The 576,716-nt window shown below is 37.7% G+C and overlaps 12 protein-coding genes, 1 long non-coding RNA gene, 1 other non-coding gene and 1 pseudogene across 23 annotated transcripts; 5 read left to right on the forward strand and 10 right to left on the reverse strand.

The window, feature by feature from the left end:
• Positions 1-49,681: 49,681 nt before the first annotated feature.
• Positions 49,682-181,947, reverse strand: LOC114249128 (uncharacterized). The gene is made up of 9 exons (XM_028182600.2): positions 181,672-181,947; positions 160,038-160,506; positions 93,434-93,537; positions 81,817-81,999; positions 81,221-81,415; positions 80,867-81,043; positions 62,935-63,033; positions 56,925-57,009; positions 49,682-50,826 (listed from the first exon to the last, which is right to left on the reverse strand). The coding sequence occupies exons 1-9, from the start codon at positions 181,739-181,741 to the stop codon at positions 50,748-50,750; spliced, it is 1,461 nt and encodes a 486-aa protein (XP_028038401.2). The 5' UTR covers positions 181,742-181,947; the 3' UTR covers positions 49,682-50,747.
• On the reverse strand, positions 49,682-243,259 carry LOC149503077 (uncharacterized). The gene is made up of 2 exons (XR_016325830.1): positions 243,144-243,259; positions 49,682-50,327 (listed from the first exon to the last, which is right to left on the reverse strand). It is a non-coding gene; the product is annotated as an uncharacterized LOC149503077 (long non-coding RNA).
• Positions 189,554-195,733, reverse strand: TfIIB (transcription factor IIB). 2 transcript variants are annotated; one of them, XM_089740454.1, is made up of 5 exons: positions 195,642-195,733; positions 195,332-195,442; positions 194,690-194,990; positions 193,608-193,964; positions 189,554-192,933 (listed from the first exon to the last, which is right to left on the reverse strand). In XM_089740454.1, the coding sequence occupies exons 1-5, from the start codon at positions 195,722-195,724 to the stop codon at positions 192,772-192,774; spliced, it is 1,014 nt and encodes a 337-aa protein (XP_089596580.1). In that variant the 5' UTR covers positions 195,725-195,733; the 3' UTR covers positions 189,554-192,771. The 2 variants fall into 2 exon arrangements, with proteins under 2 accessions (XP_089596580.1, XP_089596581.1); XM_089740455.1 differs by having other exon boundaries at positions 195,544-195,679.
• A 1,203-nt stretch (positions 243,260-244,462) lies between the features above and the next one.
• Positions 244,463-279,462, forward strand: LOC114249136 (tribbles homolog 2). The gene is made up of 5 exons (XM_028182609.2): positions 244,463-244,706; positions 244,784-245,174; positions 248,810-249,099; positions 276,789-276,980; positions 277,920-279,462. The coding sequence occupies exons 2-5, from the start codon at positions 244,878-244,880 to the stop codon at positions 278,164-278,166; spliced, it is 1,026 nt and encodes a 341-aa protein (XP_028038410.1). The 5' UTR covers positions 244,463-244,706; positions 244,784-244,877; the 3' UTR covers positions 278,167-279,462.
• Positions 279,463-281,326: 1,864 nt separating this feature from the next.
• ND-51 (NADH dehydrogenase (ubiquinone) 51 kDa subunit) lies at positions 281,327-292,447 on the reverse strand. Its single transcript, XM_028182608.2, has 8 exons — positions 291,980-292,447; positions 291,621-291,839; positions 290,505-290,797; positions 284,689-284,919; positions 283,891-284,123; positions 283,366-283,569; positions 283,197-283,264; positions 281,327-281,598 (listed from the first exon to the last, which is right to left on the reverse strand). Exons 1-8 carry the CDS (start codon positions 292,026-292,028, stop codon positions 281,459-281,461), a joined length of 1,437 nt encoding a protein of 478 aa, XP_028038409.1. The 5' UTR covers positions 292,029-292,447; the 3' UTR covers positions 281,327-281,458.
• LOC114244220 (uncharacterized) lies at positions 285,340-290,478 on the reverse strand. Its single transcript, XM_089740460.1, has one exon. The coding sequence runs from the start codon at positions 290,116-290,118 to the stop codon at positions 289,381-289,383; it is 738 nt and encodes a 245-aa protein (XP_089596586.1). The 5' UTR covers positions 290,119-290,478; the 3' UTR covers positions 285,340-289,380.
• On the forward strand, positions 292,245-295,266 carry LOC114249126 (beta-lactamase-like protein 2 homolog). 5 transcript variants are annotated; one of them, XM_089740457.1, is made up of 6 exons: positions 292,615-292,633; positions 292,712-292,801; positions 292,874-293,016; positions 293,250-293,410; positions 294,244-294,569; positions 294,920-295,266. In XM_089740457.1, the coding sequence occupies exons 3-6, from the start codon at positions 292,895-292,897 to the stop codon at positions 295,193-295,195; spliced, it is 885 nt and encodes a 294-aa protein (XP_089596583.1). In that variant the 5' UTR covers positions 292,615-292,633; positions 292,712-292,801; positions 292,874-292,894; the 3' UTR covers positions 295,196-295,266. The 5 variants fall into 5 exon arrangements, with proteins under 5 accessions (XP_089596584.1, XP_028038396.2, XP_089596583.1 ...); XM_089740458.1 differs by lacking the exons at positions 292,615-292,633; positions 292,712-292,801 and adding an exon at positions 292,245-292,269; XM_028182595.2 differs by lacking the exon at positions 292,712-292,801 and having other exon boundaries at positions 292,523-292,633.
• A 1,047-nt stretch (positions 295,267-296,313) lies between these two features.
• On the reverse strand, positions 296,314-305,294 carry mRNA-cap (RNA guanylyltransferase and 5'-phosphatase mRNA capping enzyme). The gene is made up of 12 exons (XM_028182594.2): positions 304,802-305,294; positions 304,442-304,578; positions 303,864-304,031; positions 303,245-303,348; positions 302,787-302,844; positions 301,998-302,246; positions 301,363-301,498; positions 300,548-300,693; positions 299,291-299,456; positions 298,947-299,047; positions 297,949-298,139; positions 296,314-297,464 (listed from the first exon to the last, which is right to left on the reverse strand). The coding sequence occupies exons 1-12, from the start codon at positions 304,985-304,987 to the stop codon at positions 297,328-297,330; spliced, it is 1,779 nt and encodes a 592-aa protein (XP_028038395.2). The 5' UTR covers positions 304,988-305,294; the 3' UTR covers positions 296,314-297,327.
• Positions 305,295-305,534: 240 nt separating this feature from the next.
• On the reverse strand, positions 305,535-306,926 carry LOC149503078 (uncharacterized; annotated as a pseudogene).
• Positions 306,927-308,034: 1,108 nt separating this feature from the next.
• On the forward strand, positions 308,035-327,778 carry hzg (CTD small phosphatase herzog). 2 transcript variants are annotated; one of them, XM_028182715.2, is made up of 6 exons: positions 308,035-308,083; positions 308,294-308,410; positions 308,711-309,024; positions 320,595-320,776; positions 323,463-323,616; positions 324,598-327,778. In XM_028182715.2, the coding sequence occupies exons 2-6, from the start codon at positions 308,338-308,340 to the stop codon at positions 324,754-324,756; spliced, it is 882 nt and encodes a 293-aa protein (XP_028038516.1). In that variant the 5' UTR covers positions 308,035-308,083; positions 308,294-308,337; the 3' UTR covers positions 324,757-327,778. The 2 variants fall into 2 exon arrangements, with proteins under 2 accessions (XP_028038516.1, XP_028038517.1); XM_028182716.2 differs by having other exon boundaries at positions 308,052-308,207.
• Positions 327,779-340,064: 12,286 nt separating this feature from the next.
• Positions 340,065-350,023, reverse strand: Als2 (Amyotrophic lateral sclerosis 2). Its single transcript, XM_028182751.2, has 9 exons — positions 346,652-350,023; positions 346,247-346,578; positions 345,868-346,082; positions 344,946-345,282; positions 344,162-344,424; positions 342,713-342,889; positions 341,595-341,782; positions 340,721-340,884; positions 340,065-340,246 (listed from the first exon to the last, which is right to left on the reverse strand). The coding sequence occupies exons 1-9, from the start codon at positions 349,725-349,727 to the stop codon at positions 340,202-340,204; spliced, it is 4,797 nt and encodes a 1,598-aa protein (XP_028038552.2). The 5' UTR covers positions 349,728-350,023; the 3' UTR covers positions 340,065-340,201.
• A 1,776-nt stretch (positions 350,024-351,799) lies between these two features.
• Positions 351,800-355,976, forward strand: eIF3h (eukaryotic translation initiation factor 3 subunit H). The gene is made up of 5 exons (XM_028182745.2): positions 351,800-351,959; positions 353,271-353,488; positions 353,601-353,760; positions 354,754-354,958; positions 355,587-355,976. The coding sequence occupies exons 1-5, from the start codon at positions 351,882-351,884 to the stop codon at positions 355,937-355,939; spliced, it is 1,014 nt and encodes a 337-aa protein (XP_028038546.2). The 5' UTR covers positions 351,800-351,881; the 3' UTR covers positions 355,940-355,976.
• Positions 355,977-395,757: 39,781 nt separating this feature from the next.
• On the reverse strand, positions 395,758-490,981 carry LOC114249238 (homeobox protein aristaless). Of its 4 annotated transcripts, none has more exons than XM_028182733.2 (5): positions 490,319-490,981; positions 411,556-411,826; positions 408,254-408,299; positions 399,947-400,143; positions 395,758-398,535 (listed from the first exon to the last, which is right to left on the reverse strand). In XM_028182733.2, the coding sequence occupies exons 1-5, from the start codon at positions 490,554-490,556 to the stop codon at positions 398,214-398,216; spliced, it is 1,074 nt and encodes a 357-aa protein (XP_028038534.2). In that variant the 5' UTR covers positions 490,557-490,981; the 3' UTR covers positions 395,758-398,213. The 4 variants fall into 4 exon arrangements, with proteins under 4 accessions (XP_028038534.2, XP_089596588.1, XP_089596589.1 ...); XM_089740462.1 differs by lacking the exon at positions 490,319-490,981 and adding an exon at positions 461,571-461,958; XM_089740463.1 differs by lacking the exon at positions 490,319-490,981 and adding an exon at positions 425,920-426,235.
• Positions 490,982-521,094: 30,113 nt separating this feature from the next.
• LOC114249237 (homeobox protein aristaless) lies at positions 521,095-546,236 on the reverse strand. Its single transcript, XM_028182732.2, has 5 exons — positions 546,012-546,236; positions 530,534-530,740; positions 530,285-530,330; positions 522,584-522,777; positions 521,095-522,054 (listed from the first exon to the last, which is right to left on the reverse strand). The coding sequence occupies exons 2-5, from the start codon at positions 530,731-530,733 to the stop codon at positions 521,652-521,654; spliced, it is 843 nt and encodes a 280-aa protein (XP_028038533.1). The 5' UTR covers positions 530,734-530,740; positions 546,012-546,236; the 3' UTR covers positions 521,095-521,651.
• A 25,873-nt stretch (positions 546,237-572,109) lies between these two features.
• On the forward strand, positions 572,110-572,183 carry TRNAT-AGU (transfer RNA threonine (anticodon AGU)). The gene has a single exon. It is a non-coding gene; the product is annotated as a tRNA-Thr (tRNA).
• Positions 572,184-576,716: the final 4,533 nt, after the last annotated feature.

A 576,716-nucleotide genomic window follows, 5' to 3' on the forward strand; every position in this document is an offset into this window, starting at 1 on the left:
TTCTACCTAATCTGGTTGCATTAGAGGGCTAGGCCAGCGTAACCGAGCGAAGCGAAAGATCATGTGGTAATACCAACTTGAATCTTTTAGACACGTCGCATTCTCACTAAAGCGGCAACCGTTGTCAATTCAATTGAAACTTCTGTCTTATGTCTCGAAGTAGATACGGTGTGGTATCTGATATCTAAAACAGTGGTAAAAACGTCATGTTGATACCATCGACGTGCAGTTTCCAATCGGTGTCTTCGGAAACCTATGGGTAGGTGTATGTTGGTTAGTCGATGCCATCTAGCCACCATGCCTCCAAATTCAATTAACGAGAGTCTGCAAACAGAATGTAAACGATGATATTATTACAGCAATGGACAATGACGAATGTGGCCGCAGTTGAATATCGTTCGTCCACAAACAGAATGGCCCGGTCGCGTCGCTGTGCAAAGTTGATACTTCAATCAAATATGAATATGGAAAGTATTTTATACCTGTCACAATCTATGATAAGTACAACAATGATTCGGCAGTGTAATAGATCGAAGAGGGCAAACAACCGTTTTGAATTTACAATTAAAAAAAAATCGCTGTGCGTCTTTTGATTTTATATAAAGGACATTTTTTGTACCTATTATCAAGTGTAGTATAAATTTTGACTAGTCTCAATTAATAAGTCCTCCTTTGCAATTTTTTGCGACAGCGTATTGATTATAAAAATCCGAATGCATTATTAACCTCGAATAGGAGATCACTTATCTGGTTTCGTAGTCAACTGATTGCAATGGCTACTTAGAGTCCACCAGTAAGTATATGCAGTCGGCGTCGATGCGCCACTTCGATAAAGCGGCATGACACGAGAACCCTCTCATCGTGGCCGCCGGTAACTACATTCCCGATCCTGCGGAAAGAATGGAAAGCAGTCGACGTCGCCCAAAACACGTCATCTCGGATCCTCCCGATCCACTAACGGTGCTTCTAGGTACTTCAAGCACCGGTCACCGTTCTCGTCGAACCCGTCGCTTGCGACGAAGGGCTCGACGAGTAAATAAACTCTCAGACACAGCCCACTGAGTTTCTCGCCGGATCTTCTCAATGGGTCGAGTTTCCGATCCGGTGGTAGATTCTGCGAAGCACGACTCTTGCTAGGGTTCGTGTTAGCATCGTCGTCAGGTTTGAGCCCCGTGAGCTCACCTACTAGTTAAGGTTCCGCTGGAATAGCCTCTCTAGGCTACCAGCTTAGGTAGGAAAAAAAAAGCAATGACTAAACTAAATTCGGAATTAGCTAAAATTTGCACTATGCTCAAAAAACTACGAATAATCTCTTCTAAATCAACAAACATGAAGTGGAAAAAGTAATGCATTCGTTCGCTTTATTTAACAACATTTCAATAAATATTTACGTTGTAAATTGGGCCGCATTGTGCATTGATGTAAAGAAAAAAAAAACTCATTTAAAAAATTCGTAACTAGGTCGACAACAATCAACAGTGTCACGGGAAGTCAAAACATTCCGGTCATTCTTTTGACAACCACAAATTGCGTGAACAAAAGTGTTTCCGCGTCGCTGTCCTGGGACTTCTGTCGTTCGTAAAAAAATAACAAGAATTGTAAAGCGTCAACAGAATATTTTTTTTTTCTTCGAATAATTGTGCCTTTAGGTAATGTAGTAGAGAAACGTTTTAATATGTTCATTTTCTTTGTTAAAAATGAGAATGTTCGATATTAATTTAATTTTATGTTCCTTATCTTATTATTGTATATTTATACTTTACTATATTTTACTATACTATACTACACTTTACTATATTTATACATATAAAACAGCCCTAACACCCCCTACTAGTGGTAGGACCTCTTGTGAGTCCGCGCGGGTAGATGCCACCACCCTGTCTAGTTCTGCCGTAAAGCAGTAATGCGTTTCGATTTGAAGGGCGGGGCAGCCGTTGTAACTATACTGAGACCTTAGAACTTATATCTCAAGGTGGGTGGCGCATTTACGTTGTAGATGTCTATGGGCTCCAGTAACCGCTTAACACCAGATGGGCTGTGAGCTCGTCCATCCATCAAAGCAATTTAAAAAAGCCATTTTGAATTTAAAAAATACGTTTTGAAATAGGTGATTTGTATAATAGATTCTAAAGATTCTGGCATCTCAAACACATGTTTGTGGTTTGATATTGAATTTCTAGACTGTATGAATTTTATCAAAATTGATAGTGACAGCTAGCGAAATATAATACGAGGGCGGCACTAAAAATTTCGGGAATTAACGAAGTGACACAACATTACTATTTAAAAATGTATTTATTGCTTTCCGAAGTATTCTCCGCGAAATTTGACACATTTTTCCATACGATGGAACCAATCATAGAAGCAACCATTGCATTCGGAAGTTGGGGTCTCCAAAATGGCCGTTTTGTAGGCGTCCACAGCTTCTTCAGGTGATGAAAATCTCTGTCCACGCAATTTATTCTTTATTTTAGGGAAAGTATAGAAATCATTAGGGCTTAGGTCGGGGCTGTACGGCGGATGGTCTGATAATTCTATGTTTTCTTGCTCTAAAAACTCTTTTGTTCTGTGCGCGGTGTGAGAACTCGCATTGTCGTGATGGAGGATGATGCGGCGGTTGCAGTTCTCTTTACGGAGTTCAGAAACGACCTGTGGCAAACAAATGCTAGCACACCATTCTGCATTAACCGTTCTTTGTCCCTCAAGAGTAATAGTCGTAATATGGCCGGTTTTGGAGACAAACGTGGCCACCATTTTTTTTGCAACACTCCGTGAACGAACAATTTTGTTGGCTTTAATTCATTTTCGAACACCCAAACTCGTGACTGGTTTTTTTGTTTCGGGTTCGTACGCGTATATCCAGGATTCGTCACCTGATACAATGTTGTATACAAATATAAATTAAATTTAAATATAAATATAAACACCTAATTGTTCATGCAAGATTATTTGTTTTTGACTCATGCCAATGTCTAAAGTTGCCTGAATTTCGCGGTATGTCACATGTCGATCTTCCTCAATCAGCTTACGCACAGCATCAACGTTTTCTTGGGTGACTGCAGTTTTTGGACGACCTTGACGGGGATCATCACTGAGCTTGACACGTCCACGTTGAAACTCAGCAAACCAGCGATAAATTGTGGTTTTGGATGGGGCTTCATCACCAAATGCAGAAATCATCCGGTCAACACACTGTTTTTGTGTTAAACCACTTCGAAAGTCATAATAAATCATCGCTCTTGAATTTTCTCGAGTCAATTCCATTTTCTCAACGACTAAACAAGTTTGACAAAACCTCGTGACAAGACCGAGAATCTTTTTTTAAATAAATAAATGATATTCGATTTTTAAAACCAAGGAGTTTTCAATTAAAAAGATTTTAATATGACAGGAACAGTGGAAATATTCCATTCCCGATACTTTTAGTGCAGCCTAGTAGCTTTGGCCTTTTTACATGTTATTTGCACTATGGAACTCTCGTAGCGAGAAGGCAATCATATTTCAGCTTATTCTTTCGCCTTTGATGTCAATTCCCCTTTTTTCGTGGGCCTCTGAGTCTGTGTAATGTAAAATAAAACGTAGGCAAATGATAATATCATTTTATTGGTTTATTCATAGATATTTTATTCGTTCAATTCGTTTAGGCTATTTTCTTGATTTTGGAAATTTTCAGATTTATACAAGATTTTTCGTCGGCGTATAGAAAAACTATTTAGAAATCTAGGATTTAAGTGGATTTTGCATTAATGTGGATGACTATGAATGTTTAACTCTTAAGAAAGAGTATAAAAGTATTTAAGTGCATAAAAATTTGTGTTTTTCTGACTATAGCCAAACAACCTATTATGGCCAAGGAATGTGTTATTATAGGATGTTTGAGTGGACGACAAAAGCGAGTACAGTGACTAGGATTTTTACAGCAACGGCGTACTGTGAGCCCTCACCAGTTGCTCCACTAACTTACCTATTGATGTCGTGTAGCAGCCATGGAGCCATCGCTTCAAACTTTTTTTCCTACCTATGCTGATAGCCTTGAGAGGCTATTTCAGCTTCGCCCTAACGTGTGTAGGTGAGCTCACGGGGCTCAAACCGGAGTGTTGCTAACACTGACCCTAGCAAGAGCAGTGCTTCGCACAATCTGACTGAGAAGATCCGGCGAGAAACTCAGTGGGCTGTGTTGGGGTTATGGGTTAATTCGCTCGTCGAGCCCGTCATCGCAAGCGACGGGTTCAACGAGGACGGTGACCGGGGCTTCGAACGGTGGGACAGCCATCACGCAAAATCATTTACTGGTGGTAGAACCTCTTATGAGTCCGCGCGTGTAGGTACCACTACCCTGCCTATTTCAGCCGTGAAGCAGTAATGCGTTTCGATTTGAAGGGCGGGGCCGCCGTTATACTCTGCTAAGACCTTAAAACTCATATCTCAAGGTGGGTGGCGGCATTGACGTTGTAGGTGTCTATGGGCTCCAGTAACCACTTAAAACCAGGTGGGCTGTGAGCTCGTCCTATCTAAGCAATAAAAAAAATGTTTCACTGCGGTTTTGATCTTATGACTTAAGGTGTGATTGTTTGAAGGTCTGAACCTAATCCATTGACTTAATTTTCACTTAATTCGAGGACTATGAGCTCATCTGCCCATCTAAAGCAATACTTTTAAGGGAGTACTTTACCGAAAGCAATGACCTGACTGTGCTCATAGCATTGCTGGTCTTATATCTGATCTATGTCTTACTTAATAATATAGATGGAACAAATAATATGGAAAGGTCTATTTTCAAGGACTTCATGAGATATACGTTGACACGACCGAATGTTCTTTCTGCAGACTGACGCGATAGGCTGAACGTTACTTTGAAAAACCATAGACTTCTTGAAGTTTCGTTACCCTCTAACTAAAGCCGGGGACATGGAAACCAGCGACCGGCAGCAGCAAAAGATGCAACGCCGGTACACTACACATACACACGATAATAAGATTCAAATTACCACCGCTCACGACACGTTGGCGAATCGGTAGCGCTGGAAGCCACGCTCTGCAGAAGGAGCACTCTTCACTTGGTTAAGAGTGTGGCGAGTTCAGCGCTAACTTAGCCCACTTCGTTTGATCTCTTTCGTTACAAAGCCTAACTAAGCTAAGACTAGCTTTAAAATACTAAACCTAGCACCTAACCCTAAACCTAAAAATCCTTGCAACGAAGGATCCCTTGGGGGGTACCTTTTTTTATTGCTTAGATGGGTGGACGAGCTCACCGCCCACCTGGTGTTAAGTGATTATTGGAGCCCATAGACACCTACAACGTAAATGCGCCACCCACCTTGAGATAAGTTCTAAGGTCTCAGTATAGTTCAAGGCTGCCCCACCCTTCAAACTGAAACGCAGCGCTAACTTAGTCCACGTCGTCTGATCTCTTTCGTTACAAAGCCTAACTAAAGTAAGGCTAGCTATTATAATACTAAACCTAGGACCTAACCTTAAACTTAAAAATCCTTGCAACAAAGGATCCTTTGGGGGATACCTCTGTAAATGTCGCCCAGACGCATCCCCCACCTACGGAAGCGTTCAATAGGAGTCCAACCTCCCCCTCAAGAAGTAAACGTATTTCATCCTAAAAAAATAAGCATACCAATTCTTTAAAGTTTCCTAAAACAAGACAAAACTGTTTATAGCTTTGAATAAAATAACTTGAAATTATCATCCCTTTTTACCCCCAAATCCAGACCGACTCATGTAGAGGCCGTTAGATAAAATGAGAAGCACGAATATAAGCTCGCACTCAATAAATCAGAGCTTTCCGTTGAACATCTAAATTTAGATGATAACATGGTGGTGCCCGATCCGGATACTCACCGCGAATGTAAATATTGAATGCGGAGGGACTAAAACGTGGAGCTACGAAACACAATTTTGGAGAAGGTATTTTTTTTTTTCGCATCGATTATTATTTTCCCGTTGCTCATCCATACATCCATAACGTTATAGCTGTGGCAATCACGTCGTTTTTACTTTAACGAGATGGCTCCGGTATTTATAGATACATGGTGATCCAAACTTTTCATTTTGTACCCAACACGGGTGTCAGATTTTTGTATAAGATATTGAGTATGTCATTATTACACGTCAAGTCCCCGATACCAGGCGTGCCGCCCTCCTCATAGGAGGTTCGGCCCTCTGCCCGAAATTGAGTATGATTCAATTGAAATTTGGACTTTATATCTCTAGATGGGCAGAACAGGTGACGTCATTATGCTTATGAGTTCCAATATATGTTTCACATCAGGTGGATCCCCATATCAAGGTGACATAAACTATATTGTGTCAACTTGCAACTTCATTTTCGTTAAGATATCAAATATAATTATGTATATAGATGGGTGAAGATATGTTTTTTTGTTCGTGGTCTATGCGCGTCATCCATTAATAATAGTTATGGTGAGGAGAAGATGGATTTCCCTTGTAAATAATAATAGTAATAAATTGAAATGGATAAAAAGGGTGGAAAAGGGTAGACCAAGCAGATGCTGTAGCCAATGGAAGTAAAACTATTGCTGAAAAAGATTTTTGTAATAGTATGTTCTTTTATTTATGCGTATCTTCTAAACTTTTCATACGTTAATGTTAACAAGGGCTGTATGTATACGCAAGGTAAAATAGTCAGACTCGTACAAAATAAATATTTTCCGACCTTTCGTTACAACACTTATCAATTGATCCGCCGACTTTGACTGTTTACGTACAAACACGAATTCTCTTCAATGGCTCGGGGGAAAAACGGAGGTCTCGTTATACTGGCCATAAGCTAATTTAAGGCTCAAAGTTATTTTCACGCTGGTTTAGGATGGTCCTCACGCAATCTCATTGTCACAATTCCATTTTTAAATATCTGTAAATCATGGTTTTTTTATTGTGTAAAGGTTGAACGCTTGTAGGAATCAGGCACACGATGAAGCCATGTAATGTATGTAGGTTGAAGATTATTAGGCGAATGCCCAAAAAATAAGTAATTTTTTCATGGTTCATTTATGCATGTGAGTTTCTTTGTTCCAGTTACAGCTTTTAAATCCCTGAACAGATTTACATGTATGGGGTATTGTTCGAATCCTGGCGTCATTTCGAATGACTAACTATTTTTGTCCGCCGCGTTTCCTAATATATAAATTGTTAATTTTAGTATGAAACAAATTCAGGTTTTAATGCGAAAGGCTCTGATCTAACACTATTCTCAATGTTGTTGATGTTTAGATGCGATCGCGCAATTGACACCAATTCGAATTAATTAAAAAAAATGTTGAAATTTAAATTATTTTTTAGACAATATAAACATAAGAAACCAATTCATATGTCTTAATTATACACTGTAGTTATTCTTTGTTTAATTAATTGAGAATATCATCGCTTTCCAAGGAGATGACGTAATCTGTGACGTCATAGAGAAAGAGGAACGTGGATTTGTGGATTATAAAATTAATTACGGAACATCACATACGTGCGGCCTTGTAGAAACGAAGCCTCAAACGCATTTTATTATGTCTGTACTATCCTACATACGAGAACGTATTTCATGTATGAGTCGCTTACCATTATGTCGCAATTTAAGACGTTAAATTTTTCCATAATTATATAATGAACGGTCGAATTATGTAAAACTTCTAAAGCACTAATGTTAATGTTACTGACATTAATTCAAGCGATGTCCCGTGTCAGCACTATCGCCTGTTTCAAGTTAATTAAGCTATCGCAAAGTTTCTGTGTATTGTAAGGGACGTATGACCGAAAGGAGGCCGACTTTATCAGCTCTCTAGTAGATTAATATGTACAATAGTCATTTATTAGATGATTTTTTAAGGTAAAACGAGTATTCCTTTTTTTATTGCCTTCATAGACGTAGGGCTTGATGGTGAGTGGTCACAATCGTTAATAGGCTTCAGCAATCCCATTAGCAAAACCTGTGTCCACTATACTCAGAACTCTCCTCAAATATCGTTTCAAGTGTGGCATGTCACAGCATTGAAGAAACTGTGTCTGTGGGTTAATTTACTCGCCGAGCCCTTCGTCGCAAGCGACGCGTTCGACGAGAACGATGACCGGTGCTTGGGGTACCTAAAAGCACCGTTAGTGGATCGAGAGGATCCGAAATGACGTGTTTTGGGCGACGTCGACTGTTTACCATTTGGTCCGCAGGATCGGCTATGTAGTTTCCGGCGGCTACGATGAAAAGATTCTCATGTCGTGCCGCTTTATCGAAGTGGCGCATTGATGCAGACTGTTATACTTACTGATGGACACTAGGTCCAGGTCGTCGTGCAGGTTGATGTTCCTGACGAACCACGAGGCTCCGACGGCTATCCTGCAAAAACGGCATTGAAAAGTCTGAAGGGGTTTCAAGTTAGTGCGGGCCGCGCGAGCGAACACTACACTTGCATAGGTCATGACGGGGCGTATGCAAGTTTTGTAGAGTGTCACCTTATTTCTAAAGTACAATTTACTTCGCTTGCAAATCATCCGGTAGAGGCGTCCTAGTATGAAGGCGGCTCGTCCCGTACCGTCTGTGAGTGGGGGCGGAATGTCATTTCTCTGTCGAGGGTGACACCTAAGTATTTGACCTTCGGGGCCCACGGTATGGGTTGGTCGTACATTATGATGGGGCAAATGGCGGAGGTGTTAACGCGCCTAGAGGGGAGTGGGTTTTGTGCGACAATAGTCACTCGTATTTATAGTAGAATAGTGGGGGTATCTTAGTCATGAATTCTCTTGAATATCGTCTCAGTTGTTGACCTAATATGTAACATTAAGGAAACAGTTAACTTTAACTATTTTCAGTTCACTAAATACTAACGTTACATACGCCGACATATTATTATCAATTTTAACATTTATAAATATTGCAGGTACTTCACGTATATTTTCTAGATTTTATTATTGTCGTTCGGTGAATGTAACACGACCTCTCGCGGTCATTAGAATAAGTAGGAAACAAAAAAAAAACAGGAAGTTGTTTTGGAGTGAGCAAAGGAAAAAATGCACTGTCAATAATAAATTATCGTGTCTCGTACGATCCTCAGGGATCAGCGTCGTCATATTATATGCGGCTTATCGTATGAGTATGAGAAAAATACGTTTATCTGCAACAAATATCATGATTGTTCCGATGTTCTACAAGCGTGGGGATTACGATCAGTTTAGGTCCGTGTGACGTTGACGTAATCCTTATCTAGCGTGTTTTGGTACAAAATTTTACTTTTTCAATATAAATGTTGTGTAAATGTGTAGGTATATATGTGTATAATAATAAAAAAATGTATAGTGACTTAATGTGGTTAATGAATTGTGTTGGGAAATAAGTTTCGGAATATAGCCCGCACTAATCAGAATAGTAGCGTCGCACTTTCTAGACTTCATTTTGACAACAATGTTTTTTTTTCCAACGCCCTATGTCTAAATAAGTTTATAAATCTAAATAAGTTATCCGTAGTATTCCGTTTCCAATCGACTTTTATTCAACAAAATTAGCTCAACATTTCAATAATTTAACTAATCCTTATAGCGCCGTTAAATCCCTTATTCGGTATTGGTAAGAGATGGGTTATCGAGATAACGATACGAAGTAGTTCTAAAAGTTTCAACTTGGACATTAAGTTGGACGTTGAGCTCGTAAATTCTTTCGCTCTTTCTAAAATATATTATCAATTCAAATCAATGTTCAATATAACGATGGTTTGTCTTGCGATTGTCAGTATTAGGCATGTCGGTATGAGTTTTTAGTTTCCGTTTACTTTGCATAAAGAGTTACACGCGAATAAAGGCTATATTATGTAGGTAGTAAGTATTATACTGCATAACTATATGTTTTTTGTTTTAATTATCTTTCACTTTTTCAGTAGGTATATTGACATAATTTTGATGTACCTTGTGTTTTGTATTTTGTTGTATTGTAGTATCAACTTTATTTAGGTAATGTCAATTACTTGTATTCTTAAGTACGTATTCTTATATACATATATATGTATTCTGAGTATAATATATTATGGTAGGCAGCGGCTTGGTTCTGCCCCTGGCATTGCTGACGTCCATGAGCGACGGTGATCACTTACCGTCAGGTGGCTTACTTACAGGCCGTATGCTCGTCTGCCTACAAAACCAATAAAAAAATAATAATAGTTTGACAGAGATATTTTAAATAATATACAAATGTGTATTCTTTCTTGTGACTTTTTATAACTTTACTGAAATTCAAGTATAAATTTGTATTCGTGTAGATAGATGTAGTTAAAGTAGTTTTAGGAGAGTCTTATTGCATACCTTCCATATCTTAAATCATCCGACCGTTGGATAGCTTCGTTAGTCGAGAGGTTCACTAACCCTGGCTACTTTACGATTCTGGCTCGATTTCCAGTCGAGGTCTGTTTCCGTGTGAAATGCATTTGGTATGATGCTTTTTACTGGTAGTAGGACTTCTAGTGAGTCCGCACGGGCAGGTACCACCACCCCGCCTATTTCTGCCGTGAAGCAGTAATGCGTTTCGGCTTGAAGGGTGGGGCGGCCGCTGTAACTATACTGAGACCTTAGAACTTACATCTCAAGGTGTGCGGCGCATTTACGTTGTAAATGTAAATAGACTCCAGTAACAACTTAACACCAGGTGGGCTGTGAGCTCGTCCACCAATCTAAGCAATAAAAAAAAATGAGAGGTCTGGATGTGTTTATTCTGGTACGTTCTCCCAGGATAAAGTTTTAGAGCCGTTCCACCTGCAATGCTCGTCCATCCATCCTATAAAGTTACATACCTCACTTACCTATCTATCGTCAAACTACATCTGTTTCTTACTCAAAGAAAAGCGGACAACATTGTCGGCCATTTTGTTTCAAAACTTCTATTTTCTTTTCACAAGAACATCATCCGTTTAAGGCATTCTCCGTACAAATACCTTACAGAAGATAGAACGTCAATCGAATTTGAAAATTCCTGTATCCACGGGACATCAGAATCTGAAAAATCTTTTGTGGATTTTCCAAGAGCGCATGATCGGGCCTCTTTAAAGGAATCGAAACAAATTGGAATTCCATTGAAATTCTTTTCTATTTACAGTAACCTTGCATTATAGGGTAAATTGTTTTTAATAATAATGTTGATGTTAGATAAAATTAAAGAATGTAGGAAGAAGAAAAAGCATCTATGACGTCACCTGAAAAGAGTTGGGCGTAAGAGAGAAATAGCAAGATATTTGACGATCACAGATAACCCCCAAATGCTTCTAAGCAAATACCGCACATTTCACATGTCTCGTATCAGCAATGATAAATTAAAAATAGAGAGTTTGTTTAAGGGAGTTGAGTAGAAAAACAAGGATACTGTAGATATTAAGAAATTATCAACATTTTGCTGCCATACGAGTATACTAACCACTGCAATGGACTAAATTATATGTGAATTATAATATTATATCTAGAGGAATACAAAAACAGGACACTCTTAACAGATTAAGAAACAGAATTTAAAAAAGTTGACTTCATTACAAATTTGATTTGTGAACGCATTGCAAATTAAGTTAGATCAGCTAAGGGTTGGGGTCAACGATCTCGCACGATGCATGAGTCCGACTTTTTAAAATGATTCGGACTACCTTCAAAATTAAGAAAAATCGAATTTCTAAAACGTTAAGTAGTTGTGTATAGATGATCTGTTTTGAAATAATTTTAATATTTTTAATAGTATTTTTAATAGTATGTAGGCAGCTGCTTGGCTCTGCCCCTGGCACTGCTGAAGTCCATGGGCGACGGTAGTCAATCACGATCAGGTGGGCCGTATGCTCGTCTGCCTACAAGGGCAATAAAAAAAAATTAAAAATTTATTATCGGAAATAATGATTAAATTCGAATTTCACAAACGAAACTCTACTGCGTAATGATAGTATCAATGTGTGGTACCTAAAATACAATTGCCAAAAAATAATATTGGCCACGGTGAATTCCTTTTTGTCAAAATCGGCAGCGTTTCATGAACAAAAGGGAACCCTTGAAACCCTCGGTCCTTAAATTATATCCAACAATCGCTATAAAATTTAAGATACGTTCTAATTCTCATGATTTTTTTATAATAAACTAGCTGACCCGGCAGACTTCGTAGTGCCTCAATCATAAATAAGAGACCTAAAATTTTTTATATAATAAACTTAAAACAAACAAAAGGAATCCGTCCGACGGTGGACACGTCAAAGGGAAAACAAAATTGTTATTTTTATTTAATTCCGAGCATTTTCATATTTATCTACCTTTTAAACCTTCTCTGGACTTCCACAAAATAATTCAAGACCAAAATTAGCCAAATCGGTCCAGCCGTTCTCGAGTTTTAGCGAGACTAACGAATAGCAATTCATTTTTATACATATAGATAGATTATAATCAATATTTAGCATTATTAGTAAACACATTAAGTTCCTCGCAGTATTTCTTCATGTTCGTATAAGGTTCCAATGAATTTCTAGGTATCGCTTTTATGACGTGTGTTCCTCATTTTCGCACTAGACACGTCCGTGCTTACTTCCGATCAACTATTCATCGTTTCAAAGGAAACCTATAATGTTAGTGTAACTACACAGAGACATGATGAGCGTTTGTTTATCGATCTATTCGTGACGCTGGTCAACGTGTATTCTGTTTTTATTTGCTTAGATGGTTGTCCAAGCTCACGGTCCACCTGATGACAAGTGGTTAACGGAGCACATAGACATTTACAACGTAAATGCCGCCACCCACCTTGAGATATGAGTTTTAAGGTCTCAGTATAGTACAACGGCTGTCCCACCTTTCAAACCGAAACGCATTACTGCTTCACGGCAGAAATAGGCAGGGCGGTGGTACCTACCCGTGCGGAGTCACAAAACGTCCTATCATCAGTAAAAAATCGTAAGTGATCAACAAAAATTAGGTGGTAGCACTTTTTTACGACTTCGTTAGTATCCGCACAGGAACGCCACGGTAAGTAGTCACTGTCGTCGTCCAAAGACAATGTCAGGGCAACTACATGATGGATGATCGCGTTTATTGCATTTGCACAACAAAGTATCAGTCATTCGCTTTCCGGAGATAACTCTAAATTACGTACAACAGACCGTAGAGGAACATGCAGAGAAAAAAGATAAAGAAACCCAACCACATCCCTAGAGGTTTAGAGGATCGTTCTGGTACCATTAGAAATACTTACATTATTATTATACGTGGTATCTTTTCATGTTGAGAACTTCGATTAATGCATTAGTAATGTACCTTATTGGTATTATATTAGTAAAAAATAGATACTATATTAGAGTAGATCTACTCACCCGTCTAGTCTTAAATGCTCACCGGACTATAGTCATTAACTAATACTATATAGAGCCACCCATAAGGCTTCAATTGAACTGGCCAAACCACTAGCCTACCTTCAAAACTAAAACGATACAATGTTACCTTCTGACTGAAATAGTTGAATCCATTTAAAAAGGCTCCAATTCAAAAAACATATCGAGGGGTGAAAGGTTATTCCCTCTTAAAACGACATTTCGCGTAATTCGCGATATCTTTGTAATTAAAGATCAGTTTTTCAGCCATCAGCATCAACACTTCGATGTTTCTAATTAAACTTCAATTGTTTACTCTATTCAAATAGCTGAAGAAGTTTTTTGTTACGATATTTACCGAATCCAAATTTTAAGCTTTAAATGATTCTAATGTATGACTGATAATAATTTTTACTATTAACTTATGAATTGCTCGTGCCAGAAAGAAAATGCTCTTATTTTTTCAAAATAACACAAACTCCTGAACAAAAAGGGGACCTTCACTGGTGGTAGGATCTTTTGTGAGTTCCCGCGGGTAGGTACCACCGCCCTGCCTATTTCTGCCGTGAAGCAGTAATTCGTTTCGGTTTGAAGGGTGGGGCAGCCGTTGTAACTATATTTATTTATTTATTTATACTTATTGTACACAAAAAGAAAATACAATAAAAACAGATTTAAAGAATGTCTAAATACCATGTACAAAGGCGAGCTTAACTCATTCATGAGTTTTCTTCCAGCAAACCATTATCAGAGAGAAATACGATGTATAAGAGGGGAATAGTGTACAATATAAGAGCTATTAAAGCATGATTTTTAAACTAAGCATTAAAAAAAAAATCTAATATTAAATGAAAAATACATATAAATAAAAATACATAAAACAATAACTTAAATACGATTAAAGTGACAGGAAATGTTTCTTCATTTGACTCTTAAAAACTTCTAGAGAGGAACTAGCACGAATAGGTTTAGGGAGAGAATTCCATAATCGCACTGCTTGTATTGTGAAAGAGCCACTATAGCGACTAGAGCTGTGTATGGGAGTTTTTAAAAGAAGAGAAGTAGCTTGTCGACTAACTTTGCCGTCAGGAATCAGATATTCAAAGCGTTCACGGAGATAGATAGGGGCATCAGGATTGTGAAGAATAGAATAGAGAAAAGAGAGAATGTGGCAATCTCGACGTCGCCTAATCGGCAGCCACCCCAGCTCAGCCCGGAAATCAGAGACATGGTCATACTTCCGGAGACCAAAAATGAAGCGGATGCACAAATTCTGCAGACGTTCGAGTTTATCTAAAAGCAATTCAGAAGCATCTAAAAAACAGATATCAGCATAATCGAGAAGAGGAATTAAAAGCGTTTGGGCAAGATAAATTTTAGTGCGAAGAGGCAAGAATTTTTGAAGGCGTTTCAGAGACTGAAAGGAGTAAACTGTTTTTCTGCTTACTTCGGAAACGTGATTAATCCACGAGAGGTGACTGTCGATGTATAAACCTAGATATATACTGAGACTATACTGAGATCTTCGAACTTATAATATCTCAAGGTAGGTGGTGCATTTAAGTTGTAGATGTCCATGGGCTCCAGTGACCACTTAACACCAGGTGGGCTGTGAGCTCGTCCACCCATCTAAGCAATAAAAAAAAAGATCCTGTAAAATTTGTAAAAATGTCGTTTAAACCAAATAGCCTTACCCTCCTCGACATATGAATTTTATGTAAGTTTCTCTGAATACGAACACGCTCTTGGTAATATTTAAGAAACTAACACATAAATTAGTCGTAAGGCGACTTATCAACACCTTACCACTCGTAAAGGGAGAGATATGGAGCCGTAAGCGTAATATCCAGTTTGAAACAACTATAAAGGATGCGAGTTGAATTAGTTGGCTTTGAAATGGAGTCCCTGGTTGGCACTAGCTTTATGGCTTAAATCTTATATTAAAATCACGTTATTTCGCCGAAAAGTTTTAATGAAAAGAACTTTTTAAACTATGAAAGTCTTCCTAATGACTCCACATAATGGTGGCGTATTTTCCTCAGGGTAATAATCTAAAAAAACTAAGAGTAATTGTTGGAGGTTTTTTTAATTTAATAGCATCATCAATGAGCAGCAGTCCACACTGCATGTGTAAACAGCGCATCAAAATACAAATATCGCCGACAACCGTGAGATTTGAGGTCGTTGTCTCAATTTCAATGTCCCACGTTTCTCGCCTGTCCCACCCTTGAAAGCGCCACTTATGAATATACATACTCGTAATAGTAAGATCCATCCGTGCGCAGTCACATTAACCACGACCATTTAAAACGTACTCAACCGGAAACATTTTGGATCATACTTGTGTATTAGATATTTTCTAATATTTCCTCAGAAATATCCTGAGTATTCCTAACGAAAATGAAGTGTCTAAGTCGTCGTGGCCCAAAGGATAAGACGCCTGGCTTACTATTATCGAGCGATGCGACGATGTCAGTGTTCTAATCCCTCAGGTAGATACCAATTTTTATAATGAAGTGGTTAAGTTATGTTCACGAATGACATACACCTTAAAGGATGTAATAAAAATCAAACGCATGAATTATAATTAGCGTAGTCGGTGTATATATACCAAGTCTTGCCATAAATCCTGAGACAAAGTAAAAAAAAAATCTATTGCAAATAACATTTATTACCTAACATTTATTACCACCCTATTCTCTTTTAAATTATCAGTTAAGGAATGACCAGTACGTCTCTTATAGGCTGCAAGTCCTAAGTGATCTTTTAAAATACGCGAAATGGTTCTAGGTGCTATCTTCATCTCCCGAGATAAAGTCTTTTACTTTCGGACAGGATTTCTTCGAATTCTTTCCCTTACTGTTTTGACCACCTTTTTCGTACGAATACTACGTGGACGGCCAGATCTTTTTCTGTCACAAACAGAGGAGGTCTCATTGTACCTATTAATAAATAGCCCGGTACACAAACATTTTACAAGCGTATGGAGAGTTTTAAAAATTGCATTTGGCTCCAAACCTACTTTCTGTAATGCAATCACAGCTATTCGGTTCTCTTTATCACCCCACTCCATTTTAATATCGCAAAATATTGTACAATGTATTGGCGCCTAAATGAGAAAACTCAATGAGCAATCATATAAAAATAACAGATTCCAAATTCAAATGTAATATTTTGTTTATTTTTAATTGTAACAGTATTTATGGCCAGACTAAGTATAATTGATTTAAGATATTAGATATCTCTGCTCCGATCACCACTTAACACGAATAAACAAATGTTATTGTTAATTTTCCCTATGAGTTTCAATATTTAATCACATAATTAAATCGGTCACAAACCAAACAAAACGTTCGGCGCTCATTCAGAACTAAAATCCGTACGTACATAATCCTTAGGGCTACGAAACGTGACTCAAACACTAGAACAAGAATCAAACATCCTCCACAACGTTTTCGCTTCGATCGGACTATTTCCTTCTAGATCGCCACTTCCCTGATTCAATTTGCTAAGGTTTTAAAAGAGAGCTTTAAGTAAACGGTACGACGGGGCGCCTCTCAAACTGCTAATTGCCGGACAGCTACGGCTAAATGTTGAGAAACCCGGCGTCGTCTGAACGTCCAACTACACAAAGCACGTACTAATTGGAATCACTATTCGTCGGTGCTTGTTTGTGATCGACTTCCGACGAATCCGAACTAACTTTTGAGTTATATCGTTCTAATTTGAAGGCAGTCGTACGCTATACTCATCTTGTGTTCTCTGTTATAAATTATATATTAATAATAACAGTGTTTTCTTCCGTTTTCGTGTGTTGTATCCATAGTTAAAACGACTTTTAGTTACTTAGTATTCGAAATGTTTGAAAATCTGTAATGACCATACAAAATAAGGGGAATCAGTTTATTAAAAGTAGTTTTTATTGCTCTTGTAGGCAGAGGAGCATACGGTCCACAGGATGGTAAGTGGTTACCGTCACTCATGGACGTCAGCAATGTTATGGGCAGTGCTACCGTTAAGTACTCTAAAGTTTTAAAATTATACAATCCGTTACAATTTCAAAAAGAAATATAATTTAGTGTAAGAAAGATACACGACGTGTAAAATAAGTGGAATCCAACGAATATAGTTTGTAAGTAAATAAATAAGTAAGCTTTACTTTGTATAAATGCATATTAATAAAATGAGTATTATTTTTCTTAGAATATCCCGCACTTTCTGCTCGATTGCATCATAGCGATCTCTCAACTTAAAGAATGATGTGACTGACATTTTAAGTCTTTCGTCAGTGTACGGTTTTGGTGGATACGTGGACGAATTGACTCATCTATTTGGGAGCTACAAAATATACAGACAGACACACAAACAAATCACTGTTGCCAAATCTCACCCGTCCTGGTTGGGCCCTTGCTCGCCCGCCTGTCCTGGTGAAACTGGAAAGACCTCCGGGCCACAAGTAATAACTCAATAAAAATAAAAATAAAACGGTTGTCTGTAAAGTCGGTTTACTGACGATAGTTGAACGTGACAACGTCATAAGAAAATACTAATGGAATGGTTTCATTTTTAAAAAAAAAACAAATTTTATTTGTTTGATAGATATTTTGTATGGACAATTGACACCATATTCACTTTTCACTGAACTTCATACTTGACGAAAACATGTAAATTGTATAGCAGCTGTCCACGCGAATGCATCGCTCACTCAAGTAGGAGAGAGACAGATGTCGAAAGCTGTCGAACGCGGAGGCCGATTGTGCCTCTTTATCGCTCGTAGCGCTCTCTCGCTTGCACTTCAAGCCTTAAATGGAACGCCTCAATGAGTCATATTTTTTCGTGCGTGCAGCCGGCTCCATCGAATTATAAGACGTTGTCACGTCAAAAAAAAACAGGCATGGACATTCATTACGGTAGGCAGAAGTGTACATATTTCTTCTACACTCCAGCGAGAGCGGTCGCTTTCCAATTGGCTTGGTTGCTAGTGGAGATAATTTAAAAACTCAAATTTTTCAGGATCACATGATACACATAAATTCGTCGTCAGTCAATCGCAACCTAATGTACAAGTAATAGGTTTTACGTGTGAGTTAAACTTAAACAAGGGAACTCAGATGAGTCGTCACACGTGAAGATGTGTGGGAGAGTATAATTAGTGTTACTGCTTCAAACTTGTCTGTACGCTTTGTGACACGAAGTTCCACCTGCATTTAGATTAATTCAATTAATGTACTCAGAGAATAATTTAAATTGAGTTCGTTTTGCTTGAGAATGATTTTGTTGCCAAAATTCCGTTTCCCGACATGCTGATGAAATTTTATGTTATTTTTAAAGCGCAATCATGAAATATGAAATCTTAAATATTTTTTTTTATTGCTTAGTTCCGTGGACGAGCTCACAGCTCACCTGGTGTTAAGTGGTTACTGGAGCCCATAGACATCAATAACATAAACCCCGCCACCCACCTTGAGATATAAGTTCTAAGGTCTCAATATAGTTACAACGGCTGCCCCGCCCTTCAAACCGAAACGCATTACTGCTTCACGGCAGAAATAGGCAGGGTGGTGGTACCTACCCGCACGGACTCCCAAGAGGTCCTATCACCAGTAAACTTAACCATTTGACTGCCATGCAGGTCACCGGTGCCCCACGAGGCGCACAGAAGTTATTATGTGGATATCTGTTGTTACTCCGGCTCCGGAATATCTACTAGACTCAGACGAATCCCAACATATTAAGAATATATTTCTAAGAGATGTAAAAAGCTAAAATGATGTGTGTTTGCTGGGCTAATAGGCATTGAAAGCATTGACTCAATAGTAATAAAGAGTAATGAGTAGTAAGATTACAGCAGCTTTTTAATGCTATAGAGCTTTAGTGTAATCTTATAATAGGCATCAACAATCTCGGTAACTCAAAAACATCATAACCTCAAAATGAGATAAAACATAATCGCCCTTATATAAGAACGTATGGTAAATTTGTTCCGCCCATTTCACTACAATACAAAGTCCTTGACGGATTATTATGCTAGGAGGGAAAATTCCGCAAAAATATTCTTGCCTCGAACAGGTAAACACGCGAGTCCAGTAAAGCGGATAGAATGAGTAAGTGGGTACTAGAAAATAAGAAATCGCAAGGTAAAATATTATGGAGTTGCCATTTTTATATACGCTTCTCATATTTGATTGGCTTAGATATTGGACGGTAACCTGGTCGAGTTACGGTCTCTGTAATGTTGAATATGATGTCAACATCTTCAGTGAGTAAGAGAGAGAAAAGTGTATTTATTTTTGCTTAACTCATCACATTTCCCGAATTCGCCTCTTCGTTCTGATTCCATTTATTTCGTATCGCCATTTGCATGGTCAAAAAGGCGGTCAAAAGTTATACGTTCGAATTTCAAAATTAATTAATTTAAAATGGATACGGTCAATATCTGTCAAAAACCAATTAATCCTCAATCGTCGGGCAAAGGGTTATGTGAATTGTATCAATTTGCGCGTTAACGGGTGGGGTTGTTATGAGTCTACAAGCGTGCCCGAGTTCGTTAGACGCGAGTTATGGGATCGTGACATGTCGCCGTGAATTTGAGTTGCCCTCCATTTAGAGTTGAACACCGTTTTCGTAAAGCGACCATGCGTTTTTTATTCTACCAGTGGTCCCGCAGAAGTCGAAATTCGACTTTAATCAATTGAAATTTTATGTTTAAGCATTGCTATGTATCTATTTTCAAATACTATTGTACTTATTTAATATAATCACAGGTTTCGCCAAAACCACACTATACCTAAATAATAATAAAGACAAACAATATTCATCTATTCTCAATTTGACCACAGACTTTAACACTAACAAAAGTTTGACAATTGCCAATAAACAAAGAGTATATATATATATGTATTGTGTGAAATAATACATCGTAGTGTGTGTAATGTTTTCTTTATTGATTTAATGTATCTTTTATGCATTATTTAAAAAAAAAATTAGCATTGTGCACTTCTTCTCTATATTCTCTATAAGTGTAGAAAATTTCATACTCCTCCGTCCGCGCAATTTTCGTAAAAAGGGATACAAAGTTTTGCTTCACGTATTTAATATATAGATTCCGGAAATCACTGTTTGAGAATATAATAAATACAAACACATCATTCACAAAACGATGAGTCAATGTTTTTTTTTATCATATTTTTTTTTACGAAATTTGAGGTTAATTAAACATGGCGGTCAAATGTCGAACGAAATTCATTATAGATGTTTTCAAGAGACAATTCAAAATATAAAAGTAATTAGAAAACAGTCGGCGGTCTGCTGTCGACATTGGGGGTCGTAAATAGCTATATCAAAGAAAATTTAATATAAAAAAATTACGTTTTTTATTCATTTATTTAGTTCCTCAATAAATTTTTAATTAGTAGGTATGTTTAAAGACTTTGTCGGGCAGTGGACGTTTGTGGGTTTCTACTATATCTAAATTAAGTTATGTTTAATTATTGAACTAATTCGCATATTATTAATTATGACTATATTGCTACTAATTCGCCTATTGTACAAATGTATATGCTTGCTGACTGTTTTCTAATGTTAATTGTGTTTTGGTGTGCAATAAAGTAGTTTTTTTTATTTATTGCTTAGATGGGTGGACGAGCTCGCAGCCCACCTGGTGTTAAGTGGTTACTGGAGCCCATAGACATCTACAACGTAAATGCGCCACCCACCTTGAGATATAAGTTCTAAGGTCTCAGTATAGTTACAACGGCTACCCCACCCTTCAAACCGAAACGCATTACTGCTTCACGGCAGAAATAGGCGGGGCGGTGGTACCTACCCGTGCGGACTCACAAGAGGTCCTACCACCAGTGATTACGCAAATTATAATTTTGCGGGTTTGATTTTTATTACACGATGTTATTCCTTCACCGTGGAAGTCAACCGTGAACATTTGTTAAGTACGTATTTCATCAGAAAAATTGGTACCCACCTGCGGGATTCGAACACCGGTGCATCGCTACATACGAATGTACCGGACGTCTTATCCCTTAGGCTACGACGACTTCAGGTTCTCTCTATATCTCTCTAATTTCTCGGTTTGCTAATTACAATTACTTAATAATTATTATAATTTTTTGAAATGTACAAAACAATATCTAAAAAGTCTCACTTCAATCTATAGTTATTTATGTATTTCACAGATAAAATAGGAAATACTTCAAATGTAATTAGATACCTATGCCTTTAAGAAGTGGCTGTTGAAAAGTTTGATTACTTTCTTTCTAACACAAACGTCAAACACTATCACGTAAGGATCTTCTGGCGGTAAGTTGCATGAATTGTTTATTTTGTTAACTTAGTCTTGCTCTAGGTTCAAACGTATATAAAGGTGGTCTGTTTAGCCTATTTGAAAGTGCACAAAAAAGTGGAAAAATGTAACAGAGCTGCTGGAGGTAATTTACCGCGTTTTTTTAAATATACCACTGAAAAATTCTCAGTAAATAAACACTACGTATACTTTATTTCGGGTCGTTTCAATTAATTTCTTCTAAATTGATAAATCTCTCAAATTAATCAACCTCATCTCATATCGCTTCATATTAATTTTTAAATACAATAATATCAAAATTTATGAGGTTATTAAATAAACACTCAACTGTTTGTATCGCTTAATTGATTAAAGATTTTTGGCATTTAAAAGATAAATGAATATAAGTTTGATAAATGACATAGAGATACCTAATTTTAATTTCAAACGATACATCATCCTTACATATAATTTTTGAGTTTCTCGCCGCATCTTCTCAGCGGGTCGCGATTACGATCCGGTAGTAGATTCATTCGCGAAGCAATTGCTCTTGAGTTGATAGGTCTCCTTCGGAGGCGCTCGGGTAGTTGTTAGCAAATCCCACCCCTCCTGGCTGAGCCTTTGCTCGCCCACCTGTCCTGGTGAAACTGGAAAGGCCTTAGGGCCACCAGTAATCTTCCAATAATAAAAAAAATATATATAATGTTTACTTATAAGAAAAACAATATTGTAATAACACTAACGATATCATTAAAAAGCATACGAATAAAATAATAATTGAAATATAATTATGTATCTCCGAAACAAATTTCTTATATAAAATGTTTAGGTAACTGCTAGCTGTGTTTATTTGCGAAACCAAATGAGAAAGACGAAAACACGAAATGATTTATGAAACAACCCATCAAAGTAAACAATCTTGCGAGCGGCGGCACCCTTATCTAAATATGTAGTGACATTCAGTGTTCATTTGGTCTTAAGTGGGTTACCGGAGCCCATAGACATCTACAAACGTAAATGCGCCACACACCTTGAGATATAAGTTCTAAGGTCTCAGTATAGTTACAACGACTGCCCCGCCCTGCAAACCGAAACGCATTACTGGTTCACGGCAGAAATAGGCAGGGTGGTGGTACCTACCCGCGCGGACTCACAAGAGGTCCTTAAAATAAAAAATAAAATAAAAAACGGTTAATAAAACAAAGTTTCTTAGAACTATGGCTCTTTTAGAATCCGGATGGGTTGCGACAATTGCTTCCATTGCCACTTAATACTAGAGCCGCGAGATTGTCTACCTTCTAAGTAATTAAAAAAAATCTATAAACTTCAAAGAAACCCTAGTTAAAATATGCAGTGCCCGTTTTTATATTTGTACAATAACTATTGTGTAATTTCATCAATCTAACTGCCCATTAATAGTAACCAATAAATGGTTATTGTGGATGTTAAACATTCCCAAAATTAAAAGATAATACAATTGAAATTATTGTGAATCATGGTCACCATCAAAACAATCAGCCAGGCATCTAAATTAAAGATGTTAGTAATACGTCACTGGAATCCAATATGAAACTGTGACGAGAAGATTCCAAAGCATCTGTAGATTTGTAAGAAAACGCACTGTTGGCATGGATAACCGAAAAATGGATACGACAATTGCGTTAACTGAAGTAACTTGTGTTAATAATTTTAAGCGTAAACTCAGAATATGTTGAACCAAAGCTAGTATAACAAGCTTTTCTGGTGACTAATCTTTGGTAGGGTGCATTTTAGGGTCTTATTATTGCAGTAAGATTCCAAGAATGCAACTGTGAGGAACATATAGTGCGAAAAACAATTGCAGAAAAGATTCTTGAGACCAAGCTGATGTATTTAAGCGCAGTTTTCCATGCTCACCTACAGGAGGGATATGCGACCCGTCAAGGTATGCGGGAACGCAATGAACGCAATCCACTTTCAACCAAGGGCGGATCCAGCTTTGGTGCCAGGAGGGGGTCACATAGTCATGGTCAAGAACTTATAATTTAATTTTGATAACAATAGATACAAGTAAAATGTAGGTATTTTATTATAAGCACATTAAAGGTATAAAGAAATTTTAGTTTTTTAACTTAGAACTATGTTATGATATGTTGAAGTTTAGTCGTTCCGATTCCGATTGAGGTTAGGATTCAATCTGAGGTTAGGCCTAGCTATAGTCGGATTTTTTATTAGACGAAGTAAACTGACGTTTACTGTGTTGTCAGTTTTTGATGAAATAAAAATAGTGTTGTGACAAAGTGAACGATTGAAAAAACTCCTGAATTAATGAAATTGCCTCGATTGTCTAGTGAATAGTTAGTGTGCCGAACTGCCGATATCGGGCACGGGGTTCGAATTTTAGCCGTGCTTTGTACATACCAACGAGTTTTCGACGAAACATTATGTTCCTATGGTATCTACCTGTACTGAATACCGAGTGTTTTAAACATTAAGAAAAACATTGCGAGGAAGCTTGTAAGACTGTCCTATTTCCAATGCATCATATAGTTGAAACTATAGATGTATAAAATATAACAATTATAGGTACATAGGTAATGAAAATAAAAAAACTGATTGTAGTTACATACTACTAGTAACATATTATTATATTGGATCACTTTAATACAATTTTATTGTAAAATATAAATAATATTCTTTTATAGTTTGAAATTAATGATTAACTCTTCACACTCATTGTTCATTTATGTGATTGAACGAGAACTGAACGCATCACTATTACTTTAAATATAGCAACATTATTTTACAAAGTGACATTAGCTACTGTCAGCTGGCTTCGTCTAATTAAAAATCCGACTATAGACGTTACGTAGTCGACAAGCGCGCGCGAGTGTGGCGCGGTAAAATTCAAATTTTCGATGCGTTCGTTCCCAAACATTTGCCATCATACAAAGTTATTATATTATATTAAATTAATTAAGGAGCAATATAAGGAGCAACAATATACCTAGTCTTGCCATAAATACTGAAACAAAGGAAAAAAAAATTCTATTGCAAATAACATTTATTACTTTTACAGTGTGTTAGTTTAATACATAAATATAAAACAATTTAAAGTATTAAAAGCTTATTCGAAGTGGTCTCCATTGGCTGCAATACAGTCCTTTAAACGTTGAGGCCAGTTATCAATAGAAGCACGCACTCTTTCTATGGGAAAAAATTTCACTGCTAATCGTGCGGATTGTTTTAGGGACTCCAAATTATCATGGCGTTTAGAGCAAGCCGTACTCTCTAAAACTGACCATAAATCATAATCCAGCGGATTAAGATCGGGACTAGACGACGGTCACTCTTCAGCTCTGATGAAGTCCGAAACGCTCGTTTCCAACCAAGACTGCGTAGACCGAGCTTTATGACCTGGCGCCGAGTCTTGCTGGAAGGACCATTCTTGATTATTGAACATGGTATTGTTAAGGGGCTTCACTACCTAATCAAGAATGGTATCTTGATACACTAGTGCCGATGTTTTGATACCTTTTTCACAAATTATGGCCCAGTCACTCCTTCATAGCTAATACCCCACCAAACCATCACTGAAGTCGGATAGTGCCCACGTTGCACTCTGTCGACTAATTGGGAAGCTTCCTTAGAGCTTTGAGTATAAATATAGTCATTTTGTTTGTTAAAATGTTGCTTAATTGTAAAAAATTTCTCATCCGTAAACAAAATTTCTCTATGACCTCCCTTTGCGTGTGGATGCAATTCTTCGCATGCGGTCCCTCTCGGACGAGGCCGTTTCTCGGGGTGGGGTGGCGCTGGCGGTGTCTCTTGACATCGCCAACGCATTTAACACTCTGCCCTGGACCGTGATAGGGGGGGCACTGGAGAGGCATGGAGTGCCCCTCTACCTCCGCCGGCTGGTTGGGTCCTATTTGGGGGCCAGGTCGGTCGTATGTACCGGGTACGGTGGGACCCTTCATCGTTTTCCGGTCGTGCGTGGTGTTCCGCAGGGGTCGGTTCTCGGCCCCCTCTTGTGGAATATCGGGTACGACTGGGTGCTGAGGGGCGCCCTCCTCCCGGGCCTCCGCGTTATTTGTTACGCGGACGACACGTTGGTCGTGGCCCGGGGGGATGATTATAGGGAGTCTGCCCGTCTCGCCACAGCGGGAGTGGCCCTCGTCGTCGGAAGGATAAGGAGGCTGGGTCTCGACGTGGCGCTCAGTAAATCCGAGGCTCTGTGGTTTCACGGGCCGCGGAGGGCGCCACCAGTTGACACCCACATCGTGGTTGGAGGCGTCCGGATAGGGGTCGGGGTGCAGTTGAAGTACCTCGGCCTCGTGTTGGACAGCCGGTGGGCTTTTCGTGCTCACTTTGCGGAGCTGGTCCCCCGATTGATGAGGACGGCCGGTTCTTTGAGCCGGCTGCTCCCGAATATTGGGGGACCGGATCAGGTTATGCGCCGCCTCTACGCGGGGGTGGTGCGATCGATGGCCCTGTACGGTGCACCTGTGTGGGCTGAGCCGCGCAACCGGGCCACTATGGCTCGGTTCCTGCGCCGGCCGCAGCGCACCGTTGCCATCAGGGTCATCCGCGGATATCGCACCGTCTCCTTCGAGGCGGCGTGTGTTTTGGCGGGGACGCCGCCATGGGAGCTGGAGGCGGAGTCGCTCGCTGCCGACTATCGGTGGCGCAGCGAGCTTCGTGCTCGGGGCGTGGCGCGTCTCCCCGAAAGTGAGCTGCGGGCGCGGAAGGCCCATTCTCGGCGGTCCGTGCTCGAGTCGTGGTCGAGGCGGTTGGCCAACCCCACGTGGGGGCTACGGACCGTCGAGGCGGTTTACCCGGTCTTTGGTGACTGGGTGAATCGTGGCGAGGGACGTCTCACCTTTCGTCTGGTGCAGGTGCTGACCGGGCACGGATGCTTCGGGAAGTACCTGCGCCGGATAGGGGCTGAGCCGACGACGAGGTGTCACCATTGTGGACACGACCTGGACACGGCGGAGCATACGCTCGCTGTCTGCCCCGCTTGGGAGGTGCAGCGCCGTGTCCTGGTCGCAAAGATAGGACCTGACTTATCGCTGCCTGGCGTCGTGGCGTCGATGCTTGGCAGCGATGAGTCATGGAAGGCTATGCTCGACTTCTGCGAGTGCACCATCTCGCAGAAGGAGGCAGCGGGGCGAGTGAGGGAAAGCTCTCCTCACTACGCAGAAACCCGCCGCCGCCGAGCAGGGGGTCGGGACCGGGGTCGTATCCGTGACCTGGCCCCCTAAGAGCTAGGGGTCCCACCCGTTTTGTGCGGGGAGAGACCCAGACGTGGGGTGGCGTGCTTTGCACGCTCACCCGCAATAGGAATCCGGGTGATGGTAGAACGCGTTCCCCCGACCGCTCTGGGGGAAGGTGTAACGCGGCGCCATCAAAGCGGGCTCTCGGCCCGCTGAACGAGGGAACCGGTGGTCGTGTCGCTGGCGGCCACCGGTCCGGCGTCCGTGGGACGGTGGGATGGATGTAATGTGCTCTGCGTCAACCCTGTCCCACCGTTTCAATAGCCCCGACTGGGCTCCGGCCCGGTCCGAGGTAGGGCGCCGGTTGTGAGCGGCAGGAGTTTTTAGTGAGGTTCAACTTCCACATACCCCACCTGCCGCACGGGTGGGGATCCGGCGATTTTCTCCTGTGGGAAAAAAAAAAATGTCCTCCCTTTGCGTACCGTTGCAGTAGTTGTTTCGATTTTACCACCCTATTCTCTTTTAAACTATCAGTTAAGAAATGACCACTAGGTCTCTTAAAGGCTGCAAGTCTTAAGTCATCTTTTAAAATACGCGACATGGTTCTAGGTGCTATCTTCATCTCCCGAGATAAAATCTTTTGCTTTCGGACAGGATTTCTTCGAAGTCTTTCCCTTACTGCTTTGACCACCTTTTTCGTACGAACACTACGTGGACGGCTAGATATTTTTCTGTCACAAACAGAGGAGTGAGGAGGTCTCATTGCACCTATTAATAGCCCGGTACACAAACATTTTACTAATACCAAGCGTATGGAGAGTTTTAAAAATTGCATTTGGCTCCATAGGTACTTTGCGTAATGCAACCACAGCGATTCGGTTTACTTTATCACCCCACTCCATTTTAATATCGCAAAATATTGTACAATGCATTAGCGCCAAAATGAGAAAACTCAATGAGCAATCATATAAAAATGATAGATTCCAAATTCAAATGTAATATTTTGTTTATTTTTAATTGTAACAGTATTTATGGCCAGACTAAGTATTGTGTCCTGAAATCATTATGTTCAATATGTGGTCCACCTAGGTTCTGGAACCAGCTCAGGGGGGGGTCATGACCCCCATGACCCCCCCCCTGGATCCGCCCTTGCTTTCAACTAATCATGTTCTGTCAGGGATTTTTCTTTTTCCCCTACCTATTCGTTGGTAGCCTAGGGGGCTATTCCAGCTACCACCGGACGGGTAGGTGGGCTCACAGGCTCAACCTGATAGAATTTGCTAACATTAACCCAAGCAAGAGCAGTGCTCCGCAGAATCTACTATCAAGGATAAAAAGTGGACAGGTTCCCGCTGATATAATAATCAAACATATTCATGGAGTGTCTGGTACACCTAACATATTCACTGGAAGAACATCGTTATTTTTTATAATCGATGGCAATGCTAATAAATGCCCCTTCACTTTGAGCATCGAAGTGGATATTTCCAGGCGAAACATTATCTTGGGAGTCAGTCTGAGTCTTCTAGTGTCTGTAAACGAATACTTAGCTTACATTCCGAATGTATTTTCGCATCGCGTCGCGTATTTGGACCAAATATTGACACTTTTAGGTCTTGAATTGCTATGAATTTCGCTTGCAATAAATATCATTGAACTATTGTAGTTGTTACTTCAGTGTAAGTTTCTGATACAGTCCTCGCCTGTGTTCAATAGATCACGTACGATTTTGGTACATTTCGTTAATATAGTGATCGTCATAGCGAAAAGTGACAGCTTTAAACTAGTAAGCACTCAATAAATTATGAACCTAACTGTACAGGGCGGTACTGTCGGACACGCTACTAATACAAAGCGAAGGACCACGAACCAAAAATAAGAACTGCTGATGCATTGTAAGCCCGCAGAGCAGCTACTGCCAATCCGTCTGTCGCGAAAATAACATATCCGACACAGACGACGGAACAATGCACAGCCGCCGTCGTCCTGAACATGACAATTCGTATATGGTTAAACAAAAAACTACACATCTATATCTATACTAATATTATAAAGAGGAAAGATTTGTTTGTTTGTATTGAATAGGTTCCGAAACTACTGAACCGATTTGAAAAATTATTTCACTCTTTGGAAGCTACACTACTCCCGAGTGACATAGGCTATAATCTTTTTTGAAAAAAATTTGGGATCCTCACTAAAACTGCAATAATGTAACCCAAGGCGTAAAAAAATTACCTAAAATATTTTTTACATCGCGTGCCATGCGAAAACTATTGATGATAGAATAAAATACGACTAAAACAAAAATAAAGATAAATAAATAATAATAATAATAATAATAAAGACTAAAATACTACTACGATTTTGTAGAACACATTATTATTTACAAAAAGTGTCGCGACAGCATATGTCTAACTATTATATTTATGCCGCAATAAGTGTTATTTTATTTAAAAAATAAAACAACATCAAATATCATTGAAATTTTTGTTGACCCGAGCGGAGCCGGAGCGAGCCGCTAGTGCACATATAAATGCGATTTGAAGAAAAAGTTGAATTGATATTCCCAATATCTTTAATACTACTTATTGCAAATCATCAGAACTATTACGTAGTTTAGTTTTTAACATCAGACACCCTGTATTGCAAATTAGTTCGAGAACTGCATCGCTTTAGCGGAAAATATAATATTCCCATCTCGCCTTCCTTCATTAAATCGAGTAACTCAATATTCTGTTAGTTGCGATGTCGGAGGCATTTAGTTGTAGCTTTCTAGAGCTTGACTAAAACTTTGTACAGTTTCACCGGAGTGTACGTACTTAAGTTGAGAGTTTTTATGATTCTGTAATATCGTTTGCTTGGAGAACCTATGATCATACAGCGAAATTAGTGATTCGTTAATTGGTACTAGGTTCAATTAACAAAATAATGGTGTTATATTATTCTGATATCACACATTTTCGCCAGTTTACAGCTGCGTGCGTTTTATGATTTGCTAGAAGAAAACTCATCAATAACTTAAGCTGAGATTTGTACATTTTGTACATGTTCTTTTGTAACGTAAGAAGCATTTCACTTCTAACTAAAGTAATTAATGTACTACTAAAGAGTCGAAAGAGAGTACTAATCGAAGAGTTGAAAAAATGTGTTTTATTTTGGTTATCAAATTTTATTTCGTTAAGCAAATGTAGCTAACAAGAAACAATTGAAATTTTTAAAGCGTGGTAGCGTACTAAGCCCATAACACAGAGATCCGTGGATCGAATCCACGCTCTACTACCAAGAGGAACCAATGCGTTTCATTGTCTTTCGCGGTGACACAACTCCATAATTCCTCATGTTTGAGATAGGTTTGCACTGCGCAACTCCACGTAGGATAGTTTACCCTTCCAGTCAGCTTTTCAATCAGTGCCGTCGTATTATTTGACGACATTTTTGCTGATGAAGAATGTTGAAAACGCGTGCCGAGTTTTGAGGTTATACTTAACTATGTATTTTAGTTTTTTAATGATTTTTGCAATTTTGCACTTTTTGTACTTACACTAATTTGCTTCTAAGCAAAAATGGGTGGGCTGGGCCCTTAACCTATAAATGAAAATATAGCGGTTTTGTTCTACAAAACATAGTTTCATTCGAGATAATTCTATCATAGACTAGAAATTACTGACTTACATAAATTATATTTAGTATTTTTTTTTTCTTAGATGGTTGGACGAGCTCACAGCCTTGAGATATAAGTTCTAAGGTCTCAGTATGGTTACAACGGCTGCCCCTTTAAACCGAAACGCATAGTATAAAATAGAGATGTACTCATTACAACATGAGTCGATAAAGTAGGGTTCAATTTTGTAATTTCAAAATTGATGAATGGAATTGACTTTGACTATGCTATCCCTTCTACTATCCCTGCTACGCCCTGATCGGCTAGGTCCCTGCCACCTCGGACATTCCCTGTTATGAACTATTTTAGTCGAATCAACCAATTTATTCATTAAGAATTTCAGAGTATACGTTTTTTATCATAACCTACAAAATCAGATCAGTATATAATATGGTTTCCTGACGTTAAGTGGTGACCGCCGCTAAAGCTTGCAGCTAATCACTGCCTTTTTTTTTGGTCAGAAGGACGTCGCCGGACTCCCACCCTCCACTGGGGATAGCGGCTTGGCTCTGCCCCTTGGTTAATGAACGACGGTAACCACTCATCATCAGGTGGACGGTATGCTCGTTTGCTTTTGAGGGCAATAAAAAAAGACATACCAGCCTCTATATGTTTGCAAAATAAAAACTAGATTAGAAAATGTAGATTAGAACAGCAAATACACAAAATAATTAGTTCCATATATAAAAAAATTATGAACTCGCTATCATATTATGTGATTATAAATTAAAAAAACCGGATTATAAGACTCTTTCAGGATTAATTAGGAGTCTGAACGAGCAAGTTGTACGGGTATATTAAAAATCACCTCGGTCCGCCGATGCTTATAAGCCGCTTATTTCGGTCGAGTAGAGAATTTGACATTTCTGTTAATTATTTGAACCAGGTTTATCGCAAAAAAAAATCCTATCTGCGCTGATAGACTTGAGAGGCTATTTTTGCTCGGGGCTCAAACCGGAATGTTGCTAACACTGGCCCTAGCAAGAGCAGTTCTTCGCAAGATCTACCACCGGATCGGTAACGCGACTTACTGAGAAGATCCGGTGAGAAACACTTTGGGCTGTGTCTATGGGTATCGCAATCGATATTCGACCATAATTACTGATGTCTCAAGCTTCCGATTTTTTTTTTTTTTTTTTTTATCGCTTATATGTGTGGACGAGCTCACAGCCCACCTGGTGTTAAGTGGTTACTGGAACCCATAGACATCTACAACGTAAATGCGCCACACACCTTGAGATATAAGTTCTAAGGTCTCAGTATAGTCACAACGGCTGCCCCACCCTTCAAACCGAAACGCATTACTGCTTCATGGCAGAAATAAGCGGGGCGGTGGTACCTACCCGTGCGGACTCACAAGAGGTCCTACCACCAGTAATTACGGAAATTATAATTTTGCGGGTTTGATTTTTATTACACGATGTTATTTCCTTCACCGTGGAAGTCAATCGTGAACATTTGTTGAGTACGTATTTCATTAGAAAAATTGGTACCCGCCTGCGGGATTCGAACATCGGTGCATCGCTACATACGAACGCACCGGACGTCTTATCCTTTAGGCCACGTCGACTTCGAAGTCTATTTCTATGCATTTCGTTTCCTCTTTTGTTTTTTCATTAACATATATTTAAAGAGACTGCTTCAAAGTTGTGTTTATTATAATACTGAAGCCACCAAAAACAAACAAAAGAAAATCGATCGAGAATCACGGCCAGGGAATTTGATACTTAACTGTGTTGTCTTTGCCTGTTTATGAATAGATATCAGCTTCAGAAACCGATAAAGCTTAAAGTTGTAAATACTTTCTTATACGGTATATATTTCTGTAGCTTTTTAGGAGCGTGACGTCTTTTTCTTCTTCTTAATCGCTTCACTCTTGACAGAATGGACGTGATCGTTATTGAGGAGACGGATTAGATTCGTCTTACGATGCCCCGACATATCTCACTGTTCAAGGTTATACTGTTGCACACATTTAGAGCGGTCAGCGCAAAAGTGGCCTAAGCTTATCATAGTTAGTATGGAGATAATGAGGTTGGAAATTACTTTTACATTGCTTCGTAGGCAAAAACAATACCCGCAAAAATAATGTTTACAAAGCCATCTGTTCTCTATGGGTGAGACTAGGGATAGGCCGGTTTTACACCATAATTTATTATGTTTTAAATAAACTGCAATAGGTAATCGGGAATATGAAAAATTGTGGGTAAGGCCACTTTTGTGTTGACGGTCTCATTTATGGGACCTCCCACTGTGGTCTTTTAGTTAGGTGGTCATTTATTCTAGCCTCAAATAAATTTACGTATAGTTATGCTCAATCGAGTTTTATACAACCTGTACCTACTGATTAAAATTTCTTAGAAACGGTATACTTAGGATGTCATCATCGTTCGATTTCAATCAACATCGTATACAACCACAATCCGTGTAATGACAGCTCATTTCCTTGCGTGACACCGTGACAAATACATCACGAATGATGCGAGGTCTCGGAAGTCGGGAATATCGAATTTCGATTTTTGAAAACTGCAAAGACACCTTCGATAGAATATAATGATTATAAGATATGTTCTTTGAGTCTCAACACTAGGGGCACATTATGGAGAGTTTTATAAAATTACTATGAGAATTTACACATATTATCAATGCAAAAATATTAAAATTCGATTTATCTTAGTAATTTTAGATCATAAAATCTAAATAATAGGTATTTTAGCTACGATGTTTGCCATTTAACATTACTAGCTATTTGAAACGTAATTTAGGTACCGCTGGCAATAAATTCTACATTCAAATTACATAATAGAATTAAAAAATTATGTATGGAATTCTATTTTCAAATCCACCCATTTGTTTATTGATCAGTGTTTGGTTTTTACTAAATTTATATCTTTTTCGTAACAAAGACACGATAAAAATACGAGTAATTATGGAATACGAATTCTGTCGCGGTAGTAATGCCACACAAACGGCCCACTCAGAAGATCCGGCGAAAAACTCAGTGGACTGTATCTGTGGGTTAAGTTACACGACGAACCCTTCGTTGTATTTGACGGGTTCGATGAGAACAGGGACCGCTGCTTAGAATGCCTGAAAACACCGAGAGTGGATGGGGAGGATACGAAATGACGTGTTTAGCTCGTAGGCGGCGACTGTGTCGTTCGGTCATCTGACTCCGGTCATCTGAATCGGGTATGTAATTTGAGGCGGCCACGACAAGAATAATAATAATAATAATAAATAATAAATATTTACTAACAATCACACCACGTTAACTAGTCCCGTGATAAGTTTGTAAAGAACTTGTGTTACAGGTACCAGATAACGGAAATAAATGTAAGATTTTTATTATACACATACATATATTTAAGATACATCCATAACCCTGGAAAAGACATTTATATTTATCATACAAATACCTTCCCTTGGCGGGATTCGAACCCGCGACCCCCTTGTGCAGTGACCATGTCAATTACCACTACACCAGACGGCCAGAAGGTTATCGTGTCGCGCCGCTTTTTCGGAGAAGCGTTTCGACGCTGCCATGTACTAACGGATGGATACTAATTGTAAGTCGTCGTGAAGATCTACATTCCTCTCGTCCTTTACACTTAAACGGCATCCAGAAAACAACGAAACTAGCGTAAAACATCCAACCGTTCCATTATTACTCACGCAAGCAATTCCCTGAACTCCAGGCACCTTCCATACTCATCGCAAGGTAACGTTTATTGCTGAACGTTGCAATATATAACCTTTACACGCCGAAGATAGTTATCTAAACGGGCAACCTTTCGTATACGAGATCATTCCGCTAATGATTTAGTACCCGGCTCCGTAATGGAGCGTTTTTGCTATAAAGATGGCATTGAAAGAGTGTAGATACGGTCAAGATTGTATTTGGTCTGGTTTGCAGGATTTTTTTGTTCTTCTAGATAAACGGAATAATAGACCACAAGGTTTTATTCGGAAACAGCGTCGCAACTTTTTTCCCCTGCCTAATTACCGGTAGACTCAAGGGCTATGGCAGTTTCATCGGTAGGTGAAGTCACGGGGCTCAGTCTGAGATAGTTGCTGGCACTTACCATACCCAGGGCAGTGCTTCACTGACTCTATCACCGGATCGGAATCGCGACCCATTGAAAAGAGCAGGAAACTCAATAAGTTCATCATTTAGGTAGAGGTTATCAGTTGTTCTGCATAACGGTTACTCTTGGAACCGGCACGCTGTTTCCCGAGAAATTGGCAGATCGGTCGTAATAATTACAATAACAATATTTTTAATTAAACAATTAAGAAAATACAATTTTAACCAGCATATGTATGACTGATAATTATTCAAACTGTGTCTCAGTAACAATGACCTCCATCACGACACTAGAGGTGCTAAGTGCTAGTTAATAAAAGTAAAAAGTAAACTAAGAGTAGTTATATTGTATGAAATAAATATAATAATAATAATTCATATAAATACTACGGTACTTACCTTCAGTACCCACGTCGTATATTACTTACCCTTGTGGGTCTATTATACGCCCAAAGATACACGCCCGCCCAGTAAACTGGAAATTGCTAAATAACAACTATTAAAATTAGTCTTTTATCACAATATGAGAATCAATACGCTAATTAGTGTATAGAATTAAAACAATGTGCTTATGCAAGGTATAACCAAAATTAGCCAATAAAGTCCAGGGCGTTCTAAATTTTGGGTTTTACACTTACACTTTACGAGTTGACATCATCGCATTTCGTCAAACGTTTTTTTTAATTTTTTTTTATTGCCTTTGTAGGCAGACGGGCATACGGCCCACCTGATGGTGAGTGGTTACCGTCGCCCATGGACTTCAGCAATGCCGGGGGCAGAGCCAAGCCGCTGTCTACCGCTTAATATTCTCCACAAGCCTCGTTTGAAGAAGGACATGTCATAGCGCTCGGGAAACACCGTGGAGGGGAGCTCATTCCATAGCCGGATGGTACGTGGCAGAAAAGACCTCTGGAAACGCACTGTGGATGACCGCAGTGGCTCCAGGTAGTATGGATGAAACGTTTCTGTTTAGATTGGCTCTACTCAGTGGTTTTGTGTGTAAAGTAAAAATTAAAAACTCATTTGGTCACAAAAATATGACATTTTAGTGTCTGAGCACAACGCATGTCTGTAGAAGACGTTATTTTCCTTCTATTTGCACTGAAAAGGCCAATTTATATGAAAAAACGACCTTTACGCTACGACTGCAAATTGTGCTTGCATTTGCATTACAAGGCTTTGATAGTCCCTTACAAAGACTCGGATGCATGCACCTTGATTCCGCTTTAGATTTAAGTCTAGCGAGTGCCTAATGCCCATAAATATCATTCATTAATGATAAAATCTCTTAGTTATATAATAATACTAGCTGTACCCGTTCGCTTCGCTGGCCATTTAAAATTAACATTACCTATTATTTTTCACCCCCACAAAGATTCTGATCATTAACGCCCCCGCAACTGGTGTAGGGAGTCCAATACTCATATAAATATTAGCCTATCCATTAAGTACATGTATTTTCTACATGGATACCAAGTTTCAAGTCAATGGGATGCATGGTCCAGTAGTTATAACCGAACATCCGTAAAAACCACTGTAGATTTATATAATAGTATACCTAGATATTACAGATTATCTAAAGAATCTAGTATCATTATGATCTGGTATCATCTACGGCTATCAATTGCAGTCTCATCGTTGGTCTAATGTTTAGTGACCCTAATTTTAAAATTTCTCTGTAGACTGACGGTCCAAATCTTATTATTCGAAACTATTTCAAATAAGTCGCCGTGGCCTAAAGGATGAGACGTCCAGTGCATTCGTATGTAGCGATGCACTAGGTTTCGAATCCCGCTGGCAAGTACCAATTTTCTAATGAAATATGTAATTTAAAAACGCAACGCAAAATTATAATTTGCGTAATTACTGGTGGTAGGACCTCTTGTGAGTCCGCACGGGTAGGTACCACCGCCCTGCCTATTTCTGCTGTGAAGCACTAATGCGTTTCGGTTTGAAGGGTAGGGCAGCCGTTGTAACTATACTTGAGACCATAGAACTTATATCTCAAGGTGGGTGGCGGCATTTACATTATAGACGTCCATGGGCTCCGGTAACCATTTAACATCACGTGGGCCGTGAGCTCGTCCACGTACCTAAACAATAAAAAAAAATAACAACTTGAATCTATGCACACATACCTTTATATTGTCGTTAGCGCGTTAGTTACGCTTCTGTCAAATATATTCTGTTACCGCTACACGCTTGATACGCGACGTGAACTTTCCCAGTTCAATGATCAACGAATTATTTGCAACGAAAAGAATTCATTTTCTTCCAATATCAAAATGCTTTACGAATCCTTTAAACCGGAATTGACACCGTTTTGTATTTTGTTCGGAGGTCCACGTTTCATTTCCGGCCCATTGTCGGCCGAGGTATTTTGTTGAGAATTTTCTTTCAATAGCTCCCATTCAATCTACGGTGCAAAAGTTTAGAACGATCTTGGTAAACCCTTTTCAATTTTATTGTTGTCTCCTCAGAATTTAATGAAAGCTCCTTGTCTTGATTTCTGGCTTTTACTTTTGAATTTGAAGTATTTCTTTATTGCTGCAAAAAGGTAGAACGAGTATAATAGCCTATGCACCTGATAGGGTAGTACCATCGCTTATCGATGTCAACAATATCAATGTACAGCCAATACGTTGTCTGTATTTACCGGTTCTCTTCAAACCTCTTTGAAGCGCCCCATAGACACAGCCCACTGAGTTTCTCGCCGGATCTTCTCAGTGAGTCGCGTTTCATATCCGGTAGTAGATTCTGCGAAGCACTGCTCTTGCTAGAGTCAGTGTTAGCAACACTCCGGTTTGAGCCCCGTGAGCTCATCTACACACGTTAGGGTGAAGCTGAAATAGCCCCACAAGGCTATCAGCATAGATACAAAAAAAAATGGAGTGGAATTTCTTAGAGCGTTTCGAAAACACAATTCCAAAGTATGTGCTAGAAACGATCTATAGAAACACACTGTTTATTAACGAATAGATCTAATTAGGTATGATAAACATTAGCTAGCGTCTAATCGTCCGTTGAATAAGCACAACAATAAAACACATCTTGAAAAAATTAAAACACCGATTTATTTTATATAGAACGAACATCTGTCTAGGTTAGTACTTGGATGAAGGATAGACGAGATGAAGATCTCTGCTGCTTGAGATACCGGCCTGATAGATGTAAATTAAACTTGTAGGTTTGTCTTAAATATATATATTAAGTGGATAAAAGGCGCCAAATGGTCAGGGAGTGATGGGATGCATAGATAATGTTAAATTGTTCATAAACGTCAAACGTCATTTTGCGTTTCGTTCCACGCTATATGGATCTTGATTTATCTAAAAAATTGTAAAAGCGAGCAAGGAACGTTGATCTGTTACAGTTGAGTACCTAAAGTGGAATTTTCTAATTGGTCTGCCAATGTTTGTTGTACATTGCGCTAAGCGGACTCAAATTCTTTAATTGATTATTACAAAATAAATCAGATTCTAGAAATGTTGGATATAGCTTACATTACAATTTGCTTAATTTAAGATGTTTTATTTATGGATTTCGAACCTTATGTTACAGGTGATAGGGCATGTTGTGAGCCCACATAAGTACCTACATAACTATTTTTACCGCGAAGCAGTCATTACGATTTCAAGGGCGGCATAGCCATTATCCTACACGAGGTTACTTCGAGCCCACGGTAAACTCATCGGTTTATTTACATCAATAAATATGTAGTGGATAGCTATCACAAAACGTAATATGTATAACAGATGCCCGAATCCTGCTAGCGATATTTTCAAAATAAGTTTGCAAATGTATATCCAAGTTCTGTAAAATAACATTTAGACCCCTCTTGGCTGACCCTGTGCTTGCCCACCTACCCTGGTGAAACTGGAAGGCCTCAGAGCCACCAGTTAATCTTTCCTTTTAAAAAAACTAAAACCGCTCGGTGGGAGATCTTCCCTTTGTCATTATTACTCAAATATATATTAGAAGATAGCAAATTAAGTCTAAATAACATTTACGTTATTAGTGGATGATTTGAGTAGTGAGTGGTGAACGAAGTGTTGTGACGAAATCTCGACACGTTTAATGATAACAGAGACATGTGTTTATTTTGTAAATGCGATTTCGTCACCTTTATATGCATGTAATGTTGTACACCATTCTACCTTCTGGGACATTATTACTGGTGGTAGGTACCACCACCTTATCTATTACTGCCGCGAAACAATAATGCGTTTCTGTTTCGGTTTGTGTACATTTAAAGTGTATTTAGAAAATAAGTTATTCTGTCAGAACATATCTGTACCACCGATCTATGAACATAATTTAAAAACCCTTCATAAATCATGAACAGTTTTTATTGTCTGCTTTTTGTGCGTACGTTTTTGGATTTCCCTTTAATGAAGTATTAAAATAAGCTTCAGTTAATAGTTATTTTAGAGTTCATTGTCTGAAATCGTTTGAGAATTAAATCATAATTTTACAGTTTTAAATCACGTCCAATATTCCTGACACGCGCTCTCCATAAACAATAGTAACACGATCGTGCTCAACAGAAGAACTTCAGAAACTAATACTTCGTTAAGATTTTAATCTTTTTTTTCTTTTTCCATTTTCTCCGAGTTACGTTCTGGGAAAATTTCCATTAAGCCGAGAGACCGTGTTCAATTACCCTCGCAGCTACGAAATAAAATCGAGCCAGCTTGTTGGACAAGTTGCTCACGACCGCGCGCGCCTCTGGGCTACGAGCAGATTAGCCGTGTAACTATCTAAAACAGTAATTAGTGGGAATTTTCGCGCTCTTCCCTGTCTCAATTTGAGTTAGAATTTATAGTACTTTAGTTTTTTTTTTTTATCGATTAGTTAATTCGTGAAAACGGTGCGTCGATATTTTTGGATAATTAATTTTATCTTTAAATACATGAAGCAAAAACTTTGCGCTGATGGAGGAGTATGAAACTTTCCACATTTATAGAGAATATAGAGAAGGAGTGCTGAATGCTAATATTATTTTTAAATTATGCATAAAAAATACATTAACTCAATAAAAAAAATTATACACTCTACCATGTATTTGACACACACATACTTTTTCCCTTATTTGTTAAAGTCTGTATGTGGTCAAATTGACAAAAGAACCTTAACAATGTTCAAACTTATAGGTAATTTAAATGAATTATGAATATACAAACCATCAAAATGCATCCGTATGCGGCTACTGAGCTAATAAGTATCGAGACAGCACAATGCGTCGGAGAGGCTACCAGCGAGAAGGTAGGAAAAAAAGAATGTTAAAAAAAAACTAAAAATATACGCTTTTATTCTACTCATATCTGTTCATAAAATATTTATAACTGTTGATACCATGCAGCCCACGGTTTTTTTTTACAATAAAATCATTTTTTCTTACACTATTTTTAATTGAAATTTATAAAAAAATATTTTATATTTTTTGGTTGGATTTTCTATAAAAGCGTATTTTTTTAGTTTTTTTAAACTATTATTGATTTTAAATTTTTTGCTTGAATTTAATTTTTTTCAATTATTTTTTTTAATTTTTAAAAAATTTCATCTGAATCAGTCGGTAAATTATTCGAGAAATAGGTGATCGGCGCGCCTGGTAGTTTCCCTTCTTGGTCTTGACGCAGACACTCCGGGTCTCAGGAAAACAAAAAATCACTAATCCTGATTGTCCTACTAAGGATAACGGATCAAACTGTTTAAAATATTGAATTGTTATTGGCCCTTAATAAGTATACTAAAATTCGACTCAATCCGACGTTTTGAAGGGGGTCAAAATCATGTTCAAAGATTCCGTTACATACTATCACACGGCTACGAGCTGGGGTTCGGGACAAATAAAATTCTACCGAATCACAACACTCCACAAACACTTTAAAATTCTCAATTCACTTCTTCCGGTTCGCTTCAGGTGATCCGTTCGCTGTTTCGCTTCGAGTAGTTCCGATTATTAACTAACTAACTGGGTGCCATCTCTGCAACGCTTTTATATTCGAGACGAAATCCCTAGAATCGTCGAGAATATTCCACAAAAGTCTAGTATTGTGTGTTTCCGCTATCTGACAATAGATGGAATTTACTTCTCGAGCGTTCTAGATGCTAGTAGATCCTACGATATTCGTTCGACTATTCGGCGTTAGATGGCGTTACTCTTACCGGCGTAACAATACGTTTGAAGCTAATAAAAGCGTATTTAAAAAACGCAGATTGCGCGCGTGCGTAGAGTGTGTAATAAAATACAAAAACCTCGAGTAATAATTAGAACAAACCTGAAACCTAACAGGGCAAATCAAACGCAAAACCTTCAACGGGAGACCCAGAGTTTCTTACACAAATACAATTCGTCGGCCACTGGAATTGTAATTAGAATATATTATTCCTGGAACTGATTGTAAAAAAAGAATGTTACAGAAATCCGTTGGCCTGTTCTTGAAAACAAACCGTGAAACTGGAACGATTCTTTCACATCTTATTACATTATCTTTGAAGAAATTAAATATTAATTCGTAAACTTGTACCCTTTGATATAAAATTTCGAGGAAACTCAAACGCATTGCTTTCTCGTTGTCCTCGAACCATGGAAATTATTCTGAATTTTTAAAGAATTGTACGTTGAATATATTTTATCAACATAGTAATAAATATTCGAGAGCGACTCTAATCCACTTGGAGATTCCAGACTAAGCCGGTCAACGGTGTAGCAATATAAGTGAGCAAAGTGAAGCTGCTAGTGTTATAAATTTTATCGCCAAATGTTTAAGTAAGCTGTAAAATAATCATTTCTTAAATATGTCATGTATCTAAGCTTTGTATGAACTGGAATTGAGTTTGACACCCCGGTGAAGCCAGGATCTTTGACATGCTGTATCAGGATATGCTGTGCACTTCGGCTGATGCTAGAAAGAGCGAGGCAACGCTTTATTTATTTTTTTTTTTTTTTTATTGCCCTTATAGGCTGACGAGCATACGGCCCACCTGATGGTGAGTGGTTACCGTCGCCCATGGACTTCAGCAATGCCAGGGGCAGAGCCAAGCCGCTGCCTACCGTACCGTTTATGGAAGCTTAGGGATTCCGGTAACCGTACTCATCGAACTCGGCAAGGGGTTCGTCGTCCAACCTAACTCATGCGTTGAGTTTCTCGCCGGATCTTCTCAGCGGGTCGCGATTCCGATCCAGTAGTAGATTCATCCGCGAAGCAGCTGCTCTCGAGTTGTTAGGTCTCCTTCGGAGGCGCTCGGGCAGCTGTTAGCTAATCCTACCCGTCCTGGCTGAGCCTTTGCTCGCCCACCTGTCCTGGTGAAACTGGAAAGGCCTCAGGGTCACCAGTAATCATTCAATCATAGAATAATAATAAAAGATTTATGGAAGCATCTTCTGAAGAAATCACCCCATTAAATGAAGTAACCCCATGACATAATATTGACCATTTCCATTCGTAATTATGTTTAATTACAGTTCTATGTTATATAATATTATTATTTCTAATATGTAATCTACGACATCAAAGCCAGACTTTGGAATATTTTCCGTTATTAAATTTGTTTGGTAAAGTATGTAACTTTTAATTTATTTTAATCTATTTTATTGGTAATTTCTGAACCATTTCGAATTTTTTTGTCAGTGTCAAGAGACTAATGGTGTTATCACGTGTCACCTACTGTTGAGCGTTTACCGTAGTCCATGGATATCTTAATATGAATACCGCCACCAGCAAGGTGATGTCATGGCTTCAATTCTAATACGTAATCTTTTATTTAAAAACTACTTTAACGATTTTTTTTTATTTTCCTTAATTTCACAGTTGTCCACCACGAAAGCTGTGAACAATTTGATACGTCGGAAATAATAATAAAGACAATAAATAATTAAATACATTAAACAGTAAAAGTACTTTTAATAATGTCTACAAATTGCGACAAGAACAAGTCTTCTCGCATTAAAACTGTATAATCTGAAAACTTACTAAATTTTACAGGAGAGCGTTTTAAAGGTTTAACATATTATTATGATATTTTTAATATTAATCATCTTTGCACCATTTATTTTATGTATTAATTTTGTTAATAGTAGTCAAAATATAGGTAAACTAAAAAAAATATACTAAAACTAAACTTCGCTCTTTTGACAGTATTTATGAGAAAAATACTGGTGATTTCAAATGATTCCGCATATTATATAACTCAATTTCGAATATTTTTGAAAATTGTACATTTTTAATGCGAAAAGACGATATAAGAAGACAACAATGTAGATGGGAAGATGACAAAGATAAAGTGGCAGGAAGGACTTTGATGAAAAAAACGCAGGATACAACAATATGGAGAAGAAACCTTAGGGAGGCCTATGCTGTACAGCAAGACGATTAAGAAACTCGTGTCGAATAAGAAAACTAGAAAAATAGTTCGGCTGCTCGAGCCGGTATGTTTTGTGCGACAAAAGTAGCTCGTATTTATTTATAGTAGAACAGTGGGGTAATTTGAGTTTCTTGAATTTTCTTGAATACCGTCTTAAACAATTATTGTTGACATGCATTGGTCTTATAACAGTTATCTCACAATCTTAAAATTAAGAAAAATAGTTAAGTCTCACCATCATAGTTAAATAGCAGCAGGGTTGCGCCGATATTCATATTTCAGTTTTTAATTGTACCTTAGTTGTTAATTTAATAAAAAAAATTTATTGCTTAAACGGGTGGACTAGCTCACTGCCCACCTGGTGTTAAGTGGTTACTGGATCCCATAGACATCTACGACGTAAATGCGCCACCCACCTTGAGATATAAGTTCTAAGGTCTCAGTATAGTTACAACGGCTACCCCACCCTTCAGACCGAAACGCATTACTGCTTCACGGCAGAAATAGCCAGAGTGGTGCTACCTACTCGTGCGGACTCACTACCTACCACCAGTACCTTAGTTATTAAAATTAGATGGAAAACGGTAACTTAATTTTTGAGATTAAAAGCTAATTAAAGCTATCCTTATTTTTAGGAGTTACGAAAACGCGAAGAAAATTATATAATAAATAATATCCACATTTTTATTTATACGACAAATTAAGAGTAGACTTTCGTAGTCCTATTAGAGATGTCCCACTTATGTTACGAAATGAGGATAAAATTCGGTCACGGAATAATTTATCAAAGCGGAGACCGCTTTGTCACGGTATCCTTCGAGCGGGACCTGATAAAATATTAGTGGTGTTGTTTTTATTTACAATGAAAATATAAATTACTGTGTAATTGTTACATTTGTTTTTCCCTTCACTATTCGCTAGAAGCAGAGGCTGTTTCAGCTACGCCCGGATGGGTAGGTGAGCTCACGGGCTTGACCTGAGAGAATTGGCTAATACTAGCCCTAGCAAGAGCTGTGCCTCGCATAATCTACCATCGGAATCGCGACCCACTGAGAAGATCCGGCGAGAAACTCAGTGGGCTGTGTCTATGGACTAGACTGTTTCATATTCGATCATGTTAGACGCCCAATTAACTGTAGAGCGAACGCCGTATGTTTCTTCCCACAACGAGGCTATTAAAACAAATAATATAAAAACTGAAAAAAAAAAAACAAAGAATTAAAAGTATAGTAATATCCCTATAACACGTTTAGATTGGTTCCACGTTATAGGAATCGCGTAATAGGAGTATTCTCACCTAACGCCCTTGTGTGACCCCATTGCGTTATGTACAAATATTATTATAAATATTATTATAACCATTATAACCAATATTTTTACAATTCAAAAACTAGAAACACAAAATTAATAAATTAATTTTATTTTATTTTATAACAACACAATTGACACAATGTGCAAAGATACGCGAAATTAATTATGAACTGTGTACAAATTAAAATAAATATCACAGCACATGTATGACGTGTGAAATTCCCGCGTTGTATAGGAGAATACCCGTGTTATACGATGCAATGAAATCTCGTAATATGAAAATACGTTATAAAAGTACCGTGTTATAAGATAGATTACTTACTGTACACAACGAAAAGTGGTAAGCGACCACCGGTCAGTTAAAATACACAACAAAAAAACTTTTAATGGTCCCTTAAAATGACTTAACATAATTGAATGTGTTTAACCTGTCGTCTCTTTCATCACTGACAAGTTCCATGTTAAGTTCAACTTAATAAAGATGATAACAAAATGCGTAAACATAATTTAACATATTTGCTGTTACTCATTGAAGATTTTCTTCATCTGTACCTAATTCTAGATGTAGCCCACCAAAAAAAGTATATTATCATCGAAACTGAAGAAACATGTAAAAATTCAACTCCATAGAACAAACGTACGTGGTTGTAATACGGGTTGCCAGATTTGTATTAGAATCAACAAATAACTTGTAAACGCGACGAGCATTTTTGTTGGTGAGATTCAATAAATCTACCTACCTACTCGTAAACTTTCAAAAGTGGGGCTTAGGATTATTGGGAAGCCACACGGATAAGTAATAACATTCTGCCTATTTCAAATCAAATCAAATCAATATCAAAATAAATAAAAAATTTATTCAACATAAATGAAAGTACATACTTGTTGAACGTCAAAAGCACTACCGCCAATTCACAAGAACTAGCCTCCGTCCTGAGAATAATTGGCAAGAAGCTCAGCGGGCATGTCTTTTTTTTTAAATATTAGATTTTTTTTTAATATTAGATTTTTTTCCGCGATTTCTGCCGCGAGGCATTTTAGTTTAGTTAGAATGAAACATCCGATATTGTAACTTCTATGGCTGGTATGGATACAAGGTGGATTCTGAACGTGAGTTATTGAGTGCAATAAAAAAAAACAAATTTAATTAAATACTGAAACTAATTTCTAGCAAAGGACTAAGGTATTCCGATAACTAAAGCAAACTTTGTACAAACACGAAATTGTGCTAAGAACGCCTTTGATCAAAGTTCTGAATGGCGTATCCATTTAACGGGTGAATTGGAAGAAATAGGTTCAATTTTAATTACGGAGCGCAGTGATAGAGCCTTATCGGCATCCACCCGGGGATCTCAGTCTGTTATTTAGTGATGTACCCGATAACCCTTAATTCGATAAAAAAAATTATCGACAATTTTATTTATATGACGAGCGCACACACACCTACGTAAATGCGAAGAACCTAATTGTGCCAGATCTGCTGGCAGGTGTAGCATTGGTGAAAAGGAGACAACGCAGCTCGTTCAAGGTGATATACATGTCGGAAAAGCCACAATTATTAACAGCATCGTCAGACATCGTAAGGGCGAATGGGGTGATCGAGCTAAGAGAAATATTGAGTGCACCAATCACGTTTGTTTTCTTAGAACAATTTAGAAATCTTCTCTTGACGTTAGCAAACGAAAACGAATGACAATTCTTAGGACGGAGGCACCGCTCTTCAAGAAAGTTGGTTGGTAAGTTTTTTTTTTTTTTTTTTTTCCTACTTATGCTGATAGCCTTGAGAGGCTATTTAAGCTTACCCTAGCTTGTGTAGGTGAGCTCACGGGGCTCAAACCGGAGAATTGCTAACACTGACCCTAGCAAGAGCAGTGCTTCGCAGAATCTAGCACCGGGTCGGAAACGCGACCCACTGAGAAGATCCAGCGAGAAACTCAGTGGGCTATGTCTGTGGGTTAATTCGCTCGTCGAGCCCTTCGTCGCAAGCGACGGGTTCGACGAGGACGGTGACCGGTGCTTGTATTGCCTAAAAGCACCGTTAATGGATCAGGAGGATCCGTGATGACGTGCTTTGGGCGACGTCGACGGTTTACCATTCGGTCTACAGGATCGGGTATGTAGTTTCCAGCGGCCACGACAAGAGGGTTCTCATGTCGTGCCGTCTTCTCAAAGTGGCGCAGTGATGCCGACTGTAGATACTTACTGACGGGGTCGAGCTCCAGGTCATCGTGGAGGTCCACGTTCCTCTGGAACCATGGTGCTCCGACGGCTATCCTGCAGAATCGGGATTGTATAACCTGAAGGGGTCTCAAGTTGGTGCGGGCCGCGGTTGGTAAGTGTGATGGCGTCTACGCGCCTCCATCGGCTAGGCTCTGTCGTAGCACGAAGTTAGCAGAGTTCCGACGATACCGCAATCATGCTGTCATATTCTCTCGGGAATCGTGTTGCGTTTCGTTTAGCTACTAAACTAATGACCGTCTCCGACGTACATATTTTTTCTACCAAAGCATCGTGCGTCGATCGGAAGCATTCGCATTGCGAAAACTTTTTCTCGGCAATCTGTAGGCCGTAGTATCGTTTGATAAAAATATGCAATTCGGTTTATTAGACTTAAATAAGCAATCAAAGACATTACCAAACTGCAATACTACATAATGAATTTTGTAAGTGGGTTTATTACGACAAAGGGAAGATTTTCCACCGAGCAGATGAAATTGCTCGGTAAAGCGACTGTCAAGATGATACTGAAACTGAATTATGTCGACAGGCGAGTTCAGACACTTTCCATCAGGTGTACATACCGTCACTTCGTTTATTACTTTTATAACCAAAACTAAAGTAGGGTGGCGCATTTACGTTGTAGATGTCTATGGGCTCCAGTAACCATTCAACACTAGGTGGGCTGTGATCTCGTCCACCCATCTATGCAATAAATAAATAAATAAAATATACATATATATAAAAGTGAAATATTCGCGAAAGCCGAAAAAAATACCAAATAAATTTATTATTAGTCAGTTAAACAAACAAATGAACACCGGGCCGCGGTTGATGCTGACTCAATATGAATATCACATTTGATAAAACATTATATCATATCCAATACCACACGATATGTATATCGTATCCGACACTACATAATTTTAATTTAAACTTCAATGCACATACCATTATTTACTCTGCACTACCTTCGGTTGACTAGTAGAAATGTTCACTGATGGTAGGACCTCTTGGGAGTTCGCACTGGTAGGTAACACCACCCCGCCTATTTCTGCCGTGAAGCAGTAATGCGTTTCGGTTCGAAGGGTGGGGTAGCCGTTGTAGCTATACTGAGACCTTAGAACTTATATCTCGAGGTGGGTGGCGCATTTACGTTGTAGATGTCTATGGGCTCCAGTAACCACTTAACATCAGGTGGGCTGTGAGCTCGTCCATCCATCTAAGCAATAAAAAAATAAAATAAAAATGCCTTAGGTCTTAAGTCCGTCAATGTAAATATTACATGAAGTGACATAAATAAATAATATGTACACCGTATCCGATACCACATAATATGTATATCGTATCAGATAAAAGAACAGCGAACATTCGGCATCGTAAAAATTCAAATGATGCAGGTCCTTTCCCTAGTGTATTTACACGGCAACAGCTGGTTTCACGGAATCAATTTAAGACTTCCTTTGAGTAAGGTATCGACTTTTGCGTGAACTGCTTATAAAAGTTCGCAGACTAAACTTTAAAAGGAAAACGAATTTTAACTTTAAGGCTTGCGATATTTTGTAATTTTTTGTTTAGAGAAACGCAAATGAAGGATCACAGTTTGTGCGTAACTATTTTAGTATTGCCATGTTGAATTTAGGGAAATCTGATACCCAAGATACTTTAGCCAAAGTAGACCGACAGTTTGTGCGTCCATCTATGCGATAGATAAGAAAAAAAATACAGTACTGTTAACGTTGAATTCGACGCGTCATGTTTTATACGTAACGTGACCATTTTTTTTTCGTGTCAATTCGAAACGCCTACGGAATTTTGTATATAAATAAATACATATATATGGTACGTTGGGGTAAGATGTAATATTTAAGTGCAAAATAAAAAATATGGTTTGAAATGACTTGAAAAAATTTATTATGGTATCTTACCCTCACTGACATCTTAATTTTTGCACCAACTAGCCCTTAAAATAATATTTATAAATAATTTCTCAACAAAAAACTACTTTTCTACAGCAAAATTAGAGTTACTTTAGTATGTATTTTGTAATACAATAAGGATTTGGGATAAGTAACAATAAATGAAAGCGGGACATTTTTATTCTCATTGGGGACAGCGGGACGTATGGTCACGTTATTTATACGCCATTACAATGCTTTTCAAAATACACATATTTTTTTTGTTGCTTAGATGGGTGGACGAGCTTACAGCCCACCTGGTGTTAATTGGTTACTGAAGCCCATGGACATCTACAAAGTAAATGCGCCACCCACCTTGAGATATAAGTTCTAAGATCTCAGTATAGTTACAACGGCTGCCCCACCCTTCAAACCGAAACGCATAACTGCTTCAAGGCAGAAATAGGCAGGGCGGTGGTACCTACCCGCGCGGACTCACAAGTTGTCCTACCACCAGTAATGACACATGTTTTAAATTAGTATTGATCCAGTCCTCTTTATGTCCAACAAACAAGTCCAGACCAATTTCGTCCCAAAACAGTGGCGGAAGCGCCTAACCAAGCCAAACCAGCTCGATTTCATTGTGATGGGTACGAATTGCGACATGTCTTTCTTCAAACGAGGCTTGCGGAGTACTCGGCAGTGGGCAGCGACTCGTGCCTCTGGCATTCTTGACGGCCATGAGCGACGGTAACCGTTCACCATCAGGTAGACCATGTGCTGCCTACGATGCCAATAAAAAAAAACGTGTTGGACGTCCGCAAACAAATGGCATGACATACTCCATAAAACATATACGACTGGCATAAATATTAAATTCACAATATATAAGTTTTGAAGTCGTCGTGGCCTAAAGGATAAGACGTCCGGTGCATTTGTGTTGAGCGACCAATTTTTCTGATGAAATACGTACTCAACAAATGTTCACGATTGACTTCCACGGTGAAGGAATACCATCGTGTAATTAAAATCAAACCCGCAAAAATTATAATTTGCGTAATTTCTGGTGGTAAGACCTCTTGTGAGTCCGCACGGGTAGGTACCACCACGCTGGCTATTTCTGCCGTGAAAAAAAATAATAAAGTTACTAATCGTTACGATAAATATTTATTTAAAATTCTCTTTTCCTAAATTTAATATACCATTACCGGCTGTTAGAAGGATTAAACAAACCTAATCTAGTTTATTTCAACAATTAGGTACATTCAATATTGCTTATTCATTATTATTTTTAATATTTTTTTAGGTAACGTGAAATAAAACGACAGTGAAAGATAAAGGTGCATTTATTCATTACAGAATTCACGTACTTCGTCGAATGAATACAAATTGTTCCAAATTAAACATCAACAACATATTACTAATATAAATAAATACATCTACGGAACCATACAATACAAGATATACGAAGCCGACTTAAGTATCTAAAATTGACTTTGAAAATTAAGACGGTGCAAAAACAAAACGAGAGCTCTAGTACTAAAACACTTTGGGAGTATTTTCAATATTAATATCAGTCCTTGCTTAATTTCTAGAGATTACAGAGTTCAACGAACTACGTCTCGCTCGTTGACGACTCGTCCGAGGTATCTAACAAATAAATAGGGTAACTAAAATCGTAAGGCCGCCGGCAGTCCGGCGACGTGACGGAAAATCGCAGCAGTTACAGTTGACGGGGAATCGCAAATCGTTACGTTTGTTTGACGCCTACTATAAATTTAAGAAGCGAATCTATTTTATTCACGACTAGCTGACCCGGCAGACTTCGTAGTGCCTCAATCGATAAATAAAAGACCTAGCACTTTTTAAAATAAACTTAAAATAAACAAAAGGAATCCCGTCCGACGGGGGAAACATCAAAGGAAAAACAAAATTGTTATTTTTATTTAATTCTGAGCATTTTCGTATTTAGCTACCTTTTCTGGACTTCTACAAATAATTCAAGACCAAAATTAGCCAAATCGGTCCAGCCGTTCTCGAGTTTTAGCGAGACTAACGAACAGCGATTCATTTTTATATATATAGATAGATTTCTTCAGTTCTACGCTAAATATATATTACTAGTGACCCGCCCTCGCTTCGCTTCGGAAACTGTAATTTATTATAGATTTCTCAACTATTTAATGGATGTTATTATACATATAAACCTACCTCTTCAATCACTCTATCTATTAAAGAAAACCGCATCGAAATCCGTTGCGTAGTTTTAAAGATTTAAGCATACATAGGGATATAGGGACAGAGAAAGCGACTTTGTTTTATGCTATGTAGTGAAGGTATTTTTTTTTGTTATCGTTTATTTGCGATTCCCGTGAACTTATTTGGTGTGTTGGAGACTAAACTGCATATCCCGCGCTGTGCACGTTTCCGTTTAATGGAATGGTGTTGAATTCGTCTTCCAAATCGTCGTTTTTCCTGTTAAAAATTAATAATAAATCAGAGAGCGGACATTTTAATTAATACAGCAGTTTTATAAAGTGCTATTTTTCCTTATAGGCAAACGAGCGTACGGCCGGCGCTCCTGATGGGGAGTGGTTACCAATGGTTGTGGCTCATAGACATCAGCGCAATGCCAAGGGCACAATGCTAAGCTACTGAAAATATTAAAATATTTAATACAAATAAATCTTTATACAATTACGTGGATAATGGTAATTACGAAGGAATACTACAATCCCTTCCTTCCTTAGTATAACACTACTTTTTTTTTCCCTACCCATTCTAGTAACCTCAAAGGGTTATTCTAGATTCACCGAGCTAGTAGGTGAGCTCACGGGGCTCAAACCGGGAGTGTTGCTAACACTGGCCCTAGCAAGAGCAGTACTTCGCAGAATCTACCACCGGATCGGAAACGTGACCCACTGAGAAGATCCAGCGAGAAGCTCAGTGGGCTGTGTCTGTGGGTTAATTTACTCGTCAAGCCTTTCGTCGCAAGCAACGGGTTCGGCGAGGACAGTAACTGTGCTTGAGGTACCTAAAAGCGTTAATGGATCGGAATGATCCGTAATAACGTGTTTAGGGTATACTACAATACTACAATCCAATTTATTTATACATAATAAATTTTGCAGTAGCTTTTGGTGATTCAACATAGATCGAAGTCACGCGCCGCTCTAGACAATGGTAATAATAATAAATATAAAAAGTACTAAAGTCATTGTCTGACTAGCGTATTACATATAAGAGAATAAATCAACTTTTATGCGTGATAAGCTTCTTTCAAACATCATTAATTTTATAGACACGTGTTCGTTTTGTGCACCAAATAATTTTATCTGTTTATTTCATGGCAGCAGAGTGTATGTTTGAGTCTCCACAAATAGTGAGATCGTTGATCTACTGTCTAACCTAAAATATTTTTTGAGCGATATAAGTGTTGTTATAAACAAGAACCGCAGACACTCCAGTTAACAGATGTACAAACAAACAAAACAAATTGATATATATATCTCTCTCTCTCTCTCTCTCTCATCAGCCCATGGACGTCCACTGCTGGACATAGGCCTCCCTCATGCCTCGCCACAAAGACCGGCCCTGCGCTGCCTGCATCCTGCGGATCCCCGTGAACCTCAATAGGTCGTCAGCCCACCTTGTGGGAGGCCTACCCACGCTACGTCTTCCAGTACGCGGCCGCCACTCAAGAACTTTCTGGTCCCAACGGCCATCCGTTCTGCGAGCAATGTGTCCTGCCCACTGCCACTTCAATGTCGCAATCCTTTGGGCTATGTCGGTTACCATGGTATTATATATCTATTCAATTTAAATTAAATTAACTAGTGTAAATAAAACACTATTTCCAACGGAAGCCAAAATTCGAAAACTACATCACAAATAACGAAACTAGAACATAAATAATGACAGGGTCCGTTCGAGACTGGACATTCGAGGAGAGTTTAACACAGTCAATAAAACCCAAAGAGTTACTACGAATATTCGTTGTTAATTAAATCGGATTAGGCTTAAAGGACGAGGGTAATGAACGAAGTTAAAGCATTATCTAAGATCGAGATAAACAAAATTTCGGGATAAAGACGCCGTGATTGAATTACTGTGAAACTTTGTTACGGAGACAGCTTCGAACAATAGGTACTAACAGACGCCAGATATTTGTTGCAATATTGCTCGGTTCGCGCCGTAATAAAATCAATAATGTATGTAAAGAAAAACCTTTATTATTTAAAACACTTTAGTTTTAAAAAAGGATGTTTCCTCAGTGTAATTTAGTGTTATGTAGTGAAGTCTTACATTTAGTGAAAAGAGAGTTCAGTTTTGTATAGTTCATTAATACTGTTTACTGTTTAATTTTAAGCTATTGCATAGCTGTTATTGCGGGCTTTGAGCGCGGCGACCGAAGCAAGAAATTCCGTAACGAAAATTAAACCTAACACCCCCCACTCCGCCTACCATGTCGCTCGCGTTCAACACATTCACGCGTTGCGCTTGTGTAGTGTTTATGAAAAAGCGCGCGGCGTGACGTCGCACTGCACGCGCATCATGAAAAGTCTGCCCATCTCTCTCTCGCGCGGTCTAGCTTATGAAACTGAAGGGGACAGTTAATGTTTGCTTTTTTAAATGTTTATAAATATAGCGTGGTCTTATTTTATTATTGTTTTAATATTAAATTATTATTGTCTAATTATAATTGCATAAGTTGATAAAAAACGCTATGAAATAGCGCTATGAAATAGCGCTATGAATTACCGCCGCAGTCCGCGAGTGCCACATGTGTTTTTTTAATATTAATTTTAAGAGATTAAAGGATTTCAATGTTTTTTTATTTTATTACATAACAGAAAATGCAATTAAGTCTTCAATTATTTATTCATTCTGAAGAACTCCATATAATTATATGTATTTACGGAATCTTCTTCGATTGCAATTCTTTTTTTAATTGAGGCCGCGATATAGAGAGGTGCACTATGGAACAACTTGGGTTAATCTGTAAGTACTTCCTATAGTCATACCTCATTTAAAACATCACAGCCCGTCATAGCAATAAAAATACCGAGGACTTAATTCAATAACGGTATGGTACGTGGCAAAAACAATGCCTAGAACGGTTTGTGTCGGCTTAATTCACGCTTTGCACCTAATCAATCTATGACGCAAACGTTTCACAGTCCCAATTATAATGTTAGAACTCCGATAGTCTCTTTAATGATTTGCGTCGGGCCTTATCGGCTCGGAGCCAGACAATTGACCTATGTGCTGACTGAGAATTAGTTCGTTACTTAGGACTGCGTAAGCACTATGTAAATAACGCAAGCATTATTAAGGTATCTGTAAAAAATATCAAACTGAAACAGAAAAAAGCAATATTCAATATTATAGGAAATGACAGATGTACATTTTTTTAGATTAAATTTTCTTAGATGGGTGGACGAGCTCACAGCCCACCTGGTGTTAGGTGGTTACTGGAGCCCATAGACATCCACAACGTAAATGCGCCACCCACCTTGAGATACAAGTTCTAAGGTCTCCAGTATAGTTACAACGGCTGCCCCACCCTTCAAACCGAAACGCATGACTGCTTCACGGCAGAAATAGGCAGGGTGGTGGTACCTACCCGCGCGGACTCTCAAGAGGTCCTACCACCAGTAAAAACTGCAACATACTGCAACTCGAATGATATTTGTGACATAAGCCATTTATCGTTCAAGTGTCTCCAAGTCAATATGCATCGTTTAGTTTTCACGAGTGATACGTGCAAATTTTTTATCTAATAATGTCTCCCGCCGCTATTAAACTACCCAAAGTGCTTCCTACTCCTATACAAATTAATTAAAAACACAGTGATTTCAATATAAATAATGTGAAATTAAGTGGTGAAGAAACAGGGATACTGATTTGGCTTAAAGGACTTTGTTTCCAAGTCAGTGTAATTTATTAAAAAAAAACAACGAAAAACGTTGAATAAATCATAATTTGAGCATTGCAGAACAAACATTTGAGTGTGTGTAAGAACATTAATTAAAATTACAATATTTTCAACGTCTGGTGTCTGTCATATTCGATCCGGCTACAGACAGGGGTGTGTAATTATCATAATTAATTTTCTCAGTAATTGTATCACGAGCGACTACATCCGCGGTTTCTTATTCATCGGACGCAGGTATCCCTACGTGTACCGACTCGGTTTTAATATTGAAATTCGCAAAGTTCATTTGATTCCGAACGTTTTAGTGAAATTTCCCCGATGCTCGTTTTTGAATCTTGCTGTTATTTACTTATGATTTGGCATCGTATTTAAAGTGACGTGTATACTGGGGCATTGATTAGTTTCATTTTCTTTAATTGGAAAACCTTTTAAAGCAAAAATCTAGCTGATTGTAGAAGAGCAATTATTAATGAACAATAATTTTGTAATTATCAATAATGAAATACGTTAGGCCTTTGTTTGTCAGATGACGTCGTCACTGGCTTTAATCAATCAGCCATTATTTTTATATACTCTGTATACATATAACTCAAATGTCATTTTTAGATCCTATAAATAACCTCAAAATACTTTTATGATTTCAACTCGAAGCATGAATGTAGCCACGATTTTGAATACTTTTAAGACTTATCTATCAATGCGGTTGTGAGTCCACCCACCACCCACCTATTTCTGCCGTGAAGCAGTAGTGCGTTTCGGCTTGAAGGGTGGGGCAGCCGTTGAAACTACACGGAGACCTTAAAACTTATATCTCAAGGTGGGTGGCGCATTTATGTTGTAGAAGTCTATGAGCTCCAGTAACCACTTAACACCAGGTGCGCCGTGAGCTAGTCCACCCATCTAAGCAATAAAAAAACCGTAAACCGAACGTGTATTCAGAGATATATTGTACTTAGATTGTAGAAATAATAATAATATTATATAAATTATTAATTAAATAAACGGCTGACATTGATAGAATGATGAAAGGACTACTGTGTAAAATTTTTTTTTTAAACTCTTATCTGGATATTCAGTCAAAGTCATTGTTTTGTCGTTGCTATTTAATACGTGTGCAAGTTGTCAAACATTGTCTTGATATTGGTGCATACTGATACATACTGATCTAGCTAATAAAAATCGAATCAAAAACGACCAATCTATTAACAATTCATATTTTTCTACAAACAACTAGCGTCCAATCCATATTTTGTACAGAAACTAATAATAATTACAAATCAATTTTTTATATTTTTACATTAACAAAGAGTTTCGTTTACCTACTCATAATTGCCGCTTCGTATTTTAAATAGTCCATAATGGAATGGTTTGATTTATACTTGAAAACAAAGAAAATTATATTTAATTTAATAGTACTTAGTAATATGTATTTAGAGGTTGTTCTCTAATTTCAGGCTCGGTTTACTGAAAGCCCGCGCCAAGACCTTCTGGGAAAAGGTGGCTGAGTTCTCCCATCAGTGAAAACAAAGGTCCCTAGAACCTTACCTATTATTTTATACTTAGTATAGTATCATAGTATCATACTATATAGTATTATCAGTATCACGTAGTAAACAATTTACAATAATTCTTTTCCACAACTGTAATCTGTGGTGCTATTATGAGTCAACCAGATCCACTACCTATTTCAAAAGCGAAGCAAGTTAAATTATCAATAATATTTAATGTTAAATAATAAGCTGAAAACATATGAATAGTTCCAGTTTGTGAAACGTTATCAAGGTGATTTAAAACAATCAATAACAGTTTTAAATCTTGTTTACTTGATTGATATTGATTGATATATCTGGACATCATTATATATTTATATATCTGTTATATATCTGGAGAGACTCATAGTGATGGGTAAGTGGATGGAAGACAATCCAGAGGTCGGAGCCAAAAAAGACGGAGAGACCAAGTGTCCGAGCATCTGGACACGAGTCTTCACTGTGCCTTTTTTTTTCTTTTCTTTTTTTCCTACCTATGCTGATAGCCTTGAAAGGCTATGTCAGCTTCTCCTTAACGTGTAGGTGAGCTCACGGGGCTCGAACCGAAGTGGTGCTAACACTGGTCCTAGCAAGAGCAGTGCTTCGCAGAATCTACCAGCGGATCGGAAACGCGACCCACTGAGAAGGTCCGGCGAGAAACTCAGTGGGCTCTGTCTATGGGTTAATTCGCTCGTCGACGGAAGACGTAGCGTGGGTAGGCCTCCCACATGATGTACCGACGATCTATCGAGGTTCGCGGGGATCCGCTGGATGCAGGCAGCGCAGGACCGGTCTTTGTGGCGAGGCTTGGGGGAGGCCTATGTCCAGCAGTGGACGTCTGTGTGTGCTGATAAGAAGAAGATTGGATCCGTAAAAACATGTTTAAGGCGCCGACGATGGTTGGCTCCTGAATAAGCCGAATTAAGCTGACTACTATCAGCGGCGGCCACGATAAGCCTGTTGTCATAACGCATCGTCCTATCGAAGTAAACGAGTGGATCTAAAACACCACTGCCGGTATATTGCCGCGACATCACTTATCTACGTTTGGAAGTGCTCGAAATGGGCACACAATGTAAGTACCGTACACTACAATAACAACTGACCGTTTCCTGTATTTATAGATGATGAGTACGATGAATGCGTTTCCGATGAACAGGGCCGCTATCAGCAGCGACGGGATGACGATGTCTGAAACAGATTTAAACATTGTCAATGTGTCCTACTGATATACCGTGATATACGCAGTGCTTAGATTAAAGAACGGATTCCCAATAATAGCTCCTTCGGATAAGGGCTTCGTTTTTTTTATTGCTTAGTGGGTGGACGAGTTCACATCTCACCAGGTGTTAAGTGGGTACTGGAGCCCATAGACATCTACAACGTAAATGCGCCACATACCTTGAGATATAAGTTCTAGGGTCTCAGTATAGTTACAACGGCTGCCCCACCCTTCAAACCGAAAAGCATTACTGCTGCACGGCAGAAATAAGCAGGATGGTGGTACCTAACCGTGCGGACTCACAAGAGGTCCTACCACCAGTAATTACGTAAATTATAATTTGGCGGGTTTGTGTGGCGTTTCCAAAAAAATCGATCCATCGACTCAATATGCATTAGCTACGATACACCTTTGTCGTTTCGGTGCAGAACTAATCAATTGTGATTATAAGCAATAGAAACAAGAATTGAAAGCAAGATTACTGGAAAGGTGAGGAGCACCATTCTGCCTACTTTCATCACTTGCTTAGATTGGTGGGCGAGCTCACAGCCCACCTGGTGTTAAGTGGTTACTGGAGCCCATAGACATCCACAACGTAAATGCGCCACCCACCTTGAGATATAAGTTCTAAGGTCTCAGTATAGTTACAACGGCTGCCCCACTCTTCAAACCGAAACGCATGACTGCTACACGGCAGAAATAGGTAGGGCGGTGGTACCCACCCGCGCGGACTCACAAGAGGTCCTACCACCAGTTTCAAGGGTTCAAGGGCGGGAGAGACTCTTCGAACTTTTGTCTCAAATTGGGTGTGATTTTCACATATTGACGTTCATGGTCTCCGATAACCACTGAACACTGATCACGACATCAGCTCATTCATTAAGTTCACTAAGCAACAAAAATTCTTATTATAATTTTTGTATCCAAAATAATTCCAATTATATCGTCTTATCATTATCGAAGCATGATAATCTCTTCCCTCGTGTGATTACATTACATCATTAAGCTACAATCAACGTCAGATAGCAATAGTCAGATAACAAATTATTTCATTGTAATGAATATTTAGTCACATATTACCATAGTAATTTGTAATGTTACACCGATTAGAACAACGCCATCTATCGTCAGATAGCGGAAACACGCATCGAAGCTACTCGACTTGTCCAGAATGTTCTCGATAAATCTAGGGATGTTGTATCGACTATAAAAGCGTTGCAGAGATGACACGCAGTGAGTTAATAGTCGGAGCTACTCGAAGCGAAACAGCGAACGGATCACCTGAAGCGAACCGGAAGAAGTGAATTGAGAATTTTAAAGCATTCGTTAAGTGTTTTAAGTGTTCTAAGTGTTATACAGTTTCAATCTATAGTTTAAATCTATAGTTTTAATCAATATAATTTTTATTTATCCTGAACCCTAGCGCGTAACAGTAATAAAGTTAAGGCCGGAAAAAAAACGAAACATAATTTTTTCTAGACACGGCAGAGGAAAAGAGCTCTATCCCCATCCGGTGTTAAAAGATTTATACCGATTATTCGTGATTGACGGTTTGTATGTCCAGGGTATTGCTGGTCGCTTGATGAGAGAGCACCCCGGACATTTCATCCTTTCGATCTGCGGATCTTCGCCCCAGTTCACAGGACAGCCTGTACCCGATTCCGTCGCTTCACCGCCCGGGTACAAAACCGACAATGCCGTTTCCTCTGACCTTCGTGCTTACTCTACTAAGCTTTTAGAGAAGAGTATGACTTGAATAAGCTGGTAAGAGTGCACTTCTAGATCAAATAGTTGTATATAGTGAAATTCTTTTCGGGACCTAGAGGTACATAAAAGTAGGTACTTATCATAAATTGGCTGTTCTCTTTATGGATTCATAATCTGATTTAATTAGTATTTCTTTTGATATTCGCAAACAAAGACTTACTTTCAACCACATTAACAATTAGATTTCGTTTTTTTTCTTTCTTTCATTTTTATTTTATGATTGCAGACGTTGCTCATACTTTGTATTTAGTGTTCGCTCACCGATTAGCGTGTGGCGGGTAGCCATCACAGAACACAATATATTTGACAGATGCCTGAATCTCGCTTAGGACATTTTCAAGATAAGCTCGCATACAAGCATATACAAGTTCCGAACAACATTCGGACCGTCGGTCTACCGAGCAATATTACCAGCTCAGTGGAGGATCTTTCCCATCGTCGTTAAGCATTCCACAAGGGTGATGTTCATTCAAATTTAAATAAAAAGAGCCCTATGACGACGAACGATAGATGAAAAGAAAGAAAAAAAATGTTTTATCTTATACTTTTAAACGAGCAATTCTTATATATATATCATCTCAATCTCGGAAACGGCTCCAACGATTTTTATAAAATTTAGTATACAGGGAATTTCGGGGGCGATATATCAATCTAGCTACGATTTATTTTCAAAAAATGTAATTTCATTCGTGATTTCAATAATCAACTTTATTGATAATCAACTTTATGACTCTTCCCGACATCTATTGCCGAATAATAATACTATTTTTCATAATTTCAACTAACTGCTTTAAAGACACAATAACACTAAAACTATTTCAGCAGATGGCGTTGTTAAGCCACCCGAAGCCAATGAGTGTTTGGTTTAAGGTTAGACCAAGAAAATGATCAATATGTAATTCGTATTTAAATATAATTTCTAAAAAACACAATTTATCAAAAAAAAAACCGAACAAAGCTCAGTCATCGTCTGGTTGTATCTTATTGAATCATTAAAAGCTTAAATATAAACTTAAAGTTTATGTTTATTTAAAAACGTCCGTGGACGAAACATGTCTCCTTGCAGTACGAGATCTCTTTAAGCTAATCGTTTTTTCTTAATATAAGCCGTAAAGTATTATGATGGAAATAAGCACGAAAAGCTCGTTGAAAAGTTTACACCAAAGTAGTTAATCCTGGAAGGCATAACACCTGTGTACCCTTTAAGTGCGTAAGCGATGTTAAACCTCAAAATGTAGGAACGTATAAATAATTCACATTCTAATTTAATGAGTTTTATAATGATATTTTTTTATTACTTACTGAGAAACGATAATGTTCTTACAGAGAATATGCCACTAAAATTATACTATATATAATTGTATGCTGTGATACCTGCTACGTGATAATAGCTCGTCTGCCTGCAAAGGAAATAAAAAAAATACCGTAGAAACTATAACTTCGACCTCATATATGAAGATGGGTGGCTCTATTCGTGTTATGAACTCAGTGGCCACCGGTAAACATTTAAAACCAGACGAAACGTAAGCTAGGTTGGTTGTAAAGAGCAAAAAAACATAGCTCTAGAACCTTCCAAACGCCCACAATTATTTTGCAGCAGGAAAATTGAAAACGACGGTACCCCACTATAGTCTAATTGATTAAATATGAATGAAATTGCTGTACATACTCAAAATTTCAATCAATCTTTTCTCGATTCTGTCACAAATCAACAACAGAACAAAACAGGCAAGTTCTTGATTTAGCGGAATGAATAGCCCGCTTTTGTATCGACTACTAAAGGTACCGTAGGTAATAATACAATCGAATGATTTTGATAAATTTTAGCGTTGCTAAGAAACAAGAGACATTGTTCAGTGTTACTATAATGGTAATTTGCCAGTCATGGAAACTGCCAGACCTCAAGATAGTGAGGCCTTTCTGTATGCAAATAAGCAATAATAATGAAAAATATTATTAAATAGAAATACGCTACCAAATTCAGACGTGATCGCAATATTCAAATGTCAACGAACCTTAGCGCTGCTCGATTACAAAAACACACAAAGCTAAAACGAAAAAGCAGTTTTCATCAAATCAAAACGTTTTCATTATTTCAAATTGACGCAAATATGGCGAACAAGATTACAACTTGAATAACGATTGAAACATTATTTTACTAATGATTTTAAAATAACACGCAATGTAAGATAAATATGAATCGAATGTCACGTCCACCGTCGCATCGAAGGTGTGGGCCAGATTACTGGGCATTCCATTGCGTATTCACGAACTCTGCTATTAATAAACGGTCAAGTATTTCTAAGCTTAATAAATATTGCCGTTATTTACATAATGATATATAAAAACAAAAACAATAACGAAATCTAGCGGTATCAGTAGTTATAATCAAATTACGGTCAATGGGCCTACATTAGTGGATAGATAAGTATTTATAAGTAATAAGTATAAGTATAGATATTTTAAAAGTGACATCCTCAACTTTCCCGGTTTCTATTCCCGGAACCGCTCCACACACACAGAACATTAAATAACTTAATTAATATGAGGTACATGTAAACTTTACGAAAAGTTGAACCTCTAAATTCATAATTGATGAGCAGACATGTATGTAAAATTACATCCAGTACCTAAATCAACTTTCTGACTTGTATTAATAAGTTGGATTACAGAATTGATTTTGAAGGATCGCTTCAGTTACATAACGTGCGATAGATTAATTAATATACGAACAAAATGTGTGTGTGTGTGCAAGTCACACACGGTAGAAGTGAAACTTATAAAATATACAAATAATCGCAAGGGTCAATCACTCCGCAGTGCAATGGAGCAGCCGCACCCCGGGGGAACCGCCTGCATGATCACGGTATCCCGATGCCAGGTAGGTATGATTTAGCAAGAGAAATTCGAGAACGTCTATCAACTGTGTAACATCTCGTCACCGCGATTCAGGAATTGTTGAATTTACGTGCAGCGACATCTGTTGATAACAAACTAAATAGAAATAAAATAAACATGGCGCGTAACGGAAGAAATTAAGATGGCGCGTAACCGAAAAACGTTACATACGTTTTTTTCTCCCTACGTCGATAAAGAAGTTTCATTTCAATAACTGGTGGTAGGACCTCTTGTGAGTCCGCACGAGTAGGTACCACCACTCTGCCTATTTCGGCCGTGAAGCAGTGATGCATTTCGGTTTGAAGGATACGGCAGCCGTTGTAACTATACTGAGATGACTACTGAGAATACATCTCCCTTGAGATATGAGTTCTCAGGTAGGTGGCGGCATTTACGTTGTAGATGTCTATGGGCTCCGGTAACCATTTAACACTAGGTGGGCTGTGAGCTCGTCCATCCATATAGGCAATAAATATATGTATATATAACAATTCGATTGTCGGGGGTAAGCTCATACGAATAACCGATATACTATCATTCTATTCTGTCTATCACTGCCAAATGTATTAATCCGTAAATTACTGTTGATATTAGACATTCCACGAGTCCAGTCTATAATTTAAACAATAACCAAGGTTTTTAACCTATTTTCTATTATTAGCTTGTTATGCATTTTTGTTTGTATGTAACACAATCTTTGAAGGTACGTCATTATCACCGACTTCAAGGATTAACATGAAAATTTGCACTCGCATCATGGACCGATGACCATACACTGATTGTTTAACTAGCTTCGCTCTAATATCCTGACCAGTATGATGTGGATTAAAAAAATATAAAATTAGTCGCTAATTCGGTTTGGTATTTAGACTTTTTTTTTAGTTTGTAACCTACACATATTGATTATTAGCTTATCATAGCTTTATCGCACGTTTAGAATTGAAGTGGCATAATCCAAATGCAAAAATGTAATTGAAGAATTTTAATTTTTTTGTTCTCCGTTTTTCATACTTTAAGGTATGCGCTTGATTTAAAAGTTATGGAAAGAGTACTTTGTCCTTGGCAAAAATAAAAGGGACTGCTTAATTTTGTAGGTAACAGAAAAATGAGGAAGAATGCATATTTTTAAGTCGTGCATAGTATAAAACAATTTTTTTTTTTAGTTAAACTACTTCAGTACTAAAGGTGGCGGACGATATGTATGAAAACTGAATTAAGCTTTTACTCACCGACTATCATGTTGGGTTCTTGGTGGGGCGGCAGTTTCGTTTCTTTGCCGATGCCCTCCCGTGAAGAGTCGTTCCCGACGGCTTTGACAACCGTCTCGGCTGAGGGAAAATATTTTTTAATTAATACCTAGTTTGAGGCCGCCGGGTCTATTCAATGGTCCCAGCCTTTGAGTTCGTTTGGTGAATGATGCAAAGGGTTTTTAATTATGAATTTCTTGAACCGTTTCGTTTCATTCAGAGATTTCAAAGAGATTTAGTGCGTTTTCGTAATTAATTCTATTACACCGCAATGGCCGGGGTAATCTTGTCACGCTTTTGTTACGTGATGCGTAGTTTTAGATCACCACAGATTATCCATATCCAATTAAATTTTATCGCTTCGTTGCTCTCTTATAATGTTCAAGACATTTAATCGTCATTATCTTCACGTTATGCCAGTATAATAAAAATTACTTTTTTTTTGTAGTCAGGACCCCTGGATTTTTCTTCTGTTTATGAAATCTGAAAACTCAAATTTCGAACCAAAAACCCTTAGGAAAGATGTTAAATGCGATCAGGAATCTACCAGCGGACTCCGGGAGACCGTCAGATCACCTAACAGTTCATGATATCATGGCACTGCTACCAACCAACGAAGCAATCAAACGAAAGAAATAGTAGAAGAGTGTATATTGTTTGTATGGTTTAGACTGGTGAACGGGGTCACGGTTCGCATGATTTTGAATGATTCTCGGAGACCTGTGACGTCAGTGTGCTTATTGCGAGTTATTTAACGTTCTCGATAGCGTTAAAGTTAGAACAGCGCCCCTAGCGGCAAACGTAAGCAAACGTTCCAACTCCATACAAAGATGAGTTAACACACAGTAAGCACACAGAACTAGGATGAAGTCGAAGTCTCCATTGTTTTACCACTGTCACTTCAATACAGGATGAATGACAGCTTCACTAAAACACGCCTCGGTAGGAAGGAACTTCTTAACAATAATATTTAGCTAAAAAAACAGTAAACAATTAAATGAAATACTCTAGTTCAAACTTATAATACAAATAATAATGAACTAATGTACATACGTATTAATTAATGTTTGATAATTAATCGTTCGCGACTACTCCGGGCTATTTGTGTCAAGCAAATATGTACATAATTGTGTACTCACAAATATATTTAGTAGGACTGAATTTTGATTTCGACAATTAAAATTTTCAAGTCTGTGCTAGCTTGAATGTAAAAACATAATTAAGTTTTTTTTTTATTGCTTAGATGGGTGGACGAGCTCACAGCCCACCTGGTGTTAAGTGGTTACTGGAGCCCATAGACATCTACAACGTAAATGTCGCCACCTACCTTGAGATATGAGTTCTAAGGTCTCAGTATAGTTACAACGGCCACCCCACCCTTCAAACCGAAACGCATTACTGCTTCACGGCGGAAATAGGCGGGGTGGTGAGATCTACCAGTGCGGACTCACAAGAGGTCCTACCACCAGTAAACCTATATACACATTAAACGTCTATAAATATGTACGTCAGTTTCTGGTGCCCATAACACAGGGAATCGTAATTTGGGGCCGTATGACCATGCGTGATTTGTTCCCTGTTATTTATTTATATATCAGTATATAAAAAAGCAATATGTACAATATTAAAACTCTGTGAAACGATAACTATCTTGAAACATTTCTAAAGAACCAACGCGCAATACCGCCCTCCCAGCAGTAGGTACAAAATGACTACTACCAACTAAAAATGAATAATATAATCGTTTCCATGGTATTTTGTATAAACATTTGACATCAAGCAACCAGCTTCGAGGACTCTTCTTATACGTTTTAAACGAGAAAAGGAAAATACGTCATCAGAGTTTTCTTACATCTCGATAAGCAAAGGGTTCCCGCCGGAGACATCAGTCAAAACGACGTAGAACTCAATTAAAAAAAAAAAAAAAAAAATATCTCTGTGTCCTTTAAGCAATACTAGTGGTCCCGCAGAAGTCGAAATTCGACTATAATTAATTGAAATTGTAAGTTTGTACACTAATATGATTCTATTTTCAAATACTATTATACTTCTATAATCACAAATTTCGCCACTACACTATAGAAAATTATTAATACAGACAAACAATATTTAAACTATTCTCAATTTGACCACAGACGTCAAGAACAAAAGTTTGACAAAAAATAAATAGTATGCATGCGTGTGTGCGTCAAATACAATGATAGTGTGTGTAATGTTTTTTTTATTGATTTAATGTTTTTTTAGGCATAATTTTAAAAAATATTAACATTCTGCACTCCTTGTCTATATTCTTTATAAGTGTGGAAAATTTCATACTACTCGGTCCGCGCAATTTTCGTAAAAAGGGATACAAAGTTTTTGCTTCACGTATTAATATATAGATTACTGCGGAATTCTTCGATAATTGTTTTGAAATTATATGATCACGCGTTATGGATTTTTTTTTTATGGATATATGTATTATGGATACACGATTTTCAATATAATATCCATAAATTTATTTATGATAACCGTTAAATAAAAAATGACTTTTTAAATTTTTGATCGAATAGGCCATATGCCTTCTTTTAATGGATAAAAAAAAATAAAAAAGCTTTTAAATAAACAAAGAATTGCACAAATATCAAAGCTAGGGCACCACGCCATTACTTAAATCTTTAACATTAAAAAAAATTACTTGCTAAGCACCCAGATTAAGAGCTACATCTTTTAAGAGCAGCCATAAAAAGCGTACATTTAACAGCACTACACATTTATCCTTAAAGTATTCAATTAGAATTTAATACAAATCGTTTTTTAAAACGCGAACCAAGAGGTAATCTCGCTTCTCACCTCTAGGGAATTTTCAGAGCCGGCAACATCTAATAAATAGCTCTTTAAAAAGTTACTTTCTTTAATGGATACCTTTGCGCATATCTAAACAGAACGGAGTGAAAAGAATTGTTTTCCTTTTTATTTCAGTAGCTTTTTTCATTTGTTTTTCTTTTTGTCGCCTACAAACAATATTGACATTGATAAGCTTAAATTTGAAAAGTCGATCCAGTGAATCAATTTTCTCATAATTCTATAAAAAAAAATTAAATGGTTTCTCAGATACTGGAATAACATTATTTTAACAACTTTATTAAAAGAGAACCGAAAATTAAAATCACAATTATTTTAGATTTTATGATTTCTTTAACGTGAACGTTATTTTAAATTTCAATTTCAATTTTAAGCAGAGGCGGCGCGTACTGCTCATCTATTGGTGATTGGGCATCGATACTGATGAAGATCAGCAATCAGCAAAGCCAAATAGCATGCTGCTTTTTTCTCTTTTTTTTCCTATCTATGCTGATAGCCTTGCGAGACTATATCAGCTTCACCCTAACATGTAGGTGAGCTCACGGGGCTCAAACCAGAGTGTTGCTAGCACTGGCCCTAGCAAGAGCAGTGCTTCGCAGAATCTACCACCGGATCGGAAACGCGACCCACTGAGAAGATCCGACGAGAAACTCGGGTTCGACGACGACGATGACCGGTGCTTGTGGTAGCATGCTACTGCTGACTCTCCTCATAGCTGGTTTTGAAGAAACATTGTGGAGGGTAGTTTATTCCAAAGGAGGGTACGTGACAAAAAAGGCCTTTGAAAGCGCAATGTAGACGAAACACAGCTATTCTAGGTTAAATCAATAAACTTTGCTCTGGTGGTGGCGAAGAGACGAAGCGATCATTTCGAGGAATTCCTCAGAACACAACTCTTTTTTAAAAGCTATAGAATAACTGAAACATAGACGATCCATCAAAGATATGATAGACAAAAAGGACTGTTCAGTAACGTCTTAATTCTAAAAAAGTTTCGCATCAACCAATGATTTTCGTCGAATGATCTAGTGCGAATCGTAAAGACGTAACATAATCCGCAACGAAGGCTCATTGGAACAATGAAGTGGTACAAGAAAGGGTAGAAGGTCAACGTCCTCCTCCTCGCAATCCACAAGATGCGACAGACAAGAAGTTGTCACTTTTTTACTGGTGGTAGGACCTCTTGTGAGTCCGCACGAGTAGGTACCACCACCCTGCCTATTTCTGCCGTGAAGCAGTAATGCGTTTCGATTTGAAGGGTGGGGCAGCCGTTGTAACTATACTTGAGACCTTAGAACTTATATCTCAAGGTGGGTGGCGCATTTACGTTGTAGATGTCCATGAGCTCCAGTAGCCACTTAACAGGTGGGCTGTGAGCTCGTCCACCCATCTAAGCAATAAAAATAAATAAAAAAACTTATGTGAATTTAAGCACAGTACCAAAGATACGGAGAAGTATCGCAAAAGCCACAACCAAATCAACAAACACGATCTAGAACCACTTAGTATACATAATAATATGTATTTAAACTCCATCCCAATTCGTCAAAGTACAATACACGACAGAATCATAAACTACACCTGTACATATCACTACGGAATTCATTGCCTCAGTAAACAGGCGAAATGAGTCCCGGCAGCAGGATGACCACGAGGTAATAAACTATAGGTAGGTTTATTACTACATTTCGCGTCGAAAATTATACTCATCGTCCAAAATCGGTTCGTATCTCGTCACACGAGCGAGAGAGACAGCGCTCTACAAAGACAATGCTCATCGATTGTCTCTTTCTACCTCTGGATCCACATCCTTTTGGCAGCTAGTAGTGTGACGTATGAGTCTGTTATAGCTAGGGTTGGCGCATATGTACTTATTAATGTTACAAATGTGAAAGTGTGTTTGTTTGTCTCTCTTTCACGTCGAATTGAAGCCACGGAATTGGAGCAACGGATTGACCTTTTTTATGGTGATAGTTTTAGGTCAGGAGAATTATATAAGCTACTTGTTATACCGAAGAAACATCTCATTCCCACAGGAAACTACACTAGCACTTTTCCTTGACCACGCGGGCGTAGCCATGGGTAGGATCTAGTTAAATATTATATGAGCAATGAACGTCCATTCTTGTTAAGGATATATCCATCATATTATTATTGCGTGAGGGTGTATTTTCTGTTTGTTTCCGAAACTATTAATATTAAATGATACATTCCGTCAAGGTTTTTTTTTTCAACTTGAAACACAAAATGCGTCCAAAAATTTCTTCGTAAAAACCATTATCAACGAAACTATTTTGTGGGATTCTTTTATATATTCTACTATGTATTTAATTTCAGTAGATACGATAGCCCTTGCGATGAAGCAGACTTCAAGAAAAGGGGGCCTCTAACGGAAGACCCACGATATAGTACATACACATAGTGATGTATTCGGGATAACTCGACATTTAAAAAAAGAAAATGTATACTATATTTTATTACAAAATTAAATATACTATTTGAAATTTAGCTTCAGCCTATATTTTCGATTAGCTAGTGTATATTCCACTGGCAAAACGAATTATGTCAATAGGCAGATATAAATTACAGACAGAATAAAGCCCGTAACTTGGTAACTAATTTATCAATCTCTTTATGTGTCACTTACACAGTTAAATGAACGAAATTTTCAACAAATTTTAAGTTTGTTTAAATTTCCTTTAGTTGTGACTAGTTGTGGTGAATTGACGAGGATCTATGGCATTCATTGTGTGTTGATTTTTATTGTCCGATATTTCTATGTTATTGTAGTTTATAGTACAATAACAATTTAATTACAATCAAACAAGTAGAGTTGATAAATTGAAACTGAAATTGAAAATTATTTATTTCACGTCAGATATTTTTCGTGTTATGTTCGAAAATTATCGGCCTCTTTCTTAGGTATACATTATTTTACAAAAACTTGTTTCGTTCTCACGAGACTTACGTGTGTATGGTTTCATCTAAGACGATGAGATTTATATTCCAATTCCAAGATTAATTAGTTATATGTATGTAGATATATATTGAGTTGTTACTTATCTGAACAAAAAAATAATTGAATATTGGGTTCTATAAAACACAAATAAGTCGAAAGAGACTCATCATTACGGATCCTCCCGATCAATTAACGGTGCTTTTAGATACCACAAGCACCGGTCACTGTCCTCGTAGAACCCGTCGTTAGCGACGAAGGGCTCGACGAGTGAAATAACCCATAGCCACAGCCCACTGAGTTTGTCGCCGGATCTTCTCAGTGGGTCGCGTTTCCGATCCGGTGGTAGATTCTGCGAAGCACTGCTCTTGCTAGGGCCAGTGTTAGCAACACTCCCGGTTAGAGCCCCGTGAGCTCACCTACACGTCTATATGTCAAGGAGAAGCTGCAATAGGCTCTCAAGGCTATCAGCATAGGTACGGAAAAAAAGAGAATTGACCAACAATTATCATCATAGTTGGTTACTCCTGGCAGAGCAGTCGTGGTCATGTGGAATTTAAAGCCTTGACAGATATTCTCCGTAGTTTTCGGACTGAGGCTTGGCGCACGCATCGTTAAGTGGGGTTTTAAAAGGTCCAACAATATATGGAACAAAAAAAACAACACATTATAAAGTTATGTTTTCCCATTACAAAACCCTTTAGTCCAATTTCACAACGAACATTTCCATTATGAGCATTTCGTGAAATTAAATTGAAATAAATCAGTTCATTCCAGTTTACACGTTATAATATATCGAACGATCGATAATACCGCACACGTACAACTCCGTCGTAAAGTCACATAGACGAGGGAGCTTAACAAGTTTAATTATATCAGACGAGTGTGCGCTCGTAGATACGCACGTTAAACGATAACCATCAGCTTAATGGTGAACTGTAATGGCAGTAGCGTTAAATTGACTTAATTTTAATAACATTGACTAATCATTTTAAGGTAGCTTCGTAGCCTGCCTTTAGATTCGTTTGGGCGTATGTCATATTCGATTGGTTTTGAAAATGGCGCGGCTATCTACATTTGCGATAGCGAAATTATTTAACGAGTACTCATCACGGTCTTCACTTTACACCAGAGTTTCCCAGACTTTTTTCACATAGACCGCTAACTCTATTCCAATTACGAAGTCCCATTTGACAGATGTCAATAATCAAGTGTCTACTAGTAAAGTACTGCTTATAGTTGATACTCGACGATATTGATCTTCGATTACTATAACGAACAAATTAAAATCGTTTTGACAGAAAAAGGATTAGCATCAAATTAAAATTTATAAAACTTTTTCTTTTAAATTCAATTAGATAATATTACATGATATTTTTATCAAGATGGAACTTATTCATCATTACTAGCCGAAATCGATATTTCATTGTCGGCATCGTCGTCATCACCCTCATCATCGTCTGTAGAATCCCCTTTATTTATAATAATTCGGTTATCTATGACGGCATCGATATGTGTGTCTCTGTCCCAATCAGCGAAAATCAAATATTTTGTTCGTAAAACCACACTTTCCCATTTCGAGGCAGTAACACTCACACGCTTATACTTGATGGCATGACAACAAATAATATAGTATCGATAGCAAATAAATTTCCCCGCTTAGGAACTGTGAAACCCCTTCTTTTTTGTCACGCCAACCTGTCCAGACTCCCGTAGGGATCCTCATACACCACTTTAGGAACTAAGGCATTAGTGTGTGAAATAATAGTACACTTTTTAGTGTCTGAATCACCGCAGACGTAAATAATACGTTTTAAAGCGTACGTTAATATATAACAAAACAAATCTATAGACACGGATTGTGAGTGATATTGTTTCGGTAAATACAACGGAATAATCTCAAAGAATCCTAATGAAGCTACCGACGGAACGTGTGATGCGAGAAGCAGAGAAAAACAAAGTCCTTTCGTACAAGTTGGACATACATGGACATACCATTGTCTTATATATTAGGGATCACTTGAAACAGTAGGTACTGTTTTTTTTTCTACCTATGCTGATGACCTTGAGAGGCTATTTTAGCGTAACCTTAACTAGTAGGTGAGCTCACGGGGCTCAAATCTGACGACATTGCTAACACGAACCCTTTCAAGAGCCGTGCTTCGCAGAATCTACCACCGGATCGGAAACGCAACCCACTGAGGAGATCCGGCGAGAAACTCAATGGGCTGTGTCTGTGGGCTAATTTACTTGTCGAGCCCTTCGTCGCAAGCGACTGGTTCAACGAGAACGATGAACGGTGCTTGAGGTACCTAAAAGCACCGTTAGTGGATCGGGAGGATCCGAAATGACGTGTTTTGGGCGACACTGTTTTCTCGGCAACATTCTTCGCATTAAAGATTGTTTGATTTATTCATAATTGCATCATATTTTGTCTAATTAACGCTCCGATACCTCTTTACTGCGTGAACACAGTATTTTATAACGCAATAACTATTTTTTTATCGACATTGCAAACCCTGTTTGGTTGTGGTTTTTTTTTGCTGTCGATCCATATTTTACAGAAATACTGAAGTGAACAACGCGCCTAAATATCTATATATTAATACGTGAAGCAAAGACTTTGTACCCCTTTTTACGAAAATTGCGCGGACGGAGTAGTATGAAATTTCCCACACTTATAGAGAATCTAGAGAAGAAGTGCAGAATGTTAATATGTTATTTTAATAATACATTAAATCAATAAAAAAACATTACACACACTATGGTGTATTTGACACACACACACACACAATATATACACTTTTTGTTTACTGTCAAACTTTTGTTATTGCTTAAAATCTGTGCTCAAAGTAAGAATAGATTAATAATATTGTTTATCTTTAATATTATTTGTTTATAGTGTAATGTGTTTTGGCGAAATCTGTGATTATAGAAGTATAATAGTCTTTGACAACATAACCATAATAATGTTCAAACTTACAATTTCAATTAATTATAGTTGGATTTCAACTACTGCGGGACCACTAGGAAATATAATAATTCATTATACAAATCGTAAATGTACAAGTAACAACGTTATCACGCGATAAAGTACAGTACATAAACTCATTGTTATTGGTAACTACAGAGCGCTTTATCTAAATAAGGACGTGCAACAATAAAACGTATGAATAAAATGCGGATATTTCCGATAAGAAAAAAAAATGTTATATGAGTAATTGTATATTTTATCCGCACCATATTTGTCGTAAAACTAATATAAATTGTGAAGTACTGTACTATGGATGCGTGTTCACTTTATTACAGTACCATATGAAAATACAATAATACAATAAAAATCCGTTTAAAGTTTCGAGATTTCCGAACTATTACGAAATCCAATAGACATTAATTACAGTGTATTTACCGCCACCCACCTTGGATCGACAGTGACAGTCTAAGCCAATTGTAATCCGGCTGTCTCAATCTTCAAGCCGTGGCTACGACGCGGCTTGAAATAGACAAGACTATTACACCTACCTACCCTTTTTTTTTAACGCTGGGGAATCCGTTTACGGATATTATGTCCACCCCTCGATATTATGTCCTTAATATTTAAATTACAAATGAAAAATATGATTTAAAACTAATCACGGCCCGGTCAAGGTATTTAGCCTAGCAACTACATACTAAAAGTTCTTTAAATTCTAACAACGCGTGCAATCAATATAATTGAAGAATCCGTAACTCTTTATTTTTCAGACTGAATGTATTGCTGATTATATTTAACTACGAAATCTTCGATACTTTTCTAATTAAGCCAACGATTATTTAAAACTTAATTAGAAAATCGAAAAAACAAAACCGAATATTGCTTTCGGATATACGTATATTTATTATCGGATATTCATAGATATTCGATATTCAAACACTAGTATGCTCTGTTATCTACAAATAATATTGTTTATTACGATCTGATACCGATTATATAAAGAACAATCATGGTCCACAAGCAAAGACTGTCAACCAAATTAAAATACAAACGACGGAACCCTTGACCAAGAACACCCTAATATGTTGTCACCCTATAAATTGTTTACAAATCGAGTTCCTCATGTGAAGGAAACTGCCAAAAGAAAACTCATGCCGTAGCCGCGCGTAGGGGAACTTTATGACAAATGAATAATGAACACTAAAGGGGAACGACATTTCAAACTATTTTCATCTTTTTGCTATTGTATTAGAGTATCAATTTGACTGTAATCAAACCGATGGCGTGTTTGTTTCGTTTAAATTTCGTTCTAATAAAATGCTCTCTTAAACATATTTGGCTGAAATTTTAAATTAATAAGTTGGACTATGGAAAATAATTAAAATTAATTTTAAAAACATCCACAATTCACTTTATACACTTATCGCATTCTCCGTTTAAAAAAGTCAAATCTAAAAAAAAACATTACAGACAAAAATCATGAAACTAACCAGCAGAAAGTTTAAATTTAGAATTTCATTTTTATTCAAAGAAAACTCACTTTTTCCAAGACACGTGTCGCTCAAACTCAGACGTTCGTATTTCGAACCAGAACGTTACAACGTCCTAACACTGAATGTACCCAAACGCAACTGAACCTAACTAACTGAAGTGTAGGAAAATAAAATCCCTTTTCACTACCAAATGAAGATTACACCTATAAATATACACTTTATTTCTAGAGCACTAGAGTCGATATTACAAAACACATAAAAACTGTAAATAATCATAACGTTCCGTAGAGAAATATAGCCGTCGCTGTCATTCACCGCTTAATATTCGAGGAACGACAAAGACAGGATTAACGATGCGCATGTGCGTTGTTCCCCCTGGATAACAGTGGATATAACCTCAAAACGCTTGAAAGAAGTTTTTATGGGCATCGTTTATTATTATCGACAAGTTCTACGCTATTGAAGACTGTGAATTTTTATGAGCCAGTTTATGACGTGATCCGAAGGGTCTTGGAAACTCTTACTAATAATTTATGAATGGACTCTCCCTATAAGAATTAATGTGTCTATTTCTTTGTATCAACTTTGGGATATTATTTTGACTTCAATATATAGGCTGAATAGGAACATCGGTAAATAGTTCGGGTCAGTTGTAATCCGATAAGACTAGAGCACAATGTAAATACCACCCGTCATGCGGGCGAAAATTCAATCTGCATTACAATATTTATTTATTATGTATATTTATTTTACATTTCTGTAAACGATATATTCGCATTCATACTATAATTCTTGTAACATCAAAATAATCAAAAGGTTATCGATTTAATTTTTTTACATTTCGTGTCCGGCTTAATGAGAAACGAGACGCCAGGTAACTCAGAATGATTCGTAGCCGATTACTAACTGACCCAGTCCAGGGAGCTAAATAATCCTGCATAGCTCAATAACCCAAAACTAAAGATGAACCCTTTGGATTAAAATCACAAATGCTGGCAATGAATCGCAATGATTTTTTTTTATTTTTTTTTATTGCTTACATGGTTGGATACGCTCACGGCTCACCTGATGTTTAGTGGTTACCGGAGCCCATAGACATCTACAACGTAAATGCGGCCACCCACCTTGAGACATAAGTTCTAAGGTCTCACTTTTCACCAGTAAAGAGAGAGAGAATATTAGAGAGTGATCGAAGATGGGTCCCATCAACGCCAATGCGAGCACTCTGAGTCAAGTTAACTTTATTTGCTGTCAAAAATAGAGCGCTTATGAAAAAATTAAGCATCTTTGAAAGTGACACCGCAAATTTTCTAAGTAGTTATGATATTTTTAACAATTTTAGAAATTTTTATTTTATTACTATTAAAATAAAAATAACCTAAAATTTAATAAACAGTATAGTAGCACAAGGCGCTATAATTTTAGGTGGGTGTAATAAAATCACATTTATTAAAGCGTGGCCACCCTGTTAGAAAGAGATGCAATACTTAAAAAAGTGCAACTTGCAGTCGAGGTATAGGTTAATCAAGTTGATGGCTTCCTCAGATTTTACATATTTCTCGAAAAACGATGTCTAATTATTTCAAAAATGAAATTCCATTTCTAAATATTATTCAACTAGCGACCCGCCCTCGCTTCGCTTCGGAAACATTAAAACACACATGAAACCAAAAAAAAAATTAAAAAAAAAAATTTAAAAAAGTAGCCTATGTTCATCAGGGACAATGTCGGCTTCTAATGGAAAAATAATTTTTCAAATCGGTCCAGTAGTTTCGGAGCCTATTCGAAACAAACAAACAAACAAATCTTTCATCTTTATAATATTAGTATAGATATAATAATGCGTTTAGGATGATGTTTTCACTGCCGCGCTTTTGTAGTGCATCCACAATGTTTGCGACCTCTCACACCGATGACTTCTTTGCAATAATGCGGAAGAGAAGTACATCGTTATTGCGTCGAGTCAGAGACAATGGCAACAGTCTTCTGAAAATCATATCGAGCAAGATCGAGGGACTACTGATTGCAGCAGGCACTTGGAAGGAAAAAATAAATAAAAATGTAATGATATTTATGTGTTAGATTTTTAAAGTTACTAACATAGATTATAAGTAATTCTTACTTACAAAATATTATGGTTTTAAAAAAAAACTGAAATAAAGTATAAATAAATAAATAAATAAAATAAGGAATTCGTAGGCGCCTTCTAGTTTCTCAATGACTTGAAATGACAGCACTGGATTTGTTTTTTTGGTTACGTTTGGACATAATTATTTTTGTTTAGTCCGCGACGTGAGTGAGTTCAATGCACTCTGGTTATTTTTATTACTTCACTATTTCAGACATTCAGAAACTGTCGTAGTTGAAGTTTGAAAATACAATGAAAAGTTTTTCTATCTACGATCACGATTCTCATAATTTGCCGCCTTTTTTATTACAGATTTTTTTATTACAGAACTCATTTTCTTTTATCGTGAGATTTTTCGACTTTGCCACAAACTTCCTAATGAGTTAAAGACGTGAGACACCTCGTATAGAGCTCTGAGTGGATGACAATGCTACTTTATGAGTAATACAACAATAATTTAATATTTTATTTATTTTAAACGCTTTTCCATCGCGTGTGTCGGATGCAAAGTCGCATGACGCATTCAATTTTTCGCAAAACACAACGCTTTGATTGAACAAACAGTTTATCTTTATGTAGTACGATCATTATTTAGTAGTAGTTGTAGCATTATTATTATTTAATAGTAGTATATCGGGGTGTAAGGGGTAGCAATGGCATCACAGCTACTCAATAGCCAACCTCACCTGCTCGTGGTGCACCCTGCTAGCTTACGGACGAGGCCCTGGCGACCGACCGATGGCGGTGTAACCATCCATAATAAGCTATGTCTGTAAATACAAACAAGTCAGGACATGGGCAGCAGCATGCCCTGAGGAAAGGACATAGTACTGCGGTCACCAACCCGCCTGCCAAGCGTGGTGACTACTGGCATAACCCTCCCAATGGACAAAGCAAAAAATGAACGGCCCCCAGTCCCGGGCGGCCCCGCTATTCCTGGTTACGGCAGCGGCCACGGTAATGGTGGGGCAGGGGGTGCTAAGAATCCCCCGGTGCGATCCGGCTGCCATAAACGACTGTACCTTGGCGCGTATAATACACGGACATTGCTGAAAACTGAACATCTCGAAGAGTTGGAGACAGAATTGAGCGCAATAAATTGGCATATTATTGGTCTATCGGAAACCCGAAGAGAGGGAGAGGGTTGCGAGACCCTAGCTTCAGGGAACATGCTCTTCTATCGAGAAGGAGAACAGCTCTCGCAAGGCGGCGTTGGTTTCCTTGTCCACAAATCCCTTGTCAACAACATTACGGAAGTCAGTAGTGTGTCGTCGCGGGTTGCGTATCTTGTACTAAAACTAAACAGTAGATACTCAATAAAAGTTGTGCAAGCATACGCTCCCACATCGACATACTCTGACGAAGTTTGCGCGGTCTTTTACGATGATATCGTAAGAGCCATCGAACGCACAACCAAGACCCATTATACCGTAGTGACGGGGGATTTCAACGCAAAAGTAGGGATACAAGAATGTGGAGAGCCTGTATTAGGACCCCACGGTGTTGGCTCTAGGAATGCCCGAGGCCAAATGCTGGTAAATTTTCTCGAGATGCGAGGACTTTTCTTGATGAATTCGTTCTTCAAGAAAGGACTCCACAGAAAATGGACCTGGCAAAGCCCAGACGGGAAGACTAGAAATGAAATAGACTTCATCTTAGCGAATAAGCGGCACATATTTAGGGATGTCACCGTGATTAATAAGGTTAAGACCGGCAGCGATCACCGGCTAGTGCGCGGCACCCTAAATATCGACATTAAGCTGGAGAGATCGCGTATGGTAAAGTCTAGCTTGCGACCAACTAGGCAACAAATCTTGGAGCCCCCAGATAACTTCCAATTGGAAGTCAAAAACAGGTTTGACGTGTTGGAAACTGACTGCGACGTGGATAAGCGCACCAACGAAATGGTGAAAATTCTAAGAGAAGTGGGCAATAAATACTTTCAGCATAGAAGAAAAGGCCAAGAGACTAAACTCTCCAACGAGACCCTGCTATTGATGAAACAGCGAAGGGAAACTGCAGATGCTACTCCGTCAGATGGAAAAACTATAAACACTAAAATCAGAAAGCTGATTAGGCGTGACCTTCGCCAATTCAACACAATAAAGATTAAAGAGGCAATACAACAAAACAAAGGCACCAAAGTGTTTATACGGCAACAACAACTAGGCCGAAGCCATCTGACGAAGCTCAAAACTGCCGATGGAAGAATTGTCGAATCAAGATCAGAAGTCCTCACTGAAGTGGAGAGCTACTATCGTAGTCTCTATGCCTCACAGGCTCCCAAGCCCTTTGCCCACCCAGAGATTGATCACCGAGCCCCCTTAGTCCGCCACTATACGGAAGACATACCCGACGTCAGTATAGAGGAGGTAAGGGCTGCTTTGGAACAGCTTAGAAATAACAGAGCTACAGGGGATGACGGAATCAGAATTGTTGAAGGCAAGTGGTACATCAGTTCTCAACCAATTATGCACAACGTTCGACACTGTCATTCAAAAAACTACTACACCGGAAGCCTGGAGCAAGGGTACTGTCATTCTTTTCTTTAAGAAGGGAGACCGTGCTCTGCTCAAGAACTACAGGCCTATTTCACTTCTTAGCCATATTTATAAGCTGTTCTCGAGAGTCCTTGCAAATCGCTTGGCCTCTAGACTTGACGAGTTCCAACCTCCGGAGCAGGCTGGGTTTCGCAAAGGCTATAGTACGGTAGACCACATCCACACGCTGAGACAGGTTATTCAGAAGACTGAAGAATACAATCGTCCTCTGTGTCTCGCATTTGTGGACTACGAAAAAGCCTTCGACTCCGTCGAAACTTGGGCTGTTCTGGAATCCTTACAGCGATGCCTAGTCGATTATCGGTACGTTGAGGTGTTGAAGAGTTTATACAAAGCCGCCAAAATGATAGTCCAGATCCAAAACCAGCAGACAAACCCGATTGAGCTTCACAGAGGGGTGCGACAGGGTGACGTTATATCGCCGAAACTGTTCACTGCTGCTCTCGAGGATGTCTTCAAGACTCTGGACTGGAGTAAGCTCGGCATCAATGTCAATGGCGAGTATCTCTCACACCTCCGATTTGCAGACGATATCGTTATGATGGCAGAGTCGCTAGAGGATCTCAGCTGTATGCTGGGTGAGCTGAATGCCGCGTCACGACGTGTTGGTCTGGGAATGAATCTGGACAAAACTAAGGTCATGTTCAACGACCATATCATTCCTGGACCGATAATAGTCGAATCCGCGGTACTCGAAGTTGTGTCTGAATACACTTATCTAGGCCAAATTATTCAACTAGGCAGGGCCAACTTTGAGAAGGAAGCTGATAGGCGCATACAGTTGGGTTGGGCTGCGTATGGAAAACTTCGTCATATCTTGAACTCAGCAATCCCGCAATGCCTAAAAACAAAAGTCTTCAACGCTTGCGTGCTGCCGATCATGACATATGGCGCCGAAACGTGGACATTGACCGTGGGTCTAGTCCGTAAGTTCAAAGTCGCTCAGCGTGCTATGGAAAGGTGTATGCTCGGAGTTTCTTTGATGGATCGGCTTAGAAATGAGGAAATCCGTCAAAGAACTAAAGTAACCGACATAGCCCTAAAGATTAGCAAGCTGAAATGGCAATGGGCTGGACATACGTGTCGCAGAACAGATGGCCGATGGAGCAGACGTGTTCTGGACTGGAGACCGCGTACCGGTAAGCGCAGCGTTGGGCGTCCCCCTGCCCGTTGGACCGATGACTTGCGGCGATATGCTGGGAGAGATTGGATGCGGAAGGCGGAGGATCGTTCATTGTGGCGGACTATGGGAGAGGCCTACATCCAGCAGTGGATAGATACAGGCTGATGATGATGAGTAGTATATCATCATGCAGGAGGGTGATTATATGTAGTAGGATCATTTCAGATCTAAAATGATCCTACACTAGTATCTATAGTTTGTTAGACTATTAAATAAAATACACGGGTGGGCACCTCCGGCTACCACCAGCTTCTGTTATTACATATCGTCAACTCACCCATGTTGCTTTGTAGTGTCGGCCTAAAATAGTATCACCCAATCTCTTACCGCGGGTATTGTAAGGCGACTTACGAAATCCACCAGAGAATGGAGGGAACTTTCTCTGTATAATATAACAGCGTATTGTGATTGCGAACGGGTGTTTAATTGTGATACAGTCTTCCAAATAAATTTTTTTTTTTTCCGTACCTATGCTGATAGCCTTGAGAGGCTATTTCAGCTTCACCCTAACATGTAGGTGAGCTCACGGGGCTCAAACCGGGAGTGTTGCCCTAGCAAGAGCAGTGCTTCGCAGAATCTACCACCGGATCGAAAACGCGACCCACTGAGAAGATCCGGTGAGAAACTCAGTGGGCTGTGTCTATGGGTCAATTCGCTCGTCGAGCCCTTCGTCGCAAGCGACGGGTTCGGCGAGGACGGTGACAGGTTCTTGTGGTACCTAAAAGCACCATTAATAGATCGGGAGGATCCGTAATGACGTGTGTCTTCCAACAGAAACGCATTACTGCTTCACGGCTGATAAAACGAACTATTACTAACAAAACACGTCCTATCACCAGTTATACCGCGAAGTAAGCTTTAAAATGACATTGGAAGGATGCCATGGCGCTTCGAGGACACGAAAGGAGGAAGTATATTCCATAAATAGTTGAAATGCGTTAAAAATAAACTTTTTTTTATTGCTTAGATGGGTGGATGAGCTCACAGCCCACCTGGTGTTAAGTGGTTACTGGAGCCCATAGACATTACAACATAAATGCGCCACCCACCTTGAGATATAAGTTCTAAGATCTCAGTATAGTTACAACGGCTGCCCTACCCTTCAGACCGAAACACATTAGTGCTTCACGGCAGAAATAGGTAAGGCGGTGGTACCTACCCGCGCGGACTCACAAGAGGTCCTACCACCAGTAAAATCTCGGCTCCGGTGGCCGGAACGCGAGAGATTTTCGAACTTACTCCCTTGCGTTTGAGTGTAAATAAAAAAACAGCTTACTTGTTGGCGCCAAACAATATGAACAAAACAATATTTCCAGCAAACGACAAAATAACAGTCTTAAACGCCCACTTCACACTTATACGGAAACAAACAGACGAATTCGTTCAATTAAATACATTAGTTAACATTTTAAATTAGTTTTCACAACAAGGAACAATGTTAAAAATTTAATAATAACCTTTCGACAATCGGTCCGCTTTTTTAAAATTTACGGTTCTCACTTTGGTTTTAATGTAAGAAATCCATAATTGACAAAATTTAATACCTGACATTTTTGACACTTTTATATGAGTACCTACATACACTTTTCCGTTTATAGATAGCCACACAAATTTAAATATTTTCCGTTAAATGACAAGGTACATACTTTTTTTATGATATAAATTTCTATTATTAAACCATAGACATAAATATAGAGTTCAAATTATTTTCTATAAGATTTGAATGCATTCTAAAAAAGAAATAATTATTTATAGAATTTTTATGTAGTTCTTACCAATGCAGAGAGGCACGGTGTCATTCCATCTGTTATCGTCATAGCACCAAAGTAATCGCGCCCTCTGTCGAGTGTCGACGAAAACAAAGTTAACGTTGCACATGTAGTGTGCCACGTCTTCGTTGCGATACACAAGATACCCACTAGATGGCGCTGATAAAGTAACACAGCCTATGCCTGCAAGGAAATAAAAAAAGAATAATCCGTGAAAGAGAAAAATAATTATGTATTTGATTTTGTAGCGAACAACGTAATTTTATGTAAAAAAACATTCAAGATTAAAATCAAACTGTTGAATTAGTTCTAAATTTATTCACTAGATGGCAGTATTTGTAGCAACGCAGTTTTACTAACTTTTATAATGTAATAGAACTCCTCGTTTCGGGTAAGCGCCTTTAGATCTTGCTTTCACGGCCACCTCCACAGTGTTGGTTGTAGAAGTGAGTTTGATCGGCATATCGACTTGTTCGCACGAGTACAACAGGTTATCGCCATTCGAATCTTGGACCGAGACGAAATCCTTACACTCGTTTTCAAACGGACCTATACCTGTGGGAAGTATTACATTTTAGAACACCGATTCAACAGATATCTAAGCATATTAACCCTAATTGAACTAATTTTGGCTTAATAATACTATATAACTGGTGGTAGGACGTCTTATGATTCCGCACGGGTAGGTTCCAATATCCTGCCTATTTCTGCCGTAAAGCAGGAATGCGTTTCGGCTTGAAGGGTAACGCAGCCGTTGTTACACTAAAAAGCTAAAAGACTTAAAATCCATGTCTCAAGATGGACGGCGGCATTGACGTGGTTGATGTCTATGGGCTCCGGCATCCACTCAACACCAGATTGGACGTGAGCTCATCCACCCATCTAATCAATAAACAAAAAACATTTTAATATAGCTTTAATTACTTTTAGCTTATAAAGTGAATTGATATACTTACTTCTTAAGCTAACGTCCAAGAATGTGACCCGTATCCTTTGCTCAGGGTTGGCAATGAGCCGCCAGCGGCATTCATCGCCAACGTAGAAGTGCGGGTACCCTGGGGTTCGAATGTAACCCTCGCTCTCGGCTCCCCATTCAGCTATCCTCAACTCGCGGTTGCAGTAATGCAGAGATATTGTATCTGCAAAATTTTAATATTGTACATATTATTTATAATATTTTCTACAGTTTTTACGAGGCATAGACGAAATTAAAATTATTTCTACAGTTTATTCTCGCTTTTTTTGCAAATTATACATTTTAATTCGGACGTTCCAAATACTTTACAGTTTTCGTGAACGGGAACGACTTGTTGTTATTAATTAATCGTAAAAACAGCAGCTACAAGAGTTTCGATTTTTTGAATGTAGACATGTATCTATATATTAATACGTGAAGGAAAAACTTTGTATCCATTTTTACGAAAATTGCGCGGACAGAGGAATATGAAATTTCCCACACTTATAGAGAATATAGAGGAGTGCAGAATGTTAATATTTTTTTAAATTATGTCTTAAAAATACATTAAATCTAATAACAGTTTTCTGCCACGCACAGTAAATCTCTGGAATTCGTTGCCATCAGCGGTCTTCCCCAACAACTGCGACATTGGGTTATTCAAGAAAAGAGCATATTCTTATCTGAAGGGTAGGCAACGCACTGGCGTAAACGCTGGTGACCGTGGGCGGCGGTGAATCACTTACCATCAGGTGACCCGTCTTGCTCGTTTGCCTCTTAGTTGTTGTAAAAAAAAAAAAAACATTAAATCAAAAATCAATAAAAAAAACATTACACACACTACCATGTATTTGCGCACACACGCATGTATACTATTTATTTATTGTCAAACTTTTGTTCTTGATCTCTGTGGTCAAATTGAGAATAGATTAAATATTGTTTGTCTTTATTAATATTTTTCTGTAGTGTAGTGGCGAAATTTGTGATTATATGAGTATAATAGTATTTGAAAATAGAATCATAATAGTATACAAACTTACAATTTCAATTAATTATAATCGAATTTCGACTACTGCAGAACCTCTACTTTAGTATTATTGTATGTATGCTGTTTGTAGACAAACGAAGCGAATATGGGCAATGGTCGTAATCTTTTCTTACGATAACTAAATTAATTATAAAACCAGTCATAACAGTGACCGTACAGTATGAACAGATTTGATCTATTTTGGAAATTAATCCAGTATATAAGTAAGTAGATTAAATATTCAATAGATATAACGTAACCTAAAATAAATGTTACTAAGGAAATTATTCGAAATAACAATACGTATATTCGAAACGGCTTGAACATAAAGGTAGTCTACAATAGTAATTACAGTTGCTACATTATTTGTAAATACATTCTCCTTTGTAGTCGAGAATGGTCTGTGAATATTTTAGATTTGGGTATTAAAAGGAATCCAAGGCTTCGTTTGGGACGTACGACCTTGTATCCAAAACATGCATAATAAACATTAAACTTTGCAAGAAATAGTATTTTGAGTATTTAAATGTTTATCGCAATTTATTACGCAAATTAGAAGAAGGTTTGTCTGCATAGAATTTGCCTTCATATAACAAGGATTCTACATAACAAAGATTTGTAATCAAAACTTAAAATATTAGCTAAAAGTAATAGACTCCGCGACCTAACACTGGATGGAGTTTGAATATTTGTCTGCTGCTGCCTCATAGATATATAGAAGATATTTCAATTAGGTTATTATGTCAATGTTCTCTTCAAACGTTTCAGTGGTATATGACAGGGTTTGGTATTATTGTAACAGCACCTCCATCCAAAGGTTGACGGAAGAGAAAGCCTTTAGAAATAAATCTGATATCTGTAGTTTAGTTTTATGTTTAATTTTTCGAATTCGTTTTTTTTTTCAATTCAATACTCAGTCAGGCTTACAGTTTTGCACCAAAACGCCTAACTCGTTAACACAAAAAACATTACAAAAATTATTAAATATTATTATTATGCTAAAAATTACATTATTTTAGACAAAAGAATTCTCCAACTATTATCGGCAAATTATATTGAAAATATTTTATAGATAGATTAGATTATATTGAAATCAAATCAAAAAAAAATTATTAAACATGAAAGTACCTACATACTTGTTGAACGTCAAAAGAACTACCGCCGCGGCGCCGCCACTATTAGATATTTTCAATATTTTCTGTACATTGTCTTTATTTTGGTATGACCTAGAGGAAATATATGTTTTTAGAAGAAGAAAAACGCAGACTGAAGTTGGCACGCTATTCAAATGTCACCGGATAAAGAGCCAGTCATACGTGACCACTAAAACTGTAAAGAATTCGGAACGTCGAAAATAATACAATGACAATAAAAAATGCTAGATTTAATCGTAAAAGCAGTTTTAATTGTCTACCTACTAGTCGCGAGAACCCATGAAAATATGTACTAGAAGAGAGGATTTTGTTGTTTTTTTTGTCCTTATCCTTGCCCTTGTTAACAGTGGAGCATACGACCCACCTGATGGTGAGTTATTAACGTCGCCCATGGACGTCAGCAATGCCAGGGGCAGAGCTAAATCGCGGCATACCGTAAGCTTTCAACTACATCGAGTGTAAGCTAGTACAAAGTTTCAGTTCAATCACAATTTTGCCTCAAAATAATTTGATTTAACCGAAAGCTAAATATTTCCATAAAAGAGCACATATGGCCTATATCGAAGATCAAATTTCTATCTGCCATCAACGGCTTATCTTAATACGATCGGTTCACCGTCCCTTGCCCAGTTTATTCTATCTCTCTCAGATTTATTTAATCCAAATTGGCATTCCGATTGTGGTATTTAGATAAGGGACACGAACTGCGACGCGAAATGACACATTAGGGATTTTTATTTGTTGTAAAGTCTCTAGGATTGTCGACGCCAGATGTTGTAGAACCACCAATATTGAACGCCCGACAATAAGACCCTCTTCTCGATTTAACAACTTCAAGCTATTCAGATTTGAGCTGCAGATCGACTGATTGATTGAGTATGGTACCCATGTCATTGTTTTTACCATCACACCGCCCGCCACCGGAGTAGAGTTTATCCATAATACTTGGAACCACTGCGTTTATCCACAGTGCGTTTCCAGAGATCTTTTTTGCCACGTACCATCCGGCTTTGGAATGAGCTCCCCTCCACAATGTTTCCCGAGCGCTATGACATGTCCTTCTTCAAACGAGACTTGTGGAGGGTACTTAACGATAGGCAGCGGCTTGGCTCTGCCCCTGGCATTGCTGAAATCCATGGGCGACGGTAACCACTCACCAGCAGGTAGGCCGTATGCTCGTCTGCCTACAAGGACAATAAAAAAAATACACAAAAAAAATACAACCAACACGCAAGGGTCACTAATAATTTAGAGGAAATTATTAACCATCAAATGAACAAAAATTACGGAATTATATCAAATAGTCTGAATAAAAACAATATATATTTTTGTTGTAAATCAGGACGTAACTTAGATTAAAATCTGATTGGCTATTTGTTAGGATATACGGGTTTGCAAAACCGGCCTTTTTGGGTGGATAGACGAACAAGCTAGCAGGGTATCTTTATAGTACGCGGGAGCTACGAATGTATTTAAGTAAAGAAAAATTTTAAAAAATAGTCCCTGCCTATGGGATTTGAAACAGGGGCATAGTCGCATCGATACGAGTACACCGGACGTCTTATTCTTCAGTTCATCTCTTCGAACTCCACTTTCCTATCTTGTACTGTCTCAAGTACTGATTGCTGGACGTGTTAAGCTCGCCGGGCGGTGGTACCAGCCCGTGTGGACTCACGAGACGTCCTAAACGTATCGTCTGTCGTTCACAGCAACGCAATGCAAAATATGAGCTCTTCCAAATACATACATCCCAAAATAAGTTGCGTTATTCGAGTTATGTACACGTATCGCCACAAATAGAGAGAGATGGAGAAGTCTCTCAAAAGTCGCAACCAAGCATTAAGACATACGTAGCCACAACCACTCCGCCAGGAGTGTACGACTGAGACGAAGAATTCGAGTTATTGTGTAACCAGCTAACAACTTTAGTTTTAAGCTAAATATTTTTTTCGCTCCAGCCTATTTTTGCAGCGAATCGATCTGGTTTTCAACTATGACAAAATAGGCGATGTTGTACGCAATGAATACTACTATCTTTGATCTGAAGTTGACCAGCAGTCACATTTTGATTGACGTTCCTCTTGAGAGCTCCATCTATATTAATAAAATAACATTCGATTTGGTACATTTTTATTGTACTTACTATTAGGTAACTGTTTACTTGTGTAAAGTATAAGCTTGTGATAGTGTTGCTGCCGCAAATTGGGAAAGTGTAAAGTGTGGTTTTACAAAAAAAAATTGATTTTCGCTGATTGGGACAGAGACACACACATCGATGCCGTCATAGATAACCCAATTATAATAAATATAGGTGATTCTACGACGAGGATGAGGGTGATGACGATACCGACCATGAAATAATTTGCGTAATTACTGGTGGTAGGACCTCTTGTGAGTCCGCACGGGTTGGTACCACCGCCCTGCCTATTTGTGCCGTGAAACAGTAATGCGTTTCGGTTCGAAGGGTGGGGCAGCCGTTATAACTATACCTTTGAACTTATATCTCAAGGTGGGTGGCGCATTTACGTTGTAGATGTCTAAGGGCTCCAGTTACCACTTAACACCAGGCAGGCTGTGAGCTCGTCCACCCATCTAAGTATTAAAAAAAAATGTAAGCCTTGAACTATACTCAATTCGAGCAATAACAAAAGACGAGTAATTACAAAGCGTGTTATCCGATTTCGTGATAAATTTCAGTGCTCCACTTCATAAATGAACTTCAAGAGCCTTGACCTCATTCGATGACGGAGCCGCCCACGTTTGCTCAACACAAACGATCCCTGACCGAAGGCCGGACTTGCCTATTCATGGCCTATTAGATGTCTGCCTGATTTATTAATACATAAACGAATTGTAATGACAAGACGATTTATTTGCCACTTAGAGGCGCGAGATCCTAATTGTATAGTTTAGCGGCTGTCAAATCTAATTGACTAACCCAGCGGCTCTCAACTTAACTCAGTGACTGACATATCTATACTAATATATGAATCTACAGTGGTTTTTACGGATGTTCCGTTATAACTACTGAACCATGCATCTGATCGACTTGAAACTTGGTATCCATGTAGAAAATACATGTAGTTAATGGATAGGCTAATATTTATATAAGTGTTGGACTCCCTAATAATAATGATAATAAATAATAATCTTATACCTTTAAACGAGCAATTCTTGTATATATAATCTGAATCTCGGAAACGGCTCCAACGATTTTCATAAAATTTAGTATACAGGGGATTTTGTATACAGAAAATGTTGTTTTATTCGTGTTTTCAATAATCAACTTTATCGATAATCAACTTTATGACTCTTCCCGACATCTATTGGCGAATAATAATACTATTTTTACTGCTTAAAGACACAACAAGATGGCGTTATAAAAATAAAAAAAAAACGAGCAAAGCTCGGTCATTATCTAGAGTACGGCTATACTCTAAAATTCGTGACACCCATAGAGATTTAAACACGAAAGTGAATATTGAAGTGAAACCTAATTGTATACTTGAAATGTGGTAAACATGTATTTCCCGCATATGTACCACAGGGCTGAGTCGTTCGGATTGCTATAGATCAAAATGTCGTATTTGTAAATCTCGTGACACACCTGACAGGGGCTTACGATGTGCAAATGTGTCGCGACACGATGGTTGAGGACCTCTGGATTAACTAGATCAGTGTAAATGTATAAAAATTACGTCAAATGCGTTCCAATAGGTCGACCATTGCGATATGTTGAGTTCATCGAACATACAAATGTTTTATTGTAACTAAAAACGCAGTCTTGGTTTTTTTTCTACCTAGACTTTGGAAACGTCGACTGGCTAGTCTATACTGATATACAAATATACAGTGGTTTTACGGATGTTCCGTTATTACTACTGAAACATGCATCTGATCGTCTTGAAACTTGGTAACCATGTAGAAAATACATGTACTTAATGGATAGGCTAATATTTATATGAGTGTTGGACTCCCTACACCAGTTGCGGGGGCGTTAATGATGGGAATCTTTGTGTTTGGTTGGCGAGCTCATAGGGCTTAGCCTGATAGAGCTTGCTAACATATGTTCTAGCAAACGCTTCGTTTAGTCTACCACCGAATCGGAATCGCGACCCACTGAGAAGATCCGGCGATGGTAAACAGAACTCAACTTTTACTAAAATACACAGATGACTGCTTATCAAACTGTAAATACCTAGTCAGGTCATAAATTCTGTCACATGTTTAATGTAAAATAATTGAAACAAGTTTATTCATTATGTAACCATTCATATACCAAAATGAACTTAACAAAACATAGATTCTTATGACACTAAAGTTTATTCAAAATTACCTCCGTGATTTTGAATACAGGCCTTCAATCTGCGCGGCCAGTCGTCTATCGCAGCACGAACGAGGTCCATGTCAATATCGGCGGCTGCCTTAATCAAGGATGTCTTGAGTGACTCCAAATTGAGATGAGGCTTTGAGCACGCCTTTTCCTCCAAGTGTTGCCATATCTTGTAATCTAACGGATTCAAATCTGGACTGGAGGAGGGCCAGTCTTCGTGCCGGATGAAGTCGATTTCACGCGCCGCCAGCCAGTCTTGTGTGCTCTTCGCTCTATGAGCTGGCGCCGAATCTTGTTGGAATACCCAGTGCCTGTTATTGAACATGGTATGAGAAACTGGTTCCACAAGGTTCATCAGGACTGTATTTTGATACACAACTGCATTCGTTTTTACACCTTTCTCACAAAAATGTACCTCTGTTAAGCCCCAATAAGAAACTCCCAACCATACCATGAGCGAGGATGGAAAATGACCTCGTTGGACACGCGGAATACGGTTGCTCGCTTCTTCACTACTGTGTGCGTACACCTTATCATTTTGTTTGTTGTAGCTTTCTTCTACGGTAAACATTTTTTTATCCGAAAAAAGAATTTCCCGATATTTTTTTCCCGCGTACCGCTTCAACAAAGCGCGGCATCTCTTCAGTCGCAGGTCCATTAGACGAGCATTCAAACGATGTCCTGTTTTTCTTCGATATGCCCGAAGCCCTAAGTCTTCATTTAACACCCTTTTCACCGTGGTTCTGCTTAACCCCATCTGAAGGGCCAACAGTTTCTGCTTACGTTTGGGATTTCTTTGAATTCGCGCCTTCACAGCTTTTATCACTGCTGGAGTCCTAACAGACCGAGGGCGACCACTTCTTGACCTGTCATCTACACTAGAGTCTTCATTGTATCGTTTGATGGTACGATAAACGAATCTTTTGGTTATATTCAAATTTTTCAATATGTTAAAATTTTGAATTGGCGCGTAACCGCAACAATGCAACGCAATAACTGCAACACGGTCTTCTTTAAGCGTCCACTCCATATTTAAAAATGAGTAAAATTCTAAAAGTATACATTTTTATTTTCATGAACAGTTCGAAATTCGAATTCAATAATCTTTTTTGTGGCCCGCATTCTAAAAGAAAAGTTTTTACTGTGTGACAATACTTATGACCTGACTAGGTATAATCAATACAATTAAAACTATTTTTACGGTTTAATCTCCAGCTTGCACGGACTGTCATTATCACGAAAAATGATAAGTTATAATTTAATGACAATAATAATTAAACTGTCCATGTCAATCCAAACAAGAACAGTCGTGTCTTGTGCATAAGGTCTAGAATCGAAAAAAAAAAGCGGTAACCATTACAAAGCAAACGAAAAGGCGTGACAACGCATCGATACGCATTTTACAATTCACAATTCCCAAAATTACCAGCCTGCTCCGACGCAGCTACTCACAAAGGAACGTAATATTTAAAATTCCCTAAAATCACGCACGTGTCGTCAATCTGTGTTGCCATACTCCATTAAATCCCTAGATTTATGTCTGAAATTTCACGTTCCGAGTAAAAGCGTCGATGACACAACAAAAACACCCATCGATACTTGATCCGTGACAGCCCTATTTTCATTGTGCTATCCATAGAACCGAGTTTGTGCGTAACTGATGAAATGTCATTTTATATTGGCTGTGTAACACAATAGTATTAAGCCACGTGTCATTCGCGGGGCAGTAGTTATTTGGGTGATATTTTGTTGATAAGCTTTTATTTACACTTATTGTTGGAAATTGAGGGTTCCTAATTTTACCACGGCAGGCTGCGTCCATAACATTGTCGTTGTCTATGGGCGATAGTATCCATCACGTTGGCTGCAAGCTTATTTATATACCAAAACACGCCCCCTGAGTTTCTTGCCGGATCTTCTCAGTGGAACGCGATTCCGATCCAGTAGTAGATTCTGCGAAGCACTGCTCTTGCTAGGGCTAGTAGCAAATTCTCTCAGATTGAGCCCGTGAGCTCACCTACCCATCCGGGCGTAGCTGCAATAGCCTTTTAAACTAGGTAGGGAAAAGAAGACAAACACAAATGTAAATCATAAGGCATACCCGTACACTTTTGCATAGATAAGAATTAGCCAACACAACCTCAAATTTATTTAGTTATCATTCATTATAAAAAAAGTATTTTATATGAATATACAATTCAGTTGACAAAGACAGAGAGAGGTGAAATACAACCATACTATTTATCCATAGCACGCCGTGTATGACTAATGTCTGTAATTTGATAAAAATGACAGTTTCGGCTCGCATCTGAATGCATCTGTGCAATGTCATCGAAATAACGTGCAGGGTTTGTTCTTTCATTATTAATTAAAGCAAACCGATCAAACGTACGATTTTTTAGTAGTTCTGCCTACAACAAAATAAAAACTAAATGACCAACGTCATAGCTCAAGGGAGGTGGCACGGACAAGGCAAAATGAACTATGAGTATACATCAATCTCGACATAATTGAGATAGAGAAATTTAGACAGAGCGGTGAGGAAGAATTAGATTCGTACTTTTCTTTTTTTCTTTTCTTACATATGCCTTGAGAGGCTAGAAATAGACAAGCTGAAAAGCTCAAACCGGGAGTGTTGCTAACACCAGCCCTAGCAAAAGCAGTGCTTCGCAGAATCTACCACCAGATAGGAAACGCGACCCACTGAGAAGATCCGGCGAGAAACTCAGTGGGCTGTGTCGATGGGCTAATTCACTCGTCGAACTCTTCGTCGCAAGCGACGGGCTCAACGAGGAGATTCGTACAGCCCAAAAGCATAGGAATTAGAAATTCCTAGCGTTATAATGTAATTTTAAACTTTAATATAGTAATTGGAGAAGTTTTATCGATTGAAGAAATCTAATTTCTGAAAATGCAGTGACTAGATTAAATGACAGCAGCAACAACAAAAATTGACCAATTAGAAAGTCTCAAAATGACAGTAGCCTCTATTTTTTTAAGGGATTTTATGACCTGGTAACTAAGACCTTTAGGTCAAATCTTACTTTAATTTTAATGAAAACTTCTTTTATATGAAAAATTATATTATACTGCTTATTTGTAATCTTCCCGATTATTTTCAATGTTCAATATGTAGAAATGTACCTACCTTTTATTACCACGCGAATGTAAGTTGTAACTTGACCGTCTCAGAATACATTTTTTACAATTTTTTCTGTATTCTGAGTTGACCGTATAGCTTATTTCGATTCGGAGCAAAATCGATAGAAATTGAGAAAATTTTACTCAATTTAAAGCAACAGCTTAGATTAATAACAATAAATTATCAGTTTCAAAATCGAAATAATTGATTTACAATTAAATGACTTCAGATAATTATTTCTTACTTTAATCGTAATCATAATATCGGTTTGTTTATAAATTTTAATTTACAATACCTCTTAATACTATTAAAATGGGAAACTCCGACTCAACATTAATTAAGTATCACTAACTAATATATTTTATTGTCACACAAATCAATTTGAAATGTCACGACGACGTTTGTTCAAAGCGGATGACTTCATTTATTTTAGATTAGGTTAATGAAGGCGTTATTATATTTTTTAAACGACTATAGTTAGACCGATCATCGAACTCACGGCCCACCTTGTGTTTATTGATTACTGGAACACCTATAGGCACCACGGAGCGAGTATCTTCAACCGAAACGAGACATCATCGGAGATTGAATTATATTTTGTAACTGCTGTCCCACAATTGAGGCCGTCAGCGCAAAAGTTGCCTAACCCACAATTCATTCGTGGCGTCGATGCTAGGCAGCGATGAGTCATGGAAGGCTATGCTCGACTTCTGCGAGTGCACCATCTCGCAGAAGGAGGCGGCGGGGCGGCTAGTGAGGGAAAGCTCTCCTCACTACGCAGAAACCCGCCGCCGCCGAGCAGGGGGTCGGGACCGGGGTCGTATCCGTGACCTGGCCCCCTAAGAGCTAGGGGTCCCACCCGTTGTGTGCGGGGCGAGACCCAGACGCGGGGTGGCGTGCTTTGCACGCTCACCCGCAATAGGAAGCCGGGTGATGGTAGACCGCGTTCCCCCGACCGCTCTGGGGGAAGGTGTAACGCGGCGCCATCAAAGCGGGCTCTCGGCCCGCTGAACGAGGGAACCGGTGGTCGTGTCGCTGGCGGCCACCGGTCCGGCGTCCGTGGGACGGTGGGATGGATGTAATGTGCTCTGCGTCAACCCTGTCCCGCCGTTTCAATAGCCCCGACTGGGCTCCGGCCCGGTCCGAGGTAGGGCGCCGGTTGTGAGCGGAAGGAGTTTTTAGTGAGGTTCAACTCCCACATACCCCACCTGCCGCGCGGGTGGGGATCCGGCGATTTTCTCCTGTGGAAAAAAAAAAAAAAAAACCCACAATTCATATTCGTGCTTATGTATTGCAATTTATTTAAAACATTATAAATTTTGATGCAAAATCCTTAGTTTCAAACCATAGATAACAGACGACTTGGTAAACATCATTTTAGCGCGTTTTTTTTTGCCTACGAAGTATTGTAAAGGTAAATTCGAACTTTATTATCTCCATACCAACTATGGTAAGCTTAGGCCATTTTTGCGCTGACGGCCTCAACTTAAACCCACGCGTGACTGCTTGGAGGCAGAAATAAGAAATAATATAGATAAACCTACCCCTTTCGAAATCATAAGAAACCCTACATCTTCTTCTTCTTGTTCTTTCAATCTGGCAATTGCCATTCCATTGTTGCCAGTTTCGAATTTATGAAAATCCTCAAATATTATATTTATCTATATAATAATTGTGTAATATTGTGTAAATAACATTGTGTAATAAAAATAAAAGCCGCAAAATTATAATTTACTTAATGTAATGTCCAATTGTACATACTATATAATTGAAACATCAAGTATCAAGGCAAGTAGCATTCACGTTGTAGTTTTTATGGGCACCGATAACCACTTAACACCAGGTGAACCGTGAACTCGTTCATCGGTCTACGCCCGAAAAAAAAAATACAATCACGTAAAATATTACCGTCAAAAACTTTAAATGTAATATGTTGGATCTTATAATCTAATTGATATTCACCATCAAAACAAGCGTATTTGATGTAGACGACCCCCGGAGACCAGCTGCTGGACGGAGGATAGTCTTCCGACAGCAAAAAGTTACAGTGATTGACGCCTGTGCACCTGGAATTAAAAAAGTCATTATTGAACATATGTTTTATATTAAATTATATTTATTACATATTATAGTGAGGGGTAGATCTCAGGGGTATTTTTATTCAATAAAACTATGGGTTAGTCACTAGTATCGAATTTGGAATTCTAATCTTGTCTTAAACGCAAACAATTTTTGATTTAAAACGATAATTACAATAAGACGCCGGCGCACGCTACTCACACTTCAAACGGAAGCGCCCGGAACATAGATTATCCACTTCTCTGTCAAAAGACGGACATAGATACTAAAAACTATGTATAGCGAGCGGGCATACGGCCGCGAGAGTGACGTACAGGTCGGTTTGCTATAATATATATAACTAGCTGACCCGGCAGACTTCGTAGTGCCTCAACCTAAGCTTTTGTATAAAATAAACTTAAAAAAACAAAAGGAATCCGTCCGACGGGAGAGAAAGCAAAATTGTTTGTTTTTGTATAATTCCGAGAATTTTCATATTTATTCACCTTTTAAACCTTCTCTTGATTTCCACGAATAATTCAAGACCAAAATTGGCCAAATCGGTCCAGCCGTTCTCGAGTTTTAGCGAGACTAACGAACAGCAATTAATTTTTACATATATAAGATAGATAATTAAAATTATTAATGATCAACAGGTCCAAGATCTCGCGGTATGTGCAAAAAACGCTGGTTTTGATGTGGTAAAGGCGATATGGAAGAAAACAACTTCACCCAGAAGGATACCGAAAACCGGGACAAGTGGAGGAGTTTAAGTAGGAAACAGAACGCTGCCAGTTTAAAAAAAATTTAATAATAATAACTGAGAAAAAATCACGTAAAATCATCCTACTCAGACCGGGAAAACGCTGGGAAGAAGAAAAATATGAATTATTGAACATCTTATTCCATCAAGGAAGCTTTTAGATTGGTTCGATTGGATCAATTGGTTTTTCATTGTATGCTTTATGTCAATAGTCTTATCCTCTGAAGGATAAGACACCCGACGTACTTGTATCGAGCGATGCCACTTTGCCGGTGTTTGAATTTCGCAGGCAGATACAACGTCAGAGCATCACTCGAATTACATCCGACGAAGGAATAAAATCATAAAAATCGAACATGTAAAATTTGTATGTTCCTATGCAGCAGTAAATACGTAAATTTCCTTCTGAATAGAAAGTCTCATATTTCAGTTGAAAACGAACGTTTGCTATACCAAATTGTTATTGAGTTCATTTCGGCCTATGACATTCAATAGTGAGTTACCGCTTCAAAGTCTAATATTGAATTTTAGAAAAGATTTAATTAAAAAACGCGCCTAGGTATGTTACGGGTGAAAGATGCACCACGATCTTGCTATATGAAAAAATTAAAATAAAAAAGTCGATTGCGATAAAACCTACCGTAAGAGATCGGTATCCCACTCAATTAGCTTTACTGAGCATCTCTAATGGAATACTAACAAAAGAGTACGAGAAGTGAGCTGTGAGCATGTGGCACAAACTATAGTTTCAAAATATCATAATAACTTCTTCTTAAACCGTTGGATAATACAGTTTTATTACATATACTTTTAAATAGTAATACACTAATTTCTGAACGTAAAAGCAAGTCACGGTGCCCGAATCGTCCGCTCGGTGATCGATGCAAACGGTAATCGTCAGTTAAAAGTTATATTCAAACAAATTACATACCACATAAAAGATAACATCGCTTAATTTCCACCTTCGCCCTTAGACCGATGCTAACGTTGTTGTGTGGCCACGAAACTAACGAGAATGGGGTATATTTATTTCATACATATTCTGAATAGATTTTTCCTAATTTATTGAAGAAATTCCATAATCAACCGAGTCCCGTGCAAAAGTCACTAATAAACAAAACAACACTTCCTTAGTTGAGTGAGCCAGTTCAATTTTATATGCACAATTACAGAGCGTACTTTTTATTTATTTTATTGCTAAGATGTTTGGACGAGCCCTCGGCCTACCTGGTGGCCACCTGAACTTATCAACGGTCAATGTCCCCGCCCATCTTGAGATATTAGTTCTAAGTCTCAATTGTTTACGGCTACCCCACCCTTCAAACGGAAGCGCATTACTGCCTTACGACGGAAATAGGCAGAGTGACACCACTCACCCGTGCGGGCTCACATGACGCTCTACCACCAGTAATTACGCAAATTACAATTTTGTGGGTATGATTTTTATTGCACGATGTTATTCCTTGACCGTGGAAGTCAATCGTGAATATGTAATTTTTAACGAAAATTCCCACCAATATAAAGAAAACATAGTTTTGAATTGCGGAATACTACAATTTCCCAAGATCCCTAAAGACTACATAGCATTAGATAAGCCGAACGACCAGTCTGCGCCAATAATAAAAACTTTGAAGTTAACATTAAAAATACGTCCTGTGAAGGGAACCTACGCTTCGCTGCAAATATATCGGGATTAGTGGCCGCACAATATATTGCACGAGCCACATTGCGTCCATCATTCCAAATAAGGAAATGACTTTTTGAACGGCTTCTAAGTGTTTTTGATTAATGATCAAGTGCGGTTTGGCTTTTGATATATCAGTACATCAATCTTAGCGATGCCTGACTTTGATCCGTGAAGTACTTTTTTTTCTTGCTCTAATTACACAAACAAATGCTTTAGCGTTACCGACCATGTGCACTGGCTGTCAAATGTTAAGACACATAAATAATAGTGTCCTAAGTACTGTCCCAAATTAATTCCAATGAAATTTAAACGTAAAAATTAAAAAATCCTAATCTTATCTACCCGAAATATTTATGTGATCGCTTTACCTATGCCCGTCCCTCCTTTGCTCCTTGTACACACATTAAAACTTTCCTCAAATGCCCTGTTCATAAAACACATGCTTACGCAAAATCATTTTCTGTACAAGCAGTTATACTTTGGAATTCCCTCCCTCCAAGCATACGAGCGTACAAAACCATAGCAGCGTTCAAGAAGTCTGTCAAAGAACACTTTATCCTTACCACATTAAATAAAGTATATATATTTCTATAATTTATTATAATATAAATTAAGTATATGTATGTGTATACGGATTGTTTTGTATCTTGTAATATGTTTATATTATTATATGTAATGTTTACTGTATGCACTAGGTTTATGTTCCTAATTCTTCTTTCCTTCTGCGGGCCTACTGGAAGAGATTTCAACATGAAATAAGTAGTGTCCTTGTACTCTGTATCCTTATTGTCGTGTTTCTTCTAACATCTGTGTGTACAAAATATATTAAATAAATAAAATAAATAAATAAACTTTAATGTATACAAACCAAAACTTTCTTATGTCATCGATACAGAAACAGCACAACACTATCCGATATCTTCATATGATACGACCGAGAAAATCGATTTTGTACTTATTGTAGTTATTTAAACTATGCTAATAATTTACTATACAAACATTTTCGATAACATCTGCCCACCCTCGTGCGACTCACACAGGCGATGACAGCAAACACCTGGCTTCGATCATTCGGAAATTCAAAGTCGATCACACACTCTATCGATTATGCAAATCGTAATAACTTCGTAAACATTGAGCTCCGCGCCCTATAACTAGCGGGCCGCTCCGGCTTCGCTCGGGTCTTTAACAAAAATTTCAAAATAAAAAATTATAATACACTCACATTAACCCTTATATTTGCGTCAGGTCTCTAAAAATAAAAAATTATAAAGATAGTTTGAATATTTATTTTTTAATAAACTTTTATTTTCATTTAATTAATATTTGTTTTTATCTATTTTTTTATTATTTTTATATTATTATTTTTCTAATTTTCGTAAAAAGGTTACAAATACAAAATAAAAGCCATTGAGTTTATTGAGTCAGCGCTTCCTTGTACTGGCAGAGCCCTTGCTCTGTCTGAAGCCTTGCTCGCCCACCTGTCCTTGTGAAACAGGAAAGGCCTCCGGGCCACCAGTAAACCCACAATTATAAAAAAACTTGCAATTTTAAATTATAAAAAACGATATTTGATGTTGTTTTTTTTTTAATTAATCAACACTTATTGTGGCATAACTATAATAGTCATATATATGCTGACGCTACACTTTTTGTAAATAATAATGTGTTCTACAAAGTTGTAGTACATTATTTTAATCTCTCATCAATAGTTTTCGCAGCGCACGCGATGTAAAGAATATTTTAGGTAATTTTTTCAGACCTTGTGTTACATTATTGGAGTTTTAGTAAGGATCTCTAATTTAAAAAAAAAGAGTATAGTGTATGTCACTAAAGCCTTGTTCGGACTAGGCGAGTATTTTAGTCGATTACCGAGTAATTTAGTAGCTAAATGTGTCTGAGCACCAAAAATTTAGTCGAGTAGGTTAGTAAATAATTTAGTCAAGTCAATCCATTTTGTTCTATTATTTCGGGCGAGTAGCGAGTAGTTTAGCCACTAAATTACTCGGTACTCGACTAGAATAGTCGCCTAGTCCGAACAAGGTTTCAGGGATAGTGTAGCTTCCAAACAGTGAATGTATTTTTCAAATCGGTTCAGTAGTTTCGGAGCCTATTCGATACAAACAAACAAACAAATCTTTCCTCTTTTTAATATTAAGTATAGAAGTATAGATATCGACGCTTGAAAGGCAACGTGACTAAGCGACAATAACCGCTTTGTACATAAATGATAGGCAATAACCATATTCGATTTATTTCTAGGTCTATTAAAATCATTTCAATCCTACAGCTAGATTCGTTAAAATAGAATTTTTTTCAGGTATATCAACTTTAAATTAGTCTACTGTAAAGTTCACGCATTGTCGCATAGTCACGTTTGCCTTTCAAGCGTCGATATAGATAATTTAGATTCAAAATGGTATAATACAACAAAAAGAAATAAATATTAGGTCTGTATTATTATTGCGTTGTTATTGTTAATATAACGATAACTCTATCACAATTATTTAATATAACCTGACATTCGTGTCTATGAACGTAGTTTCTAGGAGACGACTTCATATTGAAACCGAAATTGTACAACGTTGACAGATTTATTCCCCTATTTCAAAATAACTTTTTCTCTAATCATTTCTTACGGTATATATGTTAATAAATCGTTGATTTTATGGATGCATAAAAGCTTACCTAATATTTATTTCAATTTATAAACTAATAAAGGCTTTTGTGTGACTTTGCAATCGCTGACCTTGGCCCCGATAACCATTATATATTAATATACGACACTGGTTTCTCCAACTTAAAAAAAAAAACATTAAGGCGACTTCAAGTTATCCCGTAATCCATAGAGTCAGTCTATTCAGTATTTTAGAGTATTTATCTATAATCATCAGATAGAGGAAAATCGTACGGGAGAAACTGATTCAGTGGGGGAGTCACGACCCTCAGTAATGAGGAAAACGACGCGAGGAGGAGGATCTATAAAAAAAAACTGTCACATAAAATCTTTTATTAGTCGTTGTCGTTATTAACATTGTTCTTTGGCGTGTATTTGACAAGGTGGTCGCCGGTACGTCGCCTTGGGTACGTAGCGTCGGTTCCTGGCCGGTAGCACGTCTCGACACTTCCTGACGGCTCCTAGCGTGACCGGCCTTCGCACATCCAAAGTACCTCATTTCTCAATCGTGTCGATCGTTGTCATTTCATTGCCCTCTATGACTAGCAGTTTGGGGATCCATAGAGGAGACCCAGCGCCTACACATTTTACTGGTGCTAAGACCACTTATGAGTCCGCACAGGTACCACCACCCGGCCTATTTCTGCTGTAAAGCAGTAATGCGTTTCGGTTTGAAGGGTGGGGCAGCCATTGTAACTATATTTGAGACCTTAGAACTTATAGCTCAAGGTGTGTGACCTTTTTTTTTTTTTAACGCTGGGGAATCCATTTACGGATACCCGGTCGAGGGGGGCAACGGACCGGGTTATGTCGGACTCCGGCACCTCCTGAGAGGAAGAAGGGAAGGTGTGTGACCTCACGGAATAGATAAATAAGTTACAACTCATATCTCAAGGTGGGTGGCGTATTTACGTCATAGATGTCTATGGGCTCTAGTAACCACTTAACACCAGGTGGGATGTAAGCTCGTCCACCCATCTAAGCAATAAAAAAAATATATATATTTCTATAGCATTTTTTCAATAAACACTGGATCCTTCTGTTCAAAAGTACTGATGGTAAACATAAAACATATCAGAACTGCACGAATACGCTATATTTTTTCAATTTAGGATTACAGCCCGTCATTAAATAATCTTCAAGATTTATTTAAACTTCTTAATCCTCGACTTTCTCGTGAGCTTAAAAGGGAGGATTTAGAGGATAATTTCAAATGTACATTTTAAATTTATTACGCAACAGAGTGATTATCCTTTAAGATTCCCACATTAATCAGTAAAAATTATAATAGAACGAATGCTCAGTGAGTTGTTTACGTCTGTTTATTACGGATGAAACCACGGGGGTTTGCCACATGCAATGAAACAGCGCGAGAATACTATGGAATTGTGTTCGAGGTGTTTTTTCCTCTTCCTATTCGCTAGTAGCCTAAAAGGCTATTGCTAATACTAGTCCTAGCAAGAGCAGTCCTTCGCTGGATCTACCGTCGGATCGGAATCGCGACTCACTGAGAAGATCCGGCGAGAAACTCAGCGGACTGCTCATTAAATAAGAGTATCATATATGATATGCGTAGAGTATATGTATATGTGTGTACCTATTCAATCCAAACAGCTCACCTTTACAAGTTATGCTTAGAGAGACCAGAGAGACAGTAATTTTATTTAAATAAAAAACTACTTTTCAAAAAATTCGCACTGGCATTTGCTAATAATCTTATTAATGCCGAGATGCAGTAATACGTTCCTTTTGAAGAGTGGGACAGCCGATGTATTAATTGTAATTGAGAGTTAGACCTCAAGTCTTAAGGTGGGTAGCGGCAATTACGTCATGTCTATGTATTCATATGAAATAAAAAGGAATTAAAGAAAAAATGCAATTATATATTTTCTTATGTTTTTTTAATTAAACAACTGTTTCAGGAAATATCGTGCAAATATTATTTCTCTTTCGGAATAAGGTCATGCAGAATAACTTAGCGTATGTGGGTCAAACCGGCGTTGTAAGCTACTTGCGTAAAGCAACGGTCTTCCAGAGAGCGATTTTGTTTTCGAAATAGAAAACTTGTGTTACAGTCACCTTTTTTTTTAGATTTTTTTTATTGCTTAGATGGGTGGACGAGCTCACAGCCCATCTGGTGTTAAGTGGTTACTGGAGCCCATAGACATCTACGTAAATGCGCCACCCACCTTGAGATACGTATATCGTATTGTAACTATACTGAGATCTTAGAATAAGTTCTAAGGTGATAGGACCTTTTGAATCCGCACGGGTAGGAACCACCACCCTGCCTATATCTGCCGTGAAGCAGTAATGCATTTCGGTTTGAACTGTAGGGCAGCCGTTGTAACTATACCAAACATTAGAACTTATATCTCAAGGTGGGTGTCGGCATTAGCGCTGTAGATGTCTATGAGCTCCAGTAACCACTTAACACCAGGTGGGCCGTGAGCTCGTTCACCCATTTAAGCAATAAAAAAATAAAAAAACATATGCTTACTCCTTTAGACGCACTTCTCATGTATGAGTGTCTTGACCACCTCCATCCATGAGTTCCGTCGTCACGATGTTGTGCTATTTCGTCCTGTCTTCGGCTAGTCTGAGAGCATCGTAACCATTGAATCGGGTGAGGTGCGGTCAGATCAACGAATTAGACTGCACCCCCACGATCTTTCTCCTGCCACTAAGCCAATAATCACCAGTTTTTCAAAATTGTCTCCATCTTTCCTGACAATGTGTCCGAAATACTATAGGTTTCGCTCGAGGCAAATCCTACAAAGCCTTGTTTTAATTTCGAGCTTCACAGGTATTCATGCGTTAGTCCTATATGCAGTCCACAGGATCCGCAGGATTTTCCGAATGCGGTCTACCTATCTTATAGTTCAAATCTCAGCCCCATAGAATATGGAGAATATGGAGAAGTCGAGATAATGCTGACGGCCCACAATAAACATACTATGTGTTAAAGCTAATCATCATCACTCGCTATCACGAAACCTAGTCTCGTAAAAGTTGGAACAGCTCTTAGCCGGGTGACATGTGGCCAGCTTATCAGTCCGACCTCGGAGCTTGCTGACCGAACCTAAGTAATGACGGAAATGCATGCGATTCTTCGTATGAATAAATAAATACAGTAGAAAATGTTTGCTTATAGTTTATTGGAAAACAATATGGGAAAAATACTACGCGAAATTGAATGTAAAGAAGTAGTGAATTACGCGTCATGTAACTCGTAAAACATAGTACGTACATCACGAACATACTTAAAAAAAAATTAAAAAAAGAAAACCGATCTCAATAAAATGAAATGAGAATATAATCAATGCTGTCAATGTCATAAACATTTTTTTTGGTTAGTTGAGGGGTCGAGCTCACGACTCTCCTCATGTTAAATGGTTATCGCAGCCTATAGACATAGACATTAACAATGTAAATACCGCTATCCATCTTGAGACATAAGTTCTAAAGTCTCAGTTTTACAGCACACCGGCTGCTCCACCCTTCAAACCGAAACGCATTACCTACTACTTCAGGGTAGAAATAGATAACTACCCATGCGGACTCACTAGACGCCCTACCACCAGTATTTACGCAAATCATAATTTAATATCAAGGATAATTAAAAAACCACTGGTCAGACCTTGACAGAATTGTAAATGGGACCACACGAGAAGCACTAGCTTTCAGTTAAAGAAAGAATCATTAAAATCGACGCCATTTCGGAAAACGACACGACACGAGAACCCTCTCGCCGTGGCCGCCGGTAGCTACATTCCCGATCCTGCGGACCAAATGGTAAACAGTCGACGTCGCCCTAAGCACCTCATTTCGGATCCTCCCGATCCACTAACGGTGCTTTTAGGTACCTCAAGTACCGGTCACCGTTCTTGTCGAACCCGTCGCTTACGACGAACTCGCCTGAGTTCCTTCCTAGTGGGTCGCGTTTCCGATCCGGTGGTAGATTGTACAAAGCACTGCTCTTGCTAGGGTTAGTATTAGCAACGTGGTCAGGTTTGAACCCCGTGAGCTCAACTACTTGTTAGGTTACACTGGCATAGCCTCTCAAGGCTACCAGCATAGGTAAGAAAAGCAAAAAAATCGATGCATCTATATATGAGGTAAAAACACATTAAAATACTCAGTGGCAGACAGAGACCTGTTTGTGTCCCGTATGCTACCTAGTATTTTTTTTTTATTGCCTTTGTAGGCAGACGAGCATACCGCCCACCTGATGGTAAGTGGTCACCGTCGCTCATAGACGTCAGCAATGCCAGGGGCAGAGCCAAGCCGCTGCCTACCTACCTACCTACATAGGCCATAAAAACGATATAAAATATTGTTATTCATAACTGTATCCATGTACTTATCGCTAGAGTAAGTAAGTGGAAATATTATCGAGCGTCATAAATATCAGTAAGTAACGTAATAGCTTCTCTTAAATCGCTTCATATGATCCAAACTGTCGTAAAAAATGGACGAATATTATGCAAAAGCCTTTATCTAATCATTATAAGGAGATAACTTTGAAATTTCATGGTGAATGGGTCATTTAGTTATTGATACTTATCGTCACAATATTAAGTGTTTGGCTATCGAAGAAAATTTTGGAATTATGCCAATGACGCACCCAATATTAGGACCGTAGCAGTAAGCAAACAAAGAGAATCATTAATACTATTTTTTTATTTTTTTATTGCTTGGATGGGTGGACGAGCTCACAGCCCACCTGGTCTTAAGTGGTTACTGGAGCCCATAGACATCCACAACGTAAATGCGCCACCCACCTTGAGATACAAGTTCTAAGGTCTCAAGTATAGTTACAACGGCTGCCCCACCCTTCAAACCGAAACGCATTGCTGCTTCACGGCAGAAATAGGCAGGGTGGTGGTACCCACCCGCGCGGACTCACAAGAGGTCCTACCACCAGTAAATGCAATTTAGGGTTAAATTCTCTTCAGACCTTAGGTGGAAGATATTCATTAGATGAATAAAACAGTTGCACAGGCTGTGTTATCGCGCCGATAAAACACCGTGTTATCCTTTATTTATCATTCGACCTTCACGATAATTTGAATAGAGTCCCTTAGGCTACCGGCGAAGATGTAGAAAAAAGACCATAAACAAAAAATAGAAATGTAATTTTAGAATTTATTTATTGGGTTATTTAGGTCCGTAGTAGTAATAGTTTTTTTTTTGTGCGATCATATTACGTTTTTGTAAATTTTAAGTCAATAACTTTAGTGATTTTACTGAAGCGTTGTGTTACAGGCTAAAACTCGTTTGGTTTTTATTTACCTATCGTTAATAATCTGCATGTATTTACTGTTAGTTTCCCAAATTCTTCTTCTCAGTCGTATGCACTCTTGGCAGAGTGGTCGTGGTCATCACTTGGGTTGGTGGTGCGCTTCACCAGACGTCGCCATTCCTCGCGTACCGCGGCCCTTCTTGTGCACTCGTTAACGGGACCGTTTAGAGCTGCCTTTATTTGGTCGGTCCATCGTAACGGTGATCTGCCGCGCGGTCTTGTACCCTCTATCAAATCTTGTACCCAAATATATATATGAATTATATATGCGCTAGACTTGCCTCGCGATTTCGCCTTTAAGTTTGTCGTACAAAATGAAACACGTTATATTTTCAGTCAAGGTCTGCCACAATCAACTGGACTTACATACTAAATCCTTACTCACATCCATAATAGCTAATGTTATGGTTTATTTTGTATATGCCCACCCACAATAACAGTTTCATGTGACCTCGTAATCGCGGTTGACACGACCGAACTGCCAGTTTGGCGTCGGGCCAATCTCAAGTACTGCAATCAACATTCATCGCCTAACCAATTACTAAGTCGTACCCAATCCACAAATTGGTACAGTCAAATATATTATGATTTCATAAGAAACGGGGCGTTGGGGTTTTATGACCCGGCAATAAGGGGAAATAAATCCGGGCAACTTTAGTTAAATAAATTTCTCTAGTTGCACTACTGTTTCCACGGCACGAAACTTTGAAAGGCGAGCCAGTAGTTGGAGAACGTGTCTTCATTAGAACTTAATCAAGTTCTGTGAATGTTTTAATTAATTCATAAATTGCAACTAGACTGGAAAATAAGACAAAGAGCTACGCGGATAATGTAGCTTAGCTTGAACATAATGTTTAATGAAACCTTGTTGGGAACTTTTGAAGGTTCTTTCATTATGACCTCTAGGCGATTTGTGGCTTGTTGCTGCGGCCAGAGGAATAGCTAGCTTCAGCAGTTCAGAAGCGTAGAAAAAGATAAAGTTCAAATTGTGTTTTTCTTAGTTCTCCTGTGGACAGAATATGAGATAACATACGTCGGGTCTACGAAGCACGTTAAACACGTAATGAAGAGCTCCCATTTAACTTTTGAATTTGGAACTAAATTGAAAAACGAGACAAACTATACAGATAGCATATTTATAATACATAATTAAAGTTTTTATTATTGTCATCATTTTCGACTATTGCAAAAGAAACATTTGGAAAATGATAGCGCTATTATGGATCTAATTTGGGGATTTTAAGGTTATAGGATGATATCGTAGAGCTTTTTCTCACGTATTCAGGGCGGTGAGCGGGGTAAGTTGGAGGTTATCGAACTAAAGCTTCCTGTTAATGGAAAGACGCGTCCGAACCGCACTAGAGACAAAACTCGGTTGAGGCAACAAAGTTGAGGCGAAACGATATTATTCAGTTTGGATAAAAAAATCCGTATTTTTTAATTGCATATAGCACCTTGAGATATAAGTTCTAAGATCTCAGTATAGTTACAACGGCTGCCCTACCCTTCAAACCGAAACGCATTACTGCTTCACGATAGAAATAGGCAGGGTGGTAGTACCTACCAGCGCGGACTCACAAGAGGTCCTACCACCGGTAATTCACAGTCAATCTTGTATAAAGTGATTAACGTCTTTAAACATCAAAGTGTGAGTGCAGTCACACTGTGACGCCCACAATACACATGACCAATGGATAAATACCATGATTTCCACTTCTTTTCCATTATACTTACTTAGCATTTACTTTATTCCGCGGTACCATACGACCCACTATGGTGCAGAAAACGCTTTAGTATGATAAGCTACTAAAATACAAAAGTGACTAACGAACATACAAACATAAGATGCAGCTTTGTCTTTGTGTGTTTGTATAACATTTTAAGTTTTTTTTTCAGGAAAATGAAGTTTTCATACGTAGACAAAACCAGTTGGGACCAATTCAAATAATGTATTCAAGAATCCTACGAATAATTTTATACCATCACACTATACGATTAAAGTTGTTTTTGAATGTCCCCCCAAACGGCCTTGTTTACGTTTAGAACAAACATTACACATTCGCCCTTAGTAATAAAATTATTCTTTTGCCAACATTTGATGTCTTAGAAATGTTTTTTTCACCGTTGTTGAAGAAATTAGTGTTATTCTGAAAATATTTTGTTGAATGTATTTAAAATTGTATTCGAGTTACGTTAAATTTGTATTTGGCAACATTAATACCATACGTCAGCTGTCAAACCAACTGCTCCCTTCCTTGTGCGAACAAAATGCTTATTTTTGCATGCTATTTGCATTCTTAATTTAAAACAGCCCGAATCTATACTAATATATAAATCTACAGTGGCTTTTACGGATGTTCCGTTATAACTACTGAACCATGCATCCGATCCGATTGATTGGTGCGGTCAATGGCTTTATACGGGCACCCGTGTGGGGCCAGTCCCTGGCCGTGGGGGTAGCGAAGTTGCTGCAACGGCCGCAACGCACCATCGCGGTCAGGGTCATCCGTGGTTATCGCACCATCTCTTTTGAGGCGGCGTGTGTACTGGCTGGGACGCCGCCTTGGGTCCTGGAGGCGGAGGCGCTCGCCGCTGACTATCAGTGGCGGGCTAACCTTCGTGACCGGGGCGTGGCGCGTCCCAGCCCCAGTGTGGTCAGAGCGCGGAGGGCCCAATCTCGGCGGTCCGTGCTCTAGTCATGGTCCAGGCGGCTGGCCGATCCTTCGGCTGGTCGTAGGACCGTCGAGGCGATTCGCCCGATTCTTGTGGATTGGGTGAATCGTGACAGAGGACGCCTCACTTTCCGGCTCACGCAGGTGCTCACTGGGCATGGTTGCTTCGGTGAGTTCTTGCACCGGATCGGAGCCGAGCCGACGGCAGAGTGTTACCATTGTGGTTGCGACTTGGACACGGCGGAGCACACGCTCGTTGCCTGCCCCGCATGGGAGGAGTGGCGCCGTGTCCTCGTCGCAAAAATAGGAAACGACTTGTCGTTGCCGAGTGTTGTGGCATCGATGCTCGGCAACGACGAGTCGTGGAAGGCGATGCTCGACTTCTGCGAGTGCAGCATCTCGCAGAAGAAGGCGGCGGGGCGCGTAAGAGACGCACAAGCCAGCCGCCGTCGAGCGGGGGCCAGGGAGGCGGATTTCGCCCTAGCCCTGGCCCTCTAAATGTTTCGTGTCCCCCTCATATGTCGGTCTGGGGCCCGGCGAAGGGGGCCTAAGAAGACGACGTGCAAGCTGCTCTGCACGCGTTTTACGCAAGAGCATCCGGGTGATGGAAGGCCGCCTATCCTCGACCCACGCTGGTTCTGACCCAGCGGGGTATTTCGTAGGATAACCTATTCAAACCGGCGCCATCTAGGCGGGCTTCGGACAGCCTGCCGACCGAGAGGGCTGGTGGTCGTGGCGCCGACGATCGCTGGCCCGGCGTCCCGAGGGGGAGGGTGATGGGAGAGATGTGCTCCGCAATAAACGCTTCACTCTCCTCCCCTTGCCTTTTCATGAGTTCTGTCTCATGCGAGGGTTGGACGTTGGTTGTTGAGCGACAGGAGGTTTTAGTCGGTTCGACTCCGACATGCCCCACCCTCCATCCCCAGTGGAGAGTGGGAGTCCGGCGATTTCCTCCTGACAAAAACCTCCACCGCAACCTCCTTTGCATAGGGTAAAACCTGGATAGATGCCGCAGCGGGATAGATGCCTCATGTTCTAAAAACCTAACTTCCCGCACTCATGACAAAAAAATTATTGAATAAGTAGGAACCACAGTCACCATAAACCTTATGTACCATTTGACAATCGCATGGTGACGAAGTGTTTTCCTCGTGCATGTAATTTTCTCCGCGCGGAATTTCACGAACACGTCAAAGATTTAAAGGTTAATATTTAGCGTGGTATAACTTTATAATTAGTGTAAAATTCCATTATATTTTTTACTACGTGAATATATTGGTTCATTGAGTCTGCATCTAGGTGTAAATAAATGCTATTAAGTTTATAATTTATTTACAAAAAAATTGGGTATCTATCCTTATCACAAAGGATAGTTGCCCTGATTTTTTGGGGTATAGGTACCTTTAGGGGCATCTATCCCTCTATACTCTGCCATTTCAGAATATAGCTGAAAATGGCACGAAAACATAAAACACAAATAAATGAATATGAAGACAATCCACTTAACTATAAAATGAAAGGAAATAAAACAATAGATTTGCCCCTAAAGAAATCTAAGGGATAAACCTAAAACGCATGTAAATATATCTGCATTGAATGTTTTGAAAACTATAAAAATACGAAGTCGCAATCGGACTGGATTCAATGTTTAATGTTTCAGAACTAGCTACATGAAACGTGTTTTTCAGAAATGATGTAGAAGATGTGGAAAATTGAAAGCACTATCCAGTAAAACTTCAATTTGACAAAATAATAAAGATATCTTTATTGTGTTAATTTAATATAAAAAAATATGATTTTGCAATGTACACATTGACACTTAATGTGAATATTTTATAAACAATTAAGAATTTATATTTTTGTTGAATAAATATTTGTAAAATTTAATTTAATAAAAAAATAGGATAATGCATGTTGAAACTAAAAAAATTGTAGTTTAGCGTACGCTTACTTAACGCTTTAAAAATTTAATTATGATAATTTGTGTGATATGAGAATTATCTTTTAATTGTAAACATTCAAAGACTTAAAAAATACAAAATATTTTTTATTATTATGACCCATGTTTCTTGGAGACAATTGCTTTGTTAGGAATAGAACTTCTTAATATTTGGATTGGTTTTTTCGTTTACACGGTATAAAGGGCATCTATCCTACACTGCAGGCATCTATCCTACTCAGTATTTTCTTGGTGGGGCAAGTATCCATACAGGTAGGCATCTATCCTCCAAAAAAAGGTTCTACGAAAAACGAATTTCTGCAAAATCTGTATTTGATAGGTTTAAAAAAATTTATACTAATTAAACATAAAGGATTGAGCTAACTACATTAATAGAAATTATTCGTATAAAATTAATATTTTCAAAATTACATGATTATTTCAAAAAGTGGGGCATCTATCTCGGCTTTACCCTACGTTCGAATTGAATTCTGATTAGCTTATATTGCCTTCACTTACAGAATCTTAATGTATTTTTCATCATTAGCTACTATTGAATTGTTTCTTTTAAAAATTGTGAAAAATATCTCTCGAATTACATTATTATAACATCGCATCCCAAATTGAATCCCATACAAATGACGTCCGTCACAATTAATCTATATCGCGCGTCGTTCGTTCCGTTCCCGGGTAGGTACGTTCTTAACGGTACGTATTTATCAATTTAATTATCCGTGAAATGAGTTTCACCCTTTATATGTCACTTCCGCACCATTGAGTCGGTCTGATCTGATAATTTTGATAATTACTTTCACGCAAATACGTTCATTGTTACGCGTGAATTGTTAATATTATTTATTGGTGTTTTGTTCACTTGTGCAGTATTACTAAAAACGGGATAGATTGGACAATGTTACGGGCAGGAAATAGTTGTGTTGTCAGTGTCCGTAAACACCCTGAGAAACTCAAACGGTAAGCAGGAACAGACAAACGATAGTTGGAAGGAGAAATAAAGAAAGAATAACAAGTATTTTCTTCACTTTTCCTTTTACGGCTTAATCTAGCGTTTGTTATTTTCAATTTACTATTTCCGACGGTTAGATTATCCGTGGCCGCAGACAATTAAGGTGTAATACGTAAATTTAATATTTTCTAGCTACAGTAAACAAAAACAAAACAAAAATCTTCTAGAATATTTCTTTTTCAAAATCAAAGGCTCTCACAACTGAAAATATTTTGTTTGAAACATATCTTTATTAAAAACCGGATTCTAGGATGATTACTAGTTTTTTTTTTTTTGGTCAGGAGGAAATCGCCGGACTTCCGCCCTCCCCTGGGGATGAAGGGCGGGGCATGTCGGAGTCGAACTGACTAAAACCTCCTGTCGCTCAACAACCCGCGTCCGAACCTCGCATGAGACAGAACCTATGAAAAGGCAAAGGGGGGAAAGTGAAGCGCTTAGTGCGGAGCACATCTCTCCCATCACCCTCCCCCTCGGGACGCCGGACCGGCGGTAGGACGATTACTAGTAGGCTTAAAAATCTCTCACGTTACCCAATTTACTTGAACTGCAAATATCAACGTCAAGGCACTTCGAACATACTAATTAACTCTTAATTGATTTGAAAATTCTCTAACAATCTAATACATTTTATTACTTTAATAATTTTTTATTACTCTAATACTTAAAATTTAAATTATTTACCGCATTTATCATTCGTTAGCAAAACTGTTTTGTTTTCGTCTCTTTAACGGATTTTACTCCCGCGTAAAAGTAACAAGTGTGAAATTGAGTCTTAAATCGTTTTGTTGCAGTGTGGGAGTTTACAATAACGTCATATAGTGAATGCATTGTATTATAATTTAAAAAAAAAACAATATAATACCTAGATAAGTTGGATTCATGAATATTCGACCTTATTTTATTAGTGGTTGGATATATTATTAACCTGCACGGGTGGATTCGGAACGTAACATTAACGAAAACGATAAATAATATTATACAACAACACACAATACGTGTTCACAAGGAAATAGACCATCGTAGAATAACTGAAAACAGAGACTAAAAAAGAGTCACGTGAAGAGTCTCTGGTCTATTGAACCATGCCTAATTTATTGATTTATTTATACTTTGAGTTTTTTTTTAAATCATAACATATTGTTAGTAAGAAGTACTTATAACCTATGTTAGTAACTTAAAAAATCTAACACATAACTGTCATTACATACATTTTATATCATAAAAAATATTATTTATTTTTTCCTTCTAAGTGCTTGCTGCAAAGGCTATTTATTATTAATCAGCAGTCCCTCGATCTTGCTCGATATGATTTTCAGAAGTCTGTTGCCATTGTCTCTGACTCGACGCAATAACGATGTACTTCTCTTCCGCATTATTGCAAAGAAGTCATCGGTGTGAGATGTCGCAAACATTGTGGATGCACTACAAAAGCGCGGCAGTGACAACATCATCCTAAACGCATTATTATATTGAACATTTGCGGTAGGCAGCGGCTTGGCTCTGCCCCTGGCATTGCTGAAGTCCATGGGCGACGGTAACCACTCACCATCAGGTGGGCCGTATGCTCGTCTGCCTACAAGGGCAATAAAAATAAAAAAACATAATGTACCCGTTAGATTCATTCGCGAAGTGCCTGCCCTTGAGTTGTTAGGTCTCATCCAAAGCCACTCGGGCAGCTGTTAGCAAATACCCTCCCACCTGGCTAAGCCTTTACTCGCCTACCTGTCCTGGTGAAACTAGAAAGCAGTTATCGTTATCTTTGAATAAGCTCGTAACAAGTGCTCACGAACGACATCCAGGTTGAAGCACTAACATAATTTGATAAAAACTATCTATCTATTCTGTCTGTTTCTGCCGGGAATGAGTCATACATTTCGGATTGAAAGGTAGGGCCGCCTCTATTATGATCTCAAATGACATAGATTATAATAAGATACTATGCTCTCATGGCATCGTCACCTCATAATATACAATATACTTGAGACCGTTAGAACTTATGTCTCAAGGTGGGTGGCGCATTTACGTTGTAGATGTCTATGGGCTCCAGTAACCACTTAACACCAGGTGGGCTGTGAGCTCGTCCACAAACCTTAGCAAAAAAAAAAAAAAAAAAAAAATACACGTAAATGCATAATAATATGCTGGTTCGTATTATCAACTAAAATTAACTTTTTTTTATTGTTTAAAAAGGTGAATAGGCTCACCCGAGGCTTACTTATAAATCACTAACGCAAAAGAATTGTATAAGTTTTTAATTAATAATGTTTATCTGTTGCGTTATATAAAGTTAAAAAACATTAAACAATGACTCATAAAAGCTCCGCGTCAATATTCCACATGTTTATATGCACTCGCCACGAAAATAGTACGTTTGTTTCCAGTTAATTCAGTGCTAGTGTTAAATCGTAAATATTTCTACCGGAGAACAATGTAAGGTAGTTCGATGCGAAGTAGCATACGGGCGTGGAGCCAAATCTAATATAGCATTCGCGTTCACAGAAAAAATATGATCTAAAAACTAAGCGGTCTTGTTTTTCTCGCAACGGGTTTCAGACTCACCTGGCAATATATGATGTAGGCATCGCAACATGAGCGTCGGAATAAGAACTATTTTGAAACAAGAGATCGAAGGGTCCAATCGTTTGGAGTACTGCTCCAATCTCTGGATCGGAGGTTTTTACTAGCAACACGCCTCCCGTCATAGAGGCAGCTTATCCATATTACTTACAACCAGTGCGCTCATCCAAAGTGAGTTTTCAGAGAACCAGCTTTGGAATAAACTTCCCTCCACGGTGTTTCCTGAGCGCTATGACATGTATTTCCTCAAACTTGGACAGGCTTGGTGTGCCAGTAGTATATAAGTATGTTTGTATATATAAGTATGTTTATCAGTCTCTGGTACCCATAACACAGGGAATTCTAAATTCGGCCGGATGACACTGTTGGTAATAACTACTAACACCATTAGACAAGGATAGCGAATGTCTTAACACAGATACTTGAATTACTATGAGATTGTGGTGAGAATCAAACTCATACCCCATTGTGCAATCTTATTTTGATAAATTTAGACCCCACAGACCTCATTAGGCACAATTAGGAGTCGATACAAAACTTGAAACGTGAATTGGCTTAAACAAAATATTTGTGTAACTTTTTTGAGTATTTTCATTTAGGAAACAGAGATGTTTGAATGAAATTTAATTCAAATTTACTTTGAACTTTGACCGTGAATGAACATGTAACCCTTCAGTTTTCGTTGACAAGCAAGTACTTGACACTTTTAGTCAAATTAGTTTAAACTAATAACGAGATTAGGGACGAGAGTCCTTCCTAAATTTGAAGGAAACTGTTTGGATATTTCATGTAATTATGAAAATAGAAATAGAGTATATGAGGCAGCACAAATTGCTGTAAATTGTGAGATGAAAATTTTAATTGCGAATGTCTGGCATCATTTACGGTTATTATTTAGAATACCTATGTTGGTAATAGATTTTGAAGGTTACAATTGGAACGTAATTTTGCCATTTTAATTATGTATTTTGCTTAACTTTATAATGATTGTGGGTGGACGAGCTCACGGCCCACCTGGTCTTAAGTGGTTACCGGAGTCCATACTAGGTATATTACTAATACCCTACAAGGTAAAAGCCGCCACCCACCTTGAGATATGAGTTCTAAGGTCTCAGTTTTTCCAATAGAAAGTGTGTAATTAAGGGTTTTTCCAATGTATTGGAATTTCCTGGTGGTAGGACATCTTGTGACTTGTAGACTATTTCTGTCGCGAAGCAGCAATGCCTTCCGGTTTGAAGAGATTTTTTTCCTTCCTATGCTAATAGCCTTGAGAGGCTATATCAGCTTCACCCTATCGTGTAGGTGAGCTCTCGAGGCTCAAGCCGGAGGTGTTGCTAACACTGGCCCTAGCAAGAGTAGTGCTTCGCAGAATATACCACCGAATTGGAAACGCGACCCACTGAGAAGATCCGGTGAGAAACTCAGTGGGCTGTGTCTATAGGTTAATTTATTCGTCGAGCCCTTCGTCACGAGCGACGTGTTCGGCGAGGACGGTGGCCGGTGCTTGAGGTACCTAAAATCACCGTTAATGGATCGGGAGGATCCGTAATGACGTGTTTGAAGAGTGGGGCAGCCGATATACTATAGAACAAAGACTTAGAACTCTTGTCTCAAGCTCATTGGCCCATTTACGTTGTCTATGGACTCTGGTCAGCGCTTAACACTGGGTGGGCTCTGAATTCCTTCTGCGGTTAAAGCAATAAAGAAAATAATAAATAAACACATCGTCCTTCAACCCATCGGTTAGTTACACCCACAAAATCCGTGTACAAAAAATCGTACATCATAGTTAACACTTAATAAGACAGCGTATAATAATTCTCAATTAAAAACCGTTGATTAATCACAATAAAGCTCTGACCCATTTAAGGCGAGCTTTTAAACGCGGACTGAACTGAAGCTCGCGGATGTAACATGTGTAAGGGAGATCGTTCTCTGTGTTTTTACTTATTTTTCGTAATTCGTTTTAATTCAAAACAACGGTATATTTTGTTTTCTCTACATAATTCTAATTTCTCTACATAATTATCTCTACATAGTCTCTACATAATTTTTGACGTGACAACGTCTTATAATTCGATGGAGCCGGCTGCACGCATGAAAAAACATGACTCATGGGGCGTTACCTCGCTCTGAGGCGTATTTTCTTATGACGTTGTCACGTTCAACTATCGTCAGTAAACCCACTTTACAGACAACCGATTTTTTATAATGGTTACCGCGGTTGTGGTTAGCTTAGCAATTACTCTCGCCTCTATCTCTTTCTAGGATCGTCTCCGTCATCACTGAGGGTCATGATTCCCCCGACGTGAGGTCAATTTCACTTCTATGATGCTCCTCAAGGCAGAACAGCTGCAATTGATGGACACGAGAGCTGCAGGATATAGTAAGCTAACTCAACGCGTTTGCTATTAGGACATTTGCTGGGTATTGTTGTAACTGAGAGCTAGTTACAACGGCTGCCCCAACCTTCAAACCGAAACGCATTACTGCTTCACGGCAGAAATAGGCGGGGCGGTGGTACCTACCCCATTCCGATAGAGGCACCCGTCACGTGCGGACGTGCTCATCGACCACTCGATCGCTCGGTCTTTGTTCGCCCGGCTTTTGTTAGCCCGGCCATTGTTCGCGCGGCCTGTGTTCGTGGTACATCTGCCGACTAAGTGCTCTTTCTGGAAGTTTTTATTTGTTTTGTTTCCTTTTGTTGTTTCTGTGTTCGTGGTACATCTGCCGACAAACTGTTTTCCTGGAAGTGTTTAATTGTTCTGTTTCTTTTTGTTATTTCCGTTTTGCTGTGTTTTTTCTTTGTCCTGTAGTAATCGTGCCGCATCGCCACCTGTGTTCAATAGAACCGCTTAGGTCCGAGAAGTTGGGGCCTCGCCGCAAGGCGAGTGTTTTCAAGACCCGGGGCCGCCCCACCTGGGCACTCAGCGATCATCATGGACGCTGTATTCGCGGAATTCCTCCGACTTCGCCACCCACAGCTCGCCTCAGAGTTTCTGGCCTTCAAGGCCGATCACACCGCGAGCCCTCTCGTGGACTCCGCCGAGTTCGCTGCTCCTGCGTCGCCTGTACCTGCGTGCAAAGCTTCTGCATCGAGCACCGCAGCCTCCGTCGTGCCTGCCGTTCCCGCGTCGCCTATACTGGCGAGTAAAACTGCTGCGTCGTCCGCCGTGGCCACCGTTCCAGCAGCGCGATTATCCGCAGCCTCCGTCGTGCCCTCCAAAACACCTGCTCGTAGGTCACCTGCGCCCGCCTCCTCGTCCTCCGACTCTGACTCGGAGATGGAGGTCGACCTCGCCCCCGCCTCATCGACGGATGGATTCACCCTGGTGCAAAAGGGTAAGAAGCGTGCCGCGGAGTCTCGAGCTCCCGCGGCCGCTAAAATTAGCAAAGCCGCGAACGCGTCGCGCCCCCGCCCTCAGACTCCCGTTGCGCCTCCAGCCCGTGCCACTCCGTCACCGCGTCCGGTGGCACAAAATAAAACCCAGACCCCTCCCCCGGTTATCTTTCAAGAGAAGGCAGCTTGGGATCGAGTTTCTCTAGCCCTTAAGGCCAAAAATATCAACTTCACGAATGCCCGTAACCTCGCGAACGGCATTCAAATTAAGGTTCGAACACCCGACGACCATAGGGCCCTCTCTTCTTACCTCCGTAAGGAACGTATAAGTTACCACACGTATACGCTCCAGGAGGAGCGCGAACTCCGTGCCGTCATACGTGGCATCCCTAAAGATTTGGATGCCGAGCTAGTCAAGGCCGACCTTCTCGAACAAGGCCTACCGGTTAACTCCGTACACCGCATGCACACAGGTCGCGGAAGGGAGCCATATAACATGGTTCTCGTCGCCCTCCAGCCTACCCCCGAGGGTAAGCAAATATTCAACATCCGAACGGTCTGTAGCCTTTCCGGAATCGCCGTCGAAACCCCCCATAAAAAAGGCACTCCTAGCCAGTGCCATAACTGTCAACTGTACGGGCACTCTTCCCGTAACTGTCACGCGCGCCCCCGATGTGTTAAGTGTTTGGGCGATCACGCCACGGCCCTCTGCACTCGCGATCAAAAAACCGCGACGGAACCGCCTAGCTGCGTCCTGTGTCGTACACAGGGTCACCCCGCAAATTACCGCGGATGCCCCCGAGCCCCGAAAATAAATCGCCGCGTCGCCCGCCAAAACCGCCTCCGAGCTTCCGGCCCAGACATCAAAGCCTCGGCACCCTCTGTGTCGCAGGCTAAGCCAGCGTTCGTTCCGGCGCCGGTGCCCAATGTCTCGGCTTGGGCGAAACCGCTGCCGTACACGAACACGGTTACAACTCCCTCCTCCGCGATCCGTCCCGCCCTCGCAACTCGTCCCTCTCCCGCGACTTGCCCTCCGACCGCGTCCGACAATCTCGCTTTAGCGATCGACTTCTTTCAGTCGATCAACTTTGAGCGCGTTAACGCTTTGGGCGACGCCATTCGCGCTGCCTCCACTGCACAACACTTTATCGCCGTTGTGCAAGAATACGCCGACGTATACGCGTCATTAAATACGTACGTCCTCCCCTCACTCCGCCGGTAACCAATGGCGTATATAAGTAGAATAAAGCCCCTATCCGTAACGATAGGATTTTTTAACGCTTACGGTCTCGCAAATCAACGTGATCAGGTTTCTGACTTTTTGCGTGACCATCAAATTGATATCTTTTTAGTGCAGGAGACCCTACTTAAGCCCGCGCGCCGTGACCCTAAAATCGCGAACTATAACATGGTCAGGAACGACAGGCTCTCTGCTCGTGGTGGTGGTACCGTCATTTACTATAGAAGAGCCCTGCATTGCGTCCCGCTCGATCCTCCCGCGCTCGCTAATATCGAAGCATCAGTGTGCCGAATCTCACTGACGGGACACGCGCCGATCGTTATCGCGTCCGTTTATCTTCCACCGGATAAGATCGTTCTAAGCAGTGATATCGAGGCGCTGCTCGGCATGGGGAGCTCTGTCATTCTGGCGGGCGACCTAAATTGTAAACACATCAGGTGGAACTCACACACCACAACCCCGAATGGCAGGCGGCTTGACGCGTTAATCGATGATCTCGCCTTCGTTATCGTCGCTCCGCTAACACCGACTCACTACCCGCTAAATATCGCGCATCGCCCGGATATACTCGACATAGCGTTATTAAAAAACGTAACTCTGAGCTTACACTCGATCGAATTAGTTTCAGAGTTAGATTCAGACCACCGTCCCGTCGTTATGAAGCTCGGTCGCGCTCCCGACTCCGTTCCCGTCACGAGGACTGTGGTGGATTGGCACACGCTGGGCATCAGCCTGGCTGAATCTGATCCACCATCGCTCCCGTTTAACCCGGACTCTACGCCGTCTCCTCAGGATACCGCTGAAGCCATAGACATCTTAACGTCACACATCACCTCAACATTAGATAGATCATCGAAACAAGTTGTAGCGGAGGACTTCCTTCACGGCTTCAAATTGTCCGATGATATTAGGGAACTCCTTAGAGCTAAGAACGCCTCGATACGCGCCTACGACAGGTATCCTACCGCGGAAAATCGTATTCGAATGCGTGCCCTACAACGCGACGTAAAGTCTCGCATCGCCGAAGTCCGAGATGCCAGATGGTCTGATTTCTTAGAAGGACTCGCGCCCTCCCAAAGGTCTTACTACCGCTTAGCTCGTACTCTCAAATCGGATACGGTAGTAACTATGCCCCCCCTCGTAGGCCCCTCAGGCCGACTCGCGGCGTTTGATGATGACGAAAAAGCAGAGTTGCTGGCCGATACATTGCAAACCCAGTGCACGCCCAGCATTCAATCCGTGGACCCTGTTCATGTAGAATTAGTAGACAGTGAGGTAGAACGCAGAGTCTCCTTGCCACCCTCGGATGCGTTACCACCCGTCACCCCGATGGAAGTTAAAGACTTGATCAAAGACCTACGTCCTCGCAAGGCTCCCGGTTCCGACGGTATATCCAACCGCGTTATTAAACTTCTACCCGTCCAACTCATCGTGATGTTGGCATCTATTTTCAATGCCGCTATGGCGAACTGTATCTTTCCCGCGGTGTGGAAAGAAGCGGACGTTATCGGCATACATAAACCCGGTAAACCAAAAAATCATCCGACGAGCTACCGCCCGATTAGCCTCCTCATGTCTCTAGGCAAACTGTATGAGCGTCTGCTCTACAAACGCCTCAGAGACTTCGTCTCGTCCAAGGGCATTCTCATCGATGAACAATTCGGATTCCGTACAAATCACTCATGCGTTCAACAGGTGCACCGCCTCACGGAGCACATTCTTGTGGGGCTTAATCGACCAAAACCGTTATACACGGGAGCTCTCTTCTTCGACGTCGCAAAAGCGTTCGACAAAGTCTGGCACAATGGTTTGATTTTCAAACTATTCAACATGGGCGTGCCGGATAGTCTCGTGCTCATCATACGGGACTTCTTGTCGAACCGCTCTTTTCGATATCGAGTCGAGGGAACCCGCTCCTCCCCACGACCTCTCACAGCTGGAGTCCCGCAAGGCTCTGTCCTCTCACCCCTCCTATTTAGCTTATTCGTCAACGATATTCCCCGGTCGCCGCCGACCCATTTAGCTTTATTCGCCGACTATTCTAGTAGAAATAAGTCCCTAATCGCGAAGAAGCTTCAGAGCGCAGCCCTAGCCCTAGGACAGTGGTTCCGAAAATGGCGCATAGACATCAACCCAGCGAAAAGTACTGCGGTGCTATTTCAGAGGGGAAGCTCCACACGGATTTCCTCCCGTATTAGGAGGAGGAATCTCACACCCCCGATTACTCTCTTTAGTCAATCCATACCCTGGGCCAGGAAGGTCAAGTACCTGGGCGTTACCCTGGATGCATCGATGACATTCCGCCCGCATATAAAATCAGTCCGTGACCGTGCCGCGTTTATTCTCGGTAGACTCTACCCCATGATCTGTAAGCGGAGTAAAATGTCCCTTCGGAACAAGGTGACACTTTACAAAACTTGCATAAGGCCCGTCATGACTTACGCGAGTGTGGTGTTCGCTCACGCGGCCCGCACACACATAGACACCCTTCAATCTCTACAATCCCGCTTTTGCAGGTTAGCCGTCGGAGCTCCGTGGTTCGTGAGGAACGTTGACCTACACGACGACCTGGGCCTCGAATCTATACAGAAATACATGAAATCAGCGTCGGAACGGTACTTCGATAAGGCTATGCGTCATGATAATCGCCTTATCGTAGCCGCCGCTGACTACTCCCCGAATCCTGATCATGCAGGAGCCAGTCACCGTCGACGCCCTAGACACGTCCTTACGGATCCATCAGATCCAATAACCCTTGCACTAGACGCCTTCAGCTCTAGGAGCAGGCTTAGGGACCTCGGTAACCGTACTCATCGAACTCGACAAAGAGTTCGCCGTGCAACCTAACCCATGAATCAGCTCGCTGAGTTTCTCGCCGGATCTTCTCAGCGGGTCGCGATTCCGATCCGGTAGTAGATTCATTCGCGAAGCAGCTACTCTTGAGTTGTTAGGTCTCCTTCGGAGGCGCTCGGGCAGCTGTTAGCAATTCCCACCCCTCCTGGCTGATCCTTTGCTCGCCCACCTGTCCTGGTGAAACTGGAAAGGCCTCCGGGCCACCAGTAATCCTTCAATCATAAAAAAAAAAAAAAAACCTCTTGTGAGTCCGCACGGGTAGGTACCACCACCCCGCCTATTTCTGCCGTAAAGCAGTAATGCGTTTCGGTTTGAAGGGTGGGGCAGCCGTTGTAACTATACTGAGACTTTAGAACTTATATCTCAAGGTGGGTGGCGCATTTACGTTGTACATGTCTATGGACTCTAGTAACCAGTTAGCACCAGATGGGCTGTGAGCTCATCCACCCATCAAAGCAATAAAATAAAAATAAATAAAAATTATGAGTGGACCGTGAGACAAAAGTTAAAAACAGACTTAAAGTTATGCCCAGCACTTTATCTGTGAAAGAAGGAAGTATATTATACTTGATCGGATTAGTTATCCTACATTTTTGCTTTCTTAGTTTCAACCCTAAGATCACCTATTCCAAACGAAATAGAAACTACAGTATAAACAATTTACCTATATTTTCGGTACGTGACATTGGATCGACATCATCGATATTCCCATAAACTAAAGCTCGTTCAATATAATGTTGCCAGAATTAGAATTTTGCACACTTTGTAGGCATGTATAAAAATGTGTCTTTCAATCATACAAATCATCTAAAGAAGCTTAATGATCTTATACCATAACGGTCTGTCCAGCTATCCATCTTAAGATTCGCTTAAGGGATCCCGGCCATATTTTCTCTGCCTTTCTCGTTTGCTCTCTCGAATTTTTATCTTGATTATTGTTGGTAGAACGAATTTGAGCTCAAACGATTGGTTTCAATGTTCCGACTATTACTGCCACACAACAACCAAGCAGTTCAATGCAACAGAGACTTTGAAGGTCTCATTATAGCGCTGTGCACGTCGTAATGTCTATAAAGCTATATAGCTCCTTTAGCCGCATTATATAATGTGAGCCGATTTCTCGTGTACACTCTGCTCTTTAAAATGAACTATACACCAAAGAGTCAACAAAGCATATACTTTTTTGGCTCACAGTTTGAAATATTTCTTAAAATATTTTTTTAGCTATATAGCGCACGTTATCCGATATTTGGGAATCTTTGTTTATTATAAAGTATGATTTATTGATTACTGATGACTTATAAAAGCCTTTTGACAGACGGTGATACAGATTACAGACCATGATAAAATGTATTAGAATTAAAAAAATCTGCTTAAAGACGTTTCGGAAATAAATCTTGACAGCATTCACAGCAAAATAATTCCGAAATTCAACTCGTGCAATTATTTAATTTCCTGGCAATCCTGTGTGATCCATAATAAATTCAATCACAAATAAACATGGCGTCGGTAAACAGTTTTTATTATTCTTTGAACTGTGAAATGGATGTGATAAATAATCTTACGCTCAACTTTGTGTTTTACGATCAAAGTTGAATTTAAACATTCCACATAAAATAATATCGATGTATTTTGAAGTATATTACTCGTAAAAATTCAGAGTTAACCTAAATATATTGCAATACGTTTGATCAACAATATAATGTTTAGACAAGGATTTGTAAGAGCAGAATTTCAAAGCGATTGAAATCTATTGTAATTCAATGGTTATGAGTAGCAGATTAATTTCAAATCAAAATGGAAAAATATTTATGAGAACGAATGAAAGAAGTACTTAAAGTAGGACGCGCATTTGATCATCTAGTTTGCTTAATTTTTATGAGATCATCTCATGCATCAGATCGTTCAACATGCTATGTTCACGCATATTTCTCATGCATCATGCTCACTCACAATGCTCACGCATCATCTCATTCGCAACGCCCATGCATCATATTCAGGCATCATGCTGATGCTCATGCTTATTATGAACTACCTCGAATTGCTGGACCCCACAAATATCGCAAACTGAGACTCCGCACATTGAGACATGAAACCAAAATCTCAATGATATTATTAAACAAAAACAGCTGTCATTTATTTTTGACGAACATTTCTATACATCAACATTAGAAATACAATAGAAAATCCCCTCGCATTTTAATCCCGATCCCGAATATTCAATACGATCGATATTGCGCAATATAAATGTGCATTGTACAAAAGACGGTTCTCAAACCTCAAGTATCCATCTGTGCAGCCAGAACCGGGACCAGATCTGTAGTTACGTAGTCTAGTTCGAGCATTTAGCACTGTCTCTTTCTTTTTCAAGGTATAATAATGTATACTAATGTTCGATAAAGACAAAAAAGGAAATTGTTTACTTCGTATCTTTTCGGTATACGTAGCGCAGGTTTTTTTTTTTTAAATTGTGGCTGTTCGTGTTTTTTATGGAAATCTAATATGCGATGCGGCTTCCAAAGAAAAGAACGCTTGCATTCAGTGGACTGCAAACTGTTCAATATAAGTACAAAAAGAAAAGCAAAAAGTACAGTTAAAAGTCGTCAAATAAACAAACGTAATGCGTATGCAGCGGTTCCCCAACTGTTGGACCGCGACAACTTGCACGTAATAAATCTTAACATAATAGATTGTATAGATCGCGCCCTAAGTGCAAGCTTACAATAAAAAAATAATGCGTAATACGGACACGTGTCCCGGGCTCTTATCCCCTGGCCTATATCCGAGTTCCCACACGACTGATCAAGGACGAGAAATATTGGACCGCGCGGATGCAATATCCTTTCGATTATTACAGAGCTATAAATAAAATTTAGATATTCACTTTGTATGTGTTTTTTTATTACTACAGACATGCAGGTTTTTTTTTATTGCTTAAGTACGTGGACGAGCTCACAGCCTACCTGGTTTTTATGTGGTTACTGGAGCCCATAGACATCTATAACATAAATGCGCCACTCACCTTGAGATATGAGTTCTAAGGTCTCAGTATACCTATAGTTACAACAGCTGCCCCACCCTTCAAACCGAAACGCATTACTGCTTCACGGCAGAAATAGGCAGGGTAGTGGTACCCACCCGTGCGGACACAAGAGGTTCTACCACCAGTAAAAACCAGTTTCTTTAAACTAAATCTATTTCAAAATATAGTCATGACGAGGGATAAAATTGAGTAGAAATGTGCAGCCGACGCGTCGTCTTTGACATGTCGCAATTGTCACATTGGTCAAAGTAAGCCGACACTTCCTAGTGACAGATGACAGATTAGCGGTCGACGATTCGGGACATTGTCGAGGCAAAACTACTGGCTATTGTTGTAAATGGGACATTGAACACGCACAAAAACTTACAACGCAGCGAGTAGAGTTTCAAATTGATCTTTAAAGACTGTTTTTCAGTATTAGATGCGTGCGTACGTAAATACATTGTATAAGGTTTGTTTTGGCTTTACAAGGTTCAATGTTCTATTTTGAAGTTATATAATTACCAATGTTCAATTGTTTTTAAGTATACTAGAGGTCCCGCAGTAGTCGAAATTCGACTATAATTAATTGGAATTGTAAGTTTGTACACTATTATGATTGTATTTTATACTTTTATAATCACAAATTTTACCAAGGCTACACTATAAAAAAATATTCATCATCAGCCTGTATCTCTCCACTGCTGGATGTAGGCCTCTCCCATAGTCCGCCACAATGAACGATTATCCGCCTTCCGCATCCAATCTCTCCCAGCATATCGCCGCAAGTCATCGGTCCAACGGGCAGGGGGACGCCCAACGCTGCGTTTACCGGTACGCGGTCTCCAGTCCAGAACACGTCTGCTCCATCGGCCATCGGTTCTGCGACACGTATGTCCGGCCCATTGCCACTTCAGCTTGCTAACTTTTAGGACTATGTCGGTTACTTTAGTTCTTTGACGAATTTCATCATTTCTGACTCGATCCATCAAAGAAACTCCGAGCATACATCTTTCCATAGCACGCTGGGAGGGTAGTTGAACATCTGTCAGATCACACGCGTTTCGATTATTTTTAGTGTTTTTCCCGTTTTTTCTGTGTTTTTAAGAATTGTGTTGCCCTATTTTTGTTGGTGGTGGATTAGTTTAAGTTTCATTTAACTGGTAAGTGTATTTTTTATGTCAATGTCGTCCTCGGTGGGCGAAAACGTCCCGCCGGACAGAGGGAGGTCTTCTTTAGATTCAGAGATGGACGATCTTTCTCTAATGCTTAATTCTCCTGTAAAAGCTTCACAAAAACGCCCTGCGGAAGACGTATTAAGCGTCCCAGAAAAAAGATCAGCTCCACATTTACCGGCAGCTGCCTCTAATCAACATACCTACACCCGGCCAGGTTTTGATAACAATTCAGTTCTTAATTACTCTGAAACTGACTCTGGCCCTTTTGTTGTCCATGTATCTCGTTCAGATGGTGACTTTGCCCCAGTTTCGAACCACACCCGTACCCTTAAAATTGCTCAAATTATCTACAATGGTAAGATCTCAGGGATAGATGAAATTAAAAACATGGGTAGAAATAGGGCTGCTATTATTTTTAAAACATATAACGAAGCGAATTCATTTTTAACAAACCCATTACTTTCATCTAACAAATTGTCAGCAATTATTCCACGCTTTCAAGTTACCAGGATGGGTGTCGTGAGACAAATTCCTGTAGAGTGGTCTCTTGAGGACCTAGTCTCATGGATTGAGTGTCGGTCTGTTTCAACCACCGTCATTAAAGCCAGAAGAATGAATAAGAAAAAGAAAATAGATGGAAATACAGTATGGGAACCGACGGGTACAGTTGTCCTCTCTTTTCTTGGGCAAGTTCTTCCTAAACATGTATATTGTTGCAGCGTTTCCCTCCCTGTAAACATATATACTCTTCCCACTATTCAGTGTTTAAAGTGTTGTCGTTTTGGGCACATTCGTGATCAATGTCGATCGCAAGCCCGCTGCTCTCGATGCGCAGGCCCCCATGAAGGTAATTCTTGTAGTGTTCCAGAAAATAACATAACCTGCTTGTTCTGCTCTGGTTGTCATCCCGCCTCTGACCCGAAATGCCCCGAACATGCCCGTCAAAGATCAATTAAGATGGTTATGTCTGAAGAAAATATTAGTTATATTGAGGCAGCTCGCAGATTTCCTTCAGTCCGCACCTCCTATGCCGATATTGCCAATTCTTCTCTTCCCCAAAAACCTATCTTCCTGAGCCGATCAGCTCCATCTTCGAATACCCTCCCGTCTTCCTCCCCCTCATCTTCTCGTCATACTCCGTCAACTTCATACAAAAAAACTGTTTTTATTGAAAAATCGTCTAAACCAATACTTTCCAAGTCTTATGATCGTCATGCTCACAACGATATTATTAGCCCTCCTAACTCTTGTTTACCCAATGGTTGTGCTCTTAGCACTCCCACCCTCTGTGCCCCTGCTACAAATGATAATCTCGCGGAATTAATGTCAATGCTGCTTCTAAATATTTTATCAAAATTCAATGATATACTACCGAACAACGTCTTGATTCAGATTCACGCTTTAATCTCTAGTCTCGTTAACTCTCAACCAAAGCATAATGACGAAGGTCCTACAATGGAACTGTCGTAGTATCAGAAATAAAAAACAAGAAATAATTTATCTATCTAATCAATATAACCCTGTCCTCTTTGCTGTTGCGGAGTCATGGTTGAGACCGGATACTCTGCTTAGGGTGCCCGGGTTCTCGTGTCTTCGCGATGACAGAGACGACGGCTGGGCAGGAACTGCTATCTTGGTCAGAAGAAATATATCTTTTTCTCGCATTACCCTTCCTCCTCATTCCTCAGCAATTAACATTGTGGCAGTTCGCTGCTTTAACATCACAGTGGTCTCAGTGTACATCCCTCACCCTAATAGTAACCTTATTCAAGAATTTTCGACACTCTTAACCTCTCTTCCATGTCCTCTCTTAGTCTTAGGAGATTTTAATATACGCCATACAATGTGGGGTTCTGAGTTATGTGACTCAAATTCCTCATTATTTCTTGATAAACTTGATGAATTAAATTTGTGTCTACTTAATGATGGTACTCCCACCCGTAGAGTATCCCCATCCCAAAGTCCAAGTGCCCCAGACCTGTCCTTGTCCTCTCCCTCTTTAGTTAACTCGATTTCTTGGTCTGTTCTGTCTAACTCCCATGGCAGTGATCATCTTCCAATATTACTAACTCTAGCCGATTCTTCCATCCCATCTTCAATTCCATATGAACCCCTTTTGAAATTCAGACTTAACAAGGCCGACTGGCAAAAGTATTCATCTTTAGTTCAAAATAATCTTGAATCTCTTCCTGATGCAAATGATGAAAATACTCTATTTTTGTACCTAGAATTTTGTTCCATTTTATCCTCCGCTGCCGAACTAACCATTCCCTTAAAGAATTCAGCTTCAAATAAAATTCCCTCACCAGCATGGTGGGATGCTGAATGCTCCCAAATAGTCCAAAAACGCAAGGAGGCTGAGTCTGAATTTTCTAAAATTCTCTCTTTAGAGAATTTCCTAGAATTTCAGAAAGTTTCGGCCATCTCTAAAAGATTTTTGCGACAAAAGAAATCTCTTGCTTGGCGTAATTTTTGCGAGTCTCTCTCCCCAAGAACTCCTGCCTCCTTGATTTGGAAAAAAATAAAAGCATTTCGTAAATCCCAATCTGATAATAATATTAATTCTAATTCCTTGTCTTGGCTTCCTGATTTTATCTTCAAACTCTGCCCACCCTTTGTGCCTTTTAAACCTTGTCCCTTAATTCCCTCCTCCGGCTCTAATGACCCCATGAATTCCAGCTTCTCATTTGCAGAACTATGCTGTGTTCTTGACAACCTCCGAGATTCAGCCCCAGGTATAGATGGCTTCCCGTACTCTTTTATAAAAAAATCTTTCTAAATCTTTTAAATCATATATTTCTCTCCAGTTCTATTCCAGCCTCATGGAAAACTCAATTGATAATCCCAATTTTAAAACCAGGCAAGGATCCAGCTCAATCTTGTTCATATAGACCTATTGCTCTCTCGAGTGTGCTAGCTAAAATTATGGAACATTTGATAAAAAATCGTCTAGAATGGATTGTTGAAAACAGGTCTATTCTCCCTAATAGTCAGTTTGGCTTTAGACGAGGTTACGGAACATTGGACAGCCTGAGCCTCCTCACTTCAGATATTCGTGTTGCATTCTCTCAAAATCGTCATGTTATAGCAGTTTTTCTAGATATTTCCTCTGCATACGACAATGTCGACCTTCATTTACTTAGACAAAAACTTATTAACCTGAATATGCCTCCTAGAATTGTGAATTTTATCTTCAATTTGTTTTATGACAGATCTATTATAGTTCGCATCTTAGGTGAAAATTCTTCTCATCGGACCTGGAAAGGTCTGCCTCAGGGCTCTGTTCTCAGTCCTCTGCTTTATAATATTTACACTGCTATTTTAGATACTACTGTGAACCGTTTTTGCCGTATCCTTCAATATGCTGACGATATTGCCCTCTATACCATATCTAATTCTTTCTCACAAGCTTGTAATTGTCTAAATTCTGCTTTGTTTAATCTGAATTCTTGGTTGAATGATCACTGCTTATCCCTGTCCATCCCTAAATGTTCTGCGGTCGCTTTCTCCCGTAAGAGAGTTATCCCTGAAATAAATATTGAAATTTGTAACCAATTTATTCCAGTCTTGAGTAAAGTTAAGTTTTTGGGCATTCTCTTGGATTCTAAACTCTCCGGTGTTCACCATTTAAACTATATCTGCAATAAAGTTGGGAAGAGCATCAATGTTCTACGCGCACTCTCCGGTGTTAGGTGGGGTTCACATCCTTACAGCCAGAAGCTTCTTTATAATGCTCTAATTAGAAGTCACTTTGACTATGGTTGCTTTGTTTTGGAGCCTTGTAATAAAATGGCACTTACAAAACTAAATCGTATTCAATCAAAATGCCTCAGAATCATCTCTGGCGCCATGAAATCTTCCCCTATAAATGCCCTACAAGTTGAATGTTTTGAACCTCCTTTAGCCTTGCGTAGACAGTTTCTAGCTGATAGATTTTTCTACAAAGTAATTTCTCTCTCAAACCACCCTCTTTTAGCTCTACTTTCTCAACTAGCTCAACTGACTGAAACCTCTAGATACTGGCGTCATAAATCTGTACCTCCTCTTGTCAACTCGTATAAGAAACTGCAAAATTTAGCTTCTCCAATTTCTCAATATGATAAATTCCCCCTCTTTCTTTTCTCTTTTGACTGTCTTTTATTTCGTCCCACTACCTTCTTGAATATTGGGATCCATAAAGACTCCCCAGGAGCAAATTTACAATTTCAGAACATTGTACAACTACAATGGCCTAATCATTATCACCTATTCACTGATGCATCTAAACTATCCCAAAATGGTCCTGTAGGTGCTGCGGTGTGGATCCCCAAGTTTAAAATCTCCTTAAAATACAAACTCCCTCAGACTTCCTCTGTGTACTCTGGTGAAGCTGTTGCTCTTTTAGAAGCAGCTCTTTTTATTAAAACCCGCGGTCTAAGTAAATCGGTAATTTTTTCGGACTCCTTAAGCTGTCTTCAAGACATAACTAAATTTCCATCGCATTCAAAAGTCAATTTTGAAATTATATTAAAAATTAAAGAAACTCTGTTTCAATGTCACTGCTCCGGACTTGATGTCACTCTCGTCTGGATCCCAAGTCATAGCGGAATTTGTGGGAATGAGCTTGCCGACTCCTGTGCCAAGGAGGCTGTTGTTATGGGCTGTAACAAGTATAACAAAATTTTTCCTCGAGATTTACATTCTCTGGCAAAATCTGATATGCTTCAATCTTGGAATGAAAGCTGGCAGATTTCTCGTCAGTCAGTAGGTAAGCATTATGGTAACTTGCAACCGACCCTGCCCTCTAAGCCTTGGTTTTCCTCCCACTGCCATCTTCCTAAAAAAATTGTTTCCGCTATAATCCGTCTTAGACTTGGCCATGTTTGCTCCCCTGTTTTTCTTGCCAAAATTAGAGTCCGTGACCATTCTCTTTGTGAGTGTGGATTAGATGAGGGTACCCTGGATCACATTTTCTTCGACTGCCCCAATATCGTATCCCCTCTTTATGATATCCTTCCCAATGACATTCCCCGGCCTATTAATATTAATTGTTTATTAACTTTAGTCTATTCTAAACATGTAAATATTCTGTGTAAATTTTTATCTGCTAATAATATTTATCTCTAAAGTAGTTAGTCTAACATATATTTGTTTGTGCTGTTCTTAAAACCACAGATTCGCGTATGGAAAAACCGACCAAATTTATTTGTATTTAGATTTAGTAATTTTTTCCCTCTCTAAGCACCTGTCATTTTTGTAAATACTTTGACATTGGCAAAATCAATGCCAAAGGCGTTGGAGCCAAATTACCTAAAAGAAGAAGAAGATAGCACGCTGAGCGACTTTGAGCTTATGGACCAAACCTACGGTTAATGTCCACGTTTCAGCGCCATATGTCATGACCGGCAGCACACAAGCGTTAAAAACTTTTGTCTTTAAGCATTGCGGGATTGCTGAGTTCAAGATGTGACGGAGTTTTCCATACGCAGCCCAGCCCAACTGTATGCGCCTATCAGCTTCCTTCTCAAAGTTGGCCCTGCCCAGCTGAATAATTTGGCCTAGATAGGTGTATTCAGACACAACTTCGAGTACCGCAGATTCGACTATTACCGGTCCAGGAATGATATGGTCGTTGAACATGACCTTAGTTTTGTCCAGATTCATTCCCAGGCCAACACGTCGTGACGCGGCATTGAGCTCACCTAGCATACAGCTGAGATCCTCCAGCGACTCTGCCATTATAACGATATCGTCCGCAAATCGGAGGTGTGAAAGATACTCGCCATTGACATTGATGCCCAGCTTACTCCAGTCCAGAGTCTTGAAGACATCCTCGAGAGCAGCAGTGAACAGCTTCGGCGATATAACGTCACCCTGTCGCACTCCTCTGTGAAGCTCAATCGGGTTTGTCTGCTGGTTTTGGATCTGGACTGTCATTTTGGCGGCTTTATATAAACTCTTCAACACCTCAACGTACCGATAATCGACTAGGCATCGCTGTAAGGATTCCAGAACAGCCCAAGTTTCGACGGAGTCGAAGGCTTTTTCGTAGTCCACAAACGCGAGACACAGAGGACGATTGTATTCTTCAGTCTTCTGAATAACCTGTCTTAGCGTGTGGATGTGGTCTACCGTACTGTAGCCTTTGCGAAACCCAGCCTGCTCCGGAGGTTGGAACTCGTCAAGTCTAGAGGCCAAGCGATTTGTAAGGACTCTCGAGAACAGCTTATAAATATGGCTAAGAAGTGAAATAGGCCTGTAGTTCTTGAGCAGAGCACGGTCTCCCTTCTTAAAGAAAAGAATAACAGTACCCTTGCTCCAGGCTTCCGGTGTAGTCGTTTTTTGGATGACGGTGTTGAACGTTGTGCATAATTGGTTGAGAACTGGTGTACCACTTGCTTTCAACAGTTCTGTACTGATTCCGTCATCCCCTGTAGCTCTGTTATTTCTAAGCTGTTCCAAAGCAGCCCTTATCTCCTCTATACTGACGTCGGGTATGTCTTCCGTATAGTGGCGGACTAAAGGGGCTCGGTGATCATTCTCTGGGCGGGCAAAGGGTTTGGGAGCATGTGAGGCATAGAGACTACGGTAGTAGTTCTCCACTTCAGTGAGGACTTCTGATCTTGAGTTAACAACTCTTCCATCGGCAGTTTTGAGCTTCGTCAGATGGCTTCGGCCTAGCTGTTGCTGCCGTATAAACACTTTGGTGCCTTTGTTTTGTTCTATTGCCTCTTTAATCTTTGTTGTGTTGAATTGGCGAAGGTCACGCCTAATCAGCTTTCTGATTTTAGTGTTTATAGTTTTTCCATCTGACGGAGCAGCATCTGCAGTTTCCCTTCGCTGTTTCATCAATAGCAGGGTCTCGTTGGAGAGTTTAGTGTCTTGGCCTTTTCTGCTATGCTGAAAGTATTTATTGCCCACTTCTCTTAGAATTTTCACCATTTCGTTGGTACGCTTATCCACATCGCAGTCAGTTTCCAAAACGTCAAACCTGTTTTTGACTTCTAATTGGAAGTTTTCTGGGGGCTCCGAGATTTGTTGCCTAGTTGGTCGCAAGCTAGACTTTACCATACGCGATCTTTCCAGCTTAATGTCGATATTTAGGGTGCCGCGTACCAGCCGGTGATCGCTGCCAGTCTTAACCCTATTGATCACGGTGACATCCCTAAATATGTGCCGCTTATTCGCTAAAATGAAGTCTATTTCATTTCTAGTCTTCCCGTCTGGGCTTTGCCAGGTCCATTTTCTGTGGAGTCCTTTCTTGAAGAACGAATTCATCAAGAAAAGCCCCCGCATCTCAAGAAAATTTACCAGCATTTGCCCTCGGGAATTCCTAGAGCCAACACCGTGGGGTCCCAATACAGGCTCTCCACATTCTTGTATTCCTACTTTCGCGTTGAAATCCCCCGTCACTACGGTATAATGGGTCTTAGTGGTGCGTTCGATGGCTTTTACGATATCATCGTAAAAGACCGCGCAAACTTCATCAGAGTATGTGGATGTGGGAGCGTATGCTTGCACAACTTTTAATGAGTATCTACTGTTTAGTTTTACTACAAGATACGCAACCCGCGCCGACACACTACTGACTTCCGTAATGTTGTTGACAAGGGATTTGTGGACAAGGAAACCAACGCCGCCCTGCGAGAGCTGTTCTCCTTCTCGATAGAAGAGCATATTCCCTGAAGCTAGGGTTTCGCAATACCTCTCCCTCTCTTCGGGTTTCCGATAGGCCAATAATATGCCAATTTATTGCGCTCAATTCTGTCTCCAGCTCTTCGAGATGTTCAGTTTTCAGCAATGTCCGTGTATTATACGCGCCAAGGTACAGTCGTTTATGGCAGCCGGATCGCACCGGGGGATTCTTAGCACCCCCTGCCCCACCGTTACCGTGGCCGCTGCCGTAACCAGGAATAGCGGGGCTGCCCGGGACTGGGGGCCGTTCATTTTTTGCTTTGTCCATTGGGAGGGTTATGCCAGTAGTCACCACGCTTGGCAGGCGGGTTGGTGACCGCAGTACTATGTCCTTTCTTCAGGGCATGCTGCTGCCCATGTCCTGATGTGTTTTTATTTAGAGACATAGCTGGTTATGGATGGTTATACCGCCATCGGTCGGTCGCCAGGGCCTCGTCTGTTAGCTAGCAGGATGCACCACGGGCAGGTGAGGTTGGCTATTGAGTAGCTGTGATTTCATTGCCACCCCTTACATCCCTAAAAAAATATTAATAAAGACAAACAATATTTATTTAATCTATTCTCAATTTGACAACAGACGTCAAGAACAAAAGTTTGACAATAAATAGTATGCGTGCGTGTGTGCGTTAAATACATGATATGTAGTGTGTGTAATGTTTTCTTTATTGATTTAATGTATCTTTTATGCTTTATTTAAAAAAAATATTAGCATTGTGCACTTCTTCTCTATATTCTGTATAAGTGTGGAAAATTTCATACTCCTCCGTCCGCGCAATTTTCGTAAAAAGGGATACAAAGTTTTTACTTCACGTATTAATATATATATATGCTGGAAAATGTATATACATATGTACAGGGTAGCTATCATAAAACTCAAGGCATTTAATAAATGCCTGAATATCACTAACGTAGTTTTCAAGATAACTTTGCATGTATACGAACAAAAATATTCGCACGATTGGTCTACCTAGCAATCTCACCAGCTCAGTGGAAGATCTTAACTTTGTCGTTAACTCCCAAATGTATTATACTAAAACCTCGTTGAAGCCTTTTTAGTTATCTGAAGTATTTTTTCAATAGCTGTTGTAGTAATTGTACTAACTAATTCTATAATATGCCAAATGAAGATTTTCGGTGTGGGAAAATGTGCTGATTTTGCACCAACTAAGCGTCGTTCGCTTTTCTTCTTTCATTCAAAACGGCGACCGAAGCACTTCGAAAGCTCCTAAAAGCCTACAACGATGCTGCTCGAAGCGAAACAGTGTGCCGTGTTTGATTCCGTCGCTTCAAATACGATAAAACAAATTAAACCGAATATGTTAGATTTGTTGGAATACAAATAAATCCAGTAACTACCCACAAAAACATTATAATTACATAAACATTTGTAGGGAGTAGTGTGAGATCTCACGAGTCGCGAAGAATGTCGTGCGATGAATGGCGGAACAATGAGACTGATCGAATACCAGACCACTTAATTGTGTTTCAAAAAGGCATGGCGACCTCACAATACTAATACCACAAATGATTGCTCTGAACAGTATAAAACAAGAACATTAGTATAAAAACAACAACTGACATACAAACAGTTTTTTTTTTTACATTAGCAACAGTTTTCCAAGTATCATTCTCATGCTCGATTCTCAAAGGCTTTTCAACTGTGAGCATTGGTTAAAATACTACTATTGTTCGAGAAATCGATATATTTACCGCTTTGTCTTCTATTCTTTGTTGTTTTGCTGTCGCTACCGGCATCGTATAGTTCTCGTGAAAGGAGCTAACATAGTTCGCTTTCGTTTTGTATAAACGTGAACCACATCTATTTAGCGTATTCGATTATTATATTCATGAAAAAGATTGAATTGATGCTTAAAAATACGTCTTATAATTCTGACCATACCAATTGCGATATTGAGAGAGTAGATGAGTCGACTATTATCAAAGCCGGCAGGCAATGTGAGTTTTGGACAATTATTGGTAAATCAGAAAAACGAATTATTGACTTTGTATTCCATTGGCAGTCACAAAACTCTTCTGAACGACATCTTAGATAAATAACAGGTTAAGTTAATACTTTATTTAATTTTGAACAGCAAGTTTTGAACCGTATTCTTTGAAGAAGACGATTATATTCAAATCAATCTGTATTGACATATCAATAACATTTTTTTGTCCAAATGCACAGATTTGATAATAGACGACTCAGATCATACTTTTTGAAACATATTTTTAATCTATGGTGTCATCGGTATACGACGTTCATACCATACATGCGTTCAATAGATTATATTTACAATTACCATGATAAAACTTAATAAAACTATAATAACCATTTGATATGCAATTGATAGTTGGGTGAGATTTCGAATAAAAATGAGATTAGTTTCGTGAGCTCCGGCATTCACTTAGCATCAGCCGGACCGTGAGCTAGTTCGCCTTTACGGAACCAAAAGAAGACGTGCTTATGAATGGTTTAGAGGAACCAAATTATTTAGACCACTAATAAAGTGACTACAAATCGCATAGTTTGTCCTTCATGAATCCGCGATGGACGTCGCGCCCCCAAAACACTAATCCAATTAATTAACAGATCTGAGAGTAATCACGCGGTCACCGACACGATAAAATTTCCTTTCATTGACTCCGATTGCTATCTATGCCTCACACTCGAATTTCCAAACAACATACGCTTCCATAATTCTAAAGGTTACGTCAAAAAGGTCTGTCGTAAACATATTAATAACAAAAATATATTTTTTAAGGGATTTTATGATCTGGTAACTAAGACCTTTAGGTCATGTCCTATTTTAATTTATATTCTTATTTTTATGAAAAATGATAATATGGAGTGAAATGAAATGAAGATGATTAATTTGAGACATTAATCAACTGGGATGAAATTAAATGAATTGAGATGATAGGGGATGAAAAGCTTTTTAATACAAAACGCGGTAACAGACTTTTTTAAATTCCATTTCATTTGTTGCCGAATGAAATGTAAGAGCATTTTACAGGCACTGATCACACTTCGATTGCGCAACTTTTGCATCGTTTCCTCTTGTTCGCTTAGCTGAAGCGACCTTAATGAGAACGAAAGCTAAATTAGTGAGCTTGTTTTTGGGGCACATCCGTAAAAACCGGATTTATTTTTTAAATATTTAATTTTTCAAAGAGAATGTTGCCATTTTTTTATAATATCTACTCGTTGAGAAAAAATGAATCGAGTTAAAGTCGAGTTTGCTAAGAGAATACAGTTATTCATTCCATCTTCACTTATTGCATTTAGCATTACAAAATATTGTAAGACTGCTCCGCTCCGACAAATATGAAATAAATTGAAATATTAAATGAAAGAAAAAACCCGTTAGCATTACCAGACTAACTAAAAAGCGAAAAAACAGGTAATGTTTTTCGTCATTCTAATAAAAACATGCTATCTTAGTAAATGCATTTGCAAGCGTCGACAAATTAATGGTTGAATCGGTAATTTTTAGGAGGAAATGTTTGAATTGCAGATAAACATGTTTTATATCTCTGCTTATGAGTTTACCGCTATATTTACCAAATGGATGACTCGGAAAGTGTTCTAAAACGACGCTAGACCTTTACTAGCAGCTCGTAGAAATAATCATTGAGTGAAAAGATTGGGATAAATGATAAAGCCATTTAAAATTCAATCACATTCAACATCATGATGTCCATGGGTTCCAAAAGTCATTTAACTCCAGGTGGGCAGTAAGCTCTTTCTCACAGTTCATTAAGAACTCACGTCCCGAGGGTTTCAGTCTTCGTATTCATAATGTAATTAAAAACAAAGAATTTAATAAATACATACAGATTGTAATAACTTCTTACTAATAGGCAGGGCTTCTAGTGAGCCCACACGGTTAGCTACCCTGCTTATTTCTGTGGTGAAGCAGTAATGCGTTTCGGTTTGAAGGTGGGGAAGGGTAAAAACTGAGACCTTAGAACTCATGCCTCAAGGTGGGTGGCGGCATTTACGTTGTTAATATCTATGGGTTCCGGTAACCATTTAACACCAGGTGGCTCGCCCGTCCACACACTACAACAACAACAAAAAACCAAATCATTTGTCTGTGATAAATAATTCTTAAGAATTAAGATGCACTTTTACGACACGGGTAACGGTTCCCTCGGTGAGCGATGTATAACCATAGCGCAGTTTCTAAAACTGCCACAACGACATTTATCGAGTACTACATACTTTAAACTTTGCATTATTATGAGGCCACTCCTCGTCCGTGCGTTGTGTTCTTCAGTGCTGAGGATCGTGACCTTTACGGAATACATACGTAAAGGTTTTCTTAGGAAAATTGCTAGTGGTGGGTTCCCACGTCGTTCCACAGCAGAATTTCAGAGGCGATTTAGTCCCTCTGGGCTGAAGCGGGTTACTTGACCGCCGCCCGTTGCTCGGCGTTATATTTTTACGGCCGGGTAGGTGGCATACCGACGCTAACCCTCCTCTTTTCTCATCCGGGCTTGGGACCGGCATTGGCCACTAAATCGCGCGAATTACGACACGAATACGTCGAGCATCACAATCGCAGATCTCACTTCGCGGATTCTACATCCCGAGAACGAAAACCGATAAAGATCGTTAGAAGCAAGGCGCGAACACACAGCGGCTCTGTTGGAGATACATAAAACGATTCTCCTTCTTCGTGGGTGGTTTGTTGCTCCGCGTGCAATTGGCACGGTAATGTGAAGAAGCCTGTGTGTTTGATAAAAGAGACTTTACTTTGCGGTCAGAAAGAAAAAAAAAAACTCATACATTTCTTACGTAACGGTAGTTTGGTTTAGTCGCAAATGTAAGTTTGCAAATCACGACAATGTCTTTAAAATTAATAATATACAGGCTATCTATCATTGGTACATTAGAACCTGTTTTAAACGCCAAACGTTTTTTTACGATTTTGACTTTTAAACTTAATACCTTTTCATGATGTAGACATACATACTTTTACAATTATTTTTTCATCCAATAACATTGTTGGTAAAGAAGCCTATAAAATAAGCCCCACCATAGTGACTATAACAGAGCCCCATCAATTATCTTTATTGGACATACCGGTAATTAAGCTTGTATTTTTAACATCTATCGCAGTCTTACAGCAGAAATTACCCATTCCGAGCGGCAAAGATGTTGAATGGGCAATTTGTGTATCTTAAAATGAGTGGAGCGAATTAATGAGCGCTTAAAAATGTTGTCAGTAACATAAAAATATTTTCAAATGGTAGCATTTTACGACTGTATCATATTGTAGTTGTATTTTTTTCTTTCCAAATTTTATTTTTGTGTTTTATATTTTTTAATTATTTTTTATTGCTTAGATGGGTGGACGAGCTCACAGCCTAACTGGTGTTAAGTGGTTACTGGAGCCCATAGACATCTACAACGTAAATGCGCCACACACCTTGAGATATAAGTTCTTAGGTCTCAGTATAATTACAACGGCAGCCCCACCACCCTCCCTTCAAACCGAAACGCATTACTGCTTCACGGCAGAAATAGGCAGGGTGGTGGTACCTACCCGTACGGACTCACAACTTTTTTACTGGTGGTAGGACCTCTTGTAACCCCTTCACACCAGGTGGGCTGTGAGCTCGTCCACTCACCTAAGCAATAAAAAAAAAGTTCCTACTACCAGTAATACGCGCATGTGTAATATGCACATTAGATTGTTTTTCAGGCAACTGTAAATGAAAATACAAATGCATAATTCGGTTTTTTTTTCATACTATACAAAAATAATTTTGATTGAGTTACTTATGTACGTCATAAAAATTCGGGAAGTTGTAACAGCCGAAAAAAAAAGCAGAGTTTTTATTCATACACTTTTTATTGCTCTGCACGCAGTACTTTGTCCTACTTTCGTGACAGTAAAAAGTATGGAATTATTTCATTAAGTGCTCCACGATCAGTCTGAGTGAAAAGTGAAGCAAGAAAAAATTACTTTGGTTGGAGCCATTGAAAAGTGGGTATTCATTGATTCGTATTGAATCATTTTGATGCGAGTTAGTAATAACAATTTACTTGTGAAATAGAATTTTAATTGATTCTGAAAATGGCTAATCGGATTGACGAGAGGACATCCGATGTTAAGTACTTGCCTGGGTCCATAGACCAGAATATAAAAACTTTAAGCACGAGATGAAAGTCCCCGGTGTAGTATGCAGTGCATATCAGAATTGTAAATATATAGTAAACGCATGAGGGAAGTGATAGAAATTTGCAGAATAGTTGCACTTACACGTGTGGCCTGAAAATTCGCCCATTATTCTACTAATTCCGCTAATTTATACTTTTTATAACTAAATAAATAATAATTAAAAAAAGTTGTAAATTAATAATTCAAATCGACTTATGAAAATGACCTCATTGTTATCGTCGTTGTTAAAATAGTTTTAACTATGAAGGCTTGCGACTTTAGAGGAACAGGTCGACCTAAAAAATGGATGGATTGCGCGAAAGACGATATATGTAATAGGGGAGAGAGCGAAGAAATGGTATATGATAGAGGAGTATGGAAGGAGAAAACATGTTGCGCCGACCCCAGGTGACTGGGAGAAGGGCAGGAGAATGATGATGAATTCAAATTGACTTATGGAAGACAATAGTAAATCACTGAAACTAGTTTTGATTATTCAAAGCGCCACTCTTAATATTCCATCTTTTCTTAGAAACAAAAAGTGTATCTACTCCTTTTTTGCATATGATGTAGAATAAATCTGAATGTCGTAAGAATCTCTTTCAGACCACAGTACTGTTGCTAAGGTTGCTAGCACAGTTGTGGGTAGTTTATTGACTTCCGCTAGAAATTAATAAAGACTTATTATATTAAGAAATGAAAAACTAATAGTAAACTAGAAAAAGCTCACCGAATTTCTTCCACTGGTATTTTTACGATATTTTTTGTTTCAACATTGACAACTGAATAGATTCAAATAGTATGTTTTCTGATACAACAAAAAAACCTCTTTCAAATTTTGATGAGACGGCGGATAGGAAACTGCTGTAAATTACTTTTTGACAATGGCTTTGCGTAATAGAGAAAAAGTTCTTAGTTTAAAATGTTGGAGCCAGCCTGTACAAAGCACGCCTTTAGGGCTGAATCAAACGAGAAGCTAATCACAGATCTATACTAATATTATAAAGAAGAAAGATTTGTTTGTTTGTTTGTTTCGAATAGGCTCCGAAACTACTGGACCGATTTGAAAAATTCTTTTTCCATTAGAAGCTGACATTGTCCCTGATGAACATAGGCTACTTTTTTTAATTTTTTTTTTTTTTGGTTTCATGTGTGTTTTAATGTTTCCGAAGCGAAGCGAGGGCGGGTCGCTAGTAATAATATTATAAAGAGGAAAGATTTGTTTGTTTGTTTGTTTCGAATAGGCTCCGAAACTACTGGACCGATTTGAAAAATTCTTTTTCCATTAGAAGCTGACATTGTCCCTGATGAACATAGGCTACTTTTTTTAATTTTTTTTTTTTTTTTTGTTTCATGTGTGTTTTAATGTGTCCGAAGCGAAGCGAGGGCGGGTCGCTAGTCATTCATAAAAACAAAACGAATACTTTCAATGACGTCACGCTTTGCGAATAAATGATCTGAATCTCATAAATAAATAAAGTTTGCTAAAATAGTTGTTGAATGATAGATAAAAATTAATAAATAAACGGAATCAAATCACACACGGTAGTATGTGTGCTTAGTGCGAGTTTTTTAACGTTTTCGATAGCATAAAAGTTAACTCAAATTTGTATGGAGGGAGCGTTTACCTACGTTTAAGTTCTCTATCAGTAATTAAAGGTTTTTTACTGTTCTATTCTTTAATTTTTTTATTTTCCGTAAGAATACGGTAACAAAAAAACAAACTAAGGTTTTGTAAAAAAAAAAAAATTGTTTATCATTCATTGACCACGATCTCAGGGCGTTCGTTTGCGCAATACACTAACTCTTATGCAAACAACCGTCAATGAAGTGTACCACAATAATTTCGCACGTTACCGAATGACCGTGGGTTGTTGCGAAACCTTCAGTTTTATTTTCTTTATACCTCGAATAGAACTTAAAATTAATATTTTTATAATAAGGAGCTTCGTTCCTATCCGGTGACCCACGACACCACACATCTTTTTTTTTTTTCAGACAGTGGGCTGAACCTCATACATGAAGTTTCCGCGCCTAGGGTGCACGCGGGTTACTTGGGTCATGACGGTCTGCAGAAGTTGAGGCGGATAGCAGGCCCAGGGATGTTTTTAGGGCCCTACCCATCAAACGACTCTTGCACTCTTTCACTTGACGTTCTGTTATAACCGTCTACTGAACCCTTAGTGAATGACACAGCCCTCGGTCATGCATTTCAATACCTATGCCTTGTCAGCAGTTTCACATTTTGGTGGCAGGTTTTTAAAACGTTATAGAGTCCCTCTCCGAGGTCGTTTTAAAAAAGAAATTATATTTAATCAAAATCAAGTTTATTAATTTATACATGTATTACAAAGACCGCCATTCCAATCGGAATGCAGTACTGCTTCACGCTCAGAAATAGGCCTCGTACCATTCCGCCTGGACTAGTGGTCGGCAGCCTTGTCAACCATAAGAGCCAAATATTTGAAGGTTAGGAAGCCATTTTTTTAACGTATACATTTATTTATATAGCTGAACTAACATTTCGCAGAAGAGCCGTAACTGAGGTGTCCCAAAGCCGCGGGTTGTCGACCACTAGACTCATGATATGCCCAATAAATACAGTTGTGTGTAAACGTGAGCCATACACTATACTTCTTATTAATTTTGTAGTCGTCGTGCCCTAAAGGATAAGACGTGCGGTGCATTCGTATCGAGCGATGCAACGGTGTCCGAATCTCAGGCGGGTTCCAATTTTTCTAATGAGATACGTACTCAACAAATGTTCACGATTGACTTCCACGGTGAAGGGATAACATCGTATAATAAAAATCAAGCCCACAAAATTATAATTTACGTAATTACTGGTGGTAGGACCTCTTGTGAATCCGCACGGGTAAGGTACCTGAACGGTCGAATGACTACTTGAACGGTCGAAGATCACTTGAATGTATTATATAAGAACGGTCAATTATTATTCGTTCTGTTTCGTCTTTTTGTATGTCTGTCTTTTCAGAAGTCAAAAAATGTACTGCGTCGCTGCTGGTCACGTACGCCCTCGTTCCATTTATTTTCGAATTATTTTCAAATGTCTGTCTTAGTCTGTCTATGTCTAGTCATTATAGGTTTTATGTCCTGTCAAAGAGGTTGCACGCCACGACAGTACCACTACCCCGCCTATTTCTGCCATGAAGCAGTAATGCATTTCGGTTTGAAGGGTGGGGCAGCTGTAACTATACTGAGACCATAGAACTTATATCTCAAGGTAGGTGGCGAATTAACGTTGTAGATGTCTATGTGGTCCAGTAACCACTGAACACCAGGTGGACTGTGAGCTCGTCCACAATTCCATGCAATAAAATAATAAAAAAATTGCTTGAAACAATTCCGTCTGTACATATTCGTTTTATAGGTCTATCCAATCTCGCTAAATTCAAATAGGTGTGTTCAAATAAAACTCTAACACGCAATACAAATAGAGAAAAGCAAAAATAAAATTATATCTTAAGGTAGCATTTAACACCGATATAATAATAAATCTTATCATGTTTACCCAAAAAACAGATTAACAAGTAAATTTCGTACTCAAAGGCGAAAAAACTGGAATTGGCAGCGGTTCAAGCTTTCGAGCTTTACACAGATAAATCTTTTACGGTTTATTTACTTATCAGTGATAGATAGTTCCGGTTTCATGAGGTTGTGGCAAGTGCAAAAATCCGAGGTGAAATACCGGATTGTAACGTCAGAATTGTAGACGAGTCTGTTTTGTAAGGGCTTTAAAAGACCTTTCATTGTTAAAGGTCTGCTATAAATAGTATTTCTTGGATTCAATTAAGAAACCTTTTGAAATACGGCAACTGCCTATTATAGTTAATTTATTTTTAATTGAAATTTCGATTTTCGAAGTTTTGAAGTTCTATGAAGTTTCTTGAAATTAAAGACAACGGTTTGGTTGTCTTGTACCTAGTCTTGCCATAAATACTGACACAAAGGGGAAAAAAATTCTATTGCAAATAACATTTATTACTTTACAGTGTGTTAGTTTCTTCGGTTCTACACATCCTACGTAACATCCTAACGTTCTACGTTCAAGATCGGGTTAAGTGGCGAGCTTTGGGGGAGGCCTATGTCCAGCAGTGGACTGCCGCAGGCTGATGATGATGATGATGATGATGATGTGTTAGTTTAATACATAAATATAAAACAATTTAAAGTATAAAAAGCTTATTCGAAGTGGTCTCCATTGGCTGCAATACAGTCCTTTAAACGTTGAAGCCAGTTATCAATAGAAGCACGCACTCATTCCATGAGAAAAAATTTCACTGCCAATCGTACGGATTGTTTTAAGGACTCCAAATTATCATGGCGTTTAGAGCAAGCCGTATTCTCTAAAACTGACCATAAATCATAACCCAGCGGATTAAGATCGGGACTAGACGACGGCCAGTCCTCAGCTCTGATGAAGTCCGAAACGTTCGTTTCCAACCAAGACTGCATAGACCGAGCTTTATGACCTGGCGCCGAGTCTTGCTGGAAAGACCATTCTTGATTATTGAACATGGTGATGTTAAGGGGCTTCACTACCTTCTCAACAATGGCATCTTGATACACTTATGCCAATGTTTTGATACCTTTTTCACAAAAGTATGGCTAAGTCACTCCTTCATAGCTAATACCCCACCAAACCATCACTGAAGTCGGATAGTGCCCACGTTGCACTCTGTCGACTAATTGGGAAGCTTGAAGAGCTTTGAACATAAATACGGTCATTTTGTTTGTTAAAATGTTGCTCAATTGTAAAAATTTTCTCATCCGTAAACAAAACTTTTCTATGACCTCCCTTTGCGTACCGCTTCAGTAGTTGTTTCGATTTTACCACCCTATCCTCTTTTAAATTATCAGTTAAGAAATGACCAGTACGTCTCTTATAGGCTGCAAGTCCTAAGTCATCTTTTAAAATACGCGACATGATTCTAGGTGCTATCTTCATCTCCCGAGATATTTTTTTTTGCTTTCGGACAGGATTTCTTCGAATTCTTTCCCTTACTGCTTTGACCACCTTTTCCGTACAAACACTACGTGGACGGCCAAATCTTTTTCTGCCACAAACAGAGGAGGTCTCATTGCACCTATTAATAGCCCCGTACACAAACATTTTACTAATACCAAGCGTATGGAGAGTTTTAAAAATTGCATTTGGCTCCATACCTACTTTGTATAATGCAATCACAGCGATTCGGTTCTCTTTATCACCCCACTCCGTTTTAATATCGCAAAATATTGTACAATGTATTGGCGCCAAAATGAGAAAACTCAATGAGCAATCATAATAAAAATGACAGATTCCAAATTCAAATGTAATATTTTGTTTATTTTTAATTGTAACAGTATTTATGGCCAGACTAAATATTTACATCTCCATGTCGCTCGAGGAGTTTTTTAGTAATTATCCCGGTACAACACAAAGACACCAATAGCATACTAGCAACATATCTAAGAGTTGTTCGTTATTAACCAATACAAATCCAGAATCATATTTGCTCAGCCATAACAATTTATCTACGGAGTGTCAATTAGAGATAACCGATGTAATGACAATTTCATTATCTCGTTCTATTGTCAATTAATTAAAGCGCTTCCACGAAACATCTCGTAAAGTGACTTTATGAAGTGAAGGGATCGTTCATGACTTGGACTCTTTAATGGTATTCCTGTTTAAGGAATATTTCTGCTCGTCTGTCCCAGTGCCTATAAGATGTTAAGGTTTTGTAGTAGACTGGGAAATTTTGATTAGGGTCCCCGTTTATAGGAGTAGAATTCGTAGAAAAACTAGCTTTTCCTTGTATTGCACTACTGTGTATGTAAGGATATTAGTATGTAAGTATATTGGTATATAAATTACATAGTGAATTCATATTATAAATGTAAGCGGTATAAATCTGTTTACTGCATGTATATATTTTCTTTAATAATGTATTATTAATAGTACACCGCGACATACCTGATGTTTCTTTATCTTTCCAGAATTTCTGTAAATAAAACGGTTGTCTGTAAGAAACCGCTTTTAGCGATAAGATCGCCTATTGTACAACTATATTTGGTTGTTGACTGTTTTTTAAATGTTAATTGTGTTTTAGTGTGTAGTAAAGTATATTCTCTCTGTGTGTTTCGCTCACTATGACTCGTAATTCATGGAAGCACGTGTTACGCAATTTCCTCTAGGCACTTACCATAGAGATAGCAAGTACTCTTAGCCCATCCCGTTGCCACCTATAAACATTGGCAATGCTGATAGCAGATATTCTCCAATGACCAAAATACAACATAGTGCTGAGGAAAAAAGGCGATAGAATCGCATTAGTAACTATTATACATAAAATTTCTCTCTGGAACATAAATTTCGCAAGCATTTCGTTTTTTTTTTTTTTTTTAACTAATATATTCCAATGGTTGCCTCAAAAATTAACGCTTTATATCAATCAACGGTTTCTGCTACACGTTATGTTACAACATAACGTAATTATAACGTTATTATAGAACACGCATTAACATAAATCTGAAAATAGTTCAAAAGAATTAATAAAGCTATGTTATCATCTATCATCGTATTGGAGGTGGAAATGTTTCATAAGATTCTGGAATAGGAACGAATGTATGTTCGTCGTATATTAGATCGGAGCGAGCATATTGTTGACCATAGTTGACCATTTTTAGAACTATACAATCAAAGTTCAGCGTGTCTTTCTTGACAGAGGTCACAGAGGTGAGATTTTCGGCATCTACAACTGACTTTATTTTTTATTAACTGCATAGATGGGCGGACAAGCTCACAGCTTACCTAGTTTTAAGTGGTTACCGGAGCCCATAGACATCTACAACGTAAATGCTGTCATCCACCTTGAGATATGGAGTTCTAAGGTCTCAGGATAGCTACAACGGCTATCCCACCCTTCAAACCGAAACGCATTACTGCTTCACAGCAAGATGTCCTACCATCAATAATTACGCAAATTATAATTTTGCAGGTTTGATTTTTATTACACGATGTTATTCCTTCACCGTGGAAGTAGTGGCAGCCGTTGTACTGTAAAAACTGAGACCTCAGAACTCATGTCTCGAGGTGGGTGGCGGCATTTACGTTGTAGATATCTATGGGCTCCGGTTACCACTTAACACCAGGTGGGCGGTGAGCTGGTCCAACCATCAAAGATATAAAAAAAATGAACAGTGTTTTCTATATATTACATTATGACATAATATATTAGAATAGTTTTTGCTTAAAACGTATGTGTTTGTAAAAGAAAACTAACAGGACCTGCTCTTGTGGGCAGCAATGCGGTGATAAAAATGAGAGTAGGTTAATCTCAAAGAATTCCTCAGAGCACTTTTCATAGAGCATAAGGTACAAAAGACTGAGAGAATCGAAGACCATCTATAGAACCAAACGAACTATGAACACGGAACTGTTCGTAAGTTACTGATATTTGGGAGCCTTGACCCACGGATAAAACCAATGCTCCACGCTAAGTCGGATTTATGCTTTGTATTTGTTCACTAGAGAAGTACCGCTTCGCTGTGTTGTTAACTCCCAAGGAGCCCTGACCCACAGATAAAAGCTATACTCCACGCGAAGTCGGACTTATGCTGTGTAAAACTCAAGTATTTGTTCACTAGAGAAGTACCGCTTCGCTGTGTTGTTAACTCCCAACATGTACCTATTATATTCTTCTTCTTAGTACACCACTAATCAAAACACAAAAGATCCGCTGCAAGCATTCACAATTTCCTCATCAGACTTCATTCTGTTGGTCTTATTTCGTTCACATCTCTTAAAGCGTATTCGATGTTAGTGCAATATCCACTGCTTATATTTTAACGGATATAACTTATAACAACAGGGAATAGGATTCAAAATCGTGCGAAAGACTGTTTGCTGTGGAGCAGTTCATTTAAATGTTTAACCACAGATGTCAAATAGCTCTTGTCTCATCGTTATAAAGTTCATATTGCTAAACGTAAATAAAATGTAAGGTTACATAAAGCTCAATTGCAATTTGTAATATTTGTTCAATAAACAACAACAAAAAAACGAATGCAATGAAAGGTTCTTTCATTGAGACAAATAATTTGAATCTGTAACACAAAAGCGGTTTTCAATCAAATAGTAATACAATAACATTCGGGAATTATAGACGTAGCATTTTTTATTTATTGCAAAATTCTTTTACGCACTCCGACTCGAGATAAATAGTAGCTATCACCGAAATACAAAATAAAACTTAATTTAATTATTACGATACATAAGGTAGACTTGACCATAACGATTCACTTCCTCCCTCCACTTCGCTTCAAGTTATCCATTCGTTAATTCGCTTCCATAGAACTGACCATTAACTGTCTTCATGTCGTCTTCGCGTCTTTGTAATCGACACGACATGTCTAGACTTTTCCAGAACATACCAGATTGGATCGCAGTAATCAATTACCACAATGAAATACTTGTTTCCACTATCACTTTCCGGGAATGGGCCGGTGACGTCCAGTGCGATTCGTTCCCATGGATATCCGACGTTGTACAATTTCAGTGAACATTTACTAAGTGTGTTGACATCACGACCTGGACACGGTGGAGCATACGCTCGCTGTCTGCCCCGCTTGGGAGGTGCAGCGCCGTGTCCTGGTCGCAAAGATAGGACCTGACTTGTCGCTGCCTGGCGTCGTGGCGTCGATGCTTGGCAGCGATGAGTCATGGAAGGCTATGCTTGACTTCTGCGAGTGCACCATCTCGCAGAAGGAGGCGGCGGGGCGAGTGAGGGAAAGCTCTCCTCACTACGCAGAAACCCGCCGCCGCCGAGCAGGGGGTCGGGACCGGGGTCGTATCCGTGACCTGGCCCCCTAAGAGCTAGGGGTCCCACCCGTTTTGTGCGGGGAGGGACCCAGACGAGGGGGGGCGTGCTCTGCACGCTCACCCGCAATAGGAAGCCGGGTGATGGTAGACCGCGTTCCCCCGACCGCTCTGGGGGAAGGTGTAACGCGGCGCCATCAAAGCGGGCTCTCGGCCCGCTGAACGAGGGAACCGGTGGTCGTGTCGCTGGCGGCCACCGGTCCGGCGTCCGTGGGACGGTGGGATGGATGTAATGTGCTCTGCGTCAACCCTGTCCCACCGTTTCAATAGCCCCGACTGGGCTCCGGCCCGGTCCGAGGTAGGGCGCCGGTTGTGAGCGGCAGGAGTTTTTAGTGAGGTTCAACTTCCACATACCCCACCTGCCGCGCGGGTGGGGATCCGGCGATTTTCTCCTGTGGAAAAAAAAAAAAAAAAAAAAAAAAAAAAAAAAAGTTTGTTGACATCGTATTCAGGGCTATCAAACATATACGTAAATCCCTTACAACAATTTACGTAGTTAAGTTCTATTAGGTTCGCCCAAATAAGGTAAGCCCGGTATTACATGGCCGCGTCGACCCAAAGCCAGCTAATTGTGCCCTTACACGGTACACAAAAAAGTAGAAGCGAAAAGATGTGAAAAAAATTCTCAAATTCTGCGGTAAAACTTGTAAGGATTGATTCAATTATTCTAAATGAAATTGTACCAGAAAACTCTGAGAGTCGTTGACTTCAACGTGGAAAACATGACGTAGATCCACAGAGAGATGGTCGGCAGAAATTGACAGAATGATTTTAGCACTCTTGCAGGCTCATATTGTTTACGGGTTTGATTATTATTGTACGATCTTATTGGTATCCCATAATGGAAGTTGCTCATCAAACTGTTATAAATAATTAATACATATATATATCAAAAACTTCTGTGATATATTTTTTAACTAATTACATATTTTAGATCCTACAATATAAATATTGAGTTTCTAATTATTATTTTTCTTTTTTAAATGTATTGTGTTTTCATTAACTACAAAAACATCACAAATTAATACGATTCCGGGCCCCGTAAAACATGTTACGCAATTTTGAACTCTATAAGACGGGAATCGGGTGCAAAACTCATTTGCAATCGCGATTAGACAATGCCTAAAGATCCATCGTAATTAGTTTCCATAACGGAATCCGTACGCACGTGACGAAGCGATCTCAGAACAGAGCCACCCAGATGAAAAAAATAATTAAAAACTCAGTCAATTAATAACCCAAAAAAGTGAAATAATCAATTTAATGATCTCAATAAACATAATTTCATAAGGAGTGGTTGGATCAAAAGGGAATTAAACTTATATAATTTATGCGAGTGAAATTTTAATTTTCTGTCGTTCTATTTAGTAGTACGAATAAATTATATATCAAATCAGATAGGTGAAAATGTAGGCTTTAAAATTAGAGATAATTAACTATTTAAACTTAAATACAGCAAAGGATCTTCTCGTCAAGAATTCCTTGTTTCTGACAACCTCATTAATATTTAATAAACACGAAATTGAAACACGCGCACAAAGTAGCATCTTAAGGCTAATGGAAAATAATAATATTTTGCTAATTTAAACACAAATCCATGTATTATAGCCTCAGTTAATTAATGCTTAGTCAGGTTTGAGCACCGCGAGCTCACGTACTAGTTAAGGTTTCGCTGAAATAGCCTCTCAAGGCTATCAACTTAGGTAGGAAAAAAAATGTATCGCGATGGTAACAGGGGAGGCTTCCTGAAATTCCTCGACACGGTCGATGTCGCGCGTCAGATGACTTTAAATTATGTAGGGAGTTAAAAACCAAAGAACTCTTTTCATCGTACATAAACAAATCGTTAAATTCTGTATTTTTTAAAGTAATTTTATGACCTCCCAAAACGAGAGACTGACTGCGTCCCTGCGTCGGTGAAGTCAAAAACGTTCCCGATATCGAACACGGGCAATACCAATCAGGTTATTTTGTGGGAAAATAAATGATATAATGAAGTCGTGACTTTTGATTCACGGTTCCGCGGCCGCACTCGTAGGTTTCTTGAAATACGATAAGGCCAATGAACTTTGAACAGTGTTTCGTTCGGTTTTCAGTTACGTTGTTAGTGTTAGAAAATTCACCAGGCTGAGAGCCCCATGAGCTCGCCTACATGTTAGGCGAACCTAATATATATAACCCCTCGAGGTTACTAGTATGGGTAGGCGAAAAAAAGTTTTTATTTTGATAATCCGAAACTTATATATAAATTATTCCAACAATATAGAGATTTCCATTATTTTTATACCAGAGAGTACAGTAGCACTATGTCATCCGTGAGCTACGGTGACCCCACACCTACGGTCACTTACGGTCCGATACTCGTTTCCCATTTTCGTAAAAAAAAAAATACAAAGTTTGATATTATTTTATATTTTATTCGTATACATATATTACATAGATTTATTCAGAACGTATTAAGTACGAATATTAGGTACAAAGCAGAGCCCAAAGAGAAACACGAATATATGAAACACTGTATAATGCTTCCCATCTCATTTTCTCTCACGTTAAATTTTATGAATTTATGTGTCTGTCTCTTCTTTTTATTTTTTATTGCTTAGATGGTTGGACGAGCTCACAGCCCACCTGGTGTTAAGTGGTTACTAGAGTCCATAGACATCTACAACGTAAATGCCGCCACCCACCTTGAGATCTGAGTTCTAAGGTCTCAGTATAGTTACAACGGCTGTCCCACCCTTCAAACCGAAACGCATTACTGCTTATTATTATTACAGAAATAGGCGGGGTGGTGGTACCTACCCGTGCGGACTCACAAGAGGTCCTACCACCAGGTCTTCTTATTGTCGCTTTTTCGTTTTATCGACTTTCGAATCACAACGACGGTAAAGAAGTTTTCAATTCAAAAAACCCACGATAAACCGTGAAACATTCACTTTATGTTCATTTTTCAATGCAAATAATACATATATTTTATGAAATTGAATGTTTTGCAACTGTATATAGTAGCGTGGTTATTTCGATTACAAATCTCTAATTCGAACGCCGAACTTTGATTAAATTCCATCCGCAGCTCAAGTAATCCCGCGACGGTTGATGGAATTAAAATAATTCGACAGGGTGTTCTCTGCTCAGAGCCGACATTAAATTGTCGTGTCGCAGTAACATGATTTGTTCGTAATTCGAAGCGTTTGTGTTCATTTCAGCTATTCCATTTGAATTAAGACTTTAGATATTAAAGGCTTAAAGACGATTTTGTTATGTATCGCGTTTGTTTTAATTACCTAATGAGGCAATCGAGTAAGATATTATGAAATATATTATGAAATCGAGAGCAAGATCGTAGTGTATTTTAACAATTTCTTTCCTGCCGATTCGCTGGTAGCGTAAGGGACTATCTAGCTACACTGTGACCGTTGGGTGAACTCATCGGGCTCAACCTGAGAGAATGTGCTAACACTGGCCCTAGCAAGAGCAGTATTTTATAGAATCTACCACTGGATCTCCAAAAATCCGGCCAGAGTAAGTTGTGCTGTCGGTTATAGTCTACAATAAGTTTGACGAGGACGGTGAGCGGTGCTTGAAGAGCCTAAAAGCCGCCGAGGTTGGACCCGAGGATCCGACAAGACATGATTCGAGCGACGGCGGCTTTGAGTGTCACGCCGCTTTTTCAAAGTAGCGTTCCGACGCATCCTTTACGAACTTACATATCGGTTCGACTTAAAATTAGAACCGATACGTAAGTATGAAACCGTCATGCCTAACGCACCACGGTGCTCCAATGGCTATCCTGCAAAAATGAGATTGGATGACTTGAAGAGAGTTTATGTGCATACGGGCCGCATGAAGGAACTCTTCACTTCCATAGATCATGACAGAACTCAATCTTAGATACCAAAGCTATAGCGGGATTCAGATCAATATTCAATTGTGATGATTCAGACTTTGAGTTCAACTACACCTATTGCCTATTAAAAAAAAGCATACAGTACACATTTTTCCATTTATATCCATAGAACAGCAACGCGTACTTTATAACCTTCATACAGTTCGATTCACTTAACGATAATGGCGCGGCCCGATAGATGCACGCATAAAATCGCCACTTATAAATAACACTAATAAAAGTATCTACGTAAGTACGTCTGATTTTAAAAGTAGATAGAATTTACGATTTAGCATTCATAGACAAATTTAGATAGAGAAATACGTACATGCTCTGTATTAAACTGTTGCTAAATGAATCGGGCTATAAATAAAGATCGTGTTCTTGTATTGTAGCCGAGGCCTAAATAAAAATGGTTAACGAATCCCATACAGATAATAAATATAAAGATCGAAGAATCGAATGAATATGTTAGAGGAAGTCTGAAAGTGGCACCTATGACAGAGAAGTTTAGAAGTCCGCGTTCGGGATGGTATGGTCATGTGATGAGACGAAATGAAAATGAGATTGATAAAAGAGTCTTAACTATGAATGTGGAAGGATATAGAGGAAGAGGTAGACATAAGAAGAAATTGATGGATTGCGCGAAAGACGATATGTGTAAGAGGGGAATGTGCGAAGAAATGGTATATGATAGAGGAGTACGGAAGGAGAAAACATGTTGCGCGACCCCAGGTGAGTGGAAAAAGGGCAGGAGAATGGAAGATCTTGGGTGCCTAGAATATATAAAAGTAATACATAGGTAAATACTACACGAATTAAGATTTAAAAATAAGAACGAACTACCTCTTTAAGAATTCTATAAATAGCATAAATGTTGTGAGAATAATAAAATAATGAAAAGTGCATCATGTACTAAACATTACAATGCACACACAAATCAAAAATATCGGAAACTTAACCGTCAGCTGCCAAAGTAAAAACAACAGAAATGTCAAATCTTACTGTCTACATACCTACTCGAGGGGCTATCTCAAAGCTATTTCAAGCTATAATCAAACGAAAATAAACTTTCGTTCTTTAATTATGATCGTTTTAAATTGCCGACCGCAGGCCAATGCTTATCTGCGACCGTTGGGTTTAATTACCTTTGGGAAGTGTTTTGATTTGATTTTATTATATTTTGTTCACCGTAACCAATAAAACTTTCCTGATATTAAGTCAAATACTCCATAAAAAGGGAATATGCATTATTTATCAGTTAATACATTCATTTTTTTTATATTCTAGGTTAACAGGAAATACTCTATAGGTTTTGGATATGATGAGTGGACAAAATATGTCTATATCTTTTAATTGCTTTAAGTCAACAAAACTTGGTTTTTTATGGCTTCCTTCCGCCGTATGCCTTTCTGCTTCATCTTAATACCTCTACAAAATCCTAAGAAAAATGCTATTAGGTCTCTGAGAGACAGACAAACGGTACAAGAATTAGTATTATGTAAAATCGTTTTCTTTTTACTTCTGAGGTCCGGAACCTTAAAATCATATTTGGAGCAAATGAAACAACATAACAACACAGTACCTTCATTATAAATGTTTACAATTTTTAAATACAAAAGAAACGAAAGGTTTTAAATTAAGACATTATTTATTAGTTTATAACTAGATCGCTTCCAAAAGATATGGTATCCCGATAATTCATACGTTCCGTTTTAGATCAAAGTCGATCTAAAAATATGTGAAACAAATTCTCGAGCAGTATCTATTACGAGTAAATAATACATTATTATTCAGTACACGAGTTTCTTTAAAAGAATTCGTAGTATTCGCTCTAGAAACGACAGTTCTGAGACCGCTATGCGTGAACAAAACATACGGATGCTTATATTGAATAAAATCGCAGTCGGATTTGTTCGTAAAATTGTTAACCAATAACTGCACTATCATTGTAAAATTTGAGTGAAAGCATTTCTTTTTATTTTGCAATATCTATGGTTTTGATTCGTTGCGTAAACAAATAAGGGTTGGGTTTCGGCCCTCTACCCGAAATAAAAGAAAAAAATGGTTCGTTAAAACTTCATTTTTCAATACAAAACAAGTTCATACTTCAGTGAACAAAAGCCACTCTTTCACTGACAGACGTCATTTTTGACAAATGTCACGACTGACAGATCCACAACTTAGAATTATTGTGTTTAGCTTGTTTATTTTTAAACTTGAATATTTAACATTCCGCGTTAATGAGAATCGGTGACTTATGAGACACGTGTCCGCTTTGACCTCACTATGCAGCTGTCAAAAATACAATTTTATGGTTATCTTCGTTGCGCCACTACGTAGTTAGTGAGTATTACATTTTTTAACTGCTTATTTTCTATCGTAAATATAAATTTGAGTGAAATATTTTGAGGATTACTGGTGGTAGGACCTCTTGTGAGTCCGCACAGGTAGGTACCACCACCTTGCCTATTTCTACCGTGAAGCAGTTATGTTGTAACTATATTGAGACCACGGAATAGATAAATAATTAGAACTTATATCTCGAGGTGGGTGGCGCATTTGCGTTGTGGGTGTCTCCTGTAACGGGCTCCAGTAACTACTTAACACCAGGTGGGCTGTGAGCTCGTCCACCCATCTAAGCAATAAAAAAAGCATACATACTAATTTCGAACTTGTAGTAAAACAATTTTTGCAGTCAAGCGCAACCGATTTTTACTTATGAGCTGGGTAACATTTTCGTGAGTACATTTTAAATTGCGCTAAACCGTTCTGATAGTAATGGATAATAATGCAGGACTAAGAAGGAGGAGGCGCGAAATTTGAAAACATATAGCGATCTTTCTTTCGAAGCCCATGATCCACTTTCTTGTGTGGATTTGTGCCAATAACCGTTGCGCTTATCAATGTACTTGCTACTTATTTAAGTACAAATTTGTAAATGAAAATATTTAAATCTAAAGTTATAGTTTCACTTCTGCTTATCTCAACCAGCTCTAAAATTTCATTGTAATTACTAACAAAAGCTAACAAGCCTTGTTTTCTTTTGATTGACATTTTCTTATAAGCACATATCGAGGGGTGAAGGTTATTTGGTTTGAGCGATATTTCGGTTAATACGCGACATTTATCTTGGTTTTTTTTTATTGCCTTTGTAGGCAGACGGGCATGCGGCCCACCTGATGGTGAGTGGTTACCGTCGCCCATGGACTTCAGCAATGCCAGGGGCAGAGCCAAGCCGCTGCCTACCGCTTAATACTCTCCACAAGCCTCGTTTGAAGAAGGACATGTCATAGCGCTCGGGAAACACCGTGGAGGGGAGCTCATTCCATAGCCGGATGGTACGTGGCAAAAAAGACCTCTGGAAACGCACTATGGATGACCGCAGTGGCTCCAGTTAGTATGGATGAACTCTACTCCGATGGCGGGCGGCGCGATGGTAAATATTAGTAATATAAAGTGGTGATGGTAATTAAAGTCCCGTTTATTTGTTATTAGTATCAACAATTCGATGTTTTAATTGAACTTCAATGATGTATACCACATTCAAATAGCTGAACAATTTTTTTTCCAAATTTTAAACTTTCAGCGATCGTATTGAATCTCTAAACAATACGGGCACCTAAAACTATACGTACAAACGTAAAAATAAATACAGAAACGCAAAAATCAAACAAAGACAAACGTAAACAAAAGATGTTACATTCACAAAAATTTTAAAACTTAGATTTTCCAAAAACCTTTTAAATAAATAATAGTTTAAAAAAACTAATAAAACACGCTTTTATAGAAAATCCAACTAAAAAATAGAAAATAAATTTTAATAAATTTGAATTAAAAATAGTGAAGAAAATAAATTTTTATTGTAAAAAAGCGTGGTGCTCTTTTCAGAATATTATCAAAATAACCCTTCTACTCATATCTGTTCATAAAATATTTATAACTACTGATACCAACCATGCAAAAAAAACAACAGGTACTTATACCTGCTATAATACCTCACGCATTTTTGAAATAAAAAGCTGAACTATTTATCCAGATGTTTCAAAAATATAACTCTCCCGGAATTAACCAAAAACTATTTAGGCCACACTCGACATAATTTACGACGTAACAATGTATGTACTCTTTGAAAAAAATGCTAATATAGATTGGTGAACTTTTAACAACAAATCGCTATTTCCCAAAAGCCATTTGTTGGATAAAAACTAATAATTCCTTATATTTATACTGGACTCCTTTGACATTGCAATCATTCTGTTTGTCCCTAAGCTTCTTTTGGTTGGGACACTAGGTCATGACAAAGCGTGACAAAATAGACCACTATTTTTAACAATATCCCTTAACTATGGCCCAAATCAGAGAAACAATGCAGCCGGCGCGTCACTATTATGTTAAATATGTATGTACGTCATTTTTAAAGACACCGTATCTATATATTAATACGTGAAGCAAAAACTTTGTATCCCTTTTTACGAAAATTGCGTGGATGGAAGAGTATGAAATTTCTCATACTTATAGAGAATGAGTGCGGGATGTTAATATTTTTTTAAATTATGCTTTCTAAAATACTAATAATACTACTAAAAATACTAATAATTCAATAAAAAAACATTACACAGACTACCATGTATTTGACTTACACACACACATGTATACTATTTGTTTATTGTCAAACTTTTCATATTGCATAAAGTCTGTGATCAAATTGAGAACAGATTGAATATGACTTTTTGGCGGGAACACGAGAAGTAAAGTCGTGTGATTTGTTTTATTTTGTCTATTTAATGTTTCTTCAGGTTTAAATGTGTAATAATGGTGGTTTATTAACCGTTTGATAACTGTGAAAGTGCACTAAGTAACTTTTCGGGATCCTCCAAAAAGTCCACTGAAAAAATCTCAGTAAACGACCATCATTTTACTGAGATTATATGTCATCTCATATCATCTCATCTCATTTCATTTAATTTCATCCCAGTTGATTAATGTCTCAAATTAATCATCTTCAATTCATTTCATTTCACTCCATACATTATTCATAAAAATAAGAATATGAATTAAAATAAGACATGACTTAAAGGTCTTAGTTACCAGGTCATAAAACCACTTAAAAAAAGATTGAATATTGTTTTGACGTTAATAATATTTGTGTATAGTGTAGTCTTGGCGAAATCTGTGATTAATAGTGTTTGACAATAGAATTATAATAATGGTCAAACTTATAATTTCAATTAATTATAGTCGAATTTGGACTAACAAAGGACCACTAGCAGTATTAAAAGAGCAGTTTTTAAATTGATGTTAAAAATTTACCCACCAATTAAAACGTGTCATAAGAGCCCATTTATTATCGAAATAGCGTGCTAACCAAACATAAATAATTCAATTACCTTTATTTACCATTTAAACGAAACTTGCTTTGATGTTAATTAAATTATTACGTTTTATTTTTATGACATATGTTAATAGGTGTTGTAAGTTTTTATTATAACTAGAGGTCCCGCAGTAGTCGAAATTCGACTATAATTAATTGGAATTGTAAGTTTGTACACTATTATGATTGTATTTTATACTTCTATAATCACAAATTTCGCCAAGACTACACTATAAAAAAATATTAATAAAGACAAATAATATTTAATCTATTCTCAATTTGACAACAGACGTCAAGAACAAAAGTTTGACAATAAATAGTATGCATACGTGTGTGCGTCAAATACATGGTATGTAGTGTGTGTAATGTATTCTTTATTGATTTAATGTATCTTTTATGCATTATTTTTAAAAAATATTAGCATTGTGCACATCTTCTCTATATTCTTTATAAGTGTGGAAAATTTCATACTCCTCCGTCCGCGCAATCTTCGTAAAAAGGGATACAAAGTTTTTGCTTCACGTATTAATATATAGATACAGATATTAATCTGGATTTCCCTGTTCACATTCAAACATTTTTAACACATATAATTTTGTTGAGACTTGTAGAAAAATTAATATCTTAACTATAGGTTATAACTATAGGTATCATTTTTTTCGTACCTATGCCGATAGCCTTGAGAGCCTATATCAGCTTGTCCTTGACGTGTGACAGGTGAGCTCACGGGGCTTAAACCAGGTTTGTTGCTAACACTAGCCCTAGCAAGAGCAGTGCTTCACAGAATCTACCACCGATTCGGAAACGCGACTCACTGAGAAGATCCGGCGAGAAACTCAGTGGGCTACTATAGGTTTCAGCAGTCGCTCAACACCAGTTGGCCATCAGCAGAAAACTTAGCTTTTCCAAAAACTAAGCTTTTCCAAACCCGCGAAAAATTTAGTTTACGTAATTACTATACAATTTTTTTTTATTGCTTAGTTGAATGGACGAGTTCACAGCCCACCTGGTGTTAAGTGGTTACTGGAGCCCATAGACATCTACAACGTAAATGCGCCACCCACCTCGAGATATAGGTTCTAAGGTCTCAGTATAGTTACAACGGCTACCCCACCCTTCGAACCGAAACGCATTACTGCTTCACTGCGGAAATAGGCGGGGTGGTGGTACCTACCCGTGCGGACTCACAAGAGGTCCTACCACCAGTGATTACGCAAATTATAATTTTGCGGGTTTGGTTTTTATTACACGATGCTATTCCTTCACCGTGGAAGTCAATCGTGAACATTTGTTGAGTACGTATTTCATTAGAAAAATTGGTACCCGCCTGCGGGATTCGAACACCGGTGCATCGCTACATACGAATGCACCGGACGTCTTATCCTTTAGGCCACGACGACTTCCAAATTTCTAAACTATAGACCATAGAAGACCTTAGACATATACATATTAGACGTCTTAAGATGGGTGGCATTATTCACATTGTAATGTGTATGGCTTTTATGACAACCACGAAATACCAAAAGGGCGTTTTCATTGTATTTATTGCTAATATGGGTGGATAAACTCACGGTCCACCTGATGTTAAGTAGTCATCAGAGCGTCAACAACATCAATACCGCGACCCACCTTGAGTCAAGAGTCCTAAGTCTCAGTTTTCAGTACAACGGCTGCCCAGCCCTTCAAATCAAAACCCACTACTGCTTCATGGTAGATATATGGTGGTGGTACCTACCCGTACGGGCCTAAAAGACGCTCTATAACCAGCGAAATGTTCAGCCGCTAACGCAAAAAAGCACTTAAGAATTTTGTATTAAATTTAAAATTACTCTGCACGATAATAACATTCACGCAAGATTAACCTTATGAAGCAATTTGTTTTATTTTTACATCAAGAGCTTAGTAAACCATTCAGTTGCTACCGTATGCCGATGGGTCCCTAGAGATATGTATTGACGACCAGCTCACGTGTGTACACCGCGTTAATGATACGTTCCTGTGGGAAAGGTTAAAATTGTCGTTTTGTATGGATAGGTTGTTGTTAGTTTATTGTCGAAAAATCGGTTGGCTTCTGAGACACGCAGTTAACCTTGTTCTTTCTTATGGTTCTATGTGAGATGAATCTTAAGTTATTGGGAGCTGGAAAAAATAATTATGTCTCTTGCTTTCTACTACTCATCTCCAAACTGCACCCGCATGAATACTTTAATATAGTTTGGAGCTAAGATCCTATAGACATCTTTTCTGGATAACCATTTTTCATGGTGTTCATTCCTGTCGCTACTAGACAATCAAGCTTACAAAGTTTTTTTTATGGTTAGATGGACGAGCTCATGGCCCAACTGGTGTTAAGTGGTTACTAAAGGCCACAGACAATAACAATGTTAATGACGCCACCCACCTTGAGACATGAGTTCTCAGTTTCACAGTGTTAAATACGCGATAGACTGAATCAGGTTCGTGCAGAATTAGCAGGTTGCGTTGGCAATCAAGTTCAGGTTATCCGGCAGTGAGAAACTCTTTAGTGCCTCTTAAGCCGGAGGCGTTACTCCATTTCATAATGAATGTGATTCAGCTCTTAACTCTGTTTCATTAGAGCTCATTTTTGTGAATTCACCAGCCTTCTCATTTCCTTCGACGCGGACAGGCTGTACCCAGACTATATTGACTCTGATATCGACTTAGTTTATTAAAGTTTTGATGTGTACTCTAGCGTTCATGCGGAGGGAATCTTATAGGAACCCAGTTGAGCCGACCATCGCTAACAATGAATGTGGACGTTTTTTTTTTTTGCTCAGGAGGAAAGTGTATATATCAGCAGGAAAGTCTATGGCATATTTAAAGACCTGTCAAGAGCGTGTGTTCTTCGACTTGGGACTTTACTTAACATCTTAAATCTAAAAAAAAGTATTAAAAAACAGCGAATCGAAAGACTTAAATGAAGACTGTGGGTTGAACACTTTTTCCAAAAATAAAAAGATACATTTTGAGTGGTCCTAATTTTTTTTATTTATTTAAGTACTCAACGAAGCAACGAAATGTACAAATCACATAGCAAAGTTTTAATAAAACTTTCGCGAATAGTTGGTCAATTCAGAAAATGAGTTCATCTAAACTGAACATCTAAGCTTCAGTTTTATTTGTTATTTATTTTTTAACTCAAAAATAGATCTGAAACGTAAAACGTCTCAGCTATTTCGTGTATGCCGTAACAGGAGGACAGAAGCGACGAACGCCTTCTTGATTTACATCGAAAACACTTAAACACGCCATAAACATTTGTTAACAATCCGTGCCATAATCCATAGTCTATATTCGTGGATGACACAGTTTTTTCTGAACTATACTCTATGTTCCGATGTCTGAAGCGACTCCTGAAATAGTTCCACTTCGATAAAGCGGCACGACACGAGAAGCCTCTCATCGTGGCCACCGGTGACTACATTCCCGATCCTACGGACAGAACGGAAAGCAGTCGACGTCGCCCCAAACAAGTCAATTCGGATCCTCCCGATTCACTAACGGTGCTTTTAGGTACCTTAAGCAACGGTCATCGTTCTCGTCGAACCCGTCGCTTGCAACGAAAGGGCTCGACGAGTAAATTAACCCTCAGACACAGCCCACTGAGTTTCTCGCCGGTTCATCTCAGTGGGTCGCGTTAGCGGTCCGGTGATAGATTCTGTGAAGCACGGCTCTTGCTAGGGTTCGTGTTAGCAACGTCGTCAGGTTGGAGCCCCGTGAGCTCACCTACTAGTTAAGGTTACGCTGAAATAGCCTCTTAAGGCTCTCAGCTTAGGTAGGAAAAAAAAAAACGGTTTCTGTAAAGTCGGTTTACGGACGATAGTTGAACGTGACAACGTCATAAGAAAATTCTGATGGAATGGTTTCATTTTTCAAAATAAAATTTTAATTTTATATGTTTGATAGATATTTTGTATGGACAATTGACACCACATTCACTTTTCACTGAACTTCATACTTGACGAAAACATGTAAATATATTATTGTATAGCAGCTGTCCACGCGGATGCATCGCTCACTCAAGTAGGAGAGAGACAGATGTCGAACGCTGCCGAACTCGGAGGCCGATTGTGCCTCTTTGTCGCTTGTTGCGCGCTCTCGCTTGCACTTCAAGCCTTAAATGGAACGCCTCAATGAGTCATGTTTTTTCGTGCGTGCAGCCGGCTCCGTCGAATTATAAGACGTTGTCACGTCAGAAAGAAATAGCTTTAGAAGTACTCACCTGTAACTAAACGGCGATCTGAGATTCACGGATGCGTTTCTGAACGACGCGCGTCGCAGTTTGTCGCCTTCACGCCAACTGGCGTAGCTCCGACGGAACGAAACCGCATCGCAATTATCACTATCGTTCACGAACTCGTCAGATACGTCGACGGTGTCATTAAATAACAGCAGACTATCGTCCCAGAGAGACGTATCGTTAAATTCGAGGGTAGCATTCGCGAGCCTGTGAGGTCTTGTAATGTTCGTCTGCTCGTACACTCCGTTGTGCTGTGGGCTAATGTACACGTGCACTTGGTCCAGCTCGGAGTCGTTTTCGGTTCTGATAACGAGTCTCTCCCGGGTCGTGTTGGGCCAGCCGTAGTCTTCCATGGCGGTGTAGTAGGCCTCGAGGATGGCGATGTGCGAGTCTAGCTCGCGGCACGTCAGCCGGAAGCCAAAATCTTGACATTGCTGCTCCTCCACGATCTCTGTAACACGTGAATTTGTTTAGTTTTAAAATACACTTACTGGTGGTAGGACCTCTGATGAGTCCGCACGGGTAGGTACCACCACCCCGCCTGTTTCTGCCGTGAAGCAGTAATGCGTTTCGGTTTGAAACTTATATCTTAAGCTAGGTGGCGCATTTCCGTTGTAGATGTCTATGGACTCCAGTAACCACTTAACACCAAGTGGGCTGTGAGCTCGTCCACACATCCAAGCAATAAAAAAAAGAAAAAAAAACTTTTAGCGGTAGGTAGCGGCTTGGCTCTGCCCCTGGCATTGCTGACGTCCATGAGCGACGGTAACCACTTACCATCAGGTGGATTGGATGCTCGTCTGCCTACTACGGCAATAAAAAAAATACACTTTTTTTTTCATTAGCCCAATTTATTTACGCACGGCCTATCAAAGTGTCGTTGTTTTATCACCATCTTGCCAATGACTGTCGCGTATGACGCTAAAGCCGTTTTTACAATGCGCTTGAATTTTCTATCTCACATTACCTAAACATTAATAGACTCCGGTAGCCGCTTAGAATCAGATCGCTCTAACTTATCCTGTAAAGAAATAACTTATTTCTTATTTCTTTCTGAAGGTCACGTGACCTTGCCACGTATTCCAACATATTCCATAAAAAAAACGTCAAATCCTTAAAAAATAATGCTAATCCATAGATATTCATGCTTCAAGGAAATTAAAATTAAGAGACTTTTTATTAGTTTTTCTAAGAAAAAGAAAAATTGTTATGTTCCTCTTGAAGATATACAAAATAAAATGAAAACTCTAAAACAATACAATCTCGCATCAAACTTGCACGAGCTTTTTAGAGACGAAACTTGGGATACGAAATTTGTTTCAACCGAACAAACTTTATTTCTTTCTGAAAGCTTCTCCGCGTCGCGTTTCACGAACGAAAAAGTTTAAAGCTTTATTAGAGAGCTCGACTTAATTGAAGACCTTCATGATAAGTATTATTACTTTAGGTGTGACGCGATTATGTAATGATTTAAGTCGCCTACTGAACATAAGTGGATCCTCATTTTTCATCAAACCTTTTTTCTGTATTATTCGATATATGAATCGTCGGCAATCTGTGCATTTGGACAACAAAATTTTATTGATATGTCAATACAGATTTATTTGAATATAATCGTCTCCTTCAAAGAATACGGTTCAAAACCTGCATTAAATAAAGGTTAATAGTTAACCTGTTATTTATCTAAGATGTCGTTCCGAAGAGTTTTGTGACTGCCGATGGAACACAAAGTCAAAAATTCGTTTTTCTGATTTACCAATCATTGTCCAAAAGTCAGATTGCCGCCTTTGATAATAGTCGACTCATATATTTTTTTTACTTCTCTATCAAAGGAGTTTTCAATATACATACTTCAAAAATGTTTCTAGGTTATTTAATATGATGCTATTTTAAAACTGTATCGTTCATAATTGAATATACCATTGATATCTTAATAGGTTCGAGAAAAAGTATTTTCGCACCCCACGCTTTTTTTACAATAAAATCATTTTTTCTTACACTATTTTTAATACTAAATTTATTAAAATTTATTTTCTATTTTTTAGTTGGATTTTCTATAAAAGCGTGTTTTTTTTTGTTTTTAAACTATTATTTATTAATAATTGATTTAAACATCCTTCAAACATGTAGGCCACAAACACTTAAAGTTTTTTGTTACGTTTCTGTTTCACAAAAACCGATGTTTTCTTTTTGTAGGAACAAGCATTTTTTCCAGCTCAACGAAATAAAATTAAAAATTAACCAGCTTAAGAAAGGCTTAGAAGAAATTATCAAAATAGTCACAATTAACTTAATCAAATTTTATGTGATGTTTTATATCATAATAATTCCATCATTTGTCCATTAATAACGGGATAGTAGGTAGGTATAGGAAACCCATAATAGGTAGGAGAAGGGACATGGCGGGATTTACACGTAAAATGCTCATTCTCATGTAGCCTGCATAATTCAACGCTCCTTCATTCTAACACGCCGGCCCTTGCCAGTAACGGAATTAGGACCAAATTAAATTGTATTGACCCCCTTATTTTTATGTAAAGTATTTCTTTCTAATCAGTTCCGTGATCTAGCTATTCACTTGGATTTTTGTGTTCTTTATTTATTTTTGTATTGTTTTTTGTGTAGCTTATCGATCGCGATTGCTAGATGAAGTTTCATTACGGATCCTCCCGATCCATTAACGATGCTTTTAGGTACGAAGGGCTCGACGAGCGAATTAACCCACAGACACAGCCCACTGAGTTTCTCGCCGGATCTTCTCCGTGGGTCGCGTTTCCGATCCGGTGGTATATTCTGCGAAGCACAGCACTGCTCTTGCTAGGGTCAGTGTTAGCAACACTCCGATTTGAGCCCCGTGAGCTCACCTACATGTTAGGGCGAAGCTGAAATAGCCTCTCAAGGCTATCAGCATAGGTAGAAAAAAAAAGCTAGATGAAGTATAAATCTATGAGGGATACACAGAGTACGTCAACATGCTTTTTAAAAAAAATATTGTATTATAAAAATAAATCGTGTTTTTAAACAGGGCCCTGAAAATGCGATACTTTAAGACAAATATTTTTTTGTATGGAAACTATCTACATCTTGTAGCGGATTCCCCTAAATTTATATGTCGTTAAAGTTAAGACATTTAGTTATTGTGTAACTAAACTCAGAAAATAAAAAAATAATAAATCATAAAAGTTTTTATTTGCTATAGAGAAATTGGTTAAATTTTATGAATTAGTGGTTTCTAAAAATTTACAAAGTCCTTCATTAAAAATAAAATATAGCATAGGTAATGTGTTACTGCCATCTACAGGAGCAATGAGAAAGTAATCGAAGCGAAGCCATCTAAGGGCCGATGCCCGTAAACATTTTTGTTGAGTGCTTGAGTTGCATAGATAACTATAGCCCACTGAGTTTCTCGCCGGAACTTCTCAATGGCACGCGTTTCCGATCCGGTGCTAGATTCTGCGAAACACTGCTCTTGCTAGGGCCATTGTTAGCAACACTTCGGTTTGAGCCCCGTGAGCTCACCTACACGTCAAGGAGAAGCTGAAATAGCCTCTCAAGTCTCAAGGCTATCAGCATAAGTAGGGAAAAAAATTAGTTTATGTGTATTATCTATGTTTTTAACTTCACATCTTTGTTTAAACTATTCCGCTTCATTTACAGATGACCGATGACAGAAATAGTACGTCGACCCCTAAAACATAAGCCCGTACTGTCTGCAAAAAACAAATCGTCTTTTCGCATTAAAAGTGTACAATTTCCAAAAATATTCGAAATTGAGTTAATATGCGGAATCATTTGGTATCACCATTATTTTTCTCATAAATACTTTCAAAAGAGTGTAGTTTAGTTTTAGTTTTTTTTTTTTTAGTTTACCTATGTTTTGACTGCTATTAACAAAATTAATACTTCATTTTATCTTACTTGTACAAAATAAAAAATAAATGTTGTAAAGATGATTAATATTAAAAATATCACATGTCAAACCATTAAAACACTTTCCTATAAAATTGGTAAGTTTTGAGATTATACAGTTTTAATGCGAGAACACGAAATATAAAAGATAAATATAAAAGTCACAAACAAGTGAGTAGGTGCTTTATATTTATCGTTTTCCGATTCCGTCCCTGTACGTTGCATAGTTAATGCGCGCGGCATTGTTACATTCGTTTGCGTTGCTTTTTCGGCTTCATTACGTAGTCGAAACGTGTTTGCGAACGTAAACTTCGTATAAAATTTTAATATAGAAATTTCATTCGTTTATTTATTAACGTTTAAACCAAATAAGCGTTTGTATTTAAAGAAGACACAAAATTGTGACAAACTTCAATATGCACAGTTCATTTATAGTAACATTGACGTTGGATTAAATGAAAAAAATGCAAATGTATGAATGACCGACGTTCTATGTGGTTAGGACTCAGGAATGAAACCGAAGTATAGGATAAAGGAATTTATTACCACTAATTTACTACCAGTAATTTATATATAAAATTCTCGTGTCACAATGTTAGTTACCATACTTCTCTGAAACGGTTTGACCGATTCTTATGAAATTTTATATGCATGTTCAGTAGGTCTGAGAATAGGTTACTATCTATTTTTCATACCCCTAAGTGATAAGGGCTGTCCACCCCTTGCATTATTTTTTAATTTTTTGGAATTTTTTTGTTTGTTTTTTATGTTTTTTTTTCCTACCTCAGTTGATAGCCTTGAGAGGCTATACCAGCGGAACCTTAACTAGTAGGTGAGCTCACGGGGCTCAAACCTGACGACGTTGCTAACACGAACCCTAGCAAGAGCCGTGCTTCGCAGAATCTACCACCGGATCGGAAACGCGACCCACTGAGAAGATCTGGCGAGAAACTCCCTTTATGATCCCCTTTTTCCCCCTATTTCCCTATTCCCTATTTCCCCCCTTTATGATCATACAATAATTCTTGGTGATTTTAACACCTGCCTTCTGAAATCTGACAGCCGTGCTGAGAAACTTCGTGCGGTAGTTACTTCTCTCAACTTAAATATCCTCCCTCTTGCAGCTACACACCGTGCACCTCAATATCAAGACCACTCCCTTCTGGATTTAATTATTGTTTCTGAATCCAACATGGTTGCTACGCACGGACAACTATCGGCTCCTTTTTCTTCCTTAATTTATCTCTCCTATAAGATTCGTCCTCCTAAGCCCAAACCCAAATACCTTTTCCTTCGTAGCTTCAAGGGTATAGGCATGGAGCGATTGCGGGCTGACGCGAGGAATGTTGACTGGTCGACTGTCTTCGGCTCTGACACAGTTGATGACATGGTTCTTTCTTTCAATAAAAATATCTCGCTTCTTTATGATAACCATGCTCCCATCAGACGTGTCAGAGTTAAACAGTTACCCTTGCCTTGGTTATCCGACTCAATTAAGCGGATGATGGCCAGAAGAGATAAGGCTAAACGCAGATACAAAAAGCTCCCAACGGAAGACAATCTTATAACTTACAAGAAACTTCGTAATCGTTGCAATCGGATGTGTAGAGATGCCAAAAGACGCCATATTCATAGCTCCCTAGAAGGTCTGAACACATGCCAAATCTGGAAATTCCTTAATTCACTAGGCATTGGCAAACACTTAAAAGAAACTTCCTTTACTATTAACCTCGACGCTTTAAATAAGCATTTCTCTCAAGCTCCCATTATTCTTAATGACAGTACTAAGTCATCTACACTTTTACAACTTTCCAAAAGGCCTTTACCCATGTGCACTCCTTTTACTTTCACTCCGGTTACAGAGTGTGACGTTAAGAGATCCATCCTTTCTATTTCCACTAGGGCTGTGGGTGAGGATGGGATTCACCTTCAGATGATCCTCCTGCTTGTAGATGAGCTTATCCCTATCATTACATATATTCTTAACTTCTCTCTCTCAAAAGGCTCATTCCCAAGTAGCTGGAGAAAGGCTCATGTTCTCCCACTTCCTAAGGTCCCTAATCCTTCCTCTTTTTCTCAGTTTCGTCCAATCTCAATACTTCCCATTCTCTCTAAAGTCTTGGAGGGTTTAGTCCAAAGACAGCTCACTGTCTATCTTAATAAAAACAATCTCCTCAACTCTTTTCAGTCTGGTTTCCGCCAAGGCCACAGCACGGTCACTGCATTGCTCAAGGTCACCGACGACATTCGCCACGCGATTGATGTGGGGCAGCTAACCGTGTTGACCTTATTGGACTTCAGCAGTGCTTTTAACTCAGTAGACTTTGACATCCTTCTAAGTATCCTTGGATCTCTTAATGTATCTCCACTTGCTCTAACCTGGTTTGAATCTTATCTTCGGGGACGCTCGCAATGTGTCCGCTCTGATGATGCTACATCGAAATGGTGTGATTTAACTGTGGGTGTACCTCAAGGTGGCGTACTATCTCCTCTCCTTTTCTCTATTTTTATTAACGAAATCACTCAGGTGCTAACTTCTCACTACCATCTCTACGCTGACGATTTGCAGATTTATAGACATTTTAAAGCTGATGATGTTGCTCTAGCTATTGCTGAAATCAATGGAGATCTTGGTAGAATTAGTGCTTGGGCTAAATCTTTTGGACTTCTTGTGAATCCATCAAAATCACTGGTCATAGTAATTGGTAGTTCCTATAGGTACAATACGATTGACCACATTAATTTGCTCCCTGTGACGCTAGATGGAATTCCAATCGCTTATTCTAAAACAGCAAAAAACCTAGGTATCGTTCTTGATTGTCATCTCTCTTGGTCCAGTCAGATAAATTTAGTTAGCAGGAAAGTGCATTGCACGTTTCAGTCTCTCAAGCGTCTTCAGCGTTTCTTGCCCTTTGAAGCTAAAGTCACCCTGGCCCAATCCCTTATGCTTCCTCTCCTTGACTATGCGGATGTCTGTTTCCTCGACGCCGCGGAGGAGCTATGGAACAAACTGAAAAGGTTACAAAATGTATGCATACGCTTTATTTTTGGTTTACGCAAATATGATCATGTCTCGCAGTACAGATCACAACTTAATTGGTTGCCTATCCGACTTCGCCGTGATGTACATGTTTTATGTATGCTGTTCAACATCCTCAATAACCCAGCTGTTCCCCAGTACCTCCGTGAGCGCTTCGAGGACCAGATGCCCCGTGGTATACCCTGTCGTACAAGTAGATCCCTTCTCCTTAATTTTCCCCCTCACTCCTCCAGCCGCTACGGTGGTTCGTTCACTGTGCACTCTGTGCGTCTGTGGAACTCAGTTCCACACTCAATCCGTGCAAGTCCCTCACTTGAAGTTTTCAGGAAGGCATTAAAGGAGCATTATCTATCAATTTAGTATTATTTATATGTATTTATTTTATGTATTTCATTATATATGTACGTGTATGTATATATTTATGTGTGTAATTGTGTATGTATATAGTTTGATATATTATGTATTAGTGTTTATTTTTATTATTTTTATTGTTAATGTCTATAGTATAAATAATTAAATTAATTAGATTGTACTCATCTACCCACTCATGTAAAGCTTTCCTTCTTTGAGAACGGTTAGCTGGTAGATAACTCAATTATTGAGTTAAGCTCGCCATTTTTTATATCTTATAGCAATTACTGTATTATATTAACAGTGTGTACAAACAAAGAATAAAAACAAACAAAAAAAAAAAACTCAGTGGGCTGTGTCTGAGGGTAATTTTTTGTTATAATGAGGCATTATGTGGTTGAATGAGATTTTGTTTTTTATTTTTTTCTGCACTAGAAATTCCTTAGAAATCTTATATATGGCAAAACAACGTTTGCCGGATCAGCTAGTAAACTATAAAAATGGAGACAGAACTAATTAAATTACCATCGTGAATGTTAACTAAATCAAGGACAATTCTGTAGACGGCGAATGGCAATGTACACACGCGGTCACACACGGCAGTACTATCTGTCAGAGACATAGTTCCGTGCACCCATCGCAATAGGGACAGTACTAATAGTCAGACTTTTTTTAGCAGAATTAAAATAAACGCTATTTTGCACAATATTCAAATGTCTAATATTTTGCACAATATTCAAATGGATACTATAATAGTCGTCCACGTGACCACAAAAAATAAAATATTCGAAACGTTAGCGAAAATAAAAATACGCAACATTCAACCTTAAAGCAAATATTCATTATGTTTAATTTTCACTGACGAAAACCGAATAAAACACAAGATTATCTTGGCTTATATTTTATTCAGGTACCTATAACACACGAGAAAATCATAGCTTCTAAGTTCTCAACGTTTAATTCGAATTGGTGGACAAAATCGTTAATTGTTTTCAAACTTTCATCAATTAAAGCCTGCTCGAGTGTCTAGTTTCGAACTTACGCTCTTTTATAAGAAAGATACGCGCGATAAAGAACCGAAAGATTTGTTTCGATTCTAGGAGAATTAGCAACAGCAATTAGTCGACTATAATTAATTGAAATTTTAAGTTTGAACATTATTATGGTTGTATTGTCAAAGGCTATTTATACTTCTAATCACAGATTTTGCCAAGACTACATACACTGTAGTCAAATAATATTAAAGACAAACATTAATAATCTATTCTCAATTTGACCACAGACTTTAAACAATAACAAAAGCAATAACAAATATGTGTTGCGTAAAAATACATGCTAGTGTGTGTAATATATTTTTTTATTTTTTATGCACAATTAAAAAAATATTAACATTCTGCACTTCTTCTCTATATTCTTTATAAGTGTGGGAAAGTTTATAGTCCTCTGTCCACGCAATTTTCGTAAAAAGCGGTACAAAGTTTATGCTTCACGTATTAATTTAAAGATACCCATCTAGACTCCTGTGTGTTCTTCATCTAATACAATTGGAACTTCTCTATAGTAAGGTTTATGATGTGGAATCTACATGTGAACACCGTGCAGCACTAACACAGTGTAAACCGAAATGTTACGAAGCCCAAAGGAATTCTACAGCAACACTAGACTCTTTTCTACTCTCTCTACTACTACTACGACTACTTTATTCGCGGACATCAGCAATGTAAGGAGAGAGAGAGAGAGAGAATACACTTTATTGCTCACCAAAACACAATTTACATTCAAAAACAATAAAAAAAAGCAGATACATTTGTACAATAGGCGGTCTTATCGCTAAAAGCGAAGGAGCACAGTTGAACCGTTGAATCTCTTTTCCGGTCTCATTTGAAGAAGGATAGGTTATTGCGTTCGGGAATTACGATGAAGTTCTTTCCACAGACGAGTGGTATGAGGCAAAGTTGCTCTCTGGAAACACACCGTGGATAGTAGCCAGAATAAACTCTCTTTGATTCCACGCTTTGTTAAAAAATACTAGAGATGACCTATTTAATAAAAAACAAGACGAAAATGAAAATTGACACCATACGTCGCGCACACAAGTAAAAGTTGGAAAGAACGTTGACGCGTTCTTGAGACAGGCTATGACGTCACGACCCAAAATAGAATCGCGAAATTCTACTTTTATTTTGAAATGTTACAAACATTATAATATTCCTCTTTAGTTCATTCATTTCAAAGAATGGATTTGTTTATGAAAAGCAATTCAATACGCTTTTTAACAAATCAAAAAAAATATTCACCTATATATTGTGATTTCTACTAAAATATTTGATCATGTTGTTTTTTATTGATACAAATATCACAGATCGCTAGAATGTTCTCCTCGTCGATCGCTCATGCATCCAAAAGGCGCACTAATCCAATTTAACCGAGCGCGAACGCAAATGCGCACTGCATCATTCTACCCCACCGCCCCTCTCTTTCTAACACACATGAAATACATATAGTCATTTCACTCTCACATACACCCTATATTCGCGAGACAGATTAACAGTTGCCATGACAACCGTTCAAAACAACTCTGTTTAGATGCACCAGTAACTATTGATCCGCCAATCCTTTGATTTAGTTGGCGACTGGCCAGAATCGAGGAAAATTAAAGGTCAAGCAGAAGTGGCTTTATGACATCTACATATTGCAGATTTTTATTTATAAAGACTTTGTGACCTTGTGTTAAGGACGCTTTTAGATTGACTTAAAGGAATCTCTTAATTTTAGGTAGTGTTCGAAGCCCCTATGTTGCTCCTACTCATTATGAGATATTTGTAAGCAGCAAAGCGGTCCAATTACTTCAATAGTTTCAGGCAAACCCTTATAATGACACGAAATTAAATGCAATCAATGTGAACAGGCCAACTAACATAATAATCACTGTTGCAAATTTATGTTACGTTCTATACTACACAAACATTAAAGTTGAATATTTTTATTTTGTTGATAGTATTCTAGAACTTTACTGAATGTTTTTTTTCTAAAACGAAATGTTACGAAAATAAAAAAATACCCAAGTTCATTTATGACTTTTTTATTTACGTATTTGTATTTTTTTTCCTCATTGCAATAGAGACTTTCACAAATTATGTTTTTTGTTCAACCAAGTGAGCTATTTGCTTCAAACTGAAATGCATAGTATTATCAATAGTTCGCATTTTAATCACTTGTCGTTGCAATACACTTAAGTGACAGGAAATAAAATCCTACGTATGTACAGTGATTTCGTATTGCGTCTGCCAGGACTCCTGAGAACAATGAACGTCAACACAAGCTACTCACTTGTAGATACCTCAGGGAAGCTGTACGAATCAATTCTTTGTACAAATACGTCGAGGGTTCCACCCTCTTACACTCTAGTCTAGAGAAGGGACGATAGATCTGTTTCCATTATACATAAACAAATATTGAACCATGTCGTCGTCTCATTTTTTTATTACGTTTTTTCTAGTTTTTTTTTTATTGCCCTTGTAGGCAGATGAACATAAGGCCCACCTGAAGGTGAGTAATTACCGTAGCCCATGGACTTCAGCAATGCCAGAGGCAGAGCCAAGCCGCTGCCTGCCAACTGACATTTCCCATAATTTTCCTTGAAAAGAAAGAAGTCGACCAAGAAACGATGAATTAATAATTGTGAATAAGATTAGATCAGCACAATATTCATATACCGACGAATAGCAGCTTAGACTTTTTAGTGACAATGAAAAATTTTATATGTTCGAAACGTCCTAATTAACAAAATGAATATAGTAAACGCGAGCTTCAATCGTAAAAATAGTCTTCATTTTGTCTATGACTCGCAAAAAGGGAAGATTTTTTTGTTCTGATTCTCCTGGTCAGAGTTTCGCGCTAAATTATTAGCCAACATAATTTGCTAATATAATTTTGACAGACGAATATATTAGCACTTAATATTACGGTTATCGAGATATTTTTACCAAAAGACTACTGAATATATTACGTAAGGTTAAATGTAATATACTCGTAGTAATGTCGGATCGTCGGGGTCCGAGTGAACGCGCCTTTGACCCAGTGATGTTGCATGATAAGAATGGTTGCTTTGAAATTGCTTATTCATAACTTTTTTCTTTGAAAATTGGACGTGTCAGGAAACTCTTCAGCAAATAATGGATTATCCACTTCCTTCTTAATTAACGCTTTTTTTTCATTAATACACAGTCCCCGCAAGTTGCTATAACGAAAGTACAGTATGCTTCCTTTTATAGAATTAACAACAAAAAATACTATATGACAATCATGATCGTAAATTGCGAACAACAATAATTGTATCTTGCTAACTCACGCTGTACTCAAATACATATTTTTTATAATAAATAATTATGAGGGAATACACTGTTCAATGCGATACTGTTCTTTTGACAACAGAAACAACCTATCTTTTAAATTACATATTAATTACAACCCGTTAAATTATTGCATTTCAAAGTACAAGTCCAAATTTACGTCCCCCAGTTACAGACCCATGGGAGATCACTCGGGAGCCCCAGCGTTAAATATTTATTTTAACTGCCTGACCTAACACGGCCTCTGAATTGAAAGGATCATGCGTGAAAATACACGTGCTTTTTACATACATACATGTAAAGAAGTGAAATTTGTAGTGTGTATTGAAACAGACATACCGAATATCAGTGTGCTTAGTGCGAGTTTTTTAACTTCTCGATCGCGTAAAAATAACTCAAATTTGTATGGAGTTGGAACAGCGTCCCTGGCGGATGTGAAATCTCCATTATAATAACATGGACTTGACAGATTTCCTAATTTTCTGAGGACCTTTCACTTTATATTTCAGGTCACGTACGAAACAACGCTTAGGTATATAGAAATGGAAATTAAATTCAATAATTGGCAAGAAATAGGACCGGGAAATTCGTATGTACCTACGTGGAGCAGTTTGTTATTTTCTGTTTACCAAAATGATTACTGTAGGCCAGTCTTACAAACTTTGATTCCAGCTTTATTTTAGGAACGGTTTATTTTCAGTATCACCTAACCATAAATATGTTTAAATTTGATTAATACTTTACAGGTCTCTCGTTTACGTGATTAGGCGAGAATATTTTGACAAATTTAAATTAAAAAAATTAACTTGAAATTTAAGGTTAGAAATTTCAGAAAAAATTCACAAACGATAATGAATACTACATCAATAATATCTCGAATTAAAATACAAAATACGTATTCGTAAATTTACTTCGAATATTTTCCTATACAATCGTTCATCGTACCGCGTTCCTAACTTAAGTACGTGTCGTAAAAGCTAATGGTTGACCCATAAAAGTAAATGGTGATAATCGTTATCAAACGTTCTAGTACAAAATCGAAATGTGAAACGATTAATCAATCGTTACACCGCTGGCAACATTGCCTCGTGTACGGGCACTCTATCGCACCTCGACAACCCTATTCGCTACTGATAAATTGCCTGTCACCTTAAATTGTATTTACGTAAAATAAAACTGTTAAAATACTAAGACGCTGTAAAACAAAATTGATACAAAACGTATAGTTTTAAATAGATTTTTGAATATACGTAATTAAATTTAGTAAAACAATATAAAAAATTGTTGACAGTCAATGAATTAACTAGATAATTAGAATTACTAAAATGACTTTAAAAAAACGCATTAAAGAAATTACCCATTAAATTTTCAGTGACAAAGCCACAAATCTGTTTGTTATAAAAATAAAATTAATGTTGCATTAAGAATTAAAAACAGTTCATTGTAGTTAAATTACAGATTTCGATAACTTTAATAAACGCATTCACATTAATACGATCGCACCGTGAAATATAAGTAAATTAAGCGATTTTGAACTTTAAGTTAAAGCAATGTCATTTATTTCAAAGGTAGAAACAGTTTCTTGATCAAAAGATATTTGAAATGTTTTTGTTTACGTAATAGATAAATATTGTTTAAAAACAAAAATAATCAAGTCAAAAAATGTTATTAAATTATCATTGTTTCCAACCTGATGATCTTAGCCATGATCGATGCAAATACAAAATTATAATATACTTGTATTTGCATCGATCCTTGATACGTGTGCCAATTTTTCAAGTCTTGTGAGACTGCACGGATCATCAGTACGCCTATTTCTGCCGTGAAGCAGTAATGTGTTTCGGATTGACGAGTAGGGCGGCCGTTGTACTGTAAAAACTGAGACCTCAGAACTGATGTCCAAATTTAGGTGTCGGCATTTACGTTGTAGATGTATATGGGCTACAGTAACCACTTAATACCAGGTGAGACTCAGACGGGAGACACATCAAAGGAAAAACAAAATTGTTATTTTTATTTAATTCCGAGCATTTTCATATTTATCGACCTTTTAAACCTTCTCTGGACTTCCAGAAATAATTCAAGACCAAAATTAGCCAAATCGGTCCAGCCGTTCTCGAGTTTTAGCGAGACTAACGAACAGCAATGGGAGTTCGTCCGGCCACATAAGCAAAAAAAAATCGCCTTGAAAATACTGAAATGTATGTCGAAATTCTTCAGTCCTAATTTAATTACATATTTATTAATTTATGAAAACTACATGTTTTAATTATAAGCGTGAAAGTAGTTAAAGAATCGACACCTTTTCAGAAGATCCTCCTATTATATGATAATATAATTAGATAGAAGTATAATTATAATTTAAATAGAAGTATAATTATAATTAGATAGAAGTATAATTATAATTAGATAGAAGTATAATTATAATTAGATAGAAGTATAATTATAATTTAAATAGAAGTATAATTATAATTAGATAGAAGTATAATTATAATTAGATAGAAGTATAATTATAATTTAAATAGAAGTATAATTATAATTAGATAGAAGTATAATTATAATTAGATAGAAGTATAATTATAATTTAAATAGAAGTATAATTATAATTAGATAGAAGTATAATTATAATTAGATAGAAGTATAATTATAATTTAAATAGAAGTATAATTATAATTAGATAGAAGTATAATTATAATTAGATAGAAGTATAATTATAATTAGATAGAAGTATAATTATAATTAGATAGAAGTATAATTATAATTATATAGAAGTATAATTATAATTAGATAGAAGTATAATTATAATTAGATAGAAGTATAATTATAATTTAAATAGAAGTATAATTATAATTAGATAGAAGTATAATTATAATTAGATAGAAGTATAATTATAATTAGATAAAAGTATAATTATAATTTAAATAGAAGTATAATTATAATTAGATAGAAGTATAATTATAATTAGATAGAAGTATAATTATAATTAGATAGAAGTATAATTATAATTAGATAGAAGTATAATTATAATTAGATAGAAGTATAATTATAATTAGATAGAAGTATAATTATAATTAGATAAAAGTATAATTATAATTTAAATAGAAGTATAATTATAATTAGATAGAAGTATAATTATAATTAGATAGAAGTATAATTATAATTAGATAGAAGTATAATTATAATTAGATAAAAGTATAATTATAATTTAAATAGAAGTATAATTATAATTAGATAGAAGTATAATTATAATTAGATAGAAGTATAATTATAATTAGATAGAAGTATAATTATAATTAGATAGAAGTATAATTATAATTAGATAGAAGTATAATTATAATTAGATAGAAGTATAATTTTTTAACATAGCATAATTTAAATATTATGTAGTTATAATTTGGGATAAACACATCCCAAGCAGAAATTAAAAAAAAATATGTGTGGTGTCGTGGGACACCGGATAGGGACGGAGTTCCTTATTGTAAAAATATTAATTTTAAGTTCTATTCGAGGTATAAAAAAAATAAAACTGGAGGTTTCGCAACAGCCCACGATACGTCATTCAGTAACGTGCGAACTTATTATGGTACACTTCATTCACGGTTGTTTGCATAAGAGTTAGTGTGTTGCGCAAACGAACGCTCTGAGATCGTGGTCAATGAATGATAAAAAAATATGTATTTTTTACGTTATTACAAAGTTAAGTCGTACATTGTGTGCATTACTAATCTTACGCTACGGACGTTTTTTCCCAGTTAGGGTACCTTTCCGCATCGTCCCATGAGGAACTTCGTTCCAAAACGTTGTAAGAATTTGTGTAACAAACTTTACAACCTCAAAATAAATCAACCTCATAATCAATTTCGGAACATAATAGTTAGCGACATATCGAACGTCTCACCCTTAGCATTCATCCCCCGAGGGTGAAATTCGCACACGATAATTTCGCATAAAACCCCGACAGAAGGCCGCTTAGCCAATGGGGTATTTTTTTTTAAAACGAAAGCTGTGCCTATGATTTGTATATTAGTTAGTTTGTAGGGAGAAAACTTTATGTATTGTGTTTTTTATGGGATCACGGTGTGATGAAATAATGATGTTTCTTTGTTATACAGCTGTCATAGAAACTGAAGTTATAATTTAAAAGTCATCATTCATCATTCTCCTGCTCTTTTCCTAGTCACCTGGGGTCGGAGCAACATGTTTTCTCCTTCCATACCTACTCTTCTATCATATACCATTTCTTCGCTCAGTCCCTTCTTACCCTGTCTTTCACGCAATCCATCCATTTCTTCTTAGGTCTACCTCTTCCTCTATATCCTTCCACATTCATAGTTAACACTCTCTTACCAACCTCATTTTCATTTCGTCTCATCACATGTCCATACCATCCCAAACGCGCACTTCTCAGCTTCTCTGTCACTGGTGCCACTTTCAGACTTCCTCTAACATATTAATTCCGTATTCTATCCATTCTCGTTACTCCACACATCCATCGCAACATTCGCATCTCTGCTGCATGCAATCGCCATTTTAATTTTAAAGTAATTTAATTTACTTTATTTATCTAAAAATTTTAACAACTAGCAACATTATGTTTGAAATTTGGCGTTTTAGAGCTTGATCTGACAAACTATTGAACTTCAAGTATTTTTAATTCCGTTTTTATTAATTCCATGGATGACAGACGAATGAACAGTCCACCTGTGTGCTTAGTGCGAATTTTTTATGCAGTTGGAACAGCGCCCCTAGCGGCAAACGTAGGCAAACGATCTCATTCCATACAAATATGAGCTAACTTTTACGCTATCGAGAACGTTAAAAAACTCGCACTAAGCACACTGATATTTAGCGGTTAGTGTTGCTCATGGACGTTACAAACGCCAGGGGAACAATCAAACGTAATTTTTTAAACAGACAGTGCGCTGGTAAATAATCTCAATCAAGAGCTCCTATGTTCCAAGGGTACAGGTAGATCTGTCGTCTCCCGACCTTAAGCAGACGTTGGTGTAAAAATCGCATCTCAAGGTTACGGTTATTAAGAATAGCTAGGAAGAAAAGAGCCCAACTATATATACGCTTGAGGTCTGTCGATTTCGTAAGGATCAATCTTAAGTCGTAAGGCCTAAATTAAAAATAATTGTCTTTTAATTTTCTGTAATTTTATTTGTTTAACTCGTATCTAATGAGTGAAAACTGTATTTGAACCTTTTACCTAAAAACCTGAGCCTACAAAAAAAAAAGATGTACGAGAATTACAGTGTCCTCGCTCTAATCCAGTATAATTGTGAATTTGACCTCGTGTCTCAAGGTTGGGGGTGGTGGCACCGTTGTAATATTTATGAACCACCACTTAAAACTAGACAGTGTGATAATCTAACTATCTACCGAAAAAAATATTTTTACAACTCAATATTCTTCTAATACATAACTTAAAAAAAAAACAGCACATTATGCTCTAAACGCTTCACAATGATCGGCTTCAGGTAACCAATTTCATCTGAGTTACGCGAATACAGAAAAAAAAACATTTTATTAAATTTACTGGTGGTAGGACCTCTTGTGTGTCCGCACAGGTAGGTACCACCACCTTAAAAAAATGCAACATTCTCTTTGAAAAAAATTAATATTTTATAAATAAACCCGGTTTTTACGAATGTGCTCCGAAAACAAGCTCACTAATTTAGCTTTCGTTCCCATTAAGGTCGCTTTAGCTAAGCGAACAAGAGGAAACGATGCAAAAGTTGCGCAATCGAAGTGTGATCAGTGTCTGCAAAATTTTACTTTTCATTAATATCGAATATTTTTATATATTACTGATTGTAGGACCTCTTGTGAGTCCGCACGGGTAGGTACCACCACCCTGCCTATTTCTGCCGTGAAGCAGTTATACGTTTCGGTTTGAAGGGTGGGGCAGTCGTTGTAACTATACTGAGACCTTAGAACTCATATCTCAAGGTGGGTGGCGCATTTACGTTGTGGATATACGTCCACAACGTAAATGATTGTTAAGTGACCCACCTTGACCCACCTTGATTGTTAAGTGGTTTCCGGAGCCCATGTATATGGGCTGTGAGATCGTTCAACCATATATGCAAACAAAATAATAATAAAATACCGCACAATTTATCTTCCAGCCCACAGACGTCCACTGCAGGACATAGAGTTAGCTCCCCAAGCCTCGCCACAACGATGGGTCATGCATCCAGCGGACTAGACTATTAAATATCATTGCATTATTTTCATTTAGATTTTGTGTCTTACGCTAACCATTTACAAACAATATTATAATGATATTATCTAAATCTATATATTAATACGTGAAGCAGAAACTTTGTACCCCTTTTTACGAAAATTGCGCGGACGGAGGAGTATGAAATTTCTCACACTTTTAGAGAACTTAGAGAAGGAATGCAGAATGTTAATATTTTTTTAAATTACCTATACACAAAAAATACATTAAATCAATAATAAAAACATTACACACACTACCGTGTATTTAACACACACACGCATATATACTCTATGTTATTGTCAAACTTTTCTTATTGCTTAAAGTTTAGGGCCAAATCGAGAATAGATTGAATATTGTTTGTCTTTATCAATATTTGTCCAAAGTGGTAGTCTTGGTGGAATCTGTGATTATAGAAGCTAAAATTGACAATAGACTCATAACAATGTTAAACTTATAATTTCAATTAATTATAGTCGAATTTCGACTACCGTGGGACCACTATTATAGTTAATTATGGCTAAGCGCAGTACTAAATGCGACCCAACAATAACGCGTTTAACATAAATTTGTCAGCGCGCTGTCTCTCCAACTAATCTCGGAGCAGAGTAAACTCGACAACTAGGCAAGAGAGTTCGGGAATATTCCACGCCTGTCAAATGTAAATGCGTTTCTGCTAAGGAGACGGGAATCGAAGTTTAGGCAAGAATTATTCTTCTCCGTCTGTTTTTTTTTTTTCATTGCTTAGCTGGGTAGACGAGCTCACAGCCCAACTGGTGTTAAATGATTCCTGGAGCCCATAGACATCTACAACGTAAATGCGCCACCCACCTTGAGATATAAGTTCTAAGGTCTCAAGTATAGTTACAACGGCTTCCCCGCCCTTCAAACCGAAACGCATTACTGCTTCACGGCAGAAATAGGCAGGGCGGTGGTACCTACCCGCGCGGACTCACAAGAGGTCCTACCACCAGTAATTACGCAAATTATAATTTTGCGGTCGGTCGGTGAGTCGGTCTCTTTATTGCTGAAGGTCGTGTTTAGTTTAAAATGATCACCACTCGATGCACTTTACTTCCTTACGTCTTTCTATCCTCGGCGGTCTTTATAGACCCGGTTATTGGCTGGCCGGTGAGCGTATTTACCATATCAGACCAGCGGATAGGTGAGTTATAACTTAAGTACAATTGGTACGTAAGAAATTCGTTCCTAAATGAGCAAGAATATTTTGAAAGCTGTATCAATAAATAGCACATGTGTCAGTCTCACATACGAGTACTACCATCAATTTGCAATAGACGCTTAAACAAAACCATGGATTTCAAATGATTTAACAATCAGGGGGAAGACATTTTTTTATGAATCTAATTTTACTAATTGAAGTAAAAATAATCCTACGTCGATGAGCGTTCTATTATACGGAATTGAGAAAAGATCTTTTTAAAAAAGATTTTAATATGAAATACACGTACCTATAAAGATTTACCACGACAATGGCAACCGTGCCGTGTTGAATTAGGAATAGGATTGACTGGATAGGGAGGGGATTGTTCTCTAATAAAGGATCATAAGTGTTGATGCTATTTGGGTAAGGCGATGATGGAAGCAAAGCTAGGAACCAGAGGGTATCGTAACAGTTCGATATTGATTATTGATTACTAAAGCAAATAGCAAATAGGATAATATAAATCACTCAGTATGTTTTTTAAGTTACAAACGACCTAGATTCGTTTAAGGCGACAGGGCAAATAGCCCTTTGTTGCTGAGACATTTGTAAGGATAAACTGTCCGAGAATTTAAAATAATAGAGAAATTGCTTATCTTATTTCGAGTAGGGATACGTGCTTTGCCAAAACGATTTATACTTTACGTAAATAATGAAAAACTATTTATTCTAACACTTTTATACCACCAACTAGCGACCCGCCCTCGCTTCGCTTCGGAAACATTAAAACACACATGAAACCAAAAAAATAAAATATATTTTTTTTTAAAAAAAGTAGCCTATGTTCATCAGGGACAATGTCGGCTTCTAATGGAAAAAGAATTTTTGAAATCGGTCCAGTAGTTTCGGAGCCTATTCGAAACAAATAAACAAACAAATCTTTCCTCTTTATAATATTATAGTATATAGTATTAGTATAGATATAGATAACATGATACAATGTCATGAGTTTTTTTTAAATATTATTTTATTGCTTAGACGTTGACATTGACATAGACATTGCCCACGTTGTTTTGAATGTTGTCTACTTCTCGCAGAAAAACTTTGTTCTGTTAACTATTATGTCACGGTTAATAACTTTGTCATTCGCATAATTGATACACGAAAGCGTAATTTGACTCAGTGATTATGTGTGGTCGCGTGTGGGTGTGGCTTTGGGTAGATTGCGAAAATTAGCCACCTAGGGAATCGAAATCGAACTGGAAGTTAGATTGGTTTGACGGCCACTTGAATTTTAGTAATGTGTTTTTATTGTTCCTTCGAAGTGAGAGGAGCTTAGGGTCTGATGATTAGTGATCACACTCCTCGATCATGAGCAACGCTAAAAAAAAATTACCAAACCTCCGGTCATCGTTCTCGTCGAACCCGTCACTTGCGACGAAGGGCTCGGCGAGTAAATTAACTCACAGACACAGCCCACTGAGTTTCTCGCCGAATCTTCTCAGTGGGTCTCACGGCTCTTGCTAGGGTTCGTGTTAGCAACATCGTCAGGCTTGAGCCCCGTGAGCTCACCTACTAGTTAAGGATACGCTGATATGGTCTCTCTAGATCATCAGCTCAGGTAGAAAAAAAATACCAATCGCGTAGATAAGTAAACAACCTTAAAGTCTATCTGCAAAGCGGTCTTTTGTAAAAAAGAACACACGCAGAAAGTTTCCAGACACTCGCCGTAAACACGCCGGACAGAGAAGCGTACAATATGCGCCCAGACTTAAAACTAACGCTGTCAATAATGTTATGTAATACATTCCAGAACAGATATCCTTGAGCATTCGTTAACAGAGTAAGCTTAATAAATATTCGTATCACTATCAAAACCACGACTTATTTCTTATTTTTAGGTACCAGAGACGTACTACGTACAGACAAAAAGAAATACACCCAGCTCTCGAATGCCAAACATCTTTGTTGAAGAGACAGACTCCCGCCACAGGAAAACGTTACTCAAACGAGTTGATCAAGATCATTCATTAGCTTTAAATAAAACTTTAAACGGACTCCTAGCCGACTTAACCTAATAGGTGTATGGTTCTAATAAAGAAAGAAAAAAAAACGGACTACTCATAATGAGAGCCTCCACGTTAAATTCGATTTATAGCAATGTTAATCTCTAATACTTCTCGATCTTACAACTGTCGTCACAAGCACGCACGACAGTACTAGCCACTAACGCATTTAACAAACATTCACCTCAAAAGTGATTCCCGATTAATTTAAGACCAAATAAAAAAAAAACAAGATATACTAAGAATTTCTTGCGGATTCACTCGCGTAAAATTTATAATTAAAAAATAATGCAACGTATCGTATTCATTAAGCCATACGTAGCCGGCGTTGCCCGGAATAATAATGTGTCATTTATCACATTAAAAATATGTAAAGTAGGTAACTCAATTTAAAATATATGTTTGTACGAAAATTTATCCAAATCCGCACGGCCATTTTTTTGCTTGACTGAGTTATTGAGTCTCACATTTTTTTAATATTAACTATACATTCATATTAATTACCAATTAATCCATCGACAGTGTAAAAGCACAGGAGCATCAATCCTAAACGCCATCGGGATTCTCTCAACATTATTCCGAACTCACATCCTCTGAACACATTTTCAATCAACTAAACACTACATATTACGTTACTGAACAACGATTATCTTATTATCAAGTCGCAACGCCACTGGGTCATTGTATTTTAATTGGATTTCAATTAGAAATGCCGCGTACGTAAATACGGAATCGCGTGGATCGTGCAGAGCGACACAACCCTCCTGCCCGAGAGTTGGACCGATACTGAACGTAATGTTTGAATTGTTTGTCAGTATTGTTCGAATTGTCGTAGCTTTTTCGTAGCACGTAGCGGAAAAACCGTGGCAAATTGATCGTGCTTTTAGTAAAGCCCGCAGTCTATAAATAAAGAACAACATTTTTGAAGTTTTTAATTTTTAATCTAAGAGAAAAAGGTAAAACGGATTACATAATATAATAACATCGTGTAATAAAAATCGAACCCGCAAAATTATAATTTGCGTAATTACTGGTGGTAGGACCTCTTGTGAGTCCGCACGGGTAGGTACCACCACCCTGCCTATTTCTGCCGTGAAGCAGTAATTCGTTTCGGCTTGAAGGGTGGGGCAGCCGTTGTAACTATACTGAGACCTTAGAACTTATATCTCAAGGTGGGTGGCGTATTTACGTTGTAGATGTCTATGGGCTTCAGTCACCACTTAACACCAGGTGGGCTGTGAGCTCGTCCAACCATGTAAGCAATAAAAAAATATAAAAAAACATAAGTATTTCGTGTTTATAACAACATATTTTTTAGTAGACCTTTTTGAGTCTCTCGCGTTTGGAATAGCACCACTTCTACTTATCTCATAGTTGACGTAATACATGGCTAAGAGTAATGGTTAACAGAATTCTCTGAGTATTTACTGCTGACATTGATAAATATAAGCAAGCCGGCTAGTTCTAGTTTTGCGTTCTGGTTTGAAAGTTTGGGACTTCGATTTCGTGTCTAGAAATGGGATAAGGTATTCGGTTTTCCTACAGCTTTCGACACCCTGTGAGTATCGGATGACTATGAAAAGTATAAGAATTTTTTTTATCACCAAGCTATTTTAGACAGCATTGTAGATAAATTAATTACTTTTCAAACTGCATTTTGATTACATCTTTGAACAAGCTTCCTTTATGATTAATCTAAATCATCATTTTGACTTTTACAACAACAAAATTTAAGTATATGATTTAAAAAAAGGGTGCGTGTACTTATGTACGCGCGTAAGAAGTTACCTATACTTTATTTTTATTAAATTTATTACTTTTTGTTATTTAAATTTTAATCAATTTGAAAAAAAATTGATTAAACAACATCCTCAAACACGCATATTGGACATCCCTTTTCTTGACATCGTATAAATTCAGTAATTCTCGGTACGGTTCGGAAAGTTCACCTGCGGCTATATTCAGACTCGCCAAGTTACGTCGGTCCTATTGTAATGAGCGATTTAGTGGGCAACTTCATTCTGTTAATTTTGTGTCACGGTGCGCGCGCATCGTAAAATTTCACTCTCATCAATTTTTCATAACGCGCCTAAAGAAGTATAACTTCAAAAACTGTTTGTTTTTCCCTACCTCTTCGCTAGTAGTCTAATGGGTTATTTCAGCTACGCTCGAACTGGTAGGTGAGCTCACCTGAGCTTAACCTGAGAGAATTTGCTAACACTAGCCCTAGCAAGAACAGTGCTTCGCAGAATCTACCACCGAATCGGAATCGCGGCGCACTCAGAAGATCTAGCAAGAGACTCAGTAGGCTGTGTCTGTGAGAAAACTGTAATAATTTGCCAACTGTCTTTACACAAACCTTTGTCTTTAATTCAATTAATTATAAACCAACGTCTCTCAAAGCCTCCGTGATTGAGTCACAATTAATAAAACGGTAATTAAATTGAAAGACTGTTCCCGGCCGGGTCGCAATGAGCCCTACCACCAGAAAATATACTCTTCATTGACCATAAACAAATAAAAATGTACATAGTACGAATGATATGTATATTCAATACCCTACATGCTAAGAAAATATGTTAATAATGTAAATACTGTTTTTTATTTTAGTTATAGCTTAGATGGGTGGACGACCTCACAGCCCACCTGGTGTTAAGTGGTTACTGGAACCCATAGACATCTACAACGTAACCCACCTTGCGATATAAGTTCTAAGGTCTCAGTATACCTAGTCTTGCCATAAATACTGAGACAAAGGAAAAAAAAATTCTATTGCAAATAACATTTATTACTTTTACACTGTGTTAGTTTAATACATAAATATAAAGCAATTTAAAGTATAAAAAGCTTATTCGAAGTGGTCTCCATTGGCTGCAATTCAGTCCTTTAAACGTTGAGGCCAGTTATCAATACCTATAGTTACAACGGCTGCCCCGCCCTTCAAACCGAAACGCATTATTGCTTCACGGCAGAAATAGGCGGGGTGGTGGTACCTACCCGTGCGGACTCACAAGAGGTCCTACCACCAGTAAACATGAAGTCCGAACAAAAACAACCGCACCGTTGAAGGCATCCTTATATTATCGTGTCGTTACATTACGTGTATAGTCGTGATCGTCGTTAATAAAAATCTAAATTATGTGTTACGTTCTTACTTTGATGGTCTCGATCGCTCACAAACATCACAATAACTTGGTAAAAAGCATAAAACCGTAATAAAATATTCGTCGTCACTGTCGCCTATAAATCACATCAAAATGGTGTAATGTCATTTAGATTAAAATTGGAAGCTATTCTAAAATCTATTGCTTGAGAAATATTCGTGTAAATTACGTATTGTTTTCTTGGTTAATAAAAACTTACCAATAGGTATTTTAACATTTTTAAGGTACAAAATGTTTTTTATAAATACTTTACCGTACTAAGAGTTAAATAGGAAGTAACTATGAATTCAATGAGACCAAAAGGCAAAGGGATATGGTAGCTGTTTGAATAATTAATTCTAAACCGTATTAAACATTCACAAAAAAATCGTCGCGCTGGTGAGCGTTCAGTTCGTGCGGAACTCGCTTATGTGAATGAAGTTCATGTTTTTGAAGTGAAACTTCTTTAGAATCGTTGTGATTTCAAACTCGATGAAACGAAACGAAAAAATAAGTGTGCCGCGATTGGCTTGCCGAAGCGACTCCGAGCGGCGCCGACAAATCACGAAGCGCTCCACACGTTCTCGCGTCCCCGACTAGTTCAATGTGTTTTTGACGTCCGTGCACGCTGTCGTGGCTCTCTGAGCGCCCTGAGATACTTTTATTTCTATTTAGTTTGTTATCAACAGATATCACTGCACGTAAATTCAACAATTCCTGAATCGCTGTGACGAGATGTTACACAGTTGATAAAGGTTTTCTTATTTCTCTTGCTAAATCATACTTACCTGCCGTAGGGATACCGTGATCATGCAGGCGGTTCCCCAAGAGTGAGGCTGCTCCATTGCACTGCGGAATGGTTGAACCTTACGATTATTTTTATTTAATAGAAGTTTCACTTCTATCGTGAGTGACTTGAACACACACACTTTTTTTTTAAGCTGCTGCTAACTCAGAGCTAGCTTGAGTACCGTCAGTTTCCACTTTCGCCTTTAATTTGTTGTAGTTGACTTTAGTTTTCGGGTCACCATAGGGTTCTTTTTTTTTATCGAAATTCCTATGTCGGAAGCATTCAAACCAATAACGAGTCGTACGTTACTTTGCAGTGTTCGCCCAGTAGGTACACGTAATTAATGTTGTGAGCCGTTTGTGCGGCATTGTTACCGCGACGTAACTCGTATTCCATAAGTAGGTAATTGGATTTTTATCGTGCCCATATTAATTAAAAAGATACAAATATTATGTATGTGGGCAAAGCACTAATCAAACAAACAAACGGCTGAATTTGAAAACGGAATTCCGTATTGTTGATATAAACTTCATTTGAATTTTAACTTTATTGCCAGCCATACCATACACCACGTTTCAAATGGCCAGTATTGTAAAATGGCAACTTCATAAGTAGAATTAAGTAAGTACTTACAACTAATGTTACACAGTGTGTTAGAAATGTTTTACCAGTTACCTGAATAAAAACTACGGTAAAAAATCTAAATTCATGTACAACAGTATTTCGCATTAAACACTCTTAATTAAGAAAGTTTATTTTCGACTAGAAATAAGTACGTAATAATGCTAAATAAGTATTTAAAAAGATCAGCTAAAATTTAATGCGTAATACAATTTTAGTGAATGAAATTTAATGAAAAAATGTTGGTACGTACGTAAAATTATGTACGTTCTTTGTCCGTGGCGAAATAAGTATACGCGATAAAGACTAAATTTAGAATCTCGATAAATTTAAATCGTTCGCTTTCCGAGTAAAGATGCTATTCTCAAAACTGATTTCATGACCTTAATACCAAAAATATGTACAATACTCATTTAGTTTTGTAGACTTTAAAAATACCGTCCAATGCAACTTAGTGTAAATAAAGTAATATTTTTACCTAAGTTATAAACTCAAATATTTCTAGCCTCAATGTGACGGTAACAACCATTTCTCCGGTATAGCTTATCTGATTAGAAAACCTGATACGGTTATTTTAATGAAACAAATAATCATTTTGTTTTTCATTTTATTAAAAATCCTTTTCATTCTCCTAGATAATCTATTCTGTGGACTAAAATTTAACTTCAATTTAAATTTAATCTTAAAATTTTGATGATATTAGAGATGAGTTCCTGTGCCTCTTTGATTCTGACTTTTCCTACCCTTTTTTTTTAAGATGGAGTGATTTCTGATTACCCGGAGGCTTTTTTCAGTTTTAGCGTAACGGGTCGCGAATTCGAGGACTCAATTGGGCTGTTTACTAACAGCTGCTCCTCGCCTCGCCTCGACCTCGACTTTTTAAGGCAGTCCTTCAAGAGCGCAACTGATCTTAATTGCGAAACAACGAAGACTGATGCTATGAGCTATCTATGTATCACTACTATCACTACACACTCTTCCACGAGTAAGTTGACCTGTGGCTACTAGTAACGTCGAATAGCACCCTGAGTGCATCATCTGTTCATGAGTTTTGACTTAACTTGATCTTAAAAATGCTAACTGGGTCGGCATAGACCGGAGATGTCGTTAATGTAGCAACTGAACTGTTTCTACCGCGATGTCAATGTTTTTAATACGCTTTTATTAGTTTCAGACGTATGTATGTTTGTAACGGAATCTTTGAACATTATTTTGGCCCCCCTCAAAACGTCAGATTAACTCGAAATTTGGTATACTTATTAAGGACCGATGACAATTCAATTCGCTTTTTTGCAATAAAATCATTTTTCTTACACTATTTTTAATTCAAATTTATTAAAATTTATTTTCTACTTTTAGATGGATTTTCTATAAAAGCGTATTTTGTTAGTTTTTTTAAACTATTATTTATTTGTAATAGAAAAAAATAATAACACTTCTACCTCAGAACTCAAGGTAGAATTCACATTGTGACGTCTACAATTTCCGATAATCGCTTAGCACGAGATGCGTCATAAGGTCGTTCACCTGTCGTCACAACAAGTAAATAAATAAATATGCAGTCATCTAATTCCTATCTGAATCATAACTCAATTGTAACTATACTGAGACCTAAGAACTTATATCTCAAGGTGGGTGGCGCATTTACGTTGTAGATGTCTATGGGCTCCAGTAACCACTTAACACCAGATGGGCCGTGAGCTCGTCGACCCATCTAACCAATAAAAAAAAGAAATTAAAATCGAATAATTACGTCCTCCAACGCCTGTTTAGGCTCGCGGCGGAAGTAATACCGCATTAATTATAGCTGTACTGGAAATTGGTCGTCGAAACCATCGATGGTTCAACAAAACTTAGAACATAACCGTTTATAAGTCATTAACTTCGAAGCGCTGCTATAAACCTACTTTGTTGCATACGTAATAAGGGCGTGCTTGATTGGTCGTATCGTAAAATCATTGTCAAGCACGTGTATGAAATTTGGGACACAGAGCCAAATTTAGAATTATTATAAAATGAAAGTGTGGATTATCATTCGTAATAAATTTTTTCGTTTCTTTCACATTGAAAGGTTTGATTTTTGCGGCCCCATGACATTACAGCGTAAATTCTACCAATTTAAGATATTATTTCGATGGATCAAGTGCACTAAAGTTATCCGGACCTTAAAACCGGAACACATGACTGCCTCGTTGCAAAAATAGGATGCACAATATAATATTCTGCCACCTGTTCGTAAAATAATTTAATGATGGGTTTACATAATGCAAATCAACGTTTTTCTTTTAATTTTCTTTTAATAAAAACGGCAAACGATAATCCTTAGCGAAGACGATTGATTATTTTTATTTTATTACAATCATGGATATTAGTGTACATTGACTTATTTAAAACCTTAGTATTTATATGTATGTACATAATATGTCATTTAGACGATTTAATCTATATTGTCATTAATTTTTGTTCAGGGAATCTTACTTACCGTCATAAAAATGAGCAGATAATAAATACAGTTGTTAGGATTTGTTTGTTTGAGATTTACAACTATATATTTTGAAAACATAAAGGAAACTATAGGATTATCTCCTTGAAATCAAGCGACAAACAAGATATTAAGTTGCAAAACATGTTTACGCATCTTTCGTGAAATTCTCGTCTATGCGTATTTTAGAAGCTCTAATCCGGTAATCTCTGTGTATACCTCTAAATTATTATTAAATCCTCTTAAACCTTCTGTTGTATTCCTAAAGGGATGTCGAACGTCAAACTTGTTAATTAGGAGGAAGAAAGCAATAGTTGCATTTATAAAACAAAACAATTAAAGTCCCCACATATTTAACCTAACTATCTCTCTGAAAATGCACCCCGCGGCTTCGGTCAAAAATGTTACGGCAACAAACTTTCTTTATGCTCGAAAATATTGGTAATATTACTCATTAAACTTTATCGCATCGTATTCGTCCCCGGCTTGGTAAGTAAGATGCCCGTTGTGTTTGTAAACAACTGTGTATTTTTAAGCAATTTATTAATAAATACGTACACAGGAACCTAAAATGTTCTTATCTCTGGGGCATAACATTTAGGCGTTCCATTTCTAAGTAATTGAGTGTCGTCCCACAAGTCATCAGGTGGGATGGGATGTAAGATCATTGGCAACAATAAAAAGCAAATAACGAAAGGATATACCTACTTCATAACTCATTTCTTCTAACATCGATCTCAAGGCTTTGTGGATGTAAACGATAATTGAACGTGTAATGCAGACACGTTTCTGCTAAGGCACTTGAGCTGGGTTCTCTAGAAATTTACGTTTTAATGACTTGTTATCGGGTAGCGGTTATAAGATTGAGTTGTTTACGGGAGACACAAAATAAAGCAATCGATATTTCGATCTTATATCCAATGGCAGCCGTGACGCTGCGTCGATTTAAATGCTAAACTTTTACGCTATCGAGAACGTTAAAAACCTCGAATTAAGCACACAGTTGGACCGCTTGCTTGGCTGCTGCCTCTCATTTTATGGCCTCATTAAGCAGATGAACTACAATCCACTGCAGGACACCGTCCACGACAATTATGCCCTTTCTTCAATGTTACAGGTGCTGCCTATTGTATATTGCTCCCTAATCTAATACAGTTCACGTACCAACTTAGCTTATAAAAATCCTAGGTGTAATTGACTTCAATTACTAGATATTTAAAAAAAAAAGGTATTTGTAACTAGTTAGTTTCCTTGTATACGAATTTAACAGACCTACAAAAAAAATTTTGACGAATAACTTGTTCTCGATTTGGTTGTACAAAAAAAAACATTTCGGCAATAAAACAAACGTTATGCTTAAATTAAACATACTTTATTGGTATTTTTACAAAAAAAAAAAACGTTTACATTAAGTTTATTAATACGTCGTCGCCTTAAGCTATAAAGAAAAATCACAAAGTAAAACTTTACCTTACAAGCAAACGTTTCGTGTTTACGAAGCAGAAACAAACCTCTTTTCGTTCGTCAACAGATAAATTTTCCTTTTTCAACTCATTTAAATCTCAAGTCATTTGTCATTAAAGTAGTAAACTTAGAAACGAGAAATGTCAAAGTTACAGCCGTCAATAAACATGAATAAAATTCCGGAGATGACTAAATGAAAAAAAAAGTTCAAATAATTGTCTGTGATACATGCAGTAGTTTAATTCGTGATTGCTAACAAGATTGATTAAAAAAATATCACCGAATTAAAAAAAAAACTAATCTTTTTTTGGAACACGATTAAATTTAAATTTCGCGCGGAATCAGATAAGACCCCATCTGAGTAGCGATAAGTACGCCATAATAATGAAATAATTTTGTTTCTGAATCTGTTTGATCGTCCCGGCGAAATTGAAGTAACAGAAATATGTTCTAAGCTCCATAGAAGAAAAAAATATGATCAATATACTACTATTGTTACATGACACTAAACTATTCCATTGCTGTATTCTGCCCATTGCTGGTCAGTTCACTTCCTGAGGACTAACTTTAATTTTTAATAACGGAAAATATCATTGTGGTCCGACGTCTCGGTACAGCACGAAGCCCGGAGTATGGATGATTGAGATAAGTAATGAAGATCAAAGTGACAGGCTTAAAGGACCAAGCAATGGCGCTAGTAACCATTAGGGTCTGATAGGAATTCGGCAGTTACAAAGTAGTGTATCGTCGCTGTCAAACCAAAATCTGCTATGTGCAAAAACTCTATTTTGAATTAACGAGTTTTCACAAACATTTTCGTAAAAGTTTTATATGAAGGTGAATTTTTAGGAACTATCAAATGAAAGCTACAGATAAATTTTAAAGCTATAGATAACAGTTTTTTTTTATACGGTAGATAGGGCTGTCAACTATACAAAAAGGTCAAAAAGTAAAAATCTCAAAAGGTGCACATAGCAGATTTTGGTTTGACAACGACGGTATGCTAAGTGAAGTGAGAACGGTGCAGTTTTAATGAAATCAACATAAATAGAGAGGTCGTTGACACGTGTTTAATTGTTCAAGTTCCATTGCCGGCTTGGTGTTCCGATCGACTCCGCAGTGACAAAATATTCGATCAACTTACAAAGCACTGTTTTCTTTAGATCCAAACTTCAGATTCAAATTGTTCAGCCAGAAACCGATCACAGCCCTGTGAGACGGCGAAACTGACGTAGTGGAAACGGGTATAAAATTTACAGAGCTAAATATTAACTAACCCTGTCAAGTGGAATAACAAAACGTGCCGTCTTCAAAAACATCGCTTCAAAAACTTCTATCGAAATTTATATTCTTAAAAACTAGTTTTACATCGATAACAATAATACGCAGGCATCCTTGATATTATAACAAGATTAAAAATATCATACATTTACATTAATAGAATACTTTATATTATATGTATAATTATAGTATTATAGTATTTATTCCGTTTCATGTCCCAAAACCTTGGCCTTACACACAATCCTAAGGAACTTTTGTTGGCTACCCTCAATTTTGTACATTAAATGAACAAAATAAAGTGGTACATTATTTTTCTTTACTTTAAAGCCAAATCAACAATAGCCTAAGTACTTGGTTTTCAAAAAAAAAAAAATTATCTTTCTGTAATTGAAAATTAAATTTTTTGAAGAAATTATCAATTACGAAAATTACAACTTTGTGGGTAAGTAATTATTAATGATATTATTATTTAGTTGTGACATTTTTTATGGCTGCGAACTGCATGAAAGGAGTTTGCGATAAGATCATCCATTGTTCACTCGCATGTTATTACTTTACGTTTGTTGGTCTATTGTAATCTGTATTTTCTTATTCTCTGAGCTATGCTTGGTATTAATTTTCCACAGAATGTACAATCAAATGTTTGTGCGATCTGTACCCAGTTCAACTCCTAAACTGGTAATGGCGTTACATCTATTCCACATTCACACTACATAATATACGCTTCCCTATTCTTTACTTATCACATGCTCATTTTTGCATTCACAATTACTAATAAACGATTTCCAAAATTCGAAATAACGCAACGGTATTATTTGTAAACCAAAAAATTTATAGACATTCGCCTCATAGATAACGAACATTTGAAGTTGGTAAGTTATGAGCTTAATTTTTTTCCAAATTTTCATGACACCTTGTGCTCTTTGAATTTACAAGCTTGAAAACACGATCGAGAGGTGAAAAGCTATGTGGTTTAAGCGACATATTTGCAATTTTACAGGAGAGCCACTTAACGTTTCAAATTTGGAAAAAAAATAACATAAAATCTTATTCAGCTTTTTGAATAGGGAAAACTTAATTAAAGTTGAATTAAAAACATCGAATTGTTGATGATGCCAATACCAAATAAAACGGATCTTTAATTACATAGGTAAATGTCGGGTATAAAGCGAAATGTCCTTTAAAACAAATAGCCGTTCAGCCCTCTATATGAAGTTTGAGTCCTTAGAATAAACAAAAACTACTTATATTTTATTGAAGAAATAATAGTTTTCTAATATGAAGGGGGCTGCAAAAGTGCATGGTGAGTTGAGTTATATATCACTTTAAAATTAATCAATAGTTATGTAAAAAAGCAGTAGTCAGGACATTGCTAACTAAATATCGTAATGTACAAAAGCACCAATGTTATCTAGTTTATTATTGTTAAATAAAATTCCAGTATTGAACGAAGTACAGAAAGTATCTTTGCAGTTCTGCAGCCAATGTTGGAATAGTGTCTGTATCACTTTTTAACTGATTCATTATTGGTATGAATACTCCTGTAATCATTACACTGAATTACCTCATTAAAAAGTAGACAAGGATGAGCATGACATATTATTATTCATATTATGACAATATCATTAATGCTCTAAATGATCAGTATAAAATATGTGAATAACATACTTATTTAAGGGGGCATATCTTTATGAGAATTCTTCTCAAGAAGAGTCATCCAGTTAGGACATATTAACAAACTATAACATTAAGAAAACTTACAAGATTTTTCAGACTGCTCACATACATTTTAAAGCAATTCTAACAGTACAAAAAACTGTAGTCTACATCTGTGGCAGGAATTCAATTGGAGTTGCAAATTTGAAATCTTCAGGGAACAGTCTTGCTGCGGATGGATACATCAATTTGTAAGACTGTCGGATCGTAACGTCCGCAACACCAGCAATATCGCCGATCTCTTTCTGACTGCGTTTGTCTTCTGATGCCTGAAATAGTAATTAAATGTATATAATATCTATATAAACGTGTGGTCACAAGTGATTTCCACAATGAAGGGAATGTACAATGCGTGATAAAAATAATTTTTTTTATATTTTTTATTGCTTAGATGAGTGGACGAGCTCACAGCCCAACTGGTATTAAGTGGTTACTGGAACCCATAAACATCTACAACATAAATGCGCCACCCACCTTGAGATATTAGTTCCAAGGTCTCAGTATAATTACAACGGCTACCCCACCGAAACGCACTCACAAGTGGTCCTACCACCAGTAATTACGCAAATTATAATTATGCGGGTTTTATTTTTATTACACGATGTTATTCCTTCACTGTTGAAGTCAATCGTGAACACTTGTTGGGTACGTATTTCAATAGAAATATTGGTACCCGCCTGCGGGATTCGAACACCAGTGCATCCCTAGATACGAATGCACCTTTGGGCCACGACGACTTCAATACACAATATTATGTAAATTTGCATAGTTACAGTAGGAATCCTGCCCATTTATGACATGAAGCAATCATATTTTCAATATTGAGGATATTAAAATGTAAATTACAAATTGAATTAAATATTAAATTATTGTCATTAATTCCTTAAGCTGACAATGATGATGAATAAGTTATAGTAGAATAGTAATAGATTTATTAATATACCTGTGAAGCCATATAAATGGCAGCTGCAGCAACTGAAATAGGACTTCTTCCAGACACTATGTCCAACTCTCCAGCTTTCCTTGCGATATGTGTAGCTGCCCGTTGTACTGAATTAGGCAGACCCAAATTCGAACAAAACCGAGACATAAAATCGGCTGTTGTAATGAGATCAACTGAAGTCTCCAGTGCTTTCAGAATCAATTTGAAGCACCTTCCTATTTCTTTTTTACTTATCTTGCTGACAGCACAGATCTCTTTAAATGTACGAGGCACACCTTCTTGACGACAAGCAATGTAGAGGCAAGCTGAAGCTATAGCATCATTGGCACGACCCTTCAAGTTTTTACCGTTGTGAACCTGCAATATGATGGAATGCAATGCAATGAAAAATCATATTTTTTACGTTCAACCTAGTAGGAATTTTACCTAAGAAAATTAAATTCTACTTTTATTAGAGGTTTTTTTTTTTGTTATCCTTTCAAATTCTAGTGTGACTATTGAATTGTCTTGAATATTTCTACTTCCAAATAGGTATTGTATTGGAATTAAAAAAAAACCTTCATAATTTGAGATGCTATTCATTTGAATTCACCAACTTAAAAGAGAGAACACATTCAAAAGTGCTTAATCTTAAAAGAGATGCGAAACATTTTCATATTTATGTATTATAATACTCTTATGTATGTATGTATTAAAATATAGATATCGTTATGTAATCCTAGGTTTGTCTAATAAACATACATAGTTTATACATAGTAAATATAGTATAACAATCAATGCACATACTTTCTTTTCTGCATCAACCAACAGAGAATGCCTTAAGTGTTAACTTATCCAATATACATTAATATGCAAGAATCAGTACATAACATAAATAAAATAATAAAAATAATGAAATAAACGATCAATACATAAAAAATAACAAGTTTTTTTGTTGGCAATTTCAATATGATGCCATATCTACAGAATGCTAAATCTCTTGGTTGCTTTTAGGGCAGCTATGGGAAACACGGGATAGTACTATTTTATGGCACAAAAGAGTAGCATATTTGGATGTTTGGATACTAGAGTACTAAATTTACCTGTTTAAAAAGATTGTTTGCTCTGTCCACAATAGTTTTTGGAAGATTAATTCTATCCGCCATTGTGTTGATTTCTCGGAATGCATTGATTAAGGCTCTATCTGTGCTGCTTATGTTTCTTCTATTTTGATATTTGGAAACTCCAAAGCTGTCAAATGATGCATCTCCTCGTCCTGGCCCAATGATAGTTGACAAATCACCTCCAGATAAAAGTGGGTTTTCAGGACCACCAACACGAGACGGATCTACTCCAGACTTCTCATTGCTAAAAGTACGCCACTCCGAACCGACGTCTATGACTCTGCAAGGTAAGATTTTTTTTACTAAGAATGTAGCAATTTAGAATGTTTGTTGTGTCCTTTTTATGTATCAACTCCAAAATTTTTCAAAGCTCGGAAAATGCGTTTCGTGTATTAAATATTGTTACTTCAAAAAGTTCACTTAGCCTCCATGAACTTCATAATATTCTTAAAGAATTCCCGTTACATTAATGTGAATGATATTCACAGTACAAATTGATTATATACCGACCTCGAAATATAGAAATCAAATGCGTCTCTATTGAAGTTGTTGTTACGACATGACAGTAGAATAGCGCGCGCGTTCCAACGTTTTGTTTCGCAAATAAAGGTACTAACTTACCTGTCTCCGACCACCAAACCGCATTCAGAACATATCATATCACCCGCTCTGTAATCCTCGATAAGGGGCGCATCAGGGTGAGCATAGCAAACCACTTTATTCGCCTCAATTCTAAAAACACAAACAAAAGTAGGTTCACAATCTAACAAGTAGAAATCGTATGCTATTTTAACGCGATTTTAAACACCACTTAAGTACTATCACCAACTTACTCATCACGAATATCTATTGTATTGCTTATCGGCTTTGTATAAATGAACTAAGTCTCGGTTTAAAGCTAATATAAATAAAATAACACAGAAAAACAGACCTCGATGTACTCGCCATGGTGGTCAGAAAACATAGACAATACTCCAAATATTTTTTTAATGTCGTTGTCAATTTGAATACCATAAACACAGTTTTGTTTTATTCTTTGATCTTGACAGGCATGTGACATAGTAAAGGGTATTAAATCATGCACAAAAATGAGTAAACATTATTAATGTGAAGCAGCGCTTGTGTCTAGTTTTTCCCCAAGTATCGTACTTTATTAGTGAATTACTTTGATAATAATGTTGTTGTTCTAAATTTAATGTAGGGAATTATTAGTTTAACTGCTAGTAGTGCTGCCATGCCAACTTGGTTTCTCAAATGCAAGGGATATTCAACAGTATGAAATAGTAGATTACGCATGATCAAAGACAGGTCCATGATATTATATAGTTCTGTAATTAATATGATCAGTCTCGCGTGGAGCAAGGCTCCATTGGCCGGAGTTCTCAAGTATCAAATTATTTTATGTGGGACCCCATATGAAATAATTTCTTCTAAAAAAGCTGTTTGGACTATCGTTTCCCCTAATATCACAAATATCTTAAAATACTTTCGGGCTTACATAGAAACTTCATTTCTGTGTAGGTGTTATAAATCGCGATAGCGATAGCGCGGAGTGCTCTTAGATATAATTTTTTTAATTACATCTAATTAAATTTCTATCTTCTTTAGAAATAATTATGCAAATACGAAGTAATTTAAATTCCCTATCTCGGTTTTTTAACTACCTGACTTCTTATCTTTTTTTCAGTATGGCAATCAATCATTATCCTCTTGCGATCCCAATGATGGGATCCCCCTTATGAACCCAGCGTCGAGCTTATGTCAATGTATAATAATCATAAATGATTACTAAATACATACATACATGCACAAAGTAATTTTTATATTAAAATTAAAATTTTGGTAACTAAATAAAAAATGAAATGGGGCGGAATGAAATGAATTTGAATTCTCTGGAATTGTATCATCAGCCTGGATAAAACTGAATAAAATTAAATGAAATGAAACGATATGAAATGAAAAATAAAAAGGTTCCAGTAAAAGGAATTTACTGAGACTTATGTGAACTTTTTGAAAAAACTCGAGGAACTATGTTTGGCTATTTTAATTCATTTCTCAACATTTATGCACTTTTCCAAATGTATACATAATTTTATAACAATACACTCATTAAACAATACCGGAAATACCGGTGCTCACACAACAATTAGAAAAGCCTCCGGTTTTCACGGCATGGCCGATAGATGTCGCTATATTACTCTCCACCGGAATCAGAGTTTTCATTACCTATAAACTTTGCATTTTTTATGGCTTTTGCAGACGGACGAGCATAAGGCCACCTGGTGGTCAGTTATTGACGTCGCTCATGGACATCAGCAATGTTAGAACCACAACCAAGTCGTTGCTTACCGCTAAGTACTCTCCATAAGGCTAGTTTGAAGAATGAAGTCATGGGGCTCGTGAAGCACGGTGAAGGAGAGTTCATTTCGCAGTCAGAAGATACGTGCCAAAAAAGATCTCTGGACATGCACCGCCGATGAGCGTACTTGTGCCCGATCCAATAATATTGTAATACTATCTTATTTACCAGATACCAAATTACACTAATAATTGGCAGCACAAACGAGTAGGATGGTCCCGTGCATGCTTTCATTATAAATACTTTACCCCTAATTAGGGATGAGTAGGAATAAATTGCAAAAGTGAAGGCAACATTTTTTATCCATAAATATTATTTTGCTTGTCCTGACTGACTGATTCATGTGCACTTAAGCCGTTGTGGTTGCAAACTTAAAAAATTGGCACTATTTTGTATTCTAAGCTTTGTACTAAGCTTTTTTTTTGGAAATTTCACTCGTCAAGTTGTAAAATGTAAAGGGTAAAGGTTAAAGTTGTACCAAATAGCTGTCGAACTCGGCAAAAGAATCCGACGTGCAACTTAACCTATACACCTGACCTTGCTCAGTTTTTTCTCACCGGGTGAGCTTCCGATCCGGTGGTAGATGCATTCGCGAAGCAGCTACCATTAATCTGTTAGGTTTTTTCTAGAGCCGCTTGGACAGCTGTAAGCAAATCCCACCCCTCCTGGCTGAACCCGTGCTCGCCACCTGTCCTAGTGAAATTGGAAAGGTCGTTTGTCATTACCCCTTAAATACGCCTAAATACCCCTAAAAAGCGATTTCCGTGCAAGGCGAAAAGCTTCCTTACTATAAAAGTTGACCTTTCAATACAAAATTAAATTTCCAAATTACAAAAAAAAAAACACTACACAATAATCTACATTTTTGCAGGCAGCAATTTAAAAATGTGATCGTTATAAAAGACAATTGGAATATTTAATAATATTTAATGTAGTTACTACAGTAGGCTGTGGTAGGCTTGCCAAAAATTTTAATTAAAGGCACGCAAAAAATAAAATACATTTAAATAAATTGAAAGTTAGAACGCTCTTTATTGCATGCACCTGAAGCTTGACCTCTTAAGGAGTTGCATGGAACGGTTGCAACCTTGACAGCCGTTGTCGGCCTGGCATTGCCATCTGGCGGGCTATTATCAATTTCACTCTTATGAAACGTGTTACTGAAACGCATTGCCAAATGAAGTCGTTGAAATAAAATTTGTTCATTTTATCAGTTCGAGGAGGTATTAAAAAAATACTTAATAACAAAAACTAATCATTTTGTGATCTACTGAATTTTTCATTGTAAACTTTGACAGTGAATTATAATAGACGCATTGTTATTTTTATTTATTTATTTGGGAAACTAAAAGTCCAACGCGTCCAGTTAGAATATTAAAGATAGGTTAAAAACAAGTTTCCACCATTAACACAGCAAATGAGTGAACATTAATAACTAAAATTAATACTTAAACATAAAATTTATAAAAAGGTGTTAAAATAAAACATTAAAAAACACGGACCCAAATCTTCTTACAAAAAAATCCAACGTCCGAATTTTAAGTACATACTATTGTTACCTAGTATTACTGTATTGGTAAAACCAAATATTAATTGTGATTAACTTTAAACTTCCGCCCGTAGTAATAAGTTTTACTGTATTTGCCTCGCTTTGATCCTCGGGCAAGATAATTCTCTTTTTGATAAAAATATTTGACATTTGGAATTTTTGTTTTTTTCTCTGTGTATCGGTAGGTTTATGGATAAACCAGCTCATTACACGTATGGTGCTATAAGAAACTCTAAGTGTAAGTGTTGCCTCCAATCTTAAAATCTAAAGTTGAGTGCTCAATTTTTTTTATTTTTTTTATTGCTTAGATGGTTGGACGAGCTCACAGCCCACCTGATGTTAAGTGGTTACTGGAGCCCATAGACATCTACAACGTAAATGCGCCACCCACCTTGAGATATAAGTTCTATGGTCTCAGTATAGTTACAACGGCTACCCCACACTTCAAACCGAAACGCATTACTGCTTCACGGCAGAAATAGGCAGGGCGGTGGTACCTACCCGTGCGGACTCACAATAGGTCCTACCACCAGTAATTACGCAAATTATAATTTTGCGGGTTTGATTTTTATTACACGATGTTATTCCTTCACCGTGGAAGTCAATCGTGAACATTTGTTAAGTACGTATTTCATTCGAAAAATTCTGCGGGATTCGAACACCGGTGCATCGCAACAACGAATGCACCGGACGTCTTATCAATTCAGATGTTAAACTGATGTCACATCTAGTAACCTAGAACGGATAGCATCTTCCCGCCGGGCTTATGGTGGACGATGATAGGAAATACAAATAATAGCTCGTTAATTAGTTACAATTGATTGCACTGAATTGGATTCCGGATATATCAAACCAAATATTTGGTTTCCTTAAACTAACACTCATGTTCATATTTATCTTTCGGTAAATACGTCCTAGGATATTCCGTGTTAATTTTATAAATAGGCGTTCAAGTAGTTAATTTAATGGTAAAATACAATAATATTTCCTTTTACTATCGAATTGACCACCTGGTAGACAATAATCGAAATATCTAGAATATCTATCTATCTACATCTAAAAAGTAAAATATATGGGCTTAATAAAGAATATACATATTTATATACCCTATAATCAGTCAGGATTTCGGACAGCATAAGCAAGCAATATCTGTCTCTTCCGGGCAAGTGAGTTTCCGTATAGAATTAATATGGTTATAATAAGATTTCACCCTCTCTGTGTCTAGTGTCTGCCATAAATACACCCACCATAGATAAAATACATTTTCATATAATCATCATCAGCTCAGAGCCGTCCACTGCTGAACTCAGGTCCTGCACATCCCGCATCCAGCGGATTCTCGTGACTAAATTCAGCATGTGTAATAACAAACTTAAAATATGTAATTACGAATTGTCCGTATTTTTTTTTCTTTCAAAAATACCGAATCGTTTTTACTAATTTTCTTTTCTAATTATTTTTCTGTTTACCTTTTTTTAAATCTGGAATTGTCAATGATTAAATTCGAAGTTCCATTGTTGGGCAAACACACATATAAATAGGCAGAGAATAAATATTAGTTCAGTAACTTTTCCTCCTCTGCTTGTTAGCCGTATTTTTAAGTTGTTAACGAATTGCTGATGTTATCTAAGTAAAATTAGCTAAATAAAGCTATTGATCATCATCACCATCATCAAATGGTAAATTTTATATTTTTCTTATAACCAAATTAGACCAATTGATGAACACTAGTTAAATCAAAACGTTTTTAAAGTTGATTCCACTAATAAAGGATCCTAAGGAGTAAAGACATGGCAATTTTTTTTTTTTTTCCATTAAAACGACTATAAATAAAATAGGCAATAAAAAATGAAGTAGGCACAAGTATAACCGATTTAACAGAAAAAAAAGAAAAATCGTTAAGTTACTAAATGTATTTTACTTTTATTCACGCGTTGTCGTCAAAGCGAATGATTCATTCTTATCAAACTAGTGACTTTGCTACTAGTTGGCCTAATCTGAATAAATACTTTTAAAACTTAACGTCATTACTGTTGAATACAAAATTATCACGAGACTATAAGATAAATAATATTCTGGGCTTATTTCGTAGAAGAGTCATATAATTTTTTTTTCCTGTTTTTCATCTGTGCTTTTTCCAAAGTACCGTTCATAAGTTCAATTTCAATAGCTATATTAACTTTTTAGTGTGCAAATTGTTTTGATCTTGAGGAATACAAGCTCATGCTCTCCACCAGCTAGATGCTAAGCAATCGCATTGTAAAAAAATATAACCACAAAAAACCAATAGGTACTTACGTAATTGCCGAAAAACGGTTTTTTTTAAATTCCCTTCATTTAGTTCAGCGGTATTTCCCACGTATTTCCTCGAGAAGCGATAACAAAACAATCAACAGAATTCCGATACAGACTATTGCGGGCACCTATTAAACAATTAATTACTTCTTATCATCTGTGTCGCAACCCAACAATTCGTGAACGGTAAAAGACAGTAAAAGTACCTATTTCCGTTCGATAAGTACTTCCGGGCGTGTGTTTGAATAATAGCTGGTGTTTCAATCGACTTCGATGTACGCAAGATACATGATCAAGTATTATTATTTTTTCAATTATGATTCACTGTGCGGTGTCATTATTGACTGTTTTGAAAAAGCCCGCTTAACCGTTGGTTTGAACGTACTTAATTTTAAACGACTAAAGTCTTTTTTTAAATAAGTCTCGTGGAGTTCTTTTTTTTTTATTGCTTAGATGGGTGGACGAGCTCACAGCCCACCTGGTGTTAAGTGGTTACTGGAGCCCATAGACATCCACAACGTTAATGCGCCACCCACCTTGAGATAAGTTCTAAGGTCTCAAGTATAGTTACAACGGCTGCCCCACCCTTCAAACCGAAACGTATTACTGCTTCTTAGTTCTGTCTCTCATTTTTATTTTTATTTCCTACTTATGCTGATAGCCTTGAGAGGCTATTTCAACTTCGCCCATACGTGTAAGAGAGCTCACGGAGCTCAAACCGGAGTGCTGCTAACACTGGCCCTAGCAAGAGCAGTGCTTCGCAGAATCTACCACCGGATCGGAAACGCGACCCACTGAAAAGATCTCGCGAGAAACTCAGTGGACTGTGTCTGTGGGTGTCTCTCTTAACCGCACAGCAATCAATCTTTAGGATGTCGGTAACTACTTATATTCAGTCTAGAGATGCCGAGGTTCATGTCCTGCAGATAGGCACGAATTTTTCAAAGTAAAAACTTACGATGCATTCCTATTTAGCAACGCAACGGTGTTCGAATCCCGCAGGCGGGTACCAATTTTTCTTATGAAATACGTATTCAACAAATGTTCACGGTTGACCTCTACGGTGAAGGAAAATAACATCGTGTAATAAAAATCATACCCGCAGAAATATAATTTGCGTAATTATTGGTGGTAGGACCTCTTGTGAGTCCGTATGGGTCGGTACCACCACCCTGCCTATTTCAGCTGTGAAGCAGTAACGCGTTTCGGTTTGAAGGGCGGAGCAGCCGTTGTAACTAAACTGAGACCTTAGAACTCATATCTCAAGGTGGGTGGCGCATTTACGTTGTATATGTCTATGGGCTCCAGTAACCACTTAACACTAGGTGGGTTGTGAACTCGTCCACCCATCTAAGCAATAAATAAAAAAGTATTGCGCTCTCATACACCTAGGTTCATCGACCTGACGCGAACTGTGGTACGACTAAGTTAAAAGGCCGGAACGTTAATTCTACAATGCAATTGTGAATTTGACTTCAAGTTTCAAAGCGGTTTTTGAGGTTGCGTCCATGGACTCTGGTAATCGCTTATCATCGCCAGGATCGTGAGCACGTCTGCTCATCTTGGCTATTAAAACGTTCATCAATCTTATTAGACATTAAAATACATTATTAATGTAGCATAGTTTATTTCGTTTTATGATCTTTTTTGCGCAATTATATTCCCTTTGGTAGGTTTACTTGTAATATTAATATTTTTATTGTATGTAACATTAGATTCGTTCGTAAATCATGATAATATTAGTTTTGCGTGATACAGCCAAATAAAAACTTTAATATGACCGTATTAATCTCGACATTTTCCTTATAAACGGTCTCATTGAAAAACTTATCAAACTTACTTGGAATTCTCAGCTCACGTTTGTAATTAAAAGATTGTTAATTTGAATATTATTCTTAATTTATTAATTCGCAATTTTATGAACAAATAAATACGTAAGGCCAATAAACGTGATTAACACAATAAAGTATGTACTCTGTACACAAACAGGTAAGTATCAAAATCGATTGAATTACATCGCTAACGTCGGCGATACGTGATTATTATCACGTGCGCTCACAAAGAAACAATCAGACACGAGTAAATATTATAAGATAGCTAGCTATACAACAAATAAAACAATACCATTTATCGGGCAAATAATTACTTTGATTGCTGCAGAGCACGTGTATATTTGTTGTCTACTTCACAGTTTTTGATTTAAACAGTGTGTTATGTCAAAATATTACACGTCGTGACGTCGTTACGGATCCTCCCGATCCATAAACGGTGCTTTTAGGTACCACAACCACTGGTCATCGTCCTCGACGAACCCGTCGCTCGCGACGAAGGGTTCGACGAGCAAATTAACCCACAGACACAGCCCACTGAGTTTTTTTTTTAATTTATTTTTTATTGCTTAGATGGGTGGACGAACTGACAGCCCACCTTGTGTTAAGTGGTTACTGGAGCCCATAGACATCTACAAGTTAGGGATATAAGTTCTAAGGCCTCAAGTATAGTTACAACGGCTGCCCCACCCTTCAAACCGAAACGCATTACTGCTTCACGGCAGAAATAGGCAGGGCGGTGGTACCTACCCGCGCGGTCTCACAAGAGGTCCTACCACCAGTAATTACGCAAATTATAATTTTGCGGGTTTAATTTCTATTACACGATGTTATTCCTTCACCGTGGAAGTCAATCGTGAACATTTGTTGAGTACATATTTCATTAGAAAAATTGGTACCCGCCTGAGATTCGAACACCGGTGCATCGCTCAACTCGAATGCACCGGACGTCTTATCCTTTAAGCCACGACGACGATGACGACACAAATTTCTCGCCGGATCTTCTCAGTGGGTCGCATTTCCGATCCGGTGGTAGATTCTGCGATGCACTGCTCTTGCTAAGGCCAGTGTTAGCAACTACTAGCTCGTTATTAGAGCTAGTTACTAGCTCGGTGAGCCTAGAATAACCCGACGAAGTTACTAGAAAAGGTAGGAAAAAAAAGAAAAAAAGACCGATAACTCATGCTTTCCCGTTTGAATGACTGGACAGCTATAGTAAGTATTCTGTAACGCGTGATACTCACGATTGCTAATATGCGATACATGTCCTTGGGCATCAAGACCTAATAATAGATTGTCATCGCACTTATCATTGTAGAACTGGTAGTAGGACCACTTGTGAGTCCACGCGGGTAGGTACCACCACCCCGCCTATATCTGCCGTGAAGCAGTAATGCGTTTCGGTTTGAAGGGTGGGGCAGCCGTTGTAACTTGAGACCTTAGAACTTATATCTCAAGATGGGTGACGCATTTACGTTGTAGATGTCTATGGGCTCCAGTAACCACTTAACACCAGGTAGGCTGTGAGCTCGTCCACCGATCTATGCAATAAAAAAATAAAAAACTGAACAAAAACTAATTTGTAGATCGCAAAGAAACGCTCGTCTTCTGAACGTCCAATTCAATCTATGATGACTAAGCAACGGACCGTGTATTTCATTTAATGTTTGGTAACTAGTTACTCACAGACATTGGCAATGTCAGGGGTGCGGTCAAACCGCAGCCTACCGTGAAATGTTGTCGTCACACCTTCTTTTAAGATGGACGTGGCGCAGCGCCGGATAATTTTATGTTGGTACAACAACATTGTGTTGGTATTTAAAATTCACTTGATACATAATTACAGAAATCTTTACTATTACTACGAGTATATATATATATATATATATAAATGGGAAGATGGGTACTTTTTGGTTAATTCACACTGGCACACTAATTTTATTTTAAAATAAGAAAATATAAATGACAGTCATCAAATTGACATAAAGATGTTACGAATAGTATTTTTTGAAAAAATAAAAGGTTTTGTTGTTTAACTAAATATCCATTACATTTCACCATACCATCCCACACATATATAATATATACTTACACGAAATAATATTAAATTTTGAATACAATTTAAAACAAATTAGGAATGTTGTTATAATTTCATAACGTAAAGAGCTAATCCACTAACGCTCTCGCCGGATCTTCTCAGTAGGTCGCGTTTCCGACCCGGTGGTAGATTCTGCGAAGCACTGCTCTTGACTGAGCGAGTGAAACCCACTGTGGATGAAAGCAGTAGTTCTAGATGAGATAATAGAATCGTTTTAAACAGTTCCTGGGGCACTCATCATGGATCGCCCCTGCCCTGAGTTGCAGGGAGTTCATGTCCGAGCAATGGGACTCGAAGCTCGTTCCGTGCCCCCGTAAGGGAGTACGATGACCCCTCTTGTCTTGTTACCATGGAACTTGCCAGAACACAAAAAGAGACCAGTCTGAGCCCTACGAGCTCGCCTACACGTTCGGTGAACCTAGCATAACCTCTTGAGGTTACTAGTAATAGTTAGGAAAAAAAAAGAACCGGAGTCCCTCCGTATTGTAACTATATGAGACCACAGAAAACTGAGACCTTAGAACTCATATCTCAAGGTGGGTGGCGGCATTTAGCTTGTAGATGTCTATGGGCTCCAGTTACCACCTAACACCAGGTGGGCTGTGAGCTCGCCCACCCATCTATGCAATAAAAAAAATCCGTGAGAAATCCTCTAATAAATAATGATGACTAAAGTATTACATAACTGTAACGAAAAGAGGCTCGACTTCAATGAGAAGAATCAAACAAAAAACTATCGTAAGAATCCTCGGCTCGGACTAGGGTTTGTTAAACATAGAAAGTATGCCACGAAAACTTAATAAAAAGTACTTCGAATCTCGGTACACTTTCTCGAGCATTCGTTCCGCAGTTAACGTAACTAAGTAGGAACGTCTTATCTCACATTTTGTACACGATATTAAAGTAAAAATAGGTAGGCTTAAACAATTTTCATGAAGACGTCATCGAAATTTGATGTAAAATTAATTACTTGTCACATTATCAATACACAAAAATATTACATTGGAAAATTGGCTTCTAGTGACGCCATTGTTGCCAATGTCGAGTTTATAAAAAATTTCAATTCAATAAATACGAATATTCTGTTTTAGGAAAATGATATGAAAAGAAATGAGATAATATTGATTAATTTGGGAGTTTAATCAATTGGGATGAAATTAAATGAAACGAGATGAGATGGAGCGAAATAAACTCTCTTAGATAACATAGTGGGTTTTTTTCTGATATTTTTTGAAGAGCCCGAGAAGTCACGTCCAGTGAATTTGTTTCATTTTCCTACACTTGTGCACTATATATAACAAATGCTAAATAGCTAATAAACCACAGTTTTTTTAGATTAACTTCTTAAATAAATTTTTACTATTATTTGTCAAATTATTTTAACTATACTTGAGACCTTAGAACTTATATCTCAAGGTGGGTGGCGCATTTACGTTGTGGATGTCTATGGGCTCCAGTAACCACTTAACACCAGGTGGGCTGTGAGCTCGTCCCCATCTAAGCAATAAAAAAAGAAAAAAAAAGAAATTCGACAACAATCACCTGCACATCAAGATTTAGATTCATATAATGTGTTGACTTGAACAATTTCTCTTTTTTTTTGTTATTTATGTTTTCAGAAATGTGTGCATTATTCTTTATTGATAACAATGAGTACAGAAAAAAAAATAAAGATCCATCTTCTCAAGGCTTGCGGCAACATTCGCGTTTATTGTCCAAGGGCTCCAGTGACCACTTTATATCCAGCGGGTCGTGTAGCACGTCTGTCTAGCGAACAAACTATTTTATATATAGTTTATATACCTGAACGTAAAATATTAAAGGTTATTCATATTTCAAATAAATGTAAAGGGTGAACCTTTGAAATTATCACAGACAACATAAACAATATTATTACATTTTTAAATCAGTTCGTTCCCGATGTTGCCAGGCGCATTCCGGTTCGTTTACGGTTCCCGGCGACCAGCGATGAGTAACGTTCGGCCTACCGTGACGAGAGATCCCTTTGTGTGAAAGTTTTATTATCTGATGTTACAGTTTTGACGATTACAACCAAAACTCCGTAGGAGTCTCGACTATTGATCCCTGTCACCGCGGATATTTAAATAAGCAATACGACAAACAGACATAAACTTTAAAAAATATAAGCTTCACTACTGTATTTATGTGGGTATATGTATGGCAACTTAATTTGGCATAAAAGTTATATGTACTCTAGGAGATAAAGATGAGCCGTCGAATACATCCAATATGTTTTACGTACTTACTTCAAGTCAGACCTAACCTTCTGTTGTTTGACTTGCTTGTGAGAAGATGTGATTTCATTGATAGACCTCCGCCTCGCGACGTAAAAACAGTGACGCCAAAAATCACATCGCATATTTTTTGTGCACGTACAGACACACTTCCCATCACTTCACTGGGACGTTATTTCATTTCATTTCGTCTCGTCTTGTTCTATGTTACTTTAAATAAAGCAAAGTATTTCCTAATAAGTGAAGATTTGCTTAAACTTAATACTGACATTAATGGCTTCGCAAGAAACCGTTTGCCAAATTAAAAAAAGAAGAAGGATACATATAAAATTTGTTATAGTGTGAATAAATACAATTGGTTATTGGTTTATCTCTCTGGCATCGAAGCGACGAATCTTAATCGATCTTAACGATCTACTTTAGTGCTTTTTGATCCGAAAAATAACTCACTAATAACAGAAATACGTGTTCCATTATTTTATCTATCTATCTTCTATCTATATATATAAAAATGAATTGCTGTTCGTTAGTCTCGCTAAAACTCGAGAGCAGCTGGATCGATTTGGCTAATTTTGGTCTTGAATTATTCGTGAACTTCCACGATGGAAGGTTTAAAAGGTGAAAAAATATAAAAAAGCTCGGAATTATATAAAAAGAAACAATTTTGTTTTTCCTTTGATGTGTCCCCTTGATGTGTCTTTTATTTATCGATTGAGGCACAACGAAGTCTGCCGGGTCAGCTAGTAAAATATAAATTTCGAATATGCAAAACCGAAGGATTGACTTAGTATGAACATAAACAACAAAACTTAAACACGTGGCACCAACATCTGTTATATTAAGACGCAAACTTTAATGCAGTCCTTCGGTTTCTGACGTCTTAGTGTTTCACTTAATTATTAATTTTCATTGTCAATAATTTCTATACTCGAGAGCAATGAATTCGGGTCACCTGAAGAAACCTATAAATCTCGGAAACTAACAATGCTAGCTTCATATAATAAACGGTGTTTAATAAACAATATGTATAATGAAAATAATAAAATGTATAAGTCACTACATTTTATTTATTAGCACATTCGCCGCCGTGTAGGTCACCGGTGCCCTACGCGGCGCACTGAAGTAATTATGTCGATTTCTGTTACTAAGCGCCTGGATTGCCTAACTTTGTCTTCTTTTGTTTGGTAATGTATGTTTTAGTCTTTTAGGTCTCTTAGAAATAGATTCATTGTCAATATCTTCGGATTCGTCTTTCCCAGAGTTCACTAGAAGAGTTCACTAAAGAACAAAGAGAGAAATCGGCATAGTTACTTCAGTGCGTAGGGCACCGGTGACCTACACGGCAGTCAACGTGTTAAAAATTATATAACTAAAAAACAAATTGCTGATCTCGCCTTAAAACAAAAATAGGAAACATGACATTTTTGTACAACAATATGATTTTCTTGAATTTTAATACTTTGAATTGCCTCCTCGTTTTAATACTTTAATTAAAGGAGTATTTAATTGTCTACTAAACACAATTTAATTTCATTAAGCTACCGTTCTTAGTTTCTGAAATTTATAGGTTTTTTAAGTGACCCGGATTCATTGCTCTCGAGTATATTTATGCAGATCCTTTCAATTCCTCTTTTAGGCATCCCTGAAAAAATAATTATGCATTGAGTTTAAGCGATAATTCTAAAAATAGTATAGCATCAATACGACACACGCTTTATCTTGTCATAACAGTGTATAAAAATTTCATAATTTAAAAAAAAATATGCGTGTCAGCTTAGAACTATACTGTATACTCTTTGTCATTCTTTAGATGCGATTGTAATTCTGGATATTATTTTCATGTTATTCTTAAGAAGTAAATTTCCAAAAGGTACTTTTTTCCATTTAATAATATTTTCGGCAAAAATGTTATATTTTTACCTTTGAAATTATTATCTACTAGTGCTTTTTATAGTGGATTTTCTTTCGAACACGTCAATTGAGTTCACAATATTTCGCGTGTTCATGAACACTCACGACTATTAACAAAAAAAGCAGACAAATGAAAAAACAACGCGTTTATAATATACCCACAGCTGGATGTTGTATTGCATTACAATATTATTTGATACAAAATTTATTCTCTAATTAAGGTCGACGACTTTAATTGAAATAGGTTTAGCTTGGAGTAACGACACAAATACATTTAAATTTACATCAAATTACTGTTAGTTAGCCTTCGTATTTTTGCATAGATCGTGTTGCTTTGAACATTTCTAGTTGACTGGGCCCTTGAGCTAAATCGATGGAATTGCTAATGACATTCCGAAAAGCACTTAGTTTGTTCTTAATTAATAATTGATAGAATAACGTAAGCCTTGCCCACAATTTTAAAATTTATAAATTTTGTTGACGAAAAAGTTATTATTGATTTAATGAATTAAGGAGATGGACTGTATACACTAATACTGTAAGCCCTGACATCCCACAGCTCTTTAAACAAAATGAAATCGATATGCGTTTTGACGCGTTTCTGGTTAATTGTGCAATAGAAATGCAATTAAAAAAGTTCTAGCTAAGAAATCTGTGGAGACCTGTAAAGATGGCATATCTAGTATATTCTGTGGTTTTAGTGAGTCGTAGATTTATTTAAAAAAAGTTTTATGCTTTGATCCCGCCATGATTATTTTTTGACGTTTCAAATTATTCAGTTTTCGTGGCCACGGGTGCCTAAGGTGTTATCTATCCACATTTGAATATAATGCTAACTACCGACAAATATTGATATACGTAAATAACTATATATCTTTTTCAATAGTCTTCTTTATTTTGTTTAAATGAGTTTAAATGAGCTCAGTACTAACTTGGTGTTAAGAAGTTACCGGAGCTGACACCGGTCACCGTCCTCGTCAAACCCGTCGCTTGCAACGAAAGGCTCGACGAGTGAATTAAACATAGACACAGCCCACTGAGTTTCTCGCCGGATCTTCTCAGTGGGTCGCGTTTCCGATCCGGTGGTAGATTCTGCGAAGCACTGCTCTTGCTAGGGTCAGTGTCAGCAACACACCCGGTTTGAGCCCCGTGAGTTCACCTACACGTCAAGGAGAAACTGATATAGCCTCTCATGGCTATCAGCGTAGAAAAAAAAAAAAAAAAGGAGTTGATAGACATCAGCAGTTTCAATACCGCCACCGACCATGACACTAGACTAGACTAGAGAGTCCTAATTCAGTGTTTATAGTACAACGGTTGCCCCATCCCTCAAACCGAAAGACGAAATTACTTACTGCTTCACGGTAGAAATATGCAGGGTGATGGTACCTACCGGTGCAGACTCTCTCCACACTCTACCACAAGCCAAATAATAATAAATCCCAGAATAAACCGTAAAAGATGATATATCTGCATAGCACTATTGTATATTGTGGTATTGTCCAATGATATTTCCTGCTGATATGATAATTAACAAACGATGTGGGTAGTAGAAAATCATTTCATACTTATTAAATAATTATACATGTTTTACTGTCAATGGCACAAAAGCGAATTACTTCAATCATACGATCGTGGTAAGTAAGGCACGACCTAGTCAACGGCCTATTCATGAGCAGGTTCATAAGCATAATGATTTATTTGCATAATTAAAGCCGGCTTTGGTTTCGACCCCACGGCAATGTGTTTGCTGAGCCGTGTCAAAACAGTACGCCACGAACATATCTTCCAATCCACCGAAAATAAATTTCAAATAAAATTATTTTTATATATAATAAAAGTAAAGATTAGATGCCCAAAAAGAAAGATAGCAGATATCTCTAAACAGTGTTCACAAATCCTTTGAGTCAATATTGTCGTAAACAAAAATGTTATCGTGAAAGAGGTTCTTTTTTTTGCTCTTAGATGGGTGGTTGAGCTCATAGCCCACCTGGTGTTAAGTGGTTACTAGAGCCCATAAGCATCAACAACGTAAATGTGCCACCCACCTTGAGATATAAGTTATAAGGTCTCAGTATAGTTACACCGCTGCCCCGCCCTTCAAACCGATACGCATTACTGCTTCACGGCAGAAATAGGCGGGGTAGTGGTACCTACCCGTGCGGACTCACAAGAGGTGCTACCACCAGTAAACTCACAAGAGGTCCTACCACCACGTTCAATTAAATTTCCAGTAAACCTTTAAAGGTGGATCGCCGTCATCCACCTTGAGGTATCCCACAGACAGATACCAAAAATATCTAAAGACATGCTTCAAACAGGTAATGAAAGGACAATTTCTACGATGAAGAAAATGTAACTCGTAAAGTTGAAAATTTTACTAATTACCGCCTCAATTACAATGCGGTACGGCCATTGAATTTATAGGCAGTAAGTAACCTTCCTGCCTATTATCGTCGAGAAGCACACGTACTTTCCGACATGAATAGTGGAACACACGTCGTTTATCTGTAAATATATAAAAGAGAATGTATATGTGTATGTATGTTCACCTAAATAAAACTCGAGAACCGTTAGCCCAATTGATATGAAACTTTGCACACATGTAAAGGGCGACATGACCGCACCGACGAACATAGTTACGTTACTGCCGGATAGGTGGCGCTGGTGGCAGTGATTATCTTTTGAATCATAGCTCGAATTGTTTTCTTTTCCTTACATATGCTGGTAACCTTAGAAGGTTGTGCCTGAGGACGTTGCTAACACTAGCCCTAGCAAGAGCAGTTCGCAGAATCTACCACCGGATCGGAAACGCGACCCACTGAGAAGATCCGGCGAGAAACTCAATGGGCTGGTCTTGATATGGAATCCATATATGTATATTAAAGAGAATGTATGTGTGTATATATGTTCACCTAAAATTATCTTAAGTAGTTAGTTAGCTTTCAGAATTATCTTATGGCTTTTATATTTTAATAAAAAAATGCGATTTCTTACGTATACCTAATAGAGATTTCGATCCCATGTCTGAAAGCGGGTGACGACTCTCACTATATTATGTCGACAAGCAACGGTTACTTAGCAGCAGCTCATTCGAATATTTCGTCCGTTCTTATAAATAATTAAAATCTTACTGTTGTTATGGCGTCTTGTGAGTCCACACGGGTAGGTACCAGGACCCTGCTTTTTTTTATTGCTTAGATGGGTGGACGAACTCATAGCCCACCTGGTTTTAAGTGGTTACTGGAGCCCATAGACATCTACAACGTAAATGCGCCACCCACCTTAAGATATGAGTTCTAAGGTCTCAGTTTAATTACAACGGTTGCCCCACCTTTCAAACCGAAACGCATTACTGCTTCACAGCTGAAATAGGCAGGGTGTTGGCACCTACCCGTGCGGACTCACAAGAGGTCCTATAGTAACCGGCAAACATCGTGAGCAAATGACCTTGACTGCGCAGAACCGAATTTTAGATCACTTTGGTGGTGAGGGTGAGGCGCGACGGCAGGGGAAATCGTATCGAGCGCGTTATTGGTAGATCAGTCGAACCTTGCGTCCCGCACCGCATTCCGCATTCCGCTTGCTCCCAAAAGTACGCTTGCGTACAGTGAAAAGTCTATCGTTATTAATCGTTAAGTTATATTTTGTTATAATTGCTTGTTGACTTTGTTGCCATTGCTATTTGTTGAGTGTTTGTTGATTTTTTATAAAAAATACACTATGCCGCGACAAACTGGTGTAGGATTCAAAAGAAAGGGTAGAAAAATTGTGTACGACGTATATTGCTTCATTATAAAACAGGGGAAGAATGATATTATGGAAAAAGTAAAACAGACTTCGGAAGCAACAAAAACATCAGTGAGTACTGTTAGGTGCATTATTAACGAAGCTAAAGGCTCTGGCTTGCTCATCGTGCTTGGGACTCCGGGTAAGAAAAGATCAGGGAAGAAGAAAGTTACCGGAATGGATAGTTTCGTTCAATCTGTTATAAAAAGATGTAATCATAATAACTACATAACAAGCAGCGAAACTCCGTACCGTAGAAAGGCTTCGAAAATTTTAAAGAAGATATACATTATAATGGCTCGGAATGAAGTTTACGACGAATTATGAAAGAGCTAGGCTTCAGATGAAAAAAAAAACAGAAAATAATCGGAAGCTTTTGAAGTCGTCGTGGCCTAAAGGATAAGACACCGGTGCATTCGTATGTAAGCGATGCACCGATGTTCGAATCCCGCAGGCGGGTACCAATTATTTCTAATGAAATACGTACTCAACAAATGTTCACGATTGACTTCCACGGTGAAGGAATAACATCGTGTAATAAAAACCAAACCCGCAAAATTATAATTTGCGTAATCACTGGTGGTAGGACCTCTTGTGAGTCCGCACGGGTAGGTACCACCACCCCGCCTATTTCCGCCGTGAAGCAGTAATGCGTTTCGGTTCGAAGGGTGGGGTAGCCGTTGTAACTATACTGAGACCTTAGAACTTATATCTCGAGGTGGGTGGCGCATTTACGTTGTAGATGTCTATGGGCTCCAGTAACCACTTAACACCAGGTGGGCTGTGAGCTCGTCCATCCATCTAAGCAATAAAAAAAAAAAAAAAAAAAAAAAGCTGGTAATTGAAAAAAGTAACATTCGATTACTACGAATCGAATATCTTCAAAAAATAATTAATTATAGACAAAAAAGAAGATCGAACCGACCGAGTCGTAAACTACACCGATGAGCCCTATGTCGACTTATCACGATGATGGGGACTCGGGTGATGAAAACAGTGATGATGATAATGGTCAAGATTATGATAACGAAAAAAAATTACAAATACCAGCTTCGCTTCAACTGAACGAAGACCTGGCAACAGCTCTAGTTTTGACTTAATAGAAGGAATATCTATTTTACCCCAAGATTAAATTATTATAATTATTAACCTATATTTTTTGTTGATGTTCTAATAAATATATAAATAAATACATATGTTGATTTTAATAATTTAATTGCATTATGACGCAGAGTAAATAATGTTTTTGCACGTGAGTGTACCATGCGCAAACTTACCCCCACTACGTCAACAAATGCTCAAGAAGTTTGCCGGCTATTATACCACCAGTAAAAAATGCTTGTTCCTTTAGCGAAGCAGTAAACCGTTCTACTTTGAAGGGTGGGGCAGTCGTTGTGCTATAGAACTAAGACTCAAAAGTCATGTCTCTGGTGACATGCATTAAAACACAAAGTTGAATACTCAATAATTCTAAAACTACCGTTGCACCTTTTAAGCCATAATGACCGCTTCGTGGTAGAAATAGGCAGGATATTCGTTCAATTAAAACTCATTATAAGTAAATTAAAGTAATTTATGCTTTTCTTTAAGTTTCAGCTTTGATTCATTTAAAAAAGAAATCGAACATGCGTATGGAGAGTTAGGAATGGGATACGATTGAATGAGGAAACTTTTTCATGGAGGGACCGCTAGTAGCCCAGGGGCTACAGAGCACGAGAACTGATATAGTATTCTTTCGAGAGACAAAGTGCCTTAAGTTTTCTTGAAGTCCTCACATCGTCATACGGAGAGTACCCGAAACATTCCGATGAGATAATTATCCCGGTCCACTTTTTTTCTTTTTTTTTTTATTGCTTAGATGGGTGGACGAGCTCACAGCCCACCTGGTATTAAGTGGTTACTGGAGCCCATAGACATCTACAACGTAAATGCGCCTGCCACCTTGAGATATAAGTTCTAAGGTCTCAGTATAGTTACAACGGCTACCCCACCCTTCAAACCGAAACGCATTACTGCTTCACGGCAGAAATAGGCAGGGCGGTGGTACCTACCCGTGCGGACTCACAAGAGGTCTTACCACCAGTGAAGTCCTACCTCAGTTCAAAAGCGTCGGTTTAGTATTTTTATTTTATTTATTGCTTAGATGGGTGGACGAACCCACGGCCCACCTGGTATTAATCGGTTAATGGAGCCGATAGACATCTACAATGCAAATGCCACTACCCATCTTTGGACATGAGCTCTAAGGTCTGTTTTTACAGAACTACGACTGCCCTATCCTCCTTCAAATAAAACGCAGTACTGCTTCACGGCCGAAATGGTGGTGGTGGTACCGGTGCGGGCTGACACGATGCCCTACTACTATTAATTCTGAATATTTTTATTTTTGCGAGTTTAAATTTTAATTACACCATGATATTCCTTTTACATATGATATTCCTTTTTAAGCCACATACTACTATACTACTACTAGTCGCATAGAGGGCAAGCGCGCCGTGGGCAGAACACCAGCCAGATGGTCAGGTCTAGTAAGAGAAGCACTTGGTGGTAGTCTGTACCATGCGGTCCATGATACCCATGATCGAACACAGTGGTCCACGTCACATGTGGTCGCGATCCTCAGTAGTGAGGGAACAATATAGAAGAGACTCTTGCGCAAAATTTTATACTTTCCCATAGAGGGGAATACCATTCCTAAATAATTTTCGTCATCTTTTCCTCGAATGAAAATATCTAAATAAATTGCCTTTTATTCTTTTTAGTACCTAATAAAAATACACAAATTTTCCTCGTCGTAACCACAAACTTGCGGGATTCGGGAATTTGTTCAAAATATGTATCAATAACCTTGAAATCATTTACGTCACGCATAGTCAAATTGAACACTCGCAAAGAGTTTTTTTTTTTTATGAATTCTCTGAGCATACCTTAAATTAAATTTTTAAATTTAAAAAAAAATAAAAAAATAACTGAGTAAAATGTTTTTTTTTGCACTATCTGTGCAATTACTAATTGTTCTTACTATATAATGTAACTCAATTCATAATTTGGATTTTGCAAGAAACCTTGAGCATAACTTGTAACATTATACAAATATTATTATCATATTGTAAAACTGCTGCGCAAGGGATTGACATTGACATTACTTTGTACAGCTATATTCGTACAGTTGTTTCTCGTACCTACTTGCGTCAGTTCCTCATTTACATAACTGACAGTAATAGAGTAACGAAACATATAGAGTATAGACGGAGAACCTTCTCATGGGTCGGTTAAAAACAAAAAGAAAATGTTCTCGTATACCTACCTACCTAGGTATATGGGCGCAAACGCCACTATTGGCAATAATTAACATAATAATAAATAGTTTAGTTTATTCTATGTTAATGTTTATTTATTATTAGCAAGATGAAACTGTTATTCTACCATATCTAATAATTAGCAGACACTGTTTTGATGTGAAAACGTTCAGAATATGTTTAATGTTTATATTATTGTTTAAAAACACAAATTACTGTATAAATCATTAAATATTAATAAAACATAAATATTAATAATAATTATAATTTATATTATAATTAACAGTAATAATTTAGTTAATTATTGTAATTGTTATGCAATGATGTTGTTGGCGCCATCTATTATTAGGCTGGTTAATAACAATGTTAGTTTTTAAATAATAATTAAAAATAATTTAATTATGTAAAATAAATTAATGTCAGAGTCATGTATAAATCACTAAAATATTTATTGTGAATATTAAGCCATATTTTGTGAATTGTTTCGCAGTAATACATTTGTTTGTATAAAAGAAGTTGTAGTTACTATAACCATCACAAAATGGCTATTTGTGTAAGAACCACTGAACAATTAAGACATGGCTTTTTCTTGTAAACAAGTAATGTTAAAGTTTTATAGGATTGTATTGTATTTTCATTGTAAAAGACCGTATGTGTGAAAACCCTAGCGTGACGCCGACATATACGTTGCAAATCTAGAAAATTCTAGAATCTTCTAGAGTCAAAATAACGTACCTAAAACGTTGTGAAGCAAGCACGGTACACAGCCGTATGCCGTATGCACCTGCAATTGACATATTGCAAAAGGCACCACCTTGCTTTTTACTCCTTCGCGACAGTACTCAAGGGCGACCGGTCCCAACGAGGCGCGCCCTAAATAGGTTTTAAGCAATAGACCTTAAATGGTATCTGGATTGACATCTGCTCAACGTGTGGTCTAATTATTTATTTTTCTGTCCGCACGTTTAGAATTTGGAAATTGCATTTTTACTACCTTTCTAGCAAGATTAAAATGAAATATCTAAAACAAATCAAATAAATTGCGGATACAACGATTCGAAAAAAATTTAAAGAACCAAGAAGAAACCATAAAGTGATATTGTCAATAATGCTGTATGCATAAAAAATGGGGTATTGATATTCTAAGTTAAGAACAAATTTCAATACTTATTCTTATAAATACTTTTTTTAAATTAACTTTTTTTAACGACTATAGTAGAATTATTTTGTCCGTGCAGTTTGGGTCATAAAAAATCGGAGCGGTGCAGCGAGTATTTCGCTCTCTCTTCCACACACGAGCCTTATGGACGTGCATAGTGATGCGCATTATTGTTGTCGATAAGCGTTATCGATAGTGTATTTAGTTTTGTCATTTTGTGGGTTAGTGATAAAAATGAAAGAAAAAATCACTAATCACTTACGCCATAACACTTACACCACATCGCCGCATCAAGTTAACGAGAACGGCAGAAATTAACACTTTTTAACTTTTCGGAATCTATTCTCATATCAGTGAAAATTTTTAACACATTGTTGATAATAACGCGTGCTTGTGCGCGTATATTTTTGCCAAAAAGCAAAATATTTGAATAAATTCTGCCGTTTTGGTACAAAACAAAGGAGTAGCCATTGTGTCACTAAAGAAATTCAGAGAGGGAATGCACAAAATCACATTTTTCTTCAACATTGTACTATAATTTGCAGGTAGGTACAACAAATGACTCACAACATAACAATGTCTCACCACATAACAATGTCTCACCACCCTTCGATGACTCATTTGTTTTTATCGATAATGGCGTTGCGCCCGTGCAACATGCTCACCGCCCTAGCCGGGCTATGTTTTATGACCCAAACTGCACGGACAAAATAATTCTCTTAAAGTGCCTATTAAATTTATATAAACTACCTTATATTTGTGTTTTTAAATTTAAAGAACGCGCTTCGTGACTTACACCACAAACTAGACGTGCCATCTTAACTGTATAAAATGATGTACTATCATCAAAATTACGGGAATTTCCGAGTTTGTTAAACGAGTATTGTTAATTCAGTGGAAAATAAATTGAAGAAGATTCCATGACGTTTAAATATACATACTTGCTTTTGTAGACACACATCTCTGGTAGGCAGGACGTATTTGCAAGCCCGCACGGATAAATACCATCACCCTGCTTGTTTCTACACGAAGCTGTCATGCTTTACGATTTAGAGGCCTGGAATACTTATACTATATAATTAAGACTAACCTCGTATGTAGGCGCAAAATATTATATATCTATAGATATAAATAAAATTGGAGTGTCTGTTTGTAATATTGAAATAACCGCTTTTTACTACTTGCATATTAATATATAATATACGGTACATATACCAAAATAGCATTTTTTACAATTTTTGTTTGTCGGTCTGTCTGTTTGTTTCGGCTAACCTCTGGAACGGCTTGACCGATTTTGACGGGACTTTCACTAATAGGTAGTTGATGATATAAGGAGTAACTTAGGCTACTTTTTTAGACTAGCTTCGCCCCGCGGCATCACCCGCAGTTATTGTCGTACCGCGCGCAACATGGCGGGCTTCGCCTATCTATATATATAAATAAAATTGGAGTGTCTGTTTGTAATATTGAAATAACCGCTTTTTGCTACATGCATATGAATATCTATACGGTACATACACCAAAGTAGCATTTTTTACAATTTTTGTCTATCTGTCTGTCTGTTTGTTCCGGCTAATCTCTGGAACGGCTAGACCGATTTTGACGGGACTTTCACTAATAGGTAGCTGATGATATAAGGAGTAACTTAGGCTACTTTTTTTAGACTAGCTTCACCCGGCGGCTTCACCCGCAGTACGACAATAACCGCGGGTAACATCGCGGGACTCGGCTATCAATAATAAAATTTAATGTTTCCGAAGCGAAGCGAGGGCGGGTGGCTAGTTTAAAATACAACGAAATAAATGTAACAAGTAAAAACCTATTCTTAAAATTGAAATAAGAATTAAAATTTGCCTTCTCCGTAAATTTAATAGTCTTTGTTAGACTTCTAGTCTTTGCTAATCCTTTTGACAAATCAAATTTCTACGTGAATATCAGTAAATCGTTTTTAGAGCTGTCACGAATTTTATTAGAAAGACGTTTACTAAAAACCTGACTTTCATAAAAAGGTGAACACAAAAACGATAATTTACACGTGTGTTCTACGAATAAATAATAAGTCAGGAAGGAGGTCTATCTAACTCGGAACAAATTTCACACAAAAAGTGGGCCGACTGGAAACCAAAATGACGTATGAAGCAAAAACCAATCAAAACCGAGGTTAGAAGTAGACATTGGTTGTGTTTGGTTTGAATTCAAAACGAAAACAAGGATTGATTGGTTCATGCGCTTGCTGCAATGTCAGCTATGACAGCAGAGTCATAGCAACGTGGACGATGTTATGTGATAAGTACGAGTATACTTGAGACCTTAGAACTTATATCTCAAGGTGGGTGGCGCATTTACGTCGTAAATGTCTATGGGTTCCAGTAACAACTTAACACCAGGTGGGCTGTGAGCTCGTCCACTCATCTAGCAATAAAAAAAAAAAAGAGTTTAGAAGTTCAAAATTTTATTTCGAGCGGTGAAAGGCAATTTTGTTTAAGCTATATTTAGCATAATTCGTGATTTAAGTTTGTAATTAAAGTAGCGTTTTATTTGGTATTAGCATATTAACAGTTCGATTTTTCTAATTGAACTTCAATTAAGTTTACTCCGTTTATATAGAGCTGAAGAAGTTTTTTTTCTGTTATGATATTTTTTCCAAAACTTAAATTTTAAATGTCGGCTCTCCAGTAAAGTTGCAAAAATGACGCTTAAACTAAAAAATACCCTTTCACGCCTCGATTTTGTTTATACAAAAATCGTTATTGTTCGTTTTCGCTTAAGATTTTTGTCCCTTCTTGAGGTCTTGAAATCTAGACTAGATTTGAAATAGATATAAGGAGATTTTATACCTATTGTATAATTAAATGTTACCCTAAATTGCTTGTATTCAATATTAGAATCGATTAAAAAATAAAATTTTCCGTTCGAAAGAGACCATTCACACTAGTAATTATCAATACGTTTACCAATTAATGTTTTTATATTGGCAATCATCTATATAAAATTGTTGAAAACGTAAACAGAATTGGCAAAGCATTCATTAGGCGATTCCTTCATTGATTTACCGGACTCTCAATAAAACAAAAGGCTTTTATTATCGATTATAAATGGATAATAATATCGTTTATCTTCTATGTTTCGATAACGCCATGTCTCCTTTTAAATGAAACTCAAAATTGAAAAATATAGACGAAAGAAAAAGGTTAACAAAAAACACGTATCAGGACTAATTGTGTTAAAAGTTTTTTAAGTAGCGTGAGTAGGGTTGGCAGCTATTTTTTGTAGCTAAACTTTTTAACTATTGAAATAGAGACGTTCTCTTTTAAAATGTATGTATGTAGTTCAAATTATATTAATAAAAATGTAAATCTATAGATAATAAAAATAATAATCATCATAATTTACTTAATTACAATTTTTCTGATGCAATACGTGACTAACAAATATTCATGATTGACTTCCACGGTGAAGGATGATAGCATCGTGTAATAAAAATCAAAACCGCAACATTATTGTAATTATTATTGGTAGGACGTCTTGTGAGTCTGCACGGATAGGTATCACCACCATTCTGCCTATTTATGCCGCAAAGCCATAATGCGTTCGCAATTAATGGGTGGGACAGCCATAAAATAGAATTTTATATAGGCTTAATCTCCTACAGTGAGTGTCGGCATTCATGTTGTCATGTCTTTGAACTCATTATAAATGTCTCAGCAAAAAAAAAACTTCAATTCGATAATGATTCAACACTTTCAGTTTTTTAATTCATCATTTCACCACTTTTAATAATAATCAGAATTCATGTATGGTATTGTTTGCGGCAAAAAAAATAATTACATCATTTTACTCAATAGTGGTGAAAACATACTAGGGTGTGTCATTTCTATCAAGTACAAACAAGTCAAGTTCTTGCGAACGGGAATCTGACTAATACGAAGTGAGACAGTAGGAACATGAGGCGGGATTCATGTAGGGCGACCAAATTTTATATCAGGACATTTGAATAAGGATAGTCTTCGGCCCGCTGCTTCGCCTGCATGTACTTTATATACTTGTATGTGTGAAGTCCCGTGATTGAAAGGTAGCCTATATTCTTTCCCAGGGTTGAAATTATACAAGATTTCGTCAAAATCAACAAGCTTTTCACATATTGAATATATTTAGCATACCTTTGATTAAATAAGTGACATTTTAGGTTATTCTTAATAAAACCTAACACGCTAATTTTAATGCCATAAATATATTGTGTGTTTATGGTAAATTTTTAAGATGTAAACTTTCAAAGGTCGAAGTTTCGGGCAATCAAGCAATTTGTAAACGCCCAGACTCTCTACACATCAAAATATATCCTGATAAATTCTGTGTCGCCGCCGCGCCGTTGAGCATTCAAAACATGTTGAAACTTATGTTTTTGTTTTAAAAATAACATCTGTAGATGTAATATAACCGAGATGATGACGTAAAGGACTTTTGTAAGGCACTCGGCGATGACGTCCTTAAAATAGCTAATGAGTGTTGTAATTAATCCCAATATTAGTCTTGGAATTTACGAGCGCTGACTAAGTTTTGTTGAGATTTAAACAAGGGGAGACCGGGCTGCGTTGACTGAGATTAGGAAGATGGTTTTTAATAGAATCGGTATCTATGGCGCGAGACTCATCTGGCTTGTATATTTATGATATTTTGTCAAAAACTTTCATACTACTTACAATAACTAATATTTTCAAGGTCAATTTCGGGGTTGCGTACAAGATGACGAGGCGTGCAAGTATGGACAAGATCAAAATGCATTTAAAAATATATTTTTGCCATGTACCGTCCGACTTGAAATGAACTTCCCTCATCAGTATTTCCTGAGTACTATAATGTATCCTTATATATAATGTAACCTGCATCAAACAAGGTTTTGGAGACAGTACAAAGTGACAGCGGCCTGACTGTGCCGCTGACGTTACTGATGTCTACGATCAACAGTAAACACTCACTATCGGGCCGTCTGCTCGTCTGCGTACAAACTAAAAAAAAAGATCAACAAACAAATAATCATTTTGAATTTTTAGCAGTACAGAACAGCTCGACTTAGCCCTTGGCATTGCCAATGTCTACCATTGGGTCACATGCTTTGAACGCAATAATTTGATATGATTTACTTTAATTTACTAATTTTATTTTTATTTATTAGAACAGTTCTTAAGTTCTTTGTAATACTAACACACTATGAGCCTATGATGCATCTAATAAAAATTTTTTTTTAATAATACACATGTTAAAAAAGATGATCAAAAACACACTTGTAACACTTATACTCTAATAACTTTCATTAAAAATTACTAAATTTCACTTAAGTGGAAAATAATTGTAATCGAAAATCATTGTCACCCTCGTTCTTCGTCCGCTGTGAGTCATCGCTGACGAAATTCGGAGTGGCGTATTTGTAAACTATATAACTTAAGGACGATGATCTGTCATAAGTAACAATGACTTGTTAGGTAGGTAGTTTACAGAGAAAGGCCGCGTGTTGGGACAATAGCCGTTAAAGTTAAGTGAGAATCGATATTTTAATACGTGAAGCAAAAACTTTGTATCCCTTTTTACGTAAATTGCGCGGACGAGTATGAAATTTTCCACACTTATAGAGAATATAGAGAAGAAGTACACAATGCTAATATATTTTTTAAATAATGCATAAAAGATACCTTAAATCAATAAAGAAAACATTACACACACTACATACCATGTATTTGACGCACACACGCATGCATACTATTTATTGTCAAACTTTTGTTCTTGACGTCTGTGGTCAAATTGAGAATAGATTAAATATTGTTTGTCTTTATTAATATTTTTTATAGTGTAGCCTTGGCGAAATTTGTGGTTATAGAAGTATAAAATACAATCATAATAGTGTACAAACTTACAATTCCAATTAATTATAGTCGAATTTCGACTACTGCGGGACTCTAGCGGACTCTAGTATTAATAACAATTCTAAATGAACCGTTTTCATTGTATAACTTGTTGATTGTTAACTGCAGTAGCTGAAAATTGATTACAAAGCGGCTAATCCAAGAGCAGAACCATGAAATAAGCGACCCTAAACTCCTGAATGAAGGCAGGTAGCAGCATCAATCGTAGGAGCGTCGACAAGATAACGACTCTGATGTGTTCTTACTGGTGGTAGGACCTCTTGTGAGTCCGCACGGGTAGGTACCACCGCCCCGCCTATTTCTGCCGTGAAGCAGTAATGCGTTTCAGCTTGAAGTGTGAGGCAGCCGTTGTAACTATACTGAGATCTTAGAATTTATATCTCAGGGTGGGTGGCGAATTTACGTTGTAGATGTCCATGGGCTCCAGTAACCACTTAACACCAGGTGGGCTGTGAGCTCGTCCACCCATCTAAGCAATAAAAATAAAAAAACATGGATTTCTCATTGCGATCGTTCCTAGAATCAAAGTGATTAAAAACTACTTGACAATGCAATGAGATTTTCTAAGAAAGCACAGATTACCGTTAGCAATTACGGCTCATGAACTTTACGGATTTAACACATGTGCATACTGCATATTACTGGTATAACAATTCAATGCGAGAATCACGTTATCCATGTAAATATTTAATAATTTATAAAACGGATTAGTATACTGTCTGCATTTAAATTGTACACGATGTTTCATTAATTGAATGCCGCATTAAAACATAAGGTTCCACTTGAAATTATGATTTCCTTCATGCATAATTTATTGGATAACATTGAGCCTACGCGTGCAGCGTGAGCATTGTTGTTAAATTGCAAAAAGGGTCCAATGTGAGCAATCGCAAACGCACTTCGTGTCACGTACAAATAAATAACATTAAAAACAATTTAAGAGGTAGGTATGTACTGCGAATCCACGTGAGTGAGCGTAAGTAAGTACTGTGCTGTGTTATTTTTTTTTTATTGCCTTTGCAGGCAGACGAGCATACGGCCCACCTGATGGTGAGTGGTTACCGTCGCCCATGGACTTCAGCAATGCCAGGGGCAGAGCCAAGCTGCTGCCTACCGTTATTATTTTATTATTTACAAATTGATTATATTTATCCTACTGACCATTTTATTTATTTGTTTTTTATTGCCTAGATGGGTGGACGAGCTCACAGCCCACCTGGTGTTAAGTGGTTACCGGAGCCCATAGACATCAACAACGTAAATGCGCCACCCACCTTGAGATATAAGTTCTAAGGTCTCAAGTATAGTTACAAGTTCTAAGGTCTCAAGTATAGTTACAAGGCTGCCCCACTCTTCAAGACAAGCCGCATTACTGCTTCACGGCAGAAAAAGACAGCGCGGTGGTACCTACACGTGCGGACTCACAAGAGGTCCTACCACCAGTGAATTGCTCAAATAGGTGCAAGTTTAAGTTTAAATGGAAGTGTTTAACTTGAAAAGCGGACCCTGATAATAAGCCGGGAAAACGCTAGAAAGAAGAAGAGGAAGAAGAAGTTGAAAGAGAGTATGGTCCTGATGTTAAGTGGCTAACGGAGCCCATAGACATCGACAAACGCAAATGTCACCGCCGTTGGCTCACAAGACGCCCTACTTAATAGTTATTCCTTCATCGTGGAAGTGATTCGTGAACATGTGTTAAGGACGTATTTCATTAGGAACTTGGTGCCTGCGGTATTCCAACATCTACACTGTCGCTCGATACGAATGCCACGAGGCGTCTTATCCTTTAGGCCACGACGACTTCGATTATTACTAGAAGTATTCCCCAAAAGATTAACTCCGCAGTCGCCATTTATATGCACAAGTCTTTATGTTTACAGGAAAATTTTCACAAAAAATCGAACGAAGTTTTTTACTTCTACGTCGAATATCTATCTTTAAATTATTGTTTCGAATGATTCGTAAACAGTCTATAAGGAAAACGTGACTAGATGAGTTGAACGGAACGATAGTCGAGATTAGTGAACGAAAACAAGGGTCGTTGTTACATAAACACGTAGATATGAAAGGCTGCTGGCTTAGAATATTATTACGATCTCATTTGCGGCTTAAGATATTGCTTGACTTTAATTCGAGGATTCGTAGTTTCTGAACTGCTTGAAAACCGATGTATTTGTAGTCCTTCCTAAGCTTATCTTCTACAAAAAGTGAGCTGTGTTACCGGATACCCATTCCCTTACCATGCCTACGTCTATTTCTTAAGTACTATGTAGTTCCTAATTCTGGTCAATCAGATGATCTCATTTTTTATTCCCCGAAGTTTCCAGCAAACGGTCCATATTATTATGAATAAAAACATGACACTGTGATAAATGAATTATGTAGTGAGGAAGTAATTTGAATATCACGTTGACAAATATCTTATGGGCTATTAAAAATTCCGGTAAAAACGTTGAATCACAAATATGGATAAGCCATGTTATTCTTGACACAAGTGACTGACACTCTGATTTCGTTTATAAACTTTAGTTGGTGGGATATCCGCGTTGTCGAATATAATGGCAACATCTTGTTCAGGAGACGGTAACAATAAACGCTGATGAGAAGAGAGCTGACCGTCAACAAAGTCGGATATTTCACGGCCCAAGTCGTTACCGAAGCCTATAATCATGCCAATATGAATGTCACCAACCACCTTGAGACAGGTGCTCAAAATCTGAATTATATTTTATAACAGCTGTTCCACAAACCAGGATATGTGGATAGTTGAGTTTCTCGTCGGATCTACTCAGTGTGTCGCGATTCCGATCCGGTGGTAGATTCAGCGAAGCACTCGCTAGGACAGATGTTAGCAACCTCTCTTCCAAAACAACAGCGAAGCCTGAATAGCCCCTCGAGACTACTAAAGATTTAGGTAATAAAAAAAGACCTACCCGTGCGGGCTTAGAACATGCCCTACAACCATCAAATGCGATTTGGTGCATGATACTGCCAGAAAGTTGCAGCTCATTCTCTGGTGAATCCTTTAATCACGGTTAGTTTAGGAAAAATGAGGCGGTGCTATTCATATGAAAGAAGTAGTATTAACTCGAGAAGTCTAGGGTAGATTTGGTATAAGGCAAAATAAATGTCTACCAAGCCGCAGATACTTAATGTATTTAATTAAGATAATGACTTCGACCGGGAATGTAACCAAGACTAGGCCTTTCAGTCAAGAAAAAGTGCCTTTATCCCACATTATGTAGAGTCGACACAGCACGTTCTCTTATCATGCTACATGAGAGCTTAACATGAGTTTTACGACCGGCTGCCTGCTTGACTTTATCCATTACAACGTACCAGATATAAAGGGATTTGATAAAAGGGACTTTTTTCTGTTCCTTCGTTAGGTGTCTTTTTGACTTCATCCGTTTTTAGTTCTATGATTCGTATTGTATTATTATAAACATTAACATTAAAATTCAGATTTTCAAATAGCAAAAGATATCATATTACCATCATAATATATTTCATATTTTTTATTTCAGTCTTTATCAATGATCACTAATATTTGGTTCATACAAAATTATCCAAAAACAAGGAATTTGTGTACATAATGCCTAGTATTCTATATAGTTTTTCCAAGTTTTAAAATGAAATTAAATTTACTTTTGAGGTTTAATTTTGCGAGCATTTTTTTCCGAGGTTTCAAATAGGTAATTCACAGTTTTTGAGGTCTTGAACGATTGAGGTGTGCTATAGAAATGCTTGGCGACATCTAAGTTTATTTTAAACACTGCTAGCAATACGTGCGGTGCACACCGATGACGGAATTCCCTTGGTTAAGCTGATAAACAATCAAATTAGACTACAATGGAGTCCACTCAGTTTTAAATTATTTATATTTCTCATGTATTTATTGCGCACAGCAAAATAAAAAAAGAATACATTTAAAATAACATAATCTATATCTATACTTCTATACTAATATTATAAAGAGGAAAGATTTCTTTGTTTGTATTGAATAAGCTCCGGAACTACTGAACCGATTTGAAAAATTCTTTCACTCTTTGGAAGCTACACTATTCCCGAGTGATATAGGCTATTTTTTTTTTTAAATTAGGGATCCTTACTAAAACTCCTATAATGTAACCCAAGGTGTAAAAAATCACCTAAAATATTCTTTACATCGCGCGCCCTGCGAAAGCTATTGATGATAGAATAAAATAATGTACTACGACTTTGTAGAACACATTATTATTTATAAGAAGTGTCGCGACAGCATATGTCTAACTAGGTATTATATTTATGCCGCAATAAGGGTTGTTTTTTTTTTAAATAAAACAACGTCAAATATCGTTGAAATTTTTGTTAAAGACCCGAGCGGAGCAGGCCGCTAGTAATATTATTATATAAAAGGGGAAAAGAGTACAATATAAAACATTTTTAAAGTAATGACCGAATACACTTAGTAAGTACAGGTAGCCCTCCTCTAAGCACGGTAGATACGTTCCTTCGACGTCCCGTGTTGTACGAAGCCGTGTTATATGAGACTAGAAGCCAGTAGAAAAAGGAGAGTAATTTTTATAAATTAAACATTTCAACTACCTAAGCCTGTATGTATTTTTTTACCTATAAAAAACAACTAGTACAATTTCGGTTATTCCCCATAAATTGTGTGTTCATATTGCTTTGTAATTTTTTTAATAATATTTAACAAAAATCTCGTTACCGTGTTTTAATAGGACCGTATTATGTTATGTATGTAATTTTTTTTTAAAAACTTCGATTAAAGTTTTCACACCGAAGAGACATAGAGGAACGAGACGGAGTGAAATATACGTTTATCCCTTTATAAGATACTTTTGGCCATTTGATCATTAAGATCACTGAAAAGGGTCGTTCTAGGTTCATTTTTGAATTAAAGTCGAAATCCAAAAATTTCGAATTGTGTCTCTATAATGCTAAAAGTGCTATATATTTAATTACATAAAAACTATACTTTATGAAAATATGATGATTTTATTTATGCTTTTGTAAACAAATATGACTCGCCTAACGTTGAATGATGGGTCATCTCAACCCGGAATTCAGGCAGAAGTTGCGTGATCGAAAATGAAACAAATCTATAAATTTTGTAGACGTTAGAGCGTTCATTATGTATATTACTGTACACTTTTGAGATAGACCTCAAGGCTCGAGGAGGAGGATATTTACGTTGTGGTGGCTACGGGCTCTTCGGTATCCACTTAACACCGCGTGAGCTGTGAGCTCGTTCGGCCGTCTATAAAAAAGAGGATAGATCAGTGAAATGGTATCTTTTGATATTATGCCGATAAATGTCGGATCTAGTGTTTCATTAACTAGGACGATTCCGATTCAGCGAAGCACTACTCTTTATAGTTTTAGTTCTAGCAAATTCTTTCAGTCTGAGCTCCATGAGCTCGCTTACACGTTCGGTGAAGCTAATATAATGCAAAACAAAAAAACTGGGAACGTTCTCTTGACTGACGTGGAGGGACCATCGTCCTGTGTTGAGTCACCGCAGTGTTATGCAAACAAACCGCCTTTGTGCGCCCTACGCTCGCCACAAAAAACGCCAATTGGGATAGCTTAATCTTAATAGTTTTTTTTTTTTTTTTTTTTTTTTTCCTACCTAAGCTGAGAGCCTTGAGAAGCCATGTCAGCGTAACCCTAACTTTTGTAGGTGAGCTCACGGGGCTCAAACCTGATGACGTTGCTAACACGAACCCTAGCAAGAGCCGTGCTTCGCAGAATCTACCACCGGATCGGAAACGCGACCCACTGAGAAGATCCGGCGAGAAACTCAGTGGGCTGTGTCTGAGAGTTTCTTAATAGAATCACAGACCGTCGTATATATACAAAATGAATGTGACCACGAAAATCATAAGATTGACGAAATACGTAAATTAATGTAGCATTTTAACCGCTTCTATTAATTTATTGTTTGTTATATGCAAACCCAAACCGCGACAAATAGTCTATCCCGGTCCACTTTTCTGGCCGATCTTCAATATGACTTTGATCCCATATCTACGGTCTGCCCATCTGAAGATTGATAATTTTTTTTTAAATCGATCCCGTCCTTTTTGAGTCGATAAGGAATATACAGACATACGCATTGATTTATATACAAATATATTGTTTTAATAATATATTGTTAGAAAAGATAATACGGAAGACAAGTAAAATGGCTGGCATGACAATTGGTTTCTGTTGTCGATTAGGTAAACAAACATGGAAGATTTTGGAGCTTTTTGTGAAAAACCCCAACTATTGTCAGTATCGTGAAATTAAAATTACATTGGTACGAGATCAACATTGAACCCTATTGACTATTATGCTGCTAAAATGGAAAGTCTCTTTTTTACAAGAAATTCTAGACTTCTGGATTTAATAGACAATTCTTTAAATTCATAAAGTCATTATTGACTATTATAGAACACAAGATATTTGACAAATGTTTGAATCGAGCTAACGAAAAACGTGAACAATACCACTAAAACCGAACAATTTCCAGGTGAAATTCCGAGCAATTTCTGTGGAAGATTTTCTTCTGTTATCTATACCCCAAACAAATACTCATTATCACGTATATGACTAAGCTGTATTGAATGTAATGTGCATTAACTATTGACGCAAAGGATCGTTGTACGTACAATAATTCAGTGCAAACAAGATATTTCGTTTCCCCGCTCGTTAACACAATCCAATTCCGATGCCTGCGACGTCATTTAACACCAAAAAAAAATCCGTCTGTTTGTTTTGGCTACTGACCAAACTTCCTTTTGAACTGGTTCCTAGGTATACCCTTCGCACCAGATTACGTATAGGGTCAAATGTAAAAAGTGTAAATTTGTTTACTGTATCACTTAACGGGGATATCTCGTTTTAAGGATTCTGTGAGAATTAGGATGTGCTTCGGATGTGTAGTGCCTTAAACGTAGAATCCACGGCAAATTAATAATATACTTTAAACATCTACTACAACTGAGGCAAATATATTTAAATTTAGGAATCTATAGTTCTGGTTCAGTTCGTTCTGATGTAAATGGAAGGATTTGATTCGAGCCCTACACCCCAGCAGAGGGTAATAGGAATGAATGATGATGTTGATAGTTCTCAGCACTGTGGTTATCGAATGAAGTCGTCGTGGCCAATTGAATAAGGCGTCCGGTGTAGTTATATGAAGCGATGCGAATATGTCAGTGTTCGAATCCTGCAGGCAGCCACCGTTTTTGCCATGAAAATATATTTGGCAAATTCTTAAGCCGTGTTAGTGTAAGTAGTAGTGTTATGAAATTACTGAGCAAAAACATGTCGGTTTTCTTTGTGCCTAGCGCGAGTTTTTTAACGTTCTCGATATCGTAAAAGTTAACTCAAATTTGTATAGAGTTGGAACGTTTGCCTACGTTTGTCGCTAGAGATGCTGATGCTGCAGTAAGCACATTGGTATCGTGTTTTCATTGTCACACTTTTTTCGGTGTAGCCCCTCAACCCGCAAACAAAATGTGCGTTCCATTTTTTTAAAAAAGGTAAATGACCAATGACGGAAACGAAACGGAAAAAAGTGTCCCATTTTCCTGTTATAACACGCGCAGATTTCGTAACGTTCATAACGTCATTACCATCTACAACGCGCACGGTTTCAGCGGTCTGAAGACGTCAGGCGACCCCTAATTACTCAATTGTATAATGAAAACAGAAATTTTTAATGTTCGTTATCCTTATTTTAATTTGGGTTTGCTGCGTTTGACATTATCGTCGGTGACTGCTACCCACAGACATTTAAAAATAAAATTAGAGCTGTAACTTTACTTTTAAAGATCTGTTACGAACTTCAGTTACATCTATTACTTACATCTATTAATTTGGAATCCGTTCCAAGTAATTTAAATTAAATACTAAGACAACAGAGTTTACCTCTTGCAGTAAATATGATTTATTTGGACACAGCCCATCAACAAATACTGTTTCTTTGAAAACAACTGTGATCAACCTGGTGCATCAGAACTTACAAGGTTTGATGGGTAAAGAACTTGAAATTGATTTGTTTCTAGATTACAATAAAGTCAACTTTCTATGTGTAACTGAACATTGGCTTAAAAAATATGAATTAAATTGTAATTTTAAAAATCACCAGGTTATGAGTTCCTTCTGCAGAGAGAATGCTATACTTGGAGGCTCTCTTATCATTGTTAATAAAGATTATAAATGTAAGGAACGTAGAGACATTGTGAGCCTCTCTGTGGAACGGATTATTGAAATGGCATGTGTAGAGCTTGAGCAATTCATTGTTGTAAGTGTGTACAGGCCCCCGAATTCGTTATATGATTCTTTTGAAAATATATTGGAACATGTTTTATTAAAGCTTTCTGTTTCTAATAAACATATTTTTATCTGTGGTGATTTTAATATAAATTTATTAGAAAATACAAATGCCACTATTAGATTCAGAACATTGTTAAAATCATATAGCCTTAGCAATTTATTTTCAGAGCCCACAAGAAAAACTAGCACATCGGCAACCTGTATAGATAATATTTTCACAAACGTAAAACCTTTGCATAAATATATTATTAATCATTTAAGTTCAGACCACAGTGGACAATTCATATCTTTTAAAATTAAATCTGTTACAGATGTTAATAGTTCAAGAAACCTACAGTTTGTTCCTATTAATATTAGACGTATGGAGAAGTTTAGAGGTAAAGTTTTGGCAAAAATTTCGAATGTTTGTTATAGTGAAGATCCTAATGTTCACTACATGGATTTATTTAATTGCATTAATGATGAATTTAGTGCCATCTTTACTTCTAAAACTCTGATCTTACATAATAAAAGATCATTCAATGAATGGGCGACTGTTGGAATTCACAAAAGTAGGCAGAGATTATATGACCTTTATCATGAAAAATCATATAATCATAATAAGTTATTTCATGAGTATGTCTGTAAATATTCCAAGCTGTTTAAAAAAGTCTGTACATTGGCCAAGTCATTGCACTTAGGCAATCTTATAAAAAATGCACCTGACAAAATTAAAATGACTTGGAATATCATTAATAGGGAGACTGGGAATGTCAGAAACAGCAATGCTGAATCAATTTTGAAAATCAATGATAAAATAATAACTTCTCATCAAGAAGTGGCCAGTGCCTTTGAGCGCTACTTTGCTGATATCCCAGCTTCTACTACAAAATCTTTAATTTCATCTCCTACCGTCGCCGAATCATTACTGCAAGATCATGTTGATAAATGCAGTGTTAACTTTAAGTTCACAAATATTGCTATAAAGGACATAATTGATAATTTCAAGCTCATTAATATTAAAAAAACTGGTGATTTATGGGGAATATCAATTAAGGTAATAAAATCCATTATTGATATAATCGCACCTTACCTTGCTATAATATTTAATGACTGTATTGATAGTGGTGTGTTTCCTGATCTAATGAAATATAGTAAAATAATACCTCTGTTTAAATCTGGTAGTACTTTTGACCCCACTAACTTTAGACCCATTTCAGTACTACCTACATTGAGTAAAATTTTTGAAAAAATTATTTTGGAACAGCTTTTGAACCATTTCTATTCCAATAACCTGCTTCATAACAAACAATATGGATTCACTAGAGGCCGTTCGACTATTGATGCAGGTGTAGATCTTATTAAAAATATTTTTCAGGCTTGGGAGGAATCGCATAATGCCCTTGGGGTATTCTGCGACTTATCTAAAGCTTTTGATTGTGTTGAGCATAATACATTGTTGAGGAAATTACACCATTATGGTATTAGGGGCGTTTCATTAGAACTTATTAAATCTTATTTATCCGGAAGAATCCAAAAGGTAGACGTTAAAGGAAAGAGATCTTCCGGTGTCTTACTTAATATGGGTGTTCCTCAGGGTTCCATATTGGGTCCCTTCTTATTTCTTGTGTATATCAATGATTTACCAAAGTTTATTGAAACCCGTCACGAGGTCGTATTATTCGCTGATGATACATCCTTATTGTTTAAAATTAAACGACAATTGGAAGATTATGACGATGTGAATGATGCTATCTCACGCGTGGTACATTGGTTTAGTGTTAATAATCTGTTATTAAATAACAAAAAAACAAAATGTATAAAATTTACCACACCTAATGTTAGACAAGTAGACACTAATATCATTGTAAGTGGAGAGACACTGGAGCTTGTTGATTCGACAGTTTTTCTTGGTATAACAGTTGATTCCAGGCTGCAGTGGGGTCCTCACATATGCAAGTTAGCGAATAGACTTAGTTCTGCAGCGTTTGCGGTAAAAAAAATACGAACGTATACTGATGAAGATACGGCACGTCTAGTTTATTTCAGTTATTTTCATAGTGTTATGTCCTATGGCATTTTGCTATGGGGCAATGCTGCCGATGTCGAAACTATTTTCATCCTGCAGAAGAGGGCTATTCGTGCTATTTATAATATGCACCCGAGGGAATCCTTGAGGGACAAGTTTAAAGAAATCAAAATTCTAACTTTAGCGTCCCAATACATTTTTGAAAATTTATTGTACGTGCGTAAAAACATTGTAGAATTCCCCAGAGTCTGCGATTTGCATAATGTGAACACTAGGAACAAACATAGGCTTGCGTTGCCGGCGGCTCGAATTAAGAAAATAAGCAACTCTTTCAGGGGGCTGGGTGTACAACTTTTCAACAAGATCCCACAAAACGTTCAACTACTACCTGTTCATAAATTTAAGAAAACTGTCAAGGAACGTTTGTGCAACAAGGCATATTATAAAGTTAAGGATTTTTTACTAGATGGCACTACGTGGGAATGAGGCGTTCGCTCCTGGCCTTTTCATTTTTAATTATTATTATTATTTATTTGAATTGTATTTTTTTGACTTGTTTTTTCGTATACTGTAATATGTTATCTTGTTTAAAAAAAAAAAAAGAAAATAGTTGAGAAAATACAAAAAAAAAAAAAAAAGCCCGCTGAGTTTGTTTCGCCGGTTCTTCTCAGGACTGTGGCTTTTTTTGGAACCGGTGGTAGAGTTAGCATTTTCTTTTACATTTTGACATTCAACAAGTGTGTTTTTGATGGCATCCAAGTTGAAATAAATGATTTTGAATTGAATTTGAATAACTAAAGATATTTAAATTCACTGCTCTTTTAACTTTTCGACCTTTTTTTTATTACTTAGATGGGTGGATGACCTCACAGCCCACCTGATGTTGAGTGGTTACTGGAGCTCATAGACATCTACAACGTAATTGCGCCACCCACCTTGAGATATAAGTTCTAAGGTCTCAAGTATAGTTACAACAGCTGCCCCACCCTTCAAACCAAAACGCATTACTGCTTCACGGCAGAAATGGGCAAGGCGGTGGTATCTACCCGTCTGGACTCACAAAAGGTCCTACCACTAGTAATGACGCAAACTATAATTTTGCAGGTTTGAATTTTATTACACGATATTATTCCTTCACCGTGCCACATATGCCGATATTATTCCTCCACCACCAGTAAAACTTTTGCAATTATGAGACTTTTGCAATTGAATAGGTAATATAGGGAATAATAAGAATTTTAGTCTATCTCACGTCTTGTTCGTGTTTTAAGCGTTCATTCATCATCCAATTGAATTGAAACTTAGTACAGCTGTTGGGCATTTCATGTTGTAACACAGCACAATCACAGTACGATACGTAGTGCGCGGGTTCAACATAATTGTTTATTTAAAATGAATACCTACTTTGGTCACAGTCACGGAACGTAGCAGTGTCACTACAGCATAAATTAAAGGTTTTTGCAGCCTCATTTTTATAAGCTGTTTAATAATAATGTATTTGCCGTTTGTTAACCAATAATTTTTTTTTATTGCTAACATGGTTGGACGAGCTCACAGCCCACCTGGTGTTAAGTGGTAACTGGAGTCCATAGACATCTACAACGCAAATGCGCCACCCATCTTGAGATATAAGTTTTAAGGTCTCAGTATAATTACAACGGCTGCCTCACTCTTCAAACCGAAACGCATTGCTACTTCACGGTAGAAATAGGCTAGGCAGGGTGGTGGTACCTACCTTAATTACCTAACTACACAAGAGTTCCTATCACCAGTAGACAAGATGTCCTACCACCAGTAACAAAAAGAAAAATAATAAAGGCCAGCCATTCAGCTCAACACAACAGCAATAAATCTGAAAGAAACGTTTAAAAAATTAGACATTTCAGAAATAAGCGTGCTTAAATGTAGGTCTAAAAATCTAACATATAAAATACAGCTTTAGTAATTTACATAATAGTAGCATTTTAAATATAATCGAATATACAAACGATTTTTATTGAAAACAAGTTTCAATGCTCGATCACAATATTACACAATATAAAATATTTTTCACAATTTACTACAATTATTGCTCAACAATATTCAAACATTGAATGATAAAACATGATTTCGAATCGATTAATTTACAATTTCATTAAAATATCTAGTATGAGAAATAAAATTCAAACCAAAACAAATAATCTTAAGTCGGCTGCTGTGAATCAATAATGCTAATGTACTTAATGATACTAAAATAAATAAATGCTATTGGTTGTTGAGAGACAGGAGGTTTTAGTCGGTTCGACTCCGACATGCCCCGCCCTCCATCCCCAGTGAAGGGCGGAAGTCCGGCGATTTCCTCTTGACAAAAAAAAAAAAAAAAAAAAAAAAAAAAAAAAAAAAAAAAAAAAAAAAAAAAAAAAAAAAAAAAAAAAAAAAAAAAAAAAAAGGTTTTTTGAGGTAGAATGCCCTTATTGTGTTTTTTCGGTATTCGCGAGTCTAGACACAATTAGAACTACTTTAGGGTTGAATATCGCGTTTTTAATCGTCTTTGTCAGAACTGTAAAATATTCGAAACATCGGTGGTAATAATATACTGACAATAAAAAGTGCGAGATTAAACCGTAAAAGCTGTTTTACAATTTTATTAAAACGCCTTTGTTTCCATACCAAGTTTCCATAACGGCAGGTTAGTAACAAAACGATCTATCAATGAAGCTGTTGAGCTGATTTTAATCTCGTTCTCACGGATCGGTTGGAGCCTCTGTGTCTGCGGAGGGATTTCGGTTCCCTCTGTATTTTGTACCGTATGTTCCATGGGCCGTGCTCTGAGGAATTATTCGAGATGATATCATAATCTCGTTTTTACCATCGCACCGCCCGCCACCGAAGTAGAATTCATTCGTACTATCTGGAGCCACTACGGTCATCCACAGTGCGTTTCCAGAGGTATTTTTTGCCACGTACCATCCGGCTATGGAATGAGCTCCTCGGTGCTTCCCGAGGGCTATGACGTGTCCTTCTTCAAACGAGGCTTATGGAGAGTATTAAGCGGTAGGCAGCGGCTTGGCTTTGCCCCTGGCATTGCTGAAGTCCATGGGCGACGGTAACCACTCACCATCAGGTGGGCCGTATGCTCGTCTGCCTACAAGGGCAATAAAAAATAAATACGGACTCCGATTCGTGTTTGGTGAACTACTGACACTGTTCTTCTATAGCACTAAGTCTCACGTTGAGGATCAACCAGCGAACAGGTGCCTACGTAAACAAAGGAAAAAGGCCTGTTTTACGCATTGACTTTTTTTATGATTGAAGGCATACTGGTGGCTCGGAGGCCTTTCCAGTTTCACCAGGACAGGTAGGCGAGCAAAGGCTTAGCCAGGAGGGGTGGTATTAGCTAACAGCTGCCCGAGCGCCTCCGAAGGAGACCTAACAACTCGAGAGCAGCTGCTCCGCGGATGAATCTACTACCGGATCACAATTACGACCCACTAAAAAGATCGGCGAGGAACTCAGTGGGTTAACATCACCGCTGTACATTATTATTGGTAAAGCACACCGAAATAAACCCAAAGATAAAGTAATTGAAAAATAAATATGACTAATATAAATTGGTGCCGGCGCTTAAATGTAGGTGAACGGACAATAGCGATATTGTCTTCTTTGGATGTACTCGCCGTTATCTCGCGGCCGCATCGTTTCCGCTTCATGTGTCCTATTGAGTGCTTGATTTTCCTCGTTTATACAATATTTCGGGTGAGTTTTATTCCGTGAACGCTATCAGAGGTCTCCCAATTAATCTAATTTCGTTGATTAGTTTTAATTGAATCTATAAAGAAGGAATTTATAAAGGTCTTCGTTATGCATTAACGTCATTTCTTTTACGAATGTCATGTTTTAATTTGTACTGAAAAACGAATCTATACTAATATTATAAAGAGGAAAGATTTGTTTGTTTGTTTGTTTCGAATCGGCTTCCAAACTACTGAACCGATTTGAAAAATTCTTTCACTGTTTAGGAGCTACAGTATTTCCGAGTGACATAAGCTATAATATTTTTTGAAAAAAGTTAGGGATCGTTACTAAAACTCCAATAATGTAACCCAAGGTGTAAAAAAATCACCTAAAATGTTCTTTACATCGCGTGCCCTGCGAAAACTATTGATGATAGAATACAGTAATGATTGATAAATTGATAAGCAACTTTGTGTTGTTAATAGTCTTGTACATTTTAATTGAGCTGAAGACGCAACTAATGGTTAACTTTTAAAGTGGGCGAATAGCCTAAATAAAAAAAAGAGAAGTGAATCCATAATGTAGTCGTGGGTGATACTGTTTGTCTATAGCAACAATTTAAAAAAACATTATTCTATCATGACATACGGTTTAAATTCTCGCGATAATGGTGTAACTGCATTGTAATTCATGAAAGTTTTTCCTTGTTTCAACATAGGTATTTTTAAGTGAGTTTACTAAACAGAATGTGGGAATGCCGGAAAGCGGGAAGTCGTTTCTGAATTGGAAACGGCAATGCCTTACTTAAACGAAAAAAACTCTATTCCTTAATATAAAAGTACATTTTCGCTTAGTGAGAACAAATTTCGCGGATCCGCAATGTCTTGCTTGGGTGCGCTCCTTCGAAAACCCGAAGACCGCGTGATAATTGATTTTGAATTGTTGTCTTCGTTGTCTGAATCTATTCCCCTGATCCCAGTATTATGTATCGATAAAAAATTATTTCGCTGAGGCATTACATTATTATTCAATTCCAGGTCATCACTTGACGAAGACACACAGAGACGTCTTTTAATTTTTTTTTAATTTTTTTTTTATTGCTTATGTAGGTGGACGAGCTCACAGCCCACCTGGTGTTAAGTGGTTACTGGAGCCCATAGATGTCTACGACGTAAATGCGCCACCCACCTTGAGATATCAGTTCTAAGGTCTCAGTATAGTGACAACGGCTACCCCGCCCTTCAAACCGAAATGCATTACTGCTTCACGGCAGAAATAGGCAGGGTGGTGGTACCTACCCGCGCGGACTCACAAGAGGTCCTACCACCAGTTGTGTTTAATTTATAAATGTTGGTGGAAGTGGTCGCGCAATTACAATGAACGATACCACTTCTTTTGGCATCGTTTCCTCACTGGGGAAAGTAAGGATCGTGACCTCTGCCCTGTAGCTGCCATTGTAGCTTCTCGTGTCATGTATCATTAGAGCTTGCGCCTTGGATTGTAGAGTGTATTTGGGTCATCTAACGTGTAGGTTTATTTGGCCTCTTTCACTCAACCTTACCTGTGTACACGAGCTTTTCAAGGTTGCCACACTGCACCCTGCCAAACATGACTAATATGGTCGGAATAAAAATATCGCAATCAGTCAGCGTTTTGGCTGTTGCATTACTAATGCGTTACCACGAGTAATGATGACTACATAAATAAAAATGTATGTTTAACCTATATGCGTTCCTAAATCGTTCATCAGATTGTTATGAAACTTGGAACAGTCGTTGTTAGAACTCCAGAGAAATTTTCTAACGTTGTATCATCAAAATACCATAGATAGAAAGGAAACAGTTTCAAGGCATCGATTTTTATTTCATACAATTAACGATCGTTAATAGTAACGAAGTAGTATGGACTCAAATTATATCGAATATGTTTAGAATAGACACTTTGGTTCATACAAAGTGAACTGAAATGATTGCTTAAAACAAAGCAATCTTGAATGACGATACTGAAAAACTTGGATGATCGATTTCACGCCGGCTGAGTTGTCGTAAAAACCGCAGGCTCGTACTCCTTCTTCCGCTAAGTCTTGAATTATCAATTTAAAAGCAATTTGGAATACTAAGTAGTCAATCGAAACGAGAAAAAAACCCAGAGCAGGATAAGAGAGAAAACATATCACCACTATAATACATTTGAAAAATTCCGTGTAATAAAATCACGTCAGATAATGACGAACGAGATATTTGTTACAATAATTTAGCACATTACTGACGCATCGCACAAGGGATCTTTGAATGCCCTGACTCATATAAAAATACGGTTAGCTCATTACCAATTGTCTTAAGAGTCATTACTGAACACGGTTTTCATAATTAAGGTAGAAATTGTGCAATTAGCTAATCTTTTGGACAGTCCTATGCGGAGTCTTGTAAACGTATTTAAAAAAAACACTTAAATACTAAAATGTTTGTTGACAAAATAATTATAAAAATAAAATTAGAGCTTTTATCTTTGAGTTAATAGCTAAGCAGCAACATTAACAAGTAAGACAGTAACAAGTAAGTCCGCGCGGATAGGTACCACCACCCTGCCTATTTCTGCCGTGAAGCAGTAATGCGTTTAGGGTATGGCAGCCGTTGTAACTATACTGGAGACTTTAGAGCTTATATCTCAAGGTGGGTGGCGCATTTACGTTGTAGATGTCTATGGGCTCCAGTAACCATTTAACACCAGGTGAGTTCGTCCATCCATCTAAGCATTAAAAAAATTAAAAAATATTTTCAACAGAGTTTTTCACTGAGTTTCTCGCCGGATCTTCTCAATGGGTCGCGTATCCGATCCGGTGGTAGATTCTGCGAAGCGCTGTTCTTGGTAGGGCCAGTGTTAACAACACTCCCGGTTTGAGCCTCGTGAGCTCACCTACTCGCTCGGTTACGCTGGCATAGCCTCTCAAGGCTATCTATCAGGTTAGGTAGAAATAAAGAAAAATGATTTTCAATTTTAGATTGACCCTTTTCTGTTCAATTCCTTGAAAAAGCGCCGCTTTATCAAGATCCAATATATCTGGGACTCCTATTTACGTCCCATAGAACAATGATTTTGTTTAAGCTTCTAGACTCCTGGATGTCGATTTAGGAGCATTGTAATTGTGTAGTGATAAGTGTAAATATTAGATAAATAGAAAAGTGTGTTCTTTAATTGGATGATAGGGGTCTTTTTTGTGTTCGAGCAAATCGAGTGATGGTTTCATTGGCGCGACCAAAGCCCGCATGGCCTGGCAGACGGCCGCTCTATCTCTATACCTATCTAATAAACTCAGTCCGCGTTTCGAATTGGTGAGCATCGGAATGAATGAACGAAGATAACGGGTCGCAGTTTCGAGTCCTTTCTGGAACTTTAAGCGATATTATAACAACGCGTCTGTTCGAGAGAAGCTTCACATACACCACCAGCTACCTTGAAACATAGGTCGAAGTCTAAACTATATTACAGAGCAGCTGTCCTGCCTTTCAAATAATAAAGCTTCCACCACCGTTCGAACAGGGCTGTCGACCCCCCACCAAACTAAATAGCATTGGAATCTGAAGTAAGAGTATGTTTTGTAAAGTTAGCCATTGCGATCTATCGACTCTTACGTAGAAGAGATTCTCGTCATATATCAACAGGCTGTATTTATTCTTCGGGTTCCCATGATGTAGGTACTTCTAAACAAATTAAGTCGTCGTGGCCTGAAGGATAAGAGGTCCGGTGCATTCGTATCTTGCGATGCAACGGTGTTCGAATCCCGCAGGCGGGTACCAATTTTCCTAATGAAATACGTACTTAAAAACGTTCACGATTGACTTCCACGGTGAAGGAATAATATCGTGTAATAAAATTCAAACCCGCAAAATTATAGTTTGCGTCATTACTAGTGGTAGGACCTCTTGTGAGTCCGCACGGGTAAGTACCACCTATTTCGCCTGCCTATTTCGACCGTGAAGCAGTACCTAATGCGTTTTGGTTTGAAGGGTGGAACAGTCGTTGTAAGTATACTGAGATCTTAGAACTCATATCTCAAGGTAGATGGCGGCATTTACGTCATAGATTTTTGCTCCGGTAACCACATAACACCAGGTGCGCTGTGAGCTCGTCCACCCATATATACAATAAAAAAAATAAAAAAGGTATTTCTAGCGGTAATGCCATATCATTATAATAATTCAGCCATTGATTTATATTTAACCACGATAAAAACGGCACGTGATGTTACCAGACATTATCACGATGTTTATAATCAGGGTTCCGCTGCATCACGAATTACGTGTCACCTTATGTAATTAGAACGTGATCGTACGCCATTTTCATTTCATATTTGACGTGTATCTCACTTTGGTCCGCCTTAAGAAGCACGTTGCATTTTTTTATGTAAAGAGTTGCTTCAGTCATTCTCTGTCACTCTATCTCTACTCGTCGATATGTAGGTTGAAAATCACGAGGCAAGGAATCAATGAGTAATCGAGTAATCAATTGGGTAAAATCCCAAACCGACCAAAATATTGCCGTATTTATAATACAATAGAAGATATAACGTGTCGATATTGAAGCAACTGGGCATCAAAATCAGACTGTATGTCTGAAGCGGATCCTCGAATATTTTGGTCACATTGCGAGGAAAGACGGCGATAACCTGGAAAAACTTATGATCACAGGGAAAGCTGAAGGCAACAGATCTAGAGGCCGCAACCCGACTCGTTGGTCCGATCAGATCCGCACCGCTTTCGACAGTACAGTGTACAGCGCGCTGCATGACGCCGTGGACAGGGGAAAGTGGAAAAACATCTTAAGATTGAAGCTCATGGGTGATGGTGGTCACGACCCTCAGACATGAGGAACACGATTCGAGGAGGAGGAGAAGATATACCGGATATATCCGATTTGCGAGGATAACTTTAATAATGATGATAAAATTTGTTCCACCCTCAAATTACAGGCTATCATTGTGCGAAATTTCATCAAAATCCTTCTAGAATTGTTTGCTTGATTTTGTAACAAATACCTAAGTGTACTTATTTCTGATGTTTATGATATTATTATTATTATAAAGAAATTTCCGGCTTCTGTATAAGAAGAATTAATCTACACTCGTTACGTATTAATTTATCGATACGATTATCGATATCTTCAATTAAAAAGACATTGAAAGTTGTTCACGATAAATACATTAATTTACCTGCTTTTAATTTTAGTTAATATCTTATAGTTACTGTAATAAAAACAACGCAAATATTGCAGTCAGCAGTACATTATTTATATTTTATTTAATGAAACCATACCTACTTCACTGAACAAGCCATTCTTTAGCAAACAACTGACCAATACCAAAGACAAATTTAAATTACCGAGTCTGTAAAATCGGACATTAGAAGTTGGCGAAAATTATATTGACGATCCTGTTACATCTATAAATAGAGGTCAACATATAATAAAAAAAGCGTATTTACCATACAGTGAGTACGGAACCTTAAATGAACCACTAACGATTCACACTTCAACTTTTAACGTGATAGAGATAAAACGTGAATGTGTTTACGGCTGATAATGGCGTTTCCTTTTATCATTAATTAAAATTCAATCGAGATATTGCAAAAATCGGATGTAAGTCAAGAAATTAAATGTCTGCAAAACATAAATTCACACTTGGCTCATGCTGTTTCGTTTTTATTGTTAAGTTTACTAAGATCTTTTTAATATTTTTATTTTTATTTAGTACTAGCTGACCCGGCAGACTTCGTAGTGCCTCAATCGATAAATAAAATACCTAAACTTTGGTATAAAATAAACATAAAACAAACAAAAGGAATCCGTCCGACGGGGGACACATCAAAGAAAAAACAAAATTGTTATTTTTATTTAATATCGAGCATTTTCTTATTTATCTACCTTTTAAACCTTCTCTGGACTTCCACAAATAATTCAAGACCAAAATTAGCCAAATCGGTCCAGCCGTTCTCGAGTTTTAGCGAGACTAACGAACAACAATTCATTTTTATATATATATAAAAGATAGAAGAAGAAGAGAGAAGAAGAAGATAGTTAAAAGATAATAAATATCACTTTGTATCGTAACAGAACTAAAAATGTTGCCAATAATAAAACAAATTATTATAAGAAGCAAATATGTACTTAGTATATCGAATTACCTAATTACTTTGTAATTTGATTCTCATCATGGGCTTGAAACAACTGTAATATTTCCTTCTCGTAAACCTAAATGTTGTGCAATGATTTTAAACTAACAACAAAGTTACTACACGCTGAAGGTCGTTTGAGAAGTACGATTACAGGAACTCTTCTTATGTAACGAGAAAAACAAAATACTATTTAATTAGAAAACGTTTAAGAAATCGTTTTGTGGTAATTCTTTCGTACAGAATTGTACAATTTTAATTTTCAGCAAATATTCTTGTAGATTTCTGGCCATTACGTTAATATGGCCATTAGTAAATGGTCTATTGCACCACATACTTATACTATAGTTTGATTTACAGTTTTACGCCCAGCCACGTGTCTTATGTCATGGTAGGTTTGACACTGCCATATTATTATTAAGACAGTACAAGTGGTCTTCCAGGTATGGAAACAGTATTAGTGTCCACGAAGAGATGGGAATTTCTAACCGAGGCCGTATATTCGCAAAGTATAACAAGAAAAAATATATTAGGCTATAAAAGCGTAATTACTTGAGCATATCGGTATCTTCAGATTAAAAGCCGATCAGACTGTTATCATATAAACTGAAACCAAATTAGGAAAAACATGAAATTCTCACACGTCACGCGAATATTCTTATACGTCACCTTGAAGAAAAAGCAGTTCTATTTATAAGATTGCTTATTTCCCTGTAGCTACAAATAAATTGAAATTAGTCAGAGTTTGAAACAAAATTGCAAGTTTGCAAGCAAAACTGTGAATGTATTCACATTACTGCCATTATAACCTTGGTTCTAATTAAAAATACATAAAATTAATCAAATAAAAGCATTTATTACCTACTCTTGTGAAAAATATTGAAATATCGCGCGTCTTTGCTATTGCATTTCCAAACGTAAATGAATGGTCTCATTCTTTCCTTTTCTTTCAAAGCTTCTCATATAAAGATAGACAGAGATAGCTATATGAGGATCGGTACGTTTATAAAATGCGTGGCGTTGCTCGTACTACGCAAGCTGACTGTGTGTCGACATTGGACATTGGATCGGTTGCCGGTCCCGGGTTTTGGTAAGCGTCGCTGTCAGTCTCGCAATGGCGTTAGTGAACATAAGACGTGTGTTCGTTTAGTTTCACTTCAACCCGAGCGGACACCGGCCCAAAATATTGGCCCGTCTATCCGTATTTGAATTACAGGGAATCACTTGTAATTCATCTTAAACAACAAGAGACTTACGAGTCAATACGGACAGTCAAATTTTGGTACGATATCCACTCAGGACGAATCATTTCAAGGTTCGTAGTTTGTTCGTAATTTCCCCTAGACGGAATCATTTCAAATGTTGTAATGTCGCTTTTTCGGTTTGTTACAGATCATGTTCATCTCATCATAGTTCCTTATTAGTATTGTGTTTGTGCTAGTGTTTTGTGAACACAAGTGGAACGTGACAGTGTTTGTGTGTTGTGATGGATCCCGGATCACCCTCGTTGTTATGGCCGTTGCGGCTGAGCAAGCCGGCGGTGACGATGCCGGTGCCCAGTACAGGAGAGAGCAGTAAAGCTGAAGACCGAGCGCAGTCCCCAGGGCTGCAGGAGCGGCTGTCCGCGGCGCCACCGAGCCCGGCGCCACCCAGTCCCGCACCAACCCAACATCAATTCCAAGCAGCTCTCGTTGCCGAGAAGTACCTCCTGCTGGAACAAGTCGAAGGTTCCTCGTTATGTCGGTGTGTAGACGTGCGTACCCAAGAGGAATATGTATGCAAGGTGAGTATTAGTAGACGCCCGACAAATCATGAATCCTAAAGTACCTTCAAATTTAGCGTTATTAATCGCATTCACCTGCATATCCAGACAATCCGGTTTTTTTTTAATTCATAGCCTAGATCCACTGTTGACCTTCGATCGAATAATGGGCAATGATGACGCGCAAAGTTTTTAAAGATATTTTGAGAATGTGCGGTTAAAATAAATGATTCTTGTTTTAACCAGTTTCAAAGGCTCACAAACGTTTTATTCAATTAACGTACTACGATAACATAAATATTCAAGTTTGTGCTTATTTAATGTAGGTATGTAAATATATAAAAAATCATCGGTTCAGAGAATAATTTTGTTTACATTGTACATTGTATTACATTACAAAACTAATAAGTTTCTTCATGTATCTATATTAGACATGCTATATAAAGTCATGTACACTTGTGTACTTGTAGACTCCGTAATATTTGCATCTTGCAGTGCAATGCAGATAATATTGCGATAAAAATCCCTGCCTACGAGAACGTACTCGCCAAACTAGTTTCATGTACAGGGAGGGCATTGACTGACTTTATTCCATGTGCATAGACCAGTATAGAGCATCCACAGAAGCACTTACGTCTAGAATTACGTAATTCGAGAGAGAAAGAGAGAGAGAGAGAGAGAGAGCGAACGAAAAATTCAAATTCGAAAAATCATTCTTTTATTCTTTGACCACGGATGACAAAAGAGAACGATCCATTACAGCCTCGCGACACTGCTAGGATACGTAACGTGTATCGTTTCGAAATTATGCCGACGTTTCAAAACCACTTGCGCAGTTTTGTTTCATTGATACAGTGCGTAATCTCTTCTGTGCGACCTATTTGTCTCTTGTTACACGAATTAATTTATAGCTACACAGTGCATTCGACTTTCTCACTAAACTGTGATTTTGAACAGTTTAAAGGGTTCCGATTATCCCACGGGATTCGGACCCCACGTCGCGATAAGCGAAATTGTCAATATACCCACATGTCGTGTCCCTTTTGAACGCCTATTAAATAGCGAAATGATAAGAAATGTTCTACTCGAAAAGTCAATCGGAGAAATACGTTTTATTATTATCCTGTTAATGTTTTAAAAATAATTGATCAATAGATCCAACAATTATGTGACGTAACAACAAAAATACTTCATCTACAATGTACAAGTTTAATCACGTAACGCGTCGTAAAATGTTTCTTTAATTTACGAATAAAGCACCTCAATTACTGGTTAATTAAGTAACAACAGCGTTTTTCAGTCAATCTCGCGCGCATTGTTCGTAGCATCATGTTCAGACCGATGTCATACTTTATATGTCATGGCCTCCGCGCGCTGCTCGATCGCACTTGTAGGCCACAGCCATCGCCGTTTTTACAATGTCATGTGTCGACTTTCGCAATCGATGACAATAACGGCTATTTATTTAACGGTAACTAAGCGCTAAATGCTACAATAATAAAGCGGTTACAACTCTGCGGTTCGCATTCGTAACTCTAATAGGTAGATAATATTCTAATGAATCACGAGTACGAGATTGTACAACGAAACTGGTCCGAAAAGTCGTTATTACGAACAATTCAAGCTAGCTAAAGTGGTTTAGGCCACTGCAGGATATGTAGTGCCACAAACAAAGGTCTATACACACGTATTGTCAAGGCGCAGAATAGGCACTTCCCTCGTGAGAACTTGGCAAGGTTAAAGTGTGGCAACTTGATCGTTGCTAAACGTATTTACAACACCCGCTGAACGACTGACGCGACCGCTGTATTCATACCTAATACTCGATTAACGATCTCATCTCTATTCTGGAGCGAATTTTACGGATAATCCAGATTTTGTTCAAAATGACGGTGGCGTCAGAGTACACGTGGTCGGCATCAGGTCGCGCCGAAAATAGGTGTGACCTTCTCATTGACATTGTGAAATAGACGAGTTGATAACACTGATCGTCGAATGTCACATCGAGGCTAGGGGCCCCCTCTCTTCAGTTCCCCCACTAGATAACGGAGCGAGCGCTTCGGTTCGCATTCATTGCTGCGTAACCACAGCCGCCAGCGTCGATGAACACAACAAAATCGTAAACCATACCGGACCAAACTAATAAAATCGTTTGTTGAACACTACGTATGCGCATACCGTATCATTTTGTATTTTAATATTTTATCATAATATAATAAAATTTGTCTGCGAGCAACTCGTGTTTTAGTAAAAAAATGGCCTAATTTCACGCTAGACTTACTATTGATTAGGTATTTTAAGTAAACCGTGCTATGTTGTGTTAAACACTCGAATGAAATATCGATAGGATTGTTCATCATATACATAGGTTGTGTGAAACGTATGTATACTATTTACGAAACTAGTGCAGGTTTGCCTAAATATTTTGCAACAGATATTTTGCGATTAAACAAATATCCGATAACGTTATGTAGGTTAGCTCCCGTAAACCACGTTCGACGCTAAACACTATCAAGTGCTCCGTCAACATGGCAAACTCTTATCGATATCTCATCGTGTTTTCGCAAACCGAAACGACGCAACTGGGTCACATTTATTTGCGCCTCTAAACGCCCATACGAAATAAAAATAGCGTCAACGAGTCTGGGGTGATTGCGCTAAAATAACCATATATCGATATTAATAAGTTGCGTGTCGAAAAGAAATGTTGGAAGGCCCGCCCCGACGTGATTCGTCATCCGTTTTGTGAGTCGGAGGATTAGAGGCGGATTCCGCGTTCGCAAAGTCGTTGACTCGCTTTTGTTTCAGTACGCAGATCTTGTCGGTTCGTATAACGGTTCGGATCTGATCTACCTCGACATTGCCCCGGGCGAACTTTTAGAAAGCTTAGCGCTGTCAGCTTAGTCTGTTCAATGTCGAAAACTACTTAAGTATATTACTGCAATGTCTGTTTCGTTTGATTTCTAGTTTGTCGTCACCATAGTATTGTGTTCAAACGATTCGCGGAGGGTCGGACGTTTCTATTCACTAAAATGTTTCAATCTCGTTATTCACATTAGACTAAGCCCTTTTAAATCGCAGTCTCTTTGATACGGACCCCTTTGGATCTGGCTCAAACTGCGAGGACGTAATTTTTATTACAGTGCTTCCAATTTGAAAAGGATGATCTAATATAAACTCTTTGAGTTATCCCTTTCATAATTTATACGAAGCGCTTTCATGAAATCCAGGAAAATATAATTAATGGAATGTTTTAAGTATCAGTCTCGGTTGAATGTTGGTAGCATTGGATGAACATCGAGGAAGGAAGGATATCCGGAAGTGACCCTGGTACTATACGACCTTTCCGCCTTACAGTCACCATTAAACTCGCTCATACATATCATCAACATGACGATGATACAGTCATGATGCCTACTAATTTATTGCAAAAAGGTAAACCGACTTCGAGGAAATAAAATATGATTAATATAGTCGAAGTGAATTATATATGCATTATTAAGAGTAACTCTTAAACTACCGGTCCGGGCATTAGCTTTTAAATAATAAAAATCGATTCACCAAGAAAATAACCTATAAAAAAGCGAATTTAGAACCTCCTCCTTTATTGAAGTCAGTAAAAATCGTTTATTTGATTCAAACTCATTTGTCCACAGGTTGTGTCCCGAGACTGCAGCAGTTTACTACAAGCACATTACCGTCTCGACGGGCATCCGCACGTCAATCCTATTCACGAAGTCCTAGTCGGCGATAAGAGGGTGTACTTGATCTTCCCTCGGTCGCATTCAGATCTACATTCATACGTTCGGGCGAGGAAAAGGCTAAGAGAGCACGAAGCCCGAAGACTCTTCAGACAAATGGCCGAAACGGTAGCGGCGTGCCACGAACAAGGCATCGTATTAAGAGATCTCAAATTAAGGAAGTTCGTCTTCGCAGACCCACAACGGTAAGTCAGTTGATGCTTAAAATATAAAGTTTTTTTTATTTACAGCAGGTAACTCGAATAACCACGAATCACTTATTGTGCAAAATAACGAAACGACTCCGCAGGTTCTGATATCTCTAACAGCCGATCGGGCCTATTCAATGATTTCTTCCCTATTTTTTTCTTATCCGGGCTTCGTGAGAAAATATCTATCTACGAATAAAAAGGTCGAACAGGAAACGGAAGTGATCTTTGTGTTAGAGATGTAGCAAGGCGTTTCCTTCGTGCGTGATACCGATATCGCGGAGTAATAGTAAATAAAATACATTCAAGCCGCGAATGAGTACATTCTAATCACACTTCATTCAATACCTACATATTTATTTCTATTTTCAACTGAATATCAAGCAACCATGAATATCCTTAACATCATTCTCCTGCCCTTCTCTCAGTCATCTGGGGTCGGCGCAACATTCTCCTTCCATATTCTTCTATCATATACCATTTCTTCGCTCACTCCCCCTCTTACCCATATTGTATTTCACGCAATTCATCCATTTCTTCTTAGGTCTACCTCTTCCTCTATATCCTTCCACGTTCATAGTTAACAAACACTCTCTTACCAGCCTCATTTTCATTTCGTCTCATAACATGTCCATACCATCCCAAACGCGCACTTCTCAGCTTCTCTGTCACAGGTGCCACTTTCAGACTTCCTCTGACATATTCATTTCGTATTCTATCCATTCTCGTTACTCCACACATCCATCGCAAAATTCGCATCTCTGCTGCATGCATGAATATCCTTAACGTCATAACAAATTAATTAAAATGTATAAAATAATGTTACGAATACACATGCTACAAATCAACAAAGAAACGCACAAAAAGCGTTGCAAAACGCCTTTATTAAATACGTCGACGGATAGGAATTGGCGGATTTTCAAACTTTTGTAACGTTATCTGGCCTCCATTGTTGCGAATATCTCCGGCAATGTAAGCGATTCAAGGCGAACGCTGCCATTGCTGCGTACAATACTGTGCGCACCGCAATCAGGTCAAGGGTCTGCGGCACTGACTCCGCGTCCGCCGGCCCGCACGAGCTTCTCCGACCCCCATGACCCTGCCATGCGGGTACCTGCCTCACCCTTACACCATCAGGTGATCCCAGCACATTATGCACCCCTGACACGCAACAAACACATTCCTTTAGGATCCAAAGTCATTTTCATATTCACCTGTGCTAAGCACTGTCGAACCCTAAATTTATAAAATACATTTGCTTTTCTAAACCCTCGCTGAACATTCGACCTTCATTTTATCGAACGGGTCAACGTAATTTCGACCTCACACTAGATTATCCTTGACGTCTCAAAGGCGATTTTCAGTGAGTACGCCTGCGCACCGTCGTAATGGTTTCATTGACCTTATCAACCAATCGTCCCCTGGTGACATTATACGTCTCAGCCCGTCGTCATGCCTTTGGAGCGTTCGCTGAACCGCTGTCTAATACAAATTACAAAATACATAACGAAATTTGAACAGAAACTGAGTCTACGTTGCTGCAACGCTATTAATTCAGTCCGCTTTGAGTAGAAAAGGAGGAGGGAAGGTAAAATTTGATACTCTTTTGAACGTCGCATCAAAGCGAGTGTTGTGAAAAGCGTTGCGGAACCCGAAGCTCTGCGGCCGTGCTTGAATTGTAAAAAAAAAAAACTTTTGCTTACATTCCCTTTGCGAAGTAGCAAACACGAAAACCGCCACTCGAGAAGCCTTTCCGCTCAAAGCCGGAATGTTTCACATTTTGTTTTCAAACGCAGAAAACTTTAAACGTCAAAGCTTAAACTTTTACGAACAAACGTCTACACGGAATCGGTAGGTAATGCATTTTAAAAAAATAATTTAACTTACGAAATTTTTCGTTGTGAATGCGAAATCGCATTGTTTTTACCGACATCCGCCGGTGGACACTTCGCAAACGGCCGAGCTATTAGGTAAATGGGATGCGAATTCGCCAACGTCGTATCTGAGTTGACGGTTAGCTAACTGAACAGGAAATTGCAGATGCGTTTCCAGTTCGGGCACGTGTTCGTGGGACGGAAATGACGGTCGAGTCAAGATGCCCAGCGGCCGCATTCATCCTAACCTTCGTAACTTTCGTGAAAGATTCCCAGACGCTATCGTCTAACTGATTATTCAGGTGCTTCGTCATTTACATAAGGAGCAGCTGACCTCGCTCTCAACCCTTACGAATCCTAATGACTATTCGGATACGCCAGTGGTCAGTTTTTTAAGACAGCTGTTGTTTGCAGCCGTGAGAATAGTTTGTGGGAAGGTGCAATATGATCAAGTGTCCCGCCCTTCGACCTCCGTTCTCACGTCTCGACGTAAAGCACCCTCTGATTATAAATTCGAGTCATCCGGCGGGGGGTGCGCGATAAATCCCGCGCTCCCGTCAAACGCAACGAGAAAATGAATATTGATTCCGCGATCTCCTTGATGCTTTGCCTAGGATTTCGCCCATGCTGCTGCTACACGCTGTTTTAATTGAGTCCGCTCGTTAGAATTTTCAAATGGTTTTACAGATCAACTATACATTTTCATAAATATAATATACTATATTATATAATACAGTAGCACAGTTATATAAATGAATGACAACAGATTTTAGTTAAGTACTGAAATTTTTTTATAAACTCATTCCGCGTTTGTATAAAATTCAACTTTTGAAGCTTGAATAGTTTTAATAGTTGATTTTCTGTTATATACAATACTTTCTAAATGTCGTGTGTATTTTTTGTGAACGATAAAAAAGTATTAAGTGTGTGATGCGTCAAGAGAAATCTCACATTTGACATTTCCGGCCGCGGACCTTGGAGAGTCAAACCCAAACGATAAAACTGTTTGCATGTTCCCATCGAAATTTAAAAAAGGCGATTAATTTATACACGTTCCAAAAAAAACTATATAAAATACGACATAACAAAGATTACCGCGTTAAATTAACACGATATTTGATAACAAAACATTCGATAAATGTGTACTCATCAGGAAGTCGGTGACGTCACAGAATTAATGACAGAAAGCCGGATGTTTGACTGTAAACTATCATTGTGCGAATAATGCATTCGTAATTTCGGCGATGCCGTCAGGATCCTGCGAGGCTACGGAGCGGAAATACATTCACGCGACAAATTTAGCCATTCTCTGAGTAATGGTCTTAAAACATAATTCTATCTTCATTTTTTTTCTATGAATCAGAGCCACTAGACAGACCGGTGCCTCGTTTAACATTTGAAGATACGATTCCTTTTAACTTTGCCAGGTATGAAACTGTCGTGTTTGCATTGTTCGAACCCATTTCGTCACCGATCCCGCCCACCGTTCGCTAAAATAACCCTCCGGTCCGCTCCAGGTAACAAAGCAAACCAGTTTTTGCGTAATGTCGGCATTCAGAAGCCAAATCGCTCGTATTCCTACCAACAAAGAACAATGAAATATGTTTTCGGTAATGCAATTTTCAGTTTTGCGCGAACAACAACGACACAGACGGTGCATCGGACCTTAAATCGTGCTCTGCGGACGATGATCCTAGCTAAGCTCGGTCGTCGAAAGATTTTTATTTTTCGAAAACCGGTCGCGTGGATTCCTGCAAAACCCGACTCTGTACTCGTTTAGAGACGAATGTAACTCGATGTTGTGCGTTCGGTATTCGCGCGTCTGCCGCATTAACGGGACGAGATATTTACGGTGGTCAGTGCGTTGGCGCTCGACGGCGGATGTGCCAAATTGGTCTGCGATAGACGCATGCTTCGCTACCCGGCAGACGCCGCCGCGTCGCATACCGACCCGGACACCGACTGCTCCATTCCAATTTTGACTTCGATCGAAGAGCCGACGTCCATTATCAATATATATTCATAAATATTTAGAACCCTGCTCGCAACGCTCCATATAAGTAATGCCGATAATAATGCCTCTATGAGATCGTTTAAATCTCGATAGCACTCAACTCGGCTGACGCTTTTACCTGCGCGCCTACGTAGACTATTTTGAAAACGTTTTGAAACGCAGTTGCTAAAGTTTCATGGTGCAAGAGGCTGCCACATTACTGCGATATATTTGCATAATACCGGGCGCTCGAAAATAAGGCTCCGTACGTCAGCCTCGCCAGTTGTATAACTAGCAGTACTTCGTGTCATTGTTTGCTTTTCGTAATGGAAATTGTTTCGTTGATTATCTTCTACGTTGAACTGCGCAGTTGGCACGTGCTGGTGATGTTTAGCGCGGGCGTGGTCGTCCGTGCCAGAGAAATGACCGAACACGAAGCGCTAATTTATTGTATGATTCAGACGTGCCGGAATTCAAGCGCAGTGGGCTCTGGTTTTGGGGCGTTTGTCCGCGGCCTCGCTCGCGGCGCGCTGAGGTCGCGCGCAACTGTGCCAATGTCGCGGGAGCCCGACGCCGGAGCCGCCGACGCCCTCGCGCTCGTGCGGAACCACCGCTGCAACTGCACAACGATCGATACATTCACTCATATCGGTGTGTGTACATGCCGTAGCGAAAAGCCAAATCGTGATTTGCTAGTTTTTACTGGTGGTAGGACCTCTTGTGAGTCCGCGCGGATAGGTACCACCGCCCTGCCTATTTCTGCCGTGAAGCAGTAATGCGTTTCGGTTTGAAGGATGGGGCAGCCGTTGTAACTATACTGAGATCTTATAACTTATATATCTCAAGGTGGGTGGCGCATTTACGTTGTAGATATCCATGGGCTCCAGTAGCCACTTAACGTCAGGTGGGCTGTGAGCTTGTCCACCCATCTAAGCAATAAAAAAAAACCATTAACCAAAAGAAAATCAGACAACTATAATTTTTAATTTTGCTTGAACTGGAGCGGTATAGCGTTGTTTGCGCCTACACATTTTATGCACACTAAAAATATGTATATTGGTTCGCGTAGTCGAGTCAACATGAATCTTCGTATGGAGACTATAAATAGACAGGGTCGCACCTTTTTAAGCGAAATCAAAGCACCGGATACAACTACCGGACGTTGGGATGTGCATTGCTCTGCGTGTAAAATGACGTTTTACAATGTACCGTCAGCAAAACAGATCGATATTAATAAGTCTGTTACTTTCTCTCGTCATGAATTAAATTAAAAAATATGATATAGTTCAAATAAAACACAGAGACATTAATAAAATTATGCTTTAAATCATACTTAATATTATTAATGAAAATTTTAGTAAGCTTTAACGTCTCACCGATACTTAACCGATTATCATGAAATTCTCAATGCACATTGTCAGGGGTACAGAGAAAAACATAGACATTTCATCCAGTAAGAAAGTACTATTGCCGCGATATTTTTTTTTAAATATTAACTCAAGTGACGCCGCGGCAAAAGCTAGTACTTCTAGCCGACGTGACCTGTGTGCTTAGTGCGACTTTTTTAACGCTCTCGATAGCGTAAAAGTTAACTCAAATTTGTATGGAATTTGGAATGTTTGCCTGCGTTCGCCGCTAGGGGCGCTGATCCAACTCGATACAAATTAGAGTTAATTTTTACGCTATCGAGAACGTTAAAAAACTCGCACCAAGCACACAGATCTGCTTGATCCTAATCAATAAAAAGCATTGAAATAGATTAAGCATTATGTATTGTTGTATCTCGATATCGGGCGCACAGCTGAGAAAACGCTCGGCTACTAGCTATTAGATTGATCCGGTTGCGTAAAACAAAGGTCTGCGAAACCTTGTGCAAGCGGCGCGCCCGCGCAGCGCCGACATATCTGCGGATTTGCGTAACGGCGCACTTATCCGCAGATACGGCCGCCCGCGTGTTGTGACACGCTCGGTTTGCCTACATCTCCGCAACTAAACTACACGTAGCTATTACAAAACCAAATATACTCCTTAAATTATTTGACATTATCTTCTAATCAAATCTCGTTTAAGACTGCTCTGTGAGCTTAGTGGAGTTGGAACGTTTGCCTACGTTTGTCCCTAGGGGCGCTGTTCCAAATGCATACAAATTTGAGTTAACTTTTACGCTATCGAGAACGTTAGAAAACTCGCTCTAAGCACTTAACATAGCGGACCTTGCTTAAAACACAATGACCGCCATCTGTCGGACTAGACGAAAGAATATTATCTTTCTCTCTCTTTCTGATTTGCACCGATTAGGCAATGCTCTTAGGAATTATTTTAAACGAACGCATATTACCACCGATTTATCTAAAATTAATTCCCAAACCTATGTCAGGTAGCTTAGCTATGAATCTTTCTATGGCGTTACCTAAATTCTGAAATACGAAAATATTCTGTACCAGTTTATATGTGACATTAAGCCTTCGCTTTTGCACTGAAGTCCAAGCCTGAAGCCACTCGCTATCAAGTCGACTGTGGGATCTGGTGCCTTCTCTGACCACAAACAAAAGGAATCCTCGGCGGACAACCATTAGTCGATAAAACGTCAATGTCAATGCAAATCGATCGACTTAACGATTTCGTTTTGTATGCGTCCGTGTCGTCGCCGTCCCCAAATTAAATTCTCGACTTAATCAACAATTAAAGTTAATCAGTTCGCCTTCCGTTGCTCATGGAAAACAACGGTGTCTCGTCCATGATATCATCGTGTGAATCACCGTGTCGTGACTTCGAAGTCTTGAATGCGTTAGAGGTGAGAATACTCGTAACCTTCTCGCCACCGTCGGAAAACAAAAGACGAACACATGCAAAAACACGTAACAGAAGATGAGCGCACGCGACCATGTCCCCCCGGAGAGGCGGGTGCATTCACCGGCGTGCCAGAAAAAAAAAACGCACGTGCCGTCAATTAAATAGGGCTCAGCACGCCTCATGACCTACCCTCTCAAGTACCTTCATACATGACCGCGCGCGGCAAATGAAGCCACGTCCAAGACTGAATCGACGACCGAAAATACACACTGATGACTGATGACTGATGGTATTCATAATGTTCCATTAGAATTAGAATTTTTACTGGCGGTAGGACCTCTTGCGAGTCCGCACGGGTAGGTACCACCACCCTGCCTATCTCTTCCGTGAAGCAGTAATGCGTTTCGGTTTGAATGATAGGGCAGCCGTTCTAACTATACTGAGACCTTAGAACTTATATCTCAAGGTGGGTGGCGCATTTACGTTGTAGATGTCTATGGGCTCCAGTAACCACTTAACACCAGGTGGGCTGTGAGCTCGTCCACCCATCTAAGCAATAAAAAAAATAAAAAATAAAAAATATATTTTTTGCAACAAACCTCGACTAAGCAACGTGAGTTATTTGATCTTGTACGGAGTCGCTGTTTTTATTCTGTTTTATTGCGTTGCACTTTAGAGCCGGCTCCGAGAATGTTTCTTACGTCGTTACTGAACCGAAAACTTGCATCCCATCAGGCGCATCCGCGTTGCGAAGGTCAGTGACCGAATGATACATTAAACATCAATATGGAAGTTCTATCGAAGAAAACTAAAACAATTCAATGTTCCGAAATTACACTTACGTACAAGATGATTTCTTTGTTATAAAATATACATATTTATTTATAAAGACGTTGAAAAAGTCACCCTTATCGCTGCTATCGAAAACAGAACGCAAATGAGTGCATTGAACTCGACGAAGAGTATGATTAACCGAATTGAACGCTTTGAAAAACAATTGTTATCATTACGTAGCGTGATAAACATTTGACTACTTTAAAAAAAGTAGTTTACATAAGACTCAGCGTGAGCACCGATGAATCATCTCCCGGATGGTAGAGTGCATACAATAGGAGTGACTGTGCAACCGGTGACGTCATCGTAAGGGCACAAAAAACATAGGGCGACAATAGAGAGGGTACGGGGATGAATCATAGGAAATTTATATCGGGTCACTAGCCTCGAACCCTCGTACCGAAATATATCGAGCCCTATTTGTACCTAAAAATAAACGTAATGGAATTCCTAAATAAGTCCCCTAAAATGCAGCTTCACCAGTAAATCACAGGTAATTTTAGTTACAGAAATAAACGAGGGGCGTTCGAAAATATTTACTTAACCAGTAGCACAAGAGAAACAAAAGAAATATTATACAAAAAAGTTTGTTTTACGCTTTACCACAACAACAGCACTACGTAACACGTACATATATTAATTAGCGGGATAATACTGCGTTCAAGGCTCGATTGAATTCGCGGATGAAAAACAAAGAAATAATATATATAAACCAGGACCGGTTTTACGTTTGTGTGCGCAAAAAGAAACAATTCGACAGAAACCGAACAATGTTCGAGCGAAAGCGAACACTCGAGACTCGAAGAGCGAAATCTCATTCAATTCGACATTAAACGCTTTATGATTCAGTATACTGACCCCGAGCTTACCGAAAGAAATTTGTGTAGCTCTCGAGAAGAGACACAACCCTACTTCGTGCTATTGGCCTTTTGCTTGGACGAACACCGACTTTAGTTGCTCGGCGATTCTTAATTTAGGAGACAGCCTCGAGATTTGCCTATCAATCTAAAATCTTTTCATATTAGTTCTTCAACCAAAAATAACAGCTTAAGCCGAATGCGAACGATACGTTTGATTAATCAAGAAATTTTCATGCATTCGTTGGTTCTCCACCCACACCGAAAGTGCTGTGCGCAAAATATTCGCGGAGGCGGTAAACAAACAAAATTATTAGATATCCTAAAATAAGAATGTATCCTTCAATTACGTTTTTGTGTTTCATGAAAAACACGAAACCCACGCGCTCTTAAAATAAAAGGACAAGACGAAATCGTAGGTGTAACCCTGGAGGTTCAATTAATCAAAGAGCGCGTTGTCGTGGCAACCCTGAACCGCTGCTTCGCTAATTTCCATTTTTACTCCCCGCCTTTCGTCGAGACTTAAAAAAAGAAAAGTCAAACCGGTCGGTCGGTGGCCGGAATAACGATTAACTCTCAATCTTAAGATAGGGATGTGTGAGCTACTAAAAATACTTTATATCGAGAACACCCCGTTCTGCGCGTCTTAAAATGTTTTATTATTAAAAAGAAGGATAGCCCTAACGACAATATACCTTTTAACCATATTTAGCACTGGACAGTCGTCTGTAACTTAATAAACTAGGCACGTACCACATGTCCGAAAGACTTCCGTTTTATAATGAAGGAACTACTTTTAAAAGCGTTGACCGCAATAAGTAAATAAAATATATTCAACCACACTTACTTTTATGTCACAATTACTCGTAGTAACTTCGACTCACAAGAGTTTCCTTACAATTATTTTCCTTCAACATGACGCGTTCATATTTCTCGAAAGACGAGAATGAGCAATTATTATAAAATGCTTCGAAGGGCAAATATTTTTTTTAAATAGTATTTCCCTAAACGATCCTTAGAATTCAGAAACATTTATACAATAGTAATTCAGCTTGACTCATTACCCGTTCGTCTAATGAGCTATTTGTGAGCCTAATGTCATACGTATGAATTTCCTTAAATCTTTGTCATTATGTTTTATCTCAGCGGCCAGAACTTACAGTTGTTACGCACTTATGTGCGTAAGTGCGTGCGTTTTCAAAGATCTTTTTTGCCACGTACCATCCGGCTTTGGAATGAACTCCCCTCCACGGTGTTTTCCGAGCGCTATGACATGTCCTTCTTCAAACGAGGCTTGCGGAGAGTACTTTATGGTAGGCAGCGGCTTGGCTCTGCCCCTGGCATTGCTGACGTCCATGAGCGACGGTGACCACTTACCATCAGGTGGGCCGTATGCTCGTCTGCCTACAAAAGCAATAAAAAAAAACTTATAACATAATGGCTTTATCGATTGACCAAGCGTGGAATGTTTCTAGCGGGGTCTGGAAGCGGGGGCGATTCTGTTATAGATTAAAATCGTTTAGAAACCGTTGATAGGAAATTTTGTCGCTGACGTAACACGGTTCACGGTCGACGAGAGGAAATGACGCAAACGCAGGCGTACAGTTGCAAACGGGCTTACAACACCCGTCCATCACAAACGTGCCAAAACACTGCACGTGAGTACTGTACCGTACTGTACCGTAATAACTGGTGGTAGGACCTCTTGTGAGTCCGCACGGGTAGGTACCACCACCTTGCCTATTTCTACCGTGAAGCAGTAATGCGTTTCGGTTTGAAGGGTGGGGTAGTCGTTGTTACTATACTGAGAACTTAGAACTTATATCTCAAGGTGGGTGGCGCATTTACGTTGTAGATGTCTATGGGCTCCAGTAACCACTTAACACCAGGTGGGTTGTGAGCTCGTCCAACCATCTAAGCAATAAATAAAAAAACGCTAATAACTCTCGTACCAATTTCAATATGACATTCATCACTCGGATGTCGAAATTTTGGACTCGGAACGTCATTGAGTTCGCAATTATACTTTTTGGACGACGTCAATTGAGTCGTGTACGCTCGCCCTAAGCGACTGGCTGGCGAGAGCTTTGCACTTGCGACATTCTTGACATTGACGCGCAATTGTTTGAAGAAGTGTTGAACTGCTCGTAAACAAAAACACGTCTTCTCAAGTCTGTTTCGCATTTATTACGAACAAAATTCTTGGTGTGACGTATTTTTTTTGTAATGTTAACTAGCTAATAATGTCGTAAATATAAAATTAATTTTGTTTGTTATGAAGTTAAACAGACTTTTGGTATCTTTGATAAACAAATAGAGGTATGTCGTTGTGCAGAGATCACACAAAAACTACTACTCATAGAAAGATATTGGACGTTCTTTTTTATTAAAAAAAAAACTACATCTTCATTTCATATTGGTAATGTCAAGAATTGCTAACAACTGCCCGAGCGCCCACGTAAATAGCAGCAATCAAGGGCAGCTTCTTCGGGAATGCGTTTATCTATTGCCGATTCACAATCGCGATCGGCGAGAAATTCATCGGACTAATATTAAAGTTTTTGTTTCACTTCGAACTCTTCATGGTTGGTTGGTCCCATTACATAAAAAAAAACTGAAGTCCGCTCGAACGAAACCACGGGCGCGGCTAGTGGTCGATAATAAAACAGCGTGCGCGAGTCAAATACAAGGTGAGCCCCTTTATCTGACCGCGACAAGGCAACGCAAAGCCACCGGCGGCGTCGCCCAAAACGTTCTTCTCGGTTCCCCCGGACTTGAAGAGTTCGACGAGCGAACTAGCCCGTAGACACTGAGTTTCTCACCGGATCTTCTCAGTGGGACGCGATTCCGATCCGGTGGTAGACTCTGCGAAGCACCGCTCTTACTAGGGCTAGTGTTAACAAATTCTCTCAGGTTGAGCCCGTAAGCTCACCTACCCGTCCGAACGTAAGCTACCAACAAATAGGCAGGGGAAAAAAAGGTGAGCCCTGAACAAGACAGGGATAACACGAAATGACATTGAAACGCGTTCGCCTTCTTGCGAAACTGTAGTCTTTTCGTGGTTCTGGCCTCGCGCGCAAGATTTAAGAATACGTATAATAAAATATGAGAACGTATCCGACCTTAGTTCGCGGTCACCGATTACACAATCCGAAACGACAAACAATACATGTAGTATTTTTTGTTGTTGTTACGTAACTGCATTTGCATGTTTATTGTTATAAGAGAAATAAATATATAGGTATTAATTTTTTTTTTAAGTGAGCCCGATGCGGACACAAACGAACGCCTATCCGTTCGGATTCTTCTTTAACTCGTGATATTGAAATATAAACGTTTGCATTAATAAACGATCGACGTTCATAGATGTTCTTTATGTAACGTGTATATCGCAAATTTCCATTTGCTTGCTCGTTATTCAGCTGCGTCAGTGTAGATATAGATGTGAAGTCATCGATGTATTTAAAACACGACGCCACATGTAAATAACATATCTATTGTAAAGACACTATGTATTCGCTTCTTGTTTTGCGCTACACGAGCTGTGTTTGAACAGATTTCGTTTCCATTTTGCGCAGTAGGTACGTACGAACTCCATCCGCGATATACGCGACGCAATTATGTAATCCAGTGTGTACATACATAAGCATAACATCCAGTACGCGTTCAGTTCAGACGCACTTGAAATTCTATAAAAGAAAACAAGTAACCGATGATGTTTAAGTAATTTTTAAATTCAATATGAAATCGTTCGTGTGCCTATGAAATTTACGTAAGCAAAACCCGTAAAAGTTAATAAACAATTTAAATACAAAACGAAACCATCCAAACATCATTCGCAATTCGCTGAAAGAAGAAAATTAGCGAAACGTGTACGCCCACTGCCGCAGTTAAGTGGGCCCTACGCGTTTGACGTATTTCGACTCCCACGCGACGATAACAAAGGCTTTTCAGGCTATACACGTGCCCCGCGGCGTCCGTCGCTGTTGCTACGACCACGGACTACGGGCTACGTAGCGCTGACGTCACCCGGGAAACAACCCCCGCGTCGTGACGCAACTAGACTCCGTGATTTATCGATCGCTGAAGTCGTACGAGTTTCTGTGTAGTCGAAGCTTATGAACAGTGACGTTAGCGGCACGCGGAAGCGGTTACGCACGGTCGCGCCGCGGCCGCTCCGCTGGACCGTTGTATCGATAGGTGCCTTGGCCAAGGACGGGCGGACACCGGACTAGGCCGCGCGGACCGAACTTACGACACCGCCGACACTGATGCACCAAGCATTACCGATCGACACGCACTAGTCGATTTTCGAACTATTTTTTTTTCCTACCTATGCTTTTAAGCCTTGAGAGGCTATTTCAGCGTAACCTTAACTAGTAGGTAAGCTCAAGGGGCTCAAACCTGACGACGTTGCTAACACGAACCCTAGCATGAGCCGTGCTTCGCAGCATCTACCATCGAATCGGAAACGCGACCCACTGAGAAGATCCGGCGAGAAACTCAGTGGGCTGTCTGTGGGTTAATTTACTCGCCGAGCCCTTCGTCGTAAGAGACAGGTTCGACGAGAACGATGACCGGTGCTTGAGGTACCTAAAAGCACAGTCAGTTGATCGGGAGGATTCGAAATGACGTGTCGAACGATTGCAATCCACCCGTGACTACTTAAAATGCATTACCCGTCTTTCGTTCTCGTTAATATCATAATGGCTGACTTAATTGTACATAAAACGTTATTGAATTTGTTCACCTTCAGAGTAGTGAATGACACGGCGGAGGTGACATTGCGGTGGACTTTTGAAATTAACACCGGCACTTGCAAATTTTCTTACGGGTGACGTCAGCGCATTGCCTCATCCAAATCAAGCGTCATTTGGTTGATTACTTACGTTAATAATAAATTTATTGCGAAACGTGTGTATGTGTAGATGTTGAAAATCTACAGAGTATTTTAAAAACAACAAACAGGATGGTAAAATCAAAAACACCGAATGTTTTCGTCTTAAATTCAAACAATCTTTTATAGCTTCCGCGTATTGTTACGACACATCTTTTTGCTCGAGAAACACTTTATGTCATCCTGAATTGGTACGTATTGAAGCTTCCTCGTGTACCTACGTCACTCGTTCGCAGCGAAAACGTGGCGTATGAGGAAAACCGTCGATTAAACTTTCCAGATAACATTAACTGACATTAAATCATCAACGAGGCACATTTAAATTCAGTCGTTCCGTGGCCTCGAATCGAAGACCGCCTCGGTTCAATGTCAGTTGCGCAAGCGCTTGTCTTCCGCCTTCCAAGCGAACGCCGCCCAACCAGGAACGAACCGTTCCAATTACTGATTCAACGTTTCTTATCACACACACACACACACGCACACACGTGACATCCTTGTCTGATATTTGAAGAAGGCAGACGACAACAATAGTTAACTTATACTAAACAGCTGAGCTCGAACAAAAGACGTTTAGCGCGATTTTCATACAGAGCTACGTGACTCTGTATCAGTATTGCAGGGAAATCGAAATGCAGCAGTTTCTTACTAAAACAATAGTCACGTTCTTTTAATGGAATAATTTTGATTCATTGTCATCAATCAGTTCATACTAAACGCGATCGCCTGATATTTAAGAACGTAAAACGTATCGCTTATTAATATTTCAATATTATTCAGGTCTCGCGAATAGCTTTGTTCATTATAAATATTAAATTCTGATATCGAATGCGTGATGTTTAAACGAATTAACAAAATTTTATGAAATTGTATAAGGAAAATCGGCTCAATAATACACGTGCTGATGAAATAAAATTTTATACACATTATGCATCACTAATACGAATGTAATTAATTATGAAGCGTTAAATTTAAAATAGGATGTTGTCCAAATACAAAAAAAAAAATTAAGTTAATAAAATTGAAGTCGATCGTCCTCCGCATGGCGTTCACAAAGTCTGTTTACATAATTTTTAAATCAATTATAATATTTTTTTCCGTCACATCGCTGCACCAATAGCCGTCTGGCGTGTATTTTTGCAGTTCCATTTCCCGATCCGCTTCCGGGGCCTTCACATCCGGTCGATTGTACATCAATGTCGAATTAATTTCTCCCCACGGAAACGCAACGGGAGTTGAATACCGATAATGTTTCGAATTCGGGATCCCGAACGGTCATTGGTCTGCCTGTTATCACGAAAATAAAGACGTCTAATCAACATTTAAAGGTCACAAACAATCTCGTTATCACGCGTTGATAACGATATGTAAGGTCGAACTTATGCCGCAATACTGCGCACGTTACTGTATGACAAACAGTGTGCTTAGTGCGAGTTTTTTAACGTGCTCGATAGCGTAAAAGTTAGCTTATATTTGTGTATGGAATGTGATCGTTTGCCTACGTTTGCCGCTAGGGGCGCTGTTCCAACTGCATACAAAACTGGGCTAACTTTTACGCTATCGAGAACGTTAAAAAACTCGCACTAAGCATACCGTATCACTCACTTCTCTCTTGAAGTTCAAACGTTCGGATAGAACCCAAAGGTCTCCTATTCTAATTGCATTGTCGCACCGTATCGGGTTAATCTTTCAACAATTACCTGACGCAGCGACAATACAAGCGTTTTTGTTGCCAATCCCGTCCCTGTCTCGAACAGATGTGCAAGTAAACAAATACAGCCATTGTCGTCCCCCTCCTACGCGTGATTTATAATACGTACCTTCAGTAACCGAATCGATGATGGGTCGGTGTTGGAAGATACCGAGCATTGTGCAAACATTCATACCGAAAAAAAAGAAGGTTTTGGTAACAATGAATTGCACATGCGAGATCTTTACCTGTGGACGCACGTGTTCGACGTTCGATTACGAACAATGAACTTCTTACCGGTGACCTGTCTGTCATATTTAATAATAGCACTCCGAATTGAAAATAAGGTACTTTTTCGTGTTCCCGGGTGCATTCAGAAAGTCGCCGTATATATGTATGCCAGCCGGTCCGGCTCCGCTCGGGTCTTTAACAAAAATTTCAACGATATTTAACGTTGTTATACTTTTAAAAATAAAATAACACTTATTACGGAATAGCTATAATAGTTAGACATATGCTGTCGCGACACTTTTTGTGAATAGTAATGTGTTCTATAAAGTCGTAGTACATTATTTTATTCTATCATGAATAGTTTTCGCAGGGCATGCGATGTAAAGAATATTTTAGGTAATTTCTTTACACCTTGGGTTACATTACTGGAGTTATAGTAAGGATTCTAAATTTTTTTCAAAAAGTATTATAGCCTATGTCACTCGGGAATAATGTAGCTTCCAAACAGTGAAAGAATTTTTCAAATCGGTTCAGCAGTTTCGGAGCCTATTCAATACAAACAAACAAATCTTTCCTCTTTATATTTTTTTTTGTTGCAATCGTTTTTCATTACTCTCATAAATTTATTAGAAAAAAAAAAAACAATTCTGCAATAATTCGAAGTTTTATTCTAATCTTGTTTCTCACAAGTCTTTTTTTTCCTTAATTCAATACATCATATCTTTGAGTAGTACATAAATAATGTAGAGTCTGTTTGGACACCTGATGACGACTCTATGCACTCAACACTAGCATCGTTTGATATTCGATACATAGTAAGGTCAACAGAGTTTAGTTGGTATCAAGAGGCGGTGTTTATTCAAATGCAGTCACAGCCAGCCCGTAGTTTGGGTTTCGACATCTGCCGCGAGGTCAATATTTGCCGTTTTTTTCGAACGTTCCTTTCTTCGACATTCGTAATCCCTACCTAGCCTTTTCACGAGCGAGCCTTTGTTTTTGTTATATTCGTCCGCGGCAGATGTTTGTCCGTTCTTATTATATTGTTAGCAGTCCGATGTAACCTCAGCGCGGCTCCGAATGCGTCAGGATGTTACGCGAACGCGAGTAAATTGACTTACGCCGCTATTAATTCTGATAACTGGGATCGAAAACCGTTTTCTCTCTTTCGTAATAAATTGAAACTATTGTAAATTAATTCACTGTAGTTACGCACCGTGGTATACTCATTTCGTTTCGAACCCAAAACTCGAACGCATTGTTGGTATAAAATCAATACGTTAATATTTTTTTGTGTGTGGACATGTGCTCGACCATCTGCTTCGGACGGATTAAAGGTTTTTTTTTTTGGGATTTTTACGTAAAACGCGTATCTTGATATGAAAAAGTGACACGGAGCACACGGTGCGTTAATGTGTAGAGTATTTCTACCTACCTGCCTTTGTTGTGCGGACAATGCGCGCTCGCACATCTGCCACGCCGCCTGCACATCTATACAAGCTACAGCTCATATGGTGCTCGCATCCATCATATGGCTTTTTTTGCCTACATTTGCTGATGGCCTTTGGAGGCTATATCAGCGTTACCGGACGAGTAGCTCACGGGGCTCAAACTGGCAAAATTGCTAACACTGACCCTGGCAAGAGCAGTGTTTCGCAGAATCTACCGCCGGATCGGAAACGAGACCGACTGAGAAGATCCGGTGAGAAACTCAGTGGGCTGTGTCTGTGGGTTAGTTTACTCGCCGAGCTCTTCGTCGCAAGCGACGGGTTCGACGAGAACGATGACCGGTGCTTGAAATACCTAAAAGCACCGTTAGTGGATCGGGAGGACACATTGCTCATTCGACACCGTGACACCGCAAAATATAACATCCACCAACGCACATTTTTAAAATGGTCATAAATGAATGCCGCGTTTTCATGACACTATTCAAATAGTCCAATAATCCGAGGTCAAAGTTTTAAATAAGCAACGATATATTGCCAAAAGTTGTCAGACCACTCGAACGATAATTACGATTGTTTAAAAAAAATCCGAATAATCGTTAAGAAAATCGATATGCAAATCACGATTGATGTAAACAAAACAACGTTCACGGGGACTTTCAAGAGCTCAGCAGCTACATACAGCGTATGTGTATCGTAAAACAAAAGAATCGAACGCTATAGGATAGGAACAATTAATCGAGTGGTCCGGACGCTGCGATACGATACGAGTTTCGTAATATTCGACCGTGCAATTGCTAAACAGTTTGTGTGTTACCGCTTTTGAAATACATCTGGATCGTTTTGAAACTATTTACCCGTTTGTTTTCGGCGAATGCGCACGCAGCACTCTCTGGGGCACGACGAACCACAAAGGGACACCCCTACTGATCAAGTTACATTTGTTTGTGTCGCACTAATTAAACAAAAGATGTCGCCGGCTTTGTCCGCCCATCTTACCTGTCACTGACAGTGAATGCAATGGTCATCGTGAAGAACGGAAAAAATCACACCAATCCAGAGTCTAAAGGGAGACGCTTCGTAACCTCTGCGTGGCGCAGCGAATATAATATATTAAAAACGTTCGAATTACAAAAGTTTGTTAATGGATAAATGCAGCGGAACCGGGCGTGCAGTTAGCTCATAGTAACCAACGCTCGGCGTTTCGGAGCGGAGACTTGCCGCAATAAATCCTTGGTAGAACCTTAACCCACTTGGATGATTACGAGTGCGCTTGTCGGCCGCCGGTCGCCGCTGCCTCAAGCGCTGCAGCCGCTTTAACTAAACATTTCTTGTTTACAATTGGATTAAGCTTCTTTTTTTTTTTAAATGCATAATGATATTTAAAATGAGAATAAAAATACAGTGCGAAAGCTATCCGGTACTACACGACCGGTGTGGTACCGCAGGTGTGACCTTGCGCAATGACACAAATATTATACTCCAACATCTAGCAGCTAACAAATGTGTATCGGAAAACGCTTGCGAGATACTTTGTATGCATTTCAACATCAACTCGTACCTACGGGCAGTGCGCCCTAAACGTGTACAGATAAAATAATTCGTCGTGGTTTTGTGTTTGACAAATGAACTAATGAACGATTCAATTGGTGAACTATAAATGAACGCATCGATCGAATTTCGGGAGTGAGATCATAACGATCCACGGAATTTGATAGGGCGGTAAACCGAACACTAATACATTATTCGGTTGGCGCAAAGAAATCGACCGAGCTCAGCCAACTAGGTCAGTGCGTCAATGTCGGAGTTATCAAAACCATCGCTATTCATCTGGCCGGCTAATTTTATTATGCACGAAATATAATGATTACGCAGCGTTTTAACGTGAGAAGTGATTATTGTTGGGGCAGTCAGAGTCTCATGCATGCCATCAATCGAACGTCAACATTGCACCGGCCGGGCGTGACGGTCGGAATACTGGGTCAAGTACAACGGTGCTTTGCCATTCATTGTCAACGCGAAGCCCCGCGTGCCGCAGTCGCACTCACCCAACCTGATATATCTATATTAGCGAGTTTTTTTTCCTCTTTTTGTCAATTTAAATTATTCATACGATTGCCGTTTTTTTTAAACGAATCAAATTTCATTTCGACGGTGTTAATAAAAAAAAAAACATTAACTGTATAAAGTTGAGTTATTCGACGAGTACCCACCGAAAACTCGTTTTTAAATTATGAACTATTATTATTAATTATGCACAAATTAAAAAGAATTATTAACATTTCCTTTGACTACACGAATTACGTAAAAATAAGTAATTGCAACAAACAAGTGTGACAACACTCATTACCTAACCCCATTGCATTCTCCAATACAGCAACAGTTTGATGTAACGTCGCCGGGCCGCTGTGTAACGCATCCCCACTGATGTCATGGCATAGTTTAGCTCTCTTTACGATACCAGATGCAAATTGTATCATGATCATCGCTAAAAACGGGCACGCCCCCTCTGACACCGTTGAGGTCATCGTCCGCCGAGCCTCTCCATCAAAGCCTGCGAGCGTGAATGATACAATGCTAATGGCCGAGTACGTTCACCGCGTTAGAAAACCTACTTCAGTTCCGCACTTTCTTTATTGCATCACCGCAATGTGCTGTTTGGACCGCACTCTCTTCCGCTGCGTCGCCGTTGTTGTGCAAGCCGACTTCCATCCATTCGAATTTAGAATGAGCCGGATTCCAATTTCAAAATCTAATTGTAATTTCTGATCGGATGGATATCGATTCATTAATTTCAACAGTTTCCGTGCTTTCTTTCGGTTACGTCACTAAAATTAATTGCACTCCCCTCGTCTGCGGCAGGTGAGTTTCGCAAGTTCACTGACCTCCCCCCCTGGCGTTGCATCCGTGAACGAGATAGCCTGAAAGTGATATAATAACTGACCGTGTGATTCGGTTTAGAAAATACCATTTCCGCACTTTCCAAATTGCGTTATTTCGTTTAGTGAGAGAAAACAAAAAAAAAACACCGTGAGGTTAACGGCCTCGCCGACCGGCACTCCTGAGTAGGTATGTTGTTCACTGCTTCGGTATTTGTGGCAGCGAACATTGATCCTTTAATGATCTCATCGTATCACAGTCAAAACGCAAACAAAAAAATTAATATGTTGTATACAGTATTACCACCTACTACGTGCCTCGTCATCTCGCAACATTGAGAGCTCATTTATTTTTACATTTATCACATACTCTATCTAACTATGTTCTAGAACATTTGTCGGGCATAATCGATCAAACATTTCCACATCTCTAAAGTCGAGCGTCTTTGAGAATTTAAGTCGCGAAGCAAGCATGCTTTACGATTGACAGCCATTGAGCCAATGAACAGATAGAAAATATTGGTGTCTGATGCATCATGGCTTGGTATGTGGCTGCCGCGTTCACTCGTCGTAGCGACGATACTTTCATCGACCTAGAAACATTTTGCCGAACGGTATACGAACCGATGTGAAAGCACCACTGTTTCGTGTCCCACATAGCGGAGCCTGGAAGCGGTGGGTTCGCGTAACCAACCCATCCATACATCTAGACTGTGTAATCCTCGCGCGATGAAAGCACAAAGGGCAACGTCCGCGAATCTTAGAAGCCCGTTTGTTTATCAACCGCGATCGCTCGGACCGTATGCGATCCACGTTCACGATTCACACAATCGTACGGTGGTTGAAATTCTTCATTCGAAAGGCCTCTGAACTTTTACGATATCGATTAGCAACAATTACAACGATTTGATATCGATACGTGAACTACGTGAGCCGCGGTGGGCGATTCGTGCGCACGTGAAATTGTAAATTTCTCCGTGTAATCGATACCGATCGGAACTCGTTTGCGTTCGACTCATTCGGAGCCGTTTCAGGGAAGCAACGGTACAAACGAGTTCAGGACTCGCCGATATTTTTGTTTTTTTTTATTACAATGTTTATTTACAAACTTCGAAAATACACTATTCGCATAACTTACGTTTTCCTCGTTCTGTTTACGTTCGAAACACGTTTTACAGCGTGTTTTTGCGATGCGGGAATCTCGTAAGGCGGTCCCCTTACTACTTACTAGTGCGACTCTAGTGACAGCTGTCAACTTTCTCCAATGTCATAAAATATTACGTTTACCTAAATGAGGCACAGGTTTTCGGAGTGTCCGCTGACGAGCCAATGTATCGTGACGTCATCGAATATAATTCTGCTTTATGAGCGCGCAGTGAACAGCATACGTGTCTTATCGCTTCGATCGTGCATACCTAGGTAAAACGTCAATGGATCGCACGGACCCCAGTTTCGTTCCTTCCTCTAACGATTGTGTACCGATAATGATCGCGATACGCAAGTGTACTTACGCTGAGAGCCTAAACATACTGTTAGGGTTTTATTGTTCGCTAAAAGAATACAGGCTATTTCACTATATCGTTTTTTTATCGATTAAATCATTCTTAGTATATAAGTACACACGCATTCAAGTCTGAAGTGCATTATAACTTAGTATCGGCTAATTATAATTTTCTGTGTTATAAATTAAAAATCGCATGTAATATTATGTAAACAAATTAATATAATTTTACTTTTGTTGTTTCTTTCCATTATACGTATTATACTAATCAAAATAATCCGATGCAATATAATCAAACAAATTTTAGCGTCTCATGTTATGTTTCTAAGTTTCCTAAAAAGTCCAAGTTTTAATTCGAGAAATTACTCAACAATATACGGTGATTAATGAACAAGTTCTGTATAAATGTGAATATTGGCGAGTTCGTTAACAAATCGAATATTTTCGCAAGATCCCAAGCCAAAATATGAAGATTCATTTTCGTGTTACAAAATATTTGCTTAAAAATTCAAACAAACAAACCATGAATGTTTTTCAGGTCTTCTTTCCATTGATAAGATAAGAAATAAAATATTGATATGTTTTTTTTTTGCGATAAACACTTGTTACCTGTCGTCTGCGCTCTACGGCTTATTCAAAATGTTTATCAGGACATTAATAGTTATCTCCGGAACGTATTGCCAAATTTGGAACGTTTTTTGCGAAAATTTTCTTTTAAGAATAAGGCTGAATCAGCATTAGGTACAGTTTAGCCGAAACGTAAACATGATTAATCCCATTTTGTCGTCCCACGCGTTCGCGCAATCACGAAGCAAAATGCATTTCGTAAGTCTAAATCGCAACATCATTTATTCTGAGTTCTCGAAACTGTCCCGCGTCATTCTTTCCTGCCTTTTGTACTTACGTATGAGCGCATTGTGCTTATTGTCTGTTTAAAACGTTGACAAATCGACGATGTTATATCTTTGTTTTTTTTGTTGTCCCTACCTAATCGATGGTAGCCTGGTATTCCAACTTCGCGCGAACCGTTAGCAACTCACGGGCTCTGAAAGAATTGCTAACACTAATCCTAACAAGAGCAGGGCTTCGCTGAATCTACTACCGGATCGGAATCGCGACCCATTGAGAAGATCCGACGAGAAACTAATATGTATTTATTTCTAGGATTAACAACATTGGTTCTGTTAAATGAAAACTAATCGTAATATATGGCCATGAAGCGAACCTAAGTACCGAGAATTGTGCAAATCTCATTATGAAATGGAGCACGAGGGGCGCTCGGTAATGCACTGCGGCGTATTTGCAAATCGCTTTTGCAAATCCTTCGTACGCCATTACAAAACGCCGTAAGGATTACCACAGTCATTTCGGATACCTTGGCCCGTCAGCACGCATATAAATCAGCTGTAAAACAAAGCTTTGTCTCATTACTGTTTTCCATATATTTGCGTCATCGGTTCGCAAGATTCAATACTGTTTACCAACCGTTTCGGTAATGCGGCCCGCTATTGCTTTGCCTGCGGTTTGCAATACTCAACTAGCTACATATCGCAAGCTCTTGCGTCGATCCGACCGACCGACCAGCCCAGCTTTCGTGATTAATCGTCGTTCTAGTTACATTCGCTTATTGCATTCCCTTACGACAATCATCCCGTTGGAGGAAATCCAATTATGAAGCTTTAAATATTCAAACAAAGCCAGCGTATTCATCTCGCCCTCTTTGCACTTCCGCACAGAAAAAAGGGCCAAGCGTTTGCAGAACGAAACAAACGTGGATTATTCCGGTCGAGCGTATGCGGCGGCGGAAACTGTGCGGGAGTGGCGGATGTTGATTCTCTTTATTTCTCGACCGATCTAGACCGCATCTGCTGGGCGACAAATCAGCTGCTCTTTTCGAACGACGTCGCGTCTGCGAAACAAGCTCCCGCACACCTGTCGCCAGGTGCTGCACACAATGCGCCCGATAAACCCTGCCCGCCGTAGCTCAGTACGTGATTACATAAGAGCGAACTAAATCACGCTGTCGTCATTTAAAGAGTTCTGTTTGCAACCAATCGCGAGAGCGTCGCGTAATGATCGCACTTTTTGCCATACGCAACGGTGTGCCGTAACGCCTGTGATGTGCGATTACCCGTCCCCCCGATGTGGGAGCTCCAGCTTTTTACTCGCTATTTCCCAACTCTGGAAAGTCGGTCTGAAACGTAACGTAATTATGAAAGTGAATACGAAAACATGCCGGTGAGCCGGTCGCGTTACGAATCCTGGTGCAATCTTTTACAACAACAAAAAAATAAATCAACGGTCATAACTTTATTGTTGTGTTAACAGGAAAAAAAATGTTTACAAAATTTGTAACGAATGAGATAACGTTTAACGCAACTGCTATGACATGAGGTGGAACTTCAACATTTACTGCAGATTTTCCAATAATTTGCCGGCGAAGATGAAGGGTAGTTTAAGAACGGGTGGTCTTACACGGCTCGGTGGCAACACACGTGCGTTATGTCGGGCGGCGAAAGTATTTCGAAACGGACAACGCATTTATATCGGGAAGGAGTCAACGAACGGAAGTGTTTCACGAGTGTGACATGCGACACGGTTATCGGCGCTTGCGCAAGCCTAGGCCCACTTGCCCAATCACACGCAGAACACTACCGTAATGACTCGTGCCTTTGCGGTCTCAAGAGAATCCAGGAATCTCGTTAACGCATCTGCTGTAAGTGGCGTATTGCGGTCGGGCCGATTGGTGTCGCGGGTCGACGAACGCTTTCTACCGGCATCTCCATCTGCCGCGTCAGTGTCAGCGGCGTGCGATTGCAAAACGCCTCCGGGATCGCGCTTTCTTCGTTCGCGACGCTCGGAGAAATTATTGCGACACACGGCCGCGTACACCGACCCCGCCGTTAGAAAGTCGACCGCTCGTCAGATTTACCGCGTTCGCACGTAACTGTGTAATTGCAACTCGAATCGGAATTCAGCGTGATTTCGGATGGTTTTTGCTTTCTTCGATTGCGCAATTCACGCATTTCGATCGCGGGTCATCGAACGGTAGGGCACGATTCGTGAACGTCAATGCGCGCCATCGACTGCAATACGTAGACGCGATGCACGGCCCGAAGGCGATTTGCGCAACGGACTCTGGAGTGGCGCCCGTTCCGCAGTCTGTGCGTTGCAACACAGGATTATTTCGGCGGCGCTTGGACCGCCGCCCGAACTTGCAACACGCCATATCGCAACGCGACTCATAATCCACGGCATTGTGACACACAGCCGCCGGTGTGCGGACGTCGCCCGCCTTCCAAATACGGCCCGCAGTCGGGTTGCGCTACTCGATATCCTTACTTCATCGGCGTGATGCCGCAAATGTCACAGGCGCACGCCGCGTCACACCGCAATGAGTTCGATTGTGTTCGATATTAAAACTAAAATAAATTTCGCAATCGATGCCTCACATTAGCGTTTTCGCAAGCAGCCCAGGCGCTAGTTTCAAAACTGGGCTCGAATTGCTTTATCGCGCGGCGCTGATAAAGTGAACTGTGCCACAGTCTAGCTAACTATAGGCATTAAGTACGTAAATCCAAAAGCAATTTATTTGTATAAAATATATAATTATGTTTCCGCGATAACGTAGCACAAAGTTGTAATTTTACGTTAATAAATAAATAAAAACCGTGAAGAGTTTTTGTTCTTTACTAAAAAAAAAAACTCTGAGTACATGTTTATGAGCAATAATGTACGTTTTTAATATATTAGAGCGGCGTTGCGCCATCCGAACAGACATATAATTGGACATGGTCGGGATGGTTTCCCAACGTATCCCGGCGGCATCTCTGTTGTGTGGCAACCGAGCAGTGCGCTTGCGACATCACACGCGTCCCTACAATGCGGCTTACAAAACCTATGACTAACGCACCGCCGCACCATGGAGTTCGAGAACGACCAATATCACAGCAAACATTCAATTGTACATTGTTGACATAGCTATTAAAATACGGCCTTTCGCAATTCGCGTTCGAACTGACACATCAGATCGGTTCGTATGTGATCCGCGCTGCGAAGACTTCCCTCGCTATTGCACAAGAATTTACGTCACGCGGCGATATAAAGTCGAGCAGGAAGTGCATGCATGTGTGGTGCATCTGCGCTGCGACCGCCATTGTTTGTTACGAAATTGTCAGGGTTGAGTTGAGCAATGACGGCGATTGCGAAACAATTAGGCCGCATCCCGCTAATTGTAGGCGATTCTCCCACACTAAGACCGATACTACCGGTCGATGTCTCGAATTAACAAACAATAACCTTATATGTCTAATAAAATCGATTTTGATTTAACGTTCTCCGCTATTATTACTATTGTAATAGCATCTTGATTCAAACTTGACCAAGAAATGTTATAGCGCACGTTACACACTCAGAAACGTGTAATTTCGTCAAAATATTTCGTTAACACGAGTTGCGAAGCTGCGAACGTGAGTCAGTTTAGTAATAGAGACTGTTAAAATTTCTGGTACGTCATGAGCTCACGATCGAATTCGATATAAGACTTATCCTTAGAGTGAACGCCAACGCGGCGTGTGAGTTATCGAGACGAAACGAACCTCGTATAGGAGCCCTGTGTGCTTAGTGCGAGTTTTTTTGTACGTTCTCATAGCGTAAAAGTTAGCTCATATTTGTATGGAACGGGATCGTTTGCATACGTTTGCCGCTAGGGACACTGTTCCAACTGCATACAAAATTGGGTTAACTTTTACGCTATCGAGAACGTTAAAAAACTCGCACTAAGCGCACACTGCTCACGCGTAATGCGACGTTGCGTAAATTAGTCGGTTGTCCTTTCGCCAGAACCGTGGCTCGCGTCCGAGACACCGCCGAGAATCCTTGGAGGCCACCGCTCGGAACACGCTCGGAAATCCGGCCAACCTTCCGACCGAATTACGACACTGTATAACTTATTTACACGTTGCGAAATTAGAATCGATTGCAACTGCAGGCATCGCACTTAGCCTTGTCGTTGTAGGGATTTAATTAGGATCAGTTACGCGGCGGCGAGACCTAAATGGGCACGAGGACGACGCACCGGCCGGGTACCGTTCACTGGTTAATTACGAAAAATCTTGGCTCCCAGGACAATGGCGACCTTTGATTCATCATAAAAATCGCGCATTTAAATCCTAATTGCGGCACAAAGCGATCAGTGGGCGGTCGAAGCACGTGCCCAGTCGCGAACGGCGTCGTTGCGTTACAAATCGAAAGCTCCAAACACTATCGAAAGCGTTCGCATGAAATTTCTCGTCGGATAACTAACAAGTCGTTGCGACAGTCTTAACGAGAGTAACCTTTAGCAGTAGCCAGCCGCTCCATATTGTCACGACGCGACGTGAAATATATTTATCGTTGTTTATCTTGTAACTGAATATGCAATTCCGAAAAGGGCACATCTCTGAAAATGTAAAATGTTCAGGAAATGAAAAAAACTGATTATTTTCTAAAGCGGTGTAAAATTTAAAATATTACCTTTTGAGATATATTTTAGTGTTAATTAGCAATTGAAAATTACTGGAATTATTGTAAAATGGGTGTAGGTAAGCCTCAAAACTACATGTATATATGAAAAAACGTATTTGACAAAATATGCGACATGTGCCCTTTTCGAAATTGCATATTCAAACATCGAAATTGCGTTTCAATTAATAAACGTATTAATTCGTTTTGGAGTCTTTGCACTTGGAGTAGGCTTCGTCAATTATTGCGTGCACTCACAGCCGTTTGTCAAACAGCAGAGGCCGCAACGAGTAGGTGTTGTAAGTATTTGTTTGAAACCTGTAATATTGCTTTCAGTTTTGAAACGGACGCATTGAAACTCACATTACACACACGTCATGTTTCATAACATCTATCTTAGGTCTCATAATAAACTTGAAGCACCTGTGAACGCAGTACGTCCGCCTCCCGAAGACACGGACCGATCTAAAAATATCGAACGTTATATTTTTTTTTAGTCACCGGAACCCGTCCATTCAGCGGTGTTTTCATTCATAGCCAGAAACATAAACATTTTCGGTTTTTTTTGCTCTTACAATACACCGTAGTTCTTGGTCTGCAACGGTGGTCACTGTCTCCTTAGATCACGTTAGACTGCAAGACAGGGCTGGTGGTACAGTTTCGAAGCGTGCATTAAATATATATTTCGTAACGATGCGGCCGTACCGTGGAACACGAGGTCGCGCACGGTGCGCCCAAAGCCCGCACCATGATGAAACAAAAACCAATTGCATCACGATGCAGCTTTACGTTTCGTTCTGTAATTATTTACATGACATTATTGTTGCATACACACCGCATGCGACAAATGCAGATAACGTTTTGCAACACGCTCGGCACTTTGTCGGTTTTAGTAAACATAATAAAATCGCAATGCACCCGAGAGCCTTTTGGTGAAGCGGTATCTTAACGTTCGTGCTTGAAAGCTAGTTAACACCTAATGTTAACGAGTGAGCATAATCACAAGCACCCTTTGAAAATTATTAAGGACGACGTTATTGAAAATCCGATTGAAACTCTTAATAGCGTCGGCTTGAACGCACGCTCCTAAGTCCAGATTAATTTATACATGAGGAATAAAGGGAAACAGGATGTTGTTTTTCATTTAAAAAAATGCCTGCAAAAACACTAATTTGTCTTTCTTTTTGTTACAGGACGACTTTAAAATTAGAATCATTAGAAGACGCGGTCGTCCTCGACGATCCGGAGGAAGATTTACTTCAAGATAAGCGAGGGTGTCCCGCCTACGTGTCGCCTGAGATCCTCAAAGCGCACAGAACGTATTCGGGCAAGGCCGCTGATATGTGGTCGCTCGGCGTCATACTCTACACCATGCTCGTCGGAAGGTACGCATCCATATCTTACCAATCATAGCGTAGGGTCTTATGAAACAGAATTCGCCCCCTTCTAACACCAGCGAGACAGGTCGCATAATTTAATTTCCCTACTCTACCAATATGTGGGTTAGTGTAATTAAACGTGCATAATTAAGGGTGCAGGGTGGGCGTCTTCACCTGCCGAGCGTGGGACTTACCGTTTTTCGAGATCACAAAGCGAAGGGTCGCGGCGACCGTTGGCGACGTCGGCGGGGGGGTGGATCACCTGTCGGCCGTTACGCGCCAACGGCTCACAATTATATCACACACATATAAATGAGGCTCGTGAAATCTTCGCCGCACCTGCCGCGGTCATGTGGCGAAGACGTTGCCGACCCCGCCCGCACCTGCCGCTCGCGATCCTTTGTTTTCTGCTTTTTTCTGACTCGCACCCGTAATTTACATTCGAAAGTCCGGATTCGGCCCCAATCGGCGGCATCACCTGTCGCCGGAAGGGTTCCTACGTCTTACCTGGGTTTTTTGTTTTCGCACATGTGCCTTCCATGAGTGATCAGAGAAATAGATAAGGGCCGAATCGAAGCGAGACACCGGAATCTCGACGTTAATGTTGTTTCCTTTTTGTAAAAGATAAGCATTTTCCGAACATCTCATCGTTTTTTAAACGCGGAAGATAATTGGGGGATCTTTTTTTTCAATGGCGGCCCTTTTAATTTAATCAAGCCATTATTAGTTTCGCACTTGTACGAAAGACGAATATTGCCTTTATTCTAGTAAATATCACCCTATTTATGCGAGGTTTTCACACTTTTCTCTAAAATTTGAAGACTATAATAGTATGAAGTGTTCTCTTATATGCCCTCGGTGATATCCAATACTGTCCTTGTTTTAATCGATCACACAACTAATAAATACTTCTCAACATAATTAACGTAAACTCGTCCGTTACAGGTATCCGTTCAACGACTCCGAGCACGCGTCGCTGTTCGCGAAGATATCGCGGGGCTTCTTCGTGGTGCCGGAGTGTTTGTCGTCGCGCGGCAAGTGCCTGATCAGGTCGTTGCTCCGTCGGGAGGCGGGCGAGCGGCTGAGCGCGGCGGCGGTGCTGCGACACCCCTGGCTGGCGCGGGACCCCCGCAACGAGCTGCCGCCGCGCGCCGCCGCCGCGCTCGACCGCCTCGTGCCCGACTGTCTCTAGTGACGCCCCGCCACGCTACGCCACGACCCGCCCCGACAAGCCCCGACAAGATACAAACGTGGGCTGTATTTATGAATTAGGGTCAACCAGGGTACTCGCAAACAATATTTTCGTGTTTTCACCTTGACGGGAGATATTTAATTTATTCGATTATTACAAAACATAAACATTTTTTTGAACTGTTAACAATGACCCTGGTCTCCCGCGATGGAGCGCCAGAGCGGCTGGCCCGCGACTGCTCCTCTCTATTTATTAAGTGGAAGCTCGAACGATGGTTGAGAACCGCCGCGGCTCGCGTCCCCCGGCGGTAGTGCGAAGGGGCCGCCCCCCGTCCACGTGGAGCCCTCTGTCGGCTCCTGCGTCACATCATCGCTGGCCTCGCGAGCGCGACGCGATCCTTACAATTTCACATCAATATAAATGGGTATATTGCATTGAAGTTGTCGTTCTAGTATTAGGTAAATTACCTATGTATATTTTGTAATTTATATATAGTTATGTCGTGTAATTATGATCTCCACCGATGTTATTTAGCGATTATACACGATTGCCATTATGTTGTTGCGCGCAGAAGTGATACTTAGTTCTTTTGTTTTCACAACGTTACAGTTGCTTCCATCATCTTAGGTTTATATAATTTTTTTTAAATTAAATATTATTGTTTATGGTTTTTTTTTCTTAATTTATATAAACGTTGTTGATTAATCGGCGATTCAGCGTTCGAAATTATTATTCTGTTGCAAATCATTGTATACATTGTAACCTACACATCACCAGGTACCTAGAATGGTAACAGTAAGCGGTCAGTGCCATGTATTTAATTAAATAAATGGATAAATAAATAAATAAACTTAATTTATTGTTGTTTGAATAGTGAAGGCGCTATGGCGGCATTAGTTATCTTAAATCATTATCTCTACACGGTACCTAGTGTTGAGTTTTTTTTTTGTGATGTTTTCATACTTTGTTAATTATGTTCATGATCAGTTACGTTTATTTCGCAATCATTTAACGGACTCGTACGTTTTTTTTTATTTTATTGTTAACATCATTCGTGTTTTTTTAATCATTTTACTTTGTTTTTTTTTTTTATTTACGTCTCTGGGTTCAGTTTCAAAAATTCGGTCAGTCTTTGTTGAAAAAGTACTGTACAATAGTAGCGATACGATGTAAAATATACTTTAACTACTCTAATTTATACCAATTGTAAATAGACTTAAGATAATTTAAGGATAATCGTAAAAAAAAAGCAAGAATGATAGAGGGAATTAAATAATTGAAAAAAATATTACAAAAGTGCTTTAATTCTGAATACCTACGTTATACCCTGTCCCTAATTCATAGTAAAGTCGTCACAGCCTAAAGAATTAGATGTCCAGTGCACTCGTATCGAGGGATTTGACCGTTCCGTAATTCAAAATCCGCAGACAAGTTAAAAAAAATTCTGCCGTGAAGCAGTAATGCGTTTTGGTTTGAAGGGTGGGGCAGCCGTTGTAACTATACTTGAGACCTTAGAACTTATATCTCAAGGTGGGTGGCGCATTTACGTTATAGATGTCTATGGGCTCCAGTAACCACTTAACACCAGGTGGGCTGTGAGCTCGTCCACCCATCTAAGCTATAAAAAAAAAACATAAGTGAGAAGCTTCAGAATACCGGTTGGGGTATGGAATAAGTCCTAGGGGGTATCCTCCTGATGCTCTACTCCAATACAATAAAAAAAACGAAGCTATTTTTTCATGGAATCACGTGATATAAAAACGAGTATCTATATAAAAATAGTTACAAAATGCGTTCATAGGCACGAGAAACTGCAATAAATTTGACATTTCGATCTCCTGTCATCAGGTCATTCACATCATCATGTGTGGTCCGATGAATACTAGCTACGATTGTGTGCCTGTCAGCACATCTTTAGCAACTAAAGTGTAGTTAGGTGCTTAATATTTGTATTAGACATTTAAATGTTCTAATAGTATTATTTGTTTTTTTATGAAAGTCGATGTGATAATAGTACTTTTTTTAAAAGACGCACTTCTGTGTTTTTATTATTTGTTCATATTTATATAATGATAAATTCGAATAATACATTAAACTTTAATACAGTGCAACACAAAAGTTGTCGTGCAAATACCAAATGATAATAAAAAAATTCATTTACATATCTAGAAGAACATTAATTTTCGGTAGATTGATAGAATCTACCCGTGTGCCGCTTACAACACGTTGTACCACCATTGCAACGAATTTTTAAAAACTCTCTAGCCTCTTTTTTTTCTACCTATGCTGATAGCCTTGAGAGGGCTATATCAGCGTTACCCTAGCGTGTAGATAAGCTCTCGGGGCTTAAACCAGGTGTTGCTAACACTGGCTATAGCAAAAGCAGTGCTTCGTAGAATCTATCACCGGATCGGGAACGTGACCTACTGAGAAGACCCAGCGAGAAACTCAGTGGGCTACTGTAGACAAGGGCACTAAGCAGAAACAGCTCTTCTCCCATGTCGGGGCTACCACGAAATAATAATCCCTAGAGCCCAGAGACAGTAAGTACAATTTTTATTTATTTAAGTATCCCATCCATCATTTGACGATAGTCTTTATTGTCAAAAATGGAAAGACATGTTATACATTTAAACATAAAATGCAATAATTCCAGTCTAGCAATACATATCGCCGATGGCATAATGTTGAAAATATTAATTCTTCAATATCTTATAATATGCATTAGGCTTTGGAATACTTTTTTTACGATTACAGAAACAACCTTAAAAAGACATCAATGTCAAACAGTTTGGGTGCGGGCTGTATGGGCCGGTTGCTGATATAAAGAAAACTTGCGCTTTGTGCTGCAATATGGTTTATTTGAATGTTCATACACTTGATATTTTATTAATATGATAAACACGTCCGCTCGCGGTGAAAAGTAAAAAGGGAAGAGAGTGGCATCAACAATGTTGCCAGTCATGTAATTTTATTTTCTGTGCTAAAATGTTGGAGTTGCCAACATAAACTTTTTATTTTACATTTCATAAAGAAAATCTCATATCTTCCATTGTAATACAGGATTATGAAATATTACTGAACGGCGTAGATTGACGGGCGGACTCACAGCTCACACTAAATAATTCCGTAGGACATTTTTAGGGTACAAATAAAACAATTAACAAAAAAAAGATTTATTCATAGATCGCCGTTTATTATTACACTAAAATGATCTCGCTGCATCTTTCTCTGTACAATGGTTCCTTCGATACTCTCAAAGCGAAGTTGACGTTCGGCGCGTATTGCGCTACTAGTACAGGCGCTCGGCTTTGCTCGGCCCGTGCGCGGCCGAGTACTCCTGCATGCGTCGCTCGAGCTCGGGCCGGAAGTGACGTATGAGTCCCTGCACCGGCCACGCGGCTCCGTCGCCGAGAGCGCAGATCGTGTGCCCTGCTCAAATAAACATTTAATCAATTCGAGTTTTAGACATTCCTTCTCGAGAATCGATTTCAATAATTAATAGGCAGTAAAATCAAGCGGTGATAAAAATAACTTATTTTTTTATTTATTTTTTATTGCTTAGATGGGTGGACGAGCTCACGGCCCACCTGATGTTAAGTGGTTACTGGAGCCCATGGACATCTATAACGTAAATGCGCCACCCACATTGAGATATAAGTTCTAAGGTCTCAGTATAGTTACAACGGCTGCCCCACCCTTCAAACCGAAACGCATTACTGCTTCACGACAGAAATAGGCAAGTTGGTGGTACCTACCCGTCCGGACTCACAAGAGATCCTACCACCAGTAAATTCTAATAAAATCTGTTTTAATTCTAAAACAATAGTAGTCATACAATCAAAACAATAGGTTTGAAGGGTCTGGCAGCCGTTCTAACTATACTTGAGACCTTAGAACTTATATCTCAAGGCGGGTAGCGCATTTACGTTATAGATGTCTATGGGCTCCAGTAACCACTTAACACAAAGTGGGCTGTGAGATCGTCCGCCCATCTAAGCAATAAAAACAATAACATTTAATTATATTATTTTAGTGTAATTGTACTGTTTGAGTTTGACATACATGCGAGTGATAATACAACCTAATTAAAATAGCTTTAGAAATATTACTTTACGTCATTACTTTAGCTAAGTTACTGTTAATTGTAATTTAAAAGGTTAAGTTTGGTAGCTCTATCTAAAAGTAAATATTTCATAATATTTAAATGTTCATAACATACTAATTAATGTATATGGTGATAATAGATGGCAGCACATGTATTATTTATGTAACATGATTTATGTATGTATGTATGTATTTATCACTACATAGTGTAGAACAAAGTCGCTTTCGCTCGTCTGTCCCTATGTATGCTTAAATCTTTAAAACTACGCAACGAATTTTGATGCGGTTTTTTATAATAAATAGAGTGATTGAAGAGGAAGGTTTATATGTATAATAACGTTCATTAAATAGTGGAGAAATCAATAATAAATTACAGTTTCCGAAGCGAAGCGAGGGCGGGTCGCTAGTTAGGTATATGAGATTAGTTTATTTACTTTATTCTTACTTATTACTTATTAAATATATCAAAATTAGAATACCGCCAACCTCCTTGACATATGAGGTGATTTCATTTTATTACACGTTATTATTCTTTGATTTTCGAGTTCGTCCATTAGATACAAAAAAAATCCTGTTTCAACAAATTTGTGCAACTATGCCCAATCGTATTGGATAATGTAACATGTGCCACAGATATTAGACTACAAATTCTTTGGAATAATTGCTTTATGGTTTAAATAGGATGAAACTTACTCCTATGACCTCAAACCATACCAATAGTAAAATCACACAAATTTTCGCAATATTTAAAAAAAAAACCATAACTAGCATTTAATAGTAGGCACAATACCCATGTGCATTAGATACATCGTGTTGTAAAATTTTATTAATTTTAAATGTTATTAATAACTAATTGGAGCTTTTGACGCCACCCAGCCTTTCTTTGCAAAACATTCTTAATATAAAAAAAATATTTGTCGTACCTTCGATTTGTTTCGAAATTTCCCACAGCATGTCGATTTCTTTCGGTGAAGCATTACCATCGACGAATCTGCATAAAAAAATAATTCACCAATTAAATTCGAACAACCGAAATTACGATTCTTAGTAATAAATACTTAGTCGATATTTTTATGATGAAAAAATTCCCACCTGTATATAATCTTGTTCATCCAGGAGACACCTTCGCGGCAAGGAGTGCACTGGCCGCAGGACTCGTGCTTGTAGAACATGATGAGTCGAGCGATGGCCTTCACGATGTCAGTTGACTTGTCCATGACAATGATGGCCGCCGTGCCCAGGGAGGTCTGCGCGGCTACTAGACCGTCGAAGTCCATCAACACTGTCTCGCAGACGCTACGAAACACAAACACAACAATTTGAATTAATCTTAAATTACGATCACTGCTGGGTTTTTTTTTTATTGCTTAGCTGGGTGGATGATCTCACAGCCCACCTGGTCCCAAGTGGGTGGTTACTGGAGCCCATAGACATCTACAGCGTAAATGCGCCACCCACCTCGAGATATAAGTTCTAAGGTCTCAGTATAGTTACAACGGCTGCCCCACCCTTCAAACCGAAACGCATTACTGCTTCACGGCAGAAATAGGCGGGGCGGTGGCACCTACCCGCGCGGATTCACAAGAGGTCCTACCACCAGTATTGAAGTGCACTCACTTCTTGGGTATGAGCGGCGTCGAGGAGCCTCCTGGTATGATGGCGAGCAGGTTGTCCCAGCCGCCGGTGACTCCGCCCGCGTGCCTCTCGATGAGCTCCTTGAGCGGGATGCTCATCTCCTCCTCCACGGTGCACGGCGTGTTCACGTGACCCGATATATTGAACAGCTTCGTGCCAGAGTTACGTTGGCGCCCGAACGAAGCGAACCACTTGCCGCCACGCCTGCAGATCGTCTGGAATCATATATTTAGCTTAGACAAAATGGTGACCAAGTGACTGTGACAATTCCTCGGAACACTCCCAATGAGCCAAAAAACCTTTTTAAACTTCAAACTTTACAACAAGAATAACTATGGGACTTTCCACACTTGCCTCTTTCACACTAAGGCTTTATCTATATATATAAAAATTAATTGCTGTTCATTAGTCTCGCTAAAACTCGAAAACGGCTGGACCGATTTATCTAATTTTGGTCTTGAATTATTTGTGGAAGTCCAGAGAAGGTTTAAAAGGTAGATAAATATATGAAAATGCTAGGAATTAAATAAAAATAACAATTTTGTTTTCCCTCTGATGTGTCCACCGTTGGGCGGATTCCTTTTGTTTGTTTTAAGTTTATTTTATACAAAAGTTTAGTTCTTTTATTTATCGATTGAGGCACTACGAAGTCTGCCGGGTCAGCTAGTAAATGATATAATAACAAAGTTAAATATTGGTGGCTGTCAGGCTGTGGAACAGAAGTGTTAGTCATTAAAAATTTTAACAAAACCAACTACTACTATTATTATTATTACTTACGGGCGCTACCGCGATTGTTTCTACATTGTTGACAGTGGTGGGACAACCGAACAAACCCACGTCAGCTGGGAAAGGAGGTTTGAGCCTCGGCTTGCCTTGTTTGCCCTCAATGGACTCAATGAGAGCTGTCTCCTCACCACAGATGTATGCGCCGGCACCGCGGTGTACGAATATATCAAAGTCATAACCAGAACCACAAGAGTTCTTACCAATGAGACCGGCTTGGTAAGCCTGTAATGGAATATAAAGAATAGAATGTAGTGAGAGTAATTGAGTATTGGCATTTTCCTAACCTTGATATTATGTATTTTTTTAAATACATTTTGTTGTGAAAAAAATCATAGTTCAATCAAGTTGGTAGATCTTTTTTTTTCTAATTTGGGGTTTAAAATTTCTCCCGCCTACCTGGTAATTGTACCACAAGCTGAGCGCTATACTAGCGATAGACGTTGCTGCAGTGTGTGCGACATTTGGAAAAAGTGAATTGTGAAATCATCAGCCTTAGTGGTCTATATTTTTATTGTTACATACATACATATACATATACTTCATACACCCCTAAGAAGTCTCAACATTTTTTGAATAAAAGTAGCTTAAGCCATTATTTAAGAAATTCACTACTCGCCCATACAAATTCTGTCAGAATTGAGAGAGAGAGAATACACTTTATTGCACACCAAAACACAATTTACATTCAAAAAAACAATCAAAAAACAGATAAATTTGTACAATAGGCGGTCTTATCGCTAAAAGCGATCTCTTCCAGACAACCGTTTAATTTATATAAATTCTGGAAAATATAAAAAAATATAGCAGGTATGTTGCGGTGTACTATAGATAATACATTATAGAAAATATATACATACAATAAACAAAATATATACCGTTTACATATAATATGAAATATATACTTATTATTATATACCAATATAAATACTTACATACAATACATACTAATATACTTACATACACATAATACATCAACAGTATGGAAATAATAAATGATGATGCAAACAAACAGCACTAAGAAGATAAGTAGTGTTCCTTCACCATTCTTTTAAAACAGTTTAAAGTTTGAGCACTTCTCACTGCATCCGGCAGAGCATTCCACAATCGAACCGCCTGGACGGTGAATGAATGATCAAAGAATGATGATGAATGCGCCGGCATTTTCAGTCTCAGGCTATCCGATGATCTCAGGGAAAAATTATGCGTATCACGTAGAAACTCGAAACGTTCTTTGAGATATATGGGGGCATGGGGGTTAAAGAGAGTACAGTATAGTAATGAAAGGACATGAGTATTGCGGCGAAGGCGAATTGGTAACCACTTGAGTTTAGTGCGAAATTCAGATACATGATCATATTTCCGTAAACCAAATATGAATCTTATGCAGAAATTTTGTAGCCGCTCAAGTTTATCAAGTTGTGTTTCAGTTAAATCAGTATAGCTGGCATCGGCGTAGTCAAGAATTGGAAGAAGGAGAGATTGTGCAAGCGCAGTTTTAGTGGCAGTTGGAAGAAAATTTCGTAACCGTCTCAAAGATCCAGCTGTTGCAAACACCTTCCGGCTAACCTCTTTTATCTGAGCGTTCCATGAAAGGTTTTTATCAATTAAGATTCCTAAATTTTTCACAGTATCACTGATAGGAATTGGTACGCCATCAAATAAAATAGCTGGAAGCTGCGACCATTTCACTTTCGAGCACAATCTTGAACTGCCGACAACAATGACCTGTGTCTTCGACGGGTTCACCCTCAATCCATGCGAATTACTCCAACGGGATAATATTGATAAGTCATTATTCAGCGTCTTCATCGCGTTGGTCAGTTCTGACAAAGAAGTTTGTGTATAGATCTGTAGATCATCTGCGTACAGGTGGTAGGAAGAAGTAAGCTGTATAGAAATAGAATTTATAAAAATTGAAAAAAGTAAAGGGGATAAAACGCCACCCTGCGGTACACCTACGTGCGTTTCACACCATGAAGAATAGGCATTCTCACAGTGAATACGCTGTCGGCGACCAGACAGGTAACTTCGAAACCAATCAACCACGGTCGGAGATATGTTAATGGAGCTAAGGATGGCTAGAAGTATGTCGAAATCAACGGTGCCAAATGCATTACTGAAATCCAGCAATGCCAACACCGTCAGTTTCCCACTCTCCATGCCAAGTCTGATGGCATCCGTAATATTCACCAGGGCTGTGACTGTGCTATGACCAGGACGAAAGCCGGATTGGTAAGGGTTTAAAAGCTGATTCCTTGTAAGAAACTCATTGAGCTGGATGTGAATCAAGCGTTCTAAAACCTTTGAAAGGAACGGTAAAATGGAAATTGGACGGTATTCTGAAAAGGATATAGGATTCGACTTTTTTGGCAGTGGTGTAATTTGTGCTTCTTTCCAAGCCTTTGGAAAGATGCCGCTAGATAATGAATGATTGAGGATATGACAGATAACAGGAAGGATTTGGTCCAGGATAGGAAGGATCATATTACGGGCGACACAGTCACTTCCAACTGCATTGGAAGTTATAGATAATATGCTCCGCTTAACATCACAAGCCGTTAGGTGATTAAAAACAAATGGAGAGCAATTTGGGACTGGAAGAGATGAAATATGATTTAATGTTTTTGATTTAGTTGTCCCATCAAAATGTGACGACGCACAGAAATGTTGATTTAATAAATCAATACTCGAATGAGATAAATGAGTGTTATGTTGTGATTTTCCAATCCCCAGTGATCTAAGAAATTTCCAGACTTTAGCTGGATCTCCATTTTCGACAGCACTATGGATATGTTGGCGTTGTGCATCCCTACACACCCTGTTGCAGTGATTACGGATGCGGTGATAATTTGAGCCATTTTCGAGGGTAGGTTTTTTCTTATATTTTAATTTAGCAGCCGCCTTCTTGATTAAGATACTTTTAATTTCATTAGTAAGCCACGGCGCTGGCAAATGTTTTATTCTTACTGGTCGACATGGTGCGTGCTTGTCATATAGACCAGTTAATTTTGCATTGAACTGATCAACTTTCTCATTGATTGAGGTAGAACACGTCAAAGCAGTCCAGTCAATGCTGCCTGCATCTTCTCGGAGACTTTCAATATCCATACCGTTAAAACTGCGCAGCAGAAGAATTTTTGACTTAGCCTTAGGAGGTCGTACTTTGTATGAGACGAAAATGAGATCATGATATGAGAAAGCGTCAGCTGAACATTGTCCATGGTCAGCCACGTAATCAAGAGAAGTAACGAAAATAAGATCAAGAAGTGAAGGAGCACAGTTTGGAAAATGATGTGTCGAGTTCAACGGTAGAATAGTTAAATTTACCGATTCGATCATCGAGTGAAATAAAGTAGTGCGAGAATTATTTTTAAGGAGGCATGTGTTAAAGTCACCCATGATAATGGTATGAGTATATGAAGGCATTATGTTTTCTAGCAAAGTTTCAAAAGAAGTAAAAAAATCTATACTTGACGAAGGACAATAATAAACACCAAGTAGCATCTTCGTGTGTTGAAGTTCTATTTCAAGAAATAAGTGCTCGCCCGCACATGGCGGTGTAGGCTGTGCCGATACATTAACAACTGTACAATTAAAATATGAACGGATATAAATGGCAACGCCACCACCGCCACCAGTAATACGGTCGTTCCTAAAAAGTTGAAAACCAGGAATGTTATAAGATGTAGACGGAAGACATGGCTTAAGCCAAGATTCTGACACAAGTATAGCATGGATATTCTTAGAATCAAAACTTGCCAGCATGTCAGGGAAATGAGCCGGAATACTCTGGGCATTGATATGAACGACATTAAAATTCCTAGGAACACCAGAGAACCGTGAAGACAATGTTTCTGCTAAAGAAGGCACACTAATATCGCTGTTGTCGCTGTTTGCTGAATAAAAAGTTTCAGATTCACTTGTATCTGTTGAGTTGAGCATATAAGTAGAGAAAATAAGTATATATATATATTATACACAATATCAAAATATCAATACGGTTATGAATATATATACAAATTAATAATACCCACCAACTGGGAAAGTATCTATGAAAATTAATTTAACTATAATAGAGACAAAACAAGCCAAAAGACAAACAAAATAACAAAATAAAAGGAAATCAAAGTAGCAAAATAGAATACCTATATAAAATATACGTAGCAATTAGGTAGTATAATCTTATTAGAAAATGAAAACATTAAATAGTAAATACAAAGCAAAAGAAAAAAAGAAAACAAAATAAATAAATAAAATAAACTAAAATTAAAGAAATACAAATCAGAAGCATGAGTGGCAGTGAAAAGATTACAGTATACTTAAATTCATCTCGACGTTTTCTTTATTAAGCTTCGCTTTAAACTTAATACGTGTAATTTAGCTGTATAGACGAAGATCCTTTTGCCACTTGAAAGTTGACAGTTAAAAAATCATGCACTGTCACTGTCACTCAAATATTTAAATTTAAAATTAAATGTACCTACCGACAAAAGGCTAGGTACTTATAAGCTAAAAAACAGGTAGTTTTGAAATTAATATTATAAACAAAATTAACGATAAATAGTAAAAAAATTATAAAAAATAATAATTAAAAAGTTTATAAGGAAACTTAATTTCACTTTGTCACCTGTTAATCCTGTTATACACAAGAAAGGAAACAAACAAGAAGCAAGATTATCACTATCACTTTCTAGCAGCAGCGCGCTTTGTCTTTACCACAACCGGTTTTGTAACAGCACGCTTATGAGCATCAACCTCAGGGACTGCCTCCGATGTGTTCTTTTGAAGATGATTAAGATCTCGATGTGTAACGACGCGATGTTTGATGCCATCCGCTCCCAAAATGTAGACGCAGCCATCCTTGGTCCAGACCTTCTTCATGCCGAATCTACTCCGTGCAGCCATGAAAATGTCGTGCCGCGCTTTCGTCAGAAACTCCGAAATAGTAAAGCCGGTACCCTTTAGTTTTGTTTTAGAAAACCAAACTTGACTGCGCATTTCATACGTTTGGAATTTTATCAGTATGGGACGAGAGCCTTCGGATGTTGACAATCTATTCATACGGTGACATCTTCTAATATCAGCTGAGGAGAACTCGGCCAAAGCAAGATGACTGCCTATGAAATTAGACAATACCTGTTCAATTTGCTCACCCTTAGTCTCAGCTACTCCGTGAATGATCAACATTTTTCTACGGCTGCGAGTCTCTGTATTATCCTGCATGCGCGCGAGCATCTCCACCTGCTGTTGCAAGTTATTAAGTGCCTCAGTAATGAATGCCCGAAATGACGAAAATTCCAATGCCAAACTTGATGATGTGGTTGATGATTCTGGAGACTTGTTGAGCTGGGCTTCGAACTTCGCCATACGTGCATTAAACAGCTCTGACATCTCAGCCAGTGAAGATTCAAGTGGATTCATAGTAACAGAGCAGTGAAGTGTGTAGAAGTAATTAATTGTAAGGATAACACTTTTCCAGCTGGTAGGTACAATCAGTTGTTAGAATAAATCATATAAATAATGGTGCCGTAATTTTTTCTTATTTTACACAATTTCCACAAAAACACAGTATTTTCGTTTCAACACACAACTACCCACGTTCCCAATTGATACAGTAGTTACAGGATTAAACGGACACACATAAGTTGACTCCACCTATCATTAACTTAAATTACTGTTAAAGCCTTTATTTTGAAATAAAATGTTTCAAGTTCAATCAATTGGTGGTTTAAAAAAAAATTTTTTTTTTTTATTTAAAATATAGAAACAACTTTTTTGTGTTAAACAAAATAGTTAACCAAATTTACCTCAGCAATAGCAACTTGCAAATTGCTTGCTTCATTGTAGAATTCACCTCTGATGTAAATGTATGCTGCTTGTGCACCCATTGCTCGGCCAGCAATTAGGCATCCTTCCACCAGTTTGTGGGGGTCGTGACGCATAATCTCCCTGTCTTTACAAGTACCAGGTTCACCCTCATCAGCATTCACCACCAGATATTTTGGACGGCCATCTGATGGCTTGTTCATGAATGACCACTTCATTCCTGTTGGGAAACCTGCTCCTCCCCTGCCTCGAAGGCCAGATGTTTTCATTTCATCTAAAATTTTATAGTTATTTGAGTATATAGCTCCTATCATAAATAAACAGTGTTTATGTTTATAATATTACTAGATTCTGAATTTTATTTTTAAATATGAAAATTTGTTGCCCTATCTGACATTGTTGCTGTATTCATGTAGACCTTGAAATACATTATTTGTAGTAGCTACATACTAATTATTTTTTGGGATCCATAAGACCATTTACTGACAATTTTACTAAAATTGAGCTTAAATTAAGGATTTGGTCTAATTTCACACACCCCAAAAGTATTCCCATTTTTCAAAATTAAGGCTAAACTTGCTGAGAGAAAGTTTCTAAAAAATGGATACATAAACTAGACAAACCATAAGGTTCCATTTTATCATTTAAATTCATTGTTCTCGATATATCAACAAAAAAACAGATGATTGTAATTGCGACAAGAAGGCAAGACGTTTTATAAAAGTTCATAAATGAAAAAAAAAACATTTCAAAAATTGTTCTGAATTGACTACCAAGGGTTGAAGCCCATTGTTGTAAGTAAATGTTTGTTTTCATTTTTTACTTAAATAATAAGTGATTATCTAATGATACCATATATATTAAACTAATTTTTGTAAAAAAAATACTACTTACATAAGAATAAATAGATATTTTTCTTATAAATAATTACATTCTTTTTTTTTATTTATTTCTGCAAGAATGGTTATTATTGTAGGCAAGAAAAAGTTTTGTGGCTCTTTAAAAGCTTAAAAATTTTGAAAATTGTCATTTTTGGCTCTTCCGACTCAAAAGGTTACCGACCCTTGGTCTATCCAATAGCATAACTTAGCACTCACTAACGATCCAGTCGGTTCCTTTCAGTAAAATCTCCTTCGTCAAATACCAGTCCCCTCGGGCGAGAGCACCTTTCAACCTCCATTCATGTCGACCATACAAGTTTGTGAAAACCCGATCGCTATCGGCCAGCGGTCCATACTTGTCTTTTGAAGGCGCCTGGGTCTGCTGGAAGCGCACCGGTACATTGTTGACATTAATTGCCAAAGGCCCAATAATGCCTAAAATAAGATGTCAAAATTATGTAAGAAACTAATATACGTGAAAGCAATACAACAATGACACCATTTTTACAAATTTTTATCATTACTTCCTGATCGCTTACGTAACGTATATGACTGAAAGTAGATGGACAACTTACCCAAATGTGGTTTTGTGCCCTGAATCACTCTTGTCAGTGCACCAGCCATATTTCTTGCTGAAAAAGTTTCACACAGATTTTGCCTTCAGTCAAATCAAATTTAATGACAACAGTGTGTCAAGTTGTGTCAAGACTCAAGACTGACAGATTTTGTTCTTTGTTTGGTCAAGAAAAGGGAAGTATAGTCATAAGTGAAATAAATAAATTATTTTGCAGGTTGTTATGTCTGATCTATTAATGAAATGATATTCATAGAGGAATGAAAGAAAATAGAATTAAATAAAGTAGAGGTGAGTATGAACTCCGCTCTGTTCATTGCGATATTGGTCAAATCAACGCTCTATATAACAAAGTTAATAATAGTACACTTTATATTTTTGCCACTAATTTATGTATGGTTTGTATTAAAAGAAATACTTATTTTGAACATAGGTAGGCAGGTGTGTAAGTACGGTACATATTACACTATTAAATACGGTTTAGATATTTTTTTTCATTTTATGACCTGGTGACAGAGACCTTTAGGTCATATCTATTTCTGTAATTAAATCATAAATAATACCATGAAATTTAAATCATAGATTATACACGATTTAAATTCTATCAACCAAAGAAACTGAGGGGATTTAAAATTTTCTTAATTTAAAGTTTTAGGTGAGCATTTATTTATCCAGGCGTTATCTTTTTTTGCTCTTTGTTTGAAATGTGATACTAACTTTTACATTATACTAGCAATTGAAGAGGAAATTTCGTTACAGTAATTTAAACATACTTGTAATGTTTACTAAATAATTTGAAAAGAGACTCAATAAATTAATACGGGTACGGCTGTCTAAATTGATTAGATAACAAGTGCACAGTGTACATACTCACATTTTTTTTCATTTATTGTAGAGAACTTATCCGTTTTCCACTATGGCTGCTGTGATTCCACCAGTAACAAAATTATCCACATCTATTATTAGGATTCTCGGTTGTAATCCAGGTCCAATGACTCTTCAAGGCACAAACACGTATCTCATTGGTTCCGGTAAAAAGTTTGTATTTATTTTCCTTTATTTTTCCAAATTAATTTCTATGGCTAATATCTAATTGTTATCAATCTTATAATTTATTTGTTGAGAATATGTTGGTACCATTTCATACAATAGACTAGAAGTTGAACAGTGGACTAAATAAAATTTTAGTAGTTCTTTTCCCATCACTTATTAAAGAGATTTTTTAATTACATGTTAGCAATTACACATCTCTTATTTATGAATATATTTAGTCGAATCTTAGTTGACACTGGAGACAACAACATACCCGAGTACCAGAAACATTTATCAGATGTTGTGAACTCCGAAAAAGCTAACATAGAACATATTGTTCTCACTCACTGGCACCATGACCATGTTGGTGGTGTTGAGAACATATACAAAACTATAGCAAGTGAGTATATCCTGAAGAAATAAATATATATTATCAATAAAATTTAAAAAATAAATTTATTCCATTTGAAGACTTATTAATCTCTAATATCACTCATAAAAAATCAATTATGCATTATCAATGTGATGTGTAAGAAGATAAATTGTTCATATAGTTATATATAAATTTATATTGACTATTTGTGACAGCTTATGAGTGGTCACTGAGGCTAGATGCTCTCAGAGTAGCTGAAGACAGCATGAGATGGCGCATTGTGAGTACAATAGTCATTGATGGAAGGAGTTACAACCCTCAGGCTGATTGCTCAAAGACGATCATGAGTGTGGTTTCAGGAACACAACTTTTCCCATGAATTTACTTTTATTATTTATGCATTAGATGAGTGAATGAGCTCACAACCCAACTATTGTTATGTGGTTACTAGAGCCTGTAGATATCAATAAAGTAAAACCCTCCACCCATCTTTAGACTGTTTCTGCAGTAGACAGCTAACTGATCCTTCAAACCCAAATGCATTACTGCTTCACGGTAGAAATAGGCTAGATAGGCAGGATACCTGCCCATGCTACCACACAAGACGACCTACCATCAGTAATTATGCAAATTTGATTTTTCATATTATTGCACTGGCTGTTTCAGTCCTCACACCAAGACCAATTTCGTTGTCATGTCTGTGGACTCCAGTAATCATTTTACATCAGGTGGGCAGGTGAACAGGAGCAACAATATAGCTAATACAGTATTTAATAAAATAAAAAACTCTAATGTAATTAAGCAATATAGGTATAAGGATGAATAATATGTCACACACTATCTAATTGAATATTTCATAGAAAATCCCATAATATGGAAGCATAAGAAGAGTTCAGAAGATTCTGCTGATAATGAACTACCACCATCTATTCCAATAGAATGGCTTAGAGACGGACAAGAAATCAAAGTAGAAGGAGCTACAGTCAAAGTGCATCATACTCCAGGACACACAACTGACCACATAGTGTTAACATGTCTGGAAGAAAACATTTTATTCAGTGGCGATTGCATATTAGGAGAGGGGACAGCTGTGTTTGAAGACTTATACACATATATGAAAAGTCTGCAAAAAATATTGGACTTAAAACCAAACATTATTTACCCTGGTCATGGGAATATAGTAAAGGTATAATTGTGCCCTTTTATAAATAATATTAATGTAATGTTCTTTACTAAAACGTGAATACGTTTTTCTTACATACTATACTAGCGACACGCCCTCGCTTCGTTTCGGAAACTGTAATTTATTATTGATTTCTTCACTATTTAATGGATGTTATTATACATATAAACCTTCCTCTTCAATCACTATCTATTAAAAAAACCGCATCAAAATCCGTTGTGCAGTTTTAAAGATTTAAGCATACATAGGGATATAGGGACAGAGAAAGCGACTTTGTTTTATACTATGTTGTGAAGAATATTGGGTTAAAGTTATGAGATACTGAAATTTTATATACTGAAATACATTTTCAGGATCCCGTTGAAAAAATTGAATATTATATAGCTCACAGAAATCAAAGAGAAGAACAAATATTAGAAGCTTTGAAAACAAATTCTGATAAAAATCTAAATGAAATGGATTTAGTGAAAATAATATACACAGAGACACCGGAACATTTGTGGCCAGCAGCTGCATATAATGTAAATCAACACTTGACCAAATTAGTTAAAGAATGCAAAGTTAAGTGTATTAATAATGATGGTGAAAATAGATGGCAGTACATTTCAAAGACGTCTAGTAATTTATAAAGTTTACTGAATTTATTGACTGCAGGGCCAGCTGTAGTTAGTAGAAATAATAAAATTATAAAGCTATTTTATTTTATTTTTTATTTATACTATTTTATAATAAATGAAAATTATGTTTATAATTTTGTTTCGTTCACATAACCTTGTTTCTATTAATTTAATAACATTTTTCACTCATTATTCATTACATTTAGTAAAGTTAGTTAGCTACACTAAAAAGGAAACAATTTAATTTTTTCACAAACAAAACAATTTATGATTATTTAAAAGATCACCGATTAATTAGGAGTGACGAAGTTCGTCGTAATCGTTGTGATTTTAACGTAGTGAATTCAAATAACTGTGTTTCACACAGATTTCCAACTATAGTCGGATTTTTAATTAGACGAAGCCAGCTGACAGTAGCTAATGTCACTTTGTGAAATAATGTTGCTATATTTAAAGTAATAGTGATGCGTTCAGTTCTCGTTCAATCACATAAATGAACAATGAGTGTGAAGAGTTACTCATTAATTTCAAACTATAAAAGAATATTATTTATATTTTACAATAAAATTGTATTAAAGTGATCCAATATAATAATATGTTACTAGTAGTATGTAACTACAATCAGTTTTTTTTATTTTCATTACCTATGTACCTATAATTGTTATATTTTATACATCTATAGTTTCAACTATATGATGCATTGGAAATAGGACAGTCTTACAAGCTTCCTCGCAATGTTTTTCTTAATGTTTAAAACACTCGGTATTCAGTACAGGTAGATACCATAGGAACATAATGTTTCGTCGAAAACTCGTTGGTATGTACAAAGCACGGCTAAAATTCGAACCCCGTGCCCGATATCGGCAGTTCGGCACACTAACTATTCACTAGACAATCGAGGCAATTTCATTAATTCAGGAGTTTTTTCAATCGTTCACTTTGTCACAACACTATTTTTATTTCATCAAAAACTGACAACACAGTAAACGTCAGTTTACTTCGTCTAATAAAAAATCCGACTATACATATGTTATTGTAACGATAAATGATTTTTTTTAATCACAATTACAACTATGAATATCTTAATTAAATCATTATGGACAACGAAGCATTAAAGCGAGAAACCGAACTGAAGCGTTTAATATTATATTTATAGCACTGTTAAATAAATAGCATCATTAACTTTAATACATAATCACATTATTATACATTATGTACGCACTGAGGTAAACATAAAATGGTAATACCAAAAGTATTAAGTCAGAAGACACTTCTGAAATATCTCAAAATCGATATTAATTCTACCTTAACTGACTCTTCAATGACCCAGTGTAGCATTATGAACAAAAATATAAAAGATAAACCTAAGATAAAAGATACAACTAAGTCCACTATTTTTTTTTACTTATAAAGTTATTTTGTACTGCACGCAATGGAAAACGTTTAGAAAGTGCGTTGGTCATGCCTCCAAAAACTTTAATATACATTGCTGGTCCACAAAATATGAATTAATAAAATGTTTGAAATTAATCCTGCCCTAAAGCAAAAGACGCCGAGTCTTATGGTATCGAGCGGGTGGTCAAATCCCATTGACAATTTTTTCAATATTTCCACTGAAATACCATATATAATTCATGTTCGCAAACGTCTTCCACAATGAAAGAATAATATCTTATAATAAAATAAAACTTGCAAAAAATATAATTTCCGTAGTTACTGATGGTAGGACGTCTTGTGGGTCCGCATAGGCAGGTACCACCGCCCTGCCTTTCTGGTTAAAATGGTCGGACAGCCGTTATACTACACCATTGAGACTCAGACCTCATATCTCAAGGTGGCCGATGGCGTTCACGTAGTGATGTCTATAAGCTCCAGTAACCACTCAACACTCGGTAGGCCGTGAACTTGTCAATCACCTTAATAATTTGAATACGGAATAATTCCCTTATCGAGTCCGAGAACGATGACTTTAAATCTAGTGTAGACCATTAGAGTCTAGGTTATAGACCATAGACATTAACTCCCAAACTTTTTATTTATAACATTTACCACTTAATCCTTTTATTTACACAATGTAATTTCATTTATGTAGCGAAACAAAACCAGAAGCGGCTGGTTGGTGTTCGTTAATGCGATTGGCGCTTCTACTGATCGGACATGGTGCGAGCCATCTTGCTGGGCGGCGCACCGGATTCGGATCCGTCGTTAATGAATCTCTTTTTGTCGATGTAGTGCAGCAGAATCTCTTTAGTGACGGGATTCTTGATCGATTCCCAAACGGCTGAAATAAAATATACGTATATACAGGGTGTCCCAGAAAGAATGGATAATCCTGAAATTCCTCATAGTAGAGCTATTCGGGTATAATAAAGACAAATAATGTTTAATTTATTCTCAATTTGACCACGGACTATAAGCAATAAGAAAAGTTTTTTATTATTATTGCTTAGATGGGTGGATGAGCTCACAGCCCACCTGATGTTAAGTGGTTACTGGAGCCCATATACATCTACAAGGTAAATGCGCCACCCACCTTGAGATATAAGTTCTAAGGTCTCAAGTATACTTACAACGGCTGCTCCACCTTTCAAACCGAAACGCATTACTGCTTCACGGCAGAAATAGGCGGAGTGGTGGTACCTACACGTGCGAACTCGCAAGAGGTCCTACCACCAGTACCACCTACCAGCGATTTTCGTAAAAAGGGGTACAAAGTTTTTGCTTCACGTATTAATATTATTATATAGATAAGCGCGTGGACTCACCCATGGCCGTGTTCTGGCTGTTGGGGAAGGACTTGTCCGTCCGCTCTCGCATGAACACCCACTGATTATTCTCGAACTTACATTCGATTATTTTGTTGTCATAATTTTTTAATTCTTTCGTCAGCTTTATTGTGTCCCATGGGTTCGAGCATTGTCCAACGTACAATAGTCCAATTTTTTTCCTAACGATACTGAAATACGAGAAGCACACGTGTTCGAAGGCACGTCCATATTGTTTAACTGTGTCCTTAGTGAGAGTTTTTTAACGTTCTCGACCGCGTAAAAGTTAACTCAAATTTTTAGGGAGTTCGAGAATTAAAAAACTCGCACTGAGTACACTGGAAACAGAACGAAGCGGAGACAGTTTTGTTCGGAATAATTTATATTCATCCCAAATTCATTCGCATCTTTAAATTTATTTATATGGTATAAGGTACTTAGTTATAGTAAAAAATGCGAAGAGTTTTAGGATAATAAATTTGCAGGGGTCAAAAATTATAATGATTTTTTTTATTTATTGCTTAGATGGGTGGACGAGCTCACAGCCCACCTGGTGTTAAGTGGTTAATGGAGTCCATGAGATATAAGTTCTAAGGTCTCAGTATAGTTACAGCGGCTGCCCCACCCTTCAAACCGAAACGCATTATTGCTTCACGGCAGAAACGGGCAGGGCGGTGGTACCTACCCGTGCGGACTCACAAGAGGTCCTACCAAATTATAATTTTGCGGGTTTGATTTTTATTACACGATGTTATTCCTTCACCGTGGAAGTCAATCGTGAACATTTGTCAAGTACGTATTTCATTAGAAAAATTGATACTCGCCTGCGGGATTGGAACACCGGTGCATCGCTCAACACGAATGCCCGGTGCATACGTCTTATCCTTTAGGCCACGACGACTTCAAAATGTGTAATCTATATTCGTGCCACGAAGGGTCCGGTCCCGACGTCGTCTCCTCACCCGGCTACAGACTACAGTCTCATATAATATAATTACCCCACTCCGCTTTCAGTGTCGATTTTCAGCAGAAAATCTAAACTGTTCATGTGACCGGGTTTCCATTTCAGCACTTTGTCGCAGGTGCCAGCGATGTACGGCTGAAAAGAAAATAATGCATTTTATTTTATTTAGTACTAGCGACCCGTTCTCGCTTCGCTTCGGAAACATTAAATTTTATTATTGACTAGATCAAAATTCAGTTGTAGTAACTTTTGTAAGCTAAGGGAGAACATTTTTAATTTTAATGGCAAATTTTCAAGGGCATTTCAATTCAGCCCGCAATGTACGACGCTGATACGTCGACCCCACTTCAGAGCAACAATAATATAATATTGACAGACCTCAAGAGACGGCTGAAATATGAGCCCATCTGGTTCGTGGAGGAGTTGCCTGGCGAATTTCTCGCCGAGTAGTTGCCTCGACATCGTAATGTCCCAGAACTCTTTTCGTCTCACGCCGAATGGCTCCTTCTCTCTCCTTATTAAGCCTTTGGTCATTGCCCGTATCCTGCAACAGTGAACTAGTATGTGTCTTTTGAAACATTGGCAACACGGGATTGGCATTCCTATTCTAAAACTATTTGGCGGAATGCGAGGAGCCAAGTTGTGTGAATTGTTTTATATTTATTTATTTATTCAACTTTATGTACAAAGGTGCATAATGCCTGATGCATTCTCTACCAGTCAACGAAGGGTGTTGTAGAGAGTTCTGTGGTAGGTATATTTCTTTTTGAGAAATAAAAAATAATAATATTATTGTATACATTAACAAACACATACACACTGTATACATTTATTTTTATTTTAGTGTTTCTAAAAGTTTTAACGTGTAATAAAGGTGGTTTATTTTAACATCTGCGAAAGTGTACAAGTGGAGGATAATTAAATAAAAGTCTTGGGACGTGACTTCTCGGGTTCTTCCGAAATATCCACTGAAACAATCTCGGTAAATACATATCCTACATTTCAGTGAGACTTTATTTCGTTTCATTTAATTTCATCTCAATTGATTAAAGTCTTGTGGGTAGACCTAACAACGGAGGGAAGATCTTCCACCGAGCGGGTGATATTGCTCGGTTGACGGTAAAATGTTGTTGTTCGGAGATTGTATATATGCGAACTTATCTTGAAAATGTCGTAAGCGAGATTCAGGCATCTGTCAAATATCTTGTATTGTATGATGGTTACCGCCACAGTCTCAATTCGCTTTTTGATGATATGAAGCGAATTTCATTTTTCACAGAACATTTTTTTTATGTACTCCGTACGTAGAAATAATATTTGATCTCCTATTTATAAGGTCTAGCAAGCTTTAGTCCGCCAAGATTTCGCTTCTCACAGAAACTATATACTATTATCTAATTATACATCCTTTGATGCAGCTTCTATCAATATTCTTGGTAAGAATCAATATGGGAACTGTATTCGTATTCTTCATCTTTTTTCCACTTACCGACGTTGAGTCCGTCCACCAAACTAAGCTATAAGATAAAGAATTTTAAATGTCTCTGCTGAGGATTTGGAGGAACTCTAAAAGCCACGTCCATCGACTGTTTACAAACAGCACGCCAAGTCCCCCCCCCCCCCCACTCTCCCTACCTGGGATTGATGATTTCTTCACTTATATAGTTCAGTCTTGTCGGGTAGAATTCAGCTTTTCCGATGTCTTCGTTCTCGAAGGCGATGATGTCATAACACAAGTACCTCGGCGTTTCAATGCCGTTCTGCTTGTCTATGACCATCTCCTAGAGTGACAATGTTCTATGAGTGCAATGCAGACAGACAGACAAAACAAACTAGTGAGCTCCAAGCTCCGCCCAGACGCCCCGCCCTGTCTATTTCTAAAAAACAATCATGCGAACTCATATCTCAGGGTGGGTGGCGGCCTTTACGTTGTAGATGTCTATGGGCTCCGGTAACCACTTAGCACCAGGTGGCCGTGAGCTCGCCTAAGCAATAAAAAATATCTTATTCTAGTGCGGTGTTTCTCAACGTGGGGCCCACGCCCCACAAGGGGGCAATTTGATAATTAAGGGGGACCATCGCACTAAATTAATATAAAAAAATCTGTATTTTTTTTTTTATGTTTTGAAATATTACTTACTGTGTTCTGATAACAATTTCATAGTGATTTCTTTCTAAAACCTATTATTTATGGTCATTAAGTGAACAAACAAATTTTTTAATGTTAAAAATTATGGGTTGGGGGACATAAAAATTTTAGAAATGTTACAGTGGGGCGTGGCACAAAAAAGGTCGGGAAACAATGTTCTAATGCCACATAATCAAGAGGTTACCGGTTTCATTCCGGGCACATGTCACTTTAGTCGTCAGTGCTCGGTTAGTATTGCCATAACAATGACAGAAGGACTTTTTGATGTGAATTACAGAAACAAAAGTGATGTTTTACTCACACCATCGAGCAGAGTGTCCTTGAGGTGATGCGTCAGATCGGATTTATGTAGAAACTTGAGGCCGTGAACTTTGAATACGTAGTTGTCTCTGTCCAAAAAGTACACTTCGTCTTCGCCGTCTATTAACATCATATATCTGAGGAGAAATACATGTGGAAGTGGAGTTTGGTACTTTTTATTTTTATTATTGCTTAGATGGGTGGACGAGCTCACGGCCCACCTGGTGTTAAGTGGTTACCAGAGCCCATAGACATCTGCAACGCTAATGCCGACACCCACCTTGAGATATGAGTTTTGAGGTCTCAGTTTAGTTACAACAGCAGCCCCACACTTCAAACCGAAATGCTTTACTGCTTCACGGCAGATATAGGCAGGATGGTGGTACCTACCTGTGCGGACCCACAAGAGGTCCTACCACCTTCCATAGTGAAGCATTTTTTTTACTAAACATTGTACTCGGATACACGATTCTGTTTGCGTTATTAAAAATTCAACCTCACGTCTCAAGGCACACTGTAGATTCTCGGTGATGCCCATAGGCTCCAGTAATCGCTCTCGACAACGAGAGGACCGTGATCTTGTCTGCACGTCTACTAAATTGTCTTTTATTATTGCAACATCAAACAATCAGTTACCTGAAGCCGTCTGCTTTCCACGAGACCCTGTATGGCTTCTTGAGTAGCGACAGGTTGTTCATGTTCATCGACACGGGCTGCGAGCCGGGGAAGCCTTTGCTCTTCCAGTGGCAGAACTTCTGTGCTTTCTTTTGTATCTCACTCACTCGAGGTTGAATCTCAAATGGAACAACATTCTTAACGCCGGGCATAAAGTCCTTCTTTATCATGTTATTGTGTTTACCTTTCTTCTGTTTCCTGTCGCTACATCTGTAAGAAAATATATTAATTGGTTTATTGTACAATAAGGGTTAGTGTGAACAGGTTTTCTACGTGTTGTCTGTGAGGCCTCAAGTGATTCAAGGGTTGCTCTCATTCACAAACGAACTCGATTCATAGTTAAGAAAAAATGGGCCCGTGTGCTCATAAGCTATGGTAATTGAGCTTGCTTGCTTAGGTACAAAGATAATGTGGTCATACAGTCCCGTTTAAAGACTGAGACCATACTGCTAACTTCATAACACGGAAGTAGCTCGTGAGTTCTATTAGTCATCTATAGCAATTAAGAAGACCTATTAGTAACTGGCTTCAGCAATAAGTATTCTACCCAGTTTTATGAGGCAATGGAATGTGTTCGTACCAAAAGTGTCAACCTGAAAGTTCAAGTACGACCAATGACCGACGTGAACAATTTTAACAAACAGTTATTATTCTTGTATACCAATCACAGCAGAATATTGTCAGGTTTGACTAGAATTGACTAGATATTAATAAATATAAAAATTTACCTAAGGAATAACAAGAACTTACTCTGATGTATCCTGTGTAGCACTCGGGTTGTCATCATCAGATTCTTCTTCTTCTATTTCTGTAATTTGAGATTATTTATTTAATTCCATGGTTAATTGCACAATGGATCAATTTATAAGATATATTCATATTGACTGACACAATGCTAATTGTTAATTGGTAATCACAGTGAAGCAGTTGCATTTAGTGATAGATGGGACAATGATTATACAATACATAAGAGACAGTCTATGGTTTTCTGAAAGCACTTTACACATCATTGACCAGCAATATTACCTAAAAATTTACATCATGTCACCGGCTATTATTTCTTAATTGGATGTGGAAGTAATAAAATGTAAGCATTAGTAATTTTTTAATATACAGCAGTAGTCAACAATGTGTTGACCACATGAACAATGAAATTGATCTAATTGAGATTGTCTGGCCTATTTCACCTACGTTATTTTTGTGCTTACCATTGCACCAGTCAGGTCTTCCAGGAGCCATTGGAGTATCTTCAACATCTCCATATAATTTGAACAATTCAGTGAGGTAATCTTGCTTGTATATTCCTGGAGGTCTGCAAATCAAACAAAGCCATATTTGGAGCCCAAACAAACAATAACCTGAATACCACTACTTTGACACTGACTTGAAAATGAAATACAATTACATTGATAGAAGTTGTGTGAACTTTAAGCTGTATTTCTTTTTACTATCATTTTAAGCAGACATGCACACAGGCTTCTCAATGGCCGTGATATTTTTTTTATATTTTTACTTGAAAACAAAGAGATTTAAACATAAATACAGCATAGAAAACTGAATAATCCAGGGGCAGGTACTTAGCAGTAACAACAGTGGTGTTTGTGGGCTTTTCTAACTACTTAACACCTAGTGGGTCATATGTTCATTCACAGGCTACTCAATAAAAAAAACATAGTTCTTATTTTCTCAATTTCGAGCCAAAGGCAATGCAAGCTTATGCTTAGTAATTTTGTGATGTAATTTGAGAATGGTTAATGAAAATTTAGACACATTAATTTTATTTTCAAAACACATTTCATTAAAAGTAAGACCATAAAATATATTTACCTTTTTGTATTAAACTCTTTTAAGGCAGCTTCAATACTACAGTCCATTTCTTGAACCATGAAAGACACAATCAAGAAACCTGTTCTGTTAAATCCATGTGTGCAGTGAACAGCTATGAGCTCAAGAGGTTTTTTCTTCATAAAGTTCTTGACAGTGTGTATGAAGACCCTGAATCCAATAAGGTGTTTTAACTTCATTGTCTGGTTTCAAACACTAACAAAATAAGTCTAATTTTTATTAATCAACACACTGTATTCCTCTTTTATAACACAAGTACTAATTACATGAAGCATGGCATTAAACCAGTAACAGGGATATTTTTTTTAAATCTATTTTTTTGCATTTAGTTATTTTGATTCTTTAAACATCCCATCATAACACCATTATATGTCAATGATTATATGGAACACAACAAACAAACTTAAATATATTTTTCACTTTGTAATTCACATCCTATCTGTTAACCAAATGTCTATAATTTTTCATAATGAATAGTTATTGTATTTATTATTCACATTGACTGAAATGTATAATTTATAATTATTGTATATTATAAATATTATAACACTTCATCAAACCTTATTTGGTCTTCACTCGGTGCCTCTCCGTGACCTTTGCATTGTATTTTCATATATTTACAGTCCATTTCCTCTATCTCCCCTTTATCGTAAAATCTGCTTGTATTTGTGAGATCAATCCATAAACCTATTTTTTTCTAAAAGAAAACAATTTTTTTTCTAGACGATATGAACAATTTAACCGCATGCTCAAAAGTTGTGTGTACAAAATTGTAAATGAATTTTATGAGATACAATGACTCGTATATATTTGTATATTTTTGAGTCTCAAATTCAATTTATGATATTATTGTTATTTTTATGCAAATATAAAATTAACTAGTCTTAATTTTTATATTAACTTGAGTAATCTCTTTTTACCTTAATACTTTTAGAGAAGTCGAAAATCATTTTAGGCGTAAAACGACACTTTTCGGGCACTTTTTCATTGAATTTTGTGCCCAATGGTGTTTTAAAAGCTAAAAACGATTGGGCTATTAAAGATGTACACTTTCTCGGGCAATTCAACCACCTACTGGGCAGTGGACCTGGATCACTTTTCGACATTTTCAGCAGAGCTACAAGCCTAGTTAAATAATACGATTCAACTTATACACAATCCAAAAGAATACAAAAATGTGTCTCTGGCGTTTTGCTTTTGAGTTATCTTCACAAACTATAATAACAGTGTATCGTCCTAGTAGTCAAATCTCAGAAATTTTTCTTGAATTTTAATTCAATAAACAAATATCGGTAGTACTCTCGTGTTCTTTAGCTTATTGTTTTTTTATTAAATGTATGATAATTTGTGTTGTCGACAACCTTAAATCCTGTGTCAGTCTATGATTTTGTGCTGTTGACATTTTTTTTTTTTAATTTATTGAAAGCATTGGCAACACGGCCATCAGCTTAAACTAATTTTACAAAAAAATAGAACATGAAGTAGAACTTACAATAAAAACACAAATAAAAGAAACAAACCAAACCAAGAAACAATTACAAATCAATGAAAACAACAAATTAATGACAAAATGAATTACAAGAACTTACTATAAAAAAATAAAAAATTACAAGTTTTCAGTTTACAAGTTCAACAAACAACAAAAAAAGAACATGAGTCGTTATAAAAAAATAATTAAACTTGCACATAAGCAGGAGACCTATGATACATTCATGAATTATACATTCATAGTCGTCCTATAGTGTGAAGTACAAAATTATACACTATTGAGAATAGTTGTGGAAGCTTTAAAATACCTTGAATGGAATTAGGAATAGATTTTAAGCCTGTGTCTTTACATAATGTATTAAACAATAAACTCTGTTGATTGAATTCAGGACAATTAAAAAAAATATGATCTAGATCACACATGCCAGAGTTACAATAAGTACATGCAGCTGATACACTTAACTTTAATCTAAAAAGATGCGCAGGAAAATGGCCGTGGCCTATACGTAATCTACAAATAATCGATATAAAGGCTCTTCCCGGGAAGAATCTAAAATTATCAAACCAAGATTTAGTACTAGGTACTGGGACTATTTCAGCTAACCATTTACCTTTCGTTTCTCTGGACTTAGACAAGTAATTAGACCAACGTTTCATCATATTTTGTTTAATTGAATAAACTAAATCTGAGTACGGAACTTTAAAATCGGAAATATTCATATCTTTTGTAGATTTGACTAATTTATCAACAAATTCATTACCCACAATACCAGAGTGACCTGGCACCCAGCAAAATTCAATAAATATATTTCTGATATACAAAAAACTCAAACAACTTCTTAACTTATAAATTAAATAATTTACAGATGCACTAATACATTTATTATTAAGAGCTTGCAAGGCGCTCATTGAATCAGATAGAATTAAAATTTTGTCCCCTGCAGAGTAATTGACTCGAATGTGCTCTAAAGCATATATAATACCTAGTACTTCAGCCGAAAAAACAGAGAAAAAATTGCTATGTTCATGGACGAATCAAAAAATGCAAAACTAGTTCTAGCTTTAGTTTTAGAGCCATCTGTATACACTTTAACAAAATCAGTCTTATCTTCAAGGAACTCCAGAAAATCATTTTTAGATTTAAACTTGATTAGATCAACAGCCACATCTCTCAACATGTCATGAAAGTTATATTCGAAACAAGGCAATAGGGTAGACCAAAATACCACATCCTGAAATTCAAAATTCAAGTACGTTACGGCACTGGATATGGATGAAGAATTAGGAAGCGGAATTATAAATTATAATTTGGAATATTTGCATACTTCAAATACCTGTAAGTTACTTGATTATCATGGCTAATAAGCTTAAGGCAATAATTATCTAATATAAAACTTCTTCGTATGAATAGAGGAACAATACCAGCCTCAACTTCCAAGGAATTAATTGGAGACGACATCATAGCACCAGTAATTATTCGTAATGCTCTATTTTGCACAATATCTAATTTCTTAAGAATAGAAAAATTTGCGTCCGAAAAGAACATACAGCCATAACCGAAATGGCTTCGGATTGTTGCAAAGTAAATAGTTTTTAAAACTTTGGGATCAGCTCCCCATTTTATTCCAGTTAGCGATTTTAATATATTCAAACCTAATTCAGCTCTTTTACAAATAACATCAATATGAGTTTTCCACGAAAGATCAAAATCTAGAGAAAGACCAACATATTTTACGAAAGATTGAGCAGGAATAATATCATAATTGTATAAAACTTTAGGGTAATGCAATCCAAAATAAAATTGCAGAACTTTTGGAAATATTGACCTCAAGTTTTAGGGAATTTGTAAGTAAATCGTAAATATTACGACGGTTCTACTTACCTCTACCCTCCATATTTTTTCTAATGATTTTTTCTAATGAAATAAGTACTCAACAAATGTTCACGATTGACTTCCACGGTGAAGGAATATCATCGTGTAATAAAAATCAAACCCGCAAAATTATAATTTGCGTAATCACTGGTGGTAGGACCTCTTGGGAGTCCACACGGGTAGGTACCACCACCCCGCCTATTTCCGGCGTGAAGCAGTAATGCGTTTCGGTTCGAAGAGTGGGGCAGCCATTATAACTATACTGAGACCTTAGAACTTATATCTCGAGGTGGGTGGTGCATTTACGTTGTAGATGTCTATGGGCTTCAGTAACCACTTAACATCAGGTGAGCTGTGAGCTCGTCCATCCATCTAAGCAAAAAAAAAAAATATATATATATATATAAAATATGATTCATAATAGGACTTTTTTTCCTGATTGTAGTTAGTAATTACTTAGTATTAATAATTAAATAAGTAATTAATTACATTCGCGCACTCAATGATACACACATTTTTTTTTTATGAGAGCGATGGGTCCGGTAGAGATATGTTATATTGAATTTGGACGAGACTCATGAATCAGAGTCTTTAAAGTAGGTTTACTTGTGACACAATGGCGATGGAGAATTCACTAACTAGAAAATATAATTATAAAAAAAATAATATAAATACAACTTCTTTCCTCGTGTTCCCGCCAAAAACTTGAACCACAGACTACTGCGAGCCCATACCGTATAATAGCATAGCTTTGGAAAAGAACGTAAAAAGGTTGAGAAAATCGTTTTGACATTTGACACTCGATAGTTGTTTTGTAGAGTTGTAGCGCTTGAAAGTTTAGGTAAATACCTAGCAACTAGAGTACCAACAGAGAAAATCTTGCTTTCTCTTTTTAATTATTTAAAATACACTAGTTTGAGAGAGATGTAGTAACGAAGTAATTTTATACGTTGGCTGCATTTGAAGTTGGTATTTGCCATCGCCAAGAGCCTGCCATTTTGTAAAATAGAAGGGAGATAAAAAATAGTTTTATGGTGTTAAAATTTTACAGAAACTCTGTCGCCGTTTGTATTAAGGCCAAAAACAAATGTATAAATGGACGCATCGTCCATTATAACTCAGGTGTCACGGGATGACGAACAATTAAACAATTATGGACCCGATAGAGGTAAATCCCAACTGAATTACACCTGTTACTAACTAGCTTAGAATTAGAGCACAAAGTGTTCTCTTCAGGATTCGTAAATATTTATTGATCGTGATTTATTTATACTTCATGGAAGAATAGATGATTGGCCGAGTACATTTTGTGTTTCGCGTGAGTGTTGTTTGAAGTAAACAAATTGGAACGTGCAGTTGTGTCTACCGCAACCTTGAGGCTTTACTGAAATGCCAATTATCTATAAGTGATCGTACGACGGCTTGTGCAGTAACAAGTTCAAGTGATGATATGTGATGATCGTTTTAGGTTCATCCCCTGGTGTGCAGCATAATGAGGGTGACGGCACCCCAGTTTCGGGGTCGACCCCTTTGGGTGGGAAGAAATCTAGCGGGACAGGCGGCTTCTTGCGATCGTTGCTGTGCTGTTGGCGCGGTGGCCGAGGCAAGGGACCTCCCGGAGGCAATGGCACCAATAGTATCGACGGCAGGGCTTCTCCGCCCTTGCTGGTCATGTCTGAACATGCCCCCAGACCTCTTTTACCGCCAGTGAGACACCAGGACATGCATAAAAAGTGTATGGTTATTGATTTGGATGAAACATTAGTGCACAGCTCATTCAAGGTAAGTCAAAACTAATAACTTTTTCAGAATCTCTGTGGCAAAACAACTTGAAATTTTCAACATTTGTAAACAAAATAGAATAATCACTACTAAAAAAAGGTATTAAACTGTACTTCATCTTTAAAAAAAAATAAAAATCAATAAAAATATCAATGTAATACAAATTGGTCTAAACAGTGATGGCGATTTATGGAGTGTGGAGGAAAGCCATTTGTATGAAATTAAGATTCCATCTGAATTTTAAATATCAAACCTTTGTGTAGTGCTTAGACATTTTGTTTGAATAGCTGATACATAAAAAATTCTGTCCAAAGGCAATAACATAAAATTAATTGTAATAACAAGATTTCTGTACTGATTATATTATTATGTTAGCGGAACATAGAAAACCAATAGGCAAATATTAAAGTTGTAGATAAAATCACTTATAGTCAAATTGATAATAACATCTCTCATCATTCGTCGATAATTTTATTGCCTGGGAAGTTAGGCAAATGTGTGTGATACTTATGTACTGAATTATATTAAAATTTTTTGGTTCTCAGTTTCATTGGTATAAGTATGTGTCTGCCCATGGCTTCATTGTTATTTTGACTTTCAGAATGTTCTCTATTTATACTTTCCAACTTCTTATAACTTACCACACTAATTAAAAAAAATTATAATCTTTTCAATCCTCAGTCCTACTATTGGTTACTATCCAAGGCTACAATTCAATATTGAGGAAGAAGTCCATACATTGTTGTGCTTATTAGGGTGTCTTAATTAAACACTCATTTAATAGTTTTCATATATGACTCACAGTGTCAGTTGTTAGACAATACCATCGTAATTTATTGCGTTGCTCAATTTGGATTCAACTAGTTAAATATTAAGTTTTTCTCCCGTGTTATTCAAAGGATTGCTTTGAGTGTATTTTTTTACTTCTCATGCAAAACAATGTCTTTGACAAGATTTACATATTTCATTTTTTAAAAATTGGTGAAAGAATTATATATGAATACATAAAAGTAGCATTAGTGTGTATACATAAAACTACAATAAATGTTTTCAAAAGGTTTAAACCTCAATGTACTAATCATAGTTTATTTAAATATAAAAAAGGTTTGAAAAAAGTAATCTACCGAGTACAGCAACAACCGTTGTTCTAATACTGTTCGTAGCAATAAACTATTGTTGTACACCAAGTCCTTTCTACACTTTTATTACTGGTGGTAGAACCTCTTGTGAGTCTGCACGGGTAGGTATTATAGGTGGCCAATATAATTTTTCATTTTCTTGAAGTGCTTTTCCAATAATAGAGATTGGTTGATTGTGTATTTAATAGTAAAATTTACTATGACATTTGGTTGAAAGTGAAGTTGATTAATAAGATACTTTAGAATATCTTTATTTGATCTGCTCTACCAGCTTTAATTGAGGCATTAAGTTCTTCATATGTGGCTCTAATTTCTAAATATAATTAACATATCAAGCCAATTAGTATCTCGTAAATACGAGTATTTAAATAATAGGTTAACAATAGGTATTTTTTATTATTATTTCTCATCCAAAATCTATTTTTTACCAACCTTTGTAGACTAGTTTATGAATCATTTAAACATGAGTTGCAGTGCTTTGAGGAAGGCAATATTAAAGCAGCGGTAGGCAGCGGCTTGGCTCTGCCCCTGGCATTGCTGAAGTCCATAGGCGACGGTAACCACTCACCATCAGGTGGGCCGTATGCTCGTCTGCTTACAAGGGTAATAAAGAAAAAAGCATTGCAATTTTTTTTCAATTAACAAAATGTTCATAGACTGCCTTGTTAAGTGCCTCTCAATTGTTTTCTTCTTTTGTATTTATATAGAATGGTTTTTAATTTATATTGATGTAAGAATTTCGTATCGTAATTCTTTTATCGCTCTGTGCTAACACGATAGATAAGGTCTATCTTTTATCGTTCGTAATTCATTGGTATCGAAATAACCTTGAAAATGCAGTGGATTACCTGAAGACAATGACATGTTATGTTTTGATTTACGAACGCGAAACGTGTTGCAATTTTCATTGAAAAATGTTATGCGGACGGAACGATCGTCTTTGAATTTGGAATTCTTTTGGAACAAAAAACATGCAATTATCCGTGTGTTGTTAATGTCAATAATGTACTAGCCGTAACATCGACTATATCTTTACTGTGTTCACTTTACGTACCGTTTAAATATAAAATTGATACTTATCTACATATTATAAGTATCATGTCGATAACGCGTCTGTTACATAAAGTAATATAAATAATTTAAAAGAAAAAAAAAATTCATACGTCTAGTCTGCCCAGGACCTGACATAACAAGAAACATTAAAATATCGAAACGTTACGAATGATAAAGAAAGTCGCGATAGTCACATAAAATTAATGGCCACAACAGATTGACCGTAAAAATAAAACATTAATAGCGCGCGAAAGCCAAAACTAGCCAATCAGTGCCTAATCGTAATTTGTCGTAGCTATAAGATCGAAATTCGCGTGATACGCAATCATAAAACTGACCGTTTCTTCGGCTACCATAGTAAAAGAATGTGTCCGTAATATCGCTAAATTAGCGATTGAGATTGTGAAGCGACATTGTTTTTACGAGCATACGGCTCCGCTGAAGATGTGTGGTCACCATCGGTTATGGACGTTGGCAATTTTAAAGATATTCAGACACATCCGCCTAATGAAGAAAAAAATCGAATTAATTATTTAATCAAGCCTTTTAATCGGTTAACTACAGAGTTCTCGATTAAGCTATTTTTGGTTAAATAATAGATAACATTTTTATTGCTCTAGATAGGCAGACAAGGTCATGACCCGCCATGTATTAATTGGTTATCGGAGCCTGTAGACATCTCAGCGTGAACCCAACACTCACTTTGACACGTGACATGAAAGCTTCAATTGTTTAATATTATATTACATCATAAATAATACATTACGTACATTATCTACCGTTGAAACAGGTAAACATGTCTGTTTCCCGCTGCCGAAACTGGCAGGATTATGGTACCTACCCGTCCCGAGGTGATAATACCTCCTACCACCTATACATAAGAAGATTAAGATTAGGTGACATAGTTTTTCATATGAGGCCATCAGCGTGATGGCCAAAATGGCCTAACCCACAATTTTTCTAAATTGGTGCTTCTAAATTCCAATTTATTTGAAACAAAATAAATTTTAACGCAAAACCGGCCTATCCCTAGTTTCAGCAATAGATAACAGATGGCTTTGTAAACATTATTTTCGCGCGTATTGTTTTTGCCTACGAAGCAGTGTTACCTCGATATCTCCATACTAACTATGGTAAGCTTAGACCATTTTTGCGCTGACGGCCTCATTTAAAATATTATATACTTGTTACGTTTATTATTTGGCTAAATATTGTGGATCACGACAAATGTTCTCCGGTTACGGAGACCTGTGCTTTATTAACTTTTCAGTTTGGGAATTGGAGCGTGGAACGGGCGCCGCGGCGCCGGTCGAAGGGTTCTGTCTAACAATAAAACTGTAACAGTTGCGATTATAATAAAATATTTGAAAGTTTCAATAGTTCGTGTCGTGGAATGCGTTTTTAATACGCTTTTATTTGCTTCAGACGTATGTATGTTTGTAACGGAATCTTTGAACATGATTTTGACCCCCTTCAAAACGTCGGATTAACTCGAAATTTGTTATACTTATTAAGGACTGACGACAATTCAATCCTAAAAGAAAATTGAAAAAAAAAATTTGAAAAAATTTAAATTAAACTAAAAAATGAAAAATAAATAATAGTTTAAAAATCTAACAAAATACGCTTTTATAGAAAATCCAACTAAAAAATAGAAAATAAATTTTAATAAATTGAATTAAAAATTATTAATTAAAAAAAATGATTTTACTGTAAAAAAAAGCCTGAGAAGACATAGATGGAGTGTGTGAATGACGATATATGAGAGAGAGTATGAATATTGAGATGAGGGCTGATAGAAGAGAATGGAAGAGAAAAATTAGCTGTGCCGACCCCACCTAGTGGGATAAGGTGGAGAAAATGAAGAACTCATGTCTCATACTTTTCAGAGCATATATGTAGATACCGCGAAGTGATTGCCGCAGCCCACGTATGACGTAGTCTTAAAAGCATAAAAAACGTATAGTGTTTTAAAAGCTTACGCAATGAAACGATATAACGTTTGGAGTTTGTCCCATGCAGTTGAAGCCTTTCAAATACGCTGTGTCGTGCGGTTACGTCACTTAAATACACTGCCATGCCTTCCTGTCCTCCGATATGCCGCTATCGGCCAACGCGAACTACATAATTTGTGGTTAGATAAATAACAAAAACCAATATACTGACAGTTATTTAAAATAGTAACAAGATAGTGGCTCTCATTAAAATTGAATGAAAAGCAAAAAAAAATAGCGGTCGAAATTTTTAATTAGGAATTTTCAATATCTGTCATTTAACGTCTGTCATATATTTTTTTTTTACATTTCTGAAGTGCAGGCCTAAAACTCTTAATAATTGATACGTTGACCGAAAGTGCGACGCGTTTTTTTTTTTCGTTATCTATTCGCTGGTAGCCTAAGGGGCTCGGATGGTGACCGGTAACAGAAGACTCTAAAAGTACCGATAGTGGATCTGGGGGATCCGACAAGATATTATTAAGCCCAGTCGCTTGGGTCGGATATGAGCAGTTACATACAGTGTTTGCAAACAAAACGATTTTGGAAACACGAGATGTGTTCTCCGATTAAGAGAAGACAAAACACAGAAAACTGACATGAAATTTAAACAACAAGGTCGTACAGTGTTTTTCGTATCCTTCTTGTATATGTTTTTTGCTGCAAAATTAAATTTAAGCGAACCGTAGCAAGCAATGAGGTTTAAAAAAAATACCCGGTATGATACATTGCGATTCTTATATAAATATATAAAAATAAAGACGGATTTCTGATTTTTTTTTCTGCTTCCCCTTTGTAAAACCTTCGTACGCTCATGCAAAAAATGAGTACTGCGATGATTTATTGCGAGACATTTTTACTTCGAGCATAAGTGTTTGTGTTTTAGGAATACAGTATGTTTTGTCACCCCTATGAAAAAAATCGGTTGACGTAGAGAAGAAAATTGTAATGAATAGGTTTTTCTTTTAAATACTGCAATACAATATGTTGATAACCCTACTCAATTTACGGATTTAAGCTACTATACAAAACAAAAGAAAATCTGCGAACAGAAAGGTGGTTAAATTTTTACTATCACTAAACATTTATAATTTTAGTTATCATTAGACGTAGGCTTAGTCTGCAGCAGACATCACCAAGTGACGTTAGAAGCCCTTACGGTAGACTTTAGGCTGCCTTTAGCATAAAGAATGACTTTAGGCTGCCTTTAGCATAAAGAATAAAATCAATTTAGAAAAAACGGTGATGTATATTTTTAAATGGCTATCGACTGTCCAATGTCTTATCGATCGATACATCTACTAAATGACTAAAAATATTATGCAAAATATATGTTACATTCCATTTAAGAAGCTGTTTTATATTAACCATTAGTTACTATTTACACATGCCTGCATTTTTTTTTTGTCTCAACTAATTCGTTGTTTTTACGCTTCAACTAGTTTTTTTCTGGCGTGACTCATATTGTAAACAAACGTGCGCCCGTTCATGGATCGATTGATTCTCAAACAGCGGCTGGGGAGTTCCACTAGCTTAAAAGACGTCATGTTGCTAATAGAAACTAATAAAAGTTAATGATAACAAATCACGATACTAATTAATAGCAGATATTTTGAAACTTATAGAAGCAATGTCCGCTATATTGAAAAGCTTTGTCGTTTTTAATTTCTTTGAAAGTTTGATATAAGATACTTAAAACTTAAAATGTTAGCTTTAAATTAATGAGTACTTTTGAAAAATTGAAAGAAAAAAAACATTTTCTCATTATCACAATAAGCTTACGAATGTTTTTCGTCATTTCCCAGTAATATCTTGATTTTTTTATAGTTACCCAAAAATACATTAGAATTTTTACGGTACACTTGTTTTTTATAGTCGCTAGATTGGTTCGTAATCGAAAAGTTGTAGATTGTAAATTATAGCCAGCGTTCTAGTTCTGAGTACTTCGATAGATAGAATTCGTTTCGCCATCACCGTTCACTTGACTAACGTTGTTATTACTTTCAAATACTATGTAAGACCCTTATCACTGGTAGTAATAATTTGAATTGGCGTTTCAAAAAATTTATGACACGATTTATGAATGGTACTCGTTCAGATAACACTAAGGAGAATGAGTTCCTCGTAGGTAATCGAGGAGTACACAAGCCACCTTCCAAGTTCAACACCAAACCACCTCGTCTAGTTTTGTAACGTCATCTGAATGGAGCATGCTCTCAAAATTTCATCTCGATTAATCGAGAACAGATTAAAATCGATTTTTAAGATTAGTTTGATTGATGTTCCAATTTGGACTGGAGTTTCCTGATTTGCAGCAGAAATACTCAAAACAGTGGCATCGAAAGCGCTCACAAAACATGATGTACGACGAGTAATCAAGAAAAGGATTTGGAGAAGAGTTAGTTATAAATATTGTATTTATTTAGGGATGGGCCTTTACGATAACGGTAGTTAGGAATAACTATACAACAAAGTGAGCCAAATCCCAGTTCACGAACTATAAAGCAGCTGTCATGGCTTCCACATGACCACGGCTGCTCTGCCAAGACTAACCGACTATGATGATGAGTTAGGAATTTATTAATACAACTATATATTATTGGTACTGTGGGTGGATGATGGGAAAGTATTTCATGGTGACCAAAATCTTTTGACCGTATCCTCAAATAAGTAGACAGACCTATTGTAGTCCTTAGCCCAGGTCTAAAAATGAATGTTGTTATATGTTTGTCCCTTCTGTATGTTCCTAAACCATTATATAGTTGTGGTTACACTTGGTTCAGTTGTTGGAGGTATTTAAATAAATGTTTCGGTCGCGGTATCGTCAACATGCTATTACTAACACTCTTGCAGTTTCAACAAATTAAGATATATCATATTTTGTCATACTGGTCATACTGTTTTACTGGTGGGGTGGTAGGATCTCTTGTGAGTCCGCGTGGGTAGGTACCACTACCCTGCCTATTTCTGCTGTGAAGCAGTAATGCGTTTCTGTTTGAAGGATGGGGCAGCTGTTGTAACTAAACTTGAGACCTTAGAACTTATATCTCAAGGTGGGTGGCGCATTTACATTGTGGATGTCTATGGGCTCCAGAAACCACTTAACATCAGGTGGGCCGTGAGCTCGTCCACCCATCTAGGCAATAAATAAATAAAAAGATTTATCATAATTTGTCATACTCCAATCCGACTGGCCGTGTCTCACTATTTCATAATAATAACTGATGAGAGATTATGAAATTTTGCATGTAGAGTGGATCACAGCAACTGGGTCACAATGTTTCAACGACAAATAAAAACTGATTCACTACATATACGAGTATATCCGATATTAAATAACATAATTACACATAATAAATACCGTTCACGATGACTGTGTGCTTACGCATTGACAACATAACTATTATATTATAATTTTATTATGCTTGTTTACTGCGTTATTATTGTAATTTTAATATCAGAGATTCATGGCATGGACGAATAGATCAGCATAGAAATCAATATCCGTACGGTGTGTAGTGAAATAGTTTACTTTTGACTACAGATTGTTGAATCTTCTTAATATCGTGTCGAATTTTTTTGGAGTCCTGTTTTAGGGATGTCACTTAATTTTGCAGAATGATTTTTGGGGACTCCGTGAATGGCAATTAGAATCATAAATCTTCTGGTAGCTCGGTCGAAATACGCCATATAATTTAAATCAAAGTAAAATACTTAGAAGAGAAAAATAAATTTGAAAATTTTGCGAATAACATTTCATTAACACGTTGCCGCCATATGTTATGAATGTTATCATTATTAACTTATTATGGTGAACTCGTTTTTGGTTAGCCGTTCGCATGTGTCAAGGCTTCGACCTTGAATACACAATCGGGAATCAGCGTTCGTTCGTATTATGCTTTGTATCTGGCACTTGGAGCTTTTGTTGGCATCGAGGTTGTACGAATTAGACTGCTGTATAAAATAGGCTCCATAAATATTTATTTTGCGAATAATTTATTTTTACTGCCTAAATATCAAGGTTGAATGCGGCGTTAGAATTGTGTTTTAAGTACCCGCTATTATTTTCTATAACGTCATTCATTTTACTCGAATTCCTTGAGGGGGATTCGTGATGAAATATTATTTACATTATAGCATTGTCGTGCTATTAAAATTGTAACTTGGAAACTCCTCCACTTACGTATAAGAAGGTCTTATGCAAATTATTAATTTATTAATTATGCAGGTATTTTTATATTTAGTCGTACAATGCTTTTGATTCCGTCTACCTATTATAATTTTGTTCTTTTTTATCTGAACGCTGAAGGCAATATATTTAGCATTTATAAATGCAATTTTGAATGAGTTAAATTGAGAGCTAATTTGTTTTTTTTTTAATCGAACTGAGTTTGCAGTCCATCATTTCGATGATGCGTTTAACGATTTATTGATTGAGGGGGTGCTTGTGTCGGGTTTGATAGTTAACGACAAAGGGTAGTAGATAGGTCTTCCATCGAGCGGGTGAAACTTCTCGGTAGACTGACGGTCCGAATGTTGTTGTTTGGGAACTTGCAAGTTTATCTTGAAAATGTCGTTAGCGAGATTAAGGCATCTGTCAAATATCTTGTGTTCTATGATGGCTACGCGCTACATCGCCCTAGATTAGCACTCTACTATCTGTCTATAGGTGTTTTAAATGACGACGTAAGACGTTTTAGCGTATCCTATGTATTATATCAACAGCTATCATCAGCCATCGTTTACTGGTTGGGTATCACGAGCTAGGCGTGTGCGCGAGTGGTGACCAGTTCATTCAGCCTATTTATGCCGCTAAGCAATTATCCGTTTTGATTTTAAGGTTGGACCGTTATGTAGCGGAATGACCCTACGGCTGACCTGCTAAATAGTTACCCGAGCCCATAGAGCGTAAATCCCTCCACCACTCTACTCGAAATTTTACCTGGACCACCTTTCAAACTGAAACGCATAACAACTTTTCGACAGAAATAGGTGGTTCACAACCGTGCGGGTCCTTAATACCTCCAGTAGCTACAAACTTTCGAATTTCTCAGATAAAAACGTTCGAGCGCAAACATCATTAACTAAGAACAAACAAACATTCTTTTTTTTTTTTATAACCTTTCTATCGTTTGAAGCTTTTCGTGGCAAAGTCGTTCGTGTGGTAGTGAAATTAGTTTCCCATAGCACCAGTCCAAACGTGGATATGTTGTAGCGTTCTTGCATTGTTTTACGATCCATTGTTGGACAGGTGAAAGTGTACCCCTGAGCTGTTTCCATTACCCGTTTTGAAGTCTTGTGTCAGCGAGTCACGCCAATTTTAGTGGCAGTTGATGATAGCACGTACCTGTTAGGTGTGACGTCACGGTCACAAATCATTTTAGTTTAGAAAAAAATAAACATACTTTTTCTTTTTTTTTTTAATGCTTAGATGGATGGACGAGCTCACAGTCCACCTGATGTTAAGTGGTTACTGGAGCCCATAGACATCTACAACGTAAATGCGCCACCCACCTCGAGATATAAGTTCTAAGATCTCAGTATAGTTACAACGGCTACCCCACCCTTCGAACCGAAACGCATATAGGCGTTCTGGCGGAAAACGGCGGAAATAGGCGGGGTGGTGGTACCTACCCGTGTGGACTCCCAAGAGGTCCTACCACCAGTGATTACGCAAATTATAATTTTGCGGGTTTGATTTTTATTACACGATGTTATTCCTTCACCGTGGAAGTCAATCGTGAACATTTGTTGAGAACGTATTTCATTAGAAAAATTGGTACCCGCCTGCGGAATTCGAACACCGGTGCATCGCTACATACGAATGCACCGGACGTCTTATCCTTTAGGCCACAACGACTGAATACCCACCAATTTGTTTTTTTTTTTTATATTACTCATCTCATAAGTTATAAATCGTGCGGGTTTTGTCTTTCTGCCACCGCGTTATTCGTTGATCGTTGAAGTCCGATAAAGCGTGATACTTAGTTATATAGTTGACTTTGGTAAATCGGTATCCGTCGTAAGATTTGGACCCGGATAGAGATAGCATCACTCGATATGAACACTCCAAGCAAATCGATATCGTCATATATATTTAGCCACGCGACCTTTCAAATTTGCTTTACGTATTTCTTGATCGAAACAACATTCGAAAAGTAACTGTAAATTAGTGACGATTTATATCGACTTTTGAAATCTATTTTGAATAATAAATTAATTTACTTTATTCAGGAATTTAAATCGATTTCTCAAAGATCACTGGCAAAATTGTAATAACTAATTTTAATGTTATCAATAATAATTAAATGGTAATGTAATCAAAATATTTATTTCTCACAAATGTTTGGGGGCATATTGAATGCGAATGTTTGTTATCGATAATGAATGACGAATTAAATTAGAATTTACTTTTCTTTTAATTATCGTCTAGTATTAAAATCCCGTTAACTGACCTTCGCACGTTTACAAAAAGTTTTCCAAAATGGGAGTTATGCACGAAGAAAAAACTATAACCTGAGATTGAACCAACACTGAGATTTTTAAGTCGGATCCTCTCAGAAGTTTTTCATAAGAAAATGCAGTCAAACAGAGTAAATAGTCATAAAAGTTACGTCATATTTGAAGGTCAAGAGTATTGGGCTGTTAAATATACCTTAAACAACTTTAAATTTAATATCGACATTGATTTGTGTCACCTAAACGCTAAATGATCGACATCGTTTGGAACGATTTTTCATCCATCATGGTGGGTAGTTACGAAGGTTCCCCACAATAATTTTGAAAGATTCGAATAATTTTCACGTGAGTCACTCTTGTCTCTATATACCTACGCATTACGAAGCATCGATGATGATAATAACATTTGTTTCATACGTTTATGATGCTTAGAATTCTCCAAGCTATCTACTACTACTAACAGATTTTGAATAATTCGTAATTCGTTCTGTAATTTAACTAATTAGTTCTTAAAAATAATGAAATAAAGACGAATATTGTAACTATTGTTATTATACTATACTATTGTAACTATACTGAGATCTTAGCACTTAAATCGCAAGGTGGGTGGCGCATTTACGTTGTAGATGTCTATGGGCTCCAGTAACCAATTAACACCAGGTGGGCTGTGAGCTCGTCCACCCATCTAAGCAATAAAAAAAAAGAATATGATTTAAAATATGTTTCTTTATTTAAAATCAAACGTTACAATAGGATCATTCAACAGACCGGTCCTCTGTATCGTCAGGCCGTCTGAAGCTCATGCAGCCACATCCTATAACACGTCGCTAGGCCAGAACTAAAGTGAGTCTAGGAACATTGTTCATGTTCCTCTCGGCGTTTCTGTGTTCATATTAATTAAAAAAAAAATGTTTTTTTTTTCCAGCCTATAAACAATGCAGATTTCGTGGTGCCTGTAGAAATCGACGGTGCGGTCCATCAAGTTTACGTTCTGAAGAGGCCGCATGTCGACGAGTTCTTGCGGCGGTGCGGCGAGCTTTACGAGTGCGTTTTGTTCACCGCGTCATTGGCTAAGTACGCCGATCCTGTCGCCGATCTACTGGACCGGTGAGTTAGAAAGAGATAACTATATTCCTGAACTTTCTAAAAACAGTGAGTGTTAGGTCCAAACCTTGTCATGATGTAAAACCGAAAATCACTCCAAATGGACTCAACTGGATTAACTGGAACCGCTGCGTTCATCGACAGTGCGTTTCCAAAGATCCCTTCTTCAAACGAGGCTTGCGGAGAGTACTTAATGGTAGGCAGCGGCTTGGCTCTGCCCCTGGCATTGCTGACGTCCATGAGCGACGGTGACCACTTACCATCAGGTGGGCCGTATGCTCGTCTGCCTACAATGGCAATAAAAATAAATAAATAAAAAACAAAAAAATAAAATGAAGATTGGCACTTTAAAAAAAAACACGCAAAAGAAATCGACAACATTTAGACTACGATTTTTATGAAATGGATTAAATAAATCAATTTGTTAAATATGGGATATTAAAATTACGATGAATCTTATTTTTAATGACTGTTCTATTAATACATAAATGAAAATAAATATCTAAGTTCGTACGATAACTTAAAGAAAAATGTAGGTATGTAAGTATTGCGTTTATTTCTTGTCGTCCAATTTATGTAATTTTTTTAATTTTGTAGATTCTAACGGTAAGAACTGATTCCATGTAAAGATCCCGCTACAAAAATTTGATGGGCATTAAAATCGAGAGTTCCCTCAAAAAGCGTAATTTCGACATAGAACAATAGGCTTATAATTTATAAGATAAACCTAAATATCAGTTGTATTGTATTCAGTTCTCACACTTGGTCTAGTATTTCGTTTGATGAAATTTTACTACATATCGGGTCATTGTACCGCGAATTTAACATAAATGGCAGTGATTTAATAATCTAAATAACGAACATGTTTTTAAAAATTTTATGATTCAAAGATATTAGCTTAGAGTCATTTTGTTCTAACTACATAATAATGTTGCTGTTGATTTACTGTTACCAGACGAGCGCTTGAGCATTAATCAAAAGAGGACTTATTTATCATGACCTCCCGTCACCTTTTTCACTGGTGGTAGGACCTCTTGGGAGTCCGCACGGGTAGGTACCACCACCCCGCCTATTTCCGCCGTGAAGCAGTAAATTTCGGTTCGAAGGCTGGGGTAGCCGTTGTAACTATACTGAGACCTTAGAACTTATATCTCAAGATGGGTGGCGCATTTACGTTGTAGATGTCTATGGGCTCCAGTAACCACTTAACATCAGGTGGGCTGTGAGCTCGTCCATCCATCTAAGCAATAAAAAAAAAACCTGATTTATTGTCTTCATGAAAAATAATAATAATTTGTAACGTTTTGTAATTAGAACAGCGACGTTGAGTATAATTACAATGCAAAAACCGTGACGTTGGCTTACGTTGAGCCGCGTGGTACTGCGGGAAACTCATTGTTCATTCACATCAAACGAATACTAGTTGTATTATTCATTATTTGTGATGCAACGTTTATCCATCTATTCGAAATCAACATCAGTGCTTGAATAAATAACAATAGTGCCAAGGCGAAACGATATAAACACAAATAAATTGTATTGATTAAAAAATTTTTAGGGGCATTTGGGATGTGCAAATTTCGTCTCGATCGACACATCTAAAATGTGTACACGATCTCGTTGTTACTTTAACAATAGATTATTTTATTGAATTCTACGGCCTGTTGTTTATTTTTGGCAGTAAAAACAATATTTATTGACTGTTTAGTATCTATGAAAGTGGGCAAATGTGGGAAAACGAAACAAAGCCGCTGAACGTAACTTCTCGGGATCCTCCAAAAAGTATACTGAAAAAGTTTCAGTATATGACCACTATTTTAATGAGATTATATTTCATCCCACATTATCTCATTTCATTTCATTTCGTTTTCATTTCATTTCATGCCATGTTTCATATTAATTAACTTCATTTCATTCTATAATATAATTATTCAATATAATTTTTCATACAAAAAAGTTTTCATTAAAATAAAAATAATATTGACCTAAGACTTAGTTACCAGGTCATAAAATCCCTTATAAAAATATGTATTTGGAAGGCGCTCGATTTTTGTGTATTAAGAAAAATATAGTTACAAATAAAATACTGAATGTTCGTTATTTGTTGTTCAATACAATTATATGTACATATCGTAGACATAAAGTATAGTAAAATAAATATATAGGTTGAGTCGTCCAGATTTTATAAATAAAAAACGCGTTACGTTAGTGACCGTTTCACCCTCTACCCCGTTTTCTATCACTTGTCCGTGACCTATCGTATAAATTATAATACCGTTCAGTAAGTGAAAGGTCAAGTTTAACACGCCACCTAAGCTTGGCCTACTAATAGAAAAGTTTATGTTTAATCCCTGGGTTCTTATAATAATAATATCGAGTTATAGTAGTTAAGTAAGTAAGTATATGGAATGGATATACAAATTTATCTTGTAATAGGGAATGCTGTTTATAAGAGAAACGACCTAACTCGCTTTGTCCTTTCCCTCTCTCCACGATCGAGTGGTTCACGAGACGCTCTGTCTGTTTTCTCACTCTCACTCTTCCTAAATTGTATCTTTTCTCTCTAGCCGTAACGAAACTGTCGCGAGTTAAATGTTACTTTCAGCGCGTAGTCTAAATAAGTTTTACTTCAAAAATATTCCAGGAATAAAACTTTTGAGTATCGTTGCCGTGTGCCTTGTGTTCAAAGATGGGGCGTCTTCCGCGCGCGGCTGTTCCGCGACAGCTGCGTGTTCCACCGCGGTAACTACGTCAAGGACCTGAACAGCCTCGGGCGGGACCTGCGGCGGGTCGTCATCGTCGACAACTCGCCCGCTTCTTACATATTCCACCCGGATAATGCTGTACGTATTCATGCTCACATGCCTTTATGAGTACATGAGTACTCGAGGTAGAGCTAAGAAAAAATGGTTGGGTAAGAGGGGAGTGAGCGAAGAAATGGTATATGATAGAGGAATAAGGAAGGAGAAAACATGTTGCGCCAACCCCAGGTGACTGGGAGAAGGACAGGAGAACGATGATGATACCTTTATGATTACTTGTTAGTTTGGTCAATTTAGACATCTGAGGGTACAAAAATTCAGAGCGAGCTAAAAATTGGTAGGATTGTTCAACTCATCATTATAAATAAAACCTATAAAAAAAAATTACTCTTCAAAGATCACTTTTTTTTTTTTGTAACTTCACTCCTATTTTTTGGTCTCTGGATTATGAACAGTAAATGATTTACCTATATTATGGTGATGAAAAGATGAGTGTTTACCGTCCCTCGTGGACGTAGGTTATGACAATCAACTGCCCGTTATACTCAGCTCACCGGAGCGGGCGTATGATACGCTTTACCTACCGCCTATGAATTATGAGATAACACTAGTCAACTAGACATACATATTTCTTTTATCATTTTTTAAGCAATTTTGTTTAGTACTAACAATCACTTCGTGCATTATTAATTTTCAATAAATCAGATTAATTGCAATAATCGATAAATGAATAGAGACGTTCCGTTGAAGATGGAATAATTTAGAATAATTTTTGAAAGTCGATATAAAAGAGTCGTCTGTGTGCTTTTTTTTATTTTTATTGCTTATATGGGTGGACGAGCTCACAGACCACTTAGTGTTCAGTGGTTACCGGAGCCCATGGACATATACAACGTAAATGCCGCCACCCACCTTGAGAAATAAGTTCTAAGGTCTCAGTATAGTTACAACGGCTACCGCACCCTTTAAACCGAAACACGCTACTGCTTCACGGCAGAATTATACAGGGTGGTGGTATCGACCCATGCGGACTGTTAAAACGTGATGTTCGTTTCATCACAGGTGCCTGTCGCGTCCTGGTTCGACGACATGACAGACTCGGAGCTGCTGGACTTGATCCCGTTCTTCGAGAAGCTGAGCAAAGTGGAGAGCGTGTACACTGTCTTGCGCAACTCGAACCACCCGTACAACCCGACGCAGAACAACTCGCCGAGCACATAGCCGCGGCCTCCGCGCGGTCGCGTCGCCGCCCTCCTCCTCGCCCTCGACGCCGCGAAGCGGGGAGCGAACTACGTCTTAAGTGCCAATTTTGCCTTCTGGATAGTGAGGACGTTATTCGTACCTATATTACGTATTAGGTATTTTTTAGATCGTAAGCGTTCTATATGATGGATGTGTGATGTTGTTTTGTCGTATTGTTTTTTTTTTTTTACGTATCGATAGTTTTTCACGGTACATCCCTATATTGATGTTGGTTTTTTCTGTTTGTTTTGTTTAACCGCAGTGTAGTTTGCTCGGGATCAAATACGAAGTAAGTTAGGATATGAGCAAACCGTACGACCCAAATACTCTTTTGTTTTTTTTTATGTATCGATAACGGTCCGTCCTGCAATGCAATCGATTTAGATTATAACTGACCGAAAAATCGCCTCGAGCATTGAGCTATTTAAAATATTAAAGCTTAGCTATCATGCCATCTGCATGTCGAGGCTCTTGAAAGCTGGACGGTCATCAGAAAATGCGACTCGTGTTTTTCTTTTCTTTCATTGCGGTTTTTTTTAATTAACATAATATTCGACAATAATCGATAATATGATTTGTTTTTTTTATTGTATAGAAGTGAGTTATCGAATTGTAACTCTCGACCCCGCCGTTTTATTTCGAACGAAACGATAAAAGCTATCACGAATTCTAAATATGAAACGACTGCTATTGTACACTAATATCGAACAATAGCGAAAACAAAACGTGTAAATATTTTAATTAAGGAATGTACGGAAGCCGACAAATCATGGTATAGATTTTAAAATACCGTTTTTAAATAATATATTATTGTGTAAATAGATTTTACAATTCGTTGTTTAAGCGAAAATCGATACAGCACTTAATGTGGGAATAGAGTAGGGCTCGCTTTTATCGATAATGTTACATGGTTTTTTTCCCACAAATCTAGTAATTAATTAGTAGTGATATTATGAGTAATTCTGTTCGCTTACAATAAATCAAACACAAACCTGATTTAGATGCTCTAAAAATCCAGTTGAAAAAAACCAGTGTAACATTGAATCGAATAAGGTTTGTGCACACTAGACGTAATCCGTATGCGTTTGTAACTATAATTGTAGCTTTATTGTGTACATACCTTGAGTAATATCACTTTATTATAATTGTTTCTCTTAAGTAAAAATCATTGATGACAATAATGAGTCAATCATTTGTGTCATATGAGTTGTTTTTTTTAATAACTAATTAATAATTATAAGTTTAAGATTCCAAACACGGGTGATTGTAATAGAGAACGAGATTTCAAGTAACTTTTTATTTATTTATTTTTCTTTCGTTATTTGGAAACTAAAGCACTTTTGAAATATTTAAATATGAACATATAAAAATACAATAAATTATCAACTCAGTATTAAAACTAGCTTTGTAATGTTTGATGCCATTTTACACGATTAAATAAAATATAATGTAACATATTTTAATAAACCTATATCTGTTTTTCTTTTTGTAATCAACGAGTTTTAAAAGATCGATTGTCGTAAATTCTATTTTAAAGGCATACGAATAAGTTACATATTACTATTTAAATATGATATGATATAAAAAAAAAATACCTATAATGTACAATGTACACAAATCGATCCACGAATAACGCTCTTATGTACGAATGTAATATGAGGAATTAATATATAAAAATAATAATTAAATAAAACGGATTGGTGCTTTCAGTATTAGTTAAGCAGTTTGATAAATTCTATATGTGACGAACATTACTTGTGAAGAATATTGGACTAGTGCACGTTTCACATTGATAATATCTTTCATTCGGTTTGTTAACCGGATTAGGAATATTCCATCTTGTTTTTTATTATTAAATGGCTATGACAGCTAGTACTACTAATCACTGAATTTGTAACAATGGTCGATGTTGCGTTAAGATATTTTTTGATTTCTCTATATTTTTTTGGTGTTGTCGTAATGAAAACTTGTTTGAAATGACAGTGTTACGACACAAACGCGAGTTAGATCTTATGTGTCGAGCTGGAAGGTGGCTTTTACGTCTATGGTCAGCCCGGGATCCCTTGATCTATATTTTACAAAAAAATTGAAACGAACACAATCGATACTTATTTCATAGTGCGTAAAGCTCAATTGTTCACGAGTTTCCCTCCGTCAATCATTGTCGCATTGTAATTCTATTTATAAAATACAAAGTGTACAATATAAACACGTTCAACGCATTCTTACTACGATTTTGATGTTTAACGACCTTTAACGGTTCTCGATATGTATTCGGCAAACTTATCGATAGCGATGAGGGTATATTGTCGAGTTATCGTGTTCCAGTTGTAATACCCAAAAACTGACAAGAAAGAGAGTAGACAGATTTATCTGCTCTTAACAATCTACTCTTCAGCTTACTCGTAACCACGGCGCTCGCAATATCGAAAAGTCGATAAATTTAAAAAATCATAGTAAGAACCCGTTCAATAGTTTAATACGTATCGATACAAAATAAATATTTACAATAAGCTTCGTGTTCAGTTGTTTAAACGTGCGACCGAATGAGGGAGGGTTAATGAATTGAAAAAATATTGATATCGATATTTAGAAATCGCGCCACCCATGTTGTGTCACCACAGGTGTGTTCGGTCGGAGGTTGAGCGAAATCGATTTTGTACTATTTTAATTTTAATTAATGTTTTTAGTCTATAATTAACATCATTTATTTCGATTATTGATTATGTACAAAGTTGTTTTTTTTTTCTTTTTTTTTTGTCCATTAACTTAATACGATGAAAATCTTTTAAAAGGATTTCACTAGTTTATCGAAGTTAAGGTATATTATTCACGCGGCTTGCGTGTTTGTTGTTCATACTGTGCGCGTTGGTGCTAGTTGGTGGCGCCTTAGGTAGCGACAGGGGTGAGGGAGCGGGTTGCCAATTGCTCGTAAGGCACATGACATTAGACAGTGATGACTAAATAAAATAAATAAATGAATAAAAATCAATTGAACTTTTAGAAGTTTATATTGTACCTATCTAATTATATTTTAATTAATAGTAAAATCAACCAAAAACAAATCAAGTATATGAAATTATTCTGACATGTTTTAATGATATATGAAATTATTTAATTAATATATTCTTATATGAAATTACTCTGATATATCCTCGGAATTACTTGATTCTGAACTCTTTGAACTTGATTCAGAATCATCTTGTGAGTTTATAATGATTTCGTCCATCATAGTATCAAATCTCATATCAGTAATGACAGCAAGTGCCCCCTCCGGTGGTAGATTCTGCGAATCACTGCTCCTGCTAGAGTTATTGTTAGCAACACTCCGGTTTGAGCCCCGTGAGCTCACCTACATGTTTGGGTGAAGTTGAAATAGCTCAAGGCTATCAGCATAGGTAGGGAAAAAGCTGGCATGGATAAGTACTACCATGCTGCTTACATCTGCCATGAAGCAGTCAGCCGCACTGGTTCGAAGGGTAACCGTAACCGTAATAGTTATACAATAGAACTGAAACTCATGTCTCACGGTGACGGGATTCGGTTGTGATGTCCATGGGCATCGGTAACTATTTAAAAAATCCCCCCGCCTCTCCGTCCCGCCGCTCACGTAGAAGGCGTGGCCAATTAGTTCCGCGCGCACAATAGTGAGTGCGTCGCGTGCGCGTACTGCGAACGCATCCGAATCTAGTTTAAGTGATTGCAGCGTTATCTCGACCGAGTTTTGTTGACGGCGACGCTTTAAAAAAATATTCATTAGTTTTTTTTATTTTTAAATCTAACTTTTTTTCTTATGAACTAGCTGACCCGGCAGACTTCGTAGTGCCTCAATCGATAAATAAACTTAAAACAAACAAAAGAAATCCGTCCGACGGAAGACAAATCAAAGGAAAAACAACATATTTATTTTTATTTAATTCCGAGCATTTTCCTTCTAAACCTTCTCTGGACTTCCACAAATAAATCAAGACCAAAATTAGCCAAATCGGTCCAGCCGTTTTCGAGTTTTAGCGGGACTAACGAACAGCAATTCATTTATATATATATAGATATTATGAATAGTGCAGTTTTATCGGGAGGTTAGAATCGATAGTTTGATTGCGTCGTTACGTCCGAGCGATTAAAAATGGCGGCTCGTCGAATGAGATTGGTGTCAGGTGATAAAGTGGAGATTTTTGAAATGTATAAGAAATGAAAGCCTGTCAGTAAAGTTGAATTGTTCTCATCGATTTTTCTATTAAATTTTCATAATTGTTTCGATGAATTTGTGTCGTCTCTGGTATTTTCTGTCTGCGGTTTAAAAGTGTCGCCGTAGTAAGGATGAATGAAATCAAAACGCGGTCCTCGGATCTCGCATTTAGTCCACGATGATCATATCAAGTTAATAAATGTTTTAATTTATTAAATGAAAAACAATATTTTTGTCGATGTCAAGATTCGTTCATGCTGCCCTTGAAATTACTGTAAAACAAAAACAAAAAAACATTATATTTTGTTAGTAAATATATTATTTAACACAATCATATTGCGTTTCAATCCGTTGTTCGAATTCAGATAGATGCCTTGGCGATAACGTTTGCGTAATACAGGTGGTTTTCCAATGACAGCACAAGAGCGCATTATGCGGCATAATGCTCAACGTTGAATGTTCCAACTGCAGCAACGCTTCGCACAATCGAGCACTCTCAAAAGTATTGCTCTCGCGTGATACTCGCAATCGATACCGACTCAGTGACAGAAAATTGACAAGTGTTTTTTCTTTAAGTTGGCATTGATCGAAATTTTGTTTATATTATCGTTAGTAATATTATTTAATGTTGAAAAAAATTTTAAGGCTTTCGTTTCGTCGTAGTTTCTTAGAAATAATCAATGGTAATTAAAACTGTGCTAACTTAGCGCACTCTGCTGATGCGTTTGAAAACTAATTCACGTTCCAATTAAGCTTCAGCATAATTCGGCATTGTGCGCCACTGAGTCGCATTATGCTCTGTAATTGGAAAACTACCCATGTATGCGGGCCGCCATGACAAAAGCGCCCGTTTGTGTGTATATGAACGAATCTTCCAGAAGCTTAAGATTATACGACTTACCACCATAGGCCCACTGTAGTGCATTTATTTTATAAGATTTAATTTTTTTAGGTAGGTAGTTTGTTATAGTAATATTATATGCGTTGAGTTCTTTTTACGTTTCTTGCGTTGTCCGTAAGTATTGAATTAAATAATGGATGTTAGAAAATAATTTACATTAATGTATTAACGCTGACACGTTTTTAAGTGTTGTTTATGAAATTAATATCGTCCGTTTTATTTTTTAATGTTTGAATATAGTTATTGAAAAAAAAACCTGCAATAATAATTGTCAATTTTTCGATATTTTGTAAAGAACATTATTTAATTTGAATTTTATATACGACTGTACATAGCGGTGTTCATTTGAGGTTTTTTTTTTGCTAAAGTTTTTTTCTGATTCAATGTTATTGAATAACTATTAATTTGTAATATCTTATTTACATTATTAGATTATATTTATTACATTTATGTATATTAATTGGTGATTTGTTTTTATATACGAGTTTCATTGTTTTATGTGTTTTTAATATTTCGTTGTTCGAAGTTCCGCCTGGGGTCAGCGTAGATTAGATAAAGAAATAATAGAAATTTTGCCGTGGAACGATTGGCATAGAATTTTTAATCCTATTTATATGCGACTAAGGATGTTAATGTTATCTTCGATTGACGGAAAGAGATTGAAAGGCAATAAATCCTAACCTAATTTGAAAAAAAAAGCTTGATTTGTTGAAGTTTTTTTTGTCAATAGTTGTTTTATTTGAAGATTTAGGAATTTAAAGTAACGTATAATAGAATCTTTAGCAAGTTTTTGGGGCAGCGTTTACACTTCCCTTAAAAACCATACATATTTTCAGAACTACTATACGGCTTAGTATCTCGCGTTTACTTATTTTCACTTTATAATTGTTGACATTCAAACCTTTGTTTTCTGAGTTGCTTTCGTTATTCGTACTACCCTCTAAAATTTTATAAAAAGTAATAATCATTTTTTTGTACTGGTAAATGTGTTTTCGAGATTAAAAACTCTTTCAACCTTTTGTTAAAAATATCGATAAATCTATTACCGATTTCTTTATCAAAAACTTTACTTTGACTATACTAATGAAAAGCACTTTTAAAATATTTATACTAAAATATACTATTAAACTCGGGCAAATTATTCTTTACGATTTCCGAGTTTCAGAATATTATTCGGTTCTCACGGGCGACTAACGTGTTAACTTTTCAACACTCAAACATTGCGACGACTACCGTCAAATAATCAACAAAAACATTAAATAGATTTCTCTGCAAATAGAAGGAATTAATCGTATCTGTTGAGTAAGTTTCATCGCATTAAGTTTAATCCCAGGTGTTTGTAACAGAAAATATACAAGCAAAATTCAAGTAAGGAATTGTATACTCTGATTTTGTGTCTAATTAGACTTCCATCGTAAATGTTCACGCAGACACATCGGGGCAGATTTATTCTAAATTAAATTACGCATTAATAAATTGAGGGTTGTGCTTTCGCTGTACCTAGCGCATATCTTTGTATTGTTAAAAAAAACGGATGGGCTATACAGTTTTCTTGCCTCTAAGTATAAAATTTGATGTTAATAAATATATATAAAACTTAAAACTGAAAATTTGATAGTAATAATGAAAATCGATTTAATATTTTTTATATAAATTCGTGATTGTCATTGACATTTTGTAAGCGAAAAACTAATTAATAACGTAGCTTTTATTAAATTTATTATTGTTTGATGTTTTGAATGCGAAATTTGTTTATCGTTCTATTTCGACGTGGTCCCAGTGCAATATACAAAAAATATATACTTAATTCGAAAATTAGAAACAAATTTTGTTTGTTCATTTAAAGATCTAGTATATAATAACAGTAATATTCTATTGTAGATATTGTACAGAATTTTTAAGTAAGCGTATCGTAAAATTTCCAATTGTCGTTTATTCATCATAATCATATAATAATTAGATAAAATGTTACTATATGTTTGTTGTTCAGCATTCGTTATCATATATTTTATTGGAAGACACTTATATGCACATAATATTTCAATGTCGCCACAAAAGTCCATACGTGAAGAAATACAAGTACACCGGACGGTTTATATTATTAGTGTTAGGAAGGGTTTTTTTACTAACATTCTTAACAATGGTCACGTCATTAAACGTTGTGGCTTTTTATTTATATATATCTAAGAATATTATATGCGGTATTAAAGAAATAATGGTCGTAATAGGCTACGATAATCGGATAATTGAAATGTTAGCCGATTCACTAATGTTCAAAGGTTTTATTGGAGATTTTACGATAAGTTTTCACGCGGTCGGTTTTAAATAAATAAAAGTATATAAGTTTTTACAGAGAAAGAGACAGATGAGATAAATGTATTTTCGTGTTAAAACAAACGGTAAATAGATCGATCGGAGATTAGCTAGCGTTTGATGATGACAAAATTTATATAACGGTGTACATTTTTGATATCATGTTGTACAAAAGAGACATTTGGTATGTTATTTTATAGGAATGAAAATAAATAGCCTTAATAATTTATGTTTTGTTTTTCTTACATTTCCACTCTAATCGAAAGAGCAAGTAAAACTTGTAAATATGGCCGTTCTGAAGAACGAAGAATGTTGTAGGTACGTGGAGATAAAATATGTTTTCGTGACGGCATTTACCCACCACTGGTAACCAATTAACATCAGGTGGGCTGTGAGCTCGTCCATCTGTCTATACAATAAAAATAAAAAAGTCGTTTACTTCGATTTTCCAGAATCGTGGACCTAACTAAAACTACTTTTGTGGTGTGATCTGGAATTTTTCTTGCTAGGGCTAGTGTTAGCAAAACCGTCAGGCTGAGCCCCATGAGCCAGCCTACACGTCCGGTGAAGCTAAGATAACCTTTCGGGGTTACTAGCATAGGTAGGACAAAAAAAGCTGTTTTTATTAACATGATATTTTTTTGTATTATTCTTTGCACTGCACGACATTTGGTTTAATTAATAAAATCTAATAAATTTTTTATTGCTTAGATGGGTGGATAAGCTCACAGCCCACCTGGTGTCAAGTGGTTACTGGAGCCTATAGACATCCACAACGTAAATGCGCCACCCACCTTGAGATATAAGTTCTAAGGTCTCAAGTATAGTTACAACGGCTGCCCCACCCTTCAAAGCGAAACGCATTACTGCTTCACGGCAGAAATAGGCAGGGTGGTGGTACCCACCCACGCGGACTCAAGAGGTCCTACCACCAGTAATTACGCAAATTATAATTTTGCGGGTTTCATTTTTATTACACGATGTTATTCCTTCACCGTGGAAATCAATCATGAACATTTGTTTATTTAGTACTAGCGACCCGCCCTCGCTTCGCTTCGGAAACATTAAAACACACATGAAACAAAAAAAATAAATAAAAAAAAATTAAAAAAAAGTAGCCTATGTTCATCAGGGACAATGTCGGCTTCTAATGGAAAAAGAATTTTTCAAATCGGTCCAGTAGTTTCGGAGCCTATTCGAAACAAACAAACAAACAAATCTTTCCTCTTTATAATATTAGTATAGATTAATCTTTGCACTTCACGTTTGGTTTAATTAATAAAATCTAATTTTTTACATTTTTTTATGTTCCAGTGGAAGCCAGTTTTGAGATAAGCCCAAAGAACTCACTCTATTATTAACGAAACTACATACTTGGATTAGCAAATTCACTTTTTTACGTTAAAGCAGAAATTTTGTTTCATTTCGCTTTCGAAAATGGCCGCCTTGTTTCTTAATATGTCGATTGACAAAACACCCTTCATTTTTTTTAGTCATAAAACAAATAATGATGAATTCAAAGTCCTTTTTTTTTTAAATCTAACTTAACCATTTTATTTGAGATGCCAATTGATCAACATTCTTGAAATCAGTGTGTTAACCTACACAATAAAAACATAACGGCCGTCTGGTGTAGTGGTAAGTGACATGGTCACTACACAAGGGGGTCGCGGGTTCGAATCCCGCCAAGGGAAGATATTTGTATGATAAATATAAATGTCTTTTCCAGGGTTATGGATGTATATTAAATATATGTATGTGTATAATAAAAATCTTACATTTATTTCCGTTATCTGGTACCTGTAACACAAGTTCTTTACGAACTTACCACAGGACCAGTTAACGTGGCGTGGTTGTTAGTAAATATTTATTTATTTATAATAATAGGATAAAAAAATAAAACCAAGTAGATACAGTTATTTGCAATATTTATTAAACTTTGAAAAGTTTTTAAATACATAATGTTACTTTTGATAGCATATAAATACATACGTTTAAAATACAACAAATCTAGCCGTGGTACCGATAACACCGCCATTTTAGTCCAAGTTTTGAAGCTGAGATTAGGCTTAATAACTAGAGCAGCTGAAGAAGCAGTCTCCTGGCGATGAAGGTATCACGATCAGCTAATAATAACAAACTTTTTTCTGTGACGTCCAAACGAGGCGATGACGTCACTCACACCATAAGCCAATCGCGCATATCTCAGCGTAAATATTATAAACTCGTATCTTTTTTTTTGGCATTAAAACCTTTTCATGTTACTTAATTACTACAATATAAAATTGAATCAGAAAATTTATCTTCGTCGTCCATATTGAATGAGACGCATACTTTAGGTGAAAGCTACATATAGTCCCCGGCACGTAACTTGGCAAGAGTCGTTAAATGCGCAGAAGTCGTTTTTTAGGTCTCTTTGATTGTCAAGCGGGACGCGGGGAAAGACGTAGCACCATTCCGAGCGCGCGATTGGTGAGTCAGTCGACCCTCCCCTCCCGCACCGCGTCCACGTTCCGTTCTCTCCCGGTTACACATGCGCCTACTAATGTTGTAGGGACCCTTTGTTTATATTGAGTTTTTGTTACGAGTTGTTATTATTGTTTTAAATTTAGTTTTTGTTACGAGTGTTATTGTTTTAAGTTTGTTTGCAATGCCAGGACCAAATATCAATGACCATATAGTCGATGCAGTCACTGAGCGTTTTATTATTTACACCGGTGACGACGGCGACTCTTCGTTATGTCGACGATGAGGAGCCAACTCCGTCCACCAGCTCAGGTGCTACCATAAATTTAATCCAAGGGGTAGCACTATTAGAAAATGACAGTGACGACGGCGACACATAATTTTTAATACTAAGTATATTTTTTTAAATAAACTTCTTAACTTTTAATTGTATTTTATTTATAACACCTATTACACTTCACGAATTCCTCTCTTTTCTTTAATTTTCTTCTAAAGACACAAATTTAACACAGGCTTAAAAATAAATTATGGCAAATAAAAAATTTAATAAAATAAAATTAAATTATATACGGGCAATAAAAGTGACCATTTTTTTTTTTGTTGCAATGTGCACTATGCGCGACATTACCTCCACTACACCAAAACCTAGCCAACTTACGTGCCGCTAACTATAACAAAACAAAAAGTTTATTGGAATCGGAATCAATATTTTAGAGGTGGGATTAATGATTTGAACATTAGAATACCAATATCACTATACGAATTTGAATGTAATAAAAACAATAATATATTAGTTATATTAAATAACATTCCATTAATTACAAGTACAAAAATAAACATCTCAATAATATAAATAAATAACACTTAATTATAGTTAAAGCATAAGATTATTTAATGGATAATCAAATTTAATTTATTAAAAAAACGTAACTACGTATTGTAATTTGACTACAGCAAAACGTTTTTTCGTCGTTTGATATTGAATTTTGTACAATCGTTTTAATGTTAAAGCTACTTAAATTACTAAAAAAAACTTTAGTTTCATAATTGTAATATATTAATATTTGTAATATAGTAATATTTTATATATAACATAATTTGAGTTAAAATACAAAATAAGTTTGAGAACAAAAAACAAAAAAAAATATTACACGTCAACGGCAGACATAGGCAGGGCGGTGGTACCTACCCACGCGGACTCATAAGATATCCTACTACCAGTAAGAAAATGGTGTCCACTAACCACTTAGCATCGGGTGCACCATGAGTCTATGTAACAAAAAAATAGATGCCTTATTCATGCGTCAATAAGATTCCTTTAATAATTTAATCTAATATTTATTTTCAGTAAAACGAAAACACTTAAGGATGGATCCATATGAAAGAAATTAAAAATAGACGCCAATGGTTATAGACCTAATGTCATGAAATATAAAAAAAAAATATTGAAACATAAATAGTTTTTATTTTAAGCTATTTGTGAGGCGAGTTCATCTACATACGAGGGCTGCACTAAAAGTATCGGGAATGGAATATTTCCACTGTTCCTGTCATATTAAAATCTTTTTAATTGAAAACTCCTTGGTTTTAAAAATCGAATACCATTTATTTATTTAAAAAAAGGTTCTCGGTCTTGTCAAACTTATTTAGTCGTTGAGAAAATGGAATTGACTCGAGAAAATTCAAGAGCGATGATTTATTATGACTTTCGAAGTGGTTTAACACAAAAACAGTGTGTTTACCGGATGATTTCTGCATTTGGTGATGAAGCCCCATCCAAAACCACAATTTATCGCTGGTTTGCTGAGTTTCAACGTGGACGTGTCAAGCTCAGTGATGATCCCCGTCAAGGTCGTCCAAAAACTGCAGTCACCCAAGAAAACGTTGATGCTGTGCGTAAGCTGATTGAGGAAGATCGACATGTGACATACCGCGAAATTCAGGCAACTTTAGACATTGGCATGAGTCAAATACAAATAATCTTGCATGAACAATTAGGTGTAAAAAAGTTGTTTTCCCGATGGATACCGCATTCGCTCTGTGAAGAGCAAAAAGCGGCTCGCGTTACTTGGTGCGTCAGAACTCTCGAAAGATTCCACGCAGGATCCTCAAATGCTGTATACAACATTGTATCAGGTTACGAATCCTGGATATACGCGTACGAACCCGAAACAAAAAACCAGTCACGAGTTTGGGTGTTCGAAAATGAGTTAAAGCCAACAAAAATTGTTCGTTCACGGAGTGTTGCGAAAAAAATGGTGGCCACGTTTGTCTCCAAAACCGGCCATGTTACGACTATTCCTCTTGAGGGACAAAGAACGGTTAATGCAGAATGGTATGCTAGCATTTGTTTGCCACAGTTCGTTTCTGAACTCCGTAAAGAGAACTGCAACCGCCGCATCATCCTCCATCACGACAATGCGAGTTCTCACACCGCGCACAGAACAAAAGAGTTTTTAGAGCAAGAAAACATAGAATTATTAGACCATCCGCCGTACAGCCCCGACCTAAGCCCTAATGATTTCTATACTTTCCCTAAAATAAAGAATAAATTGCGTGGACAGAGATTTTCATCACCTGAAGAAGCTGTGGACGCCTACAAAACGGCCATTTTGGAGACCCCAACTTCCGAATGGAATGGTTGCTTCAATGATTGGTTCCATCGTATGGAAAAATGTGTAAAATTTCGTGGAGAATACTTCGAAAAGCAACAAATACATTTTTAAATAGTAATGTTGTGTCACTTCGTTAATTCCCGAAATTTTCAGTGCCGCCTATGTATTCCTATACAAAGTTCCAACACACAGCTACATTATACATAATTAAATTATTATATTGGGGTATGTTAAAATTTTGTTCCCAAGCTAATCTTAATAACTTCAAAGACAACAGTTATAAATTCCGTCTATCTTATTAAAATTAATTTCATAAAAAATATATTGCAATTTTTGACTATGTGAAATAATAATAATACCATATTGATCATTTACCGATTGGATGTGATGTCACATTTTTTTGTCAAAGAGCACAAATTATATTTATAGTTTGTACATTAAAGGACAATGCCCAAAAGTGGGCCAACTTTGTGTCAAAACTATTTGTACTTGAAAAACTATGCCTGATTTTTTCACGTTGTTTTGTTTATGAATCAACATTTCTTTCACCAAGCGCCCAAAGAAAATGGGCATTGTCCTTTGCAACAAGCACGTCTATCTATAAAGGGACGTTAATTTTTTTATTCTGCGATAATTACTTCAAACGAATTCATTAAAACATATATATTATTTATGTACATACAACGCAATACCAACTAGGAGATCATTTGATTACATAATCTACATCTAAATCTATATTTTACGATATAATTAAAACTATATTCACGGTTTAATCTCGCGTATATTAATTATACTTATAGTATAGAATAGTATAGTATACTTTATAGTTTTCTTGGTCGTGGTCGCCTGAAGTGTTTTCCTTCTATTCCAATGTGATGGTAGCCATCATAGAACACAAGATATTTGAGAGATGCCTGAATCTCGGTAATGACAATTTCAAGATAAGCTTGCATAATATATACAAGTTCCCAAATAGCTATTATCGGAACGTCTACGACGCGTCTCCTCGCGTTCTGCGAAAACATCTTGCGACTGAAGTGTTATTCGTCGAGAATTGAATATTGTCAACTACCGTCTAGTTTGACCCGGCTCCGACGGCATCCGCAACCGCGCGCTTAAATTGTTACCAGCCCAACTGATAACGATGTTGGCCATCATTTTAAATGCTGCTATGACGAACTGCATCTTTCCCGCGGCGTGGAAAGAAGCTGACGTTATCGGCATACACAAGCCGGGCAAACCGAAAAATGAAACCGCGAGTTACCGCCCCATCAGTCTCCTCCCGGCGATAGGCAAACTATACGAACGGCTCCTTCGTAAACGCCTCTGGGACTTCGAATCCGCGAATAAAATTCTCATAGACGAGCAGTTTGGATTCCGCGCCAGACACTCGTGCGTCCATCAAGTGCACCGCCTCACGGAGCACATCTTACTAGGGCTGAATAGGCGGAAACCCATCCCGACAGGAGCCCTCTTCTTCGATATAGCGAAGGCGTTCGACAAAGTCTGGCACAACGGTTTGATATACAAACTGTATAACATGGGAGTGCCAGACAGACTCGTGCTCATCATACGAGACTACTTGTCGAACCGTTCGTTCCGATATCGAGTCGAGGGAACGCGTTCCCGGCCCCGTCACGTCACAGCCGGAGTCCCGCAAGGCTCCGCCCTCTCCCCGCTACTATTTAGTTTGTATATCAATGATATACCCCGGTCTCCGGAGACCCATCTGGCGCTCTTCGCCGATGACACCGCCATCTACTACTCGTGTAGGAAGAAGGCGTTGCTTCATCGACGACTTCAGACCGCAGCTACCACCATGGGACAGTGGTTCCGGAAGTGGCGCATCGACATCAACCCCACGAAAAGCACAGCGGTGCTCTTCAAAAGGGGTCGCCCTCCGAACACCACGCTGAGCATCCCCCTCCCGACTAGGCGCGTCAACACCTCCGCCCCCGCCATTCGCCCAATCACGATGTTCGACCAGCCCATACCGTGGGCCGCGAAGGTCAAATATTTAGGCGTCACCCTCGACAGTAGGATGACATTCCGCCCGCACATCAAGACGGTACGCGACCGTGCCGCCTTCATTCTAGGACGTCTCTACCCGATGATATGTAGGCGAAGTAAAATGTCCCTTAGAAATAAGGTGACACTCTACAAAACTTGCATACGCCCCGTCATGACCTATGCAAGTGTAGTGTTAGTTCACGCGGCCCGCACTCACTTAAAATCATTCCAAATTATTCAATCCCGTTTTTGCAGGATAGCCGTCGGAGCCCCGTGGTTCGTCAGGAATGACGACCTGGACTTAGAGTCCATCAGTAAGTATCTACAGTCGGCGTCGATGCGCCACTTCGATAAAGCGGCACGACACGAGAACCCTCTCATCGTGGCCGCCGGTAACTACATTCCCGATCCTGCGGACAGAATGGAAAGCAGTCGACGTCGCCCAAAACACGTCATCTCGGATCCTCCCGATCCACTAACGGTGCTTCTAGGTACTTCAAGCACCGGTCACCGTTCTCGTCGAACCCGTCGCTTGCGACGAAGGGCTCGACGAGTAAATTAACTCTCAGACACAGCCCACTGAGTTTCTCGCCGGATCTTCTCAGTGGGTCGCGTTTCCGATCCGGTGGTAGATTCTGCGAAGCACGGCTCTTGCTAGGGTTCGTGTTAGCAACGTCATCAGGTTTGAGCCCCGTGAGCTCACCTACAAACGTTAGGGTTACGCTGAAATAGCCTCTCAAGGCTCTCAGCTTAGGTAGGAAAAAAAAAAAAAAGTCTAGTTTGAGAATAAAAATATTTTGTTAACTTTTGTCATTGTTAATTTACGTTGAAAACGATAAAATGTAAATAATAAATGCGAGATTAAGCCTTAAGAATAGTCTTAATTGTGTCTACGGGTCGCGAAAACCGAAAAAAACACTAAATATTTTACTAATTCATCGACATCTTCTCTTGAAGTATCTGGAAGTAGCAGGCCTGAAATTGAACAATTAGTTTTCATTCATTCAATTTTAATACTAAATGGGTGAAACATTGATAAGTTAAGTTGATAAACCACCAACTCAAGCAAATAAAAAGCAAGAAATTGTCTTGTGGCTGGTAAGAAATGATGCAAGTCCAAATTTTATTAAAATTTGAGCTGTTAAATCTGAGAAAAGCAACTAAGCCGTAAGCTACACACACATGCAGCTGCGCACACCAGCATGCACGCACACACCAGCATGCATGCACACACACGCAACCGCGCACACACATCCAATAATCCAATCACACTCATTAGATGCCAGCATACGTGATCAATATTTGACTCACGACTGCTATAATATACTCTACGGATAATATACTAACTCATACGAATCTATCGAGGTCGCATTTGCTAAGGCGCCCGAAAACCGTTTTTAAATACTAGAATTAGACGAGAATCGAGTAAACCAATCGAGCGAAACTGACCTTTAAGGTGGTGAACATAAGGCCGAGTTCCCCGTGCTGCATGCCCGGCTCGAGGAAGTCCTCAACGAAATGTATTTCGGAGCCGAGCTGCAGGATCCTGGAGCGGACCACCACGAAATGGAAGACCGGGAACAGCTCGTCCATGGTCCATAGGTAGTTTTGACCTGGGAATAGTGTATCGTCAGCGTAGGGAAACGAGCTATTTATCGTCAGCGTGGGGAAACGAGCTATGTATCGTCAGCGTGGGGAAACGAGCTATGTATCGTCAGCGTAGGGAAACGAGCTATGTATCGTCAGCGTGGGGAAACGAGCTATGTATCGTCAGCGTAGGGAAACGAGCTATGTATCGTCAGCGTGGGGAAACGAGCTATGTATCGTCAGCGTAGGGAAACGAGCTAATAACCTCCTGGTGATAAGCAGTTAACAAACATTACAACTATGCCAGTATACGGTTTTGATATTAAAACTTCTTTAGCAAGGTTGTGTGCGATTTGAAACTTGAATGAAATGACAATGACACTAAGAAGATTTAGGCTGCGAGATAATGAGATAGAATGCCTCTGAAAGCTTAATTTCTACCGGATTTTTATTATTGTCTGTATGAGTTATCTGAGCCCATAGACATCTAGAATGTAAATGCTTCACGGCAGAAATAGGCAGGGTGGTAGTAACTATCCACGCGGACTCACAATACGTCCAACCACCACTAAAATTGTCATGTTAATTCCACATAGTGGGAGCCGTTAATAAAGTATTGTTAGGTACGTATTTACTTAGAAGAGTCACAGCACTATATAAGAAAACACCGGGCGTATCATCAGTTAAGTCATTAGTTCTTCAGTTGATGCCTTCAAACAAGTGACCTAAGCCTTACCTAATTCTTGTTGGACGGCGCTGGTCATCTTCTGAAATGTATTCCTTATGACGAGGAGTTTCTCGATCGGCGAGAAAGTGGTCTTCAATTGCTGAAGCGTTTCTACTGCCTCTTGAAAGTGTTGATCCTTCATCGGAGAGTAAGGAGGTGACTGATTGTTTTGCGACGAGTAACTCAGCCAGAATTTCCTGAAAAATATTCACTCAATTAGGTAACAAAAACGCACTAATAATTTGTTTTTACTTTCAGGCTTGTTTTTTTCATTTTCAGTATCAAAACATTGGTGGTAGGGCTTAAAGTAAGTCTGCACGGGAAGGTATCACCGTTTTGACCATTTCTGCCGCGAAGGCGAAATAATATTGACCCCTCAATTTTTTTGTTTTTTTTTTATTGCCCTTGTAGGCAGACGAGCGCACAGCCCACCTGATGGTGAGTAGTTACCGTCGCCCATGGACTTCAGCAATGCCAGGGGCAGAACCAAGCCGCTGCCTAAAAGCTTCAAGGTCTGTAAGGTCCCTATACACACAAGTGAGATGTCGACCTCATCCCTCGAAGTAGGCGTGGGTATTCACGTCATGTTTCCTAACCATAACGGTGGGCCGTAAAATCGTTAACTTTAAATTTTGATGCACCAAATTGAATATGTTACTAATTGAAACGTTAACACCTTTTGATATATAGGGTATAGTCTAGTTGTTTTATTAAATTTGTAATTGCAAGAGTGTGACTCCTTTGCCATACTAATTAATTTAAATTGGAAACAGATTCCAAAATCTTGAAACATGACATATTTTTAGTCCTGCTCAATAGAAACAGGTATTTTTTAGCTAAATTTATAGTTAGTAAATCACTATATAGTATAAAACAAAGTCGCTTTCTCTGTCCCTATATCCCTATGTATGCTTAAATCTTTAAAACTACGCAACGGATTTTGATGGTTTTTTTTTAAAATAGATATAGTGATTGAAGAGGAATGTTTATATTATGTATAATAACATTAAATAGTGGAAAAATCAATAATAAATTACAGTTTCCGAAGCGAAGCGAGGGCGGGTCGCTAGTTGTGTATAAAATATTGTTCATCCACGTACTGCAATAACATATAGATCGATACTCACTGATCGATCCCGAGGAAGGCCATCAGAGTGATATCCGGCTGTTTGTTCCACTTTAGCAACCTTCTCCAGTACATGTCGTCTTCTCTCTTGTTGTGTAAAGCATACAGCACGAATAGAGCTGGGTGCACGCGAGGCAGCAACGTCGGCTGGAGCAATGCAGCTGCCGATACCACTTCACTGCGGGAATACGTAGGAGTATGATACAAATACACAATTTCGCAGAAACGCGGGTAGTCAAATATATGACCTGTTCGATTTTCTTAGAGACTTTTTGGTGGGAACGCGAGGACTGAAGTTGTGTGATTTGTTTTATTTTGTCTATTTAGTGTTTCTTCAGGTTTAAATGTGTAATAACGGTGGTTTATTAACTGTTTAATATCTGTGAAAGTGCACAAATGTGGGAAAACGAAACAAAGCCGTTGGACGCAACTTCTCGGGATCCTCCAAAAAGTCCACTGAAAAAATCTCAGTAAATGACCACCATTTTACTGAGATTACATTTCATCCCATATCATCGAATCTCATTTCATTTAATTTCATCCCAGTTGATTAATGTTTCAAATTAATCATCTTCATTTCATTCATTTTTTCATAAAAATAAGAATATATAAAATAAATAAATATAAATTAAAATAAGGCATGACTTAAAGGTCTTAGTAACCAGGTCATAAAATCCCTTAAAAAAAAAAACGATTTTCTTAACTTATCGTTTCTTTAGGTTGAAACGTGCAATAATGGGTGCGGTCCACTAAGCGCCCACAACGATCAAAATTCTCTTTAGTCGTTCTACAAAATACGGTCGTTGTGGTCGTGGCGGAAACGTCACTTATGACGTCATGACTTACGCTCACGCGAAGCTCACGACGACCCATCTAAAAAGGTGGGTCGAAGTGATCGTTGAAAAAATTAGCGGCGTTTTCAAAACTCAAAGCATCAAAAATGGCGACCGTTAAGCTTACGTTATTTCATGCGGAAAGAGATACTATCTGGAGCATTAATGCGACCTCTAACCAAATTTCCAAGTGCCACCGCAAAAGACATTTTAATTACATTTGAACGTAAATAATTAAATACACCACTAATAAAAAATTAAATTATAATTTTTTTCAATATAAATCCATTTAAACAATAATTAATTAAGTTTATTTTCAAGGCTTACAGATTATAACCTAACCTCTTAAATCTTTTTATTAACTCGCCGTTTGTATTATTTACCTCCACACTCAAAACGCTTTAATAATCCATTCCACTTGAGTTTACGACAGTAACGCTCACAAACAAGTGGAACGGGAAAAATTGCGGTCGTGAGCGTGATCGTTGTGAACGCTTAGTGGAACGCACCCTATAATGGTTTACTCAACATTAGGAATCTATTAAAGCTGACAAGGATGGGGGTAAGCGAAACAGAATCACCGGATGTGGTGTCTCAACTTCTTCCATATAACTCACCCGTGAATAGGATTGCTATCGTTTTCAACTTCATCATCGTTCTCCTGGGTCTTATACGGCAAGACTAGATCGGCATTCTCTGAGGGTAAGGCTGGGAACAGCAGCCTGACCACTTGGTAGAGCCTCGCGGTTATACTTTTGAGTTCTTTGACCGCGTGACTGAGAAGTAGCGGGTGGACACGGACGCCTCCGTACGTCGTGTTGAATGCGTTCGTCAAGCCCAGAACCAGCTGCCCCAGCGGATGGTGAGAGGACTCGCAAGCCTGTGGGTATTTCAATATTACAAAATTAATCAATGAACGCATTCTGAAAATTTATATTTTTAATAAAATTTTAAATTTTATTAGTTTGGTTGGATAGTCAGATGATCTTTAAACTTCCCGATGTTTTTAAACTAACAGAGTCCATAGACAACAAAACATTAGTCTCAATTGTCTTTTGGGTCAATGTCTGAATCTATACTAATATATAAATCTACAATGGTTTTTACGGATGTTAACTTATAACTACTGAGCCATGCATCTGATTGACTTGAAACTTGGTATCCATGTAGAAAATACATGTAATTAATGGATAGGCTAATATTTATATGAGTGTTGGACTCTCTACACCAGTTGCGGGGGCGTTAATGATGAGAATCTTTGTGGGGGTGAGAAATAATAATGTTAATTTTAAATGCTCAGCGAAGCGGGCGGGTACAGCTAGTCTCCTATGAGATTGGAATGGGCCACTCAGGTGAAGTCACTGATGACATAACTATCTAGTGTAACAAAACTGAACTTACATTGTACAAATACTGCTTCAATTCCGTATATTCGTCTAAATTCAAAGTATCTTGTCCAAACTTTGGTATGACTTCCAGACAATCCACAGATTTTTCAAGATCAGTGCTTTTATTCCTTTTAAGGCTCGTTTTCATTCCCTCTTTATGGGAAGAGGATATCGCTACCGCAACGTTTTGCCATATCTTCACGTTGTCCACCGTTGGACCCGATGGTCCGTGGGCAAAATGATTACCGGTGGGTGTTAGCACCGCGTCTGATATACCCAAGCATTGGAAGCACTGGCGGAATAGAGCGTTCCATTTCTGGTTTGGTGCTACACTTAATTTTCCGAATGAACTGTAAGAAAAACACGATATTCAATTTGCATTTGCGTCGGGCTATTCTGGCTTAACCTTGACTAGAGCTCACGGGGCTGAGCCCGGGAGAATTTGCCAACATTTGCCCTAGTAAGAGAGCCGGATTAGAATCGTGACCCACAGAGAAGATTCGACGAGAAACGCAACGTGTTGTGTCTATGAAGGTTTAGCGGAAAACGGACTGAAAAGAGGGTAGACAGATTTGTTTGCTTCTAACATCTCACCCGTCGTCTCCAGTCAATCCGTGACCGCGGCACTCGCAACAACTCCTGAAATATCGGGAACTCATTGAGAGTGAATTTCGTTATAAGAAACAGTCGAATGTCAAACTCGTGTATAATGTAGTACATACTGAAGAAAGTTTAAAACAATTCGTAATAATATTAATTAATTTAGAAAATAATAAGAATCTATTAGGTTTTTTTTTTTAATGTGTGATTTATGAACAGCAAATAATTTAATGCAATAACAGCAAAAAGCTTGAAGATTTAATATAACTGCTAAACTACTGGTAACATACTTTTTTTTCATTTATATTTTGTTGTAAATAGTTTTATTAACATACTTAGGTTTGGGATTAGCTGGCAACACAGGATTCGAAACGTTCATGTGCATGGTGGCATTCGATATTTTAACTCCCTCAGTCCAAGCCCCGCTCAATGAACCTTCTATCTTATCCCCACTAGAAAATGTGAGAACTCCTTTACCAGAAAATACACCAGCAGATCTGAATTCGCCTTCGTAATGTGTACCGTCTTCAAACACCATAACCCCGTGACCCTAAAAGTTTTATTAATTATCAGAAAATAAACAAAACAATTTTATTGTAATCACAAAAATTTACAAATTTACTTAGACTATTGTGGCCTTGTGAAAGAATGTATTACTGGAGACAATATTTGTGTTTGTATGTTAAATATTTTAATACATATACAGGCACTCACTGTCAACACATCTTGCGTAAATAAACCTTCGTAATATATTCCATCCAAAGTCACGATCAACCCACATCCGTGTTTCTTGTTGTCACTCCAATTTCCTAAATATTTTTCTCCTTTTCCAATGTCGTCCATGACACCGTAGCCTTGTCTTGCCCCGTTAACCCATTCTCCAGTGTAAATAGTTGCAGATGAAGATGTGAAATCTCCTTGCTTTTTAATACCATGTCCATGAGGCTGACCGTCTTTAAAATATCCCTCATATATGTCACCCGAGCAATACTTCATTTTACCGTAGCCATTCTGTAAGTTATCTTTCCACTGGCCTTCATAAATCCCTGAAATTAATTTAAGGATTGTAATAAAAGTGTAGGTAAAAAATATTTGATAATTCATATTTGTATTCCTTACCTACACCAGGTATTTCCATTTTTCCATGGCCACATAGAGTATTTAGTTGAAATTGTCCAATGTACTGCTTGCCATCTGACCATTCTACTTTACCATTTCCATGTACTTTACCATCTAACCATCTACCAATGTATTTCGAATCTTTAAAAAATGTGCTTTTACTTGAGAATGTATAACTTGCTGATCTTATTGAGGGTAGTTTAAATACAGATTCTTTGTTCAAAATTATTCTTATGGAATTATTCAGAGCTTGTATCCATTCAGTTTTCTCTTGCTCGGTAACTGTTGACACTGATATAACTTCTTCTGGAGTAGTAAGTTGGATTATGTATTGTGATGGATCAGAATGTATGACAGACTCGACCCACAGGGTTTGAAGGGGGTGCACACTAGGTGAGCTACCACTAACATGAACAAATATGTCATTAAATAAAATGAACCAATGTGATGAAAATCTTCCAGGATTGACTAGATTTAGAGGTCGAGATTTTGATTCTCTTATTAATCGTCGTTCTGGAGCTCTATATTGCTCCAAACTTTTACCAACTGTTTCCCAAAATAGTTTCGTAACTTCCGCTTCTTTACGTTTTTTTTCTTGCTCTTCTATTAATGAATCAAATGATGAAACAACTTTATTTAATCTTTCTTCAATCTTTAATACAATTTCGCCTTTTTTTCTCTTGGTTTTATGTCTCAATATAGATTGAGCTATACATTTGTATGAACTTAATCTTGTTAATGGTTGCACAAAGGCAAGACCTATTATGGCTTCTGATGTCTTTTTACTATTTTTCTGTTTGTTCGAAGGAAGTTGATCACTAAATAAATTATAAATACTCGTTGGGACATCAATAACACTATTGATTTGGGTGAAACCACCAATAACAATTAAATTGCTTACAGCTACATAATACTTTCTATACAAAAAAATAAACTCTTCTAAATTTTTAATCAATGATATATCACATTCATTTATATGTTTTTCTGCATACTGCCACACTGATAATACATTTAAAGCTGTGACATTCAATATGTCACCAAAAATATCACATACTGTTTCATAAACATTGGAATGTGCAGTAATTGCTTTACTTTTCTTCAAAAAAACCTTGATAAGATTTTGATAAATCAGTAACATTTCTTCTAGATATCTTTGAGCAATAGATAAGTCTTGGAACTGTGGATTTTTCTTTGAGTTTTCTACTGAGCAATAACTAATATTACCTGAAGATAAGATTCTCCAGTGATAGCACAGATTTTGGGGTTTACTTGTATGGTGTTGTGGCTCTGTAATTTTTATAGTCACCATGCTTGGAGATTTCTCTCTATCTTCCTCTAACAAACTAGGATTTAAATTCACAACAGATTCTGTGAAACCATCTGTGTGTTTGCCCATGTATAATATATTCTCATTGTGCGTGTAGACTAGAGTATGATGATCAGCAGCAATGACATCCCTAATTCTATCGCTCTCTGAGTTTTCTGTAAATTGTTGTGGTCCACTTTTATCTTCTCTTGAATCGAAGCTTAATTGATGGTAATGATTGTATCCCCAAGTGAACATTCGTCCATCGAGCGTGAGAGTAGAACAATGCAAACTCCCACAAGAAACTTTTTGTAGCCCAAACCCCGATAAACTCATGACAATCATTGGTTTAACCCTTTTGACTGTGTCACCAATTCCTAACTGTCCATAACTTATGTCACCCCAAGTCCATAATTCTGTAGCTAAAATATTCCTTCCTAGTTTAGACATGTTCTTAATAGTCTCTTTTTTTCTGGCTTCTTCAAACTCTTTTTCACTACTAATAGTGCTGGTGGAAAACTGCAAATCATCTACGTTACAGTTTGAAGTGCAGCTGTACATGAGGGACTTGGTTTCTTCATTCTGATTTCTTGATAGTCGTTCTACTGTCTCATTGTTTTCGCTACTACCACTGACATGCCTCGAAAGTGTTGCAACTTTATCACCTACTGTTTTAACACCTTCATAGACAAAATTAGTGAGATTTGAAACATTCTCTTTTATGATTCTAGTAGGTTTTTCTGTATATTCAACTAAATAATCTTCACCAGCTGACACCCATGATAATTGTCGACTTAAAAACTGTCTTGCAGCATCAGCATTCATGAATATATTATTAATCTTTTCTGCATCGGCTTCAGTTGTATTACTATCTTTATCTGAGCCATCACCATTTTCTGTATTAATTAATTCATCACATTTTTTTTCAGTTAATGTTTCAGTAGTTTGTATAATGTTTTGTGCTATTTTTGATTCCTCCGAAGAGGAACTAGAATCTTCAGTATAACTGTAAGCATCAATATGAAAATCTGTAGGTGGAGCAGTAGTACTACTTGAGTCTTCACTTGATTTACTTATATGAACACCTAATGGACAGGTTTCAGAAAAGGACGGCACAGATGCAGGAGATGCAAGGCCTATGATAGTCTGGCACTGTGAACAATTAGTTGCGAACACCTCTTCTTCATCATTTTCACTGTCTGTATCGCAGTTATCAGACTGTTTAACATTTTTCCTTGCTATCACAGCAGCAAAGTTGTGACCAATGGAGGCACTGTATACAGTTCTTCCTTCAAAGAATGGTATCTTCTTAATACTATTTGTATCTAGTGATATTTGGGGCATAGCTCCAGAGCCCCATAACTGTCCATCACTACTAATGAATAGTTGACCAAAATCATTAGCTACAACAGTCCGAAATTTCACTTTGTAACTTGAGCTCCTGAACCCGTGGGGGCAGCATTTAGAGTCTTCCTTTACTACAATTTCTTCTTTATTTTTAAAGCTACAATTTGTTTTAAATAAGCGCCCGTGCGTGTCTATGATATATAGTATGCCATTATGATATGATATGTCCAGTGCTGAAATACCGCTCACCCTTTTAAAATTCAAAGAATCGTCTGCATTTTCGCAATAATATATGCCATGGTCGTTTCCTAACACAATAAAATTTGTATCTAATGAGCACAATTTAACAACTTTATCAGGTACTTGTTGAGACGTGGGCACGTTTAGGGGAGTCACTCCTTTCCAAAACTTATGCTGACTCATTATTTAATCAAGTTTTCTTAAATTGATAAGTAGGTGTTTGTTTAACACTAATTTAATTAACTAAACTCAAATTAATATGAACGAAACAGATCACAGAGCCGTATTTTTAGAATCAAAATTATGTTTATGATGCCAAAACATTTTTAATTGCCACAACATCATAGATATTAATGACTTCAAGGAAAATTTCCACAACATTTATGGATAAAGTAATTAAAAACGATTTTGATTACACTTATGTACATACATATATTTATTTATGTATTGAGGTATGTGATTGTATCCTTTTTTTTAGATTTTATGGCCTGGTAACGATACCTTTAAGCCAAATTGCATTCACGAATAAAAATAAGTATGTGTACTGCTGTGAATACAGCTAATACATTTAATAGGTATTAAAACTGTAATTGCTATTATTGTATTTTCTGTATGTATAATCTTTGTGGGTAACGTTATAGGGCAGATCTTCCACGGAGCTGCTATAATTGCTCGGTAGCTCGGCTCTGAACGATCTCTTTTTTTTCCTACCTAAGCTGATAGCCAGCCTCTAGTGAGACCATATCAGCGTAACCTTAACTAGTAGGTGAGCTCAAGGGGCTCAAATCTAACGACGTTGCTAACACGAACCCTAGCAAGAGCCGTGCTTCGCAGAATCTACCACCGGATCGTAAATGCGACCCACTGAGAATATCCAGTGAGAAACTCAGTGGGCTGTGTCTGTAGGGTTAATTTACTCATCGAGCCAAGCAAAACAATAGAAAATTAATTAGTAAAAGATTCGTTTTAAGCTTTGAAATAATCAATTCTGCACAACAGAAACTTTTTTCGTTACATGGTTCTAAGCTTTGTTTTTTTTTATTGCCCTTGTAGGTAGACGAGCACATGGCCCATGTGATTGTGAGTGGTTACTGTCGTCCATGGACAGAGCCAAGGGCAGAGCCAGGCCGCTGCCAACCAGTTTATACTCTCCACAAGCTTCGGTTGAAGAAGGTGTTGTTATAATTGTCGGGAAACACCGTACACCGTGGAGGGGAGCTTATTCCAAAGCCGGACGGTACGTGGCAAAAACATCTCTGGAAACGCCCTGTGGATGACCGCAGTAGTTCCAGGTAGTATGGACGAACTCTACTCCGGTGGCGGGCGGTGCGATGGTAAAAACGAGATGGTGGTTTCATGTCGAACAATTCCTTAGAGCACTCTCCATGGAACATACGGTGCAAAATAACAGAGGGAACCCAAGTCCTTCCGCAGGCACAGAGGTTCCAAACGATCCGTGAGAATGAGATTATCGACAATCCGAACGGCTCTCTTCTGTATAGAGTCAAATGGAAGTAGCTGGTTTTTGGGAGCCCGGCCCAGAGTTGGGAGCAGTACTCCACACGAGGCCGTACCTGTGCTTTGTAGAGCGAAAGTCTTAAGCAAAAGCTGTAAGATAACAAAATGTTCCATAAGGTACAACCTAATAAATAAACGATTAATTACGAATTGACGAACGGTAAAATATAAATACAGCGATAATGCGAATTGATACCACTTCCTTATTTAAAGCAAATAATGAGACCGCACGTCTATAAGTGTAATTTGAGCCATATCACTTAAGTTTATGGTTTTTTTTTTAATTCAAAATTTGTAAGAATATAATACAATTTATACATGCATAATAGAAAAAGATTGAACAACATTTGAGATTTATCAATTAAATAAAAATTAAGGTTTAAAAGATTTCTTATCATTACTAAAAATGGATTTGTTTAAGAATACTTACAAGATCATAATGCATTAATTGTTTTACATTTATACAGTAAACATTAGGTTTTACTATCATTGTGATCCATAGTACAATACGCAAAATTACGTCACTTTTTTATTGCATTGTAACTGGGATATAACAACTACTATATTAATCTCATTAGTGTGTGTATGTCTTCGTATACCTACTCTTTTTAAAAACCAGAAATTTGTAAGAACTGGTACATAGTTCCAACAGTGTTTAATCGAGATGTGATATTCGTGGTAGTATTTTTAAAGGCTAATCTGTCGTATAGTGTCGATTGCAAATAAGGTATCGATTACAATTATCGATAGCTACTGATAGTCGATTTGGAGAGCTACACTAAAATGTAATCAAATCAAACGTTCTCTTGTGAATTAAAAATGGCGAGCCGTGCTGGTTCAGCTAGACGCGCTCCTGAAAATGAAGCGACGATCCAATATGTTCAGTGCGATGGACTGGTAAGTAAATTTAAAATTAAAGCTTAGAAAGGTTCTCTGAGACGGACGTCAACTGTAGGTTTTAAATTAAAAAACTTTGTGAAAGTTCGTGCCTCGACACGTCATGTATTTTTACCATTTAATTAATATATAGAAGTAAACATCGTCAAATAAGGTGGATTATTATGTTCTGGAACATGATTCGTGTTGTATGATTTTAGGAGATCTTAGATTACAATAAAATATGTTGTAGTTGCAATAATAATGATAATTGTATAGGTTATGTTTTCAATTTTGTGCTCTCGTTTCTTTTTAAATAAATCGGGTAAACGTTGACAATTCACCAAACCTTGAATAATTCGTTATGTTAATTTCTATAGGATTCTATAAAACAAAAAAACTTTCGATATAAAAAGAAAATAAAAGACTACAAAGGTTTTTTATTTCTGTTTACAACATATAAACGTTGTTGAGTCATTGACTGTTTCGGGACATTTGCCCTGAGCCCGGGGGTCATTGAAATAGGAGGATGATCTCATCTAACTGTACATTTAAAACATTAAATTTTCTCTGAACCATATAATTAGCGTTTTAAACTATGCTTCATTACAAAGTTTAGATCTTGATAGTATATGCGAAGTAATTTTTTGTTATATACTATACTAACTACTATTTACTGATAATTTTATGATTTCATAACTATAATGAATGAGATTAGTCTTTGTTCTGATTAATTGAAAATAGCAAACTATTGACTGCTTACACATACACAGAAAGTTAATATAGCAATAATTTAGCAATATTTTCAATACTAAGTAATTGTGCTATGGATAAGGTAAACCTGGTTATATTGAGAAAGGACCAATTGGATGGGTAGGTATTAATTTTTGTTTTTGTTAAACTGTAAACATTAAAGTGTATTTTAACTTGCCTTGAATAACATCCCTTCTGAAGTTATTTAGTTGAAACATGCTTAAAGTAGTGATAAAACAGTTTAATATGTGGTAATCAAACAAATCCTCATTGAACCAACTCAAGCATTTTAAATAACAGATCTGCTTCCTACTTTTATAATATACTAGTGGCCCGCTACAGCTCTGCTCGGGTCTTTAACAAAAATTCAATGATATTTGACATTGTTTTATTTTTTTAAACAAAAGAACACTTTTTGCAGCATAACTATAATAGTTAGACATATGCTGTCACGACACTTTGAAAATAATAATTTGTTCTATAAAGTCGTAGTACATTATTTTATTCTATCATCAATCGTTTTTGCAGGGCACGCGATGTAAAGAATATTTTAGTATAGATTTGTGCTTTGTGTTTTAGGCAGTGATGAAAATAGTGAAACACTGTCATGAAGAATCATGCAGCAACATGGAGGTGGCTCAGGGAGCTCTCCTTGGTTTGGTCGTTGAGAACCGTCTGGAGATTACCAACTGCTTCCCATTTCCAAAGCATGACGACACCATGGACGAGGAGGAATACCAGTTGGACATGATGAGGAGGCTTCGAAGAGTCAATGTTGATCATTTTCATGTTGGATGGTAATTAATATTGAAAGTTGTTTTATAGTATGTTAAAAGATGTCATGCAACCCTTTAAATTAGAACAGCAGCTGCATCTTTCTTTTTTCTTATATCTTATATCTTTCTTCAGGTACCAGAGTGCAGATGTAGGCAATTTTCTAAGCCTTTCATTATTAGAGTCACAATATCACTATCAGACCTCTATTGAGGAGAGTGTTGTCGTGATTTACGATACAAAGAAATCAGCCAGAGGATTCTTGACTTTGAAGGCCTATCGTTTGACACCTCAGGTAATTATGCTCTCATAACTATACATATTTTAAAGTGCAAATGTTGTAAATTGAGCTTTATGATAGAACTAATTTCTGAAGTTCAGCTATTTTATTTATTTATATTACATAATATATTTAGTGAAGTTGAAGTCGTCGTGGCCTAAAGGATAAGACGTCCGGTGCATTCGTGTTGAAGCGATGCACCGGTGTTCAAATCCCGCAGGCGGGTACCAATTTTTCTAATGAAATACGTACTCAACAAATGTTCATGATTGACTTCCACGGTGAAGGAATAACATTGTGTAATAAAAACCAAACCCGCAAAATTATAATTTGCGTAATCACTGGTGGTAGGACCTCTTGTGAGTCCGCACGGGTAGGTACCACCACCCCGCCTATTTCCGCCGTGAAGCAGTAATGCGTTTCGGTTCGAAGGGTGGGGTAGCCGTTGTAACTATACTGAGACCTTAGAACTTATATCTCGAGGTGGGTGGCGCATTTACGTTGTGGATGTCTGTGGGCTCCAGTAACCACTTAACACCAGGTGGGCTGTGAGCTCGTCCATCCATCTAAGCAATAAAAAAAAAAAAAAATATCACTTGTTAATGCTAAGTGAATGGCAGAATCTACATTTTTGAGATATTTTAAATGTTTTGTATGGGGATACTATCTAAGTGGTCCATGCAACCTGCAGATATCACAACATGAGTGCATATTTGATGTCTCACCATTAAACCAGAATGAATGTATGATTCCCAGCAAATATAAAGAGGATGGTAATGTATGTTCTTATACATATGTCTTAAGATGTAAGACTGTTCTCACTCCTTAAACAAATTATTATTACGTGCAGAAGTAATAGTAACTTGGACTAACAATATGCTCATCAACAAGCAAGTAAATTATTGTTGTTTTTTTTTTACATTTATATTGTGAAAACATTATGTATACTTGGGTGTTCATGTATGAATAAGAATATATGTAAAATTGAGGTTAATACTTACTTTACAGGCTATTGCTATGTACAAGGAAGGCGATTACACTCCGGAAGCACTACGTAACCTGAAGATTGGCTATGAAAATCTATTCATTGAAGTGCCGATTGTTATCCGGAACTCTCCATTAACTAACATAATGATCTCTGAGCTCACCGAGATGATACCTGAAGAGGAAGGATCCAAGTTTTTGGATCTGGGTACTGCATCTGTTCTTGAAGGTTTGTTTATTCTTATGATATGGTATGGTAAACAATTATGAGAAAAGCCTTCAAGATTTAGGCTACATCTGACTACATCAATTATGGGTTGATTCCTTTGCTGCAGTCTGAAGCTACTACTTTTCCCAGTAGTTGTTTCCTAACTGTTATATTAAACTTGTAATTTTGACTATGTGGAGGATTGGCAATAGACAATTTTAAGCAGGCGAGCTTTCACTATCATCTTGCTTATTAATTCTACTAAGAAAGTGTCCTCTTAAAAGGTACAGATAAACATTCATCCAATGTCATTAAAACTTAGATTCCTTATCTCGAGATGGAACTCATAATGTTAATATGAGGTGGCTCTTAAGAGCCTGAATATGTTTCTTCCTTTACTTAAATGTTCATATCTATATGTTGGTCATCATAAACAATCTGCAGAGAGGTTTTTCTTTATTATTTCATGTTATAATATTTAGTAGAAAACATTACATAGCATTTTTCTCTTCACTTTGTGTAAAACTATTGATTTTGTTAAATGAATTTTAATGTTGACCTGATTTTACAATTTAAGGGCATCTAAGGGCCCACTTGATTTCAAAATATTGTATTTATCATCATAACAATAAAATTGATTTAATTACAGGACAACTTCGCAGTCTCATGGAACGTGTTGATGAACTGAATCAAGAAGCGATCAAGTTCAATAGGTACCAACAGCTGGTGGTCAGGCAGCAACAAGACAAGCATCGTTGGCTGGTGAAGAGGGCACAGGAAAATGCCGCTAGGGCTGCTAAAGATGAGACCCCATTGCCAGAAGAAGACGTGAACAAACTCTTTAAACCTCATCCAGTCCCGCCAAGGTTGAATCCTATGATCGTAGCCGGACAAATAGACACATACAGCCAACATATAAGCCAGTTCTGTAGTCAGAGTCTAGCGAAATTGTATTTGACTCAGGCGCTTCAGAACGCCAAAGAAGCGAAACAAAACAACTAGTTTTTTTGTATGGTATTAAAAATGATTTGGTCATGTTTTGTTGTTTAATTTCACAATTTATTTATATGTTACTTACTATACTTTAAAACTATAAACTAAAAATATAAATAACAAATCTTCAATCTTCACATTCTCCTGTGGCTGTTTTACAGTTGCAACTAGATTATCAAGCTGATGATTAGTTTAAAACCATGCATAATTTTCATGGAGTTCATAGTTATAAAATAAATAAATAAATACTTGTACATAATTACTTGTAAATATTGTACCATATGTTCCATGGGGAGTACTCTGGGGAATTGTTTGAGATGATACCATCATCTCGTTTTTATCATCGCACCGCCCGCCACCGGAGTAGAGTTCATCCATACTTTGTCGTCGTAGCCTAACGGATAAGACGTCCGGTGCATTCGTGTTGAAGCGATGCACCGGTGTTCGAATCCCGCAGGCAGGTACCAATTTTTCAAATGAAATACATACTCAACAAATGTTCACGATTGACTTCCACGGTGAAGGAATAACATCGTGTAATAAAAATGAAACTCGCAAAATTATAATTTGCGTAATTATTGGTGGTACTACCTCTTATGAGTCCGCGCGGGTGGGTACCACCACCCTGCCTATTTCTGCCGTGAAGCAGTAATGCGTTTCGGTTTGAAGGGTGGGACAGCCGTCGTTACTATACTTGAGACCTTAGAACTTGTATTTCAAGGTGGGTGGCGCATTTACGTTGTGGATGTCTATGGGCTTCAGTAACCACTTAACACCAGGTGGGCTGTGAGCTCGTCCACCCATCTAAGCAATAAAAAAAAAAAAAATACTACCTGGAGTCACTACGTTCATTCACAGTGCGTTTCCAGAGATCTTTTTTGCCACGTACCATCCAGCTTTGGAATGAACTCCCCTCCGCGGTGTTTCCCGAGCGCTATGACATATCCTTCTTTAAATGAGGCTCGTGGAGAGTACTAAACGGTAGGCAGCGGCTTGACTCTGCCTCTGGCATTGCCGAAGTCCGTGGGCGACGGTACCCACTCATCATAAAGTGGGACGTATGCTCGTCTGCCTGCCTACAAGGGCAATAAAATAAAAAAATAGATACATACCGAATGAACTACACCTTACATTTTGGAACGTGCGGTCGTTGTCTTATTTGTTACGGCTAAACCCTTTTAAGATCTAAAGATCTGAAATCTTACTTAGCATCATGGTATTGGGGAAACGCAATGAAGCTAATTTCAGAGGAAGGGATTTAATTAAAAAACAATCGAAGTTCTCTATCATAAATATAAGTTTTTCATCTGAACACTTGTTGTGGAATAAACGGTGAGTTTCTCGCCGGATCTTTTGAGTGGGTCGCGGCTCCGACCCAGTGGTAGATTCAGCGAGGCACTGCTCATGCTAGAGCAGATGTTATTAAACTCTTCAAGGTTGACCCCACGAGCTCGCCTGTTAGTCAAGGTGAAGCTAGATAATCCACTTGAGGCTACTGGTAAATAGGTACGCAAAAACGACCGGTCATCGTTCTCGTCAAACCCGTCGCTTGCCACAAAGGGCTCGGCAAGTAAATTAACCTACAGACACAGCCCACTGAGTTTCTCGCCGGATCATCTCAGTGGGCCGCGTTTCCGATCCGGTGGTAGATTCTGCGAAGCACGGCTCTTGCTAGGGTTCGTGTTAGTAGCTACGTCAGGTTTGAGCCCCGTGATCTCACCTACTCGCCCGGTTACGCTAAAATGGTCTCTGAAGACGGCTTAGGTAAAAAAAAACACAGTCTCGCCGAGTTCCGTGAGATTTAGATTAACCACAATTCAGACGGTTCTTCATTATTTGTAATTGAGGGCACCAGTCCCCTAAATAAATTGAAACTTTTCAACATTAAAATAAGTATTGCTGTGTATTTATAAACAACTAATTTAAATGCTGTTTTCAACAATGCTGTTTTTTACATAGTCTTTACTTTTGCGTTTCAAATAATACGTGTATACAAACGAATAAGGAATCGTCCCTATTCCACAGAGTAGGTAGATACTGACGTCACTCACGTCACTAACGTCATAGCCCAAGAGCCCGTGGGTTCTACCTGTATGTATTTGACCAGACCTGAATTTTCGTACATTGAGACCCGTATACCTACCATGTATGAGGTGGGGACTCACTAAGCTCAAAGTGGTCGACGCGCCGAGCGCTCAGGTAGGACAGGTACCGATTTTGACGGATTTTAAATCCATTTGACCACGTCTGCCGTTTTGAAATTTTGAAAATATATGATTATTATTATCGGAAAATAAGAATGGCAGACCATTATCGCGCATTTTACTTTGTGGCAGACCACTTTGAAAATGCTAAAAAAATAAAATTTTGAAAGTAATTGACCAGATCTGCCATTGATATAATAATATGTTGTTTATTATACTCTTAAAAACTTATATTGATCACGGCAGACCTCTACATTGCGTACACACATCAACATATAATAAAATGTTAGCTACTACCCGGCCAGATGTATATTAAGTTTTCCGTTCACTGTTTTAGAGGAATATAATTTACTTGCGATTTACTTTAGCAATGTATTTACCGAAATTAATACTTTTTATATTCTATATACTAAACTTCATTAGTTAGACAATAAAGAAGTGAATTTTTTATGGAATAATTATAAATAATACGGTATAATGTTGATAAAAAAATAATTCAATTCCTCATTTTCCTACTAATATTTTGGAAGCTTTAATTAAACTTTAGCTTCTAAACGACGATACTAAACATCGTTATGTCAACGCCAATAGTTCTGAAACTCGTAATTACCTATGTTGGAATATTCCGGAATTGCTACATCGTTGACGGGATTAAGACTACTTTAAACATACTAAGGTTGTTTTTAAAAAGTGTCCACAGTAAAATGTTCAACCTTGGAAAGTAATTATTATTATTAACTAGCAAGAAATCGAGTGACCACTTATTTCAATAATAAAAAAAACACCTCAGTCCTAACGCAATTATTTTTTTCATCCGCCACAATATTTTTCTTTTACTCAGAAATATTCAAGTCAATACGACATAATTACGTAAACACGAATGCACCAGCTGCCCGCAATTACTTAATAATATAATGTAAATGAAATTTAATACGTTCGTTGGTTCTAATTAGCTACTGCGCAGAACTATACCATAGATTAAAGAACACCGGTGCTTATAATTGGGATAAACCCGAGAGCTATTGTCATTTGATTGCCTCAAATTGCTTCATCGGATGCCCGCAACACTGCCCTTACGGGTAATTTGTGGTTTTGCTAATGTTTCAACGATGGTCTCAGTAGTTTGATTGAACCTTCCATAATCCTCGGAGTATTAAATTAGATCGTAACAAGCTAATTTACCTTTGTAAAAATAGTTAATTTGAAGATGATGATGGACCCTTAAAGATTTCTATGCAAGTATGTAGGTACATACAAGGTAGTTATTAGCCTCATGTTAATAAAAATATGCATCAATATACCTGCTCTTTTGACCCTTTACGAAAAATTTATTTATAAATATAATTTAAGGCATTGTCGTTTTATGCTTTTCGCTAATGATATGCGTAATTCCAGTAATTGGGGGGCTATATTGTAAGCCGGCATTGATAGGTTCCAAAAGCCTGTGTGTATTTGGCGAGAAGCAGTCATGTGTTTGGTTTTCAAGTTTCAAAGACAAGGCATTAAGCTTGTGATTCCATCAGAAGTTTCTGTTGAAATTGCTTTCACCCAACAAAGCAATGCCATTGAAAACATCTGCGAAATTCTAGGAACTAGAAGTAAACTTTCGATTAAATAAATAGAAATAATAGACAATTTAATAAAACCCTTCAATGGAATTTTATATCTTTCTTAACAAACAACACTCCAAATCTTTTGAGTGGAAGTGAGGGACCGTCGCGATCGTAATAATCTAACTTTTCTAATCTTCTAATGGAAAATTTACTTTGCAAATATCCTCATTGTCTGGCGTACTTTTACGAGTATTTCTACACATATTTTACAACAGTAATAAAGATATACCTAGGCATCGAAACCTGCAATAGAGTATAAATTTGCCACGTGTGAATACATCAATGTAATGTTGATAACCACGGCGGGTACTATTTTATGTCATAAAATTTAAATTACGAAGAACGGCCACTAATTGTGGGTAAAGCTCGTTAATAGATAATTGAGCATGATGTCAATATATGCAAGGCAAGGAGTTTGCTGAAAGAAAATAGCCCTTGAAAATTAGATGGTATTCGAAAATTCGTGTTTCCTAGACCCTATCTATCTTCTAACCTAGGAAAAGAAACCCCCCTCAGGAGTCGTGACGCACATTATATCCATACGAAAGTTTTTGTTGAGAGTTTGGTGATAGCCAGACAAACCCCTGAAATATTTTTTTATTTTTTTTTATTGCTTTGATGGGTGGACGAGCTGACAGCCCACCTGGTGTTAAGTGATTACTGGAGCCCATAGACATCTACAACGTAAATGCGCCACCCACCTTGAGATATAAGTTCTAAGGTCTCAGTATAGTGACAAGTTACAACGGCTACTCCACCCTTCAAACCGAAACGCATTACTGCTTCACGGCGGAAATAGGCGGGATGGTGGTATCTACCCGTGCGGACTCACAAGAGATCTTACCACTTTAGTTATTTAGATTTTATTGTATTTCAACAATCTTTCAGGACTTCTAATGTTCTAAGTTTTTAATAACATTAACTTCAATTTCATAGTGTCCAACTGTGGAATAGAAGCACGCCGCCATAAGGATATCGAAATAGTCCGTTTCTCAAATAAGTAAACAGACCATTTGATCTCGAAGACCTGTTTATAGTATGTAGAGAGAGCTTAGAAAGCATGAAGCTAAATCCAAGTCACCTAAAGCTAATGCTTCCTTAATAACTGTTCTGAGTTTTCTAGTAGTGATCAAGCACATGTTAAATCCTATGGATTGGCGTTCTGGCTTGAAGAGCGATTCCGATCTAGTGTTAGATTCAGTGAAGCACTGCTGTTAGGGCTAGTGTTAGTAAACTCTCTCCGGTTGAGCCCGCGAGCTCCGTGAGTAGCTGGAATAGCTCTTTTTTTATTGCCCTTGTAGACAGACGAGCATACGACCCATCTGATGGTGAGGGATTACCGTCGCCCGTGGACTTCAGCAATGCCAGGGGCAGAGTCAAGCTGCTGTCTACCATAAGGCTTCCTCGTAGCTCATTAGGCTACCAGCTTTTAGGTAGCAAAAAAAAGGCTTGAAGAGCGGAAAAGTCCTGACTTATTTAATTAACAGACAGGAAAAAACACTTAGCAAACAAGCTATGTATGTTTGTAATAATATGAAAAAATATTATTTCTCTACATGTGTGTACATGCACAGATAAAATATTATCTTTTAGTTTTTATTAAAAGCAGTGATAGTCCCAGGTTTCAGCAATATTTAATAACAATGCTACTGCTATTAAGGCCTCTTATGTGCTCCTCGCTTATACCAGTTCTGAAAATCGAATGTTAGTTGTGCAAAAATATAATCTGTTATATTATTTTTGAGTTTAGTAGTTTAATAGTAGTACTTTAGTAGTCGTCGTGGCCTAACGGATAAGACGTCCGGTGCATTCGTGTTGAAGCGATGCACCGGTGTTCGAATTCCGCAGGCGATGTCTATGGGCTTCAGTAACCACTTAACACCAGGTGGGCTGTGAGCTCGTCCACCCATCTAAGCAATAAAAAAAAAAAGAGTTGGCCGATTTCTACTAACTCCATCATTTTCGTCTCATAAAGATTTTTAAATGAATCGTGTTCTAAGTAATTGTCCATCATCTTTTAAGTATGCTGTACGGGATGAAAAGTGCTTGTAATTATATTATGCAAATGTATCATAAAGTGTTACCTGGTATAACATCCACAATGTAATATACGATCATATCAATTCTTATTCTTATAGTGATAAAGTTCATTTTAAGCTATCTGGCACTAAAAAATATTTGGGAAGCAATAATTGCTGAAATTACACGTTCTAGCTCAAGATATAACTCTCGGATAAATTGTCACAGCAAAAAAATGAGATTTTGCAATCTACGCGCAGTTTAATTTAGCAATAAGATGTTATTTATTTTTAAATGCATCCATAATGAATAGTGGACATGATGAGAAATTGTACTAAGGCACATAGTGAATTTATGTTACATATATAAATTGCAACTTAATATTGTAAAAAAAAATCCATCCCCTCATTGACTTAATTTATTTCAGAGTTACGAGGTTATTTAAATGTATTTAAGTATTTAGCAAAAAAAAAAAACTTTTCTAGAAAACATATATATCTGTTACGTAAACTTGTTTTTTTTAAAATAAATATTAAAAATCAAATCTGTATTTATGTATACTTAATATTTAAAGCGTAAATTACATAAATATTAAATAAGTTTAATAAGTAACCCATTACGAATTTTTATAAAATTAGAAACAAAATGAGAGAGAGTGATCCGTCTGAAATACCATATACACAATTTTTTTATAATCCATTTCAATCGTTAATGGTTTGATAACACTTAAGTATTGGTTTTCGTGAGTTTTAATCAAAATAACGTGTATTACCATAATCACGGGTGTCGGGTTAATTCTGCGAAAATTGTACACTAATACAAAGCATAAAATTGAGTATGTCTGTTTATTTACGTGTTTGAAGAAGAAAGAACTTTATTACTTTATAGTAATGGTTCACTCTATAACCTCCATCATAATATTATAAATCTACATACGTGACGTGCTAAACATGGGTCTATGATAGTATTTTCCAGATTTATTTTAAAAAAAAACGAATTTAAATGTTAAATTCAAAACAAGAACAAACACAATGTTTTAACTAATGTGACAAAGAAAAGTTGAAGCGATAATAACCTTTTTACTCCAATTCAAAAACATATGAACGCGACGCTCTTATATCTAACTAAAAACGACCGTAGCCGCGGAATATATTTGGTGAAGCGGAAAAAATAACTATAAATAAAATTGAAATTAGGCTGCCGTTGCGCTGACGTGTAATTTGGCGGTTGCTGCTTTTTTTTTTTTGAATTTTTAATCAAATTACGACGATCAGTAATCTGTCGAGCGAGTTGTTTCTAATGTTCTTTTAAGTCTAACGCTTATTGAATTTATAATAAGTTATTAAATAAATTCGTTTTTTTTTTATAATGCGGGATTATCAATATCTGGTTAAGTATATAGCACATAATCCCTAAATATTTTCTTCAGTTTTTTCGACAAACATGATTAGAGTTAATCTTACAGTTTTCGTGTTTACGGATGCATGATAATGATAAATGCGAGCTAAAGCTGTAAACCACCGGTGAACCAGTTAGCTATCTTCGCCGATGACACGACCATCTACTACTCGAGTAGTAAGATGTCGTTCATCCACAGTAAGCTCCACATCGGCTGAGCCCTTGCTCGCCCACCTGTCCTGGTAAAACTGAAAAGGCCTCCGGGCCACAAGTAATCTCTCAAACATAAGAAAGAATTCCACATCGTGGCCATCAATTTAGGATAGTGGTTCTGGAAGTGGCGCATCGACATCAACTCATAAAAAGCACAGCCGTGCCCTTCAAAAGGGGTCACCCTCCCGACATAGGGATGACATTTCGTCCCCGTATTAGGACAGTCCGCGACCAAACACCGTGTTCCTACTTGGTCAACTCTACCCCCTGATTTGCAAGCGCAAGGAAATTGTCCCTTCGTAACAAGGTGACACTCTACAAAATTTGCATACGTCCCGTCATGACTTACGCAAGTGTAGTGTTCGATCACGGGCCCACATGAACATAAACTCTCTCCAGTGTGCTTTTTTTTAACGTTCTCGATAGCGTAAAAGTTAACTCAAACTTGTGTGCAGATGGAACAGCGTCCCTAGTGGAAAACGTAGGCAAATGTTTCGACTGATTACATCTCATTTAGGTTCATTCCAATTGATTACAGATAAAGCAATAAATTGCATTTAATTCTGTTTATTTCATTTATCAAAGTATGTAAAAATTACAATAACAGATTTTATAAAACTGAAGTTCACATGAAGCCGTTTTTTTTTTAAAAGAAGATTTTCTATTTGAAATTGACTTGTGGGTAATTCTTAATAACTTTATGGCTTATTCTGAAAAGATAGAGCATTGTTACCAGGCCAAAAAACATGAAAATAGTAATAATAATAAGTAAAATGGCGGGAATTTTAGAGACTTCAATTAACTCTTTGGAAGAGCCACCTCCTTCGTATTCATCCATCCATTCCACGATCCGTTCCTAATTCTCTCATAATCATTCGAATTACTCAGTGTAATTGTACACTGTAATTTCACAGACAAAAAATGATTAAATAAGCCATCAATATTTTTTTTATGGCAAAATTCAGTGGATGACGCAAAAATCAGTGTGATTGGTTGCTACGACTTGGCTTATCCCTTTTTTTAATTCGCAGAACAAACCCTAGTTTAGTTTACTACGAAAGTACATCCGATTAAAACGATTCACCTATATTTAATGTTAATTTAATGTAATGACCTCCACCACGCACATCCCTACATCCCTCTACAGCGTTGATTAGCAAGCGACAATTTTATTATTTTACTAGTGCTCTATCTGTTCTCGTGTATTTTAATTTCGACGATGACACTACGCAAACTATTATCGCTCTTTTATATAATGCTATATGTAGTTATGTATTACTATCGAACAAAAACGAATCAAAAACAAACTAAAATCATGGACATCTTGAACTAGATATTAAAGTACATTATGAAAGGCTGGTTTTAATTGATAAAGATATTACGTTATCCAGATACTGGAGCAGAATTTATATCAGTTTTTCTTTTGTATTCTATAACAAGTTTTTCCTTACGTACTCCTATTCATTTTATGTACAAGTTTAATGTAACGTCCAGTGTGCTTAGTGCGAGTTTTTTAACGTTCTCGATAGCGTAAAAGTTAAGTCAATTTTTTTATGGAGTTGGAACGTTTGCCTATGGGTGCCGCTAGGGGCACTGTTCCAGCTGCATACAAATTTCAGGTAACTTTTACGCTATCGAGAACGTTAAAAAACTCGCACTAAGCACATTGATATTGCGCCGTAATATAATTGGTTCCTGAATTTCTCGCCGACACTTCTCAGTGGGTCGCGATTTCGATCCGGTGGTAGATTCTGCGAAGCACTGCTCTTGCTAGGGCTAGAGTTAGTAAATTTTCACAAGTTGAGATCACGGGCTCACCAACTCGTACGGGTGGAGCTGGAATAGCCTCTTAGGCTATTAGCGAATAGCTAGGAAGAAAAAAGGAAAAACTCGTTAGTATATTAGGATTCTACTGTAAAACAATTATCCCGCAAAATATCCGAAGTACGTAAAGCTTAAATTAATAAAAAGAGAGGGTAATATGGTGAGAGAGAGAGGGTAATATGGTGTCAGCGCTTTTATTTAAAACAATACGACTATATTGTCAAAACATGTAGCTGGCCTAAATTGTTACTTAAAATGGACACGTTTTCCTATCACACAAACCCACCAGTATTTTCACTATTAAAGTGATGTAAAGTAATAAAATGTACTCATACAAGCATTGCAGGTTTCATACGTTAAATGGTGCTTCACTTAATTCTATTAGTTTCCATAAGCGTGGCCAATTCAGCCTCGGTAGCTTTAGATGCTTTCGAATTACGTGCCGTTTTCTTAGCGTAACCTCAAATGGAGGTGGTTATCCAGTGATTCGCTACGCTAATCCAACAAAAAATCTTTCTATTTGAGCTTGTGCTGTCAGATTAGTATTCGATATCAGAAAATCTCAAAGCTGAATTTGAGGAATGATTTCTAGGGATAGTACTTAAATTGGAAGTTATGATAGAATATTTCACCTGTCTTACTATGCATTTAACAAATTGTGAAAGATGATCGACTTGTATCAGTCGCCATATGTAGTTGCGGGGAAAATTCACGCACGGTCATTTCTTCAAACCAGGTTCCCTGTACTCTGGGAACCAGAAACAGACATAATAATATGTACATATGTACTAATATACATTTAAATATTTTTTTTTCTTTCTTATTGCTTAGATGAAGAAGATTTTGAAGTCGTCGTGGCCTAAAGGATAAGACGTCCGGTGCATTCGTTGTTGCGATGCACCGGTGTTCGAATCCCGCAGGCGGGTACCAATTTTTCTAATGAAATACGTACTTAACAAATCCACCCATATAAGCAATAACAAAAAAAAAATATGGGTGGACGAGCTCACAGCCCACCTGGTGTTATGTGGTTACTGGAGTCCATAGACATCTACGACGTAAATGCGCCACCCACCTTGAGACATAATTACGCAAATTATAATTTTGCGGACTTGATTTTTACTACACGATGTTATTCCTTCACCGTGGAAGTCAATCGTGAACATATTTTGTTAATGTTAACTCCAGATATGTGGCTATAGCTTTAATTATACTTCTTTCGGTATAAACCAATCCTTAAGCTAAGTGATCATAAACCATAGGCCTTGGGAGCTGATAACTTACGCCACTCTTTATAAGGTCCTTTCGCTTATGAAGGATAATGGAAGTGCTTGCAATAAGGTTTTATGGGCCCGGTAATGTTAAATGCGGGAACGCAATTTCGTTACTGTATCGATTAAAATAATGATGACTATACCTAAATATAAAGTACTGTAGCAAACCGACCGGTACGTCACTCTCGCGGCCGTATGCCCGCTCGCTATACATAGTTAGCATCTATGCCGATCTTTTTAACAGTGTATAATCTATGTTCCGGGCGCTTCCGTTTTGAGTGTGAATAGCGTGCGCCCGCGTCTAAATGTAATTAATGTTTAAAATTGAAAATTATTTGTGTTAAAGGAAGATTAAAATTCGAAATTCGATATTGGTGACTAACCCATAGTTTTAAATACCCCTGAGATCTACCCCTCACTATAGTACCTAATTGTAATAGGCGTTAAAAATGCCTTTTTTTCTATAAATATACTATCCGAGTTGATAGATTGGAAATAAACGTAGTGTTTTTTTTTGTAACAAAATGAGAGACTACACAAACCAGTTTTTTTTTTCTAAATTATATTCGTTTATACTAGATACATCATTAATAGAAAATATTTTAGGCCAGAGGGTCGTAAACTGATACTGATAAGTCCGGTTATTTATCAGGGAATAGACTATCCAAGTCACATCTAGCTGCTGCTACTAAATTCTCATTACTCGTTCGGAATAGCATAATATTTTTCTCAATTACCAACCCAACCCTACCGGTAGTCTGTGCTTTTGTGTACTTTAGTCTCTACAATGACTGAATCCGATAATTTAATTCTTAACTTAATTATTATTGATTTATCCGTTCGTTAATAATGATACAATTAAATTAGCTCGTAATTAAATTAAATAGTGTTAATTAATTAATATTTTATAGTTCATTTAAACAGAAATCTGAAGGTATTTAACAAATGAATTAATTTCGACTCAGTGACGTGTTACAGTTCGGGCTACGAACTTTTAGACTAACGAAGCGATCACTAAGCCATAATACAATAATGTTATTATCATTTAGCCTTTCATTACCAAGCAACGTATCCACCTACAGTATAACAGCTGGTATGATATACTGAACTGGAACTATTAATAAGTAGATAATTGTATACTTCGCACGTCATACATCGCATTTGTTGTAGATCATGTCGTAGATGACGCTTCGGGCGATAGCTGACCGATGCGGACGATCGCCGGATCAATTACGTGTCGTTCATTGTAATAGTGATGATTTTTTTCCGCTCCATTAGCCTGGGCTAGGGTTTTAGCCTACTAGACGCGTCCTGCGGTTTCATGGGCGTAATTTTTTTAATATGTAAAGTATGAAGCATGTTACATTTTAACCAAACAAATAGTTGATCGTATCTATCTTTGGTTCATAAATAAAAATAATAACAGTCGATTTGTAGATGTACCCAGGGTTGCAAGGGTCATCTTATTTGCCTAAAAAGGTAATCTATGTGTCGCGTGTGAAATAAATTTGCATGTTTGAATTACGGATTATACGGACACCGGTATTTTAGTGAAATGCGTTTGGCATGACAGTAAAAATGTTTATTTATTTATTGGATTAGTGCTTACTTAGGGTTAAGTGTGGTTATTCGGAGCCCATAGACAAATTGAGATGTAAGGTCTATGTTTAAATCGTATAAGCATTGGAAATAAAACCATCCAGACATCTCGATGGTTTTATGCAAACGTAATAAGTCATAAATTAGTTTGAAACTTGTCGCCGATACTCGCGACACTGGTTTATGTGGCAATTTTAAATGCAAATTGTTTTAATAGATCGTCGGTCATTTCACACTGGATTTTATCTTATCAGTGTCAATCGTGTAATTGTGAGTTATAAGCTGTTCGTAACGAGTCGTTTGAAATATAACGATTATGTTATTGGCTTTGATCTTTTGGTAGTTTGGTTTAGAATTCGAAATGACTGAGTCTTCTTATTATCACTCTTCAAACTCGCGAAGCTATGGAAAGATCGAAGTATATCCTGTAACACAAAAGTGAGGCTAGTTTTTTTTTACGTTTGATTTTTTCAGTCTTCCCCTATGCAGTTGAATTTTGGACGAAACTAAAGAGAGATAGACCCAAAATCGTGGTGTTTGAGATGTGGTCTTGGACCGAGAGCCGAGCAAACTTGTCTAATCTAAAAACGCCATGCACAACAACTAGCTTGTACCCAATCTTTTACCAGCTATTAAGATATTCTATTGACATTTAGAATCCGAAATCTTTTTGGTCATCAAAAGCGTGGTTTTTCTTATTGTTTTTATATAAAGAGGAAGGTATAGGTACTCATTATAAGAAATTGACATAATTTAATAAACCTACCTAAATGTTACTTATGACGACGCCTGTAGCTGAAAGTAAGTATTGTATTTTTTGACGAAGCATGTTGCTGATAACTCTATTTCTGTAATCTGACGAAGCGTGTTGCGGATAATAGCATGTACTTTTAGGTTATTAAAATAATATTTTGTGTATTAATAAACAAAGAGTGTATAAATTTAATAAAAGTAGAGAAACACATCTATTCAATATCACTTTCTAGACAATGTACTTGCACCAGTTATTTTTAAACGCCGCATTCTCGAGAGGTGCGGCAGGGGGCGAAGGCCCGGGGCACCTCGGGCCGGCAATTACGCGTCGCGAACTGCCGCACCGTCATTATACAATTTAGGATAATTAACTACCGGATTTTGTGCTACCCACTAGTAATTACCTTTCATAACACGATCGTAGGGCTGTCTAGATGTAGTACTGACGTTGAATTATTATTATTTGCAAGTCAAGATATGGAATTAATGAAATTGCCACTGTCGCGTGCTTTTAGCGCTGTGTGCTGTGGTAATTTGAGATGATTAAACTCATCATCGTTTGTCTTGTTAACGTCGGACGTTCTCGTCGCTTTGAGCATGACTGCAGCTTAATTATTTTCGTATTCTCGAACCATAGTCATGTCTATAAATAGGCGAATTCAAAACTGTTAGGCACAATCTTCATTTATCAACTAAAAAAGGAGAAAATCCTTTTTTTAGTTCAGTAGTTATTATGTTCAATATTAATGAAGTTCATTCAGTGTTACCGGAATGATGACCACGACCACTCTGCCAAGTATGTATAAGACTGACAAGTGTTACCAATGAACATAATTAACAGTTTTTTTTTCTTCTAAATATCAATGACAAAACATAGTAGTAGTTGAATTTAATACGAAAAATGGATCAACTTTTTGTTTATTGTTATTTTTTTTTACCCTAGTAGCAGACGAGCATACGGGTTATCTGATTGTGAGTGGCCATCGTCACCCAAGGATGTCAGCGATGTCAGGGATACCAGCCAAACCACTGTCAACTAATCTACATCACTAATATACCACTCTATCATAATAAATCAATCTACGAATATATTACTAATCGAAATTATGAGTTGTCATTGATTATGGTCGAATTTCAATCATTAGGCGAACATTAATATAAAAATAATAATTCAACCTCAAATATCTAGCAATTATTTTAAACATTTGGTGGTAGGACCTCCACTGGTGGTAGGACCTCTTGTGAGTCTGTGCGGGTAGGTACCACCACCCTTCTTATTTCTGCCGTGAAGCAGTAATGCGTTTAGGTTTGAAGGGCGGGACAGCCGTTGTAACTATACTTGAGACCTTAGAGCTTATATCTCAAGGTGGGTGGCGCATTTACGTCGTAGGTGTCTATGGGCTCCAGTAACAACTTAACATCAGGTGGGCTGTGAGCTCGTCCATCCATCTAATTTCTAATCTCATAAATTAATCTAATAATAACAAAAAAAACATTTTTAACTAAATTTTAATGTGTTTAAAAAATGCGTGTTATGTTATCATGCATTACATTGATAAATAATGCATGCGTAGGGGAAACCTATCGCTATCTCTCTTACTCAATCAAATCACCAGACTTGAAGACTCAAGATCTCTCACTTGAGATAAATCTCACTTGTCCATTTTTTATGAGATTTATGAATTTCATGTTTTTTATGAGATTTTGGATACGAATTGCTGCCTATTTTACCGTGAAGTTTTTCGAGGCGTTCCGTCTTTATAGATGTACAATACAATTGGACTTCCATTTCATAATTCAAGATTGGTGGTCGTATTCACGGCTCCATGTTAATGGGTTTTGGTTAATCCTAATACCAGTGTGCTTAGTGCGAGTTTTTTAACGTTCTCGATAGCGTAAAAGTTAACTGAAATTTGTATGCAGGGAGAACAGGGCCCTTAGCGGAAAACGTAGGCAAACGTTCCAACTCCATACAACGATCAAACGCTACGCATACTTTACCCAGTATCGCAGGAACCATGGCGCCATCAGCATCAGAGCTATATAGTGTCGCCCGCCTATTTCCGCCGTGAAGCAGTAATGCGTTTCGGTTCGAAGGGTGGGGGTAGCCGTTGTAACTATACTGAGACCTTACAACTTATATCTCGAGGTGGGTGGCGCATTTACGTTGTAGATATCCATGGGCTCCAGTAACCACTTAACACCAGGTGGGCTGTGAGCTCGTCCATCCACCTAAGCAATAAAAAAAAAGAGATCCTTAAAAAACTTAAACTAAGCACACCGGTCGACGACCTCATTGAACCAACTACGCAATAACAGTCAAAAATCATTTTGCTTAAACATTATTCGACATCTAATGTAATATTTGCAAGATGTAATCAACACAAAAGCGTCAAATATGGAGGGTGGTAGGAATGTGAGTCGGATTTTTTCGGTAGGTAGCGACTTCGCTTTATCCCTGACATTACTGATCAAAATCACATTTTTAGAATTAATTAACATCTGTACCATACTTTGTCTGTTTCTATAATGAAGCAGTCTTGTAATTCTTTTTTGGCGCCATTTTCTTTGTGATTTTAAACTTAGAATTCGAAATTTCGTTCAGCCCTAAACCAGTTGAAGCTATTATAAAGTCGGGAGTTCAATTTGTTGTTAATGTTTGTTGGAACTTTGTAATTGGCACTGAATATGTTTTCTTATTAATTTTTTCACCCGCTGCGTCGACGGGTAATATTTTAATCTTCGTTTTTAAGTGATACACTCATCATTGTAATCATATCTTGACGTTTACTTGTGTTCGCGCGTTCTGTATGTGGAATGCGACGCCCCGCGAATTTCGAATTGAATTTGGTATTTCATCTACGTTCTATTTATTGCCAGTATTTTTTTTTGTTAAATACGGCTACAATCTCACCAAATAATCAGATACAAACTATCCGATTTTTAATGAATTTAGTTTTTTTTTCATTGTTCCCCAAACGTACGGTACGGTAGGCAGCGGCTTGGCTCTGCCCCTGGCATTGCTGAAGTCCATCGGCGACGGTAACCACTCACCATCAGGTGGGCCGTATGCTCGTCTGCCTACAAGGGCAATAAAAAAAGTAAGCCACGTGTACTCAGACGATGACTAAAGGTCTAAGCGGTAGGTAGCAGTTTTGTTATGTACCTGACATTATTCGTATTCATGAACTCTGACTGCTTGAGATTAGATTGGCCGCCTATGAAGGTAAAAAAACATGCTACATACACTTAATGTGTATATTATAGTGTTTGAATTAGTCTACGCTCGTATTGGGACCAGATATTAGTATAATAGTTATTACGTAAATTGCGACTAGTATGTAAGTACCTAATGTATTAATAAATGTACCTACGTGACAAGCTCGCCACAGCAGCGAGGTTGCCATAGATTATATCCAAAAACAGAGGCTACGGCGCGGTGACGGCGCATTTTTATCCAGACGTAAGAAACAGGAATGAATCGGAACTTAACTGCCTAGTTTGCGAAAGCATTAGTAAGTTGTGATGCTCGGGTGTCGGCCTAGGCGTTTTTATTCGAGCTTAATTCTTATATACGACACCACAGTTCTAGCACGTAGAATTATGATCCAGCGATTTTTCGCTGCAATCCTTAAAAAAAAAGCGATCGGCGTGCAAAAAGAGCTCGGTGAGAGCCGCCCATAGCATTTTGAAGAAACAATTGGGACGATTCGTACGTTACTTTTCCCCGAAACGAATTGTAGTATTTTTTTTTTTTTATTTTTTTTTTTTATTTTTTTTTTATTGCTTAGATGGATGGACGAGCTCACAGCCCACCTGATGTCAAGTGGTTACTGGAGCCCATAGACATCTACAACGTAAATGCGCCACCCACCTCGAGATATAACTTCTAAGGTCTCACTATAGTTACAACGGCTACCCCACCCTTCGAACCGAAACGCATTACTGCTTCACGGCGGAAATAGGCGGGGTGGTGGTACCTACCCGTGCGGACTCCCAAGAGGTCCTACCACCACTAAAATTATACTTTGTAAATTTTACTTTGTCGCTTACTTTAACAAAGGACATGTTGGAATTAGAAAACATTTTATTATCTAGCGCTTTGAATTACAGTTTTCTCATTCCTGGCTCACCCAAGAAGTTCTATCTATTAAAATGACAATAATAAAATTCATTTCATTGATGTTACAACGTTGATTGCTACCTGGTACCCTAATTCGCGGTAAATAATTATTTAAATGCCAGTTTCCTCAAAAGTCTCGGGCGCTTAATGAGCCGTTCGTACAACCTATAATTTTGTTTCTCATTCAATCACTCAGACGGGGGCATTGATCTCTGAGATGCGACACTTCAGTGAGGTACGATCCTTCCAATCCGAGTCACAAATACAGGTTTAAGAGACATTGTTCATAATACTGTTTATTGTTACTATGAATGATATTTCAACAACAGATCTCCTTATTCGGAAGCCTACGATGTGTTTGATTTTTTTTATAGGATTTCTTAATATATTTTTTTATTGCTCAGATGGGTGGACGAGCTCACAGCCCACCTGGTGTTAAGTGGTTACTGGAGCCCATAGCCATCCACAACGTAAATGCGCCACCCACCTTGAGATATAAGTTCTAAGGTCTCAAGTAAGTTACAACGGCTGTCCCACCCTCCAAACCGAAACGCTTTATTGCTTCATGGCAGAAATAGACAGGGTGGTGGGACCCATCCGCGCGGACTCACAAGAGGTCCTACCACCGGTAATTACGCAAATACAATAATTTATGTATAATTTTGCGGGTTTCATTTTTATTACACGATGTTATTCCTTCACCGTGGAAATCAATCGTGAACATTTGTTGAGTACGTATTTCATTAGAAAAATTGGTACCCGCCTGAGATTCGAACACCGGTGCATCGCTCGGGGCTTCAGTTTCTGATATTTGTGGTTTCTAGTAACTACCTAAGGCCGGGTGGACCTCATTCAAAAAAATAAATAAACATAAGTATTTACCTATATTGTTTATGACGCTTTCATGGGCTTTGTTATTCAAAGACAGGAACATTTATTCGAGTTTGGTAATCATTTTTTTTTAATACATTAACACATAAAACATTTATTTTTATTTTTTATGATTGAATATTTACTGGTGGCCCGGAGGCCTTTCCAGTTTCACTAGGACAGGTGGGCGAGCAAAGGCTCAGCCAGGAGGGGTGGGATTTGCTAACAGCTACCCGAGCGCCTCCGAAGGAGACCTAACAGCTCAAGAGCAGCTGCTTCGCGAATGAATCTACTACCGGATCGGAATCGGGACCCGCTGAGAAGATCCGGCAAGAAACTCAGCGAGCTGATTCATGGGTTAGGTTGCACGGCGAACTCTTTGTCGAGTTCCACGAGTACGGTTACCGGGGTCCCTAAGCCTGCTCCTAGTGTTAGAGCTGAAGGCGTCTAATGCAAAGGTTATTGGATCTGATGGATCCGTAAGGACGTGTCTAGGACCCCAATTTCATTGTGTATGCACATGTTATATGTATTGCGATGCGCAATTGTTTTGTGGTAGCTAGCGGATGCTTCCTGTTTTCACTTGATACTAATTTGGGGCGCGGCGACGCCGCGACGCTCGCTCCTCTATTGATCTTTATTCCGATTACTCTTTGTCCAATGCAAAAAAAAAAACAATATTATTGTCTACGTCTGTTCTTTTTCGAGAAACACTCCTAATATTGAAATTGAAAATAATTAAGTCCTAAAATTATTTTAAATTACAATGCTTAAACCGTTTCAGAACGTTTTATGTTTGTCCATCATCTGACTTTAAAAGGAGAATAGTTATGAGGAATCAAACAATAACTTTTAGACAACAAGCGTTATAATTGACTCGAACAACATAGTGCTACTACTTTATTTCATCAATCTTAAATTTGGAATATCAACCATAGCGTCGAATATATAACGAATGAAGGTAAAAAAACATGCTACATACACTTAATGTGTATATTATAGTGTTTGAATTAGTCTACGCTCGTATTGGGACCAGATATTAGTATAATAGTTATTACGTAAATTGCGACTAGTATGTAAGTACCTAATGTATTAATAAATGTACCTACGTGACAAGCTCGCCACAGCAGCGAGGTTGCCATAGATTATATCCAAAAACAGAGGCTACGGCGCGGTGACGGCGCATTTTTATCCAGACGTAAGAAACAGGAATGAATCGGAACTTAACTGCCTAGTTTGCGAAAGCATTAGTAAGTTGTGATGCTCGGGTGTCGGCCTAGGCGTTTTTATTCGAGCTTAATTCTTATATACGACACCACAGTTCTAGCACGTAGAATTATGATCCAGCGATTTTTCGCTGCAATCCTTAAAAAAAAAGCGATCGGCGTGCAAAAAGAGCTCGGTGAGAGCCGCCCATAGCATTTTGAAGAAACAATTGGGACGATTCGTACGTTACTTTTCCCCGAAACGAATTGTAGTATTTTTTTTTTTTTATTTTTTTTTTTTATTTTTTTTTTATTGCTTAGATGGATGGACGAGCTCACAGCCCACCTGATGTCAAGTGGTTACTGGAGCCCATAGACATCTACAACGTAAATGCGCCACCCACCTCGAGATATAACTTCTAAGGTCTCACTATAGTTACAACGGCTACCCCACCCTTCGAACCGAAACGCATTACTGCTTCACGGCGGAAATAGGCGGGGTGGTGGTACCTACCCGTGCGGACTCCCAAGAGGTCCTACCACCACTAAAATTATACTTTGTAAATTTTACTTTGTCGCTTACTTTAACAAAGGACATGTTGGAATTAGAAAACATTTTATTATCTAGCGCTTTGAATTACAGTTTTCTCATTCCTGGCTCACCCAAGAAGTTCTATCTATTAAAATGACAATAATAAAATTCATTTCATTGATGTTACAACGTTGATTGCTACCTGGTACCCTAATTCGCGGTAAATAATTATTTAAATGCCAGTTTCCTCAAAAGTCTCGGGCGCTTAATGAGCCGTTCGTACAACCTATAATTTTGTTTCTCATTCAATCACTCAGACGGGGGCATTGATCTCTGAGATGCGACACTTCAGTGAGGTACGATCCTTCCAATCCGAGTCACAAATACAGGTTTAAGAGACATTGTTCATAATACTGTTTATTGTTACTATGAATGATATTTCAACAACAGATCTCCTTATTCGGAAGCCTACGATGTGTTTGATTTTTTTTATAGGATTTCTTAATATATTTTTTTATTGCTCAGATGGGTGGACGAGCTCACAGCCCACCTGGTGTTAAGTGGTTACTGGAGCCCATAGCCATCCACAACGTAAATGCGCCACCCACCTTGAGATATAAGTTCTAAGGTCTCAAGTAAGTTACAACGGCTGTCCCACCCTCCAAACCGAAACGCTTTATTGCTTCATGGCAGAAATAGACAGGGTGGTGGGACCCATCCGCGCGGACTCACAAGAGGTCCTACCACCGGTAATTACGCAAATACAATAATTTATGTATAATTTTGCGGGTTTCATTTTTATTACACGATGTTATTCCTTCACCGTGGAAATCAATCGTGAACATTTGTTGAGTACGTATTTCATTAGAAAAATTGGTACCCGCTTGAGATTCGAACACCGGTGCATCGCTCAACACGAATGCATTGAACGTCTTATCCTTCTGTTCATTATTCAGATTTAAGCACATACGCAAGAGTCCCCACAAAAGTTTCGTCCGACATTTTGAAATACCGCACAGAAATTCAGACGTTCGTTATATAAACGAATCGTCTCGTAAAAACAATAGCGTTACCACGCATCGTTCGATTAATTTAGGGACAGGTCTACATAAATTCGAGCGTTAATTGCATTGGGGCCGCTCGGCCGCGTCACAAAAGAGAGGCGGTCCTGGCCGCGTGTTGATTTTCAGTTTATTTCATTAGATCACCGCAGCGGGGAGCTTCGGCGTCGACGATAAACTCTTGTGTCCAGTATTTTCGATGGTCTTATTGTGGTTAGGTTGACGAAATCAATTAGTTTTTTTTAGTTCATTTATTTCGGGACTCGATTTTGGTTAGTATTCAATATTCGTGTAAATTATAAAAATTTGCAGGAGAATTACTTTTTTCTCCTACCTACGCCGAAAGTTCGGTTTTCGTCCCGCTGTACAGGGAAGAAATTGTAACTTTTTCTCCCTGGGTACAAGTGCGCATGCGCGTTAGTGTCTACGTCTGCTCTCACGCACCTAAAATTCTTCGCCATTGTTGTGCTCGGGTAATTTACCCGGCCCCCGGCCAGGGCTTCGCCCCTGGACCCCGGCTCGGTCCTCCACGAACTTTCGGCCTGGTAGGAGAAAAAATTGTATGTGCACCGCGGGAGAAAAGTTGGACATTTCCTCCCGCGTGTAAAATTGCCACCCGAGCCGATGTCCAACTTTTCTACCTTGGTGCACAATATACTATTGAATGTTTGTTTAAGTTCTTAGTTTAATTTATAAATTCTCAAAGCTGGTATTATAATCATTACTTATGATGTAATGTTTTGGAATATTGTTCGAATACAAATCACATAAACAATTATAATAATAATAATAATAATATTTTGAACTAAAAAAATTAAAAAAAGTTGGTATTAAACTGAAAACGCATGGTCACCATTCAAATCACCATAGGGTTCACCTGTCCGTTTAAAAATTGTAAAATATAGTATTTTTAATGAAGCAACCTTTTCAATTTTCGTCTTTATTGCCTTTATCGGCGTGACATCAGCCTAATCAGACCTTTATTACTGACCACGACATGTTGACTCATTCTCGTTTGAACCTTTCTAAGCGTTTAACTCTCTACCTTTTTAATTTTGAAATATGACATTTTGTGTAATATATACGTTAATTGAATGTTTTTAGACGTTTCTTATGAACAAAAAAATAATTTTTATTTGGTTTTACAATGTATCTTGCGTGTGGGGTACCTATTTTGTTCGTTTATCTGATTTTATAAGCCAATAGTTAATATGTAGTCGCGGGTAACGAGTTAAATATTGTTCTTTTTTATTTTTTTATTAAGCCTTTTAGAATTTTAATTTGCAACTGTGGCGGACGGCTTTTGCCCTACTCGGTGGTAGATAGTGGTTGGGTGTATTTAAGCCGCACGGATAGATTAGAATGGTGATCAGAATTTCCTTCTTTGTCGCGAAGAACTTTAAGATTCAAGGAATTAGTGGTCTCTGAAACGTATTTAGCGAGAGGTAAATGGTTAGAGCTGAAATGCTGAAATTTGCTCTTGTGTCAAATTGTAAGGTGATGGAAAGGTTGTGATACCGTAATCTTCATTAGCCCTTGGAGTTTCTAGTCTTAAGCGCTGCAGCGATGACCAATCATTCCCTTAAATACTAGTTAGAATACATTTTAAATTTTCTAATTCTTTGATAGGTTAGGTTATACATACTTACATTTAGGTTATACAAAAATATATACCGAATAATCGAATCAGTTGAGTGTCAAATTAGAAAATGTCTTGATCAAAACATTCTGAGATGCATAAATACGCTATGCTTAGATAATATACAGATTTTCTCGGTAATAAAATGAACATTTATAGTGCATTAAATTAAGGAAAATGTCGGTTTCAATCCTAACGGACGATTAAAGCGGCATTTAAAATTTAAAATGGCGTACCTATGCAAATTAATGTTTAGTGCTTTGCAGCACAATAAACACAGTTGTAAAACTTAGCGGTCATGTTTAATTATTGTTCGCTACATTGAAATTGTGTAATATGAAGTGAGTCTAGGTAATAAAATTAAGGTAAACGAGGTTTTACGGCCTGTTTTATAAGATTGAAAGATCCTCGATGGCCAATAGACCGCGAAGCATTATGCAGTGCTTGCGATGCTATAAAGCGCCCATGATTTATGTTATGCTTAATAAAGTTATATTAATGTCCCGAAAAAAATCCAGTTACGGATTGCACTATGCAGAAAACGACTGAACAATTCAATATATACTTAGGGATATTAAAATTATCCAGTATAATAATATTAGTAATGTGTGTGTATAGTATGAGTCTTATGTTCATTTGTGAGTGTGTTTTATGATAATGCTATGATGTCGTTACCAATTTCGATTGTTTTTGATTTATGTAAGAAGAGTACTTTGTTTTGTAATTAAAATTAATTAAATAAATTTGCTGACATCAATGTCAATTGAACAGTTTTATTGAGAGTAGCGTTCTTACGTTTTAATCTTAAGACAAAAAAGAAATCATAGTAGGCAATTAAAATACTTATTTTTTATAAGACTTCTTTTAGTTCTAATTAAAAGTATTTTAACGGGTTAATCACTTGCTTATTATTTCTTGCGAATCGGATACAATTACCGTTTTCGCGGTCCTCTGTAAATGCTGTTTTAATTATGTTTGCGACTAGTCATAACCTAAAAAAATTTAATGTTTCAGGTAAACGAGTTGTTTTCGTGGACGTAACGATAGTACCTCATTGTGAGCTCCTTAATATTCCAGTAAAACTAACAAAAATACAAAGTTGAGTTTATTTTGTAGGGCGTGGTCCGTTGAGCCATGAAAAACGGTTTTGGCTCCCGCTGGGATCCTGTGGGACGGATGGAAACAGGGCTGGCAAATAAAGAATTAGTTTAGAATTATAATTTACGAATTAGGTTGGGTTCAACTGACTTCCATACTTCATAGCTCCAACACAGGGTTTTGATCCGCCCGCAACGAATGCAACTTCCGTCCATACGAAAAGTATGTCAGTGATATTATATAATAGGGATGATCTTTTTGTAAATTAAAACAGGTTAGGACACCTAAAAATTCCTAGATTCATAGTTCACCGCAGCTTCTATGACTCCGTTCTTATCAAAATGTTAAAGTGTGATGAGAAATGGTATTGTGCAGAATATAAATAAATAAATAAGAAATAAATATTTACTAACAATCACACCACGTTAACTGGTCCCGTGATAAGTTCGTAAAGAACTTGTGTTACGGGTACCAGATAACGGAAATAAATGTAAGATTTTTATTATACACATACATATATTTAAGATACATCCATAACCCTGGAAAAGACATTTATATTTATCATACAAATACCTTCCCTTGGCGGGATTCCAACCCGCGACCCCCTTGTGTAGTGACCATGTCACTTACCACTACACCAGACGACCGTTAAATAATATAATAATATAATTTTACCCGTAGATAGATATTTAAGTATTTAATTTCGTTTCCATTTCGTCAACCCTATATTCCGTCCGGGAATAAATCATTAATTAGTTCACAAAACTCACCCCCGAACGAAAGAAAAGGTTGAATGTATTCGAAACTCATATGATTGGATGTTAAAACAAAAATAACATTTACGAGTTATAAGTCGTGGCTTCGCTTGCTTAAAAGCATTTATTTGTAAAGTCGGCGATAGTGTTTGTGCATAAAATAATATGTAAGTTGCGGAGCCGATGAACAGTTTTATTTTATTTTATTTTTTTATTGCTTATTACATGGGTGGACGAGCTCACAGCCCGCCTGGTGTTAAGTGGTTACTGGAGCCCATAGACATCTATGACGTAAATGCGCCACCCACCTTGAGATATATATAAGTTCTAAGGTCTCAAATATGGTTTTAACGGCTGCCCCACCCTTCAAACCGAAACGCATTACTGCTTCACGGCAGAAATAGGCAGGGTGGTGGTACCTACCCACGCGGATTCACAAGAGTCCTACCACTAGTTACTTTTTTAGGAATGAAGGATTACTGGTGTCCCGGAAACCTTTCCAGTACCACCAGGATAGGTGGGTCCTAATTACTTGGAACAAATGCGTTCATCAATAGTGCGTTTCTTGAGAGGTTTTTTGCTGCGTATGTACAACCAGGCTCTGGAATGACGTCCCCTCTCCGGGATCCTGTGAGATCAAATACATGCTAACTTAGGTATATATTTTATATAATGCTTAAAAGCTGCCGAAGAAGTTTCATTTTATATCAAATTTATATAAAACCGCCCTTTAAATATGCAATACGTAAGTCTATGTATGCTGTGTATAATATGTATTTGGACTTACTGCATGACTTATATTCGAAATATAGTAGATTTAACACAAGAATCAGAAGTGTTTTATTTGCGTAATAACAATGTTTCTTCTGCTGTATAGAATGGAGAGATAAGACACTGGTTAAACTCTTCCTATAACACGGTATATTCGTTCCTACAAAGTCCCGTGTTGTGCGAAATCGTGTTATACATATAAGATTAGAATTCAGTATGTCCACTGAGTTTCTCGCCGGATCTTCTCAGTGGGTCGCGTTTCTGATCCGATGGTAGATTCTGCGATTCACTGCTTTTGCCAGGGTTAGTGTTAGCAACGTCGTCAGGTTTGAGCCTCTTGAGCTCACCTACTAGTTAAGGCTACGCTGAAATGGTCTCTCAAGACTATCAGCTTAGGTAGGGGAAAAAAAATTAAACATCTCTACTATGCATGTATGTATTTTTTTTCCTATTATACATAAAAAATAAGCTGTAAAATTTCGATTATTCTCATATATTGTGTCTTCATAGTGCATAGTGTGATTTCCTAAATAATTTAAAACAAATATATAGTTATCGTGTTGTAAAATACCGCGTTATAGGAGGGTTACCTGTATGTACAAATTGCTCCACATTACAAAATAATTGCAGAAAATTAATTTTGTTACATGAAATACATACACATACATATATTAAGATATATTGCAAAAACTAGTAGACATATTTTGATTTGTTGTCTTTAAAACTTAATAATTAAGCTCCAACGGTGCTTAGCCGAACCTTAGGAAATTGAATAATGATCAATAAAATCTCGCTTTTGCAACCGAGTACAATTGTTTTAAATATAATCTTTTTTATATAATCGAAAATCAAATTTGAGCGGATCCGCAGGATGCGACTAGCTTATATATTTGTAGTGTTGTCTAAACGTTTTTGTGTTTTGGTTTCCTGACGAACTATATTTATTAACGTGAAATATGAAGGCTAATTTATTATTTTAATTTCGGGTCCAGTATTAATGTATTTTGTTCTGATTTATTGCAGGGGACCGGAGGAAGGCGATAGGTAATCATGTTTGTTTTTGACTTGGTCAGTTTTGCATGTGACTTTTATTCGTATAATCTGTGTTAATTTTAGTTTAGTTCTATCTATATTGTTATAAAATTAACAGGGTCTGTACGTTGGAGATATAAAAGAAATTACGGCGTGTCTTTTTTTCCCCTAGCTATTCCCCTAGCCTAAGGGCTATTTCAACTTCTCGCTGACCGGTAGTTGAACTCACAAGCTCAACCTGAGAGAATTTGCTAACACTAGTAAGAGCAGTGGTTCGCAGAATCTACCACCGGATTGGAATCGCAACTCAGTGAGAAGATCCGGCGAGAAACTCACTGGGTTAAGGTGTGCCTGTACCAGAGAGATATAAATAAAATTCCAAAAATTCTCAATGTCGCCAAAACAGAAGCTTACTTTTGATTGGATTATTTATGTATTTGTTCGACTGGATCGATCACAACGAATTATTTGGAAGCATATCAATACAGCTGAATCTGTCATTTATTTTGCTTCAATTTGGTAATGCACTATGTGAACTCACCGTCTACTTGATTTTGATTACCGGAGCGTATATGTATAATAAAGTGACATTCATCTTGACACACGCTGCCAGTCTCAGCTGTATTTTTAAAGGCCCATCAAAAACGTCAGCTCTGAATGTATGACTGTTTCGCGCCAGAAATAGGCAGGATATGTACCATCTATACAACAATTAGTACAACTAACTAGTATGCAGTTGTCGTGGCCTAAAGGATAGCACGTCCGGTGCATTCGTATCTCGCGATGCACTGGTGTTCGAATCCCGCAGATGGGTACCAATTTTTCTAATGAAATGCGTACCTAACAAATGCTCACGATTGACTTCCACGGTTAAAGAATAACATCCTGTAATAAGAATGAAACCCGCAAAATTATATTTTGCGTAATTACGGATGGTAGGACTCTTTCTGCCGTGAAGCAGTAATGCGTTTCGGTTTGACGGGCGGGGTAGTCACTTAACACCGGGCGGGCCGTGAACTCGTCCACCTGTGTAAGCAATAAATAAAAACTACTTTTCACATTTATATACTTACAAACACACACATACAAAGAAAACAATAAATCTTTTTCTCAAAACTTTTTTTCTCTCAAGAAATCGTAATCGTGATCTCGTTTCTTAATTGCGTGGGTGCTGCTGCAGTTGATAAATCATTGTGGCGCTTCTTGATCCTCATTGGTAATAGCTTTGATTGATGAATATCCATCGGGAGCGCTCCGGCCGGCTTATCGATCGTTTGTATCCGTATGATCGCGTAACACAGTCGTTTCAATGTTGCTGAGATTGGTTAATTAAATTTTAATCTCTGCTTTACAAGCGGCTATTTTTCGTGTAGGTACGTGTTTTATGATTAAAAGCCTGTAAACTCTGGTACGAGAAGCCGCTCGTTCCGATATCGAGTCGAGGGAACGCGTTCCCGGCCCCGTCACATCACAGCCGGAGTCCCGCAAGGCTCCGCCCTCTCTCCGTTACTATTTAGTTTGTATATCAATGATATACCCCGGTCTCCGGAGACCCATCTGGCGCTCTTCGCCGATGACACCGCCATCTACTACTCGTGTAGGAAGAAGGCGTTGCTTCATCGACGACTTCAGACCGCAGCCACCACCATGGGACAGTGGTTCCGGAAGTGGCGCATCGACATCAACCCCACGAAAAGCACAGCGGTGCTCTTCAAAAGGGGTCGCCCTCCGAATACCACGCTGAGCATCCTCCTCCCGACTAGGCGCGTCAACACCTCCGCCCCCGCCATTCGCCCAATCACGATGTTCGACCAGCCCATACCGTGGGCCCCGAAGGTCAAATATTTAGGCGTCACCCTCGACAGTAGGATGACATTCCGCCCCCACATCAAGACGGTACGCGACCGTGCCGCCTTCATTCTAGGACGTCTCTACCCGATGATATGTAGGCGAAGTAAAATGTCCCTTAGAAATAAGGTGACACTCTACAAAACTTGCATACGCCCCGTCATGACCTATGCAAGTGTAGTGTTCGCTCACGCGGCCCGCACTCACTTAAAATCATTCCAAATTATTCAATCCCGTTTTTGCAGGATAGCCGTCGGAGCCCCGTGGTTCGTCAGGAACGTCGACCTCCATGACGACCTAGACTTAGAGTCCATCAGTAAGTATCTACAGTCGGCGTCGATGCGCCACTTCGATAAAGCGGTACGACACGAGAACCCTCTCATCGTGGCCGCCGGTAACTACATTCCCGATCCTGCGGAAAGAATGGAAAGCAGTCGACGTCGCCCAAAACACGTCATCTCGGATCCTCCCGATTCACTAACGGCGCTTTTAGGTACTTCAAGCACCGGTCACCGTTCTCGTCGAACCCGTCGCTTGCGACGAAGGGCTCGACGAGTAAATTAACTCTCAGACACAGCCCACTGAGTTTCTCGCCGGATCTTCTTAGTGGGTCGCGTTTCCGATCCGGTGGTAGATTCTGCGAAGCACGACTCTTGCTAGGGTTCGTGTTAGCAACGTCATCAGGTTTGAGCCCCGTGAGCTCACCTACTAAAGACTAAAGTTAGGGTTACGCTGAAATAGCCCCAAGGGCTATCAGCTTAGGTAGGAAAAAAAAAAAAAAAAAAAACGAGAAGCCGCTGACTACCTTGAGACATGAGGAGTCAACTGTAAAATAATAACATCTAACTAACATTTTAGATTGGAACGTTTAGCGTTATTTCACAATAAAAAGCATGCGGCAAATTTCTGAATCGCGCCGACGGTATTTACATAATAATTTTGGATATTAAGCATATTTAGCACAACAATGTAACGGACCGTTGGTCTACCGAGTAATATTATCAGATCGGTGAATGATTTCCTTTGTAACCTTAAGAACTTTTAGCTGTCTATAGACAGTACGGTACCTATCCGTCATTTCAACGCAAAAAATATGTATTGTCTCATTTGACGTCCTACCATCACTGAGGCTAGTTTTTCTATAGTGTTTGCCCTTAACATTAACTGGCCGTGAGTATCTATCATCGTGTAATAAAAATCAAACCCGCAAAATTATAATTTGCGTAATTACTGGTGGTAGGACCTCTTGTGAGTCCGCAAGGTAGGTACTACCGCCCTACCTATTTCTGCCGTGAAGCAGTAATGCGTTTCGGCTCGAAGGGTGGGGCAGCCGTTGTAACTATACTTGAGACTTTAGAACTTATATCTCAAGGTGGGTGGTGCTTTTACATTGTAGATGCCTATGGGCTCCAGTAGACAATTAACTAAAAAAATCTAAGGCAGTATCCTCATCTAAGGCAGTCAAAAAATTACGTAGAATTTAAATTTCAATTCCCATTTTCCATCAGCGAGTTATCCATCATAACTCGCTGTTCATATAACAACAATGATAATTCGATTAATAAAACATTTTCATAAACCACGGGCATCATTGAATCAAGACATTGCGAATGTAATGATAGCACGTAACGAATCGGCAAAACGGCCATTATTGATTTTAAAAACAATAAAACGTTTTGCGAACAATTAAATTTATATGTTTTTAATTCGTTGTTAATTGATGGAGTTCTTTTGTTAATTGGTCGCTCGGATTCTACAGTTAGACAAAAGACGAAGGTTAAAGAGGATTCGTTACGAGGTCAGGGCCGTTTTTACGTGTAGTACCTAACTGTTTTCACTGGCTCTGAGTTCGTAGACACTACAGGAAATATTTACAATAGGTATGATGCAACTTTTTTAAATTCTTTTATTGCTTAGATGGGTGGACGAGCTCACAGCCCACCTGGTATTAAGTGGTTACTGGAGCCCATAGACATCTACAACGTAAATGCGCCACACACATTGAGATATAAACTCTAAGGTCTCAAGTATAGTTACAATGGCTGCCCCTGCCTTCAAACCGAAACGCATTACTGCTTCACGGCAGAAAGCGGCAGGATGGCGGTACTCATCCATCCGGACTCACAAAAGGTCTTACCACCAATAAAAAACTCAGAACGGAACCCATTGATCACGAGTACACTAAAATTTTTAAAATTGAGGAAAGTTCTTTTGGAATGGAATGATCTCGGCTCTTCCGTTTGGTCATATCGTATAGGCGATCTAAAGGACTTAGCCAAGAAGGGAAGGCTTGCTAACAGCTATCCGCGCCCCCAGAAGAGGACTAATAGCTCAAGAGGAGCTGCTTTGCGAGTGCATCTGCCATTGAAACGGAATCATTACCTAAAGATCAGTGGATTAAAGCTCAGTAGGCTGATTCTAGCACGGTGAGCTTTGCTTTGGTTACTATTATGGCGTCCAATAGCACTGTGTATGGGTTCGAATGGGTCCTTAAGGACGTCTCTAGGGCGTTGTCGGGGACTGGCTCCTAAGTGAATAAGATCAGAACTAGCCGCGGATATGATACCATGTCATGCCGCCAGTACGAAACAATCAATTTCTTCTTTCTTCTTCTTTAATCAATTTATGAAAACAACAGCGTGCTTTTATAAATTGATTAAATAACAGATAAAGTCCTGTTTTTTTCATAGGTAAGACGGATAAATGTTTATCCGAATCTATAGACATCACTACGAAAATTATTCAGCCTAACTCGATATAATTCCAAGTCACTCGAAGTTACACTTCGAAGTCACTTAAAGTTTTTACCGATGCCTACCGATCCAAGCCGCTGCCTACCGATCCAAGCCGCTGCCTACCGAGCCAGGCCACTGCCTACCGAGCCAGGCTGCTGCCTACCCTTTACCTTAGTTACCCTTCGAGACCACTAGAAGTATTTTTAAGAACGTCAGAACCATTCTAGCTCCAGTATGTTTGTTTCGTGGCTGTTGATCAAATATGACAGTGGTATCTTACTGTGATATATATATATATATTTATAGGTGACCTAGGCTTTATTCTTATATGAATTACTATATTAAAAAAAAAAAAACCGCTTTTACCTAGAGACATGGGGCTCATAAAAGCTAAGCAGTGGTAGGCAGCGGCTGACCGACGTGAGCTACGTTGGCCACTCACCATCAGGGGGGTTGTATGCTCGTCTATCTATAAACACTTTTTATAGTCTTTATAGACATCATTTTTAGCCTATTTTCAATTTTATTATAAATATTAATAATACACATGATAAGTTAATTTATGTTCCAAAGTCTAGACACCGAGTTTGTATTTAATAATGTTCGTCGATTAATAAAAAATGAGAATTGATTAACTGTGGGCGTGCCGGCGCTAACGAGAATGCCCGTTATCGAGTTTGTTTAATTAGTTCGTGTTCTACCTCCTTTGCGGTGATGGTGACCTGGTACATTGGTTCAGTACGCTTCTGGTTTTTAAGCAACGATATTATGTACATATTGATGTTGAGAAATAAGATATTCTTGCGGTCCAAGCAACGGCGTCCCCAAGCGCTTTTTATCGCCGGATCTTCTCACTGGGTCGCGTTTCCGATCTGGTGTTACATTCTGCGAAGCACTGCTCTTGCTAGGGTCAGTGTTGGCAACACTCCGGTTTGAGCCCCGTGAGCTCACCTACATATGTTAGGGCGAAGCTGAAATAGCCTCTCAAGGCTATCAGCATAGGTAGGAAAAAAAAACTAGCGATGGCAGTTTACTTAATCCAATATAATAGCGTTAGTGTTTGAAACTGAGCTTAAATGCACAGTATAGTAGTAAGTTAAGTCGTCGTGGCCTAACAGATAAGACGTCCGACGCATTCGTGTTGAGCGATGCGCCGGTGTTCGAATCTCAGGCGGGTACCAATTTTTCTAATGAAAACGTACTCAACAAACGTTCACGATTGACTTCCACGGTGAAGGAATAACATCGTGTAATAAAAAATGAAACCCGCAAAATTATAATTTGCGTAATTATTGGTGGTAGGACCTCTTGTGAGTCCGCGCGGGTGGGTACCACCACCCTGCCTATTTCTGCCGTGAAGCAGTAATGCGTTTCGGTTTGAAGGGTGGGGCAGCCGTTGTAACTATACTTGAGACCTTAGAACTTATATCTCAAGGTGGGTGGCGCATTTACGTCGTAAATGTCTATGGGCTCCAGTAACCACTTAACACCAGGTGGGCTGTGACCTCGTCCACTCATCAAGCAATAAAAAATAAAAAAACCATCAGCGTAAATAGGAGTCCATTGCGTTTCTCCCGGATTTTATCAGTGGGTCACAATTCCGATCCGGTGGTAGATTCAGCGAAGCACTGCTCTTGTTAGAATCAGTGTTAGCAATACTGTCAGCTTGAGCCCATGAGCTCGCCTATCGGTCCGTGAGTAGTTAAAATAACCCGATTAACGATTAGGCCGGGATTTTATTCATTCATAAGTGTATTATAGTATTTTTCAGATTTGGATTAGTTATAATTGTTACAACTTTTATGTTATAATTCCGCTTTGAATATAATAATATCTTATATATAAAATTCTCGTGTCACAATGTTAGTTACCATACTCCTCTGAAACGGTTTGACCGATTTTTATGAAATTTTATATGCATGTTCAGTAGGTCTGAGAATCAACTACTGTCTATTTTTCATACCCCTAAGTGATAAGGGTTGCCCATACCTATCATTATTTTTTTATTTTTTGGACAATTTTTTTTTTGTTATAATGAGGCATTATGTGGTTGAATGAGGTTTTGTTATTTTTATATTCCCTCATTGTTCAAACCTCGATATGCCTCTTTCACTCATTTACCAAATCCTTACACACTTAGAATAAGTTAGTTTTTATTTTCTATACTTTCCTAGAAATCTTATAAATGGCAAAACAACGTTTGCCGGGTCAGCTAGTACCAATATATATGTAATTGATATTTTCGACGTGTCGACCTACATTATTTTTCATGGACGAAAATAAATTAAATAAATCTATGGGCTCCCTGGTCTTGGAAACACGCTGGTAACGAAATCGCCTTATACTCTTTTTATACATATGTGTATGTGTGGGTGTGTGTATGTATGTAAATATATATATATGTGTGTGTATATATACATGTATAATATTCGCTTACCTGTTTTGATTTTCTCGTATATTCAGCACCGTTATTACTAGTTTTAAGATACTCCTGTAAAAAGCTCTCCACGAGACAGGCAGTGCCTAGTGTGGAGAGCTTTTAGCAAACTGTTACGTGTAAATGTTTTTCAAGGTTAATAAATAAATAATTATTATAATTATTCTTCTTCTTCTCAGTCGTATGCACTCTTGGCAGAGTGGTCGTGGTCATCACTTGGGTTGTATAATTATTAATCTTTGTATAATTTACCACATTTAGTAAAATATTTTTTTGGAAAGTTCAGAAGTACCTACTTCAATGGTTTACGTAAATATACGTGGGAAAACACGGAAAGTGATTTTATATATTTATATTATAATTATATCACAGCGAAATTATTTTTCTAAATATTTTAATGTCTGTCATATTTTGTGTTCTAGTTTTTATTGAGAGTTAATCAATGTATTCACAAATACCATTAATAACACTAAAATACAATGTATCCTCAAATATAAGAATTGCCACGAAAATATCGATTCCAAGATTGTTTCTCAAAATTTAACAATAAAATAATAGCATAAATTAAGCAAAATATCGTTCTAAAATCTGACTGGTTTTCTTGTTCTGCGTTTCCACAGTGTATCGAAATTCGTAAGGAAAGTGCTTATATGCTTCCTTTTTGATGTGACCGTTTACGATACTTACAATTTTTTAATGGTGGTATGACGTCTTGTGAGTTCGCACGGGTAGGTACCACCACCCTGCCTATTTCTGCCGTGAAGCAGTAATGCGTTTCGGTTTGAAAGGTGGGGCAGCCATTTTAACTATACAGAAACCTTAGAACCCATATCTCAAGGTGGGTGGCGGAATTAACGTTGTAGATGTCTATGGGCTCCGGTAATCATTTAACATGAGGTTGGCCGTGAGCTCGTCCATCCGTATAAGCAATAAAAAATTATAAAAAAAAAACACAATGTACAGTAGTGGTCATATAGTTTTATGTCATTACTTGTTTGCAAAATGACTGTAAATCATAGATTCTCTTTGATAGAACTTTGTGTAGTGCTTAAAACTCATTCGACTGCTTTACAGCCGGCTAGTGAGTATTCAATCTCACTGATTAATTGTTCTGTTAAATTATTGTTTATTTTTTAATTAATACGAGTAAGCCTGGAACAAGGAACAATTTGTTTTAACCCTACAAGGCACCTAGTTCCATATGTGGAACACTGTCTTTAATCGTTCCTATAACTATAAAACAAGAAATAGCGTCATCTATTGACATATTGATAGATGCTACAGACATTTAGCAATGTTGTAATACAAAACTTTACCTAAAGATGTCTTTCGTGTTAAAGTTATAGTATATGAAGTGTGAAATTTGAATGAAAGTGGAACGTTAGTCGTTTGTTTGAATTCAAAAATATTTAAAAAACAGTTATTGAACAGTTTTGACTCCAAAAAAATTCTGTGCTGCAACGAAGTGTATATTTTGCAGAGGTAAGTTGTTTTTTTTATATTACAATAGTAAACGTATTAGTAAATCATATTTTTATGCATGTTCCACATACGGTACGTTGAGCTTTAGTGTCTGTTTTCACTTATACTTACTTACAATAACGTCCCCTAGGATTTTTTTGATTTTATTGCAGATAATGTCGCGAAGAAGATTGCGTGATGAAGATATTGAAGGTTTCTGGGATATTCCTTCTGGGAGTGAAGATGGTCAAGATTTTTCTGATGCTGAAAGTGATGATGACATCGAAAAGTTCAGTCCATCCGAAACTTTTTATCAGAGCCACTCAGCAACGTGGAAACTTCCTTCTCTCCGCAAATATATCAGTATTCGTCTCCCGTCAACGAGCATGTTACGAATATTGTAAATCGTCAGCCAGAAATATCAAACCCTCAGCCTAGTACATCAGGAATGACTTCAAGGACAACTACAAGCACCATTGCACAATCTCAGGAACCTAGACGATCATCGACTATGAGTAACACAATCGGTCATGGATCTAGAATCCCTGGCACTGTAACTGTCACTCAAAGAAAAAAAGATTTATTTGGAAGAAAACATATTTTCAATAACGCCCTTCTTCATTTACTGGAAACGCAAATTTCCAGTCACCGATTATAGACTTTGAAACTCCCCTTCTTTATTTTTTATGGTTTTTTGGTGATGCGTTATTTCAGCATATTGGAGAAGATATTCAGCATATGCACAAATTTAGTGTCCAAAAAAATTCTTCAAAGAATATGGTACTTGAGGCTATTTTATCATCTTCTTGATGTAACCCTTGTCAATTGCTGGTTATTGTACAGAAGAGTCGGAGAGCAGCAGCATATACCAACCCCAATAAAAAAGAAGGACTACAAATTTGAAGTAGGGAAAAGTTTATGCATATGTGGGTTATCAATAAACAAAAAGAGAGGTAGACCAAGTTTATCTGATGAAGTTGAAAACAAAAGACAGAAGCCAAATACATCAATCCTACCTCTGCGTGATGTCAGGCGCGATGGGTTTGAGAATTTTCCTGTTTGGGGTAAAAAAAGACAACGATGCAAATATCCTGGTTGCAAAGGAAATACATTCATATCTTGCGACAAATGTTGCGTAGAACTTTGCCTCAATAAATGTAACAATTGTTTTAGATCCTTTCATCAATAAATCATTTTATATTAGTTATAAGTATGATTTTGCAATAATATAAAAAAGTAAAATATAAGTAAAGGTAATAGTCATTTCAGTAATTTACAATTGAACAAAAAGTACATAGGAAACTTCCAAAACAATTCAACTGTACTAGTTTAGTATACCAAAAAGTATAGTTAAGGCTCAGTGTACCATATGTGGAACTGAAATAAAAAGTTGATTTTTTCGTAAAATATGGTTTTATTTTTATTTTTATATGTTTTCCCGATCTATACTCAATGATGCGTTTAAGGAAACAGTGTTCATCATTAAATCAGGAATCAGTTATTAATCTGATATTTTTTTTAATGTATCCCATTTAATTATGTGCTCCTTGTCAATTACGGAGAGGATAAGGACACATTGGCTTAGAAAATCGGCCAACTAACTTTTATTTTGAAAATTTAACTTACAAAGTTGCATGACTTATAGTTATCTAGACTGGACGCTAACATGCTAATTTCTTAAATATGAATTAACTTTTATTAGTGTTATGGTTTTTTGTGAGGTTTATAATTAAATTTAGCGGAGATCCAACCTATGAAATGATAAACAAATTAAAAACTAAGTTTTGTGAATCGGTCGAAGTAATAAGAATATAAATATTTTCTTGATGAGCGTTTGTTAATTAATGATTATTAATATTGTGTGTTATTTAAGTGTATCTTGATTTCTTAGATTATGTACTAGATTATTTGTCATAAAAATTATATATTATAATTTATATACAACCTTAATGATTTATATAGTTAAAACTTCATGACGTTTAACATAATTCCGTCAATTAAAAAAAAACCGTTGGGATGTTTTTTGAGTTTTGTGCCACACAGTCTTATGGTTATTTATTGATCATTAAAAGGATTTTCGCATTGATTTCATGCCTTCCATTGTTTTATTTGCAAATTTTTATTAAGTTTCATATAATATATATTATGTATGTATATATCGCTTATAACTTGTTCCACACACAAGGCCGACGGCTGTGGGCGTTCCCACACAGATGAGTTTCAGAGGATAAAAATTCGATTACAATTGAATTAACCCGGTCGGTATTTATTTTTCATTAATAAAATATCTGATAATAAAACCAATTTATTTTAAAGGTAAAATCAACTGATTATTTTGATGAACAAACGCGATTCCTTTTTTTTGTTTAAAGAGAATTTACGAATGACTTCCACGATGAAGGTTTAATTTTGTACTGAGGCAAACCGATGCGCCTTGTTTTTGTTTTCGTTAAAATAATGTGACAACAAAGCCATTGTCATATTACACAGTACTAGCCGTACTCGCCCGCTTCGCTGGACATTTAAAATTAACTTTATTATTTATTGTCATTATTATTAGGGAGTCCAACACTAATAGAAATATTAGCCTATCCATTAAGTACACGTATTTTCTACATGGATACCAAGTTTCAAGTCAATCGGATGCACGGTTCAGTTGTTATAATGGAACATCCGTAAAAACCACTGTAGTTTTATGTATTAGTATAGATGTGTTATATATATTTTTTTTTTAATTGCCTTTGTAGGCGGACGGGCATACGGCCCACCTGATTGTGAGTGGTTACCGTCGCCCATGGACTTCGGCAATGCCAGGGGCAGAGCCAAGCCGCTGCCTACCGCTTAATACTCTCCACAAGTCTCGTTTGAAGAAGGACATGTCATAGCGCTCGGGAAACACCGTGGAGGGGAGCTCATTCCATAGCCGGATGGTACGATCTCTGGAAACGCACTGTGGATGACCGCAGTGGCTCCAGGTAGTATGGATGAACTCTACTCCGGTGGCGGGCGGTGCGATGGTAAAAACGAGATGCTGGTATCATCTCGAACAATTCCTCAGAGCACTCCCCATGGAACATACGGTACAAAATACAGAGGGAACCGAAGTCCCTCCGCAGACCCAGAGGCTCCAAACGATCCGTGAGAATGGGATTATCGACAATCCGAACGGCTCTCTTCTGTATGGAGTCAAATGGAAGAAGCTGGTATTTGGGAGCCCCGGCCCAGAGATGGGAGCAGTACTCCATGCGAGGCCGGACTTGTGCTTTATAAAGTAAAAGTCTTTGTCCAGGCGTGAAATACCGCTTCGCTCTGTTGAGGACTCCCAGCATTTTGGACGCCAACTTGGCTTTGCCTTCCAAATGACTCCGAAACTGGACATCGCTCGAAATGTCGAAGGCACATTAAGGGAAAGTTTCGGTTATATAGTGCCATGAATGTCCGGTAAGTGGTTCGGAGGTAGTTTGAAAAAATAAGATATTCACAACGAAACGTGACCGGGTATCGTTAGTTAGAAATGAAAAACAATTTATAATATTTATTATAATTTAAATACGTAACAGAATCGAACCCTGATCGTGAGTCACGGTTGTTCGTTCGTTAGCAAATATGTAATTGATTTTTTTAATTTTTTTTTTTTAATAATTAATGTTCAATCATAATTTCTGACCAATAACGCTCTGACCTGACCAGTTTATTGAATAACATTTTAATTAGATGCGATTAAATTATTAATGAATGTTTCCACGTTCAGATGAATGATGCTTAGCAGATGTAATAAAAATATTTGATTGATGGTCGTTGGCTGTTCGCTTCTTCCTGTTTAAATTTAAGTAATTAAGAAACGATCATTACGCCCGTCGGTTTTGATGTGTGTGTGTGTTTGTGTGTGTTTTTTACGTAGTTCGATTTCGGTAGTTTTTTTTTATTTCACTAGAAAGACGAACGGTCCACCTGGTGGTAAATGGCTACCAGAGGCAGATACATGTTCAACGTGTATGCTGCCTTGAGATATCAGGGCACGGCCGAATTGTATGTCCTAACAAGCTCTCAAGTTCTGAAGTTGGAAGCCTTATTACAGAACCCATTAAAATTATATTTGGGGTAAAAAATGAAAATTGTTTTTATATGTAATTATCTTAAAGCTTCCTCGATAATCCTCGACTCCCTTACTATGTACCGAAATGAAAGGTCTACCTTACCTTACGTTGCCACGTACCATCCGGCTTTGGAATGAGCTCCCCTCCACGGTGTTTCCCGAGCGCTATGACATGTCCTTCTTCAAATGAGGCTTGTGGAGAGTATTATGCGGTAGGCAGCGGCTTGGCTCTGCCCCTGGCATTGCTTTAGTCCACGAGCGACGGTTACCACTCACCATCAGGTGGGCCGTATGCTCGTCTGCCTACCAGGGCAATAAATAATAAAAAAAAGACCTGACTTTTGTCGTAATTGAATACTTTTGCGTAACTGCAGAGCCAATCTCCGTATCGGAACGCGTGATAGGTTTGCGTTCGAAATAGAGAGATTGGTATTGGTAGTCCCAAGCGAGCTCATCATCATCAGCCTGTATCTCTCCACTGCTAGATGTAGGCCTCTCCCGTAGTCCGCCACAATGAACGATCCTCCGCCTTTCGCATCCAATCTTTCCCAGCATATCGCCGCAAGTCATTGGTCGAACGGGTAAAGGGACGCCCAACGCTGCACTTATCGGTACGTGGTCTCCAGTTCAGAACATGTCTGCTCCATCCGGCCCAGCGAGCGAGCTCATAATACAAATAATTTCTAATCCTTATACTTTGTCTACGCGGTCGGGTTGACCGCGTGCATCCCTGCACAAACGCCCACTGAGTTTCTCGCCGGATCTTCTCAGTGGGTCGCGATTCCGATCCGGTGGTAGATTCTGTAAACCACTGCTCTTGCTAGGGCTAGTGTTAGCAAATTCTCTCAGGTTGAGTCCGTGAGCTGACCAACCGTCCGCAATAGCCTCTTTAGGCTACCGGCGAAAAAAAGCACAAGCTAGTTTGCGCAAAACCCTAACGCAAGTTTAAAAGTTCTCCTAGTGCAATCGTTGTCTTGTTTAAGACCTGTGAAATGTTTTAGGTATAGTTTTTTTGTGTTACATACACGATTATTTAACGAGTTATTACCATTAAATAGTATTTGTGATCATGGTGCTTGTAACTGCGCCTTAATATATCGGGAATTACGAGTATGTCAAACATAAAAATAATAGCGAATGTGATATAAACTGTGAAAATTTATAAAGTATTATTTTACATATAAAACTCTGTAATTTTAATTGCATTTTTACGAGACCACGTTTACCCCTTGTCTATTTGAAGATATTTAATAAAACTTTACCAATATTTATTGTCAACATCTTTATTCCTTAAGAATCATGCGACGTTTAAATACATACAAAGGCACCGGATGATGCTTGAGAATTACCAAATAAAAATAAAAACTTAATACAATAGCTTGTTTACCGACTTATAATTACAATAAATAACAAATAAGGCAATTTATGTAGTATTGGACGGATTCGTAAGTAATATATACAATGTAATTAGCAACGTTGGAAGTGAATGCCACCTTTTCTTGTTAAAGCATGTAAATTGAGAATCTTCCTCCATTTGTTCTATTAGAATATTAAGTATGTATTATTACAAATACCATCTTAATATCAATGTGTAAATTGAATTACAAAGGAAATCGATTGATGAATAATAATAGCATAAATTAATTCGGTCGTTTTCTGGAAAAAAATATTTGAAAATCTCTCTTTCTGTTCCTACTTTTCGGAAATTGTTTGGCTCTCCCATATTATTTTCATAATAATATAGTTTTAGTATATTTACATTCGTACAACTTTATATTTTGTTAACAAAACGAATGAGTATTTGTAAAGTAGCTTTGACATCTATCTATGTATATAAAAATGAATTGCTGTCCGTTAGTCTCGCTAAAACTCGAGAACGGCTGGACCGATTTGGCTAATTTTGGTCCTAAATTATTTGTGGAAGTTCAGAGAAGGTTTAAAAGGTAGATAAATATGAAAATGCTCGGAATTAAATAAAAATAACAATTTTGTTTTTCCTTTAATGTGTCCCCCGTCGGACGGATTCCTTTTGTTTGTTTTAAGTTTATTTTTATACAAAATTTTGGGTCTTTTATTTATCGATTGAGGCACTACGAAATCTGCCGGGTCAGCTAGTATTGTATAAAATTAAGCGTCGAATTTTTTTTTACACATACGTTCAAATGACTATTGGTCACTTAAAATCGTGTCAAGGTTAGTTCAAACGTGAATTCAGGCCCCGATGTCGTTGTTGAGACACTGTTCAAACGATAAGTGTGTTTTCACTTCCTACGTATACAAATTAAAAACAATTAAAACAATTTCTTAAAACTACGTCAAAGAAAAATAATATGCTGTCTGTTATATTATAGTCTCGGACTTTATACAATGGACGTTGAAACGAAAGGAATAGTGGCAATAAAGTTCATTTTTCAACGATCCCATTTCTATGTTTTAACACGATCCGATAGACATCTTGATAACAAAATTATTAAATCCATTAGCGCCGGCGTTTGTGTTCATAATATCTTTTATTTTCGATAATTTCTAATGATCTTACGATAGTTTCTTCAATGCTAAAAGATTTTGATGTTTTTTTCTTTCTATTTAATTACAAAACGAATTATTATATCCCAGCCGTTTAAAAACAAAATAAGTCTGATTAGATGAAAATTCCTTCGCCTATAAAATTTCTGAAAAAAAAATACATATATTCGTTTTTCAAAAACTCAATGCTGTTGGTCTTAAGACAAACCGTGAAAATACTGATCGATTTTATCGTTTGATTTAAAATTGTAAGAAAAATCAAATTAATTTAATATTATGAATTTAAAAAAATAGGGTCGTTATGTAACTTAAATGACATAGTTAAATGCGTGAAGTTACAAACGTGTACTCTGAGTGAAGTTTGTCGCTTAAGTTTTTTTAAGTCGAGTTAAGCTAGAAACAAACCCACCGCACGCCCCAAGGAGGTTGAAGAATAAAAACAATATTTTTTTTTCCAGTTCCTCAAGTCGCTTTTTCGCATTAAAAGTGTACAATTTCCAAAAATATTCGAATTTGAGTTAATATGCGTAAACATTTAATTTTGGTATCACTAGTATTTTTCTCATAAATACTGTCAAAAGAACGTAGTTTAGTTTTTTTAGTTTACCTATGTTTTGACTACTATTAACAAAATTAATACATAATTTTATATTACTTTAAAAGACAGTTAATGTAAATGGTAAAATTTAAAAATTAATATTGCAGATATGATTAATATTAAAAATATAACATGTTAAACCTTCAAAACACTCTCCTGTAAAATTAGTAAGTTTTGAGATTATACAGTTTTAATGCGAGAAGACGAAGTATGTTTTCTACTATACAAATTTGTAAAACAAGTTTCAACTGTTTTAACGTATACTAACAAGCTGACTGGTTTTTAAGTGCTTAAGTCAATTACAGATTACGAATGCCAAGTGATTGGTCAGTCTACTTAGCTGGAACTTATTAAGGCGGCTGAATTTGCATCATATTCGCTGATAAACCACGGAAAACTTAAGTAGTGTCTGCCTAATTTGTGTTCTAATAATTACCTATTGATTATAACAGGAAACATAACGTTGTCGGTAAGAATTCTCAATACTAAAAATCAAAACCAAAACCAACAGTCTTCTCCTATATTAAATCGCAGATCTGGCCAAGTAAGACCTGGGTATTCGTTAAAATTGGTCTTCCATGTTAGGATAATAGTTAAACTCAACTTATGAGGTCGCTATGATGTCGCTGCCTCAATATCTCTAATCTTAATTCGTGCTCCCGAGCCGCCATCCTGAGGGCTGCGATGCTCGAACTTCTTCTCTCCACTTCTTGGACCGGAGGCTGGTTAGGAGGAGACTCGCTGCCCGGAGATATAGGAGGAGAAACAGGAGGCGGATCGGGAGATTGTCGGGGAGGAGCTAAACCCGCGAGGAGGGAATGAAACGGGGGGGAACTCGTATAGAGTGGGGCGCTGAACATTGGTGGTCGTGGAAGTGGTGCACCGAGATACTGAGCTCCAAGTACTGGACCCCCAGCATACCTGTTGGAAACACATTTGTTTTAGGTTGACTATTACTTTTGTTTATAAATTAACTATGACATGGTCGAATTTACGGGCGTTTTCAAACTGCTTTAAAAGTTAAATATTTTAGGAGTATTGTCTCTCAACTATATTTGGCGTCCCATGTAGTCGGATATAACCAATAAATGTGTTCTGTATCATAACGGTCTGATAAATTTGAAAGGTTTTTTTTTTATTGCTTAGATGGGTGGACAATCTCACAGCCCACCTGGTGTTAAGTGGTTATTGGAGCCCATAGACATATACAACGTAAATTCGTCACCCACCTTCAGATATAAGTTCTAAGGTCTCAGTATAGTTACAACGGCTGCTCCTTCCTTCAAACCGAAACGCATTACTGGTTCAGGGCAGAAATAGGCGGGGTGGTGGTACCTACGCGTGTGGACTCACAACAGGTCCTACCACCAGTAAGAATCGTATCCTTGTACGATATCTACTTACTACATAGACAAGTCCGCGTCTCACCTGGGTTAAATCATTACCGAAGCTGACAGACGCCGGAGCGTCAATGTCGCTACCCACTTTGAGACGTGGAACTCTTAATTGTATAACGGCTTTCCCAGCCTTGTTAACTGTATAAAGCTAGACATAAATATTGTCGCCGATGCGTTATACATCTTTTGAAGTCGTCGTGGCCTAAAGGATAAGACGTCCGGTGCATTCGTGTCGAACGATGCACCGGTGTTCGAATCTCGCTGGCGGGTACCAATTTTTCTAATGAAATACGTACTCAACAAATGTTCACGATTCACTTTACGGTGAAGGAATAACATCGTGCAATAAAAATCAAACCCGCAAAATTATAATTTGCGTAATTACTGGTGGTAGGACCTCTTGTGAGTCCGCACGGGTAGGTACCACCGCCCCGCCTATTTCTGTCGTGAAGCAGTAATGCGTTTCGGTTTGAAGGGTGGGGCAGCCGTTGTGACTACTGAGACCTTAGAACTATATCTCAAGGTGTGTGGCGCATTTACGTTGTAGATGTCTATGTGCTCCAGTAACCACTTAACACCAGGTGGGCTGTGAGCTCGTCCACACATCTAAGCAATAAAAAAAAAAAAAAAAAAATTTATTTATTTAACTTAATGCACAGAAGTACAATGGCGGACATAACGCCTGAGGCATTCTCTACCAGTCAACCAAGGGTGGTGTAGAGAATCCTGGGGTAGGTGCATAACTTAATGTGAAAATAACCAAACTGATAATAATACTTCATACATATATAAACACATACACGGTATATATATAATCACATAAACGGCGTACACAATATTATATCATGATAATAATATAAAATTTACACATATATCCATATATAATCTCTATCATATACTCTTATATTCACATACATATTCACATATCTACTCACCTAAACGAAGCTAAAGCGTTTGTATCGAAGGGCTTCCTGAAACCAAACCCTAGTTGTGTGAAGGGGTTCGGCATGGAGGCGACCACGGAGGCGGGTGGGGCGGCTCCCGTGGCGCTCAAGTAAGGATTGTAGGGGTGTCCCTGGGGGCCAACTTTTTCCTGTTTCCTCCACTTCGCCCGTCGATTCTGGAACCAGACCTGCGAAGAGAAGTACACAAAGTCAGTAAATTTCAAAATGTCTTATTTATTACTAGCGACCCGCCCTCGCTTCGCTTCGGAAACATAAAATTTTATTATTGATAGCTGAGTCCCACGATGTAATCCGCGGTTATTGTCGTACCGCGGATGACGCCGCGAGACTCAAAGCTAGTCTAGTTACTCCTTATATCATCAGCTAGCTATCAGTGCAAATTTCATCAAAATCGGTCCAGCCGTTCCAGAGATTAGCCGGAACAAACAGACACACAGACAGACAAAAATTGTAAAAAATGTTATTTTGGTGTATGTACCTTATATATATTCATATGCATGTAGTAAAAAACGGCTATTATTACAAACAGACTCACCAATTTTATTTATATGTATAGATATTTACAAGATGATGATAAATTGTGTTTTTTTTAAATTATATTTAAATACAAATAACACATAATGATAAAATGATTAAATATTCCAAGATCGCTTAGGCATGCTTAAGTGAACACGTGAGTTAAAAGGACATAAATAATATAAATAAACAAGTCATTTTCTTGGTCTAACCTTAAACCAAACGCTCATTGGCTTCGGGTGGCTTAACAACGCTATCTGCAGAAGTAGCTTTAGTGTTATTGTGTCTTTAAAGCAGTTAGTTGCTCTCAATAAAGAATAATAGTACTATTATTCGCCAATAGAGGTCGGGAAGAGTCATAAAGTTGATTTTCGATAAAGTTGATTATTGAAAACACGAATAAAACAACATTTTCTGAAAATAAATCGTAGCTAGATCGATTTATCGCTCCCGAATATCCCCCCTTGTCTACTAAATTTTATGAAAATCGTTGGAGCCGTTTTCGAGATTCAGATTATATCTTCTTCTTTTTCTCCACCTTATCCCACTATGTGGGGTCGGCACAGCTAATTTTTCTCTTCCATTTTCTTCTATCAGCCGTCATCTCAACACTCACTCCTCTCTCTCTCATATCGTCATTCACACACTCCATCCATGTCTTCTTCGGTCGACCTCTTCCCCCTCTACCTTGCACTACCATTTCCATACATCTCCTTCCATGCATTATATATATATTTATATTCTCGTTTAAAGACATAAGATATGTAATCAAGTTATATGTATATATATTTGTCAATGACATATGGCAAGCAATAAAAAAAAAGAAAATATTAGAGAAAAAACAAAAAAAAGCCCGCTGAGTTTGTTTCGCCGGTTTTTCTCAGGACTGTGGCTTTTTTTGGAACCGGTGGTAGAGTTAACATTGTTGTTTGTATTTTGACATCCAACAAGTGTGTCATACTGACATCTAAGTTGAAATAAATGATTTTGAATTTGAATTTGAATTTGAATGGACAAGGAGAGCCGTAGACCAGGATCAGTGGCGTTAGTTGGGATATATCATATCTATGTCCAGCAATTAGATGATGATGCCCACTTAAATAATAAAACACGTTCTTTATCTACTTTTAACTCATTGCTAAAGAAAAAAAAATGACTATTTCCTACAGAAGTCAACTTAAAAAAATTCCAGTCTCTAGTTTCTGATTATTATTATGTATATTTATTCCGTTTTAATTAAAAGTGGTGCTACCTTACATTTTAAAATGATACTGAATTTATTTTCCAGTAATCATTCTAGTGTTTTTATACAATTAGTGTTAATTTCAAAACTTTACTTACAACAAAACGTAATTACTTTTTAAGATAACAAAATACGTATTTGTTTTTAAATTGGTATCTATTATTTTAAACATTTATCTTGAATCTCTCGAATTGTTTAATTTTCAATTAAAATATACAGCAATAATTTATTTTAGTAATTAATGTAACGTATCAATAAGTTATTGGTATTCAGTTAATAGAGTCATTTTTACATTATACTTTATAAAGTGGGCACCTGTTGTTTGCTAGAGACATTCGTGTTTTTGCGGCCACATATAGTTTGTTGAACAACTACACATACCTCATAAATAAAGGAGAATAGGAATTGTCTTGTCTTAATCAATGACTTTTATTTTCCGAACCGGATGTCATCAAATTCTCGTAAAATCTTGGTGATTTTATTAGAAAATGATTTATAGTTTTGTTGTGTAGTTTTTAAGTTAATTAATAATATCAATGTCACTGGGTTCCGTTATAAAAAAAATTACAAGCAAAAACGTTGCTTAAAAAATAGGTAAAAAAATAAAATAAAAAAATCTTTTTTTTTATTACTTAGATGGGTGGACGAGCTCACAGCTCACTTGGTGTTAAGTGGTTATTGGAGCCCATAGACATCTACAACGTAAATGCACCACCCACCTTGAGATATAAGTTCTAAGGTCTCAGTATAGTTACAACGGCTACCCCACCCTTCAAACCGAAACGCATTACTGCTTCACGGCAGAAATAGGCGGGGTGGTGGTACCTACCCGTGCGGACTCACAAGAGTTCCTACCACCAGTAACAGTAATCAACAAAAGGCAAAGGTATCCAATTTTCGTAATAGATATTTAGATTTGTCTTTATATCTTGTGATTATTATTACATGTTAATGCCGCATGCTCAGATAATTTTTAGGTTAATTACACATTAAACCATTGAATATTAAAATTGAAGTAGTCAAGAACAATGACGGAATGTGAATTAACATTTGGATAAACATTAAAATAGAAATAAGATGTTGTTAATTGTATATAGATCCGTATACGTTTGTAGCATTAGATTACACAACCTTTCTGTGTTTCTCTTCGTTCACTTCAAACGAACCGCATCGGTAATTGACTGATGTTGAATTTAAAATGAATTTCTTAATTGTAGCTTGTGTATGTTTCCGAGATCGGTGATTGAATTCAAACGTGACGTCATCCCTACGTATATTATAGTCCCCGGCACGTAACTTGGCAAGAGTCGCTAGATGCGCAGAAGTCGTTTTTTAGGTCTCTTTGGTTGTCAAGCGGGACGCGGGGAAAGACGTAGCACCGTTCCGAGCGCACGATTGGTGAGTCAGTCAACCCTGCCCTCCCGCACCGCGTCCACGTTCCGTTCGCTCCCGGTTACACATGCGCCTACTAAGTTGTAGGAACCCTTTGTTTATATTGAGTTTTTGCAACAAGTTGTTATTATTGTTTTAAATTTAGTTTTTGTTACGAGTGTTATTGTTTTAAGTTTGTCTGCAATGCCAGGACCAAATACCAATTACCATATAGTCGATTCAGTCACTGAGCGTTTTATTATTTACGTCAGTGACGACAGCGACTCTTCGTTATGTCGACGATGAGGAGCCAACTCCTTCCACCAGCTCAGGTGCTACCATAAATTTAATCCAAGGGGTAGCATTATGAGAAAATGATAGTGACGACGGCGACACATAATTTTTAATAATAAGCATATTTTTTTAAATAAACTTCTTAACTTTTAATTGTATTTTATTTATAACACCTAATACACTTCACGAATTCCTCTCTTTTCTTTAACTTTCTTCTAAACACACAGGCTTCAAAATAAATTATGGCTAATAAAAAAATTAATAAAATAAAATTAAATTATATGCGGGCAATAAAAGTGACCATTTTTTTGTTGCAATGTGCACTATGCGCGACATTACCCCCACTACACCAAAACCTTGCCAACTTACGTGCCGCTTACTATACTAAGCTTAATTAAGCATTTAAAAAATTCACATTACAATGTTAACTCGATTCGCAAAACTCGATTTGTAACCCAAGATATTAAAACCATAAAATATTTATGAAATACAATATTTATGACTTCAAAAATATAACTCACGAAACTGTCCGGTCATTATGTAAACTGTTATTTTATGGCAATTTAAATTAATTCACTTATGATAAACGTATCGATGTAAAAAGTACGAAGCTCGTTTCTGTAAATGTCGTTCTGTATAAGTAATACGCGTACCATTTTAGTCTTTAAAGCTGCCGACGTAAAAACGTTTTTTGTTAAACATTCTTTCGTTCCTTCAATGGTCATTACCGATATGACTACCAGAATGTTTAATGTGTAATTGGAAGCAAACATGTTGGTGGATGTTGGACAAAAAGACACCGCCTTGGCCCAGGTGCCGTGCTTAATGGCTTAACAGAGTCTTACATTAAGGAATAATGGCTGGAGCGGTCGAGCTCGCTACTAGAGGCCGCTAAAATGACGCACGGTGGATCAATAATGAATATTCCGTTTACGTTTTTGCGACATGCAAAGACTAATGTAGTCCTAAATCACGAAGCGAGTTGTAATCGAGGCATTCTTATTCCGATTATTTCTTTGTTTCATTAAACATGTTCTCGTCGGATCTGTTAGCACAAGCTTTAATTAGCAGAGCCCTTTATCACGCTAAATAGGTCTAGAATTATGTTATTTTTCACATTGATCAATTCATAATGTTTATCATTCAGCCCTCTGCGCGACATTGACGTCTGCAAGTCATGTATCCCTGTTTTTTAGACTGTTGTTTCCAATACAAATTCCCTCTGATGTCAAAACCTCCGATAAAACGAAGGGAAGGTTTAAGGTTAAGAACTTTTATCTTACGTGTAAGTGTTAAAGTCATACAACCTAATATGTTTTTTTTTTAAATCTGCGCCATCTGTTATTGTCGCACACTTTTCCTTTGCCATAGATTACATTACATTATGTACGTTATTTCAAGATATCATTTTGGGCACGTTTTGTTTGTTATATATTGTATTGCGTAGAGCGGCAGACGATAAATGTGTGAGGATTAAAGAGTTTTCGGGGGAAGAAAACATGGAATTTAATATATTCAGGTTATTATTATTCGTTGTACATTACAAAAATTGGAATGAAATCATAAATAAAATGTTCTTCGCTTCTAAAAATACAATTAACTGCTATTAAAAATCCAGTTCATGATGTGTTTACAATTTCGCGGTACACCAAAACTAATTTGCAAATTATTCGGGCGCAAACGGCAGGCAGGATCTTAATATAAGTAGTCTAATAAAATTTAAGTTCTGCTTTAGAATAAAACGGCATAACAAGCGCGATTTTATCGCTCCATCGTTTGATCGAGCGAACCGGTAATGATACAAGAAAATTGCTAATAAACCCATTTAATAAACAAGCCTTTGAGAAATAGACCCGCATCGTTCGAACCAGATCCCTTTGCTTGCCTAGGTTTTTAATTTAATACTAATAACTATTTTGTTTAGGCTTTTCTCTATTCGTTGAGTCTATCTTTTTTTTTTTATACTGGGGGATATTGGAACCTCAGTCATGGTAAAGCGTAGGTGCTATGATCGAATCTGGTTACTTCTGATGCAGAGCAGTAATGCATTCCGGTTTTATGGAGGGTATGTTTTTTTTGGGAAGGAAGGGCAACCGCCCTTTTGGCTCTTCCAGTTTCACCAGGACAGATGGGCGTGCAAAGGCTCACCCAGGAGGGGTGGGAATTTCTAACAGCTGCCCGAGCGTCTCCGAAGGAGACCTATCACCTCAAGAGCAGCTGCTTCGCGAATGAATCTACTACCGGATCGAAATCGCGACCCACTGAGAAAATCCGGCGAGAAACTCAGCGAGCTGAGCACTGAGCTGAGGTTGCACGTCGAACTCTTTGTCGAGTTCGACGAATACGGTTACCACTTACTATGTCTAGTACTAGTATTACGGTTGCCTAGTTGTTTCCTTGAAAATATATAACGCAAAATTTACATAGAAATAACCTATTGTTGGTAATATACTTTTTGTTTTTTAAATCCGCTTCCTAATACAAAAAATCGTTTAAATTCAAACTTTATTCTGATTTTTCGTTCCCTTTGTTTCCTTGACGTAACCTCTATTCATGTACGCATTCTCACGGCTGTTTCTAGTATCTTTTTTTTCTCACGTACACTAATTGAAACACATAATAGTATAATCGTTGTGATTACATAAATTACTTTTCTCAATTTAATTGTTTGTTTTACGACATTTGTCCAAAAGAACTTTCTTTAAAAAAAACTCGTGGAGACGTCGCCAAGTTTCTATCTTATCTTATCTTATACTTTTGAACGAGCAATTCTTGTATAAATATAATCTGAATCTCGGAAACGGCTCCAACGATTTTCATAAAATTTAGTATACAGAGGATTTCGGGGGCGATAAATCGATCTAGCTATGATTTATTTTCAGAAAATGTTGTTTTATTCGTGTTTTCAATAATCAACTCTTCCCGACATCTATTGGCGAATAATAATACTATTTTTCTTAATTGAGGGCAACTAACCGCTTTAAAGACACAACAAGATGGGGTTATCAAAAAAAAAAAAACCAAGCAAAGCTTGATCATCATCTAGTAACTTCTTAAACATGGCCATTCAATTAATCCGAATGAAAATTGTATAGCGTTAGTAAAGGCGTGAAAATTTTATTGAAGTTCTTTTTTTTCATACATTATCGATTAGGTCTATACCAGAAATGGCGCCAAATAAAAGTGACTACGATATAGCTTTGAGACTATATAAAAAAAATTATGTCCGTCTTATGTAATGGAATCGATTACCCCTCCTAGCTAAGCCTTTGCTAGTCCACCTGCCCTTGTGAAACTGGAAAGGCCTCCGGGCCACCAGTAATCCCTTACGCATTCATAAAAAAAAAAACTAATCGATGTATCATACGTCATGTTGTTTGTTTGGCCTTCAATTCTATTAATAATAGGTATTTTTGTTATTAACAGGCTTATTAAATAAGAACGAAAAATTACAGAGGATTAATTGATAATTTGCAATTACTTACTAGCGATTCTAATACTTCGTGAAGAATTTGATGAATAGTAATATTGATTAAGATAATTAATGATTAATTGGTTTATCGTGTAATTCCTAAGCGGATTATGTTTCGTAACGAGTATTAGCAATATATTCCTGAAGTTTTAAGGTGCATACTCGTACCATTTAAAAAAAACATTAGGTAAAGTAAGCGAAGATCTAACCACAGAGAATGCAATAAAACTCAAAAATTAATAACTTATGACATTATACGCTGTAAAATGTGTAGAAAATAATAATTTATAATATTTATTTGGTGATTAAAAATCATTAATTTTTTCCTGCCTATTCCAGTAGCCTCGAGGGGCTATTCTAGATTCGCCGAGCTTGTAGGTGAGCTCGCGGGGCTCAAACCTGACGACGTTGCTAACACGAACCCTAGCAAGAGCTATACTTCGCAGAATCTACCACCAAATCGGAAACGCGAACCACTGAGAAGATCCGGCGAGAAACTCAGTGGGCTGTGTCTGTGGGTTAATTTACTCGTCGAGCCCTTCGTCGCAAGCGACGGGTTCGACGAGAACGATGCGGTGCTTGAGCGACTTTTGGGTGACGTCGACTGCTTTCCATTCTGTCCGCAAGATCGGGAATGTAGTTACCGGCGGTCATGATGAGGGGATTCTCGTGTCGTGCCGCTTTGTCGAAGTGACATAGGCACAGTGATAGTAGCCAGCTACTGGTGCAGACTTCCAATACAACAAAACAATCTTAACACTTAGAGGCTCAGCTCAGCACTAAAAGGGTTAAAAATATTAAATATCTTGCGTTGTATGATGGCTACGGCCACATTTAATTACTTTCGTTTCGCAATTGATTCGTCAAGTTCTCGAAACTCGAAACTTATACTCATAATAATCGATAACACGAAAATTGTTTTGACAAACGATAACGTAAATCTCGAAGGCTACCGAGTATCGAGTACTACCATCTAATGTAATGAACCGTTTTCGTATCGAGAACTCGATTCATTTACAATAGATGATTTTTTTTTGATAACGCCATCTTGTTGTGTCTTTAAAGCGGTTAGTTGCCCCCAATTAAGAAAAATAGTATATTCGCCAATAGATGTCGGGAAGAGTTGATTATTGAAAACACGAATAAAACAACCTTTTCTGAAAATAAATCGTAGCTAGATCGATTTATCGCTCCCGAAATCCCCTGTATACTAAATTTTATGAAAATCGTTGGAGCCGTTTCCGAGATTCAGGTTATATAAGTATACAAGAATTGCTCGTTTAAAGGTATAAGATTACGAATTCGATGAATTTTCGTGCTTGACGTACTGAATGTAAACGTGTGGAATATTTTTTTTGTAGGTCAATTTAAATATGTCTACCTGAATTCGAGCTTCAGTCAATCCTATCTTCATTGCCAACTCCTCCCTGTAACAAAAAAAACTTAACTGAGCGATTTGATGATATTTCATTTTTAATTGATTTTCTTTCGTTGTTAGCAAAGAAATTGCCTATTTCGTTTTAAAAGATTTTCCAATACAATTAAGACTCAGGTCTCGCGGTGCACAGCGGTGTTCATGTTAACACGTCTATTCCTGGGATCAGTGAACTGTTGAACTCTCGCAAATTGTAGGTAGGTGACAATTTTATTCGGTAATTCGTTTAAATCCGGTATTAAATTTGAATTTCAAAAAACGAACATGGATATGATTATTTTATTTGTAATATCATAATAATAATAAATTAATTAATATATAATTGAATACTGGATTTTAGAACTGTCAATATAATCAAGCTGGAATTTAAACTAAGCCCATCACTTTTGCCCAATAAAAAGCGATCGAACATCCGTCTTAGCTTATCTTGTTAGGGATTTTAGAATAAATAAATAAAGAAAGATAAACATAGTCTTACCTTCATCGGAAACAATTAATTTACTTAATTCCTATTATCGTATAAGGCGTCACATTATCCGTATCAACATATTAAAAAGTATTAAATTAAAGAGATCAATGTAATCCGTTCGTTGATAAAGCGATGACCAGAATGACTAGTTTTAGTTCCTGATTTTGTCTGAGATAGGTAAGGAGACATTGAGAATTTGAATTTGAGAGGAACTCGATTTGAATACTGCCCTTTCAATTGCGTATCTTCTTTATCAGTTACTAGCTGTACCCGTCCGCTTCGCTGGGCATTTAAAATTAACATTATTATTTCTCACCCCCACAAAGATTCTCATCATTAACGCCCCTGTAACTGGGATAGGGAGTCCAACACTCATATAAATATTAACCTATCCATTAAGTACATGTATTTTCTACATGGATACCAAGTTTCAAGTCAATCGGATGCATGGTTCAGTAGTTATAACGGAACATCCGTAAAATCCACTGTAGATTTAAAAATTAGTATAGAGTTTAGATTATTTGAATTTCGTTGAAACCGAAGTGTCGCTCGGAAAACGTCACAAAAGGTATTTTTAAGAAACCCTTTATAAATTAATCGAAATACAAATGAAAACATATTTTTTTGCTGATCCTGGTCAAAATTTTGGGATAACGTAAATAAGATTTTTTTATAGTAATCAGTTTTTGGTACGTGAGCAAATTTTGAATTTAATCCGATGTCTTGAAAATTGTCATAGAACATTGTGTTGAAAAATTCTATTTTTATGTTTTACTCTTAAAATGTTTTGTGGGCATCAAATAGGCTTTCAATCCAAGAAATGTGACACGTTAAAAAATAGTACCTACGGTATAAAATATTTGCTCTAGCATCACTATCCGGGGAAGAAACAGGAGTATAGATTTGTATGAATAGAATTCTACCCATGTTTTCTTTAAACATTACTCTTAAAATAATTTAATTCGACTGGTTAGAAAGATAAGCACCTACGTTTGATTTGACCTGTAAAGCGATTGTTGCCATAGATTTTGTATTGCGCACATTATATTTAAAATTGACGTAAATTATTTACTAATTTAGTGCGCTCCGTTGGGCGTGTGATTTAAACTCGATGAAACATCCTTATTTCTGAGTTGACTTAATTTGTTTTCATTAATAAGCCGTTTTTTATGAGACCAGACATGGATTGTGTCGTAGTATCTATTAACCGCATTGACTTAGATTTTTGAATTATTTTGGAATCGCGCCTTTATTGTTTTCTTCTAATAAGTGAGTGGTCATAGCACCCACGCGTTGAAGTGTGCGAAAACATTGTTCAAAATGATGCGTTAATGATTATTTACTGTGTATTTTTATTACTTTGATAATAAAATATTGTTTTATCTTATTATTTACTTTTCACTGCGATGATCGTTTCAATTATTTTTCGTTAAGATAAGTTTAATAAAGGGATAACCTTATTTTTTTAATTTATTACGTGATATTATGACTGCGTATTAGTCACTTTTTTAATTAAAATAATACGATGATATGGATTTTTGATTGAAATAGTATTGAACAATTTTTTATGGACGCCGGTTTAAATATGATATCCGGGCTATGAATAAAAATTTTCAATGTGCCACAAACGTTGTAAACGCAAAAACACAGAGTCTAAGATAGGGTTAAAAGGTGATAAAAGTGGTAAGTAAACTGCCCCATTATTATTTTTATTGAATAGATAAAAATATAATAATAATAAGAGCTATGTTGCAGGTCGTGGTCAATTGTAAACATGAAATTTCAAGAACAATACTCCATCGCCCGGATTCTTGCTTTGAGCCCACGATGAGTGGCCAAGAGCATGAGCAATATTTGTCGGCCGCTCCGATACGTGTCAAAAGGACATCTCTGTACTTTAACCTCTAATTACAGTATATAGAGTGTAACAGTTTTCCGTCACTGCTGCGCTCATTTATAGCTGTTGCTAGAAATTAAGCTAATATTGTTAATACCTTACAAATGTTTTGGTTATACCAGAGGCGGATTATCCGTAAGGCAAAATAGGCACGTGCCTAGGGGCGTATAGTAAGGAGCGCGCGAGCTCAGAATTTTTAAATAAATAAAGAAAATAACATATCGACGATTAAGAACTAAATGCTGATAATCTAAATCTATAATAGATTATATTGCACAAGCATCGATATACTCGTATTATGCAATATTGCGGGTTTGTTTGTATTTCATTCGCGCATTAGCGTAAGTACAAGGGTCCTGATCTACTAAAGTCTAGGGTTTGATGATACAACGCCATTGTAATTGCAAAAACAACTAGTTAAAATTCATAGTATTATGATGAATGATGGCCATTTATGGCCGGTACAGAGGCGCCGAGAAAATGATTTCCTAGGGCGCTCTGGACCTTTAATCCGCCACTGGGTTACACTGTTAATTTGTAAGAAGACTAAAAATAAATAAATAAATCTCTAAAAGGGGACAATGAAACCACAAACATTAGTCGTAAATATCCACATTTATTTCAAGTAGTAAATATTTGATGAACCCGCAATGAAAAACGAAGGCCGCACGAGAGCGATGACCGAAACGCTAACTTATTTTTATATGCAATACATTACTTGCTGTAGAAAATATGTTAGTTTCTCCCACTCGAATTTTTATGATTTCAACTGTCCAAAGTTAGGGATTATCATTAACACGCTTGTATTCGTTTTAGGGAATTATTTAATTACATTTGGTACAGCTAGATTAGTCTTGTATATTAAGTTCTGCTATTTGTTACCTCGTAAATACATCTGGATAATGGGTTCTAGAAAACGCTTTCTCCAGTTCTTCAAGTTGAAAACTAGTGAAGGTGGTTCTGTAACGCCTTTGTTTCCTTTTCGGGGCAAATTCGTCAGCATCATCGCTGTCCACGGAACCTGGATGCGGTCGTTCTGAAGGCGACTGATCAGTACGAGACAGATCGGGCGTGGTCCGGGGGGAATCGTCCTTGGGCACCTCCGATATGCCCATGCTTGAGTACTTCTGGTAAGGCTGCTCGTTATAATAATCTGTAAGAAAACATTAAAAAGTTATTTATAAAATTCGTATTTTTTTCAGTACATACGCATCAGTACACAACAGTACACATTTATCAGTATTTCGTCATGCTTATTGAATTACTTAAAGAAAAATCCCATGATGTTGAATTAAGTAACTTTAAATGTTCAATACAAATAGTTTTATTCAATGGTTCCATTAATTCTATATTATTAAAAAGACTGGGAAGTATTTTAGTAGCGTATTTGTATGTTATTTATCTTAAACTAATGTGAATAGTTTTAAGTCCGTGACTTCTGCTCAACATTCAATTTATTATTCAATCGACTGTATAATAGCAGACAATTACTCCTATACAATACGAACGCCACAACGGTTTAATTACGTTAACTAATTAAACGACAAACGATTAGACGTACAGTTAGAATATAATTATGGATATAATTGATATCTGACACGAAACGCTCTTAAGTAATACATTTAGTTAGTTGTCAAGCTATTGCATAGCTTTTATCGCGGGCTTTGAGCGCGGCGACCGAATCAAGAAATTCCGTAACGAAAATAAAACCTAACACCCCCACTCCGCCTAACATGTAGCTCGCGTTCAACACATTCACACGTTGCGCTTTTGTAGTGTTTGTGAATAAGCACGCGGCGTGACGTTGCACTGCATGCGCATCATGAGAAGTCTGCCCATGTCTCTCTCGCACTGTCTAGCTTATGAGTGTGAAGGGAACAGTTAATGTTTTGCTTTTGTTAATGTTTATAAATATAGCGTGGTCTTATTTTATTATTGTTTTAATATTAAATTATTATTATCTAATTATAATTGTTACTTTTCACAATTATTACTAATTTTGAGGCTGTTCGTGCATATAGTAGTGCGAAATAGATCATACAATATAACTGAAAGTTTGCTTTAATCTTGAAGTGGGTGCCGATATCCATCACGTGGACTCAATTCGTCTAGAACCCGTCTAGAAGAATAATACTGTGCGCATAACCTTTATTAACCCTAAGACGTAAGAATGTGTTAATTAAACAGACTGACCACTTAAAACAGTACCCGTCACGCCATTACGTTCTCATGTAATTAGCTAACATCGATTTCATTCATTAATTCAATTAGTTTATAAATGATTATAATGATCGGAGATTATGATTTTTTATGACACGCTTGTACTAGTAGAGGGGTAATTAAAACGGCGAGTGTCTAGGGTATAGTTAGTTGCTCATATCCCAGTATGAAGAGGAGTTAGGGAAATGAGAGATAATCTTTCCTATTAAGGAGAATTCGATGTAATGGTTCTAGCTTGATTGGTTTGGAGCCGTTGCGTCTTTGAGTTTACGAGTCAGATAAACTCTGAGGAACCCTTTAGGTTGTACTGTTTTACTATTGGGGTTCATACACTATCTGGAACTTTCTGAATCATTTAGAGTGCGTGTCCAGAAGTCACAACAATACATACACACCCACACACACACACACACACACACACACGTTACTAGCTGTGAAATGATGTTCCTTTCGTGCTGTTTTGCTGACATGTCCTTGTTCATAAAAGCTCTAAACGCGGTAAGGAAGAGGTGGTCATAGCTTTCACGTAGTCCAAGGTGATGCTGACCACATACGATTCGAGTCGCTGATTCGCGTGTTGACACCCAGGCCAGGCTTAAAGCGAGCTTTTTTACTTCGCTGCGTTTGAGTAGTTAATGCAATTTTAAAATAAAAAAACTTGTAATGTGTTAATAATTTTTTTTATATATATCTAACAAATTTTTACATTGTTTGTTAATCAAACTGTTATCTTCTGTAACTCTCTATAAGTCTGGCTTTATCAAGGAAACGCGATATGACAACCTTACCCCGTTAATATGGGAGCGATATAACTGGCCAATAAAATAATCAAAAAACAACTTTACGGCGAATCGAAATATGACTCACATTTTCGCGAAAACAATTGAAGTCAGCACGAATATTAGAAACACTTGGATAACACAGCACCCAGTATGGCGGTTATTTTATGAATGAAATGTATTCATCACAGATATTACGCTGTGTCAAATACGATAAGGATTTTAATGATTATGTGTTATTTTATGATTTTATCATAGTCTCGGCTATAACTATTTCTGTTATGACTTACGTTTGAGATAATGAATGAGAGTAATAAATTAAATTTGTTTTTGTTGTCCACATATTATTATGTACGTATGTCTAAAACTAAAACAGGAAATGCTGTTTTGATTCACACGCATTACGAATATTAGTCCTTTGAATTTTTATTTTTTTTATTGCTTGTATGGGTGGATGAGCTCACGGCCCGCCTGATGTTAAGTGGTTAACGTAAATGCCGCCACCCACCTTGAGACATGAGTTCTAAGGTCTCAGTTTTAGCAGTACAACGGATGCCCCGTCCTTCAAACCGGAACGCATTACTGCTTCACGGCAGAAATAGGCAGGGCGGTGGTACCTACCCGTGCGGACTCACCAGACGTCCTATCATCAGCGATTACGCAAAGTATAATTTGCAGGTTTGATTTTTATTACACGATGTTATTCCTCCACCGTGGAAGTCTTTCGTCAACATTTGTTAAATACGTATTTCATTGGAAAAATTGGTACCTGCCGGCAGGATTCGAACATCGAAGCATCGCTACTATACGTATGCACCGGACGTCTTATCCTTTAGGCCACAAAGACTAAACTAACGATGGCTAATATAATTTGATGTTAGATTTTGAAACGACTTAACAGATAATTAAATTGTAAGTTCGTTAATCGCTAAATCAATTATACAAAAAAAAAATACATATTCATTCCTCACTAAGTTTTGTATACTAGTTTAAGGAAATATGCTTCCATACAGTCGATAAACCTAAGTCTGAGAATAGGTTATTTCTAAACTATTAACCCACTGAGTTTCTTGTCGGATCATCTCAGTGGATCGCGATTCCGATTCGGTAGTAGATTCAGCGAAGCACTGCTCTTGATAGGGCTAGTGTTAGCAATTCTCTCACATTTATTCGCGAAGTTAGAATAGCCCCTTAGGCTACCAACGATTAGGTAGGAAAAAAAAACTAAACTATTGAGATTTTCTTTTCCCTTTCTATTTTAACGGTTTGAGGTGGGGCAACAGACTGGGTCATGTCGGAATCCGGCACCTCCTGTGTAGAAGAGGGAGAAGAGGAAGATTGAGGTCCTCCTCCTCTTCTTCCAATTCCTAAGACCTGCCCCACATAATTAACTACTACTAAGCCGCATCGACGGGATTTAATTCCCAGGAAAACTATTCCGATCCTATTCTAGCATACTTAGTATTTACGTATTCACTCAGAGATCTTTATAAGTATATGCATTTACGATTATAAAATTCTTCTCTTAATTCGTTCGTATTCTCATTATTTTTCCATAATCATGCGTCAAAATCATTTAATTAGTATTTTAATTTTTTTAATGATATTTAATTTTAATATTTTGACTTGGATAATTAAGGAAGGGAATATTCATAAAACTAGAATTCTGTTTGGTATCAAGTAAACGGTAATGACAGTCAAGGACGAGAAGCGAATTTGATTAATGGCGCCATTATCGACGATAACAACTGATAAGGTATTTTAAGAAAGTTTCATCGCAAATTATTATCTCGAGAATCAGTTTTGCTTTTGACGTACCACAGGGGAGTATTTTCACGGCAAGCTTTTTACTTTTTACGAATCTATGATGATTCCTCGCTAGGTGACACTAATATTACATTTGATATTTAAATCGAATTAATATTTTTTTGTTCGCGCGCAATGTAATGCAATTAAAAGACATCCGATGCGCGGGATCATTGGTCTCGAGGGAACGGGAGCGGGTTTATAATCTTCGGGACGTCAGTATAATATATTTAACTATGCTAACGAGACCAAACCTAGGCAGGCGTTCGAAGTAAGGTCGAATAGGGTTCTTGCATATTTCCTAATCATTGAAGGGCAGCAGTTAGGATCTAAAAATAAACAAATCTACAAAAAACGAACTGTCTGTTTTTGAAGTTATACTTCTAATTAGGCGCGTTATGAAAAATTTATAAGAGTGAAATTTTACGATGCGCGCGCACCGTGACACATAATTAACAGAATGAAGCTGCCCACTAAATCGCTCATTACAATACGACCGACGTAACTTGGCGAGTCTGAATATAGCCGCAGGTGAACATTCGCGCATGTACACTCGTAAAAAAAAGTGTTATTAGCATTCATTATTTAGTAATATAATTGACAAAATTATTATTTAATATAATTCATGCTAAATATTATTAAATTATTAACGTTAAATATTAATTATTTAATATAAAAAAAAAAGAAATAAATTTAATAAAAATAAACTTTAATAATAACTTCTTACGCGCGTACATAAGTACACGCACCCTTTTTCCCTTACGTTACTCTTATTTAGGAACAAATTTCTGCGTTAAGGTTTATTCTTGCCCAGACCAATTAGTTGCTTGTTACTGACCACCTTTTTCTTTTTATTACTCTAGTTGGGCAGATGACTTCTTACGGTTCATTAATTGTAAATTACGACAAAATCCCAAAAGCATCTACCCATCTGTAGACATGAATTCGAAGTGTCAAATCTATAATACACAACTGTTTTCCAACTATGGACAGACAAAGATAACGCACAAGCGCGACTTATATTGCGGGTCACGATAAGTTGGCGAGTAGATGTAGCTATTGGTGTTTTAATATCTAGTATTCTCTATATTTCACAGGTATTCCAGTTTTTACTGATTAAATACTTAAAATATAATATCTAATGATAAAATACCTAATCAGAGTGAGTGCAAAACGGGCTCTATGCTACATAAACTTGAGCCGGTGAGGTGGAGCACAATAATTATTTGTCCATTTAATGCAAATGTGTATAGCAAGGCAAAGCGTTTAATATGGGGCATGTTGAAGTAAACGTGTAATAATTGAAAATAATAAATTAGAATAGAAAAAGAAAGCGCCTTCCATAACGCCAAACTTTAGATAATAGTGTTTATATCCATCTAAGCCAACCCAGATATCAACTGTGTCCTGCAGAAGCGTAGTAATAGTCCTATGGCCTTTTCCAAGACCAGATTGAAAAGGACCAAAAACAGAATATAAAATATAATTATGAAATAGGTTTAAAACGATCGGTTTCAACCGCTTCAGAGTGGAACGGTAAGATTGTATTTAGACGAAAGTAATTAAAAATGATAGAATTAGGGATTGTGTGCAGGGCACGAATTTTTCTCATAATTACGACGTAAATGCGGCGAAAGTACACTGGATCTGAAATAACGCGCGACGAAATTTAACCCTATTTCTTTATGCGGAGTCCGCACGGGTAGATACCACCGCCCTGCCTATTTCTGCCGTGAAGCAGTAATGCGTTTCGGTTTAAAAGGTGGGGCAGCCGTTGTAACTATACTGAGATCTTAGAACTTATATATCAAGGTGGGTGGCGGATTTACGTTGTAGATGTCCATGGGCTTCAGTAACCACTTAACACCAGGCGGGATGTGAGCTCGTCTACACATCTAAGCAATAAAAAAAATAAAAAAAATCTGGATCACGACTTAATTGGAGAATCGATAGTGATCTTAAATTTCGCACTGTTTCGCGATTACCACCGCCGTCTATATCGACTGTAAAACCGATAAAAATCTAATGGACGATAAAGTCTGTGAGTTCAATTCGAACTTGATATACAAATTAAATTAGCAAATCGTATCTGATCTAATATATATAATATAATAATAGTTTAGATTCGAACGATAAGATGACAAAAGCGATAAGAAAATAAATGATAACTGTTATCTATGTAAGTAAGCAAGCTCACAAGTAATTTCTAGATTGTTAGTTTGCATCCTTGATTCATTTATAACTGGGATATTATGGATCATCGAATAAACACGACGAGGAAAAGTATGAATGAAGAAAATATTACGGTGTAATTTCGTTTTTTTTATAATTATCACATTTTAATTACCCTTTTTTTAATTTGCAGTAAAATCGTGAAATTAATTAAATAAAGCCGTGGATAAACTGTAAACATTTTAATCATGGTCCGCGAATACCGGCGATAATAAGTCTTGAACCTATGAAGTTGCCATTTTACAATACTGGCAATATGAAACGTATTTTTTGTATGGCAATTAATTTAAAATTCAAATGAATTGGATTTTGAAATATGGTATCCTATTTTAAAATTCAGTCATTTGTTTATCGAGTAGTGTTTTGTTTCATTACATTCATAAATATCTTTTTCATCAATATGGATACGATAAAATTCGAGTAAGTCCTTTCTGGTCCTACACGACAATACTAGACCTCATACGACAAAACAGACAGTCTATAAGCTACAGGAGCTAGGGTTGGAAGTTTTATGTTAGGCTTCTCCTTTTTCCAAAATTTGGGGAAAAAATACGAGAGACAGTACAAAATACCTTTGATGAATTTATTGACTCCCGTAAATCTTCCGGCTTCTCCAAGAGATACTATATATATGAATATTCTGATTGAAAGGATTTTTTTTTTATAAAGAATCACTTTAGTTATACTGAACGGCAATTTCGTAGATAAAGACTTAATATTTGCGAAATGATAAAAATTATAAATGGATAAGTCTCTTAATTTCTTGGTTTGTTAGTGAATATCATGATTTCTGAGTAAGGGAAAGTATTCTATAGGTTTCGGAGTGGAAGGTTATTGCATAGGTGGGCAAAAAAAATATTTAGGTATTGTTTGGAGTTAGTTTGCGAGATAAAATACTGACATAGATGGCAGATCGATTTGAATTGGAAACTTTAATTTTTTCACACGGAACTGTGATTTGATCCTTAATATTTATTGTGGATTTTAACTTTTTCAATTTTCATACTACCCTTCCCATTTAAAACTGTCTTCAGAGACAAATAGGTGGGTGGATATGAGTTGGGATCGAATATGTGTTCTGTTTTTTTTCTTTCTGAGGCATAGAATCCTAAAAACGATGAAGCGAAATATGGATCATCAGTCATGGATGCGTGTTTCTACTAGTTCAATGTATTTGACGTCCTTAGACAGAATTCAAAACTTGTTATCGTTAAATAATAGTATGATAAGATTAATGAGAATTTAAATTTAAAAACACAATATTGTGAATAGAAATTAGTATATAAGAGGAAAGTCTGAAAGTAACGCCGGTGACACAGAAAGTAAATAATCATAATAAATAGCTGGGAAATAATCAAGCACGTTCATCCGACCCCAATTTAGAGCTCCCTGTGTTATGAGTACTAGATACTGACAAACATATATACGTAAATAATAGTATAAGTAAATAATAAGCACCCATACAAAGAAGCAAAGGAACCTGTTCATTACGCGATGCTTGCCGGATGTGGGAATCGAACCCACGACCCTCGGCACAACAGTGACTACTGCACCACCGAGTCAATCGAAAAGAGTATAACGTTAAAAGAGTGTAAATTCATAAAGAGTGTAAGGTTATCGTGGTATGGGCATGTGGGCAAGATCATGTGGCCAAAAAAAACCTTGGGTATGAAAGTTGACGGTTATGTGAGAAAGGGGTGTCCTATAAAGACTTGGATGACCTGTGTGAAGGAGGATATGTAAGGGAAGGATGTGAGTGCAGGGATGACGTATGATAGGCCTGAATGGAAGAAGTAGGAAGTGCCGCACCGACCTCACGTGGTGGGATAAGGGCTAAGAGAAGTGGAAGATCAAAATATTGTGAACCACGTTTAATTATTATTTGCTATGGCGTTAAACAACATAATATAGGACTTTAACATCATGTATCAAGGCTTATTCGCGTGTAACGAACGGCCTGGCCACGGGGATCGGCGGTGCGAACGACGAAGCGGCGGAGGAGGCGACCATTCGCGCAGCATCGTTTGCAGGCCACGGGGAGTCACGTTCGCCGCCGCGACTAGCAAGGGAGTCCGACAGCGAAATGTTTATATCGAAATTATCTCGATAGGTATTGCTTAGAAAGTAATCGTTTTTTGGTTCAAGACCTATAATTTGGAAGATATTGTGGAGTACATGATTTGAATAAGAATCGGAGTATAGATGGAGAATTCCACAAGAAGCACGAGAAATACAGAATGTATCCAGAAACATTTTGGCTGCTTGGAGTGGCTAGACTTCCAAATAGCTCATCTAAGTAGTATATCAGCAATAAAAATTTCGGTGTTCATTTTTCGAAAACAACTAAACTCATTTAATCACAGTACTAGTCGCCGCGACTACCGCTCGAATCCGTGGCTTGCGCCGTCCGTATTCATGCATTTGATTTGCTCGCCCGCCGCATCGTAAGTCGCCCGCGCGATTCGTTCGGTACATTTCGCCGGTCGCTTCGCCGGTCGCACCGCGCGAATATTCGTATCGGCGAATGTCCCGTGGCTAGGCTGTAATCAAGTTGTGATATCTATCGACACGGGTAACCAATTAAAATCACAATAGTTAGTGACATACGGAAGTAAAAAATTTATGGAAAAAAAATTTTTGTCCATTGCTACGTGGGATTCGTCACATCTATACTAATATTATAAAGCTGAGGAGTTTGTTTGTTTGAACGCGCTAATATCAGGAACTACTGGTCTGATTTGAAAAATTCTTTCTTTTTTCTTTCTCTTTGTTCTTTTTCTTTGTTCTAAAGCAAAACATTATTTCTGAAGGTGTTTTTATGAAGATGATATTAATTCCTATCCAAATAAATACGTTATTCGTTACAACATTGAAACACCCAAATCACTTCAAGATAGGCTTTGACAATTATAGATTATTCTGGATTTCTCCAGGATCCTATCATCAAATCTTGATAATTACAGGATCATTTGGGAAGTCTATCCTTTCGAACAAAAAAGAAAAATAAAATTATCAGAATCGGTTCTAGCATTCTCGAGAAATCGATGAACATACATAGTTAAAAAATTATGGTCTAATTGATAACTTCCTCTTTTGAAGTCGGTTAAAAAGCGTGATTTTGGCGCCTTAAATAGCTCCTTAACAAACCTATTATTCAAAAATATATTCACTTTCTACGTAAATGAGGCGGGTAAAATTTACCGTTATGCCAAAGTAACTATTCCACGCGGGCGAAGTCGCGGGCAAAAGCTAGTGTAAAATAGCACAGATAATTTTTTTATTGCCAGATGAGCACACTGGTGATAAGTAGTCTTTACTTCAGACATTACTAGTGCGACGGGCACAGCCAAGCCGCTGCTTACTGGTGTATTCAGATAAACTATTTATGTTTTAATTTTTATTATCTATTGCACGTGTCCGACTTATAAGTGAACTGTCGTCGTCTACGCACAGAGGCGTAGGATATAAAATTAACAAATCGCTGTTATTTCTATCGTATGCCTTAATAACATGCCGACTTATCTCGACCCAAGACATCTACTGCACCAAATTGAATTTTTAATTAATTTGAAACGTATAGCTTTTGTGATTCAAGCATTAAGGTACATTTTCGCGAGGTTTCTTTATAGCAACTGTAATGGTAAATTTGTATTTATTTGTAATAAAACAAAGGGTGATACGTGCGGGTTAATTACAGTCAGTAATGTAATTAGGCCTAATCATTTTGTAAGTGCTTTTTTTGTTTTCGAATCCTTTTTACGACTTGAACTTATTTGGTACGTAATTTCTGACATGTATTGCTATAATGTTTAGATACCCGAAAGGAACGCCTGGTGTTTTGCGTTTGTGGGAGTCAATAAACATCACAGTGTAAATGCGGCCACCAAAGTCCAAGTTATAATTGAATTTCGATCCAATACTCCTTCATTTACAGAAATCCAATGGCTGACCCCAGGTCAAACATCGCAACAGTGTCCTAAAGCAAAGCTTACCTATAAAAAGGCTTCAGTTTCAACATGGTGCTATTCACTATAGCCTTCTCCGATTTGGTCAAGCAATACCGGGAGATTTCTACTGTGCCGAACTCCGAACAAGGATAGCAAAACTTGCAGCGAAGCAGCGCCGACTCGTGAATCGATACAGATCGAACCAACAAGGCAACACAAGTTTCAACACGCGTTTCTTTCTGCAAATCACTCAACTCATGAGGCACCTATTTTTCATATTTTTTTATTTTATTGATTTGATTTTTATTAAACCATGCCTCTAAGTTCTGGGGAGTTTGGCTCGAATCGGCTTCCACCATCTCTTTCAATTCATTGTTATTCACATGTCTTCTTCCGCGTGGTTCGTCCTTCAAATCAAAATTTCCAGCAAGAAAGAGTTTAAGCCAAAATCGCACGGTGCGTTCATTAGCAGTCTCCTCTCCAAACGCAACATTGATATTGCGAGCTGTTTCTGCAGCGTTAGTTCCGCGTGTTTTTTCGTGTTCAAAAATCACTCGAATTTTCGAAGTATCCGTTGTTCTTGTCTAAACTGAATAAAAAAAACAACTGAAAGTTGATAATCGAATGTTGCACATTTTTTTAAAAGAAACAACCTCATAGGTACAATGGTACCTATGAGGTTGTTTCAAATGTGAAACAAGTTTCACTCAAAAATCTCAGACCATGAAGGTTCGATGTCGATTCGAAGTACCTATTACAATAAAACGGCAATTTCAAACTTTAACCCCTATTATTATTTGTATAATCTGTGTCTACAAAACTGCATTTTCATATGGACTTTTTGGCGGGAACGTGAGGAGTGAAGTTGTGTGATTTGTTTTATTTTGTCTATTTAGTGTTTCTTCAGGTTTAAATGTGTAATAACGATGGTTTATTAACTGTTTAATATCTGTGAAAGTGCACAAATATGGGAAAATGAAACAAAGCCGCTGGACGTAGCTTCTCGGGATTGTCCAAAAAGTCCACTGAAAAAATCTCAGACCACCAAATGACCACCATTTTACTGAGATTTCATCTCAGTTGATTAATTTGATTGATCTCAATTTAATTTCTTCATTTCATTTCACTCCATATTATCGTTTTTCATAAAAATAAGACTTGACGTAAAGGTCTTAGTTACCAGGTCATAAAATCCCTTAAAAAAAATTAATTTTCATAACAAATACACTGCCTATTTCAATGCTGATGAGTTGTATTCATTAATACATTTGAAAATTATCTACTTGTCATGATTACGAAGCAAAGGCCAGGTGCGAGCATCGGTATTTAAATTTAAATAAAATACGTTCGTCGAGTAGGTATTTGTAAATTTAAACGTCACAATATCTTTAAACGCGAACGAATGAATAGTTTCATAATTAAAACATAAAAAAAAACTACTTTTAATTTAAAGCAATAAAACGTTATCAAAAGCGATCTATCTGTCTTGAATCGACACGGATTCGGGTGGTGACCAAAACATCGCACAGGACTTTCTTGCGCGAAGTGATTGATACTGCTGATTAACGAAGATAGTATCTATCAGACTTTTTTAATGACGACATTGATTCGAGGACACAATTAAGAACCTGTTTTATAATCTAGAAATAATATCTAGAGCGCAATGTGACTGGCTGTCTTGATAACTTGGCAATGAAACGGTCGGGGATAATTATTCTTTTGAAATTACAGGGAAGATAGAAAACACACTCACACAAACGTCGGATTTTGATTTTGAAGTCGTCGTGGCCTGAAGGATAAGACGTCCGGTGCATTCGTGTTGAGCGATGCACCAGTGTTCGAATCCCGCAGGCGGGTATAAATTATTTCTAATGAAATACGTACTTAACAAATGTTCAATGTTCTTGCACGGTGAAGGAATAACATCCCACCACCCCGCTTATTTCTGCCGTGAAGCATAATGCGTTTGAAGGGTGGGGCAGCCGTTGTAATTATACTGAGACCTTAGAACTTATATCTCATGGTGGGTGGCGCATTTACGTTGTAGATGTCTATGGGCTCCAGTAACCACTTAACACCAGGTGGGCTGTGAGCTTGTCCACCCATCTAAGCAATAAAAAAAATCTATTGTTTTATTTTATGTGTAGATTTATATGAAAGTAGTCGATGACGCAAAAATGTTCATAAATAGGACAGGACAGGTTTTTAATACGGTAAATGTTATAAACTCGGGAAACGCCGGGTATATTTGGTATAATAACAAGAGTCTGTTTCAATAGCCCACTGAGTTTCTCGTCGAATCTTCTCAGTGGGTCGCGTGGCCGATCCGGTGGTAGATTCTGCGAAGCACTTATTAGCAACATCGTCGGGTTAGAGCCCCGTGAGCTCACCTACTAGTCCGGTGACGCTGATATGGTCTCTCTAGACCAGCGGTCGGGGAACTTTTTTAATTATTACCCCAAAATATTTTTGTGTAAGCTGATATAACCCCATGGCGAAGAACAAAAAAAAAACCGAAATCGCTTCTTTTTAGCTTCTTTTTATATTATAGCCCCCATGATGATTTTGAAAAGAAAACGAATAACTAAACATTTAACGATTCTAAAGAAGTTTCACTTCAATATATTCTTTTTACTCACAAAAGTTTAATTTTTACCCCCCAAAATTTAATTTTACCCCGTTTGGGGTAATTTACCCCGGTTCCCCGACCGCTGCTCTAGACCATCAGCTTAGGTAGGATTTTTTTTTTCAATAACGGATTGCTGGTACATATATGTATAGACGAATCGACCTGTATTTTATAAATCAGGAAATGACACTCAACTCAACTACAGCTCCGGTATGCAACGTATATTTTTATTGACATAGTAGGTAGACGAGCATACAGCCCAGTTGATGGTGAGTGGTTACCGTCGCTCATGGACGTCAGCAATGCCAGGGGCAGAGTCAAGTCGTTGCCTATCGTTAAGTACTCTCCACAAGCCTCGTTTGAAGAAAAGACGTCATAGCGCTCATAGAGGGGAGCTCATACCAAAGCCGAATGGTACGTGCCAAAAAAAATATCTGGGAGCGCACTGTGGATAAACGAAGTGGTTTTAGGTAGTATGGATGAACTCTACTCTGGTAGCGGGCGGTACGATGGTAAAAACGAGATGATTGCATCATCTCAAATATATATTTTATTTAAATTACAATTGTTAAATTTTTAATGAGTGTAAAACCGCGGCCCACTTCTAGTATAATGTATTACAATGAAGACCTCAAACATGAACTTAAGGGTACAGAAGGCTTTAATAAACACCAGACAGCCGTGAGCATGTCTATCCAAACGACATAAAAATATGCACTCAATAACAAAGGTGATCTAAGGCCATCTAAGGTCATCTAGGCCATCTAAGGCCATCGTAGCCCTGTTTGAACAGCGATCTAGGATATGACAGGTCGAAATCTAAAATATGTTAATGGTTTGCAGCTATTATCTTCAAGTCTGACCTTTAGGAGTGCATAGATGACCTCTAAGCGCTGTCAGTTAAGAATTTTCTGTAGACAAACTATCATGAAGTTTATACAAAAAATCAACAAAATTGTATTTTAGGTGAAATATTTTTTTTAAAGAACCAGTTTAGCAAGACCGGGCTCAGCTGTGACACAAGATGTATGAAATACATTTTTTTTAATAACGCAACCATCGCATCGTGTCTCTTCTTTTTGGTTTCGTAAATACGAAATAAATTCTTTAAATTGTTAATTAATTGTAAATATATTCTAATAGACCACGAATGTGGGCTGAAAGAATGATAGATAGGTACCAACTTTAAGACAATGTCTGTTTGCAATTCACTTAGAGTTGAAAATCGCATATCTATTTTCATGGTGCGCCTTAGGCCGTATTAATTGTTAGGTTTTTATGAAATTTATTAGAATCCATATAAAGCAGTAATTTAAAAAGTTAATCAGTTTATTTGAAATTTAGTGTGACAATTTAATTAGTAAAATGATTCGTTGTTGAAAGTTTGGAGTTAGAAATGAATTTTCCACACTTTTAAATGTTCCTTTTTGCAATTTCATTTTGTTACATATATTTATTCACTATCATATCTAAATATGTACAGTATTTCGGCACCTTATTATCTTATTTCTTCTCTTTCAAGCCAAGACAATTGAAAAATATCAAGTTTATATTCTTTTTGAGATAGGACTGCCTGTGAAATCTAAACAACAACCTGATTAAGCAAAATTGTAGGATAATCATTAATACTTACAGTTCAGTTTCGAAATACGGCACAAAAACTAAAAAGAAAACAAGTTTACTTCAAAATATCCGTGTACACTAACTGATTATCGGGTAAGCTACCTAATGCAGGCGAATTGTATATCTCACACAAATCTAAATAGACTTGAATCACGATATAATTATATTTTCTAGATTAGATGTTATCCTACATTAATTAGCGAGTACAAACGGGCTACCGAAACCGATTGCTGATTAGACATCATTGCTGTTCACCGCTTTTAGGTATATTCGAGGTGTTATTGGCGGCATTGTCAAAGATAATGAACAATATGATCGCTTTTACGGTGCCGACAGTTCGAATGGCGCCATTGTGGGATTAATGCAGTTTTTTATGAGATTTTTATTGATATTATGTTCTTTCATCTCGTAGAGTGAATTTTTTTTAATTTTTTATTTCTTAGATGGGTGAACGAGGTCACGGCCCACCTGGTGTTAAGTGGTTACCGGAACCCATAGATGTCTACAACGTAAATGCCGCCACCCACCTTGAGATAACAGTTCTAAGGTCTCAGTATAATTACAACGGCTTTCCCACCCTTCAAACCGTAACGCATTAATGCTTCACGGCAGAAACAGGCAGGGTGGGTGGTAGCTACCCGTGCGGACTGACAAGAGGTCCTACCATCAGTAAAATAGAGAATAGAGCCAGCGTAAGTGTGCGAAGGTTTTGCTACTATTTATTTTGATAGTGAATTCGGTTTTCATCAGTCGCAATTAAAATTTTACGTTTTTACGGTTTAATCTCGCGTTAATATTTTACAGTTTTCGTGGTCGCGAACTCAAAGCGTAAACTTAGTTTTAATTATAGTATGATAGTTTGGTTTAATAAGATCGTATCAAGTAATTACAGCCGAACCTATAATTAGTTTTGTTTCGTGGTTTGAATATATTTTAACAAAAACCATAATCAGCACGATGGAAGTTTTTTTTTAAAGTCCTCTATCTATGTTTTAGTTTTCCATAATATTTTGTCTTTAACCAATCTGGAGCTAAACTGGCCGATGGACACAACATCGCGGTGTCACTACTTACTTTAAGACATATTACTCGACATAAATTTAAGATATTTTAAGGACGAATTACTTTTAAATATGTAACACAGCAACTAATGGTTATCGAAATAAACGATAAAGCAGCTTAATATATATAAAACGGTATTGTATCAAAAAACTCAAATGTAATCAAAAAATCCGAACAGTGACGGTGTTGGTACTGGTATCGGCTTCAGAAAAGTGGGTTGAGTTCATGTGACCGTTTAAGTGAAGTCGAGTCGAAGTTTTTACTGGTGGTAGGACCTCTTGTGAGTCCGCACGGGTAGGTACCACCGCCCCGCCTATTTCTGCCGTGAAGCAGTAATGCGTTTCGGTTTGAAGGGTGGGGTAGCCGTTGTGACTATACTGAGACCTTAGAACTATATCTCAAGGTGTGTGGCGCATTTTACGTTGTAGATGTCTATGGGCTCCAGGAACCACTTAACACCAGGTGGGCTGTGAGCTCGTCCACACATCTAAGCAATAAAAAAAAAATTCATAAAAATGAAAGCAATGTAATACAAACACCAAATTGATTCTGTTCTGATACACATCAATCATTTAACTGCCGCTGTTTTATGGAAGCGTGTTTACGATTCATTTCGAAGGAAATGAAAAAAAAAAACAATTAAAACCATAAAACAAAGCGGACTGATGTTAAATTATAACGTTAAAATACACATCGACCGCAAATAATTTCCGAGAAAAGTTATTAGAAACGCTAATGAATATTTAAAACCATAATACACACGTACGAATGAAAGGAAATAGAATTGAGCGGTGCGTGTGTACTAGCACTAAATTAAAAAAAAACAATTCAATGAACGCTAATTGCGGTCCGTTGCTTGCAATAACCCGATTTTATCAAGACTATTGTTGGTAAAAACATTAATCAATTGCTGACCACAATTTATGTTGCAATCACAAATGTATGTTCATAGTAATTTTACGAGGGACAATAGACGGTAAAAACAAAAAACAATAACAACAACAACAGAACAAACGTAGGTATGTAAATTTTGACCTTAAATGTATAGGATAATCGTCGAATAAATAAAGAAAAGGTGTACTTTTTACAAGCAGTTCGAAGCTTGCAACTAAGCTAGTTTTTAATAAGTTAATGCGACAAATTGGAGCCTGTAACTGTATTGGGCAACGTTCTACTGTATTTAATTATTATTTAAATTCGATCGTCTAATACTTAATTAACTTTTCATTCGAGGTTATATAGTAAAAATAAAATCGTTGTGCAAAGTTCTTTTATTGAGAAGTACAAATTGAAATTATCGATTTAAATGTTATGGTCCGTAAAGGTTAGAGGAATAGAGAAATACAAATACGCGCTTAGACTTTTTTAATCGATTAAAACTACAAAAGCAATAAGTAAATTATTATTTTTTCGTTTTGATCAATTTAAATTATAATCGCGTAATCTATATATATATAAAAGAAAGTCGTGTTAGTTACACTATTTATAACTCAAGAATGACTGAACTGATTTGGCTGAAAATTGGTGAGGAGGTAGCTTAGAACCAGGAAAAGGACATTTTTTCCACAGGAGATAATCGCCGGATCCCCACCCGCGCGGCAGGTGGGGTATGTGGGAGTTGAACCTCACTAAAAACTCCTGCCGCTCACAACCGGCGCCCTACCTCGGACCGGGCCGGAGCCCAGTCGGGGCTATTGAAACGGCGGGACAGGGTTGACGCAGAGCACATTACATCCATCCCACCGTCCCAAGGAAAAGGACATAGGATACTTTTTATAACATTCCCGTGGGACGTGACATAAAACGTGGTATAACAAAACGCAACTGATATGGAATAACAAAACGGAACTGACAGCTAAACGTAATATATTCTATGGTCAAATAAAGTAGAATTTTGAAGTTGACGTGTTTAAAACAAACTGCGTGGCGGAACAAAGTTCGCCGGGTCCGCTAGTTATAGATAATTATGAGGCATGAGCTTCTTGTTTAGTGTTCTTATCACGTTATTTACTTTAGCTAAATAGCTTATTATAGAAAGTAGCACGTTAAACTTATTAAAGTGAAAACAATTTAACACACAACAATTTCACTGGTGGTAGGACCTCTTGTGAGTCCGGACGGGTAGGTACCACCGTCCCGCCTATTTCTGCCGTGAAGCAGTAATGCGTTTCGGTTTGAAGGGTGGGGCAGCCGTTGTAACTATACTGAGACCTTAGAATTTATATCTCAAGGTGTGTGGCGCATTTACGTTGTAGATGTCTATGGGCTCCAGTAACCACTTAACACCAGGTGGGCTGTGAGTTCGTCCACACACATAAGCAATAAAAAAAAAAAAAAAAAACACAGAATTCGCGTGTCTCATCGCAATTGATGATTACCCTTTTGAAATTGCGAAATCGTGTCGTAGCCCCTTCAATTTACGTAGTCTGAAATGAAACGTAACCCGATTGAATGATAGATAAAAAAGTAAGCCATAATTACGGAGAACCGCTGATTTGAGACAGCATTTTGGCGACTTTTAAATCGCGTATCTAATCAATTTGTAGTCTGTGTTTCCTCATCACTCGTCCGATTGATTTAAATTGGCACAGTTAATGCTGGAGCTTCTCAGACACAGCCCACTGAGTTTCTCGCCGGATCTTCTCAGTGGGTCGCGTTTCCGATCCGGTGGTAGATTCTGCGAAGCACGGCTCTTGCTAGAGTTCGTGTTAGCAACGTCGTCAGGTTTGAGCCCCGTGAGCTTACCTACTAGTTAAGGTTACGCTGGAATAGCCTCTCAAGGCTACCAGCTTAGGTAGGAAAAAAAAAAGCTGGTGCATCTAGCTAGACCACGTGACTTTTCGTTAATATCTGTATTTGAATATTTAGTTACAAAAATTGGCGCTAATATATTGCATTTTGGCGTGTTTTACATTTTCAGTATCGTGATGACGCATGGCGTATTTCAGTTCTACATATTATATAGAAATAAACATGACAGCATTTTGATGTGGGCGATTTTTTAAAGGTCATTCGTATGTCATTCGATTTACTGGTGGTAGGACCCCTCTTGTGAGTCCGCGCGGGTAGGTACCACCGCCCTGTCTATTTCTGCCGTGAATCAGTAATGCGTTTCGGTTTGAAGGGTGGGGCAGCCGTTGTAACTATGCTTGGGACCTTAGAACTTATATCTCAGGTGGGTGGCGCATTTACGTTGTAGATGTCTATGGGCTCCAGTAACTACTTAACACCAGGTGGGCTGTGAGCTCGTCCACCCATATATACAATAAAAATAATAATAATGAGAAATTCTACGTATATCCCATCTAAGCAATAAAAAAAAAATAAAAAAAAATTCATCCCTGTAAAACTATGCCGGTGTAATGGTCACCTAAGTGGCTATTTCAGTGTCGTACGGACCGGTTAGTGAGCTCACGGACTCAATCAGAGGGAATTTGCTAATACAAGCCTTAATTATGTAAATTGGCAAAAATCTTATTTTGCAAATTGAATAATGGAATAACTTTATCAAATTAGTGTATTGTCATCGGTCCTCGATAAATCTACGTTTGAATGAAACCTGGCCGTTTAAAGTGGGTAAAAATCGCGTCTAAAGGAGTCAGTTACAAACTACATACAAGTGAAGCTAATATAAAGCGTGTAAAAAGAGCAGCGCTTCGCAGAATCTACTACCGGATCGGAATCAGAACATCCGGCGAGAAACTTAGCTGCGTCGATGGGTTAGTTCACTCGTCCAACTCTGGGTCGTAATCGATGATTTCGACAAGAGTGCGCGTGTTCGACACAGGAAATAGTAATAAACTATTTGTGTATACAATTGCATTTAAGTCTGATGATCGTTTGTGAGAGATTCATTTTCCATAGTCCACCTGGTGTTAAGTGGTTACTGGACCCCATAGACATATCTACAACGTAAATGCGCTACCCACCTTAAGATATAAGTTTTAAGGTCTTGGTAAAGTTACAACGGCTGCCCCACCCTTCAAGTCGAAACGCATTACTGCTTCACGGCAGAAATAGGCAGGGCGGTGGTACCTACCCGTGCGGACTCACAAGAGGTCCTACCACCAGTAATTATGCAAATTATAATTTAGCGGGTTTGATTATCAACAAACATAAAAAAGTTTCACATTTCTAATGTTGGTATGGAAATGGAAAAGTATAAATTAATGTTATGAATGCATAACTGTTTTGCTGATTGGTCCTTCATTTATGGGCTCCAGTGACTATTTAATACTGGATTCATTTTTTTAGTAAATAAATAATCAAAAACCTAAATTATTATTCACCCCATTCCATATCCATTCGTTCCTTCCACTTTGGTTATGTCGCGATCATGGTCGAATGTACGGAATGGCATTCCACCTTCTTATCAATTAGCTACGGGTCCCTAAAAGATCAGAATTCCAGATCAAAAAAAGCTTCTCGGAAAAATTCTCATTCCACTAGGGAAGTGATTGTGCTCCCTGTTAAACTTCGAAAAGTAATTAGCACAATTATAAGAAAAATAATAGGGTTTCTTTGTATTGCTAAAATAATTGTGAGAAGTGTAGTATTATTTAAAAAAAAATTTAGCCCCTTTGAACTATCACGAATGTCCATAATTTTTACTAAACGGTACATGTTGATATTTCCGATTATTATCACCAAAGGTTAATTTTAAAAATGTATATGTACTTTATTTTTGTACGGGAATTCCTCTGGGTGGAATTTTATTGTAAAGTAAAATAAATTGTTGTTTTTTGTACAGGTCTTTAGCAGATAGCATTGTTTTTATATCTTTATTCGTTATGTTAATAATGATTAATTGTGGTTTTGTTTTAATGTATTTTATTTAAGTTTTTTCATAATTTTGTAACTCTTGATATGGACAATAAAGGTTCCGCCTTCTATGCAATGCAGGCGATGGTAGGCAGCGGCTTGGCTCTGCCCCTGGCATTACTGAAGTCCATAGGCGACGGTAACCACTCACCATCAGGTGGGCCGTATGCCCGTCTGCCTTCAAAGGCAATAAAAAAAAATAAAAAAAAAGAATTCCTGGCGAATATACGCTAAATGTATCGTACGCATGAAATATCCAAGTCGCCTCATATTTGTTATCTTTTTCATACCGTAAAAGCTATATATCTACTTGTGCATCAAATGTATTTCATATTTTATGATTTATTACTAATGAAAGTATGTGCATCTGGTGATGGGGCGTCTAGTGAGCTTGTACGGGTATGTACCACCACCCTGTCTAATTCTCCAGTGAAGCAGTAATGCGTTTCGGCTTAAAGGGTGAGGCAGCCGTTGTACCGTAAAAACTGGGACTTAGAACTTATGTCTTCCGGTGGGCGGCCGCATTAAAGTGGTTGATGTCTATAGGGTGAAGTCGTCGTGGCCTAAAGGATAAGACGTCGTATCTAGAGATGTAACGGTGTTCGAATCCCGCAGACGGGTACCAATTTTTCTAATGAAATACGTACTTAATATATGTTCACGATTAACTTCCACGGGGAAGGAATAACATCGTGTAATAAAAATCAAACCCACAAAATTGTAATTTGCGTAATTACTGGTGTTAGGACCTCTTGTGAATCCGCACGGGTAGGTACCACCACCCTGCCTATTTCTGCAATGAAGCAGTAATGCATTTCGGTTTGAAGGGTGGGGCAGCCGTTGTAACTAGACTGAGACCTTAGAACTTATATCTCAAGGTGGGTGGCGCATTTACGTTGTAGATGTCTATGGGCTCCAGTAACCACTTAACAACCAGGTGGATCGTGAACTCGTCCACCGATCTTAGCAATAAAGAAAAACATCAGAAGGGGCATCCTAAAAAGGCTTAAACGCGATGAACGTAATTGTAACTACCGGAGAATGGTAATAAGGGCGTTGTTAGTTTAAAACTAATTCGTAGTCCAGCGCGAGATCTCTGTGCTTAGTGCGAGTTTTTTAACGTTCTCGATAGCGTAAAAGTTAGCTCATATTTGTATGGGCTGGGATCGTTTGCGTACGTTTGCCGCTAGGGGCGCTGTTCCAACTGTATACAAAATTGGGCTAACTTTTACGCTATCGAGAACGTTTAAAAACTCGCACTAAGCACACAAGTGTGCGTGAGCGGTTTTCGTTTTGCAGTTTTTCATTTGAAATTCACATTTATGATTTGTTTTTAATGGATCATCTTCTTACCATCAGTGTCTCTATATTGTTAAACGCGTTTATGAACAAACACCAAATTATTCATTAATAATTATCAATCCTACATGATCATTAAAATAAATATCATTGATGCTTTATTTGATTAACCGTCGTTCGGTTGTTTGGATCATTAAAAAAAAATTCATGTCAAAATTTTAGTAGTAAAAGATTTGGTTCTATCTTTAGAAACTTTTTTTATTCTAGAGGCGTAGACGTGCTCAACTGTTGTTAACTGGTTATCAGAGTTAATAGACTATTTGGAGACCTGAGGTGAGGGCTTTTATCACTAATCTTCAAGCAAATGATGGTTAATTAAAACTGTAAAGTATTGAAAACGTCGCAAAGAATGTAGTGAAAAATAAGAAACATGAGACAAACTAACTTAAAGATGGTTTTAATTACTTAAGAGAACCGAAAACCGAAGAAAATACTACAGCAATACCTACGCATAACGATCGCATTCCCTTTACCAGCAGAAATCAGAAAGCACATTTTAGTTTAATTTTTAGAATCTTAATTTACGCTATTTCGATAATGTTTGAAACCAAATGTCAACGCAAAAGAGATGATAACGCGTTTATTAATAAAGCCCTAAGTGTCTCAGCGGAAAATTAACTGTTTATTTACCTTATACCTGTCACCTAACAAAGCACAAAACAGATAATAATTAAATAAAATTAATCACTCGACAAGAAAAAAAACATGCGTTTAAACTCATCAATATGTGTTTCATACAACATAAAATTTTATGTTCCATTACGTACACAGTTCGAGTGAGTATGAAATGGCATTTTTATCACATTAGACTAAGTAGGCGTGGGCACTTGCAATTTAAATGTGGTGCGAGCGCGGAAATGTCAGTCTATGCCAGCTGCGGGCCAACCTTGTAAGATACTCTAGGGATGGGATGATTGAAATAATGGACAATCGATATTCTCCGCGGATTAAATAGGTAAAGATCCGGATTAGTGATCGATACCAGGTTTCGGAATTGGATTTCGCAGCTCCGAATGTTATAAGGAACATAGTATTTTCTATGGTTGTTTTCCGAGTAGTAGACATAATTTAATAGAGTACGGCAGAGACGAATACGACGAAGAATAAGAAAACACAATTTTAAATCGTAAAATTACTTTGAATTGTGATTAAGATATTTTCACTCAAAAATACGAATCAGTTCCCTATAATCCAAAACTCCGTTCTACTACTGGATACTGGTATTCTTCTGTTTTTTTTATATCTATTGAGACACAGAAGTGATTACATTTTTTTGCATTCCGAATATTTTATAGTTTTAGAAGTCGCGGACGTCCAAGGCCTTATTTAATGAGAATTTGGAGCTTCCAAATCGTTTGTAGTATTAATAGCTATATGTAACAAACAATACCTAATTAGGAAATACAAAAAAAACGAATTTTTGATATAATTTGATATTTTTATATCTAAATTTTAGTTTAAATGTTTATGATAGTAAATTTCAGGTTATAGAACGAAAAACAGATGAAATAAAAGAAAGATCAATAGAAGAAATAGAAAAAGTCTCTCCCTACGGCTCATTGCAATTAATATATGGATAGTTGATCCCTATACAGCATAAAATTAAATATAAGAGAATACGCTGCGAAGACCCCACATAATGTGGGATAAGAATAAGAAGAAGAAAAACGACAACCAATGCGATAAGCTCACTATGTTGGATGTCATCATTCTGCCCATGTCACAAAGCAGTCAAGGAATGCATGACTGACATGGCATGACGACTAGGACATGCCTTGTAAAATACAATTGTGCCCTCAAGTAGTAGGCCGACCACGTAACACTAAATGAGCCAGTAATAGCTAACAGCCAGCCAATAGTTGTCAGTGGTAACAAAAAGCCCCGGAATTTTACACTATAGCAGAAACTATTCGTTTGTGGAAGAATTTAAAAATATGATTTAACAATTCAACTATCCTTTAAACGTTGATGTATAATTTGCGTTATATTTTTCCCCCTGTCTATTTGCTGATAGGATAAAGGGCTATTCCAGCTGCGCTATGACCGGGTGCGGTATTAGAAAGATATGCCCAAATAGGATAAGTGAGGTCTATTTCAGATACATCCGATACAGTCGTACACCAAAAAAGAACATAATTAAAATACATACATTAATGGATCGTGACAATTTTTAAAGAACGAAACGCTCCTTATTATTTCGAGACGATAAATAAAAGGATAAATTATAAGTAAAAACGCACAGGGATCATTTTTTGTTCAACGGACAAACTGGGTGTGGACAATGCATTCGTGTGACTCCGGAAATGTCAGTGAACGGAGCTGCGGGCCAACCTTGCTTCGCTGCTCCGCACATAGGGTTGTTAAAGTGATATTTTAGTACATTTAAAATCTAAAATGGCTTTCAGAATCGAAATGCCGTAAAATTTACCCAAAAACGACACGCCTCTATTGGGCGAAATAAATAAAAGTGCATTGCTTAAGAAGAAAATCGAATGAATGAATAAGAGCAGATAAAGAAAATGTAATATCCCAATCATTTGTCATGAAAATGCGTGCTTTTCAATCATGATCAAGCCTGTATATATTTATTGTTACGTAAATATTTAAATTTTAGAAATAAACACATTGTTTGCACAAACAGTCTGGCATGACATCAAGCACGAGAAGAACGTACGATAGCGACGGGCGACGAGCGTGTTATCTCCATAATTTACAATTCGCATATTTTCGCATGTTCCTAGTTACAGCCCTACACATAACCATAAATTACGCGTCCGTACATTCTCGTGCGGGCACTAATTGCAAGCAAATATCGCCCTTCGCGCCTTCGTCGTGAACACCAGTAATTACGAGATCATTCCTCTACAAGTAAGTGCAGTTTTGTGTAACAATACAGTCGTTGTTCATTCGAGCATGGCTGCTATTGTGTTTTAATATTGTTTAATAAGGTTAATCCCTGATATTGGAATACGCATAATAATTCTGCACTAGTCAATAAGAACTAACAATTTAAAGTCACTATTTCTCATGGTGCAGTTGTATCAAACGAATTTTTTCAATATACTTTTGATTATAATATTTACAATCTGCATAAGAATGAATTATTATTATTCCAGTCCGTTATTGTCTCATACAGACCGCTCAAGGCTATCTTGGTGAGTGGTTACCGTCACCCATGGACTTCAGCAATGCCAGGGGCAGAGCCAAGCCGCTGGCTCGAGGTGGGTGGTGGAAGTAGGGCTATAATCTATAGGGTCTGGTAGCCGGTTCATTTTAGTCGATTATTGAACAAGGTTCTTGTTAATAAAGTCAATTTCAATTGAATATACAATTTCGAAAAGGGCACATTTCTGAAAATGTAAAATTTTTAGGAAATAAAAAAAAAAGGGATTATTTTGTAAAGCAGTGTAAAATTTAAAATATTAACTTTTGAGATACATTTTAGTGTTAATTAGCAATTGAAAATTACTGGAATTATTATGAAATGGGTGTAGGTAAGCCTCAAAACTACATGTATATGAAAAAACGTATTTGACAAAATATGCGACATGTGCCCTTTTCGAAATTGCATATTCAATTAAAATTCTAGTGCTCATAAAACTTTAGTAGTAAGATTTACAATTGTCCGTGACAGAAGTTTTTATGCTCCTGATGCGTTTAGTCTATTATCAGTCTACATGCGTCAAGCTTATGACGCGCATAAATCTTACTGAGAGGACCCGATAACACTCGGATATCCAATGCGGAGTCTAAAACCATTTACTGTGATTACGTTCACTCGTACAGCGAGCCACATGAGTGCGATAGGGACGGATGCCTTTCCAGTCGCTATGAGGGTGGCCTTCGCGACAAGCTGACTTACCCCAGCTATTTGTACAGTCAATAGATATCTTAATGCGATTTATTAAGAAGTAATTTATTTCGCGTCAACGAGAGATTAGTGAAGTCATTCGAAGTGAATTCTCGGAAAGCCGCGATAAATTGGCGCCGCGCATATTGGCGTGGACAGTTTTAGGAAAATGTTTTAATAATCTGTAACTGTATTATCGTTTAGATAACTGATTACTCAGTAATGTTTTATTATCTAGTTCAAAATAATACGAGTGTTAATTACTAAAGATTTTGACGGATAAATAATCGTTCGTCAAATGATTTTGTTAAAATTTCAAGGAAATCTCACGATCTGTATGTAGGTGGCGATGCTATTTTTTTGCTGATAAATAAGCTGTTTCTCAAGTTTATTTCCATTTTCACCACCTACCGTTAAAATATGTGAAATCCATCCTACTTATATGATACATAGTATAACTTTTGATAATATGCATATGTTGCTGTCATAAACAAAATATAAGTTGAAATTTGTGGACATATTTTAATTCTCTACCTATGCTGATAGCCTTGAGAGGCTATTTCAGCTTCTCCTTGACGCGTAGGTGAGCTCACGGGGTTCTAACCGGGAGTGTTGCTAACACTGACCCTAGCAATAGCAGTGCTTCGCAGAATCTACCACCGGATCGGAAACGCGACCCACTAAGAAGATCCGGCGAGAAACTCAGTAGGCTGTGTCTATGGGTTAATTCGCTCGTCGAGCCCTTCGTCGCAAGCGACGGGTTCAGCTGGGACGGTGACCGGTGCTTGAGGTTCCTAAAAGCACCGTTATTGGATCGGGAGGATCCGTAATGACGTGTTTAGGGCTGGACATGTTTGTTTGTCTTATTGTATTGCAACTTACAACAGTTCTATTGCTGGATGAGAGAAGCCGAGGATCGTGTTTAGTGGCGTGCAGTTGGAGTGGAGAGGAGTCTAGCAGTGGACTAGTGGACTGCTATAGGCTGATGATGATGATGATGATGTAATACTGGTATTGTTCTATCAAGCCGTTTCACTTCGATTTCTAATTCTTCTGATTCTCTTTATTAAGAAATAATATTAGGCTTACCTACGGGTATACGTCAAGTGGAGACCTATAAGAATGAAATAAATAAAAACTAAAACATGTAATTTTATCAACAAAATTCACAGAACAATTAATTTTGGGTAATTCACTTTCGAAAAACTTTTGATAAATTTTAACACAAAATGAATCAAGATTTGTGTTTTTATTCCAGGAAAATATTTATCATTTTGCCACTTACGATTTTAAAATTGCATGACGCATCTACGAAATCAGTGATCTTTTAGTGTTAACCTAATCTCAGAATATTACAACGCAATAAGTCCTTTAATGACAAATAAATGGTCTTAGGTATTTATAAAAAAACAATTAAACGAGTTTGTATTTCCTACTTACTTGATACTTTTTATTTATTTATTTTTTATTGCTTAGATAGGTGGACGAGCTCACAGCCCACCTGATGTTAAGTGGTTACTGGAGCCCATAGACATCCACAACGTAAATGCGCCACCCACCTTGAGATATAAGTTCTAAGGTCTCAAGTGTAGTTACAGCGGCTGCCCCACCCTTCAAACCGAAACGCATTACTGCTTCACGGCAGAAATAGGCAGGGTGGTGGTACCCACCAGCGCGGACTCACAAGAGATCCTACCACCAGTAAAAACTGTTTTTTTATAACATACGATGTTTTCTGCTTTTATTTCCGAGTAAAAAAAGCACTGTAAACATATGGATAGCAGGCTTATATTTTTTATATTCTATTACTAATAAATAATGTTTATTTAAATTATAGTATTGTGTGTAAACTGCCCTTTATTAAAGTGCACATAATCTCGCCTGTCAATACAGAGTGAAGTTAATCGCATCAGCCAGCATCAGCCACGAACATTACTCAACGGTGGTTTTATTTGTGTACAGGCAAACAGACAAATGTTTTTAATTTATCATTTCTGTTACAGTCACATGGAAAATTATTTGAAGAAAGCATTTCGTTGCGAACTTGTTTTTTTAAATGATTTCTATTAAAGACGTGGCATGGTGTTCGAATTCTTCAGCAAGGTGTTTAGTGCACGTTTTTTAACATTCTCAATAGCGTAAAAGTTAACTCAAATTTGTATGGAGTTGGGGCAGCGCCCCTAGCGGCAAATGTAGGCAAGCGTTCGAATCGCTTTCGAAAACGTTAAAAAACACGGACTAAGTACATAGGTCATGTAAAGTTGAGAGTCGAATTCATTGGTGGTGCGCCTTTTTAAAAGCAATTGCTCACGTTATTACGCATCCTCCCGATCCATTAATGGTACTTTTAGGTGCCTCAAGCACCGATCACCATCCTCGCTGAACCCGTCGCTTGCGATGAAGGGCTCGACGCGTAAATTAACCCATAGACACAGCCTGCTGTTTTTCTCGCCAGATCTTCTCATTGGGTCGCGTTTCTGATCCGGTGGTAGATTCTGCGAAGCACTCCTTTTGATAGGGCCAGTGTTAGCAATACTCCTGATTTGAGCCCTGTGAGCTCACCTACTCGCCCGGTTACGTTGACATAGCCTCTCAAGGCTATCAGCTTAGGTAGGAAACAAAAAAAAAGTAATTATTGTAATCCAGATCTGCCAACCGAATAAAAAAATCACGCCTAGTCAGTGTCAAAAGCTTAAAAGACTGACTTTGATGTTGGCACATTTAAAAAATTAGCATTGGAACATTACAATCAAAACTGGGTAGTGGCAAAGAAGATCTTGGGAGACGCACTGTGGATGAAGGCCGTAGTTCTGGGTAGTAGCGGTGCGAGGCGGGTACCGAGATGGTCGACATCCAGAGCCTTTGATTCGCCTCGAAGGCTCTGTCTGCCGGGCATCTTTGAGGTGAGTTACGCGTCTGGTTGCAGTGTTGACCGTGGCAGCCCCTTTACCCTATCCGGGTTCTGACCTTGGGGGTTCAGACGCTTGGGCGAGGCTTGGGCAAGGGTGTCCATTAGTGGGTATGGCTCTAAATACCATTCTTTGGCCCGCGGTCTGCTCTCGACATCTCCGTAATGTCCAGTCCTACATACTGCGATCGCCCCCTAAGCGTGGGGCCCTCGTATGAGGTTCGGCTCCGGCCCAAAATAAAGGCGTAAAAATAAGATGAGTGGATCATCTCAAACGATTTCTCATAGCACTCCCTATGGAATACCTATATGGTACATTTCAGATGCCAACTATACAATAAACCTTGCTATAACACGAGGTAGTCTGTTATTTTGTTTATATCTTGATTTTTATGCAAAATAATACAAGAAATCGTTTAGCACTATGTGACCGATTGTACTCGATTTTGACTGGTTCCATATAGCATTTTTACGTTGTACCGATTTTGAAAATGTTTTAAATTTGCACCTCAATCAAACAAAACCGGATATATCTGGTGAGTTGTGGAAAGCCGTGTCTTCAGTTAAGCTCGATCAATGTTTAAACTCAAAAATTTAATCCGTCTGATTTCCCTCAATGAGGTAAAAATTTTAAATAGTTAATTTAGACCAAAATTTTGTCGGGCGGTTGGCTTTCTCTGTGTACAAGCAGTTGTTGGGAGAAGCAAAAGGAATCAAAACGCGCGATTTATTGGAAAAGGGAACTGATTAGGAATATATCAACAGTTTATTGCACTGATTTACAAAAAAATCAGATGCATCAGGGTAAATTTCACATTATGAAAGCTTAGTTATTTATCATGATCAATCTAATAATAGTTCCACTTACCAAAAACATGCTTAGAATCTAGGAAAATAATAGTATTTCTCAAAAACATCTGTAAATAGAAATTAAACTAATATTAAATCTTCAAAACATGGCGAACTGCATCGCCGAAATTCCAGAGTGAGAAATGTCCTAAAATTCCGAAATTTGAGTCATCGTGGCCTAATGGATAAGACGTCTGGTGCATACGTGTAGAGGCGATGCACCGATGTTCGAATCTCAGGCGGGTACCAATTTTTCTAACGAAATACGTACTCATCAATTGTTCACGATTGACTTCCACGGTGAAGGAATAACATCGTGTAATAAAAATCAAACCCGCAAAATTATAATTTGCGTAATTACTGGTGGTAGGACCTCTTGTAAGTCCGCACGGGTAGGTACCACCACCCTGCCTATTTCTGCCGTGAAGCAGTAATGCGCTTCGGTTTGAAGGGTGGGGCAACCGTAGTAACTATACTTGAGACCTTAGAACTTATATCTCAAGGTGAGTGGCGCATTTACGTTGTAGATGTCTATGGGCTCCAGTAACCACTTAACATCAGGTGGGCTGTGAGCTCGTCCACTCATCCAAGTAATAAAAAAAAACCAATAGAAAATTTATACAGATATGTTAGTATGGCCGATATATGACGTAAGGTAACACTTTCAGAAGAAAAAATAGTAACAAATTAAGCTTTACAAAGTTCAGCTGAAGTTGCTAACGCAATTTGAAGCAAGAACAGGTGACAGATGACGTCCCATATTATACAAGTTCGTTGACCTTGTCACCTTCGTTTTGGCCATTAGTTTCCGGGCAAAATGGATGTGATATGTGGCATATATATGGCATATGACAAGAATACCAAAATACCGTTTAGAATTTAGCTACGGAATTCTGAAGATGGTTTTAGAATTGAATCATAAGCAATGGTTCTCATTGTAAGTAGGTACATTCTGTGATACCTGCGCTTTGTCATATTGAATTGCAATAGAAATCGATACTATTATAGTATTTATAGTAAGTGACAAAGCATTGCATTTGAGCGGGATTTTATTAGCGATTTGTTCTATTTATACTTTCTAAGACATTCATATTACTAACACTTACTTTTACACGATGTTGTCTAGTTGAGAGAAAAAAATACCCAAATCCACAAGGTCGAACGTACAATTTCACAAAATACGAATGTGACCTTTAAAGAATCTTAACCTTAAATCGAATTACTAAGTGCCCTCTTGTTTCATACCTCAAACCTATCCGGCCATTTAGTTCTACTGTTCACCCAGTACTCTAGTTATCGTTAAAATGACGTGGTAATTGTTGTTGTTGTATTTTTAACGAGAGCCTAACCATAATTAAGGTTTTACGAAGTTTTTGTTGAAGCCTTGCTGTATGACGTAGGTACCTGCGTTTTCCATCTCTTTCTAACCTGAGCGGTGGAGGAGTTTGATCGTTATTTTTCCGACAATTTTAAGGTCAAGGTATTAAAAGACATTAATGTCCTAGGGGCGCGTAATATCCTGACGTTTATTTTGGTTGTCTGACCCATCTCGGAAATATTAGTAATTGCATTTATACTAAATATTATTATGTATACATTTCAATATTTTTTGGAATGAAGTTCCTAATTGGACGATGCGGAGGGGTAACCTAACCGGGAAAAAACGTCCGTAACGTAATATTTTTTTTGCACATTGTACGAGTTAACTTTGTAATAACGTACAAAAAATAACATATTTTTTTATCATTCATTGACCACGATCTCAGAGCGTTCGTTTGCGCAATACACTAACTCTTATGCAAACAACCGTGAATGAAGTGTACCACAATAAGTTCGCACGTTACCGAATGACCGTGGGTTGTTGCGAAACCTCCAGTTTTATTTTCTTTATACTTCAAATAGAACTTAAAATTTATATTTTTATATTAAGGAACTTCGTTCCTATCCGGTGTCCCACGACACCACACATTTTTCTTCGGAATAAAAGATTACTGGCCCTTATGCCTTTCTAGTTTCACCGTTCAGGTAGGCGAGCGCGGGATCAGCGAGGAGGTTGGGATTAGAATCGCTATTGCTATTTACTAACAGCTGCCCGAGACCTAGCAATTCAAGGACAGTTGCATCACCAATGCATCTACTACTGAATCGGAATTCCGACCGGCTGAGAAGATCCTTTAGAAATTTCTGGATGGCCCACCTATTTTTCTTGAATTTGAGTGACTTATAAAATTGAAAACATAAAATTATTTTCAAGTATTTCCATACCGTTTCCTTCTTCAAGCGTTGCAAGCCATTATAGTCGACAGAAAAAGTATGGTGTATCCACAATAAATATTCTGGGAAGTATGTAATTCAACTTGATTAACAATAGCATATTTTGACGTCTCGTTGTCAGCATGCATCAATACGATTCTGTTCTGTCTACAATGGTTGTTTAAGAAGCTGGATACAGCGTGTTAATTATATGAATGAAATTGTGATTAAGCTGACTTGCATGGGGCTCAGAGCGCATCCCATCAAATTCTCACAATTACGTAAGCGCAATCGTGAGAAATCGCGGAGACGTTGGAAAAACAATGGAACCTGCATTTTTTTTAAATTCGCAGAAGTAGGTACTTAGGAAGTCATCGTGGCCTAAAGGATAAGGCGTCCGGCGCATTCGTATTCTGCGATGCACCGGTGTTCGAATCCCGCAGGCGGGTACCAATTTTTTCTAATGAAATATGTACTTAACAAATGTTCACGATTGACTTCCACCGTGAAGGAAGAACATCGTGTAATAAAAATCAAACCCGTAAAATTATAATTTGCGTAAATACTGGTGGTAGTACCTCTTGTGAGTTCGCACGGGTAGGTACCACCGCCTCGCCTATTTCTGCCGTCAAGCAGTAATGCGTTTCGGTTTGAAGGTTGGGGCAGCCGTTGTAACTATACTGAGACCTTAGAACTTATATCTCAAGGTGGGTGGCGCATTTACGTTATAGATGTCTATAGGCTCCAGTAACCACTTAGCACCATGTGGGCTGTGAGTTCGTCCACACATCTAAGCAATAAAAAAATTTAGTAACTAACATAACAAATTATAGTAATTAAATAATACGTAGATAATAAAAGCGTTTTATTAAACAAAGTCAATCTAAAGACATGATTAAAATTGCTTTTACCGCTTAATCCCGTGTGATTTTTTTCTTCTTATTATGTCCGTAGTTTCTATTGCATGGTCACGGACGATCGCGAGAATCGTAAAAGTAGTTTTAATTATAACATCGACTCGTTTTATAAGAGTCCTCTGCTAAGAAATAACTTTAGAACAATAATAAATTGTCACATCGAGGCAAATTATCAATCATTAACTGTTCACGATGAATTACAACAATCCCAACCATAAAACTAAATACAGAGGACACACATTATTCTTTCCATAAAGCCTAGTTCAGTGGAAACACGTAATTACATTCGACACGTAATAAGTCGTCGGCTTACGTAGCCGCTTCGGCAAAGAATCCGTTCGCAATTACACCAATCAATTATAATGGACAAGGAAATTGCTTGTTTCCGCGGACTCTGACTGTACACTCGCAAGTTTGGTGCAAGTTGTGAAAGCTTGTGACGAAATAATAACAATGGTATGATGGCGACGAAAATTTAAACAATGAATACCAGCGTAAAATAGATATATTTTGTAGACGGCATAAAAAAAATTATGTGTATAATGTGTAATCTAATGTAAATAAATATAAATGTAATTAATAACATAGCAGCAGTATATTGTGTTCTGAGTTCTGTTTTGAAATATGTAAACATAAATATGTAACTTGTTTCACCACGCATCGCCTTCCTCATCTGCGTTCCACAATCCGTTGTTGGGGGTAAATTCACTCCCTAATTGGTGCGCTAATACCTTCGCCAATCGCCCTATCCACTTTCGACCAGCCCATACCGTGGGCCTCGAAAGTTAAATACCTAGGCGTCACCCTCGACAGGGGTTGACATTTCGCTCCCCACATCAAGACAGTACGCGACTGAGCCGCGTTCATATTAGCACGCCTCTATCCGATGATTTGCAAGAAATTGTCCCTTCGTAATAAGGTGACATCTCAGAAAATTTGCAGTCATAACCTATGCAAGTGTAGTGCTTGCTCACGCGGCCCGCACTCAAAACCCTTTCAAATAATTCAATCCCGTTTTTGCAGGATAAGCGTCGGAGCACCGTGGTTCGTGAACAGCGTGGACCTCCATGACGATATAGAGCTTGACTCAATCATTAAGTATCTTCAGTCGGCATCAATGCGCTATTTTGAGAAGCAGCACGACACGGAAACCCTCTTGCTAGGGCTAGTGTTAGCAAAGTCACCAGGTTAGAGCCCCGTGAGCTCACCTACTCACTCGGAGAATCTAGTGTAACCCCTCGACGCTACTTGAATAGGTAGGAAGGGTAGGAAAAAGAAGAAAAGAAAAAGTAAAAAATCGTATGTAACGATAATACTTAACTTAACTAGCTGTTTAATTTTGGTACAAAAATTTATTAAACACAAAACAAAAAAATAATTAGGGAAGTCTGGACATATGGTAATAAAAACAATCAATAAAAGTTAAAGGTCTGTGTGGTATAGAAAGGTCTTCACTAGCTCTGTCTTAGTTTTAAATAAGATAATGAAATAGCATTTAAGTTGAAGCCTCACGAAATACAATTGCACAAGTATTTTATTCAGTTTTCGCGACTCATAAACTGTTTTTATGACTCAGTCGTCAGTGACCATGAAACCTTTTTTTTTTTTTTTATTGCCTCTGTAGGCAGACGAGCACACGGCCCACCTGATGGTGAGTGGTTACCGTCGCCCATGGACTTCAGCAATGCCAAGGGCAGAGCCAAGTCGCTGCCTACCTGTAAAGCATTCGAAACACGAAACATCGGAAATGGTAAAATTTAAATTAAAAATGGTATAATTACTGGTGGTGGGACCACTTGTGAGTCCACGCGGTTGGGTACCACCGCCCTGCCTATTTCTGCCGTGAAGCAGTAATGCGTTTCGGTTTGAAGGGTGGGGCAGCCGTTGTAACTATACTGAGACCTTAGAACTTATATTTCAAGGTGGGTGGCGCATTTACGTTGTGGATGTCTATGGGTTCCAGTAACCACTTATCACCAGGTGGGCTGTGAGTTCGTTCACCAAAGTAAGCAATAAAAAAAAAATTAAAAATTAAATTAAAATAACTCAAAATTTATCCGTTAGAGTAACTTTAATTTTATTATCACATGCTTGGAAAATGATTATGCATTTTTGCCTTTAAATATACTTTGCATCACGTATAGTGGGCTAGAATTCCGCTGCATTAATATTCTATTGTCACATAAAATACATGATGAATGAAAATCGAATTTAGGAACGTATGAACAATTGATTTGATGTTTTATTTAAATTAGATTAATCGCGTCCGCTTGTGTATTGTGACGAAACCGCGATTTCTGAGTTCAGCACGCGACTTCCAACGTTTTAACGGATCACGATAACTCATGTAAGTTCCATGTCTACCCACCGTTCAGTATCGACCCGCCATGACAGTCTTCTCAGAATATACCACGAGAATTTGAGTTCAATTAGTTCCGAGTGAACGAAATCGTATAGTTGGTATTCGGTTCAACATAAAAATCCAATCAAACTTTACTTGGAATACGGAATTTTAGAATTTTTTGAAGTATCTGCGTAATGTTGGAAATGTTTTCATTATACGGAGATTTACGTTTTTTAAAAAAAAGTAAGGATTTTGCATTTTGTGAGTTTGAAATGCGTTTATAATTTATGTAATAAACTATGTGTTATTGATAGGAATTTTTTAATGAAGTTTGTTGTAGCGTAGTTCTTTATAGCAATCGTGTGTGTAATAGCCTTAATTAACGATCTCACGTACATAAATAACAAGTATAAAACGAACATATTATAGAATAACAGCTCTCAGTGTATTCAACACTAATGAAATTAAAATGGGACAATAAATAAACAGAAATCAGTAGTTTCAGGCTTAGCAAGTCGCAGACGTAATTACTTAAACGTTTATAGTTAATTTTTTTCATTATAGTCCGTGGTGGTAGCTGTTAATATTTGAAGCGTTGAAAAATAATATGTAGAATGAATATAATAAACGTTTTTTTTTATCCTACCTATGCTGATAGCCTTGAGAGGCTATTTCAGCTTAACCCTAACGTGTGTAGGTGAGCTCACGGGGCTCAAACCGGAGTGTTGCTAACACTGATCCTAGCTAGAGCAGTGCTTCGCAGAATCTACCAACACGCGACCCGCGTTTCCGATCCGGAGAAGAGATCCTGAGAAGATCCGGCGAGAAACTCAGTGGGCTGTGTCTATGGATTAATTCGCTCGTCGAGCCCTTCGTCCCAAGCGACGGGTTCGACGAGGACGGTGACTGTTAATAAACGTGAGATTAAGCCGTAAAAGTAATACTAATTATAGAGATTATAATAATAGTAATTATTATAGAGATTATAATAAACAAATATGAAAGGCAATCATGTGCAATGAAGTTAATTAACATTTCTAAATAGAGTCATTAAATGACATTACGTTACAAAATTGCCGTATTGAAAGGTCTAAAGGAATGTAGGTCGATACGTTGTCGGGTCCTGAACGGGACTAATTATACAAGGGGCCCGACCCGTTTTTGTTTTAGCAGCCATTACGTGCCGCCGATCCGAAGGAGTTCAGTTTTTGGTCGAAAACGGGCATTCATATCTCATCGGCTAATGTTTTCGAGAAAAGTAACGTATAGGTACGTAGTGAATTACTTGGCGTTGGTATTTCATTTTGCCAAAAGAAATTGTGTTGGTAAAACCAATTGTATGTAAATGTTTATCAAGAGCAGTAGCGATCTGTTAAACTTCGAGCTACGTCTCAAATCAAGACCCAACAAATCAAGTTTACACTTAACACGGAACAAATATTCATTTAGTTTATCTTGATCTAACATACTAATAACATTTTTGTCACCGCGCCGCGATCGGGTCAGATAACGTGCAGCATCCACTTTTTGTCACGCGATCGGAACGCTCCCGTATATCGCATCTTCATTAGAACAGGTATCTTTGACTTCTTGTTGGCCTTTCATCGGAATCATTGTTTATCTTATTTTTAAATTAAACTTTTTTATTCAATCGATATCTGGTTAAGGATCATCTAGAAAAGCTACTGATGATCGCGATGAACATCTTAATTGAATTATTAAAAAGATAATGCCGCTGTACGCGTTGCGATTGGAATTTTAAATAGCATAAACGTTATATTACTCCAGTCATCGTTCTTATCGAACCGACGGCTCGACGCGTAAATTAACCCACAGACACAGCCCACTGAGTTTCTCGCCGGATCTTCTCAGTGGGTCGCGTTTCCGATCCGGTGGTAGATTCTGCGAAGCACGGCTCTTGCTAGGGTTCGTGTTAGCAACGTCGCCAGGTTTGAGCCCCGTGAGCTCACCTACTAGTTAAGGTTACGCTGAAATAGCATCTCAAGGCTTTCAGCTTAGGTAGGAAAAAAAGTTATACTACTTATAGGCTTTCTGCACGCCGAACTACTCTTCCATATCAAAGTGATATTGGTAAAACCCGAACTTTGCGTTGGCAATAATGCAAAGAACCTATTGACATTAAGCCCGTTTATGAATCAATTATTAAAACTATCGAGACTTTATAATAGATTCTATGACACGCAAAATATTTTAATGATGATTTACTGACAAATGTATGTACAACGATTCTGTTTTTTTTTCTGCGAAGCAATCATGCGCGCCAGTTTGAAAGATAGGTCAGAAGATGTAAGTATATGGTTCATTGGATCCGGTTGTGTGGGACGCCGACCCATGTGTCGGTCCGCTTTTAGCGAATAACAAAAGTAAGTGTAGCATCAAGTTCTAGCAGGAAGACCGAAATTAATAAATCAATGCCCTTGAGATATGATGTTGGCGATGTAAGCTGATTATCCCACGGGACAACAACGCCTCAGTGTATCGTTATGCGTATTACGTATGACAACAAGATTTTTAATCATCTGCTTCCAACAAATCGTTGGTTATTTTGGACACGCTGTTCGCAGTGATCTTAATTGTTGGATAAAATTTGGTCCAGTGGGTAACATAGACAAAGAAACTGATTAAAATGATCCCCAAGGTACTGGGACCTAATAAATTGAGGGGCTATTACGAAAACTTAAAACGAAGAGACCTCAGGGGCTTGATGCAAAAGTCGATCCTTTAAACATCAGAGTTGACGTTACCATCAATAATGAAGATCTAGCAGAGTTAAAAGAAAACGGTCAAAGCAAAGAAGGAATAGACCAAAATGCATCATCAAAATCACAACCTTCCATTGACTTCGCCGCAGTCGGGTAAAAAGTACGAAGATCGAACAAAAATAAAATGGTAAACAGAAGATCGAGATTTATTTATGGATAGACGTAATTACAACATTGCAGTGGCACGTTGATTGCTTCAACTTAATTAAATAAACAATTTCTTGGTAATTCTCTTTACTTATAAACCTCGGGCCCACAATCAAATCATTATTAGTGCTCGGGCAAAATAAATGTAGTACGAGAATAAATTGTTTTATGCCCTTGTGTGTGTTGTGTGTGATTGAAGTTTGTTGTCAACTGAAATGTTTTGTGAAGCTCTCAGATTTTCTTGTCAGAAGGTACAGAGATTTTGATGGTAATAAGGCCAAACGGCCAATAATAAGCTCAAAGTCTGACCAGTTATAATTTAAAATTACAACGCGAAACTATCAGTAAAATGCATCAATAAAACTCATTATATACTGAATTATGGAGTTACGATTCCTTTTTTTTTTTCGGTCCGGGGGCCGAACCTCCTACGAGGTCCCCGCGCCTAGAGGGCGTGCGGGGTATGTGGGACTTGACGATCTGCAAGGTGTTTGGAGCAGACGGCGGGCCCAAAGAATTTTAGGGCCCTACCCACTAAACTATTCCCCTGTACTCTTCGCCCAAGCGTCCGATCCCCTCCGAGGTCAGAACCCGGATGAGGTAGGGGGGTTAACGCAGTCAACACTGCAACCAGACAGCGCAGCTCACCCTTAGGACGCCCGGCCGACGGAGCCTTCGAGCTTCGGCTCTGAAACGGCAGCCGTCCCGGTACGGCAGCCCCTCGAGGCCGCCCAGACGGTGCCGCTGGTGTTCCAGAATACCCCGCTAGACCAGAACAAGCCTGCCGGGTCGGGACGCGACACACCTCCAACCGGTTTCTCTTTAGAATCTCCTTGGCAGCGCGCTAGAGTGCTGGTAGCGCGCTGCGCGGCCTCTACCCCCTCAGGTCGCCCCTTGACCTTCACCGGGGAAGTTACGATTACTGGCATAACATTTTTTTTCAGTTATTTTGATTTAAAAGTACTTACTATAAGTACTGAACTAATTCCGATGAAATATCTTATCTGAAATTATGTCATTTAAAAACCTAACACGTTTTATAAGTGCTTATGCTCTGAGGTAGTAATCATAAATAAGTACAGCCGAATTGAGAAGCTAGACCTTTTTGAAGTCGGTTAAAGCCGCTGTCAGGCATCTGTTGGCGAATATGTAGTAGGAGTAGCATTGGACACAATGATAGATAAGTTCGCTAATTTCTAATCTCGCTGCTCCTACACGACAACGCTCGAACTCATCTCATTAGACCTTACGCCGATAGATTTGTACTTTTTCCAAAGCTTGGACCACTTCTTGGAAGAAAAACATTCAATACCCAAGATGCAGTACAAAATGCCTTCGAAGTTTTTTTTGGCTTCCGTACACCTGACTTCTTCTCGAAGGGCATTGAAAATAGATCACTGCGCTGGCAGAGATGCATCGATACCATAGGTCCATAATTTGATAGAGAGTAATAAAAAATGTTTGTAAAACTGTAATTTTCTGTTTAGTAACCGCCAATATCGTCGGTAAATTACATAATATTGATGGAACCATTTTATCCAAATAGGTGTGTAAGAACTTTCTCAAAAATTGCAATAAAAAAAGTACCATTTTTTATTTCCACGCATAAATAGGTATTTTATTGAAAAATTCTCTAAAATAATATACTATGTCCGTAAAACATTTTTAATTACATCGTTTTTTTTCAAGGAACATATCTTTCCCCTTTTTCGTAAAACAATGATGGCGCCGATGCCTTGTTTAGATTCAAATTCCGAAATTCACTGCGCAATGGTCAGCGGACACCCTGCCTCGTTCCCAGAACCGGGTACTTCATGCCGACAACTTTTTACCGTGTACAGACAGTCTCAAACAGCTATAAAGAACTCGCTTTGAGAACATCGTAAGCGCCATAAGATATTGTCAGATCTTCATTTACTTTCGACGTTTATGGCTTTTCAATATTGAACAGCTTCATCGATCGGGCAGGGTGGTAATACGTTCTTATTTAAAAAAAAAAAACGAACTTAAATTAGAATTCAGGAATTTATATCATTGCAGAATGGCAGTATACGTAAAAACCGAATTCCATTTAATTATGGATGATTTTTAAAATCCGTGAACAATGCCCGCCATCGTCTGCGCTTCGACATGTAAGTTTTTGTTCATTGTGAGCATAATTTGATAATATCTTGTTGAAGGAGCTGAACTGTTATGAAAGTCATCCGATTTTTGGGGAGAAAAAATAAAAATGTCGTCGTATACATTATAAGACATCAATGGCGTTATATAATAAAAAAAATTGATAACGGGTTTGTGGATTTTGAGAACTGTGATAATCTGTTCAAAAAGTACTGGTATTGTTAAGGGCATAGGGCATGCAAACCTGCTGGTCTACCAGCGTGAGAAACGAGGACATAAAAACTAGAGTAGCATCCCGATCAGAGCCCTCGCCGAACCCATAAGGGCTCGACGAGCAAATTAACCCATAGACACAGCCCACTGAGTTTCTCGCCGGATCTTCTCAGTGGATCACGTTTCCGATCCGGTGGCAGATTCTGCGAAGCACTGCTCTTCCTAGGGCCAGTGTTAGCAGCACTCCCGGTTTGAGCCCCGTGAGCTCGCCTACACGTCAAGGAGAAGCCGAAATAGCCTCTCAAGGCTATCAGCATAAGTAGAAAAAAAAAAGCATATAAAAAGAGCTATTACTTATAGTACAGTTTTATTATACTCGTATATGTATCTATAGTCTAGTTTTATTTATTTTCACTTTTCATGACATTTTAAATTAAGTAGTGTACTGGTTATTATCATTTTATCAATTGTATTTTACACACTATGTGTTTTCTTATGTTATTAAAAACTTTCTCTTGTAAAGGTGGAACAAAAGTATTTCCAAATTATTATTTTTTCATAATATTTCAAGGATCGTTGATAGATTCTTAACAAAAAAAATGTTTGACCAACAATGACGAAAAAGGTACTGTAATGGTTTGTCTTTGTAAATAACGGGCATACCCGGCATTCCCTGTTTCCCGAGAACTTTTTTTTTCCTATATATTCTAGTAACCTCGAGGGGTTATTCTAGATTCGCCGAGCTAGTAGGTGAGCTCACGGGGCTCAAACCTGACGACGTTGCTAACACGAACCCTAGCAAGAGCCGTGCTTCGCAGAATCTACCACAGGATCGGAAACGCGACCCACTGAGAAGATCCGGCGAGAAACTCACTGGGCTTCCTGAGAATATAGATTCTGCGCGTTTTTACAGTTCTGATCGAATTAAATTGCTATTGCTATTGAACGTTTTACAATAATATAATTTGCTACGTCCGAAGACGCAGTTTTTTTTTTTTTTTAAACGTATCACTTTTGTAACCGTGTAAAAATTTCTGTTAATAGATTTGAAAATAAAAATAAAATAATTAGTCGTTATCCTCCTCTCTAACGTATAAAGTACATTTAAGAGTCCTTTGCGTTGGTTATCTCTATTCTATCCATTAGTTTAAATGCGTCAGAACCTCAATATGCAAAATCACTATCAGAGTTATTAATATTCTCAATGAATACGAAAGAGATTTTTGTTTTGGTCGATTAGAGATGTAGGATATTTGTTTCTATCGATGTTTTGATTCTTTTTTTTATTATTTCGTTTTTTGATATCGGTAGCTTACGAACGGTCGTTAAAATTATCCTTGGCAGAGTTCTACATTCAGCTGTGGATGTGTTTTGGTTGACGATAATTAATAAATATTTTTAAAAGATAGTTTGCTGTACTGGAAAAAAAAAAATCTTTATAGTAAAGATTGTATTAAAAAAATAAACTTCTTATCAAAAGTCGAGTCGTGATTCGCGAGAATTTAATTTAGAAACATCGACAGTATAGTCGATACTCTGAGCTTTGTTCTCATCTCTAAGCAAAACCGCAACACGGCACGTCTTGACAGATATTTGGAGATTTATTAGCGGTGTCTGCCAGTAAAAGGGTTCCGGCGACCGCGACGATAAGTTAGTCTACATACGACGAATTCAGCAGGTATGTACATACACGCTTAGGATTAGCCAAATATTTCCTTAGTATTGTGGTTTAGTGTTAGTGTTTAGAAGTCAGAGATCCTACAAGCCATTATAATTTTCAATGCTCTTGTATAGGTATCATATGAAGATGCAAGTGTGTCTACATCAAATATTTATTATTAACTAGCCGTAATCGTCCGCTTCGCTGGGCATTTAAAATTAACATTATTATTTATTGTCATTATTATTAGGGAGTCCAACACTCATATAAATCTTAGACTATCCATTAAATACACCAAATTTCAAGTCAATTGGATGCATGCTTCAGCAGTTATAACGGAACATCCGTAAAAACCTGCCTACTGAGTTTCTCGCCGGATCTTCTCAGTGGGTCACGTTTCCGATCCGGTGGTAGATTCTGCGAAGCACTGCTCTTGCTAGGGTCAGTGTTAGCAACTCTCCGGTTGAGCCCCGTGAGCTCACCTACAAACGTTAGGGTGAAGCTGAAATAGCCTATCAAGGCTGCGAAAAAAAAAGGAAAAAACACTGTGGATTTATATATTATTTAGTATAGATGTCAGACAAGCTTACAAACCATTTAGTTTTAAACAGATTTTAAAGATAAGCACTATGTGACTAATAATTTGAAGATTAACGTAAATTTTTAATATTTTAATTACTTCGCTAATTAGTTAGTGACCTTGATTATCATACCAGGCGATCCGAGTTATATTTTTGGTGGGAGTCAGTATTTTGGTCAAATAATTTTACTCGGTGTTTGGGTGTAGGTACCCGTTTGAGTTTCTGTGAATCGCTATCTACACTAAAGCCTTTCTTTCAAACCTCGTAAAGGACATGACGCTACCGAAACTTCGAGACTAGGAGTTCTTCTCAAAGCCAAATTATACAAGAAATCGTCTCAGGATATGCGCTGTGTAGATTAATATAGCGATTCCATGTAACACAGGGATGAACTTTTCTCTGATGGCAAATAGCAAAGGAAACGACGTTAAAATACATAGGGGATTCATCTATAACCATTTTAATAGACTAATAATCAGCACTAGTTATTAAAAAACAAATAGTTGCGTGATTCAATGCGATTAGCCATTCCCGATCCTGCGGAAAGAATGGAAAGCAGTCGACGTCGCCCAAAACATGTCATCTCGGATCCTCCCGATTCACTAACGGTGCTTCTAGGTACTTCAAGCACCGGTCACCGTTCTCGTCGAACTCGTCGCTTGCGACGAAGGGCTCGACGAGTAAATTAACTCTCAGACACAGCCCACTGAGTTTCTCGCCGGATCTTCTCAGTGGGTCGCGTTTCCGATCCGGTGGTAGATTCTGGGAAGCACGACTCTTGCTAGGGTTCGTGTTAGCGTCGTCGTCAGGTTTGAGCCCCGTGAGCTCACCTACTAGTTACGGTTACGCTGGAATAGCCTCTCTAGGCTACCAGCTTAGGTAGGAAAAAAAAAGCGATTAGCTTTCAAGAACAAGTTTTAGATGAATTTGTGATATTGATACGACTTGCTCTATCTAATAAAAGCGTGTTTGTAGTTTAGGAAACGAAAAATCACCAATAACACATATCAGCAATTTAGATTATGTTAAATATACATTGCTAAATTATTTTAAATTGAATTAGCCAGCGGGATTATGACATAAAGATATCATATTTCAATAACACGTGTAATTTTAATATTAGATTAGACTAAATACCTTCGGATATTATCTTGTTTGGATTTATATATACATATTAAAATATAGCCATGGTTGAACGTATTTTATTATATTTCCTAATTTATTTATTTATTTTTTATTGTATAGGTGGGCGGACGAGTTCACAGTTCACCTGGTGTTAAGTGGTTACCGGAGCCTATAGACAGCTACAACGTAAATGCGCCACCCACCTTGAGATATGGGTTCTAATGTCTCAGTATAGTTACCTCGGCTGCTCCGCCCTTCAAACCGAAACGCAATACTGCTTCACGACAGAAATAGGCGGGGTGGTGGTACCTACCCGTGCGAACTCACAAGGGTTCTACCATCAGTAAATGTGTATTTTGTTTTTTATTTATAAGCGTTGCGTGTTATACGATATAATACATTCGATCGAGGCGAGAGATTTTTTCTTCTTGTCTAAGCTAGTAGTACATATATATATTACTAGCTGTTATTCATGGTTTCTTTCACGTGGTCAAGGAAAAGTTTCTGTGTAGTTTCCCGTGAGAATGAGATATTTGTTCGAGATAAGTCTTTAAGTCAATATAACCATATGCTAACTTATTATATTATTATTATTATTATATGCTGACTTAAACTATCTCTAAAAAAAATCACATCACTACGTTGCTTCGCTTCAATGTGAAAGAAAGGAAAAACACAATCAAACAAACAGACACATTTTGATATTTATAATATTAATGAAGCATTAAGAATTTAGTGATAATAGCGCTTACGCATCGGCGACAACGCCCAAAAAAATAAGACACCTGGCGTGATCACATCGAGGAATGTCCCTAGGTCTGGAACCTGACCTGGTAAAACTGGAAACGCCTCAGGACCACCAGTAATTCTTCAGTCATAAAAAGACTACGTTTGGATGCATATTCCACGAAAGTAACTATTGTTACTACTATGCTGTTTGTTTATTTCGCAGTCTTGGAAAGGTAAGACCCTTTGTGGATAGCCCATAGATGCTTTGCAACAGAAATATTCATAGTATTTGTTGTCGTCACGTAAGCGTTTGCACAATGGGGTTGATTTGAGCATTAAAATTTATGACAAATATTATATTCTAAAAAACTTTAAGATACCGAAGGCCTTAATAGTTTCACAAGGATAGTTATGCGCGTACAGGCTCCCATATGATATCTAATTCAACTACGCTGTTGCTTCTACCACAGATTTATGCTTACAAAACATATGCCTAATTTAACCATGTCTTATAGCTTCACCCAGCTCCACTTTCATCCCAAAACAAAATCGTATCTGTTTTCTTAAGCCGATACCGATTAACTCAAGATACCAACCAAAGAAATAACACTAATTAATTATAATTGCTTTAGTGCAATAAGTCGAACATTTGCACAATGTTACAAATTTGAGGATTTTTTTTTTGTTGTATTGTCGTAACACAAACTTGGTATTCGTTGTTAGCGTGTCAACCCTGATTTGACCACGGGCTGACATTCCACAGAAATACCACCGGTCTATACGACCGAATTGCCGCTTTTATCTTAGGCGCCTTCGACAAATTACGTCGGCCCCAAAAAGTCAACGAGCTTATCAAATACGTTGGGTTGTCTGTCGTGTATTCGTCGCTTCTTTTCATTTTGCCTGATCCGTTTTTGTTTCTTGTCTTTATATTACCTCTGTACGTAAACAGGACTATTGGTTGTTATTAAAGGCTCAGAAATATTGGAATACTCGAGTAGAGAGAACAGTATGTTTTGCTGTTATTAAAAACAGTTTTTTTTTAGTTCTGGTGTGTTTAGTGCTTTAATGATGTTCCAATCGGAATCTTTAATACGTAGATTTACTGTCGTATAAGTAAATTAAAAGGTAAATAATCAAATTAAGTAGGTAAAAGAAGAAGTAAGATTTACCAAGCGGTAATAGTTTAGATAATTGTGTGGTAAATCCAAGAAAATCCAATAATACTGAGTGCAGGGTTACTCGAGTAGCAATAGACAGGCCTTTTCAAATTTAACGCCACATGCTCAGCTTTTGGAAAATAATTAAAACAACAACAAAAAAAAACCTATAAATTTATTAGTAGTCCTAGTCATTAAAGAAACAACGTGTAACAAAACAAGTCAAGATGTCAAACGTTCATTTGCGATTGGAGAAAAACCGGGTAACAAATGGTCACAAAAACATTCGTTATGTCGAACTACCGTCGTTATTAAAGTGAAGAGAGACATACCACATTCTGTGTACGAGCGGTACCGTCTTTTGATTGTTTTTCTAACCTACTACGCGCATTTTAAGGTTATCTGTATTATTCAAGTTACGTGCGCCACATAACCGCATTTAACCCTTTTTCGGGTTGTGTAGGGATTGTTAATGCTTGTTCTCCTGATTGGGAGCATGGTATAATAGCGTTTCGATATTTTTTATTGTTCACTTAAGTAATATTGTGTTGTTTAGAAATAGAAAATTGAATTGACATATTTAACGTACAGTTTATTGAATAAAAATCAAATTTATAATTCTTTAAAATTTAACTAACTTTTTAATTAAACTTTACTACTTTAAAACTCTTTGATATTGAAGATTTTTTGTATCGGCAAATTGAGTATGTATTGTATTTGTCTAGGATTAAAATGGAATTAGGCCTTCAAAAAGAGGCCTGCTTGGTCTTGTTCTTATTGACCCCGAATTTTGTACATTGGGCTCCGAGTTCAAATTACGATCGGAGTATGTATCTTTATTGACATTGGAACTTCAACTTAGCTGAAAGATATTTGCTATTCGGGGTCTGTCTGTACTAGATTATGCCCGTTACATCCGTGCGTATGTTCCTGTAGGTACAGAACATATTATTATCATAGTTTGGGCCCGTTGAGTGTGGAATGTTTTTTTTTTGTATTAAAAGAACGGTTCGTGATGAAGTCAACGGCCTCAAGCGATACGGAGCACGCTACGGAGCATCCACCTTCGACATACATTGCGGGTTTACCAAAAAATATTGTTAACTAGCTGACCCCGCAGACTTCGTAGTGCCCCAATCGATAAATAAAAGACCTAAACTTTTGTATAAATTAAACTTAAAAGAAACAAAAGGAATCCGTCCGACGGGAGACACATCAAAGGGAAAACAAAATTGTTATTTTTATTTAATTCCGAGCATTTTCATATTTATCAAACTTTTAAACCTTCTCTGAACTTCCACAAATAATTGAAGTCCAAAATTAGCCAAATCGGTCCAGCCGTTCTCGAGTTTTAGCGAGACTAACGAACAGCGATTTATTTTTATATATGTATATATAAATTAGTATTTATTTTTAATTTAATAATAGTTACCAGAGTGTAGTAAATTATCATATTGGCTGAGATAACTAACTGGTCCACTTTATAAAAATAGAGTAATACGGCATTTAAAATTATGTATTTATTTTTCTACTTTTCTATTAGAATCTGTTTCAAGAATACACTACATTCAGTAGTACCGAAGTCAAATAAAATAAACGAAGAAATAATGAAGAAAAAATTCTTAATATAAAGACAACGCATTATTGCATTGAATATGTCTAATTATTTAATTGTCCAATCAATTTCCTCGGAACGAAGGATTCTTCGGAAAGGATTAAATAAAAAAGAGGAATAGTTTGAATTCGGGACGGCCCACAAAAACGAACGGACGACGAAATGTGCATTTAATTGATTGGTTTCTGTGAAATATTTTTACGTTTTAATCATTTCAATTTATCCCTGCACTAAAATGTTTTCGAGTTATATAATAATTAAGTTGATTGTCTATACTTCATTGATTTAAATAGAAAAACAATCTTAGATTAAATTTTAATTCAAAACGTTAAGAAAGATTTGTGAATGTTTGTAAATAACGTTACGTATAATATACAATACAGTAGCAATTTTAATTAATTATATTTTATTTTTATTTTAATTAAAGACGTCCAGCTATAGGATTTATTACGAGTTCTTTTGAAGAATATACATACACATTAGCAAATATATTCGCTCAGAGAACATATTCGACGCTCTCCACGGAACCTCCTTCTTCTTCATGCTTCGGATTCTCAATATTGAGGGTTGTGACCACCTCCTCGCAACAAGAGTTTATTCCGGATCATTCCACGCTATTTGCTTTTATCTGCCGCCAAGTGTAGAGCATCGTGAGCTGTGAAGTCGAGGGTAGTGCGGATCTGGTCAGTCCAACGTGTCGGGTCTCTACCTCGTGGTCTTCTTCCGTCCACCTTGCCAGTCACCATTAGCTTCTCCAAGCTGCCGTTATCCTTTCTTGTAATGTGGCCAAAGTATTCCAAAACTCTACGTAGGAAGATGGTAGAAAGCCTCGTCTTTATCTGGAGTTCTTGGAGGATCGACAAGTTGGTGCGACGTGCTGTCCAGGGAATTCCTAGCATCTTTCGCCAGCAGCACATCTCAAATGCATCAATCAATTCGGTCGCGATCGGCTTTCTTCATGGTCCAGGTCTCTGCGCCATACAAGAATATGAGAACACTAAACTGCGTACAAGATTGCTCTTGGTTTTCAGGGAGATGTTTTTATCCTTCCATATCTTATTAATTTGCGCTATGGCCCCTTTCCCATTCCGATCCTTCTTCGCATCTCATTTTTAAACGAGCCGTCACAACTAATGTTTGCGCCCAGGCCTCCTATTGAGAAGTGTTTTTTATTGCGGTGAATGGCGGCAAGTCCACTTAAAGTGATGACTATTGAGAAGTTCACTTGTAATGCGACTGTTCTAGGATCGGAAGTCCAGAAATTGTACTTTTGCAGACCTAAACATCTGGCACACAGTTTTTTTTGTATCCCGAATTGAATTAACCCAATCAATGTGGTGATTTTTCTTGTGCTTGGCTGTACGTGTATTCCGATATGGATGCCGGCATGGTTTTCATATACAATATAATTAACATTGCATAATTAAATCAAACCCGCAAAAATATAATTTGCGTGATTACTGATGTTTGCCTCGTGTGAGCCCACACGGGTGGGTATCACCAGCCCTATGTCTACCGTGAAGCAGTAGTGCGATCTCTTTTTGAAGAGTGGAATAATCGTGACGTTAGATATAATAGAAATTTGTCTTGCATCTCAAGATGGCGTTCCTATGGTAATGGGCTAGGATAACCACTTAACAGAAGATAAGCCGTGAGCTCGATCACCTGTTGCCATCACCATGCAATGCAAAATAAAATTGAAAATTGGACCGCATGTCAAATGTGGATGGCGACTTGATTTGCCTTAAAGATTTATCACAAACGGTTAGTTGGATCCAAAAGTAATAAATTCTTGGGAGTAGTATTTTGGACTAGTAAAGCACCAAAGCCACTTTTTTATATTAGTAAATTATATAAGAATCTCATTTTCGAAGTTGAATGATGAGGAGTAGTTGGCTAGAGGCTGGTATCACTGATTTGCGTCCTTCTTAGCTGAAAAAACTATAAGTAGGGGTATATATCGACCGACATACAGCAAAAAAAAACTCACAAAAATGTTCGATGGGAAGCTTTTTTATTCCTACCGATTCTAATGACCTCGATGAGCAAACTAGATTCACCGAGCGACTAGGTAAGTTCACGGGGCTCTAACCTGGTGACGTTGCTAACCCTAGCTCTAGCAAGAGCAGTGCTTCGCAGAATCTACCAACGTCTCGGAAACATGACCCATTGAGAAGATCCGGCGAGAAACTCAGTGGGCTGTGTCTGTGGGTTAATTTACTCGCCGAACCCTTCGTCGAAGGCGACGGGTTCGGCGAGAGTATCGGATAGCACGCGATCCGTATCAACAGAATTAAACAAAATAATTTGATACATCAATCGATTTATTAATAATAGATAGAGCAACGCGTGGTCTGATTTGGCCAGATATTGGTAATACTATTTAAATTCATGATAATGTAATAAATAAAAAATACCCTATCAATAAAAGCAGGCTAAATCTAGTGTAATAACGATTTTTAAATTTAGAATACAAAATTATAAAAAAAGGACACACGCATAAATTCAGATCTTCTTCTACCACGTGGTCATCTGCTTAAAATGTCTTAAAGCATCAAGTCTTACAAATTTGTTTTCAAATAAAACCTTATAAAGAGTTTTCTAATTGGAAACTTGTATTTGTTTGCATTGGTCTAATTTATCTATTACCGTGTTACGTAATTTTAGATCTAAATTAGTAAAGCAGTCAATTACAAATGAATAAAATGTCTATTCATAACGTAATTATATTCACAAAATCTGTTCTGAGGATTGGGTACAAGTAATTATTCGAAATTAATTAAATTAAAGAAAAAACGCGAACATAATTTTGCCGACGGCAAATTCTAATGGGTGTAACATTTCTAATTAAACAATCTAATTAATTAATTAACACTTTTAACTTTCTACTTAATAAAATTGAATGGCTGGATAAGATCTTATTTATTAATTTTATCTACGGCATTTTTTAATACGAATCTTCCATTTCTAATTATTAAAAGACCGTTCCCAATGACTGATGCGTCAAATAATAAAAAATAATTAGTTTTTATTCAAGATAAAAAATGAAATAATTCAGTAATCGACATTATAACCTAACTTATGATGAAACAATAATTAAATTTACTACATAAGAATAATTCTTATGGAATCTAGATGTAATAATTTTAGAACTAGATACTCACAGTCTGGTAGCTGCAGGAACAACATAAAATATCACCAAGCGCGATAAAACTTTACGTGCACAATTTCAGATATTAACAACTAATTACCGAGCAAGCTATTAAATGAAAACATCAATTAATTAGAAGGGGAGAAGCGAGCGGGTGCGAGGCTGCGGCACTCACAACTGGTTTCGAGAGACGACGAAGCATACCTCATCCATAATTCAAATAAAAACATGGATCCCAGACTCCGCCCCGGTGGGACGACGGCCAATAGCCTCGGCAAAGCGCGCGTCACACAACTCCGCCTGCCGCTCACAAATACCCCACCTATCCAATTCTAAATTAGTCCCGATTAAATTTTATCAATAAACTAGCTGACCCAGCAGACTTCGCAGTGCCTCAATCGATAAATAAAATACCTAAACTTATGTATAAAATAAATTTAAAACAAACAAATGCAATTTGTCCGACGGGCGACATATCATAGGGAAAACAAAATTGTTATTTTTATTTAATTCCGAGCATTTTCTTAATTATCTACCTTTTAAATCTTCTCTGGATTTCCACAAATAATTCAAGATCAAAATTAGCCAAATCGGTCTAGCCGTTCTCGAGTTTTAGCGAGACCAACGAACAGCAATTCATTTTTATATAAATAGATTAATACGTACCAATGTTATCATAACAGTTGCACAGTACGGCAACGAAATTTAGTGTAATTGTGCACGGGTGCCGATTGATTATATTAGCAATATTCAATTAATAACTTTCGTGAGCTTAGCGATCACGAATCGAGTCGGTCCGCTAGATAAACAACAATTTTTAATGTCTTAATTGATATAGCAAATTATGGGAACATTGTAAGCAATTACAAGAACACATTCAATTCTGGGAAGTTGCTTTTTACGTCTCGTACATAAGAGCATCTTAGCACATGTGGTCAGCTTAAGGCGCCGCGCCGTTTATTCGCAATTGAATATAATAAACTGGTACCGACTTATCGACCTTGATTTAAAGCCGAAAATTGCATTTCATGTTACATTGTATGCTTGTGATGTTATTGATTTTGAATTGATCGCATTTGAATTTGTGTTGTCCCGTTTTTAAAAAAAAACAAAATGCTTTCATTTAAAAATTTAGTATTTCGACTCCACAGTTTTTTAATCTGTAATTTAGTTATTCATTATCAAGTATATAGCGGTTCGCAAATTTCTATACGGTTTATTTAAATTCATTTTTTTATCTACCAATCGAGCACCTAGTCTTGCAATTTCTTCACGTAACTATTTCTAATACTAAATCTAATTCATTTTGTGATCGACTGCGCCTTATTAACCAGAAGTGGGCATCTAGGTATCGATCGATAGCGCGTATCAAACAAGAAATTCCTACAAACTATTTCTTATATTAAAGTCAATATTTCGCAGAGCTGAAGCCGATTACTGGTGGTAGAACCTTTTGTGAGTCCGCACGGGTAGGTACCACCAGTCCGCCTATTTCTGCCGTGATGCAGTAATGCGTTTCGGTTTGAAATGTGGGGCAACCGTTGTAGGCATTGAGACCTTAGAACTTATATTTCAAGGTGGGTGGCGCATTTACGTTGTAGATGTCTATGGGCTCCAGTAACCACTTGACACCAGGTGGGCTGTGAGTTGCTTCACCGATCAAAAAAAAAAGACCATCGATAAAAACGCGTAGTGTTGTTTGTTACAAATCCGGGTCCGATGTCGATCGAGTCACGAACGCGATTACTTTATGCACATTTACTAATTTATTTTCGGTGGTTTCCTTGACGTGTGACGTGCGACTCGGTCCTTATATTGATAATGTATCGATAAGTTTTAAAAGGATTTTAATGACTTGTCAACGTGTACTATTAATATTCACGTCCGTACGATTTCTCGTTCCTTATGTTATTAGAGAGAAGATAAATTGATGTATAAGGAACCGTAAGTAGCGGCCACAGTAGCAAAATTTAATTTAAATTTCTATGCAACGGACCACTCGTTTAGAAATTACCTGGTATTTGAAATAAAGACGGGCTTAACGAAAGCGAAGTTAAACCTCGATTTGTATTAGCCATTGTTGATATTTATCCCAAAAAAGTTTTTACCGAGAAAGGATTAGGTGCTTGCTTACGTAAATCCGTTTTCGTGATTATGCTAAACAAATTTTCTTTGTCTAGGATTGTGTCCGTTTCGCATTGTTTGTTGGTACAATTTGTCAGGTTGTTGTTCCTTTGAGAGACCCGGTGAACGTTGCAAAAAATATGCCCCTTTTTAGGAAGTCGCTAATGATAAGGCGCCAGTAGCTTTGACGTTTTTTTCGTGTCTGTGGCGTGAATTACAGGTAGAAAAAGATAGATGATTTTGTTTGCGATCGTCGAAACTGATCGAAGCTTTACGGTTCATGCTTTAAGAATGATTTTTCGCTAACAAAACTGTATACGTAATTTTGCAAATTATTCCCGAGTTGACAAAACGTGCCGGCGACAACAGCGATTCTGTTATTTAATAACACAGTCTCACCATCGAACGGTGTGGTCCGGAAGTCGAGACTGTCAACTCGATTGTGAAGATATTTAATACGTCACATTAATATACTTATCTATTCAAACCACAACAATAGTTTGTCATGATTGGCGAGGTGATGTTATTTTATGAATACCTAGCACGGATTATGTGAATTGGTTCGTACATTATAAGCTATATTAAAATCACAGAGGTACAGCTACACAACACAAAATAAATAGTAATGTAGACTAAGGCATTATTGAATGCATCGTTTCTATATTTAAAGACGATTTATTGATAAAGCGTCTCGACGTCGCCCAAAACACGTCATTACGGATCCTCCTGATCCATTAACAGTGCTTTTAGGTTCCACAAGCACCGGTTACCGCCCTTATCGAACCCGTCGCTTGCGACGAAGGGCTCGACGAGCGAATTAACCCACAGACACAGCCCACTGGGTTTCTCGCCGGATCTTCTCAGTGGATCGCGTTTCCGATCCGGTGGTAGATTCTCCGAAGCACTGCTCTTGCTAGGACCAATGCTAGCACCCCTCCGGCTTGAGCCCCGTGAGCTCACCTACACGTTAGGGCGAAGCTGATATAGCTTCTCAAGGCTATCAGCATAGAACAGATTTGGCTTGAGTAACGGAAACACACATCGTTTGTACTGTTTTTTTTATAAAATTAACTCAGTGTCAGTCACAGTTTCCTTTTTTTAAAAGAGCTCCTAGACCTACCCCGTAACAGTACGTTCTTGTAACTTCCGTATCAGTCGTGTCCATCGCACGCAAACTATTAGTGGTGTAAATAATTTTCTTAATTATAGCACACATATAACATTAACAAATTCAAACAACAGAATTATCATAAGGCAGGATGTAATTACCTTTATCGTCGTCATCTCAAATTAAGGTTTATAATATCGAAATAACTGCAGCTATTATAAATGTCTTGACATTGATTACATCACGTATTGATGTATTTGATTATTTAGATTTTGATCTTAGGATGTGAGTGTTTTTTACTGGACTAGAGCGAAAGCCATGAATACAATCATGTTTTTATCTAATTTCAAAATAACGGTGAATGTTTCTCGAATTTTCAATTTAAATTCATCATTGTTACCAAGAAAAACTCGATCTAAATTTTATGCACGAATTAAAAGCACGTTGCAAAGTTCAAGGCGTCCAACTAAATTGCAAAAGCGCCCCAAAGGACCTATCTGGAAGCATAAGCGGTTATTTTCAGAGCGTTTGAATATAAATTCATTTTGAAACAAAACTCCAGTTCTTCCGGAGAGTTCGACTGGTGGTACGACCTCTCTACTGGTAGAAGGACCTCTTGTGAGTCCGCATGGGCAGGTACCACCACCCTGCCTATTTCTGCCGTGAAGCAGTAATGTGTTTCGGTTTGAAGGGTGGGGCAGCCGTTGTAACTATACTTGAGACCTTAGAACTTATATCTCAAGGTGGGTGGCGCATTTACGTTGTAGATGTCTATGAGCTCCAGTAACTACTTAACACCAGGTAGGCTGTGAGCTCGTCCACCCATCTAAGCAATAAATAAAAAGTTAGTAACCTCGCTGGCCCCCATTGCATCGGTGATGGCTATCAATGATGTTAATCATTCATCATCAGCCGTCGGCTCGTCTACCTACGAGAACAGTAAAAACAGCGGAACGTAAATGTAATGTAAGATGGGATGGGGCGTGACGTTTAGTTCGTTGGTGTTCTTTCCCGCTCACCTGCTGATGATGATGATATCAAATTTATCCTTAATGGGAAAGGCAAAGGACCTTAGTCCATACAGCCAGGTCTTGTTCTTGGTAATAATAGGAGAATTTTGGTAGTTTTAAAGGCCGAAGCCATGTCTTGTCTTATTTTTGTCATGTCTTATTATTCTCGGTCATAAAGCCTAAGCCACTTCTTCGATGTTTTGAATTGGTCGAAGTCAAATCCATAAGCAACAATAGTAGAATCCAAATAAAAATTATTTATATAGCCAGGTTCTTGTTTCAAATCCGATGTTAAGGTAAATCCAAAAGTATGTCCGTCCAACCGCTTACCTGCTTCGCTGCCGTTTCACTAAACAAATGTCACGCCGCGACGCCAAATCGATTCGACCCGATCCGATCTCCGCTGCACCACCCTAATAACAACACCAAATCACCTTTTTTCATCAGCACCCGAGATTCTGATATTGTTAACGGATCGACTATGAAATTACACTGATATTGGGCGTCTCATTGTTTCCGCTCGGCTTCCAAGGGATTTATTTAGGGCTATTGTGAAAATCTGTTAACTCATAAATTCGTTATGACCAAATCGGTTCTGCGTTGTTTCTGTCGTACATCTTTGTCTACGAAATTGACGTGATCGAATTTTTCCTAATCTAACGGGTCGGTTCCGGTAACTTGCCGAAAATTTAATTTTAGGCACAATAAAAAGCGGTTAGGGCGAAACGAAAGGTGCTCATTAAGGTTTTTGTGAGTTTCTTTCGTTGGGCGTTCCTAAAACTATCCAGTCACCGAGAAAATTTGAAAATGTAGATCGCGGTGACTGGGGAGTTTATTGAACTCTTGTTTAGTTCAACAATTATTGTCGCAACGGGAAACGAAATAGCTCGAAAAACAAAGATTGTCGTTTGCGGCCGATTCGAATTTACCATTGAGGCAAAGGAAATGAAGCGAAGCGGCCAGGAGCGACACGAGCCACGAACCAGACGGGTACTGGCAATATTCTCGATTTTTATTTCGCGGAATGAGACTATTGAACGAGTTTTTGTCAACATCAACTATGGCGAATTGCATGATAGAATTAGATATCGATTTTATTCAACTTATCGATTTATATTAAGTCAACTATTTTCTTTTGTGTTCGGCTTTCGAAACTCGTCGATATAATTAAAAATACTTTTACGGTTTAATCTTGCGTTTTTATTGTTATTTTATAATAATATTTCCGATGTTACGTTGAGTTGTCCACTACCATGTAAACTTTAAAGTATTTGAAACGTTGGAAATTAATAATTCACTATCCTTACGCTACCAGTGTTAGAAGACATCTTGATTTCTCTTTTGAATGATTAAAGTTACGGATACAATTGATATTTGGCGGGCGACCTAAATTGTAAACACATCAGGTGGAACTCACACACCACAACCCCGAATGGCAGGCGGCTTGACGCGTTAGTCGATGATCTCGCCTTCGATATCGTCGCTCCGCTAACACCGACTCACTACCCGCTAAATATCGCGCATCGCCCGGATATACTCGACATGGCGTTATTAAAAAACGTAACTCTGCGCTTACACTCGATCGAAGTAGTTTCAGAGTTAGATTCAGACCACCGTCCCGTCGTTATGAAGCTCGGTCGCGCTCCCGACTCCGTTCCCGTCACGAGGACTGTGGTGGATTGAAACACGCTGGGCATCAGCCTGGCTGAATCTGATCCACCATCGCTCCCGTTTAACCCGGACTCTACCCCGTCTCCTCAGGATACCGCTGAAGCCATAGACATCTTAACGTCACACATCACCTCGACATTAGATAGATCATCGAAACAAGTTGTAGCGGAGGACTTCCTTCACCGCTTCAAATTGTCCGACGATATTAGGGAACTCCTTAGAGCTAAGAACGCCTCGATACGCGCCTACGACAGGTATCCTACCGCGGAAAATCGTATTCGAATGCGTGCCCTACAACGCGACGTAAAGTCTCGCATCGCCGAAGTCCGAGATGCCAGATGGTCTGATTTCTTAGAAGGACTCGCGCCCTCCCAAAGGTCTTACCACCGCTTAGCTCGTACTCTCAAATCGGATACGGTAGTAACTATGCCCCCCCTCGTAGGCCCCTCAGGCCGACTCGCGGCTTTTGATGATGACGAAAAAGCAGAGCTGCTGGCCGATACATTGCAAACCCAGTGCACGCCCAGCACTCAATCCGTGGACCCTGTTCATGTAGAATTAGTAGACAGTGAGGTAGAACGCAGAGCCTCCTTGCCACCCTCGGATGCGTTACCACCCGTCACCCCGATGGAAGTTAAAGACTTGATCAAAGACCTACGTCCTCGCAAGGCTCCCGGTTCCGACGGTATATCCAACCGCGTTATTAAACTTCTACCCGTCCAACTCATCGTGATGTTGGCATCTATTTTCAATGCCGCTATGGCGAACTGTATCTTTCCTGCGGTGTGGAAAGAAGCGGACGTTATCGGCATACATAAACCCGGTAAACCAAAAAATCATCCGACGAGCTACCGTCCAATTAGCCTCCTCATGTCTCTAGGCAAACTGTATGAGCGTCTGCTCTACAAACGCCTCAGAGACTTCGTCTCATCCAAGGGCATTCTCATCGATGAGCAATTCGGATTCCGTACAAATCACTCATGCGTTCAACAGGTGCACCGCCTCACGGAGCACATTCTTGTGGGGCTTAATCGACCAAAGCCGTTATAGTTAGTGGTCGTCGTGGCCTAACGGATAAGACGTCCGGTGCTTTCGTGTTGAAGCGATGCACCGGTGTTCGAATCCCGCAGGCGGGTACCAATTTTTCTAATGAAATACGTACTCAACAAATGTTCACGATTGACTTCCACGGTAATAAAAATGAAACCCGCAAAATTATAATTTGCGTAATTACTGGTGGTAGGACCTCTTGTGAGTCCGCACGGGTAGGTACCACCGCCCCGCCTATTTCTGCCGTGAAGCAGTAATGCGTTTCGGTTTGAAGGGTGGGGTAGCCGTTGTGACTATACTGAGACCTTAGAACTATATCTCAAGGTGTGTGGCGCATTTACGTTGTAGATGTCTATGGGCTCCAGTAACCACTTAACATCAGGTGGGCTGTGAGCTCGTCCACACAGCTAAGCAATAAAAAAAAAAAAAAAAAAATACACAGGAGCTCTCTTCTTCGACGTCGCAAAAGCGTTCGACAAAGTCTGGCACAACGGTTTGATTTTCAAACTATTCAACATGGGCGTGCCGGATAGTCTCGTGCTCATCATACGGGACTTCTTGTCGAACCGCTCTTTTCGATATCGAGTCGAGGGAACCCGCTCCTCCCCACGACCTCTCACAGCTGGAGTCCCGCAAGGCTCTGTTCTCTCACCCCTCCTATTTAGCTTATTCGTTAACGATATTCCCCGGTCGCCGCCGACCCATTTAGCTTTATTCGCCGACGACACGACTGTTTACTATTCCAGTAGAAACAAGTCCCTAATCGCGAAGAAGCTTCAGAGCGCAGCCCTAGCCCTAGGACAGTGGTTCCGAAAATGGCGCATAGACATCAACCCAGCGAAAAGTACTGCGGTGCTATTTCAGAGGGGAAGCTCCACACGGATTTCCTCCCGGATTAGGAGGAGGAATCTCACACCCCCGATTACTCTCTTTAGACAACCCATACCTTGGGCCAGGAAGGTCAAGTACCTGGGCGTTACCCTGGATGCATCGATGACATTCCGCCCGCATATAAAATCAGTCCGTGACGGTGCCGCGTTTATTCTCGGTAGACTCTACCCCATGATCTGTAAGCGGAGTAAAATGTCCCTTCGGAACAAGGTGACACTTTACAAAACTTGCATAAGGCCCGTCATGACTTACGCGAGTGTGGTGTTCGCTCACGCGGCACATAGACACCCTCCAATCTCTACAATCCCGCTTTTGCAGGTTAGCCGTCGGAGCTCCGTGGTTCGTGAGGAACGTTGACCTACACGACGACCTGGGCCTCGAATCTATCCAGAAATACATGAAGTCAGCGTCGGAACGGTACTTCGATAAGGCTATGCGTCATGATAATCGCCTTATCGTTGCCGCCGCTGACTACTCCCCGAATCCTGATCACGCAGGAGCCAGTCACCTCGACGCCCTAGACACGTCCTTACGGATCCATCAGATCCAATAACCTTTGCATTAGACGCCTTCAGCTCTAACACTAGGAGCAGGCTTAGGGACCTCGGTAACCGTACTCGCCGAACTCGACAAAGAGTTCGCCGTGCAACCTAACCCATGAATCAGCTCGCTGAGTTTCTCGCCGGATCTTCTCAGCGGGTCGCGATTCCGATCCGGTAGTAGATTCATTCGCGAAGCAGCTACTCTTGAGCTGTTAGGTCTCCTTCGGAGGCGCTCGGGTAGCTGTTAGCAAATCCCACCCCTCCTGGCTGAGCCTTTGCTCGCCCACCTGCCCTGGTGAAACTGGAAAGGCCTCCAGGCCACCAGTAATCCTTCAATCATAAAAAAAAAAACAATTGATATTCTCAGAATAAAACAGGAAACAAATTACAAATTCTCAAGTTCTTTGGTAGCTGGAACTACAATTCAATGGAATGTTTGAAATCTAGAACAAAATCGAAAAACAGGGGTCAGTTGGTTGGCCTCACACAATGCTAATTGAGATTATTTATTCGTCTAGATAAATTGGTGGAAGAATCTAAAGTTGCCTTGATCTGAAGTGATTAACGAAGCGCATCAACATCGCATGGGTCACCGATGTAGGCCTAATACCGTACGTGATTGGAGATAATTCAAGATCTTAGCAGAATATTTAATATGATTTATGATAAGATTCAGCCTATTTGTATATTTATTCCTTCTCTTCTTAAGTTCCAATTATAAATCCCCACTAGGATGGCAATTGCATTTTATTTGGTAGACTAGTCGGTGTTAGACCGTTCAGAAACGGGAAATGGCATAAAATATTCCAGGAACTGCGACAGTTACTACAATCTTGGACCATATGTAGAAATCCCAATTGTATTGTACAATTATTGTCCCACAGGTATGCTTAGCGGCAGAAACAGAGAAATATGTGATAAATAGGAATATCGTTATGTTAAAAATATGTTCGATTTTCTAAAAGTTTATTATGTCCATCGGAAATTTTTTAAGTTCAAGACTCGGTTCAACTCATTTTAGTTTATTTCAACATTCGATTAAGGGTACATTTTTACAGTCACCACACCAGTAAGACGCTTGTGGAAAACTATAAAAGGAACTAACTCAGACCGAAATAACTGATTAAAGAGTAATCCTAAATTCGATTGGGATATCTAAACGCTGGCACGTCTAACGTATATATTTACGAAGTATTTTGCCCTACCTAATCATTGGTAGCCTAAGGGTCTATTCCAACTAGCAAGAGCAGTGCTTCGCTGAATCCACTACCGGATCTGAATCGCGACCCACTGAAAAGATCCGGCAAAAAATTCAATGGGCTGTGCCTATATGGGCTAGCACGAAGCATTTATAAAGCACACAACTATTGACACGTTAAAAACGTATAAACAAACTCACTAATCTCGATAATAGCGTAATACAAACACGAAATTTCACGATAATGATTGATATAGTTTTTACCGAATCGTATGAAGACATCCATCAACGCAGCCAATAATTTGATTGTGAGTTTACGAACGTTAGTAATGAGTTTTTATTGAGCAATTTCGTTCGAACATTAATCCAATAATGTCAGGTAATACAAATGTTTTCGGTAACTATTCCTTGTTACTTTTGTACACTCACTCACAAAGTTGTTAGGATATGAGTATCTTGAGTTACTACAGTTTGTCCGACTTGAGGTTTCGTCTTCATTATTAGGCCATCAGTTTCCCGGTAAGCGCAAACCATCGTATCTGATGAAATATGAGAATAAGTGATTGAAAAACGGATGCTCTTAGTATGAAAACGCATACAATTCAATGACATTGGATGTTGCAAGAGATATGGTTTAATTTTCAATAAGTTCGCGTATCATAAATGAATTAAACTAGGCTTTTAGTGAGTATTTGGATCTGTTGTCTTCGAATATTATTCCATCGTTTACACCACTGGAAATGTTGACAAAATTAATCTAGATATATCGAATCAATATCTATTTCTCAGTACAAAAATCCACAGTCCAGTTCGTGGAGCCGTGGTCCTTAATGTATTTAGTATCTAACAAAGTTATATGCGTTTCATAAATCACAAGTACTACACACACACATTTGTTTTTAGTCTTCCTGTCTGCCATTAGTCTCGAGGGGCTATTAATATATACTTCACTCTAATAACTTTATTATGTGTGGTACGTTCTCATCTTGAAATAATTTGCTAATATATGCCCAAGCAAGAGCAGTGCTTCACTTAATTCACTCGGATCTAATCGGATCAGAGCCGCGACCTACTGAAGATTCGAAGGGGAACTCAGAATGTGTGGCTATCAGTTAAGTTGCAAGTCGATTTCTTTCCACGTGCAAATTAACTTCTCCACAAGTTCGAAGAGAACGTTGACTGGTGCTTGGAATGTCTAAAAGCACCAAGCGTGTATCGAGAGAACCCAAAAGCATAAGTCACTCAACAAGGTTTTTCTTCCATTCGGTGAAAAAACGCAAGGCTTTCTCCTTAGAGTGTACTAAAATACATTAGAAATATTTTTCATTTATTTTGTCAACGATTGTACCGACACATTCATTCTACTAACCTTTGCTTTTGGTTGATCGTACAGATAACGCTAAACAAATTGTATTGCCTCATTTATTGTCTAGTGTAATTTGTGGTAATCTAATATTTACTGTGTGATCATTGTAAAAGTATTCCGCACTAATGAGGTTGTTACGTTTTGTTATTTCATGGTAAAGGAACGCTTTGAAGCCATTTATTTATGTCACGTTGACGAGTGGATGTCATGAAAATATATTATGGATTAAATTAAATTTGTTTTGTTTTATTCAAAAATGGTTTGTGTGCTTATAAAATTTTAGGTATAAAATTAGTAAAACGTTATTTTTAAATAAATCAGCTCTGTCAGCAATTTAATAAGTTTAATCTAAGAGCCATAGACATCTATGACGACATTATACATCATAGAGAACTGTGATAGGGGTGGGTACTCAAAAGTATCAGTTATAAAAGAGTAATGTCTCATAGATACCTCTAGATATGTAATAGGTATAATGCACACTATTGCTTAGCAGTGAGCAAGGAGGAAAAGGCAAATTGATCGAACAGATAAAAGTTTAAAACAAATATTAACCTACTGATAATCAGCATTTTCAACTCCTCATTTTCTTCTTTCCCAATGAGTTCTTCTCCTAGTTTTACTGTGTCCATTATCGTAATAGTAGAATCTATACTAATATTATAAAGAGGAAAGATTTGTTTGTTTGTTTGTTTCGAATAGGCTCCGAAACTACTGGACCGATTTGAAAAATTCTTTTTCCATTAGAAGCCGACATTGTCCCTGATGAACATAGGCTACTTTTTTTAAAAAAATTTTTTTTTTTTTTTTTGTTTCATATGTGTTTTAATGTTTCCGAAGCGAAGCGAGGGCGGGTCGCTAGTATTATATAAAATAAATAATTCGAAACAAATCACACACGATGTTCTAGCCCAAATCTGCGATTCTCTACTCTTATAACTAGAGAGAGATACGTATATTTTTGCCCAAAGTGGGAATTACATTGAACTAGAAATGCTCTCGATTGTTGAAACAAAAAGCGTATTACCATCGTCAGTTCTCAGTTTGGTACCAGAAGCTTTCTATGGAGAGCCATCATCAATTGAATCGATTAAAAGACGCACATCTGCATAGAATAAAAAACATAAACAAGATTTCACAGCGAAAAGAATTCGAAGAACAAGGACATAAGGGGAGCTTAACAAGTTTCAGTTAAGTAGATTCGCTAAGAACGTGTCAATATAACAAACAACAGTCGTAAAGTCTCACACACGTCAATAATGGTCGATATTAACTACAGTATTACGGGTACTAATGTGGTTTTAATATGCACAAGCTCGGTTCCCGGTCGGGCAATTTGGCAGTCCGGCAAAAAATATACCCATTTGGTCACTGCGATGCGTGTGGCTTAATGGTAGGCTAATTATTAGTCGTGTCGTGTCTTAACGAAAGGGTAAAAGGACGTTGTTCTCCTGTAACGTGGCTTAAGTAGTTCTTAATAATATTAGTGATTGTAATCGTTTTGTACACGAGAATTTGGTAGCGCGTAAAACGGAAGATACTTCTTTTTTTCATTGCTACCTAGCTCGATACGTAATTTAGTATTTTCAAAAACATTTTAAAACCCTTATAACTTAATCTAACCTAAAATTGTGGATTCTAATTTTAAAGCACAGCGCAACTTAGGTATCTAGTTATTTTATTAATCTCATATTAAATATGTACATATTAGTTTTATAAATATTATAAAAATAAATTGAATTCGACAAAAAGTCGTATTATAGCTGCTTTTTGCTGTGAAAGTCGCATAGCAGTAATAAAGACTTAGACACCACATCTCGTGGCTGCGAAAGAAAACATATTGATACTAAAAGCACCATACATTACCTTTTTTCGGCGGAGGGCCGAACCTACTCCAGGTTCCTTAATCCAGGAAGCGCGCGGGATATGTGGTATTCGGTGACCGATGATGTTAAAGACCCATCCTAACGTACAGCACTTACCTGCTTATCTACTGCAGGAAAGAAAAATATAATACCACTCTCTACTTCTTTTGTAATTCATATTGAACTGGATATAATGATACACAGATGACAGAAGGGCTAAATGAATGTTGTGTAAGTTGGACAGCCGATGGTCTAATGCGCATGCAATTACACAAAAAGGGTGAAATTGGACAGTGTCATGTGTTTACCGAGGTAGCATAAATTGATTTGAATTATAGACCCTACATTTCGGCAGGTAAGCTACGGATTATGGCTTCTCTTTAGGGGAAGCTCCAACGATTGTTACTTTAGGAGTTCATTATGTAAATGACAATGGAGATTAAGCGTTTTGTAATTCTTCTGCTTATTTGTGGTGTGCAATAACAAAAACCTTGTTCTTTTTATTCACAAATGTAGTTAAAATATTTTAGAAGCATTTGGCAACTATTGTGATTTTCTTCAGGCATGCATTCTTATTACAAATGCTTCTAAATTTAGGACATCATAATAACATTTGACTGATGTATTGAGGTTTGCTGATGCAAGGGTAATGAGGCAAGGTAAAAAATATCTAAATGTCAGTGCAAAACGTAAATGTGAATGGACCTAGAGGAAGATCCAAAAAACCATGAATGAATTACAAGAAAAATAATATTTATTTATTTAAAAGAGTAAGAGAATTGCTGAATGATGCAATTAGGGAAAATACCAGCACTTAGAGCTGAACTTCAGTCTTGAGGTAAAATTTATTCAGTAGGTATAAAAATCAATTACAAAATAATAAACAAAGTTGTATGCATGAATGAACTGCTTTTGTGTTACATTTTGTTCTGTTATGCTAAATAGATTAATTGTATGTAATGATTTAGAAATGGCTGGTAAAAAGAAAAACGACAAAAAAGTGTTTTTCTGAAAGTTTAAACACTATACCATCACCATTTGGTATAATAGAAAATCTCTGCGAAAATCACAAGAAAACTCGATAAATTAACAATTATAGTTGTGTAATTGAAACGTGTTATTTGCATAAAACAATCGGCTTATTTATTGGTCACAATGAAAAAAAAAATTAGTTTAGGTCAACAACAAACGCAGGAAAAGCCATAGATACAAAAGATATACAAATAGCTGCAAATACCAGCCCAAGCTCGAATACCAAGTATTAACCGAATGACTATTTCAAGTATAAGAATCAAAGGCAAGAACAGGGGTTGGTACTATCACTGTTTGTAGGCTACATAATAAACACTTATTTATTCCCCTGGGCAGAGCTTCTATAGACACAGGAGACCAATAAATGGGCTTCACATCTAGTATTGTGGAAGCAGAGATGCTCGAAAGATTAAAGAGGTTTCTAGAAGAAGCTATGACGGGACTCTTTGGCGTACGCAAAAAAAGCGTATTTTGAGATTTCGAGATGTTGCCCATCTGTCTAAAACGGCAATTATTCCGAAACAACCGTAAGTACATCTTCCTAAACACTATCTCCCATATACTCTTGCGTATTTTTAAGCGCTATAGATGCTCAGTATTAGCTATATCTATCCAGAGCAAGCTTAATTATTTTAATTCTCATAATAAAAAAATAATAAAAAAACTAGGAAACGCAACCAAGTATCACGCGTAGATAACATCAGAACAAAGTGACAATAACAATACGGTATATGTGTGCCAAATGGTGTTTTAATTAGACAGATAAGGCAAGTAATTATCTAGCAAATTACCCGCAAAGCTTCGTGAGTAGTATTTAACAATATGCTTTAAGGGATGCCGAGAAATCGCAAGATGTCTATAATAGCGAAAATTCTTAATTGTATAGGATTTGTTAAAGATTCATAAAAAAGTAATTTTATAGTTGTAAATATAGATCGAAATGCTATAAAAATATTTCCAATTTTCTTAGATCCGAAATGCAGCTCCCGTTTCTTGCAGATTTTGAATATAAGATATCTTAGAAGATTTTATCTTTATCTTGTTTCTTTATAGGATTAATAGCAAGGTCATGATTTATGTTAAATTTAGCGTTTAATAATAAATAATGACTTTACTTATTATAAAGTGATGTTTTTATTTTTGATTTATGAGGTTCAGTATCGTTACTCGCCTAATGTAAAAATGTAAGCAGATAAATTTGTTTTATAAAAAAGAGCACAATCTTCAAGTCAGATGATGAAATATTCACGTTCATATTTCACGGTCATTATAAGATTTAGAAACTCCAGTTATTTTTACATGAAAATATTTTTAATGCTAATTTAGTTTTTTCTCGTTTATACTAGGAAAAATTGAATTAATTAATTCACTTTAGAATATTAAGTGATTCTGATTAATTTAATATTATTATTTTCGGAAAGTGTGTAAACAGCAAGGGTTTTCCTAATGAATCATAACTACTAAAAGTAGAACAGAATCCATTTGTTTTCCTGAATCAAAAAAGAAATTTTACGCCAAATAGCACATACGATTTTATTGAAGTATTTCGTTATTCAACTGCCCCAGGTGTTTGGTCCTAAACTTGCTTCCGGAATTTTCATAGTTTTTTTGTAGTTTTTACCCAATATTTTTACAACATGATAGTAATTAGAAATTTTCAACCGTTAATAGTAAGTAAACCTTTGATCAACAATCGTAACTATTGCTGATCGAAGTAGTAAACACTACAGAAGTTCTACCATCACACAAGGGACAGCTTATTCTTTTTATGAGTCCTTTCCTTTTTTTCGTTTGTCAGTCTGTGGACCGGCGCGTGCGCTCCAAATGGGTCCCCGTGATAACTCTCACTCTTAAATCCTTTTATATCCTTGTCAACCTTTAGGAAAACACAAGAATCGCAAACGAAATTAAACTCTAAGTCCATGAACTTAAAGCTTTCATTTATGTGCGACAAAACTCATGTTTTAAATTCCAGAAACATCAGTCATTTGTTAAGTTATCAGCACTTTATTTGGAGTCAAGATTTCTGAATATCATGCTTTTATTTTTCACATTTGAATGTTTCGGATTTCTCGCGTGCCTTCGGCTCGATAGTAAATTACGTGGCGATAGTTAACGAGCTAAAGTTTAAAAGAGATTGTCGCGTTAATTTAAAAGGATTTTAAGTGTGGATTCCTTGAAAATATGTTAGTAAAACATAAGTTTCGTAGTTAAAGGAGATTAAGCGGAGACCTTGGTGGTCCCGAGTTCGGAATCCGGATAAAATTTTTGTTTGTTCAGGAATAGGGAAGGATGGAGAAATTTCAAAATTTCTGGAAACTTCATAAAAACAATATGTTAGAAGGCTTTTTAAAGACATTAAATGTTTTTTTTTATATATTTATACGTTAATAACGGTTTCTGCATGTGTTGCAAATGCAGAAACAATTCAAGAATATTTCCAGGAAACAGATACGACTGCATTCTCATTGCCAAGTGAAAAAGTAATTATAAAAGTAATTTAATCAACGGTTTACGATAAAAATTACTAGTATAGTATTTACAATGCGCAAAACCTTTAATTGTCTGTATTAATTTAATAAATTCTTGTTTACAAAATGCGTTTAAAATGGCAAAAACCAAAAAATAGGTTTATGTTTCTTGACAAAGGTAAACTAATTATGTCCGCGACTCGTTTTTTTGTATTCTGAATAAATTAATTCGTAATAGTTTTCCGAAACAATTATTGTCTGTATTTTTTTAGTTGATTAACGAACATTAAGCTATTGTTTGGTAAAGCTATTGTAGTTAGATTTGGTCAAACCTTAATTTTTTTTTCCTACCTGAACTGATAGGCTTGAGAGGCTATATCAGCGTCGTCTTAACTAGTAGGTGAGCTTACGGGGCTCAAACCTGATGACGTTGCTAACACGAACAAGAGCCGTGCTTCGCAGAATCTACCACCGGATCGGAAACGCGACCCACTGAGAAGGTCCGGCGAGAAACTCATTGGGCTGTGTCTGAGGGCTTAAAATTTCTTATAGATGCTTTTATTTATACGTACACGTACGTAGCCTGTTTCCAAAATTCTACCCCTAACTTTTATGCACTCTGTATTAGAAGTTGAAAGTTTATTTGCGAAGTTTACCATTTCTGAAGAAATAAGTAGAAAATCGAAATTAAAAGTTTCTCAACTAAAGTTTCGGTATAACATAAAATAAATATTAATCTTCTATAAAATTTTATATTTTTTCATCTTCTTAACTACGGTAGAGTAAATGAAGCTTGTCGGCTGAAGAGCTGTGCACCTAAAAGATTACGATACAGTAATTTAGGGTGGACACTCCAATTAATTGGTTTGTTCTCTATTGGCCTATCAGTAACTATATCGGGAGAGCTTCTGTTTCTTGCATTCCCAATTGACTTTTTTTTTATTGCTTAGATGGGTGGACGAGCTCACAGCCCACCTGTTGTTAAGTGGTTACTGGAGCCCATAGACATCCACAACGCAAATGCGCCACCCACCTTGAGAAATAAGTTCTATGGTCTCAAGTGTAGTTATAACGGCTGCCCCACCCTTCAAACCGAAACACATTACTGCTTCACCGCAGAAATAGGCAGGTTGATGGTACCCACCCGCGCGGACTCACAAGAGGTCCTACCACCAATAATTACGCAAATTATAATTTTGCGGGTTTGATTTTTATTACACGATGTTATTCGTTCACCGTGGAAGTCAATCGTGAACATTTGCTGAGTACGTATTTCATTAGAAAAATTGGTACCCGCCTGAGATTCGAATACCGGTGCATCGCTCAACACGAATGCACCGGACGTCTTATCCGTTAGGCCACGACGACCTCAAACTTTATAGTGTTTTATGATACGTGCTACAATTGTGGTAAATATCGCAGTGCGCGAAGTTGATTGTTAATATCCTGTCTTCAGCATTTAGTGTTTACTTCGGAGGTTGCAGAAATAAAGTGAGTGTAGTGCATTTTACGTGACGAAACCTACAAATATCAATATTAATCTAAATTAAGACAGATAAAATATATTGATAATAATATTTTTTTTCGTAAGCGAATTTTAATTTTGTTTTTTAAATTCATCTAGTTGCGCACGAACAAAAACGTGGTACCGGAAAACGTTGCCAGAGTCAAAAATTAATGCAAACTCTTTGAACATCTGCGTTCCATAAACGCACTCACGAACGGGTCGCGAGTATCACATAATCGATAAATTAAAACATCGATATTATGCCAGACACGTCACTATATAATAGCACGCATTTTATTGAATTCGCGGTTTTTTTTTTACTTCGAACGAATGATACGTATAATTCAATTTTGTTAAATTATTATAATTATTAGGGGAGTATCTTGTAGACCGTGAATATCTATCGAATATAGAGTAAAGGGTTAGGTACAATTGAGAGCAACCAAAGGGATCAAAGCTTTCTAAAGAACATTATCAAATGTGGTACCACGAACATGTGAGTATTTTTTACTGGTGGTAGGACCTCTTGAGAGTCCGCGCGGGTAGGTACCACCACCCTGCCTATTTCTGCCGTGAAGCAGTAATGCGTTTCGGTTTGAAGGGTGGGGCAGCCATTGTAACTATACTTGAGACCTTAGAACTTATATCTCAAGATGGGTGGCGCATTTACTTTGTAGATGTCTATGGGCTCCAGTAACCACTTAACATCAGGTTGGCTGTGAGCTCGTCCATCCATCAAAGCAATAAAAAAAATAAAAATAAACTATAAACTAAAGAATAAACTGGATAATCATTCGGAGTTTCCTTTGAGTTTCATTTCGATAGTGTCGACCTCTTTTTTGTTTTTGACTGAAACAACTCTCGGCCTGTCTAGTGGTAAGTCTTTAACTAATCCTATAGTAAATGCCGCTACTCCACTTGAGATATGAGTTCTAATTGTAAGTTTCAGTTTCATAGTAAGCCCTTACACCCTTCAAATTGAAACGCATTTCTGCCTCTAGGCAGAAATTGGCGGGGCGGTACATACGTGCAGTCTTACAATGCAGGGCACATTAACCTATAGAAACGATGACGTCATACCGTTTAATTATTTAATAATTTATTTTATTTCAGACAACAACAAGCCCATGTGTATATGGGCACAAACGGCACCATTGGCAATAATTAACATAATAATATATAGTTTAGTTTATTCTATGTTAATATTCATTTTTTATTAGCAAGATGAAACTGTTGTTCTACCATATTTAATATTTAGACACTGTTTTCATGTGAAAATGTTCAGAATATGATTATTGTTTAAAAACACAAATTACTGTATTAATAATTAAATATTAATAAAGCATAAATATTAATAATAATTTCGATTACAATTAACAGTAATTAATTAATTAAGTATTGTAATTGTTATGCAAATGATGTTGGCGCCATCTATTATTAGTCTGGATAATAACAATGTTAGTTTATATATGTTAAAAGTATTATGTAATATAAATTAATGTCAGTCATGTAAAAATCACTAAAATATGTATTGTGAATATTAAGCTATATTTTGTGAACTGTTTCGCAGTAATTACATTTGTTTGTAAAAAGGAAGTTGTAGTTGCTATAACCATCGCAAAATGGCTAATTGTGTAAGAACTAAGACGTGGCTTTTTGTAATGAGCAAGTAGTGTTAAAGTTTTATAGAATTGTATTGTATTTTTATTGTAAAAGAACTTATGTGTGAAAACCCTGGCGTAACGCCGACATGTACATCGTATCATTGAAACATACCTAAAATTACCAAAACAAATCAAATAAAAATACTTTATTAAAATTAATTATCAGTTGAATACATTTAAAATATTTCCATTCAACTGATACTTACTTCGAACCAAACAATATTATTATTATTTCCTTATTAATACAGAACCGTGTAAGGATAGAAGTTTGTTTTTTGAAATAATTACATCCCTGCCTTATACGAATCTAGTAAAGGCGAATGACGAATGAGTGATAATTGCTCCACTTCACAAGATCACTTCTGTTATCTATGACTTATTGCATTAACAGACCACATTCACATTTTTGCGATTCAACTAAAAAGCTTGTTATATATATTTTTATTAGATATTCGGTATCGTGGGCTACTTAAGCTTACGATTGAAAATAATGCGAGAGATAAGAAATTCAGACAGAAAGAAAATGTGATTTTATTTTTCATTTTGGCAAATGACAAATATAAATATTATTTACGTATTAAGTAAAAGGCTTACCGAGTATGACATTGTTTTATTCTGATATAAGTATTCATTTTTTCCAATAATATGTTTGCCTGCATTATGTTCACAAAATATATATGCGATGGTGTGAAGAGCGTGTAATCAAATCATATGCATAAAATTTATACCATTCGGTCATTGAATGAATGAATGATTTATTTTATTTCAGACAACAATAAGTCCATATGTGTACATAGTATCATTGAAACATACTTAAAATTAACAAAACCGATCAAATAAAAAATATACATTTATTAAAAGATTAAAATCATTATTATATCAAATTATTTTTGTCTAATTTTATCGCGGGCCGATTTAGTATTCAGTATGAAGTATTATAACCCTTATCTCAATACGGTGGAGTTTGTGATCGCTTGTCACGACAGTTCGTTGCTGCTATCATCTACAGCGAATCTTAAGACTATCCATTTGCATATCAACTGCCCGTCAAAAATGCCTTAAAACAAAAGCCACGCAAAAAACTGTTTTATTATATTATATTTCATTTCAAGAAACTGCGTATCACGGAGCAATCAAGCCACAAATAAACGTTAATTAGCGCATGCAGGTATTGAAAGAGCACAAATTACGGTTTATTACAAACCTAATAATAGGCTCAGGCGTACCGAGAAGCGTATTATTTTAATTGTCGCCAACTTTGTACGGTTTACAGAGCCGACGCCGTAAAAGTGCAATAATATAAATTTGCAGTGGTGCGAGTCGAAATATTGATGAGATTGAATTAAATTTTCCAAATCTTTTTTTGTTTGTCTTACTTTTTTTCCTACTAATTTAATGGATTAAGCGTGCAGAATCAAAGAGGATACGAACTCGTCAAAAATAAATAGATATGCATTAAGAGCTTACTAAGAATTGTAATGTTGCGGGGTTAGCCGCTCGAGAAGCTGGCGTGGTATACCGAATTGTACTTAATACATACAATAAAGAATTAAAACACATCCTTAATGTTTTAAGGGTTAGCATCAACCTGGCTGTTGGGGACTGTGAGCGAATTAGTTCAGCTTCTTCTCGACTCTGGGGGTCTCACTAAGTAACGCGTCATCTTTACATGGGGTGGTGCGGTCGACGGCCCTATACGAAGTTATCAGTGAAAGTAGCGAATCTGCTGCGACGGCCGCAACTTGTCACGGTCAGGACTATTGAGGTTATTGCACCATCTTCTTTGACGCGGCAAGTGTGTCATCGGGGACATCAACTTGTTTCTCAGGGGCGCTCGTTGCTGATTACCATGGATGAGCTGCCTTACGTTCGACCTTAGCGTATTGCGTCCCCGTTCTAGCATCATGCGAACAAAGGCAGGTAATTTTCGAGGCTCGATACTTGGCCCTAGGGGACTGAGTGAATCGCATGCAGGTACTGGCTATCTGCGATTGCTTTAGGAAGTACCTACTTTGATCGGACCGCAGTGTCATCTCTGTGGATTCTACTTAGACATGATATATCACGTTCTCAGTCTGTCCCAAATGCTAGGAGCGGAAACGTGTCCTCATTGCATCGATTCGAACTTGTGGCTGCTTAGTGTCGTAGCTGTGTGGTACGAGTTTGCAGTGCAATCTGTATGGGTTTCGAATAGCGGTCATGGAATGGTGGTGGAATGGTGGTGGTGGTGGTGGCCAGAGTGGTCGTGGCTGATTTCCGTCACTTCGGGGTTCCCTGGGTTGGGGTGAGTTGGCGGGAGAAAGGCATTTTCTTGCTTCCATACCGCCCACAATGGTTGGGTTCTCCTTCACCCGGGTTTTAGGCGCGGGCTGTTGAGAGATCGCGCTTAGTCAGTTCAATTACAAAATGTCTCGCTTATTGCCCCGATGCGAAAGCGAAAATTCGAAAATTTCCTCCTGAATAATAAATAAAAATCATTTTTGAGAGCCTTTGGACATTTTTTTTTTATCAGAAGAGCACTGGGTTTGCAGTAGAATTTAGAAGTTGTTAGATAATCATAATATATTAGGCATACGCGACTTGAAAAAGGCTTTGGTCATCTATAGTTTTTTGCCGTTTATAACTGCCAGCTTAGAATTGAATTCCCTTGCATGGTTCTTTACTCCCCCTTTTTTTCTTTTTTTTTTCCACAGGAGAAAATCGCCCCCGTGCGGGTGGGGTATGTGAGAGTTGAACCTCACTAAAAACTCTTGCCGCTCACAGCCGGCGCCCTACCCCGGGCCGGGTGGGAACCCAGTCGGAGCTATTGAGACGGCGGGACAGGGCTTACGCAGAGCATATTACATCCATCCCGCCGTCCCCCAGACGCCGGACCGGCGGCCGCCAGCGACACGACCGCCGGTTCCCTTGGTCGACGGGCCAAGAGCCCGCATTGATGGCGCCGCGCTACACCTTCCCCCGGAGCGGTCGGGGGAACGCGGCTTACCACGCCGCCCCACGCCTAGGCTCCTTCCCGCACAAAACGGGTGGAGCCCGAAGCTCTTAGAGGGCCGGGTTACGGACGAGACCCCGGTCCCGACCCCCTGCTCGGCGGCGGCAGATTTCTGCGTAGTGAGGAGAGCTTTGCCTCACTCGCCCCGCCGCCTCCTTCTGCGAGATGGTGCACTCGCAGAAGTCAGAACTATGTGACGTCATGTTGCAATCGAGGCATTTAAGGATAGGTCGGGATAACACACGGCTGAAAATCGTTAATGAAATACAATCAAAAAAAGAAAAATTGGAGGGTAGTACAAATTATCAGACGTATTACATTACCATATTACAGTTGCACTACTGTCGTTTTATACGTAATGTAATGAGGGTTGCAATGAAATCGTTTCAGAAAAGGGAGACAGGTGGTAGTGCCACTTATTCGTAAGCGACAAATTTTAAAATCGCAATTTATTATGTGTATTTTACCGAAAAATGTGTACAGCCCTACACGCAACGCGACAAAAGAATCACCTGTAGCTCGAATTCAAGGGTAAAATTATAATGAAATATAATTATACATCTTCTGATGCATAAAAGTTATCGCACTACTGTATAATCATTACGTGTAATCGTAATGTATAAGCAATAGTTGTGTAGGGGTAGCTAATATAAAGCCTATTTGACAAAAACCTAAAAGACGTTAACGACATTTTCAAGACACGTTTTTATACAATACTAATAGTAAAAGAATAAATTTCCAACAACAACGTACAGACCGACAATTTTCCGAGCAAGAACGGCGAAATATCTTCTGTGGAGAACTCGGTAGAAGATTTACTCACTGCTTTTTAGGGAAAAATTTAGAAAAAAAATTATGTCACAATTTTGGTCAAGTTTTTTTGTTCACTACCAAATCTCCAATTTGGTCTCCTTTATAAGGTTTGCATAATATTTCATTTTTAAATAAGCAGCACCTTTAAATGATGTTTTCAGTCAAAAAAGTATCGGGAAAGGATGATTTTATAATAGATACAAATTCAAATGTTTTTGTTGTTTTTAGATTGGCACAGCTGTTTTCCATTTTGGCGCGGAGTGTGACTTGCATTTGTTATTTAGATTCAATACAGTGCTGTTTTAATTCTATAATTTTAGTGTGTATTGCGAATTACATAATGGACAAAAACATCGAACGAAGGGTTTGCCTTGCATCGCCAATGACAATGTTACAGAAGGCCTGCGGTGAATTGACTTTGTCAAAAACAAGCGCTTATGGGTGGTACATATCGTTCAAAATCGGTCGAGGTGTAAAGGAAGATTTGCCTCGCATTGATAGGGCATCAACGTCTGCAACTGAAATCAGCATCGAAAAAGTGGAGGAAATAGTGACCGAAAATCCTCATTCAAGTTTAAGGGAGATAGCCACCGAAAATTCTGTGTTCCGCGAGTCTATCCGTACCATTTAATAGTTTGGGTATGAAATATGTTGTGGTTATCCTATCCAGTCCGAAAAAGATCAAAAGTTAGAACAAGTTAATTTTCCGACCCAATCTTCATGAAAGGCATTATTACTGGTCACGAAAGGTGGATTTACGAGTTTGATATGCAAACTAGTCAACAAGGTTCGAAGTGGCGCCTTCCAATTAAACCGAAACCTAAAAAACCACGCCAAAGTCGATCAAAAGTCAAAGACAAGTTGACTGTTTTCTCTGACTATCTCGGTGCTGTGCAACTGGAAGCCCACTGAATTTCTCACTGGATCTTCTCAGTGGGTCGCGTTACTGATCCGGTGGTAGATTCTGCGAAGCATTGGTCTTGCTAGAGCTAGTGTTAGCAACGTCCCCAGATTAGAGACCTGTAAGCTCACCTACTCGCTCGGTGAATCTAGTATGATCCCTCGAGGTCACTAGAATAATTATAAAAAAAAGAACCCGGAATTATTGCCGGAAGGTAAAACGGTAAATAAAGAATATTATTTGAGCATTTTGCGACGTTTAAGAATTTAATTCGACGAAAAAGGCCAGATTTGTGAAAAGAAAATTCTTGGACTTTGTACCACAATAATTTTCAAACAAGGCTATCATTGTAAACGAATTTTTGACAAAACATTGAACAAATACCATAAAGAAACAGTCACCTTATTCGCCAGATATGACTCCAGCCAACATCTTTCTTTTTCCTAAACTCAGATTACCACTTCTTGGCCTCTACTATTCGATAGACTACTACTAGACTACTATTACTACGAGTATTCGATAGAAGATATAAAGGATATTTTTTTGGCGTAAGTGTATTGTTTCTTAAGGAGCATACTTTAAAAGTCATAAAATAAATTTAGGATGAATACCTAATATTTTTTGGATTATTAATCTTTTCTCGGGGCTTTCTTGACACAGTAGTATTTTATATATGTACTTTTAATACTATTATTACGTAAATAAATTTAAATAGAAAAATAATAAACTACACGCGCATTTATTTTCCTGTGTTTGTTTTCTTTGTATGAACATTATTAATAAAGTTTTAAATTAGATTATTATTGCAAGAAGAAACGCGTGGAATATACCATCATTGAATCGACAAGTGTAACTGAAACCTGGAAACATTGTTTACAATTAGCAAATGACGTCATCACACCGCCATACTTGTTTATGGCATATAATTTATACGAAAAACTATATAATCAATATTATGACGACCAGTTTTTATTTCCTTGTAATTATATGCTAGTTATGTTGATGTCAGATTACGATATTATTCATAATTCGAAATATACGAATAATTGATTGTTCGCTTCATTAATAATCTGATTATAATATTCGATTAATTTAATTTGGAAGAAAAAAAAAGTTTTTTAAATTATGTTTTCATATTGACGTTTGAAGATTTGAGTTTATTATTCTCGATTAGTATATGATTTGACGATCTACCTTGTGTGAAGTGGGCATTAGAGGGCATAGAACATGAATGATGTCACCAATCTTCAGACATGATGCCCGAAGTCTCAATTGTATTGCATTTGTCTCAAAATTCGAACCGAAAGCATGACTTCTTCGCGGCAGAAATGGGCTGGGCGGTGGTGTCTTTTCGCTTGTTCGGAATCTCAATACCTTTAGATATCAATAGTAATTATTACATTGTATTTACTCCGGAATCCTCTTTTTAAACTTCCTTTGAATGCATGCAGGTTTTTATTTGGATATTGCTTAGATGCATAAATGAGCCGGTCCCCCTGATGTTAAGTTTTTTTTTAATGCTTAGATGGGCGGACGAGCTTACAGCCCACCTGGTGTTAAGTGGTTACTGGAGCCCATAGACATCTACGACGTAAATGCGCCACCCACCTTGAGATACAAGTTCTAAGGTCTCAAGTATAGTTACAACCGCTGCCACACCCTTCAAACCGAAACGCATTACTGCTTCACGGCATAAGTAGGCAGAGTGTTGGTACCTACCCGCGCGGACTCACAAGAGGTCCTACCACCAGTAAGTGGTTACCGGAGTCCATACTATACAATAAAGGTAAATGCTGCCACCCACCCTGAAACATGAGTTCTAAGTCTCAGTTATATAATATACAATAAAGGTAAATGTGAATAACGGGTTAGGATATCAGGACTTTGCTTTGGTATTTCGTATGGAAATGGAATAAAATCAATGTTTCTCTTTCCCTTTCTAGGAGATGTCCGCGCTGAGGACACACAGAGAAAAAGGACTGTTCAACTCATGATACCTTTTATTCCTCATGTATTTGTAGTATTTAGTAGATTATTGTAATCGGACAATCTAAAGTCTATGATACTTAATAACAGTTGATACTAATCGTCATCATTCGCTAGTTTTTTGAGATCTCGCAATCAATTTTCTTACGGCTTCCCTGAATATATGATCTTCTAAATAGTTTAAACTATATTACTTTTAAGTTGAGAAAAATCGATTTTTATTCTAAACAATGTCTGAATTAAAATTGCTAATTTAAATCTAAGTATTATTATTATTTGACACATGAGGTTCATCTATGAGGGTGCCTTATTGGTTTATCTGTATACTGTTTAAGAGGCAAAGTTCTTATTTATCCTTTATTCATTAATAATTCAATTATGGAAGTGTACCTGTGTACCAGTGGTATCAGTACCAGTGTACTGGTATATGCCAGTGTGCCTTTAAGAGGTACTACTGTGAATGTGGCGAACTGAATTGTGTGCGTAGTGTATCCGGAATTTTTGTCCCGGAAAGGTAGCTAGCTCTGTTCCGGACAAAGCCATCCCGGGATCCGGGAGTGACACTATTCATCTATAACTTCGATTAATTACATCAGCTATGTAGTTTCTTCCCTAAGGCACTCGTGCGAAGTCAGGCCGTGTGGCTGTTTTAATACATACAAAACCACTAAAACATAAATATACATTATGTTAAATTAAAATTTTCAAACGTTTTCTCGTAATAAATAATATTTATAATTAATATTAATATAAGATAATGTATTGAAAAACGTTATTTTTTTACGACACAACCAATTAAAGTTTATTAATTTTACGAAATGTCTGGGTTAATATTTTTAATTAAGTAGAAGGCAATAAAAACGATCGTATGCTGATAGACGGGTGGATCCACAGTTTTTTTCAGGCTTGGCTTATTGGCTTAGGTTGGCGGACGACCCCGTGATCCACTGAATTAAGTTTGTGGGTAACCATTACGAATTAAGTAGTGATCACAAATCCTCTTTAATACATAAGATCGAAGTTCCATTTTTATTTTGTAACGACTTTCTACAAACTAGGACACATGACAGTAGGTGTTTTTTGTTATTGTTTGGAGCGAACGAGCTCACAGCTGGTGTTAAGGGATCGGAACTCATTGACATCGGCAAGGTGAATGCCGCCACCCGCCTTAATACATGAGTTCTAAGTGTCAATTCTATAGTACAATCGCTGCCTTTCCGTTCAATAATAATTTGAATCGAGTTTAATGTTCAAACTGCGAAAAGAGTTTATTTGCATTTCAGAATACATATCTCGCAATATAAATATGATTTGTAAAATTTTGCTAAAATTAATTGGTGTGGATGAGCAAAATTTTAGAAAAATAGTTAATTCCTCAGACTGTTCCTCAGAGAATTTACAGAACACGTATTTATATATTTATAAGACTATAACTACTCGTCAATTCTACATGCAATATGTGTCTGATCTAATGACATTAAATTAATTAAATAAAAAAAAGCAAACAAAAATATCACATTTATATTAGGAATCTGTAATATGTCAAAATTGAATGGTACCAAAATCGGTAGTGACAACTTGACAATTTTTGAACGTTGTTTTAAATTGGCTGATATTCGCCCAAAACGATCGAAATTCGACTATAATCACTGATTCCTCAAGACTTAGATTCGTTAACACAAAGTTTGCTTGTTTCGAGAATGTGTTCAAACTAAAGAATCATCATCTATATATATATTCATTGAAAAACTTTAACAGATAGAGAGAACGAAAAATACTTCTAGAAGGTGTTGTGTCAGTACCAACATTGATCTATTTCTAGAACATGCTGACCGATTCTCAAAAACCAACACGCATAAAACTGCTACTGTGCTTAAAATATAAGAACACTAATTCTACATATCCCATTTCTTGTATCGCTTTATTATTGACAAAAAAAACCACCAAAGCTCGTCAATAATTAATTACTAAACAAAAACAGAAAAAAAAGAAAATCTGCAAAAGAAACAGGAGGAAACGGTACTTAACTGTTTTCTTTGTCTATTTTCATACAAAGCATGCAAAGCCGCGCGGATATATACAAAACAATTAAGATTTAGATATCATGTGTTGAGCGTCGGAATACACTATGGTATTTTTATTGCCCTTGTAGACAGACAGAAGAGCACACGGCCCATCTGATAGTCATTGGTTACCGTCACTCATGGACGACAGCAATACCAGGGGCACACCAAGACGTTTTTTACCGCGCGCTGTTATGATGGCTATAAGCTTAGTAACAGCGTTAACTTAAGGGCCATTAGCTAGTCTACCTTAAGCTCGTCCGACTCATCTGCTAGTGAAACAAATAAGTGCAATATTCGAAAAGTAAGAAAAAAGGAAATAATTATCCGTTCTTATGTAAGGCAGGCAGTAAGTAAGGTAGGCAGAGGTTTGGCTCTGCCCCTGGCATTGCTGAAGTCCATGGGCGACGATAACCACTCACCATCAAGTGGGCCGTATGCTCGTTTGCCTACCAGGTTTAATAAAAAAAATTGAATAAAAATTATTTTAAAATATACTGTACCTACCATCATTTACGGTCACGTTTCCGTCGGCTGTCTGATTCGAGTCCTCTCCGCCGACCAAGTTCCGTATACTGAAAGAGTTAATTTTCCTAGGGACCTGCACGTCGGCGGTAACACCGGTGACGTCACTACCGCTCTGGGGTCCGTTCACAATATCTCGGCACTGATTCGAACCGTTCATTGATATAGATTCCGGGACGGCTCCGTCCAACATATCCCCGCGACGAGTCGTCAAGTCCATATTCACACGCACTTACGTTCAGAAGAACGCTACATAAACGCATACATGTCTTTCTGTTTTCCTTTGACATTTTTAAACTAAGAACATTAGTCGGGGCGCATCGCAATCAGAATGCATTTCAAAATAATGGAACTATATATTTTGATTCAAAAAAAAATCAAAATAATATTATAGCTTAATCAATTGTCATCGTCGTATCGCGGAGCTTTCTTCTCGCGCCAGACACTTTCGATCTCACTTGCACAATACAGTCACAAAGCGTTCACTCATTTGACAGGTGTCAAAAAGAAACAAAAAACAACTGTGAGTTTTTTTTTTTTTGGCAAACGGTATCCGTATTTTGTGTGGTTATTCGCGCTTTATTCGCGATGTGAACGTTCAGCGCGCGTTGAGTCCGCGATTGCGAGGGCGACTGGCCGCGTTCCCTCCTGTGCGGCGCACTCCGGCGGCCCTCCTCACGCCTCCAAGGCGGAGCCTCCCGCCCACGCTGCATCACCGAACTAATTGCAATCGCAAGTTTTTTTTACCGACACAACGCATACGATTTTTTCAATTGATGAGCTGTAATTGCGTTTAAAGATAGTGTCCGCTTTAGATTTTTAATTTGAATGTACGTTTGTGCTGGAGGGTAAGTCTCGGCTCCGTTCTGTAATTGTATTTATTTGGTATCTATGTTTCGGTGTGTGTTTTATTATAAATCATTTACACTTGTTATAAATTGTGTATTATTACTTATAATTGTTTTATTTTATGAAATGAATTATATTATAGTTTTTAATGTGAGTTGTTTTACATGTCTTTTACATATATCCGTTTAGATGGCTCTATTAGTAACAATTTAAAAATACGATGCGGTAATCCCAGTCAATGCTCTCATCATTTAATCTATATATAACTAGTCAGGTCATAAGTATTGTCACACAGTAAAAACTTTTCTTTTAGAATGCTGGCCACAAAAAAGTTTATTGAATACGAATTTCGAATTGTTCGAAAATAAAAATGTATACTTTTAGAATTTTACTCATTTTTAAATATGGAGTGGACGCTTAAAGAAGACCGTGTTGCAGTTATTGCGTTGCATCGTTGCGGTTACGCGCCAATTCAATTTTTTAACATACTGAAAAATTTGAATATAACCAAAAGATTCGTTTATCGTACCATCAAACGATACAATGAAGACTCTAGTGTAGATGACAGGTCAAGAAGTGGTCGCCCTCGGTCTGTTAGGACTCCAGCAGTGATAAAAGCTGTGAAGGCGCGAATTCAAAGAAATCCCAAACGTAAGCAGAAACTGTTGGCCCTTCAGATGGGGTTAAGCAGAACCACGGTGAAAAGGCTGTTAAATGAAGACTTAGCGCTTCGGGCATATCGAAGAAAAACAGGACATCGTTTGAATGCTCGTCTAATGGACCTGAGACTGAAGAGATGCCGCGCTTTGTTGAAGCGGTACGCGGGAAAAAAATATCGGGAAGTTCTTTTTTCGGATGAAAAAATTTTTACCGTAGAAGAGAGCTACAACAAACAAAATGATAAGGTGTACGCACACAGTAGTGAAGAAGCGAGCAACCGTATTCCGCATGTCCAACGAGGTCATTTTCCATCCTCGCTCATGGTATGGTTGGGAGTTTCTTATTGGGGCTTAACAGAGGTACATTTTTGTGAGAAAGGTGTAAAAACGAATGCAGTTGTGTATCAAAATACAGTCCTGACGAACCTTGTGGAACCTGTTTCTCACGCTATGTTCAATAACAGGCACTGGGTATTCCAACAAGATTCGGCGCCAGCTCATAGAGCGAAGAGCACACAAGACTGGCTGGCGGCGCAGAAATCGACTTCATCCGGCACGAAGACTGGCCCTCCTCCAGTCCAGATTTGAATCCGTTAGATTACAAGATATGGCAACACTTGGAGGAAAAGGCGTGCTCAAAGCCTCATCCCAATTTGGAGTCACTCAAGACATCCTTGATTAAGGCAGCCGCCGATATTGACATGGACCTCGTTCGTGCTGCGATAGACGACTGGCCGCGCAGATTGAAGGCCTGTATTCAAAATAACGGAGGTAATTTTGAATAAACTTTAGTGTCATAAGAATCTATGTTTTGTTAAGTTCATTTTGGTATATGAATGGTTACATAATGAATAAACTTGTTTCAATTATTTTACATTAAACATGTGACAGAATTTATGACCTGACTAGGTAATATGTCATTCTATATTATATATCATTTATCATTCGTCAAGAAAGTCTTTTGAACTTTTTGTTTTTAGATCACCAGGGTGATTATGGTAACATAGCCGGCTCATTCAAATTATTTCGGAATAAATTAATTAATAAAACAAATACCTTCTATTACACTTAGGTATTCTATATCTATACTTTATTCTCTATTCTTTACACCTTCCATTTTTTATTATAGCTTTTCATTATACACAATACGTGCAACCCTAATCTGGAAATGCTCAATTTAGCATCTAGCTTTTCAATTTTTTAGTAAAACACAATCGCACAGAATGGTTAGTAGAGTTGATTGAGCTAAACAAAAAAATAGAGAGTAACGAATTATAAATGTTGCCTACAGTTGATGTGGACAAAGAAGTAGGTGCATTAGATAATTTAAAGATGTATTAGATAGTATGTATACGCCCAGCACTCAATCCTGTAGCTGCTAAATTATTTGACACACAAATATTTGAGTATCACGTTAAATAAAACCATACTGTGTTTAGTTTAACCTAGTATTTGATTTTGCCTCAAAAAAATTTAATGTTGGGATCAATTCTTTAAGCATACTGGTCAATAGAAGCGATGGCTTATAATACAAAAAAATCTTCTTTCACCGAAGATAAACGAGTGGATCACCCGCAGCTAACCTTCATTTGGTGTTAAGTTAAAAATATTACTTCCTCAAATGATGCTCTTTTAAATATTCACTTTATAGTTCTTATTATAATATAGCGGTGAAAGTAAATTTTACATTCATTAAAAGGTTTGGAAATTTCTAAAATTAAAATAATCTAATTATCCGATGATATTGCCTGCCTAAATACAGTAATTAATAAAATACAACAGATAACTCAATACTCAAATCCAATAGACATGACGGTAAATTAATAAATAAATAAAAACTATAATTAGAATGATATTCTATCAACGAACCGTATAGATGTTAGTCGAATATTACACGTGAATTCAATTACAAAGCAACCGAACCGCAATATTAATTAAAACAACAATATAAATAACATTCAACGAATGCTTATAACATAAATCGCGTTGCTGCCCGCGGCGGTCACCATTTACCATCGATCGGAACTTAACCGCAATTTACGAGCGCTACGACATATATAGAAAAGTAAAATCGCGTTCACAAGCTTACCCGGTTAGTCGTGTCCTTATTAAGGTCTCACATGAAGCGTGTTTTAATAAGGTATGAATCTGCGAAGAGCTTACAATGTTAACTGATGTCGTTTTATTAGTGGAAGAGTTTTTTTTTTACCTCTATAATTTATACAAGTGCGGTTTCTAACTTAGGATGAGACCGACCTATATCTTCACGTGGCTGATTTCGTCTGGCTACCGTCTTACGCAAACGATGGCATTGTCATGGGGGGGGTAACATCGAGCAGGCGGCCTGGTCGTGAAATGCTTTTTTTTTCCTACCTAAGCAGAGCCTTGAGAGGCTATTTCAGCGTAACCTTATCTAGTAGGTGAGCTCACGGGGCTCAAACCTGACGACGTTGCTAACACGAACCCTAGCAAGAGCCGTGCTTCCCAGAATTATAAGACCGGATCGGAAACGTGACCCACTGAGAAGATCCGGCGAGAAACTCAGTGGGCTGTGTCTGAGGGTATTGAAATGGGGAAAAAAAGATGACATACCGCGCCGACCGAATGTGGGATAAGAGCAAGAAAACGAAGAATTATACCATAGCAATCACAGCTCATCGACGACTCTTTAGTAACTGCTATTGAGAAGGATATGATGGCATGTGCCGAGAAATATCTAAAAATAGTGGCTATTCGTTGACCATGGACGGCAGTTGATAAAACAATATCTGATATGGCAATAATGACCAACACATTGATACTAGCAAGGACAGACAATACGCCAGTAGCGGGTTCAGTTATGGCTTAGGAAATGTCAGAATCATGTTAAACTTTAAAAAAATAGAATTTTTAAGCACTTTACGGGACGCAGGTTTCAAAACAGGGACATAACAAAAAGTCGTAAATCTAGAGGTCTTAAAAGATTCCATAGCATACGGCTTGACTATGTGAAAGGATTAGTTCGTGACTCTCATTTTGATACCTTTTAAACCAGAACGCAGGCTTATTTCGCTGCAGAAAAACCTTGGTTTGTGCTACCCACCCATGGAGGCTGATAAAACGCTGCCTTAATTATAACAATTGATTACAGTCAGGTCATAAAGTGTATTTTACCATCACAATTTTGAACCGACTAATTCTAGTCACCCCGACTCTCCAGTACTATTCTCGCCTGACAATAATAAACAAATAACAGCGCATTTAATCACCATCGACCAATATTTGTGAAGTAATCATCGTACATAAATAAATTGCTAGTCGGACGATCCGTGCGCGGCCCTCACAAAGCGACCGAGGCAGCGGGGCGCCGAACTCAATTATACACCGGCCCGAACCGTTTCTATTTGTATGGTAATCCACTTATTACGGGAGACAAAAAGGGTGGAAGAGTCTTTACAAGCCTTTTTAAACTTAGATTTATGGGCTGGAATTGAAAAAGTATACCCGGGAAACGGCCGCTTGATTTCAGAGCGACGGAATCTGATGCGCGAGCAAGTTTATCATTTGGATAAATTAAATTTCGAACCAATTTTAATGTCTCACGTGTGAGCTACGTTTCGCAGTTTCAGACTGATAAAGTTAAATATTTATGTGTTGGATGGGATTTGAAAACCCATGAATTATAAAACTACAAACAAATTAATTATGTTGTTGATAACTTTATTCTTATTTTAAAATAATTGGATTTTTTTAAATTATAATATAGCAGTAAACCATCTTAATAGAACGAATTTTTAATATTCGAAAATGGTTTTCTACTTTATAGCTCGGCGAACTAAAAACATGTTTTTAAATTTTTTAAACATAATATATTTAGTTAATATTTGTAATCTATTTCTATGTTCGTATTCGATGAAGATAGACGAAAAACCCTAATAAATGAATGGAAGGCTTAAAAAGTACATGGAGCATCCCTAAGCTAAATTCGAAAATTTTCAATCAACACAACAAACATACAAACAAAACAAGAATAAACACCTCCGTGCCGAGGCTTCTGTAGAGCGACCATGAAGAATGTACAATTTTACCTAACACGAGTAGGCGGGCACAAAAATTTGTCCATTGAACAAAATGTGGAGTCATCGTTTACATTAGTTACATGCTGCGGTACGACTACAAAGGGAAGTTTTCATTTTGTACTACTGTTAGATTGTGCTAGGGTTGCTATTTAATTTCTACAAATATTTTTGTGCACTGAAATTTCTAGAAATAATAACATGTTTTTTGGATTTGAATAAACTCTTTCTCTCTTCAAGTATCATCTTTAAATGAAGATTGGCGATTATTTCTTCTTCGTCGCTTTCTTCATTACTGAAGGTCGTGTCCTTGAAACTTGACCGTGGCCTGTCTCGTGAGGTGTTTCCACCTCGTCCGGTCTACGGCTTTTCATAAGGAGGTTGTGACTTGCAGCCCAGTTAGTGTAGTTGTTTGCTCATACCAGTGGCTAGGTGATCGGCCGCGTGGTTTCTTTCCTTCCACCTTGGCCGTCAAAATAACTTTGTCTAAGTTATGCGGCTGTCGGCAGGCAAGGTGATCAAAGTAGCTGAGGATCCTCTGGTAGCAGATTGTTGAGAGCCAGATTATTTAGGTGATTGCGATTGTCTGGGATTATTTAGATGACTTTAATCTTTGACCTCATTTGTTGAAACAAAATATTTGAACTCTTCAAGCCAATGGCGCAAATTTTTTAGCTATGATGTGCCCTTTCCTTATACTCCTCTTTCCTTAAATGTTATCTTGATTCATATATTGAACTTTACCTACGAAATTGCCAGTTAATGTACAGAAAGTTAAAGTCATTATTTAATAAATATATTTTATTTCTATTAAAAAAAAATGCGCTCATGCTGCCAGCGTAGTGGTAATTTATCAATGCCCTTCTTGAAGAAATCGGGTGTACGGAACCCAACAAACTCCATTTTGACTTTCTGGTATTCTATTTTTTTATCTGCCAAGATAATGTCCAAATATTGGAAAAAGTAGAAGTCTGTCGGCGCCAGCTTTTTTTGCACTGAAGTAAATATATATTTTTCATAATACGAGACAGCCCTAGAATGTAAATAGTAAGTACCGAGCGCTACTATTGAATCAATAAATAGATTAGCGGTTCGAATCTCTCTGCAACTGATACGCCATCGAATGTTTATTAAAGCTTTTTGGGAGTAGGCAGGAGCTTTTGGATGCTTCGTTTGAACTTTTTATGCTAACGAGCTGTTTTTCCTTTTTTGTGCGGCGGACAGACAAGTTCACAACCTAACCGATGTTAGCTGATGCGATTAATATTCTTTGAGACGTCAGACTCACGTCTCAACACGGTTGGTGCCGTTCACGTTGTGTTGACCATAGGCTTCTAGCAATTACTGAAATCAATAACGAAGTGCAAAAAAAATTTTGAAGTGGTTGTGGTTGAGATTGATATTCATGATCGACCTAAATATCTATATATATTAAAAAAGAAACTTACAAAATTTATAAGTTTGCGTAATTACCAGTGCTAGGGCGTATTGTAAGCCTGCACGGTTTTTATCCCTTTTTTTAATCTTTTCTTTGCATTTTTTCGTTTTCCTTAAATTAATGATTTAAAATGTGTGATAAACAACGTTTTAGCGCTTAATATTTGCAGCGAAACCTGCTTTGCTATACCAATACTTATTACTATAAGTTATGTATATAAAATGATAAATTAATATTAGGTATACGTGTTCGATACATGAACGATTCGATATATTATATAACCAAGACTAGAACTAGAAAAGGTCTGAACTGTTAAGGACTGACAAAAGATTCAGTACTGTTGTTGTATAGAGCATAACTTCAATCCCACGCAGTTTTGTAAACAAATATTATATTATAGAGAAATATGTGAAAACGATAATAAAACAAATCATTTTAATCTATCGAAGGGCTCTAGTGATTTTAGTCAGTGAAGAGATAATCTCTATTAAAGAATTCGTTCACTAAAATCATATTTTTTAAATATTAAATTTGAATAAATTAATTGAATCAAAAATATTTTAAACATAAAAAGCAACTACTAATCGTGAAGATGAAACTTCAAGTCAAGCAACAGACCTTCAACTTAGTTCTTTCTGTGTACATGTCTTTTTAAATTCGGTTGATTGAATAGTAAATGAGTTTATGGTATACTTTACGTTCAATAGTTACCGAAGCCAATAGACTTCAAAACGTATATAACGTCATCACCTTGAGATGTGAGCCTATACAGTGTATAAACTTACCTCACATCTGTAAGAATATATCTAACCCTCAGACACAGCCCAATTTCTCGCCGAATCTTTTCAGTGGATCGCGTTTCCGATCCGGTGGTAGATTCTGCGAAGCACGGCTCTTGCTAGGGTTCGTGTTAGCAACGTCGTCAGGTTTGAGCCCCGTGAGCTCACCTACTAGTTAAGGTTACGCTGTAATAACCTCTCAAGGCTCTCAGCTTGGGTAGAAAAAAAAAGGTAAGAATATAGCCTCAAATGCATGTAAGGAAATGTAAATGTTATTGGAAGGTAGTTGGGATATTTAAACATCGTCCGGGTATATTTTAGTCGTCCGCAAACAAGACAATAATATTCTTCAAGGAAATCTAGTAATTATTACGCAAAATTTTAGTAATTAAGACTACAAAAGATCCCCAAAATCGATTTAATACCGCGAAAATTGCGAAATACCGTCAATTTCCTACGATTTATTATACTGAACCATCTGCAATGTGCTACGTGTAATTTCACGAGCATCGATCTAGTCTGGTGCAAGTCATTCTTGAGCAATCAGGGCGGTTTTGTTTCAAACGAGACCGCTTGTGAGAAGGCGCCGTTAAGGTGACCGGAACGCAACGGTTGGATTCGTTAAGAAATTATTAATCAGCAAAATATTTTAGCAAGGTCCGAAGGCGCAATTCGTACTTAGCAAAAGAATGAGGGTAAACCGTCACGATTTAACCTCGAAAAACTGATTGTTGTAATAAAATTGACCTAATATAAACGTTTTACTTACAAGGGCGTACTCACAGCCGACCTGGTATTAAAGGGCTACTGGAGCCCATAGACATCTACAACGTAAATGCCACCACCCACCTTGAGATATGAGTCCTAAGGTCTCAGTATAGTTACAACGGCTGCCTCACCCTTCAAACCGAAACGCATTACTGCTTCACGGCCGAAATAGGCGGAGTGGTGGTGTACCTACCCGTGCGGATTCACAAGAGGTACTACCACCAATGATACCGAATGACGACCACGACCACTCTGACACGAGCGATACGACAAAGAACGAACGAACTGGTCTTGATAGAACAACGTTACGTAAGAGCCTCAACTCTTCAGGCAATCATATTTCTATACTATAATATTATAAAGAGGAAAGATTTGTTTGTTTATTTGTATTGAATAGGCTCCGAAACTACCGAACTGATTTGAAAAATTCTTTCACTGTTTGGAAACTACACTATTTCCGAGTGGCATAGACTATAATCTTTTTTGAAAAAAATAGGGATCCTTACTAAAACTCCAATAATGTAACCAAAGGTGTAAAAATTTACCTAAAATATTCTTTACATCGTGTGTCCTGCGAAAACTATTGATGATAGAATAAAACTACTAAAAAGGTACTACGACTTTGTAGAACACATTATTACATATTTACAAAAAGTGTCGCGACAGCATATGTCTAACTATTTTAGTTATGGCGCAATAAGCATTCTTTTATTTTTAAAAATAAAACAACGTCAAATATCCTTGAAATTTTTGTTAAAGACGCGAGCGGAGCCGGAGCGGGCCGCTTGCTTGCTATAAAAGGAGGTTTAAGTTCGTATAGTAAAGGGCCCACCGCCTCACGGAGCACATCCTGATAAGACTAAATAGGCGTAAACAAATCCCGACCGGCGCTCTCTTCTTCGACATCGCGAAGGCGTTCGACAAAGTCTGGCACAACGGTTTAATTTACAAACTGTACAACATGGGACAGACTCGTGCTCATCATACGAGACTTCTTGTCGAACCGTTCGTTTCGATATCGAGTAGAGGGAACTCGTTCTCGTCCCCGTCAACTGACTGCCGGAGTCCCGCAAGGCTCCGCGCTCTCCCCGTTATTATTTAGTTTGTATATCAATGATATACCTCGGTCTCCGGAGACCCATCTAGCGCTCTTCGCCGATGACACGGCTATCCACTACTCGTGTAGGAAGATGTCGCTGCTTCATCGGCGACTCCAGATCGCAGTAGCCACCATGGGACAGTGGTTCCGGAAGTGGCGAATTGACATCAACCCCACGAAAAGCACAGCGGTGCTCTTCAAAAGGGGCCGCCCTCCGAACATCACTTCGAGTATCCCACTCCGTAGTAGGCGCGCAAACACCTCCGCCGTTAGCCCCATCACTCTCTTTGGCCAGCCCATACCATGGGCCTCGAAGGTCAAATATCTAGGCGTCACCCTCGACAGAGGGATGACATTCCGTCCCCATATAAAAACGGTACGCGACCGCGCCGCGTTTATATTAGGACGACTCTATCCAATGCTTTGTAGTCGAAGCAAACTGTCCCTCCGCAATAAGGTAACTCTCTACAAAACTTATATACGCCCCGTCATGACGTATGCAAGCGTAGTGTTCGCCCACGCAGCCCGCACCCACTTGAAATTCCTTCAGGTTATTCAATCACGATTCTGCAGGATAGCCGTCGGAGCGCCATGGTTCCTTAGGAATGTGGATCTCCACGATGACCTGGAGCTCGACTCATTTAGTAAGTATCTACAGTCGGCATCGCTGCGCCATTTTGAGAAGGCGGCACGACATGAGAACCCTCTCATCGTAGCCGCTGGAAATTACATACCCGACCCAGTAGACCGAATGGTAAACCGTCGACGTCGCCCAAAGCACGTCATTACGGATCCTCCTGATCCATTAACGGTGCTTTTAGGCACCACAAGCACCGGTCACCATCCTCGTCGAACCCGTCGCTTGCGACGAAGGGCTCGACGAGCGAACTAACCCATAGACACAGCCTGCAGAGTTTCTTGCCGGATCTTCTCAGTGGGTCGCGTTTCCGATCCGGTGGTAGATTCTGCGAAGCACTGCTCTTGCTAGGGTCAGTGTTAGCAACTCTCCGGTTGAGCCCCGCGAGCTCACCTACAAACGTTAGGGCGAAGCTGAAATAGCCTCTCAAGGCTATCAGCATAGGTAGGAAAAAAAAAAAGTAAAAATCAAATATCATGTACGACGCTCCCGTGTTCCCGTACAGTCGTGTTCATTAATACAAATGATTGGTGTAGTACGGACAACTCTGTAACTACACGCCCACTAATTCAATTTACATTGCTCTGTACGAAGGTATCGCCTTCACGAAAAGTTTTTAACTTTATGAGCAATCGAACATTTTGAGACAATGTCTGTTAAAACGCGTAAAAACAAGACTGTTTACGACCAGTTGCCAGAAAAATCTTAGTTACTTTGGTCTCAGTGCTCGACGGCAACCAGACAACCTTGAAAAATTGGTTTTGATGGGCAAGATAGAAGGAAAAAGAACCCCGGCTGGTCACCAAGCCGTTGGGCTGATCAAGTAATCGCGCTCACCGGAGTCTCTGTCACAACTGCCCTAAGGGAAGCCGAACAAAATAGAAGATGATTGTACAAAGAGCCATGCAGGTCTTGCAATGACACAACTTTCAGCAATGAAGTGTGCGACTAAAAAGAAAAAGTCTGTTAAATTGTGTTATGATTTTTTAAGCGGTTTTTAAATAGCCAAATATTAAATTGTTTCGACAATAAATTCAGAACAAGTAAAAGTAATGATTTTTTCATTCACCAAATACATAGTGCATCCGCGTCTCCCGTGTTGTTTGTTGACTGGCACTAATAGTGGCGTGATCTCCGAAATGGCGGCAAGTTAAATTTGGCCTTTTCTTTCTAACATATTAAAACCATTGAATTCGGTATTACCCCGCTTTCGTGTTTCCCCCATTTTCCCCTACATCCAATAGCGGACATAGATATGTTTCTATGACAGTTCCAACGCCGTGAGCTAACATCTCATGTTTCAAATAGGCCTTTGGTGCTGATTAACGACAAAGGGAAGATCTTCCACCGAGCGGATGATATTGCTCGGTAGACCGACGGTCCGAATGTTGTTATTCGGAACTTGTATATATGCGCTTTATCTTGAAAATGTCGTAAGCGAGATTCAGGCATCTGTCAATTATCTTGCGTTGTATGATGGCTACCCACCACAGGCCCTATTTTAGCCCTATACCCTATTTAATAGGGCAATGTTGTGTAAGAGTACTGATGGGCTATCATATACGAGAGTTATATTAAAATCACTTGTGCTGTTGATGGTATTTAGTTTGAATTAATAAGCTACGATGATTTGCGAAACAACAGGACGAACGGAACAGTGATGTTGGATTTAGTAATTATGTAGTCGGATGTCGGGACCACGCCCAGCCCGGCTACCGACCTTGTACTCTTTAATTAATTTTAAAAGTTAATTTTGAAATTGATTACGGCCATGGAAAGCATTATAAACGAAATGCTAAATTGAATAAATACATTCCTCTAAACTTTCCATTAATTTGTTGGTGCTTATGTGTAAAATCATCTAAACGACACGCAACGCTATCATATGGTATAACAAAATTTTATTTAAATAATTTAAAGTTTATAACGATAATTGGAACAATTGGATAAAAATATGTTATGTACATATATATTGCCCAATCATCAATGCATTTTGACAATTTCTGGATTACTTTCTGGTGTTTAAAGGGTAATTGATAAATTGATAGATTTTATTCAAAAACTTTGCTATTCTAAAGGTGAACTAGAATTATCTGAAAAAGAATTTCGTGAAGTTTCCCAAAACCTCATCCATGAGGTGTACGCGCCTAGGAGGCACGCGTGGTATATGGGTCTTGACAGCCGCGAGCCCAAGGACTTTTTAAGGCACTGTGGGTAGTGCAAAACGGCTCCCTATGCAGTTTCTCACTCGACATCTCCGCCCGGTGTCAGAACCCGGGCAGAGTAGCGGTGCTCCCACAGTCAACACAATAACCAGATTTGCAGCGCCAAGGAAGACCGATCGACGGGTCGTCGAGGCGATAGTTGATGTCAAGCCGCTGATCACAAGACGTCTATCAGATTGTGTATTGTTATAATACCATAGTCAAATGGTTCTTCGCTTTTCATCACATAGCATTTTCGGCAACTTTTTGTTTTTAAGTCGGTTCCGATCTAAAAAGAATCCTACGTAGACTAAGGAGGCTATAAATTACAGATGAGATGTATAATCACTAAGAATTATTTTTCACAGATTACTTCTTACTTACGTAACATAACATTCCCACAGAGTCAAACCACGAAATCATAATTTCCATAGTGTATTTTTTAATCTTAAACATTCCGGGGACCGCGGAGGTCGTCTAATATCTGTAATTACATGTCACAGTTCAAAGTTCTGACCGCAGGTTAATGGTAAGACGACAAACCGAGCCAACCGCAAACTTTACCTGCTTATCTTAATCATTAATTCCACTCGTAAATTTTCCATTGGAGTGTATATAACAGATCTTGACACAACGGTGTCGATAGAGGCACACCTTTACAGAAAGTATTTTTTAAACGAGCAGCAATTTCGCGGGTCATTTGTTAGTATAAGCGCGTGGAGTTTTCCAGATCATTTTCGACCTCTCTTCAGTCTAATTAGTCATAAACTCTTGAACTGCCATTTACTCCGGATTGCTAACAGATTTACTTTCAGACCATATACAGCGTAGAGCCACCTCCAAGATCCAAGATCCAATCCTCCTTGGCATTTTGGTTAGCCCACAAAATGCTTTTGGGACTTCTGTGTTGTCCATAAACTGTTCATTTTTATTACTTTAAAGTATGAACGAGCTCACGGTCCGCCTGATGGTAAGTGGTTAACGGAGCCCACAGACATCAACAACGTTAATTTCACCATCCACCTTGAGACATGGGTACTAAGTCTCTGGTACAACGATTTTCCACCATTTCAAACGGAACGCATTACTGCTTCGCGCAGAAATAAGCGCGGTGGTGGCGGTACCTATACTCACTATACTTAGACGTGACCCAGTTTTATATTACATATTTTGTTTTGTTTTATATTTGTATATTTTTACATGCTAATGTATGGAACGACAATAACATCGCGTTTGTAAAATCAAATTCGAAGAAAAACATAAATTTGCGTAATTACTGAACTCGCAAGGTGTACCGCCATACTGCGTATTTTTACGACAATTCCGATTTGTTAGATTCGTTCGGTTATTAAAATTTAATTTAGGCTTCAACATCGACGTAAACAAAATAAACATAGCTTAAAAACAACAATACACTTTACTAAGAAAAACAAACCAAAAAAATTGAAACAATCATTATTATAATGGTGATTTTAGCCTGAAACGCCTTACCCTTAATAAGATATCGTGAATTTATAAAAATTACATTGAAAGATAATAAATAGAAGGCTTTTAAAAATTATTGCTACGCTCAACCCTACATTTGACGTTTGACTTTTTTCCAAAACCCAGAAGAGGACAAAACTTTGGAATATAGTTATTGACTTTCATAATACCATTATTCCATTGCAACTTTGTTCATTAAACTCTAAACAGTAATTTTTGTATACGCAATTGAGATAATTTTGAATAAAAAATTGTCTTAGAAAACAATCACGAGATGTTGTTTGCATAACGATTTCTATTGCAATAATATCGGTGTTTAACATTTATAATGGCTTTAACAACAGATCTAAACTGTAATTGTCTCGGATGGATAGACAAACAGAATATCCTATTGCGGTTTATATGTACATTCAGTTACGATAATACGGAGGAGACTTTGGTACGATAGAAGTTTATTTATTTATTTACATAATATTATTCATGTATATTCATAGATATTCATGTCGTGGGTTACACCTGCACAAAAACAATACCCCAACAGTCTAGTGTTGTTTCTCATAGCTTATATTTAGGAAAGGTTTCATAAAATCGTTGTTAGAGCGATTAACATGTCTTTTGGATTGTTTGTTCTTTCATTGTGTTTCGGGAGATAGTTTTTGTGAATACCTTCAGACTGATGGACGATTCTACTACTCTGTGTCGGCCCTATTAGATTTGAAGAAAGCTCTGAGCATCTTCGGTGTGTCTCCGAAAACCTTACCTACCTACCCTTCTTGAAGAAACCAGGTGCACGGGAGTCAACCAATTCATCAATGGCATTTTGTACTGCCTCACGTGTATTTCTTTCCTTTCAAGAAAATTTCCAAACTTTGGAAAAAAGTATTTATATCTCTGGCGCAAGGTCTGGTGAGTACGATCGATGACATATGAGCAAAATTACCTACAGCACCCTACGACTTGCGGATCGGTCATGTCCAATATATTCGCGGCTCGATGTAAGTCAGTCGTTACGACAATGATTGGTTGGGTTCGGTTGCGATCGCACGCGACTTCCGCGCACCCGACCGCACCAATTTCCATCCGCGGATCCATTGTTGAACAGTTTAGCAATCGTAATTCATTAGAATAATGTTACGATCACCCCGATAAATTTTTATTTATTATACAATTGAGTGAAACTAAATCAATTTACAATTCGTGTCGATAATTTAAGATTTATCTTTCAGAACACCAGTTAATTCTAAAGGTTCTTCAAAACTTGGAAGATGAAGTCATGTTTTATTCATTTCTTTGAAACGAAGGTGATTGCGATTGAGATGCTGCCATAAAATCAGTCCATCGATTTCAATAGTGCTATCGCCTCGAGACGTTTGCTTTTCTACTTAGACATTTGATTGCTTTTGTTACGTGTAAAATAAGATGTAGCAGAGTTTCGTTCTGTGTTTGTACAAATGATTCAAAAGGCACTCTTGTAGATCTTCTTATATTTTATTTTATTTTTTATTATTTAGATGGGGAGACGAGCTCAGGGCCCACTTGGTGTTAAGTGGTTACCGGAGCCCATGGATATCTGCAACGTAAATACCGCCACCCACCTTGAGATATGAGTCCAAAGGTCTCAGTATAGATACAATGGCTGCCCCACCCTACAAACCGAAACTCATTACTGCTTCATGGCAGAAATAGGCAGGGCGGTGGTACCTACCCGTGCGGACTCACAAGACGTCGTCCTACCACCAGTAAATGGCCGCTGGAAATATTTTTCTAAGTTCACGGTTGAAGCTTACCTGGCATTAGTTCGCACAGGAGTCTGTCAGAACAAATGAGGTTACAGCCACATAACCATTGGACTGAAAAATTTTGCTTGCTTTTTATGTCTGAAGTTTCGATGATTTCGCGTATTGGAACGATAAAAACGTCTACAATCGAATCAAACGAAGCTCGATAAAAAAAAAGGTTAACATATAGTTGGAAACTTTTGCTCGAAAAATGATGTTATGGAACGTCTAGACGCCATTTGCAAACGTCTGGTCGTTCCGATTTCGAAAATTTTAAATTGTATTTTTTAATGGCTTTTGCGTTTTGTCGTCTACTTCGAAGCGTGCCTTCGAACTGCTAATGGAATGCTATACCGTATTTAATTTTAGTAAAAAAAATAACAACAGATTATCACGAGGTAATATATCTTTTTGCGAATTTTTAGTTTATCGCGACGTAAATAAAGACCATATCCCAAATCATACTACGAGGCAGATATGACCATTTTCGTTCGTTATTTGACGTGTTTCTTTTTATTCTGTACTCTGTAATATGAATCACATTTTCAGAAAGTCTTCTACAAAAAGCATAGAAGTGTTTCGATTTGATTTCTTTGATGAAACGTACGCGAATCAATATTTAAATCGTCGTGGTTTTGTTCGATTTATTCTATGTGACAGATTAGGAGATTGTAATATGTTTTTTTTAGTCCCGTTAGTAGGCCGCCTAGTTCATGGCACGCTTCGTGAATAGACGTCATGCTGTGACTACCGCCGCTCACCTTGAGTCGCTTTCTCGAATATTCAATGACATTGTTAATACTTTTTTCCCTGCCTAATCGTTCGTAGCTTGAGGGGCTGTTCAACTGCGCGCGCACTGGTAGATGAGCGGGGTTCAGTCTGGGTGGAGTTTCTATTACTAGCTATAGCAAAAGCAGTGATACGCTGAATCTACGTAATCGCGTCCCACTGAGAAGCGAGAAACTGAGTGGGCTGTGTCTATGGGCTAGGTTATACATCTTATCAGAGGCAGAGGGTTGAGGTTGCATTCCGATAGAGGCACCCGTCACGTGCGGACGTGCTCATCGTCCACTCGATCGCCCGGTCTTTGTTCGCCCGGCTTTTGTTAGCCCGGCCATTGTTCGCGCGGCCTGTGTTCGTGGTACATCTGCCGACTAAGTGCTCTTTCTGGAAGTTTTTATTTGTTTTGTTTCCTTTTGTTGTTTCTGTGTTCGTGGAACATTTGCCGACAAAGTGTTTTCCTGCAAGTATTTATTTGTTTTGTTTCTTTTTGTAATTTCTGTTTTGTTGTGCTTTTTCTTTGTCCTGTAGTAATCGCGCCGCATTGCCACCTGTGTTCAATAGAACCGCTCAGGTCCGAGAAGTTGGGGCCTCGCCGCAAGGCGAGTGTTTTCAAGACCCGGGACCGCCCCACCTGGGTACTCAGCGATCATGGACGCTGTATTCGCGGAATTCCTCCGACTTCGCCACCCACAGCTCGCCTCAGAGTTTCTGGCCTTCAAGGCCAATCACACTGCGAGCCCTCTCGAGGACTCCGCCGCGCTCGCTGCTCCTGCGTCGCCTGTACCTGCGTGCAGAGCTTCTGCATTGAGCACCGCAGCCTCTGTCGTGCCTGCCGCTCCCGTGTCGCCTATACTGGCGAGAAAAGCTGCTGCGTCGTCCGCCGTGACCATCGTTTCAGCTGAGCGATCATCCGCAGCCTCCGTCGCGCCCTCTAAAACACCTACACTTGCTCGTAGGTCGCCTGCACCCGCCTCCTCGTGCTCCGACTCTGACTCGGACATGGAGGTCGACCTCGCCCCCGCCTCATCGACGGATGGATTCACCCTGGTACAGAAGGGTAAGAAGCGTGCCGCGGAGTCTCGAGCTCCCGCGGCCGCTAAAATTAGCAAAGCCGTGAACGCGTCGCGCCCCCGCCCTCAGACTCCCGTTGCGCCCCCAGCCCGTGCCACTACGTCGCCGCGTCCGGTGGCACAAAATAAAACCCAGACCCCTCCCCCGGTTATCCTTCAGGAGAAGGCAGCTTGGGATCGAGTTTGCCTGGCCCTTAAGGCCAAAAATATAAATTTCACGAATGCCCGTAACCTCGCGAACGGCATTCAAATTAAGGTTCAAACACCCGACGACCATAGGGCCCTCTCTTCTTACCTCCGTAAGGAACGTATAAGTTTCCATACTTATACGCTCCAGGAGGAGCGCGAACTCCGCGTTGTAATACGCGGAATCCCTAAAGAGTTAGATGTAGAGCTCGTCAAGGCCGATCTGTTAGAACAGGGCTTTCCAGTGAATTCTGTGCACCGTATGCACACCGGTCGCGGTAGGGAGCCATATAATATGGTTCTAGTCACCCTCCAGCCTACCCCCGAGGGTAAGAAAATCTTCAACACACAGACCGTCTGTAGGCTCTCCGGTATCGCCATCGAAGCCCCCCATAAAAAAGGCACTCCGAGCCAGTGCCATAACTGTCAATTGTACGGGCACTCTTCCCGTAACTGTCACGCGCGCCCCCGATGTGTTAAGTGTTTGGGCGATCACGCCACGGCCCTCTGCGCTCGCGACCAAAAAACCGCGACGGAACCGCCTAGCTGCGTCCTGTGTCGAACACAGGGTCACCCCGCGAATTACCGTGGTTGCCCCCGAGCCCCTAAAATAAATCGCCGCGTCGCCCGCCAAAACCGCCTCCGAGCTTCCGGCCCAGACATCAAAGCCTCGGCACCCTCTGCGTCGCAGGCTAAGCCAGCGTTCGTTCCGGCGGCGGTGCCCAGTGTCTCGGCCTGGGCAAAACCGCTGCCGTACACGAACACGGCTACAACTCCCTCCTCCGCGATTCGTCCCGCCCCCGCGACTCGTCCCTCTCCCGCGACTTGCCCTCCGACCGCGTCCGAAAATCTCGCTTTAGCGATCGACTTCTTTCAGTCGATCAACTTTGAGCGCGTTAACGCTTTGGGCGACGCCATTCGCGCTGCCTCCACTGCACAACACTTTATCGCCGTTGTGCAGGAATACGCCGACGTATACGCGTCATTAAATACGTACGTCCTCCCCTCACTCCGCCGGTAATCAATGGCGTATATAAGTAGAATAAAGCCCCTATCCGTAACGATAGGATTTTTTAACGCTTACGGTCTCGCAAATCAACGTGATCAGGTTTCTGACTTTTTGCGTGACCATCAAATTGATATCTTTTTAGTGCAGGAGACCCTACTTAAGCCCGCGCGCCGTGACCCTAAAATCGCGAACTATAACATGGTCAGGAACGACAGGCTCTCTGCCCGTGGTGGTGGTACCGTCATTTACTATAGAAGAGCCCTGCATTGCGTCCCGCTCGATCCTCCCGCGCTCGCTAATATCGAAGCATCAGTGTGCCGAATCTCACTGACGGGACACGCGCCGATTGTTATCGCGTCCGTTTATCTTCCACCGGATAAGATCGTTCTAAGCAGTGATATCGAGGCGCTGCTCGGTATGGGGAGCTCTGTCATTCTGGCAGGCGACCTAAATTGTAAACACATCAGGTGGAACTCACACACCACAACCCCGAATGGCAGGCGGCTTGACGCGTTAGTCGATGATCTCGCCTTCGATATCGTCGCTCCACTAACCCCGACTCACTACCCGCTAAATATCGCGCATCGCCCGGATATACTCGACATAGCGTTATTAAAAAATGTAACTCTGCGCTTACACTCGATCGAAGTAGTTTCAGAGTTAGATTCAGACCACCGTCCCGTCGTTATGAAGCTCGGTCGCGCTCCCGATTCCGTTCCCGTCACGAGGACTGTGGTGGATTGGCACACGCTGGGCATCAGCCTGGCTGAATCTGATCCACCATCGCTCCCGTTTAACCCGGACTCTATCCCGTCTCCTCAGGATACCGCTGAAGCCATAGACATCTTAACGTCACACATCACCTCGACATTAGATAGGTCATCGAAACAAGTTGTAGCGGAGGACTTCCTTCACCGCTTCAAATTGTCCGACGATATTAGGGAACTCCTTAGAGCTAAGAACGCCTCGATACGCGCCTACGACAGATATCCTACCGCGGAAAACCGTATTCGAATGCGTGCCCTACAACGCGACGTAAAGTCTCGCATCACCGAAGTCCGAGATGCCAGATGGTCTGATTTCTTAGAAGGACTCGCGCCCTCCCAAAGGTCTTACTACCGCTTAGCTCGTACTCTCAAATCGGATACGGTAGTAACTATGCCCCCCCTCGTAGGCCCCTCAGGCCGACTCGCGGCGTTCGATGATGACGAAAAAGCAGAGCTGCTGGCCGATACATTGCAAACCCAGTGCACGCCCAGCACTCAATCCGTGGATCCTGTTCATGTAGAATTAGTAGACAGTGAGGTAGAACGCAGAGCCTCCTTGCCACCATCGGATGCGTTACCACCCGTCACCCCGATAGAAGTTAAAGACTTGATCAAAGACCTACGTCCTCGCAAGGCTCCCGGTTCCGACGGTATATCTAACCGCGTTATTAAACTTCTACCCGTCCAACTCATCGTGATGTTGGCATCTATTTTCAATGCCGCTATGGCGAACTGTATCTTTCCCGCGGTGTGGAAAGAAGCGGACGTTATCGGCATACATAAACCCGGTAAACCAAAAAATCATCCGACGAGCTACCGCCCGATTAGCCTCCTCATGTCTCTAGGCAAACTGTATGAGCGTCTGCTCTACAAACGCCTCAGAGACTTCGTCTCATCCAAGGGCATTCTCATCGATGAACAATTCGGATTCCGTACAAATCACTCATGCGTTCAACAGGTGCACCGCCTCACGGAGCACATTCTTGTGGGGCTTAATCGACCAAAACCGTTATACACGGGAGCTCTCTTCTTCGACGTCGCAAAAGCGTTCGACAAAGTCTGGCACAATGGTTTGATTTTCAAACTATTCAACATGGGCGTGCCGGATAGTCTCGTGCTCATCATACGGGACTTCTTGTCGAACCGCTCTTTTCGATATCGAGTCGAGGGAACCCGCTCCTCCCCACGACCTCTCACAGCTGGAGTCCCGCAAGGCTCTGTCCTCTCACCCCTCCTATTTAGCTTATTCGTCAACGATATTCCCCGGTCGCCGCCGACCCATTTAGCTTTATTCGCCGACGACACGACTGTTTACTATTCTAGTAGAAATAAGTCCCTAATCGCGAAGAAGCTTCAGAGCGCAGCCCTAGCCCTAGGACAGTGGTTCCGAAAATGGCGCATAGACATCAACCCAGCGAAAAGTACTGCGGTGCTATTTCAGAGGGGAAGCTCCACACGGATTTCCTCCCGGATTAGGAGGAGGAATCTCACACCCCCGATTACTCTCTTTAGACAACCCATACCCTGGGCCAGGAAGGTCAAGTACCTGGGCGTTACCCTGGATGCATCGATGACATTCCGCCCGCATATAAAATCAGTCCGTGACCGTGCCGCGTTTATTCTCGGTAGACTCTACCCCATGATCTGTAAGCGGAGTAAAATGTCCCTTCGGAACAAGGTGACACTTTACAAAACTTGCATAAGGCCCGTCATGACTTACGCGAGTGTGGTGTTCGCTCACGCGGCCCGCACACACATAGACACCCTCCAATCCCTACAATCCCGCTTTTGCAGGTTAGCTGTCGGGGCTCCGTGGTTCGTGAGGAACGTTGACCTACACGACGACCTGGGCCTCGAATCAATTCGGAAATACATGAAGTCAGCGTCGGAACGATACTTCGATAAGGCTATGCGTCATGATAATCGCCTTATCGTTGCCGCCGCTGACTACTCCCCGAATCCTGATCATGCAGGAGCCAGTCACCGTCGACGCCCTAGACACGTCCTTACGGATCCATCAGATCCAATAACCTTTGCATTAGATGCCTTCAGCTCTAATACTAGGGGCAGGCTTAGGGACCCCGGTAACCGTACTCGTCGAACTCGACAAAGAGGTCGACGTGCAACCTAACCCATGCATCAGCCCGCTGAGTTTCTCGCCGGATCTTCTCAGCGGGTCGCGATTCCGATCCGGTAGTAGATTCATTCGCGAAACAATTGCTCTTGAGTTGTTAGGTCTCCTTCGGAGGCGCTCGGGCAGTTGTTAGCAAATCCCACCCCTCTTGGCTGAGCCTTTGCTCGCCCACCTGTCCTGGTGAAACTGGAAAGGCCTTCGGGCCACCAGTAAACTTTCAACCATAATAAAAAAAAAAAAAAAAAAAAAAAAAAGGTTGAGGTTGCGGCGCACGTTACTCTAGTGGCTCTGGTTTTTTACTGGTGGTAGGACCACTTGTGAGTCCGCGCGGGTAGGTACCACCGCCCTGCTTATTTCTGCCGTGAAGCAATAATGCGTTTCGGTTCGAAGCGTGGGGCAGCCGTTGTGACTATACTTGAGACTTTAGAACTTATATCTCAAAGTGGGTGGCGCATTTACGTTGTAGTTGTCTATGGGCTCCAGTAACCACTTAACACCAGGTGGGCTGTGAACTCGTCCACCCACCCAAGCAATAAAAAAAAAGGAGGTAGGGCCTGACGGCAGCGACCGCGGTCTGCGACCAAGGCCGTCGTCGTATCCCGGACGTATTCTAGAAGAGTAGCCGGTCATCGGTGCACCGCAGTCAGATCCGGCAGGCCGCCGTACTATGGAAACTGGCGTCGTTGGTCGTCGACGATCGCCTCGAGTACCCGTCGGGCGCGTGTCCTCGCGATGACGCCGTGAGTCTGGTTAAAGTGTTGAGCGCGGGAAACCCCCTACTCTGCTTGGGTTCTGACCTCGGGCGGAGATCGGAAGTCCAGCGAGAGAGTGCAAGGGAAGTCGTTTAGTGGGTATGGTCTTAAATAACATCCTTGGGCACACGGTCTGCTCCGAACACCTGCAGACCGTCAAGTCCCACAAACCGCGCAAGTGCCCCCTAAGCGCAGGAACCCTGTACGAGGGTTGCCTCCCTGCCCGAAAGAAAAAAAATTCGCACGTATTATAAAAATGATTGTCGTACCATTAAAACTGAGACGCCTGAATATTTCGCCGCCAAAATAGTCACTATGCTATGGTCATTACTGTGCGAGCATACAATATGGCATCGTAGCGGTAAAAATAACATATTAGGACTTTTATGTTAAATTATATTTACTGCATTAGTATTCTATGCCCACATAAATAAACAAAGAAAAACAATTAAGGACTTCTACGCTGTTGGTTCACCTAAATCTTGAATCGTCAGTTTTTATGAACGAATTGCCATGCTCATATTTTGCGTTACAAAGTTTAAATAAATATAGATTCTTCTGGTGTTTGGCCCAATACCCGGCTCATCCGATGTTAAGTGACTACCGGTAAGGTTAAGTTACTGTAGAATTCACAATGTGAATGCTACCACCCACTTTGACATTGGGTCGAAATCTCAAACTATACTCATAAGGACACAGTTTTTGTCCTTTCCAAACAAAAATGATGTTGGCCGCGATTGTTAAATATACAGTGAATTTTTTCAATTACCGATCGAATCTAAAGATTTTGTTTTGTGAAGCAAAACCGATTGAATTGCAAAAGGATTTACAACTATCACTCTATCTAACCTTTACAGTAATAAGAACTGAATATTGAAAATAACCTCTTTTAATTAGTTTCAAAATAGGTACGCATAAAAAAGAAAATCGTGGCCAGTAATTTCGAAATTGGAAATCATAAATGTCATTATTCATAAAAATCCTTAGACAGAGGTTCGAAATTCAAATAATATCCCGGACGCGGCGCTATCCGAAGGAATTCTAAAACAACATTAATAAGTCTTGTTTGGGAACGCAATTCGAACTTCGTTCTGGTATGATGTTTTTCTATTATGGATTCAATCAACATAAATTAGTTTTAATTTGGCCGAAGACGTCTGAGCCGCGAGTTGCCGACGTCGCCCTTCGAAAGTTTTTCTGACTCCGGCTTGATTGTGAGTAATCGTTTTTTTTTTTTTATGTTTATTCATAATTTTGAGGACGGCAAACGATATTGAGCGGAAGCTGCACGCGACAACGATGTTATGAAATTTACGCATTTATTTTGAGGAGTTGCGATTTTTAAGTATTATTTAGGTACTGATATTATTAGGCAGGTACTGATATAATAGGTATTATTAGGTAGTAGCTGTTAAATGGTTACCGGAGCCCATAGACATTTACTACATAAATGCCGATCGTTCTACCTCAAGACATAAGTTCTAAGATCTCCGTTTTTAGAGTAGAACGGCTGCTCTACCCTTCAATCCAAAAAGCATTACATCTTTAGGGCAGAAATAGGTAGATTAGGGGTACCAACCCTTGCGGACTCATAAGACGTCCTACCACAAAAAAAAGGTTATTCTAAAAATGTTATTGAAATTCGGTAGCCAGAGACTCTAGATGTTACAGGACGCTGCCCATCCTAAATGGGAGACCCATTAAAATTATGGTACATCTATTAGCCAGCTAGGTATTACGATACATTACGACTTATATACCAATATTGTGTTTCTTCTTCAGGAAGCGATTCGCATTATCCCGTTTTAAGGCTCTAAAAAGCAGTTAAGCCGTGTGTATTAATTAGGTCCTCTTTTGCAGAAATACCAGTAGCAGCATTCAAACCGTGAAGTCTCTCTAGTATCTGAACTTAACATAAGTGTAACATGTAAAAAGGAAGGTAGGCAGTCAATCCAGAGTGTTGTCTCATGCGAGGTTCGGACGTGGGTTGTTGAGCGACAGGAGGTTTTAGTCAGTTCGACTCCGACATGCCCCGCCCTCCATCCCCAGGGGACGACGGAAGTCCGGCGATTTCCTCAAAAAAGGTAGTCAATCCAAAGTAAATAAAATTGGGAATAAACTCAAATTATTTTCTTAATTTTTCCCCCCCTACTTACTCGCTGGTAGCTTATAAGGATATTCCAGCTACACCCGGATAGGTAAGTGAGCTCACGGACTCAACTTGAGAGGATTACAAGCCCTAGCAAGAGCAGTACTTCGCAGAATCTACTACCGGATCGGAATCGCGACGGCGACGGCGGTTTTGCGTTGTTTTCTTATTTATTCATAATCGATCATTCAGTTCTTAAAGAGAACACTATATAATTTCATTTGAAATTTAATTACTTATTAATGTTTTTTTTTATATAAATTTCAATTCATGCATAATCTGTGAAAGAAAGATGTTCACTCAAGAATCTATAAACAGTCGGATTTAATCTCAAAGTAAATTGAAGAAAAAAAATTAGAAACGTACCGTCCCGGATAATCGATGCATCACCATAATATCGATAATCGCGTCCATATCATAACGAGAAATGCAATATCATTTCATTACCCAAAAAAAAAACTGATCAAAAATAAATAGAAAATTACATAGTATAGTTCCCGTTTCGAACACAATGAACATATGTTACCATTAGCCATAACGAGACGTTTATTACACGATAGTATAATCGATATATATACGGAATCGATTAATTTCTATAAAATGTTAATTCGGTCATCAAATAGTCGGACTGGCTCGTTATACTAATCAATGTATAGTGCAATAAAAATTTATGTCAGTGTGTGTTATAAATAATTTTACGATTAATTGGTACCAAGTTATATTGTAGTTAATGCATTAAAGCTATTAGTTTTGAATTTAATTGGTTATTATTAGTGTTTATTATTTAAAAAAAAAAAAAAAAAAACTTAATAGCTTCATCGTCTCGTGTTCTGGTGGATTTTGCCGATGTTTGAGGCATCTTCGTTTGAGAAACCGGTTCGTAAAATAATTAAAGATTCTATTAATTTTCGTTACTTCCGCGACTTCGAATTTATTGTGAAACAATGTAATCAAGAGAAAAAAAAATATTCATACTTTGAAGTTGTCGTGGCCTAAAGGATAAGACGTCCGGTGCATTCGTGTTGAAGCGATGCACCGGTGTTCGAATCCCGCAGGCGGGTACCAATTTTTCTAATGAAATATGTACTCAACAAATGTTCACGATTGACTTCCACGGTGAAGGAATAACATCGTGTAATAAAAATCAAACCCGCAAAATTATAATTTGCGTAATTACTGGTGGTAGGAACACTAGTGAGTCCGCGCCGATAGGTACCACCGCCCTGCTTATTTCTGCCGTGAAGCAGTAATGCGTTTCGGTTTGAAGGGTGGGGTAGCCGTTGTAACTATACTGAGACTTTAGAACTTGTATCTCAAGGTGGGTGGCGCGTCTACGTTGTAGATGTCTATGGGCTCCAGTAGCCACTTAAAAAAAAAAAAAACTTATAAGTTAAGTTTGGTATATTAAAATAGATCTTATGTTGTGCGAAGGTATTCATGTTGAAACGTCTAAGGGGTTTGGGAATCACTTAGAACTTAAGTTTCAAAATCGTTCAATAAAAAAAAAAAAAATTATTCTGTAACATCTGAGTACCATTATAATAGTTTAATCTAGCTTAATTAATTAGATAAACGTCATATAGTCTAACCAAATGTGTACAGTTTGCTTCCTAGACCTTAATTTAGAAAATTGCAATTAATTTTCGTGCGTGCATATTTGTAGGTATACTAATCATTTTTATTGCTTAGATGTGTGCATGAGCTCACAGCCCACTTGGTGTTAAGTGGTTACTGGAGCCCATAGACATCTACAATGTAAATGCGCCACCACCCACCTTGAGATATAAGTTCTAAGGTCTCAAGTATAGTTACAACGGCTGCCACGCTCTTCAAACCGAAACGCATTATTGCTTCACGTCAGAAATAGGCAGGGTGGTGGTACCTACCCGCGTGGACGCACAAGAGATCTTACCACCAGTAAATGCAAACTCTTAAAGAATATACAAGATACATCTGTATCGTGTCGCATCTCATCGCAAAAAGTTAAAACCGTATCCCATTACCATTAATATACAATTTTTTTATTTTTTTATTGCTATGTTAGACGGAGGGGCTTACGGTCCGATTGGTTTTAAGTGGTCACCAGTGTCTATAGGCATCAACCATGTTAATACCGCCGTCCATCTTGAGACATGAGTTCTAAATCTCTGTTTTACAGTATAATGGCTGCCCCACCCTTCAAACCAAAACGCATTACTGCTTCACAGCAGAAATAGTTAGGGTAGTGGTACCCAACCGTACGAGCTCACATCAATTCCTGGCACCAGTATCATATACCAGTAATGGATATATACTATATGTACCTGTACTATATTTTGTAAAAATATTACCTACTACTTCATTTTGCCTCGTATCCTTCTGATTGCCTAATAGGAGTTTGATACCTTCATAATATAAATATTGTTTGCTAAAATATGTAAATGGTTCAAGTCCTACAAAGTTAATAAAATATTATTATTCCCGTTCAACAATAGTTGTGCAGTTTGAAATTGAATACTCAAAACGCGGAGAGTTTAAATCGAAAAAGTTTCGAACCAATTTGCTAATGAATATGTAAATATATAATATTATAAATATCAACAAACGGAGTCGCGTGGACGTTCTAGTTAATAGGAATTCAAACAGAATGACTTTAACTTCGCATTCAGAACACAAAACGTCTTTATTCGTGCGTGTTATTTATGATAGCCATAAACTTGGATACCTAAAGATCGGTGAATAAAAGTTAACCAAGCGCCAGCGTCCGAACTGGCCAACGGGCATGCGAGACAATAAAATTTTTGTTTGATTAGAGATTGCAATAATCGAATTTATTTATATGATACTATTGTACCGTAATATTATCAGATATAAAAAAAATTGTGCACTGGCAAACTAAATGCCATAGGACCAAAGCAATGTGTACTCTCATTTAAATAAACCTTAGATTAAATTAACTAGTTAGAACATAGTAGGTACATTGAAACAAAAACATGTAAATATTCAACAAAGTTCTAGAAATGATTCGTTATTGTTGTAAGTAAAATTGTACATAAGTTAAACTGTAACGTGTGTTATATAATAACACTAGGAAATAAATTTAAATTCTACAAAAAAAATTACCTACTGTGTTTTACTATTTATTTTCAGTGACTTGCTTGCTGTATTATCGATTTGAAATTTCCAGATGAAACTTGGACATCGCTTAGAGTCTTAGAGTGACAGAATAATGCCGAAGAAAGAAGGACGTCTAAAATCCCGCTATTTTATTTACTGTTTACTTTTTTTCTCAAATAACACAGAGGAGATTTAATTATACATTATTGTTACTACTATTTCTGTAAATAAACTTGAAAAGGCACAGGATCCAGAAGTTTTATTATTCTGATTCAACTTATCGATAGTTGTTGAATGTCGCGCGGTCACACCTCTAAATCCGCGCCGGCATACCTCGTAAAATATTATGATAACTGCCATTATCATCACAAAGGATGCGTGTAATTGTTTGTCAAATAAATACTAATAAAATTTCGATGTTTATTAAATATAATTTTAAAAAGGACCCTTTTATGCGTTCTTGATTGTCGTAAAGGATAATGGTGTTTTAGTGATTGCTTTCTCTGTTGTGAATCATTTTTGTAACTGAATTTAAATGAGTTTGTATTCCTTGTGGACAGTGTTACTTGTTTTTTGACGTGAGTTTGATTTACTTTTTGCAGAGACGACTGGCTTTGTGTTGTCAGCGCAGAATAGCACCAGCTTATCTATTACTGGGCTGGTCCATCGAAGAATGGGCAGCAGCATTCTGGATATTATAGTAGCATAATATCACTGTCAATTGGCATTTACTGAAGGTAGGATGTAATGTAAGTCTGCACTGGTGGGTACCACGCCCGATAGTCATTATGTTATAACCGTCTACTGAACCCTAAGTAGATGACACAACACTCGGTCATACATTTTGATATATGCCTGGTCAGCAGTTTCATGAGTAAATTCACAAATAGCCCGCGTTTCAATCAGACTATTTTCAGCTCTCACGTCTAACGGTTGCCTAAGGGTCCTCTCCTCCTTGTAATACATAATATTAATATAAATCAATTAAACTTTATTTTAACTAATTATTTTTTTAAAACGACCTCGGAAATGGACGTATAACAGTTAGTTCTGGTTTGAATTGTAAGACAACCCCACTCATATTTCAATTTAGCTTTCAGTCACATGTCAAAAGATAAGTGAGATCATTTAAGACATGATGTCGATGAGCTCCTCCAGTTTACGTTATAAAAATAAATTTAAAAATATTTTATAATGCGATTTTAGACTTTAAAACAAAAAGGCCCTTTATTTGCTTGCTACCTTGAGGAAAATAACTCAATACCTTACTTTTTCTATGAAACAACTTCCAAAATGGAAGAGGATACTAAATTCACTATACTTATTTTTTTATTTAAAGTAAATAAAACTGTACATTATATAATACGCTGTATTATTATTTTACAACTTTGCAGCTACTAATACACTTTGTAATTATAACGAATAATATTGTATTTTTTCGATTACGATCATTTAGCAATACGACAACTGCCCCTGTATGACATAATAATATTTATATTCAGATGCAATTTGATTGGAGTCTTCATGGCAGGCCGCGGTTTTGCTGTACCCCTCTTATCGCTAAGCTTCACGAGCGACAATGACTACTCACCATCCCACCAGAACTGTATGATAATCTACCAATGAAGTCAATCAAACGAGCCGAACATCAATCTTCAGAAACCATTAAAAACCCGTATCATTGAAACGCCAATTATTCAAGCAAATTATATAATTTTGAATCCTAATCTAGGTGTAATTTAGGCTTATTATAAGACCGCTGCGGTGAGCTGGGCCCTAGGTCACAGGGTATAATTGCGGCACGTACCGTCCCTTCACCGGCCTTGGCACGGTGACTAACATAAGCCATAAGCCTGACGATCATTGTGTGTGACTCATCTTGCGTCTATAACACTGATGTGCGTTGTCAACACAAGGAATCTATATATTAACTAGCTGACCCGGCAGACTTCGTAGTGCCTCAATCGATAAATAAAATATCTATACTTTTGTATAAAATAAACTTAAAACAAACAAAAGGAATCCGTCCAACGTGGGACACATCAAAGGAAAAACAAAATTGTGTTTATTTAATTCCGAGCATTTTCATATTTATCTACCTTTTAAACCTTCTCTGGACTTACACAAATAATTCAAGACCAAAATTAGCCAAATCGGTCCAGCCCTTCTCGAGTTTTAGCGAGACTAACGAAGAGTGATTCATTTTTATATAATATATAGAAATACGTGAAGCAAAAACTTTGTATCCCTTTTTACGAAAAAGTCGCGGACGGAGGAGTATGAAATTTCCCACACTTATAGCTTATACTGGGTGGTTTTCGGGGGCGGTCTCCTAACACCCAGTATAGAGAAGGAGTGCAGAATGTGAATTTTTTTTTTAACTATTCATTAAAAACGTATGAAATCAATAAGAAAAACATTACACGTACTACCATGTATTTGACCCAGATACGCATATATACTCTTTTGTTATTGTTAGTCTGTGGTCTAACTGACAATAGATTAATATTGTTTGTCCTTAATATTTTTTGTCTGTAGTGAGATTTGACGAAATTCGTGATTATAGAAGTATAGTCTTTGACAATACAACCATAATAATGCACAAACTTATAAATTCAATCAATTATAGTCGAATTTCGACTACTGGGACCACTAGTTATAATATAAGGTCAATCGATTTATACTTTGCTTTACAAAACGAAAGTGACACCTTGAGATATAAGTTCTAAGATCTCAGTATAGTTACAACGGCTGCCGCACCCTTCAAACTGAAACGCATTACTGCTTCACGGCAGAAATAGGTGGGGCGGTGATACCTACCCGCGCGGACTTACAAGAGTTCCTACGTAATTAGTACGTAATTGGCTGCAATTATTTTTTTATGTATTCAATCAGCCGCAAAATAATGTAAAGTCAATAATCAAAGGGAGCACAGTGTTAAATGTTTTTGAAACTAACGGTTGCAAATCTCTTTTAATTTTATGTATATTTTTAAAACCATAGGTAAATAGTAGTGGAATTCGAAAATAAATTTTTGATTTATTTAAACTGAAACAAAGTATTCTGAACAATAATATTTATTGATAAAAATTTACATTAATATTTACATTTAAAAACAAAATTTATTATTTTGGACGGGTATGTGAGTCGACTATTATCAAAGGCGGCAATCTGACTTTTGGACAATGATTGGTAAATCAGAAAAACGAATTATTGACTTTGTATTCCATTGGCAGTCACAAAACTCTTCGGAACGACATCTTAGATAAATAACAGGTTAACTATTAACCTTTATTTAATGCAGGTTTTGAACCGTATTCTTTGAAGGAGACGATTATATTCAAATAAATCTGTATTGACATATCAATAAAAAAATTTTGTCCAAATGTACAGATTGCCGCCTTTGATAATAGACGACTCATGTAATCTAAAAATACAAATAATAGGATGCCTCAATACACTTAATAATACAAAATTTGGATACTAATGTTAAAATGAAAATTATACAATGACAATGAAAATTCTAAAATTTATCTTACACCTTAATTACAAATAGAGTAATATTTTTTAATTACATTACTTCACAATGTTTTCACAAACAATATGACATTTTTATATTCAGCAAATCAAATCTGCTCTTTGTCTCAACAATTCTAATCTCAATTCGTGCTCCCGTGCTGCCAACCTCAACGCGGCGATACTCGAACTTCTTACATCGTCCATTGCGGGCTGTAAAGGCAACGACTCACTACCAGGCGATATAGGGGGAGATATCGACGGCGAACGATTCGATCTCGTCGCTGCTTGAAACGATTCACTGGGCCGCATATTTTCAGGCGACGATCGAGAATGTTCAGCCGAGAGTCTGCTGTCTTCGGAAAGACGAAGGGAGTCATGAGCTGTTAGATTCACGAATAAGGAATGAAAATGTGCGTGCGACGTTGGGTATAAGGGGGCTCCGAATAGTGGCCGCGAGAGTGGTGGCAAGTATTGTGTTCCGAATAGTTGGGAATTAGCGTACCTGTTGAAAAACAAATAATATATTGGCATTAAAAATAAACATACAGTCACACGTACAGTACGGTCGCAATAATTACGAACAAACACATCATTTTAGTCAATACATGGTATAAAACAAAGTCGCTTTCTCTGTCCCTACATCCCTATGTATTCTTAAATCTTTAAAACTACGCAACGGATTTTGATGCGTTTTTTTTAAATAGATAGAGTGATTGAAGAGTAAGGTTTATATGTATAATAACATCCATCAAATAGTGGAGAAATCAATAATAAATTACAGTTTCCGAAGCGAAGCGAGGGCGGGTCGCTAGTTTTAAATTAAAATAGATTTGTTATGCATTGATTGATTGATTGAAAGTTCTTTATTGCACAAAAATATTGTACATAGGCGAACTTAACGCCATACAGGCATTCTCTTCCAGTTAACCCTCGTTGATGAAGTGAAAGATTCAAGAAGTACGTAGCTGTGATAAAGTTAATACATGGCGACAATTTAAAGAATTATAGTATTCAGTTACTGTCGAACTCACCTGAACGACGCTAATGCGGTGTCGAATGGTTTCCTAAGACCGAATCCCAGCTGTGAGAGCGGGTGTGGTGCCGTTGGCAGCGGCGCGGATGTCGGCAGCGGTTGCACACCGTTCAAGTACCCGCTGTACGGATGCGCTTGTGGTCCAACCTTTTCTTGTTTCCGCCATTTCGCCCGCCGATTTTGGAACCACACCTTTAGCAACAAAATAGTTTCGTGAGTGAACGCGATTTTCATTAAGTGAGCTTGTTTGTACATATTGTGGCAGGAGGCGCTCGGGCAGCTGTTAGCAAATCCCACCCTCCTCGCTGAGCTTTTGCTCGCCCACCTGTCCTGGTGAAACTGGAAAGGCCTCAGGGCCACCAGTAATCCTTCAATGATACAAAAAAAAAAAACATATTGTGGTATTTTCTCTCTCTTGCCTCTGCATATTCATTTAATTCATTGATACGTCAATATTGCTCACGATTAATCTCTGAATTATGAAAAACGTTATTTAATTAACAAAATTACATATTATTCGTATTTCATATTATTTTATGAACTTTTTAACTGAGCATATTTTATACGCCTTTGATTCGAGTCATTCCCGTCACTCCCGTCATTCCCGTCACACACGTTACTTTGAATTTTACGGTAATAAAAAAATTTGACTGCTGTTTTTAATTAATATATACTTAATATTATAAAGAGGAAAGATTTGTTTGTTTGTTTGTATTGAATAGGCTCCGGAACTACTGAACCGATTTGAAAAATTCTTTCACTGTTTGGAAGCTACACTATTCCCGAGTGACATAGGCTATAATCTTTTTTGAAAAAAATAACGATCCCTACTAAAACTCCAATAATGTAACCCAAGGTGTAAAAAAATTACCTAAAATATTCTTTACATCGCGTGCCCTGCGAAAACTATTGATGATAGAATAAAATAATGTACTACGACTTTGTAGAATCCATTATTATTTACAAAAAGTGTTGGGACAGCATATGTCTAACTATTAAAGTTATGCCGCAATAAGTGTTCTTTTATTTCAAAAAAATTAAACAACCTCAAACTTTGTTGAAATTTTTGTTAAAGACCCGAGCGGGGCCGGAGCGGGCCGCTAGTATTGATTATATGTAGCAGTTGTTTTACCGAATTACCTACATCCAATGACGTCGTCCAATCGTAAATATAAAAACGATAATCTGTCACTTAAAGGTTTGTGTTAACTAATTAAGGAACACAGCCCATTCAACTAACTAGTTTGAATAACACATTTTGACATAGCTTAAAATAATTATCGATAACAACCTATTCAATATCGCAATTCAACAGTTCCAATTATAATGGTCTTCGTTGACAGTTAAAATTTGAAAAATATATATTTAAAGTATGCACAATGACTCTTCTTTTTTCTTTTTTTTTTTATTGCGTAGATGAGTGGACGAGCTCACAGCCCACCTGGTGCTAAGTGGTAACTGGAGCCCATAGACATTTACAACGTAAATGCGCCCCCCACCTTGAGATATAAGTTGTAAGGTCTCAGTATAGTTACAACGGCTGCCCCACCCTTCAAGCCGAAACGCATTACTGCTTCACGGCAGAAATAGGCGGGGTGGTGGTACCTACCCGTGCGGACTCACATGAGGTCCTACCACCAGTAACTTCTTTTAGTTATCGTTACGAAAGTTTTTTTTTTTTTAAAACAAAACGTAAACCTTAAAAGTAAATAATAAATATGAATGAAGAAATAAATATACGGAATGAAGCAGTTTTACCAATTTCGCTTTTGTTTAATGAAAACGTCTTCTTGTATAGTGATTGAGTGACCATTAACGTTTCTTTTGTCGTTAAGTCGAAGTTATATTGACATACTTAATGTTCCGAAAGTTAATTAAGTACCGTGTTGTAAGCGGGTGAACGTGGGAAACCTTTCTGAGGCGACATATTTTCCAACTGACATGGGATTATTTGTGAAAAATAAATAAAAATAAGAGTCAAAATTTCGCCGAAGATATAAAGAATAGAATTCGTTAGGGCGTTTACTCATCTTTATCTGATTCTATATCTGCCACGATCTGCTTTTTTCCCACCTTTTCTGATAGCCTTGAGAGGCTATTTCAGCTTTACCCTAGCATGTAGGTGAGCTCTCGGGGATCAAACCAGAAGCGTTGCTAACACTGGCCCTAGCGAGAGCAGTGCTTCGCAGAATCTACCGCCGTATAGGAAACGCGACCCACCCGTCATTTTTCAAACTCAAAATGTAAATGAGCGCCGACTGATTCGTTCTTAGTCATGTGTTTGAATATCGAGCAGTTAGGTAGAAGTTTGCTAGCTAGATCAGTGCTTCCCAAACTTTTTTCTTTCATTATGAATACCTCCTACTCATTTGATAACTCCAGATGTACTCCTAAAATAGGTCTCGTTTTTCTTAACAGGCATAAACTTAGGTAAGCGGTATACAAACGAATCTACTTTTACGAACCGAACGCGCATAGTTTAGCACCTTAGGAAGTTATTAGTTTGGTTTAGTTAAGGATAATTTTATAGTGCTTATTGGAGACAACATTTATAATTTTATATATTAATAATATAATTAATACTCTAATAAAATAAATTAATAATAGACAATAATATTAATAATATTTAGAATTTATTTTAGGTAACTGGTTTAACCTCTCAGTATCTATATAACCATTATCAATATCATTTTCACGAACTAACGAAATTCGCAGGCCAAGTGGAAGATCTCAAAAATGTAACAGAAGAAGCTATCGATTATTTCAAAAACTGTAAACTTAAATTATAACCACGCAGTGTAAACGAATGCCATACGATAAATAAATAAAATTTTCACGTAGCCCTACTCTAGATGATAGTCAAGCTCACGACGTTCCTATGTTTACCAAGGACTATGGACATCGTGAGTAATAACCCCTAACACAAGACATGAGCACGAAGTCTTAATTGTATTGTAGAATAACTGACCTAAGCCGAAAGGCATGGTCACCTAACTCCAATAATACGCAAGATGGTCGCACAGGTATCAGTGAGCTCACAAATCATCCTACCATCTAAAAGAACTTGAAATGGCACCCTAAGAATGTCCTGTTTCAATTGAACTAATTGTTTCATCCGATAGTATGTCGATTAACGAACATTAATAGTCAATGATTCGCACTACTAGCAAGACGATACACAAACACATCATTCCTTTTTTTATATCGACGCTTGAAAGGCAAACGTGACTAAGCGACAATATCTGCTTTATACAGAAATGATAGGCAATAATCATATTCGATGCGCAAAAAATATATATTTCTAGGTCTATTAAAATTATTTCAATCCTACAGCTAGATTCGTTAAAATAGAATTTTTTTCAGTATTTCAACTTTAAATTGGTCTACTGTAAAGTTCACGCACTGTCGCTTAGTCACGTTTGCCTTTCAATCGTCGATATAATTGTTTTTGTGAATGAAAATAAAAATTACATTGCCATCCTTAAGCAGCGTCTCACACAACGTCCTCGCGGAATTTTAACGGCTTTCTGTGACCATAATTTAATGTCTTAATGACGGATATTAATCGTTTTAATCTTCGTTACCGAAGTCATCGGCGAAATCAGTAGATGATTATTTTTTAAAGCTTTTAAGTTTTGCGAGTGAAGATCACGTGACCCGTTTTTCAGGCAATATATCGGTATGAGATATAATTTTACTGATCAAACACAAGTTGTAATTTATTTTGGATAGCGTCACAATGAAGGCGTTTATGAAATAGTTGATTAGTGTATTACAATCGCTTTCAAGACATAATTATGCGTTCGATTAAGTTTAGTGATGTCATTGTCGGATAAGATTTCTATCGTTATTTAATCTAAGAAACAGATCATACGTAGTTGCTTTTCTAGTAGTTTTTTATTTTAACATACTGCAATTATAAGGGATTGATGTTTTGTTCTTAAAAGTAGCAAATAAAGGGACTTTTGTTATGAAGTCTAAATTTGCATATCAAAATCATAAAACACATGGTTAATTTCGGTAAATAAAATAAATAATAATATAAAATTATTAAATAAAATAAAATAATAAATAATTAAATTAAAAGTAAATATTCGAGATTTTTTTAAAACGTTTTTAAAGATTTTTTTGTTGCGTAAATGGTTCATATGAGCTCATAGACCTCATATAGGGAAGGCCACCATTTACCTTGAGACTTGGGGTTGCAGTCTCGTATGTATAATTTCTCTTGTATTGTCTTGTAATTTATTGTCTTGTCTTGTAATTTCTCTGGATTGTATCTCTGATTGAACGGTCGGTTCGTTCTTTGTCGTCTATTTAGGTTCTTTAAGAAGGGCATTGAAAAAAGACCACCAGAGAACCGTTTTTTTCCCTACCTTTGCTGATAGCCTTGAGAGGCTAAATCGGAGTGTTGCTAACACTGGCCTTAGCAAGGGCAGTGCTTCGCAGAATCTACCGCCGGGTCGGAAACGCGACCCACTAAGAAGATCCGGCGAGAAACTCAGTGGACTGTGGGTTAATTTACTCGTCGAGCCCTTCGTCGCGACGTGTTCGGCGAGGACGGTGACCGGGGAGCACCGTAGTATTCTTTCCTTTGTATTTTCCGGTCTCGCTAAATCACACCTGTCAAGTCTCTGTCTTAGTCTATGTCGAGTCATTGTTGGTCGTACGTCCTGTCAAAGAGGTTACAAGCCACGTCACTGACCAACCAGAACGCATAGACTGCACTGTGGCGACCAATCTATATATTTTGGCTCACAATACGCTCTACCACCGCTAATACATAAAATAACAATCGGACTTTCATAGGTACAAAAATTCCGCAAACTCATCGTGTTATTGATTCAAATTAAATAACAGTACATTCACACATTTCATAGGTAATATTCTTCAAAAACGTGTAAAAACACAAGCGCTCAACACTTGAACAACATTTGAAGTAAATTCGCGCAACATTCTCAGGTAACATTGTTTCTATTTTTACTGGCTGCATCGAAGGCGTGCTTAATTAACTTATCGCGTCACATAACTTTTTCTTTTTAATTAATACGTATAAGGGACTTGGTAAAAACATTGACGACTCCATAAAAGCTGGCTTTATAATGTTTTTAATTAAAACATTAATAAATTACACTGCAAACAAATTTTTGGTATTGTCTCAATGGGTATTTTTTTCTTTTGTTTATGACCGTGAGCCATGTAGTAATAAACACTAATTTTAAAACAATAAAGTATGGTAATAACCATGAAAATTACGACAGGAATACGTTTGTTGGATAAACATTGAACTGTATTTCTGTAGATCTTAATGATGTCAGTGTTGTGTGATTTAGAGAACGAAGCTACCAGCTATCGAGTCAATTAATCGACTTTATAAACGAAGCTCCTCTTAATGATAACGATCTAAATTTCATAATTGAAACTTCTTTTACAATTTGATTCGGCATTTTTTTATTGTCATTACATTATTTCTACCGATTCGAAAGTATTCGTAAAGTATTACGTGGTCAAGTTGGATACTTGTATATAAATCTTCTTTTACGATTTGATCCTGAGCTTTTTATTGTCATCATGTTTCTTCCAACGGTTCGACTACTTTACAATTCGACTGTTATTCGTGCTGATTTTTTAAAATAACCCTTGCAGGCAGATCATACGATCGACTGGTGAATGGTTACCGTCGGTAATGGACGTCGGCAATACCAGGGACAGTGTCAAATCGCTGTCAATTACAGTGTGTTTTTCGATAAAAATTTCGTCAGTCGATTACATTTTATTTCACACAGAACAAGCTAACAGTATCTTGAAGTCTGGCTTATTGTTTAGTTAACTTGGGTCTTCATTTTCGAGATCAGAAGAGTCCACTTTGTTAGATGAGCTTTGACCATCCTTTATATTAAGGTTAGGATCTTTTTATTTTATTTCAATGATTTCGCTCAACATACATGGAATTTATTTGTTTTTTTCTTATCGAGTATTTGGATTTTGTCAAATCTTAATTATTTGTCGGAACCAATGTCCAGCGCGTGTGACTAAAATTTGCTCAACCTAAGTAAATTCTAGCACTGATGATGGATGACACTTACATCAACGCCAGTTAAAATTTATCACATGCTTTGACACGAGCTTACAATTACGAAGAAGACTCCTTTCATTTTTAATAACAGGTAACGAAATAAAATATACTGGTTAAAATACGCGCCCATTGTGACCCCAACCTTTCTTCTACAGCGGGGGGTCACAAAGTGCGATTTTCTGACGCTTCTTGACTTTTTACACTCGTTTAATATTTATTCAACGAAAGACTTCGGTAAATAGTATATTCGTTCTTTAATATGGATGATTTAAAGCGAACAAGAATAATCTGCAACAAAATTCAATAGGAATTGAATAAACCGAAGCGGTGCATGTGTGGTAAAATTTTTTTTTCATCAATGTCAAAGTCTGTCATTCGCGAGTCATCATAAGACGTTTCATTTACGGAATTCTGCTATATGAAAAAACAGGGAATACTTTTATAAAATATGTAGGTACATGCATTAAATTAATGCATTGCAAGTACCTACATGCATTACAAATAAAATAATAATTTCATATTTAAAAAAAAAAAACATGCCCGCTGAGTTTCTTGCCAATTCTTCTCAGGACGGAGGCCAGTTCTTCTGAATTGGCGGTAGTTCTTTTAACTTTTTTTTTTATTGCGTTTTGACGTTCAACAAGTATGTTATTTCATTTATGTTGAATTATTTTTTTTTGATTTGATTTGATTTGATTTGATATGCTACTCGTGCTACTTGTGGAATTATTTCAAATTGTGATGTGATTTTTTGTTAATTTTTTTGGTCTTTCTTTGCAGCTTTGTGACTGAGCCAAATTCTTGGTATTACAAGAGGTGCCTAAGCCAACAGTATACACGAAGCCCTCGCCTAACACGAAACTGACGCAGTCCAGGCGCTATGGGTTTTTCTCTTAAGCCATGGATAATGTAGATTTTACTGATGATAGGACCTCTTGTGAGTCCCCGCGGGTAGGTACCACCACCCTGCCTATTTCTGCCGTGAAGCAGTAATGCGTTTCGGTTTGAAGGGCAGGGCATCCGTTGTAACTATACATGAGATCTTAAAACTGATATCTCAAGGTGGGTGACGCATGTACGTCGTAGATATCTATGGGCTCCAGTAACCACTTAACGCCAGGTGGGCTGTAAGCTTTATTGCTTAGATGGGTATCTAAGCAATAAAAAAAAAAAAGATGTAGTTCATGATGATCTTGGATGAAACAAGAAGTGTGTCTATGCGTTGGCTCGATTTTGGTAGGCTTGACGGTCTCGTGTTAAAAATGTTAAGGCCAAAACAGCGCGACAAGGATCCGAAGATGCAATGGAAGCGGTTCATGAGTAGATATACATAGTATTGGCGCACCCACTGTTCAGTAAATACTTAACTTCGGTAACCTACAGACAGTAGACATCACAGCGTGAACGTTTCTACTTATCTTGAGAACTGAAGTCGAAGTTTCGCTCACCCTTTGAATTGAAATACAGGGTTGTAGCGCAACAGAACTAGGCCGAATGGTAATACCTACATGTGCTCTTGAATGATTAATGATCATTTCATTTATCATGAGTACAGACAAAAGTTTGTTTTGTTATACTGTTATAATACAATTCTGTTTACAACGTTAGTAGTGAATATCTTACCTGGATTCGGGCTTCAGTCAACCCTATCTTTAAGGCTAGCTCTTCTCTGTAACAAAAGAAAATCGTTGATAAAATACAATTATGATTACTGAGCGAAGGGTTAGTCTTTTATATGTGGAATTTAATTTGCAAAGAAAACTAGTCTCCATCAACCATGTAGTTACACAAAAGTAATCAGCAACTATGTAATTTAACACATGACTAAGCCTAAAGCTTATTTTATCAAATTTTATTACTCAAATAACCCACCTAGTAAAGACGTCAGGATAATGTGTTCTTCCGAAAGCCTTCTCCAGTTCATCCAATTGATAACTAGTGAATGTCGTCCTGTATCGCCTCTGCTTCCTTCTGGGGATGTCCTCATCATCGGGACCGCTGCCTGATCCTGGCCTCTCATGGTCCAAAGATAATTCGGGAGTTGTTGAAGAACCGGGCTCTGATACTCCCATTATTTCACTGTCGGAAGAGAAAATAGGATTATTTACTAAAATGCTTTTAGAACATAACCCCAGCTATGTATTAAAATTATATTTATTCGTGCACTAAACGCAATGTATTAAAGTTGTTACATACATCCAAAAAGATCCAAAATTTTTAGACGAGCCATTAAAAAAAAATTAGGCGGCATTGTTTTTTGTATTTTTAAAATGTTAATGTTCGCTATTTAGAAAATCTTTCCTTATGCCCATAACATGCTTTACTGCAAACTTGCCATGGTAGTTATTTTAAAACTATAGATACATCTATTGTATTAGGGTGTAATGCGTCTATTTATGAATATTTTTAAATAAGGCATGAAAATAAACTCAACCACGATCCGTATCCGTATTCTACTGGAATTTTTCGCTATCATTGCCCAGATAGAGGTTGAAGCAGTTGATTAATTTACCTATATGTTTGACAACGAAAAAAAACTAAATGTCGCAATCTTATGAAAAGGTCGCTTCAAGTCAATTCATCTCTTAATGAGCATCATCAAACAGAAAATTATTCCTCGAACGTGTTATGACCCTCAGAAATGAGGCACGCGAAATGAAAAGTATGTGTGTATGATTGTAGTATCAAAACGTCTTGTGGAATCCAGTGTACACTTCAACTGGCTACTTATTTATTTAGCATGATCAAGGTCATCCGAATAATCGGATATTTCACAAAGCTATTAAGAAACGATGACACGATGAAGTTAGCAAGCAATTCATGGTAAACTCAATCTTTACGGTTCATTTTAGCTTAGCAACAAATACTTGTTTTTTTTTCTCCAAATAATTGATTACAATCATTTTAATCTATTTGTTATTATGCGATATAGAGGTTTTTTTTATTAATAAAAACAAGTCAATACAGAAATAAATAGTATCAAACGAAAAAAAATGTAATCAAGAATTTTATTCCTCACTGTTTATGTATCAGTTTCATTTATTACAATTACTACGATAAAGTTAGTTGTTTTGTTTAAAAACGTTATTACAATGAAAATAACTGTTAAAATTGCATTTGTTTCTCGATTACCGTGTAATAAAGATAATTGTTAGATAAAAGAACGTTAAAGAATTACATTTAAAAAAAAAGCTATGGCTGATAATAATGTTTATGTTAATATAACAATTGTGAAAGCGGCTCTGCTGAGTCCTGTAGTATAAACGTCAAGCACAATTAAGCTTTCTATCGCGGTAACCCATCTAAATGGCAACGAACAAACATCCGCCTTATTTAATTGTGTTATTAATATATTACACGAGCGTGGTGGGACCGCGATTTCGTACGCGCCTTAAAATTGATGAATATATGTATATATATTACTAGCTGACCCGGCAAACGTTGTTTTGCCATATATAAGATTTCTAGTGTAGAAAAAAAAACTATCTTATTGTAAGTGTGTATGGATGTGGTAAATGAGTAAAAGAGGCATGTAGCGCTGTGAACGATGAGGGAATATAAAAATAACAAAACCTCATTCAACCACATACCTATGGCCTTATTATAACAAAAAAAAATGCCCAAAAAATAAATGTTAGGGGTGGACAGCCCTTATCACTTAGGGGTATGAAAAATAGATAGTAGCCGATTCTCAGACCTACTGAACATGCATATAAAATTTCATAATTTTAACTAAATCCATACAAATTTGGATTTGAAAAATTAATAAGAAAACGATTCGCTTACCAAAGTATTTTCAACATCATCTTTGGTTGACTGTTTAACATGACTTTAGGCATTAAAATCCGCCATTATACCTATACTTTGTGTATAAATGTTATTTTATAAAAACTGCATTAGTGCATATAACCGCAGGCAATGTAACTAACATGTTTGGGAATAGACGCGCGGGATACAATGCTTCGTGACACGCGGGCGACGCTTCTCACTCCCACCTCCGTTTCAGTTTTTAACTTCTCGATCGCGTGAAAGTTAACTCGAAATTGTATAGAGTTGCTTCGTTTGCTGATAGGCAGACGTTAAAAAACTCGCACTAAACACAAATATTACGCGGATTTAGATAGCTCATTCAATTTTGTTGGAATTACTTAAATACGATTTCATAAGATTGATTTCAATCTGACCTATTAGCTAAAATTACCACTTACGAACAGTTAAACCGCAATAATAGCTTTATTGTTAATACCCAAACAATAATAACAATAAATTAAAAGACTCATTAAATATTTGTAAAACGAACAATGCACTTTATAAGTACAAAGCTTATTAATAGTAAAAGTATTAAAACACCTTCTTGCACGACAAAAAGTCATATATGAAACTTGGATGTTTTCGCAAAGACACAAAAACAGTTCCGTCACAGGCGGCTGATTCGTTGCGTAGATATTTAATGCAATTATGTGATATCGCTGGCAATTTACAACTCTAGATTTGATACGAAACAAGATATGGAAAGCGGTAGACGTTTCAGGCTTTTTTTTTATATTAAAGTTTGCTCAACAAGAAAATAATTAATAAGCCAGTGAAGTACAAAAGAGAAATAAAAAACGCATTCATTCTAATATTATTTTTGTTCAGTGACAACAAATGAATAAGAAATTTAGTTTTTTTTCTTTCAAAATAACATTTTTCAACTGTTTTTACCATACTGGGATTGAGACTCATTTATTACATTTATCGGAATAATCAAGAATTTATCAAGAATTATAAACAATTAGATTTGGTACCCCTGTACCAACAAGAAAATATGTGATATTTATAATGTTGACGTTAAGAAGCCAGTGACGCCAGCGTTTCCGCCATCATATTCAAATTCGTCTTGAAACTAATTAAACAATAAAACACTAGCCTGTCATTCTAAGAAATAAAATTTATCATTAATTTGACAAACCCGTTAACTAAACCAATTAGTTTTACCCGAAAAACAATTAGCACAGTTAATTAACTTTAGAGATCCAATTAAACAAGTGGTTAATTACTTTTTAGTGGCAATTAAACGGTATATAATTAAAACGGCTCGCTCGCTCTTCCGTGCGTATTATTTTTAAATTAATTTAACTTTAAGCCGATTCAAAATATTAGCGAGTAAGTTTTTCTAAGCACTCGATAATCTACAAAAAAGTGTACGGTCTAATTTCACGTTCATGAAATTATTTATTGGCAACAAAACTTGTAAAAATTACCAAAGTATTTTTTTTATTGCTTAGATGGTTGGACGAGCTCACAGCCCACCTATTGTTAAGTGGTTACTGGAGCCCATAGACATCTACAACGTAAATGCGCCACCCACCTTGAAATATAAGTTCTAAGGTCTCAGTATAGTTACAACGGCTGCCCCACCCTTCAAACCGAAACGCATTACTGCTTCACGGCAGAAATAGGCAGGGTGGTGGTACCTATCCGCGAGGACTCACAAGAGGTCCAACCACTAGTAATTACGCAAATTATAAATTTGGGGGTTTGATTTCTATTACACGATGTTATTCCTTCATCGTGGAAGTCAATCGTGAACATTTGTTGAGTACGTATTTCATTAGAAAAATTGGTACCCGCCTGAGATTCGAACACCGGTACATCACTCAACACGAATGCACCGGACGTCTTATCCTTTAGGCCACGACGACTTCAAGACTTAGTATGCGCTAAAAACCACAAAACTAAGAGAACAGATGAAAGGATAAGCCTAATTCGTAATTTCACTCATTAAGGCTAGTGGTAAGACGTATCGCATAGATACAATTAACCTGCCTATTCATATGCCCGATTTAAAGATATTAAACAATACAATGGTGATTTTTGTGTGTCAAATCTTAGTAAAAATCTTCACTGTCATTCACGTTGAGATGTTCATAGGCTGTGAGAAGAGCTAAAAAAACAAATGGGTAACCTACTCACGAATAGCAGAAAAAATTAGTAAGGAAAAAATATTGAGTATCATTTTCTACTTTGTTTGTGAACCTTTTCTTTTGCTCAGTAGCTATTTACTTCTAGTATTGGCAATAAAAAGAATCGAAAATTTTCTAGATTGTCATTAACAATACAAAAAATGAAAATATATTAGATGAATTTTAATCTTGTGGTCCCAAGATTATGGTAGGATTTCGATCATTAGACAAACACTTTACAAGCCACTAAACATTTTAAAACATAAATATGAATACACATACCATAAATACGTGTAGGTATAAAGAGCGGTAAATCTTGTTATATCAGCACACTAATAAATAATTGTCACCCCGCATATTCGTATGTGCTTATTAACCAAGAAATCGAAGGTTCCAGGCGATATATTTTCAGTACATCAGAAAGATATACGTATATATATTTACAATGTAGATTACAAAACAAGAACTCTTAAAAATATATTTTAAGCGAAGCGATGGCTGTCTTATCTGTTTGTTTATTAAAAAAGTTCTTGAATGCTATTTTTATGACGAATCAAACAATAGTTGTTAGTTTCTTTACGAATTCTTAAAGAAAAAAATGTTAATCCTTCAATAATTCTTTATTGTGTTTTCACTAAGTAAACTGCATTCATAACGTTTGGATACAATTTGTCACTCACTGCATCTATTCAAGTTCCCTTGTTTTTATGATTGAATCTGTGAAAATTGTGGCTGTGGATTTTGAGTATTGGAAAATATGATCGTTTGTCTCAATATAAATTACACGTGTTTAGTAGGTTTTCGTCTTTAAATCCATAGGTTTGTAATTAATTAATTATGTAGGCAGCGGCTTGGCTCTGCCCCTGGCATTGCTGACGTCCATGAGTGACGGTAACCACTTACCATCAGGTGGGCCGTATGCTCGTCTGCCTGCTCGGGCAATAAAAAAAATATCACTTTGGATAATTCAGAAGGAATTTATTCTGCCTATATTATTACACTATTCAAAAATCGAATACACCCGTCAACAAAACCTAAAAAATAGCGGATAGTAATTAATTACAAACTAATTAATCATAATAGCTAATAGAAAAACAGTTACTAATTTGCGCGGCTTATCCAAAAGTTTGGAGTTTCCAATATCGAATTGAAGCAGTGACGCGCAACTATAATAATGGCCTGTGCACACCACTTTTTTTAAAGGCGCCGTCGACGCGCGTTAGTAGCGATACAGACGCGTTCGCACACGTGTCAGACTCAGCCCGTAGACCTTTATAACATCTGTATAAATTCAAATAGGCGTTTGAATCGATACATACGCACCTGTGTATCGATAGAAAACGTGCTGGCATTTTGCGTTTTTAAGCAGAACCTTGTCAACAGTAGCAAGATGGCGCCGGTCGAGAGCATTGATTGCATGCGCTTTGTTATTAATTTTAAAAAAAAGGAAGAAGAAAAATTACCGATTACAGGCATTCTTTAACACTTTATTCGAATAATTCGGCAATCGTGAATTCCACAATATTGGCCGATTTTGAATTTCAGTTATAAAGTGCTCTGTGTCGAAAGGCTCCATTTTTTTGTTCCAAAGACGTGCGATGCACCAAATTGCTCGATTGCTACTAGCGTAGATTCACACTTCCCTCGTTGCGAGGGAAACCCCGCCCGCAGGGAAGGCGCGCGCGCTAGCGTTGCATCAGTGTCGCGCGTTTGAATCGATACAAACGACAACAAACTGCTCTGTCTGTCGATGGGCGTTTCTAAAACGCGCGTCGACGGCGCGTATAAAAAACGTGGTGTGCACAGGCCCTAAGATTATTGACTAAGGCGATACGGTTTCATCATTGTTTTCCATAGATACAGCTCACTGAGTTCCTCACTGGATCTTCTCAGTGGGTAGCGATTCCGATTCGGTGGTAAATTCAGCGAAGCACTGCTCTTGTTAGGGCTAACGTAAGCAGATTCTCTCAGGTTGAGCCAGTGAGCTCGCCTACCTGTCCGCGCTTAGCTAGGATGGCCCCTTAGGCTACCAGCGAATAGATAGGGCAAAAGAATCGTTTGGTTGCTTCGTGAACAGATCGCCATTGAAATACACTGCACCGTGTTGTGGCAATCTGTGTAGACAGTGAATAGTTATTTCTGTTTATAAGCAGACTGTTTGGAGCAAACCTGAATTGAAAACATCTTTCTTTTTTATTCTTGGCTTAGCTTGTCTACCCACATACCATGTTTGTTTCTATTTTACAGAATATTTAAACATCTGATTTATTTGAAAATTTAAAGGATTAATGTCAATACATTAATTTTATAACTACGCTCCGATATCCTGACCAGTATTAACAGGATAAAAAAAAGTGAAAATAATTATCAATTCAATTTGCTATTTACCTAAGCGTGGTTTTACCTTAAACCGCATATATTAAATTAGTTGAGCTGGTTAAAGATAAAAAAATCTAATTTAAATAGAAGACATTTTTGTTTCTGTAAATCGATTTGTAATTTTGCCGATAAGAGTGACAGCTAATCGATTGCAAGACAGAAATAAAAATGTTCTCGCCAGCGCGCATCTTATGGCATATAAGTGTACAACATTAATAAAAAGATAATCCTTCCTATTTATTATCATGAATTGAATACTGTAACCGAACTTGAGAAATTTATTAATTTTTTTACTGGTGGTTTACCGCCCCGCCTATTTCTGCCGTGAAGCAGTGATGCGTTTCGGTTTGAAGGGTGGGGCAGCCGTTGTAACTATACTGAGACCTTAGAACTTATATCTCAAGGTGGGTGGCGCATTTACGTTATAGATGTCTATGGGTTCAAGTAACCACTTAACGATCAGGTGGACTGTGAGCTCGTCCACCAATCTAATCAATAAAAAAAATAAGGTAATTTTTTTCCGAACCCTATATGCACAATCTCATCGAAAATTTGATTATTTCTCACAGGTGCCAAATTACTAGGTACCGACTTTCGAATCGATTGTTCTAATCTAAGACAAAGAATAAATCGATTCTGCTACAGTTGACGAACGATTAGATCTGATCGTACAGCCGTAGTTTGCGAAGGTCCACGGAGCGTGACACCGCAACACCTGCGGAAGACCATCTGCCGCACGCGCCGGTAATTGTACTGAAACGCTTAGTACTACATTTTGTTCGGCCTGCAATATGTTTTTATTTATTTCATTTACTTCAGATTTTGCAATCATATTAAATTCATTAACATTTCATATAGTATACTACCTATAGAATTAAATAAAAATAATAACTACAATTTTGGAATAAAACAAAATCAAATAATAATAATAAAATTAAATTAAAAAAATCAAATATTAATAATAATAATAATAAATTTAAAATTTGAATAATTCATTGGCATTGAAATTACAAAACTAGCCAAGCTTTTATTAAAAGAATGCTAACGATTTAAATTCAATTTATAAATTCTTAAAAAAAATGTGTATTGAAAAATTCCTTCCTTTTAACTCGGAGATATTAATTTAAGCCGCTTAATTAACAAAAAATAATAATAAAACAAATAATAATAACATTTTATAATAATAAAACAAAAACTCAAAATTAACATAAAAACTACCTAACCTAAAGGCCGGTTTGGATTCAGAGTGCTCAACATGCACACGTGTCCAGTGTTGCATTATTGGGCAGTCCAGATCCATTCGTGAGGCGAACAGCCGTAGAGGTAGCTGTTGCGACACGCTTATAAATTGGTTGGTTATTTTTTTTAAAGAAAATTTATCTATTGCTATCTAGTGCTGTAGACACGATTGAAAGTGTTTTCATGGCTTAATTTCGCGTTTACTTTAATTACTGTCAATGAATGCGGAATGTTCGATTGACCTCCGCGACCTCGAGCGCTGCATTGTTTGCGACCACAAAGTTTTAAAATCTAATGTAAAGTTTAACTATATTTTTTTTGTTAATTAAGTCGGTTTAAATCAATATCTCCGAGTTAAAAGGAAGGAATTTTTCAATACACATTTTTTTTTTAAATTTATTAATTAAATTAAATCGTTAGCATTCTTTTAATAAAAGCTTGTCTAGTTTTGTTAAGTTTAATTTTAATTCATTTTGTTTATTTTAGAAACGTTCGATATCAATGAATTGTTCAAATTGCATGATATTTTGAAGATTTTAGTTACGTTATATTTTGAAACGTTACTGAAATAAAAACTGTAGTAACTATTTATGTTTTTGCGATTGAAAACAAACACAGAATACAGAGAAATTTGAGCTCGAACCATTTCGTGGAAAAAACGAATTAGCCACCGCCACGGTCTGGTATTACCTATTTGCAAATTAAAGAAAAAATCGTGTAAATTAAATAAAGCAATCACGGTGTAGAGTTAACGCTTCGCCGACCGAACTGTGAATATTGGAGGATATTATCCATTGATCGACTCTGCCGACCGAGTAATCGATGCATTGTTGAACCAAATTTTTTACCTCCGAACTAGCGGTCTCGAGTTCATTTGCCCCCGCTAAATAAACTCAAGTTTTTGCTCTATTACCGACTAATTTAAGAAAAGCAACTTTCATTCCGCAACGCCGTTCGACAGACAATCAACGCGGCTCGAAATAAAGTCTAAGCAACTGAATTAATTAATAATTCAATTATCGGGACAACGTCGAGTGAAACGATCGTGTACGATATATTGTTTCATTTAATTCTCGTGCCATAAATATTAGCAAAGATCGCTATAATTTAATACGCTATTGAATAGTTCAGGTCGTTATGCACCCTGTAAAAAGTAGTAAAGTCAGACTTAACCGCTTCAAACGTAAGGGCTTAAGGAATAGCTAATGTTGTTTACGAGCTTGGCACTTCGTCGGGCCAATATTCGATGTGTATATTCGATTTTGACTTTTACGGCTCTCGTATCAAGTGCTAATTTAGTTTTAAATGCTAAGTCATCTCTATGGACGATCTCGACCGATTCAGTTTACAGAAACAGCCTACTGAGTTTCTAACCGTATTTTCACTGTGGGTCGCGATTCCGATCCGGTGGTAGATTCAGCGAAGCGCTGCTGTAGCTAAGGCTAGTGTTAGCAAATTCGCCAGGCTGAGCATCCTGAGCTCGCCTATACTTTAGATAAGCTTTTCCTCGAGTTTACTAGGATAGGTAGGCGAGAAAGAAAAAAAATCGATTCACTTTACCGTGATACGTGCATGTTTTACTGAAGCCAAATAAAAACTTAAACGCGCACGTATTCATAGATTGTAACTTCTGCTAAATAACAATGCGATGAACAAGATCCGATAAAATTATAACTACCCACGTATTTAATAAAGCAATCGGCTCATTGATTGATCGATGAGTTATTTAAATAAAAAATGCTTATTAGAGCTCAGCTAATTTCTTTGCTAAATGGTAAACCAATCGATGTTAAACACTACTGCTATCCGTGCTGTTAATGATTTGATGCATTCGTGTTACAAAATAGAGTGGTGAAATGTTTTAAGCCTTATATTTTTTTAATTACGCTTATTATTAGTCAACGTTGTCGTAGCATCAGAAGTAGACGAGTTTTCGGTTTAAATAAATGTACCTGTTGCAATAGTCGGGACAGCTGCAACACCTACGCTTAAAGTATGATATGGCTAAAACCAATATTAACGTAGAAATTTCTTGGAAATTTATTGATAAAAATAAAAAGTTTCTAATCGTAATTCGTTGGATAATTATAATATAATAAGATTATAGAAGCGATAGAAGGTGGAAGGATGTAGTGCTGAAGGACAAAAGGGAATGCAATGTTGCTGATGAGGATGTCGAGAGAGAGAGAGAGAAGATTATAGAAGCGATATGAGCCGCTGAGGTGCCTTGCGGATCAAGCATACTATCATGGCGAGTTGCGCCACTTTGAGAAGGCGGCACGACATGAGAACCCTCTTGTCGTGGCCGCCGGAAACTACATACCCGATCCTGTAGACCGTTTGGTAAACCGTCGACGTCGCCCAAAGCACGTCATCACGGATCCTCCTGATTCATTAACGGTGCTTTTAGGCAATACAAGCACCGGTCACCGTCCTCGCCGAACCCGTCGCTTGCGACGAAGGGCTCGACGAGCGAATTAACCCACAGACACAGCCCACTGAGTTTCTCGCCGGATCTTCTCAGTGGGTCGCGCTTCCGATCCGGTGGTAGATTCTGCGAAGCACTGCTCTTGCTAGGGCGGTGTTAGCAATTCTCCGGTTTGAGCCCCGCGAGCTCACCTACACAAGCTAGGGTACGCTGAAATAGCCTCTCAAGGCTATCAGCATAAGTAGGAAAAAAAAAAAAAAAAAAAAAAAAACATGGCGGCACGTCGCCTTATGTTTGAATTATTTCTATGCAGCGCTTACTTACATATTAACGAAAAGTTTTTCATTCATTCATAATCGCGACAAGGAAACTCCACAAAAAAGAATTAAATCACACCAAATGCCTATTTGGTCTATAAAATAAGGCACTTGCAACTCTGAATGTGGAATTTTCAAATAAAACCAGTTTATTTGCGTCAATAAAAATAATTCAAAATGCATACATATTTATATATTACATACATAAATTAGTTCTTTACTGTACGGAGAAATGAATCTAAGATAAGAATGGGATAATTATATGGACTTACCTACCAGAGACGAGTTTAACAATATGAATTTTCTTGGAACAGAACAAAATGGTTTACCAAGGAATAGGGCAGATTGAACAAATGAAAATCTTGTAGCTATTCTTTGGTGGGCCTCGTGAGCTATCCCTATTATAGACAAGAATTGCGTCATCAATTTCGATACCATTAGAAATTTGTGATACATTTTCTACGGGCTCTTTTTAAGGTCACGCTTAAATAGCCCACATGAGTCATGTTTGGCTTTGATATGTATGGAACCATTTATACCGTGCAGAAAGAAAGAATACTCCTTAGCTACAAGCCTGCATCGTTCAATACTCCTGCATAAGCTGCAAACGTATTAAAGGTGTCTAAAAAATTCAAAACAAAAAAAAACCAGTACTTTCGAACATTTCCGTCTGAACCTCTTTTTACCTAAACATATTTTTGTTCGTTTCGCAGTTTATCATCAGCTCTGAGAATTCGAGGGATTAAGCGTTTTTGTCCATTAGAGCATCGAGCTAAGTGTTAATGGTGTCTCGGATTATATCGCTTAAGCTTTAGATAAGAGTCACTGGCGTCTGACTCATGCGTCCCCTTGAGTGATTGCTGTCGGCTACCTGATAACATCAGCCTTCCCAAATCCTTAGTTTTAAAGTCCAGAATTCAACGACGAATATTTGTGAAATTGAAATTTTATTTGTAGCCTAGAAATATTATTTTGGTTCATTGTTTGCTTTTCATTGTGCGCACAAGCAAACGCTTCTGTTTTTTTAACCTTAATTGATGTTTCTTACTTCTAGATGATTTAAAAAAAAACAGAAATTTATTCCTACTGTCGGTGTCTATACCACAGCGAGTCTCTTCTCTTCTTCAACCCGTGTCCACCCAATGATGAGTGTAGGTCTCTTCGAATGCACACCATTCTCTTCGGTTTCTTGCCTTTCTCATCCAGTCTCTACCAACCACTTTGACCAGGTCACCTCGTTGGCTGCCTACCCACGTTACGACGTCCAGTACGAGGTCTCCAATCCAGTACTTTTGTGTCCCATCGATTGTTAGTGCGGCATATGTGGTCGGCCCACTTCCACTTTTTCCGAGCAATCACTTTGGCTATGTCAGTCAAACTAGTTCTACTGCGGATTTCGGTATTTCGCATTCGATAAGTATTCGTATACGGTGAATGCACTATTGTAAAAATATTTCATGATTACTTCATCTATTTCAAATGATATTTATCTTAACATTCATATATTCATGAACCCTAATTACAACGTCTGAATATTAAAAAAATGCAATCAAGATACCAACGAACTAGATACAAGTCGACTTGCCTATCACCCGGCTACTACCCAGAGTAGCGTGTAATGAGAAACCAGAATGTTAATTAAGATCTAATTAAGTCTAATACAATCAACAATGCTGCCCGCGTTTCGGAGGCATCCGCAAGTCATCACAAGGGCTTGCTAGACCGGCTTACCAAGACCCGTGACCTTCTAAGGAAGTATCCGAGCTGAGTTCATCGGCGCGGGTCTATTCCGGTGGTGAATTTAATCGAATTGAGATCGGCCAACCCTTTAGTAAAAAATCGGTTAAAACCACTCGTTCCGAAGTCTATTGTGATGTGAGAACTCAATTTAATGTACATTGATGCAATGGACGTGAGATCACACGAAAGGGTAATAAAGATATCAGAATTTAGTGTGAAAGGGAATTGTCGTGTTGAGTATACAAATTGACTTGGACGGACCCTTAATGAATTAAGAGAAAACGTAATTGAAACAAAATTTTATGTGGATATTTTGGGTTTTATATAAACGGTCTATAAGGTTAAAATAAAATAAAACATTAGAAAAATTAGTCGATTCGCAATTTAGATTTTTTGAAATTAGGTTTTACTGGTCATTAATCAAAACTAAAGCCACCACGTTTTCATTGCGTCGAAAGACAAGCTAACGACTCATCTGACGTAGATCACATCCTCCGCCCCACCCTACAACCTCCATAGTCACGGACTACTACATAAAAAACACAACATAGGACTTCTTGTGAATCCGCAAGGCTAGGTACCACCACCCCGCCTATTTCTGCCGTGAAGCAGTAATACGTTTCGGTTTAAAGGGTGGGGCATCCGTTGTATCATACATACTTAGAAATCATATCTCAAGGTGGGTTGCGGCATTTACGTTGTAGATGTCTATGGGCTCCAGTAATCACCACTAAATAGGCCGTGAGCTCATCCATCCGTATGTTATAAATATATATATAATAATACTAATAAATACAAGATCAAGCCGTCAAATTAGTTTTAATTAAGTGCAAACGTGTTAGGCAAAAGTTGAATTTAATAATGATGAAAGTAATACTGTGTTTTATGACATTATTGGTTCGAGGCATAAATACGTTTGTGGGATGGTGGTATCACGCAGCGCGCCAAAGCAGTGCAGCCCACAATCCGTCTGATAGATAGGATTTAAGTGGTTTTTCAATAGGATAACAATTACATAAATCATTTGTCATTTATATAGTAAAATTGGAGACCGTCAAAGTCTTATGACTAATGATTCAAGGGGTATTCAGGTTCTGATGTCTGTGAGCGCTGATAAGTGTTTAAAAACAATTACTCCGTATGCACCTATTAAAGTTAATATAAAAAAATCAGTTTCGAAACTTCTAGCAAGAAGCCTTATATGAAAAAAAATTATGGCTAAACTACTACTTGAAGTCGTCGTGGCCTAAAGGATAAGATGCAGCGGTGTTCGAATCCCGCAGGCGGGTACCAATTTTTCTAATGTAATACGTACTTAACAAATGTTCACGATTGACTTCCACGGTGAAGGAATAACATCGTGTTATAAAAATCAAACCCGCAAAATTATAAAATGCGTAATTACTGGTGGTAGGATTGTGAGTTCGCACGGGTAGGTACCAGCACCCTGCCTCTGAAGCAGTAATGCGGTTCGGTTTGAAGGGTGGGGCAGCCGTTGTAACTGTATTGAGACCTTAAAACTTATATCTCGAGATGGGTGGTGCATTAATGTTGTAGATGTCTGTGGTCTCCAGTAACCACTTAACACCAGGTGGGCTGTGAGCTCGTCCACTTATCTAAGCAATAAAAAAAATATCTTTTGGGTAAATTTATTTATCTGACTATTTATTTAATATTATTACACGCTATTCCACGCTAAATAATGGTAAACGCGCTATAATCTGGGCTTTAGATGAATGTGGTAATATATTAATATAATACAGAACAGTATAATATAATATAAATAATAACTAGCTTCTACTCGTAATCTCTATCAGTGTAATTTCACATGGGATTGAAATGGTTTTTTCGGTATAAAAGATAGCCTATATCAGTCTTCTGATTTGGCGCCATCACTTTTATAAACATCATGTTAATTCGTTGCTTCGTTTCGACGTTAAAGAAAGACAAACAAACACACTTTATATAATATTACATACAATGTATAATAATTAAACAATGTAAACTTGTGTCTAAGTTAATTCCGTTTTGCAGATTAATTAATTCTTCGCAAGTAGGTACTCTTCGACAGAGGAATGATTTCAAAAACTCTAAAGTTTCATAATCTTACATTGATGGTACTCTATTAAAAAAAAATCGATTTCAAATTATTTTTTTTTCAAATATATCATTAATTTTACTAACAACATTCAACAAATTATTTTCTAGAAACGAAAATTAATCACAAAAACAGCTGTCGATGCCGACTGACGCGCGACTCATAAAAATCATAGAATCTATTTTTAAAAAAAAACCTAAATGCAAATAAGACAATAAAACCGCTTTAATATAATTAAAAAAAATCATCTTATTTACAACGTACGTCGGTGATAAACATAAAAAAAAAAAATGTGCGTTCACGCTTAAAACCATCAAGAAACGATATATGTCCATCTAAAATCGTATAAAGCGAAGATCAATAACATTAATACGCTATTGTTATCCGTCTAACGCTCATAGAGGCAAAGATACGGGTTGTAACATTCAAAATTTACTATAATAAAAGTTGTAAACAAAATTAACAACAGAAGGAACCCCGCCGTTTTCAATTTTGAGCCTGACATCGCCCCTAATTCAATAAAGCTATAAAGTTCACCTAATTATGCAAATGCCTTTTGAAATATCAGGTATTAAGGCTTTTTTTTCGACTCCCAAAAAATATGATGGGAGCCCGTCAAAATAAGACCGTTTTCGGAGTTGATTAATGGATTTTGTACCTCGGTTCATTAAAATAATGACATTATTTTAATAGTTAATTGTTGTGAATAATTAGGGTGTCGGCAGGAGGCATCGCGTTCGGTAATTTATTTAAAAATTTAAGCTCATCAACTTGTAGATGAGCTGTTTATTCGTTTTTGTGGGCGAACACGAGAGAATAGTTTATTTAACTCACTCTTAATAACAATTAAAGTTTATGCTAGCATTTTATTTGTAGTCACTTTTTGTCTGAGACATTTAGGCCTAAGCGTAGTTAGTAAAAATTATTACACTTAATTAAGAATTATGCATAATCGATACAATCGTGGACTGTAATGTTTGTTACTCGCAATCGAACCAGACCAAATCAAATTTGTTATTTTAATCATAAAAATATAATTAATCAAAATGAAAACTAAAGTATTTAAATTAAATTTTAAATAAACAAATTTAAAACTCAAAAGTCAAATTTGAAAATAAAATTCGCAAATTTTAATTAACACTCAATCAGGAAAATTTAATTAAACGTTAAACCATACCGTAATGTTAATTGAAAACGAACTTACCTCGCACAATTCACAACGATTCAAAAACACCGAATATAAAACTCAACTCAACAAACACGAGACGAAAGTTAGTGAGCACGTGAATAAATTGTCGTCAAATAATGACCACAATTTACACGGTACCCCGTGACGATCCGTGATACAACAACGTAATAAAATACAACACACCGACGCCTCCAAACGGCTGATAGAGAATAAAGCTGGAGCCGTGAGCGATCGCCTACGCAACGCTACGAAGCATATGCCAAAAAAAACCAACCGGGCACAGACCACACCTCCGAGGAGGGCCGGCCAATAGCGCCGCACCGATATGGCGCTCGGCACGAGGGTGGGCCTGAATCAGAGACACGGGCTCCTACTTCGATACCGCTAATTGTCTTTATCAACAAGCCGATTTTACTGGCCCGAGTCACGATATATGCGTTTGTCTGTCGTGTCAAAAGCCTAACTGTCGACTGCGGCTGCTTCAATTAAGTATGCTAAAAGCTTATAGAGTTTATTTTCATAATTTACTCTCAATTTAAGCGTATGCGTTTTTCAATTTCCTATTTCGTTCGTATTATAAAAGACTAGCCGTACTCGTCCGCTTCGCTGTGCATTTAAAATTTATTTATTGTCATTATTATTAGGGAGTCCAACACTCATATAAATATTAGCCTATCCATTAAGTACATGTATTTTCTACATGGATACCAAGCTTCAAGTCAATCGGATACATGGCTCAGTAGTTATAACGGAACATCCGTAAAAACCACTGTAGATTTATATACTAGTATAGATGGTAATGTTTTTTTGTATGAGCAAATATATTCAGAGGTGAAACACTATTTGGATTGAGCGCCATTTTTTGCAGTTTTACCGGAGAGCTATTTAAAGTTTAAAATTTAGAAAAAATATCATAACAAAAAAAAAAACTTCTTCAGCTATTTGAATGAGGTAAACTTAATTGCAGTTCACTTAAAAACATCGAACCGTTGATGCTAATACCAAATAAAACGGACCTTTAATTACAAAGCTAAATGTTGGACATTAAGCGACAAGTCACTTAAAGCAAATATTCTTTCACCTCTCGTTTCCTGGGTTATATAGTTTCCCATTTCATGAATTGTTGTGGACTTTAAAGGATTTAGGAATTACATTAAAATATTAGATCACTACTCTATCAACCGCAGATACAAGCCGCAACATTAACATAGTTTCTGCAATTTAATAATAATATTATGTTTAATAGTTAACATCACCTTACAATATTCGTTGTACTTGACCAGAAATTTAATTTTTAAGTTATGTACATCTCCTATCTCCGTTGTTATGGCGAGATCAAATTTGTTAAAATATGTTGTAAATTTGATGCTAAACTTTTTAAGCCCAAATTTGTAAGAAAAAGTTGTAGTGACAAGATTGTTGATATACCTATTATTTAGTACTATTAAGATTGTAAAAAAATAATTGATCCTAATTAGTACGTGTACCATCATAGGATACTTAGATTAGGATACTAAGATTTGATACGATGTTGGATTTTAAAGGATAATAAAAATGCGGCTGCTCGTGTAATTCGAAAAAACACTAAAAACTAATAGACCCTGAAAAAAAAATAGTATACTTATTTGGAATCAGAAATATCTACACAATTCCGATGACTTTCAAAAAGTTCTTCATGATCTTGACTTTAGTTATATACAACTTCGATCGTATTCAGATGATGTCGATACGTTCCTATTAATAAAAAAATTCTGCTTTGAGAATATGAGATAAAATTACATTACACATTCCTAGATAAAAATAATTTATTTCAATTATAATCTTGGAATATAATTATTAGTTGTAAAATTAAATTTCTACAAGTTCCGAAAAGAACCACTATGTCAAAAATAACGATAGAAACCAACTTAGAATTGTAGTTTTTTCTAATTTTTGTTTTTATCTCATCAAAATTACCGACTTCTAGTTTATTTTCTTATTACCTTACTTAAGTCACGAGAAGCAAACATGTATTTCGGCTAAAAGGATATGATAGCTAGTGTACCAAGGCAGATGAAATTTAAATCCCATGTCACAAAGCAGCGAAATTGAGTTTCCTATCAGCTTCGATAATCAACCAACCCCGACCAGTTTGGTCATGGCTTTCCCTCTTTACCTAAAAAGCAATAATCTCTTTCTTTACTCATTTTTAAAGTTATAACTACAACATTAACAATAGTAATATATCTAGTATGTACTATGAGTTGAAAGTTAATTTAGCTGAATAATTATTAAAACTAGCTGACCCGGCAGACTTCGTAGTGCCTCAATCGATAAATAAAAAAACTAAACTTTTGTATAAAATAAACTTAAAACAAACAAAAGAAATCCGTCCCCACACATCAAAGGAAAAACAAAATTGTTATTTTAATTTAATTCCGAGCGTTTTCATATTTATCTACCTTTTAAACCTTCTTTGGACTTCCACAAATAATTCAAGACCGAAATTAACCTAATCGGTTCAGCTGTTCTCGAGTTTTAGCGAGACTAACGAACAGCAATTCATTTTTGTATATATAGGTATAAATTAGAAACTTTACCTAGTGCATGTTTCTCTTGTAATAAATAATTTATAGACGAACATTAGGGCCTCAATTAAATGCTATGAAACGTTGCGAGCTTAGCCCTCGAGGTAGCGTTTATTTGTGAATCGTCGGTATCTTCCCTCTAATTGCACCTAAGGCTATAAACCGATCTAGACTCTCAAACCGCCTGCAACTTAGTTAGCGGCATAGCTTTGTAAGACATATTAATACTCAGGGGATTATAAATTTTATGTGATTCCAATTACGATATTATAATCTTAAACGTGTTCTCAACTGACAGTGAAAGATAACTTGTTATTTTTTTCCGTAATTCCCATTAATCTTACCACAATTCTATTTTTCAGATTTCATTCGTGACTATTATAAAATAATGGAGTAAAATTAAATGGATTGAATTTCTACTATAATATTTTTTAGGTTAAAAATTAAGAAAACTCTGATTTATCAAACCGTTTTCTGTGCTGTTTGTTGATAGCCATAATCCAAACATAAAACATACAATTATTATTTTATCCTCGAAACCTTGTACTTTTCAAGGAAATCCAAACAAAGCATATTGGTATTTAAGTAATCCCATAATAACCTTTCGCGTTACCGTATCCTGAAAATAAGTCCTTAACTTTTTTTAGTACCTCTTATTTGTTGCTCTTTTCTAATCCCTCAATTAAGCACGTTTCAAAAATTAACTTGGACCACCCTTACAGAAAAATAAATGTTATTTCCCAGACACCCCACAAACATTCTAAAATCCTGTAAGTTTTTTCTAGAATACATTTACAATAGCTTTATAAACCCTATTACTTAAGGGATTCTTATCATGATTGTTTGGTCTTGAAGAGTTCTGGATATTTTCTCGATTATCTTGATTTTCAGTAATAAATAATTCAAACTCTTCAAAAAATAGAACAAATAAATTAAAAAAAATCTGAGGACAATAACAAAGAACAACGAAACGCAACGATCCGCCATTACCGAAACAATTAACTCTCACGGGCCCAATGTATCATAATTAAGACCATTAAAACAACATTTGGCGCAGAATCCTAAATTACAATAGTATAATGATACAAAATATGTTTACGGATTGTTGTTCTAAACACAATAACGTTTACAAAGTAATTTCGTAAGAGCATACAAAAGAAAATTACCATGTAAAGAAAGGCAGCTCATAAATAATCCAAACCGTGATTTTTAATGTGAATTTGACTGAATAATTGCGTCGCAACTACTTAGACAAGTAGGCAAATACTTTTTTCCTTTCCAAAATTCTATCATACACATGTCGCATATTTGTCAAATACATGTTATATATAGGTGATTTTTTTTTTTTTTTTTCCACAGGAGAAAATCGCCGGATCCCCACCCGCACGGTGGTTGGGGTATGTGGGAGTTGAACCTCACTAAAAACTCCTGCCGCTCACAGCCGGCGCCCTACCCCGGACCGGGTGGGAACCCAGTCGGAGTAGGTGATAGATGCTATTGAATGATGATATGCTGATATGATATGCTTATATGATATGCTTATATGATATGCTTATATGATATGCAGAATCATGATATGCTGGAATCATAATGCATTTGAAGCATAGATTTCAAGTTAATTGACTTGGTGGTGCAGAAGTGCCTCTGAGCGTTGCGATATGATCGTGGATTCGATTATCATATCGGGTAAATATAAGTGTGATGATCAAGTTTTTTTACTGTCTGGGTGTTTATTATTTATATATGTATTTATTTAAAAAACCTATATGACCATCTATGTCAGTCTCTAGTACCCGTAAGACAGGGAATCCTAAATTAGAACCGGACGACCGTGTGTGATTTGTTCCCAGTTATTTATTATCATCAACGCGTTATTCACAATTTTTATGTGGTTCAGTGGCCATTCAACATCAGAAGCCGTTTGCTCGGTTATTGGTCTAGAAAACAAAAAAAGCAGTGGAACGTGCTGAATAAACCTTGTAAATGGAGAAATTTGATTAGGCATCCCAGTGCGGTGAATTCAAAGGGCATGACCATCGCATTGATATGCCAAAACAGCTTAATCAAAATATTACCCAAAATCAACAATACTACCGAATAATGTTGCTTGAATTAAATATGGACATCGAATAAGTCGAACGGAACCAATCATATTAACTTTTTATACTTATGTTACAGGATCTTTGCACAGACCACTCTTAACTTTTTCATGGAGTATGTAGGTACTATTCTACCTACATCAATACATATAATTTCTAGGCTTTTACTCCATTCTGAGATGTAATCCAATGAAGTACAACTGTCATTTCCTACTTTAGCCTGATTATTGGACATCTTCATCCTCTATTTGCTACTTACTATTCATTATGTTTTGAGACAATATATGTAAAATTTTCAAGCTTGTTCTATATTCAGCTCAGGGTGAGAAGCTCTCATTACCTACATAGGTAGGACTGTGGTTCTCATTGATGTTCTCAATAATATTGAACTATTCAAAGCTACCCAATAGCCGGCTAGTATAGTAGGAGTTGTTTAACAAACAAAAAACTAAATCAAGTTCTAATTCAGCTATTTAATGGACCACACAAACATCACGGTGACTTCACGTGAATAATTGTTCGTAAAACGGATTGCAAATTATAAAGAACTGATTACCGAAAAACAAACTCCCACGTGTAATTACACACGAGCACTTATACCAAACTAACTAACAAAATAAAATATTAACAGTCCGCTTACGTTGCCGCCCGAAATCACACGAAATTATAACTAACAACGTAATTCTCTTGCTCCAGACACGAAATTGGCCGATATTTAATTTTGGGAAAATGTAAAAATAAACGTTTTTATTTGTGTAAATAACACAATAAAACTGCCCGCCGCAATTACGTGCCAACATGAAATTTGTACGCGCACCTTATTACGTAGATAAAGATCTGTGTCGTCGTAATTGTTATTTTACTGTCGTTAGTGGCCGATTCGTGTAAATTCAGTTAGGGGGAATACGTTTTTTTTTTTTTAATTTTTTTTTTTTTTTTCGTATCTCAAATTAAATATTTTCGTATTTCTGTCCCGACAGGAAACGGACGTGTTAGGAAAAATTACGCGCTTCCGCCGGTCACCGTTCGCAGTTATTGCAATAACGGTAATTGACTTTTGATGCGGATGTCATAAAAACTGATCTGATTTTATTATTACAATGATGAAACGATAGATTATAACCACACGAACGTTGTGGAATTAAATGACAAATATGTTTTATGAATGTATAATACTTATTACTGCGGAATTAGTTCAAAGGAATTCTTTTAAAAAGGGCGCGTTCGTTGCAATTTTATGCAATTAATATTAAATTTTAATTGCGCGGCAACTATATATATGTCTGAATTTCATTGATGTCGCTTTGAATGAAGCAATCTACATTATTTAATGGCGTTAGAAGATTCACTGTTCGTCCACTGATTTTTTTTCTCACACTGTGATTTAAGCACAGCACTCTTTTTTATTGCCCTTGTAGGAGGCAAACGGGTATACGGCCCACTTGATGGTGAGTGGTCAAAGTCGCCCATGGACATCAGCAATGCCAGGGGCACAGCCAAGCCGCTGCCTACCGAAAAATACCGAAATTCTATAAAACTAGGTCCTCGATTGTCCAGCTATAGTCATTAACCATCAGCTTATTTCACTAAAAAGCACAAGAAGCATTTCCACTAAGAAAAAAAATCTCTCCAAGAAATCACAATTTACCTCGATCAAATTTGAAAACGTCAAAACAAATTTCCTCTATACTGGAATAGTCGATAAATACCATAGTTTGGCGTGATATTGTAAATCGTAAGGAATAGCCCGTTTCCTACATGCAAATGACAGGCTGTGCTGCGGAACCAGTCGTGAAATTATAAGTTACGATCCTTCGATGTCGATTAGCGTTCGTTTGCGGTTAACACGAGATGAGCTTTAGGGTCCAAAACGTCAAATTAGTGCTACCCAAATCGGTACGTGAATACCCAAGACAAAGGCACGATTGATTGACTGTGTCAGTGCTATCGCTTACCGTTTGTTACATCCATTGGTATCAACTTCACCTTTATAGGTATATTTCGAATAAAACATCGGATATCACGTTAAGCGTATAGTTTTTTTTTTTGTTAAATTTATATAAAACCTTTTTAGTTTATTTTTTTTAAAATGTTTTTTTTTTCATAGATTGATTGAACCTCTCTGTCGTTGAGAAAAAAGACCAGTTTAGTTTTATTTAATTCAAAAATACTGTCTAAAATAATAAGTCTTGTATTATTGTTTATCCAATTTTAGAATATTCCATATTATTATTTATTGTCTTTAGCTTGGAATTGAGCGCTCATGCAAACACAATTAGTGACAATAAAAACGAAATAAATCGCATTTACTTAACTAAAAATAAAAAAGCGACTACTTCGCCATGTATATTATTCAGATCATCCATTAGATCGGATATGCTCGATTTGGCAGCCAAAATTAAAAAGAAAATCTATTTTATCTTTGGTTTTAAAGCAATATCTGGATTTTAAGGATGAAGTAGGTGGGACATTGGGATGTCGCTTTTGTGAAATTGGCCTTGTTTTCAGCATCATCATAGAATGAATAATAATTTAATTGGCTAATTCTTTTAAATGAGCCAGAGGTTTAAATGTACTAGTTCATTCTGCCCCCAATCAACAATCGATAATTATATGTGATAATGACATGAGAGGTTTTAAAACACTAATCAACCAAATGGTTTTGAGATCTAATTTGTGTTCTATGATACATTTTTATACATTACCAATGCCACATACACAGGCCAAGCAACTAACTACCGCTGAGGACTCATTTAAAATCTCATTTGAACAAGAGAATCTCATAATGCGACGGTAAGTGGAAAAAAATACTTCTTAAAACGCATTGTGGATGACATAGTCATTCCAGGAAGTAGGAATAGGCCCTGCTCCAGCGGCAGATCCTACGATAGTATAATGAAGATAAGGAGAACATCTGACACAATGCCTTGCCATGGAACATGCGATTTAAAACACAAAGAGAACCAATGTCTCTCTTTAGATCAAGAGGCTTGAAAAATTCGTGAGATTAGGATTATCGAACATCCGAATGGCCTTCTCCTGTCCGCGCTAACGAACACCGGATCAAAGACGGGAGCAGCAGTACTGGTTGCGTAGACTGTGAGTCGAGATCAGCGCTTTATATTATAACAGAGCATGAGTTTTTATTGAGAATACCCAAAATTTCAAAATGATACATCCCAAGTGTAGATTCCGCGAAGCACTGCTGTTTGCAAGGGCGGATGCTAGCAAACTTTTAGACCGAGGCCTGCGAGCTTGCCTGCCAGTCAGGGTGAACCCAGAATAGCCCTTTGAGGCTACTTTTTATAAATATACCGAAGTTACCTTAAAAAAAATAAGAGATTTATATGGAGATAGATATAGATTTTGCACGGAACCTTCAATAGCCTACTCATACTCAATCTTGTCAGGTCCGTCGGTCATGTCGCCTCGCTCCGGATGTGACAATCGGACCCGACTTTATAGTCACTGATTTCCGTTTTTTTTTTCTCCTTTTACGATCTTAATTTAAAATAAATTACATGGGACGTTCACTCGGTTTCTTGTCTCGTGTTTGGCGCTAGTCTGGTCCGAATTAATCGATCGTTTTCCCATTTTTATTGTAAAAGGAAAGATGTTTCGTTTGGGTTTTCGATTAAAAGCGGTTTATTAGTATAGGCTAACTAATACAAAACGTTCAATCACAATTAGATATTTTTATTCATGTACTACCAAGTACTTCTGTTCCAAGTCTGTACCAAGTACTTGTTCTACAAGTTGTACTACAAATTCTTCTAATACAATAAACAAAATTTAATAAATTAAAATACACAAACAAAAGCAAAGAGACTGCCGTTAGGGCTGAACCGATACGAACCTGTCCCTAAATATTAGTTCTAATGACGTCATAATTGATGTTACACGGTGAAATCGTGTATCACCCAAAAACCGTATCACGACGCGACGTACCAGACCACGACCGGCGGTACCTAACGAAATTTACAGGCTTTTGTGTGACTCGAACAAAAAGCAAATCGAGTTACAATCAAAAACAGACGAAATCGACGAACAAACACTATTACCACGGGTATTTTTCGAACGAGAACCGCTCGTGATGACGGCGTTTTTCACATCCTCTGACGATGCAATTGAAATTATTGGTAGCGTGGCGTTCGATTGGATAGTGATACATTGCTTCTTTCGTTTGATAGCTTGACACACAGCGATCGAAATTTCTAAATATATTTCTGCGTTACACGCCCAATTATTTAGCAGTACAATTATTTTTTTTGGTACATTATTAGGGTAATCCAGCACAGTTTTCATCTGACCTGTCTATTAAACCTATGACACAGCCTGGAAGGAGTTTATTCACCTAGTGAATATGCCACTCCATTGTGCAACAAAAGAGAGTAACAAAATATCTGAAACTTTTATCGTCTTTGAATGCCCACCAAAACTATTTTATAAAGTGACTTAGCCATTTCGGATTCCGGAAAGGCTAATACGCAATTTACACCTCCAACTTGTCGAAAATCTGTATATTTTGCAAATAATTGTTGTCTCAAATCATCGTTCCGCGCACACTTCATCATAATGTGAAAAGCATCTTCCACTACATCAGTCTAGAAGTCTTTTTCCACTTTGTCGTCACAAGTCATCAAAGTAACCTCTCCTAAGCCTTCTTTTTTTTTCCTACCTAAGCTGATAGCCCTGAGAGGCTATATCAGCGTCGCCTTAACTAGTGGTTGAGCTCACGGGGCTCAAACCTGACGACGTGGCTAACACGAACCCTAGCAGGAGCCGTGCTTCGCAGAATCTACCACCGGATCGGAAACGCGACCCACTGAGAAGATACGGCGAGAAACTCAGTGGGCTGTGTCTGAGGGTTAATTTACTCGTCGAGCCCTTCGTCGCGAGCGACGGGTTCGACGAGAACGACGACCGGTGCTTGAGGTACCTAAAAGCATCGTTAGTGGATCGGGAGGATCCGAAATGACGTGTTTGGGGCAACGTTGACTGCTTTCCATTCTGTACACAGGATCGGGAATGATAAGCCTTCATGATGCTCTCTATCCTAATAAAGAGCAATGTAAAGTAAACGTTAACTACAATCACTTATAGATACGCTATCTGGAGCGGGACAAGGAGGGATTCAATTCACGATTCCTCTTTTTGGACGGATTCAGTCTGGTACTAAACAAATTCTGTTGGCTTGAACGAACGGATCCGTTTCGCTTCGACCGTGTTTGTTCGGTAAAATAAACTTTTTATGTGACGGACGATTTTGATTAGGTTCCACGGGCGTGCGGTGGGAAAGATTTATTGTTTTCAGTTGAAGTGACGATCTTGTCATTAACGAACCGCGTTAGAATAGAATTTTACACACAATAGCGACGACTAATTCTAGTTATGGCCACTGTACAAAGAATTTAGCTTTGAAATTGAATGAAATCGATATAATTCACAATTAAGAGCTAGTAGCAACAAGAGATTGTACTCAAAATTCAAGCTGATTAATTCCACGACATTATTTGGGCTCGCGCGTTTAAGCGAGCGTAATCGTAAAGTCCCATTGCAATTTACGTTTAGAGCTCAAGCTATTTCCTTAAGTTCACACGAGTCGAAAATATTATATTTACTGTCTAATCTCAATTGTAATATACTCGGCTTACGATTTCAAGTGATGGTATAGAATGCATTTTTAGTTTATGTGATCACGGATACATTCTACTAAAGTCCGTAAGTTCGTCTGTTTTTTTATGTCAAAAAACTTTAGACAGCAAAGTATTAATTTGTCTTATAGCATTGAGCAATGAATACAATTCACGTCACCCCAGTCCTACTCCTCGACGTAGTTAATTATTCAGGGCTGTGACAAAAACCATTAATCATATAGTAAAAAGGATTCCACTTTGCATGTGTCACTCCGTGCACCGTTAGAAAGCGACTCGCACGCTAAATCGACTTTTAATTAGTCAGATAAGAGCCTCATTACACTGACATTAGTTGTGCCAACTAACGTTTTTCCATATTCTAAATATTTTTGGGTTCTGCGACGCGTTAATAAATATGTAAGCATTTATCTTAACGTAATACTTTAGAGAATCAAAATAGGAGAAGACGCTGAATTTTGAAAGAATGCCGGTAACTACACTTTTTATTATGTGCATGGAAATATGTTGTATTATTTTGAACAAACAAACTCTCCATCTAGATAGTGATAAGCTAATTAATGTACACTAAAATTTTAAACTTGAAAGGTAAAATCAAATGAATAATTTAGTCTCTTTGACAGATAGAATAAGTTTTTTTTTATTTTATTTTTTTGTTGCTAGATGGGTGGACGAGCTCCCAGCCCACCTGGCGTTAAGTGGTTACTGGAACCCATAGACATTTACGACGTAAATGCGCCACCCACCTTGAGATATAAGTTCTAAGGTCTCAAGTATAGTTACAACGGCTGCCCCACCCTTCTAACCGAAACGCATTACTGCTTCACGGCGGAAATAGGCAGGGTGGTGGTACCCACCCGCGCGGACTCACAAGAGGTCCTACCATCAGTTAGAAATGAACACACATCGATTTATATAAGGAGGATATATCCTCAATAGCGAGAGAAGACCAGATTTAGGTAGAGGTTAGGTGTGTGGATACTATATAACTTGATACTGTGGAGCCAGATTTAGCTCGACATCACTGAAATCGCTGAAAATTTTCCAATTAAAACCGAAAAATATCATAAAAAATCCCCTGACTTGATATAAAATTATAATTAACGGCCGTCTGGTGTAGTGGTAAGTGACACGGTCACTACACAAGGGGGTCGCGGGTTCGAATCCCGCCAAGGGAAGATATTTGTATGATAAATATAAATGTCTTTTCCAGGGCTATGGATGTATCTTAAATATATGTATGTGTATAATAAAAATCTTGCATTTATTTCCGCTATCTGGTACCTGTAACACAAGTTCTTTACGAACTTACCACGGGACCAGTTAACGTGGCGTGATTGTTGCTAAATATTTATTTATTTATTATTATTTATAATTACACTGTAATTGTTTACAGACTTTTGTCACAAAGCATCCTTCAGTTAAAAATTAGAATCAAAATAACAAGAATTCAGTAAAATTAAGAAACATTTAACAAATCCGTGTTTCTGTGCCATTTTACCTAAAACATATAACAGGAAAATATTCAGGAAAATTAAAAACAAAACATGTCATGGTATAAGCTACCTAACACCGAAGATTGATTTTCACGATGAAATAGTAGTAACACATATAAAAAAGCAAGCATCGAAATAATAAACCATATTTACTCATAGACTGTGTACCGTCTACAGACTATTATCTCAAAGATGGCGCCAGCGGTAACTTTGCCACATTACCGTAGACTAAGCTCGGTAAAAGAGTTTCCACAGCTTCTTATTTTAGAAACAAAAACGAACACAATTACCATCGAGAACCCACAAGCAGTATTATATCTGAATATTTTTAGGTAAATTACATATGCTTTATAATATTAGTGTGTCGAGTGAGGCAAGTGAGCGTGTCCCTGCCGTAATGTCGTTTTAACTGATGATAATGGCACCCGCTGTTAGCGGTACCTATATTTAGTTTCACACAAACTAGAGTTTAGGCTATTTCTACACCTACATCGGAAACTATTTGTTTAAACTTCGACAATAATAGACAACACTAATATTACAATACCTAATACTAATATTACAATACTAATACTACCTAATATTGTACTAATAAATAGACATTTATTTATTTATTGCTTAGATGGGTGGACGAGTCCACAGCCCACCTGATGTTAAGCGGTTACTGGAGTCCATAGAAATCTACAACGTAAATGTGTCACCAAGTTCTAAGGTCTCAGTATGGTTACAACGGCTGCCCCACCCTTCAAACCGAAACGCATTGCTTCACGGTAGAAATAGCGGTAGGCAGCGGCTTGGCTCTGCCCTTGGCATTGCTGAAGTCCATGGGCGACGGTAACCACTCACCATCAGGTGGGCCGTATGCTCGTCTGCCTACAAAGGCAATAAAAAAAAATAAAAAAAAGGCAGGGTGGTCGTACCTACCCGCGCGGACTCACAAGAGGTTCTACAACCTGTAGCGCTTACTACGGCACCACCGACTGTATTATGAATTTTGATACATACTTATATACATATAATCATATAGCTGTACGATTAATAGGTACACTGATAATGAGTCAATGATAGTATGTACTTTATTAATGTCCTAAGTTTATTACACTTTTTCCTTCTTACAATTGCGTGGCGTGTGTTGTGGTTTCCTGGAACTCAACTCGCTAATTAGTAAAAGTCGCCTTTGTACACGTTGCTCTGTGATATACATAAAATACATTTTACTTTTTTTATCAAAAAAGAAATTTCTTAAAACTTCAAAAATCCTTTCAAAGCTCACACCTAACATTAAGAAAAAGATCTGGATAAGAATTAAAAAATTTTGATCCTCACTCTTTAAGCTGTCAGTCTGTGAGTTTAGTTAGGTTGGTATGTAAGTTATGTTAACTTAACAATTAACAAATTTTAATGAATTTCAATTTCAATAGTTTTATTAGTTGATAAATAATAAGTAATATTTATAAATCTAAGTCTTACGAATGTGTGTGTTGAAAGCGAAATTTCAAAATCGAATGACATTTAGTACTTTTATTTTAAACATAAATAGAACATACTTTTGTTTTATAAGAAACTTATTTTCTTAACTAATTGGCACCAGATTTGCATATGATTTGGTTTTGAATTTGTACAAAGGCGTTTACGATTTTACTACATACTACACTTTACATATCTTTTACGGAAGAAAGGCTCTATTATACAATATGATTAGACTAAATCTAATTGTATTAAAACAATCACAAACTAACACTTGTGTACCTACCAGGCTCGTTTCGGTCTCATAAGCGACCACACTAAGAACAAAGGCAGACGTAATTCATTTGTAAAAACAAAAGAATCAATGTAATATTGTAACGGCTAATTCAAAAATTGTGGTCCATTATGTACACTTAGGTGGGGCCCGGATCGAAGGCAAATGATACGTTCCTTCAGTCCCACGGATCGATAATCTCACCGACACATTACGGGACGATTTTCACGGCTCGATCGTAATTTAATATAATCCAAAGAAATAGTTATATTCGCAGCGTATATTCGCCTTAAACGCGGTAACACTGAAGTATCATTTTACAATCTGACAGATAAATCGACGGTATTTCGATTCAAATAATCTGGAATAAGATTCAAATTCAGATATCGTCTCGTCTCGTCATAGATTCTCGACTCTATAGCGCTCGACTGTTGCACAATACGTGTAATAATATTACACACAAATGCTCGTGATTTCGATAATCGGATGGTATGTTATCGATCACGACGCTAAGGTTTCGATTCGATTTGATTGTGTATCGATGGTTGTTTTGATTTCCAATTCGCGCTTGCCCCGTTTTAGCTCTAAATAGCGGCACGTAGACGGTATCTGCTTTCTTATTACGTACATTCGCAATTTCAATTTCAGTTTGGAATTGCACAAAATCTTGTCAGTCCTTTGAAGTGCTGTGATAGTAAATTTTTGTTTTGGAACGAACTTCCTTATGAGACGATGCGGAGGGGTACCCTAACCGGGAAAAAACGTCCGTAACGTAAGATTTTTATTATTTATGTATAGTCTTAGTATGATGGCTATACAGTGTCTAATGTATAGTCTACGTGTGACGGTTATTATTATTATTCATATAAATAGCTGTTTCTTTGTATATTATTATTATATATTTTTTATAAATAATTGTGAATCAAATAAAGTTGATAACTTTGTAAAGTAGTTTTTTCATTATTTTTATCAATAAAAAAATCATAATAAAAAATGTATACCCGAATAATTATATTCTTTATACCTCGAATAGAACTTAAAATTAATATTTTTATAATAAGGAACTTCGTTCCTATCCGGTGTCCCACGACATCACACATCTTTTTTATTCCTATTTTTAGTTTATTATTAAACAAATTGCATGAAATTACCTAATTTCCTTTATTTTCTTTTAAAAACAAAACTATAATCGAATTTATACGTGCAACTAATTTGATTGAATGAATTCGATTATCTATATGACGAACCAGAAGGAAAACCGAAAAAAATAAACGATTTCAACTTTCAAATAGTCGATTCTGATTATTGGGTATAACAATGTCATTACACAAATCGATTACAAATTTAAGTGTTCCGATAGCAAATACCAGAACAATCGATTCTAAGCTTTGCGTTAGAGGCTTAGAGAACGTAATCGTTTGAAATTTATTTATTTCTGCTTCACAACAATTAGGATCATAATAATCGAATCGAAGCGGTATCAGATCGATAACAGGTTAAGTAAATGACACAAAATAACCAGTAAATGCAATCACGGACAACAAAAACTTAATAATTCGGACGACGTCAATCATTGTATTACTTCCTAAATTCAATCGAATTTTATTTGTTTTTTAATTGAGTTGCTATTTTTTTTTTGTGAATGTGCCAATTGTTTATGATTTTTTGTTCATTTATGCATTAACATTTTGATCTCGGAGTAAAGATTAGCATTGTGTTACGTAGGTAGTCAATTCCAACATAATTGAGTGAAACAAAGCGCGGCTTAAGATACCTTTGTTTACATCGCGTTTAATACTAGACAATGGCTCAGCTTGGATTATCCCTAATCTTTTTCATTATCGTGCAGTTTTTTGTAGAAGTGGTCTTATGTGGGTGGTAGTAGGACTACCCGTGCGAGCTCATGACAAATCACGATTATGCGGATTTCAATTTTGCTATATCATATAATGCTTATATAACATGGAATCGTCTTTTATGAACGTGTTAATTAATTAATTTAGGTAAATTTATTCCTGACCATCGGCATAGCATCGCATCATTCGATCTTTAGATCACAGGCGTTTCAATATCCGTATAATGTTTAAACAACAAGGTTTACTGGTGGTAGGACCTCTTGTGAGTCTGCGCGGGTGGGTACCACCGCCCTGCCTAATTCTGCCGTGAAGCAGTAATGCGTTTCGGTTTGAAGGGTGGGGCAGCCGTTGTAACTATACTCAGACCTTAGAACTTATATCTCAAGGTGGGTGACGCATTTACGTTGTGGATGTCCATGGGCTCCAGTAACCACTTAACACCAGGTGGGCTGTGAGCTCATCCACCCATCTAAGCAATAAAAAAAATATACTAATCGATATTTTCTATCGAACGCCATCCAAATCGAAACAGATCAGACGATCGCGTGCGCTTGAATTACCTGTCCACGGACATGAGTGACATTTAAATAAATATCAGAGTGAATTTGATCCGAACAGACTTTGTTCGTATCAACGCGACTTTAATGAAAGCAGTCAATTACATTAAAAGTGGTTTTGACACTGAAATGGAGACGAAACCAAATAATTCGGTTTTCCGCACTAGAGAACGCGAACCGGTGTCTATTGTGTACAAAAACAGAACAATAATAAATCGATTTTCGTTAGGGTCGCCAGGAACTTGAATTTTTTTTATCGATCACAAATATTTTCATTTTTTGGAACGAAGTTCCTTATCGCGCGTTGTGAAAAATTCTTACGAAAAGTTGTCACGACACTTTTTAGATCCGTCATTCTGACCAATCAACGTGTAGGCGCTTATCGCGTGACATTGCTCGTATCCGATTGGTCCGCGTAATGAGTACTACAGTTTTTCGAGATAGCGTTTCAACAATAGTAATTTAGTTCATAGTATTGTTTTTTTCTTCTTCATAATGCCGTAATTTATTATTATAACTTAAAAAAAAAATTACAATTCCTTCACTAATTAACCGAAAGGAACTTCGTTCCATCCGGGCGTCCCTTGACACCTCTGAAGTTTTTTTTGTCGATGACTTATTGAAGATTAAAAAAAAAGCACGATTTGAATGAACCATATGCACTCATCTAATGGGTCAGCTATACTCCGTCCCAGAAACGAGATGGAAATAAACCCATTCTTACAGAATGTTGCTGTAAATATGCGAATAAAATTTCGAAACGTATTAGTTGAATGCAAAGTTTGTTTTTTTTATTTATCGCGGTCACAGGTACAATAGCTCCTCGTCCACCTGGTATTAAGTGCTTACTAGAAAATATAGAAAAGACAACGTGCATGTCACCACCCTTTAGACATACATAAAATCGAAGTCTCAATTATTTTGAATAAATGTCCCGCCCTTCAACTCGAGACGGATTACTGCTTCGCAGCAGAAATAGGCAGGATGCAGGGACCTACACTTGCGGTTTGATAATGCGCCCTGCGATCAGAAATTAAGTTAATTATAATTTTTCTAATTTTACGGATCTTTATTTAATTTTAACTATTTGAATTTTTGTTACACAATGTTATTGCTGTATCACGAAACTCGTTCGTGAACATAAGTGCTAACTCACATAATTCCTTATAAAAACTAGTACCTGTTTGCGGAATTTGAACAGCAGCTATCACTTGCTTTCTAAATATTGCGATATACTGAGAATAATGCGATTCTCAGAAGCTACCCATCTTAATGCAGTTTACGCTCATTCCGATATAGAAGATGAAAAAAAAATAGTTATTAAAATCGAACGCTTTAGCAACCCTATCGTTTCACGGAGCTTGCTCACGAAATGAACCGAGTGCACTTCGGCACGGCGCGCGGGGTACGAGGTGTGAATCGCGCTCGCGAACACAAAACACAACCGGTGGCACCAGGAAACACGGTCACTTGGAGCCGAATTACCGCACTTGGACAAATTGATTTAAAAAAAACAAATACTGGTGGTAGGACCTCTTGTGAGTCCGCGCGGGTAGGTACCAACGCCCTGCCTATTTCTGTCGTGAAGCAGTAATGCGTTTCGGTTTGAAGGGTGGGGATGCCGTTGTAACTATACTGAGATCTTAGAACTTATATCTCAAGGTGGGTGGCGCATTTAGTTGTAGATGTCCATGGGCTCCAGTAACCACTTAACACCAGGTAGGCTGTGAGCTCGTCCACCCATCTAAGCAATAAAAAAAAAACTTTTTTGCTCTACCAAAACACTCATGTCGTATAGACTTAAATCGTCCGATCCGGTAGTAGATTCATTCGCGAAGCAGCTACTCTTGGGTTATTAGGTCTCCTTTGGAGGCGCTCGGGTAACTGCTAGCAAATCCCACCCCCCTTGGCTGAGCCTTTGCTCGCCCAATTGTCCTGGTGAAACTGGAAAGACATCCGTGCCACTACTTTTTTTTTTTTTTTTGCTTAGATGGGTGGCCGAGCTCACAGTTCACCTGGTATTAAGTGGTTACTAGAGCCCATTGACATTTAAAACGTAAATGTGCCACCCATCTTGAGATATAAGTTCTAAGGTCTCAAGTATAGTTACAACGGCTGCCCCGCCCTTCAAACCGAAGCGTATTACTGCTTCACGGCAGAAATAGGTAGGGTGGTGTGGTATCTACCCGTGCGGACTCAGAACAGTTCCTACCACCAGTAATAATATGTGAACTGTATTCTTTCTCATAGTATAAAATAAATCTACATCATTCTCTGGTCAATCCAATCAATCCAATAAACCAAAAAAGGACGACTTGTTGTTTTGTTGCTGTGTGAAAGAAGGACAAATTATAAAGACTCATTCACAATTATAATGGTCATTACAGTTTTATAGCGATAGCTAAGAACAGAAGATTCCTGAATGTCGGATTCCTGATTCCCACTAACGAGCATCGCGTACAGAGCAATTCTATACGCTCGGTGGAAAATCTTCCTTTTATCGATACCTCCAAAGTAAAATAACGATCATCGTAATTGAAACATTCTATTACAAGCTGGATATTTCGACACGGCTCGTCAGCTACTTCCGAAAAGAAACAAGGTAATTTGAAAAGAAAAATGGTTTCTCCAGCGAAACAATTATCACTCTTAAATGCAACATGCGCGAGTGTTAATTAAGTTAATGCAATTATGAGATCGTTTCTGCGCATCGCAAGATGTACCTACTCCGGAATTGTTTTAGGCATAATTCTTATTTCATTGTGGTACGAGTCGAATTCGCGTGATAACATCAAAGATATGATGCTCTTAATATGATTTTTTGTTAAACTTACATGCGTCTCACACGACCTTTTCGAAAAACGGAAAAAAATGCTGTTGAACTAGTTCGCACTTGCGTTCGTGAAATGCCAGCTCGTTTTTGAATTACAACAATTATAACAGTGTAGGGACAAAGTCGGTTAAACAAAGAATGGCATGTCAATCAATCCGGTGTAATTGTGAGACACGACGGCTTTCACTTAGGCCGGAGTTTGTAAAGGGTGGTGAAAGTTAAACAGCTGATTCTTAAGCGTCGTTTGTGAAGTTAATCGCTTCATTGTTGATATTGTTTTTTTTAAGGGATTTTATGAGCTGGTAACTAAGACCTTTAAGTCATGTCTTATTTTAATTTATATTCTTATTTTTATGAAAATGATAACATGGAGTGAAATGAAACGAATATGATTAATTTGAGACATTAATCAACTGTGATGAAATTAAATGAAATAAGATGGGATGATATGGGATGAAATATAATCTCAGTAAAATGGTGGTCATTTACTGAGATTTTTTTCAGTGGACTTTTTGGAGGATCCCGAGAAGTTACGTTCAGCGGATTTGTTTCATTTTCCCTTCTGTGCACTTTCACAGATATTAAACAGTTAATAAACCACCGATAATACACATTTAAACCTGAAGAAACACTAAATAGACAAAATAAAACAAATCACACAACGTCACTCCTCGCGTTCCCGCCAAAAAGTCACATTGTTTATTAATTCTAGGTTTCCGTTGAAAATGTCACAATTTCATCTTTAATATCATCTGAAGGCTTTCGTTTTACTTTACACCATTCAAAAACTTATGCGGGTAGTTAACTATTTCATTTTCAATACTGGTTGTTTTAATCCGAACATGTTATAGTTAATTAATGATATATATTATACACATAAAAGGTGTTCTAAGATTTAATTGCTGAAGGCAAAATCCATGTTCTAGTCTAAGATAGATTTAATATTATAATAATAATTTAAGTTAGTTCAAGTTTTATTCCCTGCGACGGCAAAATAGCATACCTACCATCTACCTGATGTTGAGGGATCACCGTTGCTCCGCGGCGTCAAGCATTATTAAGGATAATAGCTGAAATGTCCTAATTCATTCCTGAACCTAGTATATCAGGAAACGCAGTGTTTTTTATTAACTTATTACCTCATGGCTGAACGAGCTCAGGGCAGGACTCCTTCGCGACAGAAATAACCTTTCCGATATCCCGCATCAAGATAGCGTGCCTACTTAATATGTGGTATTCGGTGACCGAAGATATTAAAGGCCCATCCACTAAACGACTCTTCTGCACTCTTGGCCAACACCAGACCCTGACCGAGATAGAACTCGAGCAAGATGGGACAGAGGGGTAATTATGCTCGTAATGGCTCACAAGATGCTGTACCAACATTAAAAAAATCGGTTGTCTGTAAAGTCGGCTTACTGACGATAGTTGAACGTGACAACGTCATAAGAAAATACTGATGGAATGGTTTCATTTTTCAAAAGAAAATATTAATTTTATTTGTTTGATAGATATTTTGTATGGATATATTACACCACATTCACTTTTCACTGAACTTCATACTTGACGAAAACATGTAAATGTATTATTGTATAGCAGCTGCCCACGCGGATGCATCGCTCACTCAAGTAGGAGAGAGACAGATGTCGAACGCTGCCGAACGCGGAGGCCGATTGTGCCTTTTTGTCGATCGTTGCGCGCTCTCGCTTGCACTTCAAGCCTTAAATGGAACGCCTCAGAGCGAGGTAACGCCGCATGAGTTATGTTTTTTCGTGCGTGCAGCCGGATCCATCGAATTATAAGACTTTGTCACGTCAAAATATAGATCGCAGTGATTCTAGTTAGCAAATAACTCTGCTCGATTAGATGCTAAGAGAAGACCAAAACTTCGAAAATACGTCCGCGCATTCTCAATAATTAAGTAGGTAGGTTTAAGGCCACCCGTCGACTATCATTTCTGTTTGTCATCATATACATACATATGGTCTGAAACTACAAGTTCAGATCGCGTGCCCACAAACATTAAGCCGCCCCACAGATTGTGTTCCCATTGATGTCTTGTTTACTGCGTTCGCTATCACATCGCGTAGCTTTATTAGAGTTTTGAGTTATGTTTATTGGTGTATCGATAAACGCCTAGAACTGTATTGAGATTTTCCACAGAAACACGAGGCGATTAGAATCGAGCTCTCGTATCTATTGACCTGACCCGGCAGACTTCGTAGTGCCTCAATCGATAAATAAAAGACCTAAGCTTATGTATGAAATAAACTTAAAACAAACCAAAGGTATCCGTCTGACGGGGGAGACAAAATTGTTATTTTTATTTATTTCCAAACATTTTCATATTTATCTACATTTTAAACCTTCTTTATACTTCCACAAATAATTCAAGATTAAAATTAGCCGAATCGGTCCAGCCGTTCTCGAGTTTTAGCGAGACTAACGAACAGCAATTCATTTTTTTCAGCATTAGCAAAATAAACTGTATACTCTATCGTTAGGAGCATAAAAATTAATTAATTGCTACAGGCTGTATTGAGTAGTAAAAAATACAGCTTTTGACCTTTGATAAGTAAACCGGCTTACTGCTACCTAGCAGGGTTGTTACGAATATTCGCATCCGCATCCGCAAATGCGGACTATTCGCATTATTTCAGACATCTGCATCCGCATTCACATCCGCATCAATCAATGCGGAGTTTTACGGATGCAGATTCATTTCAACAAGTAACAACATGTAAAGAAAGTGGGCGGAGCCAGAGTGGCACGTTCTTCACGTTTGTTTGGTAATTGCTAACTTCATTCGGTAACTGACGAATAGGAAGGCGCATATTGGTAACAAGATCCTACAGGTTTTGTTTGTTGTGTTTTTTCTCATTGTCAATAAATTATAGTTACAGTCAGTGTTTACTGTGTATTTCATAGTTTTTTTGCGTGTTTAATGAATATTTGATATAAATTTTAAGTGAAATGTCGCCACCAATAAAAAGAAGTATCTGGACTATAAGTCTTATATAATAATATACAATAGACAAAAATGATCCGGAGAAGTCGGAGTGTAAGATATGCAATAAAAGTTACTCGTGGAAGGGACGCACTACTACTTCTTTAAAAATAAATACACCCGGATGAGTTTTATTTATTCCAAAGTGCGAATAACGAAAAGGAATTGAAGAAAAAAAATTATGAAGCCGGCAGGAAAAAAAGTTTATCTCCAAATTAGCATGCAGATATTTACCAACTCCACCAGCCAGTGTTCCCAGCGAACAACTATTTAGTGGAGCTGGGTTAATATATAATCCACTAAGAAACAGGTTGGAAGCTGAGAAGGCTGCAATATTGCTATTTATTAGATATAATTCACCAATCTTTAAGGTTAATTATTAAACAAAGATTTTTATTATGAAACTCTAAGCTTAAAATTCTGTTATTTCATAAGTAAAACCAAAAACTTGATAATTTTGTTCAAAAAATATGATTAAATAAATAAAAAAGTAAAATTAAATTGATTTTCAGTCATTTATTCATGGATTTTGGGATTAGAAAAGCATATTTTTTTATTTTAAAATTTTTAAAAATCGCAAAATCCGCATCCTTATCTGCATTACATCTGCATCCGCATCCAATCCGCATCCGCGGATGTGAACTTCTAATAATCCGCATCCGCATCTGCATCCGCGGATGTCTAAATTATTGCATCCGTAACAACCCTGCTACCTAGCTCTAAGGGGTTAACGGAGCAAGGGCCTCACCACGTGAGTGCTGTCAGTGGTCTCGAGGCACATGATCGAATCTTAATTGTATTTGTAACGGCTGGCCCATGGCTTTGATATAAACATAGTATTCTTGATAAAAAAATATTCGCTTATGCGAAATTAACCATTTAAGTAGGAGTGTAGGTATAACGGAAATTCGAAAAACGTAATAGAAAGAAATAAAAGAACAGAAATTGAATATTTAGAATTTTTAATTGGCTTTATAAAGTAGCTCTAACATTTTCGGCTTACTAATTCGGTTTAATAAAAAAAAAAATACTGCCTCTGTTGGTACAAAAGCATATGAGTCAGCTGATAGTAAGTAGTCGCCGTAGCATATGAATGTTAGGAAGGCCCACGGAATAGATACCTTATTTATCTATTCCGTGGGAAGGACGTAAAAAGTATTGCTACTGCATGTAAATGGCCAATTTTCAGATCCAATTTTTATAAAAATATAAAAAAATTCGTACTTTATCGAGATACTAAGAAAGGAATTATGACACATCCTTATAAAACAAGAACAAGCTAATGGCGTAAAAGTTACAAACATTATTATAGTGTACATGTGTATCTATGTTCAACAAAAATTATATAATGTAGTTGTCTTTCTGAATCGTTTTGTTGCTTTCATGTTTAATATAAAATTGTATGTTGTTCCCAGCGAAGCCGCGGGTGCAGCTAGTTTTCTTATAATACCGTATTCACAACGTATAATTTAAAGAGCAAATAAAACTGCAAAGTGAGCTAGTTCATAATAACATAGCTAATCATGACTTTTCAAACGACCTGTCAAAAACAGCACGCAACTTTGTATCCAAAATTGATGGTTTGGTTTACAACGCTTACATTTGTCACAGCTTTTTCAGTGGTGTTGATAAATACTATGATGCAATTTCATTGCACTTTCAGAAACACAATGAGATACTGCTCGCCTTATTCCGAAAAATCAAAATATCAAATCATACACCCCATCTCATCCTAAGTGACTATCGGCCCATTAAAGATCCCTTCAATCTTTGCTTGAATATGGACATGTGTTTCGATAATCTGAGCACGATATATATCCCAAAAATAGCTGGAAATATGCATCAATCTTCAGATGAGAACAATTAATCTAATTATCAGAGATGCACTTTACTGCCATGCAAGGATGTATCATACATTACTCACGCCATTTTGGACCTTAACTTTGTAATTTTAAAATTAAAAGTACCTTATTAGCACACGCTACAGTTAGCGACTACTTGAATTAGAGAATCATGTAGAATTGACATTATGTTTCAACTCTCAAGGAACAATACTGAATCCTTATACAATGCTCAGTAATGTTCACCTGTTGCAGTTTGAATCATGCTTTTTTACAATTTGGTAGATATAGTCCATTTTAAATGTCGCGGTGTAACATACCTATATAAGAAAATGCAAATTTTTAACGAAATATTTTTGAGTTTGAAGAAGAAATAAGATGATTATATCATCAATGTATTCAAAAGCAATGAATTCAATAGCGTATGATAGTTCATAAACTACTCGTGTTGTATATCTTGATAATAATTGAGATAGGACCACACGAGAAGCAGCGGGTTTAAAAAAATATAATAGAAATCAAAAAAATCGGTTCACTCAAAGAAAAGGTTCTGAACAATAAAAAAAGACAGTCGGATTGATAATCTACTTTTCTAAAAAGAGAAAATCCTAAGTTTCTTGGGGATTTTTTTTCAATAATGAAACTGCATTCCAAACCAGATGTAAATTCTTTAAATACCTACCTGAATAAAAAAAAATTTGATTTTGAATATTTTATGATACTATTTCAAATGAAAACAAGTCATTAAGTTTGTCTAAATTAAGTTTGTGAATCTGATAACCGAGACTGGCAGAGATATTCCTTTTATAGTTCTTTTGCATGTTGTGAATTAAACTATTTCCGTGTGAAGGTAAAATAAATCTCCGTGTAAGTGTGTAGAACAATTAGATTTTCTGTTCTTTCTTAGGCTAAACATTTAACTATTTTGAACTACAAATATGTATTACATTAATAAGATCATTCTTCATTCATTTTTGTTATAAAGTTGTAAAACATCACACGTTTTCAGCTATCAACTTCATACTCATTTGAACATTTTATTTGCACTCATCAGCAGAAACTTCGCGCCGAACAATAAATCTTAAGGCACGTACAATCTTGTCAGCGAACACATTCTGGAGAGTATGTATGTAATAACATCAATAAAAATCATCGCGGGTCGCTAATGGCCTTCTTAATAAAGCAATCATAGCTCAGCGCAATTACACTGTAATACCGATTATTGCAGTTGTAATATTCGTTATTATAACCTGTAATGACTCGATGGTACAATGTTGTATCGGGTTTGGATTTAATTAATAACTAATATAGACCGTGATTGATCCGAACCCGAATGAGGTCAAAAATCAGTTATTTTTTATATTCTCGAATATCTATCTATCTAAGCTATCCAAATTTTATGCTTAATGGGATATTTCCATGTTGTCAGATTAATCCATAATATTTTCTTTTAATTGCTTATGTATTAATAGGCCAGCAAGCGTTCGGCATGGACAACAACAATGCCAAAGGCACAGCAAAACTGCGGCCTATTAATAAGTATTATACTACCAATATGTATTTAATCATTATATAAACATTTATCTATTCTGTCATCATTCTATTACTTTGAACAAAATAAATCCTAGTACATCAAAAACTTTTTATGGAATCTTAGTCTGATATACTCGTAGTAACAAACTTGCTATTCACAATTACTATTGTGCGTTTTGTGAGTTTGCAACAGTGGCTTCGGATGTTAAGATGCCTTTGACTTTTACCTAATGTTTCAAGGGACTTAGGCATTTTGGATGTGATATATTTGTGTAGTCCGATAACCGCTTAATACCAGGGAAGGTTTATAAGGCCACCAACAGCGGTAACTAAACCGAATATTTGTCTACTGAGAACTTTAATATTGAAACTCTCAAGAGTATGGTGACTTACGATGTGAGTATGTTGAGATTTAAGGACAAAAAAGAAGATCTTCCAAAGAGTGACTGATATTGCTCGTTAAAGCGACGGTCCAAATGTCGTTGTTCTTTTTTTTTGACTACCTAGGCTGATAGCCTTGAGAGGCTATTGCAGTGTAACCTTAACTAGTAGATGAGCTCACGGGGCTCAAACCTGACGACGTTGCTAACACGAGCCCTAGCAAGAGCCGTGCTTCGCAGAATCTACCACCGGATCGGAAACGCGACCCACTGAGAAGATCCGGCGAGAAACTCAGTCGGCTGTGTATGTGGGTTAATTTACTCGTCGAGCCCTTCGTCGCAGCGACGGGTTCGACGGGAACGATGACCGGGGCGTTGTTCCGAACTTGTATAGCTACCTATATATGCAAGTCTATCGTGAAAATGTTGTAAGCGAGATTCAGGCATCTGTCAAATATCTTCGTGCTGTGTGATGGCTACGTCCACAAATGAATTAAAAGAGAAAAAGTTGGGTAGATGTTGATCGAAAATTCTAAGGACAGTCGCGTCGGTGCCGTGGCTTAAATGGTTAAAGCGCCTGTCTAGTAAACAGGAGATCGTGAGTTCGAATCTCACCGGTGCCTGATTTTTTATTAGTAACGTCTACATAATCACATCATCATAATCCTCTTGTGAGTTCACGCGGGTAGGTACCACCACCCTGCCTATTTCTGCCGTAAAGCAGTAATGCGTTTCAGTTTGAAAGGCGGGGCAGCCGTTGTAACAATACTTGAGACCTTAGAACTTATGTCTTAAGGTGGGTGGCGCATTTACGTTGTAGATGTCTATGGGCTCCAGTAACCACTTAAAACCAGCAACAACAAAAAAAAACATAAAGAAAGTTTTAAGAATATTTGCTGTACATAGCGTGTATCGCGTGTAGAAATAAATGGTACACAAATAGGTATTGATGTGAATGTGATTGTACCTATTAATTTGTTTAACTACCCTTGAGTAATGATTAAAGATATTTTGAACCAAAAAGCATTATTACTTTACGGTTTCTTGCTATTTCGTTGCTTTTGAAATCGCTATTGTCACGGGTAGATTGAAGAGTGCGAATAATTTATAATATATAAGTTATATAATATATTACAAATATTATAATAAGTTATTATAAATTGGCACTCGCCTGGGTTTCGAACACCGGTGCGTCGCTCAATACGAATGCGCCGGACGTCTTTATCCTTTAGGCCACGACGACGACACACACACGGGTAGGTACCACCACCCTGCCTATTCTGCCGTGAAGCAGTAGTGCGTTACGGCTTGAAGGGTGGGGCAGCCGTTGTACTGTAAAAACTGAGACCTTAGAACTCATATCTCAAGGTGGGTGGCGACATCTACATCGTACATGTTTATGGGCTTCGGAAGCCACTTAGCACCAGGTAGGCTGTGAGATCGTCCACCCATCGAAGCAATAAAAAAAAACTCTCAAGAGGTCCTACTGTTTTCTTGTCGGTTTCGTAACAAAAGTTTTTTAGATGAAGGGGTTGTCAGCCCCTTGCATAACCCCCGAAATGCAGGAGGACCACACCCTACTTTGGTCAGCGAGCCCATCGGACTTAGCCGGCAGCTAGCTAGGCTGTACTAACTGTTCGGGGTCATAGCGCCAGCTCAGTAGTAGTAGTAAGAGGTCCTACACCTTTGTTTTTTACTAAACCTACTACTGGATCGGATTCATTTAATAGCCTGAAGATTGAAATGTTTCCGGTGTAAATAGTAGTAAAAGCTTAAAACAATTCGAATCTATTTTTTGAATTACAGTCTGATTCAAATGAGACAAAACAAAAAACAAAAAAAAGCATAGTAGTACTTTTCTGGTTCTGACCCAGCGGGGTATTTCGTAGGATAACCTATTCAAACTGGCGCCATCTAGGCGGCTTCGGACAGCCCTGCCGACCGAGAGGGCTGGTGGTCGTGGCGCCGACGATCGCTGGCCCGGCGTCCCGAGGGGGAGGGTGATGGGAAGATGTGCTCCGCACTAAACGCTTCACTCTCCTCCCCTTGCCTTTTTTCATGAGTTCTGTCTCATGCGAGGGCTGGACGTTGGTTGTTGAGCAACAGGAGGTTTTAGTCGGTTCGACTCCGACATGCCCCACCCTCCATCCCCAGTGGAGGGTGGGAGTCCGGCGATTTCCTCCTGAAAAAAAAAAAAAAAAAATTTTATCGGTTTTCGCGATTTGTAAACATAATTAAAACTACTTTTACGGTTTGATGTCGTGTTTTTTATTCTTATTATATTGCAGTATATAAATAAAAAATATGAAAAAAAGAAAAAAATTTATTCAGCATAATAACCATACTAAGTCATTGAATATTAAATTGTAAATTTATTTTTAATACAAAAAAACACCCTGTATTAGTAAAGCGATATATTTATTTATACTATATTACCGGTGATCCTGGATTATTACTTTGTATCATCGCACAGAACTGAAATTATCGTATTGTTACGTATTGGAGTTCGGGATAATTAAAACTTCCACCGAAGTACAAGTAAAAACTCTATTTAATAAACACTTAAAACACTCACAGAACACTTTATAACTCGTAATTCGCTTCTTCCGCTTCGCTTTCTGGTGATCCGTTCGTTGTTTGGCTTCGAGTAGGACCTCTTTTTTTTTCCTACCTATGCTGATAGCCTTGAGAGGCTATTTCAGCGTAACCTAAACTAGTAGGTGAGTTCACGGGCTCAAACCGGAGTGATGCTACTGACCCTGCTAGTGACCCTGGCAAGAGTAGTGCTTCGCAGAATCTACCAACGAATTGGAAACGCGACCCACTGAGAAGATCCAGCGTGAAACTCAGTGGGCTGTGTCTGTGGGTTAATTCGCTCGTCGAGCCCTTCGTCGCAACGGGTTCGACTGGGACGGTGACCGGTGCTTGTGGTACCTAAAAGCACCGTTAATGGATCGGGAGGATCCGTAATGACGTGTTTAGGACGACGTCGACTGTTTACCATTCGGTCCACAGGATCGGGTATGTAATTCCCGGCGGCCACGACAAGAGGGTTCTCATGTCGTGCCGCCTTCTCAAAGGAGCAACACTCTCGGTTTGTGCCCCGTGAGCTCACCTACACGTTAAGGAGAAGCTTAAATAGCCTGCCTCTCAAGGTTATCAGAATAGGTAGGAATAAAAAATAAAAAATAGAAACTATCGAGAACATTCTTGGAAAGGCCTAAGGCGCTTCGATATGCTTTTCCGTTTTTTGATAATAGATGGCGTTGCAATTCTCGAGCGTTCTCGATTTTACTAGTTCTTTTAATATTTGTTTCTGCTATTCGACAATAATGGCACTGCTTTTACCGGCGTAATATTATTGTTAATGGGATATCTTGAAGTTAGTTAAAATTTTAAGTATTCGTTACAAAGATTAGCAAGGTTAGCTAATAAAACAATGTTTTAAAAAGTTCGTAAATATATTTGCTGTAATTCATGGTATCTTTGCGTCTTCTTTAAATTCAATATTTAAAATGGTTATTAAATCATAAAACTAAAGACCGCCCCGCCCCTACGAGGTTTAAAAAGATTACTCTATCACGAGACATGCGCCAGTGTAAATACTATATAGGTACATCTAGTGTCATCGCTTATGAATTCACTATTGAATACTACATAGCTCGCTACATATAAAATCTTTTGAAGCCCCACGGCGCGGCGGCGTGACTAAATCAGAACAAATATTATGTTTAACAGGCAGTTTATACTATGTTTATAAAGGACTAAAATAATCGTAGACAACATTACTCCATACGCGATTCGAAAGATCGAAACAATAAGTAATAATATACGTCGTTTTTATCTAATTTACATAATCAAAACGGCTCTGATTTCGCAACGGCTTAAACGTCACACCTCCAAACAATTCCCGCTCACGCGGACGCCCGTCATTCTCCGACGTCCTTCGGCACGTCACGCATCGTCGGCGGAACAAACAAGAGCCGTAAACGGGAACAATAAAACGTCACATTAACAGTCGACACACAGTGACACCGTGTCGCAACCATCCCTCTGTTATACGAATTACAGAACACTGGGTTGCCTGTTGGAAAACGCGAACACCCCATAACAGTAACAAGGGTAATCAAAATAATAAATGGCGCCCGTGAGCGGTATGTTTTTTGTTTCCAATTATTTTTATTGGTGTTCCGTTAATTACATTCTTGGCCGAGGGATGCACGGGAGTTGCGTCGCATTAATTCTTCGAGGCGTACCAGGATCATTTGATAGTCTACATGTGAAATTTAATTGATGTAAGTTAATTGATTACTAATACTGATAGCATTCCCATTTCTAATATTTTTATGGAAGTCGCAATTAAAATTCGAAGTTTGTTTAATATTTTTTATTTTGTTAATGATTTTTTTGCTAAAGAAAACGACACTAGAAAATATGAAATTTTAAATATGTACGTTGTGGTCTAAGCACTTTCGTAGTTAGGAGAATTTCATTAATTTGTGGGCGAGAAACATTTTTTTAATGCCTTTAATTTTTTGAATTTATAAGCTGCATATAGATAAATATACAAATATATGTTGGTAACATCATCCTGCAATTTCTACCGCCAAGCAGCCATGCGTTTCGGTTTGAAGAGTGGGATAGTCATTTTATAAAAAAATTGAAATTTAGACCACAAGCTTCAAAGTGGATCGCGACTTTCAATTGCTCATTCTTGCAATAAAAGAAAAATATTTCTAATTATCTAAATTTAACATATTATAAGTTTAATTATAGCTTAGAGTTCGAAACGCCGAGAAAGATATGCACGAATTAAATAAGGGCTATTTTTATATTAAATTCGACTTTGAACTTCTGAGAAATACATTTCGAATTATACTAAAAATTACATACGATTGTTTCAGCCTTCTGTTTATTAAACACATAAAGATTAAGAAACAATTTTAACTGATTAAAACTCCTCATAATTACCTGTAGGGACACTTGAATTACGTCTAGAATTAAATGGAAAAAAGTGATAAACACATTAAATTGGTTAATAAAATTTAATGGAGTCACAATGTAGCAATTTTAACTTATACAATTGCTTCGCTTGAAAGCATTTTACTCAATGTGAAATACTTCCGAGGTCGCCTTTATCTTTTTAGCGAGTTCGA

This window comes from Bombyx mandarina, chromosome 04, assembly GCF_030267445.1.
Source record: "Bombyx mandarina strain Sakado chromosome 04, ASM3026744v2".
Lineage (NCBI taxonomy): Eukaryota > Metazoa > Arthropoda > Insecta > Lepidoptera > Bombycidae > Bombyx > Bombyx mandarina.

What these genes read in the sequence shown, in the direction of transcription:
- Als2 (XM_028182751.2), bottom strand. Translation starts at nt 349,727, where the DNA reads ATGAGTCAGCATAAGTTTTGGAAAGGAGTGACTCCCCTAAACGTGCCC. An exon ending in TGAAGCAGTATTTGTACAAT is followed by an intron (nt 344,425 to 344,945) that starts GTAAGTTCAGTT and finishes AAATACCCACAG; the next exon opens with GCTTGCGAGTCCTCTCACCA. An exon ending in GCCTTCCTCGGGATCGATCA is followed by an intron (nt 341,783 to 342,712) that starts GTGAGTATCGAT and finishes AATATTTTTCAG; the next exon opens with GAAATTCTGGCTGAGTTACT.
- TfIIB (XM_089740454.1), bottom strand. Translation starts at nt 195,724, where the DNA reads ATGGTATTCAAATTGACAACGACATTAAAAAAATATTTGGAGTATTGT. An exon ending in CAAACAATCTTTTTAAACAG is followed by an intron (nt 193,965 to 194,689) that starts GTAAATTTAGTA and finishes ATCATATTGCAG; the next exon opens with GTTCACAACGGTAAAAACTT. An exon ending in CCATTTATATGGCTTCACAG is followed by an intron (nt 192,934 to 193,607) that starts GTATATTAATAA and finishes TTACTATTTCAG; the next exon opens with GCATCAGAAGACAAACGCAG.
- LOC114244220 (XM_089740460.1), bottom strand. Translation starts at nt 290,118, where the DNA reads ATGAATCCACTTGAATCTTCACTGGCTGAGATGTCAGAGCTGTTTAAT.
- ND-51 (XM_028182608.2), bottom strand. Translation starts at nt 292,028, where the DNA reads ATGGCTGGTGCACTGACAAGAGTGATTCAGGGCACAAAACCACATTTG. An exon ending in AAACAATCGCGGTAGCGCCC is followed by an intron (nt 284,124 to 284,688) that starts GTAAGTAATAAT and finishes ATATGATTCCAG; the next exon opens with ACGATCTGCAGGCGTGGCGG. An exon ending in ATGAACAAGATTATATACAG is followed by an intron (nt 283,265 to 283,365) that starts GTGGGAATTTTT and finishes TTTTTTATGCAG; the next exon opens with ATTCGTCGATGGTAATGCTT.
- hzg (XM_028182715.2), top strand. Translation starts at nt 308,338, where the DNA reads ATGGACGCATCGTCCATTATAACTCAGGTGTCACGGGATGACGAACAA. An exon ending in TAGTGCACAGCTCATTCAAG is followed by an intron (nt 309,025 to 320,594) that starts GTAAGTCAAAAC and finishes TTTTTTTTCCAG; the next exon opens with CCTATAAACAATGCAGATTT. An exon ending in GTCGCCGATCTACTGGACCG is followed by an intron (nt 320,777 to 323,462) that starts GTGAGTTAGAAA and finishes TTGTGTTCAAAG; the next exon opens with ATGGGGCGTCTTCCGCGCGC.
- LOC114249238 (XM_028182733.2), bottom strand. Translation starts at nt 490,556, where the DNA reads ATGGACTTGACGACTCGTCGCGGGGATATGTTGGACGGAGCCGTCCCG. An exon ending in AAACGTGACCGTAAATGATG is followed by an intron (nt 411,827 to 490,318) that starts GTAGGTACAGTA and finishes GTTTTCTTACAG; the next exon opens with ATTATTATAACGAGCAGCCT. An exon ending in TGACTGAAGCTCGAATTCAG is followed by an intron (nt 400,144 to 408,253) that starts GTAGACATATTT and finishes TTCTCTTCGCAG; the next exon opens with GTCTGGTTCCAGAATCGACG.
- LOC114249237 (XM_028182732.2), bottom strand. Translation starts at nt 530,733, where the DNA reads ATGGGAGTATCAGAGCCCGGTTCTTCAACAACTCCCGAATTATCTTTG. An exon ending in TGACTGAAGCCCGAATCCAG is followed by an intron (nt 522,778 to 530,284) that starts GTAAGATATTCA and finishes TTGTTGCTAAAG; the next exon opens with GTGTGGTTCCAAAATCGGCG. An exon ending in ACCGCATTAGCGTCGTTCAG is followed by an intron (nt 522,055 to 522,583) that starts GTGAGTTCGACA and finishes GTTTTTCAACAG; the next exon opens with GTACGCTAATTCCCAACTAT.
- mRNA-cap (XM_028182594.2), bottom strand. Translation starts at nt 304,987, where the DNA reads ATGTCGAAAAGTGATCCAGGTCCACTGCCCAGTAGGTGGTTGAATTGC. An exon ending in AGGACACTCTGCTCGATGGT is followed by an intron (nt 300,694 to 301,362) that starts GTGAGTAAAACA and finishes TTGTCACTCTAG; the next exon opens with GAGATGGTCATAGACAAGCA. An exon ending in CAGCCAGAACACGGCCATGG is followed by an intron (nt 297,465 to 297,948) that starts GTGAGTCCACGC and finishes ATTTTATTTCAG; the next exon opens with CCGTTTGGGAATCGATCAAG.
- LOC114249136 (XM_028182609.2), top strand. Translation starts at nt 244,878, where the DNA reads ATGGATCCCGGATCACCCTCGTTGTTATGGCCGTTGCGGCTGAGCAAG. An exon ending in AAGAGGAATATGTATGCAAG is followed by an intron (nt 245,175 to 248,809) that starts GTGAGTATTAGT and finishes ATTTGTCCACAG; the next exon opens with GTTGTGTCCCGAGACTGCAG. An exon ending in TACACCATGCTCGTCGGAAG is followed by an intron (nt 276,981 to 277,919) that starts GTACGCATCCAT and finishes CGTCCGTTACAG; the next exon opens with GTATCCGTTCAACGACTCCG.
- LOC114249128 (XM_028182600.2), bottom strand. Translation starts at nt 181,741, where the DNA reads ATGTTGAGAGAATCCCGATGGCGTTTAGGATTGATGCTCCTGTGCTTT. An exon ending in CACTGTCGATGGATTAATTG is followed by an intron (nt 160,507 to 181,671) that starts GTAATTAATATG and finishes CACGTGTTACAG; the next exon opens with AGATCGTGGAGGAGCAGCAA. An exon ending in CAAATACGCTTGTTTTGATG is followed by an intron (nt 82,000 to 93,433) that starts GTGAATATCAAT and finishes AAAATTTTGCAG; the next exon opens with ATACAATATCTCTGCATTAC.
- LOC114249126 (XM_089740458.1), top strand. Translation starts at nt 292,895, where the DNA reads ATGGCTGCTGTGATTCCACCAGTAACAAAATTATCCACATCTATTATT. An exon ending in CTCATTGGTTCCGGTAAAAA is followed by an intron (nt 293,017 to 293,249) that starts GTTTGTATTTAT and finishes GAATATATTTAG; the next exon opens with TCGAATCTTAGTTGACACTG. An exon ending in GTCATGGGAATATAGTAAAG is followed by an intron (nt 294,570 to 294,919) that starts GTATAATTGTGC and finishes ATACATTTTCAG; the next exon opens with GATCCCGTTGAAAAAATTGA.
- eIF3h (XM_028182745.2), top strand. Translation starts at nt 351,882, where the DNA reads ATGGCGAGCCGTGCTGGTTCAGCTAGACGCGCTCCTGAAAATGAAGCG. An exon ending in GATCATTTTCATGTTGGATG is followed by an intron (nt 353,489 to 353,600) that starts GTAATTAATATT and finishes ATCTTTCTTCAG; the next exon opens with GTACCAGAGTGCAGATGTAG. An exon ending in CCTATCGTTTGACACCTCAG is followed by an intron (nt 353,761 to 354,753) that starts GTAATTATGCTC and finishes CTTACTTTACAG; the next exon opens with GCTATTGCTATGTACAAGGA.